Raw genomic sequence first — 532,421 nt, 5'->3', positions numbered from 1 at the left:
AATTCATGCTTTGACAAGGGCACCACAAATGCTTGGCAATTTGTGTTAGTTATTGATGAATAACAAATTAATTCACCCAAGTCTTAGTGGCTGAAACAACAGCATTTATATCTTGTGGTTTCTGCAGGTTGAGATCTGGGTGCAGCTTATCTGGGTCCTTTGCTCTAGAGTCTCTCACAGGCTGTGTCAGGTTGACCAGGGCTCTGGTCTCATTTACATGCGCAAGTAGGGAAGGAGCTGCTCCAAGATCCCATGTGGTTGTCTGCAGGATTCTCTTCCTTCACAATTGTTGGACTCAGGGCCTTAGGTCCTCATAGGCTGTTGGCTTGAGGCTGCTCTCAGTTTGTTTCCACATAGGCCTCTCTCTATAGTAGTCCAGAACATAGCAGCAAGTTTCTTTCTTTCTTTTTGCTTTTTTTGCTTTTTGGGGCCACACCATGACATATGGAAATTCCCAGACTAGGGGTCAAATCAGAGCTGTAGCTGCCGGCCTACACCACAGCAATAGTAACACCAGATCCGAACTGCATCTGCAACCTACACCACAGCTCAAGGCAACACCAGATCCTCAACCCACTGAGCAAGGCCAAGGGATCAAACCCATGTCCTCATGGATACTTGAGTTGGACTTGTTACCGCTGAGCCACAGCGGGAACTCCCAGCAGCTAGTTTCTATCATAGCAAATAAGCAAGAGGGCTGGAGAGTGTCAGCAAAGCAGAAGTCAGTCTTTTATAACAACATTCTAATACTCCTATGATATTTTATTTGCTAAAAGGAAGTCTTTTATTTGTTACAAGTCCAGGCTTTAGGAGAAATTGATGTTAGGGGCGAAAACTGAAGTCACCTTTAATAACCTTAATCTCTGGTTTTTGTTTTCCAAAAACTCTGACCTCACTGAACTGATTACTTCAGCGGACAGAGAAGAGAAAGGAATGCTTTTTAAGTTATGAAGAGGGGGCAGGAGAGACTTCCCTAGGGGCAGAGGAATTGGAAGTCAAGGAACCTGTTGAGAACTACCCCGCTAGGGTTGAGTGGAGTGAGGGATCAAAGTTGATTTTAAATGGATTTAAAGATTATATATGGATATTTTTTACATACCCATGTAAATTTATGGACTGATAGTCTTAGTCACTTTTAATATTTGTTCTCTTTAAGAGTAGATATGTGATTGAGAGGGGACTAACACTTTTTAAAAAAATCTTCTTTATTATTATTATTATTATTATTAAATTATAGTTGATTTACAGTGTTTCATCAAGTTCTGTTGTATGACAAAGTGGCCCAATCATACACATCTCCCTGTGCTGTACAGTAGGATCCCATTGCCCATCTGTTCCAGATATAACAGTTTGCATCTCCAAACCCCCCAAATGCCCATCCCTGCCACTCCTTCCCCCCTACCCCGAACCCCAAGTCTGCTCTTCTTGGCTCTGTTCCTATCTTTTGTTTGTTTGGTATTTTTAGATAGGATCATCTGTTCTATATTTTAGATTCCACAGGTAAGTGATAGCGTATGGTATTTGTCTTTTTCTTTCTGGCTTACTTCACTTAGTATGAGAGTAACATTTGCTAGATGTTACTGCAAATGGCATTAGTTTGTCTTTTTATGGCTGAGTAATATTCCATTGTATACATGTACCACATCTCTGAATTCACTCATCTGTTGATGGACATTTAGGTGGTTTCCATGTCTTGGCTATTGTGAATATTGTGAATAGTGCTGCTATGAACATAGCCAATGTTTTAAACTAACTGCATTTATGGATTTAAATCTTGGTGTGTCTAATTTAAATTGGTTATTTTTAGAATTCTGTAAATCCTATTAAATCATGTTAGGTAGAATTAGTTCCAGAACAATTATCAATGCTCCCACCAGACTGAATATTCCTTTTCATAATTATTTTTCAATACATGAAATGCTGTTAAAAAAAGAGGCCAAAATGAATAAGATTTTGCTTATTTAACTTGTTATTTTGAGTTATGAGAATATGACATTTACTGGACTTGAGAGATAAAAATATTATAAACATTTCAAGTTGGAGATAAAAATCTTAGTAAAATGAACAAAAATGATACATCCCATGCCTCATTCTTAATTACGTTGCTCATTCCATTTAAAAAACATTCAGCCATTTAGTTTCACGTCTTGTTTCCTCTGCCTTGGGCCTTATAACTATCCCTTCCTTCCCACTGCTGCCATGCCAGCTGCAGCCAGTGGTCTGTCTCCTCTGGACCCCTGTCAAAGCCTCCCAACAGCTCCCCTCACTGCCATGCCTGCCCCTCAAAGCCTTCTTCTATAATGCAGGAGAGTGATTAAAACAAACTCAGATCACCCCACTCCCTTCTCAAGACCCACCCAAAGCTTCTCATCCAACTGTGAATAAAGCAGAGACTCCACAGCCCTCCTCAGCCAGCCTCTCCAGTGTCCACTCCAATGTCCCCTCACTCTCTTCACCCTTTGTTCTGGTCCTCAGACTTATAAACTATAGAGCTTAGTTCAGATGTGTTAAGCACACTGAAAAACAAATACGTTTTTAAAATGGGAGTTCCCTAGTGGCTCAGTGGGTTGAGGACCTGATGTCACTGCTGTGGCTCTGGTTACTGTGTGGTTCAGGTTCAAACCCTGGCTCAGGAACTTTTGCATGCTGTGGGCACAGCCAAAAAAAGAAAAGCCCCCCAAAACAAATCTTCTTGAGGTGGTCTAATTGTGCATACTGATTATTTTTACGTAAGTTTCCCATTAGCTTTTGCCTGGATCCATCCAGGCTCTGTCTCATGTATTAGCTTCTAGTTCATTCTGTCAAATGACTGAATATAGTCAAGACCCTCGTGTGGGAAGCAATTAGTGACACCTTCTCTGCTGTTACTCTCCAGGGTAAGTGAAGATAGCCTGTTTGGCTGTTCAGCTAAGTTTTGCTGGTGTTAAAAGACTAATAATGTATCTGTTTGATGAAGTTTAGCAGCAATACCTGCAGGCCTGACATGTCATGGTACTTAGAGACTGGACAGTGGGTGTGAGCCCAAGGTAAATTGATCATTAAATTCTTTCTCCTGGAGTTCTCATCGTGGCTCAGTGGTTAACGAATCTGACGAGGAACCATGAAGTTGCGGGTTGGATCCCTGGCCTTGCTCAGTGGGTTAAGGATCCGGCGTTGCCGTGAGCTGTGGTGTAGGTTGCAGACACGGCTGGGATCCCGCGTTGCTGTGGCTCTGGCATAGGCTAGCAGCTACAGCTCCGATTAGACCCCTAGCCTGGGAACCTCCCTATGCTGCTAGAGCGGCCCAAGAAATGGCAAAAAGACAAAAAAGAAAAAAAAAATTCTTTCTCCTTCAGCTCATCAGTCCTCAGAGGAGACATCTTATAGTTCTCAAAAATAATGTCAACAACTTTGGAAGCCCACCCATTGGCCATTTTCTTAGCAAGGAAATTTCTTTTCTTTTCTTTTGCTTTTTAGGGCCACATCTATGGCATATGGAAGTTTCCAGGCTAGGGGTCAAATCAGAGCTACAGCCACCAGCCTATGCCACAGCCACAGCAATGCAGAAATTGAGCCATGTCTGCGACCTATACCACAGCTCATGTAACACCGGGTCCTTAACCCACTGAGCGAGGCCAGGGATCGAACACACATCCTCATGGATACTAGTCTGATTCATTTCCGCTGCAATACAATGGGAACTCCTGAGATATATTTTTTGATTAAAAAATATGCCATCAAGCTGGGAAGGCTTGAATGGGATGGAAAAAATGGAGTTATTAATAATTCTTAATGTGCTTTTGAAAATGCAATTTCTATTTTAGCAAAGCAAATCATTTCTTTTTGGTTAAATAACAAAAGTGGACTCTAAACTTGCCCAAATTTGGGTCATGCCTGAGAGCCTAAGTCTGTGCAGATTCCATAGAGGCCAGTTCCTTCTCTGTGGCAACCTGTCTGCTAGCTGTCTCCATGTGGTGGACAAAGTCGAGGCCAAGCTTAGGTCATCTTTCCTGGAGATTTTATGTTATGACGGTTATAGTTTTCTCAGAGCACATCCTGCCTAATAGCTTCAAGTTCTCAGAAGAAAAATAAGACTATGTATAAGCCACAGAAATATATATTAAGAGATGATGAAACAAACACAAAGTGGTACATTAAAAGCTTTTGTCATTTTCTCTGGAGAATCAAACATGTGCCTATTAGGCACCTACGGTATGCTTAGTACTTGGCTAGGATGAATAAGCCATTTATTTGAGCATTCTGCAGTCACCGATATACAACAATGAATAATATACAGCATGATAGAAGGCAAAATCAGAGACTGTAGGGACCAAAAGGATGGATATCAAGAGGAGTGAGGTAATCAGCAAAGCTTTCAGAAGTCTTCAATGATGAGAATGATTTGCCTCAGAGCCAACGCCTGTTTTCCTTATGGAGCCTACACAATAGCTTCCCTGGGTTTTTGTTTTAGTTTTTAGTTTTCCAGCCCTTGTTTCACTCCCTCAGAAAAGTGATCATTTAGGCTACAGCAGGCTGCTTCTCAAGAGACCTAAGTCCTCCTTTGTCCTGTTTAACCTGGGTACTCTAGCCATTTGCAAATTACAGTAGGGCTTATGGAACCATCCAATCTCATTTTTTTTTCTTTTTTTTGCTTTTTAGGGCCACACCTGTGGCATATGACAGTTCCCAGGCTGGGGGTCCAATCACAGCTACAGCTGCCAGCCTACACCACAGCCACGGCAACACTGGATCTGAGCCACATCTTTGACTTATCTGGCAGCTTGCAGCAAAGCCAGATCCTTAACCCACTGAGCGACTCCAGGGATCAAACCCATATCCTCAGAGAGACTGTGTTGGTTTCTAAACCTGCTGAGCCAGAAGAGGAATTCCTAATCTCATTTCTTCCTTCAAATCTGGACTCAGGTTTCTTTGGAGGCAAAACAGTAACTTCTTACCAACACCATTTAGAACCATCACCACAGCTTACTTTCTTCTGTCCAAGAACCTCAGGATGGGGACTGAAGGGCACTGTGCAGACCCCCAGCACCACCAGGACACCGTCACTCCTGCATGCTCAGACGAAAGCCTTTCTCCTTGAAGGCTCAAGCCTTTCACCGTTCTCCTTCACAGCTGTCTTAGCTGGTCACTCTGGTGCTCAGTAATGACTGTGGGCTGTGGCTCATGTCTTCCTATTCATCCAAGCTCCACTGTCATTCTTGAAAGGAGCACAAGTGTTGGAATCAAAGAGAACTGAGCTTAAAACACAGCTCTGGCCTCTCCCAGTTGTGTGATAGCAGGCACACTGTATAATGTCTCTGACCCTTAGTTTCTTATGTAAAATGTAATAATGGTGCTTACTTCTAAAAGGCTGACCTGTAAATTTCTCACCACAATGGACAACTCATAGAAAATGATACATGCACATGCCTATGAGGACTGCTATGAGGTGGGCAGCACACCCAATGCCCTCTGTCCATGGTTCTCAGATCTTAACAGCTCAACCAACCTCCATATCACCCAGCTTCGAGCTATGCTGAAGCAATATGAATTGCTCTTCCTGCAAGATCCTAAACGTCTACATTTTTACAGCCCCCTTTTCTATTATTCTAGCCCTCTTATTTCTCTTTTCTCTATTCTCTAGTCACACTATATGTGTTCCTTAATTTTTCCTGATCTTCAGTTCCTCCTTGTTCTTCCTCCTCTCTTAAGTCTCAAAGAAGTATAGTTCTCATGATGTTATTAATAACATTTTTTTTTGGAAATTCTCTTGCTTTCTTTTCTTTCCCCTGCATCTTTCTGGCAAGACTCTACTGCTAAATCGAACAGGTGATTACCTCTTCTATTTTTATGCCCAGGATCCAGAGAGCTATTGGAAAAGTGAAACTGCACTTCAGTAAGGATCTATAAGATCACAGTCTCCAGCCCACGCCTTACATTTCAACGCACAACATTCTCCTCGAGTTTCTTTCTCTGAAAGTGCCAGGTGGAAACTCTTGCCATCCACAACCTGAGATGAACTTCCTTAACTTTCTGCTACATCCCCTCTCTCAGTCCTTTCCCAACTCCTCCCCCAATTATACCAATCCACCTGTTCCTATAGTAGAAGGTTCTGTGCCCCACCTTTCCTGTTTCCTCAGCCACGTCATCCCACTCTTCATCTTGCTCCCTTCTGTTGCTTTACTCCTCCTCCACCCATCTTGCTTTCTCTCTCAAAATATATATGTGTTCAGGATCTTCTCTCCTTCATGTGATCCCCTTCTTCAGACATTATGGGCTGTGCTCCCTGTTTTAAACATTCCTCCTGGTGTTTCCTGCTCCTAAATCTATCTCTCTTCCCTCTCCCTCCTCCTTCTCCCCCCTCCATCCCTCCCATGTCCCCTCCTCCACCTCTTCTTCTTCTTTTTTTTTTCTCTTCTCCCTTCTTTTCCTTCTCCATCTTTCCTCCAATAACATTTTTCCAATAAACACATGAACATTTTTCAGGGGTCTATCCTCTGCCCTTTCCTATTGTTACTCTGGATCATCTCATACAGAGGTGACAGTCACAATATTTAATAACTGGTGCAGCTGGGCATTGACAAACCAGAACAGACACTGACCATAAGCATCAGATTCAGCCATGCCAGAGTGTACTAGCTAGCCCTTAGTCCTGACTCCATGGCATCCACAGTCACCTCTGTCCCTGGTCTGTGCCACTATCCCAAACCTCTTTCATAAATCGAAGTGGATACACTCATTGGGATGAATGGCAGGCACCAAAATTAAGCTCTTCTTTTTTCCTTTCCTCCAAATGTTTCTCCCCTGTACTCCCTGTACTTCTTCTGATGGAGGAATGGCAACCTACTCTATCCCAGGCAAAAAAGTGTTTTACGCTGTGACCTTAGGTGCATCTTCTACCTTTGCTGCAGTGAGAAGAATACAAATCTTAAGCTGTGAACATCCCTGCTAAATGTTCTACAATGACTTCCTGCTACTTTTAGGATAAATTCAAACTCTTAGGGCATACAAGGCTTTTTAGTTTCTGGTCTCTGCTGACCTCTTTAACCTGACCTCAGCACTTTCCTTACCACCCTTAACCCTTTGTTCTCTCCACCCCATGCTAGCTGGAACCTCAAATACCAGGCTCCCAAAGTCATGCTCATGATTGTCTTGTGCCTTTCCGCAGCATCTCTCAGCTACCTGGCCCAACATTATCACCACCAACACACCCTGGCTTCTATTAGCATGGCTCTTGCTTATCTTTTAAAACATATGTATCATTTCTTTCTTTTTGTGTGTGTGTGCTTTTTAGGGCCGCACCTGCAGCATATGGAATGTCCCAGGCAAGGGGTTGAATTGGAGCTACAGCTGCTGCCCTATGCCAGAGCCACAGCAATGCAGGATCTGAGCCTCGTCTTTGAGACCTAACACCACAGGTCATGGCAACACTGGATCCCCAACCCACTGATTGAGGCCAGGGATCGAACCTGCATCTTCATGGATACTAGTCAGATTTGTTTCTGCTGCACCACAATGGGAACTTCCATATACCCCATTTCTTTTAGCAAGAGTATCTTGAGTTCCTTATGATTGCTTCTACCATTTCACTTATCAGAAGTTGTTGTATCTCTCTGTTTACCTCTCTAGCTCTTTCCTGTGATGCGAAGTCCTAGGAGGCAATCTGGATTAGTGCTTGGCACTTAGTAGAAGCTCAGCAAGAGTTTAGGGATTGAAGGGCTGATTGCACCAAGCAGGATGATTATAAATGATGAACACTAACACCAACACATTGGGTCTCTTCATTGCTACTATATAGATTTTGTTTATCACTTGAAAGGACTTGAAATTAGCAATGCATAGAACACTGCCTGGTCTTTGTTCAGTGTTTGGAGAAAGTATCAAGACCCACAGAGTGTCCCTCAGGAGTTTCTGAGAATCTAAAATCGATTAGAGGGCTCTGTGAACACCTGCTGCCTTCCCCTGAGTACTCATGGGTGCTTAATGAATCTTGACTGACTCTACCCTTCCCTGAGCTTTGCCAAAACATGCCCATAAGCTTTTAGTTCCATTTGCCACTGTTCTCCTTTCTAGATTTTTCTTTCATGGAGTAGGAATAGCAGCAAAATGGATGTAAGCTTGTTTGCTATTCTTAGTGTTTTCTCAAATTCTGCTTCTCTTTTAATCATTTCAATAAAATGAAATAACTTTTTATATATTTCTCTGTTCTCTGTATTTCGTTACATCAAAAGTTTGTTCTAGACACAAATTGTGCTTTAGCTTGTTTTTTTGGCTCCTATATTGCTTGTAGCTATTTGATTTATGCTATTAGAGAGGGATGCTACACTTCCTAGCATCCCTGGTGTCTCTAGTGACTTGGGGGTGGTGGGAAACTGGTGGGAAAACACAAGTTGGTGAGTTATATGGGTCATCTTTAGTCATTGGAGGAGGCAAAGTCCTCTGGAGTAGGTTAACCTGCACGGTAGTAAGGGACTCTTCAGAATCATCTTTTTATTTTTATTTCATTTTATTTTTTGCTTTTTAGGGCTGCACCCTTGGCATATGGAAGTTCCCAGGCAAGGGGGTCCAATCGGAGCTACAGCGGCCAGCCTAGGCCACAGCTGCAGAAGCATCAGATCCAAGCTGCATCTGCAAACTACACCACAGCTCATGGCAACGCCAGATCCTTAACCCACTGAGTGAGGCCAGGGATCAAATCCGCAACCCATGGTTCCTGGTCGAATTTGTGTCCACTGCTCCATGACGGGAATGCCCCAGAATCATCTTTTAAATTATTGTCCAAATTGCGGTTAAAGCATTCCCTCCCTTACCTTTCCTATTTTCATCTCATCTCATCATTGCCTCTCAAGGGAGATCCTAACAAGTGGAAAAAATGAATTTCTCAAATTCCTAAGATAGAAATTCAAGCTTATTGTATGAGAGCATTTTCGTTTTCTTTTGCAAATACTATTAGTGTTAATTTGAATTTGCCTATGATTAGAATGCAAAGCAACTGCTTTTCTATCATGTGATCCTTGCTAGGGTTTCCTGAACAAGGCTGGTGTTTATTCATTTCATATTATCATTAAGGAATGTAAGGGAATCAACACTTACTGATCACACAGGATGTGCTAAAACAGCTAGGTACTTTACACATGCGATCTCATTTAATTCTCACCATAATCTACCGATGGCGAGGTATTCTTATCCTGTTAGATAAGTACACTTGGGTTCAGAAAGCTTAAGTAATTTGATTTGACCAGCTGAGTACAGAATTGGGGGGGGGGCTGGATTTGAATCCAATTGCAGTTGATTTAGGAAGTCCATTATTACGCTACTGCACGAGGCTACATCCTGCTGTGACTAGGGGGTATCATGAAATTTAGAATTTAATTTCTTTTTTCTTTTTATTCATTTTTTCTTTTTTGGCTGCACCCAAGGCATATGGAAGTTCCTGAGCCAGGGATCAAATCTGAGCCAGAGCTATGATCTATGCTGCAGCTGCAGCATTGCTGGATCCTTAACCCACTGTGCAGGGCCAGGGACCGAACTGGTGCCTCCACAAGCCAGATCATTAACCCACTGTGCCAGAGCAGGAACTCCCTCTTTTTTATTCTTTGTAAAAAATAACTCAATGAATTTTATTTATAGTTGTATAATGATCATCAGAACCCAATTTTACAGCATTTCTATCCCAAAACTCCAGCCATCCCTCTCCCCCAAGCTATCTTCTTTGGAAACCATATTTTTCCATTTTTTTATTCTCATTCTTTTCTCTTAAAAATTTCACTGTGGCTCCTAATAGATTCACCATGTCTCTTGCAAACTGTTATGGAGGGTACGCTATGTACACATATATGACCATGGATATGCATGAGAAATTAAAGATAGATTTGTGGAGACATTAGAATATTTAGCATATTGTGTTTTCTACTGAGGATCTTCCCCATTTTTATATTCCTAATTTGAGAGTTTTATAGAATAGTCTATAACTTACAAAATCAAAATGTACCAACAAATACCTTCCCTGCGCAAAAGGTGGAGTATTGATATGGCCCAGATTCTTCTGTTCTCTTTGCTTATCTCCTCACACCCTTATTCTCCTCTGCCATTGTGTTCCCCTTCAACTTGGTGTCAACTGAAATCAATTCTTAGAGCTGATTCCACCCCTTTTGCATCCTTCTCTTTTTTTGGTCTGGCTTTTTTTTTTTTTTTCCTCTCTTTTTAAGGCTGCACCCAAAGCATGTGGAGGTTCCCGGACCAGGGGTCCAACCCAAGCTACAGCTGCCAGCCTAAGCCCACAGCCACAGCAGTGCCAGATTTGAACCTCATCTGGAAGCTCTGCTGCAGCTTGAGACAACACCAGATCCTTAACCCACGAGGGAGGCCAGGGATCAAACCTCCATGAGGTGCTAAGGATCTGGCATTGCTACAAGCTGTGGTGTAGGTCACAGATGGTCGGATCTAGCATTGCTGTGGTTGTAGGTAGTGTAGGCTGGCAGCTGCAGCCCTGATTTGACCCTTAGCCTGGGAACTTCTGTGTGGCTCAGGTGCAACCGTAAAAAGAAGAAGAAAGAAAAAAGCTAAGTGATTGTTAGCAGTATTTCTACAGCTAAATTAAAAAAGCAAGGATATTGGTTATGAGGTTTTATCTTTTAAAAACTCATCTACAGTGGCTGGACAGTGCTGGTCTGTGGGGATCCCTCAACAAATATTTCCAGGTTGTGGGTCAGGGCTGCAAATACAGGGACTATACAAAATGGCATGTTTGACAGTTTTTGGTTTCCATGTGATGCACTTTGAAAATGACCAACCCAGTGAATGGGATGAGCCCTGCCATCTGCCAGGCATATCTAGAGGAGGAGTCTTCAGTGAGGAAGGACTCTTTAATACAAGGAATACTTTGGCATTATTTAGTGCTAGGTTAATTAGATGATGAGATGTAAATCATCGGCAGGGTCTCATTTTACTCAGTTATCTTTTTAGCCTTGTTTGTTCTTCTGTCCTAAACAAATCCAGTACTTTGGTGTCCTAACACCTGCTTTATGCCACCAACCCCATCACAGTCTTTTTTTCTCCATTTTCACTTGCTGAAATTCTTTAAGGCCTGTGTGTGTTCCCAGAACACCCCATACCTCTGCTTGCAGAACACTTATAACAATTTAAATTATGTGTGTGGCTGCATAATATATCATAGCCTCCCTGGGAGGCTATTACATGCTCATTGTTTAGAGGAGCAATGTGGAGAGTGGGAAGCAAAAGGTTTCCTCAACATTTTAGAGGTATAAGGGTTCTCTCTTGTAGCAAAATTTGCTATTGTGCTCACCAAAACCTGTTTCTTCTTTCTTTTTTCTTTTTTTGTCTTTTTGCCATTTCTTGGGCCGCTCCAGCGGCATAGGGAGGTTCCCAGGCTAGGGGTTGAATCGGAGCTGTAGCCACCGGCCTACGCCACAGCCACAGCAACGTGGGATCCAAGCTTGTTTGCAACCTACACCACAGCTCACGGCAACACTGGATCCCTAACCCACTGAGCAAGGCCAGGGATCGAACCCGCAGCCTCATGGTTCCTAGTTGGATTGTTAACCACTGAGCCATGATGCGAACTCCACAAAACCTGTTTCTTTTTTCTTTTGGACAGAATAGCAGATGACATTTTTCAGACTCACCTATAGTCAGATGAGACCATAACTAAGTTTGACCTGTGGAATACAGGCAAGAGTGATCTGTGCTTCTTCCATATCTGCCTGTAGAAACCTCCCAAGCAGGAGTTTCTACATCTCCATCTCTTGTTCTCTGCTGGCTGCATGGAGAAGTCTCTAGGGACCTAGAGGACGGTGGAGTCATGAAAGGGAAAGAGAATAGGTCCCTGAATCATAATTGGGATGGTTTCTTGCTACACACTTCCAGAGAACTGTTTAATGAGGGGATGGGGGATGGAGGTGAGGGATAGAAAGACCCGATACAGACATGTTTATGGAACCTTCAAATGGATGTGGAGACCCAGGTTGGTAGCAGAACTGTGCTGATGGACCATGTATGCAGTAAATCTAGAGTCCCAGAACACCACGCAACACAGCTCAGGCACAGTGTACAGAACTGTGGGAGATCATGCCTTAGAGGCCACTTCTCAGTGGTGACTGCAGAGGCTGATACCAAGCATCAGAGGGAATGCTGGATGTCTCAGCACATGCAAGTGGACATGTAGCTTCAACTGGCTTTAAGGGACAGCGCCGCACTTCCAAACCCCTCCAAGTAACTCTTCAATGTTTTTTAAGACTTACCTCCAAATTTATATGCAACTGTGGAAAGAGGAGGTCCCCCATGGCTCTGATGACATTTCTGCTACTGTGCGGAAAGTGGGAGGTTGAAACAGAAAGGAGGTTAGGTTACAAATTAAGAAATGTATACATTTCCACCACTGCATATAAGGACTATGATTCACCCAGACTCCCCTCTTTGCTTTCCTGTCTGTCCTGCTGTCTTTGAGCTCTGTGAGACAGGTCCTGTGCGGTTCACCAGGGGCCGGACACATGGTAAGTACTCAGTGTCTCTTCATGAATGTGTGAACAAATGAACAATGTGGGCAAAGAGAGGTCCCATTTCTATCCATCAGTGGTGGCTGCTGGAAATATCTTCACATCAGCAAGAGTAGAGAACCAGGTTGCAAGTGCCTTCTGTTGGGGATTTTGTCCTTTTAAAGGTCAAAAAGCAAAATGCCACTGAATCTATTTTCTAGGAGACAATATTAGCTCCTGGGTCTTAAAATAAAAATTACCGAGTTCCCTGGTGGCTAGCCACTAAGGATTTGGGGTTGTCACCACCTTTGCTCAGCTTCGATCATTGTTGGCTCAGGAGCTTCTGCTTGCCATAGTTGCAGCCAAAAAAACCAAAAAATTACCCAATGACAGAACACTGCCATCTTTGTGAAGCCTTCCTCTTAATCCACATTTTACTCTTAGAGTGCTAAGCTCAGTAGACAGTAAGCAGATTCAGGAGCAGGCTTCCACTGTGATACTGCAATAGGGGCGGGGTGGGAATTTAGCTTTTAGCAGCAAGGATGTTAGCGCGAGATTTGCGCGAGATTAGCACGCAACGCTGGCTTCCACCGCTCGTTTAGCAGCAGTAGTGGTCCTCCCGGCGGAATGTGGCGAGGCGTGGATCTCAGTTCTCTATCACCCTCCAGGCCCTCCTGGTCTTCCAGTCTTGGCTCCAGGTAAGATGGGGGTGGGGGTAAGACTGGGAATCCGTGGCAGCTATTTACAGAGCCTGGCTCTGCTGCTGGAGCCGCGTGTGGAAAGGGCCCACAGAGCTTCTGCCCATCCTGCTCTGTTCGGTTCCTAAAGGACTTGGGGCCCAGGACGGGGCGGGCTTTTCCTGCACATTCTCTGATCCATCCTCATCACTGGTTGGCCTGGTGTTCTTCATTCAACAAGGGCCTGACCTTGAGCCCCACAGCCCCTAGGCAAGGATGCTGCCCTTCTCTTTCCTCTTCTCCGTGGAATTCGTGTGAATTCGGGCCAGTTACCTAATAGGGAGGGTAAGCTGCTTAGTTATTATGATTTAAGCTTTTAGAGCTTTAGAGCCTGGAGGGATCTCCAAGGTTGACCCTCACCACCCTGCTTCTTTAAAGGCCAGTAGGTGGTGGCTCCCTTGGCTGAAAGGAGAGAGAATAACATTCGGTTTGATGGAGGTTTACAGGAACATTGTGATCTGACCATGACACCAAGAAGCTTGCAGCAACTAACCACGCACCTCCCTCACCTTTCCCAAAAAAGAACTTTGCTGAAAGCCTTCTAGGAGCTGGAGTTTTTAAGTCATGAGCCTCCTGTCTCCTTGCATGGCCTTGTAACAAACCTTTTCCTGCTCCGACGTTTTGGTATTGCTTGACCTCATGGTGCGTCGGGCACACAGACTTGCAGTATTTGCTTTTATAAAAAAACAAGCTTATACATTTTACACACTGTGTCTCCATAACTTTGTTTTCAGTCATAATGATCACTGACAGGTATCAGTAGTGTTTTTGTATGGGCTGGAAATACTACGTTTGTTAATGACTTGAGTGTGGTTATTTTTGATGTATGATGATGTAAGATAATTTTAACACTGAATTCTCATTTTATATTATAATCACAATAGTAATTATTAATATCATACTGGGGATCATTTGTTGCACGCTTATTTGGAATATCAGTTGTTTTTAAATTACTTTTGAACTTATGCCAAGAGGAGGAGGTTCCTTCTCCCATCCCTCTTGGGATAACATCTTGAGAGGCATGTGGGGGCAACAGAAACTCCCAGAGTGATCTGGAGGAATCAGAGTATTGGAGGCTGATGAATCATCCTTGTGAACATAGCCTGGGGAGGTGCCAAAGCTAAGAGAAGCTACCAGTTCAGGATGGTAGAGAGTTGGATGGTGGCTCCAAAAATCTGAGGCATGCAGAACCTCACAGTGTGACTTTACTTGGTATAAAGGTGTTCATGATGCAATTCATGTAGAATCTTGAGATGAGATCATCCTGGATTAGGTTGGGCCCTAAATCTAGTGACAAGTGTCCTTATAGGAGATAGAAAAGGAGAGATACAGAGGGAAGGCCATGTGAAGAGGGAGGTAGAAATTGGACTTATGCAACCTTAAGCCAAGGAACACCAAGGGTTGACAGTACTCACCAGAAGCTTGGAGAGAGTCATGGAGCAGAGCTTCCAGAAGGATCTAATCCCGTAACACCTTAAGTTCAGATATCTGGCCTTTAGAATTTGAGAGGATAAATATGTTTTTTCTTTTTTTTTAAATCCACCCAGTTTGTGATAATTTGTTATGGCAGCCCCAGGAAATGAAGACAGGAATGGAGCCAGACAAGAGCACTGGACCTGAGGTAGGATGTTCCTGGAGCTGATAGCTGCAGCACCTATTTCTGATTTTCTGAAGCATTGGTCGTTTGTTTGTTCCCACCTCAAGCCAACCCTTTGTGCTCTCTGTGTAGGGGGCATGGAGACTGTAAAAACCACATGTGCAGTTTCCCTCTCTAACTGGTCCATAATTAGGTTTTGCCAGTGGGTTGTGTTTAAAAAAAAATTCAATGGAGGAAATTTTAAAGATATTAATGGTTTTATTCAACCGTTCCTGAATCCAGCGGCATCCCATCTAGCAGATAGAAAGGAGCTCTGGGGAGCTGTACAAGATGAAAACTTCTATATGCAGAATGGAGCAAGAACAAGGAAGTTATAACTAGCAGAAGTAGATTGGTTGTGGCAAGGTCACTTTCCTTTGGGGGATAGCAGGGGTCTGTCAGGCAGATGACCTCACTGGTGCTGACCAAGTGGTTCCTGAGGGACTGGTTTACGATTCCATTTCTGGGAGAGCCAAAACTGTAATTAAGTCTTAAGTCTCAGGTTGGCGCCATGGGGCTTAGCATAAGTGACTCATTTGGGGCCTGTTGTCTTGTTTTTAATACTGATAGTGTCAGAAGAACGGCAAGGCAGGGATGGGGAATAGGTGAGTTTCATCTTTCTTCCAGCATCTGGTGAGGACAGTGGGTAGGCTGCATGCCAGCAGCAGTATGTGGAGTGTGGGCTTGGCAGCTCAGCTCCAGCAGGAGCCTCACCACCACAGTGATCCTGGGCTCTGGGTCATGCTGCTTCCCCTCTACTCCTCCAGCCACGGGCAGCCATGGTTTCCTGCTCTTAAGGATCTTTGGGCAACCTTGTTTTATTCTTCTGTCTTTCCAGCCCTTCCAACACCCTTGTAACCAATACCTGTATTAAATTTCCTCTCTCTGAAATGACAACAGAAGTGTTTTTTTCCCCTGATTGAGCCCCACTGATACATCTTACTTCAATTGTGGCAAAGGAGGCTATCACCCAGCAGACAGTTCTGCAGAGCTGTCCTAGGAAACAGTACTGAAGCCTCCACCTAAAGACTCTTCTCCAGCCCTTCTTCTCAGTTATTCAGGAAAGTACCACATTTCCTACACTAGAACGCTTTCTGCTTAGATTAGATTCTCTGCAATTGAACCCTAACTGAAGATATAAGATTCTGAGGTTTAAAGGTTTGGTCATCTTTCTAATACTACATCTCTAAAACATCTCTATACCCATCTTTTTAAGCTCAGCATTGGGCTGTGGCCAGTGAGCCACACACACATTCTGGTGACCAGATATCCAGAGTCTAAGAGTGACTGCTGACTGCTGGTGAGGACACAGGGCAGGCAGGGTGGGAGGGTTTATGGGCTTCACTGTGTTGGGTATTTGTGATCACAATGATCAGTTTATAAGGCGTCGTTTTGAGGTGATTTCTTTATCTGCTATGCACATGTCAACAGTAAAGGGAAGTGTGGCAGATGATGCACACAAGGTTTAGTTGGTTCTGAATGACTCCAACTCCTCCACACATGGCCTGGAGTTCTCAGTATTGTTATTAATGAGGGTAAACTGTCAGCAACAACTTTATATGATTCTTGTGTAAGATTAAGTGAGATAAGATTAGCTTAGCTTGTGTGTGAAGCCCTTAGCTTGGTGACTGGCATATATTAAGTATTCAATTTTTAAAAAAATAGCTATGATGTCCTTGACTTTGCAACATGGTTTTGCCTGTAGGTATACCTTCTAAGAACAGGGAAGTGCAAATGTATAATTTAACCAGCCCCATCAAATGAGGTTTGATAAGGCTGCCTGGGCCAGGGCCATCTGTGCCACTGGATGCTGTGCCTTTTCCTCTTAGACACAAACCCAGAGGTCTGCTTTCAGGACTAGATGAGAAAATGCCCACTTACTCCTGCCAGCCTCAGTGATAGTTGGCCGTTCAGGGAGAAGCTCATTAGAAGGAACCCAAGTGTGCTCTTGACTGGTTTCATCCACAGATTTTTCCCAAAAGGCGAATGTGGTACCCATTGTTTCTCACAGAAGACTTTCAAAGGTTGCTGATGAAGATGTTCCACTTTTTTAGCAGAGTACAAGTTTTGACTTTGGGAACAGTTTTCTAGGAAAGTCTCTCTGAAACTAGGGCTGTTTCTGGCACTGTGACTCTTAGGAATAATTCTTAGGAGGGGTTCCGTAGAGAAAACTTTGAATACCAGGGTGGTCAAGGGTTGCCTGGCCTGTTATTTGGGAACCTTTTTATGTCACATGCTGCTGATAGCCTCTTCCATGGTTGTTCCACCTCCTCCTTGCTAACAGAATCCAATCGAGACTGTAGCTCACACAGCCTTAGGTGATGAATCACGAATGAACTGAGTCAATCACAACAATCCTGTTCCTCTTTGATCGGTTTAGGTGTCTAGCCAACAGCATAAGAAGTCAGCTGGGGGAATCCTAGGAAATATTTTCCCTTCTGCTGGGGAGAGTCACCCTGTTCTTTCTGCCATGGAACTTTTCTTATAACGTTTATGCTTGGAGCAACCATAAGGTCAAGAGAATCATAGAAATGAACCTGTGCCGTTCTTATATCATTGATCCACTCACCCTACCCTGAGTGCGCCTACCTCCAGACATTCCGCTAAGTGAAACTGTAGTGAAGGGGCTAGTTTGTTATGCTGCTTTGATCCTGATTCAGTCTGGGTACAGTTTGATGTCCTAGTCAGAGATTAATAATTTAATACAAGATCTAGTTGGTAATTTCTGATTAAGTGTTGATCTCAGATTTTTCTCATTTTATCCTCTGTATTGGACTGTGATTTATAATATATGGCAAAGGAGTCTGACTCTGTTGATAAATATTTTCTCTTAATCTGGTACAGAAGAAGACTGTACAGAGTGTGGTTGTTCCTGAACCTGGTTTATCTCTAGTAAACAGGTTTGTTCACACAATTGTGTTGGCATAACAGAGATGGCCATACAGAGAATCTTCAGTTATGTTATTGCTAGTTGGTTGTAGACATGGTCGTACTTACTGTCATAACCTCAATAACTGGTTCTATTAAAAAAAAAAAAACCGGAAAAACAAAAAACTAAACTCCAAACACCTGACAAAAATCCCACATGATGTCTTCCTGATGGTTATATTTTTTTATTCTTTTTATGTTGGCTCTTTATAGTATTTCTTTGCCATCTTTTTTTCCCTTGAAATCTGCTGCATACTTGACACAAAAAAAATGTGTTTTGCTTGTCCTAATGGCTAATTACTTGAAGTGGGAAAAAAACCCTCAAATACAGACTGATTACCAACATAAGCTTAGAAGTTACCACCCACACATGGAGCCACACTTCTTCAATGAGAGCATTTTGTAGAATTACATAAAACCACAAAGAAGCTTAAACCATGTATTTGGGGAGAAGAGGAAGCAGGCTTCCTGTATGAAGATGCTAAAGACCTCTATATAACCACTCTAAAAATTGATTTATATGTTTATAGCCCTGGTATATTTTAGGGTCAAGAATGAGCAGTGAAGCTGCTGGAATTTTTTTTCAAATAAATTAATAAGAAGTTTTAGAAAAAGTTATTATAAACCAACAAAATTCCATAAAATATAATATTTATATAAAATACATTTTGATATCATCCTATAAACTTGTAAAGGACTCTTCCCCCATTTAAAAAGAGATATCTTGGTTTTTTGAGTGTAAAAGTAACATATGCTCCATGACAAATTCAAACTGCACATTCAAATGTTCAAATGTGCAGTGTGGAAGTTCCCTTCTAAAGCTCATCCTCCCACAGATAGCCAAAGCTAGCCATTTAGTGCACAGACTTTCTTTCTTATGCATACGTATTTATATAAATGGGATCTCACTCAACATACTGTTTATAAACTGCTTTTGTCACTTAAAATGTATATCTTGAACATCTTTTGAAGTCAAAAGTTGCATACTTCATCTTTTAAAACAGATGCAGTAACAGTCCAATGGTGGATATACCATATTTTATTTAACCAAATAAATACAAATTTTAAAACTTTTTTTTTTTTTTTTTACTGTTTTAACATATTTATACGGAGCATTCTATGTACCTACATCCTTGTGTTCTTGTCTGATTATTTTTCTGAGGATATATTCCAAGAAATGGAATGACTATATTAAAAGACAGTGCTTTAAAATTTTAATGTGCATTAGCAGACTTCGCTATAAAATTTATATCAATTTGCACTCTTGTACACAATGCGAGGACCCCCTTCCCAATATCCTTGCTAGTGCTCAGTTACAATCATTTGAATACTTGTCAGTCTGGCTGATCACATCACTGATGTTTTGTTCTGTATTTAATTAATGACTAATAAGGCTGAACATCTTTTCATTGGCTTGTTGGCCACTTGGATTTCATACTTTCTTAATTGCTTGAGCATGCCCTTTGCCCAATGTCAATAAGGATCAATCTTTAATGTATAAGAGCTTTTATATATTAAGGTCATCAGTGGTTTGTAGAAGTTCCTTGCTTATTGAAAGATTCTTTATCCAGTTTTACTGAGGATTAGTTGCTCACATAGCCCCAGTCTTGTTGGAGAAAACATATAGATTTAGGTGGTACCTGCTCTCTGTGTCTGTGGCACTTTGGATGTGTATCCACTAGAAAACTTGCCACTGGGGAGTTAGTGTTTTGGGAACTGACTCCTTCATTAGACTTGTAGCTCATGGAAGACAGGGAGAATTCTTGTCCATCTTTGTACCTTAGAACTAATGTGATACTCCTAGAAAGTAGTCATTAAAATGGTAACAAAAGCAAAGCCATTTGGCTTTTTTCTTTCTCTCTCTTCCAAAATCCAGCCCAGGAAGGATCTGCATAATAGCAGGACACGTACTTTTGCTCTCTACAGTGCAGTTTTGATGCTAATGGTATGCCAACATTACTCCAGAGGCACTTGCCAGAAAGGAAGCACTAGACTCCGTGGTCATATGCCAATTTTTCTCAAGGGAAAAGGGTCTGTCCCTAAAATTTGGAAAGTGAAGACCAAAATGTTAAACCCACTGTCTGCATATATGGTGCTGGATGTGAATGGAGAAACTAAAAATGGCTGATGTTAGGAAGATTTTAGCCTTTACAATAACTCAAAAATTATAGATACAGAAAGAACAATGCCATATTTTGGAACACACTTAGATATGTACTCATTTATTTCTAGCTGTAAATGTATCTAGCTTTTATAGATTAGTTTTGCAGCTTATTCTCTTGTAGTGATCATGCTGATGACTGAAATTTCTAAGAGCTATTGCTAAGCAGTATGACTTGAATCATGTAATGAAGCTTTCCCATGACGACTTAAATGTAAAAAATGTACTATCTTTAGTTTACTATTTCATTATCAGTCTACTTTTAATGTTCATGTGATTGCATCTTTCTCTTTTACCTAATTAAAAATTTTGTACAGTCATCTAAAACTAATAATCTAACAGAAGACCAAGGGGGAAATCTCCTTCAGAGAGAAATGTTTATATAGTGACAAGGAGACATGGTGTTGGTATTCAACATTGGGTTAGCTAGTATTATCTAACTGGGTGACTTTGAGGATGTTCCTTCCTCTTTGTGAGCCCAAGACTTTGTTGGAAGTCCTAGCCAATGTTATAAAAGAGTATAAGCATGAGAAAAAGACAACATTTTCTATGTGGATTATACTCTAGTGTAAACTTGAAAATCCAAGTGACTTTATAAATTGTCAGATGTAATAAAATAGTTCAGCAAAGTTGCTGTATGAAAGCTTAACATACAAAACAATTTGAATTATCATATCAGCAATAGGCAAATGAGAATAGAAACAAGAAAAAAGATGTCATTCGAAGAGCAACAAAAAACTGAAGGTAACTAGAAAGGAATATGTGCAAATTATTTATGGAGAATTTAAAGTGCATTACTGAAGGACATAAGGAAAAAAACTTAGCAGATAGAATATATACTATGTTAATAGATGGGAAGACTTGATACCATAGTTCTTGTTATTTCTTCCCTGAAAAAAAATATATTGCAAACTCAGTAACATTCCCAATAGAGTTTTACATGGACCTTGACGAATTGATCCTGAAATTTATATCAAAAAGGCCAAAAGGCCTTTCATATAAAGGGTCAAGAGAAGCTAAAACAATTTTGAAGAAGGCGGAGAGGAGGGGCTTGCCCTCCGGATATGAAGACAGATTATAAAGCTAGAGTAACACAATGTGGTGCTTTTTTCCCAGAGATAAACAAAAAGATTAATGAACAGATTGGCACAAAAGAGAGCTCAGCAAAAGCCCACACTCATATGAGCACTTGATACATGAGAGTTACCACTATAAATCAGTAGAGAAAGGATGGGTCTTGTTAAATAATGTCAGTACAATGTAATAGCATTAGATAAATTCAGAGATAAATCCCAGGAAGATTAGATAATTAAATATGAATTTTAAAACTACTAGAAGTGAATATAGATAGTATCTTTATAATCTTTGTATGAGGAAGGATTTCTTAACTATAAAGACATGAAAAGCAAAAACAAAATGGTTGATAAACTTAATTATATTAGCATTGAAATGCTTTTTCATTATAAAAGTATTTTTTGGAGACAAAATAAAATAAAATAAATAAAAGTATTTTTTTGTCTTTTTAGGGCTGCACCTGCGGCATGTAGAGGTTCCCAGACTAGGAGTCCAGTCGGAGCTGTAGCCACCAGCCTACATCACAGCCATAGCAACGTGGGATCCAAGACTTGTCTGTGACCTAAACCATGGCTCATGGCAACGCCAGATACTTAACCCACTGAGCGAGGCCAGGAATCGAACCTGCATCCTCATGAATGCCAGTCAGGTTCATTAACCTCTGAGCCATGACAGGAACTCATCATTATAAAAGTATTTAAAAGGCTTAGTTACAACCTATAGACTGGGAAGGGTCTTTGAAATAAATATAGTTGGCAAAGAATTAGTTCTAGGATATGTAGAAACCACCTATGAATCAATAAGAAAAACAACCCAATGTAAAAATGGGCAAAAGAAAAGTATGAAGAGTTGATCACAGCAGAACACCTGAATGGCTAGTGAACATATGAAAAAACGCTCAATTTCTAGTTAGGGGATTGAAAATAAAGGAATAATGAACTAACATACACATAAGATTGGCAAAAATGGAAATGCCTGATTATAGCAATTTCTGCAAGTCTTTGGAAAATAACTTTTTTCCATGCCTTTGCAGCCCAGGCAGAGGAGAGCTTAGTGTTTAAGAGCTTGGACTCTGGAGGAAGCCTTCCTCCCTTGCTTGGCTGTGTGATATTGTCAGTTACTTCAGATATGCCTCAGCTTCTTCATCTGTGAACCACAAATGACAGTAATAGGCAAACGTAAAGAGAGCATACTTATATCAAACCAATGCCTAGTCTAAGGTATCTACTTGAGTTTGTGTGAGGATTAAATGAAAAACATTAAGTAGTGCCTTCTCACAGAGTTAATACTATGCAAGTGTTAGATATTTTTATTTAATATCTAGTAAAACTAAAGCTATCCATATACTTCAATCTGTTGATTCCATTTTGAAATGCAAATTCTTGAGACACTCTTGTGCATGTGCTTGGAGGGCATATATGATACTATATATTGCAGTATTATTTATTACAGCAAAAAGTAAAACTACCCGAATGAGTAGGAGGAAATAGATAAGTGAACTGGGTGTGTTCATTCAGTCTTGTACGAATTACATGTAACAGCATGGATAAATGTCAAATATATTAACTGAAAAGCAACACACAGACTGGCATTACTAAGCCACTATATATAGAGTGAGATACCATTTCTTTAAAGTTTAAACACATGTAAAACAATATGTTGTATTTATGGACAAATATAAATGTGACAAAAGTATGAAAAAATGTACAGAGGACCTTACCAACTTCAAGTTAATGGTTACATGACAGTAAGAAGAGGGCCACCCAGAATCAGGGGAATAAAGGATCCAGTCTGATGGGAACTCAGTCATATCATGGTTGCATCGTCTGTTGTATTCACACAACCTTCTCTGTTGCTGCAGAAGCAGACAAGCCAGACAGGAGAAGCACTAATGGGCTTTCTACAACCTTAGCCTGGAAATGACATAGGTGGTTTCTGCCCACATTTCATTGGCTAGACCTGGTCATGTGGTCCCCACCCATTTGTAGAGGGACTGGGAAGGGCATGCTTGTCCCCCACGCTAGTGCTGTCCCCCACTAAATGTAGACAGAGCACGCTTAGCTTCAGAATAAATATCTCCATATTGTCCTTTTCCCCCCTTGATCTGAAACTCCTCAGTAATTCAGCATACCTGGATTTCTTGATCATCAGATCTTCAAAGATTGGATCAATTGCCTTCATAGAGACCAGCTGTTCATTTCACAGAATCACCAGATGGGAGCAGAGTTTACTAGGACTTTCTCTAACAGTGACTCAAAGAGAAAGTCTGGAGTGATTCTACATCTTTTGAAGGTTTTGTACAAGTGTTTAGAATATTTTGGGTCTTAACAAGTAAATGTTAAATAGTAATTGTTGTAGTTATTCTTTTAAAATAATTTAGGATTTATCCCTTAGTGACTTAATAAGGCTCTTTGATTAGAGAGTCTTTCAACAAGGTGTATGCTGGCTGGTAGATCTTCTGTGAGCTTGGGAGGCTTTGAAAGGCTCATTCATCAAAGCCAGCAGTTTTGGCAAACTCTGAGCTACAGCTTTAATTAGCATTATGTTGCTTTCTTCAGTTTGGATTTTGCATAAGTTAAAGCAGCCAGGGAAATATTTTGCTAAAATCCACCTGCTCACTCAGCATCAGCTACCCCTTTGCTTTTCTATAAATAGCTCAGAATGAAGAGTTGCGCCACTACTTGTTTCCATACTCACAGCTTGGGTGCCTCAACTGAACATATGGAAAAGCAAAGTTGACGACTCTTCTAGAGCCAGGGAAGTGGGTACTTGAGGCTATTTTCTTAATACCCTCCTTGATCCCCATCTGGCTTTCAGGTTTGGAGCTGGCTTTGAAATTAAGTCAGAGCTCTGGCTGGCTTTGATGTGGCCCTGGCATGATTTTTTTACTTTTTTCTGGGTATGCTTAAAAAACCGGCTCTCTCCTAAGTCACTCTGAGAATTGCCTAGACCTTTTACTTGGGCATCTGTGTCAGTCTGTCTTCAGTTAAGTACAGGTGATGAATAATTCAGTTCTATCATTAAGCCAATTTCTATAAACATAGCATTGAAATAGGATAAAATTATTCTGATAACACAGGGTATTCTGTATTTTGCAGTTGGTTTCCCTTATTAGTGACATATTCCTCACTCACTTCCGTTTATTTATTATTTATTTATTTATTTTTTGTCTTTTTGCCATTTCTTGGGCCGCTCCCACGGCATATGGAGGTTCCCAGGCTAGGGGTTGAATCGGAGCTGTAGCCAATGGCCTACACCAGAGCCACAGCAACGAGGGATCCGAGCCGCATCTGCAACCTACACCACGGCTCATGGCAATGCCAGATCCTTAACCCACTGAGCAAGGCCAGGGATCGAACCCCCAACCTCGTGGTCCCTAGTTGGATTTGTTAACCACTGAGCCACGATGGGAACTCCTCACTTCCATTCAAATAGTGTAAGAGATTTGGGAGTTTCTAGTACTGGAGGGAAGAGGAGGAGGAATATGGATGGAGATGTACCAGTTGTAATGGTGCCAGCAGTTCACTGTGACAGGAAATGCTTGGTGCTTTATGGCAGTTTGGGTGGATTCTCTTTGTCCTCCATTGTTTCTGGAAAAGGATACCTGACTCTACAGAGACCTCCCAACTCACAAAGCTTATCAGTCCCCTTGGAACCAATTGAATACATTCAGTGCCTTCCAGGATGAAAAGGGAAGTGGGTTCTTGCCTTCCACATTTCATATTCTTTTCTCTAGTATAACTGGAGCAGACTGTACACAAGTGTGTTCACCTTAAATAAGCAGGGGTGTGCTGAACATGGAGATGCACCTCCCAGATAACCTTCAGTGGAGGGCTCACTGCCCAGCTGTCTGCAGAGAGTCTCCAGCTGCTCCTTCAGGGTTTGCTCCACTGCCAGGAGCGGCCTCACTCTAAGGCTCCATTGGTCAAGGTAGGTGGTTAAAGGCCTGGACAGTTTTGGCCTGATGTGAGTCAACTCTGGTGGGCAGTATTTGCTCCTGGGGTTGACTGAGGCTTCATCACAGCAGGATCACAGACAGTCCATCCATCTGATAATGCTCCTTTCGTCTCTCTTCCACAGATGTCAATCCGTAATAATTCCCTGTGTGCTAAACTCTGTCTCAGCATTGCTTTTGATAGTGCAACCTTCCACACAAAGCAAAGCTCCTTCTTTGCCAGGCAACCACACACGCCAAGCGCAGCTCTGACTTTTCCCCATTCGAGAGTGGTGGCCCAGGTGGGGAAAGAGGTCAGCACCTGGTAAGGCTGTAAAATTCTGGATTCCAGTGATTCTGAAAACTGGACATGTGGGTCCCTTGAGTTCACTGAGTCTAGAGTTTCTAAAATTGTCTTCTGAGGAAGATGTTAAAAAGCACTCTTTGTAACAAAAGGTCCCATGGTGCAAACATTTGAGCACAGCACACAGTTGCTCCAAGTTCTCCTTGGAGCTTTGTAATGCATGTTAATGAGAAATGCTGTTGTAAAGAACATAATTTAACTTTAGCTTAATGACCATTATCTAAATTTATTTGATTTGGGGATCTTTTTGTCCCCATGAAACAACCATTAGTAGTCTATAGCGCTAATGTTTTTTTGATAGCCCTCCGGAAAGCTTTTGTGGAGATATATGTAGAAACTGAGACTCAGCTAGACAAAGTAACTCCCAAAAGCTACAGAATTATTCTTGGCAGGATCGGGACTAGAACTTAGGCCCGCTGAGTTTTTTCCAGAACTTTACCTGTGAGGTCCAGGCTGCCTCTCTCATGTAAGCCTAAGCGGATAATTTTTTTTTTTTGGTCTCATTTTCAGCTGAGGCTCAAAAAATGTTGGAATAAATCACTCCTACATTCTAAATTGTGGTGTCAGACCTCTGAGCAAAACTTGCAAATGATGAGGCTGACTACAGGTAACCAGCTCTTACTAGAGGCTCAAGTTAGAAATTACAGAGCTATCTTGAGAGGGTGGTTATTATGCAGGTATAATGAAGGGAGGAAATGACAGTGGCTTCAAGGAACCTCCTTGAGGGCTGGGTCTCATCTCCTGCCAAAGGGAGGCTGGAAACCTACCTGGGGCCACAGAGCAGAGGCTGTGGTTTAGGAAAGAACAATCCCACCAGTGATGGGACACAAGGATACATTTTTTCATGGTGGGCTTGAGAGAGCGCCCACCTGGAACCCCCAGACAGAACTTGGCACGAGAGGGCTGCCTGGATGGGAGACTGAAACAGAAATATTGTGCATGTGGATTACTGAGAGTCAGAGCCAAAGGGATTTTAAGAAGCTAGTCAGAAGGCACATCCCCCACAGGGGACTGCAGGTGCCATCCCGGTGGTGGGATTCCCCCCAGAGCTCAGTTGCCACTGAGACCGAGTTGGCTTTTAAACATCAGCATGGCCAGGGGTCTCCTTGCTAGCCCCCTCTGGCCTGCCTGTGTCTGTTTTTTTCTCTTCCAAATTCCATAGCTAGCTGGAAGGTGTGAGCCACCCACCAAGGCCCCTCTCTCACCCAGGGCAATGCCTGTGACAGCCACTGGCTGGGAGGTGCTAGGTGCTAGGAGATGCTTTTTTAGAGCATTAAAAGCTAGTGTTACACTGTACTTCATCTATTATTTACTTAATGGTGACTGTTCTTATGCCTTGAAGTTACTGGAAGGCTTTTATTCTCTAGAAGAAAGGCTGTGAGACCTGCTTAGGATTTCATTCAAGGAGGGGCTGGGGCACAGGTACTGCATAGAAGGGAGCTGACAACAGATGTACAGAGGCAGGACTGGAAAAGAAAAAGTCTCTGTGTGAATCCATGAGAACAGTGTAGTGGTTAAGAGTAGAGGCTGTGGAGTTAGATCACCCAAGTTTGCTTCCTGCACTCTGCTCTCTGACCTTAGGCAGTTTACTTAAATGCCCTCTGCTTTCGTTTCCTTACTACAAAATGGGAATAACAGTAGATTCTACCTCATAAAGTTATTATGTGAATTAAATTGGTTAACACATAATAAACACATAGAACAGTGTCAGACAGGGAATTTCCATCATGGCTCAGTGGAATCCATGAGGATGCAGGTTCGATCCCTGGCCTTGCTCAGTGGGTTAAGAATCTGGTGTTACCATGAGCTGTGGTGTAGGTTGCAGATGCAGCTTGGATCCTGAGTTGCTGTGGCTGTGGTGTAGGCCAGCAGCTACAGCTCCAATTGGACCTCTAGCTTGGGAACTCCATTTGCCAAGGGTGTGGCCCTAAAAAGACCAAAAAAAAAAAAAAAAATAGAGCAGTGCCAGACAGCATGATAAAGGCTTTATAAGTATTGGCTATTGTGAGTCTAGCGCTCAAGTCACCTGTTACATAAGTGTGTGTGAGGGTCCCAAGGATGACCATTCTAGTGTCCCAAAATGAAAGTGAACTCCCTCCCCCGTTAAGCTAGGAAAGATTGGTCTGTGCTTTGTGGTCCAGAAGAGGCAATCTCATTATCATTCTGTTGAGAGTTCTGCAGATTTCTTTTCTCTCTGGGAAAAGGTATGATGTACACGTGCATAGCTGGGAGTATAGACACTGGTATAACTCCCTACCAAGCACAGAAAATGCTGTTTTATTTTAAAATAAATAGCATTTTATTTTAAAATAAAACCATGTTTTTAATTTTACGCTGCCCCTGCACCAGGACTCAGTTTTGAAATTTCCTCTGTGTAAAGCTCTGTCCCTGAGGAAAGCTAGTAGAACTGGCACATGCCATTCAGTGTTTGGACATTGTGCTCCAAAGTGAATGTTTAGCATCACTTGAATAAGATTTCTGGTCTGTTTTGTTGATTCTCTCTCTCTCTCTCTTTTTTTTTTTTTTTTTTTTTTTTTTTTTGGCTTTTTAGGGCTGCACCTTCAGCATATGGAAATTCCCAGGCTAGGGGTCTAATCAGAGCTGTAGCTGCCGGCCTATGCCTCAGCCACAGCAACACCAGATCCAAGCCACGTCTGTGACCTACACCACAGCTCATGCCAATGCCAGATCCTTAACCTACTGAACGGAGCCAGGGATTGAACCTGTGTGCATGGATGCTAGTCAAGTTTGTTACCGCTGAGCCATGATGAGAATTCCTGTTGATTCTCATAGTCTATGAATTCTAGTGTCAGCTAATAGGAAACCTTCAGTTCCTTGCCCAGGACTTCAATCTGTATATTTACAGAGGAGGAGGGAGGGGAAACATAGATTTTTTTTTTCTCCTCCCTTGGAAAATGATATGTCTGAGATTTGGAATCTGTCTCATGGTTTCTAAATATTCAAAGCAGAATTTAAAGCAGGAAATTTAAAGAATTTGACATTTAATTCTATATCAATGAGTCATGTCACTTGTTCTTAACGATGATCTACACATTTAGCATTTAAAATCAACAATCCATTTGTACCACATAAAGTCAAGTTAAATAACAGCCACATGTGAATGAGAAGGTCAAGGATGTATTTCTCTTAGTTTTGTATTCCCAGTTTGCTTGACTGTTTTGTATTTACTTCTTCTCTTGTCATATAAACAATCTGAAGTACTATTTTTCAGTCCTAGGAAAATGACTGAGCTATCACTGCAATGCCATATGACTAAATTATAATGAATACAGAACAGATATTACCTTGCCAACATGAAGCACGCAGATACACACATAAATTAACTGGAGGTGTGTAGTTTGGGTTTCTTATGTATCTTTATCTCTGTGGCAAATTTGAGATAAAAAATATAACTGAAGTTAATGACTTGTTCCTTTAGTTCCCCACGTTGGCCTTTGAATCAAGACCCAGAGTGAGTGACTTTAGTTCTATTTTCCCAAGATAGCTGTCACTTCACTGGAAACCGCTGAAGGAGGTTTTGCCTGGATAGGTTTGTGAAAGAGTAAGAGTGCTTCTACTAGTTTTCGTCTGGAATGACTGGGCCACCCTACAAGGTTAATTTTCTGGCATTTTTCTTCACATCTGCCATGTACTTATTGGAAGGAGAAACTTGTCCACAGTTCTGTTTGTGGCAGCAGAGTGTTTGCAGTATAGTAGTGACAGAGCATTCAATTCCTCCGTGGTGTTAATTTCATAAAATGCAACTGACTCCTATACACAAAGGGAAAGCATGAGAGTATGTGTTTCCTTTAATTCAAGGAATAGTGTTTTCTAAGACTCCAAACCTCTTATACACATCGAATATTAAGCAATCCATAAGCAAAGTTCTTACCCATCATACATAGTCTAGATAAGAGAGTGACTCCAGACAATCTGCTAGTTTCAGAAGAAACAGTCATTGATCTTAGGCAGTTTAACATAGCATAATTGTAGCTTAACTAAGTAGCAGGCCTACCTGGCATTAAATATAATACATTTAGCCTGTTTTGGTAATAGGTCTCCATAAACTCTCTGGACACATCTCAGCTAAAAATGGAACTAATTCATGAGTCAGTAGCTGAGGATTCTACTGCATCTCTTAAGGGAGAATGAAGTCAGATAGAAATGTTGCTAGCCTGACAGTTTAACCCTCTGCTAGGAGGATACTGGAGGAATTTAATCTGTAGGGTGGGGTAGGATTTATGTCAGTTCAGTTAAACTTCTAAAATAGGTTGTGCATCTACAAGAGGCCAGAGATAGTAGAAGAAACCCATTGCCCCAGGGAATAGGAATACACTACTTTTCCATTATTGTCTGATAAACCCTTCCCAAAGGCCAGTGAGACCAAACCAAGAGCGTCATAATAACTACCAAGGGCAAAAGGGTAGAAGTGGATCTAGAGAATAAGGAAGATTCTCTTTACTTTGGAAGATAACTGAAAATTCACTTCTGTTATTTCTGTTTCATCTCCTCTTTCCTTCATTCTACTTGGTCATTTCCTGTCTTCTGAGAATAAGTACAGTGCAATGAACACTCATGGTAATAGACACCATGTAAATACTATGGTTGCCATACGATTTGATGTCCACTCTTGTTTTAAGAAGAGTCCCATGTCATTGCTGAGGATTTACTTGGCATTTTTAGAGGGTTGTCTAGCATTTTAATTTAATTACTAACAGACAACAAAACAGCAGCAACTCTGAGTGATGGCATATATATGGAGGTTATTTTAAAAGCGAGATTTATTCCTTAACACTTTAATAATGGTTCACTTTAATCTTAAGTATAGCAACTCCTAAAAAGTGTTCTTTACTTGGGATTAGTTATTGGCAACTCATTAACAACCTACTAGAGAGATTCAAAAGGCTCAGTGATCAAAATATGTTCATTTCATTCCACCTGTGAATTAAGTGAAAAATACTCATCCAGTTTTGGTGGATTTTTAATTATTACCTGATGTCTTCAGATTGGCCCTGAATGTAGTGAAGGGAACGTTTATCCAGTTAATGGTAAAAAGAGCTGTAAAAAAAAAAAAAAGCTACGTAATGGTAAAAAGAAGACTACTTTTCACGTACATCGAAAGTGTCATCCTGGGTCAGACTACATGTGTGGTTAGGCAGGTGCCTGACAGTTGAGCCTAGAGCAGTGCCTTGAGTGGCCTCATGTGAGAGGCAGGATGGTGTGTTTGAAAGCACAGTGACCTTGACTTAAGCAGACTCCTTGGGGAAATCGTCAGAGCCGTTAGGGTCAGAGTTATGGTTGGAGAAATGGTACAAGTTGTGTTGTTTGGCTTAGGCCTAACTTTCTTCATATAAAGGGCTTCTGTTTCAGATTTTGATGACATTTCCAATTCAGGTTGTCCGACTGTCACAGAGATATCCAGTCACAGCATTGAAAACCATTGTTTGTGTGTGTGTGTCTTTTGTCTTTTTAGGGCTGCACACAAGACACATGGAAGTTCCCGGGCTAGGAGTTGAATCAGAGCTGTAGCTGCTGGCCTAGCTACAGCAGCGCAGGATCCGAGCCACCTCTGTGGCCTACATCACAGCTCATGGCAACACAGAATCCTTAACCTACTGAACAAGGCCAGAGATTGAACCTTCATCCTAATGGATACTAGCCACTTTTTACCAACTTCCACTTGAGTCTGATTCCTAGACCACATTGACTATAGTAAGTTATGAATTAATGTTCTATTGTATGCAGTTTAAATCAAAGGACTTATTTATTAAATGAAAACATTGAAAATATACAGACATTTATAATTTCATATTTTCAGTATAATGGTAGCCTTATAAAAAAATGAAAGTAGTTTTGCCTCTGTGATATATATATATTTAAAATGCTAATTAGGAGTCCACACCCCAGAGGTAGGCAGTTAGAAATTGTTACCTAAATCTGCACCAGTGTGTTTTGTTATTTAGCCAAAGAGATGTTAGAAATAATAACATGAGTGGTGTTTAAGGTGTATGGTTGCTTAGAAAGATTGTACAAGCATCTTTAACCTTTTACAAAAAAAACTAACAAAAAAAGTAAAGGACCTAGCAAACAGCCTGCAATGAAGCAGCATAAAATGTTTGATACCTTAGCTGTAGAACTCCTTTTAGTCATTTGTGCCTCTTGTAATGGAGGACTAAAGGCTTTTGATCCTGTCTTCAAAATACCATTAGATCTGTTTTGTAGTTTCCTATGGGCTGCTTTTTTTTTGGGCCACACCTGCAGCATATGGAGGTTCCCAGGCTAGGGGTCAAATCAGAGCTGTAGCTGCCAGCCTATACCACAGCCACAGCAACGTCAGATCTAAGCCACGTCTGGGGTTACACTACAGCTCATGGCAACACCGGCTCCTTAACCACTGAGCGAGGCCAGGGATCAAACCTGCATCCTCATGGATTTAGTCAGACTTGTTTCCGCTGAGCCATGATGGGAACTCCTGCTTCTTGGAGTTGAGTTGTCTTAGTTTGGGCTTCTATAACAAAATACCATGACTGGGTGGCTCAATCAACAGACATTTATAGAGTTCCCATTGTGGCGCAGTGGAAACCAATCTGACTAGGAACCATGAGGTTTCGGGTTCCATCCCTGGCCTCTCTCAGTGGGTTAAGGATCTGGCGTTACCGTGAGCTGTGGTGTAGGTCACAGACACGGCTCGAATCTGACGTTGCTATGGCTATGGTGTAGGCTGGTGGTAACAGCTCCGATCAGACCCCTAGCCTGGGAACTCCATATGCCATGGATGTGGCCCTAAAAAGACAAAAGACAAAAGACAAAAAACAAAAAACAAAAAAAACAACTCCAGGCATTTACTTCTCACAGTTCTAGAGGCTGCGAGGTCCGAGGTCAGGGTGTCAGGATGGTTGGGTTCTGGGGAGAGCCCTTTTCTTGACTTGATGATGGCTGCCTTCTTGATATAGCCTCATATGATGTAAAGAGAGAGAGGTCTGGTGTCACTTTCTTCTTAGGAGTCACTGATCGTATCATGAGGGTCCAACGTGGATCATTTAAATCTAATTGTCACCCAATGTCACCTCCAAATACCAACACGATGGGAGTAACGGCTTCAACTATGAAGTTTTTTTCGGGGGGACACAAACATTCAGTTCATAACAGGGGTATTTTTTCTTTTTTTTTGGTCTTTTTGCCACTTTCTTGGGCCGCTCTTGCGGCATATGGAGGTTCCCAGGCTAGGGGTTGAATCGGAGCTATAGCCACCAGCCTACGCCAGAGCCACAGCAACGCTGGATCCGAGCCTCGTCTGCAACCTACACCACAGCTCATGGCAACGCTGGATCGTTAACCCACTGAGCAAGGCCAGGGATCGAACTCGCAACCTCATGGTTCCTAGTCGGGTTCGTTAACCACTGCGCCACGACGGGAACTCCCATAACAGGGGTATTTTGAGGGAAGAGTTTATTAAGCTTAAAAGAACAGGTTGTATGAGTGTATCTGTACCTGCTTGTTAATAAATGTTTGTATGTATGGCACAATTCAGTCTGACTTGTTTTAATTTAACATGCATTTGGGCAGCCAGGTGGTGGGGAGGAAATATGGTTCTCACTTCTCTAATTGTCCCTGGCAACATTGGGAGGCCCTGCTCTGAAGGTAACAACGTCATTCTGTATCTTTCATTAACCTTTCAAACTGGAGAAGCAGTCCTTCTCAACTGGATTATAGTTTTTTTCATCCACAAACTCAAACCATGCTGCAAATAATGTGAAATCAAATTAGTGAACAATTATGTGAAGAATCTCAAACATGATATTGAGATACTTCTTCATGCAATCTTGAATACTGTGCATCCTGAACCACAGGGATGGTTCAAGATGATCACAACAGAAGGTTGTCAGGCATTGAAAACTGACCTCAGTGATATACAGAAGGAATGGGGACAATCGATTGACTAATTATCAATGACTCATATATTTCCAGTGATAAACTTGGAGGTCTATTTAATTTTTCATCTTCCTGGCCTGCAAGTCAGAGAGACAGTCTTTAGTTTAAGTATTGCTGTGCCCATAGAAAACAACTTATTTGAAATTTATTTTTTATCTTTTTTTTTCTTATTCATTAAGACATTCTATAAGTCTTATTTCTGGGCTTGTGATTCTAAGAGTGACCATTTTGAATCTCTTTGGAGGGATGACAATGTGTTTTTTAAGAATTATTTCAGATACTTTGTTGGTACTATTGACTCAGGGATCAAGTATATGGAATGTGAAGTTTGAAGTAGAAATTCAGAAAGTCAGGGAAGGAACAAATGGATGAAATTTCAAGGCACAGATTGGTGACCAATTAGTGTTAGATGCCTTAGGGATTTGCTAATGCTAGGTTAAGAGCTTCATCTATTAAAATCACTGAATATGTGGAACTGAGTTTAATAACAAGCACAGTTAAGAACTTAGTACATTTTCATTTGATCAGTGTTTGAAAAGAATGTCTTAAAGGGCCCTGAGGCATTAGATCAGCCAGAATGATTTTGCCTCACAAAAACAGGTTCCATTTTCCCACACTGGATGTTTGCTTATGTGTCCAGAGGCCCTATTCCTCAGTATAGAAATGAGACTGACCAACTTCATAACCCAAAGTCTCCTCTGGAGTCTTTCATGTGGATGAATTTTAAGGACAGTCCAGCCATGAGTAAGGCCTTATAATACATTAGTTTCATTCTTTACTGAGGATTCTATGATTAAATGCTGAAGTTTCTTCAAAAGTTAGCACAGATTTTTTTTTATCTCTACTTTATTTCCTAATATCTTCTGAGTAGATGTAGAATACTGGTATTTATTATTATTGTTGTTATTATTTGATATAATATTTTTGGTCTGTCTGCTTCAAAAAGCAATTGAAAGCAGAAATTTTCCTTTTTCCAAAGTAAAGACCAAAAAGAATATCAAAGGGACACATTTTTAAAAATCAAGTGTTCCTCCTGTTCAAGGCACTGTGCTAAATGCTCTAAACAACCAAAGACATACTGCTTTTTGCCTTTACATTTGATTGCACCTTTTTCTCTCTGACTATGAAATATTCCCTCAGAATTCGAAGCTGCTTATCTTTCTTGGAAATTTTAAAAATGCATTTTCATTCCTTTGCAAGGTTGTCCTTGAATTCCTTCTTTTGGTTTCTGCATAATTTCTGATTTTTTTCTTGGATACAGTCCATTGTTAGTCCCCCCCCCCTTCTAATGTACTAGTATTTTTCCTTTAGAATTCTTGACTACCAAATTCCATTGACTGTCTTCATTTCTTCAAGGCTCCAAGATCCTTTCTTAGTCATCTTGGGCTGCTGCAACTGAATACCATATACAAGATGGCTCAAACAACAGACATTTATTTCTCACAGTTCTGCAGGCAAGATCCAGATCAAGGTGGTGGCAGATCCAGTGTCTGGTGAAGACTTCTTCCTGGTGTGCTGGTGGCTGCCTTTCTGCTGTATCCTCACACAATGCAGAGAGAAAAGGCTCTAGTCTCTTCTTATGAAGGCACTGATTCCATAGTGGGGACTCCACCTTTATAGCTCCATCTAAACCTAATTCTCTCCCAAAGGTTCCACCTCTAGATACCATCACATTGAGGATGTGATGTGAGGATTTAGGGCATCAACATACGACTTTTGGGGGAATAGAAACACTCATTCCATCGCAGGTTCCATCATATCAAAGCCCTTGTTTCTTTCCACAGAAAGCTTTAGGAATACTCACATACACTTTTCTATAAAAGAAATAGATATAAAGAAAAACAATCTAATTATGATGATCATTAATATTGGGAAAGATTATATGTCATATAAATTTTAAGATAGAAAATGATTTAAAAATAAGATTATGTTTTGCTCATCATTGCTAATCATTAGAGAAATGCAAACCAAAACACCAGTGAGATACCTCACATAGATTAGAATGGCTATCATCAAAAAGTCTATAAATAACAAATGCTGGAGAGGATGTGGAGAAAAGGCAACCCTTGTATACTGTTAGTGGGAATGTAAATTGGTACAGCCGAGTGGGAATGTAAATTGGTACAGCCGCTATGGCAAACAATATGGAGTTTCCTCAAAGCAAAAAAAAAAAAAAAAAAAAAAAAAAAAGAAAGAAAAAACAAAAAACCCCACCAAACCTGAAAATAGTACTACCATATGATTCGCTCTTGGGTATATATCTGGAAAAAACAAAAACACTAATTTGAAAAGATACATGCACCCCAATAGCAGGACTATTTACAATTGCGAAGGCACAAGACAAAGAAACAACCCAGGTGCTCAACAATAGATGAATGAATAAAGAAGATGTGGTATATATACACAATGGAATACTACTCAGTCATAAAAAGATTGAAATTATGCCTTTGCAGCAGTATGGATAGGCTTAGGTAATATTATGCTTAGTGAAATAAATCACAGAAAGACAAATACATATATGGAATCAAAAAATGATAGAGATGAACTTATTTACAAAACAAACTCATATGGACAGCATATGGAAGTTCCCAGGCTAGGGATCAAATCGGGGCTGCAGCTGCTGGCTTACACCACAGCCACAGCAACGTGGGATCCAAGCCACATCTGTGACCTATACCACAGCTCAGAACAACACTGGATCCTAAACCCACTGAACAAGGCCAGGGATTGAACCCGCATCCTTACGGATCCTCGTGGTGTTTGTTAACTGCTGAGCCACGAAGGGAACTCCCTAGACTCATAGATTTTGAAAACAAACTTGTTACCAAGGGGGAGCGAGAAGGGTAGAGGGACAAATTAGGGGTATAGGATTAAATGATGCAAACTACTGTGTATAAAACAGGTAAGTAACAGGGATATTTTATATAGCACAGATAATTATCACTGTTGTCTTGTAATAATTTATAATGGAATATAATCTGCAAAAATACTGAATCATTATGCTGTACGCCTGAAAAAAATGTAGTATCTTAAGTCAATTGTACTTCAATTTAAAAAATTAAATATTTTTGATCAGTAGATCTTTGGAAGAGATCACTGCAATATATGTGGGCTAATTCTTTTAGGATCACTCTATAACATAGATGTGATAAAAACTGTTCTGTCTCTAATGAAATAAATTATTTGTTCTCTCATGGGTAGAGTTATAAAAACAGAGTTTTAGTGTGATATTTGAAACACAGACCAGAGTAGGGGGGAAGGTCAGAAGCTTTTGGTGAATTTACATATTGTTGCTGTGTTCATTTGCTAAGGGAACACTAAAAACTTGGCAGGGAAACAGAAGGAAGAAACACTTTTGTTGTTGTCTTTTTTTTTTTTTTTTTTTTTTTTTGCTATTTCTTGGGCCGCTCCCGTGGCATATGGAGGTTCCCAGGCTAGGGGTCTAATCAGAGCTGTAGCCACCTGCCTACGCCAGAGCCACAGCAACGAGGGATCCGAGCCGCGTCTGCAACCTACACCACAGCTCATGGCAACACCGGATCGTCAACCCACTGAGCAAGGGCAGGGACCGAACCCGCAACCTCATGGTTCCTAGTCGGATTCGTTAACCACTGCACCACGACGGGAACTCCGGAAGAAACACTTTTATTCTCCTCCATGCATAGTCAAATGCAACGTCTTTTTTTTTTTTTTTTTTTTTTTAAAGGCTTTATGTATTCATGCTTGAAGGTATGAAATTGTAAAGAAAACTGATCATTTGCTTAAAAATGTTAGAAATGATGATGCAAAACAGTGCTTTCTGGTATTGATTTTTACAAACCGTTAGAAAAATACTTAATAAAAAAGGAAATATATTCTCTTTGGTGATATCTCTAACAACATATGTTTTATTTTGAAACAATGTATTTCAGCTACATAAGGTATAGCATCATAAATAACCAAAATATATCAAAAAAAATAAGTCCTAGAGTATTTCTCCAGAGCTAAATTATTTTTTGAGAAAACTCTGTTTTCTAAAATGGAGATTACTCCTTCAATGAACAGCTCTGTCCCTGCTTCCTGTCTGTAGATCTAGGTAGTCCTGTAAGGTGATGGTATCACTCTAAAACTGACTTTAATGTTTAAAGAAAAAATTTTAAATGAGGCTCCCAAACTCTTTTTTTTTTTTGCAAAGCAATTATGCTTTAATAAAAAGGAAAATAAATACACACATAGTGAACATGCACATGCGCGCGCCCACACACGCACAAATAGTAAAATTAACCCCTGTGTACTTGTCACCAAGCTTTAGTAACCATCAGATTTCTAGCATTCATTTCTCATGTGTCATTCAAACAAGGTTTTTGCTGCAATATTTTAAAGCAACTGCTAGCATTCACATAATTTCACCATCAACGTTCTATGTAGATGATAAACCAATAAAACTTTTTAAACACAATTCAAATATTAGTGTCACAGTACTGTCCCCAAAATTAATATTCTCAGGTACTATTTTTATCAAATATTTAATTTCATTTTCTTCTATAATATCTGTTTACACATGTTAAGTCTAGATTTATGCTAATGGACATTTAACTTTTTTTAAATTACTTAAATGAATTTTATTACATTTATAGGTGTACAAGAATCATCACAATGAACTTTTTACAGCATTTCTTTCCCAAACCCTCAGTGCTTCCTCCCAACCCCCCAACCTGTCTCCTTTGGAACCATAAGTTTTTCAAAGTCTGTGAGTCAGTATCTGTTCTGGAAAAAAGTTCATTGTGTCCTTTTTTCAGATTCCACATGTACGTGATAGCAGTTGATGTTGGTGTCTCATTGTCTGACTGACTTCACTTAACATGATAATTTCTAGGTCCATCCATGTTGCTAAAAGTGCCATTATTTCTTTCCTTTTAATGGCTGAGTAATATTCCATTGTGTATATGTACCACGTCTTCTTTAGCCACTCCTCTGTCAATGGACTTAGGTTGTTTCCATGTCTTGACTATTGTATATAGTGCTGCAGTGAACATTGGAGTACATGTGTCTTTTCAAGTCATGGTTTTCTCTGGATAGATGCCCAGCAGTGGGATTGCTGGATCAAATTGTAGTTCTATGTTGAGTTTTCTGAGGAATCTCCATCCTGTTTTCCACAGTGGTTGCACCAATTTACAATCCCACCAACAGTGTACTAGGGTTCCTTTTTCTCCACACCCTCTCCAGCACTTATTGTTTGTAGACTTTTGGATGATGGCCATTCTGGCAGGTGTAAGGTGGTACCTCATAGTGGTTTTGATTTGCACTTCTCTAATGATGAGTGATGTTGAACATCTTTTCATGCGTTTTTTGGCCATCTGTATGTCTTCTTTGGACAATTGTCTGTTTAGATTTTCTGCCCATTTTTTGACGGGGTTGTTTGCTTTTTGGTATGGAGCTGCAGAAGGTGTTTATAAATTTTGGAGATGAATCCCTTGTCAGTCGATTCATTTGCAAAGATTTTCTCCCATTCTGTGGGGTGTCTTTTTGTTTTGTTTAGGGTTTCCTTTGCTGTGTAGAAACTTTGAAGTTTGATTAGGTCCCATCTGTTTATTTTTGTTTTTACTGTCATGACTCTAAGAGGTGGATCTGAGAAGATGTTGCTGTTGTTTATGTCAGAGAGGGTTTGGCCTATGTTTTCCTCTAAGAGTTTTATAGTATCTGGCCTTATATCTAGGTCTTTAATCAAAGTTGAGCTTATTTTTGTGTATGGTGTTAGGGAGTGTTCTAATTTCCTTCTTTTCCATGTGGTTGTCCTGTTTCCCCAGCAACACTTGTTGAACAGGCTGTCTTTTCTCCATTGTATATTCTTGCCTCCTTTGTCATAGATGAGTTGACTGTAAGTGCATGGGTTTAATTCTGGGCTTTCTATCCTGTTCCACTAATCTATATTTCTGTCTTTGTGCCAGCACCATATGGTTTTGATGACTGTAGCTTTGTAGTATAGTGTGAAGTCAGGGAGCCTGATTCCTCCAGCTCCATTTTTCTTTTTCAGGATGTTTTTCTTTGGCTATTTTGGGTCTTTTGTGCTTTCAGCCAAACTTTAAATATTTTATTCAAGTTCTGTGACAAATGTCCTTCCTTAGTACTTTGATAGGGATTGCACTGACTCTGTAGATTGCCTGGGTAGTATAGTCATTTTGATAATATTGACTCTTCCAATCCAAGAGCATGGATTTGTGTCATCTTTGATTTCTTTCATCAGTGTCTTATAGTTTTCAGAGTACAGGTCTTTTGTCTCTTTAGGTAGCTTTACTCCTAGGTATTTTATGCTTTTGGATGTGATGGTAAACGGGATTGCTTCCCTAATTTCTCTTTCTGATCTTTCATTGTTAGTGTATAGAAATGCCGTTGATTTCTGTGTATTAATTTTGTATCCTGCGACTTTGCCAAATTAATTGATGAGCTCTAACAGTTTTCTGGTTGCATCGTTAGGATTCTCTAGGTATAGGATCATGTCATCTGCAAATAGTGATAATTTTACTTCTTCCTTTCCAGTTTGGATTCCTTTTATTTCTTTTACTTCTCAGATTGCTGTGGCTAGGACTTCCAAAACTATGTTGAAGAGTAGTGGTGAGAGCAGACATCCTTTACTTGTTCCTGATCTCAGTGGGAATTTTTTCAGTTTTTCACCATTGAGAATGACGTTAGCTGTGGGTTTGTCATACATGGCCTTTATTATGTTGAAGTAGTTTCCCTCTATGCCCACTTTCTGAAAGGTTTTTATCAGAAATAAGTATTGGATTTTGTCAAAGGCTTTTTCTGCATCTATTGAGAGGATCATATGGTTTTTATTCTTCAGTTTGTTAATGTGGTGTGTGTCACACTGATTGATTTGTGGATATTGAAGAACCCTTGCATCCCTGGGATAAATCCCACTTGATCATGGTGTACAATCCTTTTAATGTATTGTTGGATGTGGTTTTCCAGTATTTTGTTGAGGATTTTTGCATCAATGTCCATCAGTGAAATTGGCCTGTAATTTACTTTTTTTTTTTTTTTTGTGGTATCTTTGTCTGGTTTTGGTATCAGGGTGATGGTGGCCTCATAGAATGAGTTTGGGAGTGCCCCTTCCTCTGCAATTTTTTGGAATAGTTTCAGAAGGATGGGTATTAGCTCTTGTCTAAATGTTTGATGGAATTCGCCTGTGAAGCCATCTAGTCCTGGACTTCTGTTTGTTGGAAGTTTTTTAATCACAGTTTCAACTTCAGTTCTTGTGATGGGTCCATTCATCTTTTCTATTTCATCTTGGTTTAGTCTTAGAAGGTTGTACCTTTATAAGAATGTGTCCTTTTCTTCTAGGCTTTCTGTTTTATTGGCGTATAGTTGCATATAGTAGTCTCTTATGATCCTTTGTATTTCTGTGATGTCTGTTGTTACTTCTCCTTTTTCATTTCTAATTTTATTGATTTGAGTCCTCTCTCTTTTTTTCTTGATAAGTCTGGCTCTGGCTAGGAGTTTATCAATTTTGTTGATCTTTTCAAAGAACCAGCTTTTCGTTTCATTGATCTTTATGGTTTTCTTTGTTTCTATTGCATTGATTTCTGCTCTGATCTTTATGACTTCTTTCCTTCTACTAACTTTAGGTCTCAACTATTCTTCTCTCTCTAGCTGCTTTAGATGTAAAGTTAGCTTGTTTATTTGAGCTTTTTCTTATTTCCTGAGGTAGGCTTGTATTGCTATAAACTTTCCTCTTAGTAGGGCTTTTGCTGTATTCCATAGGTTTTAGAGTGTCGTATCTTTATTGTCATTTGCTTCTAGGTATTTTTTAATTTCCTCTTTGATTTCTTCAGGGATCCATTGGTTGTTTAATGGCATGTTGTTTAGTCTCCACATGTTTGTGTTTTTTGCTGTTTTTTTTTTTTTTTTGTGGTTGATTTCCAGTCATATAGTGTTGTGGTCAGAAAAGATGCTTGATATGATTTCAATTTTCTTAAAGTTACTGAGGCTTGCTTTGTAGCCCAGGATGTGATCAATCTTGAGAGAGAATGTTCCATGTGCCCTTGAGAAGAATGTGTATTCTGTTGCTTTTGGATGGAATTTCTTTTCAATATCTATTAAGTCCATCTGGTCTAATTCTTCATTCAGGGCCTGTGTTTCCTTATTGATTTTCTGTCTGGATGATCTGTCCATTGCTGTAAGTGCAGTGTTAACATCACCCACTATGATTGTGTTATTGTTGATTTCTCTTTTTAAGGTTGTTAGCAGTTGCCTTATATGTTGTGGTGATCCTATGTTGGGTGCATAGATATTTAAAACTGTTATATCTTCCTCTTGGATTCATCCTTTGATCTTTATGTAGTGTCCTTCCTTGTGTCTTAAAATATTCTTCATTTTAAGGTCTATTTTGTCTGGTATGAGTATTGCTACTCCAGTTTTCTTTTGATTTCTGTTTGCATGGAATATTTTCTTCCATCCTCTCACTTTCAATTTGTATGTGTCCCTAGAAGTGAAGTGGGTCCCTTGAAGACAGCATATCTATGGGTCTCATTTTTGTATCCATTCAGCCAGTCTATGTCTTTTGGTTGGGGCATTTAGTCCATTAACATTTAAGGTAATTATTGATATGTATGTTCTTATTGCCGTTTTATTAATTGCTTTGGATTTGTTTTTGTTGCTCTTTTTTCTTCCCTTCTTCTCTTGTTTTCTCCTCGTGTGGTTAAATGACTGTCTTTAGTGTTGTATTTGAGTTGATTTTTCTTATTTGTTTGTGTATCAATTGTAGGTTTTTGGTTTGCAGTTGCCCTGAAGTTTTGATACAGGAGTCTGTATATTTATATGAGATTGTTTTAATTTGTTGTCTGTTAATTGCAAGTGCATCTCCAGGGTCCTGCATTTGTACCCTCCTCTTCTCATGATTTGATTTTTGGTAGCATAATTGTGTGTGGATGATTTCCTACTTTTAGTGTATATATGCCTTTACTGGTAAGCCTTATTATTTGCGGTATTTTTGTTTCTGGTTGTGGCCTTTTATTTTCTGCCTAGAGAAGTTCCTTTTAGTATTTGTCGTAAAGCTAGTTTAGTGTTGCTGAATTCTCTTACCTTTTGCTTATCTGTAAAGCTTTTCATGTCTCATTCAAATCTGAATGAGAGCCTTGCTGGCTAAAGTAAACTTAGTTGGAGGTTTTTTCCTTTCATCATGTTAAGTGTATCATGCCTCTCCTTTCTGGCCTGCAGAGTTTCTGGTGAAAAATCTGCCAATAACCTTATTGGGATTCCCTTGTGTGTTACTTGTTTCTTTTCCCTAGCTACTTTCAAGATTTTCTCTTTGTCTTTAATTTTGGATTAGCATGTATCTCAGTGTGTTCCTCCTTATGTTTATTTTACACGGTACTCATTGTGTTTCCTGGATTTGAGTGAGTGGTTCCTTTCCCATGTTGGGGAAGTTTTCAACTATTATCTCTTTGAATATTTTTTTCTGTTCCTTTCTCTCTCTCTTCTCCTTCTGGCACCCCTATAATATGGATGTTGGTGCATTTAATCTTGTCCCAGAGTTATCTGAGACTCTTGCCATTTCTTTTCAATCTTTTTTCTCTTTTCTGTTCCACATCAGTGATTTACACTAGTCCACCCTCCACCTCACTTATTCGTTCTTCTGCCTCCTGTATTCTGCTGTTGGCTGCTTCTAATGAAGCATCATTAGCATCATCTTCAGCATCAACAGTCTAAAGTCTTTTCCTGGAGGCTGAGAATCTCCTGATCACTTAGCTGTTTTTTGGGTTTTCTTCTTTCTCCCTTATCTGAGTTATAGTTCTCTGTCTTTTCATTTTTATAGGTTTTTGGTGTGGTGACCTTTTTGCAGACAATAGAATTGTAGCCTCTCTTACTTCTGGTGTCTGCCCCCTTGTGGCTGAAGCTGGTATGGGGGCTTGCTGTAAGCTTCCTGATGGGAGGGACTGGTGCCTGCCCACTGGTAGGTGGAGGTGATTCCTATCCCTCTGGTGGGTGGGGCTTTGTCTCTGTGTGAGATTAGAGGCAACTGTGTGCCTGTGGGGATCTTTAGGCAGCCTGTTTACTGAGGGGCGGGGCTGTGATCCCACCTGGATTATTGTTTTGCCTGGACTTTCTCAGTGCTGATGGGTGGGGCCAAATTTTCCCAAAACGGCCACCTCCAGAGAAACGCAGGCTGATGAATGTTCCCAAGAACTTTGCCTCTGATGTCCTTCCCCCACAACAAGCCACATTCACCCCTGTTTTCTCAGGAGGTCCTCCAAGAACTGCAGTCTGGTCTGACCCAGATTCCTATGTAGCCTTTACTTTGCCCTGGGACCCAGTGCACGTGAAAGCCTATGTGCACCTTTCAAGAATGGGTTCTCCATTTCCCCCAGTCCTGTGGACTTCCTGTACAAAGCCCCACTGGCCTTCAATGTCAGATGCTCCAGGGCTCTTTCTCCAAGTGCCAGATACCCAGGCATGGGGATTTGATGTGGGACTCAGAACTCTGACTCCTGTAGGTGAGAGTCTGTGATACAGTTACTTCCCAGTCTGTGGGGCTTCCCACCCAGGAGGTATGGGTTTCTTATATCGTGTAACCACCCCTCTTACCTCTTGATGTGGCCTCCTCTTTGTCTTCTGGAGTAGGAATATCTTTTTGAAAGTTTCCAGTCCATTTGGTTGAAGATTTCTCAGCATTTGATTGTAATTTTTTTGTTTTTATGAGAGAAGTTGAGCTCCAGTCCTTCTGTTCCTCCATCTTAATCCCTCTAAACTCGATTTATGTTATTTTGTCTACATAATAGTCTGCCAACAAATCAATCAATATTATCAGTAAAATCAGCAAAAATAAATGAATCTCATTGTTTGAGTTCACATTCACTCTTGCAAATTTTTATTGAACTCTCACTATGTGTTAGATACTGTTCTAATCACAATAAGCCAAAAAATCCTCCCCAACCTCAAGAAGCTTTTATTTTATTAGCTGAGACAGACAAAAATAAATATGTAACTAGGTGCATATTTAAGTACCTAGAAGAGTGACTAGCATATAATAGGCATTCAATAACTTTCACATAACAGTTTTTATTGAAGTGAAATTTATATAAAGTGTAGTAGGCAGAATAATGTCTCCCTAAAAGAGTCCATGTCCTAATCTGGAATCTATGAATATTAGCTTGACAAGGGGAATTTAGGTTGTAGATGGAATTAATTTGCTGATAAACTGACCTTAGGGTAAGGAAATTATCCCAGATCATCTGGATGCTCCCAAAGTTGTCACAATGGTCCTTCAAGTGTGAAAGAGGGAGGCAGTGTCAGAGCAATGCAGTATGAGAAAGGCTCCAATGGCTATCCTGGCTTTGAAAATGGAAGTGAAGCACAGAGCAAGGAATGTGGGCAGCTTCTAGAAGCTCGAGAAGGCAAGACAATGGATTTTCCTTTAGACTCTCCAGAAGGAACCAGCCATGCTGACACATTGGGTTTCAACCACTGAGACCTATTCTGGACATCTGATGTCCAGAATTATAAACACTAAGCTTGTAGTAATTTGCTGCAACTGTAATAGGAAACTAAAACAGTGAAATGTACAAATCTTAAGCATATAGATTGATAAGTCTTAACATATATCTTCACTCATGCAACCCAACCAAGTTACAGATATTTCCATTACCAAGACATTTCCCTCACTGGCTCCTTCTAGTCACACCATTCTTTTCCAAACAGGGAATCACTGTTCTAATTTCTTCCACATTAAATTACTTTAGCCTGTTCTTGAACTTCATCTAAATGAAATCATAAAGTATGTGTTCCTTTGTGTCTGGCTTCTTTCAACATAGTGGTTTTGAGTTTCATCCAAGTTGAGTCTCTCAATCCCTGTTATTGCTTAGTAGTGTTCTACTGTAAGCACACAGCCTGGTCAGATCAGGCAGTGTCTGGAAATGACAGTTATAACTCTTCTGTTATAATCTAACCAGTTATAATCCCTCCCTTTGTGTCTGAGACAGCACCTACTCAGACACAAAGGGATGGGGAAAAAACTGCCTCTTGATATTAGTAGCAAAGGCCCTGTTATGGACCAAATTGTGTCACCTCAAATTCATATGTTAAAGTCCTAACCCCCAATAACTCAGAATGTGACTGTATATGGCAGTAGGGCCTTTAAAGAGGTGATTAAGCTAAAATGAGATTTTGTGGGTACATGCCAATGCAATATAACTAGCATCCTTTTATGAAGATTTTAGGACAGGGACATGCACAGAGAAAAAAGACCACGTTATGACACTGTGGAAAAGACACCTCTACAAGCCAAGGAAAGTGGTCCCAAAAAGAAACCCTGCTGACATTGTGATCTTGGACTTTTAGTTTCTGTGAGGAAAGAAGTTTCTGTTGAATAAGCCACCCGGTCAGTGGTATCCTCTATGATAGGCTTGGAAAATGAATACAGACCCATGCAGAAGACAGGAGATATTACTGTGACAATACATGGAAAGTCCAATCTGCTACAGTTGGGTTTAAGCATTCTACCTTCTGTTAGTTTTCCATTTTCCTGTTGTTAATGCTTTGTTCCTTCCCATTCCCCCCAGCCTTTATTGCCTTCTTCTGGTTTAATTATTTTTTACAATTCCATTTTCCCTACCTTTAAGCTCTACCTCTGTTGTATTCTTTCAGTGGTTGCTTCAGGGACTAAGTTTTGTATCCTTAATCTATCACAGTCTACTTAGAATCAACATTGTTTCACTTTAACACTTAAGAGACCTATAACAGTACAATTATTTTGTGCTCTTGTAATATATTTTTCTTCTATTTTTATATATATATATTGCTTTTTAGGGCTGCACCTGCAGCATATGGAAGTTTCTAGGCTAGGGGTCAAATTGGAGCTGCAGCTGCCAGCCTATGCCACAGCCACAGCAACACCAGATCTGAGCCACATCTGCGACCTACACCACAGCTCACAGCAATGCCAGATCCTTAACCCACTGAGTGAGGCCAGGAATCGAACCTGCATCCTCATGGATACCAGTTGGTTTCATAACCCACTTAGCCACAACAAGAACTCTTCTACATATCATGGACATTGTAATACAATTTTATAATTTTTCTTCAAAAATCCTCTCTTAAAGAAATTAGGAAAAAAGAAAATAGACTTTTATATTTACCTATGAACTTAATATTTCTGGAGTTCTTCATTTCTTCTTGTGGATTTGACTTTTTATGTAGCATTTCCCTTCAAATCTAAAGAACTTCCTTTAATGTTTCTTAAAATAAGGATCTGACTGCAGAAAAGTTCCCTTAGTTTTGCTGAAAAAAAAAAAAAAAGCTTATTCTCATTTTTGAAGCACATTTTCACTGGATAGAGAATTATAGTTTTTGAAAGTTTCTTTTGCTATGGGTTGATTTGTGTGTCTATCCCCTCCCAAATTCCCTTATTAAAGTCCTAATCCTTAGTACCTCAGAATGTGACCTTGTTTGGAGATAGGGTCTTTATAGAGGTAATCAAATTAAATTAAGTCATTAGGGAAGCCTAATCCAATATGACTGGTGTCCTCGAAAAAGAGGAAATGTGGATACAGAGACATGCATGGAGAGAAGACAAAGTCAAGGGACCTAGAGAGAAGGCAGTCATCTGCAAGCCAAAAATACAGACCTGGGGAGATCCCATGGTGGTGTAGTGGTAACAAATCTCACTAGTATCCATGAGGATGTGGGTTCGATCACTGGCCTTGCTCAGTGGTTTAAGGATCTGTAGTTGCTGTGACCTGTGGTGTAGGTCACAGACGCAGCTTGGATCTGGTGTTGCATGGTTGTAGTGTAGGCTCCAATTTGCCCCTAGCCTAGAAACCTCCTTATGCCACGAGTATGGCCCTAAAAAGCCAAAAAAACAAAGAAACAAAAAACCCCAAAAATACAGACCTGGGATAGACCTTCCCTCACAGTCCTCAGAAGGACTCTGTCAGGGAGTCAACCAACCATTGATTTTGAACTTCTAGCTTCTAGAACTGTGAGACAATAAATTTCAATTATTTAAGTCATCCATTCTATGGTACTTTGTTATGGCAGTCCTAGCAAGCTAATGCACTTCTCATCACTTTAAAGACTTTGTTCCATTTTCTTCTGGCCTCGGCATCTTTTCTAATGAGAAGTTATTACCCTTGTAATTATTTCCCTATAAGTAATGCTTTTTTTTTTCTCCTCTGGAGACTTTTAAGATTTTATTTTTATCTTTGGTTTTTAGTAGTTTGAAACTTAAGAGAGCTCAGTGTGGTTGTTTTGTATTTATTCTGCTTGGGGGTTATCTGAACTTCCTGGATCTATGAATTTATTTTTTCATCAAATTTGGATACATTTATTCCATTGCTTCTTAAATAATTTTTCTCCTTAAAGTATTTTTTTCTGCCTCATTTTTTCTTTCCTTTCCCTGGACTCCACTCATCCAAGGAAATGATGTTGTTACACAGATTATGGAAGCTCTGTTCATTGTTTTCAGTGGCTTTTCTTTCCGTTCCTCAATTTGTATAATTTCCATTCATTTGTTTTCAGCCCCACTATCCTGCCATGTAAAATCTGATTTTAAGCTAATCCAGTGAATTGTTAATTTCAGAAATTGTATTTTTTAAGTTTAGAATTTCTCCTTGGTTCTTTTTAATAGTTTTCATTTCTCTACTGAGAGTATCCATCCATTTATTCATTCATTGTCCATATTTTCTTGAACAAATTTGCAATAGAGTTTAAGATTCTTTATCTGCTAAATCTTGTGGTCTACAGTTATTAACTGTTTTTTACTATTATGATGGGTCACATTTCCCTGCTCCCCTCCCCTTTCTTTTTGCATGTTTAGTAATTTTTTATTATATGCTGGACATTTTGGATGATAAATTGTGAGGAGTCAGAATTACATTTTGTTCTAGAAAGCAGTTCAATTTACTGGTGAATCCTCTTGACACTGGATTGGTTTTAGGCTTTATTGATCCGTATATATTTTGGTTTTGTCCTTTGTTCTAGGTCATGACTACTGTTATTCTTGAGAGTGCTACTTATTCATAAGGCATAGTCTTTCTAGTCGTACTTTCCTGTTGGACCTGCCTAATGCTTAACTCTGGCATGGCTGGATTTGAACTCCTTCTGGAACAGCCTAGAAGTATCTCTCTTCAGCTCTTTGCCACCCAGTACTTGCTCTCTGCAATACCCTTGGCCTCTTGTGTTGATTAATGTCTGTCCAGCACTCAGGCAGGTACCCAAGGCTATCCATCACACAGATATCTGGGAACCCCAGTATACTGCTTTCTCTTAGCTGTACCATGCATGACATGTGCTTTCCAGCTGCCTCAGCAGCCTCAAACTGCTCTGTCTCCTCGAATCACTGAGATCATTATTCTTCTCCTGGTTTCCCCCATTTCTGGATGGTCAGGAAAATGCCCCCAAGGAGGAAGACTGCAGTGAATGTGTAGCTCACTTTGTTTTTCTTGTCTTTCAAGCATCAAACCAGTGCTGTGGTCCAATACATGCAACATTTTTTTTGGCTTATTATTTGTCCAGGTTTATAGTTGTTTTTGATGAAAGAATAATTGCAATACCACTTATTCCATCATGGCCCAAAATGGAAGCAAATACTTAAAACATTTGTATGCATAAATGAGTGAATTTGACTTTGCCTTCCAAGTATTCAGTATAAAGCCTGGCACAATTGGGGCTTAATAAGCATTTGTTGGATAAAAATGTTTCTGTATCCAGAACTGTTTTATTGGTAAACTCTTTAGAGGAGATTGAGGGACATTGACACAATGCAAATTACTTTCTAGTTGGAGAGAAAATTGACATCTTTAGCAGACTTAGCTGGGAAGAAACAACCACATTATTGAGTTCAGAAGAAATACACCCAACTTTCTGTGGGGAAGAAGAAAGTGTCTTTCCAAGAGACTCAGCTCTTATTTAATTGGGGATGTCATTATCAGTTTTCTAAGAAGCTATCTAAAGGGCTACCCTCTCCTTTTCAGCAATTTTCACCTTATTTTCTGACAAATGTTTTAATGATTTCACACCAGGCCCAGCTGGGTCTAAACAAAATCAGCTGGGGGAATCCTTTTGCACCTGGGTTCTATAGGTCCACTCTGTGCCTCCATAGAGGTGGGGGCAGCCAGCACTAAGCTTATTCCTCACTGGAAGTTCTGCCACTTTGAATAGCACCATGAACCTCATCCTTATGCTAACAGAATAAAATGTTCGTTGCTTCAAGTTTCCATAATGACAAAGCATTCACTTTTCAAACTGGGACTCCCTCTAGAATATCCATTAGGCAAATCAGCTGTGATTCATCGTCACAGCTTGGATGCCAACTCTTTTCCTTTAACCCTTTTATTCCAATTCTCTGCACCTTACATGAAAATACAGATCTTTGTTCTTGTTTCCTAGAGAAACAAAGAGGCAGCAGAGTTAAAATTTGCTAATAAATCATGTGACCATCTTAGTACAAATTTTCTTGAAAACCAACTAGAATTATGCAGTTCTCCCTAGCTGCCTGAGTCCTGACACTTCCTCCTTCAGAGGATTAATTTGATTCAAGACTCTGGAAAGTAAGAAGATGAATAGGATATTAATAAGATTGATTTATGCAAAGAAAGCCACAACAATGAATATATTGTGCATTATGCAAACCAGAGGCAATGCACTTCAGAATGAGAGTCATTTGAAATTTTAATTACAGGTTATATGTTGAGGTCCACGGCAATGACAATATCCCACATTAAACATTTAACATCAGAGCTATCAAATAAAAAGTGTAGTTTTAAAAGTTTTAAAAGCAATTAAAAAGTCATAACACCTAAATTTTTTGTGAATTTATATGTATTTCTTAAATGTGACAAGATGACACGCGATAGAGGATAGTTGAGCACATTTGACATGTGCCTTTCTGCTCCACAACACACCTTGTTTGCCTAATGAGGATGTAACCTTCTCTGTTATAATACAGCTCACATCCTGTTGGGGAATGAGGCAGCCATTAATGCACAGCTGCCAGCTTCTGCATAGTAGATAGATAGACAGGAAAAAAACAAAAAACAAAAAAAGCCTCTATTTAGCTGTTGCATTTTTCTGAAACAGCAGTGAAACTTCCTATAATAATAGTAGTGATAATAATCTCTTAGTGTTACTCAGTGATTAACAGTATACAAAGCATTTGAAGATTTAGAATAGCAGTGTCTACCACCTATTCATTGTGTTTTAGGCACTACGTGTGTGTGTGTGTGTGTGTGTATGTATGTTTTAGGCACTTCCTTAAGTGCATTACATCCACTTTGTTGGTTTAACTTTTATAGCAGCTCTGTGAGGTAGCCATTGTTTTCCCCATTTTTCCAGATGGGAAACTGGAAAAGTCTTTCAGCCATTTTGAGAGATTAAACAACTTAACCAAAATCGGGTAATAGTAAGAGGTCAGAGCTGAGATCTGTGTGACTGCAAAGTCCATTGTCAAACACTGTGTTGTCCTGCCTCATTTGATGTCACAAATGCTTCCTAATGTTAAATAATTATAGCTGCTCCCTGCCATGCTCCCAAAGCGTTACGGATTAAAAAAATAATATATTTACATTAAAGGACAAAGAGAAAAAACTTCCCTGGACAATTTTTTTCTCTTCATTTGCTTAATCTCCTCCCTGTTTTCTATACCTCCATGTATTATCACCTCAGACAGAGCCCACTGTCCTTTAGCCTGTCCCCTGCTGTCCCTTAGTCTGGAAATCCTCCTGGCTACCAAGTTATGAGACAAGCTATGTTCACTAGGGAACTCTCTTCGTCCATCATAGCTATTCCGCTGTGTGCATGTGAGTGTGTGTGGGGGTTGGGTTGGGTGGGTGGGGGGGATGTGGGGAAGAGTGATTAGATCCATCCAGAGCCAAGTTTAACAAACTCAAACACAAAGGGAGAAATATGTTTTTCTGTGGCAACAGTGGTGGCTCCTGTGCACTACCGCTGAGACTTTGCTGAGTCACACCTGGCTATTATTCATATTTTACTCACTCATTCATTTAGTCAGTGAATACTACTTAATTTTCTCCTCCAGGTCAGGCTCTGTGTTATATGCTGAGAATACAGTTAAAAATACAGATAGATACATTATTCCTTGCCCTCGTGTAGCTTATAACCCAGCTGGGGAAATAGAATATCCATTAAAATAGAGTGTGGAATTAATCTTTGATAAGGGAGGCAAGAACATAAAATGGGAAAAAGAAAGTCAGCAAGCATTGCTGGGAAACCTGGATAGCTGCATGCAAAGCAATGAAACTAGAACACACCCTCACACCATGCACAAAAATAAACTCAAAATGGCTGAAAGACTTAAATATACGACAGGACACCATCAAACTCCTAGAAGAAAACATAGGCAAAACACTCTCTGACATCAACATCATGAATATTTTCTCAGGTCAGTCTCCCAAAGCAATAGAAATTAGAGCAAAAATAAACCCATGGGACCTCATCAAACTGAAAAGCTTTTGCACAGCAAAGGAAACCAAAAAGAAAACAACAAGACAACTTACAGAATGGGAGAAAATAGTTTCAAATGAGGCAATGGACAAGGGCTTAATCTCTAGAATATATAAGCAACTTATACAACCCAACAGCAAAAAAACCAATCAATCAATGGAAAAATGGGCAAAAGGCCTGAACAGACTGTTCTCCAAGGAAGATATACAGATGGCCAACAAACACATGGAAAAATGCTCAACATCGCTGATTATAAGAGAAATGCAAATCAAAACTACCATGAGATACCACCTCACACCAGTCAGAATGGCCATCATTAATAAATCCACAAATAACAAGTGCTGGAAGGGCTGTGGAGAAAAGGGAACCCTCCTGCACTGTTGGTGGGAATGTCAACTGGTACAGCCACTATGGAGAACAGTTTGGAGATACCTTAGAAATCTATACATAGAACTTCCATATGACCCCGCAATCCCACTCTTGGGCATCTATCCGGACAAAGCTCTACTTAAAAGAGACACGTGCACCCGCATGTTCATTGCAGCACTATTCACAATGGCCAGGACATGGAAACAACCCAAATGTCCATCGACAGAGGATTAGAATCGGAAGAGGTGGTATATATACACAATGGAATACTACTCAGCCATAAAAAAGCATGACATAATGCCATTTGCAGCAACATGGATGGAACTAGAGAATCTCATCCTGAGTGAAATGAGTCAGAAAGACAAAGACAAATACCATATGATATCACTTATAACTGGAATCTAATATCCAGCACAAATGAACATCTCCTCAGAAAAGAAAATCATGGACTTGGAGAAGAGACTTGTGGCTGCCTGATGGGAGGGGGAGGGAGTGGGAGGGATCGGGAGCTTGGGGTTATCAGACACAACTTAGAATATATTTGCAAGGAGATCCTGCTAAGTAGCATTGAGAACTATGTCTAGATACTCATGTTGCAACAGAAGAAAGGGTGGGGGAAAAACTGTAATTGTAATATATACATGTAAGGATAACTTGATCCCCTTGCCGTACAGTGGGAAAAAAAAAAAAAAAGAGTGTGGAAAAAAAGGTTTTGAAAATGGTGACAAAGTTTAAGTCCAGCAAAGACCAGCAAAGAACAAAGTAGTTTTGGGGAGTGGAGGAACACTGCCTCCCATCTCCCGATGTTTCCATCCTTGTTGGGGGACCTGAATTTATGTAAGACCAGCATCTTTCGGTTTGTATTCTTGCTCTCCACCCTTCCCCATTGAGTCTGTTTAGTGAGTTTGGGAAGAGGAACCAGAAACATTTAGCCTCACTCCTTTTCTTTTTGGGAGCTCCTGCCCACTGGAAGTATGTGCTCTTGTCTGCTCCTTCATGCCGTTAAATTATTCTAGGTGGACTCTGCTCTCTGGGAAGGCTTGTGAATTTCAGCCCTGCTTGAGACTGGGTGGGTGACTTTATCTAATTCTGTTGTACAGTATTAGAAACACACTGTTGCTGCACAGTTAAGCCAACTTCTTTCGTATCAACTTAAAGAGTAATAAAGGTATCTTAACCTGAATGCAGCTTACTCTGTTGTGTTATTTTTCAAATGACTCAAAAAAAAAAAAAAACCCATTTGGGTTAGAGAGACTGATGTACATTTTTTAGTTCATATACAAGCATATATAACAAGATTATAACAAGTATCTTTTAAAACATCTCTACTTTAGAGGCAGTCTGAGAAATGTAGAGGTTATTCTCATAACCCATTGTAAATATGATTACTGACCATTATTTTATTTCCTACAGCAATGCAGTTTGAATAAAGTAGTACTGAAATGAAAACTCAAGAAATTATTTGGTGTTCATTTATTGATATTGAATTCCTCTTTGACCTTTTACTACATATATCATTATTAATGGTAAATTTAATCTGTGGCTTTTTATGAATGAGTTTTCCTTGCTCCATAATATTAAGTCATGGAGATATATTTCATTTTTTAAAAAATCATTATATAACATCTATACAGAAAAGTTTATGAAATGTGAATGACCACTAGCATGAATTGAATTATTGGATCCTTTGGTTTATTTCTGGACATCTGCTGTTTAAAGTGTAAATTCTGATGAGGAAAAGAATATGTCGGTTTTGCTTTTACATTTGTTGATTTCTTCATTTGTCAATAAAATCTAAGAAGTTCTGACATTAGCTTACATTTGGGTTCTTTATTCTCATCTTAGCAGTGCAACTCTTAGAATGCAGTCAGTGGTCAGGGCCACACATCCCAACATCTAAACTGCCTCTTAGTGACGTGTGGGGGCTGCAAAGGCTGTTCTTTCCTCTTACTTCATTCATAGCTGTCCTCATGCATGTGTAAGTGTAGAAAGTTCATAGAGAGAAGCTGTCGATCTGATGATACTGTTATATTTCCTTAGGGACTTAGGAGGGTTGGAGGGAAAAAAGGGAAATTTTAATCACCTTTTCTTTTTTCATTTTAAATGATTTATCTTTTCATAGATGAATGCTCCAGTTCACTTCACTGAGAGCTGCAGCTTTGCTTGATTAACTCTAATCTAAATGCAATCAACTCTTCCTCTAAACCATATACATGCACAATTTTCACCATATAAATTTGCATTTACTAAATGTTGTTCTTGTGTTCCTTTAATCACTTATTGAATGTTTAGTAAGGCCTTTGCTAGGTTCCGGGAATGCAAAAATGAATAGGAAACAGAGTTATATCAGAGTAACAAGCTCTAGAGTAAGTTGAGGAAGTAGATTTGGGAGCATGGAGAAGTAGATTTGGGAGCACAGGAGAGAAAGTGCTTACGAGCCAATAGGAAAGACTTCACAGTAAAGGGAGTGTGGCAAACACTCTGGAAAGTGAAGAGTTTATTTACAGAGGATTTGGGAGTTTGGAGGCACAAAGGAACAGGTAAAGATTAAATTCAGGGGTGAGGAGACAGGAACATGGACAGCCAGGTAGGTGGAAATAAGAGTAGGGAAAAGGATGGACGATCGCAAGGGGTTTCATTTTGGATGACCAGGCAGAGTGACGTGAAGGGAATTAACTGGCTTCAAGTTTCCAAAATGAATGAAAGGAATACGCTATTTTGGACACATCTGGACTTCAGCAATTTTTTTATACTTAATGGGAATGCTGTTAGGGCATTCCGCTTGCTACCAGTTAGAAGGGAGAAATGTTGGAGGAAGAGAATGACAGGAAAGAGTTTGTATTTAAGAAAATGCATTTTTATGATTGCTGGATTATGATCATTAGAGCTCCCTTTTGTAATATGTGAATATAATCTTAGACTCTTTTCAAATATTTGATGTTGTGCCTTTTTTTTTCTAAGTAATATGAAAGATATTATACTTTAGGAATCATACTTTCTAATTCTTTTATTTGTTTCCCTATCCATCACTATAAGGTATGGAATTTTACATATTTGTTATAGCTATCAGGTAAATGACTTAATATCTTTTGGTTAGAAACTTTTAAAAAGTCAGCATTTTAATCATCCTTAATTATAATCTTATATTTAGCTGTTTAATACATGTTTGTTGAGCTACAAAAAGAGAAGTAACTTGAACAGACTCAGGTGTTGCTATGGTCTGTGAACCTATGGAAGGCCAGAGAGTACACATTACCTCTTGGCATGGAAACCAAACAAGTCTGCGGGAACATTCACTCCTGTTGCACTGGACTGCAGATATCCAACACAAATGCTTACATCTACCTTCCACCCCCACGGAGAACTCTCTGTGAAATAACAAAATATGCCAAGAATTGTCAAAGCCAGCAGCCATGGGTGTTAATGACTTTTCTTGATTTACTTTCCCTGTAAGTCTAGCTTAAGTAGGCTTTAGGATAGCAGTGGAGAGGTTTTCTCTTCGACATTAGCCTTTTTGTGTGTCTTGCTGATATGGAAGAAGGAACTTTTTTTAAAAACCAGACAATAAGTATTTTCTGTTATTTGTATATTTGCCTTTAAGATGCTTCACTTTATGTGAAAACTGATATTTTATGTTCTCCAGATCTCAGAAGGGATTTTTTTTTTTTTTTTTTTGCTTTTTGGGGCCACACCCGTGGCATATGGAGGTTCCCAGGCTAGGGTCTAATTGGAGCTACAGCTGCCGGCCACAGACATAGCCACAGCCACAGCAACGCCAGATCCAAGCCATGTCTGCTGCCTACACCACAGCTCACGGCAACGCTGGATCCTTAACCCACTGAGTGAGGCCAGGGATTGAACCTGCAACCTCATGGTTCCTAGTCGGATTTGTTTCCACTGTGCCATGATGGGAACTCCCAGGAGGGATATTTTTAATGAACAGAGAAGTATCAATATGATTCTGAGTGACAATTAACAATGGTTTTCAGTTTTTTTATGATTTTTGTTTAAAATTTTTACTTTAAAATTTTAAATAGTTGTGATTTACAGAAAAATTACACAGATAGTGCTGAGTTCCTGTATAATTTTCACCCAGTTCCCTCTGCCATCAACATCAACATCTCACATTAGAGTGGTTCTGTCACTACTAAGAACCAATGTTGACATATTATTATTAACTAAAGTACATACTTTATTCAGAATTCTTTAATTTTCCTTAATCTCCTTAGTTTACTCCAGAATCTCATCCATTGCATTTAATCATTCTGTCTCTGTAGGCTACTCTTGAAAGTTGGACATTTGTGTCAAGTAACAGGAACTAAGTAAGGTGAGTGAGCCTTTAGTGGGTACACTTATATTAATTGACCTAGAAGTTGGGCTGTGTTCATGTTTGCTCTTGCTATAGGTATCAGAGCCTTAACATTTTTTTAGTGCCCTTGCTTTTGTCTCCCTTCCTGACTTGAGGCTTCCGTAAGTCCTCTCCCTCACAGAGAGTCTGTATCCTGTAGCTCTTTCAGCTGCAATCCACTGATATTAAACTGGAGCCCTGTTGGTGTTGTGGTAAAGTGTGGAAGTACAATAGCATTCTATAACCTTGTGATTAAATCTCAGTCTTTTAGTGGGTCAAGACCTTGCCAAATATTTCCCAGTGGTATAATTCTCCCCACTCCTGGCCCCCACTTCCTACTCCCTTCTCTCATCGCAGTATTGCCAGTTTATTTCCCTGAAGCTCTGATCTCTATTGACTATGCTTTTTTTCCCCCTTTGGTTAAACTCAACAAATATTTGTTTAGAATCTGCTAAGTTCCAGGTAGTGCTTTGCCACTGGCAGAATGATTTAGTATTGAGAAAAAAAATTGATGTTGCAGGAGAAATTGAGGACAATATCTGGAGTGATGTCCTTGATTAGGAGATAAGAGCATGTGATCTAGTTTACATCCACATAAGAGAGTGTGGAGAGCTGTCTTTAGACAGTAGCCTGTATAGTTGATCATAGGAGCTTGTAACAGGAAGGAAGACAGTAATTTGTCCCAGATGCAAATAATTGGTTGGTTGATTTTGTTTCATAAGAGACCGAAACCAGGAAAGCCATCAGAAACAGCCAGCCAATTTCTCTCTCTCTCTTGGGCTTCATGGTTTCTCGTAACTCTTCCTATTTGCCTCATTCTCCATTCTGTTTGAAGTCTGATAGCCAGTACTTAAGCAGGGATGTGATAGGAAGTGACTCCGCTATAATGCTCTCAGGTCATCAGCTCATCATACAGTTGCTAAGTGTCAATTATAAACCTCTGGAAAAGAGAAACTGTACAGTTTTCCCATCTGAAGTTAGGGGTCTACCACTGTTTCAGTTATTTTCAACCAGTAATTTGCCCCACTGCTCACTTTGCAGGGTTTGTAAAGACCAGCTCTCTGAGAAGCAGATATGAGCAGATTCTATAAGGGGCTGTGGAGTTGGGGTGGGGGGGGAAATACTTTCAGTTTCCTTTGTTTTGTTTTGTTTTTTGTTTTTGTTTTTTGCTTCTTTTAGGGCCACACCTGAGGCATATGGAGGTTCCCAGGCCAGGAGTCAAATCAGAGCTACATCTGCCAGCCTATGCCACAGCAACAGCAACTCCAGATCTGAGCCGCGTCTGTGACCCATACCACAGCTCACGGCAACACTGGATCCTTAACCCACTGAGCAAGGCCAGGGATCAAACCCACAATCTTATGGTTCCTAGTCAGATTCGCCTCTGCTGCACCACGACGGGAACTCCCATCCTATTTTTTTACTCTATTGCAACCATTATGTAAATTTGTTTTTCTTCCTATCAGATCCAAATGAGCAAGTTGTCAACTTAATAAAGACAAAAAAGACAGGCATTTATATAATAATAAAAAAAAATAACTAGAAGCACTTAGCAATCACCAGTGATTCATTTTTGAGTCTATGGCATTTTTATTTTAATTCCTGGGGATAGTTTTAATACTTGGAATCTAGTCCTGGGGTGGTATGAAAAATTATTTTCTTCTTTTCTCAGCAGGTGAAAAGAAAAATGACTATTTACCTGAGTTTCATTCTCAAACCACATGGGGTGGCCTTTGGGCTCTGTTATCACCATCGTTTGTTTATGTGTTCTATGATCTTTGCCTGGGAGTGCTTCAGGGTTGCTAGCACAGTTTTAAGACCTCAGACGTAATAATTAATTTTGAAATAGCCTGTCAAAATCTAATTTTTTTTCTGACTCAACAAACATTTGTTTGAAGCACAATGTCAAAAATTTTCTGCCAGAATGAAAGATTCAATATTTAGAACTCATGGAGAAAGCTTTTTAAAATAATACACCAGGGTGACAAATTTAAGATGTGATTACAAATGCAGACATTTGGCTTATCTATGTAAATTGAATAAACTACTTTACTTTTAAAAAGATCTATTATTTAATAGAAATTCAAGAGATCCAATTTTTTTTTTTTTTTTTTTTTTGTCTTTTTGCCATTTCTTGAGCATATGGAGTTTCCCAGGCTAAGGGTCAAATCGGAGCTATAGCCACCGGCCTATGCCAGAGCCACAGCAACGTGGGATCCCAGCCGCATCTGCGACCTACACCACAGCTCACGGCAATGCCGGATCGTTAACCCACTGAGCAAGGGCAGGGATCGAACCCGCAACCTCATGGTTCCTAGTCAGATTCGTTTCTGCTGCGCCACGACTGAACTCTGAGATCCAGATTTTTATTCTACATCTGAAACAAACTGAACCTGTAATTTTGAGAAAGAGAAGAAAAAAAAAATTTTTTTTTTTTTAATGACTCCTTGGGTTTTTCGTATTTTTCCAGCAAACTTACTTATGCTATTTCTAGTCACTTGAAACTCCTCTCTGTCTGAGTTCTTCACCTTCAAATTAAGTTGTTGGATCTGGCCAGAGACTCTTGGGTAAAATCCATTCATGAGATTCAGGGGGTCTGAGAATTCCCTGAAATTGCATGAAAATTTTGAGTATATGTGTATGTGCAATATTTAAAGGGAGATGGTCAGAGCTTCCATCAACTTCTCAAAGGAATGCAGATCCTGAAAAAATTTTTTAAAAAATCAATTCACTTGAACAAGCATGCCCCAGCGAGTAGGCAAATCCAGGGGGTACATGGGGCCTGGAAAGCTAAGGGACATCTATTTGTATTCCTCAACTTCGTTGTAGTTTATATCTTAAAATTCATCTGTCTGAAAAAGTACAAGTAAGAAAGCCCCCGTGATGGAAGTTGATTCTCCAACTCTTCCTTCACAATTTCCATTATTCATTTTATAAAAGAAAAGTTTACTTCCAATTCTCTCATAAAAACTCTACCATGCCAAATAGAGGGATATTTCAAAATGCTAGTGTTGGGGTTAAGAAAGTAAGTGACATTAGGAGTTCCCGTCATGGCACAGTGGTTAACGAATCCGACTAGGAACCATGAGGTTGAGGGTTCGGTCCCTGCCCTTGCTCAGTGGGTTAACGATCTGGCGTTGCCGTGAGATATGGTGTAGGTTGCAGACGCGGCTCGGATCCTGCGTTGCTGTGCCTCTGGCGTAGGCCGGTGGCTACAGCTCCGATTCAACCCCTAGCCTGGGAACCTCCATATGCCGCGGGAGCGGCCCAAGAAATAGCAACAACAACAACAAAAAGACAAAAAGACAAAAGACAAAAAAAAAAAAAAAAAAAAAAAAGAAAGTAAGTGACATTAATGAGTAGATAAAAATTCCTTTGTACTTTTCATGGTTTGCTTTCAATCAAATTGAAAGAAGATAATTAAATTTTTACTTTTTTGATGATTGGACCTAATAATTTTCTATACTGTGTATTTCTTTCTCTATTTCATCAATTTCTACTTTTGTCTCTATTTTTTCTTTTCTGTTTTCTTTTGGCTTAATATTCTGTTGTTTTTCTAAATTTGGGAGAAAAGTATTTTAATTACTATAAAACTGGGTGGTATTGTTCTAGTACAATGGTTCCATTCCCATATACTTATTTATGTAAACAAGTTAATCAGTGCTAACCATGAAAATGAAAAATGGGAGTAAATTTTGTTCTAAATGTCTCATTCTAGCAAAAAAATATGTCTATATTTTGATCATTTAGAGTAAAGACCAGCAAACTATAGCACATGGGCCAAATTTGTCCTGTCACCTGTTTTTGTAAATAAAGTTTTATTGAACATAGCCATCTTTGTTTATGTATTATTTCTGGCTGCTTTCAAGTTCCAGACACAGTTGAGTACTTATGACAAAGACCAAATGTCTCTCAAGCTTAAAATATTTACCTCTCTGTTCCATTTATACAGAAAATATTTAGTAACCCCCCGAGTTAGAGCCTAAAATTTATATCAAAATTAAACAATATTTAAATATAGATGCATACATTTGTGTGAGTATATTGCTGCAAAGTAAGGTAGGATGCTGAATAAAATATTATGAAGTATGAAATTTTTTTTGGCTGCACCTGGAAGTTCTGGGGCCAGGGACCAAACCTAAGCCATAGCAGTGACAACACCAAGTTCTTAACCACTAGGCCAATAGGGAACTCCCTGAAGTTTGAAATATTTTATCTTAAAATAAAACTGGGTGGAGAACATGGGATTAAAATATAAATTCAAAGAGGTAAAGGGATTATGCACAATTTCCAACTGTCAAAGAAGAGCTAGTTCATGTATGTGTCAATTTTGTCATAATTAAAATTCTAGATTAAACACAAACTTGTTTGTAATTAATTGTGCATATTTTAACATTAATTTCTGTTTTATTGCTATTACTTCCCTTTTTATGTTTTCTTTAGGTTTAATTTTCTGTTATTTTTCTTCTTGGGAAAACATTTTAATCATTGATATTTTAAGCCTTAACTTTATATCTAATAACTACATCGAGTAGTAATTTTTTTTCCCAAGCTCTAGTTGATATCCACAAATTTTGAAATGTAGTATTTCATTATCTTTCAATTATAAATATTTTATTTCCAATATGTTTTTGAAAATGCATCTTTCAGAAACGCATTGCTTAGTTTCCAGTCATTTGGGAGATTTTCGTTATCAATTTCTAGCCTAATTATAGTGTCCAGAAAAATATGAATGATTTCCATTATTTGACATGTTTCTTGACCCACCATATAGTCAATCTTGGTAAATGTTCCATTACACTTGAGAAGCACATGGCATGTGCAGTTTGACGTGACAGTTCTCTTGCTCTTCCTGGGCCCCCTCCCTATGTTCCCTCACAGGCCTTGACCTAGGACATCTCCTGCATGGCTACTTCAGTCTGAGCATCTGCTTTTAGAGGACCTGGACTAAGACAAAGCTTTTTACCCCCTACTGCCTTTTGTGCTATTATTGCAATATATTTACTTGTATATATGGGTTTTTTTTTTGATTGAAGTATAGTAGATTTACAGTATTGCTTGCCCCCCCCCTTTTTTTTAAATCCCATAAAGCATTATTGTCTTTTACAGCTAATATTCATTTGCATTTGCCCAGAAACTTACTTTTTTTCTTATTGATCTTTATTTTGTCCAGCATTTTCATGACTCAAAGAACTGGTAGACTCTCTTTTTATTCTGTTTCAGGAATCCCTTTGGTATTGCCTTTTGTGCGGTTCTCTTGCCGATAGTTTTTTTCCCTTTTTTCTTCATCTGAACACATTTTTATTTTGCTTTCATTTATTAAAAAAAAAAACCCAACTTTGTTAGTGTCAACTTATAGGTCTCATAGCATCCATGAAACTGGCAGGCTAACTTGCTAGCTTGCAATAGGTTATAACCTCAGACCATTCACAGTTCTTGATCATTACTACCTGAAATTGTATTTTTTTATCTGCCTGCCTGTATATTATGTGTTTCCTTCTCTAGAGTTCAAGTTCTGTGAGGGCAGAGAATTGGTCTCTTTTCACTCCGTATCTTCAGGATGTAAAAGAGTTCTTGGCACATTGCAGGCGCTCAAAAATTTGCTGACAGAATGAACAAATAAATGAAAATCTTTTCTTACATGCTTTCTTCGCATAACTTTTCAAAATTCTCTAGAGCCATTTTCCTCATCGTATCCTAAATCAAATCTTATTTCCTCAATGTTCCTAGATCATTTTTCTCCCCGCCTAGAATATTAAAGTCTTATTGCAACATATTTATTTTCTTCACCACTTCTTCCAAAGCACATTGCTTTTATTTGTTCCCATTGTAAGACTTGAGCATTGTGGTTAATACATAAGAGAATGGAGGGTAATACCACAGACTCTGGGGTAAAATTGCTTCTTGATCTAGTGCTGGCTTTACGCCTTACTAGCAGTGTATCCTCGAGCAACTTAACTTTTCTACATGTCAGTTCCTTAATATTTAAAGTAGGGATAATGATAATGCCTAATTCATGATACCATTGCAACTATAGTCGGAGACAACATTGGTAAAGTACTTAGCAGAGTTCTGGGCCTGTTATACCCTTTGAATAAAGGTGAGCTGAGTTGTCTGTGGAATTTGGAGATGGTTATTCCTCCCTATGATGGCCGCAGTGCCTTAGCATTAGAGCTCTTTGCTAACTTTATTTGTATGCTCTTTGTTACATGCTGAAGGAAATTACAAAGCCAGTGAACAATAATAGGCTTAGAAACTATAAAGCTCTGGGATGTGCCACTAAATTTTCACCCCACTTTTTACTTATTGCAGGTGATCTAAGAACCCTTCTTCAAGCTAAAAGGGAAGCAGAAGAGTTGGACAAATCTTTTGGAAATCCCAGGAAGTTAAAAGAAATGCATTTGGGGAGTTCCCGTTATGGCTTAGCGGTTAACGAATCTGACTAGTATCCATGAGGATGCAGGTTCGATCCCTGGCCTCGCTCAGCAGGTTAAGGATCTGGTGTTGCTGTGTGCTATGCTGTAGGTCACAGATGCAGCTTGGATCCCACCTTGCTGTGGTTGTGGCATAGGCTGGCAGCTATGACTCTGATTTAACCACTAGCCTGGGAACCTCCATAGGCCATAGGTGTGGCCCTAAAAAGCAGAAAAAAAAAAAAAAAAAAAGAGAGAAAGGAAGAAAGTAAAGAAATGCATTTTGGTTTTGGTCTGCATTTCTATGCTTATGGTAGTTGAAATTTTAATGTATTTCTTTGGTCAGAATTTCCCCCTGAATGATGGTCTTAGTCTCTGTTTCATTAAAATAAAAATCTCATTTTGTAAGATAGGAAACTGAAACATTGTGGTGAAATGACCAAACCCTCACAATGAAGATGCAAATCCTGGCCGAGTAGATGTTCATAAATCTATAACCCAAGTTTAACAAAAATCTTTGCTGAATATGTGAAATTATTTGGTAAGAAACTTTAAAAAATCATGATGGTGCTAGATAGGAATGTAATCATATCAATCTTTTTTTTCTTCTCTTTTAGCTGCTCCATGGCATATGGAGTTTCTGGGCCAGGGATCAGCTCTGAGCTGCAGCTGCAACCTTTGTGACAGCAGCTGTAATGCCAGATCCTTTAACCCACTGTGTTAGACTGGGGATCAAACCTGTGTCTTGGCACTGCAGAGATGCACATAATTTATTTATTTACTTATTTATTTTTTAAATTACTCAATGAATTTTATTATATTTATAGTTGTACAGCAGTCATCACAACCAAATTTTATAGCATTTCCATCCCAAACCCTCAGGACGCACGTAATTTTTATATAACATTTTATTTATTTTAACTGCGAAGACTGAGAAGAGTTTTTGACCAAGCAGAAATATTGAAGATGGAAATGTTTCTTTTTTGAGGTAGCACAAAGGCTCAGAAAAAAACCCAGTGCTTATTTCCCCAATGCTGGCAGCCAGCAGTTATGCTCAAAGTCACAGTTCATCATGAACTCCATGTCAACACCAATGCAAAGGGTTGCTAAAAAAAAAAAGATGGAGAAGCTGGTGGTTATAGATAGATTTCTAGAAATAGATGAATTTCAGAAAACAGAAACAGAAAAGGCTTGACATTCTCAGATGGTGTTATATTTACAAGTTGCTCTAGCAAATGAAATTGAACACTGGTGACAAAGCATTCACCAGAAAATAAATAACAGAAACGGTCCCTGGGGCCTGTGATTGAGGATGGCATTTCGATACATCAGGCAGAAAACTTTCCTTAACTAAAGCTAAACCCAAAGAGTGTGAGACAGGATGAATATAAACAGCAGCTTCACAGACATGCTAAATGTAGAAATGCATGGGGCACATTTTCCTCTGAGCACGTTATTGCCATCGTATCATTACAATCAGCAACGCTGTGTGTATGCTATTTGACCATGCATGCATTCTGGTTTATTTGGACAGTACTGGTTTATACCCATTGTTCTTATGACCCTGCCTGTTAGAGTTCATTTTCACTCTCAAATGTACCCTGGTATGGACAATAAATCATTTGGTTACCATGTGCATGGCACATTATGAAGCGCTTGGAGGCTAATCCAAGAAAAGCTGTGGCCCCTGGACTTAATGGGATTTATTTTTCTCCTTCATGGGCACAAGTGCCCCTGCTGTGTTCTAGAAGAGCAGGTGCCCAGGGGATGAGTTAAGGGTGGGGAAAGAGTATAATACCCAGTGCCTTGGCTTGCAAGGCTTAATAGGTGGGTGGGTAAGTTGGTTGAATTAAACACTTAACCACCCCAGAGCCTCTTGGATTTAGGTAAATGCTAAGAACTCTGCTGAAGATTCTGAGGAGTTTAATGAATACTATAGCCCAGTCAAAGAGAAGCTGTGTTCAACCTTATCATATTGGAAAGCCACCATGATGCAGTGTTTGGCTTGGAAGACTGGCTCGTATGTTGCCAGCAGCATGGCCAGTCCTTCTATTCAAGCTGAGAAGTGTAGAGTGAGTTCATTGTTGTTATTAACTTGATTAAAAAGTCCCAAGCATGTGCTTCCCAGAGTTAAACTACTGCTTAAACCTGTTGATGGACTAAGCATCCCTTTGCCACTTACCAGGCAAAGTAACCAATCAGCTGGGTCTCAAATAAAATTTATTGTTTGGGGATGTTTAAATTCCCAAAGTATCACACTGAAAATAAAGTTGGGATTATCTTTTAAAATGAGTAATCTATCCCTTAGATAAGACATATTACAGATAAAAGAAATAAGATTTGAAATCTAAGTAGGATCTTAGATTCTTAAATAGCACCTGGCTCCAAAGACAGTCAAAGTATAATGTATATTTATTTCTCTAAATTAATTCTCGCACCTCTCTGCTCAAAGGATCAGATATTAACATATCCGATCTCGGTAAAATAAGAAATAGGTATTACCATCTCTGTTTAGTTGAGAGGAAACAAAAAAATTTAGTGTCAAAATGTACATAGTCCTGGTGAAATAATGACATTTCGTTCAGTGTTACATTAAGGAAAATGGTTAATATTATTAAAATTTTACCTTTGGTGAGGATGAAAAATATATACATTGATATCAGGAGCTCAGAGCCAAAGCTAAGAAGGAAGATTAAAGAATTTTGTGGCAAATTTATTCTGAACCTCACTCTTACTTGAAATACCTTGGGTTTTGGTCAACTGAAAATAGCCAGAATCATTTCTCATTAAGAATCATTTATTGTTCAATCTAAAATACACATTGGTTCTGAGGTATTTATTAATTCATTCAGTGAAGATTTATTACCCACTTATCATGTGCCAGTCACCTTTCTGGGTGCAGGGAATGCTGAGGTGAACAAGACAAGTCAGTCCTTCCTGAGCTTGTGTGCCGACTAGAGACAGACATAAATATCAAGAAGCAGGGTGACTTCAGGCAGGCTAGGTGCTTTGGCCGATGGAGGAGAGGCTTCTATAAGCTCAGGGGTTTAGACTGAAAATTTCAGGATGGTGACATTTAAGCAAATATAAGGCCAGGGACAAAAAAAAAAAAAAAAAAAAGATGAGAAAAATCATCACCAGAATGAGGTGGAGTATTAGCGATGGTTTTTCTTTTGCCAGCTGCCTTCCTTCAATGCTGAATAACTTCTAACTTTCCCACAATTAGGCTGTTTGTTACTCTTCATTCATTTCTTAAATTGAGATCCTCTGTGACCCAACAACTCTTTGTGCGTGCGTGCATGCGTGTGTGTGTGTGTGTGTGTGTGTGTGTGTGTGTGTTTGATCTCATATAGAATCAGTTTGCCAATCCCAAATCAGTCTTCTCATGCTTTTCTCTGATGGCTGAAAACTTTAGCAGAATGTGTTCCTTTGTTTAGTCCTCTAAGTATGGTGACATTACATTGGCTTGCTTCCTTCATGGAAATTACCCAGGCACAGAGATGGTGGCACCAAGGCAGGCAGCTAGAGAGTCTGGCTGTGGTGAGAGCACTTTTGTCTCCTGGGGCATGGGCATCAATCATCATTACTGTCGCATCCTACAGTCACTGATTGTTTTTAGTTGTTGTTGTTATTGTTCCATATATTTTTTATTACCAAATAAATTTGAACATGAAAATCCATCATCTCATATAGATACAAAATTTAAAAAAGAGAAATTTTTTCCTTGTGATGAGAACTTGTGGGATTTTCTTTTAATAATTTTCATATATAACATACAGCAGTGTCAATTATACTACGTTGCACGTAATATTCCTAGTACTTATTCTTAACTGAAAGTTTGTATTTCTTGACTGCCTTCATCCAACTTCCCCTCCCCCATACCTCTTATAATCACAAATCTGATCTCTTTTTCTCCGAGTTTATTTGTTTTTTGTTTGTTTGTTTGTTTTTTGTCTTTCTGTCTTTTCTAGGGCCGTACCCTCAGCATATGGAGGTTCCCAGGCTAGGGGTCCAATCGGAGCTGTAGCCACCAGCCTATACCAGAGCCACAGCAATGCCAGATCCGAGCTGCGTCTGTGACCTACACCACAGCTCACAGCAACGCCGGATCCTTAACCCACTGAGCAAGGCCAGGGATGGAACCTGCAACCCCATGGTTCCTAATCAGATTCGTTAACCACCAAGCCATGAGGGGAACTCCATTTTTTTTTTTTTTGGTTTTTTGTTTGTTTGTTTGTTTTTCTTTTTTTTTGAAGTATAATTGACCTGCAATACTGTATTAGTTCCTGTTGTACAACATACTGATTTGATATTTCTCTACATTTCAAAATGATCATAAGTCTAGTTACCATCTGTCACTATATAAAGATATTACATAATTATTGACTCTGTTCCCCACCTTGTACATTGCATACGTGTGACTCATTTATTTCGCATCTGGAAGTTTGTACCTCTTGATCTTTCTCACCTCTTTCTCTCATCCCTCCACCCCTTTCTCCTCTGGCAACCTCCTATTAGTTCTTTGTGTCTATGACTATTTCTATTTTATGTTTGTTCCTTTATTTTGTTTTTAGAATTCACATATTAGTGAAGGCATACAGTATTTGTCTTTCTGTCTTATTTAATTTAGCATGATAACCTCTGGGTCCATCCATGTTGTTGCAAATGGCAGAATATTATTCTTTTTATTGCAGAATAATATTGCATTGTATCTGAATATCACATCTTCTTTATCCATCATCTATTGATGGGCACTTAGGTTGCTTCCATATCTTAGCCATTGTAAACAATGCTGCAGTGAACATCCAGGTGGATTTTCTGATTAGTGTTTCATTTTCTTTGGATAAATATCAAGGAGTGTAATTGCTGAATCATAAGGTAGTTTTATTTTTATTTTTTTGAGGAATCTCTATACTGTTTTCCATAACGGTTGCACTGATTTACATCCCACCAATAATGCAAGAGGGTCTCACCAACATTTGTTATTTGTTGTCTTTTTGATAATAGCCATCCTGGCAGGTATGAAGTAGTATCTCATTGTGTTTTTTATTTGCGGCTCCCTGATGACTAGTGATGTTGAGTAGCTTTTGTGTCTACTGGCCATTTATATGTATTCTTTGGAAAAATATCTAATCAGATTCTCCGTCCAGGTTTTAATCTGGTTGGGTTTTTTTATGTTGATTTGTGTGAGTTCTTTGTATATTTTGGGCATTAACTCCTTATTGGATATATAGCTTATAAATATCTTCTCCTATGAAAAGTAGGCAGCGTTTTCATTTTGTTGACAGTTTCCTTTGCTGTGCAAAAGCTTTTTAATGTGATGTAGTTCCATTTGTTTATTTTTGCATTATTTCTCTTGCCTTGGAAGACAAAAAAATATTGCTAAGACCAATGTCAAGGAGCATACTGTTATGTATTCTTCTAGAAGCTTTATGGTTTCAAGTGAGTTTTTTAAAAAACTACAGGAACCAGTCAATGAATTTGGTAAATTTATAGGATACGAAATTAATACACAGAAATGTGTTGCATTTCTATACACTAACAATGAACTATCAGAGAAATGAAGAAAACAATCCCATTCACAGCTGCATCAAAAAGAGTAAAATACTTAGGAATAAATCTAATCATATATATATGTTTTTTTTTTCCTATACTTGGAAACTCTAAGACACTGGATGAAAGAAATTGAAGATGACACAAACAGATGAAAAGATACACCACGTTCATGGAATAGAAGAATTAATATCATTAAAATGACCATACTACCAAGGCAATTTACAGAATCAATGCAATCCCTATCAAAATGACAATCAAATTTTTTTTTTTACAGAACTGGAACAAATAATTCTAAATTTGTGTGGAAACACAAAAGACCCTCAATGGCCCAAAAAATCTTGAGAAAGAAGAACAAAGCGGGAGGTATCATGCTCCCTGATTTCAAACTATACCACAAAGCTATGGTAATCAAAGCAGTGTGGTACTGACACAAAAACAGACATATTGATCAGTGAAGCAGAATAGAGAGACCAGAAATAAACCCACACTTATCTGACCAATTAATTTATGACAAAGGAGGCAACAACATACAATGGGGGAAAGCCAGCCTCTTTAATAAGTGGTGTTGGAAAAACTGAACAGCTCTATGCAAAAGAATCAAACTGAACTACTTTCTCACACTATATTAAAAATTCAGGAGTTCCCGTCGTGGCTCGGTGGTTAACGAACCTGACTAGGAACCATGAGGTTTTGGGTTCGATCCCTGGCCTCGATCTGTGGGTTAAGGATCTGGCAGTGCTGTGAGCTGTGGTGTAGGTCGCAGACACGGCTCGGATCTGGCATTGCTGTGGCTGTGGTGTAGGCTGGTGGCTACAGCTCCAATCAGACCCCTGGCCTGGGAACCTCCATATGCCATGGGTGAGGTCCTAAAAAGACAAAAATAAATAAATAAATTAATTAATTAAATTAAATTTAAAAAATAAAATAAAATAAAATAAAAATTCAAAATGTTCTATATTATTTTAATCTCCCTGTCTTAGTTGCTTTTCTTCTTCAATTAATCCTCCACACAGTTGCCTAGGGTTTTTCTGATTTTGTTTTTCCTTCCAGAGATGAAGTCTAATAGTTATCCAGGTTGTTCTGCACTCCCTACTTAAAATTTCACATTGACACACCTAGGTATGATTTACTAATTAGATTGGTTATATTTAGTGTATAAATATAAAACATGTTATTTTTTTACTTCTTTATCCCTGGCCTTTTAGTTTGTTTCAGCTTTATTCCTAATATTGTAAAGGACTTTTATGCAGATCTTCTTTGGTACCAGTGAGAGAGAAACTGATAACAAAATAATTTTGTTATACTTGAAGTGCACATTTTCAATTATAGAAATTGCTATAATACTCAAAGTGGTTGTACTAATTTATCCTTTCCCCAGTAGTTCATGAAAGTTCCTATACCCCTCCATCATCTCAATACTTGGATGATATTTTTGACAATTTGATGGAGGGAAATAGCATTTTAAAATGTTTTAGCTTGTCCCTCCCTGATTAAAATGAGGTCAAGGATCTAAAATGTTTATTTTAATAGAATTCCCTATTTATATCCTTTACGCATTTTTATTTTGTCCTTTTTCTTCTATTGATTTCTAAGAATCTGATATATATTAGATTAATAACTCTTAGAATGTCTTTTATTACATTGTGTATCACAGATATTTTCTATCTTTCTGAGACTGGTTTTTAAGTTTTTAATTGTGATATAATCAAACTTATTAGTTTCCTTTATGATTTGTGACTTTAGCGCTTTTCTAAGAAACCTTCCTTTGTTATAAAGTCATTAAGATATTTTCCCTTATTGTTTATAAAACATTTTAAGTTGTATTCTCATTTAGATTTTTAATTCATCTAAATTTTGTTTTTCTAAATGGTATGAGGAGAGGATCTAAAATGGTTTTTTGGATAGCCTTCATCTAAACATCTCTTGCTTTGCGTATAAGCCTGTTTTTTCCTTGAGAACATCTGTCAGCTAATAAGATCTCATGTATGCTGTTTCCGGAGTCTGTATTCTGTTCCACTGACCTATTTGAGTCTACCTGTGCCTGTTTACACTGATTTTTAACTTCTAAATTTATGGTTCTAACTTCATGCAGGTAATGAGAAACTGAGCCCGATATCCAGGCCCAGCTCTTGGCCTTCTTACTTTGGAACTCTAGTAAATATAAGAAGAAATATTTGATCTTGTATTTTATCTAGTATTTATATGTATTTGTGTGTACATGTGCATATCTCCATGTTAGCTTCACCTACTGTATTGAATGGAAATTCTGTCTATTCACGGCTAAGGAAACAAACAGTAGAAAATTTGCATGACTCTAGGTTACAGAGCAAGTTGTCTGCACACCGATCTCTTGGCATTTTCACTTTACTTTCCTGCTCCTGTGCTGTCTGCAATTGTTTCAACAAATTTAAGCCTTTTCATCTATGACTTTTCCTTTTCAAAACTAAAGCAATTCTAAAAACTTCTGGAGTTCTACACTGCGATCAGCTGTCCTTGAAATGTTGCCATAGAACTGCTAGGGGAGGGCAGAAGATCACAATAGACTTAGGATGGATTCCCCTTCATTTCAGACAGGGGAAGTATGTTTAACTTGCAAGCCTAATTTTGGAACAGAACAGTACTTGGCAAACACAAATACCTCCAGACTTCAGAATTCATATAGAACTCAAATATTAGCCATGTGCAAACTTAGCAGTTTTTTTATTACTCAATGAATTTATTACATTTATAGTTGTACAATGATCATCACAATCCAATTTTATAGGATTTCTATCCCACAACCCCAGCGCATCCCTCTACCCACCGAAGTATCTCCTTTGGAAACTGTAACTTTTTCAAAGTCTGTGAGTCAGTATTTGCTCTGCAAACAAACTTATCAGTTTGTTGGGATTTATATAGACAATATTTATAGCCCAGCCTCTCATGTAAAAAAAATATTAAAAATGATTTGATTAAATGTCAAATTCTGGACTTTCTCTTGCTAAGGAAGAGGCCAGTATCTGACATATTAAAATTGGAGTAAATGGTTGTTTTATGGTTCAGAAGCTAGAAGAAGAACATTATCAAAATGCTCTCATTCCATTATGCCTTGTCTATTCTTCCTTATTGCATTTGTAAACAGTTGGTTGCCTATTTGTGGTTATGTCATTACATTCAAACAATAATAATGCCTAGAAACTGTTTACATAACCAAATACTCTCAAAATTAAAGATCTTCATTGACAGAATGAATGTTTAAAGTAAGTTAATGTTGTAGGTTTAATTATAATTTTTGCTGAGAAGCAAGTAGAGGCAAAACAAACAAGCAAACACAATAGCTCCCTCCTGAATTCTAACCGAACTTTTCCATTGATGCTAGATGAATATCAGATATAAAACGGGAGGGATACTGTGCATTGCCGATATTATTTTTTTTCTGCTTTTATTTATTTTTTAAAGTATAGCTGTTTTACAATGTTGTGCCAATTTCTTCTCTATAGCAAAGTGATCCAATCATACATATATACATTCCCTTTCTTATATTATCTTCCATCACGGTCTATTCCAAGTGACTTGATATTATTTTTAAGCAGAAGAAATGACCCTGTCAAACATGCTTTCTAAATAATTCATGGGAATGTGATAATCACTTAACTAGATTTATTTCCTTAACTCTATCATCCACATTAATGAATGTATGATGTTGATTAAAATTAAAGGATCTAATTATGGTTGGGCAAACCACAAAAGTTACTTTTTAAGCCCAAATTCTCCAAATTTTTGCAGTAAGTATTATGTGTAATGAAGCTTTGTTATCTACTTGTGGATTCTCAAAGTAAATATCTTAAATTAAAAGCATACCTGTGCATTTTATGGGAAATTATCAAACCATTTACAAATATTTATTAAAATACAGTCACTGGAACTATATTCCTTTTTCTTTAATTTTTTTGGCCATGGTGTGCAGTGGCTTGATGTGGGATCTCAGTTCCCAGGCTAGAGGTTGAACCCAGGCTGCTGCAGTGAAGGAATCGAGTCGTAACCACTAGACAACCAGGGAACTCCCTGGAACTATATTTCAGTTGATTTAGTCTCAGAACCAAATTGCAGTGTATAACAAGGAGGTTTTTATTTATGGTCATTTGTCATGAATAAACATTAAAGTCTGATTAATGTTAGCCAGAGATAAAAGAATTCATTGATTGTCGGTATTTGTACAATATAAACATTTTTACTCATCCATGTAGTCTTCAGATATTAATGAAAATTGCTATTGGATCTGATATGGATGTTCTTTTTCTAGGAAAAACACATAATTATGGAAGAGAGCTCAAGTTTAAGATTCTTGGCTGTCATTGACTATTATTTGTTTTTTTCTTTTGGTGTTTTCAATGAAAAGAGAAAGAGATGTAAAGTAATGAAGTATGAATTTGTTAGTTGTCCCAAAGATACTTATTCAGTAATCACTGAGAAATAGTTTGGAGGCCTAAGAACTGTGTGAACATTTGATAAATTAATATTCTAAATTACTTCTCGGTAGCGTCATGGAATCCCAGTGGTTCAGCTTATCTCCTTTACTTTGGGACTGAGAGGCTTAGGTCCGTGTTCCTAATATTGAGAAGAGAGGGGCTTCATCTGCTTTCATGTTTGCAACAATTTACCAAGTCTTCACGGTGACATCTTTTCTGGAAAGAGTAAACCCTTATGCCGCACGACCACTCTCTATTCTAACAGTGCACTTTTTTCTACTTTGATTTCCCATCACCTGCTTTCAGAAATGTTTCTGCAGTTTATTAAAAAAGAGCAGCCACTTCCATGCCAGCCACCATTGTGATCAGATCCCCTTCCTGGGCGTTTTCCCCTCCTGTGGGTCCATGTGCAATTAACTGAGGTGATGCTGAGCCAGCAGCATCTTGGTGCACAGGGCAGACTGGACACACTCTGTCCACAGCCTCGCACAGACACCTGCTTTAGTGTCATTCTGAAGACCTGAAGTGAAGTGTTCCTCAGAATAAAGCTACAAAGTATTTCCATTATTCTATTGTACCCCTTTGCCTTCTTTTGGTTCTCCCACACATGTGTTTTCTCTAAAAGGTAACTGTTTGATACTTTGATTAATCTAAGTCCCAATTGGGCTTTACTGAACAAGAAGCTTTTTGACGAGGACAATGGGAACACTTTCCATTACTGTATCTGAAGAAAAAGAAAACTAACATAATAGAGTGGTGGTTCTATAGCATTAAAGGTCTACTTAACTCTTTTATTCGTTTCTTTCTGGAAATTCTAAAAGCAGAATTTTCTGCGCCTGGTTGGGGAGAAAAAGATGTGCGTGCGTGTGTGTGTGGGGGGGGGAGAGAAATAAGATGAAACAGTTAAATAACTGGAGAAAAATTAAACCTCTTTTCTTTTCATCCTCCCCACTCCCCTTTCCCTAAACACATCCACACCAACGAACCCTGTGGACCAATCCTGAGTGCATTTCCGTAAAGATCTCGTTAGGCAGCAGAGCCAACATCTGGTTACAGTCTTTTGTCACCCAAAAGGCATTTGGTACTTGAAAAAGTCCATTTGAAAAGATCTGACTTTTCCTCTTAAAAAGAAAAAATCCAATTATTTAAAAAAATGGTGACACATTAGCAATTACAAATGCCCTCCCCCATGGGATCTGCCTGTCTGCCTGTTTAGAGACAGAAGCTTCCTCCACACTTGATTTGACTGCTTGAATGAAGTGGTCCTCCCACTGTCGCTTAGTTAGGCAACTGGTCTTTGGCTTATCTGTGTTGTCGAGGCGTTGTTGGCAAGTAAACAATGGTGACATAGGAAGGGGCTTGACACTTTGACAAGATGATCACACTCTTTGATACTGGTGAAACCCTACAGGGAAGAAAGTGTATTTTATAGAGTCTTTTGTGCAGAAAGCAGTGGCCGGGAGTGAGATATTTCAATAGATTGATGCTCAGTTATTGTATTTAGTGGACAGTAGCAGAGACATGGGGCAGTCTTATAACAGGAAAAGTTGTCCCATCAACACCAAAAGTGCTGCTGGAGAAAAACCCTGGGTCTAGTGTATACTGAGAAAGGAAGAAAGTCTTAAGTACTTCCAGAGTTTTCCATCTGACGGTTGTTCCTTCTTGTCATATGAAGCCTCTGTTACCCCCAGTTCCATCATGGGCCACTAGTTACCTTGCTTCTGGTCACTTTATGAAATTCCTGGACCTAGCCCCTTTCAGAGAATGTTACTACTTCTCCCTGGAACTAAGGCAAGGACCAACTCCACAGTGCCTTTTTACTTTATAATTCTACCCTGCTTTTATCTGGTTCTGCTGAGATTTTGGCATAACCAAAAGGAATGACATTGTAAAGAGGAAAATGTTTAAAACTTTACACTAGATATGACTTTCTCCATAGTATAAAAGGAGAAAAAGGGCTGAAGTTATTGATCTTGCTAACCTATTCTTAAGTCTGAGGTGCTCTATGGAGGTTCTCAGGCTAGGGGTTGAATCCGACCTGTAGCCGATGGCCTACACCACAGCCACAGCAATGCCAGATCCAAGCCTCATCTTTGACCTACACCACAGCTCACGGCAATGCTGACTCCTTAACCCACTGAACAAGGCCAGGGATCGAACCTGTGTCCTCATGGATATTAGATTCGTTTTCACTGCACCATGACAGGAATCCCCTAGAACACCCTCTTAATCTCTGCCACGTGACTCCATCTTTCAGAAACTTTGTGCTATACCTATGGAATTATCTTGCCCAAGGATCCATCACCTTCCTCAGCAGCACATTTTCTAAAGCCTGCGTAAGTCTATCTAGAATTACACACACACACACAAACACACACATGCATACATATACATATTTACATACACACATTTATATGTATATAATGTAGTATAGTGACAGTGTAGTATGGCATATATAGTATATACTATACCAAGTATATATATTTATGTGTGCAAGTGCATATACGACACATACTAGAGGTTTAATCAAGGCTCATTGAATGAATTAACGAATGAAGACCCCCTCCCCTCCATTAAAGACTTCTATTTTTACTTAAGACAGATTTGGTTTCTGTTGCTTGAGTGAATAATCCTGACTGAGACACCTTAGCTTCTGAGAAGAAGAATTCAATCCAAATCTACTATTTGCCAACCACAGACTTTGTTTTTGTTTTTGTCTTTTTAGGGCCGTACTCATGGCATATAGAGGTTCCCAGGCCAGGGGTTGAATTGGAGCTGTAGCTGCCAGCCTATATCACAGCCACAGCAACGCTGGATCCAAGCTACATCTGCAGCCTACACTACAGCTCACAACAATGCCAGATCCTTAATCCACTGAGTGAAGCCAGAGATTGAACCTGCGTCCTCATGGATACTAGTTGGGTTCGTTAACTGCTGAGCCATGATGGGAACTCCATGCCAACCACAGAATTTTTAAGTTATCTATCCCTGGTTCTTTTTTTTTTGGTCTTTTTTAGGGCCACACCCATGGCATATGGAGGTTCCTAGGCTAGGGGTCTAATCAGAGCTACAGCTGCCGGCCTACACCACAGCCACAGCAACGCCAGATCTGAGCCGTGTCTGTGACCTATACCACAGCTCACGGCAACGCTGGATCCTTAACCCACTGAGCAAGGCCAGGGATCGAACCCACAACCTCATGGTTCCTAGTCGGATTCGGTTCCACTGAACCATGACGGGAACTCCTATCCCTGGTTCTTGAGCACTAGTTAAAAGCCCTCAGAAGCACAGTTGGGTAATACTTCATTCCAGCCCCATTTCAGATGTTTAGCAGGCTTTCTTCTATTGCAGCTCTGCTGAACTGAAATGAGGTCTTCTCCTAACCCTGCTTTCTGACTTTCTAACATTCTGAGTAAATTGCATATGCCAGAACTTCAATCCCCGTGAATGCTGTCACCAGCAATACCTGACAGCCTAACCTTAAATCTTTATGAGGGCCAGTCCTCCACATCCGTCAACACTGATCTTTTATCCCTTCCCTCCTTGTGGCTGGGAGTGACCATCTCTGAGGGACATTAGAAAGAGATTCTGAGGGAGAAAGAGGTAAAGGAGGTTCTCCAATTTCTCAAGAAGCATCTCTTACATGGCAGATGGCAAAGTGCCCAGTCTTGACTGATGTTTTTCTGACCCAGTGATTAAACAGTGGGGAGTAGTACAGTTGTCTTGCTCCCTGTTATCATGTGGGTATCATAAGGCTTCTCTGTATAGTTAGTTTTATCTGTTGTACACTTAGAAGAAATGCCTCTCAAATTCTAAACATCAACTGAGTTATTTTTAGGCTGCAGCCTCAGATGTATATACATCGTTTTGTGGTTCTTTACAAATTGTTGGTGGAAATGTAGAGAGATCATGTTGGAACTGAAATTAAAATGTCCAAGGATTAATCATATACAAATTCTATTCCAAGTGTTTTTTTAAGGGCCTTTATCCAAATATGACATATAAACTCATGTATCAGTCAAACTAGAACTTGCATTCATATATTTCTTATTTTAATTATGTGATTCTCTAATTTGGGGGCATAGTCTCAAGCTCTGAGCTTTGACTCTTGTCAGTATTGGAACTTAAGTACCTCTATTACCAGTCCATCTATTCCTCAAGAAGGTTTTAACATTTCTCAAAGGCTCCCTGGTAAGTTGTCAGAATATGCCTGCTGCCTTGAGGCTCTCTGTTCACTGCTGGGCCATTATTTCCAATGATGGTGGTGGCTTTGGCATGACTTTGAGAGTTTGTCTGAAGCCTTATTGATGGCAGCCACAGCTTTCACTCTCTTCACTGATGACTGCTTTTAAAGTGCTTCTGTATTTATTTAGATTTAAGCTCTTTAAATGTGGGAGGCACACCCTCTACTTTGTAGGAAGCCTATAGACTGCATATACACTCTGGTGTCCTGCACAGAGGAAACACTTCACAGCTTTTGGTCTACTGATTACCATGAAGGTGGAGGTTGTCATGTGTCTTGTGGGAGGCTCCCAGACTAGTATTGAATCTTGACTCTTCAAGCCATTAGAAAATCGTGGCATGAATGGAGAAGGACTTTCTATATGTATTACATGTATTTATTGGCATTTTCTATGTTTGTAGCAGCACTTCTTATGTGCTGTCTCATATAATTTACTCTTTACTGCAGATGTAATTATTACATTTCTACTGACAGAAAAATTCAGGCTCAGAAGTGATTACATGGTCACAGTAAGTAGAACGACAAAAACTACATAAAATTACATTCTGGAAACTTACAAGGGAAAATCAGAGGATGTATATATATTTATGGGGGAAATTCTCAAAATAAGGTAAAGGTTAGGATATCTGTTTGCTGGGGATAGCCTGGGCTGGGGATGTAGTTGGCACTCAGTAGAGACCTGGGGTTCTAGAAACATAGACTTCAATAGCTGGCACAACTAATAGAGGCCTAACTTTTCTTCTCTTTTGTTATTTTCATTCTGAAGAAGCTACACCAGAGAATCTGCAGGGCAGCTTTAGGGAATTTAGAATTTCTCTGGTTACTTATCCTTTTACATCTCCCCATCATTATTGTTATTTTTTCTTTTTAGGGCTCCGCCTGTGGCATGTGGAAATTCCTGGGCCAGAGGTTGAATTGGAGCTGCAGCTGCAGGCCTATGCCACAGCCATAGCAACACCAGATCCAAGCTGCATCTGCCATCTACACTGAAGCTTGCAGCAATGCCAGATCATTAACCCATTGAGTGAGGCCTGGGATCGAACCCACATCCTCATAGAGACTACATCGGGTCCTTAATCTGCTGAGCTGCAATGGGAACTCCAACATCTCCGCATTATTAATCATGCTCAGGTTAGGTATCAGAAGCTCCTGTCAGAACATTAGCCTTATTCCTGATTATAGACAGCCATGCTTCCCCTACTAATTGAGGCTTTGTCCTATCCTTACCCTGCAGAAGAACCATAGCTAGTTCTGAATTTTCAGTTTAATTTTAGGAGTCTTCTCCTTGATGCCCTGTAGGTTGACAAGGCTAAGTCCCAGCAAATAGACTCTTATTTGTCTACTACAGCACTGTCCAATAGAACCTTCTGCAGCAATGGTATGTCCTATCTCTGTTCTGTCCAGTACTGTAACCACTAGCCACATGTGACTGTTGAACACTTGAAATGTGGCTAGTATGACTGAAGAACTGAAATATAATGTTACTTAATTTTAATTAACTTACAGTTGAATTTAAATAGCCTGAAGTAGCTAGTGGCTACCATGTTGGACAGCCCAGTGTGGCTATCTGGTCAAAAAAGTCACTAACTGGAGTTCCCATTGTGGCTCAGCAAGCTGTGGCATAGGTTGCAGATGCAGCTCAGATCTGGCACTGGTGTGGCAGTGGGGTAGGATGGCAGCGATAGCTCCAATTCGACCCCTAGCCTGGAAACTTCATATGCTGTTGGTGCGGCCCTAAAAAGAAAAAAAGAGAAAAAAAGGGCACTAGTCAATTTCAGGTCACGTGTCAGTCTGATTTTCCTACTGAATTCTTGTGTCAGCAGAGCTTTTTCGTCTGTACGATCATATGATTCCTTCCTGCTCTCACCTTGTTCACTTAATTTTCTCTCATCACTTGTTTATCAACATCCTACAGCGCTCACCTGTACCTTCTAGTAGGAATTTCAAAACAACTTTATTGGACAGTCTTTTCACAGAAGCATTCTTTTCCCCTTTCCCCCCATAATTGGAAAATAAAAATAATAGTTTGCATAAGGGTGTTTCTTTTCATGTTACTTATTAATATAAAGGAGTATCTCCCACAGTGTGGAGCATTTGCCCCCAGTGGCAGGAGAGACAGTTCTAGGTGGTACAGTGCCAAGCATTTACATAATTTTATTACTTGTTTTTATTTTAATGGCTATTGGGAAAATGTGATTAGCACTTCAAATATTGTGATTTCATAGATATTACTGCTTACCATGAATTAAAGTAGACATTTTATTTCAGAAAGAGAGTCATTTAAAACAATTAAGTAAATAGTAGTACAGGTGGTACGAAGATATAGCCAAACTTATTTATTTTAACAAATGGCTGAACTCTGGGAAATGCAGTTGTTAAATAAACTTTCTGCATCATTTCCATCCTATGCCACTTCCTCCACATTCTCTGATCCCCAGCCCACTGCTCATCACTTGCAAACATGAGGGGCACCTCTTCTCTATCAGGCCTTTGTTGCTTTGGTCACTTCTGCCAAGAATCCCCTTCTGCTCTCCATATGCACCAGCCTCCAGGTGAAATTCCACACAGCCATCAGGGCCAGATCAAATCCTCAGAGAAACCAGCCATGCCACCTGGTCCTCCTCCACTCTTTCATAAAGTGAATTGTACCTTCCTTCTCATCCTCATCACAGTTGTTCATTCTTCGGTAGCACTTATCATATGGTGATTTTTTTGGTTGTGTATGAATCTGTTTCACTCACTGGAATCAAGACAGGCACTGTCTTAATCACCTTTGTACTTTGTAGTCACAGAGCCTGGCACACGGTAAGTATTTATGAAATATTTATTAAGTAACAAACTCAGTTCTTAAATAACTTACTTATACCAAGGCAACTTTAAGCACCCAAACTTCCCCTTCCTCTCATATTCACTACATTTGCAGGTGACCTTGGCCACCCCAGGCTAGTAAATGCTCAGAAGGGTGAGTTCTGAGCATTTACTAGCCAAAGGGAAACAAATAGGTGTTTCCAATCTGTGAAGAAAAAACTGAAAAGCTTTCCAAAGCTAAACCAAAATAATTAAAAAAAAACCCTGTACCTCTACTACCAAAGAGTTTTTAAGATGAAAATTTAATTTATTCAAATAATGTAGGGTAAAATACTCAGCTTCATTTAAAAAGGGAGAGATCTTTTTGGTTTTAGTTATGAACGTTGTCAATGCTGATATCCTTCACCAAGTATTTGCTTAACTTTCCTTTTCATTTTGTCTGGTTAGCTGTATTGCAGATATACCGTTGCATAGTTCTTTGCTGTCAAGGTCAGATAATAAGATATATCCAGAGAATATCTGGATACAATAAATTTTCTATAAGCTTCCTTAGGTGATGAGTTCTTTACATATATCTAGGACAATAAAAATATACAAGATGGCCAGAGTTTATAGAAACAATTTCTTTTAACAACATTGCTTTCTAGAAAGTTCTTGGCCCTTTCTTAAAGTGTTTTCTATTTGGATAGGTAATATATTTGTTCAAGAGGGATTTCCTTTTATATTAGCTTTGCCCCTCCAACCTTAAATCTAATAGGTAAGGCCTTGTTCTAGGTATATATTCTTTTTTTTTTTTTTTTTTTGCTTTTTTAGGGCTCTACCCTATGGAGGTTCCCAATCTAAGGGTCGAATCTGAGCTACAGCTGCCAGCCTACACCACATCCACAGCAATGCGGGATCCAAGCTGCATCTGTGACTTTCACCACAGCTCACAGAAGTGCCAGACCCTTAACCCACTGAGCGAGGCCAGACGTCGAAACCACAACCTCATGGTTCCTAGTCAGATTTGTTTCTGTTGCGCCACGACAGGAATTCCCTATGTACATATTCTTGATTGTCTCTCATTTTGAGAAAGTGTAGGGCAAATTCCTAAGCCTATTCCTTCATTGTCTGTCAGTGATTAACAAACATTTATGACATGCCTGACACTGTGCTAAATGATGGGACAGAAGCTGAACAAGACAAGATACTGCAGTTAGTAAAGCTTCCAGTCTATAGAGAAACATATGGAAAATTGATGCTGTGTTGGTGTACACAGAGTGCTGTGCCTACACTGCGAGGGCATCTAATTGGGTTACAAGGTCAGGGAAAGCTTCCTGGGGGAAGTGTCTCTTGAGGTAGTTTTTGAACAATAAGTAGGTGTCAGCTGGATCAGGAAGGGAAGAAGACCATTAAGAATGAATGGTATGTGGGAAGGCCCAGAGGCATGAAACACCCCTGCGCAGTAGGGAAACTGAGTATTCTGCCCAGCTGTGCAAAGAATGTTCACACTGGGGAAGGAGAGAAAGTGAGGCTAAAGGGTTGGCAAATGACCAGAACATGAATGGGCCATCCTTCTACTAAGCAAAGGGATTTGAATTTTATCCTGAGAGCTGATGGAGCCGTTGAAGGGCTAACAGCAGGGAAGTGACAAGCCTAGGTGTGTTTTGGACAGAGCAGTCTGGAGGCTTGGTGGAGGGTGTATTGGAACAGGGCCAGACTGGGCGACTTGGGGACTGTGCGGTGAGTGAGGATATGCGCTGCAGTCATCTCTCAGGGCTCTGCTTGAGCACCTGGGTCAGAGCTGGGTGTCACAGCAGGAAAGGATGGGTGGGGTTTGTGACATAGTATTTTTCTCACATGTCTCTGGGACATCAAGTGTCAGGATTAGGGATCTGAAAGTTCTGAGAAGGAGGTAGAGATGAGAGAGCCATTGGTAGTAGCAAATGACAGCTAAAAGCAAATATGTGGACGACATTGCTCAGGAATCATGCACTGAATGAGAAAAGCAGAGAGACAAGGTCGAGTCTCAGGGCAAAACCAACAGTTATGAGGCAGCTGGTGATGCATTTCAACTAGGCTTATTGTTGCGATCACACATATACAAAAAATCTAATTGTTATGTTGTACACTTTAAACCAGTATAATGTTATATGTCAATTATATAAAACAATAAAAAGTTCTGAGCCCATGACATTCCAGAAAACTAGAAGAAATAATGAATTTAGGCAAAATTCTGACGTTTTTCCACTATGAGTCCAAAACATACTAAAACCAATTGTTGTTGTGCCACTAAACACATCTGGTCAGAGAGAGATAACCTGAGCAGCCAAGTATAACCCTGGAATCTACATGCTACCACTAAAAAACCACCTACAGATCCCCAGCCCATGGCCTTCATCCCTTTTCTATTTGTTTGTAGCTCATGGAGGACAGATTCTGAGGCCAAGGAGGCAGCAGGAAAAAGGGAAAGAGGCCTTCCCCACATTTTTTTCTGTTTAATTCCATGTCAGACACATCACTTGACCTTTGTGCCTTTAAATACCTGTTTCTCTGTCTTTCACATGCTCTTTAGCTCCTTTTTAGGAGATGCTCATTAAACAGAATTGAAGGGTAAGAAGAGATCTGATGTTGTATCCCTTTTACTATAAAGAATAATAGGACTTGAGATCGCTTTTAGTCTTTCCTTAACTGTGAAATTGAAATTCTACGTCTCTCATCTTGTTCTCTCCCATCTTGGGTTTTCTCCCTTCCTGACTCTGGAGATTTAGATTGTTTGCATTCAGTAGTCCCTCTAGAGGAATGACCAGGCACAAATGCTAACATTGAAGTGCAGACACAGCACCGAGGTGTGACGTGCCAAAAGCATTCAAAGGGAAGCGAGCCAAATGTGAAGAGGGCATTGAAGCAACCAGTCATTCAAGGCAGATACCTGAAATTACCCTAAATGTTATTTTAATAGAGAGACTCCTACCATGATTTGCTGCCAGCTTCAGCTGAAATGCATTTTATTCATGTCTCCTACATTTGGTGGATCCTCCAAGGGCAAACTTATTATGAACTATTAGAATCTTAATGCCCCTGAGGTTACCATCCTTGGTCCTGTTTGTAATAATTCTTCAGTGCATCCTGCACAAATCTGAGGTGGAAGAATCTGAGAATGAAAGGTTGTTGAGAAAGATTTATATTAATTATTATAAAAGGGAAAATGTTCTAATTTAGGTTAATTTTTGGTAGAAAAAGATCTCAGGGATATTTTAGGTGGTAACTGGTTTTACATAAATTGAAATACAGATTGGAGGATTTTTTTTTTTTTTTGGACATCTATTTTCCTCAAATGTTCAATGATTAAAAAAAAAAAAAAAAAGGCTCCCAATGTTGTTGAAGGAATGGGAACTTCTTAACCAAACAATGAATCTCATCTTTTATCTTCCTCTCGCCCTTTCACACTCTGTTAATCAGACACAATACATTCCTTTTTATTTTTTTTAACGACCACACCTGTGGGTAATGGAAGTTACTGAGCCAGGGACTGAATCTGAGCCTGGGATGGATCGCACACCTTCTGCAGCCACCTGAGCTGCTGCAATTGGATTCTTAACCCACTGTGCCAAGGTAGGAACTCCAGTCCATTCCTTTCATGAGTGTTACTTTCTCCTCAACCCCCCTTCTCTGTGGCAAATCTTATCACCAGCATTTTTTATTTGCTGGTTTTCAGTGCATTTGGATTCAGCGGTGGTATCATCAGTGACTTTCTGTAGGCATACCTACCTATTAAACATATTTAGGGCAAATAATTCCACATACTCCATTGATATGGAAACATTTTAAACCTGTGTATCATTTTTCACTGTAGAATGCCTATCCATACAATCTAGATAAAAGAAAATGTGAAAAATATAGCTTCCTTAAAAGTCAATTATTAACTAGGATCTGGATCAATAGGTCTAAGAAATGCCTGGGACAGAGAATCCGTTTCATTTGGAAGAGATATGATGTTCAGGAGTTCCTATTGTGGCTCAGCGAGTTACCAACCTGAAAAGTATCCATTGGGATGCTGGTTCAATCCCTGGCCTCACTAGTGGGTTAAGGATCCCGCTTGCAGTGAGCTGTGGGCAGTGAGCTATGATGTCAGTCGCAGACGATGCCCTTGCAGCTCGGATTGGATCCCTAGCCTGGGAACTTCCGTATGCCGCAGATGCTGCCCTAAAAAGAAAAACAAAAAAAGATGTTCATGTCTAAGATTTCTGACATAGATACACACGGTGTCTTCCCTTTTGAGAGCAGAGATCTCTGGTCCTAGCACCACTGAAGAGGCCGTCAGGGCCCCCTGCTGGGTGGTTTACCTCATTTACCTCATAGGACACCACAGGGAGAAACACATGAATAGCTCCTTTGCACAAAGGAGAATGTGTCTTAGAATTGAAGTAAATTGCTTAGGGAGTCTCTGCTAATAAGTTTTAGAGGCACGATTGGAACTCTAATTTGCCTACATTCCTTTCACAGCGCTATGAAAACGAGACGTTGAGTTGGTCTGATAGGGTCTTTCCACTTCCCAGAATGATTTCTTTGTGAGAGGCTGTTTCTCCTCGAATTTTCTCCAGGCGCATTTTGGTGACTGTAGGTTTAATATGTAGGATACTCGAGTTTGGGTTTGTAAGCCTGGGCAGCACCCGTCCCAGCGTCCAGTCGCTGTCCGGGTACGGTGGTGCTAGTTTCCGCGGCGTCTCGGCAGGGAGTCCCTGCCAACTAAGGGGGAGGACCTGTTCTTAACCGCACGGGGCGGTGCGAGGGGCGGGGGGGCAGAAAAGCCCACAAGAGACTAGAAAAACCCAAATAAAACAAAAACAATCACCACCACCTAGTCGGTGGGCCTCTGGTGGACTCGGGACCGGAGGGTTGGGGCCTCAGGGCACCTCGGGAGCGCCCTCTGGCGGGAGCAGAGCGCGCGTCCCCCGCCCGGCCCCACCTCTTCGCCGCCGCGGCGCCCCCGCCCGGCTCTCCGGGTTCACTCTCGGTCTCTCACTCAGTGAGACACAGACGGCAGCTTTCCGAGCGAGCTGGGGACGGGCTGAGGCGGCGCCAGCACAACTGCCGCTGCTCGCCCGGAGCAAACCTAGGCACTGGGAGAGAAGGGGAAGCCCGGAGCCCCATCCTTTCTCTTCGTGAGGGTCTCCCGAGCCGACGGGCCGCTCGGCGCCCCCGCGCGACACCCTTCACAGCCACTTCGCGGGGCGTGCCAGGACTTGGGGACGCGGCTCGAGAAGAGCCCGGGCGGGAGGCGGCGGCGGCAGCGGCGGCGAGGGGGTGCGTGGTCTGGGACTGGAGAGGAGTGAGTGGCCGGCTGGGTGGCGGCGGCGGCCGTAGCCGCGGGTGCCTCCCCACCTCGCCGCTTGGCCAGCAGCACCGCCTCCCCGGGCCGCGGCCGCCTAGCCGGGTCCTCCGCGCGTTCCCGGGCCCGGAGCCGGCGCACGATGCGTCCGGCCGCCTTCTGATCGCCGCCGCGCCGCCGCCTCCGCCAAGATGATCCCCCAGAGCCGCAGCAGCAGCAGCTGCAGCCGCCGCCGCCGGCCCCGCCGAACCATGTGGTGACCACCATCGAGAACCTGCCGGCTGAGGGCAGCGGCGGCGGCGGAAGCCTCTCTGCCTCCTCCCGGGCCGGCGTGCGCCAGAGGATCCGCAAAGTGCTGAACAGGTGAGCTGCGGCGGGGGCGCGGGGCCGGGAGATCTCTCTGTCCCCCGGGCGGAGCCGAGGCCCTTTGGGACGGAGTCGCGGCCGGGGACCCTGAGGAGAGCGGGCGACAACGCGCCCGGCGCTGGCGAAGAGGCCGTGGCAGCTTTGTCCCGGAGCAGGGAGCCCTGGAGCGCCGGGCTCGGGCTGGTCCGAGGCGGGAGTTCGGCGAGAGGCGGGGTCCTGCACGCCTGGCTGCTGTGTGTCACACCCTCGTACACGCGTTGTTGCCTTACTTCCCTTCCCCACTCGGGCCCTAGCTTTGCGCTCGAGGACCAGAGGAGACCTAGAGGTGGCGGGGGCGGAGGCGGGAAGGCGCGGGACTGCGGGGATGGCGTGTAAGTCACCGGCCTCGCACTCCGCCCGGAGGTCTCTGACTGCTTGGTTTGGAGATGGGGTCGCGGCAACAGCCCTGGCCGGCAGGCGGGGGACCGACCCACTTCTCCCACCAGACGCTCCAGTTGCCACTCCGACTCTTCTAGCTGCGAGCAGGGAAGGGGAAGCTGGAGGCCCGGGTCAGATTCACGCAAAGTGCAGAAATGTTGCGGGAATGTTGTGAGGAGAAGGTGCCCGGCTATTCCAAAGCCAGAACGCAGGTCGCCGGCGCCTCGGGTGCTGGAATCTGCGCAGTGGATGGATCAAGGACGAGGCGTTTAGGATGAGAATCCGGGTTTATGTGAAGATAGGGGGCCCCCGGCCCCCTTGAACCGGCTGTGATACGAAAGGGACTTTTTTCTACTTGAGTAACTTGAAAAGGTTGAAGAGCTGACACTTAAAAAATAGAGAACTGGTTGTGTGTGTTTCTCTTTGGGTGCGTGTGTGCTTTTCAATGCATCTGTCAGGGGTAACTCCTAAGGTTGCACTGTTCATACAGGTTTCTGTGTGGCACTGTTTTGGGTAGCCAAGACTCCCAAGGAATTCACCTCGAGCTCTTTGGGGCTTAAAGCTCTAGTGGGAGCACAAAATACGTGCAGAAATAGAAGCATGAAAAGCTCCTTATTTTCGGAGTGTGGTTTAATTTGGTTATATGAGTCCCATTCAAGAGTCCCTTGTAAAGACTTAACGTGCGTATTAGCTTACTTGTGGGTACTTCTGTGTGTTTCCATTTATTATCAAACAAGAAGAAATTCACTCTGAAGTGAGACACGAGTTGGTAATAGAAACTCAAGCCTTTTCTTTGATTTGTAGCTTAGAATAGCACCTTCGAAAATACTATGTTTGAAAGATACAGAGTAGAATAAGTCAAGAAGATGCTGGCTCAGTACATATTATGTGGTCTTCTTATTCTTTATGAGTACCTGTGATTTTTTTGAATTGTAAATGCCTTGGCATTGGGGGAGTTAAAATTTTATGAGAATATGTTAATTATTAAATTCCCTCATCAAACTAGGAAAAAGCTGGTACCATAGTTCATTTATCTTGGCTTGATTATAAGTTATTATTGATTCTGTGCAGGTTATTTCGTGAATCTTAGGATCCAGAATAATAAGATTACTGAGGTGGGAGTGGGGGCACTTGGTTTGTCATCCTTTCTCTGCTGCTAACTAACCACATGGCTTGGGGCAGAGCTGTTCATCTCCTTGACTCTTGGTTTCTTCACTTGTAAAATGTATTCTATAATACTTAATTTTAGTCTTTTGTCCTGAGTTTGAGAATTAGATGAAGTAATACTGACAGAAACACTGGGAAAAGTATAAAGCTTTGCAGAAATTCATTTATTCAACTGAATTCTGTTGTTTAAGGGGGAAAGGTGACGTGGGAACATCATAAGCAAATTCAGTGAACTCATGGTACATCATGGGTAGAACTTTGTGTTTTACTAGCCTTCAGTGATGTGTGACATGAGTGGTACTATTCCTAATTTATAGAGGAACTTAACAGTGAAGAGTTGGGTCAATGACATTTCATGGCAGATACATCTGTGAATGGAACCCCTAGGGTTATAGCCTTTATAGACTTCAACAGAAGCATTTGGTTGTCTTTCATAGTTCTTCAGAATTTTCTGTGTAATATTCTGTATTGAGTAACTAGTGTTTCCTCATCCTTAAATGATAAGAAGCAAATATTTCTTTTGAGAAGGTGCCTCTGGTAAGCAGTTTGAAAAAAAAAAAACAATAAATATAAAAATACTGGTGGAATAATTTCCATAGCAGGCTGATGGGCTTGGCCTTTGCTCCATGAATACATCATGAGGAATGAGCATTAGTAGTGGCTGCTGAATGATTGGGCTCTAAGTAAAAGCAAGAGCACTGGGGTGGCGGTGGGAGGCAATTTCAGAGTTCCTGTGCCTGCATGTAGGTGTGGCTCCCCTCTGGTTTGAACCCTCCAGATGTGTTGGACTAGTCAGTAAATGCTGTAAGGCTGGCCCACTGGGTGCCACATCATAAGCATATTTGTTCATTTTCTAAAAGATCATATTTTCCTTCTTTTTCTACTCTTCCTCTTCTTCTTTCCTTAGTACTTCTCTTTGCTTTATTTGCATCTGTCATTTCAACAAATTGTCTTTAGGGCTTTAGTTGTTTCCATTCATCTACTGCTGTCATGTAGCAGCTTAATGGCTAGCAGGGTGATGTTGCAAATCTAGAAGTTTGGAGCCAATCTGAAAAAATATTCTTCTAACTTTTGCCATGCAGATATACTGTTGGCAGCGTTCTCTTGCTGTGAGCTGACCAGTAGAGCCTCCTCAGTGGCTGAATGGGGCATTGCACCACTGGTAGTTATTCTTAACATCCCCCTGGGCCAAAGGGGCAGTGCTGAGACTGAAGGTGGTGCAATGGCATGAGGAGTGTTAGAGTGTGAGCAAGCCTGGTGAACTGCCTGCTACTGGTCACAGTCTGTGATAATAGGTACCTGCCAACCCAGAGGCAGAAATGCAAACATATGTGCTATCTATATCCTGTCTACCTCGAGATAGGTAAAGAGAGAAGTACTGATTAATAATTAAAGGCCCTTGCTCTCAAGAAGCTTAGAATGAAAATGCAGGGTTACCTTAATTAAATCTGCCTTACATTGTCCTGTGTCATTTTATTTCCTCAATGTAACTCTGTATCCTTTCCCTTTCCTTAAAGCCTTGTAGAGTTGGATTGTTGCATTTTATATATGACAGGCCATCACACTGATTGACTACTCCACATAAAACAGTTAGATTAGAATGTAATAGTATCCATGATTTTGGTGAAAGGAGAGGTGCCAGGTAATTTTTTTTTAACCAGTTAATGGGTTGTGTCACATTCTTCTCCCCTGTCCTATTCAAAATTGGTTTGGCAGAAGGATGCAAAATATACAAGATGATTTAGATGCTGGGATAAATGTCTCTTCCTTATTTCCCAGAGATTTAGAATAAGGTATTGTTCAAATAAGGAGAAATTCTGGCAAACTCCTCCTCACTTAATTTCTTGAGTATGAGTTAGTATTTATTACCCTGTCACAGGCAAGCAAGATATGAAAAAAAAAAAAAAAAAAAAGAAACTACTTCAAGGGCAACAGTTGATGACCCTTTCACAGAAACTGCTGATACTGGAAGATTTCTTTGAAACATATAGGAGTAGTATCTAAAGGTTTTCTCCTCTAAAATGACTACTTAATGAAATGTTGGTGAAAAGCTAGTGATAGTTTACTTTGTGTTTTCCATGTGTGCTGTTTTATCTTTCCATGAATTTCCAGTTTTGACCCACTTTCTTCCCAATAAGAGATGCATTGGGTTGTCTCAAATTATAGAGGAGTTTCTGTCTTTTTGAGTCTTGTGATGGGGATCACATTAGAATGGAACCAGGAGTGTAACCTGGGTCATCCATTCATTGGATTTGAAACTAACTGACTTCTAACTTATATTTTGATTTAGTTCATTAATTTTCAGATTTCTGAAATTTTTTTGAATTGAAAACTAAAGATCATTAACAAGGATACATAGAGTTAGTAGCAAGCCTACATAAAATCAGTGTATATGTGGGAAGTTTCCATATATATGGGACATTATGGATATATAGCTTTTCTGAGTTATTAAATAAGGTGGACAGAACATGGTGAACCAACAGAATGGCTGACAGGAATGGGATATTCTTGAATTAAGTATTAGGTACAGTTGATAAACACATATATTATCATTTAGGTTTTTTTTTTTTTAATCAAATGGGAAGGCTTTTGTAAAAAAATTGATAGTGAGGCTCTTCCTCAAACTGCTCCTTCTAACAGATGTCACAATGAAAGGGGAAGGCCCACTAACTAGTAATGAGGATAATTGGTACAAAATATTCCAAATGAAACAGGGTGATATGATTAAAAACAGACATTTCTAAGATCAGTAGTAAACAAAAGATGTCTGAAGGATGCATTTTTTTTTAACTAAAGGACAAAGTTATACAAATAGAAGATCATCCAGTATATATATTTTTTCTTGCACAGAGCTTGGAGACATGTTCATATTAAAGGAATGTTTAGTTTACCTCGGATAAAGGTGGTACATTTTCAAGGAAGTACTGTGTAAGGAAATGGACCTATCATCATGTAATTTTTCTTAGACCTTTTACTCTCTCAAGATCCTTAAGTTCCTCAGGGCCATAATAAAAGATGTCTTTTTTTTTTCTTTTTTTTTAACTGTATACTGCTATAGATATGGATGGTATAGGAAATTGAGTCAGCTGCTTGTATAGTTCTAAAGTTACTTAATGCAGGAGCTGATTTATTATTTAATTGCTATTTCTCATAAAAGTAGAATGCAGCATGTGTAAGTACTACTGCCAGGTTTTAATTTAGCTTTCTCATTCATTTGAGTTCAGGCCAATGAGCATTCACCGTACCTTGTTCAAACACATTAATTCTTGATTATGTTTCTAAAAAAGTATACTTAGGAAGTCAACTCCAGTGGACACATGGAAAAATACCCCATAATATTTGACATGTTTCTTGCCTGTGGCATGAGCATATACAAATACACATTCATCTTTTTTTCTTTTTTTAAGGGTCAAATCCCCATCAAATAAAATTTACCATCCTAACCACTTTTTTTTTTGGCTGCCCCTACAACATGTGGAAATTCTGGGGCCAGGGATTGAACCTGAGCCATAGCAGCAACCTGTGCCGGCAGTGACAATGCTGGTCCTTAAACTGCTGAGCCAACAGGGAACTCCTTGACCACTTTTAAGTGTACAGTGTAGTAGTGCTAACTGTACGCACATTGTTATGCAGCAGATCTCTAGAATTTTTCATCTTGCAAAACCTAAACTCTGTATCCATTGAACAACAACTTATTTTTTTTTTTATCTTTTGTCCTTTTAGGGCCGCACCAGCAGCACATGGAGGTTCCCAGGCTAGGGATTGAATTGGAGCTATAGCTGCCGATCTACACCAGAGCCACAGCATTGCCAGATCCGAGCCGTGTCTGCGACCTACACCACAACTCACGGCAAGGCTGGATCCTTAACTCACTGAGAGAGGCCAGGGATCGAACCTGAAACCTCATGGTTCCTAGTCAGATTCATTTCCGCTGTGCTTCAACAGAAACTCCGAACAACAACTCCTTTTTTCCCTTCTCCACTGACCTTGGTAATCAGCATTCTTCTTTCTGCTTCTAAGAGTTGATTATTGATTTTTTGATACCTCATCTAAATGGAATCATATGGTGTTTGTCCTATTGTGATTGACTTATTTTATTTAGCATAATGTCCTCAAGATTCATCCACATTGTTACAAGGGGCAGAATTTCCTAAGGCTAAATAATATTCTGTTGTATATATGTAAACACCACATTTTCTTTAATCAATTTATATGTTATGGACATTTAGTTTGCTTCCATCTCTTGGCTTTTGTGACTAAAGCTGCAATAAAGATGAATGTGTAAATATCTCCTCAAGATCCTGTTTTCAATTATTTTGGGCTGTATACCCAGAAGTGGGCTTGCTTAATCATATGGTATTTCTATTTTTAATTTTTTAAGGAAACCCCATACCATTTTTCATAGCAGTGGCACCGTTTTGCATTTTCATTAACAGTGCACAAGGGGCCCAGTATCTTCACATTTTAGCCAACACTGTTTGTTTTTTTTGTCTTTTTTAGGTCCACATTGTGGCATATGGGAGTTCCCAGGCTCGGGGTCAAATTGGAGCTGTAGCCGCCAGCCTACGCCACAGCTACAGCAACATGGGATCTGAATTTGCATCTGCGACTTATACCGCAGCTCACAGCAACACCAGATCCTTAAGCCACTGATTGAGGCCAGGGATCGAACCTGCGTCCTCATGGATACTAGTCAGATTCGTTTCCGCTGAGCCATGAATGGAACTCTTGGTTGTTGATAGTGGCCATCCTGATGGGTATGAAGCGATATTTTACTTTGTTTTTTTTTTCCCCTTACTTTGGTTTTGATTTACATTTCCCTAATGACTAGTGATATTGAACATCTTCTCATCTACTTGTTGGCCATTTGTATGTCTTCTTGGAAAAAAATGTCTATTCAAGTCCTTTGCTCATTTTTAAATTTGATTGTTTGGGTTTGTTGTTGTTACTGAGTTGTAGGACTTCTTTACATATTCTGGATATTAACCCCTTATCAGATATATGATTTTTGAATATTTTCTTCCAATCCATTGGTTACCTTTTCACTGTTGATCATTTGTACATTCACTTATTCTTAGTGACTTGCTGTGTGCTGAGCCCTCTTCTGGAGGTCACATACATAACAAAACATTATTCTTGGCTTGAAGGACCTCAGAATCTATCTGGGTACCTTGGTATATGTAGCACTATTGAGAGTGAATCATTGTAATCTATAATCTGAATTCTTATGCATAATGTTTAGTTGTATGCTTCCAAATGTCTAGATACTGGATTCATATAAATAAATTATTCTGTATGTGATCTGTATTAAACTTATTCTGTCTTATATAGGTACTACTTGAATGTATAATTGTTGAGAAGAAATTTCCCAGGAAATGTCAAGGAAAACAATAAAAATGAGTATGTCTTAGAAAGTATTTTCTTAGAAAAATGACATGTCTCAATCAGTGGCAGCATGAATTTAGGTATACTAATTTGTTTAAGTATACTCTTATTAAAATTTTAAAGTATTGTTTCCTATTAGATTTAAATTCTAAACTTTCTCTCAAGAAAAATTTACCTATGTGACTATGATGATTAAAATACCTTAAATAGCATTTTGCAAGTTTTTATATACTGAGCCATCAATTCCTGCCATTTTAAACAAATTAGTTAGGGAAACCTAGTACAGCTGAATACACATTTAAAGATGTTAAAAATCAAGTCATGCTAATTATATTGAGATTTAGAGTGACAAGGCTACAATTCCTAGTCACTCCTGACTTGAAGATAGTACAAGGTACTGATCCATCATGTAAGACAAATAACTCACTGGTTTCTCTTTTCTTCACCACTCACTCATTCACTCATTCATCCATTCAGTCATTTATTCAGTGAAAATTTATTGAGTTCTTACTATATGTTGGGCATTGCTGGGTCATAGTGGTGAACCAGGCAGGTATGGGCTGAAGAAGACTCTCGAGTGCCATTGGTGGAGTGTCTAACTGTTATTACTCTTTCAATATAATCTATCAAGGGGACATTTTAAGTAAAGTAAAAATAAGGATAACATACATCCCTTATCAAAATGATTAGGTTTTCAAGCTAATCTAACAGATTAAAAAAAAACCCCTATAATTAGCTGTTTCACCTGTAGGAAAACTACTCAAGAGGAAAACTGAAGACATAACAATTACTTGAAGTAGAGACAGAATCAAGAGGTAGATCTTTCTTGATGAATACAGTACAATTTGTTTCATGTAGGACTTTAAGAAAGGAGCAATTGCCATCAATGTTCATCTACTTTCAGAGTGTTAGAAGAAGGAGTTCCCGTCGTGGCGCAGTGGTTAACGAATCCAACTAGGAATCATGAGGTTGCGGGTTCGATCCCTGGCCTTGCTCAGTGGGTTAAGGATCTGGCGTTGCCCTGAGCTGTGGTGTAGGTTGCAGACGCGGCTCGGATCCTGCGTTGCTGTGGCTGTGGTGTAGGCCGGCAGCTACAGTTCCGATTTGACCTCTAGCCTGGGAATCTCCATATGCCGCGGGAGTGGCCCAAGAAATGGCGAAAAGACAAAACAAAAAACAAAACAAAAAAACCCCAGAGTGTTAGAAGAAAAAGAACAGACTTGAATCTCATCCTGCTATTTTGGGGTGAGGGTGTCAAAGTCATTGCCATATATCCAAAGAAAATATAGAGTTTCCTGAAAGCATTAACATTCTGATGGTGCATATACGGCTTCGAGGGAGCTTGGGTACATATGCATTGCTGGTAAAAGAGATTTAAAATATGACAAAAGCATGAGGGATGAGTTGGAAGGACAGGATTGCTTTACTACATAATTTGATACAACCTATAAGAGTGTTTAAAATAAAATGAGCATGTAGACAGAGTCTGAAACTGTTAACTTTTCCATTATAATACATTTTATGTTATAAAACTTTACACCATATGTTATTCTCACAATAATTTTTTTATGGTCACACAGCTAGGTGCTTTTATAAGACTACAAGGGAAGGAGAAACTAGGCTGGAGACAGGGCAGGAGGGTTCAGCATTGGCATTTGTCCTTGGCAATGGAAGATGGTGTCCTAGGTTGGGCTGCTTTGACAGAATATCATAGACTAAGTGGCTTAGACAACAGACCTTCATTCCTCATAGTTCTGGATGCTGGGAAGTCTGAGATCAGAGTGGTTGGAAGATTCTATGTGTGATGAAGGCTTTCTTCACATGCAGACAGCTGTCTTCTTTTATCCACATATGTTAGAGGGAGAGGGAGAGTGAGAATGAGAGCCCTCTCCTGTCTCTTCTTAGAAGGATAGTAATTTCATTCTAGGGGCTTCGTCCTCATGACCTCCTCTAAATCTGATTGCCTTTTGAAGTTTCCACCTCCAAATACCGTCATATTGGAGAGTAGGGCTTTAACACATGAATTTTAGAGAGACATAAACATTTGATCCATAGCGAATGCGTTGAATAGGATCATGTGCAAAAAGGAAGATGACAGAAAGGATGAACCAAATAAGGAGTAAGAGATTGGAGGAGAATTAAGTTTTCAATTTGACAATATTATGTGTAGGTGAAAAGGCAGCAGAGTAAAGTAAGGCTGGACTTGTAGGTTGGAATCAGATAATGGAAAGCTGTAGATGCTCCAACAGGAGTTGGACTTCATTCTGTGGGTTATTATTAATTATAACATGCAGAAATTCCCAGGCCAGGGATCGAACCCAAGTTACTGCAATGACAATGCTCGATCCTTAACCCACTGAGCCACCAGGGATCTCCGTGTGGATTATTATTTTTGCAGGTTATTGAGCAGAGAAAGGACTTGATCAGAGGTGAGCCAGAAGATGATATTCTGGGCAAAATCTGTAGGACAGATGGAGAGGGGATGGGCTGGGGTTTGGGGTATCAGTTGGGTGGTCACTATAGCCATTGAGGGGAGTGGAGACAGCAGTCTAAATGGGATAGAGGCAGCGAGGATGGAGGGAGAAGTGCTGTGATTTTAACAGAATCTAGACCAGGGTCAGGGAAGGTACCCAACAGTGTCTGCAACACAGCAAGTGTTTAATACTTGTTTGTTGAAAGGCGATAAACTTACTTCAAGGAAGGGATCTCTTTACCAGAGCAGGAGAGCTAAGGTGTTGCCTCAACTAAACAGGAAGCCAGGAGGACCACGGCCAGATACCCAGAGTGTGGTCTGCAGACCTGTGCTGATTCAGACTGTAACCAGACTGTGATGAGATCAGGAATCAAGAGTAAGCATTTAGAACTATCTATGGCAGTTTGACAGAACATTTTTATATTTTCCTTTACTATTAAAATATTGGGTCATGTATTTTAGTGTTTGTTTTTTGCCATTTTATTTTTCTAGTACTTGATTTTTTTGAATCGTATTTTACATCAGAGGGTGGCAATGGAGATTGGAAAGAAATGATTGTTTTTTGGAGTGATTCACATTGGAGCTGGATTAGATGAGTGGTTTGATGAGGCTGCTGAGAGAAGAGAATAAATATAAACTTCAGTCTTGGGGGCTTGAGAAATCGAGTGAGTGATGATGCTATTGTCTAAGACGGGAAAGACAGGAGAAGGAACAAGTTTGTGGATAAAAAGTCAAGAGGTTAACTTCTGGCAAGTTAAGTTAGAGATGTCTAGCGGGAATATAAGATGCCAACTGGAGTAGGGGGTCTGGGGAGAAGTCAGGGGCTGGGGATTAGGATCTGGGCATTGTCCTGGATGAGATCATCTGGGGACGGTGTGTCGATAGAGGAGAAAAGGGATTCTGTCTGGGCCAATCTTGGGAGCTATCTCCAAAGATTGGAGAAGGAGGGGTCTGAAGCCGGGGGAGAACAGGAGAGTATGGTGTTCAGAAGCCTAGAGAAGGAAGTATTTCAAGAGGGAGGAAATAGGAGATCCATGTTCTGAAAGCAAATAACTAAGGGGAGGGTGGAGAAATGATCCCAGCCACATAGAGAACCATGGAATCAGGACAGGGACAGGCTCAGATGGTGAATTTCAAAACATATCTTTTGGCTCTAACCAGGAGCAGAGTAAAGGAAAAGTCTTTTAATAGAGGGCATAATAAAAAGGTCTATGGGCTGATAGGAATGATGCAGTGGAGAGGAAAAAATTGCATACGTAGGAAAGAGTGGGATAAAGGAAGGAGGAAAGCCTTGCGAAGACTAGGATGGTAGGATCCTCAGTGCAAGAAGGGAGGGGTTGGTTGGCCTTTGAGAGGAGCCAGGATGCTCTCCGTGGCACAGGAGGGGGGCAGAGCAGAGTGTGGGTATAAATGAAGGTAATTCGGTGGATTTGGTGATGGGAATAAAAGGTGATCCCTATCTGGTGGCTTCTCTTTTTCTGTAAACTCTGAGGTCAATCTATCAATTAAGAATGAAGGAGTTCCCTCCATGGCTCTGTGGTAACGAACCCAACTAGGATCCACAAGGATGCAGGTTTGATCCCTGGCCCCATTCAGTGGGTTAAGGATCCTGTGTTGCCATGAGCTGGGTGTGGGTCGCTGATGTGGCTCGGATCCCTAGTGGCTGTGGCATAGGCCGGCAGCTGCAGTTCCAACTAGACCCCTGGACCTGGGAGCTTCCATATACCGTGGCTTCAGCCCTAAAAAAAAAAATGAAGGTGTCAGGTAATGGGGGAGGGGTGTAGGATGTTTGTCCTAGAGAAGTAGGAAGAGCCTGAAAGGATACATACCAGAGAAGTAGTGTAGAATTTTTAAGGGCAGTGCTATGCACTTATTGGACATTTGTGGTGGGAGGTTGTGGGGGGTACGATGGGCAGAAAGAAGCTACTGCTGTTTAGAGTCTGTCTTGGAAAGCATTAACTCAGAAACAGTTCAGGAACAGGGCAGGCAAGAACCATCAGTGGATTCAGCTATGAAAAAGTCAAACTAGTGCAGGGCATATTTAGGGGTGCTCAGTAGGATTTTGGTTCTGATTATATTTGGGAGTAGGTTGTGAGAGAGAAGAGGGAATTAAATGTCATTTGGAGATTGTGTCTGGAGCACTGGTGTGATGGTGTCCCCTTCAGAATGTGAGATGTGAGATGTTCTGTTTCAGGCAACTCACTTAAGCTGGGGGGGTGGGGGCACAGCTCGATATTCTCATTTGTAAACTGGTTAAAATAATCCTAGCTCTTCATTTTCTTTTGCGTTTGGGGGATTTTTAAATGAAATCACATCTGGGAGAGGACTTGGAAAGCTGCCAAGCACTTTGCAGTTGTTATCCTGGGCACAAAACTGAGATGGGAGGCTGGCTTCTGGTGGCTTTGTGCTGTCACAGGCCCAGGATAAATGCTGCCTGTGCCCTGGGCACTTGGAGGACTTGGATGCGGGCACTGCTCTGCTCTGATTTTTCTCCTGAGCCTAGTCAGAGTTGGAAGTGGAGCCCGCTTCACTGAACAAGACTCGAGTCTGTTTACTTCCATGTCTTCCAGATTTCTGAAAGCTAGATATATTAAAAAAATTTTTTTGGCTTTGTTTGAAGAATGCTTCTTCTTGGGAAGACCGGTTTGGCAGAAGGCGTCTGTTCTGCTGTCTCATTGCGCCTCTGGGAGTGATGGTGCTTGGGAGGTACCTGTGGTTTGTAAAGGAGAGTCTGACAGGCCTCGGAAAAGGGTTAGTGCCTCTTGAACAGGGGGAGTTTCAGAATGAGCAAGGGCTTAAAAAACTCCATAGTGCGGCCAGTGGACAGACAGAGCGGCTCAGAGGGAAGGGACAGAGCAGCTTTAATGTGCTAATGAGGGGAAGCCCAGATGCCAGCGGGATCTGAGGAGCTCTTTGTGATGTGGGGGTGGCTGGAGCCTCTGTCCTTATCTGGGTCCTGCTGCAGGCGAGAGAAACACTGTGCCCTCAGAGAGGGCCCTTTCCTCGCAGATAGCCCACACACCACTCCTGAGACTGCTCGGTGGTGAGGAGCTGCTGAAAACCCTGGGTGGGGTGACTGCTTGAAAACTGGGAGCCTGGGAGGTGGGAGGAGGTGTGCATAGGGAGGACAGAGGATGGGAGGGTGTGTGTAGTCAGAGAGCTAGGAAGGACAATGGCAGCTTCACGAAATTAACTGTTGTCCTTCCGGTGCTGCTAAGCTTGGTGAGTGGCATTCAAGCCAGTCTAAAGGGAGGTGATCTGTCCTTGAAAATAGCACAGGCCAGTTTTTAGCTAGTTACGGAGTAAGTCTGAGATATCAAACAATGCAACCAAACAAAACCTCCCATCACCCAGTGAGTGTTGGAATGAATTTCACATTCTGGGTGTTTGATTCAGTGATTGCTCCAGAAAAGGAGGTGGGCATTTAAGAGCACCCATGTGGTCAGGGAGCTTGCCCTGAAGCCAAATTTGACAGCAAAGATGTGTATTTACAAAGATTGCGTGTTTACTTGCTCCAGCCCCTCTACTGATGGAGAGATTGGGTAACCAAAGTACCCCTAGGGTTTTTACTGTCTCTGGAAATAGGAGTTCCCAGATAAGACAAATGGAGACATCAATCCATCAATCCATGGTATCTTGACCTTTTCTTTATTGCCTGCTTTCCCTTTCTGAATCTTTCTGGGGATATATAAATATTTGAATATGATATATATAGTATTTCCCAAATAATGTTTATTAGGTGTTATTTTTAATGAATCTCTGTCTATTAATCCATCTGCCTCTTTTCTACCTGCTCTCTTTCTCTCTGACACATACACCCACAGACACACAAATTGATAGAGAATAATTTCCCATTTGGAACTGGTTAGAGCTTGTTTTCCTTCTTTGAAGATAGCCAACTTCTTTACCATGCTTTTTTTTTTAAGCTCAGAATTTGTTTAAGGAGAATGCTTTATTTTAATGTGTTTAATTTTTATTTCAGGATCCATATTGAATTGGTATCACCTAAGGAAACAAAAATATTCAGTGCGGAATTACCTATGAGCTATCTATATATGTAAGTGTGAATGCAACTGTGGAACAAGCCCCCACATAAAGATCCACGCTGCCCCTTCCCCGCCCCCACCATTTCCCCAAACCATATATGGTTTCATTACAACACTTGAGTTCCAAGTGGTGATGAGTTCTGTGACTTGACTTAAAAATTTACCCTCTTCTACCTGCTCTAATTCTAAGTTTGTGTGATTTTAGTGCTTTTTAGGCATAACACTTCTTTATTTTTTTAATTCCTCCCTTCTTGATGCTTCCTGTTCATTTCCTGCCTCTAATGGGATCCATGCATTTTAGATTGGCCTTCCTTAATGCGAAGCCTAAAGTGTAGGCAATAGGGGGCTTGCTTGCACTGGCTTTAGAAAATTGATCAGTTTTGCAACACTAATGCTGATAAATGGATGTATCTGCATCCAATGTGAAGAGACCATAATTATTACCATAATTATTACCTTCTTAGCCCCAAAGTTCAGTGTAACCTGAGAGTATATCTTCCACGATGATGGAAGAAAACCCCCATCTGAAGTGTTTCTAGCAGTGGGTATCAGATTGCTCATTGTGGATATCAGTTGCTGAAGAAATGAAAGTATGCAGGCAGGAATGTGTGTGGATACACTGGTGGACCATGACTGAAGTTGATTGGGCTGTGGATCAGTGAATTGAGATGCAACAACAAAAATGTCATCTCCCTGTTTTCTCTGGTCACGGCTAGAAAGCAGTTCATTGGATATAGGAACCCAATTCTTTTGTTTTTAGTTGCTCCTAGAGAAGCAGGTAAAGGAGCCAGAGTCTACAGTGCACTCTTTTTCTAAAAAATAAATTTCCACAATCTGATGTACTTCACCACATACTCTTCCAAATGGTGGTTGGGGAGATAAGACACATACAAGAAGCAAAGGCATTTTAAAGTGAAATACAGAAGGAAATGGATGCCTGGATGTGGGTGGGAGAGCCTTGCAGAGAACTAGCCTATTTCTAATAGTCTCTGCTATTTTAACTGTTAAAGTGATTAGCTTCATGAGGCATAGAATATTGATTCCTGACCCTTCTTAGGGAAATGCTAGCAAGTGAACAAAGAAAGAAAACAATCCCAGAAGGTATGTGACATGTGAATGAATCAAAGGTACCTTCATTCCTTGTCAAAATTCCCATTTTGGAGAACTATTAATGTTCTCTATGGAACTATTTTGAACTTAAGAAACACATAAAGTAAAGCAGTGTTTATAATGACATTATAAAGCCCTGATCCTCATTTTTTAAGGTGCTGCTAGGCGTGGTGCAAGTGCTATAGAGTACAGTCTCTAGGGAGACTGATACAGAGCTCAGTCTATGAGACAGCTCTTCACACCAAACACAAAGGCACTGATGAATCTGAAAGCCTTCTTGACATCTGATCCTCACCACCCCCCCCAACTGGATTAAATGCCCCATTCCATGTGCTGGCTATCTCCTATCATTTCACACTCTGTGTTATTTACTTGTCTGAATCTCTCAATGGGTTGTAAGTCCATGAGAGTGTTGTCTACTCAATATCTTACACAGAACCCAGCATAAAATAAGTACTCAATAAATAGTTGTTGAATGAAGGAGCAAATAATTAGCCAGAGCCTCTTCAACAGAGAAATTATTTTCAGCAAATTGATGTTCTTTGATTATTTTCTCAAATACTGTGGGTTATAGTGCTTGGCACAGAGTTACTACTCAATAAACATTAGTTTTAGTGATTTTTTTAATATAATGATTTTTACTTTTTTCCATTATAGCTGGTTTACAGTGTTCTGTCAGTTTTCTACTGCACAGCATGGTGACCCAGGTACATATAACATGTATACCTTCTTTTTTCTCACATTATCATGCTCCATCATAAGTGACTAGACATAGTTCCTAGTGCTAATGCTATATGATGTCACTTATACCTGGAATCTAATATACCGGACAAATGAAACTTTCCACAGAAAAGAAAATCATGGATTTGGAGAATAGTTTTAGTTTTTTTAATTGATCTATGGAAAGGTAAGGAATATAAAAAAAGTGTAGAAGGATAATTTGAATGGTGCCGGAGTTAGGAAAACACTAGGTGTGCTGTGTAAGTCCTACTCATACTTAAAAACTCAACACACATTTCTGTCGACTCTATTACCTCCCAAAGTTTTTAACTCTTTCTGCCAAGAAATTTCATGTGGAACAATCAGGTGTAGAAATGAAAATAGAGGTCATTTCAAGCTCATTATAGGCAGCAGTGGTTAAGAACAGGGCTAGACTGCCTGCTGTATCATCTGAGTGCTGTGACCTTGGGGACCTCAAATTCTTATCTTTTTCTAGGTTGTTGTGAGGACTATACTGTACTATATGCTATATATATAAAACACTTAGAACAGCATCTGACATATGTAAATTATATTATTCTTATTAGCATTAGTATCATCATCATCACCATCACCATCACCATCATCACTGGCAGGTGAAAAGCCCAGGAAAAAGTAGGTAAGAAGGAAACTAATTGCCAAGAAGACTATATGAATGTAGAACCCATGTCTGGTTTGATAAGTGCTTCTTGCCCAGTGCCAGCATAGCCTTTGAATATAATAATGTTCATTATACTTGTGTAATGGGTTAATGGTGTCCTTCTGATGTCCGGGAATGGAAATGTAAGAAAGTCATATGAGTACTCATATGGTCCTAGCTCAAAGTAAGAAAGAAGGGAGAACCTATCTTATTCCTGTTCATAAATATTTTCCTAAACAATTTCTACCAGTTAGAAATTTATTTGAGTTAAATTTCTTCTTCAAATTTGTTACTTTGGGAAAATTAAACAAGATTAGATTTATATCCTTTGCATGTCTGCTTCAAGGAGAGCAGCCCTAAGTGTGGTTAAGAGACGCAAACACATATAAAGTTAGGTCTCTGCTCCCAAGCATATTTTATTGTAGTTAACTGGCTATTATTTTACTCAACAATTAGGTTGCTTTCCTCCTAAAAGTTGGAATTAGTCACAGGGAAGGAAAGAGCATTGCTTGATGATGTCTTTGGAACATGGGGCACTGGGCATGTTTTTCCAGAAGGGGAAAATTTAGCTGGAGACCTTTAAGCATTTTGGGCCAGAGGAGAACACAATGGTGAGGGAGACCACAAGAGATCAACTGTGCTGTCTTTGAAGTATGTCCATAACTCTCCACCACTCACTGGATCAGGTATCACTTCACTTGAAGACTTTCAGAGGCATACTGATCAATAAATGTTTGAGACTATATCTGTGTTTCAACTATGAGAATTTTGATAAGTCATTTGCAATACACGGTCACTAAATCCTTGTCCAGCTTTTATGGTGTATGATTATACATGACATTAAAACCCAAAGACTTTCTGACAAATCGAATGACATTTATTTCTAAAGCACATGTATAGTGTTTCTTCTTCATGTACTAGTCCCTCAGAATAAAACAACAGCTCAGCCATTTCAGTAGTGGTCCCATGTGCTTGTGTCCTGGGGGCAAAGAGTCCATGCAGAGAGTTTAGACATTAAAGATCCTCTGTGCTAGATTAGAGTTCCAACCAAGGAATTACTAGATACCTCAGTTTATTTAAATTAACCCTGCACAGGTGAACTCAGAATAATTTAGCAAGTTATCTGTACTGTAATAGAATGGACATTAGCATATATTTTTTTGAGAGGGATGTAAAAACTGGTTGGCTTTTAAACTCCTGTTCCAGAACACATAAATGTGACACCTTGGGGAGCAGGATAGTACCAGAGGGTTGCTAATTGTGACGGCTTTTCTTTTCCTCTCCCCAGCCTTTGTTGCATCACCAAGGTGTGATGTTTTCTCCAGTGTGGATATAATATTATCAAAGATCTGCCTACATAAGAAAGAGTAATGAAGTCATTTGGGTTACATTCTTGATATCATTTGTATTGCCTCTGTGCAGGGTTGAGTGAAGCAGTTTCTATAGCTGCTGTGAGCAGTAAGCCTCTAAATATTAAGTGCTGACTCAACATAAGCATGGCTGCAGAAGAAGATGATTAACTTGAAGAGAAGCTAACATCAGCAGGAAGAAGCACAACTACATATTCAAAAGGAATAGGGAATCTTTCCATGTGACATCTTCAGGAGCCATTGCAAATGGAAAGAGAAAAATAGAGTAATTGTGTTAGATGGAAATGAGTAGATTTTTCCCCTTCTACCCTTGGCAGTAGAGATTTTGTTCTCCAAAGTCTCTGTTGGTTCCCTCATTAGTGCATCCATTTGACCCCAGATGATTTGTGTAAGCCAACGAGTTCTTGGCATTATTCCGTAGATTGTGGCTGGTCTTGGGGTGGGCACAGGTCCCAGGTTGGCTCAATCAGATTGAAGGGAAAGACTTACATTTGATGGTGAGGGAAGAGATTTCTCTTTCTCTGCTGGATATGAGCACAGAAACAGCCATCTTGTTTCTATCCACTGTTTCTATCAACTGGCTGTTAATATCCACTGTCTTATGACCAGGAAGGAAAACAGCCTTAGGATGTCACTGATGATGAGGACAGCAGAGTAGAGAGAGGGAGAATACCTGAGTCTTTGAATATACTGTTGAGCAACTGAGTGCAGTACTGCATGCTTGGAGAGCTTGTCCTATCATTGGACTTTCATCATATGGGATTCGAATGATGCTAACTGCTTTGGCCAGCTGAGTTGGGATTTGTTTGCCTTGCAGCTGAATGCTTCCTTAACTGATAGACACATCTCCCTCACTTTGCTCTGAAACTAATGACCTTCCATGAATACCAGCCAGGGTCACCTCCTTTCTTTCAGTCTGGATACATCTGCCAAGGTAGAGCAGAGGCAGATTTGCTCCAGTCTGTGGTATAAAGGGTTTTCCCAGGATGTGGGATTGCAGAGAGATAGTAGGAATGGGCTCTTGGGATGGCTTATCTATACCAGTCAGTAGCATCTTTGATAATCCTGATCAAAGTGCTGGATGATAGGTTCCCCATTATGTCATCCATCTATTCCAAACCTGCTTTGTGCAGGGTGTATGAAAAGCCTCACAGAGTGTAGTGGAGAACCATGGGGCACCCAGTATAAAGGACTGGGGACGGCCTCTGAACTAAGCTGACACTAAGAATGAGGAGGACTTAGCCAGAGTAAAGAGGAGAGTGTGAGTTCCCGTTATGGTGCCACAGAAATGAATCCAACTAGTATCCATGAGGATGCTGGTTTGATCCCTGGCCTCGATCAGTGGGACATGGGCTGGGGATTCGGCATTGCTGTGAGCTGTGGTGTAGGTTGCAGATGCAGCTGGGATCCTGAGTTGCTGTGACTGCGGTGTAGACTGGCAGCTGTGGCTCCGATTGGACCACTAGCCTGGGAACTTCATTTGCCACTGGTGCAACCCTAAAAGTTGAAAAAAAAAACAAAAAAAAAAAAAACGGGGAGGTGGGGGAGAGAGAGTGTGTGTGTGTGTGCATGTGTGTTTGTGTGGCAAGGGCTTACAGAGTATGGTGTAGGCAGAGGAAACAATGCATCACAAATCTGTGAGTAAAACCATGGGGCATTCTGGGAAATTAAATTGGTTCCTAAAGGCTGTAGCTCAGTGTGAAAGGGAGAGAGATATGAGAGGCTGGAGCAGCAGGTTGAGTCCAGATCATGCAAAGCTTTGCAAGTTTATTGAGTTGAATGTGCTTTATCTTAAGAGCACTGAGCAGTATTGGAGACCCTAAGCAGAAGAATACTGTGACCGATTTACACTTTCCTAAGCTCAGGCTGCCTGCAGTATAAATAGTGAATTGGAGCATAGATTTCAAGGAACCCAACTAGGAAATGGTTGCAGAGGTAAAATGTAGAGTTATGGTGTAGTCTTAACCTTTCTTTTCTGAAACCTTGGGTTTTGATTGTAATTACCACACAAGAGAAAGGTGAATCAGGTTTGATGGTGGGTAGCATTGGGTTTTACTTGGTGTGACAATGGCATGAATACAGGCAAGTTACCTAAACTCTCTGAGTTTTTGTTTCATCGTCAGTGAAATTATAATACCTCATAGGGTCATTGAGGAGGATTGAAGAAGATAATATATTTATAGTTCTTGGTATTGTGCCCAAAACATGTTAGTCATTATAATTATTAATAAATGTGTGAGGAAGATGCAGCAGAACTAGGCAGTGGAAGAGATTTCCACTGGAGTTCCTTTGTAGTCTGGGAGCTGAGAGTCACATAAAAATCACAAAGCAAGTATAACTATGGGGCTGTCATATTTTCTTTGGGAGAAGGATTTATAATTATTGTGTAGGCAACACATTTCTAATAATCCTTGCTCTTGGAAAGAGAAGAAATAAGAAATCAAGACAGAAAAAGATAAATAGCATGTGTGCTTATTTTTTGAGTAAGGAGAAGAGGAGAGAAAATGTATTGAAGTTCATAGGTCCAGGAGAGAGGTTACTTTGTCCAGGGAAATGTAGCTTCTCTGCAGTGACAATGTTCTAAGCTGGAGGCTTAGTTGAAAACAGGTGTATTTCTTTAGGGCGGGGGCTTTTGTCTGCTTTTTTCCCTTCTTTTTAATCATGTAGAACATCTGCCATGTGGTAGGTATTGTAGTCAGCAAATATTTGTTGAATAATGAATGATGAAGAGATGGAGGTGCTTTCACCAAGCTTCAAAATTCTGGGTTCAGAATTTCTGCCTGAGGTCCAGGCACATGCTGTATTGAGTTCCTTCCATTTGCTGCCTACAAAGCAGCCTTGTATTTTTCTTGTCGTCATTAGAGAAGCTAATTAGAAAAGCTAATCAATGGCTGATGAACTGATTGATGGAGATAGATTTCTCAAGCCAGAGTTTGAAAGAAAAGAATGGATTCTTTCGGCTTTGTGAGCAGCTATTTTTAGTCAGCAGGTGTTGCAGCTTTTAAGAAACATTTGGCAGTGTTTCCTTCTACTTCCATTTTATCCAAAATATGTAACTTTCATCCCTTCCATTACAGAAACATGCTGCTTTGTGTTTTCTGAGTAGAAAAGAGGATTATGGGAAAGAATAATCAGGAAAAATTTATGAAGTGCTTAGCACGGAAGCTGGCCCCACGGTTAATGGACAGTCAGTAAGAGAGAAGATAGAAATGCCATCACAGAGGGTGGCTGGGGAAGGAGATGGCTGGTAAAACCTGCTCCCTGCCCAGCGTAGATGGGATTTCTCTGCATCACTGTAGATAATGTGTTGCTTCCAGCTTCCCCAGTTGGAATCAGTTCCGGTACCCAGAGCCTTGGCTTATAATTTCAGATGTCAATACTGTTAGTTAAGGAAGGGCCAATCGGTTTTCTTTGTGCATTGCTTAAAAACAAACAAATCCCCTCCAAATCAATTGGTGAAAACACAATGACTCAATGCTTTGAAAAATGTGTCCCTGGGAAAACCATACGATACATGGTTCTGAGAACTTCACCTCCAGAGCAATTATTTCCCAGGATACATTTCCAGATTTATGCCAGAGGTGGATTAAGTGTAAGCCACAGATATTATTAGCTTGCTCTGTGTTCATATGTTCCACTGTGAGGTGCCACACTTAGGTCTTTGACAAAGACAAAGACTGGAAATGTCTTGCTTCTTGGAGGACAGTTGTGAAATCAATCAAATACACTAGTGTCTTGTTTCAACTGGCTGTGCATTGTCTTGGTTATGGGTCATGTTCTGACTGCTACTGCAAAGAGTGGGGAATGGCGAGGCAAGTTGTGATGACTGTCAGCCAGGGCTCTCCAGAGAAACAGAGACAATAGGACACACACACACACAAAGTAAATATTAATTTATATATATATTGAAAGAGTGAAAGAGAGAGGGAGGAGGTTTATTTTAAGGATTCAACTCACATGGTTTTGGGGACAGGCATGTCCAAAATCTGCAGGGCAGGTCAGCAGGCTGGAAACTCAGGCAGGATGTTCATTACAGTTGTGAGGTAAAATTCTTTCTCTATGAAACGTTAGTTTTTGCTTGTAAGGCCTTCACCTGATTGGATAATAGTGAGACCCACTCTCATTATTAAGGGTAATCTGCCTTACTTAAGGTCAGCTTATTGTCAGATGTCAGTCACATCTCTAAATACCCTCATAACAACACCTAGACTAGAGTTTGGCTGAATAACTGGGCACCATAACCCAGCCAGGATGACACATACAATTAACTGGTGGTGATGATGACATTGACTGTGTTGTTTGTGGCCCTCAGATATCCTAGAATGACCATGTATCAGTCATTGGGCCAAGTGCTTTACATGCATTATCCTGTTTAATATTGTTAAGCCTTCATTTCCATCTTAAAGATGAAGATACCAGGTCAGAGAGGCTGCCGCACTGCACAGAGTCACAGAGAGACCTGAGTGGCTTGCCAGGGCTTGGTTTTAAAGTCCATGCTATCATGTAGCATTTTATACAGAAGATATTAGTTGATACCTTTTTGTTTCCTCCCAGTGATAGAAACCTGACCGAGGGATGCAGTTTACTGTCTCTTGTTCTCAGGATGTCTAAGGTGACGGGTTTTAGGCACAACAAGACCCAGGAGCTAAAAGGATGTTGTCAGGACTCTGCCTTTTGCTCCATCTCTTGGTTCTACTTATTTCCTCTTAGCTTTATTCTGTGAACAGTCTCCCCCTATGAGGAAGGTAGAATTCATATCCTCTGACTTAGCAAGTACTGTAGAAAGGGGCTTTGTTTGCTCTTCCATGGTTGTATAGCCATTCCAGAATGGCCTTGCTTGATTATGTGCTTATTCCTGGTGTAACTCCCAGGGCCAGAATATACAGCTCTGTGGTTTGTGCTGCCTAGCTTTTGGGTCTAAGTCTGGGTTGGTGGCATGGAGGTCTGGGAGTCCGGGCATGGTGACGGAAAGCCACACTAGGACAAGAGAGGTGTGGGAGGACACTGACCCCCACTCAGGCCCCGTACCGCTGGCAGTTCCGTAGACACCTCCTTGGCAAGGAAAGCCCCCTATGGGTACCTCCTAGGACTGGACTGGGTGGGACAGATTTGTATCTTCCCAGGGGCAGAGATGCCTTGAAGCCATTGGTAGGAGCCCCCTTTTTTTTGTCCCTTGGCCTGTTTGGGAAGCAAGCCAGCCCAAAACTCTTTAGACTTTAAATGTGGAATTAAAAATTTTTCCCTCTGATTCAAAGCAAAGGACCTAGGCAAACTTCTTTTCAAGCTTTAATGCTAAATTAGCTTCCCAGGAGGTACCCAAACATCAAAGGCTGTCTTAGGAAAGGATATGGTACTGCCTAATGCTCGTATCACCTCATCCTCTCTAACTGCAGATGGCAAAAACTACTCTGAAATATGGTTGTTTGTATTCCTATCTTATCTTCCTACAATCTTATCTTCCTTCGACTGTGAGCTATTAAGGGGGCAGGGCCCAATCTTATTTCTTTTAGTAACTCCCTACAGTTCTAGCATAGATTTCTGTCACAGTGGGCACTCAGTAAGTGCTTTTGAGCAAGTGAATGAATCTGAGTCATTATAGAGTAAAATCATCCATTGTGTGTTGCACTCAGAGAGTTCTCCAGGGGAAATTTTTAAAGGGGCAGAGCCCAGAACAGGGCGAAGGGCACTGGTCTGGGTCAGACTGCCTGGTTTGAGTCCTTTACCCTGATGTTTTCTAAACATCCTTACCATTATCTATCCAATGGAGATTATAACAGTATCTATCCCACAGAGATCTCATGAGGGTATAGTCTAAGCACCTGGCCCATGGTTATTAGTCAGTAAATATTGGCTGTTATAATTACAGTTAACCCTTGAACAGTGTGGGATTAGAGTTGTTAAAGCTCCTTACAGTGGAAAATCCATGTATAACTTGCCATCAGCCCTCCTTATACTTGGTTCCTCTGTATTTGTGGTTTTTGCATTATTGGATTCAACCAACAGTGGATTGGGTAGCAATGTGGTATTTACTGTTGAAAAAACTCTATGTCTAGTGGACTTGTGGGGTTCAAATTGTGTTGTTAAAGGGACAACTGTACTGTTGTTTTTACTTTTTTTTTTTTTTTTTTTTTGGTCTTTTTGCCTTTTCTAGGGCCACCTCGGCATGTGAAGTTTCCCAGGCTAGGGGTCTAATTGGAGCTGTAGCTGCCGGCCTACACCAGAGCCACAGCAACACAGGATCCGAGCCGCATTTGCGACCTATGCCACAGCTCATGGCAACGCCGGATCCTTAACCCACTGAGCGAGGCCAGGGATTGAACTTGCAACCTCATGGTTCCTAGTCAGATTCATTAACCGTTGAGCCACAATGGTAACTCCTGTACTGTTGTTTTTAGGAACCAGAAGGCTCCAGGCCCTGTTTGAACTTAGCAAGCATTTGATTAGTTATGCTCGTCATTGTGCTTTTATCACATATCAGAACCGAAGTCTATTCTTACTTGCATTGCAAAAGTAAAAAAACAAACAAACAAAAAAAACCCAAAAAACCTTCAAAAAAAGTTTGTTCTTTTCCCTTATATTAAAACAGTACTAGTATATATTTCATAAAGCTTTATAAAGACAAACATACAAATAAACAAAAGACCATGCCAGTTAGTGTACAGGTGGATGTTCTCTAGAAATCCCAGCCTCAGGAATTCAGTGTGATAAAGCTGCAGCTGGTTCATCGTGGTGATCCCCTAAGATGTTCTTCTTCAAGTCATCAGATCCTACTTTCATGGTGAATGTGGCCCATTTCTCTCTAAGCCAGTGGTCACCTAATGGCTAGCCTCCCCTGTGCATTTTCATGTGGTGCAGTTACTTTCTGGCACATCATTCGATAATCTTTACATCCCAAATGTGCCCAGGTTACCTAAGGGGATTTTTCACTTTGCAGGTAGATGTAATTAATAGTGAGAGGGAGGGGGAAGGGAGAGTGAAGTGTGCTCCAGGCTTCTCTGGAATTCCCTCTGAGTTTCTACAGTGGGGAAGATGAGAATTGCCTACAGAGGTCTGAGCTTTACTGCCGATGATGCAGACAAAGGAACTCCTGAGACAGCTTTCTGCTCAATTGCTTCTGTTAGACTCTGAGAAACTATGGATAAAGAGGTGTCTCCAGATGAGGTGGGGCATACTCTTCATTTTTTGTTTTTTTTAACTATTGTTGCCTAATAGATTTTTAGTTATTTCTTTCACAGAGAAGGAAACCAAGGGATAGAGAATATATGATAACAGAGCAAGTAGCCAAGCTGAGGAGTGAGTTCAGTTTATCTTAACCATCACACTACCTACAAGGATGGCCAAAAAGAGCACCTTTTAAAACCCTTCTGTGCTCTTTGCCCAGAAAAATTAATTTTCTGTTCCCAAATCCAAGATGAAAAATGCTAGATGAACCAAATCTTAGACAAATTGAGGCTTTTACTCTGATAAAACTGATACATTCAACATTCATTTCTGAAAACTTTCTTTGAGGGATAACTTTTCAAGAATGTTATGACATTTTGGGGGAATGAAAAGACTCTATGGGACTTCTAGAACATGAGGTTACTGAGGTTGATCCAAGTTTTCCTTTGGAGGTGGTCAGAAAATATGAACTTTAGGAGGCTCTTCTGATCCAAGAGGCGGGACCCTTACTGGACTGGGATTCCAAGGCTGGACAAGCCAGCAGATTGTCCATGGCTCATGGCTCATCCCCTACACTTTGATATCTTTAGGCTCCCTGCTGGGCTTTCTCAGAAGGTGCTGCTCAGAGAACTAGGGGGTCACAAAATCAGTTTTTTTTTTTTTTTTTGGTCTTTTTGGCATTTCTTGGGCTGCACCTGCAGCATATGGAGGTTCCCAGGCTGGGGGTCTAATTGGAGCTGTAGCTGCCAGCCTGTGCCAGAGCCACAGCAATGTGGGATCCGAGCCACGCCTGCAACCTACACCACAGGTCACGGCAACACCGGATCCTTAATCCACTGAGCAAGGCCAGGGATTGAACCCACAACCTCATGGTTGCTAGTTGGATTCATCAACCACTGCGCCACGACGGGAACTCCTTTGTTTTTTGTTTTTTTTTTTTTTTTTTACAAAATCAGTTTTTGATGTTGATTTCACTAAAGCTCCAAGGAAGCTGAGAACTTGTTTGACTTCTGCTTTTCGTGCTTCATAACTAGGAATTGCACAGAGACATTTGCTATGCTTCTGAAATCAGTAAGATGCATGTTGAGATATGTCACAGATGGGGATGTAGCACGGATTTCTGAATGATAACTAGTTCCTTTCTTCCACTTTTCACTCCTTGTAATGCCTCTTGGACATGCATACATTGTTAGGCATTATAAACCTTGTGTGTACATATGTATTTTTAAAATTTCTAAGTGCGTACCATATTCAGTATTGAGACTCCTCTTCCTCTTGTTTTCTTCCTTCCAACAAATGCAGGCCCCCAAAGCACTCTAGATGGTGCTGTTTTAGAGTAGCCGGTTGTCTTTAAAACAATGTCACACTTAAGGAATTCCCATTTTCTTTTAAGCATGGTTTTTTTTTTTTTTGAGATGGTATACTGCGCTCACATTTCTGAGTAAGCATAGATGTCTTGTGATGTGATGGTTGCCATAGAAATTAATCACCTCCCCAAAAGAATAGTGAGAATATAAATCCATGTAAATCATCCAGAACAGTAGTTAGAACTGCCCCCTGGGCATGTTGGTTTATGAGGAATTTCAGGAAAAAAAGAGATGTTTTTCTCTCTTTTCTCTTTCATGGAAAAAGGGATGGAGAAAGCTGCTTTTGTGCTCTGATTGCCTGGCCTTCTCCCTTCCCACTGGTGAGTGCCAGAAGGTTGCGGGGCAGGGAGGCAGTCACTCTAGCTGACAGAGAGTGCTCTTGTGATAACTAATTGCAAAATACACTTGGGCATGGCGGCGCCCATCGCTTTATGAATATTCCTCATTGAGATTCTGAATCGCCTGTGCACTTTCCAGGACCCTGCGAGAACGTGGAGTGGAGCTTGGTGCCTGACTGCTTTGGCAGACGCTCTTCTTCGTGTTCTGACCTAGGTCCTCTTTGGAACTGAACTGGAATTTACCACCAATTTCTATTCAATAGAAATAACAAGAGTGGAAATTATTTTGAAGGTTGACTGTTAAGCTGGGCTCTGCTGAGATAGAGCAAAGCATTGTGAAGGGAAATTCATGAACTACAGAGAAAGTGCTCAAAAGGGAATGAGCAGCTCAGGGGTTATTTTGGAAATTTAAACTGTGTTGAGCAGTGCCCATTTGGCACCTAGAATAGGGTTTGCCTTTTTGTAGGACTCCTTGTGGGTCAAGACCTGTAGCTTCCCATCCTTTTAAAGACAATCTGTCCTTCAGAAGTGTGATGCAGTCCAATGTGGCTGGCATACAGAGCCACTCCTAACTGCAGGGCTTTCTTACAGAAAGGTTAATGGAAAGAGGTTGATATGGTGGAGGTGCTTTCAGCTATGACAATTCAAGGAATCAAATTAAGAAGAAAGTCAGGGGAGTTCCCTTTAAGGCTCAGCAGTAATGAACCCGACTAATATCCTAGAGGATGTGGGCTCATTCCCTGGCCTTGCTCAGTGGGTTAAGGATCTGGCGTTGCCGTGAACTGTGGTGTAGGTCACAGATGTGGCTTGGATCCTGCATTGCTGTGGGTATGGCTGTGGTGTAGGCTGGCAGCTGCAGCTTCAATTTGATCCCTTATCTGGGAACCTCCATATGCCACAGGTGTGGCCCTAAAAAAAGCAAAAACAGAAGAAGAAGATAGTTGGTGACAGTACTGGGAAGACAAATTTCGATAAGGGAATACCTGATAATTATTAACGGTATTTTTTAAATAGAATTAATAGTCATAAAGAAAAGCCTCAATAATTCATGTATAAGTTTATGTCACTTTATAGCTGACATTTTAAAAAAGTCAACTGTTGAGTTGTGATGGAGCACGATGGAGGATAATGTGAGAAAAGGAATGTATATGTGTATGTGTGTGTGTGTGTTAGCCTGGGTCACTTTACTGTATAGTAAAAATTGAAAGAACACTGTAAACCAACTATAACAGAAAAAATAAAAATCATTACAAAAATACAAAAATAAAAAGCCAATTATACTTTTTAAAAAAATTTGATTGTACCCGTGGCACATGGAAGTTCCTGCCAAGGATCAAACCTGCACCACAGCAGTGACCAGAGCAGCTGCTGTGACAATGCTGGATCCTTAACCCACTGCACCACAAGGGAATTCCCTTTAAAAGTCACTTGTAAAGTGAATCCTGGCCTTAATAAATGCAAAGTTGCTTTTGGTTTGGAAAAAAACTCATTTCCTAATTATAAAACTTCTAATTTACTTTTTTGGGGCAATATTTGATTAACATATAAATATCAAACACAAGAGTAAAATAAACTTATATTTTATGGTTTTATCTAAATTAAAATGATTCTTTTCTGATTTGTCATATGAAACAAATTTCATGATATGAGATTTTCTTATGTTTCACTCAACAATGAGATACAGAATTCAGGGTCACAATGTAGCCCCCTGTAGATGCCTGTGGTGAAAACTCAGTCACTCTCAAATAATTTATGTGCAGATTCTGTGAAGAAAACCTACCAATCTGTCCCACTGGATGGATTTTACTCTCCAGCAAATACCCTTGTTACCTCAGTGAACAAATCTGAATACAATAAGGGGTTTCTTACTTTTTCGGTATTTTAGTTAATGTTAGAATTTCTAACAATGAGATATGGTAAGACAAAATAGCAAAATTGGAACCATAGAAAGGGATGGAAATTCAGGATTAGTTATAATAATTGTAGTGTTTCAGAACAAAGCCAACAGAATTAGATTTTATTTCATTTGTATGAATACTAATCACTAATGGGAAAGAGTTACCCCCACAGCTTAATCATGTCCAAATAGAGAGTTTGAATAGATAACACAATTAGCCAAGCCATTGTGACTCTCACTCAATCCTCAACATTCACCACTAACTATTGACTAGTGAATGTCCTGTCACTGAGTTGTGGGAACCAACACTTTATCTGCATCTACTAAGTGCTGGGTATTATGTATCTCATTTAATCTATACAACAACCTGTACAAATTATCAGTTACCGAATGGCTGGTCATTATCAACTCCATTTCAACAGGAGGAAACTGAGGTTCAGAGGAGTTACAGAAGTTGTTCAAGGTTATGTGAACAATACTGTAGTTGATATTCAAACCAAGATCTGTTTTATTACAAAGCCCTTGTTCCTTTTTCAGCCAGTAATTTTCAAGTGCTTTAGATAGTGATATTACTCTTTTTTTTTGTCCTTTTTTGCCTTTTTTTTGGGCTGCTCCTGTGGCATATGGAGGTTCCCAGGCTAGGGGTCCAATTGGAGCTGTAGCCGCCGGCCTACACCAGAGCCATAGCAACTCAGGATCTGAGCCGTGTCTGTGACCTACACCACAGCTCACGGCAACGCCAGATCCTTAACCCACTGAGCAAGGCCAGGGAATTGAACCTGCAACCTCATGGTTCCTAGTCGGATTCGTTAACCACTGAGCTACGACAGGAACTCCAGTGATATTGCTCTTTTTGTCTTAAATGAAATCTTATAGGGAACCTCATTGTATCTAACCCTTAAAAGCAATGACCAAGTCACTCAGATATATTGTCTTCATTATTTGGTGAATGCACATCATTGTTGGTGGAAGTCTTGAAGCATCTCATGAGAGCCTTAGCATTTTGGGAAAAAAACCCAGTATGAAGTCAATGCCCAGGCAGGCTGCCAGCCCCAGCCTAGAACAATGCTAGGTCTGAGAGGCTGGGAGACTCTCTAGCTTAGAAAATCACATGATTCTTTTTTTTTTTTTTTTTTTTTTTTTGTCTTTTTGCTATTTCTTTGGGCCGCTCCTGCGGCATATGGAGGTTCCCAGGCTAGGGGTCGAATCGGAGCTGCAGCCACCGGCCTACGCCAGAGCCACAGCAACGCGGGATCCGAGCCGCGTCTGAGACCTACACCACAGCTCACGGCAATGCTGGATCGTTAACCCACTGAGCAAGGGCAGGGACCGAACCCGCAACCTCATGGTTCCCAGTCGGATTCGTTAACCACTGCGCCACGACGGGAACTCCAATCACATGATTCTTAAGTGTGTCTTAACACAGGCTGATAAATTAGGTTAATGTGCAGTAAGGTACAGAGCTTTTTGACGTATCTCAAATGAAAGTAGTGGTTTCTGTGACTTGGTCTAAATGTACACGGCACTGGGGAAATGAGGCTCCACTGAGTGTGTGAACTTAACGCCTAACATGTTTTTCCATCTGGTGAATGACTTTACTTTTTGCATCTCCTTTCTCAACCTGATCTGTTTTGCGTCCTGCCAGTCCTTCAGTGAGGTATATTAACTGTCTAATTTAGTTTGCGATAGGATCCTAAGTGTTTCTGTATTACTTACATTAAGTTAGAGAGGTGAAGTGAGTTGAACCTAAAATTGGCAGTTAGTAATTTTAAATAGTATTCCTAATTGCTGCTCTGACTTGGGAAAAATCACTTATTTAGGATTGTGACTTTTAGTTAGTGGAATAATGCAGTTTCCCTCTTTAAGTCTCTCTTTTGCTCTCCTCCCCACCTGCCCCAGACTTCTCCTTGAACTTGTTAAGCTTTGGGATTTGGAAGCATTCTTTTCAGAGTTCTCTTATGGTGCAGCCAGTTAAGGATTTGGCATTGTCACTGCTCAGGTTTCTGCCATGGCACAGGTTGCTGCCATGGCCCAGGTTTGATCCCTGGCCCAGGAACTTCCACATGCTGTAGGCAAGACCTAAAAACAACAGTAAAGAAACAAAAAGCATTCTTTTCCCAGAAAAGGGCAATGTTTATTTCCCAGGGGCAACGCTGGCCAGTAGATCCCATGAAATACCTCACTACAGGATTCAGTGACTTGTTTTCTTTTAATCTTTTCCCATTTCCAAACATTTATCTCCCCTGCCCTCTCATGGACCTGTAATATTTCTGCAGTCACCAGTTGAAAAAATATGTGGTCATCACAGAAGTCTGTAAAATGTAGATGTATGCCTAAATAAATATTTGGAAAAATAGTACTCAGTAATGTTCAAGTTGTGTCCCAGTTCTTCCTCATTAATTTATTTTTTTGTTTTGCTGAAGTAGTACATTAATAATTCTTTTGGAGTGGATTAATAAGTGTTAAACTTCCAATGTCCTTGCATTAAAAACAAAAAAATTCCTTTTCCCCCTTGAATGTAAATTTGGCTGAGCCTAGGTTTTTTGCTCAAATTTATTTACCATCAGAACTTTGAAGATAGTGTTCCATTTTCTTTGAGCATCTAGTATTGTCCTTGACAATTTTGAGGTTAAAATGATCCTGTTCCTTGCAGGAAACCTAGTTTTTTCTCTAGAAGCTTTTTTTTTTTTTTTTTTTTTTTTTTTTTTTTTTTCAGGGCTGCACTTGCAGCATATGGAAATTCCCAGACTAGGGGTCAGATTGGAACTGCAGCTGCTGGCCTATACCACCACCACAGCAATGTGGGATCTGAGCTGCATCTGCTACCTACACCACAGCTCACGGCAATGCTAGATCCTAACCCAACTGAGTGAGGCCAGGGATAGAACTGGCATCCTCATGGATACTAGTTGGGTTCATAACCCTCTGAACCACAACGGGAACTCCCTCTGGAAGCTTTTAAGATCCTCTTTTTATCATTGGTATTGAAAGTTTTACCATAGTGTGTCCATATGTGGACTCTAAAATTTATTCTGCTAAGTACTTGGTAAGCTCTGGCAACCTGGAAATGTGTCTTTCTTGGACTTAGAGAAATGTTTCTCTTCTCTATATTCTTTGGTTCTGAAACTTTTACTAGCTAGATCTTAGCATTTGTATACTTCTAATTCTAAACTCCTCTCACCTACTTTGCATTTTTTTGTCCCTTTGCATTATCTTTGGGAGCATCTTTGGCTTGATCTAACCTGCTAATTTATTTTAAAGCTAGTATCCATTTTGCTATTCAGTATGTCTACTGGTTTTACATTTCTACAATCACATCTTTATTTCCCAAGATCTCAAATTATTTTTTTCATACAATATAATTTTATTCTTAGATGCTGAAGCCTTTCTTATTCACATGAAGATATTAATTATATAATTTTCATTATTCACAGTAGATATGCTTTATAAAATTGCTGTTAATTGGTGAATTACCAAATATTGAATTAGCGAATATTGAACCTTTGCTTCTTCAGGATATATAGCCTTAGGTACCTGTGAGTTTCTGATAATAAAATTTTCTTCAACTGATCAACCCATGACTTTGCCTTATGTGTGTGTTTTTTTTATTTTTTAAGCTTTTTATTGAGATATAATTCATATTTTGTCCTTTTAAAGTAAATGTTCAATGGTTTTTAGTATATTTTATGTGTGTATTTTTTTTGAAGACACCTAATTTAATACACAGTTGGCACTCTGTATCCACAGATGCAGAACCCAAAGATACAGAGTACAGAGACTGTACTATGCCATTTTACATAAGGGACTTGAGTATCTGCAAATTTTGGTATCCTGGGGGTCTAGGAACCAATTCCCCATGAATATCAAGGGGCAGCTCTGTATTGTTGATTTATAAACATTGAACTTAGAGCCAATAGAACTATAACTCATGCCTGAATGAAACTTATGTAACACATGTATTTTCTCTGTAAAGCACATCACAGCCTTCTTTTCCTAAGGAACACTAAACAGTACCTCAGGGCCACACTTGGGGGTCTTTTTTTTTTTTTTTTTTTTTTTTGTCTTTTTGTCTTTTTGCCTTTTCTAGGGCTGCATTCCGCGGCACATAGAGGTTCCCAGGCTAGGGGTCCAATTGGAGCTATAGCCACCAGCCTACGCCACAGCCACAGCAACGCAGGATCCAAGTCGCATCTGTGACTTACACCACAGCTCATGGCAACGCCGGATCCTTAACCCACTGAGCAAGGCCAGGGATCGAACCCACAACCTCATGGTTCCTAGTCGGATTTGTTAACCACTGTGCCACAACGGGAACTCTGGGGGTCATTATAAACAGTGAAATCACCAGTAAAAATAAAAAATGTGAAAACCATGGCACTAAATACACCACAGAAAAGATATTTGTTTGCACTGTGAAAGCTGAAACAAGAAGGCAGAGAGTTGCCTTGTTTTCACCGTGTTTGAGTGTGCACATCAGGCAACTCAAAAATTTCTCTGCTCTGTACATGTCTCTGCTTGACCTTGAAAACACCATGGGTATTGATTTGGGGGTTACAAATTAATTTTAGCAAGTGGGCGAATTTGTAAATAAGGAATCCACAAATAATGAAGATCTGCTGTACTTCTTTCAAAGTCACCTTCTTTTTGTTCTGTTAAATCCTTTTCTTTAGATGTTTGTGGTTTTCTTTATGGAATTTGGTGCCCTCTCTAGTGGAATTGGTTTTCTTGAAGTATTTGATAATTCGTGTGTGTGGTCAGTTTTGTTTATTTGTTTGTTTTTTGGCTGTACCCATGGTGCATGGAAGTTCTTGGGTCAGGGATTCAACCTGCACCCCATCAGCGACCTGAGCTGCTGTAGGGGCAATGCCAGATTCCCAACCCACTGTGTCACAAAGGGAATTCTGTGCTCATTTTTATATTTGAGATTGCTTGCTTGCTTCTCTGTGAATAATGTTTCTGTTTACAAGAATGTGTTTTATTTTGGGACAGGGAAACCTTGGCTGTGCTACCAAGATAGGGTGTTCAGATGCTCCTCTTCTGGGGACTTTCTGTTTTTGGGAGGCAATGACAATTCAAGTCCTTCTCCAGTCTGCTGTCCTCCCATGGTGCCTAGGCCAGGGGTAGGTGCTGCTGCTGCTGCAGGTGGTAGAGGAGGATGGTGGTGGGTTGTGGAAGGTGGGAGAGCAGGGTATCTCGAACCATTTACCAGCTAGTTCCTGAGACACTTTGCTCAGGATCCCTTCCTGCTGCTTCGCCTGTCATCTCAGAGTTCTGAGTGTCCCAGAGTTGCTTTTGCTTTTATAGCTGATTATTCTCCGTGTGATTGGGTTGTGGTTTTTCTCCATCAATATGCTTCTGTCAGCCTTCCTTATTTCTGGAAATCCTCAACATTTTTGTCCATGCATTCCACCCATTCTTGTTTTCCAGCACTGTTGTGAATTTACTTCTTTTAAAGACAGATTTTTCTGGTATTTTTAGGAAACTGAGGTGGGAGTAGATAGACATAAAGGCTTAGTCTGTCATTGCTCTAATTCCACACTATTTTAATTAGAAAAAAAATACAGTTTTTAAAAAAATTTGTATTTTTCAAATGTTCTAGACAAAAATGTCTCAATTCTGGATTTGAGGCAGAATTTATTGGGATTCTTTATTGATGGCTTATGTAGGCATCTGTAAGAACACAGTAGATTCCAAGTTTATTATTATTATGATTGTGTTTATCATTGTATGTATTATTTTTATCTCTATAATTATTCAAATTTATTTTATTAATGACTTTTTATGAGTACCTTCTGTGCTCTAACACATTTGTATCATAACAGTGATGCCAGGCACTTTATGGTTCATTATCTCATTTAATTCTCACAGAGGTCCCATAATGTACCTTCCAAATGTCATTTTCATTTGGAGGGTAAGGAAACAGGTTTAATGACTTTGGCTTTCCAGTGTGTCCCAAAGAAGTAGAGGAGCTGGATTTGGCCCATCAGCTCTCTGACTCCAAGGTCATCAAGGTATCTCACTCTTAGGAAAGATTGGCGCTGTTTCCATGATGCTGAGTAGTAGCTCTTGGCACATGTGGCTCATGCACATAAAAATGAGGACGACAGGACAATTAGGAGAAATTGGATCTACCATGCAGGGAGGAACTGCATGGTAAACATTTAGGCATATGCTGCAGCCTCTTGTTACTGGATTCTTCTTCATATTAGAACGAATAACTGTTTAAAACTTCATCTTTCTAAAAACAAATTAATGATCAATTTAGTGTCATTATCAACCATTAAAGAAATTCCATTCTAATTTAAGGCATAGCAATCAAACGTTTATTTAAGGAAAATAATTCTACACTCCCCAGGGTATTTCATTTGAATAAACAGATAATAAATCAAGAAATACTGCACACAGCAGGCCTCTAGCTCAGAACTGCTCAAAAATTCTCCCAGCATCTCTATTGCAGAAACAAAAAGGAGTTACTTAATTATTGTATTTAAGTCAGAAAAACACTGCTGCTTTTCTCAGTAGAGGTGGTGAGTACACAGATAAAAGCAAGAAGGTCCCAATTTCTAACTTCTCCATTTTGAGCTATTTAAACTCAGAATGAACTCAAATTCAAGAGCAATTTCCTGAGAACATGGCCTGAACATGGCTTCATGCTACAACCTCTACTGTCCTCACCCTCCAGTTTCTGATGGATCTGAAAGGAAGGGAAGGGAAGAGATGGATCTCACACACATACTTTGAAGATATACTTTCCTCTCTGTGGGTAACTGAACCATTTTAGAGACTAGTCCAATTATCAATGACATAAAAATGAAATAAAAGTCAGTGAAAATCAGGCCTTGGTCACCAGGCCTCAAAAAACTGTTCTGTAACTTTCCTACCTTTTTAATTTTTTTGGGGGTGGGGCAGTTAGGAGAGCAGATGATCTGTTGAAATCCAAAGGTTCTTAGCTCTGCCAAGTATTAGTTGCTAATCTGTTGGTCTAAGTCATCTGAGAAACATTACATAGAAATAAATCTCACTGAAATTAAGTTGGATGTTTGTTTTATAGGACTAGAAAAAAAAAAGTCAGCTCTCCTGACTTTGGTCAGTACTACCACACTAGAGCATGTTTACGTTCATAACTAGAATCTCATGGTTCTAAATCTCGACTTGTTCTGGCAGAAGCTCCAGTCTCCTCTCCTGGTAAATTTTCGAGAGTTGCTTGCATGCCTCATAGTCAGGAGGCCCGGGCAGCCGGCCTCCTGGTCCACTTTACACGAGTTCTCCTGCCCTTGGCCTGCCTTGCTGCCCTCACTGGCGTTCACCCAGCTGGAGGAATGGATTCCTGCTGAGTCAGGAAGGCTTCTCAGAAGCTTCAACCTGTGTGGTCAACCCTGGGGAAGTAGAAAGGAGATGTTTCCACCCCCTGGTAGTACTCAGCTCAGAAGGTCCCAGAACAGGGGTTCTTGGGCCCAAACTGTGGCACAGTTGAGTGTGATGGCCTTGCCAGGTCACACAGAGTTCTTTTCCTGTCTGCGCTTTGGACACATCACCAGGTAGTTCTGTCTAAATGGATTTAAGTACCAACTTACTGAATGCTGGGCTCGTGCCTGCCTCTCCTTCTGACCCTCAGGCCCTTTGGCTTACAATGTTAGACAACTTTTGCCCTTTAAATGGATTTTCTTTTGTAGGTAGTCTCCGCTGTCTTCCCTACACCCTGGTTTCATCCATTCCTTTTGCTTCCAGAGTTCTGCCGCTTGTGCCTTGTGCCCTTGTTCTGCCCCGAACTCTAAATGGAAATGTGATTCTACTGTGTCCCCCCACCCCAAGAAAGTCTCTGAGCCCTGATATAAATCAGTGGTTGCAGACAGGTGCTTTTAAGAACAGGTATCTCTTAGCTCTATTTCACAGACAGATCTGAGTCTTGTCAGCCTAGCCAGGTACTGCATGTAGTTTTTGCACTTATTTTTTTTCCATAGGAGCTCTTCCTCTGGTATTTTTAGGTTTAAAGAGCTAGTTATGGTATATTGAGATTACGTGGGTGTTCTGGACCTTGATCTTCCACAATGCTCAGTTCCTCTTTGAAATTTTCTGATACTCACTGAAAGTTGCTCAGAAATTTCAGAGCCAGTTGGAATACAGAAAAAACCTTTATCCCAGTGAGTTTTCTGAGAAGTGCCAGTAGGAACGAAAGTATATAAACCCAGAAATATAATAGATACCCTGCTGTGAAGTTTATGGAAGAGGGATAGAAATAGGGAGGAGATGATTTTTTAAGGACTTGAAAGGTTATATTTATGTTCCCATTACTTGCCTTTCCTACTTTTAAACTAAGAGAATTTTCCTTTTAAATTAGCCCAGAGAGGCAAGCTGAGCAGGTATAAGTCTTTGTGTCAGTGTTTTCTTGGTGGGTCAGAGGTGCAGAGGGACCTTAGACAGGGTTCCACAGCCCATGGTCCAGCTCACCATGAAAGGGAGAAAGAGTAAAGGGGAATTAACATGCACCTTCAGTGCAGGCCAGGAGCACACACTGGGTGTTCCTTTAAGGCAGTCTTTTCTGTGTATCTGCTGATAGAAGAGCACTGCTGGCAGTTAGCCACGGCAGTTCAACGAAGTACGATGGTGGGCAATGGCACGGAGGAAGGATGCAAGGAAATCATTTTTCATTTCAAAATCAATGTGATAGGGAGAGAAATACATAAGGGTCAATAGCCCTTTCCTAGGCTCATTGCTTTTGATTTCTTATAAATCGATTTGCTGAAAACCCAGAGGGGCACAAAAAGGATGCAGCCCCTACCAGCCATCAGAAAGCTCTAGGCACTTTCTGTTGACATGTTGGTGGAGGATGGAGTTTTATCACTGAGGATCATCTGGGACATTTCATCTGTACTAAGACCGTTTATTGCCTTCGTGCTTTTTAAGATTATGTCTCAGCATCTGAATATTTCCCTAGAAATACAATAATGACAGCTTGCATTTGTACCTGCATGATGCTCACTGATCTGAAGTTCAAATTTGATCCCTGGTCTCTTCTTCAGTGTTTTAAGACCAGAGATCACATGTTGGCTATGCTGTTACTGTTTGGTTTTAAAAATCTAGGCATATCTTTCTGATTTATAAATTCTGTATTAAAGAGTTTTCTAAAGCAAAAAAGCTCCAGTACCTCTTGAGAAAATCTGTATTTAGAATCAGTTATTTTTAGGCTTTCATTCTGCAGATGAGAAAACATATTGGAAGACTTTCTGCTATTTTTAAACGTTTAGAAGCAAAATTAGTCTCACCACATTGTTTACATTCAAGGTAAAGCTCTGTTTTCATTCCTCTTCTATGTCTATAATCAAGGCAAGGTGGTTTATAGACTAGAGGTTATGTCCTTGATGAAACCCTGAAGTCAAAACCAATCAATAACAATTGCAAAACCAATAGTAATGATTCTTCAAGTAAACGAAGAATCATAGGGATGTCAAGGCAGCTCATCTGGTTATGAAATGACTACTTATCGTTAAACCAGAGACTTTTATTTCTTTCTTTCATGCGATATTTTATTTGCCTGTGGAAATTATTGATTCGATTGCCAATAATGCAACAGATTAGCTTTCGATTCATAAACAGATTCATTCCATGGAATGAGTTGTTCAAGTACCACTGAATTTTTGAGCCTAGATTTAAACAACCATATTTATTTAACCCTGTATCTTATTTACTTGAGACTTTTCTGAATGAAAGCAGACTTCTTTTATTTGGAATCCTCAGCCATATCTGGGAAACCCTTATAAAGCTAACATACCTCAGTAGTTATTGTTGATTACCCAGGAGGTAGCTAAGCAGAATTTCTTCTTCATTTCATAATATCATTTTCATCAGTTACCTTGTATTTGAATTCCCACTGTGTGCCAAGCACACCTCTTTCTCAAGATTATAAACATTATCATCAAGGAGGAGAACAGAGTAGCAGAAAGGCCAACACATGTGTATTTTATACAAATTATCATTTAATCCTCTCAACAACACTTCAAAGTATCATCTTTTTGCAGACATTGGTACTTGCCAGCAGAGCCTGGTTACTTGTTTAAGGTCACTCAGCTGGAGAGTGGTGTTGTAGGGACTTGAACTCAAGTTTCACTGACAGCAAAGCCCTTGTACACTATGGAATTTGGACCTAATTGTGCTGTTGTTATAAATTATGTAAATATTATGAGCTTAGATATTGTAAATATCCAGGAAAAAGGAAGAACAGTTTTCCATATGTGTAGTCAAGATATCAAAGCCAATTTGATACTGAATGTTTTGATCCTGAGGATATTTGTGACTTCATGTTTGTTAATTTAAATTTTTAATAACTAACACCAACTAATTTTAGAGTTTTCAAGAAGCAACCTCTATTCTACTCAGAAGAGCTCATTTCATTTTTAGTCTATTTTAATTTTACTGAAATTAATTTCATTGGCTCACTTGTATTTTGTATAATTTTTAAAACAACGTAATACATTGTTCAGATTTCTGGCATACATTAAAATGTTAATGATTATGGCTTCTGTCATTAATGTGGTTATTTTACAAAGTCCAGATTTCTTGGTCAGATATTGTCATAATCGAGGTTTTACCAGGAAGTTTTAACTCTTCCATCAATGGTTAGCCATGCCAGTTTCATGTTGGTTATTTCTACTAAATCTGATTTTCCAAGATCAATTCTGTAGTTATCATTGCCATTAGTAAGATGACGCTTGGTTTTAGCTATTGTAAATTTTGTTTTAGGTCACTTATTCTTACCAGTAATGTATTCATTCTGAAATGAGTAAAAAGCTGATAATTTTTATTTCTTTCTTAGCCAGTCTGAGAGAAAATTTGATCAGTTTATCTTATCACAATTTATCCTTTGTCAAAATAGCATGCCTGTCTCAAATTCTTTCAATTTTAACACAATCAATAGTCAAGTGCCACTGAAACAACTTTTCCTCTCAAATGCATCAATCTTCTTATTGATCCATTTTGGATTGAGTTTTGAAGATCCTGTTAATGGATTTCTAAAATACAGGGTGCTTGATTTCAAATTCCATTTGAATGTGATATGTGTATCTCTAACCAAATTATTTGGTAGATCATAACAGCTGATTGATATTTCATGTTGGGACCTGATCTTTGGTGGTAGCCAAAAACACATTTTTCTAAACCAATTTAAAAGTGGTTGTATTTTTATAATATGCTAATTTGCTAAGGTCTCCAATGAAGTCCTGGTTTATAAATTGGAATTTAGGCAAGTGACACAATTATTTCCTCTGCATGAGCAAAATACATGTTATTAGATGTGCTGTTAACAGTCTCTGCTCCAGCTTTCACTAGATTAAAAAAAAACCCTGAAAACTTAATGTCAAGGGAAATTGAGCAGATTGAACCAGTGCCACCTGTTAAGACTATGGACATTGATGTGTGTGAAATTTTGTGTAATGTCCTTTATTTGTTTAAGCATACATCAGTGGTAGATCAGAGATCATTGAAATAATCTTGTAATGGAAATTACCTAAATCCTTGCCAAAAGGATTGGCCCAATTTTAAATGTTCTATCAAGGAGAAATCTTTTTATTCAGTTGTTGCAGAGAACATCAAGACTACTGACCAGACCCAAACCAAATAAAATCTCCCCATATTTGTAGGTCTGAAAATGTTGTTAAACCTCAGTTGGTGTTGTATCATTGGTTTTGCTGGTCCTAGAAGTTCCCTTAGCTTTATGTCACTTTCAGTCATCACATCTGCCTTTAATTGTTGCCCTGTTTGCCTCCCTCTCGTGTGGTCTGATATATATACATCTGGAATAAAGGTGGTATTTCCAATTTTATAAGCATTGGTCATAGAAGCACAAACTCTGGCAGTAACAGCCCCATGAGGATGTTCCTTTTCCATCCACAGATCCAGTCTCTTCATGGAGAAGTGAAGTTTAGCTTTGCATCTGTGAGAAATGCACTAAAAGTTGATGCTTCATTGCCATTTATTTTTGAAAATTAAGTGGCCATCACAAGATAATTTTCTGCAATTATATTCGATAGTCTTATTGTTCTGTATTTGTGCTTGCTGTTCAGAAACAAAACATGAACAATTATGGAAAATAATTTCTATAGTTGAACTTAATCCAGTTCTTCTATTTTTTTTTTTTTTGTCTTTTTTTTAGGGCTGCACCGGCAGCATATGGAGGTTCCCAGGCTAGGGGTCTAATCAGAGCTGTTGCTGCCGGCCTACACCAGAGCTGTAGCAATGCCAAATCTGAGCAATGCTGGATCCTTAACCCACTTAGGGAGGCCAGGGATTGAACCTGCAACCTCATGGTTCCTAGTCGGATTCGTTTCCCATTGCGCCACGACGGGAACTCCCAGTTCTCCTATTTGTTATCACTTTGCTTACTATGTGCTGTCTGTATACCTTATTGGCAGTTCAAAGGCCATTAGTAAGGAAAAGATAAAGCATCTGGATGAGGCAAGAGACAGATCATCTGAGGTCAAAGTTATGAGATCAGATGTCCTACTTCATTGTCAAATGTAGCATAAATTCTGTTATTGGGCTCAGAAATTCAAAGTAATGCTGCAATTGGAACATGCTATGAATAGCTGAAAAGTTCAAAATGTAGTAAAGAAAAATACTGAGTAAATTTAACATCTTGACAAACTAGTTATTTGTTTTGTTTTCTGAAAATAGGTTTCAACTTTGTTTTTTGAGATCTGCCTCTCCCAGCACACAGACACACATGCACGCAAACACATGCACACAGTGAGAATATATTCTAAATGTAAGCACATGATAAGTATTTGTTGATTTGTTTCGACTTACTTTACTGCCATCTTTATGGATGCATCTGTTCTAGAGAGAGAATGCCTGCATACAAACAAGGCAGATTTAACTAAACTTTACAGGATTCCAGCTTTAAAGAGTAATTTGTAAGCGGTTTTTGAGATGTGATTCTTATTTCTATATGAAGCCATTCTTACTCTGAATTTCAGTTACTCTGTCTAATCCGAGTGATTTTTTTTTTTTTAACTGTACTTCTAAATGGTCTGGATGCTCACATAAATGTAGCTAGAACTGTCTTTGACAAGGTACAGCAGATTAGCAGGTTGGAAGGCAGCACTGAGAAATCCATCTTGGCAGAGTGCTGGGGCAAGCTGCCTGGGTTCCAAGGGCCAGTGCTGTCCCATCCATAGGTCATCTGGCACCTGTCCAGTCACCCCTTTGTGCTGCCCAGTCTCAGCCAGGGTATATTACCAGCTCTCCTTAAGTCATGTATAGGTGGCGTTGACCCTCTTTGGAAATACCTGTACAATAGAGGGTGTGTTTCTCCTTGTTTGAGTTTTTTTTTTTTTTTTTTCTCCCCCCACAGTCACAAATGTACTACTTTTTACTTAGTACTTGCTGCATACTTTATGTCAGTTATCCTCACAACATCCCACAAGGTAGACCTTATTATTACCCCATTTTACATTTGAGCAGAGTGCTCTTTAGGGAGAGTAACTCAGATTACATATGTTTATGTATAGAGATAATATGTTCTTCACAGTTTTTCTGAAAAATAAAGGTAAACTGCTCATGAAGATTATTTTAGAGAGTGTTGCAAGTGTTTTTGGTAATCACTTCTTAACAGTTAGAAGCAGCACCCTTTCCCCCTTTTCTAGTGTAAACTTGCAAGTAAAGACATGCTTCCAGTACTGCAGGCTTAAGGAGACTTTCCTGTCTTTTCACCATCAATGCCACACTTATTCGAGTTGCTGTGTGTCTTCATAGTGAGATTGTAATGGGGAATGCTTGTCTTCTGGTTAGAAACAAGCTTTTCCTTTTGTGCTTTTAATTTTGGAAAAATTATAAATTGCTCGATATAATGGTTATAAGAAATGAACTTGTAGAGATAGGTCTTGGAAGAGCAGAAGGCAGAAACCAGGAGAGAGACTACAGTCCTAAAAGAAGGTGATAGTTGTTAATATGATGAGCATTTTCCATGAGTTGCAAAAAGTTTTGAAAGGAATTGCAGTTTGTGTTGTTAGTTTAGAATTGAAGAGCCCAAACTCTGACTCTTTCTTTGTGCTCCATTTTTGTTACTAGATTTTGGTTCAAGAATGAAAGCAAATGAACTGGATGGTTTCCTCAGTAACACCCATTTCCCTCTGTTCTCCTCACACCTAACTTCCAGGTCCTGACTCATTTCCAGACTTTTTGGAAAAGGTTGAGGGTCTAAATGGGTTTGCAACTAACCCAAAAATGTAGATTTTAAAATTATTCTCTTACTAACAATGATTTAATGACAAATAAAATGATAATTGTGAAAACAGTCTGCAAAGTTCCATTCAAGTATAACTTTCACAACCACGTTAAGATAACAGAAGGGCTGATGGTGTGTTTCTAAACTCAAATCTGAGTAAACTGAGATTCCAAGAGATTGATGCTTTTCCTCACAGTGCCAGAAGGGTGGGGCTTGGATAGGAACTCAGGTCGCATGACATTTAGTCCCATCTTCTTCAGTTCACCTTGGCTTTCCCATTTTCAGTTAAGTTTTTTGTCATAAGCTTGAAGGACCCACTCTATGGTGACTGTAGCATGGTCCTTTTAAACCTTCGTGTAAATTCTTTTAAGTGATTTGACTTAGAGGAAAACCATTAGTGGCTAAATGGGAATGTAGTGCTTTGTGATATTACTGGAGAAGGAGGGACAAATGTCCTTAAAAAAATAATGACTTTTTTGGACATTAAGATTATTTAGGTTACCTGATACTGAATTTCAACCATTGCACATGTTTTTGGCAGTTATAAAATAGTTTGTTTTTATTTTCAAAAACCAGATCTGGAAAGCAGGAAAGCTGTATTTTGACCTGGTTCATTCATTCATTTAACGGGTATATATTAAATGCTTACTCAGTGACAAGCACATTTTTAGGTTTTAGGGAAACAACAGTGAACAAAGTAGACAGAGATCTCTGCTGTCATAGAGTTTACATACCCGTGGGGAAAGACAGACAATAATAAGATAAAAATGTAAAATATATGGTATGTTAGATAGAGGAAAAACTTAAAGTGCAGAGATGATATGAGATATGCAAAGGGTGATGAAATTTTAGATAAGGTGATCAAGGAAAGCCTGACTGAGAAGATGACTTGGAGTGAAGACCTGAAGGGTATGAGGGAACAAATTGTTTGGAAATCTGGGATAGAGCTTTCCAGACAGAGGGAAAGCATCAGTGCAGATGCTGAGACTATAGATGCCTGGGATGTTCAAGAAATAGCAGGAGGCCAAGGAAGCTTGAGAGGGTTGGGAAGAAAGTGGGAAAAGAGGTTCTAGAAATGAAAAGAATGCTGATCATTGGAGGAAGGCTCTGCAGACCATTGTAAGAACTTTGGCTTTTACTCTGAGAGAAATGAGAGACAACTGGGGATTTTTAGCAAAGAGGAGATGGGATCCAGTTGATGAGTTATTTTATAGAAGATCACTCTGGCTGCTGTGTTGAGAAGAGACAGTCATAAGTGGGCAAGAATAGAATTTGAGAGATCACTTAGAAGGTGACGTCAGTAATCCAGGTGCAAGATAATGGTCCAGTCATGTAGGTGATAAAAGGTGGTATGATTCTAGGTATATTTTAGAGGGAGCGCCATCAGGATTCCTGGGCTGATTAGGTATGGGATGCAAAGGAAGGAAACTAGTTAAAGATGACCTCAAAGCTTTTGACCTGAGAAACTGGAAAGGTAGAATTGCACTCAACAGTGGTAGGGAGGGTAGAGTGAGTGAGTAGGTGTGAGGGGAAGATCCACTTTTCAGTGCTGTATTTGGAACGTTGTAGTAAGTATTCATGTCTATTGTTGAGGAGGCATTTGAGTCTAGGAGTGTGAGGAAGGGGAAGGGTCTGGCTGGGCATACATGTTTGGGAGTTTCACATAGTTGATATTTAAAACCATGGGGTTGGGTGAAATCTCCAAGCAAGTTATATAGTCAAAGGAGAGAAGAGGACCAAGGACTGAGCCCTGGTGACCCCTACATTATGAGTTTGAGGGGAAGGAGGAACCAGCAAAAGAGACTAAGAAGCAGTTATCTGTGAGGTACAAATAAATATTTTTGGGTATTATAAGATCAATTTGTTTCAACATTTCTTCTAGTTATGAAACGAATGGCAATAAAGGAAACTGAGGGAAAGTGGCCACTGGTATAGGGAAGATCCAGGAAAATGTTCATAAATGACAGGGCTTTAACTAAGACACATCTTAACTGGGTTAAGTGGCAGGACTAAGTCTGCATAGAGATCTGGGATGAAGAAGCATGAACACTCATTTTCCCCCCTAAGCCTTTGCCCTTGTTGATGCCACCAGTTCTAATTAACTTGGATTTGACTTGGTGCTGAGGGATAAGTTAGCCTATAATAACCTGGATACTAGGTAAACAGCACCTACTCCTTTATGTGGAAGTTGGTTCCATTGGTTCTGAATTGTTTTTATTTACCGAGGGGAAGTTTTCTCTCTGATTTGATTCTCAGTTACATCCACTTCTTCTGATACTTGAGGATAACAATATTGGGGATACAAGTACCAAACGAGCCAACTCCCTTTCCTGAAAGACTTCCATGGTAGTGTGCATAGGCGATGATAATGCAGTGTGATGTGTACAGCAGTGGAGATGAGTGTTGAGGAGGCATTGGTTAGAGAAACTCCAGGTGGAGAGCGACCAGCTTCCTGACCAGCACTGAAGAGTGCTTCTTGGAAGAGGTAATACTCAAGCTTAGTCTTGAAGGATCAATAAGAGTTTTCCAGGGAACAAGAGGGCAGAGGATATTCTAAGCTGGGAAGCAGTATATGTATAGAGGCAAAATGACATGAAGGCAGAAGTGCAGATTTCAGAAGGCATATGGGGGAAAAATCAGATGGCTTAGCGGGAGCTGGGTTATATAGGCCATTTTATGCCCTTTGCTGGGCACAGTTCTTAATGTCCTTTGTGTTATTTACTCACTGAATTCTCACAACAACCCTTGGGGGTGATATTGTAAATCTATTAAGTCCATTTTTGCTGATGTGTGTCCCAAGGCATAGAGAGATTAAATGATTTCTCAAAGCCACAGTAGATTCACAGTAGTACTTGCATCTGATGCTAAAAGTATTAATTGGTTTTCCTCATTATTTTTTCTTAGAATTATTAGGAACCTCCTTCATCATGGGTTGTCGTTTATTCTGCACGGCACACCTGCCGTCCTCCTTATATTTGACAAGGGCCTTAATTTTTTTCCGATGATTTTTTTTTCTCCTCTTTTTACAAATTTGAATTTAAAGTCTCTTTCTTAGGTTGGCAAGCCTCCTGCCAAGACTCAGTTTATGTGAGATGCCATCTGACCTCCTCTAGGAGCCCGTGGCTCAGAAAAAATTTCCATCCTTCAACACTATTCGTTGAACCTACAGTTCTCAGACATGCTCATTTCCCTCATGTAATTATCACCTTCAGGTTTGATAAGATTTGAAAATAGTATCTGTCCACTTGTATCACTGGAGCTTTCATTTTCCTGACCTAGCACTGTAGGTTCCTACTGAATGAGTTGTGGATGGTAGTGTGGGTGGCATGGGTCCAGGAAGTGGTGACCTCCTGGTTAACCAGAGATTTACATGGTTCACTTTTAGTAACATATGTCTCTGTCTGAGGGATAATTGGGGTTCTTGCACTTGATAATGCATCTTCTTTACTGTTCTGTGGAATAAAATGCTTCTCCATTTTCAGGATTGGCATCTCCCTTCTTGGGCAGAGTGACACATTTTTTTGAGTAACTCTCTTGTCGTAGCTTTTTCTTCTGTATTATAGTCTCCCATTTACAGCTCTTCAATGAAGTCTTCATTCTGTGCTACCCATTTTCTTCTTTGTCTTTTGAGTGTTGTTTCTGCCCTGGAGTTACCTTCTTTAATAAGCTAGCAGGGAGGTATTCCTCAAGCTCTTTCACATTCTTCTTTCTCTAGCAGTGAGCTTGATCCTAGCATGCAATATAGTAATTGGGGGCTACACATCTACCAGGGGCATGAACTGGCATTTCTTCTAGACTCCACTAACTTTTAGGTTTTGGATGCTTGTGGAGTTTAATCACATCCTGGAGTGAATATGCCGTCTTAAGAGGCTTTCACGTTCATCAACCGGACTCTGAAGGCAGAGTTCTTGATTACAGTGTTCAGCTACTTCTCCAATTCTTAGCATTATGGACTATTCTTTTATTCAAGAAACATTTATTGAGAAACAACTATTGAATACTCTATGCCAGATGCCATGTAGGATTCTTGACATACAAAGGTCTCTCCTCTTAAGGGGACTCATCTTCCAGTGGAGTGGCTCAAAGACCAATGTGCATGACTCTGGTCATTGACTTATTTCAAACATTCCTGGAACATGTAACCATGAATTCAAGTCAAATAGAGGATTTCCATTATAAAACTAAGATGGTGGCTATAGGGAAGTCATCTGATATAATTTTTAAAATTTAAATGAATATTAAACATTAGCAATAAACATGCTCAGAGGCTTTAATTTGAAAATGTGCAGTATTGGAATTATAATACCCTAAATTACAGTGAAAGCACAGAAGGAAGCAGGTATTGAAACAACATCAGTGTTGATAAATAAGGGACTTTTAAATAGTCTAAGGTATTTCTAAGAAATGGGAAGAATTTTTTTCAAATTCTTTAACATATAGTTAAAGAATTCATTCTTAAATTTGTCTAAACTAAAATAAAAATCACAGACATGCACAACTGAATGAATTATTTTCTTATTCACTTATGTCTGGATGTTCTATTCTTAGACCTAAATGGGAACATTTCTCTTCACAAGGAATTTACTTCAATTACATGAATATGATCTATGAAAAATAAGATGTTTTGTAGGGTTTATGTAGAGCCTAGAATTTTTCCAGAATGAACCAAGGGAGCTATGGAACAAGGCTGGAAAAGTCTAAAGACTTACTACGGGTGAGAATCAGTGCCCATAAAAAAAGGGTGTAATTAATCTGCTCTTATTCAGAAAAAAACAAAAACAAGAAAAGCAAGTTACATTAGAAAGAGTAAAGGGTTTCCGGCTGAATTTGAGATTGAAAGTCTTAGTTACATGTCTTGATAACAATCTGGACATAATATTCTTCTAGAGATGGGAGAAAACTGCTATTTACTAGAAATTTAGCAATGCGATTTTATTTTACAAAGAAAAATGAGCAAAATGATATTTAGTAGAATTGAATGATCTGGGGAAAATTTGGAGTGTGTATAAGATATAACATCAAATAACAAAGGAAACACAAAAATAACAAAAGGAAAAAATAAAACATTTCTGCAAACTGAAGGCATGATCTAATTTTTCTTTCTTCTCCATTTCTGGCTTCTTTGAAAGAGTGGTTGACAGACTTGTGTCTTTGTGCTGTGTAGGTCAAAGAATATCCTAGAGATAAGAGACTGGGAAAAGACCTCTGTTCAAAACAAGGCCAGTGTTCAAGGCCCCCACACTATGCTCTTTTTGCCAGCAGCCTTACTCTTTCCAAAGAATGACGGTGGTGCCGGGGAGGGTGGGTGGAAGACCAGGCTGAGGGAGCTGGAGAGGGATTCCAGCCTGATTGCCAATAGACTGTGCCTAAAGTTGTTCATTAAGTCCAAGGGATTTCCCTGCAAAGTGTCTGCTGGTGGAATGCAGAGCTTCCTAAAGGAACCTTAAAGTGCAGCTGGGAGTGAACATGCCTGTGCTGCGGCTGCCAGCCGGTGGCCTGCCTCACGCTGTGCCCTTCTGCCGAGCAGCCATCTGCTGCAGCTTTAATGAATGAATCTCTCTCTCTCTCTCTCTCTCTCTCTCTCTCTCTTTTTTGACAGAACAATAGCTCTGTGGTGTGATCTGCATTCCGATGGATAGATTGAGTTCTTTGCTGGTACCTCCTGAGTCTTTGTTTGGAGGGTGGTGAGGGGAAAGAGGTAGTATGTGTCTGAGCCCTCTCAGGTGGGAGATGATGGATGTTATCGAGAGAGTTAATGCTTCAGGTTGGTTTTTAATTGGAAGGTTCCTTCACCTCTTCCTTTGGAGACCTGGATCATTGAGCTGCTGCTCATTCCTCTATGCTTCCTTTCCACACCTTGTTTTTTTTTTTTTTTTTTCCACCTTAAATACTGAAGAATGGAGTCACTTCTTTCAGGAAATGCTAGTGAAGTACAGGCCTATGGAATACAATATTTAAACGGATTCCCCCCCCCTTTTTTAAAAAAGCACCTGGCATTAGCTTAGGTTGGTTAATCTCCTTCTGCCCCTCTTGCATTGGCCTGTGTCTGTAAATCCACTGGGCTGCCTTTGATGCCCTCCGCTGGAGGAAAGCTCTGCAGTCCCTGTCAATATCTCTCTTTCCCATGCTGTTCATCAAACTACAGACTGGTTCTTGTTAATTACAAAGGAGAGAAGAAACACCCCAAAAGACAAATAAAAAACTTTACCAGGAGACAGTTGATTTGGTCCTTGGCTTAATCATCCTTAGAAAAAGAAAATCCTATTTTGCCTGTCAATAAGGGTCCTGTGGTTATAATCGTTAACTGAACTGAAGGAGAAGTTAATTTGAGGGAAAACTTTTGAAGACTGTTTTGAAGAATTGGGTCCTTGGACTCATTGAGATCATCTGGTTTCTAGTTTTCAAGAAAAAAATTATTTTGAGCAGAATCTTAGAACCTTCACATATAAACCAGCCCTGATTGTAGCTGCTGTGGTTGAGGGGGAGAGAAGTGGGCAGGACAGAGGATCACTCTTACCCCACAACAGCCAGTGTTTATAGGCCTCATTGGATGGAATTAGAAAGCTACTTTGAGAGTTTTTTTTTTTTAACTTGTTTTGAAGTAGAATTGTGCTGAACCATTGTATAGAGTAATTGTTATTATTTTTGTATTTTTATTGTTATTCTGCCTTTTAACTGTTAGCTGAAATGCTGTTTTATCCCTTTCACTGGTATCCCTTCCTCTCATCAATTTGAACTACATGAAGCAGAGGATGGAATAAATTGGAACTGAAAATTCCTTCCATTCAAAAATTCAAAGACAAATGGAAATATCTTTATTTTTTGTGAAAATTTTCTTATATAGTCACATGACAACCTTACCATTAGATATCTTATTACTGTAAGAATACAAGAACTGCTTTAATTTTTATTGAATTTATATTTCTTTATACAGATTTAAAGACATATATATATATGTATTTATATACATGTACTATATATATATAAAATATGTATTTGTGTAATTCTTACATAGTTCATTTTGAGAAACACACACATCTCCATGGGTAGACAGTAGCATAGAGCATCCCTGAAATTCCTTTATACAAATCCACTTACCAAGCCCTAAAATAATCCTTTTTATAGAAGCATCAAGAAAAGTCTCATCAAATATGTAAGTTGTTGCTGTTTTCCACTTAAGGGTCAACCAGGGGCTAAAAGAACAGCAAGCAAGTATTTATAGTCACATGCGAATCTGTTTTATATGTGAATATGTCAGAGTCCCTGCGTGGTCCTGGGACCCCACCCAGTCTCGGGGGATAGAGATGCACATCTCTAACAAGGACCTATAGGAAGGTGTGTGAACAAGTGGGTAACCTGCTGTTCTCATGATGGGCATAGAGCTGATAATTTATTGTTAAAACTGGGTCATTTTGAGAGTGAAAGGGGGCACTAATTTAATAGGGGGCACTATTTGAATGGGATGCTGGAACAATAGAAATCAACCAGGGTGTGTGGTTCCCATACTAGTAGTTCTTGATGTTTCCTGGGCTGTTCTGAATGAAAAGGGTCTTCAGCCCCACGTATTTCAAAGGAGAGCCTCAAATTAAACAAGCAATTATGAAGATCTCGACTTAAGGAAATATGAGCTATCTGAATTTTGTTAAATCAGCCTGTTGCTTTATAATAATGGGTTATAATGCCTTTAACTTGGTCATGGGTTATGGAAGTGGTACCCTGAGAGCCAGCTGAGCAACCACTGGTGATGAATATGGTGAGCAAGAAGACAAGGGTTTTTTAGGAGTCACGAAGATAATGTTGCTCAAGCTAGATCTGCAGAATTAAGATTACAAGTGAAGAAATAGGGGTGGAGATGGGGGTGGCAATGACAGGTAGGAATCATTCTCTCGACTGCTCTGCTGCATCCCAACATCTGAGTATACAGGAATGTGGAGACCCAAACTTTCATTTGATGGCTCCTAATAACAGCCTGTGCACTCATGTGGCCTGGTGGTGCCTTACAGCACAGTCTTTATGTGCCTCAGTTTTCTCATCCATGCAAATGGTTAAAGATGCAGGAAATAGGAGTTCCCGCCGTGGCTCATTGGTTAACGAATCCGACTAGGAACCATGAGGTTGCGGGTTCGATCCCTGCCCTTGCTCAGTGAGTTAAGGATCCGGTGTTGCCGTGAACTGTGGTGTAGGTCGCAGACGCGGCTTGGATCCCGTGTTGCTGTGGCTCTGGCGTAGCCTGGCAGCTACAGCTCCTATTCGACCCCTAGCCTGGGAACCTCCATATGCCACAGGAGTGGCTCAAGAAAAAGGCAGAAAGACAAAAAAAAAAAAAAAAAAAAAAAAAAATGCAGGATATAGAGTGATAATCCCAAGGTTTCCTTACTCATTGTATATTTATATTCAGGGTAAAATTTGGAATGTTAATCATGTTTCATTGTATTATAATTCTTTGAAAATATTAACTCATCTATAATTTATTTTGAACTGTCCATTAGTCTTAATATCAAGTTTAGCTTCACAATCCCATCCTAGACTATTTCAAATACCTAGGGGCTAATACTTTTTTTTTTTAATTTGTCATGAGAAAATTCTTTCTTATAGCTAATACATTTTTTAGCATTAAGTTGGCTAACATCTGAACATGACATTTATGCTACTTAATCTATTCTAGAATCCCTGTACTATTTTATTTATATCTCAGTACTCATACCTCCTGATTTTTAAGCAATTTTTAAATTGCTGTTGCCAGAGGAAGCACCTTTTAGGAACTTCAGGCAAAATTAATACTTGAGCTACATTTTGTCATATTTATTCCCTCCCAAAACTAGAGTATTTCCAAAGCTGTACTTGGAACCCATTGTCCAAAGCATAGCCTGACAAGTAGTCTGAGAAGTAAACTGCCTTTTGGAATGGGGACTCTTCCAGCCTCTGGTTACCACACATGGAGCAGCTGACATAGGATAGGAGCTTTTTGCACATAGTAGAGCTCTGTGAAATTTTTTTCAGTGCAGGATTGTATTATACCTGGCTCTAAGTATTGCTTTTCTGAATCTTGAAGGGAGTCTTAATGCTCCATAGTCAACAATTACTGGGCAAAACTTTCAAGCCCCCAAAGCTGGTCCAAGAATTTCCTCCAGCTCACTACTTCATCAAAGACTCAAGACAAAGGAAAGAGATTAGAGTAATTAGGAACTGGAGAGGATGAGAGAACAGTGGGGACTGTGTGAAGACTCAGCTCAGTGGAACCCTGATCCATTGTTACCCACTTTTTCTCATTCATGCCTGTGTTGACTCAGTTACTGCCTTTGTTTCCTTGCTTAAGTGAAAGTTTCATACCTCAACTCAAGTGCCCTGCTTAAGGATGGACTAAGGTAACACAAAGCAAAAACAGCAGCATAGAATTAAGGACTGAAAAGCATTTTTTAACTATTAATTTCATTTGCCAATGCCACCGTGCTGGCTTAGCTTTGGTCTCTGGGGAGAGCAGTCCTTTGTCATTTGGGAGGTATGTCTTAGTGTTTTATAGGAGAATTAGGAACCTCCAGGCAGAGCTGATTTCAGCCTCTTCTTCCAGGCCTACTCTTATGTGTCCTTTTTGTATCTGTGTTGGATGCCTCCAGGTAGTTCATGGATGCCTGCTCTTCAGTTCACAAGCAGGGTATCCTCCTGGCAGACAAAAAGGTACACCTCAAGCTCTTATCTCAAGTTGGTGACTGGGTGTGAGTGAACTGCTCCTCAGGACAGGAGTGAGTTGGAGTACTGTGGGCATCAGGCCTTTCCATAAAATGAGCCAGCCTTGGTCCTTTTGCCTTGCCCAGCCAGAGAGAACATATATGGGGAAGTGCAGAGTGATGGTGTTGTCTTTTGATGTGCTGTTGGGCTGCCTTACTCAGTGAAGGATGCTTGGCCCCTCTTTGTGGATGGGAAACTGTGATTAAACCTTCAATGAGTACTTCTTTACTAGGCAACGGGAGGACAGTGCCTGGAATCTAGTCAGTTCATTGATAAAACTCGAGGTTGAAAGCATGACTATTCCTTTGTGTAAGTGCATCCAGGCCTCATTAACGGGCTGCTGCCCAACTCTGCCATCTGATCCAGATTCTGAGTAATTGGAGGCATTGCAGAGGCTGTTTTAAAGTGCCTATAAGTGAAGCATTTAATTTATCATTGGAAAATTTTGGAACTTGCTAGATGTCACTGAGGCCCCTGTTGATAGGGTAGAATTTCAGTAGAGGCCACGGAAGGTTAAGATTTCACCAGATATTGAGGAGGCAAGGAAACCTCATCCTTTTTAGTGGATGTATTTTCAGTATTTTCTTTAAGCAAATATCTAACTTCAAAGTCAGGCCTTTGTCATAAATTTTAGCATTAAAATGGAAGCTGAGAAAGAAAAGACAAATGGGGACACTTTTGTGTCTCCTCCACTTTTGTCTCTGGGGCAATATTCTAAGCTTGCAGTTATGACTCCCTTCTTGGCCCTGGTTGGGAGGTTTTTCTTTAAAGACATGCTTGGTGAGCATCTCTCCTCATGACTCAGGTACCCTGAATGATATATAATTCTGCTTCTTCATCCAGTGTGTCATCTTTTTTGTTCCATCTTCTCCAGGCACATTTCTAGGTAAAATGAACATTTATAAAAAGAAAGAATGATCCCAATGGCCAATGTGAATATTGAGGTATTTCTAGACTCATTTCTATATCCCTTAAAGAAATACCTTTGTCACATCCAATTTTCAGAGATTAGTGATTCTAGAATGATAAAATGCAGGGACCCTGCTTTGGAGAAAGCCACAAGAATTAAAGAAAAAAGAGAGCATCAAAGTGTACAGCATTGTGGTGGTACTTAATATATATTAGAATTTTCAAAATAGATTCTACCAATCATCTGAAAAAGCTTGAATTTCACCTTTTAAAATTGTAATATGTATATATTTCTCTAGATTATTTTCCTTTATAGGTTATTATAAGATATTGAATATAGTTCCCTGTGCTATAAGTAGGTCCTTGTTGTTTACCTATTTTATATAGAGTAGTGTGTATATTTTAATCCCCAACTCCTAATTTATCTCTCACCTATCCCTGCTATTATCCCTGTGATAACCATCAGTTTGTTGTCTATGCCTGTGATTCTATTTGTGTTTTGTAAGTTCATTTGTATTGTTTTTTTAGATTCCACATGTGATATTATATGATATTTGTCTCTGACATATTTCACTTGATATGATAATCTCTAGGTCCATCCATGTTGCTACAAATGGCATAGTTTCATTCTTTTCTATGGCTGAATAATAATCCATTGTGTATGTGTGTGTGTATAAATAAAACATCTTTATCCATTCTCTGTCAATGGACATTATATTCCTATATTCCTATATTCATTCCAATGTACATATATTGGGATTGTTGGATCATACGGTAGATCTGTATTTAGTTTTCTGAGGAGCCTCCATACTTGTACCAATTTACATTCCCACGACAGGATAGGAGGGTTTCTTTTTCTTCATACCCTCTCCAGCATTTATTATTTGTTGACTTTTTGATGATGTCCATTTCTGACTGGTGTGTGGCAATACCTCACTGTAGTTTTAATTGCATTTCTCCAATAATTAGCATTACTGAGCATACATTCATGTGCCTGTTGGCCACCTGCAGGTCTTCTTTGGAGAAATGTCTATTTAGGTCTTCTGCCCAGAGACATACAGACTGAAAGTGAGGGAATAGAAAAAGGTATTCCATGAAGATGGAAGTCAAAAGAAAGCTCTAGTAGCAATACTTATATCAGACAAAACAGACTTTAAAGACTGTTACAAGAGACAAAGAAGGACACTACATAATGATCATGGACTCAATCTAAGAAGATATAACAGTTATAAATATATGCATCCAACATAGGAGCACCCCAATATACAAAGCAAATGTTAACAGACATAAAAAGAGAAATTGACATTAATGCAGTAATAGTGGGAGATTTTAACACATCACTTACATCAGTGGGCAGATCATTCACACAGAAAATCAGTAGGGAAACACAGGTCCTAAATGGCATATTAGACCAATCTTAATTGGTATAGAGCATTCCGTCCAAAAGCAGCAGAACACATATTCTTTTCAAGTGCATGTGGAGTATCTTCAGGGGTGATCACATGCTAGACCACATAGCAAGCCTTGGTAAATTTAAGAAAATTGAAATCACATTTGGCATCTTTTCTGAACACTGTGCTGTGAGTTTAGAAATGAACTACAATTAAAAACTGCAAAAAAAAAATGTGGAGATTAAACAATGTGCTACCAAACAATCAATGGATCACTGAAGACCTCAAGGAGAAAATAAAAAAAACTTAGAGGCAAATAAAGTTGAAAGCATGATGGTCCAAACCTATGGGATTCTTGGAGTTCTTTCATGTCACAGTTGGTTAAGAATCCAATGTTGAAGTTAGTAGGAGGAAAGAAATCATAAAGATCAGACCAGAAATAAGTAAAATAGAGAGGCTAAGAAAATAATAGAAAAGAACAATGAAACAATGAACAATGAAAAGATAAACAAAATTGATAAACCTTTGGCCAGACTTGTCAAGAAGAAAGAAGAGGTCCCAAATCCATGAAATTAGAAATAAAAAAGGAGAAGTTACAACCAACATCATAGAAATACAAAGGATCATAAGAGAATGCTACAAGCAAATATACACCAACAAAATGGACAACCTAGAAGAAATTAATAAATTCTTAGAAATTTTCCAAGGAACCAGGAAGAAATAAAATTATGGATGGATAAATTACCAGTACTGAAATTGAATCACAGATTAAAAAACTCCCAACAAGCAGAAGTCTAGGACCAGATGACTTCACAGTTGAAATCTACCACATATCTAGAGAAACTGTTTAAAAAAATTGCAGAAGAAGGAAGACTTTTTTCTTTTTTGGTCTTCCCATTGCATATGGAATTCCAGGGCCAGGGATCAACTCTGATCCACTGTTGTGACCTATGCTGCAGCTCTGGCAACACTAGATCCTTTAACTCACTGTGCCAGGCCAGAGATTGAACCTGTATCCTGGCACTGCAGAGATGCCACTGATACAGTTGTGCCACAGCAAGCACTTCTGAACTCATTCTGCGAGGTCATTATCACCCTGATGCCAAAACCAGAGAAAGATATCACACAGAAAGGAAATTACAGACTGACACCACTGATGAAAATGGATGAAAAAATCTTCAACGAAATACTAGTGAACCAACTCCAATAATACATTAAAAGGATCATTCACCATGACGAAGTGGGATTTAGCCCAGGGATGCACAAATTTTTCAATATCTGCAAATCATTGTGATATACCACATTAACAAATTAAAGAATAAAAACCTTATGATCATCTCAATAGATGCAGAAAAGGCCTTCGACAAAATTCAACATCAATTTATTATAAAAACTCTCTAGAAAGTGGGAACAGAGGGAACTTATTTCAACATAATAGAGGTCATATGTGACAGACCCACAGCTAACGTCATTCTCAGTGGTGAAAAGTTGAAAGCATTTCCTCTAATATCAGGAACAAGACAGGGATGCCCACTCTTGCCACTTTTGTTCAACATAGTTTTGGAAGTCCTAGCCATGACAATCAGAGAAGAAAAAATAAAAGGAATCCTAATTGGAAACTGTGCAGATGACATGATGCTATACATAGAAAATGCTAAAAATGTTATCAGAAAACTACTAGAGCTTAACAATGAATTCATTAAAGTTGCTGGATATGAAATTAATATATAGAAATCTGTTGCATTTTTATACCTAGTGGCAAAAATCTCTTAAAGAGATATTAGGGAAACAATCCCATTTACCATCACATCAAAAAGAATAAGATATCTAGGAATAAACCTACCTAAGGAGGCAAAAACCTGTACTCCGAAAACTTCAAGATAGAAGAAATAAATTGAAGAAATTGAAAGAAAGAAATTGAAGATGAGGAGTTCCCGTCGTGGCGCAGTGGTTAACGAATCTGACTAGGAACCATGAGGTTGCGGGTTCGGTCCCTGCCCTTGCTCAGTGGGTTAACGATCCGGCGTTGCCTGAGCTGTGGTGTAGGTTGCAGACGCGGCTCGGATCCCGTGTTGCTGTGGCTCTGGCGTAGGCCGATGGCTACAGCTCCGATTGGACCCCTAGCCTGGGAACCTCCATATGCTGCAGGAGCGGCCCAAGAAACAGCAAAAAGACAAAAACAAAACAACAACAAAAAAACAAACAAAGAAAAAAAAAGAAATTGAAGATGAGACAAACAGATGGAAAGATATACCATGTTCTTGGGATTGGAAGAATCAATATTGTTAAAATGACCATACTACCCAATGCAATCTACAGATTCAGTGCAATCCTTATCAAATTACCAATGACATTTTTCACAGAACTAGAACAAAATGTTTTAAAATTTATATGGAAACACAAAAGACACCAAGTATCCAAAAAAACCTTGAGAAAGAAGAGTGGAGCTAGAGGAATCATGGTCCCTGCCTTCAGATTATACTACAAAATTACAATAATCAAGAGTATAGCACTGGCACAAAAACAGACACATAGATCAATGGAACAAGATAGAAAGCATCTAAAAAATAGTTCTGTTTGTATAATCCATTATTCCTTTAGAATATATACTCAGAAATTTAAAAGATTTATATAGGGTTGTGACTTTTTGGAGCTGGCTGTTAAAATATCTCTCTCCTTACCATTTAAAAATGATCAGTTTTTCTCAGTTCTTGGCAACAGAAAATACTTCCATGAAAGACTACAGTAAAATATGCATACATTTGGTAAAACTCTACTTTTCTAGATTTTCTGATCCCTACTAACTTGTCATTCATACCCTGGAGAGGTAGTTTAGTGGAATTAGAGCATGGACTTCAGAGGCAGTCTACTTGTTTCACATCTTGACTTCTCCACATGCTTATTGCACGATCCTGGGTAGATCATTTAAACAATCTGTGCATCCATTTCTTCATCCATAAAATGAAGATTTTCATAGGGCTGTTCTGAGGTTTATTGAGCTGATCTAAATGATGTGTGTAGGACGGTATGACACATGGTGAACACTCTGAATGGTTGTTATCTCCTAGCATTCTGAGTCCCGCAGATGGTACAGTAATGCACTCTGAGTAGAATAGGGAATGGCCAGGGGTGGGGAGAGTTGGGGGGAAATGGAGCAGCCTCAGTGCTCTTTGGGAGCTGAGTGCCCTGCTCCTTTAAGTACCCTACACCAAATGCTTCCTCTGGGTCCAGGAATTGTAAGTGGGACTTCCATGGAAAAAGGGCCTTTTGACATTTTGGTAACTAAATCTCTGTCTGTCGGGCCTGATGTGAAGTTCCTCAATGCTCAGGACTGTTCTACCACAAAAAGTTTTCTGTTTAAGTTCCATGCACATATCTGAGGGGAGAGAAACAATTCTAGTATCTGGAATAGATGTATTTTGCTATACCTGAGATATACGAAAAACAAGTAAAATATAAATATATAGCTATAAAAATAAGAGTCAATAAGCAAACTTTTTGGCTAAGTAATGCATGGAATGAGAAAAAAAAACATGATAGCATTTGAAACTCCTCTCTTTTGTGTACAGTTGAAGAATAGTTTGCCGGACCAAGAAGTTTTTCAAGGCATTATTAGGATATATTTAAAGTACATATAATACCAGACATATGTAATTTAATAAATAATAATTATCAATGGAAACAATTCTTTTTGATCACCTGCTATATGCTAAACACTTTTACAAGTTTTCTCAGTGTTCTTCACAGGCTATTAGTCACATGTTATTATCTTCATTTTTTAGAAAATATAACTAAAGTTGTGAGAGATTTACTTGAGGTTTGTATAGCTAAGAACTGACAAGGCAGCATTCAAATCCAGGAATTTCTGACTCTGAATCCATACACTTTCCACTGTAATCTTACTGTCTTTCAAGGATAATTTAGTTCAGGCCAGTGGAAAACTAACTAACAAGAGGATTTTGTATTGTGTGCAAGGCACTGAGAAAGGTACAGGGGATCTCTGACAGGTATGCTCTCTGCCTTCAGGAAACTGCCAGTCTGGGAGGGATGACAGCCTTTAGCAACCATCTGCATTTGTTTCTTCTTTCTCTTATGCATTCCTAGATGTCTGCCTTGAGTAGACCCTGCCCCTACCTTGAATACAGTTTAGACGGTTTTCCTCTTGAAGATAATATTTTTAAATGTCCTTATTTGCCCCCAAATTGTGTACATCTTAAATTCTCACCCCAGTTACTACTGTTGCCACCTGACCTGGTAGCTTATAGACTAGATTATGTACAGTATAGGCTCATCATTGATTTGATTACTTAGAAGGATCGGCAGGAGAATTATAAGTTGGCAAGTAATGATGTATTTCATATTAAAATCAGACATCTGATTCTGTCAGCTTTCTGACTCCCTACACGATGCAAATAAAGCTGAAATAGATTTGCCCTGATATTTTGGAGCTCACATAGAAAGGGATGGGAGGAGCAGGAAGGCAGTCCTTTCTAGTATATTCCCAAGGAAAGTGGATGGAGTATAGATGCACTATCTTTGCAGGAAAGAAATGTTGTGTGATGCTTGACAGAGAAGGGACAAGTTATTCATACAAGCACAAGAAAGACAAAAGTCAGGTCCCCTGAGAGTCCTGAAGAATATGAGGCTTGAGAGCATATTTCAGAGCTTATATAGGAAAATTTGCATTATTGTTTCTTCTTCATAACTGTGTGAAACTTGCATTCCTTCATTTAGCAGACCCTTCGTGCCTGGGATCTGCTTTTTACTTCCATCTAAGAGCCCAGGAAGAGAAAGGTGTGCGCCCTATGACACTCTCCCAGTTCCCTCATCTTTGGCGAACTTGGTGTCACCTAACATAGCATTACCACTACTCCAGGTCTACACATAAGGAAATAAATAATGGAAAGGGAATCAAAAGGAAGATGTGAGTGTGTTGTATTTCTCCCAGGAATTGTGAATTGCAAATTTCCTGTAGGCTTAGTGTTTTTTTTTTTTTTTCCCCTATCCTGAGTACTTAGGCGGCTGCTCATTTATAATGGGAAATCCTATAAGGAACTCCATGAAACACTTGGAAATGAGACAACAGAATCTTAAATGAATGGATAAGGAAAGCGTCTCTAGCAGATTCAATTCTTCTGACAACATTTTTCCTCAGCTTTATCACTGAGACTATTCAGAAAGCCAAAACAATTGCAGGCAGGACACCAAGAGTCTGGTCATCTCCACAGGATGAGAACATTTAATAAAACCAAATGGAAACCTTGTGATCTCTTCCTTCCCAGCTGACACTCAGGCCCCAGGGACAAAGGACTGATTAATAGAAGAGAGCCCTGCATCAAGCTCTGGCGTTGTTCGGTCGGGTCTAGAAGGGCAGTGGTTTCCAGCGCTTCTCAATCCCGGGTCTGTGTCCGGCCTCTTCCTTCTCCACTTCTCCTCTCACTGCCCTTTGTGCTCAGTTCACAGAAGGCACAGATTCATGGTGTTTCCTGAGGGGCATGCCTGTCATTTTTCTCAGTTCCACTACAGGTTTCTTTAAATACTAGTCTGAAGTCTCATGGCAATCCAACATATACAAATTTAATCCTTCCTAGTGATCTTTGGTAAAATGAGAGATTTCTTTCTAGCATTGGATGTATTAATGTGTGACATATCTTATTTTCTCTAATTCTAATTTGACACAACTGAATCAATAACCTTTCTTTACATTTCTGGCCTTCCTGTGCTGCCTAGTCTTACCGATGATAAAGGTATGTGAAGAAAATTCTCAGCCAGTGTAAGATACAGCAGTGATGGTGGAACACAGTTTGCAGATAGAATAAATGCCTGTAGTGACTGTTACCCCTGTGTTTGAGGACCTATTGAGGATGCTGTAGTTATGTTTCTAACAAGTTGGATGTTTACTAACTCACATTATGGACTGAATCATTCAGTTTCCATTTAGAGATTTTAGGCCCTCATTTCTTTAGAATGCAGTAACAATCCATTGCCAAGCCAAGAGGTGACTACATATAGGAGGTAAAAGAAATAGTTGCTTTGCTTTCCCAACCATAAAAATCTCCATTTTCACTAGTGTGTGTGGACGAGGAACCCACATAGCTCATGAAATATTCTCCCCGGATTTTAATACAGAAAACCAAACCCCAGGTGTAGTGTTTTGTAAGGCAATGAGAATCATTTATTTTTTTTCCTTCACTTATTAAAAATTCCCATTGTTTCTACTGCTCTTTCAACGTGTTTACATTTGGAAATGACCCTCTCTTTGCTTTTTGAAAATGCAGGACCTTGAACACCATCACACACACGCACACAAAAGGTTTTAAAATTCACTCTTCTTTGATGTAAAACCATGAGGTCTTGTATAATCATCTGCTCACCCGGAGAACAGATGCTGCTCTCTTTCTCGGCAGACAAAGCTTGGATGAAAAGGACAACAATGCAGGGAAGATGTTCACGCCCACCACTCCTCTGGTGAAGAGCTCAGGACATCCTGGGAGGGCCTGCCAGCTCCCGTCAGCTGCTCTTCACGGGGCCTTCCTGAGACATCAAAGGAGAAAGTGTCTTCTGAGTACAATGTGCGGGAGAAGAAATATTAAAAAACGCAGAGACATGGGACTCTAGATGAGCTGGGGGCATTTTTTAATTGTGCTATTGCCCACTTTTCATGATGCAAGAAAGCCCTGATGTATGCTCGGACGGCACTACATGTAGGAACATGTGCTGGGGGCCTTGAGACATGGGGGCTCAAAAGTCTGGCTGCACCACTCCTGGCTCTGTAATCAAGGCATATATCTTACATCTCTAAGCCTTTTTAATAACCCTCTTTCCCCTCTAAAACTGTTGTGTAGTACACATGATTATTTTAAAAATTAAAATAAATTAAGATTAATTTTATCCTTAGAATGTATGTGTTAAATCATAGCATTTAGAATTATCGGCACTAAGACTACCTAGAAGTGGTGCACAGCCCCGAACACTGAAAATAATTACTACTCTTTAAGTACTGACTGTATTCCAGAATTTACAGTGCTAAGAAATTTGTATACACTGTCTCATTAATCCTGGCCACAACCCTATGAGGTGAATTTTATTTTGCCCATTTTACAGACTAGCAATTATTTGCTTTGCTGACTACTTAGTCCAGATTTCCTCTTCTTGTGAGGATACCAGTCATATTGGATTAGGGCTCACCCTAATAATGCATTTTAATTTAATTACCTCTTTAAAGAATGTCTCCAAACACAGTTACATCTGAGGTTCTAGGACTCAAGACTTCCACATTTGGACTTTGAGGGAACATACACAACCTATAACAGTAAGGTAGGGTTGTTTCTGCTGGACTTAGTTATCACTGATGCTTTAGAAAATTTGATGTTTTTGGTTTGTGTCAGCTTTGGGCCTTGTCTCTTAGTTCTGAGATGATAGGAAAAAAAGCCCACCCAAAATTATATTCACTAGAAGTATAAATATCTATTGCTGAATATTTTGAGACCTTACTCGCCTACCTGACCCAAACAGTTGAAAGCCTGCAATATACAAAATAGGAATTACTAGAGCACATGGCAGAAGGACCTGAAAATAATGAAAGAAAAAGTTAACTGTTGGCTTTTCAGCAGTTTTTTTTTGAGTTCTAAGAACTACTTGTGTTCATTTAAATAAATAAGCCATTGAGAACAGAAACATCAGCCAAACGATCTTCTGTAATGAATGAGTTAATGAAAGTTAGCTCAATAAGTCTGCTCCATGGTGGGTGCTGGTATCAATAGTTGCCTTAAGCCCATGCAAAGAAAAGAGCTAAGGAGGAGCTCTTTCAATAAAAGGTGAGCAAAATAAAGAAATAGGTCTTTGTCTTCATTTCAAAATCTTTTGTTTTTAATTCTTTGAATTCTTAACTTAGTGTAAGGTAAGATGGATGTGTGTGTGTATGACTGAGAGAGAAATCATAAAATATAGTAAAGAATGAAGATGTTAGATATTTCTCCAGAGTACTATTTTTTTTTTTTTTGGTCTTTTTGCCTTTTCTAGGGCCGCTCCCTCAGCATATGGAGGTTCCCAGGCTAGGGGTCTAATCGGAGCTATAGCCACTGGCCTACGCCAGAGCCACAGCAACACGGGATCCGAGCCGCGTCTGTGACCTACACCACAGTTCATGGCAACGCTGGACCCTTGGCCCACTGAGCAAGGCCAGGGATCGAACCTTCAACCTCATGGTTCCTAGTCGTATTTGTTAACCACTGCGCCACGACGGAAACTCCCAGGGCACTATTTTTATCTAATTTCTGAAATAACTGGCAGAGAGATCAGCGCAAATTCTGGTTAATCATTCCAATATCATGTGTTTTTATGAATTGTTCTCCACCCTAGTGGACCTCTCTTGTTTCCTTAGGGTATTACAGGAGTGCATCTTGCGTGTTCATCACATGGGATCTGTTCCCTCTCATCTTCCACTGGATCATAGTCCTGTCTTCCTAAGGAAAATGAGAACCTGATTTTAATTTGTAAAAATAGTAAGTCTCACCAAATTAGCTGATGTTTACTTTCTCACTGACAAATGCTTCCTGTATTAGCGCTTCACTACCAGTGTATTTTGTCCCTTCTTTGTCCAGAAAGAAATTACATTATTTGATACTATCAGGAATCATAACATTTTAGGCAAATTCAAGTGAAAGAAGTTCACCATTAAGATCTCTTTGGGTGGTGGGGAGCAGTAGTGAGGCATGATAGAAAAGAAATTAGGAGTTCCCGTCATGGCTCAGTGGTTAACAAATCTGACTAGGAACCAAGAGGTTGCGGGTTCAATCCCTGGCCTCGCTCAGTAGGTTAAGGATCCTGTATTGCTGTGAGCTTCGGTGTAGGTTGCAGACGCAGCTTGGATCCTGCATTGCTGTGGCTTTGGCGTAGGCTGGCGGCTACAGCTCTGATACCCCTAGCCTGGGAACCTCTATATGCTGCAGGTGTGGCCCTAGCAAAGACAAGAAGACAAAGAAAAAAAAAAATTAGAGAGTAAAAACTTCCTTAAAAGAAGATTGAGGAATGCCAAGACTCTACCAATATTTTATTTCAATATTTTTTAATGAAAATTGCATGTCATAATAACTAGTGAAGTACTTTTTGTTTATTTTTATAAATCTAGTGAGATTCGGATTGATGTGGTATACCTAGAAATCTAATACTCAGCCCTTTGCACATTTTAAAGACATTGAAAAATATGGCCACAGTCTCTGCATCAGAAACATCTAGGGTATTTGCTAAACCTCCTTTTTTTGGACTCCTGAGATTCTGATTCCAGATGGTGCCATCCAAAGACCTGGATTTGTAGAGGGCTTTCCAGAGGGTTTTGATGCACGTAGAAGTTTGAGAACTGCTGTGTAGGGAAGTAGTTCTGCCCATAGACAGTTTATTCTAGGAGCATTGACTACCGCTTGTCTATTAGACTCTTTTTTTTTTTTTCTTCTTTGTGTTGTATAAGTTCAGTAACTACCCACTTTGCTTCAGAGAGGGATTGATGATGAGATTTTTTACATGGGTAGCTTATATAGCCCAGAAAGTTGTTTTTTAATCACTAAAAGAGATTTTGTAATTTCAGAACAAGAATCTCCCTCTCATACATCTCATAGTCTTGGATGTATTTCAGCTGACAGAAATAAAAAGAGAGATAGCTTTTACTGAAATGAGAAACAGATAATCTTATTTTTACCATATCCGCAATTTCACAATAAATTTCTCTATAATGTAGTTCAAAAATTTCACCTGTAGGTTGAAACAACTTTGTGTGTTTAGGCAAAGATATGTATTTTTTTCTTTTTGGCTGTACTCATGGCATACAGAAGTTCCTGGGCCAGGGATCGAATCCGGGCCTGAGATCGAACCCATGCCATAGCTGTGACTTGAGCCATAGCAGTGACAACTCTGGATTCTTAATCCGCTGAGCCACAGGGGAATTCCAAGATATTCTTTATTTGTATTCTTATTTTCCAAAAGGACAAACTGAGTCATGAAGATACCTGGAGATTTTACCCAGTTTGTGATCAGAACTCCAGTGATATGGTTAATCTTGTAAAAAAGAAAACATTCATTTTTTTTTTCTTGAGTTCACTGATTCATAAAAATAATATATGGATAATATATGGTAATTGTAGAACTCTTGAAATATTAAAAAATATAAAAATAACACCATCCTCAATTTCAGAACTCAGAGAAAAACATTTTTAACTTTTTGCTGTATTTTTTTCCTTCCCAAAATACACATTACTATTGCTAATACTGTGTATATCAGTCATATCATTCCTTTTAGGTAAATTCCTGGAAGCATAACTCCTGCAAAAAGAGACATTTTTTAGGGCTTTTGATAAATATTGCTAAATGTGCTTCCCAGAAAAGATGAGCTAATAGGTATTCCAATAGTTCAATGGATAGTCAGACTTTATGGTCCAACTTGGTTTCTTTGCTTTGCTGTGCTGTGCTTTTTAAACTTGTAAGGACAATGTTTTTTCATTAATAGGAATTTCATAAATCTTTAGTGACTTGTCTGAATTTTGCGACTTCTGCTTTACTATTTGATGCTTGAAGTTATTGTGTTCAGTGGATTGAATGGGGTAGTATATTGAACAGTGTCTTCTGTCCTGCCAGTGACTCTGTTGATTGTTCTGTCTGAAGCTGAACACATTGTGGGCAGAGTTGACCTGTCATGCTCTTTCTTCTAAGGAGCTCTCCTGACCATAAACATGGTAAGGACTATTCTCATTGGCACAGCACATGGCAGCTCTGTGAGCTGCGAAGTATGGCCTCACTGTCTTTCACATTATATTTTCATAAAGTACCTTAGCTCATGATACCACCCTCCTATGACGTTCAAGAATGTGACAGACATGCATGACCTTGAATTTATCTTTAGGCTTTTTCAGTGGTTGTCTGTAGGTTAGTCTTTTTTCCTCCACCTTTTCCTTGTCAGGTCCTTGAGGACAAGAGAGGTTGACTACAACCTGATACTCTGCCTGGGGCCCACTGCAGAGACCCCACGCTTAGATCTCCAGTGTGGAATCAGGAACACTTCTGTTTTGCTTAGATGAATATCTAGATGTCACAGTTTACTGAATTTATAAATGTTATGATGGATGTTAAAACTGAAAAAAATTTTTTTTCTTTCTTTCTTTTGGTTTTTTTTTTTTTTGGACTGCACCTGTAGCATATGGAAGTTCCCTGGCTAGGGGTCAAAATGGAGCTGCAGCAGCCGGCCTACATCACAGCCACAGTAACTGTGGGATCTGAGCCTAATCCTCAACCTGCATCACAGCTTGTGGCACTGTTGGATCCTTAACCCACTCAGCGAGGCCAGGGATGGAACCCACATCCTCATGGATACTAGTTGGGTTTGTTACTGCTGAGCTGCAATGGAAACTCCAAAACTGTGAAATTTTTGAAATTTCAGTAGGGTGAGAGGGATAGTCTGCTAGGGCCACCACAGCAAAAAACCGCAGGCTTTAACTACAGAAATTGATTTTCTCACAGTTCTAGAGCCTGGAGATCCAAGAAAATTGTTGGCAGGTTTGTTATCTTCTGAGGCATGTCTACTTGCCTTGTACATGGCTGCCTTCTCACTGTGTCCTCACATGGTCTTTCCTCTGTGTGTGAACATCCCTGCTACCCTCTTTATTCTTATCATTTCATGTTGGATTAGGTCCCACCACGTGATCACATGTAACCTCAATTATTTATTTATTTATTTATTTATTTTTGAAAATTTAATTTTTTACTAATGTATATTTACAGTGTTTCTTTAATTTCTATTGTACAGAAATTTGACCCAGTCATACACAGTTCCCTGTACTATACAGTAGAACTCCATTATCCATTCATTCCCAATGTAACAGTTTGTACCCACCAACCCCCAACTCCCTGTCCATCCCACTTCCTCCTCCTTCCCCCCGGCAACCATAAGTCTGCCCTCCATGGTTGTGATCTGTTTCTGTTTTGTAGATAGGATCGTTTTTTGCCGTATTTTAGATTCCACATATAAGTGATATCATATGGTATTTGTCTTTCTCTTTCTGACTTACTTCACTTAGTATGAAAATCTCTAGTTCCATCCGTGTTGCTACAAATGGCATTATTTTGTCCTTTTTATGGCTGAGTAGTATTACATGGTATATATGTACCACGTCTTCTTAATTCATTCATCTGTCGATGGACATTTAGGTTGTTTCCATGTCTTGGCTATTATGATAGTGCTGCAGTGAACATAGGTGTTACATGTATCTTTTTTTTTTTTCCTGAGACAAATAGGAAATTTATTCTATACTTTATCCCATTTTGTATGGCTTTCATCTTTACTATTTAGTATTATCTATTACATTTCAATTTTTCTTTAAAAATTAGCATTATATTAAAATTGTGAATATTATGCAACTAAAATTTATAAAGAAGAAAGCCTTATGTACCATTAAATATTTTATATAGCATAATAAAAAGAATAACTTAACTGGTAAGAATAACAAAAATAATACACCCTCTGAAAATAAGTAAAATATGAAATGCATAAATTGGTTAAAAAACAGTGTAACTATATAAATATGTCCTCACAATTTGTTACATCTTATTGATTCTTCAATAAAGGCATCACACCATTCTAGGTGATGTGATAAATAAGACATTATAGACTCTACATTGTACCATGGAGAGAAATGGTTATTAATAATACAATTGTAGAACTATATTATTTAATTGTACAGTTGCATTATTTAATTATAATTATCATAAATTCTTTGATGGAGAGGAAATCAGAATCAGATCTAAGAAGACTTCAGCATTCCAAGAATGATGTCAAATGACCCCCTCATGGTGGATTATGCACTTATATACTATGAGATATATTTCTTCTTCAGAGATTCCTTGTTTGTGTATCAACTGTAGATTTTTGATTTGCAGTTATTCTGAAGTTTTGATAGAAGAGTCTATATGTATATGAGATTGTTTTAAGTTGTTGTTCTCTTAATTGCAAGTTCATCTCCAGTGTCCTGCATTTGTACCCACCTCTTCTCATGATTTCTGATTTTGGTGGTATAATTGTGCATGGATGATTTCGTATCTTTACTGTATATATACCTTTCCAGGTGAGCCTTGTCATTTGTCGCATTTTTGTTTCCTGTTGCTGTCTTTTCTTTTCTGCCTAGAGAAGTTCCTTTAGTATTTGTTGTAAGGCTGGTTTAGTGTTGCTGAATTCTCTCAACTTTTGCTTATCTGTGAAGGTTTTGATTTCTCCTTCAAACCTGAATGAGAGCCTTGCTGGGTAGAGTCATCTTGGTTGGAGGTTTTTTCCTTTCATCACATTAAGTATATCATGCCACTCCCTTCTGGCCTGCAGAGTTTCTGCTGAAAAATCTGCCAATAACCTTGTTGGGGTTCCCTTGTGTGCTACTTGTTTCTTTTCCCTAGCTGCTTTCAAGATTTTCTCTTTGTCTTTAATTTTGGTCAGTTTGATTAATATGTGTCTTGGTGTATTCCTCCTTGGGTTTATTTTATATGGTACTCATTGTGCTTCCTGGATTTGATTGAGTGGTTCCTTTCCCATGTTAGGGAAGTTTTCAGCTATTATCTCTTGGAATATTTTTCCTGTCGCCTTCTCTCTCTCTTCTTCTTCTGGCACCCCTATAATACGGATGTTGGTGCATTTCACATTGTCCCAGAGTTCTCTGAGACTCTCTTCACTTGTCTTCTATCTTTTTTCTCTTTTCTGTTCTGCATCCGTAATTTCCACTAATCTGTCCTCCACCTCGCTTATTCATTCTTCTGCCTCCTGTATTCTGCTGTTAGCTGCTTCTAGTGAATTTTTCATTTCAGTTATTGTATTTTGCATCTCTTTTTGTTTAAGTTTTATATCTTGTATGTCTTTGGTTGGTGTTTCCTGTAAGTTATCCATTTTTGCCTCCAGTTTATTTCCAATCTCTTGCATCATCTTCAGTATCAACAATCTAAAGTTTTTTTCCTGGAGGCTAAGAATCTCCTCATCGCTTAGCTGATTTTCTGGGGTTTTTCCTTTCTCCCTCATTTGAGTTATAGTTCTCTGTCTTTTCATTATTAGAGGGTTTTGGTGTGGTGACCTTCTTACACATTAATAGAGTTGTAGCCTCTCTTACTTCTGGAGTCTGCCCCCCTTGTGGCTGAAGTTAGTATGGGGGTTTGCTGTAGGCTTTCTGATGGGAGGGGCTGATGCCTGCCCACTGGTAGGTGGAGGTGATTCTAATCCCTCTGGTGGGTGGGGCTTAGTCTCTGGCTGGGATTAGAGGCAGCTGTGTAACTGAGGGGTCTTTAGGTAGCCTGTTTACTGATAGGTGGGGCTGTGATCCCACCTGGATTGTTGTTTGCCCTGGGGCTTCTCAGCAGCTGACTGATGGGTGGGGCCAGATTTTCCCAAAATGGCCACCTCCAGAGAAAGGCACAGATGCTGAATCTTCCCAAGAGCTTTGCTTTCAATGTCCTTCCCTCACAACAAGCCACATTCACCCCTGTTTTCCCAGGATGTCCTCCAAGAACTGTAGTCAGGTTTGACCCAGATTCCTGTGGAGACTTTGCTTTGCCCTTGGACCCAGTGCACGTGAAAGTCTGTGTGCGCCTTTTAAGAATGGAGTCTCCATTTCCCCGAGTCCGGTGGTGCTCCTATGCACAAGCCCCACTGGCCTTCAATGCCAGATGCTCCAGGGCTCTTTCTCCCAGTGCCAGATCCCCACAGGTGAGGGTTTGATGTGGGGCTCAGAACTCTCACTCCTGTAGGTGAGTCTCTGTGAACCAGTTAGTTTTCAGTCTGTGGAGCTTCCCACCTGGGAGGTATGGGGTTGTTTATACTGTGAAATCGCCCTTCCTACCTCTTGATGTGGCCTCTACTTTTTCTTCTGGAGTAGGGCATCTTTTTTAAGGTTTTCAGTCCATTTGGGTGGGGATTGCTCAGCTTTTAGTTGTGAATTTTGTTGTTTTTAGGAGAGAAGTTGAGCTCCAGTCCTTCTATTCTGCCATCTTAATCCTCTCTCCTCCATGCATCTTTTTGAATGACCCTCAATTCTTTAAAAGCCTGGCTTCAAATACAGTCCCAGGTGTCCTGAGGGTTTGGACTTTGATTTATAAATTTTTCAGGGGGACACAGTTCAGTCCATAACAGCTTACTGGATTGATTGATTTACTTATTTATTTATCTGAGAATGGATGTCACTGAATGTGTACAGATTATTTTATTGGGAGCTAGTTTGCCGATGGTTTACTCTCTGGGCCTTACCCCATTTTTCAAGGTCAAGACTGTTTCATAGAAACTATAGATTAGGATTATTGGTATATTAGGACCATTTAATCACAACTTTTATGACTGAGCAAGTTAAGGATGACCAAAAGTTCCACTCAGTCTTATTTTTAGTCCAATCTAAAGATTCCGGGAATAAGTGGTAAACTTGAAGTGGTGGTGTCTTCCAGCTCTGCCAAGGTGAACTAACTCCAGCCAACCAGAATGTTGCTTTGGATTTTGTTCTAAGTCATGAGCAGCTAGTCCCTACATCCAGCCTCAAGACCTTGTTGGATGGTACCAGTTCCACTGTGGAGCTTATGTGCAGAGATTTGGCTAGTTTAAATCCTGGCTGTGCTACCTATCAGATTTTTAACTTTGGAAAAATTGTTTATGCTGTTTCTCAGCTCCCTGATCTATAAAAAAGGAATAGTAATAATATGTAGAATTCTTTCTTGAAGTAAATTAGTTATGCCAATAAGCACTTAGAATTGTATCTAGCACATAGCATATATTTAATAAATGTTAGGTCTTATTATTTAGAGACAGCCACAGATTTTTTGTTCAGTCTCAGATATAATTTTACTTTCCCAAATTGTTTGATAGCAATATTTATCAAACATAGTTGTATTTACATATGGTAGGTACTCAGTAAATTTTTACTGAATGGGTATATGAGGATATTTGAAATTTTCTGCCTACTTAGTTCTGTAATAAGGTAGATTTTATTTGGATTCTGAGTAGTATAAAGTCAAACATGGCTTTCAACTTCTGGGGCAAAGCAGAAGTTTGCTTTGAGTGTGAAAATTCAGAAAGATCTGCAGCCTCTGAATTCAACACTAATATACTTTTTTAATGCTGAGGCAAAATAGAGGTCTCTGATAGCTATTCTTAAGAATTTTGGTTAGGACCCATTTACACACTTTAAAATTATTGGGGACTCAGAGTTTTTGCTTATGTGGATTATATCAATTCGTATTTACCATAGTAGAAGATAAAACTGAGAAATTTAAAAATATTTATGTATGGAGTTCCCGTCGTGGTACAGCAGAAACGAATCCGACCAGGAACCATGAGGTTGCAGGTTCGATCCCTGGCCTTGCTCAGTGGGTTAAGGATCCGGCGTTGCCGTGAGCTGTGGTGTAGGTTGCAGATGTGGCTTGGATTCCGCATTGCTGTGGCTCTGGCATAGGCCAGTAGCTACAGCTCTGATTAGACCCCTAGCCTGGGAACCTCCATATGCCGCGGGAGCAGCCCTAGAAATGGCAAAAAAAGACACACACACACACACTGTATGTATGTATTGTCCAAAAATAGCAAAAATAAACCTATTGTGGGTTAACACAAATAACACATTTTTTAGATGGAAAATAACCAGATTTTTTCAAAGCAAGCAAGCAAACAAACAAACAAACCCAAAAAAACACCATTGGGTAGAGCGGCATTGCAAATCTCTTTAATGTTTGGTTTAATAGAAGACAGGTGGATTCACATCTGCTTCTGCATCAATCTGTTGCAAAATCTGTAAGAGAATGAGAATAAGGCAAAAAACATTTGTGATTATAAGAATAGTTTTAACCATGTGGACTTCCTGAAAGGATTATAGGGACTCTGAAAGCCTCCAGAGCAGACTTTGAGGGCCATCGATCCAAACCAAGTCCTTCAGAAGTCCACAGCCTCCAAGATTTGCGTTCTCTGTGAATCAGCACTAATGAGTGCAACAATTGGAAATATTTACTTTCATTGATGTGTAGAAGAAAGTTGATGAAAATGATTTTCCAGTGCCATTCACACACTCTTCAGTATAATGTCCATCCTCAAAATAAATGAGGACATTAAATAGCTCGAAAATATTTTTGATAAGGTTATTTGAGAGAAAAAGAAAACCTGATTAGAGCCAAGTTCATTGTAAATGCCATTCTCAAATTTAAAGCCCTCTAACTGCAAATGCCAAATTAAATTTTGACCTGGGAGTGGCAGGCAGCATCCCAGAAAAAGTCTGGCAGTTGTCAAGTTACAGGTACAGGATCTTGTGTCTTGAGAAATTCTTTTCACTTTAATATGAACTTCCCACATTGGTGTGTTAGGATTAATTGCGTTATCTCAGCCTGTTGGTCAGATATTATATTACTGAAGCAAGTTTCAATAAATAATCCTCAGTTTAAAGGGATGCAAAACACGATTCTCTCTCTCTCTCTCTTTTTTTTTTTTTTTTTTGGTAAATGATGCCATTTCAATGTCAAGGAGAATTCAGTCTTTCCTGCACGGGCTTTGTACTGTGCTAAAGATGTCAGTCTCTATTTAAATGACCTCTTAATTTGATTTTGTTCCCAGCTTACTAAGTTGTTTTTATTTAAACATGTTTTGTTCATGTTTAAAGTAATGATAAATGACTTCAGGAGTTTACACAAGTGATTATCTCATCTTGTGCAAGAAAGCTTGACTCTGTTTGGGGGACATTCTGACCCTTAAGTGTGGGCCCAGTAGAGAGTATTTGCTCCAGAGTAGATTCTCACACTCTCCATACTGATAACCCTAACAAGTAGTGGTGACAGTACAAGAGAATGTTTAAGTTGCCTCTCATGAATTTTAAGACAAGCTCTGTTTAATGTCAGGCACTTTCCTATACAGATGCATTGTATGTTACAAACCTAAATAATCAGGAATTCTGGGATGATTTTGTGTCAAGGAGAATGGTCTCTGTCTAGTGAGCACGGTTGTGTGTTTTCTCTCATGGTGAATAATGCACAGCAGTCTCTTTCAGCTCTAAATATTTTTTTTAAATTTCATCACATGCTCACAAGAGGGCGCTGATTCATATTCATGCCTGAAGTGGCAAAAGAATAAATTTACTGAAATTGGAGACATCTTGGCCACAAGAAAACTGTGAGTTGGTTTCTTTTTCCTGTAGCAAATAATTTCAAATTTTACTCATTTTAGGTTGTAAAAAAACATAGAACATATTACATACTTGTCAGATATGTGACAAACTCAGTTTTGAGGGGAAAATTTGATTTGGGGAATAAAGGTTTTATTTGTCATTTTGTACAGTTTAATTCTTGTTCATTTTTATTGTATTGTTGAGATGACAAATAAAGACTTATAAAACAAAGCTTTTTAGGTAAAGCTAGTTACTATATCCCCTGTTGCCTAAGAAATACATTTAGTGTCGAAATCTCAGAAAATATTAAAAAAATTGTAAAAGAAAACAAAAATTACTCATAATCCCACAACTTGATTAATCACAGTTGACACTTTGGTATATTTTCTCCCACTCTTTTCTTAAATAATTGTCATTATGCTATATATAGAAATATAAATATAGTTTTGTATGTTACTTTGAAAAACAGTATTATATCACTTATTTTCAAGGGTTATTTAGATTATTTTAAGTGTAATTTTAATGACTGTCAAATATTCCATTTTAATTGTTTTTCTATTAATGAACCTTTATATGCTTTCCTTTTTTTCTGCTACAAATAACAGTGTGATATTTTTGTTAATAAATCTTTGACAAGATGTCTGATGACTTCCTTAGGATAGATTCCCAGAAGTAGAATTCCTACATGGAATAATATGATCATGTTTAAGGCTTTTGACGTATACTGCTAAATTACTTTCTAAAACGGTTTTTACTAATTTATCCAATAGGAGAGTACATGATGCTCTCTACCGTCATTAATGTGGAATATTTTAATTTAAAAAATAATAGCTAATTTGATAGGTGAAAATGTTAATGATTGATGTAATTAAGATTTCTCTGATCGCTAGAGAAGTTAAATATTTTTGTGTTCATTAGCCATTTTTGTTTTTTTTTTTGTGAATTATCTTGTGTCCATTTTTCTACATGGTATGGACAATTGTCTTATCTTTTCAAATGGGCTCTTAATAGTGTAAGGGTAATAAATCATCAACTGCTGTATTTGGAGTATTTCCAAGTTTGTACTTCACCATTTAATTGTTTATGACTTTGAGAAAAATATTTGAGCAGTTTTAAATTTTTGTGTATTTAAATCTATTGAACATCTGTGTGTTTTCTGCCATTGATTTGTCTTTTAATGCATAGAGTATTTAGGTAATTCTATATTGAAATACTTTTATGCTTTAGGGAAAGGCTGACTTAAATTTTAGCTTCATTTGGTAGAAAGATTTCCAGGAGTTTATTCTGTTTCCATGAGCATAATTTCATTTTCAGTTTAAATAATAAATATTGAGGAAAAAAGCCAGAATTTATGGTTATGTTAATTTGGGAGTAGATTCGAATTTTACTCAGGTTTTAGGAAGATTTTGCTCCATATTGCATCAAAGCGTTTTTTAGTAAGCTAATAAAAGCATTTATCACAGTTTTTTCTAGTTCCCCTGAATTGTATGAGGATAATTGCACTTCAAGGCACTTTTAAATTTCACAACTTATATGTGAAACATTAGTTATGTTTTCTAAAGATGCCTGAGTCATCAATAGCTCTAGTGAGTTACTTTTTTTTTTTTTTTCTTTTTCTAATGCCCATAGTAAGTACTCAGAGGTGTTTTTTGAGTGAATGAATAAATGAATGACTTAATATTTTTATTTTTTCAGAGTAAATTACTTGTCTTATCTCTGTGGGTGTGTTTATCTAGATAGAACTTCATTTCCTATTTTATTGGGCCCATCTTCTCCAAAGCACTAAAGAGGTGCCTCTTTTATTGTGCTTTAAAAGTACCAGATAGCAGAAATACAGGCCTTATTCCTCTTTGGTTCCACTTCCAGAGAATGTTCCAATGGGAAATGAGTCTCTTTCTTTCTCTCTAGGTCTGTCTCTCTCTTGCTCCAATTTGCCGAGATAATCACTCTTGCCAGATCACCAGATGCTGTGGGGTCTATCACAGAGTCCAGGGCTGCCTTACCACATGGCTTAGCATTTCCCTTTGGTCTGGGTTCCTTGTCCCCTCCATCTTCATTACAATGAACAGCAGTCTGTGCAGCTTTAGTGTCTTTTATCTGTGGTATGTATTTGCTAATGACAAAAATCTTTTCCCTTCATGGTATTTTGTTCCCAGCCCCTCCTTCTGGCTCCCAGCTTGGTTTAGACCTAGGTCATCTTTCCTTGGATAGAACCCATGGTCCTCTCTTGCCAGATTCCACACTTTTTTTTTTTTTGTCTTTTTGCTATTTCTTTGGGCTGCTCCCACGGCATATGGAGGTTCCCAGGCTAGGGGTTGAATCAGAGCTGTAGCCACCAGCCTATGCCAGAGCCACAGCAACGCGGGATCCGAGCCGTGTCTGCAACCTACACCACAGCTCACGGCAACGCCGGATCGTTAACCCACTGAGCAAGGGCAGGGATCGAACCCGAAACCTCATGGTTCCTAGTCAGACTCGTTAACCACTGCGCCACGACGGACACTCCAGATTCCACACTTTTAAGAGTGCTTCTCCTATGACAACCTAATACTGTTTTCTGCTCTAAGAAACCCACTTCTTTAGGGTGTTATGAATCAGGTTGTCAATTCTCATTCTCTCATTTAAGGCCCCATTTCCCTTTAAGGCCTCATTTCCCTCATTTAGGGTTGCCAGATTTAGCAAATAAAAACACATGATGCTGTGTTAAATTTGAATTTCACATAAACAAAGAATAATTTTTCTGTATAGATATGTCCTATACAATATTTGAGACATATCGATACTCCATAATTACTCTTTGTAATATTTCTTTTTTAAAAATAATTCTTATTAAAATAATTGTTTGTAATAATAATATTGGAGTGTTAATACATCTCAAATATTGCATGGGACATACTTATACAGAAAAGTTATTCTTTGTTTATCTGAAATTCATATGTAATGGAGTGTCCTGTATTTTATCTGTCAACCCTTCCCAACCCAATTCCTGGTTCCTTTTGCCTCCCTCTCTTAGTCCTGGGGAGCTCGGCCTCACTGCCATGCCTTCTGTTTGAACTCCTCTCAATTTGGACCCACCCTGGCTTGACTTCTTGCTTGCCCACCTGGTGTTATTAAATCTTTAAGCAGTGTGAATACATTTTTCAGTTAACACTGTGCTATTGTCTGATTCGCATGTCAGTAAATGCTGTTGTGGTCAGTTTAGAGGGAAAGCCACCAGTTTAAAGGCAGAAGCCCACCTGGAACTCACAACCCCAGCTCATTCCTTCCTTGGACATCTCCTGAAGTGTCAAAGGGCTTCAACTGTTTCTAATTGGAAAAGCTGGCCATCGAGCCAGGACTTGGATTGGCAAGGTTTTCATGGTAAGTCCATAAAAGTCATAAGCCTCCATTACCCATTGGAGTAATTGGATTTCCATTGGATTTCCTTATGAGGCAGATGTTAGTTTCTGGTGCCTTGAAAACCAGATTTTACTGTGTGTATGAAGCAGGTACTAACAGATACGGCTTAAGGACTAGTTTTGCCTCATAGTGTTTTCCCTTTTCTAACAGAAATAGATTTCAGATGCATTCATTTCACCTCACTCACATCTGGAAAGTATTAATAGTTCTTTTTCTTTCACTAACACAGCTTGTTCTTTAGCAGTCAGTACACTGGTGTGTTCCCAATCCTGCTGTGTCCTGCCTTCACATCAAAAAGAGAAAATCCTGCTCAAATCACTCTTTTTGAATCACAGAGGCATTAACATTCTGTTATTATTTCTTTTCTTCTTTTAGGCTCTTAGCCCAAGGTCATGTAAGAGGGCTTGTGGAAAGAGAACAGAAGAAAATCCAGTTCTGTTTCCACTAGGATGTGCATGGTGATCATCACTGTCGTGGTCCTTGAACTTGTATCCAATGGATCCAGCTGATGTAGTTTCCAATATTGGAGGCTTTTATTTCCCAGCAAGACGGCACATGGAGCTTTGCATACATCCTGGCAGGAATATTTGATGTGTGTTTCTCTTAGCTCTGCAGCAAAAATTGCTTATCAGGATTCCCCCACCCCGCCGCCCTTTACAGTGGCACAGCTATGAAATTCTTTCTACCCTTGATCTGAGACTTCTTTTGGACTCCCTAAATGGGTTTCTGTTGGTGCATGAGTGTGGCTGCTATGTCCGAAGCCTCACCTGTGTGATTGCAGTGGCAAGGCAGAGTCTGATTGATGACTTGCTTTTCTCATCTTTGTTGATTTTGAAACAATGTGTGAGGGAGGCTTCAGAAACCTACATGACTAAATCTCCCCGCCATGATGCAGATGATCAGATAGATTATAAGACCTTTAGGCCCCCTGTGAAGTCTGGGTTTCTAGGAGATACATCATGAAAGAAATATGGGAGGTGGCAGGAATGCCTGACATCATTGAAACCCTTGGGAAGAGCCTCATTATTCCTATTTCATGAGACCTTGATGACTTTGCAGAGTTATAGGAGTTGGGTTGAACATCTGATTCTAATATTGTCTTTGTTGAGGTGTCTAATTCAACAAGTATGCATCTCAGTACATTTTCCTTAAAATATCACAAATATGATTTAAGAAAAAGCAAAAGTGGAGCAGAAAGGAGTTTCTGTTTTCATTCACTTATTTTTCAGACAATTATTGAGGGCCCCATCTGCCAAGCACTGTGTTGGTGGTTGTCCCTTCAGACTTAGGGAGCTCAAAATTAAAAAAAAAAAAAAAGATACACATGGAAAGTATAATACAAGTACATTGTAGTGAAGCCTGGCTAGACTTTTTCCAGAATATCATAAGAGCACTGAAGAGTCGGTGTAAGTGAATCAATTGATAATGCATAGAGACCAAAGCAGGTAACATTTGAGTTGAACCTGAGAGAAATGGAGAATTTGAGCAGGTTGTCCTCAAAACCGTTCAGGTCACGGGAGGGAAATGAGTGAAGACACAGGGATGGGAAAGGTGTTGAGTGATCCTACGGCAGCAGGGACACTTGTATGATTTTAAGCAGTAAAGTGACATCAGTAATTCTGATTTTTAGAAACAAAACTCAGAATGTAGGAAGACCAGTTGTAGACATGATAAAAGCCTGCAGTAGAGGCAGAGGTGGCAAAAAAAGGAGAGGAAGGGGGGTGTTTTAAACAGCTTTGGTTGTAGAAGAGCAGAAGATCCTCTGTTGCAACTCTGCTTTGAGCTGCTATTAAATAAGATAGGAGACCAAGGATGAGAAGGAGGTTGGGGAGAGGGGGAGAAGTATATTAATTATTTTTTTGGCTGTGTTGGGTTAGAGTTGGAACATCTAGATAAAAATATTGGAAACACCCACTGGGAGTGCAAGCAGGAAATGATGCAGATGTGGTCATTACACAAATATAGGTGACAACTGAAACTGTGACACTGGAAGAGCTCACGCAGGGAGAATGAAATGTATGAAGCCGAGAGCAGAATCCTTTGAGTGTTTAAGGTAGGAGGATAGTGAGAGGAGCAAGCGAAAAACTGCAGGGAGGCTGACTGGGAGGGTGCTTCCATCTGGGGTAGTGATGGTGCTGGAGGGGCATGGGAGGGGCGCTGGAGTTGACAGCTAGAGTCAGAAGTCATGAAGAAACCAATCAGTCTCACTGTTCTTATTGAAACATTGGTGTTAAACGTTTTTGGTGCCTCTGTCTTGTCCATTCCCAGGTGTCCACTCAGAGAGCTTCTGGGTATAAACAGAGGAGCTGAACTGTGTGGGCTACTGGCTTTACTTAGCAACGATGAAAAGGAAAATAGGCCACATGAAGTAGATTGTGGGTAATGGTTGTGTTTATTTAAGCTTTAAGATTCTAAGCTCTGATAACGAATATGACAGTGGTTGAATAAATATATATTTACATCACTACCTGGATTATTCTTATTTTTCCAACCTGTAGAGTAGTTGTCAGTACTGTTTTTACTTTGCTTTTTTTTTTTTTTTTTTTTTTTTTTTTTTGTCTTTTTTGCAAAGAGATTGTTTTATGGTGGATAGAACTCTGGCACTTCTGTGGCCTGATGAGCATAAAGGATACTGATGTGTGTCTGAAAAGCTATGTGCTGCACTCTCTGCATCTTTCTGGATCACAGCTCTATGTTGTGCTTTTAAGGATATAACAAAATACCAGATTCATACTTAATCTGTACTGTGTTACAATCCTTAAGTCTGTCAAACTTATATTTAAATATATATTTACGTAAATGAATTAGCCTTTTCTTATTTCTTTTACAATGATATGCTCTGTCTATTAAAAATAAGTTATAGGGAAGAAAGTTATTTTCACTCTAAATTGACTCCATGTCTCTCTGACAGATTTCTTGTTAACTTTCCCTTCTGAGATGACAGTGAGTATCTTTGAAAGTTACTGAAATGCAAGATATAGGCAAGAAGACCAAGAAGTCAGTATTTAATGAGGGTTTGTATTAGCATTGAAACTTTCATCTTCAAGAAATAAGAATACCTATGATTTCAGAGAACAGTAGGTCCTCTCTTTCTGGCCCTTACTCTTTATTTCGTTACGTATAAAACATTATAAATATAGGAAGGGCAGAAACTATTTCAATTTTCCCTGACAACAGCATCCAAAACATTCATTGTAGTGAATAATGTGGGTGGTGAGTAGACATTTAATTGGAGCAGAACATGTATATGGATGGGCAAAGGGAACCTCTGAGGAGCTGACTTCAGGATGAGTTCCTCTCTGATTGGATGGTGCTTCCAACTGGCAGAACTGTATGAACGTTATCAACGAGGATTTCTCAGATGGGAAAGTGATTGACACATAGTCTGTGCTTGAGATACTTCTGCTGAAAGAGGCTGAATATGGACCTGAAACAAAAACCCATGTATTTTTTTTCCTCTAACTTTTTTATGTATCACTCAAACAAACAAACAAACAACAACCAAAACCCAAACAGCCAAGTGGCCATTCTGACTTTGGGACAGTACCTGGGAGACATGGTGCAAATACATTCGTTGACTTTTCTGCATCTTCAGGTTCTCAATTATACGATCTTAAATATTTGACATTACCCCTTAATACCTTATTGAGGTGGTGGGATTTAAATTTTCCATGCTTCTTCATTTATTCACCTCTCTTTATTCCATTCATTAAACTGGAGAGACTTGGTTGGGATCCTTGATTTAGGAGAAAGAAAAATATAATTTTGCCCCTTACTGCACTTCTGTCAGCAGGCTCATAGTTGTATTGCCTCTGTCTCAAAGGACAATCGGCAAAGGAGTGGTAGTGGATGAGTCTGAGGACTTGAAAATCAACCCCAGGCACATGCCTTTGGACAGAAGGCCGATGCACTCTCTTTTATGGATGAAAAACTGTCAGTTCTTAAGTGCAAATGTGAATTATGCTCATCCAACCTGGGAAAGCTCTTTTTAAAGTGGATATCCTCCAGTCCCAACTGGTTACTCAGTTCACCTGCCTTAGAAATTTAAAAGCTGTTATAAATCTGTGCTGTGCTTTTATATTTTATTTTATTTTTTTATGGCTGCGTCTGTGGCATATGGAAGTTCCTGGACTGCGATGTACACCATGGCTGCCTCAATGCCCAATCCTTAATCCACTGTGCTAGGCAGGGATTGAATTCTCACCACTGCATAGACAACACTGGATTCTTAACCCACTGTGCTACAGTGCTATGCTTTTAGATAAGCAAGTAGTTTTTTTTTTTTTCCTAGGGCTGCACCCGCGGTATGGAGGTTTCCAGGCTAGGGGTCCAATCGGAGCTGTAGTCACCAACCTACACCAGAGCCACAGCAATGCGTGATCCAGGCTGCGTCTGTGACCTACACCACGGCTCACAGCAACGCCACATCCTTAACCCACTGAGCGAGGCCAGGGATGGAACTCACAACCTCGTGGTTCCTAGTCAGATTCGTTAACCACTGAGCCACGACGGGAACTCCAGACAAGCAGTTTTTTTCCTGGTCCATAAAACTTTCATCATTTTGACTGCACTGGTGAACTAGAAAGCTCTTAAAAGATAAAGTAGTTAAACACACTTATTGTATAGATGAGAAGGTGAAACAGAATTGGTCATTTGTCTCTATGTTTAATTAAAATCCATATTGACACCTTATTTCTGTCATGACTGGTGTGTTTTTTTAGACTATTGGCTTTGTAAGGCCATTTAACTGTCATGTCTAGGATGCCATATGGAGTTAGACAAGCTGGAATTGGAGATTCTAGTGGGAAGATTGGGCTTCTCTGCTCCTTCTTGAACCCTATGAAAGGTGTATTCTGTTATCTCATGGGCATCCATCCAGAAATTCCTGTTATAATCCACCTTCCATTTGCAGTTTAAACTGTAGGAAAAAAATAACACACTTACTCAAAAAATATTTCTTTATCTGTTTGACAGTAACAAATCCCTCTTCTATTTTCAGTTATTGTTATTGGCAGTAATCACAATATTTTTCAGGGTTTGCTGTTGGGCAGGCTCACTACCTATTTTTGTATACTACCTAAGGCACGTTTTTACCTTTTAAGTGATTGAAAATCGAAGTAATAATATTTTATGATGTATGAAAATGACATGAAATTCAATTTCAATGTCCAGGAGTAAAGTTTTAGAGCACAACCACTCCCATTTATTTACATATTGCCTAAGACTGCTTTGTCTTGCAACATTAGAGTTGAGTAGTTGCTATAAACACTGTATGGCCCACAAACCCTGAAATATTTACTATTTGGTCCTTTACAGAAAAACTTTGCCAACCTCTACTCTACACCACACTCTTTACATAAGTTAGCTCACTTGATGCTTACAACAGTGCTACTCAGTTTGGGTATTTATTGTTTCCTTTCCTCAGAGGAGTAAACAGCAGCTTAAAAGGATGTGTGTGTATTGACCAGAGTGAAACAGCAAGCACATGGCTGAGCAGAGAGAGTAATCCATGTTTGTCTAATGGGGAAGTGCTAGCCCTTTGTCATAACACTAAATTGCCTCTACTACTGGCTAACAATCCAATCCTTTCCTACAACTGTGGCTGTCTTCTGCACTGTTTCTTAATTCTCTCCATCTCCATTAAATGGAAGAGTCAGCAAATGCACATTATTACATAGTAAAGCTGAGCATAATATAGATCACAACTTGATAAATCTTTTCCTTAATTGAATAGGTAATCTATTAAACTCTACAGTTGACTGAGCTTTTGGTAGAATGTATGTGAGAATCAAACATGATGTGTTTTGTCCTCCTTTCCCTCAGTACATATCAGATGAAGTTTCTATCGTAAATGCTGAGCAAAACGATGTGAGTATAGCCTGGAACTGAAAGGGAGGTTGAACCACAGGAGGAGGATATCATGTGCTTTGAATTTGATGCCCGGTTACTTGAGCTTTTTAAATTGAGCAGTAATTGTAATCATTTCAGTTTCTCTATTTTTGATGGCAATGCTTAGCTAAAAACAAACATTAGACAAATCACAATTCAGTTGTAATGGGCACTTGTAATGGAGGGAGAAAAGACTTGAGAAACACGCTCCGAATTTATAATTCAACTTATGTGCAGAGTTGTTTGTCATGTACAAAAATGCAACAATGAAAAAGTCATTATATTATACATTTCAAATTGGAATATCTTAAGATGTTCATTAAACGGCACAAAGGAGCATTTGAGGCCACCAAATACCTGTAGTTGAATGGTGTAAATATCTATATAGACATACTTTTTAAGCCGTATGCTCCGTATGTTATTAAAATATCTTCAAAGAACCTGTGAGTCATACCTCCATCCATTGACTTATTTCCTTTTGACTTTCAGGTCTTTCAATTAGTGAAGAAAGAAAATGGTTTATAAAATTACTTCTTTTTTCTTTTTCTTTTAATGTATCCTTACATGTGTAGATAAACTAAAGTAGATATGACTGTACTTTAATTGGGTATCTGATGTAAAGTTAGGCTTCCTTTGTTTGTTGGGGGCATTTGCAGACAGTATCTCTAGCTTGAGTGGCATTGGTTGTAAACATAGACATGATGCAGGGATATCTCATGGAATCCAGAGGTGTTTAGTGTGGAATTGGTTGTAAACAGACATGATCCAGGGGTATCCCATGGAATCCAGAGACGGTTAGTGTGATGGGTCATCACAGAGGCTTGGGCGGGACTGCAAGTATTCAAAGGTAAGCGGCTATGTTTCAGTGTCTTTCTCACTGGGTCAGGCTGTATGGTCTCTTGTTTCAGATTCTTTCTAGTGTCTGCTTTAGGCTTTTCTTCTTGCAGACCTGTCTTTAGTGCTTCTCCATTTACATTGTGGAATGTGGCCTTCTCACAGTTCACTAGAAACTAACCAGTGTCCCAGTTCCCAATTTCTGGGGGACAATATGTTTGGCTTAGCTCATATTTGGGGCCAGTTAGCTGTGGCCAGGTATATTGGTCCCCTAAATTTTGCTGTGGGGTTGAGGAGAATTTTTAGGAAAATGAAGTGGTGGGCTGGGTAGAGTATCAGAAATATATCTACTACCCATCCTAATTGCCCATGTCAGACCAAAAAATGAATGGACTACTTATTTATTAGCTTTACTTTCTCTTGCTTAACTTAGAAAAACTTCCTAAGATTATATTTGTGTATGTTTTTGTGTGTTCTCTTTATTTTCTACAAGTGCTGGAATCCCCTAGGATGTTGGGATCTTTGTAGCCAAATGTTGGAAAAGCTCACTCATTGGCCTGTGCCCAAGCTCTGTTCCTGGTCACATCTATGGCTAGGCTTCTGAGGGCAGTTTACCTCTGCACAGCTGACCCCACTCTGCATAATACATTTGATTTTCCAGCTTTACAAGTTGGAAATCGTTAGTCTATCCATTTTGCCCTGGAAAGTTTTGAAAGATGATGAATCTCTGTATTTACCCCACATGTTAAATATTGCTGATGTACCATTTCTTTCCAGCAGCTCTAAAGTGCTTTTGTTCTTGACAGCAATGGCAGCTCCTACTCTTGGAGATGATTTCCAGCAGCCTAATTTAGCTTCTTACCTCTTATGCGCCAGGCAACATGTTGAGTTCTGGGATACAGACACATAAAGAGTTGATTTCCACAATTAGGTTGGCATAATGATTTTAAAATGCACAAGATACTATGGAGCACAGAGGAAGGTCAATTCAGATGAACTACTGGGACTGAAGGGATGCTTCTTACAAAAGTCATATTGAAGGAGCAAGCCTGTGCCTCACACTTAATTCCTTTCTCACTTTTACTTTCCCCTCTCCTGCGAGCACCATTATCAAAAATCAAAGAACTATATACTTATGAATCTCATTCTGGGTCCTATCCATTCATCTGTCTATGCTTGTGACAATTCCATATTATCTTAAGATTGTTATTTTATAACAATTCTGCAACCAAGTAATGCATCTTACAGCCTTCTTCTTCTTCTTCCTCCTCCTCCTTTTCCTCTCCCTCGTCCCCCTTCCCCCTTTCTCCTGCTTCATCAAGATTGCCTTGGCTATTCATTTACATATCAGTTTTAGAATTAGCCTTTTGGTTTCCACTGAGAATTCCAGTGGGATTTTGATGGGTTTGTTTTGAACTTGTAATTCAATCTTGTAAGAACTGATGCTTTTATAATATTGAGTCTTCCAATCTGTGAATAAAATATTTAGATATTTTAAAAATGCTTTCAATAAAGATATATAGTTTTTAGCAGTAAGATCTTAGACATCTTTCATTAGATTTATTCTTAGGTATTTAATAGGTTTTAATATTATTATTAAAGGTATCTTTGTTAAACTTTATTTTTTATCTGCTACCACTATAGAAATAAAACTCATTATTTGGTATTTCTGTGTATCTGTAGTGATTTTGATATATTTGCTCATTAATTCTGTTTTTAAATAGATTTTGTTGAATTTTCTGCATACACAAAACATGTTCAGGCTTCCTATCTCCCAGCCAATCCAGGACTCCCAGCCCAATCTCTGCATGGATCTAGGGTTTTTCCACAGCCTTTGAATTTGAGCTTGTTCCACTTTCCATTCTCCCAGAAAGGCATCACAAAGCTGCTTAGAAATGAGGTGGGGGAGTTCCCGTCATGATGCAGCAGAAAGGAATCTGACTAGGAACCATGAGGTTGTGGGTTTGATCCCAGGCCTTGCTCAGTGGGTTAAGGATCCAATGTTGCTGTGAGCTGTGGTGTAGGTCACAGATGTGGCTTTGATCTGGTGTTGTTGTGGCTATGGTGTAGGCCAGCAGCTGTAGCTCTGATTAGACCCCAACCCGGGAACCTCCATGTGCTGTGGGTGGGGCCCTAAAAAGCAAAAAAAAGAAAGAAAAAAGAAATGGGGTGGGGAGCAGGGTAGAAGAGGGGATGAATGTAGGAAGAACAAAGATGAATGAATACTTCAGTAATTATTTTGCTGCAGATAGAAGCTGCTTGGATAGTAAAACGCTGTCCTCTCTCAGACATATAGATTAAACTTGTGACTCATTTTATGCCAGGGCGTTCCTCCAAAACATATTATTTTACTCCTTTTAAGTAAGTGACAGTTTTCATTGGCAATACACAATTACAACTTTTACAGTCCAGGCAGTATTTTAGGAAGCTTAAAGCTTGGGTTGTGGAGTCAGAACCCACCAGTGGTGGGACATTCAGAAAGGAATGACCAGGATTTTCAGCTTCATGGAGGGGAGGGCCCTGCAAGGCTCCATCCCTCCACTCAAGATGGTCAGGAGGACACACATCGCTCCCCAACAGCTCCATGAAGCCGGAGATCACATGGGCTTGATCACAGCTTAGTTCTCAGACCTAGCAAGGAGCAGGGCACAGCAGGTACCTCGCAGTGTTTATTAAGTGAATGAACACCGTGTAGGACGGTAAGTATCTCGTGTATGAATCACTCAGCACTGCAATATTATTTTATCCCCAGGTGGAAGACAAGATGGTGGATTTTTTTCTTTGTAGTCAGTTTACCTCTATCCCAGAGCAGCAAGCCCATGTATAGTAATATTAATGGAACAATCCATTCTGTATTTCTTAATCTAGTTCAAATCAGAAATTTAAAGATTTCTTGGAGCCATAGAGGACTTCTCCTAAGAGAAAACCAAAGGGGAAATGTATGGAATATAGTGAAATTCTCAAATCTCCCAGCTCTACTTGTATCATGTACAGAGTTAAAAAAGCAGAGTTCTTGGACTCCCATCGTGGCTCAGTAGTAATGAACCCAACTAGTATCCATGAGGACACACGTTCAATCCCTCGCTCAGTGGATTAAGGATCCTGCATTGCCGTGAGCTGTGGTGTAGGTCACAGACCCAGCTTGGATCTGGTGTTGCTATGGCTGTGATGTAGGCTGGCAGCTGCAGCTCCGATTCAACCCCTAGCCTGGGAACTTACACATGCCCTTAAAAAAAAAAATAAAAAGAAAGAAAGAAAGAATAGAGTTCCGAGCCCCAGCACCTCTGTGGAGATGATGCAACTTTGGAGAGAAACCCACAGTGTGAAAGTCATTTCAGTGATATTGTTTGAACATCAGAGATAGGTATGCCTTTTATTAATATTGACAAACCTGACCATAAGCTCTGTTTGATTTATGAGTCATGTGCCAACACAAAAAGTTTCCCTTGAAGAAGATAAATGCTATAGCTTCATAATGTGGAGTAGAGTTGGTTTCTTAATATTTATTAGCAGTGTCCAACTTAGGGCTAAGAGGAGGGGGAAATGTGGAGTTATTGTTTAATGGGTACAGAGATTCACTTTGGGATGATGAAAAAGTTCTGGAGAAGGATAATGGTGTGGGGGTGCACGACAGTGTGAGTCTATTTAGTGTCACTGAATTACACAATTAAAAATCTCCGTAGCAAAATGAGTAGACAAGAAATTCTTCATACCTAGGGAGCCACCAGAGACTCAAGTCCTAGATGATTCATGGCCAGTGATCTCTCATAGGTCACCTCTGTAAGAGTCAGTGCATTCAGGGACCCTCCCATCCCCTACCCACTCCCCAACCCCAGAACCTCCAGCCTTGCATTGTGGTACATAACAAGTCTCTGTCTCCAAGGCAAAACAGTTAAAGTTACAGTATCCTTGTACCAGTTTTAGCTGAACATATTTTATTCCTTTTTGTGTTTCCAAATGGGAGACCTTCTCCGACTGTCAAACTGGGCACTGTGTTTCCTGAAAGACTGTCTGTGGTAGGGGACTGGTTCCCACTTGTAGCCGGTCAGGTTGTTTGGAGTTCTTCTGCATGTCTAGGAGGAAAAAGGCCTCCCACTTAACATACATTTTTGGTCTGATTTTCCCTTGTAGTTTTTATTTTAAAGTGGTTTTATCTCAGGTATTTAATTGTGGGATTTTGTGAAGCCCTTTGACTTACTGAAGAGGTTTAAAAAATAGAATTTGGATTGTAAAAAATGGAACTAGGTTTGTAATTTCTGACCTTACAAATTATTTGCTTTTTTAATTAATTAAAAAAATTAAAAAGCTCATAAGTACAGTATTTAAATTTAAATATCCTAAAACTGAAAGGAATCACTAAACTTAGTATTGGGTTTAATTCATTTCTTCCATGAATATGGATACAGATTTGTAGCTCTGGTTTATAGGTAGAATGAGGTAAAGTGATAAATATATACAGTGCTAGTAAAGCTTTACTTTAGCAAAAGGAAAACACACTGGAGATAACTAGAAAAGATTGGGTTTTCTTGCAAAGCCTTCATAGAAACATCAAGTTCATTTGGCCTGACAGATGACAGTGGTTTTTCTGTTTTGCAGACTGCTTTGTTCTAAATGTTTTTTGTTTGTTTGTTTTTATTTTGGTAGCAGAATTGAGTCCAATTTAGTGCATAATTGTGACGGTGAAGCACTTAAATTCAGAATTATCTTTTCGCCTGAATATCTGATTCAGAGCGGCAGTTGACAGTTTTCATTTCCTTTGGTTAAAAGTGGTTAAATGGATAACTTCCATTTTAGGGGTACCTGAATTATTAAAAAACAAAACAAACAAACAAGCAAACAAAACTGAAAAATCCAACAGAGGAATTTCATCATCTCAATCTGCTTCTACTGATTTTCAGGGCAGAATTTTGAATCCTGAGCTTTGGAGTCTAAACATTAAGTAGATATAGATACCAAGGAACTTCTGTCTCATCCTGGAGGCTTGTGGGAAGTGTGAGTAGTCTTAGAAGAGAGTCTCACATATGCTGTTTGCACTGTATGCTTCTTCTCTCCTCCGGGTGGAGTGTCTTCTCCGGTTGAACCAGTGTTACATTTCTAATAGAAGTCACTACATAATTATTAGATAACTGGAGAAGTGTATTATTTCAGTAATTTTCAAATTCACAGAAGAAATAGGACATTATGTTATATGAAATAGTGCAGCTCAAGGCAACTCATCCATTACTAGCTGCTTTCACATCCACAATTCGTAATTTACAGAGTGATTGCATGCACATCAGCTCATTGGTTTTTGAAATGACTATGTGCTGAGAGCCTGTTGGCATATAAAACATGATGAAGGGATGGCTTTGTCCTCTTAACACCCGTTCTTGATTGTCATGAAGTGTTAGAAGTCTATGATACTAATAGAAGAGGGGTTGAATGGAGGAGTAGGAGGAAACCCAGACTAAGCTGGAGTCTCTGTATTAACTGCAGTTGGTATCTGGTCCCATCCACCCAGTCTGCCATTGGTTCTGCTGTACGGCTTCATGAAAGACCAGGACTTGAGTTCCGACAAACTTGTGGGGATTAATAGTATTGTCTCCTAAATATAAAAAAAAATAAAAATAAATAGTGTGTAAGTTTATAAAGTGAATGATTTGGTCATTCTTAATTTTTTCTTATTAGAAAATTAAATGGACATTCTAATTGCTGGAATTCTAAAAAAAGCTAGAAATATAAAGAAGACAATAAAAATAATTTGTAACTAGGACCAGATCAAGACATTTGGTGGCATTAAGCAAATAGTAGAAGAATATAGCACCCTCAACCCACATTTATATTTCAAAATGATACAATACTGAACTGTGCAATGAATGTAAAGAAGTCCAACTAAGTTACGATTTTTTGCATGATGACTAATTCACTGCTTTTTCTTAGTGGATCATGAAATTCTTTCAGAAAAAAATTTTTTGTCACCTCTGCTATGCTGGTGTCTTAGCGACTTGCCGAGTGACCATATACCTCTGTCTCCTACAACCCAGTGACAATTATTCTTCCTATTTCAATGTATATTCTTCTAGAGTTTTTTTATATAGATAAAAGCAAATGTTATAATTAAATTAGGATAATTAACATGTAGTATTTTTTAATAAATTATTTTTTCCCATCATAGCTGGTTTATAGTGTTCTGTCAATTTTCTACTGTACAGCAAAGTGTCCCAGTCACACATACATATATACATTCTTTTTCTCACATTATCCTCCATCATAAGTGACTAAATATAGTTCCCAGTGCTATACAGTAGGATCTAATTGCTTATCCATTCTGAAGGCAATAGTTTGCATCTGTTAACCCCAAATTCCCAATCCATCCCACTCCCTCCCCTTCCCCCCTCCCGGCAACCACAAGTCTGTTCTCCATGTCCATGATTTTCTTTTCTGTGGAAAGTTTCATTTGTGCCGTATATTAGATTCCAGATATAAGTGATATCATATGGTATTTGTCTTTCTCTTTCTGACTTATTTCACTTAGTATGAGAGTCTCTAGTTCCATAAATGTTGCTGCAAATGGCATTGTTTTGTTCTTTTTTATGGCTGAGTAGTATTCCATTGTGCACATATACCACGTCTTCTTAATCCATTCATTTGTTGATGGACATTTGGGTTGTTTCCATGTCTTGGCTATTGTGAATAGTGCTGCAATGAACATACCAGTGCTTGTGTCTTTTTCAAGGAAAGTTTTGTTTGGATATATGCCCAAGAGTGGGATTGCTGGGTCATATGGTAGTTCTATATTTAGTTTTCTGAGGTACCTCCATACTGTTTTCCATAGTGGTTGTACCAATTTACATTCCCACCAATGGTGTAGAAGGATTCCCTTTTCTGTACTCTCTTTGTTATTTGTGGACTTATTAATGATGGCCATTTGGACTGATGTGAGTCGGTACCTCCTAGTAGTTTTGATTTGCATTTCTCTAATAATCAGTGATAAACATGTAACACGTTTTATAGCATTTTTATTATTCAGTTACATTTATAGTTGTAAACAATCATCACAACCAAAGTTTATAGCATTTCCAACCCCCCAGTGCCTCCCCCCACCCCCCAACCTGTCTCATTTGGAAAGTATGATTTCAAAGTCTGTGAGTCAGTATCTGTTCTGCAAAGAATTTCATTGTGTCCTTTTTTTAATTTTTTTTTTTATTTTTTGTCCTTTTTTTAGATTCCACATGTAAATGGTAACATTTGATGTTGGTGTCTCATTGTCTGACTGACTTCACTTAGCAAAACACGTAATATTGTAATCTTGATTTTTCACTAACTGTAACATGAAGATATTCTTGTACCATTAAGAAATCTTTGAAGACACTTTCAATGTCTGAGCTATGGCTATATTTAAACACCCTCTGATTGTCTCTGGTTGTCTAAAGTTGCTTAGATAAGGTTCTGTGAACAGCCTACCACATATGTCTTTTAATATATTTCTGATTTTTGTGTTAGTTATCTAGATATAGTTTATATGCCTGCCAGCAAGTCTGTCTCTTGGTACCTTTGACAATCCAGTGTGGTATTATTTTAAAAAGGAATAATAAATAACTTTTCTCACTTGATAGAAAAAGTGGTATCTTGTTTTATTTTATACTTACTTGATTAATAATGCAGTATATTTTGCATGTATTTATTGGCCACATTTTCATTTCTGTCTCTGTCTTTTGAACATTTTTCTCTCATGATTTTCAAAATTTTTGGAAGTCTATCTCTATATTAAGGATGTCAAAAGTTTTTTCATACTTGTTGGAAATATTTTATCTTTCTTGCCTTTTAATTTTATGGCGTGTTTGATATAGAAAGGTTTAAATTAATATAGCTAATTTTGTCAATATATATTTCTGAATTTGTTCACTACTTAGAGAAACTTTCTCATCCTGAGACTTGAAATCCAAGTAGATTTTCTTCTAGGTATTAAAAATTGTTTTTCCTTTCCTTTTTCCCCTTCTTTTTAACTTCTTGTACAGCCTCTGACTAATGTTTTTTGTTTGACACAAGGTGTTGTTTTTTACCAGTTATTTGATATAATTGTATTTGAAATGTTCATTTCTTGAGTTTGTGAGGTGAAGAGGATGATCTAAAAAGTCAACTAAAAGGATCATATTTACATCTTCTTTCTGATGTTCTGACATTGTCTCCTGTACATTACAACAGGTGTGAACTTTCCATCCATTCCTCATAACTTTCCCTCTTCCTTTTCCCCTTCTTTGCATCTTTCTTCCTCTCATCTTACCCTAATTATTATTTGAAAAATCTATCTTTTGTCTTCTCAGCCAGGCAGCTATGAAGAACCTGGTCACAGAGAAGTCAAATTAGGAAATTTGATTCTTTTGCTCATAGTATGCCTTTCTGACTGACAGAAATTGCTGACTTTTGTAGATATTAGAAATATTTCCTATTCAGCTCCACTTTTTTTTCTGTGAGAGCAATTTTAATGGAATGACTTAAGGTTGTTTTTTAAATGCAATGAAGAGAGTCAGAAGTGAAAGATTTTTAAAGCTAGAATGGTACAGAGAGAAATTCAATTTCTGACTTTGAGATTAATTGATAGTCTTTCCAGGAGTCATCGATATTTCTGAAGAGTATTTTAGTTTCATTAGCTTCATCCCTCTACAGTCTATATGAGGAAGATAGGGTTTTTGCAGATGGCATTGGGCCATGCTTCATTTCTGGTCAAATCACATCATAATGATGCCACTTATTCATCCATAAAAGCTTGTGGAAGTGCACTGAACATCTGCACATAATGCAGCCATTCATGCAAAAAAAGCCGAAGACCCTGTTTATCACAAGGGATCTTCGAGCTCTCTCTTCCTGCTCAGTCTGCCTCAGGAGTTTCAACTGTCCTGAGAGAGAAGTGCCAACAGCCCATTAGCCTGATGAGCCAATCCATAGAAACATGCTCTCTGCCCTCCCACATGCTTGGCCTGAGCTGGAGCACAGCCAACATATGTTTAGTTCTTCTGGAGTCCATCAGCATCATCTTCGTTCTTTATTCCTCCCTCCCCAAAACACTGTTTAGCCATGTGGCTTCCCATAGTAATGTCTGCTCTTAATCATGTGTTCTGCATAACCTTTAACCAAAACAGATTTAAACTTTTTGAAATTAAGCAACTTCTTAAACAAATGTTGTTACAGAAGTACCAGTTCTATGAAAAACATAATAGTTCTCTATTTTCAGTCATTATTAAATATGCTTTCATTTTCCCAATTAATAGATTATTTATTTATTTATTTTTTTGTCTTTTTGCCATTTCTTGGGCTGCTCCCACTGCATATAGAGGTTCCCAGGCTAGGGGTCGAATCAGAGCTGTAGCCGCCGGCCTATGCCAGAGTCACAGCATTGCGGGACCCCAGCCGTGTCTGCAACCTACACCACAGCTCATGGCAACACCAGATCCTTAACCCACTGAGCAAGGCCAGGGATCGAACCCGCAACCTCATGATTCCTAGTTGGATTCGTTAACCACTGCGCCACGACGGGAACTCCGATATACTTTGAATCTCTCTGGCTTTCCCCTCCACTGCACCTCTGTCTTACTCTACCCAGAGAAAGTTCTCTTCCAGGATCATATAGGTAGATTGGGTAGATAATCCATCTAGATAATCCAGGATAATCTCTCAATTTTAAGATCTTAACCTTGGAGTTCCTGTCGTGGCTCAGTGGTTAACAAATCCCACTAGGAACCATGAGGTTGCAGGTTCGATCCCTGGCTTTGCTCAGTAGACTGAGGATCCAGTGTTGCTGTGAGCTGTGGTGTAGGTTGCAGACGTGGCTCAGATCCCACGTTGCTGTGGCTGTGGTGTAGGCCGGCGGCTATAGCTCCGATTGGACCCCTAGCCTGGGGACCTCCATATGCCGCAGGTGTGGCCCTAGAAAACAAAAACAAAACAAAACAAAACAAAACAAAAAAATGTAACCTTAATCCCATTTGTTAAGACACTTTTGCTGTGTGATGTAATATTTTGAAGGTTCCAGGGTTTAGGATATTGACATATTTGTGGAGCCATTTTGGCTTCACCAGCTTTCAAGGACCTCGTCATAAGAGCTCTTTCTGACTATTCAGCTTCTCACCACAAACCTGTGAGATGGGTACTACAAAGTCCAGTTTTACAGGTGAGGAAACGGAAGCTCAGAGACGGTGGAATACTTGCTCAAAGCCTTGAAGAAGCTAATAATATTGGCATTGGAATTTGAACTGTTTCCAAAGCTGCTTCGTTTCGTATGTGGGAATAGTAGTATAAAATATTGTTGATTGATTGAATGACTGTCCTTTGACATCATTAAATAATGATGGATCAGAATATTTGGGAGTCTCCGAAAAAGTAAGATACATGAGAACACATATGCATTTCCTCGAATAATTTCTGCATCAGAAATGTATATTCCTTATTTTCTTTCAATTTTCAGGCAAACCAGTTAATGCAATTTAAAACATTATTATGAAATGGATACAGTGGCTCATCATTGGGTATATTTGGCATTTCAGTAGGTATTTTAGTCTGTAAGTCAAATTTGATAAATCAGTGCTCTGCATTAGAATATATCTTAGGGGTCATCTCTCCTGATATCTCACCCAATGGAGGAAACTGCTATGCAGTTTCTGACTCTCCAATCTCATCCATCTTGAGCATTTTCTCACTATTAGAATACTAACAGTGTCATAGAATCTACTATTTGCAAGACAGTTACTTTTACTACTACTGAAGAATGGCTTTAATATACATTTCTTCTTTCATTAAATAAAAACTTGCTTCTGCTATTTTTTTTTACCACTGATAATTATTATAAAGTTCAGGAAAAATTCTAAGTGTATTTTCCCATTAGGAAGGAAAATTGGACAAATATATCCAAATGTTTTGCTAAATACCAGTGAAGGCCTTTGAGAACTCTACTCAAATTTAAGTTCAGTGAAGGTGAATTGTCCTGTACACCCAGTGCCTAGGACCTGATGCATGTCTGGTGCTACATAAATATTTATGAAAGAATGAAGCAGTAGATGGATGACAAATTTACATTTTTCACATATACCCAAGGAAACGTATTTAAGTTCTGTTTTAGAAATGGCGGAATACATTTTATTTGGACATTTTGATAGATTAGATAGATTGTATTATATAGAAAAGAGACAACATTTTTTTTTTTTTTTTTTTTTTTGCCATTTCTTGGGCCGCTCCCGCGGCATATGGAGGTTCCCAGGCTAGGGGTCTAATCGGAGCTGTAGCTGCCAGCCTATGCCAGAGCCACAGCAACGCAGGATCCGAGCCGCGTCTGCGACCTACACCACAGCTCACGGCAACGCCGGATTGTTAACCCGCTGAGCAAGGGCAGGGATTGAACCCGCAACCTCATAGTTCCTAGTCGGATTCGTTAACCACTGCGCCACGACGGGAACTCCGAGAACATATTTTTGATTTTCCACAAAAAGAGATAAATTACCAATGAATAAATTTTAAATGAAATAAAGCATCAGTGTGGGGGAATTCATTAATGTCATTTCCCATCTTGGAGAAACAAGTGTTCTCCATGGCTGAGGGAGCATCACAAAGACTATCCAAATACCATACAAAGTCTATAAATCATGCACGTTTATTTTCTTTGTATTTTTAGTGTCTATATAATTGTCTATTCAACGAGTTTTTTTTTTAAATCCTCGCATTTAAGATAATAAGAATATGAAAACTCTGTGTTTTTATTTTTTGACGAACAGTTCAAAGAAAACATTTCAGTGTTTGATCTACAGTGATTATAGCACAACTTTTTAAAATTCAAGAGACTTGTGCAAAAGCAAAAACTTGCACAGTGTACTATCTTTCCCAGTTTAAACAATGGTTTTCCAAGATCTTATTAGACCCTATCTCAGGTGACTATTTGCTATCAGAGACATATGCAAAAATATATCCTTTTTCATGATGTGAGAATTTCCAAACTGTCTAGAAGAAAAGTCATGAGAGATAAGAAAATATCAAAGTGATATAAGAAAGAAAATCATAATTTTTTTGAGAACTTAAAAAAATTTTGCCAGCCATGCTACAACTCCAAACATGCTATTATTGAATCAGTTTTATATTATTGCAGTTATTTGTATGTTATCAGTGGTTGCTTCATCTCTACGCTTCCCCAGGGCTATGAAGACAGGCTTATTCACTGTTGATACCTCTGCACACAATATCCTATTCTGCCCAGTAAATCAACCAGCATACACACTGCACACTCATTCATTTAGAAGAACATGGACATGGAACCACTGTGAACTGCAATGATGTCATCTTAAATTATATCTAGAAAGATTCAGTTATAAAGTATCAGTTGAAACTTAATGTAAAAGAGTTTAGGGTGGTCTTTCGAGGCTCCACCACATCAAAATTTCCTTTGCTTTCAGGTGGCTGAGTGCCTCTTCCAGCAAATCCAGAACAATGAAAACCCAAAGAATAATGAAAAGAGGATCATTTCTGAGATTCTGTCACTATAGACATAGTGAACTTTCTAGTCATCATGATAGCATCATGGAATGCAGTGGTCCAGGTGCAGGAGGTTCTGGCTGGTTCTGGGGTGGCTCCCATGGCAACCTCCCAGAGACTGTGGTCTCTGGATGGGTCTCATCCAGGAGGCTGGGGGACCCAGGTGCATTTTCCCTTCAGGTGGTACTGCTCTAGTTAGAGGTCCTGGCACTGGTAGGCCCTTTATTCTGGATATAAGTTAAGGGCATGCTGTCCAGATGTTGAGAAAGAATCATGGAGAGAGAAAACCTAAATCATAGCTCATTTTTCTCATCTGTAAAATGGAGATAATCATAAGGCCTATTACATGGGGTTACTATGAAGATTAAATGAGTTAATATATGTAAAGCCCTTAAGTTACCTTTTGCACCTAACTTTATATTGGTGATTTTGCATTCTTTTTCTTAAAGAAGACATTCCAAGTTGTATAAAGCTTCAGATCTCACAAAACCTGGATCTGCTCTGTCTGGCAGATAGAAGTGAGAAAAGTAAAGTCATTGCTCCCATTAGGGAGCTGAGGTGGGAGGACTCAGGACTTGTTCACCTCAGCATCTTTATTATAAAATGGGGAGCGTGACATCTTGGCTACTTCACAGCAATAGTGTGATGCTCCAATGAAGAATACATGTGGAAAGTAACTGAAAATTGTAAATCACTAAATTATTATTATTATTATTGTTATTAAGCAGTCTTAATATACAAGTCCTGTATTTTGTAAATATACTAGGCAGTCAGGATGAATGTATACCAGGTCACCTTTAATTCATTACATTTTTGTTAAGAATTTATTTCTTCTTGAAAGATGGTGCTTGCACATATGTCTAGAGAATGCTCTTTCAAAATTTGTATTTTTGTTCATTTCAAATCTTGAAAATTGAGTAATCCTTCTAGATGTTCTTGTGGTTATAATATCAGCAGAAATTTGGGCAGTTCTATTTAGCATCCAGAGTTTCTGTTTTATCACAGAGAGTTTTAGTTGAAGGTGCTTAGTTAAATATGGGGTATCTGCTTATTTTCTGAAACTAAAATCCTTATAAAATATGCTAACCATTCACTTGGGAAACAAAGTTCTAATTGTACTAGATTCAGTCCTCCATCACCTGAAAATCAGGGGAACTAATTCAAAATTCGCTCAATAGATATTTATTGTCTGCTCTATACCAGGAATAGTTTTAATTGTCAGGCATACAGAATCAAATAAGATATGGCCTCCGAAAGCTTACAGTCTAGAGTGAAGAAACAGACATGCACATTGCAATTCAGCAACTTGATGGACGTTGTGACAAGGGGTTTATTCACAGGGGTTAGCATATGACAAGAAGAGTGTTGTCTACATTAGCCTGATGGGTCTGAGAAGAGTTTCCAGAGGAGGTGACACAGAGAGATGACTTAAAGTGTGACTAGCAGCATTCTTGATGGTTCAGTGGGTTAAGGATCCTGCATTATCACTATTGTGGCTCAGGTCACAGCTGTGCTGCAGATTCAGTCCTTGGCCCAGGGAATTTCGCCTGCTGTGGGCACAGCCTAAATAAGTGAATAAATAGATAGTGACTAGAAGGTAGCAAGGCAGGAGGGAAGGAAATGCATGTTGAGTGGAACAGCCCACGGCACTCAGAGCACTGCCAGTAGCATGTCCCCATGTGTGTGCCTGCTCATATACCACGGATTGTGAAGCAGAGCCAGAGTGGAACAGAGAGGGGGCCAGGCCACAGGGAAGCCTTCAGTGTGACACTTAGGAACTTGAGTGGTCTTCTAGAAGTCATGGGAGCTGCTGAAAGGTGTTTCCTTGTTCTTGTCAATGAAACCATTTTTTCTCCTAGTCTTATTGATTTAAAGCCATAGTGTCTTCTTTACTTTTCTCTCTGCTGTTCTCCAGATTGTTGATTCATTCTCCTTTTGGTTTGTCCTTCATCGTGTCTCTAGTCTCAATATTTTTCCCTATTTTAGGTTCATCTTCCCTGTGCAGGGTCCAGTCTGGGGTCCCCCTGAATGGCCTCCCTGCCTCCCCTCTCCTCCAGCCTGTTCATTACTTAAATCACTTGGGCTTCAGGAAGCTTTAGCAGCTTTCTCTAGCTCACGGTATTCTGCCAAATACAATAGATAAATATTGACTTGGGCTGGCATGAACCAAAAACCTCCTTACTTGGCTCCCCAAGCCTGTGATGCACAGCACCAACCAACCAGCTAGCTACCCTCAGCTCTGTCTCTCCCTGGTACCCACTCTCTCATCCAGCCAGGCTGCCTCTTGGGGCTCCTCCCAGCACTGCCACCAAGCATCCTCTGTGCCCCTCTATAGGGGTCACTTCTTCTTTTTAATTTCACTTGCTGCTTCTGCCACACACAACCTGGCCCACTTTGACCCATATATGCTGCCTAGAGGTATAAATTATTATTATGAATAATTTTAGAGTTATATTTGATCCCTTCAAATTTCAAGTTCCTTGAGGGGAAATTTGTGATATAGTCCCTCAAGCACTCAGCAAAATGCATAGCACATAGTAGGCTCAATAAATTATAATAATTATTGATAATATCATTTTGGGGTTTGTTTTTAGGACATGGCTTCTTCGAATCCCTAGGGCATCCAGTAAAAGAGGTCCACAAAAAGAAGTGCTGTTTGGACTGAACGCCTGGCTCATCATCACTCTAAATGTCTGGCAAAACATTGGTAGTTATAATGAAAAGGCTTTCCTCTTGCAATTTTAAACTTTTAAAAAGTGTCTGATACCAGGCATTGTCTTAGATAGAAAATTTTTATTATTAAAGTATATCTTTTATTATTGAAAATTTGACATTTATCGCAAAAGTTTCCAAGGATGTGAAGTATATACAATAAAAAGGAAATGTTCTTCCATACCCACACTCTTGAATTCATCCCCAGATGTAACTCCTGAAATTAGTAGTTCTTTAGCCACTCTGTTACATGTACAGTAAAACGGTAATAACTTTCAGACACTGCACATTTACAAAGTGTATGCTGAGGCATCAAAGAAATATATTCACTATTCTCTTAAGAATTTCATTTATGAATGAACTTATTTATTAAACATTTATTAATTGGACAATACATGTTCTTTGACCACCTACTATGTACTGGTCATTGTGCTAGGCTAGCCACCTGATTATAATCCCTATATATCTAGAGACTTTAGAGTAACACTGTTCATTACTTGATGGCTTGTATTAAAGGCCACTGCAATCATTGTGAACTGCAGCCCATCCTTTCTCATAATGTACATTGAGATTAACTTCCCCATCACTTCATCCATTCTCATGATTTTAGAATGTGCTCATGAGTCTTTACCCAGTGTATTAGATTGCTATTGGTATGTAACACATGACCACAAACTTAGGACTTAAAGCAGCACCCATTTATTACTTTACATTCCTGTGAGTCAGAAGTCCAGGATTGGGTTAACTGGGTCTTCTGTTCAGGGTTTCACTAGGTCAGGCTGTAGTTCTCACCTACAGAGACCCCTTTTCAGCTTATGTTGGAGAATTCAGTTCCACAGTGTAGGACGGATGTCCTTCCTTTCTTGCTAGCTGTTGGCCAGGAGCTGCTTGAAACAACTAGAGGCTGATTCCAGTTCTTATGGTCTCAATAGGCCTTTTCACAATATGGATATTTGCTTTCATCTAAGAGACTTCTAATCTCTCTGTTCTGCTTATATGACCATAAGTCAGTGACTGTCCCATCATATTTACCTGTACTCATGGGAAGAGGACTACACAGGTATACATGCCAGGGAGCTGCATTTGGGTGGGAAGTTTAATATTTTGCCTACAACAGCCATGTATGACTTTGATATTTTAGGGTCAATATTTAATTTAATTACAAATTAGACATGTAAAAACGAAGCAGAGGCTGGACCATGAGAAGATTCTTTATGAGAGACAGAGGGTGTGACCACCATCCTTAGTTGGCATTCACAGGATATTAAGCTAGATGGGATCGCTTTGACTTTATGGGAGCATTTTTATGTTCTCACTGAAGTAGTCTGAGGATAAAAATTTAGCTCACAATTCAGAGAAGGATGAGAGAACCTTTTGTGGAATTTACTTAGAGGAGCAGAATTTAAACTTATATTTAATGCTAGTGACAGTTCAGATTAGACCTAAGCAGATGGCCAGTGACAACTACAGATGGTAACAGCCTCAGTTTAAAAAGTCTGCCTATTGCCACGGGGAATAACAATCTTTAATATTTTGCTTCCACTGTCCAAATTCCCTCTGAAGTTGGTGTCTTTGTACTTTTCCTCAGAGTTTGGCTCTTCTGCTCATGTTTTCATTTCTGTTTGTAGGAACCAAAGACCTAAAATAAAGACTTTCAGATGGCACTATTATAATTATTGAACATGCCACATTGGAGAACTTAAAATACTGATAGCCCTTAAAAGTATGTGTTGTCCTGGCACTTATATGCTGCCCTGAAGTGCCATTTATCATCTCCTATATGAACGATCACCTAACATCTGCAAATCAAGTGAAAGAGAATTCTAAATAAAAAAGAATTATTTCATTCCACAGATATTTTCTGAATACCTGTCGGCTGCTAGGTGCTATGCTCATGCTCAGATACAGCAAAGAATAGGACAGACCTGGCTCCTGCCTTCTAGGGCAGGGTATAGAGGAATTAGGCTAAAGAGATCCTGAAGATCATTTTATTCTTTTATTCTCTGAAGTTAGAAATTTTATTTATTTTATCAACAGTGAAATGATGGCACATCAAGGAATAAAAGACTTCTGAGGTCAGGCTATGGACAGAGTCGCATTAGTAATGAAATTCCAGAGTGCTAACTGGTCCAGCTTTGTCACGCCATCTCTCCCTTCTTAATCTAAAGAAAACTAAGCAGAAGTGTTTTGAAAAAATAATAAAAGCATGAAGAATCTCAAAATCACCAATCTATTCTTCTTCCAGTTTCTGTGCCCCACGCTAATGCAATTGGGCAGTTTTGCCCAGGGTCACAGGGCAAATGAGAGGCGAGACAGCTATTTGAATCCTCTAAGTCCAATCATCTTTTGACGACAGCTCCATAAAGTACTTTAACACTTTTGTCCTTGTTGCCATTTTCTCGTGTGCTTATAATTCATTCAGTATGACTGCTTTCAAAATGACAACCTCAGTTCCTTAGTATAAATTTTATTCTCATCTCTTTAAAGATTTTTTTTAGTCTAAATAGGTCCAACTGTATTTTCAGATATTTTCTCTTAGATTTATGTTCCACCTATGCCTACTTATGAGTAAATTTTCCTAGTCTCAGGCATCTGACTTCCAGACAAAGGAATTTTGTTGTTTTATTTAGAAGGAAATTTGCATGCTAGGGAAGTTGCCACCTGGAAATTTATTGACTGCTTATTTTATAGTTGACCTGTGAAGACAGAAACCACATGCATGTGTGATGCTTATCGTGTCACTTGGGATTCTTTTAAAAGTAAGATAACCTTTAGAGGTGGGAATCGATTAAAAAATAATCATTCCTAACTAAATTTAATTTTCAAACGACATAGAGGAAGTTCCAGAATCTGACAAGGCAAATATTTTTCATTTATGGTCCAAGAGGCCTCTATGTCCTGGACCTAAATGTGAATCCAGGTTTACTGATGTCTTGGCACAGATATATTCAAGAGCCTCTTATTAGTTTGTATTATTTCAGAACCGTAATGCCAGTTGTTTTTACATTTGCCTCCTCAGTACAAGATGACAGTGATTCCCTCAATATTAATGCACTGCAAAGATTAATTAGTTGTTTATAAAACATTCTTGAATGTATTTCCAGTGCTGACGAATACAGCCTTGTGATGAAGATAAGGGAAAACAAAAGTGGTTTATGATATTCCCAGTATGTACTCTTATTCTCAGTATTTTTTTTTAAACCATATCAATAAGTAGATGCCAAAAAATGTTGGCTTCTTAACACATACAAAAGGTAGAAAAATCATATGGTTCTTTTAGGCTCAATCTACTCATAAAATGGACTTGGGTGGAACATCTGTTACTCCTCAGTGCTTTTATTATTGTTTTATCTTTCCTCCAAGAAACTGAAAATTCTTGAACCAATCTTGTGTTGTTTACAGCAATTCCCTCAAGACCTATGTGAGGTGAATAGACATTATTAAAAAAAAAATCTCTCACCTCATTGACCCCCAGCTTCATCTATACTTGTGACACCACAAAACTCAAAATCATCTCCTTCCTTCTCCAACTCATATAAACCCACAGACCACTAGACACTGTCGCCTAGCAAGTACTTCTCCATTGAGGCTGATTCTGCCCCCCAAGGGACATTTGGCACTGGAGACATTTTTGGTTGTTACAACCTGGAGGGGGTGGGGTAGGGACTGGTGTTAGCATCTAGTGGGTAGGGGCCAGGGATGATGCAAAACATCTTATGATGCTCAGGACTGCCTGCCCAACACAGAACCCTTGGGCCCAAAATATTGATGGTGCTGTGATCAAGAAACTCTAATCTAGAGGCCAAAGCACTGGGCAGAGGGACAAGAGATATCAGATATCTTTATTTGTTTCTGCTCCTTCAGAAAGAGAAAGAACAAAAAAGTTCTTTGAATTTTCAGAATGAACACCTTATACATATCATAATGCTTTTTAAAAGATGTCAATATTTTTTTTTTATTTTCCCACTGTACAGCAAGGGGATCAAGTTATCCTTACACCATATTTTTAATGTTGTTAACAACAGAGTTAATAATGCATGCATAGACTTTTAAGAAAGAGAAAGACATCCAGAAGGGAAGGATTAGGGGGAAAAACCTTTTTTTGATGTCTTAATATTATAAAAAATGATATCCCATTACTTGTTCCATTAGTGACCCAGATGGAGAGGAAGAAAAAGCAGGAGGCCAAAGAAGAAGAGAGGGAATGGCAGGAAAATGTGTACTTATTTGTTTATTTAATGAGACTTGTGATACTTTTTACTGTTTAATATACTTAGCAACTGTCATTTTATTGATCTTCCTCTGATCTTGGTGCTATCAGAGGAGACAGTGTATAGGGACAATAAATGACTGAAAGGAAGCAGAGTAAACTAAGAAGGAAAAGACCCTTTGGATGCATGACTGTGAGAGTCTTCATGGTGAAGTGGCAGTAAGGATTGGCCAGTTGTTGCCAGTTCCATCCTGACTGGGAAAACTGGGCTGAGGCTCCATGCTTGGAAGGGCCCTGCTGCTCCTGTCATTATCATTACTATTATTTTTTTTAATGGCTGTGCCTGCAGCATATGGAAGCTCCTGGGTCAGGGATCGTATCCCAGCCACAGCTGTTACCTGTACCACAGTTACAGCAATGCTTGATCCTTTAACCCACTGTGCTGGGCTGGGGATTGAACTCTCACCTCCACAGTGACCCAGGCCACCGCAGTCAGATTCTTAGCCCACTACGCCACAGTGGGAATTCCCACTGTCCTTCTTTTTACTTGCGAACTTGCTAAGTGGTTTCTGGCAAATCAATTAACCTCCCTGAAGTGAGACCACACTTCACTTGATTTGTTTTCTGTAATTCAGTGAGAATGGTGAGATATAGTGAGAGATCTCAGTCCAGAGATAGCTGCTGCTTTACAGGTGTTATTACTTAACATCATCCTTCATTAATAACATGTTCAACTGCCCAAATGGACACCAGTGCTGCTACTACATACCATTAAGCTCTCTGCTAAGATATGCAGTTGTTTATGTTATCCTCAATAGTAGCTGCAAGTTTTGCAAGCAACATCTTTTGCCAAAACTGGCCTTCTCTGATGGTTACTTGGAATTTGGATGGATGGAATTTTTTTTTTTTTTCTTTTTGAGCAATTAGTTCCTTAGTGCAGCAGTAATCATGAAAATAGGTCAGAGCCTTCTTAGAGTTGGGCTCTTATGCTTCCCCTCACGCCCCCCCTCCCCTGCCCCAGAGAACAGCACTTAAATATTAATAACATCACTGGGAAAACACGGCAGCTATTTCCCTGTTTTCTGCAGCTCAATGAGGAGTTGTTCATTGGGGACCCCAGTGCTCTCCCCTCATGAATGGACGTGATTGTGAGGAAGCCATCTCCTGCTAAGGCAAGATGTGACACTGTGAACAAAGGCTGGTTTTTAGCCTGATGTGATGAGCTCACCCCAGTGCCCATGTGGGGACTTTGAAGCTTATCCAGGTGCCAGCTTTCTGTGTATATGGGGGGGCTTTGGAGACTGGGCAGCAGGCCTTTAAACATTGATCAGCAGTGTATGAATTACAAGGTCAGATGGGGTGAGATGTCATAATTTCTATTTAGCCTGAATTTACCCCAGGGGAGGTATCTTTCCTTTACCCTGAGTAAAGGAAAAGCATAATATTTTCAAGTCAGCCAAATCAATAAGGTGTCTGAAAGTAAATTTGGGCAATTATTTTCTGGGATGGATATGTCTGCAAATAAGAAGGTGTATTTCTGCTCTCCAGTACCTACTACACTTTCTGTGAGGCGTTGCTCGTGCTCAAGAGAAATAAAATTAGGAAACCTGGTTCAACCTAGCCAGCCTAGATGAGAACATCTCACAGAATCAATTTTTCTTTAACTGAAGTATAGTTAACTTATTATATTAGTTTCAGGTGTGCAGCATAGGGATTGGATACTTTTATAGATTACACACCATACAAAGTTATAATGTTATTGACTCTCTTCCCTGTGCTGTACATTACATCCCTATGGCTTCTTTATTTTATAATTGGAAGTTCATACCTCTTAGTCCCCTTTCCCTATTTCATTCATCCCTTCAACCCTTCTCCCCTCTGGCAACCACTACTTTGTTCTCTGTATCTATGAGTCTGTTTCTGATTTGTACAACTCAATATAAAAAAACAACCACAACAGGCCATCAATTAAAAAACAGGCAGAGAACTTGGATAGGCATTTTTCCAAAGAAGATATGCAGATAGCTAATAGACCTATGAAAAGAAGCTCAACATCACTAATCATCAGGGAAATGCAAATCAAAATCATAGCAAGGGAGCTCCCGCGTGGTGCAGTGGTTAACAAATCCGACTAGGAACCATGAGGTTGCGGGTTCGATCCCTGCCCTTGCTCAGTGGGTTAAGGATCTGGCATTGCCGTGAGCTGTGGTGTAGGTCGCAGAGGCGGCTCGGATCTTGCGTTGCTGTGGCTCTGGCGTAGGCCGGTGGCTACAGCTCCGATTAGACCCCTAGCCTGGGAACCTCCATATGCTGCAGGAGCGGCCCAAGAAATGGCAAAAAGACCAAAAAAAAAAAAAAAAATCACAGCAAGATATCACCTCACACTTGTCATAATGGCTGTCATTGAAAAGACAAGAAGTAACAAGTGGTGGCGAGGATGGAGAAAAAAGAACCCATGTGCACTGTTGGTGAGAATGTAAATTGGTACAGCCTCTGTGGAAAACAGTATGGAAATTCCTTAAAATATAAAAATGGAACTGTCATATGTTCCAGCAATTCCATTCCTGGGTGTTTATCCAAAGAAAATGAAAACAATAATTTGAAAAGATATTTTTGCTCTAATATTGATTATATCATTATTTACAATAACCAAGATATGGAAGCAATCTAAGGGTCCAGCAACAATGAATGTATAAAGAAAATGTAGTATATGTATGTACACAGTGGAATCTTAGCCATAAAAAAGAATAAAATCTTGCTATTTGCAACAACATGGGTGGACCCTGAGGGTATTATATTAACTGAAATAAGTCAAAGAAATACAGACAAACACTGTGTTTTCACATGTATAGAACTTAAAAAACAAATGAACAAATCTTATAAAGCAGTATCAGTTTTTAATTAATGTGATGTCTTAGAATCACTTTGTTGTTTTTTTCTCATTGAATGGACTAATTTTATTGTTTCGTCCATTATTCTGTAGTCATAGTTTATTGTCTTGGCTGTGTGCAAATCCATCCAGCTGTTTATAGATCAAAGTAAAATTAAATGGTATTCGTTTTTTCCCCACTTACGCAGAGACTTTCCAGTCCCACCATATATTGTATATGCAGATAGTGAATTAGGTGCCCACAGTATATCTAACACTGTATTGGGTGTTATATGAATTCAGAACAAGAGCAATTTACAGTCCAGGCTTATAAAACAGGTACTACAGAATAATCTAAGACTGCTATTGCTACTTAGTGGCAGTGTTTGAATTTGAGCTACTTTGAATCAATGTTTATTAGCTAAAATATCTTAAGTAAGTTGAGTTCTGAGCTTCCTTTTCCTCACTAGTGAAATGGGTAGAATACTATTAACCTTGTAGGTACATAATCAGGGTAAAGGAAGTCATTGTATACAACACACTAGAACAGAGTACACACTCAGTACATGTTCCCCACTCTTATGAGGTTCCCAAAACATGCACTATTGTTTGAAGTCTCTCAAGATCTCAAGGGAGAATGTACTCATTGTGGGTTGGAGTAGTTTGGGAGGAATTCATAGGAATGCACCCTAATTTGAGTCCTTATTGGCCTGTGAGAAATGGTGGGTCCTAAATGTACAAGAAATCCGCAAAAATGCCAGCATATATTAACCATGGTAACATTTATAAATGAGAATTGGTAAATACAGAATTTATATGTTGTATAACGGTGATACTCAGATTTTGACACTCAGACTTGTCGCTTTTGTAATCTCCTTAAAACCCAGTTGTGATTGGATATGTTCTTGTGATGGGCATGGTCAAGACAGGCAGCAGCATTGGCTTGCTCTTTGAGCTGAGGCTATGGAGGGTGTGTTGGGAGCAGAAGTCAGAGGTAAAAAGTGAAAGCTGAAGGAGAGACCTGCTGTCTCTCTCTTAGGCAGTCACAGGGATGCAGAATTTGAAGGAAATGGAAGTGGGGATGTAGATACATATCACAGGACAAGAATGCGGAGTTGTGGACACAGTAAACATGGACCAAGAATAAGCAAGAGGTGCCTTAAGCACCAGTCTCCCTCTGAGGCTCACCTGTATCAGCTGGCAGGTGCATGATCATTAGTCAGATCAGATGGGCTTAGACTGCCTAGAAATTCCTGCCCTAAAACCTGAGTCTTTCTGTGACTTGGTTGATCCATAGGCCTACTGTCCACTTTTAACTTGCCTTACTTTTCACCCCACCTGAGCATGTGTTCTCAATGTTCTTTTTATTTTTTAAAAATTATTATTGTTATGATTTTGCTGCACCCACAGCATATGGCAGTTCCTGTGACGGGGGTGGGGGTGGGGGAAGGGTGCTGTGGCATATGTCACTGCAACTTAGGTGTTTTCTTTCTGTTCAACTTCGATTCTCAAGGACCAGCTTAAATGAAAAGTCCTTGTTTTTTCAGCAGAAAATATTCACATTACACCTTTAAATTCTTTTGAACACCTCTCCCCACCATCACCCCTGACATTTCTCTAGTTAGACTAAAAACCGCTTAAGGGAAAAGAGTGTATTAGTTCATCCTTATTTGTAGCACCATTTTTCAGATATAGCCCATGCCTCTCAGAGAGCCCTGAACAGCTAAGAAAAACCAGTTATTTGCAAAAAAAAAAAAATTTTGGATGTACTCTCTTGGAAGATGATTAACCAAATTAATCTAATTCTCTGGGGATGCTTTCATCAAGGAAGCTTTACCATGTATGAATGATCACACCTGCTTGTTGAGATTTACCTGAGTTCCAAAACATGCACCTGTTGTCCAGTTTCCTATTCAGTGAGTTATTGCTGCTCAAGAATTCGGTTCTTCCCTTGCTGTTTCCCAGACCCTAATCTTGGAATCAGTTTGCTGTATTTTGCAGAAGTCCTTCTGTAACCCCTGTGGAATATTTCTAAGTCAGCCTCAAGAGATCAGGCATCCAGTCCCCTGGGTCTTGTGTGAGGGTTTTTGTAGCTACAACCATTACCATGCTGCTTTTGTGTCATTTCAGTCCTTGCGTAGATAGCATGCCTATTTACTATTTCATGCTGAATACAGAAAAAAAATCATTCATTATGTAATCATTCATTATGTTTCCCATGGAAATAGGCTAAGAAATCTGAATCCTATAAGCTCTTTATACATTAGAAATCATTATTTTGTCCAATCTCATTTAGCGGCAAAGATGGGAGGGAAAGTAGAATCATTATGTCCTATTCCTTTTAAATTGAATAGAATTCATGTCTTAAATCAACATTTTAGGGTTAAACTGCAAATATTCTTTGCTTGAGAACTTCCATTTTTATAGGAGTTCCAAGCTATTGTGTGAAAATGATTTGGTGGAATAAAGGCCTGCACCATGTCGGGTAGTTAATATTTGCTTAACGCTTGAATTAATCAGCATTGGATTCTTTGCTGGTATCTTGGGTTCTTCTCATCCACGAGATTCATTTTTGACTCACATGGTGGTTTCAAAGTTAAAAGGCATGCCTTCCAATGAATATTTTCTAAAGGAACAGCTTCAATCCACCCTACCCCTTCCCTACAATTCCCTTGAAAGATTTCCACCTCCACCATTATTATCAAAAACAAAACACAAAACAAAACAAAAAAAGCCCCAAGCCCCAAACTACTCTTGCAGTGAAGTTGCAAGGTAGTTTTTCCTGAATGTGAAGTTAGCTCAAGATATTGAGGAGATTGTGGCCAACTGGGTCTCCTCACCCCAATGCTAAACCTAGAGGCACACAGGCACAAGATCCAGAACAGGATCTGTGGAATCTCCCTGTCTTTTACTCTTTGGAATATTTCGGGAAAAGGTAGGTAGCTTCAAGATCTGGTCTACAAGAGGAAAATAGGCTTAATGTCTTGCTTAATTTGGCTCCCTCTAGAACCAACATAAATTGGTGGTACCTGATCATTGTCTCACGTGGACACAGGCTACATCCAATGGTCCTGATGGGATGAATCCCTGGGGCCTTCCCTGAGCGTGGAGCACAGCAGCAAGTAGGATGCCATCTAGAGTGTGGACATAAGTGATCAGCCAGTCCCTCCTGAACTGGGAGCCTTTGCATTGCTGTTAAATTTCTCAAGAAAGGAACAGCTGTACTCCTTTGTCTTTTGTTGTTGCTGTTGTCACATTGCAGAGTCATAAGCAAGTCAGGATAGGAATGTGGTTTCTCATTAGAGACCTCTCAGCAGTACTCCCCTGGAATTCACAGCAGTATCATCTTTTCTTGAGTTACCATTCTGCACTTTCTGGTGACTGGTAGCAAGAGCCCAACTTGGAGAGAGTGCATTTCTAAATAATAGCAACTTGGCAACTGCATGAACTCTTACTAATTATGTTTCTGTCACTCATCTGTGGTAGATCTTTTGTGGCTCTTGTATAAAGTAGCTCCAGGGTATTATTTCTGCACTTATGTAAGCTCTGCTCATTAAATAAAGAGCTTAGAGTTAAGTTCTCTTTTAATTTTGTTTTCTAAGATCATCATAATAAGCAAGGGACTGCACTGTCATGAGCCCTTTTTGTAGAATAGTTACTGGCAACTTGATATTAGATCAGTTTTTGAAAATGCACAAAGAAGTCCATGGGCCTTATCATCACTTTACGTTTTGCTTTTAAAATTCTCCAGCACTAGCCCAGGGTACCACAGTAACAGTTCATATGATTCCTCGTACGTAGGCATTGTTGAAATCTTAATTCTTTAAGTGGAAGGAGTATCAGATTCGTAATCAAAGGACAAATTTTATCTCTGTCACTTAACAGCCCTGAGTATCTCTTTATCATTTGCAAATGGGCATAATAATTTTTACCCTACAGAGATATTCTGAGAGTAAATGATTCCTTTATACCTGTTATTTATTCCTTTATACAAAGTCCAAAGCACTTTATAGATTGCCAAATTATATACACCTTTGTTATTGTTGTTATTAATGTCAGACTGCTTTAGATAGAGATATTTTATGTATTTATTTATTTAATATAATTAATTAATTTATTTCCCTTTTTACGGCCACACTCACGGCATATGGAAGTTCCCAGGCTAGGGGTAGAATTGGAGCTGCAGCTGTTGGCCTATGCCACAGCCACAGCAACACCCGAATTAAGCCACATCTGCGACCCACACCAGAGCTCACAGCAATGCCAGATCCCTGACCCACTGAGCAAGGCTGGGGATTGAACATGCATCCTCATGGATACTAGTTGGATTCTTTTCCTCTGTAGCACAGTGGGAACTCCTAGATAGGGATATTTTAAATATGCCTTTTTACATAAGCTAAGGGTTTTATGCTCTGGGATCTAGACACAAGGCTTTACAGAAACCTTTGAATATTTCTCTTAAGAATAATAATAATGAGCAATATTGTGTAGAAAAGTCTCATCTGAAAAATTGCATACTGTTGACCCAATGGATTTAGCTGGTGAAGTGTAGCTCATGGGACCAGTTGCAGCATCATTGTGTTCAAATTTGTATTGTTAGGCCAAGCTACTCACATCCTAGTTTGATTGACCTTTGCTGGCTCTTTCTCAACCTGGGCAGTTTTGAAGATATTCAGATTCACATCATGCTGAGAACTCCAGTTTGCTTCGTGACAATAGCACTTGATGAAAACTGTCACAGTAGACTTAAAATCATTTAGAACAATTTAAATTCTTTAAGTTGAATGTGTTGGGTCAAACAGGACCAATGGAGTTGCTACTTCCACATAACTTTTCTTTTAAAAGACAATGGTTTAAATGTTTTGAGTGTATAAATTTGTAGCGTGGTTTCTATAATTTGAAATTGACCAAATTTTACTACTCCCTGGGACCGGATTTGAACACATATAGTTTTGATATTAGAATAAATATATTGAAGTATATGGTATATTTGGTATTTTATATTGTCAGTACATCATTTTATCTATATGCACATAGATGTTTTGTATGATAAGTAAATAAATATGTGATCTTTTCAGTGAAAAATGTAGTGGTGTGATCATTTGAATGCATCTTTTGGTAAAGTGTGAATGAAGGTTAGTAAGATAAATGTAGAAATTGATAGTTGAAGCAAGTTACTTTTTACTCTAGATAGTTGTATTCGATTAAATTATCAGAAGGTAATTAACACCTACTCTGTGATGAAACGTTTTTGTAGATATATTATGGATTGGAGAAGAAGGAGAGGGGAGAGAAACTTTTCAAGGTTTAATGTTGTTTCTCAGTTTTCAGGCACAAATTACCCTTATATACATCTTTCCGATAGTTCCGTAGTCCTTATTTCATATTATGTAATGCCGAGAAGAATATTTTATTTTTGGTGGGACTCTAATCTCAACCATTTTAACTTCCTTATTTCATGTTAAACCCCTTGGGCAACACTAATGGGAAAAGCGTAGGTCTATTTTTAAGTAATAGTTGGATGGTGGTGATATTGTTATATTTGGACGATATTTTTTTCTTCAGTGAAGAGTCATTTTAACAAAACACTCATTCTATTTGTGTTGTATTGTTTACCATGATGGATCTAATTCACCATATTTTTTTTTTTCAGTGAGGAGTGTTAGACAGATGTCACAGCATTTGAAACAATATCAAAAGCTGGCTTCTGTTATTACATTTGAAGAGTCAATGAAAACAGACATGATGTTTCTTCCTCTTTTAAACTAGCCATGATAAATCCTTCATAGTGCCTCCATTTCTGCTCTCTTTCTCAGAGACATAATTATTGGGACGTATTATGCCACACCTTTTATTTTGAACTAAAAATGAATACCAGTCACCTCCTGTAGGCTGCAGAGTCTGTGTAGTATCTGTTCATAACTACTAGTCTGACTGCAAATTATATGTCAAATACCACAGGGTTACCTGATCAGCATATGACATGGTGCCCAGCCCCCCAAAGTATACTAGATGGCTAGAAAATGAAGGAAAATGATTACACAGGAAACATTTAGAACACAAGTGCTTGACCAGGGTAGAGGGGTGCAAGCTCAGGGAGAATGCGATATGGATTAGTCTTGGAAGGATTAGTGAATTTTCCACTGTTCCAGCTGGAAGGTTTAATCCCCTAAGAGTACAGATTTGAAAACATGTCATTCATCTGGCTTCAAACAACTGCTTTGGGTAGAGCAAGGATTAGCATCTTGTCTTTGATTTAGGTCCAGGGAGTTGAAGGAGGTAGAATTTGAGTTGGTTCCAGAAGGACAGATTAGTTGAGAGCAAAGCATAGATGACCGAGTGTCCATGACTGACTAAGGGCAGGGGGATGGACCGAGTGTCCATGACTGACTACTGGGCACTTTCCATGTAGCTGAGAAAATTGAACTGGTATGATGAAGAGGGTATATATAAACGGATACTACTAGGAAATAAATGTGGGTAGACTTGAGAGGAGGAGCCCTTGAAAGTGATGTAGAATGTATTGGCTTGATGAAATGGGGAAGTGGTGAATTGTTATGGACTTTTGTGTGTGAGAGAAATAAAAGGAAGCTTTTAAAGAAATTTGTCTGAATGCTGTACTTAAAATGTTTTGAAGGCACAAGACTAGAGCCTGGAGACTAGTCAAGGAATTGCTCTGTAATTCAGTTAGGGACCTAGACTCAGGGGAAGGTATGGCACTGAAAGTGAAAGGATGAATCAGGGACCTTTTGAAACTAGCAATGATGTGATTTTAGAGAAATTGAATATGGAGATTAAAGGTGAGAAAAGGGTCAAAGATAACTTACAGTGTCCAAGACCAGGATACTATGAATGGGATATCAAGAAGGGAGAATGACTTTAGGAATTGATGAGCAAGTGAAACCTTTCAATTAGCACTCTAGTTATATATGGAAAAATATCTCCAGCAACCAGTAGAGAACATCCTGAGTGACATCAGGAAACTATGCCCCTATGGCCTCTGGAAGCCTTAGTATAGAACTCCTACAGTATCACATTTCTTCCACATCCTACTGGTCAGAGCAAGTTACAAGGCTGGCGTAGAATCCGGGGGAAAAGTGGCAGTTTTTTTTTTTTTTTCTCTCAGTGTACCACAGAACATGATCAGATTTTGTATTATAAAATTTTTAAGACAGTAATGTGAAAATGCGTTTGGTGATCGGGAAGAACATTTACACTGGGAACATGGAACCATTTAGGATGTTTTTGTGGTAAACCAAGAGAATAGTTATGGGTGTGTTCATTAAAGAAATGTCAAAAGGGATGGACAAATGTGAACAGATTAAAAAAATGTTAAGATGGCAAAACTTGGAAATGATTTTGATGTGGAAAAGGGTCAAGGATGACTACCAAGGTTCCTTTTTGGACAATGGAGAGGAAAGCCATGACAGTCATTGAAATAGGAGCAGGCTTGGGCGAAAGGGGAAGGCTGCTGTCTGGGTAATGTTGAGTCTGAGAGGTCTGTAGGACATCCATGAAGAACAAGGAAAATGTCTCACTTGAGGATCAGAGGGTTGACAGGGTTTTAAGGAAATTGGTGAAATTGTTGGGAATGGAGGAACAGAGGACTGCAATATATGGGATTATGGACAGTGTTGGGCAGAGAATGGAAACCAGGAATGTGGATGTCTCAGGGCTACTGGGTTGGGCAATTTTTTTTTCTGGTAATGTTAAGCCATAATGTGTATGGTCTGCTCTGCTTTTTGAAAGTTCGCTTTATGCCACTTTGCTTTCACAAAAGACCTACATGAGTACCTGTTTTTGCTAACAGAAAGAAATCTGAAAGAATCTCTGCTTTTACAAAAAAAGGCAAAAAGCAGAAATAGCATTCAGCATGTGTTTTACAGTGGGCTGTTAGAGAGGCACCATACACCCCGAGCAGGGAGGGTGGCACCACCACGTTCCTTCCCAGGGAGCTACACTCAGCATCTCAGCTTCCAGCTGCCATGGCTGTGAACTTTGTCTGTGAGCATCTGGCTCTATCTCAATTTATTCTGTGCATCCATTAGCAAGGTGTGTCCTAAAGTAATTGCATCTTTGCTTTACACCATTTTGACTTACAGTTTTCATGGGAATGCTCTACTTTTGGATAATGTGAGAAACCTGTATAGGCATAGAGAATTCCATGGATCAACCCTTGACATTCAGTAGGGATTCAGTAAAATGTCTCTTGTCAATGTAAGGAAAAGAAGTGTACGTAGAGATTTCTGAAGATCAAAATATCTCCCCAGGCAATGGTCATGACCAGCTACATAATTTGCTGGACATAATGCAAGATGAATATGTTAAGCCCCTTGTTAAAAAATTTTGAAGTTCAAGGTGGTGATGATAAAGCATTACACCAACTTGAGGCCTGCTGACTGTGCAGCCCGGTGTGACTACACCTGTCACATGCTCCGAAAGGCGGCCTGGCAAAGGAGAAACTAGACACTGAGGAGAGTACAATCATTGTGAAAATTTGGATATTTCTCTCTGAACATCTTTTTCCTTCCTCTTCTTTTTTGTTAAATATATAAATAACTAAGGTAATAAAAGTGATGGATGCCAGGGAAGTGGTGGGCCTGGAAGGAGTTTGGCGGCATGATATATTTCAGGGCTGACCCTCACCATTCATCTGTGCCTATTTAAATGGAAACGCTGATCTCTTTGGCCTCAAGTCCTATATCACAGTGTCTACTTTGTGGCAGCCCTGGTGAGTTCTCAAGCAACATTAATATTAAGGTTATCATCTTAAGCATGGTTCTCCTAAAATCCTCTGTTATCTTACAAACATGAAGGTTTTGTCTCCTCTTTTACCTTCTCTTTGAATCTGTCTGCATGCTGGCTTCTGTGTGCTGAGGAAAGAGAGGCTACTCTCTACCTTATTGAAGACTATTCTTAGAGGCCAGGGAACAAGAAACAAATCTTGAAATCAAAGTTGAGTTAGGTATGCTGGTCCCAATGAGTCATATCTTCTGCAGCACAATTACTTTTGCAGAGACATAAACTCCCATCCCTATTTCCATTAATTTCAAAGAGTCTGCACTTGAGAGGCTGTGGGGTTACTGGGAATCAAGCTCACTATGCTTATTTGAAAGGCAAATGTGAAATTAGACTTCAGATTTTTTTTTTAGCTAGAATGAATTTAGAGGTAAGTGATTGTGAATGATAGTCTTTTCACTTTATAAATGATAAATCTGAGACCCAGAGCTGTGATTTTCTCCACATCAGTCAGCTGGAAGGGGCTGACCTGTGAGACTCTAGAGAATCATTCCCATGGCATCTGAACATGCTCTGTTATCTTCCATCCTAAACAACAACTAACTAAATGGAAAACAACCCTCTTCCACTTTTTTCAAATATCTCCAGTCTTTCTTCAAGGATCTCCAGTATTGAGAATCATTTATTCAGGAAGCTCATTAAGATTAAAAAAGATTATAATTTTAGCAATGGAAAGTGACTAAGATCTTACCAGTATCAAATTTCTTTGCAATTTATTTTGTAAGGATGTTTGTGAAAATTAAGAACATGAAGGTTTTTTTTTTTTTTTTTTTCCTAATAGCAAAATATACTGTCCCATTATTTGGGTGGGGGAAAGATAAGAGAGAAATCAATTACCTCCTTATTTTAGGTAAAGCTTACCACAGGACGAATTTCTGTAAATAAAGTCATACATTTTTCAATGGCTTTCAGTATAAAATTGTATTACTTCTTTGTGAAATTAAGGTAAAGGAAATCCTGTGCAATAATTAAGCAATTATTTTTAAATTATACATTAAAATATAATTTTAGAATGAATATTAAAAGTACTAAGTTTATTTGTTTTCAGAAACTTTATCTGGAGCTTTTTACCCTGGACTAAATTATGTCCAGGGAAGTGTTTCTCTATAGGGTGAATCTCATACGATATAATATAAAAATTTATTGCCTAGAAACATGTTTCTGTTTCAGGATAACTTAACATTTAAAACTTGCGTATTTTTTCAAAAATAAATTTTATTTATTTATTTTTCCTTTTGCTTTAGGGCCACACCTGTGGCTTATGGATGTTCCCTGGCTAGGGATGGAATTGGAGCTGCAGCCACAGCAATGCCAAATCCAAGCTGCATCTGTGACCTATGCCGCAGCTTGTGGCAACATCAGATCCTTAATCCACTGAGCGAGGCCAGGGATTGAACCTGCATCCTCATGGACTCTATGTTAGGTTCTTAACCCGCTGAGCCACAATGGGACCTCCATAAATTTTTATTTTAGACAGTTTTAACTTTACAGGAAATTTGCAAAGATAGTGCAGAATTCCTATTTACTCCACACCCAGGTTCCCCCATTGTTAACAGCCTACATTAGTAGGTTGCTATTAGTGAACCAATAATCATAAATTATTATGAACTGAACACTATATTCAGATTTTCTTCGTTTTCCCCAGTGTCCATTTTCTGTTCCAGAGTCCTATCCAGGATAGCACATTATTTGTAATTGTCATGTATGTCTCTTTGGGCTCCTCTTGGCCATGGTGGTTTCTTAGACCTGACTTCTTTTTGATAACCTTGACAGTTTTGGGGAGCACTGGTCAGGTATCTTGTGGAAGGTTCCTTACTGAGGTTTCTTGGGTGTTTTTCTGATGTTTGGACTAGGGTTATGAGTTTGGGGCGGAAAAGTGCCCTCCTCATCACATTATATCAAGGAAACATACTCTCAACTCAGCTTACCATAGATCTCAATCTTGATCAATTGGCTGGGGTGGTATTTGTCAGATTTCTCCCCCTCCCATTTCCGTCTGTCCTCTTTGGAAGGAATTCATTTTAAGAAGCCCATATAAGAAATGAGATCCTTAAGGGCAGCATATCTGTATAAATTATTTAGAATTCCTCTGCAGTGGGAGATTGTTCTCTTCCCTTTACTCATTCAATCAGGTATTTGTGTCAGTATGTATATATTTTTTATATTTTTGGTTATAATCCCGTACAATTTTATTTATTTTATTGCTCAAAGTGTTTTTTGCTTTGGCCTTTGGGAACTCTTTCCATTGAATTTGCCTATATTTTATCTGATAGTTTTCAAACAAATGTGATGATAAACTGTCAAAAGACACTAGGATATATCTTATATAAGAATAAGTCTATTACCTTGAAACAAAATAGAGATCAATAAAATTTTCGAGTGGGCCGTTTTCTGTGTTTATGCCATGTTTTTCTGTGATCACATCAAATACAGTCTAAATTTAATATTCAGTTATTCAACAGATGTTTATTAGGTATTTGTTACTTCAAGACGCTGAGCTAGTTGCTGTGGGAAGTTTGAAGATGACTCACACTGAGGCTTCAGCATCCATTGGCTTACAGTGCATTAGGTTAATTATATCAGTACCCACAGAAGTACGGTACAGAAATTGAGGAATTGTAAGAGATGCTATGGCAGTTCACAAAAGGCAGAGAGCATAGTCAAGAGGATGTTTGAAAGGATCTTGAACTCTTTACCATATGAGATTGACCCTGAAGGACAGAAAGGATTCAGATGTGATGAAGTGGGGAGAACAGCATGACCTGTGCGCAGAACATAGTGAGCAGGACTTAGATGTGGGGACATAAAGGCCACTGCAGGGACTGGCAAGGAGTTGAGTTTGACTGGAACTGCTGGTTTCCTTCGTTATGAAATTATAGATGGTGTATTTAGTTTAAGTGGGTGGCTATACATCATTTACAGATGGAGTTCAATTTTAGCTTATGACATTTTTTAGGGGGAAAAGTTATTCTGACTTCAGGATGTGATAATAAGAACACTGACTCCACACTTGATGTTGTTGTTTTGTTAATACCCTCTTCGTAAATCCCAGAGTTGTTGAAATTTTACAGTGTAAATTTTTATTCCTATTTTGTTTGCCACTGGAAACTTTTAGACACAGTCTTAACCTTGTTTTTGCTGTTCAAAAGATTTAAAGGTGTGTCACTAAGCTAATACTAAGAAATTATTTTCAGTGTGAAGATGGCTGAGGACAGAAGTTAACAAGTAGGTTGGAATAAGAAAAACAAAATATTTACCTTCTCTTTTCTGGTTTTTAAAACAAGTCTTGATTTTTTAAAAGTGCGTTTTATTGAAGTATAACTTATATGCAGTAAAATCTGCCCTTTTTAGGTATGAAGTTCAATGAGTCTTGACAAATGCATTCAGTTGTGTAACCACTACCACTGTAGTTAAGAGAGACAGTACATTCAATCATTCCATAAACTTTCTGGTGCCTTTTTGTAATCAATCCCATAGCCAGCCCCCAGCAACCACTGATTTCATTTCTTCTTTGCTTTTTTCAGAATGAAATAAATAGAATATATATAGAATCATACAGTATGTAGCCTTTTATGCCTGGCTTCCCTTACTTATCCTAATGCTTTGATATTCATTCTTATTGATGCAGATGTCAACAGTTTATTCCTTTTTATCACCAAAGTATTCCATTTTATTTGTTTATCCATTCACTAGTTGATCAACATTTGGGTTGTTTCCAGCTTTGGGCAGTTGTATAAAAGCTGCCATAAATACTCATGAGGAGGTCTTTGTATGGTTGTTTTGTTTTGTTTTGTTTCTATCTGTGGTAAATACATTGGAGTGGGATTTCTGTGTTACATGGTAAACTTCTGTTCAACTTGTTAAGAAACTGGCAAACTATATGTTCCACAATGGCAGTAGCCTTTTATAATCTCAACAGCAATATACGAGGGTTCCAGTCTTCCACATTCTCACCAATATTTGGTATGGTGAGTCTTTTTCATTTTCCATCCTTCTTATAGGAATGTAGAGTTATCTCATTTCCCTAATAAGTTAATAATATTAAATATCTCCTCAGTTGCTATTGTCCACTTATATCTCCTTTATGGCAAAATGACTGTCAAATATTTTGTCTCCTCCCCCCCTTTAAGAAAACATCTCCTATTGATTGGATTGTGAGAGTTCTTCATGTAATCTAGATATAAGCTCTTTATAACATTTGTGTTTTGCGTTTTGCAATTTTTTCTTCCCAGTCTGTGGCTTGTCTTTTTATTCTCATGACAATGTCTTTCAAAGAGAAAATTTTTTGATTTGATAAAGTCAAATTTATGTATTTTTTCATGGTTCATACTTTTCATGTCTTTTCTAATAGGTTTTTTGTTTTGTTTTGTTTTGTTTTTGCGAAACAAGGATATCACAAAGCTCTTCTCCTATATTTTCTTCTAGAAGTTTTATTTTTTCAGTTTAGGATTTACATTTAGCCTTTGTGTCCATTTTGACTCAATTTTGTTTAATATGGGTATATAGTTATGGTTTTATTTTTAAGATGTTTTTTTGAATTCCCAGATTTCATATTCAAATGCAAAATCCAGAATATATATCTGACTTTTAAATTTTCTTGTGTACTATGGCCTGTTCCACTCTGTTAATGCATATAGTAGAGTTTGACTGTAATGTAATGACTGGCAGACAAAGCTCCTTAAGTGGTAAAGTTCTCTGTTTCCCCTGCTCCAGTGTTCTTTTTTCTTCTTCCCTGCTATAATGAATAAGACTTTCTTTGTAATATAGTTTCTATTTTTCATTTTTAGTCTTTTTCAAAAGGCTCTGGAAAGAGTCTAGTGAGATCAGTGAAAATAAGAAAATGCAGGGAGAGTAGGGGCTATGTGGAATGGTAAGGAAAAAAGATGATTAACACAGAGGAGTAAGTATTCAGGTGAGGGAGTGAAGCTCATACTTGGAAGAGTCTGGCTTGGATACACAAGACAAATTAGGAACAAAGAATGGTTGGTAGCAGGGCTCTCACATTGAGATGGGACATGGTAGTGTTGTAATTACAGTCCACAGGTGGGAGAAAAGCAGGAGGGGGATGGGGAGGGTCCAAAGAACAAAGTACCTATCTGAGAGAATGAGCAAGAAATGAGGACACTAAATAATGGGGATGGGAGAGATTGTAGAGAAAAAAGAGAAAATAGTAAAGATAAATTCCAACATTCAGAGTTTTGTAGACAAGGAAAAAGGAGTGTCTTTTTTCTTCTTCTTTTTTTTTTTTTTTTGCTTTTTAGGGCCACACTTGTGGCATATGAAATTTCCCAGACTAGGGGTCCAACTGGAGCTGCTGCAGCTTCCAGCCTACACCACAGCCATAGCAACGCAGAATCCGAGCCACATCTGTGACCTACACCACAGCTAATGGTGACACTGGATCCTTAACCCATTGACTGAGGCCAGGGATCGAACCCAAAACTTCATGGTAGCTAGTTGGATTCATTTCCGCTGTGCCACAACAGGAATTCTGAAAATGGTGTTTCTAATTGCAAAAATGGGGTGGGGAAGGTTGGAATGAAGATTTGGTTAAGATGATGAAGATATTGGTTTTTAAAATTGTTTTCTTTTGCAAAAGATAGCAGTCGACCCTATCTTGGTCTTTGGCAACATAATCTGGGCTTTGGGGTAGAGTCATGAGGATTTTTACAGAAGTGAAAGTTGAAAATATAAGACTAATCTCTCCAAGGACAAGAAAAGTGAAAGAGGAAAAGTAAGACATTTAATGGAGTGCATATAGATAAAAATTAAAGGGCAGGAAGTTCCCATTGTGGCTCAGAGGGTTACGAATCTGACTAGTATCCATGAGGATGTGGGTTTGATCCCTGGCCCCACTCAGTGGGCTAAGGAACCAGCCTTGCTGTGGCCTGTGGTATAGGTCGCAGACGCTGCTCGGGTCTGGCATTGCTATGGTTGTGGTGTAGGCTGGCAGCTGCAGCTCCAAGTCTCCCCCTAGCCTGGGAACTTCCATATGCTATGGGTGTGGCCCTAAAAAGAGAAAAAAAAAAAAATTAAAGGGAAGATATGAAACATCTGAGGAAACAGAGAAAGAATGTCTGGAGAATTTAGCAGAGAGAAGAGAACAGGCAGTAAGTAAATAGATGGAGATGCTTCTAGAAGTGCTTAGATATACAGTGTAGAGATAAGCAGAATAAGAATAAAGACAATATTTATCTAGAAGAATGACTTTAGACATTTTCCCTTGAAAGAAAAAGAAAAACTATCTCTAAGCTGTGTTTCCCTGCTTGTATGTTCTGACAGCTATTAATAAATGCTACAAGGTTAAATATTCTGTTTACAAAAGTTTAAAGAAGTTAAAAATATTTCTTTAATGAAAAAGGTTATTTTTATTTTTAGAAATACTTTGCACCCACAGCAAATATAATACTCAATGGGGAAAAACTGAAAGCCTTCTCACTCAAATCTGGAACAAGACAGGGATGCCCACTCTCACCACTGCTCTTCAACATAGTTTTGGAAGTCCTAGCCACAGCAATTAGACAAACAAAAGAAATAAAAGGCCTCCATATAGGAAGAGAAGAGATAAAACTGTCACTGTATGCAGATGACATGATACTATACATAGAAAACCCTAAGGACTCAACCCCAAAACTCCTTGAACTGATTAATAAATTCAGCAAAGTGTCAGGATATAAGATTAACATTCAGAAGTCAGTTGCATTTCTGTATACCAGCAATGAACTATTAGAAAAGGAATACAAAAATACGATACCTTTTAAAATTGTACCTCACAAAATCAAATACCTCGGAATACACCTGACCAAGGATGTAAAGGACCTATATGCCGAGAACTATAAAACTTTAATCAAAGAAATCAAAGATGATGTAAAGAAATGGAAAGATATTCCATGTTCCTGGATTGGGAAAATCAATATTGTAAAAATGGCCATACTACCCAAAGCAATCTACAGATTCAATGCAATCCCTATCAAATTACCCATGACATTTTTCACAGAACTAGAACAAACAATCCAAACATTTTTATAGAACCACAAAAGACCCAGAATCGCCAAAGCAATCCTGAGAAACAAAAACCAAGCAGGAGGCATAACTCTCCCAGACTTCAAGAAATACTACAAAGCCACAGTCATCAAAACAGTGTGGTACTGGTACCAAAACAGACAGACAGACCAATGGAACAGAATAGAGAATCCGGAAATAAACCCTGACACCTATGGTCAATTCATCTTTGACAAGGAAGGCAAGAACATAAAATGGGAAAAAGAAAGTCTGTTCAGCAAGCATTGCTGGGAAACCTGGACAGCTGCATGCAAAGCAATGAAACTAGAACACACCCTCACACCATGCACAAAAATAAACTCAAAATGGCTGAAAGGCTTAAATATACGATAGGACACCATCAGACTCCTAGAAGAAAACATAGGCAAAACACTCTCTGACATCAACATCATGAATATTTTCTCAGGTCAGTCTCCCAAAGCAATCGAAATTAGAGCAAAAATAAACCCATGGGACCTCATCAAACTGAAAAGCTTTTGCACAGCAAAGGAAACCAAAAAGAAAACAAAAAGACAACTTACAGAATGGGAGAAAATAGTTTCAAATGAGGCAACGGACAAGGGCTTAATCTCTAGAATATATAAACAACTTATACAACCCAACAGCAAAAAAGCCAATCAATCAATGGAAAAATGGGCAAAAGGCCTGAATAGACATTTCTCCAAAGAAGATATACAGATGGCCAACAAACACATGAAAAAATGCTCAACATCGTTGATTATAAGAGAAATGCAAATCAAAACTACCATGAGATACCAGCTCACACCAGTCAGAATGGCCATCATTAATAAATCAACAAATAGCAAGTGCTGGAGGGGCTGTGGAGAAAAGGGAACCCTCCTGCACTGTTGGTGGGAATGTCAACTGGTACAGCACTATGGAGAACAGTTTGGAGATACCTTAGAAATCTATACATAGAACTTCCATATGACCCTGCAATCCCACTCTTGGGCATCTATCCGGACAAAACTCTACTTAAAAGAGGCATGTGCACCCGCATGTTCATTGCAGCCCTATTCACAATAGCCAGGACATGGAAACAATCCAAATGTCCATCGACAGATGATTGGATTCGGAAGAGGAGGTATATATACACAATGGAATACTACTCAGCCATAAGAAAGGATGACATCATGCCATTTGCAGCAACATGGATGGAACTAGAGAATCTCATCCTGAGTGAAATGAGCCAGAAAGACAAAGACAAATACCATATGATATCACTTATAACTGGAATCTAATATCCAGCACAAATGAACATCTCCTCAGAAAAGAAAATCATGGACTTGGAGAAGAGACTTGTGGCTGCCTGATGGGAGGGGGAGGGAGTGGGAGGGATCGGGAGCTTGGGGTTATCAGACACAACTTAGAATAGATTTACAAGGAGATCCTGCTGAATAGCATTGAGAACTTTGTCTAGATACTCATGTTGCAACAGAAGAAAGGGTGGGGAAAAAATGTAATTGTAATGTATACATGTAAGGATAATCTGACCCCCTTGCTGTACAGTGGGAAAATAAAGTTAAAAAACATTATAAAAAAAATAAATACTTTGCAGCCTTCAACATGCTAATATGAATTGCTGAGCTGGTGTGGCCAAAAAAAAAAAAAAAAAAAAAAAAAGGATCTGTAATATGCAACTTCTCTTACTTACGGGGCTTTGTATCCCCTCCTTCTCTTCCCTTCCAGTGAGGGAAGGAGGGACAAGAGAAAATAAACAACTAAGTCAGTAAACTTTATAATGTACATTTAGAATAGTATAAATTTAGTATAGTATAAAGTTTAGTAAACTTTATAGTATATATAATATTTAGTGTGAGAAGTATTATGGATAAAAGTTAAGAGAAAGGGAATACATGGATCGAAGAGGTCAATTTTAGGGGTGGTCAGGGAAAGATGACATACTAAAAATTGGATGGAGGTGAGGAAGCAGACCATGTTTCCCTTTGGGGAAATCTCATTCCAAGTGCAATGCTGCAGAGATAGAGCAGCCTGACATGTTTGCAGAACGAGGAGGGACAGTAAGGCTGGAAGGGGAGATTAGTTGGAGGTGTGGTCTGAAACTGTTTTGGGCAGTGCTTTGGCAGTCTGCAGTTCCTGGGCCTGGAAAATTGATGTGGGAAAGTCTAGAAGTGGGTTTTTGGTTTTGTGTTACCCATCAGTGTCATTTATTTCTATTTCATGAAATAAAAAATCGATTACAACCATTTTATCCAGAAAATACCCTCAGTTGCATTTTGTTGAATGGTATTTTATTTTCTACCCATTTAATGCTGCTTTTTGTTCCCTTTTGACAATCTTTCTTACACCTTCTGGATTTAGAATCCAAATAATTATCAGTGGCTAAGTAAATGTTAGCTAATGCTTTTTAACACATTAAGATGCATATCCTTTGGATTTGGAGATTTTTACATTAACTTGAAAATAGGGAGTTATTTTTGGATGCATTAACAAAACCTCCTCAGCATTATCTTTCCCTAATGTTTCAACTGTGTTAGTTTTATTTTAAATGTGAGATTTAAGAAGGAGCTTCAATTTGAGAGAAGGTTTGACAATTTTGAAACATTCAATTGAAAAAGATAAGGCTACAATAATATCATATTTGCATCTGTATGTATTCACATTAGTTTTTCATCTTTTATCCTTAAATATATTATTATCTCTACATTGTAATGAAGAAAAATCTCAGGTCCAGAGAAGCATGATGTTCAGTGCACAGTGCAAAGTAAGCCTGAGAAGCAAAAAGGTAGGGAAGGTGTGTTATACTTATCTAATCATTGTTGCCCACTGTGACCCTGCTAAGAGGGCTGGAATGATTGAGTCATTCATTGAATAGGCAGAATCTGGTAACTCATTGAGGGCAGAGGTACCTATCTTGTACATCATTATATTGCAGACACAATGATGTACTGATATACAGTAGGACTTGCCTACATATTTATTGAATGAATGAATCAATCACAGGACACAGAGCTAAGTGGAGGGAAGAAGACAGGAGGGCTGGCAGGTGTCCTGGTTTCAAGTTTGTTGGGTACCCACTCCTCCTGATAGTAGAATAATAAAGGTGCTTAATGTTGTAAACTTGTTACTCTAACAAGGAGAGCAAACTATGTGTAAAGGTCAAAGGGTAACTATTTTAGGCTCTGCAGGCAACATATAGATGCTGTCACTTCTTAACAACACTTAAAATGTAAAATTTGTTCTTAGCCTGAAGGCATTACAAAGCAAAAAACAAAGCAAAACAAATAAAACAAAACAAAAAAGCCTGAACTGAATTCAACCTGCAGGTTGTACTTTCTCTGCTATGGAACAAAATCATTAGAAAAGTATCCAGAGAGTACATGTTAACCTATATGTTTCACCTGAGGCTGTATTATAATCAGGTCCTTCAAGGCCTTTCTGTAAATGGAAGTCATTTGTGTGTGGTTCAAGATTGTTACAGTACTACAATGGTAACAGGACTCCATTTTTAAGGAAAAATTTACAACTTTATTAAGATATAATTTGTAATCTTCTTACTCAGATTTTGGTATTGGGTTATATTGACTTTGTAAAATGAGTTGAGCAGTGTCTCATACTTCTATTTCCTGAAAAAGTTTGTGTAAGATTGGTATTATTTTTTCCTTGAATGGTTTTTAGAATTTACCAGTAAAACCAGTTCGGCTTGGAATTCTCTTTGGGGAACAATTTTTGATAAGGAATTTGTCTTTTTTAATAGAAAAAAGACTATTCAAATTCTATTTCTTCTTGGGTCTGCTTCCCTGAGTTGTAACTTCAAGAAATTTGTCTGTTTCTTCTAAGTTGTCAATTGGTTGGCATAAATTGTTCTTTGTGTTCTCAAGTATGTTAATGCCTTCCTATATTTGCTTGCACCGGCCTGATAGTCATATAGGCTCAAACACATTGTAAAAAAAAAAAACCTCTGGATCGTCTTACTTTCCTTCCCCACATTTTATGATTTTGAAGTTCTTTTTTAACATCTTTCATGTTTGTCCGTTTGCTGTTCCTTGTTGTTTATCATTGCTTTTATAGTAGTTTTTTTTTCTTTTAGATTTGTATACTGGCTTATTTAAGTGATTACTTTCCAATTGTGATTTCCCCCATACTATATCTTTTTACTTTTTTATTTAGAAGAGCCCTTTCAGTATTTCTTTTAGAATGGGTTTAGTATTGCCGTACTCTTTTAGTTATTGTTGGTTGGAGAAATTCTTTATTTCTCCTTCTATTTTATTTTATTTTTTTTTAGGTTTTTTTTTTTTTTTTTTTTTTTTTTTTTCCCACTGTACAGCAAGGGGGTCAGGTTATCCTTAGGTGTATACATTGCAGTCACAGTTCCTTCCCCCACCCTCTCCTCTGCTGCGACATGAGTATCCAGACACAGTTCTCAATGCCATTCAGCAGGATCTCCCCGTAAATCCACTTCAGGCCGTGTCCGACAAGCCCAAGCTCCCGATCCCACCCACTCCCTCCCCCTCTCACCAGGCAACCACAAGTCTCTTCTCCAAGTCCATGATTTTCCCCTCTGAGGAGATGCCCATCTGTGCTGGACACCAGACTCCAGCCACAAGTGACATCACATGGTATCCGTCCCCGTCCCTCTGGCTCATTTCACCCAGCACGAGACTCTCCAGCTCCATCCATGCCGCTGCAAATGGCACTACGTCATCCTCCTTTATGGCTGAGTAGTATTCCATTGTGTATATATACCTCCTCTTCCGAATCCAATCATCTGTCGATGGACATTTGGATTGTTTCCATGTCCTGGCTACTGTGAATAGTGCTGCAATGAACATGCGGGTGCATGTGTCTCTTTTAAGTAGTCTCCTTCTATTTTAAATGATATTCTTGCTGGCTAGAGTATTCTAGGCTGCAAATTTTTCCATTTTAGAACTTTGAATATATCTTGCCACTCTCTTCTAGCTTATAGAGTTTCTATAGAGAAATCAGCTGATAGCCTTATGGGAGTTCCCTTATAATTAATTCTATATTTTTCTCTTGATGCCTTTAGAATCCTCTCTTTAACTTTTGCCATTTTTATTATAATATGTTTTGGTGTGGGCCTGTTTGGGTTCAACTTGTTTGGGGCCCTCTGTACTTCCTGTACCTTGATATCTGTTTTCTTTAGATTTAGAAAGTTTTCAGACATAATTTCTTCAAATATATTTTCAATCTCCTTTTCTTTTCCTTCTCCTTCTGGAGTCCCTATTATGTATAGATTGGCCCACTTTATGTTATCCATAGCTATCTTATATTGCTTTCATGTTTTTCATTTGGTTTTCTGCCTGCTGTCCTGATTGGGTGATTTCCATTATTCTGTCTTCCAAGTCACTAATTTGTTCCTCTGAATTATTCCTTCTGCACTTTAGTGCCTTTAACTCAGCTTACATCTCTGCCAAGGAATTTCTAATTTTTCTTGGTTCCTCCTTATATTTCCTAGTTCCTTCCTAAAGTAATCTGCATTACTATTCATATCTGCTCTTAATTCCTTCAGTATTTTCACTATTTCCTTTTTGAACTTGGTATCTGTTAGAATGCAGAGGTCTTTTTCATTGTTTACTCCTTCAGGTGAATTCTCCTATTCTTTTAACTGGGAATGGTTCCTGAGCTTCTTCATTTTGCTTATATTTTTCTTATTCTTTGAGTCTAGGGAAAACAACTACTGTAGTCTTGGAGGGCTGTTTATATGCATGAGCAGCCCTGGGTATTTTGTGAGGGCTTACTATTTATTTTTAGGGTGCTATGCGTACTTCTAGGGAGATGGAGGCAATGGTCAGGGCTAGTAGCCAGTGCCTGGTTGCTGGGCCCTTGACAGTGGCAAGGACCCACAGGAGGTGGTACAGGTTGCTACTAGTTGCAGGGCCCTGTGAAGGGACAGTGATCAGATAGGTGTAGTTGGCACCCGGAGCATTTGGCAGTGGCAGCAGCAGGGTGCATGAGTTCCCATGGGAATGAAAGCAACAAGTGGTGCTCAGTTGCAGTGACCTTTTCTTTGCCGTCCTCTAAGGTGACCAGGGCTGCAGGTGGTGCCTGTTCACAGACCCCTAGTGGTGGCGTGCTATGTCCACCTCTGGTATCTGAGATGACTGCTGTGGTTTGCCCCTGCTGCCTGTACACAGGCAGTGTAAGAGGCACTGCATTTCATTTAGCCCCACTGCCCTTAGCACACGCAAGAGGTGCCTGGCCACCCATAGGCCCCACAAGAAGTCCTGTTGCCCATAGCCCATGCAAGTGGTGCCTCGCCACCCATAGCCTGCACCAGAGGCACCCCACTCTATGACAGTCTGTGTGTGCATGCACAGGGAAAGATGAAGTCTGCCTTCCTCTTCTCACCACTCCCTAGCCCCTCAGGCTGTCTCTATGCAGCCAACCCTAGTCCTCTTTCTGGAACTGACCTCCAGAGCGAGTCTTAGCACCCAGCCTCTGCCCAAGCATCTCCCGCCATAGTGTCTGGGGGCAGTGGTACAGGTAGTATGATTTTTTTAGTCTACCAGAGTTAATGCTGTATCACTGTAGGTAAAGTAGAGAAATCTTGCAGTCATATAGATCCCATTACCATGCCTTTTTTGTTATTTTTTATATTATGGTTGTCATATCTATTGTATCTCCATAATTAAAAGCCCACTAGAAAATACTTTAAGTTTTACTTAAAACAGATCATTTTTAAAGAATTTAAATGGAGAAACCATAGTCTTTTATATATTTCTAGATATTTCTCATTTCTAATGTTTTTTCTTTATTGTTGAAGAACCAAGCTTCCCTCTAATATTATTTCTCTTTAGTCTGAATAATTTTCTTTAGTATTACTTGTAAAAGAGGACTCAGGAAAAAATATTTTTAGTTTGCCTTTATTTCAAAATGTCTTGCTTTTGATCAGGATTATGTTGAATCCATAGATTGATTTGGGGAGTACTGCATCTTAACAATATTAAGTCTTCCAAAGAATGCAGAGTGTGTTTCCATTTACTTAGGTCTTCTTTATTTCTTTCAAAAATATTTCATAATTTTCAGTCTACATGTGTTTTCTTTTGTTAAATTTATTCCTAAATATTTAATTCCTTTTGAATTGTAAATGGAATTGCTTTCTTAATTTCATTTTTGGATTATCCTTTCCTAGTATATAGAAAAAAATAACTTGTTGTATATTGATATTATATCTTACCACCTCTCTGAACTAATTACCTATAATAGTTTTGTTTCTTTTTTTTTAAGATTCCTTAGGGCTTTCTAGAAAAGTCTTTATTTTGCCTTTACTCCTGAATGATACATTTGTTGGGTATAAAATTTTGGTTTGACAGCTTTTTCCTTTTAGTACTTTTTTTTTTTAGGGCCACACCCATGCCATATTGAAGTTCCCAGGTTAGGGGTCAAATCAGAACTGTAGCTGCTGGCCTGCGTCACAGCCATTGCAATGCCAGATTTGAGCCACATCTGCAACCTACACCACAGCTTATGGTAATGCTGGATCCTTAACCCACTGATCGAGGCCAGGGATTGAACCCACATCCTCATGGACTAGTTGGGTTTGTTACCACAGAACCATAATGGGAACTTCTTTTTTAGTACTTTAAAGATAATGTTCTACTGTCTTCTGACCTCCATAGTTTCTGATGAGAATTTGAATGTTTGTTCCATTTACGTAATCTATTATTTTTCTCTAGCTCATTTCAAGATATTTTTCTTTATTTTTAATTTTTGGCAGCATGGTTATGATGTATTTAAGTACAGTATCCTTTTAATATATTCTGTTGGAGTTAATTGAGCTTCATGAATTTGGTAAGTCTCTATCTAATTTGAGATGTGTTCAGCTGTTACTTCTTCAAATATTTTTTTCTGCCTCAATATCTTTTCCCTCTATTTCTCAAATTAAAAATATTTTATATCTCTTATGCTGCCTCAAATGCCTCTAAGGTTGTATTTGGATTGGATAGCTTCAATTGATTTATTTCCAAATTATCTGCCTTCTTCCTCTATTATTAAGTTTATAATTTTTCTAAAAGAAATTCAGATTTTGTTTACTTCAGTTTACAAATATCCAGCTGGTTCTTTCTTAAAAATGATTTTATTTCTCTGCTGAGATTTCATTTGGTATTTATTTCAAGTTTATTTTCCTTTTCTTCCCATGTAGCAGAATTACAGTGCCTACTTTAGTGTTTCTAACATCTTAATCATCTCAGGATTGGCTTCTGTTGACTGTCTTTTCTCTTCTGACTGTGTTAAATATTCCTACTTCTTTGTATGTCAAGCAATTATTGATTGTATCCTAGACATTGTAATGTTTTCTTGTGTAAGCTGGATTCTGTTATAGTCTTCGGAAGAATGTTGTTTAATCAACTCGATTACTTCTGTCTTACTTTCTGTTTTCAGTAGTTCAAATCTCAATTACATTCTCTAAGCCTTTGCTATGCTGCTTTGGATCTGTATCACCCTGTGTGTTTTTTGAATAAGGGTGAAACTTGTATGGTCTTAGGGGTTTTCTTTTCTGTCTCTTTACCCTTGGGAATTTCTCTCCCTCTCTCTGGCCACAGGGGCTCCTTTTCCTGCATGTCTTCCTAAAAATGTGGCAATGTTTGTATTGGAGCTTTAGGGGCCTACACTGCATTTCTGCTTCAGTTACTGGGGCCCACTCTTAGGGAACAGTTGCAAAAGAAAAATTTTACTGGGAAATTAATCTCCATGCTAATTGTTCTTCCAAATTTTGACTGCCCTCCATAGTACTTCTGGGTCTTTTTTACTTTTCAGAATCATTGGGTTGGGTTGTTCCTATTTTTGCTTTTCTAGGGTTTGTAAGCATAATCAATGTGGAGAAATGCGTTGTAGATAAATTACGTTGCCATGGCAGAACTGGAAATATCCAGTATACTTTTATTAATAAAGAAAAAAAGTGTCTGTGAAGAACAAAGCAGTAACAGGGTAGCATGAGTACCAAATATAGTTCTAGAAGCATTTAAATATCTTTTATTGTTACAGGGGACAGTGTTTACATAGTCAAATTGATTACTCTAGGCATCTGCACAGGATAGAATCTTAGAAATTTGGGACTGGAAGCACGTTAAAGTTGTTTTTGTGTTTTGTTTTGTTTGTTTGTTTTTTTATGCTGCATCTATAGCATATGGGAATTCCCAGGCTAGAGGTCAAATCAGAGCTGCATCTGCAGGCCTACGCCACCAGCCACAGAAATTTCAGGTCCTAGCTGCATCTGCAACCTAAGCCACAGCTTGTGGCAACCCTAGATCTTTAACCCAGGGAGCAAGGCCAGGGACTGAACACACATACTCACAGATACTATGACAAGTTCTTATCTCACTGAACCATAATGGGAACTCCGCATTAAAGCTTGTTAATCTAACCTCATCATTTTATATATTATGCCCCAAATATATAGCCTAAATTAACTCAGTTCACTGTTACATTAACCATATAGTTGCCACAAATGCTGCATATATGCACATCAGCATATGTAATGAAGTCACAGCCTCTGTGTCCTGAATATTGCATTTCCTTCACCTCCAAATGTAAAATTTGATGAAATTATATGAAAGAGAGCATCTAAGCCAATCTAAGTACAATGTTTGATGCCCTGAATTTAACCAGCCAAGTCTATTTTAAATTTCATTTATTTATTTATTTGCTTTTAGGACTGCACCCATGGCATATGGAAGTTCCCAGGATAAGAGTCAAATCAGAGCTACGGCTGCCAGTCCATGCCACAGCCATAGCAACTCTGGATGTGAGCTGCGTCTGTGACCTATACCAGAGCTCACAGCAATGCTGGATCCCCAACCTACTGAGCAAGGCCAGGGATTGAACCCACACCCTCATGGACAGTAGTCATATTCGTTTCCACTTCACCACAATGGGAACTCCCAAATTTCATTTATTTTGGTTCAGGGTTTAAATTCAAGTTATGATTTAGTCATTGCTATTCTGACTTTTTCTAATGTTATAAGAAGTATGAAAAAGACTTAAATGAGTGTGCTCTGTGTTTCTCTAAGAGTAATAGAATACTAACTAAATTTTTTAAAAATGAGTAGGACCATTTATTTATAAAATGCAAAACTTGATGCTGGTTATAGTGGTGGAAGTAACTTAATTGATTTTTATGAAAGTCAAGTAAATAAACAAAAATTTGGAGGGTGGTGACTAGTATGAAGGAATAAAGCAGGGTGTTCTGATAGAGAGGATGAGCCTGAAGCACATCAGAAAGGAGGCCAGAGGAAGAATCTTTGAACAGATTGCATTTTAACCTCAACATTCAAGGATCTTGTAAGCAAAGGAAACAGGAGTAGAAAAGGGTCTCATGACAGAAACATGGAAGAGAGTCAGAACCAAGGTGTAGTGGGTAGCATGGACTCAGGTTTTGGGAAATTAGTGAGTTAGAGAAGCAATAGCATGTGTGACTGTGCTCTTATCAGCTGCGATGAGGTCATCAGATTTTATTCATAGCCATTTGCTCTAGCCAGGAAATATCTGCCCTCATCCCTTTTAAAATATCATATCTACTTTATCTTTTGTGCTCTTGCTCACGTAATTATCCCCACATGGACACCCTCTGTCTCATTTCTTCCTGTCCTACTCTTATCCCACTTATAAAAGTGAGGCTCAAGTCCCATATCATCCTTGAAGTCTTTCCTGACTGCTCTAATAGGATTTATTTTTTTCCTTTTTCTATACACCTATCCATTCATTCTTTGAGAACTTGCTGTGTTATTCATTGAGAACTCACTCCATACCAGGCACTGTGGTAAACATGTAGGAGTACAAAGATAAATAAGACACGGTCTCTGCCCTTGCAAAGTCCACTATATGGTGAAGATGGTAGCTGTATGAACAGATAAGTATGATTAAGCATTGTGAATGCTGTAACTGATGAAAAATGAAGCATGTCGGTGGAGGGGGCATAGAAGAAGAAACAATTACTTCTATCTGAGTAGAGTTTCAAAGGATGAGTATAAGTTTGTTAGGAGGGGAAATTGAGGAAGGCTATTTCAGATCTTGTGTGAATATGCAGAGTCATCAAAACATAAGTCAACATTGTGAGTCTGAGTAGTTGTGGAAGTCTGGGATGATCACCAAACACTTGGGAATTAAGTTGCAGGAGGTTGTACAGAGACTTCCGTGCATCCAAGGAGTTTGGACTTCATGGACAACAGGGTAGAGAAATGTGGAACATTACCTGGTGGCAGTGTGGTGGATGATCTTGGGTAGGGAGAGAAAGAAGATAGGAGGTCATGGTGGCCTGTTGGAATAGTCCAAATGGATGATGAGAAAGACCTGAATGTAGGCAATGACAGAATAAGTGAACAGAAGGGATTGGATTTAAGGAACAGTTGTGCCTTAGAAACTACCAGTGTTGTTGGCCAATTGAATATGGAGCATATGGGAAAAGGGAGCTTTGGAAGGCTGGCTTGGGTAAGAGGTGCCTTCATTAACTGAAATAGGAAACCGAGGAGGAGGAGCATGGTTAAAATAAAGATAATTGGTTCCATTTTGAACAGGTTATGTTGAAAATTCCTGCAGTGTACCCAAGATACCGATTTCCCTTCCTATGTTTGCGGCATAGGTACTTGGTATTTGCTGCTGTGTATCCTGCCTGATTAATACTGTGTGGATAAGGATGGTTTGTCTCACTAGGTAAAATGGTGGCCATAAGAGAACAGAACCATGCATTTCACTTTACCATCTGCTCCTTAGTAGTACACACATGGCCTGTCCCTAACAGGTGCTCAATAAATATGTATTTTAAGGAGTAAATACATAGAATTGCAACATTGATGACTTTTTTTTTTTTCTCCACAAGTTTCTTGCCTTGGGCCTAAAGTACTAACAGAACATTAACTAAGGTCCTTGGTTAGGTGCCTGCCTGGGTTTCTACTTATGTCTACCTTCACCTTGGAATTAGAGTGGGTGAGTCTTATCAGCAATTCTTTGATAGAGGAGAGAGCTTTGAATGGACCTTTATATTTTCCTTGAATGGACTCTTTTGGCAGTTTGTATAGTAGAAGGTGATAGTGTTTTGCAGCATGTAAGTGGTACCTCTTCAAGGTTCATGGTAGAAAAAAGGATGGGGGGCATGTTTATTTTATTTTTAACTGTTTACCTGATATCTAGAGCTGAACAGGTCAATAAATATTTAACAGATGAGTGAATTAACATAGGTGTTATCATGTTTTATTGGTATCTCTATACAAATCTGGGATCAAGGGTATTAGACATATTCCCACACACTCAGTCCTCTTTTGGTTCTGAAAGTTCTTCAAATGTATTGTACACCTGTGGAACTTATAGAAAATTTAACTTTCTGACCTTTGTCAACTTTCCCATGTAGGCAATGTGAAGAAATATCCGAAAGTCCTTTGTTGAGGTCGACAGAAAAAAATTGTTTTCCCCTCTGTCACTGCTTTCAGAATTGCTTTTACATCAGGCCCTTAGGGAGAATCTGATTTTCTCCATTGTCTGTACAAGCTTGACCTATTCCCCTTGGTTTTGACAAGTCTGTGGTGATTACTGACAGAGGAGGACAGAGAGGGCTGTCAATGGATCTCTTGACTGACCCGAATGTGGCAAAGCGGCCATACGCTGCGGGATGCCAGGGTGTCCTCTGCAGGGTGCAGGCTGGTGCCTGCTGGAATATGAAGGGAAAGCACTTGGCACTTGGGCAGCCACAAAGGCATGCCTCCTTCAGTTTGGTCCTGATGCTTCGCTCATAGATGTCTCATGCGGGTTCCCATTTTGCCTGTCATCCATAATGACGATGGGCTGCTTCCCCATGTTTGATGAAACTCCTGCACTAGAGCCGCTGTCAAGGACTGCTGTCTGCACCCCTGCATCTCTCATGTCCTTCCCTCCCACCCCCTGCCTTTCTTCCTGTGTTTAAACAATTCTTTCCTTTCCCTCCACTGTTCTCTGTTTCTCTAACTCTTTACATCTGTTATAGTGGTCTGAAGTTCTGCTCTAGGGCTTTTCCTTTTGGATCAGAGAAGGTGTTTTCTGAGTCACCAACAGCTGAGAGGTTCTGATGGGGGCCTGGAGTGTTTGCTTCTCTCTCAGATACACCTGGTTCAGCCTCAGAGTGGCAGTGTGGTCAGATGCACAGTGGAAGATCCAAAATCGTGAACAGTTAATAGCCAAATAGTTGAAAATTACTCAGGCTTTTTGAAAGGAAAAAAATTCTTAAAAGTAGCCCACAGCTGCCCTTTCAAAAACCCTCTTCCTCTTCCTATCTTCTCCCCTCCCACCCCAAGCTGCTCCCCGTACTCCATCCAATTAAACTCCTTCTACTCCTCAATATCCCCTTTTTCTTTCTTAGCACTTTATCATGAAGCAGAATCAACCTTTCTCTCCACAAGATGTTCTCCTGCTAATTTTGGAAGGAGGAGAGGGAATTAGAAGCTATAAGAGAAAGGAAGATTGTGAACATCCTTTGTGTGATAAATTTTGTCCTGTTATAAAGTAGAAAAATCTGTTTTCAATAAATACTTCAAGAGGAAGTCTTGCATATACTAGTAGATATGAAGAGATGTTTTTCAAGGAAATAATTTATATCTATTTGTTATGTCATTTATTTTAAAGGCAAAATATGAATTTTCAGGGAACTAACTCCTTGTCTGACACATTTACTCTTACATGATGACTTTATGATGTTAGAACTGGTGAAATTTCACATTCTGGGACTGTGTCCTCCATCAAAGGCTGCATTGCTCATAGCGGAGAGATTTTGAAATAAGACGTGCTTTTCTTCCAAGAAGGAAAAACATACAAGAAGGCTACAAGCTATAAACATAACAATTTGTCAGTTGTCTGAGTTAAGAAGGTTTAAGATCGAGTTCACTAGATCTTTGCTATTTATGGCTAAGGGGGTCGCAAGGGCACAGCACAGAGCCTGGCTTATAGGAAGCTATTGATGGATGTTTAGTGAACTGAACTGACATAGAAGCTTTGAAATCCAGAAATTTACTTTTGAACACTTACCTCCTACAGCTATTTGTCTTAATTTCTGAAGAAGTTGCCTCTCACATTCTTCCTTCTCTTTCTGATCATATTCACACAAAAGCCATCACATCCGACTCTCATGTCTTTGGGATTTCCTGGACATTTTCTGCCTCTGAGTGTGTGAGATTGTGAGCTTCTAAATAGAAGGGTCAGTGCTATGGTGCACAAGGCCTACACCAGCAGCCTAGATATATGCTTTGAGATGATGCTGATGATTTTATCTTAGTGAGACTTCTGCTGGGGGGATGGGAGAAGGTGCTATAATATTCTCACATGACCTGATCTGTTTTTCTCCTTCTCTTGACCTTGTCATCATTTGTTCATTTTTTCAGATATTGATTATCTCTGGGATTGATGCTGAGATCAGTTATCTGATGACAAAAGTAGGTGGTCAGTCAGAATATCTTTTTCATGGCGTTGTGACTCAATAAGATAGGTATATATCTACTACGTTATAAAGTAATTACTTGAAGCCAAATACTTAAAATGCACAGGCATTTAAAGAAATCTGTGAATACTTTTCTAGAGTAATGCAGGGATCTACAGACACATGTCCTTTCAGAAAATGTATTCGCTTTGTAAGCAAAGTCTGACATCTTTAACGCTATGACTAAACTAAATCCTTTTCATTCACTGTTCATTACAAAGTAAAATTTGGCTTGTCTCAGATTTGACCCTACTCAAAATTCAGTAATGACCATGGCATATCACCAATAAGGCTGTGATGGTGGCTAAGAGCTCATGGTACTGTGAAGCCAATACCAGTTTTATTAATGAAGCTCCTTTGCATTCCTGTCTAGCCTGAAATGAATTAATGATGCTTCAAATGTGAGGTTCATAATGTTAGTACTCATTGCCAAGTGCTTCTTCAAAGAGTAGTATAGAGATTTGGTCATGGACTGTGAAGTTGAACAGAGTGGGTTTGAATTTCAGGTATAACCTTCATAGCCATAACTGTGGTTGTGTGGTTGAGCCCCTCTAGCATCAGTATGCTTATCTGAAAAAAGGGGGCAATAGCAATCAATCTCAAAGTTGAGAATTAAACCAGAAAACATGTAAAGCTCCTAGTGTAGTGCTTAGAATATTGAAAGTACTTCACATATGATCGGAGTTAACAACAAACCAGTGAGGCCAATAGACAGGGTTTACTGTTATACCCATCTGTCAGATCAGGAAACAGAGTCCTAGAGAGTTTATGCTACTTTCCAAAGCAGAGTTTATGCTACTTGCCAAAGGTTACATGGAAATTTAGAGTATGAAACTGGGCCTCTGTAGTTTTTCTGACTCAAATTTTCTAATTTTAAGATATGTCAAGATTGGTTTTATGCACATTTTTCTACTACAGATGGATTGTTGAGACAAGAAAGAAATCAAATTTGGCTTTCTAATCTCACTGAAAAAAATTTCTATCCATTTTCCTCTCTTTATTCTCCCCTGGGTTCCCGCTGCTTCATCTGTACTCTCACTGCCCTGTCTCTGGAGCTGTCAGCTGGCCCTCTCTTTCTTCTGCTCCTTACCAGCAGCATCCCCTCCAAGAGTGCCAGGGGTAGGGACGGGGGTGACTCTGTGTGCCAAAATAGAGATGCTACCTCTGCCTGGATCATAATTAGGGATACTCTCTTCCCTAGAATCCCAAGCTTCATCGGCTTGAGATCGTGTGAGGAGGGCACTGGAATGGATGAAGACAAAATAGGTGGGATCATCACCTTGAAGAAATCCTATGGAAAGAGGCATCTACCTCAGGGAAGATGGGCATCTGAGAGCCCAGGACTCAGAGCCCTAAGTTTTGAGTTCCAGCCCAGATTGAACTTGTATCTAAATGGGTAAATAAGTCATTGCTCCTGCTTGTGCTCAGCAGCTTCCTCCGTAAAATTAGGAGTTGGTCTAGTTCTTGGATCACAATCTCAGAAGTCTACAGGCAGGCTGTTTGTGTGGACACAGTGGGCCAAGGGCAAGTGCTGTGCAGACACAGTTTGAGTTCTGGGGTCCCTGGGGAGTTGGGGGCGGAGGCTGCATCTGCTTAGCCCAGGGCATTGCTGACCTGGAAGAGTGGGTCATGATCTGTCCAAAAGCAGATCCTAAGATTAGAATTTGGGTACTAGCAGTTTATTTGAGAACAGGTCCCAGGAAGCATGGTGAGGAAAAGAGGAAGTGAGACTAAGAAGGGATGAAAGGTAATAAAAGCTGCATTAATGCAGAAGATTTTTATGGCAGTGAGAATACAATGTGTGGTACTATGATGATGGGTACATATTGTCGTATATATGTTGGTCCAAACCCGTAGACTGCACACCATGTAGCGTGAACCCTAATGTAAACCATGGACTTTGGGTGATGATGATGTGTAGGTTCATTTATTCCAACAAACGTACCACTCTGGTGGGGGATGCTGATAACAGAGAAGGCTATGCACACGTATGAACAGGGAGTACGGGGCAACTTGCTGCAGTTTCTGTTCAGTTTTGCTGTGATCCTAAATTAACTGCTGTGAAAAATGAAGTCTCTTTTTTTAAGATGCTTTAATGCCTGTGGGCAATGGAGGCTTAATCACCCTTGAGAACTTCCTGAGAGACTGCATACAGCAAGCCCTAGAATCATGATTCTGAGGGCCTGGAAAGATGGTGATGATAATGGTAGGCAGGGTAACTGCCTGAGATGGAGAGCTTTTGCCTCACAAGGAAACTGCCTATCTAAGCCAAAGGGGATGCAGTGAGGAAGTGGATGGGTACTAACCAACAGTCTCTGCTGCCTGACCTTTCCCTTTTTCAAGAAGCCAGAAATCTCACTTATTATGGGAACTTTCTCGATTTTTAAATTGGCCACAAAGCCCCCTCCCCCCCCTTAAAAATAAGTCTGAAAAGATCAAATACAAGATGTTTGTGGGCCTTATTTGGCCCACTGGTCATCTGGGTGGGATATGATGCTAAGTGTTTTCCAAGCACTATATTATTTAGTCCTCAAAGGCAAAAAGATGGATGCCATTATGATCCACATTGTATATATGAGGATACTGAGGTATGCAGAGCTTGTAGCTTATCCAAGGCTCAGTAACTGTTAACTGTGGGAACCAGAATTTAAATAGAGTTAGCTGAGCCACTACAGCACATTGCCCTGGGTCTCACTGATTCTACCCAGACCCGATGTTCATGGGAGAGACAAACCCAGATCCCACCAGCAGCTTCCTTTGTCCCACTTCAAATTGAATTGAAGTTTTTAGGTCACTGAAATCTCTGATTCTGTGATAAAGTGGCTTCCGAAATAAAAGTTTAGACACTGAAAAACACTTTTGCTCTAACGTCAGTTTTGGTTTCAAGGTATTTCATTCATATGAGAGCAACTGGGAGCTAGAGGAAAAGCCATTTATTAACTGAAGTTTGGAGACTTGAATGTACTTTCCTAATAAGTAAGCTTTGAAGAAAATCCAGGAAATATATTCTGAAACATTCCAATAATTGTTACACTATTTTTTTTTTCAGTTGAACACAGGAAGACAAAAAGGTTTGCCAAAAAAAAGTGTTCTATTTTAGTTATTGAAACCCTCTGCTGTTTTGCTATCCTATCAATTCAGACTGATGGGTAGTTCTATTGTAGACATGTCAAGGTGGGATGTGGTAATTTTTATTCTATTGTTCTTATCTTTACAAATGTTAGGCACAAAGAATTTATAACATCCTCTCCAAATTAAAAAGAAAATTATGTTTGTAGACATGAAATCTGTGCATTCATCTCACAAATTTGGTGTTGTCTATATCGACTTTGAGTCCTTGAGGGAAGGCTGCAATTACTAAATGCTTCTAGGGTATTGGGTTTTATTTGAAGCATCTGAGCCATTTTTAGTAGTTATGAACTTTTTGTAGTTGGCTTTATGCTATCTTAGATGAAAAATAAAGTTGGCTGACAAACGTCATAAAGCGCTTCTTCAAGGACTGAGCCATGCCTTCCTGAATGCAAATATTTCTTTTTTCCTGGACTTTATGAGCAAATACAGGTGATGTTATCCACTACAGTATCCATCTTTACAGTAGGAGAGCTTACCTACTTCAGCAGCCTTATCTGTGAGTAATTCAGGTAATCAAGATTTAGAGCCAGCACTGCAAATAATAGCAATAAACAAGATTGTACCTGTTTTCAAGGAATTTACTATTTACTGGGAGGAGAAAGACAAAAAAGCATAGCAAAACAAAAAACTGACAATTATATCAATAGTGCAATAGGGCAGTGGTAGGGGTCCAGCCCCTGAGGCCTAAAAGAGGAGGGTAGCTAACCTTGACTATGAGAGAAAGGCATAGGGAAGAATTCCTGAAGCTAAGGAAGAGCAGAAATTATCGAGGAAAAGGAGGAAAGGAGAGGAAGAGTGTTTTAGGCAGAGGGAACAATGCATTTAGAAGCTGAAGCTGAAGAAGAAGGTGGGGGCCAGACCAGGCCAGGTTTTACTGTGGACCATGTTTTTAGAGCTTGGCCCGTATCCTAAAAGGAATGACTAGACAGTAAGGTGAGGATACTGTGGGCAGAGTACAATTTCTCTGATTCCCTGTTGATCTTAGCTGCAAAGATGTGGAGAGAGAACACAATGAGTCGGGGGCTCCTGGCAGCTGGAGGGTAGAGAAAATGCCTAGAGCTGATGAAACCTCTGTGAAATGCGTATCCCTCAGCATGTACTCACCTTTCAAGATGAGTACCTTGACATCTAGAAGACTTTTCCTTTCTGCTGTCAATAAAGTTACAGAGAAAAAGTATACATGTTTCATTACAGGATTTGCTTACATTAAGAATTTGTGCAATCTAGATTAAAAAATTTACTCCAAGTTCACTTTCTTATTTTCTGGTTTGTTGGATCCTTCACACTTACAAAGCACTACCAATATAAGAATCATACCTATTTAATTACCATTAGGAGGCTGTTTCTCTTAGAAACATATTGTTTAATTTTCCAAAAAAGAATCTTCAAGTCTATTTCCTTTTGTTCCTCTATTTTGTATGCAGCGATTCTTACCAAGTTTCCATTGTGGAGCCCAGCCCTGTTGACAGGTTTGCACTTGACTGTTGCTTAGTACCTCACTGAATAATTGAGTAATCTTCTAATTATACATTGTAATGAGGGTGAGGCTTATGTGTGTTTTAAGAAGGAAGATAAATAAGAGAATTTTCCAACCACTGTAGTAGAAGGAAAATAAATTAATAATAAGTACAGATTTGCCCTTCGCCAATCATACAGCCATCACTGTGCAAGTCAGGGGGCCATTACAAAAATGTAAAATGTATTATACTTACTATCTTATAATTCACAATAGTGGTGAGGAACCAGGTTATACATGAAAAAAATGAGGAATAATATACAGCAAGTGTTATTAAGAGCTCAGTCTCATGGTTGAAACAACAAAGTGCAGAAGGGGTGTAAAGCAGGAAGATCTCTTAAGAGCCAGAATAATCAAGCAGGTGTGGTGGAGGGATGTTGGAGTCTGGCTTGCAAGTGGACTTTAGATGATAACGCCTTGTCTTGTTGGGGAAGGGTTTTTTAATGTGTGAAAATCATCTTGATACTTATAAGGGTACCAAGGAGAACAGAGTGGTGATGATTAGGAACTATATGGTCTCAGTAGACTTCTCTTAGGACTAAGCCATCGTGTTACTGCTCTGCATGATTTGGTTCCAAACTGTCTTCCTTGTCTTATCAAGATCCCATCACTTGTCTCCAGTCTGCCGTATTTCATGACCAGGGGATAAATGCTGCCTCCTCTCACTTCACACATCTCCTTGGGCCATTAGTCTAGCAGAGAATGCACTCCTTAATCTAAATATGATGGTCAGAAAGACAACTTGCAACCACCCCACTCTCTTTGTCACTACTTGGTAAATATTAAAGCCATTTGGCAATGAATGCTACCTATAAGCAACCCATTGCACAAAAGGCAACTTTATCTCCCCTAGATGATGTACACATACACTCTCAAACCATTAAAAGAATTAAAACAATTAAAAATTGAAAATAATTAAAAATAGAATTTAATTAAAAAGGATTAAAGAGGAATTCTTTAAATATTAATAGGAGACTGAGGAAGTTAAGCAAAGTCTGAGTCTGAACTTTTACGATCCCTAAGACTACCTCACTTTCTGTTGTATTAGTATATTAAAAACCTACTTGCTATTGCATAGGGATGTTCCCAAAGTAATTATATTTTTTTAACTTTTTTTTTTAATTACTCCAAATGAATTTATCACATCTATAGTTGTACAATGATGATCACAATCCAATTTCACAGGATTTCCATCCCACAACCCAAGCACATCTCCCCAACCCCCAAACTGTCTCCTCTGGAGACCGTAAGTTTTTCAATGTCTGTGAGTCAGTGTCTGTTCTGCAAAGAAGTACAGTCTGTCCTTTTTTTCAGATACCACATGTCAGTGAAAGCATTTGATGTTGGTGACTCATTGTATGGCTGACTTCACTTAGCATGATAATTTCTAGGTCCATCCATGTTGCTAAAAATGCTGGTATTTCGTTCTTTTTAATGGCTGAGTAACATTCCATTGTGCATATGTACCACCTCTTCTTTAGCCACTCCTCTGTCAATGGACATTTAGGTTGTTTCCAGGTCTTGGCTATTGAAAATAGTGCTGCAATGAACATCGGAGTACATGTGTCTTTGCGAGTCATGGTTTTCTCTGGATAGATGCCCAGGAGTGGGATTGCTGGATCAAATGGTAGTTCTATGTTGAGTTTTCTGAGGAATCCCCATCCTGTTTTCCACAGTGGTTGCACCAATCTGCAATCCCAGCAACAGTGTGCTAGGGTTCCTTTTTCTCCACACCCTCTCCAGCACTTATTGTTTGCAGACTTTTTGATGATGGCCATTCTGGCTGGTGTCAGGTGGTACCTCATGGTGGTTTTGATTTGCATTTCGCTAATAATGAGTGATGTTGAACATCTTTTCATGTGCTTTTTGGCCATCTGTATGTCTTCTTTGGACAACTGTCTGTTTAGATCTTCTGCCCATTTTTTGACGGGGTTGTTTGTTTTTGTGGTATTGAGCAGTAGGTGGTGTTTATACATTTTGGAGATTAATCCCCTGTCAGTTGATTCAGTTGCAAAGATTTTCTCCCCTTCTGTGGGTTATCTTTTTGTTTTGTTTAGGGTTTCCTTTGCTGTGCAGAAACTTTTAAGTTTGATTAGGTCCCATTTGTTTATTTTTGTTTTTACCGCCAATACTCTAAGAGGTGGATCCGAGAAGATGTTGCTGTTGTTTATGTCGGAGAGTGCTTGGCCTGTGTTTTCCTCTAAGAGTTTTATAGTATCTGGTCTTATAGCTAGGTCTTTGATCCATGTTGAGTTTATTTTTGTGTATGGTGTTAGGGAGTGTTCTAATTTCATTCTTTTCCATGTGGTTGTCCTGTTTTTCCCAGCACCACTTGTTGAACAGGCTGTCCTTTCTCCATTGTATATTCTTGCCTCCTTGGTCATAGATGAGTTGACTAGGTGCGTGGGTTTAATTCTGGGCTTTCTATCCTGTTCCACTGATCTATATGTCTGTCTTTGTGCCAGCACCATATGGTTTTGATGATTGTTGCTTTGTGGTATAGTGTGAAGTCAGGGAGCCTGATTCCTCCAGCTCCATTTTTCTTTTTCAGGATGTCTTTCTTTGGCTATTCTGGGTCTTTTGTGCTTCCAAACAAACTTTAAAATATTTCGTTCGGAGTTCCCGTCGTGGCGCAGTGGTTAACGAATCTGACTAGGAACCATGAGGTTGCGGGTTCGGTCCCTGCCCTTGCTCAGTGGGTTAATGATCAGGCATTGCCGTGAGCTGTGGTGTAGGTTGCAGACGCGGCTCGGATCCCGCGTTGCTGTGGCTCTGGCGTAGGCCGGTGGCTACAGCTCCGATTCAACCCCTAGCCTGGGAACCTCCATATGCCGCGGGAGCGGCCCAAGAAATAGCAACAACAACAGCAAAAGACAAAAAAAAAAAAAAAAAAAAAAAAAAAAAAAATTTCGTTCAAGTTCTGTGAAAAATGTCCTTGGTAATTTGATAGGGATTGCATTGACTCTGTAGATTGCCTTGGGTAGTATAGTCATTTTGATAATATTGACTCTTCCAATCCAGGAGCATGGTATATCTTTCCATCTATTTGTGTCATCTTTGCTTTCTTTCATCAGTGTCTATATTATAGTTTTCAGAGTACAGGTCTTTTGTCTCTTTAGGTAGGTTAGTATTTCTAAGTATTTTATTCTTTTGGATGCACCCAAAGTAATTATGGATGGGAAGTATTTGAAAAAGAAGCCTTAAAAGTATAAGGTTTTTGTGGAGTTCCCGCCATGGCGCAGTGGTTAATGAATCTGACTAGGAAACGTGAGGTTGCGGGTTTGATCCCTGGCCTTGCTCAGCGGGTTAAGGATCCGGCGTTTCCTTGAGGTGTGGTGTCGGTTGCAGACATGGCTCAGATCCCGTGTTGCTGTGGCTCTGGTGTAGGCTGGTGACTATGGCTCTGATTCAACACCTAGCCTGGCAACCTCCATACGCCGTGGGAAGCAGCCCTCGAAAAGGCAAAAAAAAAAGACCAAAAAAAAAAAATATATATATAAGGTTTTTTCTTGTTTGGTTGGTTTTTATAGGGCTGCATGTATGGCATATGGAAGTTTCCAGGCTAGTGGTTGAATCAGAGCTGCCACTGCTGGCCTACACCACAGCCATAGCAATGCTAGATCTGAGCCTTATCTGTGATCCAAACCACAGCTCATAGCAAAGCTGGATCCTTAACCCACTGTTCAGGTTCAGGGATTGAGCCCACGTCCTCAAGGATACTATTCAGGTTTGTTATCACTGAGCCACAACAAGAACTCCTATAAGTTTTCCAATAAGTGGAAACCAATAGAAGATTTTAATGTGAGTTATTAACTAGCATTATCATATATAATCTCCCTTTCAAATCACTTTCATATCTGAGCAGTGAGAAAAGCAAAAATATAGTTGAAGGAAAAAGTCTGTCATTATCATTTAAATAAATTCATTTCTATACATTGTTTTTTCTAATTTAAAACTATTTAGTTGTAAAAAAAAAAAAAAAAACAACATTTTAAATATTAATGTTATTTTTCTTATATGAGCCAGGCACAAGAATTAGAATTTTCTGAGAAAATAGTTAATCCTGGTTATCACAGAATATTGGTTAACATCTTTTTCAGAGAATGTAAGCATTTTTTCCCTGTTGTGTATTTGCAGGGAAGAGAACATTTAAGTGGGGCAGTCTTTTCCACAAACTCTGTTATGTTCAAGCAATATTTGTCCTTCTCTCAAAGGACCTTGTCTGAATCAGTGGTGTATAAAAATACTTAAAGAGGATTCAATGAGTTCCCGTCATGACAAACAGCAAATCCAAAGAGACCCATCTGGGACCAGGCTGCCTGGGTTGAGCTATGTGACTTTGGGGCAAGTCACTCACCTCTCAGAGCCCCGATTCCTCATCTGAAAGACAGAGATGGTGACAATAATCACAATAGTGTCAGAGTTCCCGTCATGGCTCAGTGGTTAACGAATCTGACTAGGAACATGAGGTTCCAGGTTCAATCCTTGGCCTCTTTCAGTGGGTTAAGGATCCAGCATTGTCGTGAGCTGTGGTGTAGGTTGCAGATGCAGCTCGGATCCCACGTTGCTGTGGCTGTGTTGTAGGCCGTTGGCTATAGCTCCGATTAGACCCCTAGCCTGGGAACCTCCATATGCCACGGGAGTGGCCCTAGAAATGGCAAAAAAAAAGAAAAGGAAAGGAAAGAAGGTTCAAGATGGCAACATAGGAAGATCCTGAACTCACCTCCTCCCACAGACACAACAAATCTACTGCATGTGAAATAATTCTCTCTGAAAACTAGATGAACAGAGTCTGCACAATAGAGGCTAAAAGGACAGCATCGATACAGGTCAGAGGCAGAAGTATGACCTTGCTGAGGGGAAAAAACCACACTCCGGCTGTGGCCAGCCACGACTGGGAGAAACCACAAAGGTACAAGTCTTTTCCCTGAGGAACAAAGGATTTGCACTCCCCATCAGGTGCCCCAACACCTGGATCCTGCACAGGAAGATGAGCCCCTAAAACACCTGGCTTTGAAAACCAATAGGACATAATACCTAGTAAAACTATAGAACTAAAAGGAACAGAAAGCTCTTTCTCAAATGGCTCAGGCACAGACTTACTTGACCCAAAGCCAGTGCAAAAATACCAGATTGAAAAGTGTGCAGACCATAGGTGAAGGGGACCCGCATACTAGTTTCAAAGCTTCTGCCAGAGAGGTAGAAACCAGTTGAGACATTACCTGGAGACTAAGACACTGGCAGGAGCCATTTATTCGATCTCAGGTTACCTGCTAATATGGGTGCTGAAAAGGAACTAAAGGAAGTGGAGATATACAGTCACCCTGATAAAGAGTGGTCAAAGTACTGGTCGTAAAAGTGATGGCTCACTAAACTCAGGAGAAGAATGGATGAATGTGTAATAAACATCTTCATGCACATATTATTTTTATGCTTGAAAGTTTTTTGGGGGTATGTTCTGTAATTACTAAGTTGGTGTAAGAATACTTTTATGATTCTGGATATATAATATCATATAATATTCCAAAATAGTGAAATCTAGTTCATATATCATTATTTTTACAACAGTATATTTGTGTTATGCCAGATTGATAGCACTGAGAATTTTCCCGTTTTTTTCTAATTTCATGTATGCCAAATGTTAATGCTATTGTTATTTTAATGTACATTTCTTTGATCATTAGTAAGACTGAAAATCACTCCATGTGTTTGTTAAACATTTCTCTCTTCTTCGGAGACTTGTCTTACATTCATTGATTTCTCTCTTAGTGTCTGTTTTGTTTTGTTTTTTTTTTTTTGTGGTCATCATAACTTCTTGCAATTGGTTAGCAATAAGCGAGGCTTTGGGGGGGGCACAAAAAAAGTGCTTTTGAGACAATGAGGCATTCAGAGAGAGGGAGCCCTGGGAACAGAATTTATTTGGCTGGAGTAAGACAGCATGGTAACAGAGTTCTGTCCAATAAATGTCCATTGTATGAACGAAAATAAGAAGGATACTGTTTTAGTCACATATACTGCAATTTCAGAATCCTTTACAGAATGTTTTTGACTGTGCGACTGGAATATTTACTTAGAGATAACATATAAATGTTGTTTTCCATCTCGGAATATAATTCCCTGCTATTGGCACAATTACAGCCTAAGATTAGAGAGAGGAAATAATTTTTCAGACTCTTGCCATTTTGGCACTGAAGATGTGGGTTTGTGGGAGTTGTTTCCCCAGGTACTTGTGCCATTTCATATTACCTGTCACCTCATTCTCTCTCTGATACTGATTCACCCTAATCTGATGGGTAGCAGATCTGACATGCTAGCATGCTCCGTTTTCCCAGCTGTATGAGAGAAGCTAGGCTAATTGGGCTAAGTCAATCTTCCATTCTTTTCAATCAATTGATGAATATATATGGGTATTTAAAGTTGTTTTGATAACAACTTCTAGTTTGGAATATTAGTAAATGTTACTTTATCAGTGTTTGAAGATGTATTTGTTATTAGATTCTACTTTAAATTTTGAATGGGGTAGAAGTATTCTTAAGGATGTTGTGTTTAAACAATGAGTCACGAAGCATCTTAATGTGGTTCTGGTTGATTTATCAATGCCTTCTTTGATTAAATATTATAATATGAGGAGTGCCCTTTGTGGCTCAGTGGTTAACAAACCTGACTAGTATCCACAAGGATACAGATTCAATTCCTGGCCTTATGCAGTGGGCTAAGGATCCGACGTTGCCATGAGCTGTGGTGTGTAAGTCACAGACTTGGCTCGGATCCCCTGTTGCTGTGGCTGTGGCATGGGCTGGCAGCCGTAGTTCCAATTGGAATTGGACCCTTAGCTTGGGAACCTCCATATGCTGCTGGTATGGCCCTAAAATAGCAAGATAATAATAATAATACCATTATTTTTCATTCTTGATAACTTTTAAATTTGTGCAGATATTTATTTAAGGAATCTGGCTTTGAAAGTATAGTGAACATTGGAAAGAAAAGCCTTGTTGATATTTAATGTCTCTGAAAGTCATTGTTTTGGGTCTCTAATATTTACTCTAAGAAAGAACTTTCGGGAGTTCCCTTTGTGGCACAGTGATTAACAAACCCAACTAGGATGCATGAGGATGTGGGGTCGATTCCTGGTCTCACTCAGTGGGTTGGAGACCTGGCATTGCTGAGAGCTGTGGTGTAGGTCACAGACCCAGCTTGGAACCCTTGTGGCTGTGGCTGTGGCTGTGGTGCAGGCCAGCAGCTGTAGCTCTGATTTGATCCCTAGCCTGGGAATTTCCAAGTGCTGTGGGTGAAAAAGAAAAAGAAAGAAAAGAGGAACTTTGATTTTAGAAAGGGACTTGTTCTTAAAGTGACCAAGTATTTTTATTTTTTTCAAATTTATTTCTCAATCACAGTATGCCATAATAATGCTTGGTTATCTTGTAAAAATGCTGAAAGACACCTTCAATCTAAGACGTTATTCCTAGAAATGGTGCTTTAGTCTGGGTGGTAAAACATTGACTCACCAATGCCTGAGCCAGAGCTGCGCATGGTGAGGCAAATTTAGAGGCAAGTCATGGACAAGGCTTGAGCCAAAAAATAAGACTTCTGGAGGGAGCAGTTCCTTGGTCATTGACCAACACCCATGACCAAACCAGGTGGACTTAGGGATGGTCGTAAGCAAAGGTCAAGTTTTCTTTTTCACCCATGACAGGTGGACTTTGGTTCATAGTGAGAAGTCAGGTCCAGAGATACACCTAGTAGGAACTACTTCTATGGCTTCCAGGAAAAGAAGAATCCCTGTGGCTTTTTCTCTGAAATGACTTAGCTCCTCCTTAATCCACCTTGTCCCTGGGATTATCTTTGTCATTAAAGACCTCAGAATGAGTGCTAATATCCTGGGTGTGTCCTCTGTTATTCAAGCTTTTCATTTCTGTCTATAGTCTTTTTCCAAATGGGGGAGAGTTTCGGGCCAGTGCATGGGTCCCTCCTGCTTCATAAAATCTGCAGAGGAAGGAGGCAGGGGAAATTGGGAAATGAGTCCAGGGCAAAGCCCATCAAAGCCCAGCAGATAGAACTGTAGTGCTGATCTGAAGGATGGAAGCTGAATAGAAAGCGGCATTGAGGGGAGACCTCAGATTTCTGATTTTCATTAAAACTGGATGAGATTACTTGGAACATGCAATGCAGGTGGAGTCTGGAGAAATTCCAAAGGTGCTGACTTACGGACACTTTCAAGAGGTTGCTTGGGATTCTCTAGGTAGAATATCACGCCATCTGCAAATAGTAATAGTTTTACCTCTTCCTTGTGTTAGAGCTCATCAATGAATTTGGAAAAGTCACAGGATACAAAATTAATACACAGAAATTGATTGCATTTCTATATACCAACAATGAAGGGCCAGAAAAAGAAATTAGGGGAGCAATCCCATTTACCATTGCATCCAAAAGAATAAAATACTTAGAAATACTAACCTACCTAAAGAGACAAAAGACCTATACTCTGAAAACTATAAGACACTGATGAAAGAAGCCAAAGATGACACAAATAGATGGAAAGATATACCATGCTCCTGGATTGGAAGAGTCAATATTATCAAAATGACTATACTACCCAAGGCAATCTACAGAGTCAATGCAATCCCTATCAAATTACCAAGGACATTTTTCACAGAACTTGAATGAAATATTTTAAAGTTTGTTTGGAAGCACAAAAGACCCAGAATAGCCAAAGAAAGACATCCTGAAAAAGAAAAATGGAGCTGGAGGAATCAGGCTCCCTGACTTCACACTATACCACAAAGCAACAATCATCAAAACCATATGGTGCTGGCACAAAGACAGACATATAGATCAGTGGAACAGGATAGAAAGCCCAGAATTAAACCCACGCACCTAGTCAACTCATCTATGACCAAGGAGGCAAGAATATACAATGGAGAAAGGACAGCCTGTTCAACAAGTGGTGCTGGGAAAAACAGGACAACCACATGGAAAAGAATGAAATTAGAACACTCCCTAACACCATACACAAAAATAAACTCAACATGGATCAAAGACCTAGCTATAAGACCAGATACTATAAAACTCTTAGAGGAAAACACAGGCCAAGCACTCTCCGACATAAACAACAGCAACATCTTCTCGGATCCACCTCTTAGAGTATTGGCGGTAAAAACAAAAATAAACAAATGGGACCTAATCAAACTTAAAAGTTTCTGCACAGCAAAGGAAACCCTAAACAAAACAAAAAGATAACCCACAGAAGGGGAGAAAATCTTTGCAACTGAATCAACTGACAGGGGATTAATCTCCAAAATGTATAAACACCACCTACTGCTCAATACCACAAAAACAAACAACCCCGTCAAAAAATGGGCAGAAGATCTAAACAGACAGTTGTCCAAAGAAGACATACAGATGGCCAAAAAGCACATGAAAAGATGTTCAACATCACTCATTATTAGCGAAATGCAAATCAAAACCACCATGAGGTACCACCTGACACCAGCCAGAATGGCCATCATCAAAAAGTCTGCAAACAATAAGTGCTGGAGAGGGTGTGGAGAAAAAGGAACCCTAGCACACTGTTGCTGGGATTGCAGATTGGTGCAACCACTGTGGAAAACAGGATGGGGATTCCTCAGAAAACTCAACATAGAACTACCATTTGATCCAGCAATCCCACTCCTGGGCATCTATCCAGAGAAAACCATGACTCGCAAAGACACATGTACTCCGATGTTCATTGCAGCACTATTTTCAATAGCCAAGACCTGGAAACAACCTAAATGTCCATTGACAGAGGAGTGGCTAAAGAAGAGGTGGTACATATGCACAATGGAATGTTACTCAGCCATTAAAAAGAACGAAATACCAGCATTTTTAGCAACATGGATGGACCTAGAAATTATCATGCTAAGTGAAGTCAGCCATACAATGAGTCACCAACATCAAATGCTTTCACTGACATGTGGTATCTGAAAAAAAGGACAGACTGTACTTCTTTGCAGAACAGACACTGACTCACAGACATTGAAAAACTTACGGTCTCCAGAGGAGACAGTTTGGGGGTTGGGGAGATGTGCTTGGGTTGTGGGATGGAAATCCTGTGAAATTGGATTGTGATCATCATTGTACAACTATAGATGTGATAAATTCATTGAATAATAAAAAAAAATAGGTTGCCTGGGGTTGACTTCTTATTGAGCAGCAAGATATTAAGGATTTTCTGTCAATTCAGACAATAATGGGCAGTACTGATATTCTACCTTTTATCTCTAACAGATGATATTATTTTTAGACTTCATTTAATTAGTAAAATACCTTTTGTTTAAAACGTAATTTTAATATGTAGTTTTATATATCATTCTTCAAAGTAGCTTGTCTATTTTATAGCCTTTTAACTATAATATCCCTGTACTTACATTAGAAATTAATACCATTTCTTTTAAGAAATATATCCTGACTCAGTATGGACAGATTGATACACATCTCAAAAGCAACGTTAGTCTCATAGCATCTATTTAATATGTCCAGATTAAGGAAACATAAAAGAAAACATTTTGATATTTTAGTTCAATTGATCACAAATTTCCAGAGGAAGGCAGTCCTCTTTCATATTCTGGATAGCGCTTTGAATCTATGAATATTCAGCCAAGACTAAATCAATCTCTAAAGGCTTGATAGAGGCCAGTTTTGCAACTCATGTCTGGTTATACTCTCAAGCAGAAAAAATAACCACAGGCAAGTCTATCATAATAAATGGTGAAGTTGATACCTTGATTCTAGTTCAGTGAACCTGAGAAGGGGGTGTGTGCTCAAGTGTAGAAGAGAAAAATCGTTTGTATTTACACAAAGTCTTTCAAATGGAATTTCCTTGAGCTTGATGATCAACGTTTTGATAATTAATGCCCCAGAGTTGTAGAGAATTGGTCTTTATGATGCACCAGTATCACATTTGGTAAAACTGAGAACAAAAATAATAGGGGTGCTTTGTCCTTGTTTTGTTTATTAGACTTTGTTTTTTGGCAGCACTGACAAGCAGGAAAACTTTAATTTTTTTACCTTTTCAGTAATAGCTGCCTGAAAAGAACAAGTAAATAAGGATAATAAGAAATTAAGGGTGAAAAGTGTGCTGGTCCTAATTTAGTTCTCCACATATAGATTTGGTGATAATGAGATAATTGCGTTTGGGAGTGATTACCTCTGCCCTGTATAAATTTAAACTCCAGAGTGTATGAGAAGAATACCTTTAAGGTTGCCATGTCACATGAGCCATTTAGCAGTAGCAAATAAAATTAGGCACTGAATTAGTTTGATTAGTGTTTACAGCACTCTTGTACCAATGTCATGCTAGAGACGTTTACAACTTGCCTTTCATGTGCTGTAATACAAGCTTTGTTTGTGAGATTAGAAGCAAGTGCTACCACATGGGCATGAGATCCTAACTGGATGGAGTCATGCTTGTGCCCATCCCAGGGCAGCAGTGACCTGGATAGCTCTGAGCAGGAAGCAGGGATGATTCTTCACAGGAAGTGGAGACAGCAGGATACTAGGGAGGCCAAGACATTTGAGGTGTGAATTTCTGCTGTTTAGAAGCAGGCAGCTTGCTATATATATTTGTGTGTGTATATATATGTATGTGTGTGTATATATGTATCATGCACACACACACTCACACACATATATACACACATATATGGTGGCTTATTACATAGGGCCTGTGCATCTTGTAAATTGTTTTAACTTGTGAATTACTCTGATCCCTTATTTCCAGATATTTGTATTTCATAGACCTCCATTTCCTTAGTTCATTTTTTAATCTCATTGCTCTGTGTGGGCTCCTGTAGACCACCTTGAGATTTTTATGAAACAAGGTGGGGAATATATAAATAAAGCTGAAAATACTTAGAGAATACATTATTTATCAAGCTATTAGGACATTCCAAAGCAACTTCACAGTTGGTAAGTGAATATTTCTATTGTGAGATCTCTAAGTAGCTTGAAATAGTCAACTTATTAAAAGTGCCATTTGTCTTGATAGCCATATTTTTCTCTCTAATAAATCTTTACTTTGCTGTTTTTTTCTGTCGTCCTCCGATATTACATATGTTGGAATTACAAGAATAGTTCTTAAAATAGAATGCAATTCTTTTTATAAAATAAGATCAGCTTTAATTTAGTTTCAGTGCAATGAAAATATAATAAAAATCTCAGGTTCAGAATATAGAATCTGGAGAAATTTGCTGTCAGTACCAGAAGCTATTCATAGCCTTTTCAAGATATAAAAACATATTTCATTTTTTACTGAAATTATTTGTGGGGCTCTAAAAATATTCATCTGATAATAAAATATGTTACAAAGTTAAGCTCGGTAAGGTGATTTATGGCAATCCATAGTTATAAGAATAATTTAATTAGTTATTCAGGGTGTGAGAAGGCATATACCAACAATGTTTAATCACTGAGCCCAGGAAAAAAATGCATTCCACTTGTTTGAGAATGCTCATATTTACTGCAAAAGATCAGAAAAGGCACCTTAGCTGGAATTTTTGTCATCCATGGATTCACTTACAACAAAAAATAAATATCAGATCATGTTATTTGTACACTGAGTCTGCTTAGGAGAATGGCTTCTGTATTATGTCTACAGTGTCATAACCTCACCTTCATGCTCAGGCCTCAGTAGCCTGAAACGGGAATGGTAAAGAATACAACCTAAGGAAGATGAAGAGTCATTCTGTGGACTCTTACCTTGTAAACTGTTATAAAAGGCTATAGTAAATTTTTTTCCTTTATTCTCTTCTTTATTATGTTAAATTGCAATCTTAAGGTAAATGCTGTATTATTTGATTCTACGATGTTTTATCAGTCAGTACAAACCAGGTTATGTTGTGTTAACAACCAACTCCAAAAATCATAGTGACTCATAATAACTGTGTTTGTATCTTGCCCACTCTACGCATCCACTGCAAATTGGCATCGCGGTTACTCAGAAACTCAGGTGTGGGAAGTGCCATGTCCACCCATGATTTCACAAGTACTGAGGCGGGGAAAAAAGAACATGGAGAGTCATGTGCTGATTCTAAAATCATCATTTCCGCTTATGGACACACTGCTTTTGAGCAAGCAGAGGAGTCCAAAATTCTACTCTAAACCAGAGGAAGAGACCCAGCATATATGAACAGCCCTAATGGCAATTACATGGATCACTGATTGAAAGATGTACTACCAGTCTAAGGATATCATATTTAAAGAAGTAAACATTTTATTGTGTACCCATAAGGTTTATAAAATATGCATTAGGACTGCATATTAAAAACATTGTTTATACACTTAAATACCTTATATTTTGAAGGGGAGGTAAGGATATAATTATATGAGACTAGGTAATGATAACCAGTTAGAGAGAAATATCTTAAATTATAAGGGTAAAACCACATAACATATCAGGCAAAGAAGAACATGTTCTTACTAGACTTTGGTTGGTATATACTCCCTCCTTCTTAGTAGCGGTATGATTTAGCCTCTCTGTGTCCATAAATTGGGAATAATATCTGTATAATTGGGTAATTGTGAGGATTAATAAAATGGCAAATATAGAGTGCCTGCCACATAGTAGGCACTTGATCAATGATAATTATTATTAGAACACTTTAACATATAAATTATTTTACTTCAACACAGCGTAGATGTAGATAGGCTTTTAATAAATGAATTTAATCACATATGATATTTCTATTCCTAGTGAATATAAATCCAAGTCTACCTCTGATGTCATTGTTTTCTTTTAGAAGGTATATTTAATTAAAATATTTTCAAGTGATTTTAAAATTGTCCCTCTACCACTACACAATGGATACCCACATTCCTATTGTGCTTGTTATTTTGCAAGGGCTAGTGTTATTTATCATCTAGTTTACCCTAAAACACTTAGAAACCTCAAGCATTTGGCTCACTTGATAAGATTTTGTCACTTCCGTAAGCAAAAGAGGGTTAAAGTAAAATCAGACCATATTAAATGGATGAATAAATAAATGAATGAATGAATCACACAAAGACTAAATTTTTGTGAAATGGGACATAATTCTATATAATTTTGCCAGCTTGAATTGAGGATTTTTAGTAAGACAGAGACAATAGCTGACATACATTAACTCGTTTAATTCCCACAAGAAGTCAGGTGCTACTCTCTTCCACGTTTTTCAAACATGGACCCTAACTTAAGTAGCTTGTCCATGGTTGAACAGAAAATAAGAGTTTGAGCCAGGATTGAATCCACACAGTGTGATCCGCAAGCCCAAGGTCAAGCACCATAGTTCTGCCACTCATTTGTTTTTCTTCTCCTTCTCTCTCTCTAGTAAAATCATTTACATATCACGTTCAGGCCAAGTGATGGCCACAGAATGGACAGGCATTAGTAATCTCAACTGCATCCCCATACTAAGGAGAACATAAAAAGCAGCAGAATGGGCCATCTTCTCCCCAGAAAGGCTGGAGGCCACCATCATAGACTTGAAATTGCTTTTTACATGCATCAATTGAAATGGCCTCTGCATAGCAATTAGATTTAATGAAGGGAAGCTGCTGATAACTAAGACAGGCTGCCAGACCTTCTGTTGGTTATTTTTAGAGGAAATAAATTGTACAACCTGTTTGGCCCCAATTTTTATCCCTCTAAAATTGCTCTTTCTTGATGGGTTTTGCTTCTTTTTCTGAATTTGAAGTCGAAATGAACTCCTAAAGATAGCTTACTTGATAGATTCAAACAGATGCCCTCATTTAAAAACTGGACACATGATGATTCTCATAAGACCTATTATATATAGATATAAAGATGCAGACAGACACATCATATCCATACATACATATGTTACATTTATGTATATACTGTATTTGTTATGTCTTTTGTCTTGTTATTTAACTGTGTATGACTTGGGACTTCTCTTCATAGTTCGCCACTAAATACATATTTTTTTCTTATTTTTAAGAAAAATGACTAGAACAATTCATGTACACAACTCGTTGTTTTTTCATGACCAAGCTTCCTACCAATGATTGTGCCTGCAGAATTTATCACTTTGAAAAGGTGCCCAAACTTCAGTTAAAAGACCTTTTAAGTTATAAGAAAGCAAATATGTTGTCAATGTTAATAGAGGACTGATTGGCCATTATTTCCTGAGGTCACATATACTCAGAATGAGATCTAAAAAGAAACAAATTTAAATGAAATTTTAAGATGCCTTTTCCTGCATCTATTTCAAATTTATCACCCTAACAAAATGCTCAACTGACTGCACTAAGCTGAGCAAAATATGTCCTTTAAAAAATGGTAGTAGAGCTCTTGAACTCTCTCTCTCTTTTTTTTTTTTTTTTTTTAAGGGCCAAACCTACAGCATGTAGAGGTTCCCAGGCTAGGGGCTGAATCTGTGAGCTACACCACAGCTACATCACAGCTCATGGCAACACCAGATCCTTAACCCACTGAGTGAGGCCAGCGATCGGACCTGAGTACTCCTAGATATTAATTGAGTTCGTTATCCACTGAGCCACATCAGGAACTTTGAGCCCTTGCACTCTTAAGGAAGGGTCTTTTTTATTTTTCTAATGGGAAAATCAGAATGAGGTGATTGAAAATAAAAAATATATTTTAAAAAAGGAGATATATGATTTTAAATGAAACAGTAGTTCTAAATTAAAATATAAGATACTGAAAGAAAAATCTCACTCAAAAAATTACATAAAAGATGTTCTGATTTTGATTAATGAAGAAGTTGATTGCCACGGTGTCAGCTGATGACAAGTGAAAAATAAAAACCACTGACTCCTAAAGTTTCATTACATCAGTGTTATTTGATACTTTCCTTAATTAAAAAAATTAGAGCAAGATGTAATTGTTTTTATGGGATGTAAGATATTTTTAAAAAAGATGTTTTAAATCTCTTAATCCATAGATTTTGGGGGTATATCATATAATTCTTCTGTTTCTCTTGTTCATTTTGTAGGAAAACTAAATTTTAAAAAACTGTTATTGAAATATAGTTGATTTACCATGTTGTGTTAGTTTTAGGTATATAGCATTTGTATTTTTTTTTTTTTGAGATTCCACATATATGATATTTGTCTTTGTCTGACTTCCTTCACTTAGTGTGACAATCTCTAGGTCTATCCATGTTGCTCCAAATGGTATTATATCATTCCTTTTTTATGACTGGGTGATATTCTATTGTGTATATGTATGATATCTTCTTATTCATTCATCTGTCAATGGACATTTAGTTTGCTTCCATGTCTTGGCTATTGTTAATTTAAAAAGCAATCCCTGGGAGTTCCCATTGTGGTGCAGTGGTTAATGAATCCGACTAGGAACCATGAGGTTGCAGGTTCGATCCCTGGCTCAGTGGGTTAAGGATCTGGCGTTGCCATGAGCTGTGGTGTAGGTTGCAGATGAGGCTCAGATTCCACGTTGCTATGGCTCTGGCATAGGCCAGCGTCTACAGCTCTGATTAGACCCATAGCCTGGAAACCTCCATATGCCGTGGGAGGCAGCCCTAGAAAAGGCAAAAAGACAAAAAAAAAAAAAAAAAAAAAAAAAAGCAATCCCTATTAAATTACCAATGACCTTCTTTACAGAACTAGAACCAAATATTTAAAAACTTGTATGGAAACAAAAAAGACCTTGAATAGCCAAAGCAATATTGAAAAGAAAAAAACAAAAAGCAAAAAACAGAACTGGAGGAATCAGGCTCCCTGACTTTAAACTCAACTACAAAGCTACAGTCATCAAAATGGTATGGTACTGGCACAAAAACAGAAATATAGATCAATAGAACAGGATAGAAAGCCCAGAAATAAACCAAACACCTACATTCATTTAATCTATAACAAAGAGGCAAGAACATATAGCGGAGGAAAGATAATCCTTCAATAAATGGTTCTGGGAAAACGGGACAACTGCATGTAAGAGAATGAAATTAGAACATTGTCTAACACGTTTCACGAAAATAAACTCAAAATGGATTAAAGACCTAAATGTAAGGCCTAGACTATAAAACTCCTAGAGGAACACATAGGCAGAATGCTTTTTGACATAAATCACAGCAACATTTTTTTTTTTGATCCACTTTTAAGACATTAAAAACACAAATAAACCAATGGAACCTAGTTAAACTCGAAAACTTCTGCATAGCAAAGAAAACCATTAAAAAAATGAAAAGACAACCCACAGAATGGAGAACATTTTTGCAAATGACTCAACCCACAAAGGTTTAATCTCCAGAATATACAAACAACTCATACAACTCAACAACAACAAAACAAACAACCCAATTGAAAAATGGGCAGAAGACCTAAATAGACACTTCGCCAAAGAAGACATACAGATGGCCAACAGGCACATGAAAAAATATTCAACATCACTAATTATTAGAGAAATGCAAATCAAAACTACAATGAAATACCACTTCACACCAGATAGAGTAGCCATCATTAACAAAGTCAACAAGCAACAAATGCTGAAGAGGATGCGGAGAAAAGGGAACCCTCCTACACTGTTGTGGGAATGTAAATTAGTACAACCACTATGGACAACAGTATGGAAAAATACCTCAGAAAGCTAAATATAGAACTATCTTATGACCCAGCAATCCCACTCCTTGGCGTATATCAAAACAAAACTTTCACTGGAAAAGATACATGCACCTGTATGTTCATCGTAGCATCATTCACAATAGCCAAGACATGGAAACAACTTAAATGCCCATCCATAGATGAATGGCTTAGGAAGAAGTGGTACACGTATATGGCGGAATACTACTCAGCCATTGAAAAGGACAAGATAATGCCATTTGCAGCAACGTGGATGGAACTAGAGGCTCTCATACTGAGTGAAGTAGGTCAGAAAGAGAAAGACAGACACCATGTGATATGACTTGTATGTGGAGTCTAAAATATGGCACAAATGATCTATCTACAAAACAGAAAAAATCATGGATATGTAGGACAGACTCATGTTTACCAGAGGGGAGAGTCAGGGAGTGGGATGGATTGGGAGTATGGGATGAGTAGATGAAAACTCTTGCATTTGGAATGGATGGACAATGAGATCCTGCCGTATAGCACAGAGAACTAAATATCTAATCACTTGCGATGGAGCATGATGGAGGATAATGTGAGAAAAAGAATGTATATATATATGTGTGACTGGGTCACTTTGCTGTACAACTGAAATTGATAGAACATTGTAAATCAATCATAATAAATTTTTTTTTAGAAAAGAAAAAGCAGCTGGAAGTTCCCCCTATGGCACAGTGGGTTAAGAATCCAACTGCAGCAGCTTGGGTCACTGCAGAGATGAGGGTTTGATCCTCAGCCTGGCGCAGTAGGTTAAAGGATTTGGCATTGTTGCAGCCATGGCATAGGTCACAGCTGTGGCTTGGATTTGATCCCTTGCCTGGGAACTTCCATATGCCACAGGTGTGGCCTTAAAAATCAAAAATAAAAAGCAGCTAAATTTTAATGTCATGTTGTCATGTAGTCACTAAAAGATTGGAGAGCTACAATGCTATTCAGCAGGATCTCCTTATAAATCTATTCTAAGTTGTGTCTGATAACTATGTCTAGATACTCATGTTGCAACAGAAGAAAGGGTGGGGGAAAAACTGTAATTGTAATGTATACATGTAAGGATAACCTGACCCCCTTGCTGTACAGTGGGAAAATTAAAAAAAATAATAATAAATAAATAAATAAATAAAATAAAAATAGGCAGCCCAAGAAAGTATTAAAAGGTAATTTTTTATGATTGTGGCTAAATAAAGTTTTAAATAAGATTCAAAAAAAAAAAAAAGATTGGAGAGCTACAGTCTAATCAGGAGAAAAGGAAACAATCTGCTTTGTGTGAAACTTTCCATAAATTTCCTTATTTATCTTATAGTTTTCCATGTATTTTAATTTTTAACATTATCAGATGTCCACAGAAATATTCTAAGTTTTTTCCACTATAAATTTTCAGTAGAATAAGATTTATTACTCCATTATAGAAAATTTTGAAAATAGAGGAGAGAAAATTTTAATTAGCAAAAAGGTTTCATTTCTTTCCTTTCTACTATGCTACTGTCCTCACCTCAATTTGCTGCCTCTCAACACTCCTCCTTGGGAGTGTTCTAAAGTTAAGATCCCAGAACCAGACAAATAGGCAAAATATCCTTAAAGGAAATTATGTACTATATATGTTTTTTCCTCTGTATTTTATTGATATACTTTTCAGTTATTCACTACAAAAAGCTGATTGTTTCCAAAATTTAAAAATGGGTCAAAAGCCATCCTTCACCACACCCACATGCACTCCCACCCCCTACACCCAAGCTTTATATATTGTAGGTGTAACATTCTCACTCAGTGAAGTCAGTCTTCCCTCTCCTCAAAATAATCACTGAGAATCAACTATCGTTAACTGATAGGCATAACCACTATCTTTTAATATTTTATCCAGGAGAGGGAACTGTGGTCTGGTGCTTCCAGCATTTTTGATTCCTTCTGAAATTAGGTGATGTTTTTAACAAATACTGGAAAGAAACTTGGGATGACTTTAGAATAACTTATTGAAAACCTAGTATTGGCTTCTTTTTTTAAAAAATTGCACTGAAAGTTTAATAACACATAGGAGTGACATGATTAAATCATGAAATAAAATGTCTGCCAAGGAGTTCCCTTTGTGGCTTAGTGGATTAAGAACCCGGCATAGTGTCCCTGAGGATGCAGGTTCAATCCCTAGCCTCGTTCAGTGGTTTCAGTGGTGTAGGTCACAGATGTGGCTCTGATCTAGTGTTGTCATGGCTGTATCCTAGGCCTACAGCTGCAGCTCTTATTCAACCCCTGACCTGGGAAATTTCATATGTTGTACCTGCAGCTGTAGAAAGGAAGGAGGAAGGGAAGGAGGAAGGAAATACCTTCCAAGACTGGTTGCAGGTTTTGATCGATTTATTTATTTATTTATTTATTTTTGCTTTTTTAGGCCTGCACCTGTGGCATATGGAAGTTCCCAGATTAGGGATCGAATCGGAGCCTACACCATAGCCATAGCAACACCAGATGCAAGCCACATCTGCGACCTACAGCACAGCTTACGGCAACGCCAGATCCTTAACCCACTGAGCAAGGCCAGGGATGGAACCTGCATCCACATGGCTCCTAGTTGGGTTTGTTAACCATCAAGCCACAAAGGGAAATTCCTGGTTTTGATCATTTTAATTTAATGGCGCTTGCAGAATTGGGATTACTTTTGCGTCATGGCCTGATGTAGGCCGTAGATGATAAGTTCAAAACCACAGCACACTTACCTAGCCATCACACCTCGGAATACTTCTTAGAGTTGTTCAGGGTCTCCACGTATGTGGGCAGCTGGTTCTTGAATAGTCTATTGTGCAGGTGACAGGGAGAACAAGTCAAATATGAGTGACCCAAGCTAGGCGTTGGCAGATACAGTAAACACAGTGAATGCTTCTATTAGCAAGTCTCAGGTCTCCTTAGATTCTGCCAGACCCTTAGGGTGCCTAGAAATTCCAGATCTCATCTTCTGTGAATAATAAATAATATAGCTGAATTCTGAACTTGTTCTGTACTTTGTAACAGCTCTGAGCAACTTACTACTTTCTACATTATTACCACATGCATATTGGCTATCTGTTGTTATGCCTTTTCTCTCTTTCTGGCTGCTAAGGATGGCTGTCTTGCATATATTTTCATCCCCCTTGTATTTATTGGCTACTAGATATAGATGTGCTGAATTGAATTACCCAAGCACAGGAAACCAAATGAAAGGTTTCACCACCAATTGATGTATTAGGGAACAGTCACACAACTAAGCTAGAAAATTTGGGATGGAAGTGGAGAGGAAGGTCACGATATTACCTGAATTAGTTGGATTTACTACGGGGAAGAATCCTAAATTATAGAATGACCCTTCACTAGAGGCTGATAATGGAATATAAAGATATAGAAGCTGTGCATCTAGCTTCTAGGTTGGTACTGTAATCACTAAATATATCATATAGAACTTCCCAGATAGGCAGGGCAGGAAAAAAATTCTGCTTTCAGATAATTTGGTGCAATGTAGTAAACTAAACCTGAATTTATATTCCAATAATCTGTAATCTGTCTTCTACAAAGACAAACAGGGCTGGATTAATTTTAAATATGATGTTATAGGCTTTTTTCCATTGGTGTTTGATGATTGATAGATTTATACTGCATTGTGTTGCCTTGATTAGGCCTTGCTCACAAAAAAAGCCCCCCTGAATAAGAAAGCAACCTAGAAAAACATGAAGATCTAGTAAATAAGAAATAGCAACCTAGAAAAATAGAAGTATTATTTTTAAATGATTATTATTTTTTCCATTATGGTTGGTTTACAGTGTTCTGTCAGTTTTCTACTGTATAGCAAAGTGACCCAGACGCACACACACATATACATGTATACATTATTTTTCTTATATTATCCTCCATCACGCTCCATCACAAGTGACTAGATATAGTTCCCTGTGCTATACAGCAGGATTTCATTGCTTGCATTGTTATTGAGCAAAGAAAAGTCTGAACTGGTTCCTTATTGGAAGATTTGCATAAAATCGGTTGAAATTTTTTCAGCTAATTCCATTTAGTGGAATTTTGTGGTTACAATTTAGATTGATTTCAGAAATGTTAGGTAATGATCTGTCATCATAGAATATCTTTGATTTGTAAAATTATGTTGTTGATTTGAACTATTTACTTTTGCATAATTTTGAAAGTAGATAAATCATCATTAGTGTAACTGAAGGATTTTTTCTCTTGCGTGTAATTTTATAACTGTTCGAAGATTTTGTTTACAGTCGAAAACAAGACATTTAAACCTATATATGTTTATTTTCATAATATAGAAAATATACCAAAGCATGAGCCTTAGATCATCTGAATTAGATTCAGCTGGTGTGCTTGTTAAACATGAAGATCTAGTGAATAAGAAATCTAGGGGAGGGGTGCAGTTCCAGAAGGTGCAGTTTTAACCAACATCCCTGAGAGTCTTATATAGAGTGACATAGACTTTGAAAGTAGTATTTTATAACGTTGGGATTTGGCTTATTTCTAGTATTTAAATCATGTAACTATAACTCAGTTGAAATATAGATTCACAGCATCTTCAAAAACAAAATCTCCATTATTTGATGTCAATAGAATATCTACGGGAGAAACGCACAATTTCCTCTTTTATCATTGCTTGAACTGCAAGTGGCGGGAATGGCAGGTGGCTTCTAGAACCTGAAGGCAAGCTCCAGCTGGTAGTCAGTAAGAAGCCAGCGTCCTCAGTCATACATCAAGAAAGTGAATTCTGCCCACAACCTAAATGAGCTTGGAAATAGATTCTTCCCTGGTTTAGCCTCCAGATGAGAATGCAGCTTGGCCAAAGCACATTAACTGTAGTCTTGAGAGATCCTGAGTAGAGAATCCACTAAGTCATGTCTCTTGACCCATGGAAACTGTGAGATAATATATGTGTGTGTTTTAAGCCACTGAAGTGGTGGTAATTTATTTTTCAGAAAGAGAAAGACAGATACAAAGGCCAAGAAATAGAGTTTCAGATCAGCAGTTGAAAGCTGACCTAAGGTGGTAGTTCTTACAATTTGGTAGCATAAAAAGCATCTTGGTTATTTTCTTTTTTCTTTTAAATAAATGTTATTGGATTATAGGGGACTTAGAAAGTAGTGTTAGTTTCAGGTGTACAGCACAGTAAATCAGTTATACATATACGTACGTCTGTTACTTTTCAGATTCTTTTCCCATGTAGGTTATTACACAGTATTGAGTAGGTTACCCCATGCTATACTGTAGATCCTTGTATCTATTTGATATATAGTAGTGTGTATGGTTATTTTTTAAAAATTCATATTCCCAGGCACCTGGCCCACTGAAGGTCTGATTCAGGTGAGTCTAGATTGGGTTCTAGGAATTTTAACAAGTTCTGATGTGATTCTGATGCCCTGTTTGAAATTGCTCTTTGAGAAACACTGAAGTAGGACCATAGTCCAGTGACACAGGGAAGGGATAAGGTTCAGGGATGTTTTCAAAATAGAACTGAAATGATTTGTGAACAACTGTGAAAGGTAAGGGTAAAAGAGAATCACGGATGATCAGGCACTAGAATGGCTGATATTGGCATAATATGAGTAAAATGCAAGAGAAGGAGGAAATCTGTGGGGATGATGTTGGAGGGGGAAGAGGCTATGTTGAATCTGAGGCCTCTAGAGGAATACAGGTAGCGATATAGAGAGCAATTTGTCTCTTATTTTTTGCCATTTCTTGGGCCGCTCCCGCGGCATATGGAGGTTCCCAGGCTAGGGGTCGAATCGGAGCTGTAGCTGCCAGCCTATGCCACAGCCACAGCAACGTGGGATCTGAGCCTCATCTGCAACCTACACCACAGCTCACGGCAACACCGGATCCTTAACCCACTGAGCAAGGGCAGGGATCGAACCCGCAACCTCATGGTTCCTAGTTGGATTCGTTAACCACTGCACCATGACGGGAACTCCCCTAGAGAGCAATTTGAAATTCAGGATTGGGCACCCGAGAGGCGGGTGCCCGAGAAAGAGATGGGGAGTCACTAGGGTTCAGTTGAAGGGTCCCCTGAGAGTGGGTGAGACTGCCCAGGGTGAAAGAGAAGAGGATGCAGAGAGGAAAAGAGAAGAGGATGCAGAATACAGCACCAGAAAAGTTCATACCTAAGGGGCAGGGGAATGGAAGAGCTGTAGAAAAGAAGTGAAGGTGAAGAGGTGATGAAAAGAGACAGGTGGGAGTGATGTCTTGGAAGCCAGGAGACAGTGACTTTAGAAGGGGGATGGGAAATAGTCTCAGGTGGTGATAAAAGCTCAGATGAAACAAAAGCCAAATGATTCCAATAGGCAATAGGTGATTCAAGTGGGTGGTGGGGGTTTAAATCAGATTTCAGGGGAACGACAAATGGGAGGTGAGGAAGTGGAGGCAGGGAAGTGTCCAAACTTCACCAGGCATCAGAATCGCCTAGAGGCCCTATTCAAACAGAGGGCTTTGATTCAGGATGTCTGGGTGAGGCCAAGAATGTTCATTGCTAACAAGTTCTCAGGTGTAATTGCTTTCTATTGATGATAAAACAAATTACTACAAACTTACTGTTTTCAAGCAACACAAAGTTAGTACCTAACAGTTCTGGAGGTCTTAGGGGAGAATCTGTTTCCTTGTCTTTTCTGGCTTCTAGATGCCTTTCACATTCCTTATCTCATGGCCCTTCTTCCTCCATCTGTACAGCCTGCATCTTTGCATCTCTTTCACTATTCTTTCTTTGTCACATCTACCCTCTCTTCACTCTGGGGAAGGTTCTCTGATTGTAAGGATTCATATGTTTAGGTTGTGCCCACCTGGATAATCCAGGGTAATCTTCCCATCTCAAGGTTCTTAACCTTAATCATATTTGCAAAGACCCTTTTGCTGTGTAACATGACATTGTCACAGAGTGCAGGAATTAGGACATGGATGTCTTCGAAGGCTGTTAATCTGTCTGCCAAACCAGTTGATAATGATGCTGCTGCTGTGGGCCCATGTTTTGAACACCACTGACATAGACATTATATTCCAGAAGTATAGCAGCGAGGGAGTATTCAGAGTGTAGTAACACAGGGAAGTGGGAAGGCTAGGAAAGGGGATATTTTAGGCAAATGGAAAGACTTGCATGTTTGTGGGAGGGAGGAAGGATGCTGGTAAAAAGGAGGAACGCCTAGGGGCATAAGAAAGGCGACAAATTATGTACACAGGTGGCGGGTTGAGCATCCTTAAGCAAGGACACTTGATCTGAGATTTGGGAAAGAGACTTAAAAAAGGGCCAGTTTCTTCAACCTATGTACATTGTCTTCCAGTTTCTCAGGGAGAATTTGCAAATGCAAAACAAACAAAAAACAGCAAGGGAAATACCAATTGTACAGCATGTACCTTACTTGCAGTTTAATGTTACTTCAACAACTACTTAAGAGCTACTGTTGATAGCTTCGAATTTGAGCAGCCACACTTCAGAAGATGTGTACATTTCAAAACATCAATCCTTTAAATATTAGTGACACAAAATGGCAAAATAGGTGTCTGAATTATTATAAGTAGGCTTTGCATGAGATTCAAGACCCAAAGAGCATAATAACTGATTTTGCATTTTTCATTTTTTAATTTTAGAATTATAGAATTCAAATTTAGAATTTAGAATTTTAGAATTATAGAAAAATATAGAATTTTTAGATTAATCTAATAGCACTGTTTTTTCACCACTATTTTATACTTACTCTTAAAGAAAAAAATTACTGAAATATGACTACAAGAATATCATTCATTAAAAAGGGAAGCTTCATTTTCAATGTATCCTCTTTAAAACTCTTACATTTTGGAACCCTCGGAATACCAAAGATCACCTTTTTATTCATCTGAAACACAAAATTAATCACAATGCATCATTAGGTCCAGATCAGTTTGTTTTCCTGCAGTGATGCGTTTATCTACAAATATGCCCAACTAAAATGCTGTAAGCTATAAAAACATTTATTATGTCACAAAAGATGGTTTGAGTAGTCAGTTTCAGGGTTGGATTCAGTAGGTCAGTAACAGAGGGGCCCTGGGTTTGACTTTCCCTTCAGCTGCAAGTATTAGCCAAGGACAGAAGGATGAATTCATTGTCTCAAGATCCTTTTCAAAATGAAGGAAATTTTTCCAGCAGAATCCCTGCTGCTCCTACTTCCCCCTCCCCTGCCAGATCCCCTTGTATCTCAACCAGGGTTACATCCAAGTCCATGCCTCACAAGGATTGAATCTACATCTATTGTGTTAGATCAGTGAGACTCACCCTTGGCTGGGCTTTTAAAAATCTGTGCCTGATCACCATCCCAGAGCAATTAAATCAGAATCTTTGGAAGTGATCCTCAAGCACTGACTTTTTTTTTTTTAAGCACTTTAGATGTTTCTCATGTACAGCCAAGATTGAGAATTATTGGATTTACTAAGGGTTCTCAAGCCTTGTTAAAGCACAGACTTCTGAAGCCTACCCTCAGAGTTTCTGGTTCACTAGGTGGGAGGGGGGAAATAATTTGCCTTTCTCACAAGTTCCCAGGGGATGCTGCTGCTGCTGGTCAGGAGATCACATTTTGAATCTTTGGGCATGGAGAGGGGCCAGAAGTACATGGCTGCCCAGTGCTTGAAGAAAAGCAGGTTTCTCTTAGTAAGAAGGGGCAGTGGGAGGCTGGACGAGCAACCAGCAGCATGTCTCAGTTGGCTTACTTTTTCTAATGTGGTACCAGTGGGGACAAGGTTTCAGTTTTATACCCTTAGAGGAAGTTAGAGATTCCCAAAGGAAAATGTGTTCCATAGTCACAGACATCAACTTTGATACAAATACTTAGGTCCCATAATATATCACAGGAGAAATCAAGAAAGACCAGTGCCAAATGTCCCTGCTGGCATAAAAAGCAAGTTCATGCAGGACCATGGAAGAATTAGAAGCAGCCAGTCCTTGTTATAAAAGACCACAAATCCATATGTGTACACATATAACTGTACTTTAGAAAGTCAGAAGCCAGTGTGGAACTTTTTTTTTTTTTTTGGTCTTTTTAGGGCCATGCCCACGGCATGTGGAGGTTGACTCAGGCTAGAGGTTGACTCAGGCTAGAGGTTGACTCAGAGCTGTAGCTGCCAGCCTACACCACAGCCAGAGCAACACAGAATCCGAGCTGCATCTGTGACCCACACTACAGCTCATGGCAATGCCAGATCCTTAACCTACTGAGCGGGACCAGGGATTGAACCTGAGTCCTCATAGATGCTGGTCGGGTTCGTTAACCACTGAGCCACGACAGGAACTCTACCAAGTGTGGAATTTAAGCAGTGGATGACTCTAGAGTTCACAAGTGGAAGATGGCTTTGAGTGATCCTGTGAGCTTTAGAGAACATCAGCTTGAGAGGGAGGGAGGTGGGGAGAGCATGAAAATGAGAATTGAAGAATTAAACAGGGAAGGAGATGGTTATTATGATTTTCTCTTTTTAAAAAATTTAAGATTTGGGGGTTCTACCTTTTAAATTTTTTATTTAGGGAAATAGAAATAGGGTAGCAGCATAGAGCAGTTTCTGTTGAGGTTGTACAGTTTAAAAGGAATGCAATTCTTCCTCCTTCTCAAGAAAAGTGAAAGAGAAATTCAGAGAAAGGGGCTAAGAGGTGTGTGGGTAAGGATGGAGGTTTGAGCTCTCCTATCCCTTCCCACCCTAGCTGGAGGAAGGCAAATGATTCTTCATTTAATCCTTTTCCAACTTGGCAGGAAGAGTCTGACCTTTGCCTCTGGAAAAGCTTCTACTGGTAGTGCATTAGGGAGATGGGATTTATTCAGGGAAACTTTCTTTTCATTGTCTCCTTCAGGATGATTGGAAAAAAGCATTTCCAATTGTATGCCATTGGCAATGGTCTTTAGTACTAAACACCTGTCATATCTTAGGTGTTCTCCCTACATTATTTTATTCAAGTCTCATAACCATTGTGAGGAAAGTGTCTTTATTCTTTTTGTGCATGTTAGGAAACATTGGAAAGTTTACATTCAGGTTGGCTTGACCTTAATTGCAAATGTTACTGTTTCTTTATACTGTAGAATTTACAAAGGTATAATACAAATATCACTAGATAAAAAACCAATTCCATTATTTTGCTTTTAGAAAAGAAGCCTCAAATTTAAAAGTAAATTAAAATAAAAATGTTCAGTTAACAATCAACATATATGACAAAAGTCAGAAATGTACTAGAATGACTGATGTTTGATGAGTATTCAAGAAACAATTTTGACTCCCTGTGTTGAACTGAGATAGTTAAGAGGATAAAAAGATATAAAATGGTTTCCCTTCAACAGGGTTGTTTATAGTGATTTCAAGAATATGAACATAAAACTCGTATTTACTTTTGGTCATTTATCATATATTTTTGAGTCCATTTAGTATTTGTGGGTATTAATTAGTCTCACTTGCATCCTTCTTTGATCCCACTTATTTTGTTTTAGATAATTCCCCCATGTGTCAAGGTTATATTAAAATTGCGTTGTAGGGCAGACCAAACCCAGTCTTTACGTCATCCTCAGTGTTCATCTTGAGGATAACCAAGGACATCACAGAAGGTTTTGGTCTCTCTTGATCTGAAGACCGGTTTTTCCTTAGAGAGAAAAAGAGAAAGAAGGAGAGAGAGGGAGAGAAAGAGAGGGAGAGACCAGGGTCAGGGTGGGGGTGGGCATCAGATTTATATGTAATATCTTTTTTTTTTTTTGCCAGCCTCCTTCCCCTTGCAGTGTATTTAGGATCAAATCCAAAGAGATAAGATATTTTCCATTAACATTCTCTTTCTACTAAAATCTTCTGGGCTAGGAGAGTCATTTTCTCAAAGCTTCAGCTTGCCATTCAACTTTGACGGTTTTATGAGACATATAAAAATAAAGCAGAAAATTGTCATAGCAGTGATTAGCCAGCTTCATTGTTGGCTTCTCTGGTTAATATCCAGCTATTACCCTATTCTTTGCAGTAGGAATAATTATACTTATTTACTAGTTCAGAACAATTGAGAAAGTACAGTTTACCAAATGTAAAGCACTTAAAAATGAACTCTGTCTCTCCTGTGTCTGAAAGAACTGAGATTCCCAGTATTCAGCTGCTTACTCAAAATGAGATCATTTGTGCAAAAATGTTCATTTCATTAAGTATAACTTAATTGACACATTCTAAATTATGCAGTGAAAGCTAAGGAAATCTGGGATAGGGTTAAAAAAAGCAAACTGCTTCTCTCTTCTCTCTTAATATAGAGGTAAGGACTTAAATTTCAGAGAAATAGAAACCTGCACTAAATCTTATCAAGTGAGTTTTGTTTCCAACTGGCATTTAAATTTCTTTTGTGGCACAGTGGGTATAAGAACATAAATCTTGCAATAAGTTGAAGTCTACTCTAAACGATGGCAGCCAGTTATAAACTCTTGGATAGAAGTTAAACAGAACCGCTATTCACATCCCATGAGAAGTATGCATATACACATACCTACCTAAACACACATGTACACATTTTAAAAATTGAATAGTATCAAATGTTTATAACTGCATCCTATTGAAGCATATTCCACTTCATCACCACCCCACTTCCCAAGTAATTTCTTTTATTCTGTTACAGCTATTTCTTCTGGTGGTTACTTCAATTTCTCTAAACAATATGCCTTTCCTGCTTGCTGTTTCCTTTAAAATTTTTTTGCACATCATCTACTAACTTCTTGCTATGGTAGACAAAGACTTACATTTTTTAACGCTAACCCATCTTCCACCGCCCAACATTCTCATATAGTGATATTACTCTCTCTTTTAAAAACATTGATTATTAATGCTTACACCACAGCTCTTGGTCACAATGGCAGTATTTGTAAATATTGCCCACAGAGGAGTGTGATAGTATAACATTTCCTTCCTGCCCAGATTTTTGCTTTTCTGTAGTTTGTAATTACTCTTCCGTACTTCTTGCCCTATTTCACCATTATTGTCTCTTTACCATTTTCACAAAGGCTTTGTTATATTAGACACTCTATAAGGAGACCTCTTGCTTTTTTCTAGATCTTGCCATATTTCAGCTGTGATCAAGGTTTCTGCTCTCTGGTCTCTGCTGCACTTGGTCAAGCCTCCATATTTAACACAAAGTCTTGGGCTCTGATTTCAATAAGGTTCCCAGGAGGATTTTTGCACATTAACAGTTGTGAACCACAGACCTAAGATGCGGAAAGCACACTGATAGCCAGTAGCTCAGGGAAAAGGGAGTCACAAAATAGAAGCACTTAATTGCACCTGTGAGTTTTATCCTTTATGGAAAAGACTAAAATGTACCCTAGAGTTTAAAAGTTCTGGCTTTGGAGTCAGACAGCTTATATTTGAGTCCTGGTTCTGCTGGCACTAACCTTTAGAAATTGTTCAAACTCACCAAAGTTCAGTTGCTCATCTTTAAATTGGGTGAACCTAGAATAACTATCTCATAGGATGGTAATGATATTTAAATAAGATTATGTGGAGTTCCCGTCATGGCTCAGTGGAAACGAATCTGACTAGCATCCATGAGGACACAGGTTCAATCCCTGGCCTTGCTCAGTGGGTTAAGCATTTGGAGTTACCCTGAGCTGTGGTGTAGGTCACAGACATGACTTGGATTTGACATTTCTGTGACTGTGCGTAGGCCAGCAGCTACAGCTCCAATTCGACCCTTAGCCTGGGAACCTCCATATACTGGTGTGGTCCTAAAAAGACAATCAATCAATCAGTCAATAAGATGATGCTTGCAAAGAGCTAAGTATTATGCTTGGCACATGGTAAGCACTTAATAACTATTCACTGTTGTCATTTATTATTAAAGTAGCTGTTCCCCTTATCATGGAATTGCAAGAAACAAAGAACAAATAAAATGCTATCCATAAATTTGATGTAACATGAGTAAATCGGTTATAAAATCAACATATTTAGTTATATAATCTAAAATCAAAATGAGGGTTTATACATGAAATTAAACATATGTCTTATAATTGAACAGATGTGTTAGTATTATTTTCAGTGTCACTATTAGAAAATAATTTCCTGCCATTATTATTTAAATAATGAGTAATATATATTTTTACTTGCAGCCTTATGTTGTATTTCAATAACGCCATTTACTATCTAATGATTTATCTAACATAACACAAATTAGATTTTTGTTGTTAAATTGGTCTACACATTTTAACTTGATTTATAGTATAAATGACACAAAAATAACTTATCATATTAAAGTTTAAGGAAAGAAATATGACCCATCATTTTATTGTTCTGATGTCAGCAAATCCAAGAAAGAACTACTTGTCAAAGTTGAAAAATACCTCCTGCTGATCATATAAGTTCATTTACTTTAGCTTTTCCCCATAGACTGTGTTGTGTTTCTTTTTTTTTCATTTATTGTGGCATGTTTTTATAATTATGCCCTGCAGTAAGGAAGGAGCATTACACCATAAGCTGGGAAACTTGATTCTCATCCTACCTCTACTACAGACCACCAGTATATCCTTTCTGTTCCCTGAAATGTGTACAGCCTTATGTAATTGCAAGGCAGTGATGCTTCTTTCAAATTCATTATGGTTGTCTTAAGCTTGCATGGATACCCTTTATACCTGTAGGAAAGAAATGGGGTAATTTGGGTTGTGTAATTCAATACAGTCATGTTCCCAGCGTGGAGAGATGACTGAACTTCTCTTGTTCAGCCTGACTGTCAGATGTGCTGTGTAAAAGCCTTTGTGCCTGTGCATGACCTCAAAAGTGCATCATAAGCCTGACTTACCTGATACCATTAGTCATCCAGCATTCTCTTTTTTTCAGTTCAGCATCTTCTTCAGTATTGAAACCAAGTTTGAGATTCTGGTATTTCAGCATAGTACAGTGGAGTGATTTGTTAATTATCTAGTTACTTTGAGTTTTAAGAAGTAGATATACTGGGGGACTGTGGGCTTTAACCTTTCTACCTAAGTGCCAAAGCTTTACTTTCCAACTCAGTGTTCATGCAGCCCTATCTGTGTACCTTCTGGATGAATGATGAAGCATGTTCTGTTTTACAACATGGTGCTTGTTTAGTGAGAATGTTGGCTCTTCAAAAGAGTTTGGTTAAATTAGTCGATTGAATTCCTGAAACTGCAGTCAGGGTATTATTTATGTTGGTCAGAATATACATGGTCAGAAAATAAAATCCTGGGACTCAGAACATTTGTCACTTCTAATTATACTTAAGAGGATTTTTAGTTTCTTCAGTGATTTTGCATTAATTGTCACAATATATTAATAGCAATCCAATAAGAGCTTAAATCTACATAATAAATGGAAACTAGTGTTATTTCCAAAAGAAAACCTGTTATTAATTTTATATTGGCATCTTTTTAGCATTTCCAAATAGCTAATCAGATTTTGTGGTCACACATCCATTTTTTTCTAGAAACATTTCATAACTACAAACCAAGATGCACTGGGAACCTTAATGCAAAGACTAAAATAAAAATATTCTAATTAGATGCACAAACAGCAGTAAAGCCCTGACTAATATAATATTTAAAACTGCATTTGTATTTTTGTTTGCACATTAGTCTTTGAGTTATACAAATGCAGTATTTTTGATCTGTTATCACCTTACTTTTGTAAACAACCTGGTTGCCTTTTGGAGTTGATTGGTGGTTCTTAAATGTATGTAGACTTAAAAATATGTGTTTATACATATAGGTTTATAGCTTTTTTATGTGCAAGAGAATATAAAGTTAAAAAAAAAATTCCCCCTTTTTTTTCATGGCTGCATCACAGCAAATGGAAGTTCCTGGGCCAGGGATTGAATCTGAGCCACAGCTGTGACTTAAGCTGCAGCTGCAGCAATGCCAGATCCTTTACCTCACTATGCAGGACCAGAGATTGAACTTTCACCTCCACAGCGACCTGAGCCACTGCAGTCAGGTTCTTAATCCACTGTGCCACAGTGGAACATCGAAACAAGAATTCTTTGATTTAGTTTGATGATTATTCATTTATGTTGTCTGTTTGGTCTCTGTATTTATTTGAGTTTATGATTTCTGCTGTATAGACTTGGCTTTTTGTGTTATGCTTGGAAAAAGTGTTTCCCACTCCCAAATTATATAAGTAGTTTTCTGTTATTTCCTTATGGTATTTCTGTGCTTAGCATTTATACTGAACTATTTAATGCATTAAGAACTTATTTTTTTAAAAAGTATCCATAGCCATCATTTTTTTTTGAAGATTAAGGAGTCTTGGAAAAACATCATATACATATCTTCAATGAATAGGTCAATTGGCTTTAACAAATTTCTTATAAAAATATTAATACTTTGGTTAGAATTTGTTTTTAGACAATTGTATTGAGGTTTTGAAAATATATAAGAACTTACCTTTTATCTAAGATGTGAGATGGGAACCTTAGCAAACTGTTTCCAACATTATTTGCTAAATATTCATATTCCACCATAAATTTAAAATAATGTCCTTATTATGTACTATTATTATGTACAATTATATATACCCTTCCAATAGGTAGCATTGATTTTTTTCACTCCCATTACACTGTTCTAGGTATTATAGGCTTACAAGCTTTACCGTATTTACCAGCTCTTCTATTCTCCTTGAAACCTTCGTACCTATTTTTGTGCAGTTATTTTTTGTTTACTTTAGAATAATTTTTCAAGCCCTCTTTCCCTTCTCCACCTCCATTATTGTTTCCAAATTCTATTTTTTTAAAATCAGAATTGAAATTTTATTAAGCTGATGAATTAATCTTTGGAGAACTGACATCTTCCAGTCCCTTTTGAGTGTTTGTGAATAAAGCATTAACATGTTCTTCATTGTAAGCAGACAACAATGCCAACAAGTTAAACATCCAAAAACATTCAGTACAATGTGTGCAGGGCTGGGAGAGCCCAGTCAGGGATGACCTGACAAGGCTCTGCAGGGAGACTTCCTAATGTGCTAGTCAAGGCACAAGGGTGATGGGAACATACACAAGCAGTGGAAGATCCATGCAGAACTCTTGAACTCTATTGCCGTGTCACAGTTTTCTAATATATCACTTTGTCAGGTACAAAAATAGACATAACTGTTTGACTAGTCTATAAGAGAAATAGGGAAATGCCCTTTGAGAATTTAAGTTAAGAGTTTATAGGATCACTGCTGGAAATGGGTAAAATTGTATCAAATTTTTTTAAAATTTATTTTATTTTATTTTAATTAAAAAAAATTTTTTTTGTCCTTTTAGGGCCATACCCACAGCATATGGAGGCTAGGGATTTAATCGGAGCTGCAGCCAAAGCAATGCCAGATCCAAACTGCATCTGTGACCTACACCACAGCTCCCAGGCACGCTAGGTCCTTAACCCACCAAGTGAGGCCAGGGATGGAACTTGCGTCCTCATGGATGCTGGTCAGATTCAGTTCCACTGAGCCACAATGGGAACTCCTATCATTTTTTTTTTTTTAAAGACACATTTTTGTTTAATTGAGCTTGTAAGACTTTGGGGATTTTAGTTCACTTAAAATAAATATGAAAAGTTGGAATGGATAAGCAATGAGATCCTGCTGTATAGCACTGGGAACTATATCTAGTTCATTGTGATGGAGGATAATATGAGAAAAAGAATTTATGTGTGTGTGTGTGAGAGAGAGAGAGAGAGACTGGGCCACTTTGCCGTACAGTAGAAATCGACAGAACACTGTAAACCAACTATAATGGAAAAAATAAAAATCATTAAAAAGAAAAGTGGTTACAAGTGTTCAGCCTCAACACAGCAATATATAATCTAAATGCTGGACAACGGATTGAGGGTTTAAGGTAGTTTTATTTTGAAGCCTTGTCAGCATATCGAAGGTAATGCAGAGCATATGGCTGGCTGCCCCTGGAGGCTCCTGTGACAGGCAGAATCAGCAGACTGGGAAATAAATTAACTACATTCAGTAGTGGAGGGAGAGAATTCCCAGAAAACTCTGAAACAGCAAGAAATTGCAGTCTAAAGACCTTCACATCCAGCCATAAATATATTACCTACATCATTTTTCACCTAGTTTGACTGTGTTTTAATTTTCTAGCTCACTAAGTTTTTCTCAGTAGAGGGTTAAACTTGCCAATGGTAGTCAATTTCAGTTCTGTCTATTGGGATTTTAAAAAGTGTCAGAAGGCAAGTGTCTCTCTTTAATTGATGTCCTCCAATGACTAAAGCAATGGAACTCATTTTTCTTTTCTTTTCTTTTTGTAATGGCTTCTCATTTTAGTGATGTCATCTCAAAGGCCTGGCACTGTTGGTGGAGTATTTTTAAAATTATTTTAAAAATTCATGGATGAGAGAAATATCCATGAGAAACTGAGAGAAATGCTCAGTCTTTCTATATTTCTATCCAAAGTTAATAAAAAGAGTGTAAGGCAAGAAAATATGGCACTACTTAGGGACAGCTCAAGTTAAATGCGGTGAATGAAAAAGAGATGGAAAACCTTATAGGTCACTAATAGAAAGAAGAATGGGTAGAATTTGGGGGCAGCAATTCCGTAACAGGAGAAAATTTACTTATTTTGTTTCTGTGTTTTAATATTGTAGCAAATCTTTAAAAGAATGCTTTGGAAACTAATGAGGAAAAAAATAGCAATATATACCCGATTGCTATGTCAGACTGAGGACCGAAGGCCTCCCTCACACACCAGGTTATGTAGGCAGCTGGAGCTTGCATACATAGAAAAATAAGTAAAATAAAATAAATTTATGCAACTGACTTTATCCTGCCCTTTTCAACCTTTATTCCTATTGTGGTAGTTTACACTTTGATTTTTGCAGTTAATGTAATGTTAGTTAAAAGTTTGTCACTTGGAGGTAATTAATCAATTTAGTGTTAAATACCTTTGTCAGGACTCTTTTTTTCCCTTCCTCTAGCCACTCCTTCAGCCAAAGGTGGCATCAGGTTGCAGGAGGAAGCCTGTGTATTCTTTCAGCATGGGTGCAGCTTGGTGGGGAGATACATAATGTCCCTCTGGCTCTGGTGCTATCTTTTGAGGTTGCACTGACCTATGGAAATGTCCCTCACTGAAATGAACACTGAGCAGCCTGAGCCATGGGCTGGTTTGTTGGCATGTCTTATGGGCATTCACTGCTGAAGTCCATTGTCTCTGCCAAGGCCTTTGAACACTAGGTAGCCTCCTGGACTTTTGACCAGGCCACTAAGTACCCATTTAAAATTTTTTTTATTGTGGTAAAATGTACATAATGTTAACTATTTTTAGGTGTACACTTCAATAGCATTAGGTTCATTTGCAATGTTATTCAATCACCACTATTCATTTCCAGAATTTTATCATTATCCCCAAAATAAATTCTGCACCTATTCAATAATGACTACCCATTCTCCCTGCCCACCAGATCCTAGTAACTTCTGTTCTGCTTTCTATCATGATGAATTTGCTTATTCTGGGCATCTCATGTAAGTGAGATAATCTAGCATTTGTCCTCTGTGTCAGGTTTATTTCACTTAGCATGATATCTCCAAGGTTCATCCAAGTTGTAGCATGTGTCAGAATTGCACCCCTTTTTATGACTAAATATTATTGCATTTTATTTACTACATTTTATTTACCCATTCATCTGTTGATAGATCTTGGATTATTTCTGCTTTTTAGTTATTGTGACTAATCTGCTATGAACAGGGTGTAGAATTATCTGTTTAAGCCCCTACTTTCAGTCCTTTCAGGTATATATCTAGGCGTGGAATTGCTGGAGAGGGATCCACTTTTTATCTTAGCAATTTTTTGGCACCCATTGGAGATCTGAGAACTTTCGACTACTTACTCCATACTTTGGAAAGCTGTCCTCAAGTCTTTTGGGCTAGCCTTTCTCCTCTGCTGCTGCCCTGGTGCTGGCTGAAGGCAGGGACTTACATGTTGCTGAGCTATTCCCTGGCAAAGGAGCAACTTCCATGCAGTCCAATTCCTTCAACTGCTCTGGTTTGAGGTTTCGGCCCTGAGAGAAGGTGAGCCTGGGCACTCACCGATCACTCCATCTTCATCTCCTCTCTTCTTTGTCTTGTGCATCAGTCCCAGAGGACTGTTCCCCTTTTGTGGTCAAGAATGTTCCCCACACCACATCCTTCTTTGTTAACACTTACATTAAAGCCTGTGCATCTCCAAACTTTGCTTTTAATATGTAAAACAACTCTTTTGGAATTTAGAAAACCTCTTATTTTTACCACAACCTGGGTTTCAAACCTGTTATGTCACTCTGAACATTAAAACATGTAGCTTGAAACTTAAAGTTGAGCTTTAAAGTATTTCCTCCTAGATGGCAACCACCAAATAATGAAGTAGTAGGTGCCATTAATTCAATTCAATAAATGGGGGAATGGCAGAGTAGGAAAAAATAACATCAGTGAAATGTATCAAAACTATAATCACCATTACATTAACTATATCATTTATTAGACCAATTTCTGGTCAACTTCCCTTCTTTGCTCTGGTTCTATGTCCTACAACCTTAGCTCTAATTTGGTAAAGCCACACTGCCATGTGGGACCAGTGGGATCACATTTGTCTGGATGAGTTCTGGAGGGAAGCTTTAAATGTCTTATTAGCATATCCATGTAGGGTCTGTTTTCAGATATGGTGAATACTGTCAGATCAGAATACATCCTAGCTAAAATTTTTGTGCATATATTTTAAAATAACATAATATTGGTAAAGAATAATAAATCGATTGCATGGTAAAAAGAACTGCAGAAGTTCATACTACTGTTTTGTGTGATTATTGATTTTCTAATGGCTTTGCTGTGACTTAATTGAGCTATTAGAGGCTAAGCCAGGTTTGAAATAAAATGAAAGTGGGTGAAGCATATACAGGAGCTCCTCTTCTAGATGGATTGAAATAGTGATTGGGAAGACAGTGGGAGTCCTTACTGATGTGCTTGGGTTCCTAGTGGCTACAGAGTTAATATGCATCACCTCGAAAGGAAACAGTGAGCTGTCCTGTGCAGCATTTCCATTGTCTTCAGCCTGGAGAGTAAGATAGAAAAAGCTGTTAACAGTCAGTGAGGAGAGAAAAGGCTAATGAAGAAATCAGCAATGTTCTTAATAGCACATCAGTGCTATTCTACTTATTTTGCCAGTGTCTGCCTGGGAATAGTAGCCCCCAGCCCCTTTTACCCCTGAATTGTATACGATAAGCTGATAAGCCAAGGTCCTCTGCTCCGCTGTTTCATCATGGCTAATTTCACAAGCTCAGAGATTCAGGTAGAATTTTCTCTTTTATCCTCTCTTTGTTTTACTCTCATTTATTTCCATTTGGACTGGGGGTACTTCCTGAAGTTTTTAGTAAAAGAAAGACAAATTCCTCACTTAAATAGCATTTTATTTAGGATACACCTTGTGGAGATGTTAGAGCAACGCTTGTACATGAATGCACACAGAGAAAAGATCAGAATGATGAAACCAACAGATATGAACTTTTACTGGCTTTCAGTTTGTGTTCCCTTTAGGATAACCAGATCTGTTTTTGTTTTGTAGATAGTATGATCTGGGCTGTTCTTTCAGCCTGGCTGGTCCATGCTCAACACATGTCATTGTGCAGACAAATGCTGGTCAGTCCCAAGCCTTCCAAATCTCAGCCTGTTTATCTCTTCAGAGGCTCTTTGTTCTGTGTCTGCAGAATGACTGTGAACATAGATTTATGAGGGATCACTTGGCCCATCACCTAATCCAGTAGTTCTTACACCTGAATGATCATCCGAATCACCCAGGGAAACATTCAAGTTTCTGAAAAGACCCATTAGATAAAAATGCCCATGAATTTTTTGCAAGAATCTATTTTTTTGAAGAGCTCACCATGGTTCTGATTATTAACCAGATTTAGGAACTATTAGCTTGGTCCATTACCCTTTTGTAAAGAAGGTACTGACCTAAAATAGTTACAGATGTTTCTTAAATCAGGTAAGTATGAAAAGCAAACCTTTTAAAAAATACACTTTAGGTCCTCAACCTCTGAGTTTTAGAGGCAGCTCATTGAAATTTGGGTCTTAGGCAATTGTAATTTTCTTAAAAACAGAATAAGTGGTTTTGGTTCACATGCCAAAACCAGGTGAGACTCACTGATCTAAACCATTCTGTACAGACAAGAACAAAGCGTACTTTTAAAGATGCCTGAAGGAGATGGCCTGATTTAAACTGTGTGTATGTCTTTATTATAACATGCTGGTAACTAGTGAAAGAAGTAACTGACATTGAAGGGCTCAGGGAAGTATTTTAGAAAGCAATAGGAACAAATGGTCTGGAATTTATCCCTGATAGAAGAAGAGAATTCCAGAAATTAAGGAAGTACTGAATATTATAACTGTAAAGTCTGTCCTCTCCTTAAACAGTTGCAACCAGGTCTGTTTTGGTTATAGTAATAGAAACTCAACTCTAAAAAGCAAAAAAGGCTTTTTTTTAACATAAAGGAGAGATAAAAAATTTAGACTTTATATACAGCTGAGTCCAGAAACTCAAAAAATGGTAGAGCTCTATTTCTCTTTCATCTCTGTTATTTCTTTGTGTTAGTTTCATTCTCAAGCAAAAACTTTCCAAATGGAAAGAAAAAAAGATGGCCACTGACAGTCTCAAACTTATTCTCTTAAGTAATCCAAAAGGAGAGAGTATCTCTCTCTCTCTTGCAGCATCTGTAATCCAGATCTCAAGGAAGGCACTGACTGGCCTTGCCTGACTCATCTGCTCACCCCTGAATTTGTCACAATGGCCTGGGGAAAGAGGACTCCAAATGGTCAGGCTGGGTGACACATTCCTCTTTGGAATTGGGGCACCAGCATATTCCCCCAGGACCACTAAAGACAGGATAGAGTGACTCCCCAAAGAGGGAAGGGGGAAGAATTACTGGACAGAAAAAAGCAGCAGCTGTCCTCTAAGAAACTAATTGAGTGATTTTACTTTGTCTGCCCGAAATTCTAGTATTCATTAAACTTTGTAATCTGTGGGGAGTCACATATCAGATGCTTCTGGGGCAAGGAGAGTAAGTTTCCTTTCTGGCTGTGTGTATTTAATGGTCCATTGGGAAGGATGTGTGACTGAAATGGAAACCAAATTTTCCTACATTTAATATTATCAAACAGAATTGATGAAGTAAACAAATGTGTAGACAGATTCCCCAAAATGCATTTTTAAACCTCTCCAGGATAAGTAGGCTGACCTAAGTGCTAAGGTAATAAGTATTTTGCTACTGTAATATATTTGTATGCAAATGTGTTCCTGTATTGAGAATATGACCTTGAACTTGAGATGCCCACAGCTTTCCAAAACCTGTTTAGCGATGCTTATAAGAAAAGAAATGAGGAAATGTTAAGGTGTAAGATATGCAATTCAAAAATCATTAAAATCATCCCTGAGGTATTTCCCTCCTAGATATTAAAAGCAAATAAGTAAGGGAAGCTTTTTTTTTTTTTTTTTTTGCTAGATCCAGTGATGCTCTATGTCACTGTTAAGACATCAAGGTCAAAAAAATAATTTAGGATTTCCCTCTAGTCCAGCAGGTTAAGAATACAACATTGTCACTGCTGTGGCTTAGGTTGCTGCTGTGGCACGTGTTTGATCCTTGGCCTGGGATGCAGGGGGTGCAGCCAAAAAAATTTGGAAATTAAAAACCTCAAAAAATATTTTAGTACTTGGTTCTCTGTTGTATGATGTACACTTTAAAAATGTTCTGTAGTTGGATCCTGATTGGTTCTTCACACTATATGTTGGACTTCTGGGTACAGACAAACAATAACTTGCAATATAGCTGTTTTTTTTTTTTTTTTTTTTTTTTTTTACTTTTTAAGGCCATACCCTCAGCATATGGAAGTTCCCAGGCTAGGGGTAGAATCAGAGCTGCAGCTACTGGCCTGCACCACAGCCACAGCAACGAAGGATCTGAGCCGAGTCTGCGACCCATACCACATCTCCTGGCAATGCCGGATCCTTAACCCACTGAGCAAGGCCAGGGATCAAACCCGAATCCTTGTGGATACTAGTCAGGTTCGTTAGAACTGAGCCACAACGGGAACTCCCTAGCTATCATTACGTAGCATCATTTAAGGGCCATTATTATTTCCACGTCAAGTTATGAAATACACCTTTCTCAGCTTCACGAATGCAAACCATCTTGGCTGTTTTCAAGATTTCACCAATTGCACTGAGGTTATTTGAATGGAGTTTTGAGTCTTGGCCACTTTGCTCTCTCTCACACATGGACACATAATGATAACATTTTTTGAGCACTAGCTGTGTTGTACATGCCTTTTATATGTGTGTTTTACTCAATTCTCGTAACAGCGAGGTGCAATAGGTGCTTTGATTTCCCTGTTTGTTTGTTTTTTTGTTTTGTTTTGTTTTGTTTTCTGGTCTTTTTGCCTTTTCTAGGGCTGCTCCCATATGGCACATGGAGATTCCCAGGCTAGGGGTCCAATTGGAGCCGTAGCCACCAACCTACGCCAGAGCCACAGCAACATGGGATCCAAGCTGTGTCTGCAACCTACACCACAGCCCACAGCAACGCCGGATCCTCAACCCACTGAGCAAGGCCAGAGATGGAACCTGCAACCTCATGGTTCCTAGTCGGATTCATTAACCACTGCGCCACAACGGGAACTCCTTCCCTGTTTTAATTATATCTGAAGAACCTGAGTCTTAGAGAATTTAATTTAAGTCACTTGTCCACGATTATATAGCTAATAAATTCTGGCTCCAGGATTCTAGCCTAGTTGTATCTGGTGTCAAAGCCCAAATTCTTGTTCCCAGGCCCTTTCCTCTCTTTCTCTCTCCCTAACCCATGACTTTATGAAAGAAAAAAAGAAGATATTTAGAATTCCTAAATTAGTGAAGGAATCCAGCCACATAAATCGTACATACTCCACCAATCTAATTGTTTTCCATATTGAGCTGAAATAGATACTTTAAAAGATGTAATAGATGTTGATTCTTATTTTAGCTGCAGTTTTACACATACACATGCACAGATACTTCTAAAAGATTCTAAAAAATACAAGGCTGTTCTCTGAATTTCTCTCATCTCTACTTTGTTTGCTCATGTATCAAAAGAAATACAGAATAATTTAAACACGATATTCGCTTCCAAATGCTTTACATTCTGTAGTGGTCAGCTTGGGCTGCCATAACAAAATATCATAAAATGAAGGGCTTAAACAACAGAAATTTATTTTCTCAAAGTTCAGAAGCCTAGAGGGTCCAAGATCATGGGACCAGAATGGTTGGGTTCTGGTGGAAGCCCTCTTCTTCGGCTCATAGACAGTTGCTTCTTGCTGTATCCTCACAGGATGGAGAGAGAGCTCTGGTGTCTTTACCTTTTCTTATAAAGCAGCTGATCCCATCTTGGTGAGCCCCACCCTCATGACCTCATCAATTACCTTCCAAAGGCTCCACCTCCTAGTACCATCTCATTGAGGATTTGAGCTTCAGCAGAGGAGTTTCAAAGGGACACAGTCAGTCCACAACAACTTCTATTGGGGGAGATGAGGTAGGTACAAAAATAACTTCTAAAAAGTACGGTATGGGGTATGCCTCAAGTAGTAGTGCCCATGCAAAAATAAGGGCTTCTGGGGAAGGTGACTCTGCTGGGTTTGGGTGGTGAGGAAGACCAAATGCAGAAGTCATTTAAAAGGTTGGCAGACTGTTAAAAGACAAATTTTAGGGCAGGAGTCAGGGACGGATAGCATGTTGGGGGGAGATGGGGCAACTTGCTACTTCCTCCAGCTGTCACTGTTTACAGTGTGATGATTCTATAGACCCAGGGAACTTAGCAGCCTGTCTTTGGAGGTCTTCAAGGTCTCATCATCTCTGTTCCTGATTTTTATGTTGTCTTTGCCTAGTTTTTCCATGCTGTGTCTTATTTTTCATAACATTTCATGGAGAAGCACCCCCACCCCAACCCGGTGGTATGTGAAGAGGAGGTAATAAGAATAATCATAAAAATGTATGTATGTAAGTTGAAGTGGCAGGACCAGGAAAACAAACATAGCCTTGAGCGTTATTCCTTACTCTGCCTTCTGCTAATATCACATAAACTGGGAGCAACTGATTAAGCATCTTTATGTTTTGATTGGGTTATTAAGCCGTTCTTCCAAATGTAGGCAGCCCAGGAGATGGGGGTCCATGTATGGAGCAGAGACTGGTCAAGCAGACAGGACCTAGGTAACTAGATTCTCACTGCCACTGATTCCTTCACACCCCAAGTTTCCTATCCAGGTGCCACTAGACTTTAATGGAATGTATTCCCCCTTAGAGGAGGCTTCCTCTGGTCTAGGAGATTCTTCAACAAGGCTGTTGCTAACATGGTCTACTTTCAGGGCTGCCACTGGTTCTGACAGATATTTTGGCCTGCCCATTCCAGTTTGGAGTAAATTCATTAGGGTTTTCCTGATGCAAATTAAAATAAAAACATCCTTCTCACAAACCCATGAGTTAATGTTCTTTGGGTAAAGACTCTTTCATCTAGTTACAGATTTAGCTAAGTAAGCCATTTTTCTAGCCTATAGTTTTCTATATCATCTTTAAAATATGTCATGCTGAATACTAATACACTGATCTCACAACTTCCCTGGATGAATTTATGTGATTATGTCCAATCTGATTGTGGAATGAGCTGCCTTGAAATGTAAAGAGTTTCTAACCACTGGAGGTATTCAAATGTAAGTTAGGTCAACCTTGTGGAAATGTAGGCATTTGATGGATGTGGGGACTAAGTCACCCTGAAGGACCTTTTTAATTCCAACATTCTCTAATTCTTTATTTTTTCCATAGTACAACTATGCTATTCTAATAATCAAATTCCCTCTGCTTAAAAGCTCATAATTCACCCTGTTGAGAGATTTTTCCTGAGATTTCTGTTAAACTGTCCATTTATAGTTTGTAGATTCCTCTTCTTTTTCAGTGAAAATCAGGCCAGCATAGGCCCATCTCCTGTCTTCTCTACGTCTTTCACTTTCTGTGCTCTCAGAGGTTGGTGTCAGCAGTTCTACTGTCCATTTGCAAGTTCTGCGGTTACCTCCAGCTGTGTGATTTATGCTCGAACTCTCTTAGAGAAGCCATGTGCTCTTTCATCATCCTTCACCTCCTTTGCATGTCAAGTTCCTCTTACCAAGGATCTTCTGGTCTCTTCCTTGGAGTCTCCTTCTCACTGATAAAGACCAAAGCAGAAGAAGAATGAGAAGTCCTGCTCGCAACTATTGTTTGGACACATTAGAGCATCCATCCAGCCTAGGCTCCAGCCTCCCTTGGTTTGGGGACATCAGATCTATTTAGGAAGCTCACTGTTGACCTGCTTAATTTGTACGTGCCTCAGCCCCCCATGGTCTTTAGTTTTTCTGAGGTTCCTGACTGGTTCATGTCGGTCAGTTACTCTTCCTTGGTTGTATGTCCTCTCCATATTTTGTACATGTCTTTTAAAATACAGGCTTATCGAGGAGCTTGGCCATGCAGCTTCTTTACTCTCTCCCTCCCCTTCTTCCTTATCAGGCTCACAGAATTGTACAGTCTTGGAAAGCATATCATGCCTGCCTCTACTCTGAATTTTCTGCTTGGTGTAAAAGCCTGTAACACCTGCTCTACATATCTGCCTATGTTTTCCCTTCTCCCCTCCCCTCAGGAACTCTGAGATGCTGGGGCCCTATATTAGTTTACTAGGACTTTCATAGCAAGGTTCTTACAGACCAATGGGCGGTTAAACAGCAGAAGTTTATTTTCTCATAATTTTGGAGGCTAGAAGTTTGAGATCAAGGTGTGTGTGCAAGAATGGTTTCTTCTGAGGCCTCTCTCCTTGGTTCATAGATGGCCATCTTCTCCCTATGTCTTCACATGGTTTTCCCTCTGTCACCATCTATGTCAGATTTTCTCTTCTTGTAAGAACAATAGTTAGATTGGATTTGTCCTCATCCTCATGACTTCATTTTAACCTAATTTCCTCCTTAAAGACCCTCTCTCCAAAGTCAGTCACATTCTGAGGTGTTAAGGATTATGACTTCAACATATTAATTTGAGAGAGACAATATTCAGCCCATAACAAGCCCCCTTTCACTTTAGCAGCTGGCACTGGCAGATCAGAATTAGGTCCACAGTACTAGATTGTGGATTGTTGTTTTGCCTTTCTCTTTACCTTTTAGAGATGCAGTGTCAGCAAAATGTCAAGATCTCTTGCTGATCTGCTGTTGGCTAGGCTTAGCCCAGTGTTCTGGGACTGAATTAATTTGACTTTCCTCTTCCTACCTTTCTAGAAAGCAGCCTGAATGCATGCCTTCTGTGCCTTTGACCTAATTCCCTCAGTCAAAATCCCACCGCCCCTCAATCCATCAAGCTCAACTCAGATACCACCCACTGTTTCCTTGGTCTATGCTGCTGTAGTCTTCTGTCTGTACAGTAACACTGATGGTTCTTTTTTTCTTTCTATTGTGTTAATGTTATATGTGGCTACCCCTTCCTGCTCATATAGGATGGTGAGCATCTTGTAGAAACACTGTTATCATGTTTATCTTTATTCACCCTAAAGCACCAAATGTTTGGTTTATACCCAGCAACCACTCAACAAATATTAAATTCCTTTGAGTCTTATATATTTAGAATGGTGCTCAAAACAATAGACATTAAAATTGCATTTTATAGTTACAGATATTCTTAAAAGAATTATGTGACAGATCATTGATAGGGAGAAAATAATCACTGGATTATTTTAATAGTTGCTTTTAATGGCTACTTGAAGTATTCAGCCTAATTAAAATGTATACCTTTTCATAAATTTTTCATGGTAATCTCGCCTTCCGTAGTCCCAAAGCACCGTTCGTTCCTAGCATGAATTTCATATTTATTATTAATGATGCAGTATCCTTGTATCCATTTTTCTAGTCCCTTATATTAAAATTTAGTCCCTTGGTGAACAGGGGCAATGGCTTATAAATGTTTTCATCCCTGACACCTGTTAACTAATGTAAGGCCGACCATAGGATGTTACTCTCATCAGTTATGCAAGATGCTCTCTGACTCTGGCCACAGAAGTACTGTCTGGGAAAGAACCCATTTGAAAAAAATGTTGAGTTCAATAAGTAGGCAGCTTTCCTCTTAGTTTGTCTCTTGGCCTCTTTTTTCCCCCACTGTTTCATCCATTCATTTTTTTCATATTAGAATATTTAATGAACAACCCTTGTAATAAGTTTTATCTTAGAAATAAATAGAATATCTTGAAAGAGAATAATGTTGATGGTGGTGGTAGGGGCAAAGCTACTGTGTTTAGTTGTGCAGGTTGCGTACTGAGCAAGAGCATCCAGCCAAAGGGATGTTGGAGTTGAAACCAGCCTGATTAAACCTCAAATCATGCACCCTGGCATACAGATGTTTTGACATGGAGAAAGGAAGACTTTTTTTCTAGTTAGCATAAAGATACTATGCATTTATCAAATTCTCTATCTGTAAGGTTGCATCTACCTGGGGTGGGGGGCACTGTTTTTTGTAACTTATATAAAGATACCCTGACTAGCAGCAACCCTGGGGATTAGAGAGAGCTGGACCTACCGCATATTACACAGTAGAGCCAGAGTGGAAGCAGAGAAATCAGTTAACAAGTTCTTGTTGAAACCTGGGAAAGAAATGATGGTGCCTTGGACAAGGAGATAGAACTGATGGACTTGCTGATGGGTTAGATACAGGGGGTGTGGGAAAGAGAGGGTAGCCTTCAGTGATCATTGTTGCAGTTTTCTAAGATGGGGAAGACTGGAGGTGAGGGCCAGAATGATGGAAAAAGGTAATGGTTCTCTTTTAAGGAATCTCACTGTATGTGCTGCTTAAGGAGTTTCTACTTTATATATCTTTGGAGTCCCAGAAAACATCCATGAGAAGGCTCATTCTACCATGTGCCCAATAAACAAAAGACTGTGGCTCAGACACGTCATCCAACTTCACTGGACCCGTTTGCCCTAGGAATTAGGTGCTTGTTACTTCCAATGTCCTTTCTTACCGTAAATCACTACTATTAATTTCTGCTTCCTTTTGCTCATTTTTTGTGGTATTCTCTCTGCAGGATGCATAACTCAGGAAAAGAAGGTGGCTAACAACTAATAGTAAGCTAATGTAGATGCTCCAAGCTACAAAACAAAATCAACAACACATAGAAGGGGTTGCAAGCTGCTCCCTGACATATTTTTGCAGTAGTGCTGGCTCAAAGACACTTGGAAGACTTGTGGCCTGTATTGCCAGTAAAAGACCACTCTCCTACCATGGATTTAGATCCTGGGGGCATCTGTGGATTACAGAGAGTTCTATTAACAGCACTCTCCAAGATAATCATCAGCCTGCAATTTGACTTTGCAAAATTGGAAGGAAAGTCTTTCTTCCATAAGCCAATTTCACAAAACAAAAAACAATGCCTCAATTCTTGACTTGAAGCCTAAAAGCTGTAATGGTCCCATAAATGATTAAAACAGCAGCTGGTAATGTCTTGGAAACAGATTGATCAGTTGGAATGCTTTAAAATCTATCTAAATTCTGCATGCCTTTGAGCAGTATGAACTAACTCTCATGTGAGACTAAGAGTGGGTGTTTAGAACTCAAAGATATCAAGATAATTGTTAAAATCCTGGAAGAGATTGCATCTCTCTAGGACAACTGCTAGCATATTTTAACCTCAAAGTACTGTATAAATTACAGAAACGTTTGACATCATGAAGACTCATGGTGTCCCTTGTATAACTGGCCAGGGTGCTCCAAGTCAAATCTCCCCATTCAATTTTGTTGTTTACTCATAGTAAATGGGTTTTGAGTGCCTATGATGTCCAACATGGGATGTAGTAGTAATGAGATAGAGTTCCTGTCCTTGTGCTTATGGTCATAGAAACAGACAGTAACTTACTAAAGGATATATAAAAATTCACATAGTAATAAGAGCTGTTCTGGAAATAAGGCTGAAGTGGTGAGATGCTACTTAAATTGGAATATCAGGAGAAGCCCCTCCAAAAAGGTGACAGTTGAGCAGAGGCTTCAATGATGAGAAGGAAAGAGCAACAATGTAAATAACTGGGGGAAAATTCTGTATGGCCAAGAGGGAACAGCACATGTACAGCCTTGAGGTGAGAATGGACGTGGCATAGTTGAAGAACAGTGAGAAGGCAGGTGGGGCTGGAGTCTGGTGAGTGAGGGAGAAGAGTGGTAGGAAATAAGCAAGGTTGGCAGATTCAGATCAAGTATTGCCTTCAAGATGATAAGGAATTGGGTTAATTCTGTGGAAAAAAGTGGAGGGTGTGAAACAGTTTTAAATAAGAATAGGATTCATCAACCTTGTTCTAAAAACATTCCTCTAACTGCTGTGTGGAGAGTAGACTATGCCGGGTGGGGTGGGAGGTAGGGCTGGGGCATAAATGAAAGGAGGAAGACTAAAGAGGAACTTATTGCAGTTGTCCAGGCAAAAGAAGATAGTGGAATAGACTAGGGTGCAAGTGAGAGTACTGGCCAGACATGGTTAGAGATGGGTTAGAATTTGAAGGAGATGCTGGTTGGACTTGGTGGATTGGATTTGGGAGATAAAGAAATGAGAAAGAAGTAAAATATGACAGGTTAATACTTAACCTTCCCCCCCCCCAAATGTTTGGGCGAATTGGTCTAATTAGATGAATGAAGTGGGTCTTTAACTGAAATGAGTAATAGATTTAGATGGAATTTAGGAGAGACTCAGAATTTAAACTTAAATTTGGTTAATCAGAGATGCCTATTAGACATCTAAGTGGCAATATCTAGTGGGTTGTTAGGGCTCCCTGGACGAGTTACCAGAGGAGTGAAACTGACACAAGAGACGTCTAAGAAACAAATCCTGAAGCCCATTAACCTTTAGTGAGTGCACAAGAAGAGCAACCTGTGAAGTAGGCGAAAACCAGAACACAGCATCCTAGAAGCCAGGGGAAAAGAGCGTCAAGAGGATGAGTTAGAAGAGGACTGGTAATTGACTGTTATATGTGACAAGACAAAGGCCAAGGCTATACTTGACAATGGCACTTTCAGTGGAAAGGTGAGGACCAAAGCCTAAAGTGGATTCGTGGAGGAAGGACAGGTCTTTGAAGGTTTTCTCTAGAGGACTTGAGGAAATCAGGTGATGGCTTGGAGAGGATGGCCTTTTGTTGCCGTTTTGTTTTTAAGGTAGCAGTTATAGTGTGATTCTGTGCTGTTGAGAATGATCAAGAGAGAAAATCGAAGTTCCCGTCGTGGCGCAGTGGTTAACGAATCCGACTAGGAACCATGAGGTTGCGGGTTCGGTCCCTGCCCTTGCTCAGTGGGTTAAGGATCCGGTGTTGCCGTGAGCTGTGGTGTAGGTTGCAGATGCGGCTCGGATCCCGCGTTGCTGTGGCTCTGGCGTAGGCCGGTAGCTACAGCTCCGATTAGACCCCTAGCCTGGGAACCTCCATATGCCGCGGGAGCGGCCCAAAGAAATAGCAAAAAGACAAAAAAAAAAAAAAAAAAAAAAAAAAAAAAAAAAGAGAGAGAGAGAGAGAGAAAATCAAGATGCAAACCGGAGAGCAGGGCTATTTTTTAGAACAGAGTCCTCAGTAAGTGACAGAAGATGGTGTCCAGGGCACATCTGGAAGGTTGGCCACTGATTAGAGCAAGGAGTGTTCTTCCATTGAAATGTGAGGGAAGACTGAGCAAGCATACAGGATCAAATAAATAGATGTGTAAAGTATGTGATAAGTAAATGATGGAGATCTTATAAAACTGCTTTCATTTTTTTCAGTGAAAAGTGGAGCAAAGATTACCAGCTGAGAGTCAGGAAGGCAGAGGGAGTGGTGTGGGAAGTTTAAGGAGAGAGAGAAAGTGAATTTTCCGGGGAAATAGGGTAGGGTTACTTGGTAACACTTAATGCCCTCAAGAGATTTATCAGTAATCTGAGTTTATGCTCTTTGTTAAAAACAGGTGTCAGCATCAAATAGCTCAGTGAAGGGAGAGCATGGTGTTGGACAAAGGACAAGGGGGCAGGAAGTTAGAGGTTAGCTATGTAAACTTGGGCACCTTATTACATTTTTAAAGCCTCATGTTCTTTACCTGTCAAATGGAGATGATAATTCCTTCCCAACAAGTTGATATCAAATTAGACAACGAATGTGATGAGTGTTTTGCTTTAACAAATTTGCCATTAGTCTTCTTCAGCCTGTTTGTCATTGGATAAACAGCTATAGGGATTGGAGATTAATTGGCTCTGTGCAGGCTGTGTATGTGGCCTAAAGTGAGCCCTGAGACTTTGATATATGTGAGAAAGGAACATCATGGGGGTCTCTGACCAAACTGAACATAAGCCATAAGGTTCTCAGGGGTTTGAGAAGAAGCAGGGCTGATAGAGGGCTGATGTGGAGTGTAGATGGAGTTGCAGTTGGAAGGATGCAACTAGGAAGGCAAGGAGAAATTGGAAGCAGAAAAGGGGTAGAAAGGCCAGGAGTGATGGGATGGTGTTATGGACCAGATGAAGGCCACATACACAGAGTTTAGTGTTTCTGCTTAGGATTGAGATGTTCCTTATTTTATCTTTGTTATTACCAATTCAGTACCAAACCCTAGACCTGGATCTCCAGTTTACAAATTTCAATTTGACAGAAGAAGTAATGGAGAATGTGGGCCATGGGAGAAGCATCGTCTTGAATGTGCTATCTCAGGAGTGGGGAAGAGGAAGGAGTTGAATCAACAAAAGATTGGAATGTTTCTATTGGAAAAGAAATAGGCTGCTAAAACCTATTTCTCTGAACCTTCTTTGTCCCAATATCAACCTTTTCCTTCATTTAAGCACGTTGCTGATTCAGAACTGAATTTGAGTTGGCAAATATTGAATAAATAAAAATAATGAAATGCTAATACATGTGAAGTCTATGGACATAGATATTTTTAGTTAGGCCTAAAATTTTGGCCTAGAAATTTTTACCCTTTAGCTGAATCTCCAAGATTTCTTTAGTGAAGGCACAACAGAAGGCAGTAAATGTAATTTGTAAAGAATAAAACCACTTGTGAAACAAATCTTTGTAGACATGCTACCTCTTTTAACTACTTCAGCTTTTTTTTTTTTTTTTTTTTTTGAAAAGGCCAGGCTATAAATAAATAATCGTAATTCTCTTGGCTGAGTTTCCAAAGTGATTGGACATTCAGCTTTGACTAGCTTTATACTGAACGGCCTCTGGTAACTTAGGCATTGTAAAATCTCCTTCAAATGCACAATAGATGTGCCTTCCCTGTTTTTCGAAATCCCAAGGGTTGACTTTATCTCTTGTTCTCTTCATTCTACGACTTGCCTTTTGAGAAACTTTTAATGAGCATATATCACTCACCTTCTTTTTTGACCCATTATTAATTGAATGTCTAAAGGAAGACATGTGGTAACTTTTGCTGGAAAATGCACAACCATGACAGGAAACATTCTGTTATTCCTACTCCTAATCTGCTTCTTTTTCTACTCTGTCTATAGTCCCTACAGAATACTTCTCTCTCTTTTATTCTACTCAAAATTGGTCACGAAATCCTTTCATTTCTACCTCTTTTGCAGTTGCTGAATCTCTTCATCTTCTTTACCTCCATTTAAGATCTCAGAAATCTCTTGCTTGATTCTTTTTTTGTCTTTTTTTTTTTTTTTTGCTATTTCTTGGGCCACACCCGCGGCATATGGAGGTTCCCAGGCTAGGGGTCTAATCGGAGCTGTAGCTGCCAGCCTACGCCAGAGCCACAGCAACGCGGGATATGAGCCGCATCTGCAACCTACACCACAGCTCACGGCAACGCCTGATCATTAACCCACTGAGCAAGGGCAGGGGCCGAACCCGCAACCTCATGGTTCCTAGTCGGATTCGTTAACCACTGCGCCACGACGGGAACTCCTCTTGCTTGATTCTTAACTGGCCTTTTCTCTTACTCTTCTTTGAGAATTTTTCGCTGCAGCCTAGATGCTCTTTCTAAAAGTCAAAGCTATCAGTTCTCTTAAAATTCATACAATTGCTTTCAGTTGCCCTAAGACAAGGCCACACTCTGAAGCTGACTCACATTGTCCTCCCTCATCAGACCCCACATCCCTTTCTGGCCTCATAACTTCCACCTTCCTTTTGTCCTGTGCCCAGAACACAATGTATTACCTTCAGCACAGCTTCATAAATGTTGTGAAAGGAAGGGAGGAAGAGTGAAAGGAAGGAAGGAGAGAAAGGAGGAACGAAAGAAGGAAAAAAGGAAGGAAGGAAGAAAGGGGAGGGGAGGGAAGGGGGGAGGGAGGAAAGGAGGAGGGCTTCTAAAGGGAGAAGGGAGCCCCAGGTGAGTAAAGTTATTCCTTCCTCTTAAAACATCTCAGCCCTAAGTGAAGTTAGTCAGACAGTGAAAGACAAACATCATGTGATATCACTTATATGTGGAATCTAGAAAAAGGATACAAATGAACTTATTTGCAGAACAGAAACAGACTCAGACTTTGAAAAACTTATGGTTACCAAAAGAGGACAGGTCAGGGGAGAGATGGACTGGGGGTTTGGGATTGGCATATGCCCACTGAGGTATATGGAATGATTGGCCAGTGGTGACCTGCTGTGGAGCACAGAGAACTCTACCCAGTATTCTATGATAATCTATGTGGGAAAAGAATCTGAAAGAGAATGGATATCATGTGTATAACTGAATCGCTTTGTTGTACAGCAGAAATTCTTACAAACTTGTAAATCACCTATGCTTCAATTAAAATTTTAAAAAAAGATTTGAAAAAAGAAAAAATAAAACATTTCCGCCCCCTTTTCAGTTGTCCTAAGCCAGCATGTTAAAGGCCTTGTTTTTTCTCCTCTTGTAGGAAGTTTCCAATCAGTGATATCTTGAGGGTGCGCATGTATCTCTGTCTTTTTTCCTTTTGGGCCCAGAGGGTAATGGAAGCCATTTTGGCCTAAATGTCAGCTGTCATGAGTGGGACCTTTGCGTGCACAGCCGGAGCTGAGTCTGACAGCGATATTTTTCTGTGAAGATTGCTTTATACAGGAGAGTGTATTCAAATCACAAATCTCATTTAGAGAATTATCTTGTTGCCAACACCAGCCACAACAGCTGATAATGCCCCAGTGGTCATTCTTTGTACCGATTAAATAAAGTACACTAATCCATTAAAAACAGCATTGAGCTTAAATCTGCAATAATCCTCTGACAATTACCAGTTACCTAGTCATTATTCCAGGGTGAAGTTCTCAGTCTTGCTAAGTGAGTAGGTGTGGTTTAGGTGTTCCTTAGTCTTCTCACATTTATTTATAACTAGATTTATTTCTAAGCATCACAAGTCTCCTTTCTAAAAATAAGATTACTATGGCTATATATCCCCTGTGTGCTCTGACACAGTGTGAATGGAAAATTCACACCAATACCAATGCCCTTAAATAATAACAAGAATACTCAAAGTATTCATAAATATGTATTATCTATTTATGTGCCAGCACAGTACTAGGTGCCAAGGATACCACAAAAGAATCTGTCAGAGGAGTTCCCGTTGTGGCTCAGTGGTTAATGAATCCGACTAGGAACCATGAGGTTGCGGTTCAATCCCTGCCTTTGCTCAGTGGGTTAAGGATCTGGTGTTGCCGTGAGGTGTGGTGTAGGTTGCACACGCAGCTTGGATCCCACATTGCCTTGGCCCTGGTGTAGGTCGGCGGCTACAGCTCCGATTAGACCCCTAGCCTGGGAACCTCCATATGCCATGGAAGTGGCCAAGAAAATGGCAAAAAGACAAAAAAAAAAAAAAAAAAAAGAATCTGTCAGAAATCTCCATGCTCCCGGGCTTATGTTATTACTTCACAATTATATAGGAGGTTGCAAAGCACTTTCCTATATACTCATCTACTTTTGATCTTTACAATAACCTTATGAGGTAGCTAAGGCTATTATCCTCCTTTTAAATTAAGAAAACCTAAGCTCAGAATGTCTTGATAATAAAATAAGAACATGAACCAGTGGTCGACCTAGGATCAGAATCAAGGTCTCCTGATGCTAGAGCCAGTGTATTTTTCATTATCCCATTTTTTTTTCAGTGGCAATCCAGTTCCTCCCTCCAGTAAGTCCCATGCACTGTGTGCTAGGAGCGAAGATAATGAGAGCACCCCACCACAAGGATACCTGCTGTTTCTCTATCAGCTTCCCTTTCTTTATACTTCTAATGACTTTTTACCTCTTTCTCTGACTCCTATGTTGTCCTTTTTTCTATCCTTCCCTCTTTGTATTCAGACAGCCTCTTTGAACAGCTCTCCATTCGAGGATGGAAGTCCCCACTGCCTGTGTCTTCTCCGCTATATCCCCTGTTTAATGACTAAACTAGCGTCTCTAATACTGTGTCCCTGGGTAAAATGACTAGAGGTAGAATTTTATTTTTACTAATCAGGGCAAAGGTATTATTAATGTGGGAGAAATAAAATAAGACAACATTTGTTTTCACATTATATTAATAACTCCCATGCAGAGTAGAAGAGGGGACAGTTCTTTATCTACATTCAATGTGTTCCCCCTGGTTCCCTTCATTTTCTCACCATGAGGTTTGGCTTATTCTCTAGGGTTAGTGTTTTGTGCAGCCTCCAGGACTGTTTGTGAATGATGGATGATGGTAGGACAGGGGTCATGGAGAAAACAGCGCCAGGGATGCACATATGCTGGAGAAGTTGGATGAGGGAGAGTTCAGGGGGAGTTACTCTCACAGTATGAGGGACAGAACCATGTCCCCTGGAGGTTAGAGGGGAGATTTCAGCAGGAAGGTGATGAAGGTTCCACAAAGCTGGCCACGATTTTCTGATCTAAGGGCAACCCCATATGTTCTGACAAAATCATTCAGAGCAGCGATTCCTAAACCTGAGCTGCAGATCACTTGGAAGCCTTGTTCAAACAGGTTGTTGGACTCTACCCCAGAGTATCTGATACAGAAGGTCTAATGCTGCCAGCTTTGGGACTTTCTTTGAGGATTACTGATTTAGGTGCTACAGCTATCAAATAGGGAAGCCTCTATAGCCAAGGAGACAATGCATCCCCCTCTCTGTTTTGCTCTTCCTCCTTCCTCACCCCCTACCAGAATCCCTTTACTTGGTGTCAGCTGCTGACTCTCCAAGCCTGAAATGCTATCATGCACTCTCTCATGTAAATGAGGTTGAGTGCCAAAGGGGCTGAAGGGAGTGATTCAGGCTAAAATGGCCTCGTTGCCAAGGGCACTTCTGAGGTCAGTCAGACAGTCAGTGCCACCTACACCTGCAGATTCCCACCTTATCCAGCCTGTGTTGGGAGTGGCTTGGATTCGCAGTCACACCTGGGTGGATCAGAGAGATAGGTATTCATCCTTATTTCTCTTGAGCTCTAAAAACAGCAATGGAAACAGCCTTTGCTTAAATGTCTAAAAGCTATGGTTTGATACTATGGGAAATAAGAGAAAAAATACAGTGGTGTAATTTGCTTCTTTGTTATTTTTCATAGAAAAAAAAACAATGTATTAGTTTGAGTATAAGTAACATTCTGCATTCTGCATGCATAACACATTCATCCTCACAACAATCCAATAAGGTAGGGATTATTATTATTACACTCTTCTTGTAAATGAAGAATCTATTGCATGGAGGGTTTAAATAACTTGCTCACCGGACACATAAGCCATAAGTAATAGAGGCAGGATGTGTACCAAAGCAGCAAGGTGCCAAAGCCTGGACTTGCTTTTAACTATCATCCTGTTTTGTGCTTATCCCCTGAGCAGGGGGCTTTCATGCACCTTAACAAAATGCTTCCCAAGTTTTGAACCAAATAGACCCCTGAGAAAGCTACCCAGAATTAGCCAAACTCAAGATCCAGGACACAGCATTCCAATGGCTTCTTTCACTTTAGACACCAGTCTGGGCCAGTTAGAGGGTTTCCACAGCCACCTTTACTCCAGACTGGCTCCAAATTTGGGGATCTGTATGAACTCCCCCAGTCATTGCTAGAATGATTCATGGAATTCAAGAAAAGTGTTCTACTTAATGATTACAGTTTTGTTATAGTAAAAGCATACAAATCAGAACCAAAGGAAGAGGCACAGAGGAAAAAGTCTAGGAGGGTTTCAAATGCAGAGCTTAAATCATCCTCATAGATGTGTTTACCTCTCTCTGTCAAAGTGTGAAAATGCTCAGTACTACAACCATGGCAGCTCATGGAGTTTACATTGATATTTTTTATGTAGGCATTGTCATGGTCTGTGCACATGGGTTGAAAGAAGAATTTCGGGCATAGTGAGGTGAAAAGAAAGAAGAGTTTATTGAGATAAGAGAATGGACACTGCTAGCACAGGGGGATGGCTTCCTGATTATCAGGGAAAGCCAACCCCAGGCATATGGTCATGTCTATTTTTATAGCCCAAGAAGAGAGGAGAGGTATTTCAATACACCTCTTGTCCTGCTGATTGGTTGAGGGAAAGAAGGGTCTTACTATACATTTTCTGGTTGGTTGGGAGTATATATTGCCCCTCTAGGGGTGGGGTGAGGAGTGGGCCACATGCCTTTCCTAGTAGGGGGCAAGAAGGAGAAGGCCAGCTTGTTCCATGTTGGGAGGTGGCATTACAGTGAGGTGGGTGGGATGATAGGGTCTGGTAATTCTTGTCTTGACCAGGAGCTTTGAGTTCTGTCTATTTGAAGGGCATGACGAATTGAATCACTGACCATGTGGTTAAACCTAATCTCCAGCCCTTCTCCCCTCCCTGGAGCTGGGGCTAATATCATGTGGCTCAAAACCTGGACCCTCTATTACATGCTTGGTCTTTCAGTTGTGGTTAGCCTCCAAACTTGAGTCACATCATTAGCATAAACTATCAGCTGTGGTCCAAGGACTCACCAGGAATAACAAAGACACTTCATTTACTTGGGAGAATCCAAAGATTTAGAAGTTACCTCCCAGGGACCAGGGAGAAAGGCCAACTAAATTCTTTATTACATAAAAGCACAGCTCATCAAGGTGGTAGAATAGGTGCCTGCTCAGATGTGAATGTTATATCATCTTTTAGATCAGCAGCACTATTTCTGTGCCAGGCAGTGGTCTCCCTGTCATAGAAAGGGGACTGATTTTCTCCTTAAATTTCTGCAAATAAATACTAAGTCTGAAAAAGTGACACTGGAGAGTGTCTAAATTAGGAGGAAGCCAGAAATCTTTATGTGGTTGTGAGCACAGCCCAGCAGTAATTTGCAATGAACTCATTCACAGTCAAACCAAACAAACTCCATAGCAAGGGAGTGAGTATCTACTGTGTGAATTGAGGGCTACAGAACTCTGCAGTTGTGAAGCTTTTATACACCCAACATGTAAATTACAGTGCCTGTGAATTGGGGTTGGTTCACATGTAAATGAGAAAATGCCAGAGTTAAACCAAGTCCACCTTTGAAAATAATGGACATCTATGAACTAAAGACTTTACTGAGGTACTTGAAAATAATAGGGAGGGAGAGAGAGCTGTTCTAATTCCAAGGGATTTCTAGAATAAAAAATAATGAGGGACAGATGGAGGAAGAGGAGGGTAAAACATCAGAAGAAGCAATCTTCCATGAAAATCAGCTTATACACCATTTATGTCTGTCTCTCCAAATAAGAGCAAGCAAATGAGAAAATAGGAAAGAAGTATAAATAAAGGCTGGAGTGAACTCTGAAGGGAAGCCTGTTATGCATGGATGGAGCCTTTTTTGTTTTAAAGGGCTAGCTGTTACAAAAATATGCACAGTATGCATTTGTGTTCCTAACTCACTCAAAACATAGGATTTCCTGTTATATAGGATTTCCTATTATGTTCTCGAGTCCTCTTTCCCAATCAACACAGAACCTGCTCAAATCTGATGGGTAAAATCAGAATTTCCAGTAGGAAGGAGAAAGTGGTGAAGGAATGCTTAATTTGGCCTGACCTTTTGCATCTAAGTGTCCTGGACATTTGTAAGATTGTTTGGTTTTGCCTTCTCTGAGGCTTTCTTTATTCTTCACTCACTAACTAGACATTTGAGAGAGATGGGGTTTTATAATCACTATGGCAGCTTTTAAATTGTTAAACTCCTCCCTTTAGGTCCAGTGCTGCTGGTTTAAGCAACATAAGCTGGTACACAATAACCATGTACAACAAGGACTTTTTCCAGTTTTTAAAAGAAAAACAGAATGGGATAATATTTCAGATACAACAACCAGCTTATGTTTGTAATGTGACAGCCCTGGGTGGTGAGGACTTAAAAATGTCCATGGATGCTGAGTGACACTTTTATGTCATGGCGCAAGCAGCCTTTGTTCTGAAATCAGTTGCTTCAGATCTAGAGAAAGCAGCTCCTGCTGTGCCTTAAGAGCTTACCCGTAGGCTTTGAGGCTTAATTCCTCTTGTTCTCTTTCAATTCTCCCTTCCTAGGTCTGTCCCCATCAGCCAGAGGTAAAACCAGTGCTTTGCAGGAAAGAAGGTATTTCTCTGGAAGGCACAGGTCTCAATCCAAAAAGAAAGCTATAAAGGAAGCTCCCATTTAATATAGCAGGATATGATGCCAGGTAGCCAGGGGAGTGAAAAGAAAATGGACTTTGTATCCTTCCAGACCTACATTTGTACCCCTGCTTTGTGCTGAATAGTCTGGGGCTAGTTATTCTGTCTCTCTGAGCCTCTGTTTACCCATCTGTCAAATCAAGGTGATCATTCAGTCTGTCTCCCAAGATGGTTTTCAGGATTAAATAAGTGAACATATCTGTAATTCCTGAAACACAGTAGATGTTCCCCTTGCAAGGATATGTTGATTTCTAAAGCAAGCAAATCATTATCAATGACGTTAAAAGTTGACACCTGTCTTGGAAAACACTCCTGTATTTTCCATTACTTACATACTACTATTGCACCTCCGACACTGGATGTCTGGAAAGATGTTCCACATATCCAGCAATTCTGTGACACCAGCTGGTTGTCCTCCGCATGCTGTGGGTGTGGCCCTAAAAAGACAAAACAAACAAAAAAACAAATAAAAAAGCATCACATTTATTTAATGTAAGTTCTACCTGACACTGAAGACTTCCTAAGGAAATGAAGAAACACTTGAGTGTTTTTATCCTTGGATTGATAAAGGGTGGACAGTCAGGTAGAAATATGATGGGCCAAAGAGTATGGTTAAGTGGAGAAAATGGGAGGAACTCCTATTTGTTAGACTTGGATAATTGCTTCATAGTCGCCATCTCCAGTAAGGCCTCGGCAGGTGATTTTAGCTCCGCATGATGACCTATTTAACACCATGGGCCTCAAATCCTCCATCTGTTTATCACCACTTCCTTGATGTTCTATATTCATCTTAGAAAGCCACCCTATGTCTACCCCCTGGACCTGGTATCATATCACATCCAAAATAAGTAACTTAAGCGTTCTCCATTCTGTCTGAAACTCTCTCTTGTTCTACTTTACTTGCTTCACTACTCACACTATGACCATTCTTTGACAGTCTTTTCACTTCATCATTCCCTCCAATTCATTGACCTATTTACTCACTGCCCGAGCATCTTTCAGTAGCATCTTTAACTATGCTAGATTCAAAGGTGTGTTTCTAATAGGACTCTAGATGATACTCCTAACTTCCTTCCTTCTCTGTATTTTCATTACCCCATCAGATAAAACATGAACTCTAGGGAAACACACTTTAATGCTTATTAGTTCATGCCTGTACCTGACCAGTGGAGTGCTGATAAAGAAAATCACACATTCAAGTAGATGATACGAATACCTATTCATGATCATTAACGTTAAAGAGACCTTCAACACTACCTGGCAAACCTCCTGCTTTTTTCTATTCAGATCGTTCTCCCAATGTCACAATAAATATTTCACATTAACTCCAGTCTTCTCAATTTTCATTCACCACTCTGTCTCTGCCACCTTTATTTTATGGACAAATTAGTAGCCATCAGAATGCAACATCAAGCCTGCAACTAGATGTTGATAATATTAATGTTATTAAGTCTGAAAAACTATGGCTCAGTACCCATCCTCTCCTCCTCACCTCCTTAGGAAAGAAGAATAGACCCTTTTTAAAACTAATAATGATCCCTCCACCCAAGCTTTATAAACTATTCTTTTGCTTTCTGTAGAACCTTAAACTATTAATTCTCCTTACTCATTATAGTCAATGTCTTTCTTTCAACAGGAACTCCTAAACTGCAACAGAATTCTTTTTAAGGTTGGACTTTTTTTCTTTATATATGTTTTTTATTGAAGTACGGTTGATTTACAATGTTGTGTTAATTTCTGCTTTATAGCAAAGTGATTCAGTTGTACATACACATACATTTTTTTGTATTCTTTTCCATTGTGATTTCTCATAGGACATCAAATATAGTTCTCTGTGCCACACAGTAGGATCTTGTTGTTTATTCACTCGGTGTTTAATAGCTGACATCTGCTAACCCCAATCTCCCACTCCATCCTCTCCCAATCCCCTCCCCCTTGACAACCACAAATCTATTCTCCTTGTCCATGAGTCCGCAGCAGAATTCTTGATGCCTCTCCCCACACTAACCCAATGATGTGTTCTCATGGTTCTCATTTTCCTAATGGTGTCACCCTCCTCCTAGTTGTTCATGGTGAAGAACTCAGGCATCCTTGATCCTTGGTTTTTTTCTCAGCCACACAATCCATCAGTAAGTCTCATTGGCTTTATATCTACTATATTTACACAAGTCTGATCACTGCACATCATTCCACTGCCACAGCTCTCTCACATCTAATTGGTCTTGCCTTTTTTTGGCTTGTTTATTTCTTTTGATCTCTTATAATCTACCTCCACATAATAGACTAATTGTTTTAAAGTTTAAATAAGATCATTTTACTCCCCCTGTTGAAAAGTGTAATATATTCCTATTGTGATTAGAATGAAATTCAAAGTCTTTTCTTTGGCTGAGGGGCTGTGCTTCCCTCTCAGATCTTATTTTCTACCACTTCCCCTCATTTACCACACTCGCTGGCTACCACTCAGCCCTTTGGACACACCAAACTCTGTGTTCCTTCTGTTGCATGTGCTCCTGTTCATCATTTTAGCCGCCACTGAAATGTCATCTCCTCATGGTGGCTTTTTCTAACCACTCTCTATAAATAACACTCCACCCCCAACATCACTTTATATAATTTTCTTCAGAGCATTCATCACTAACTAAAATTAATGTTATTTGCCTATTGTTTGTTCCCATTTTCCCTTAATGATGGTGGGGTCAGTAAGACAGGGATCTAGCCTGTCTTGTTTGATGCTATTGTCCAGTGCTTAGAACAATGTCTGACACAAAGTAGGTGGTGAAGAAATCTTTCTTACATGGAGGAATGAGTGGACAAAAACCCAGATCCTTTCTATAAATATTTAAAGCCATTTAAGTCTGTGTGTTCTCAAAGGAAAAAACAAAGCAAAAACAAACAAGCCAGAAGACCTTATCACTCTCTTTGCAACAACTCCCATCAGTTTCTGCTCTATATCCTGCACCCTCAGCTCATAAACCCTCTTCTCCGGTCATCATTTGGGCTGCATATATACCAAATATCATTGTGGGAGAGAATTGGGGAGCACATGTAAATATTTTTTTCCTCATCCATTTGCTCCTCATTGGAATGCTGACAGGTTTTATAATCCATGTATCAGGAAAGATTTTCTTCATTGCTTAACAAAACTAGAAAAAATGAGCACATTTCCTATTAATGTTGGATTCTTTTTTTCCCCTGAGGCAATATTTTAGATGGATCCCAGATCTAAAAAGAATGGAATAGAGATTATACCAATTTTATGCATATAAAAAAGAGCTTTCAAAATAATATTGGAAAGTCCCACTGTGGCACAATGGAATCAGCGGTGTCTCTGGAATGCTGGGATGCAGGTTCAATCCCCAGCCAGGCATAGTGGGTTAAGGATCTGGTGTTGCCGTACCTGTAGCTTAGGTTACAACTGCAGCTCAGATCTGATCCCTGATCCCCATATGCTGCAGGGTGGCCAAAAAAGGAAATAAATAAACAAATAAAATAATATTGGTCACTTTTCGACTTGTGTGTAAGTTAGACATATACAAATGGGCAAGAATTGTGTGTGTGTGTGTGTGATCAAGAATTGTCAGTATTGGCCTGTGAAGGCAGTAGTGTAAATGGTGTTGGGAAAGATGAGACATTTTCAGGATCAAACAAATCCATAAGCATTCCTCCAAATTACAGAAAATTTTACCTTGCCTGGAGTTTTATCAAGAGGAGACGTTTATTAGCCCCAATTCCCACATACCTCTGGCACAGTGAGAACTTTAGGTCCTACCCTGAGGCTCTGGGATGGGTTGAAGGGCCTTCTGAATCATTCCAGAAAGAATGAGCCATGCAAAATTCTAGGGTATAATCCATATAATTATTTGGAGATTGATAGTCTTATGTCTGCATGGTAATTCTATATAAGGTAAACATTTGATTCATAAAGACGCTGCTGCTATCAAATAACAGAGAACTCATTGTTTAGCTGGGCTGGTCCAGTACCTCTCTGGAATCTGATGTTTAACATACCCATTTACTAGTTTCATATTTCTTCTATAATTCAAGTGGGAATTGAGCTTTTGTTATGGTCAAGCCTTGCTTGTCACAGTCATCATATGGATTTAGTGCCTAAGCTACTTCCAGGTAAATTTTCTTAAGAATCTGAAGGAGTTACCATGGATTTTTAAGGTGGTGATTTACCACTGTCTTAGGTCCTGGGATAATCTGCCTGCTTATCCACAGTCTCTTGTGAGAAGCCAGAAAGCTCGTTGAGAAGTGTAGGACCCTCAAAAATGCTCAAAAGTGCTAGGAGGTCTTTGCTTGCAGATACATTTAAGTGTATGTATGTGAAAATACCTTGATGTATGATTAAAGCAAAGGGAATTACTTGAAAACATTTTCTCAAGAGCAGTTGTTTCCCTAAAATACCTTGTCTGCACCGTGTTATTACTAGAGCGTGGGCTGGGAATTGTTTTGGATCCCATTTTTACCTTGTTTTCCCCATGTGAAAACTATCCATCAGCTACTATTTATTAATTTTTTTAAATCAAGCCAGAGATGGGGAAATGAGTTTAGCTTTTTACGTTACAGTGACATTTTATGGGTATATCATTTTCTCAACTGGGAAAATTAAACTTCTTGTAAGATTAAGTTGCAACATTTATTACTTTTCTTTGTTTTGAATCATTCTCAAGTCCTTTTGCCTGTGTTTCTTTGAAGGCATTTCTGCCAGGTGTATTATAACAGCTTCAAGTTAAAAAAAACTGAGAAAACTTACGAAAGTTAATGAGGAAGAATGTCAAAGTAACGGATTTATTTTATTTTATTTAAAAAAATTTATTATAGTTGATCTACAGGGACAGATTAATTTAAAATGGAATTTCACATGTAGGGACCACTTCCTCATTATTAGAGAATCATAGTTAAGGAAAGATGAGATTCAGAGGTTTCAGAGGAAAGATGGGATTCAAATAAGAAAAAGTAACACAAAGCCCTATGATTAAATCTGAATATTTGAAGTAAATGCATCTTAAATGCAATTTAAGGCTCACCTGTGCAGATTAGAAATGGGTGATATAACAGATGTGGAGCATATGGAGAAATTTGGATGGCCCAAGGCTGATGATTGTGCCAGGCCGTTGACCAAAGTCCAGGAGGCCAGGAATAGAGTGATTGTGGAAATACCAGGTCTTAGAATTCCAAAAGCATTGACTGACACACCTAGGATTCTTTTCTTAGCAATCCTTGTCTTTATTTTTTCCAGTGCATACAACAGCATTCTGTTCAAGGCTCAGGTATAAGCTTATTCTATTCATCACTTAAAAAAGAAAGTTACATATTCTAAGTAAACGACGCTCAGGATCAAGCTTCAGTTGAATATGAAAGTCTTATTAAGGCTTCAATATCTAGCACTTAGAATGTGAGACTTGGAGAACCTACAAACCTTTCCTAGGTTGCGGTGGCGGGGGGCGGACCAAAAACTAAAGTGGACCTAAGTCTTTTGAGAGGAGTGTGTGTTAGAAAGAGGACTTATTCTAAGTTACCTTGTCTTATAGTAAGAATAAATCACACAAGATAGAAAGACCTATAGTGTATTAGCAGACAAAACACCAGTAACTCACCATAGAAGGTATTTAGCAAATTATTTGCTAAATGGCCAAAGACAGTAATTCTGAGGCACAAAAAAACAAACCTCTGTTGAGACATAACAATGTCAACCTTTCTTAATCCATATGAAGAAATGTACTCATGGTCCAGATGTCCTTATGGAAACAAATGCACACACACACAAACAACAGGAAAAGAACCTGTTAGGAGCATTGAAAGACCGGTAGATCTATCCTCTGACCTTCTGGCAGGAGAGAACTCAGAAACCATGCTGGACGCACAAGCGCTGGGCTATTTTTAAAGGTCCATGGGAAGGGAGATTATACAGTTTGGCTTAGTGACCCAGTTTAGGGCATTAACAGCCTTAAGAAAACCCTTCTTTGTATATAACATTTACCATTATCTTTAGTCCTTCATTCAACCTATTATTATTAAGGGCTTTCTCCCTGTCTGGGACTATGTTAGTCACTGGGAATACACTGGAGAGTACATCACTAGGACCCCTGTATAATAGTGGGGGATTGAAGCAGAAAGAACTGCAACACTCAGGACTGTGCTTTTGAGACTGCCTTTACTAACAATTAACTATGTTTCTGAGTTTCCTCCCCAAACTATTCATGTTTTAGAGTCCAGAATTAAATTAATTGTCTAATATTTATGGTATTTAATAATACTGTGTAATTTTACTTATTTGAAAAGTATTTTGTCTCTCTTCTATACATAGTTATTAATATTTTGTAGTTCCAGTGTCACCTATTAAGTAATGTATTTGTAAGTGCTCAGTGATTTGTTTACTTGTCTTTACTCAGCATAGTGTAATACTTAATACTACAAAGAATGAAGCAAAAATACTCCTATAATCTAACCTAAGTTAAGCTCTTTTCTATGTGTTCTATCATGTAGTGATCATAAGAGGTAGGAACTAGTTTCATAGCCATTGTATTGATGAGGAAATCAAGTTTCAGAGAGGCTGCCACATAAGTTAGCCATTGCTGCTAGAGAAGTTGGGTTTGAACTGGGCTGTGTTGGACTCCAAAGCCCTAAAACTTAACCATGGTCTTAGAATATTTTAGCCCACAAGTGAATTAATGTTCTTAATTTCCCCTGTTTTCTTATATTTCTTATATTTTGACTGTACTTGTGTTCTTTAGCTTTCCCTCAAAGATGTTTGGCCTCCTGATTTTCTTCCATGATTCAAGCTCTCATTCCTTTTACCACCCCCGCAGTCAACGTCTCCCCCATACAGCTTTTCATTTCCATCCCACACCTCACATGATGTAAATTTTGAAAATGATCATCTTCCTATGTCAAATTGGAATCATGTACAGTTGGGGTCCGGGGGCAGTTTATTTAAAATATCCAGTGTTTTCATTAAATATAGACAAATAATTAAATTTTTTAAAAAGTGGAGTAGCTTAAGAGACACATAATTTGCTACATTTAATAACCATGCAGATATAATACCAGATATATGTAGAAGCCATTTGGCACAGACGTGTTTGTTTCAAATACTTCTAATTTGGTATCCAGACTGTTCTCCCCAAACAGATGCATTGAATTATTAGTTGATTTTAAACTCATAGTTCTCTTTGAGGAACTCTCTTAGCTCTTGCCTCAGATAATGCTGAACATCAATCACTGATTTTATTGCCAGCACAGTTCCACATTGACATAAAACGGGAACTAATAGTATTTACAATGTGCTACTTTTTCGGGCAGGTGCTTTGCTGTCTTGTAATCAAGAGACGGGTTGTAACTGGAAGTACATTTCCATATAATTGCAGCACACTGTTGGTGCCGTTGTAAAGAATTACATTTTTAATCACAAGAGAATACATGACTGTTCAGAGAAGCACCAGCACCATCTAGGATACCTTTGCTTTTGTAAAACATAATTATAGTGTATGTGCAATTAAAGAGGCTAGCCTTGACCTTAAGCATCTTCATCAAGGTCATTATTTACTGTGTTCAGAGGCACAGCTTTGTTTCAGACCTTGTGGCTGGTCCAGCTGAGCCTTTTAGGTGCAACTATATCCATAATTCCACATTGTTGAGCTTGTCGCTGTCCCAGGAAGAATGATTTATGCTTGGGGTATCAAAGCTAGCCATCACCTACCTGCAGGATAGGAGATAAAGAGAAGATTTGTAGAGGAGGAAAAGGTCCTAATGCTTCTAGAGAGAAATAAGGTGCATTGACCAGATAGCAGGTGTGCACTTGGCACATGTGGGTTGACAAATGGAAGTAGAAGGAAAATTAATAGTACCAATAAGGAAAAAAGGTGAAGTGATAGAGGAATCAAGGACAAAGTGGTAGTTTTAATGATTACACTTTATTCTCTATTTATTCCAGAATAGAAACATTTGTATTCATTGTATTTTACAGTCCACACAACATTTTTTTTTTTTGGCTGGGAGGTACTTTTCAGGAATGCTTACGGCACATGGAGGTTCCCAGGCTAGGGGTCTAATCGGAGGTACAGCTTCCGGCCTACACCACAGCCACAGCAACATCAGATCTGATCCAATTCTGTGACCTGCACCACATTCACGGCAACACCATGTCTTTAACCCACTGAGCGAGGCCAGGTATCAAACCCACTACCTCATAGTTCCTAGTCAGATTTATTTCCACTGTGCCACGATAGGAACTCCACGGTCCATACAATATTTATCAGTTGTTTCTTTGGGGCTTCATCACAGTCCTTAAGATGAATGATTTTACAGACACTGAAACTGGCCGGTAGGGCACACTCTTTGTACCACACCAGGTGTCTCTGAACCTGAGACTTTCCAGATAGTTCTAAATCTTAGCTCTGAAATTTTCTTCTCTCATTTTCTCCCAAACACAATATAACTCTGTTATCTTAGTATAAAATTTATAAATAAAATAGAGACTAAATGATCAAAAAATTGGTTGACAAAATGATAGCAAGCTGACTTATACTAAAGTAGAAAGTGAATATGGATTTATCATGTCCTGGAAATATTGGCTAAGGAAAAGCTTTTGATATTAAAAATGTTTAAAAGTTAGGGAAAGATTTCTTACTCAGTTTGGTAAAAATAAACATAAAGCATCAACTTACCTTCCATATTTTTTTTTTTAATTTAAAGATGTATGGTTGAACTGTTGGAGGTAAACATGGACATTTCTCTTCCTCCTTGAAATAATTCAAATATGCAACTGAGAGGCAGATTTGGTGCCTTGATGAGAGAGGCTTGGTAGACACCATGTTTCAAACCATCCTTTTGTGTAGTGTCCTCAAGTTCTCTTTATCCCTCAAGGCTCTCTCCTGGTCATACTAAAATGCAGGATGGGTGAGGAATATCCATTTCTTTTGTAAACTTGGAGAAAGGAGATCTTGAAAGAGATGAGAAGGGAGCTCTGGCTTAACATTCAGCCATAGGTCTCAGGAAGATCTGTTGAAGAAGCATACATAGGGAAGCTGGTGCTCTGTAGACTGCCTTCGAACCAAAGGTACTTGTGAAGCTATGTAAAGTTTCTGTGGGGATAGCCCAGTTTGAAAACCACTGGATTATAAAATGAATACAAATGTGGTCAACTTTTGCAACTTTGCTGTTAATGAAAATCTTACAGACATTTATAGAACTGTCTTTCTACTGGGAACGTTATATGTATTGATTGAATATGATGCCTATAACTGCAATACAATTCAAGCCATATATACTACCATCTAAGATGCATAGAATAAGCAATACACACCAAAATGAAAATGACTTGCCAATTTGTAGTAAATAGTGCTTTAGCACCTAACTCATGATAAATGCAAAAGATAAATATTTTATTAGTCCTTTCTAAAGTGTTACTTTAATAGGTTATATTTCCTCAGACTATTTTAAAAATAAAAAGAGAAAAGAGAAGTTTTAAGGTGTGTCAAATAGGGCAGCTGAAAAATGTAACAAATGAAAAGAATTAAAAACGTGAAGGTCAAAAACTTGAGTGTAATAGTTTATAGGTTATAAAGGAACAATGTCTTGAGGTGGTTGATTCATTTATATTTTTGTGGCTTTCAAGATGCTTTACAAAACAGTTTTCCTTAGAAAAGCCTCAGTTCACTTCTGTTCTTTGAATCCCAGCTCTATGCTGGTTGATACTGCTGGGAGCTGCAGGCATGGAGAAGAACACAAGAGTCTCTGCAAGGGGACACTTGCTGCTCCTCTCTCCCACTCTCTTCCTTACACTGGGCTCTATACACAGAAAGGATGGGAGAGTTCAAAGAAAGAGGACTGTTTGGTTTAGAAGACCTGGTTCACATCCCAGCCTCACTATATGATCCTCATGACCTGGGGAACCTGGGTACAGTGAGTATCTCTAATCCTACTTAAGAGCCTATTGAGGAGCCATGGTTTCTTTATATGAAAATTAGAAGATAATATCTGGCAGAGTTGCTGTGGCAATTAAGTAAAATCTTGCCTATGAAAACCATTGGTAAAATACTGTCAAAGATGGTTCCTATTGTCCTTCTTTATCAAGCCTTCTAAGCATCTTCTGCTTTACCACATCTTTAAGCTTTTCGCTTGTCTTCAGCGTTTACTACATTCATGCTGCTCTTTTCCACAGATGGAATTCTCTTTTCTCCTCTGATCTTTAGCTGAGACTGGACTAAACCTTACTTTCAACCCTAGATCACCTGCTGTCTGCTTTCTTTGTATGGAAGCTGCCAGGGGAGACACAGAACATGCAGATAACCTACCCAAGCTGTTTAACTTTCTATTGACTTTTTTTTTTTTTTTTTTTTTTTTTTTGGTCTTTTTGCCTTTTCCAGGGCCGCACCCGCGGCATATGGAGGTTCCCAGGCTAGGAGTTGAATCGGAGCTGTAGCTGTCAGCCTACAACACAGCCACAGCAACTCGGGATCCAAGCCATGTCTGCAACCTACACCACAGCCCATGGCAATGCTGGATCCTTAACCCACTGATCGAGGCCAGGGATCGAACCTGCAACCTCATGGTTCCTAGTCAGATTCATTAACCACTGAGCCACAACACGAACTGCTATATTGACTCTTGTGTCTGAACAAACATCCTCTCATTCATCCATTCTTCACTGTATGTTTCTTTAAACTCTCAATCTTATCTTCTCTCCCTATTTTCAAAAGACTTTGCCTCCCATTTTCTGAAAAGGTAGAAACCATCCAGTGACTTTATTTCATCATATGAGTCTATACTATATTCTCTCATTTTCTTTCTCTCTGTCACTTCAGTTTTCCTTTTTCAACTTGCTCCTTCCTGATGTCTTTGCAAATCGTGTTCTTAAAGCTTTGGGTGCACTCATTAGACCCTGTAGAGACTCTGTGACATATACTATTCTTTTCTTAGTTTCTTTCTCCTCTTCGTGACAACCTTCTCAAACTTGCTTAAGCGACTGGTCTGTGAAGACTTACTTGTTCCTTGTGCAGTCTAGATTTTTGACCCATGATTTTGGTGAAAATACAGATGAGGAGGCATTAATGGTTTAATTAGATAATAGAATCCAGCATTGAGGAAGACCTTAGAAGTCACACAATCTCACCTCCAGGCTGATCTTGGGATAACATTGTGACATCTGCACAAATGTTTATTCAACCTCTCCTTCATTATCTCTGCTGACAGAGGCTAACTATTCACAAGCAGCCCATTTTAATTTCAGTTGTCGATTTGAGAAGGTCTATTTTTGTATAAATACAAACCCTATAACATCCTGTTATCTGAGGCCTCATGTAGGTCTCATCTTTCCTTTTAACTGAAATGAGATGACCCTTCTCAGATCTGCAGCAGATAAATGAGAGGTTAGTAGTTTGTACCAGGCTGTAACAGCCCTATTTGCATATTTTTGATTCTACATAGCATAACCTTTATCGACACAAACATTTTCAAAATAGAGTCTTATAAAGAATTCTTACTGCATTTCCCTGAGTGAGGGGATACACATTTCTTGTGGAACAGTTTACTTCTCCAAGGACACCATGCTTGTTATGCCATAGAACTAAGGCAGAGAGAAAAAATAACACATGGACATTTGTGGCCACTGCATTCTGAAAACACAATTAGAAAGAAAGGGAATGACATGTGTCAAGGGAACAGTGAGAGGGCTTTTGATATTATCAGAGGTTGATTTTCTTGTTAATGAGGGTCAATAACTTGGAGTCAGTTTTATCACTTTAAAATAAATAGAATGAGCCTAAATAGCAATCCACAATAAAATTTTTAAATTAAATTGTCATTTACATATGATAAAATTGTGGGTGTTAGTGTACATTTTGATAAATATTAGTAATTGTTTATAACCATGAAACCACCACTGGATCAAGATACAGAATATTTTCATAACCCTAGAGATTCTTGGTGCCTTTTGCAGAAAATCCCCTCCTCAGATCTCCTAGACTGAAGCACCCATTGATCTGCCCTCTGTCCCCATAGTTTTTCCATTTCTAGAATTTCATGTAAATGGAGTCACACGGTAAATTCTTAATTGTGTTTTACTTTTCCTCAGCATAATGCTTTTGAGATTCATCCATGTTGTTGCATGCATTTATATCTTGAACTTTACTGCTGAGTATTTTTCTGTGGTATGGAGACAGAACAATTTGTTTATTTACTTACCAGTTGAGGGAGATTAGAGTTGTTTTCATTTTTTTTTATTATAAATAATGTTTCCATGAACATACTCATATACATTTTTATGCAACATGTTTTCACTTTTATTGGATAAATATCTAGGGATGCAAATTCCTGCTTCATCCAAGAGATGTATGTTTAACTTTAGGAGATTTTTTGAAATGGCTATACCATTTTGCATTCACATCAGCAACCTATGAGAACTACAGTTGCTCTGAATCCTTATCAACACTTGCTCTCATCAGCCATCATAACTTCAGCCACTATAGCAGAGGTGGAGTGGAATTTCATTATGGTTTTAATTTGCATTTCTCTGATGACTAGTGATATATAGAGCATCTTTTCATACATTTCCTGGCCATTCATATATCTGGTGATAGGTCTGTTCAAAATTTTTTGTCCATTTTTAAATTGGGTTACTCGTCTTCAAACAGATTTTTTTAAAGAATTCAGGAATCTCTGAGTTTTCATAAATATGAAACATGAATGCAAATATTCTTATGTGGAGGAAGTAACAAATCCGATAGGTAAGCAGAGCAGAATGTACTTCCAGAAGGGACAGAGCTGGAAGCTAATGAGCCTTCTTTTCCAGTAGGGCTGAATGGTACACTGAGTGATGTGCACCATTGATACCCATGGCAGAGAGTGAATGACAGGCCCTGCGATGTAAACGGCAGCTTCTAAGGTTAGACATACTTTGGTGTTTTGCTGCAGGGTCTATGTAGATTCTTCTTAAGCTAAGAGACAATAAACTATTCTGTTTTGGACAGATGTTCCTCCAAAATAACATAAGGTAACTTTCAGACGTATATTGGAGTGAGAGATATTGACAAAGCTTTGTGGTTATAGAGCTCTCAGAGCACAGAGGGTTTAAAATGGTCATTAAATCTTATGTTAGAAAAAGGAATGTAGCACAAGTGTTCTTTCTTAAAGCTTTAAGATAGAATGCTTATATACAAGATGATATAAAATTACTTAGCAATGATAGTATTTTCTTATTTTTAGAGATTATTTAAATATTTATACATTACTGGCTAATATAAAATAATGCACAATTAATTGTGTACTAAGGAGTCATTACCAAATAATATTTATTCAGCACTGTTATGTATATTATGAGGTACCCATGAAAATTACCCAACATAATCTCAATAATTGTGGTAGTTTACCTAAATGCACAGGAAACATACAATATGGTGCTCTTTTTTTTTCAGGATGAAATAATAGGTACACATTTTTTGAGGGACATTCATATCACTGTAGCTTATCTTTTTGGGCATCCAATTCAAATTACATAAATAACTTAGATGTTGCACTACTGAGTGTAATAAATTGAGTATATAACAGATGGAGAGAGGAGATAAAACTAATTAGGGGGTCATACGTGATGACAGTCTTTGAAAATACTAAGGTTACATGTTGAAAAAGATAATCTTTGAAATGGAAACCAGAAAAAACAAATGACCAAAAAAGTAGCAGCTTTTGGCCAGAGCACAAAGGACTACACTAGCCTATAGGCAGGTTGGGTCATATGAACCTCGAATTTCAGAGCCTCTCCTCATTTCTTGTGGGCTAAGTTGACACCAGTAATAAACATACAGATGGTTTCTCACAGTGCACAATGCCTGCCATGGAATAGGCAGTTGGTACAATTTGATGAGCAACTTGGAAATTCTCAAAATCCAAAGAATTGTATCCAGAGCAAAAAAACCTTTTTAAATTTTTCATGTCTGGTGACAAGCAATGATGCTACAAATAGAGTTAGCTGAGACTAGGCTTATGAAGCCTGAGCTATCTGGATCATTCCTGAAAATCTGCTTGCTTTTGTACAATTACCACCTCTTTAAGCATCACTTAAGCCAACCACCTGCTCATCAAGCAAAGTCAAATTTAACTAATTCAAAGAGTAACCAAGAACTTATTTTGTATTAAAAGTAGCTCCACAGTTCCCTCACAGATGCATACTGATGGTTCAAATATCCTCAAAGGTGGGGCACTCCCTTTATATCTATAGATGTAAATTTAGGAGGAAAAGATTTGGCCGTATTATCCTCATGGTTTACCAACCCTTTCCCCCACATAGTTCAAACCTTATAAACATGAGTTAGTTGGGCTGGGTTTTCTGCTTAAAAGTAATTTTCATCTTTTCTCAAGATAATTCAAAATAATGAACACAGTCCCCAAACCTTAATTCATTGTACTTTAAGAGTAAGGACCTGAATGGAGAAAAGTTGATGATGGAGAGTTGAATGGGTGAATTGAAGCCTCATGAAAGAAGCCACAACTCCTTGCAAGACTCCACTCTGAAGTGACACAGACAGAATTAATTCCATTAAGGCTCTAAGAATTTAATAGTGAAAGGAGCCCTTTGCTTTGGCTGCCAGGACTTTCAACATTGAACTTAAATCTTAACTGTAATAGCTCAATGATTATCTCTAGTTCCTGACATAATGATCTTTTATTCTTATTAAAGTATAGGTTAATTTACAGTATTGCATCAATTTCTGCTACACAGCCTAGTAACCCAATCATACATATATATACATTATTTTTCTCATACTATCTATCTTCCATCATGTTCTATCCCAAGAACTTGGATACAGTTCCCTGTGCTATACAGTAGAACCTCATTGCTTATACATTCCAAATGTAATACTTTGCATCTACTAACCCCAAACTCCCTACCCATCCCACTTTTCCCCCACCCACTTGGCAACCACAAGTCTGTTCTCTATGTCTGTGAGTCTCTTTCTGTTTTGTAGATAGGTTCATTTGTGCCATATTTTACATTCCACATATAAGTGATATCATATGGTATTTGTCTTTCTCTTTCTTACTTCACTTAGTATGAGAATCTCTAGTTGCATCCATGTTGCTGCAGATAGCATTATTTTTCTTTTTATGGCTGAGTAGTATTCCATTGTTGGTGGGAATGTAAACAGTGGTACAACCACTATGGAAAATAGTATGGAGGTTCCTCAGAAAACTAAATATAGAACTACCATATGATCCAGCAATCCCAATCCTGGGCATATATCCAGACAAAACTATAATTCAGAAAGATACATGCAACCCTATGTTTATTGCATCACTATTCACAATAGCAAAGACATGGAAACAACCTAAATGTCCATCAACAGATGAATAGCTTAAGAAGATGTGGTACATAAATGATTTCTTCCTTCCTTTCTTTCTTTTTCTTTCTTTCTTTCTCTTTCTTCCTTCCCTCCTTCCCTCCTTCCTTCCTTCCTTCCTTCCTTCCTTCCTTCCTTCCTTCCTTTCCTTCCTTCCTTCCTTTCTTTCTCTCTCTCTCTTTCTTTCTTTCTTTCTTTTTCTTTCTAACTCCTGTCCTTTCAACCCTCTGTTTAAATGTTTAACAGTTCTATCAGAAAAATATCTGTGTGTGTGTGTATAAATATATGTAAATATATATAAATTTTCAGTGATCTCAAAACTTTTTTGAAAGTAGATAGGGCATCAATTAAAAATGGATAAAAATAATAACAATGAAAAGAGGTTTAGTGTTATGAGCTATCAAAAAACCATGAAATAGGCAAAAATTGGTTTGCTTTAGCATTTGTTTCTTGTGTCTGTCCCCTGACTTAACATGATAAACATTAGTGTGGAGATATTCACTGCTTTATTAAGCATTCTGGGGAGCAATTCAGAGATATAAATTAGAATCTGTGACACTACTGTATTTTTAGAATATTGAAAGTGACCTTAATAAAATTAACTATTACCTCCCCAAAACACATTATGATGTAGACACCATGGTAAGGCCTTAATATACTGATGTTATTTAATATTCACAAAACCATTGTGCATCACCATGATTCTCATTTTATAGTTGAGAGAAGTGAAACCCATGAAAGTTGTATGTATTGCTCAAGGTGATATCACTCGTAAGTTGCAGAACCAGGGTTTGAACCCAGCCCTATCTGGCCAGATTCTTCTCCACTTTATAGATATCACCTTCTTAAGGATCATTTCAGCCAACCACCATTTCACTGTACAAAATAGCATTTAAGTTATCCGTGTAAATGAGAAATTATTTTGTCTTTAAACACAGCCCTTAGAGATGCATTCTGATTCCCAACATTTCCCTGGAAGGTATGAAATCCCTTGTATCTAAATTTATCTTTTATATGATCTCCCAGGGTCTTTCCCTTTTATATTTTCATCACCTGAGGGGAGGGCTCTGACACACTGACATGTTGTGGTAGACATAAGGGCAAGTACAATTCTCAGATCTCTAGATGCTATTAAAATAAAAATTACTTGATGATTAATGAGTACAATTGAGGATTTCAGAATAAGTTCCTCTTACACTCTGTTTGAATAGCTGTTCCAATCTTTCAGAATCCAATGTCACCATCAAATCCTTTAAGATAAAGATTTCTTCGTTTCAAAGCTGTTTTTTCTTTAAAATTGAAGTTTCCCTCAGAAAATGGGAAACTGATACAAATGAACTCTACCTTTATTTTTAGATTGCAATTCATGGTCCAGAGAAATTTTATTTTTGTATTTCAAATGAGGCAAAATAATGATATAATAATTTTTTCTAATTAAACAATTTAGGCTGGCATTTGTATGTGTCCAATATAAGAGCATCTTTACTCAAGTTCCTTCTTTTTTTCTTTTTTCTTTTTTTAATTCAGAAAAAAATTGAAATGCAACAATAACATAAACTCCATTGCTAGCTAGAACCATTGCAGCTCAGCTGTGGGGAGATTGTGACAATGTGCATGGTAGCTTGATTTCCAGTGGCCAATTGCCCTGTGCTTGCTAATCTGAAAGGATTCAGTACCAAGCATAGCTGCTCATGAAATAGTCTTTTGCCAAGTCAGGAAAATTTTATTTTTCCTGCCATAATATAAGTTCTGCCAGCTTTCAATTTAATCCCAACACTGGGGCTCTGGGAGAGTAAATGAGATGTACATGATAAAGTTTACTTTCAATTGTGGGCTTTTAATGCACTACCTTGCCAAACTTCTAACCAGAGCTGCCAACAAATAACAAAATGTGTTTATTTGAGTCTCTAGGCTTTTATCCCTACCCTACTCCTGCCCCTTATTCCCTCATGAAGGAACTAACAAGCTGTGCTATGGCCAAAAGGCAGGCAGCATAAAAGAAATGGAGAAAGAGCAGAGACAAGTTAATTCCAGATCCTGGCTAATTGGTGTCCAAATAATTAAGAGCTAGCTTAGAAAAAACACCCAACACCTAATAGAGGTTCAGCAATGAATAGAGCACAGAGAAAAGCATTGAAAATTTTGGAGTATTTATCAACTACTGGGAATCCAAGGCTATGGGCTAAAATCAGGAAGTTAGAAACAGAGACCCCAATAAGGAGAGAGGAAATTAGACAGCTAGCTGGCAGCAGTAAACTCATCTAATAGCTGGAAAAAAGATCAGCTTTCACTTTCAGTGATGAGATGGTGGGTAATTGGTAGTTTGAATAGGATTTATTCTCAAAAGGCCATTTTTTTTTAGCCTGTTTTATGTCCCATTTATGTTGTATAATAAATACCTATCTACAAACTAAAGATAGAACCCTGAGAGAAACACTTCACTGGCTATGCCTCCAGGTTCAATTAAAATGGAGGGTTAAGGAGTTCCCGTCGTGGCGCAGTGGTTAACGAATCCGACTAGGAACCATGAGGTTGCGGGTTCGATCCCTGCCCTTGCTCAGTGGGTCAAGGTTCCGGCGTTTGCCGTGAGTTGTGGTGTAGGTCACAGACGCGGCTCGGATCCTGCGTTGCTGTGGCTCTGGCGTAGGCTGGCAGCTACAGCTCCGATTCGACCTCTAGCCCGGGAACCTCCATATGCCGCAGGAGCGGCCCAAGAAATGGCAAAAAGACAAAAAAAAAAAAAAAAAAAAAAAAAAAAAAAAATGGAGGGTTAAGGCAATTACCAGGAAGATTTAAGGGAAAACAATCTCATTTTTTCCTGAATTAGTACACAAATTCAACCCAAAGCTTACACTTTAACTCCAGCACTTTACTATTGTTGGGTAGAATTGATGATCAAAGGTAAAATATTTAGTAGGTTTTATGAGACCATTCTTAGATATTCAATACCAAATGACAGACTGTTTTTTACAGTTACCATGGAAATGGGTTCTACACAAATAGATAAGCTATTTAATAAATGGCAAGGAAAGAAACTGCTTGTGTACACTTTAAATAAGTGACTCCCTTCCATGCCTTGCTGTTCTACATGCAAAGCTTTGGAAAATGCCAATTTTGGACTCATGGGATCTCTGCAACCCTTGGTCTTTCATGAATAGAATGACAGATTCCCAGACCTAAAATGGAAAGCTTTTCTGAAATGACATCTTGCAACCTGCAGTGAGCTCCTATAATTGTTAAAACATCCTGCTATTCTCAGGAAAAACTTGCTTGAGCTGAAGGTACACCTTTGTTCCCTTGCTGAGAGTTTCTAGAAACTGAATCAAAATGATGACTCTGGAAGCATTTACTTCTAGATGGACTAAGGAACCCTTTGTAATCTGTCTTTTGGGGGCCTGTTTAGTCAGCTCAGGTTAAGTGATGTTGGCCAGACCTATCAGTGTCTTTTGGAAGGTGGCATGGTTGTAAGTGATCTGTCCTATACACAGCAAATTGGCCTCTGTATATGCCTCTTGAGCAGAAACCCTAATCATAGAGTTTCTGCATTTTGAGCAGAATTATTTCTTGAGGGATTTGTAGTCTTATGGTATTTCTGGTTTTCTCAAGGGCCAAGAACTCTGGGAAACATGGAGAAATAACATCTGAATTAAGAATCAGGAGGTCTGGGCTTCAGGATTGACTTTTGCTACTAGCAAGTTATAACCTTGAATTATTCACTTACCCTCTCTTTTATTTTCTTCAACTCCAAAATGAAAGAGATTGGAGTTCTCTGGTGGTTCAGTGGGTTAAGCATCCAGCGTTGTCACTGCTGTGGCTCATGTTGCTGCTGTGGCACGGGTCCCATCCCTGTCCCTGGAACTACCTTATACTACAAATGCAGCCACAAAAAAATAACTAAAGTGAAATGAAAGAGGTAGACTGCATGATTCTTAAACTCACTCAATCTCTTGAAACCTGTTGGTCTTAAATTAGTATACAACTACTCTTTGGTCTCAAAGGTAGGGATTGTTAATGTTAAATCTATTGGATTTGGTTTAAAAGATAATATCATGGAAATTCTGGGGTAGTCATTCTCTAAACTGCGCTTTCCAACCCAAATGTCCCCTCTATGGTACTAAACCTACATATCCCTATCTCTCCTTTGAGAGGAGAAAAATAAAACATTAACAGGTATACCCACACTGGCAGGAAGGAGAAAATCCTCCACCATCTTCCCCTTGTCCAAAGGCTCAGGCCTCTGATGTGTTACTGAGCCCAAGTCCAGGCTGACCTGACTTGCTTCAGGTGACATCCCAAGTTCCCCCCGTTAGACCATTTGACAGTTCTAAGCCTCACGAACAACCAAATCCTTGATTGGGTCACTGTGCTGTACAACAGAAATTGAAGAATATTACAGGTCAACTATATTTAATTAAAAAAAAAACTACTTACAAATTCTTTCCTCTTGGGTGAAACCCAAGTGCATTTATTCACATCTAGGCTCAGGAACACAGCAAGAAATTTCATATATTCTCAAGGTATCACCAAAAATCTAAACTATAAAAATGACTGACAGTTAGTTATAAATGCTATTCATTATGGTGTCTGACCTCTTTCTTTCTGAAACTCAGTATTCTTCACAGTGTGCAAAATAGATAGCCCCAGAATGAATGAACAGTAAATTATAATGGAGCAAAACTCGATCAGCCAGGAACCATGGACAAAAGAAATGCTGGAAGGGTATCATGCAACTCAACATCTCATATTTACTCCAACATTGTAGAATCTCAATTGCAGAAGCAACTATTTGCACAAATTCTGTCTTCAGATATACAGATAAGTAAGTAGGTGCTTGGAGGTATACATGTGTGTGTTAAAAATCAAGAACACATTTATTCATAGAAAAGAAAAGAATGTGGCATTTTCAGAATTAAGCACTCAGATTTTGTTTTAGGTTACTGATTTAAAACTATGAGCTAATATCTATTGTTATAGGGAGTGTGTCAATTTTCTCTTCATGTTATCATGCTATCTTAACTTTACACAGTTATTTGGGAAAAGATACCACACACACACACACACACACACATGTATATGTAATTTGAATACTTTTAATAACTTATTTATGTTTGTCACATACTGTATATGTGGGATGTTTAGGTATGATATATAGTTATTCATTGGCATTTTTCTGAAAGGTGAAAATGAATGAATTATTTTTCCCTTGAGAGAGTTGTGTGTGGAACAACTCTTACTAGACTGATTGACCCTGTTCATTTGTGAGCATATCCTGAGTATTCATGGATTTCCTTGGGCGGTATGAGTTAAGCCTCATAAGCTTGTACCTCTAGAGTTTCTCCCTTTCTTTAGTATTCATATAATATGAGAACTCCCCTACATGGTGGGCAAGCAGCCTTATAAAGCTGGTTCTACTTTTCTCTGTGTCTAATGTGAGGGATTTGCCAATGTGCCAGAGATGAGCAAGCCAAGCCAGATGACATCTGATTTTGATGAGATTTTGGATAAAAGGCATATGGAATACATGACCTTGTTAATATCACATCTACTCTCAGCCAGCCACACCAAAGGAGGAGGAAGGCTGGCAGTTCCATGGCCTGGAGCAGCTCTTGGGCTACTGCCCATGGATAATCTCTACTCTTTTTTTTTTTTTTTTTTTTTTTTTCAGCTTGTTTGGCTTAATTCCTAAGGCAATAGATATTTCTGCTAGTATTTGGCCGTGGAAACAATGACTGTGCTAGAAATCATACGGGATCAGAACATTTTAAGAAAATTAATTCAGAACATATACAGTGGGAGTTTTACCTTGAGAGGCAGAATGGTTAGTCGTTAAGCCCTTGAATTAAGATGATAGCTCTGATGCTTCCCTCACTAACAGAGCAACTGCTGTCTTTTCTGGGCCTGGTGTCTCATCTGTAAAAAGATACAAATAACACTCTCCTTAGAGGCCTGTTGTTAGAATTAGATGAATGAGTCCATATAAAACATTTAGAAAGAGTCTGCTACATTATACGTGCCACATTAGGCTTTTTTTTTTTTTTTTTAATCTTTGAATGTCAGTATTTTAACTTTGGGTATTCCATGAACATAAGTGATGAAGCAATACCTGCTCAACACACTCCTTGCTCCCTTTCTAATATTTCACTAGATTGTCATTGATCCATTCATTGACTATTCATTAAGTGTCTCCCATATGAGGGGCAAGGTGCTAGACAGGTAAGATAAAATATGCACAGAGGATGCCTAGTCTCTTTCCTTGTGGAGCTGAGAGTCTGGTTGGAAAGACACATGATAAATAAGTAGGCAAATGAATACATCATGTAATTATTGATTGTGATTAGTGCTATAGAGGAAATCTATGCGAGCAGGGCTAAAGGATAATAATAACAGGGTCTCAAGTTAGGCCGGGGAGATAAGAAGTGGCTTCTCTGAGGAAGCAGTACTTGGGATGGTTTATGAAAACTGGGAAGAGCTGGGGTGAGAGTGTTGCTGAGCAGTGGGAGTAGGAGGAGGCATAAAGGCGCAGAGGCACAGCCCAAGGGTTGGACTGGCTGGAGCAGAATGAAAAAGGAGGAGGAAATCGGAGCATCAAAGGCTTTTTAAGCATAGGAGTTAAGGTACTGTGATTTGCATTTGGTAAAGATTCCTTTAGCTGTGTTTGGGGAAGAGATGGAAGGAGGTGGTGGTGAGCATTGTGGGAGCAGGGAAATGGGGGCATTCCCAGAAGTAAATGAGAAGGGATGGTGGCTTGGATCAAGGTATTGGCAGTTGTGGTGGGAATACAGGGTGAACTTGAAAGATGTTTTGGAAATCAGATCAACAGGATTTGCTGCAAATGGATTGGGCTTGGGATATCAGAGGTAGGAAAGAATTAAGGATATGAAACGAAAGTCCCTACCTTAATCTTGATGATAAATATGATGAACATATTTAGTCAGTGCTGCCAATGGAACAATCCTTACATATTTAAGACACAGTTTACATATAATGCTGGTAAATGTAAGATCCTATACTGCATGATATGGAACAAAATCTAATAGCTAGAAGAGCTATGTGATGTTTGGGGAATTTCTTCACTGAATGGGACATTCGGTAAGCTTCATACATTTTTCTCCTTGCTAGGTAGCCTGTTGCCTCAGATGTAGCACCATTAATTTTCCAAACTCTCCATCCCTTTACATAGACTGTAGATTACGGTTTCTAAACTACATGATATTTACAAAACACTATGATTCTAGAACTAAATTTTTAAGCATTATGTTACAAGCACTTTGAGCTATTTATCTTCCTAGAATGTGAGGCAAATGTCAACTTCTCTTCAGTGGCTTCTTCATCTGCAAACTGAAATTTAACAGAAGTGCCTTCCTCAGTGGGTTGTTGTGAAGGTTAAATGACTCAGTACCTGTAAAGTGCTATGCAATGCCTGTCACATAGTATGATTTCAATGAATTTTAGCTCTTATTATTAGTGTAGATAGGCTTCTCAGTATATATGTGCTTCAGTTTCTTCATCTGCAAGGTAAAGATGATCCCCTTCTCAGAAACCAGTGGAAAGTCTAGTTTCTTATAGAATGCTGTGTTTTTCTAAGAAATTATAATTTAAGAACAAGGTATTAGTAGTTTTTTGGGTAGATCACATCAAATGCACAACACATGGCCAATCATATTACATAATGTCAAATGTTCAGAAATATGGGAAAACATATCCCTTAAGGCAGTTATTTCTGTTTGATTTTTATCTGCAGGTTTGTATGCAGAGAGTGGCCATTACTTTATATGCATGAAACACTATTATTATTTCTTATGTATTTTTTACTGTGCTACTTTCAGAAAGGATGTGAGGCAGATTGCAATCAAGGGCTCAGAAATCATACGTTTAAATAAACGTAATAGAATCAAAGCCAATAAAGGAAGGAGAATTGTATGTAAAGATTTTATAAAGGTTTTATTTTTTCTATTGCTAGGGATTTTTTTCACATGATTACTTCAGATAACAGTGTTCCGATTCATCTTCATAAAATATGTGGTATGGAAAGGTTGCAAATATTGTCCTCACACCATGTATGTGAAATGTCACTGTATTGCTGAAGTCAAAGGTTAGGCATAGTCAACATATATGCTGATTGGTCCAATATTATGCTTTCTCCAAACACATACATATTTTTCACTAATGGTATTTTTCTCTGCAATTTCAGTTACTTTGCAATTAATTTAATAGAGGGAAATAGATTCAAAAGTAAGAATTTTTTTATTTACCCACCAAAGTTATAATATACATGAAAAACAAAAAAAGAGAAAAATATCCCTGTCAATATGCATTAAATAATTTCATGTAGTTTTAGTCAAGCACAGAAATAATTTTTTTTTTTTGTCTTTTTGCTATTTCTTTGGGCTGCTCCTGTGGCATATGGAGGTTCCCAGGCTAGGGGTCGAATTGGAGCCGTAGCCACTGGCCTACGCCAGAGCCACAGCAACGCGGGATCCGAGCCGCGTCTGCAACCTACACCACAGCTCACGGCAACACCGGATCATTAACCCACTGAGCAAGGGCAGGGACCGAACCCGCAACCTCATGGTTCCTAGTTGGATTCGTTAACCACTGCGCCATGATGGGAACTCCCACTGTAACTTAATGAACCATTAAATTATCATAACATTTAGGTCATTACCAATTTTTTTGCTATTATGAATAGTAATCATGTGCAAGTCTAGTTTTTCCATCTTCTGGATGATTTCCTTATAATAAAGTCTCAGATAGGAGATTATTAGAAGAGTCAGAGAATATGAATATGATTGTATCTCAGTATATGGTGCTGTCAGTAATTCAGATGTTTTGCCCCATTTTTTATACATGGGCACTCTCACCTTTTCTACTTTCATGAGTATAAGTTGATGAAAATTTTGCATTACTTATGTAGTAACTCTAAATTTTGCATTCTGACAGATAGGTGAATTCATGCTATTTATGTTATATTACATTATATTACTATTCTATAATATTCACACACATGTACATATGCAAATATATACTAATATAAACAATGTATATCAGTATTTCATCTTCATTGTAAGACCAATGAGCTTTTTTAAAGAGGCTTTTCTAGAAATTATTAACAGCAGATAAATATGATTGTCTTTTGTTAAGAAAACTCCATAAACTCCCTAAGTGTCAGATACATAATCCACCCTTTCTAGTATTACTATTTTGTAAAGACTTCAAAAAACAGATATACAGATTTAGTAAACAGTTCAAAAGATGGACCTTGCTTTTGTTATTTCAAGAAACACAAGCAGACAGATTAAAGTCTCTCAGAATGGAGCACATTTCCTTTCTTCCCCAGCTCTCCCATCCCCTATCACAGCCCTGGGATTAGGTTAATATAAAAATTGTAACATTGAAGACTTATTGGGTGCAAAAATATATGAAAAAGAAAAGTAATGAAGTAAAATAAAAGTAGTGATACAAGTAAGGAGTGTTAGGTAGCATGTGGATTTTGTGTATCTGTGGCTGTCTATAGTTTGTGATTAAGGACTCAGGCACTGCAGTTAGACAGTTTGGATGACATTTCTATCACCTGCCGGCTGTGTGATCTTGGGCAAGTCACTTAACCACTTTGTGCTTCTGTTTCTTCATCTGTAAAGTGAAGGTAATGAAAATACCTATCTTGTGGGATTGTTGTAAGGATTAACCCATAGAAAGCCTTTGGAGTGCCTGCCACATAATAAGTCTTTAATAAGTGCTTGAAAGTTATTGTCACTGTGTGATAAGAACTCAAATATCTGAAATGTACTTTCACTAGTGAATGACTGAGTAGAGATTTTATTCTCTTTCATCCTCTAGCCAATCCAAGATATTTGCCCATGTGGTATGATTTGAGCACTATGTGGAAGATTCTGTCCTCAACCAAATCTTCCACTAATTTATCAGGTTCCACTATTTCAGCCATTCCTTTCTAATGAGTTTGGCCCTACTCCCTTTATCTACCATCTTTTGAAATGAAGAGGTGGCGTATTACCCCTCCATCAGAGGTACCATGATGTCAAGGCAACACAGGAGCCCACATTGCTTCTAGAAGAAGGCATGGAGGTGGAAAAAGAAGGCCTGAGAGTGAGCTATAGGCTGAAGGTGGTTCCTCTAGGGCAGGAAAGAAAGGTTGACAATCGGCTCCACACACGTCTCTGGACACTGCATCTGGCTATCAGATGTGACTGGAATGGGCCTGAATCTCTAGAAAGGACAGATCCAGGAGTTAGGTGGTTTATCTGAACACGAGGTCTCTGAATTACCCTTGAAATGATGTTTTCCCAGAATCAGTGATCTGTAATTTGTATCTGGATCCAGGGGAAGGCTCTGGCCCATAGAGCTCTGTAGGCAAGATGGCCTGACAGCAAAGAAAAAAGAGACAATAGAAAGAAAAGAATAAAAGATAAAATCCACCTGCAAAAGCATGCATTCCTAGTGATGTGAATGAGCAGAAAACTGTTCCCTGACTTAGAAGGTTTTTTCAAAGTTAAGTGACAGAACTATTTTTAGGTTCTTAAAAAATGTCATTTCTTTCCACTAAAACTAGCTTTTAGATGCGTAAATGGCAACATATCTGGCTAGAGGGAAAAAAAAAAGAATTTCCACCTAGAACAAGTTTATAGCAAGGTTAATCATATTGATAGAATAAAATAGGCTGATATTTTACTGCAAAGAAACATTTCAATGTGCAAAATTACCGGGGGAAGAACATTTTCTCTTGATTTTCATTTTGGAGTGAAATTTACAGAAAACATCCTTCAACTTTCAAGGAAAAAGAGTTTTGATTTTTTCCCCCTTTTCCTTCTTGTAATGCAGAGATCCAGGACACTTTTATTATTGGTGTTGGTTGTTTTTGCTTACAGACTTTTTTAAATGTCAAAAATAATGGATTCTTTGATTTCCTGGTAGACTTTAACTCCTAGAGGTGATTACACACATCTGCTCTGACCTCCTACATCACAGTCTCTGCACCTAGGACAGTGTCACTGTGGCACTCATTGGATGCCCAGTGGCTGCATGGCATGGTCCTGTTGAAGGTTTAGTTCTCTGCATCTTGGAAGCACTGGCCTTTCTGTCCACAGAAAGTCTTCTTGGTTAATACTAGTCCATCCTTTCCTCATGTCTTTTTAAAAAAATTTATTGGGGTATAATTGACTTACAAAGTTTTGCTAGTTTCAGGTGTACAACAAAATAAGTCAGTTAAACATATACCCATTCCTTTTCATATTCTTTTCACATATTGGTTATTACAGTAATGAATAGATGTCCCTGAGCTACACAATAGTCCTTGTTCCCCATCCATCCTATATATAGTAGTGTGTATATGTCAATCCCAACCACCCAATTTACACCTTCCCACCATGTTTCCCCTTTGGTATCCAATGACATGACACTATACATAGAACATCTTAAAAATACTACCAGAAAACTATTAGAACACATCAATGAATTTGGTAAAGTTGCAGGATATAAAATCAATAAACAGAATTCTCTTGCATTCTTATACACTAACAATGGAAGATCAGAAAGAGAAATTAAGAAAACAGTCCCATTTACCATCACATCAAAGACTTCAAAAAACAGATATACATATTTAGTAAATAGTTCAAAAGAATAGACCCTAGGAATAAACCTGCCTGAAGAGAAGAAAGACCTGTACTCTGAAAACTATAACACACTGATGAAGGAAATACAAAATGATAAAACAGAGGGAAAGATATACCATGCTCCTGGATTGGAAGAATCAACATTGTCAAAGTGACTGTACTACCCAAGACAATCTATTCAGTGCAATCCCTACCAAACTACCAATGGCATTTTTTCACAGAAATAGAAAAAAAAATTTTAAATTTGTATGGAAACACAAAAGACCCCAAATAGCTAAAGCAATATTGAGAAAGAAAAATGGAGCTGGAGGAATCAGGCTTCTCAGCTTCACACTTTACTGCAAAGCTACAGTCATCAAAACATTCTGGTACTGGCACAAAAATAGAAATATAGATCAATGGAACAGCTTAGAAAGCCTAGAAATAAACCCTTCCTCATGTCTTGATACAGCTTTCCTAAATGTCTCTGAGACCATCAAGGCAGTCAATGTGTCATGTGTTTGAGGGTGTGAATCTGTCTCCTATCTATAGAAGATGAAACACAACCCATTTTTGAAAGTTCAAATCCTTGTAAAATCTGAAGTTAATAAACATATATCAGTAAGAGGAACAGATTACTGCATTACCAGAAAAAGAGGAGGGTACCTGTGCAAGACAGTTCTTGATACCATGTTTAAAGATGAATCGCTTAGGGTGGGTTTGGGACCTTTAAAGAACACAGTGTTGGACAAGATCAAGGTCTTGCTTTACAGAGGAGTCTGTTATCTCGTTACTTATTATGAAATTATCCTCCTTTCCTCTGGGACACTTGCTTTAACAGTTGTCAAGTCCAGTTGGAGACAGGGAATTAAGAAACATGGTTGGCTGTTTCTGGCTCTGATTCTGCACTCTGGGGGCGTGAGATCCAGGAGAAGTGTATGGGTCCACAAATGAGCTGATCACAGCAGCAGGTGATGGATGAAAACTTGTCACTAAATAGTGCTGAGTCCCAGAATGAGGCCACATGACACAGAATTTCTTAAATGTATTGTTATACTGAGTGAAATAAGTCAGAAAGAGAAAGATGGATACCATATGCTATCACTTGTAACTGGGGTCTAATATACAGCACAAATTAACCTTTCCACAGAAAAGAAAATCATAGACTTGGAGAATAGACTTGTGACTGCCCGGGGGGAGAGGGAAGGAGTGGGAGGGATCGGGAGCTTGGGGTTAACAGATGCAAACTATTGCTCTTGGAATGGATTTACAATGAGATCCTGCTGTGTAGCATTGAGAACTACGTCTAGATACTTATATCGCAACACAACAACGGGAAGAAAAAGTATATATACATGTATGTGTAATTTGGTCCACATGCTGTACAGAGGAAAAAAAAAAGTAATCCCAAGGTGAATGTGAAGCAGAGACCTAGACCAAGGTACCGAGGTGAGTTGATGTGGGCAGTGACGCTCTGTCTCTACTTTCTGAATATACTTTCTGCGTGGCAGGCCTCTTCTGGGGTGTGCAGCCAGGGAGGGACTAAAAAAAATTCTAATGACATGAGAAAAAGCCCTCCAAGATGTGCATACCTGAAAAGTGACTCAGAACTCCTGGAAGCAACAGAAGTGAGCAGCAGGATCTGTATTGCTTCCTTCTCTTCCCTCCTCTTCTTACTGTTCCTCTTCCTGTTTCTCCTCCTGCTCTTCTTTCTCTTTCTACTTCTCCTTCTTTCTCTTCTTCAAATTGTATCTTTCATTTTGTCAAACCAGAGGTTAAAATTTGAATTTTGACTTCCTCTTCTGTTATTCAAAGTGAAGAACGAATTTAGAACTCTTAATTCTTATCAGAGGTTATTACATACAAAGTAGATGGAGAAAGTCAAGTAGATAGAGATCAAGAACAAGAATGTCACCTCTCCATGGCTTGTGAGTAAACATTTCCCCTTTATGATGATATCTATGTCTAAAATAGCTATGGACCATTCTAGGCACTTTGAGAGGCATCCTGCCTCTACCCCTGTCTTTAGTGTACAAGCATGCTCAGGATACAGGTTCACCAGAGAGCCATTAAAACTCAAAATAGACAAATTCCAGCATGGCTCTTAATTACTAGCATGCTAATAAGTTGAGAAGTTAATAGTCCTTCTAGTCTTCAAAATTATTCTCCAGGTGATAAACTCTTTGTCAATCACAGCATTCTCTCTAAAATACCATTCAAGAAATGACAATGCTACTTGAACTCTCTCTCGTTTCCACAGCAGAAATATGTTCATGCCATTTCATTTCATTCATTTAACATGTTCATGTCATTTAATAAGAAAATGCATTTGAAATAAATGCAAAATGAAAGATACAATTTTAAATAAACATTCTCTCCAGCATAATTCCCTCAGAAGTTCTCCTTCAAAGGGAAGCATCATGAAATCTCTGCCTTTTGAGGCATTTAGATGTGGGGTACAAGCCATCTGTGCTGGTTGTTGAATAGGATCCTGCCCAGGCCCCTAATTTGGCTTGGCTGCTCTGCAGGCCAGCTGAACTTCCCACTTGCTTCACAGTCCAGTTGGCTTTCAGCATCTGTCCCTGCATGCATAGATTAAACACCTGCTGGCTTCTAAACCCTCTGAAGACCTTTGCTGCCTATGGAGTGCAAGGAAGTTAGAGCTTGGACAGCACATCTGGGAGATTTCTGACACTAAAAGCAAATACACTGTGCAAAATTCACATTCTTTCCAGCATAATTCCCTCAGAGGTTCTCCTTCAAATATTTCTGTAGAGGAAAAATAGCATCAGGTGTTGACCACCCATCTCACATAGTTGAGGATTTCGGTGGGGGGCGTCCATCCTTGAATTAGATCTTCATCATAGGCCTAGAAGCTAGATGTTCACTTCTGCCAGTGATCCTGTGAAAAACTGAGCTTCCTAGGTTCCCACTCCATGCACTGGGGTTTAGGGAAGACCAGGACACAGGATCAGAAATCCTTAGGTCATTGCCATCATACTGGCTGCAGGAATTGGCATTGACAAACAAGTACCGCCATGTAAAGACTGTCTTTCTTATGATGCCTTCCCCACCATGCCCCATTGTGATCATGTAGTGTCTCCTCCCACTGCTGCCTTTAGTTGGCCACGATATAAGTTAGTGTTTTTTAATAACTGTCTTGGTGGTGTTAGTGATGATCTACATTTACCTTGGAATATTTCTGAAGAATTCAGATGTCTTGTACATGACCTCTAGTTACTAACCCATTAAACGCCCTGCTATATGTATATATTTGTTTCATCTTTGAAGAGATATAGCTATAGACTTGTCCCCATAGTGCTGAAGCATTTAACATAACTCATTAAAAAAAATACCCTCTGGTCTATTTGAGTGTCTCTAATTGGGAATTTTAGGTCTCTGTGCTAACAATGCATGCCTTGATGGGAATAAAACATTTTTTTTTCCAGTTTCTAATTTTATTATAGATGAATCACAGTATTTGTACTATGAAGGGATTTTTACAGTAGAAGATGGAGCCTCATTTCTCTCATGAACCTGTCTACAGTCACCCCTCCCCTTTTTGTTCTCAGAGACTCTCAAAGTAGTAGGAGTCTTGCTCTACTTCCACTCATATACTTACAGAAATACAAATGCGAAAGGTGTCCTGGGATTGTCAACTGAACCAAAAGTCTGTGTGCCAAATACAAAAGGGTGAGTTAGTGAGAAAACTGGAACCTCTCTCCTGCACTGATCCCTCTCAGATGGCATTGGGGATGTGCAGAGAACACTCTGTGAGACAACATTTTATGAAATATGTATCACAGCAGCCATCATGTTCTGTTCTTCAAAGGGCCTCATTTCTCACCTTCCTCAGATGGCTGTGGAACTGAAATGTAGATTAGGCAACACCCATTCATCTGTGGCTAGGTAATGTTTGCAGGTTCTTAGCCCATTCTCCTTTGATTTTATAGGTCATTGTTTTAGACAAATGAATAATTGTCAAATGAATAGCTCTATTTTTCAGATATTATTGCACATGATTAATCTTGTCTACTCTTCCTTCATCCTTTCCTTTAGCACATAATTTGAGTGTCTTTTAGCTTTGTAAACTTTTCTCTTCTGCCCCTTCCCCATCCTCTTGGACTTTACTTGTCACATTTTTGCCAAAGTCAAAGAAACTATAGTCCTTGCCCCTAATAAAATTCCAAGTATTTCCAAAGGAGAAGGAAAAGAGGACATTTTTAGGGAAGTGACATGCTTTACTCATGAATGTCTTCTTAGCTAACCAAAATGGAAGTAAACTTTTCCAAGAGTGGAAGAAACTGAGACCTTCTCTTCCACAAATTTCCACAAAACCAATTAGGCACAACTCCAAGTTTTTTAGCTCTGGACTCAGAGGAAACTCTCAGCCATTTGGAGAAGGGGTTCCCTTTCCTCATTCTCAATTCACCCCAAACACTGGCTTCCCGCTCTTTCCAATCCCATCTATTCCCTGAGAGCCAAACAGATGACTCAGGCTCTCATGCATATCAAAAAACACTGGACCACTGGTATGCATATTTTCCAAGCCAGCACTCTCTCTTGGAATCTAGAAGTGCTGTGAGGTTTATGCTGCCCTTGGGCACAGTAATCTCTTCCTGCTAGGAGCTCTGGCTCCTGGGATATAGCTTCCTTAAATGGACTACCAAGTCAGTTCACCCAAACGTCTGCACCCTTCTGCTCCCCAGCGTGGCTTGAGGGAGTGGGTCTGGGTCCATTTCCCTCATAGAACCTTCCCTGGTCTTGGGGACTCTTCCCCCAACTTGATATTTCTGTGTCCTCCTTTTTTTTTTTTTTTTTTTTTTTAAGCTGTCTGCCTTCCCAGCTCCTAACACAGTTCTTTCCATGGGATTCCAGAAACTAATTTAGCCCTCTGTTTTCCTTCCCAAGAGAAACTGCTCTTAGGGCAGGGAACTCAAGGTGCGAGAGGGGAAAAAAAAAATGTAGGGGGAAACCCACATAACTAAAATGCCTCTGTACATTATTTTACTATCAAGATAAAGTACATCCTTGTCTCTTTTTAACCAGTCTTTCTGAAGTTAATGTAATATTTATCTCACTTAAGAAAGAAATGACCCAAGGTCAACCTGACCTTTTATTTGCTGTAAGGGAAGATATCAGCAACTGAGTCATTATACTAAGCCCATTCTACCTTTCTTACTCATAGAACTGCATTAGGTTTATCTAAAAGGTGCTTGAAAAATAATCTAATTTATCTTGCCCTAAGTAATTTAATTAGAATTCAATTAAATTCAGCAGAATGCATACATCATTTTAGATATTGCACCTTGATTCATTTATTTTCTATTTTTACTTTAAAGATGCAGTGGAGTTATTTAGCCCTGCAGTAGTCTATTCAAAGTAATCCATTTCATGCATAAACTAACTGGTCCTCAGGAGCACTAAGGGAAACAAAATGTGTACATCATTATGCATGCCACACACAACTCATTTGAATTCAATCTCTTTGGCAGCATGTGCACTGGGGAGACAAGTACTTCAGGTATCAGTTCACTTGTACTCCAAAAGGGAAACCTTTTAAGCCCCTCCCTTGTTTTCCATCAGACACACACACACACACTAATGGATCAATAAAGGAAAGGAAATGATATTCAGACTCTATTTGAATCACCTTCATGGTCACTATTGAAACTTTAAGGTGTCAATCCAAAAGCATAGACGACGAAAGCAAAAATAAAGAAGGGGGACTGTATCAAACCAAAAAGCTTCTGCACAGCAAAGGAAAAAGTCAAAAAAATGAAAAGGCAACTACAGAATGGGAAAAAATATTTGCAAATTGTAAAACTGATAAAGGGGGTTAATATCCAAAATATGTAAGGAACTCATATAACTCAATAGTAAAACAAAACAAAACCCCAATTTAAAAAAATAAGGAGGAGTTCCCATTGTGGCTCAGCGAAAACAAACCTGACCAGTATCCAAGAGGAAGGTTCGATTCCTGGCCTCACTCATTGTGTTAAGGATCTGGCATTGCCATGAGCTGTTGCAGGTAGGTTGCAGCTGCAGCTCATATCCTGTGTTTCTGTGGCTTTTGTATGGGCCAGCAGCTGCAGCTCCAATTCAACCCTAACTTGGGAACTGCAATATGCCCCAGGTTCGGCCCTTAAAAAAAAGCAAAATAAATAAATAAATAAAAATTTAAAAATGAAGAAACTCTACCCAATATGATACCCCATTATACCCCATGTGATAATATATCTGGCAAAAGAATCTCAAAGAGAATGGATGTGTATATATGTATAACTGAATCACTTCTGTACAGCAGAAATTATCACAGCCTTGTAAACTTCAATAAACTTTTTAAAAAATTTTAAAAAAGAAAAGGACCTGAATAGACATTTTTCTGAAGAAGATGTACAAATGGTCAACAGGTATATGAAAGGTGCTCAACCTTACTAATCATAGAGGAAATGCAAGCAAAGCGCAAGGAGATATAACCTCACACCTGTTTGGATGTCAACTATCAAAAAGATAAGAGGTCGCAAATGTTGGCAAGAATATAGAGAAAAGGGAACACTGTTGATAGGAATGTAACTTGGTATCTCCATTGTGGAAAACAATATTACAGTATGGAGGTTCCTCAAAAAATTAAAAATAGAACTACCATATGACCCAGCAATCTCACTTCTGGGTCTATATCCAAAGGAAATAAAATCACTATCTCAAGATCAAAGATATATCTGAACTCCATATATGTTCATTGCAGCATTATTCACAATAGCCACAATATGGAAACAACCAAAGTGGCCTCAGTGGATGAATGTGTAAAGAAAATGTGATAGATAGATAGAATCTACATATATCTATATTTATATTTAGATAATGAAATATTACTTAGCCATAAAAAGAAGAAAATTCTGCCATTTGTGACAACATGGATGAACCTGGAGGACATTATGCTAAGTGGAAAAAACCAGACAAAGAAAGACAAATACTGCATGACAACTGATATGTGAAATTTTAAAAGCTGAGCTGATAGAACAAGAGAGTAGAATAGTGGTTGCCAGGGGTTGGAGGGTGAGAGAAATGGGAAAACGTTGGTCAAAAACGTAAAAACTTTGAGTGCTAAGATGAGTAAGTTCTGGGGATCTAATGCATAGCATGGTGATTACAATTAATATGGTACCATATACTTAATACTTGCTAAGACAGTAGATCTTAAGGGTTCTTAGCACATACACAGGAAAAGGTAACTCTGGGGTGATAGATGTGTTAATTAACTTGACAGTGGTAATCATTTTACAGGGTATACATAGGTTAAATCATCACATTGTACACCTTAAAAAAAATCTCATCAGCAGTGCCCGTTGTGGCTCAGTGATTAATGAATCCAACTAGGAACCATGACGTTGCAGGTTCGATCCCTGGCCTCGCTCAGCGGGTTAAGGATCCCGCATTGCCGTGAGCTGTGGTGTGGGTCACAGACGCGGCTTGGATCCCGAGTTGCTGTGGCTCTGGTGTGGGCCGGCGGCTGCAGCTCAGATAGATCTCTAGCCTGGGAACCTCCATATGCCACAGGTGTGGCCCTAGAAAAGACCAAAAAAAAAACACTCATTATATAACCTAATACATGCAATTTTTATTTGTCAATCATACCTCAATAAAGCTAAAGAGAAAAAAGCAGAAACAAAACTTTAGAGTGTCAGGGAAACCAAGGATGGAGTTTGAAACTCTCTTCTTTAGGGATTCTGTAGTTCAAAATAGTAAAGTGTCTGGAAGTTGTTTTTCTGTTGAGTAGACATGCCATACTGGGATACAACAGGGCTTACTAACACCATCTTGAGGTGCCTGGCCCCACATGGGTCCTATGTAAGCACTGTTTGAAGGACGCTGACTGGGAGGAGAGTCATAGTATTGTCTGCTTGGTTGTTGGTGGCCAGGATCAGCTGAATATAGCAGAAAGCCTCCAAGGCTAAGTGCTCCTGGGATTCAAGAAATAAAGGGGGATAGCAAGTGTCTTTTCTCTGCACTTTCTTGATCCTAAATTGCTTTTAGATAAGGCATTCACAAGTAGAAGGTGAGCCTTCTGCCTTCTTGGTTTACCAGCATGCCAGAGCTGTCCTAATGCCTCTGCATTGTTCCCAGACACCAGGCTGCAGCACCGCAGCTGTTTTATAGGAGGAGCATTAGTTAGTTTCAAGAATGTAGGCTGGAGGCGGGGTGGGGGAGATCTTTAGTGAAAAAAATATTGTTAGAATTAAATTTGTTTTTCAGCTCTTGAAGTTTACATAATTTCCCATTAGTGGACCTTTAAAACATTGAATGAGGCCATTCCCTTTTTTTTTTTTTTTTGGAAAGACAAAATCTTGACATTGTCTTCTTTGGTATTTGGCTATACCCTCATCAGATAACCTCTGGCCCTTGGACAGATTAGAAACATCGCAGCAGACTTTCTTAGGTGAGACTGGTAAGCTAGGCAAAACGTGTTAAAGATCTGAAACTGCTTGGATTTACTCAGGTCTTGACATAAAAGAAAAAGAAGGGAGAGGTGGTTTGTAAATAGTTACTGTTGGGAACAGTGACTGCTTTCCCCAGCAGTCCCTGTTTTAAAAGGACCAGAACAGACTGAAGCCAAGGTAGAGGTGAGGAAGGCACCTCCCCCATCCCTCCCCACTCTGGGGACTGGATTTCACTATGCTGGGCTACTGGACCATACCTTGTTCTTTTAACAGTATTTCACAGTGAGCTCAAGTAGAACGGTGAGTGTACAATTTATGTTCACATAAGTGACCCTTCATTTTTCATTGCTTCCGTATTATCAAAAGCACACGACTTGAGGGCCTGAGACCGATAATCAGTCATAGCCCGAGCAGCTACTCCATTTATAAGAATAGGCTAATCTCTTTTAAATAGAATATGAATTTAATGAGAAGAATCATTTCCAGAGTATAAATCGCCATGGCACTGCTGGTTTGTAATCTGCCTGATATATATATTATATATATATAATATATATATATATAAAATACACACACATATATTATATACATATGTACATATATATGTGTCTATATACATTTATATTTATGTATTTTATAAGACTGTATATTAAATACTGTATATATTATGTATTGTATTTAATATATATATTAAAGACTATATATACACACACAGATATATATTATCTTTTTAGGGCTGTACCCACAGAATATGGAGATTCCCAGGTTAGGGGTCAAATCGAACCTGTAGCTGCCAGCCTGTGCCACAGCCACAGCAACACCAGATCTGAGCTGCATCTGAGACCTGCACCACAGCTCACTGCATGGGGCATCGCCAGATCCTTAACCCACTGAGCAAGGCCAGGGATCGAACCTGTGTCCTCATGGACCCTAGTCGGGTTTGTTACCTCTGAACCACCACGAGAACTCCCTGCTTGATATTTTTGTTTCGCCTGATGCTTAGTCTTGGTACCCTTTAAAAGTTGGAACATTTCATACCTCATGAACCAAACTGAGTTGTCCTTGAACAAATTCATCCATTAATTTTTTTTTTTTTCTTTTTCCACCAACCCCAACTCCTGCCTTAAGTCTTAAAAGTCCTCCTTAGACTGCTTGGCCTCAGTCTCTTTTCCATACATCTAGCCTTCTGTCCTCTCCCATCTTAAAAGGCAACTGAGAACATTTGCGGATTTCCCATTTAAGCACCTCCCTTCCTTCTAATCTAACTGCCTTTTCCTCTTTTAACCTCGAAGCGGGAGTGACAAAAATAGAATTTATTGTTGTTGTCTGAATCATCCTTTCAACAGGTCAAATTTCTTAAATATTATAATATTTAATTATGGTAAATATCTAGTGTTCATTCTTACAGAAGACCTTCTCCCCTGGAGTAAATTTGTCTAGCCCATGCTGCAAAAATTGGATTTTGATGTAATTTTTAGTTGTTTTTGAAGGTACTCTGTCAGAAGTACTGAGATAAAATTACTCCTTTTTTGTCAGATCCTTGTGATGGGGCAATTGGAGTCATCTTTTGATGCAAAGAATGAGGGGGAAAGAATGTCAGCTAGTCTCCACTCAGAGAATCCTTTTATGACTTGAAAGCAAAAGCCAGGTATATTTGTCTTCTAAAATGAGGCATGGCTTCCCTATTTATTTATCCCAACTTCCCTGCATCTTCTTCCAAGTAAAAGACATAATTGATGATCTCAGTTGATTATTCATTTTTCGAGCAGGTTATAATTGTGTGTGGAGAAGTTCAGCACTTAGTGGAATCTAATTTTCCCAATTTGCTCTCCTTCAAATACACTACACTTCCTGCATACAAATTCAATAAATATGTGTTAAAATAATAGAATTTGACATGGGTCTTTATTTTAAAAGAAAGTGAGTCACCAGTCCACTTGCATACTTTATTTTTATTTATTCAATAGATTTTAAAGTTAAATGCTTGCCATTTGGCCTCAGGGTTCACTAACATAATTCAAAATGCAAAGTTAAAAGCATTTTGTAATGAAAAATGTCAAAGTTATTTAAAAATGCATCAACAAAGAAGACAGCAACACAGTCAGCCTAAAAATGTAGTCATCTCTTTCCTATTCTCCAAGAAAATGTTAGCAAGTGTGAGAATTCGAGTCAGAAATTCCTATTTAAAACTAAGATCTGTTAATTTCATAATATTTAAATCTTTAAAAATTCCTCATTTCTTTTTTTTTAAACCTCCCTTCCCCAATTTCTGAAATGTAGGAGTTCTTTAAACTTTTTGAAATTGAGAATAAATTAGTTAGAACTTGAGGAAATAAATCTGGGATGCATGTTAGCAATATTTTCTCTGCTTTTTTCTCTCAGTGTATCATAATCCAATCATGTAGATATATTTAAGTAATCAAGAAGGGTATTTGGTACTTACAAAGTGTACTAAAAAGTAATAAGAGCTATTATTCTGAGTATTTATCAAGAACCAGATCCTGGAATAGAAAATTTATATCAACTGTCTCATTTAGTCATCATGACAGCCCTGAGAGATGTTTATTATCCCTATTTTATAGATGAAGAAAATGAATTAGTGTCAGAATAAAAATCCAAACCCAAATCTATCCACTTCAAAACATATCCTTATTTTATGACACCATGGTGGTTCTCTGGAGGAATATGACAAAACTTTTTACATTATAAGCTAAAGATTAAAAACATATCTGGAGTTCCTATTGTGGCACAGCAGAAATGAATCCAACTAGTATTAATGAGGATGTGGGTCCAATCGCTGGCCTTACTCAGTGGGTAAAGGATCTGGTGTTGTGGTGAGCTGTGGTGTAGGTCACAGATGAGGCTCAGAACCCATGATGCTATGGCTGTGGTGTAGGCCAGGAGCTGTAGCTCTGACTTGACCCCTAGCCTGGGAACCTCCATGTGCTGAGGATGCAACCCTAAAAACCTATCATTTAAGTCAGTTGTCTCCAAAGTGAGAGAACACATCTCAAGGGAAAATACAAGTTGATCCCCTGATATATATAGGAAGAAAACGTTATCATTATTTTATTAGGAAAAAATAAGAAAATAATTAAGCTTCTATAATTTTTAACATAGAAACTGGCCCTGGTGCAGTTTCTCAATTTGTAGATCAGATGGTTGAAACTTTATTTTTTAACTGCTATATAATTTTATTCTTCTTCTCTTTATCCTTTTTCCTTTTCCGTTTTATTCCTTCCTCCCTTCTTTTACTTCCTTTCTTTTTAGTGGCGGCTTTATTGAGCTATAATTCACATACCATACACTTTATCTCTTTAAAGTGTACAGTTCAGTATTTTTTAGAATATTTTTATTTAGTGTACAGATATGTGCAACTAACACCACAGTCAATTTTAGAACATTTCATCACCTCAAAATGAAACCCCATACCCTTTAATTATTACCACCCTATCTCCCCATCCCCCTGACCCTAAGCAATAAGCTATCTACTTTCTGTCTGTAGATTTGCCTATCCTGGATGTGTCATATAAATGCAAGACCATGTAAAATGTGGTCTTTTGTCACTGGCTTCTTTAGATATTGACTCTTTTAAGGTATGTGACAGAGGAGTGGATGTCCTGCTATTAGAGGGAGATTCATGGTAGCTCCCTGACTTCACCCAAATTTTATGAGTCTGATTAAAGGATTTTGTGATCTCAGTAACTAAGCTTCACAAAGATGATTGTTGGCTTAACACATGATCTCGACACAAAAGCTTTGAATCAGAGGGAGTACCACAATGTACAATAAATAAATAACCAAAAAAAACCTCACAGTTGAAACTTCTCTTATTCTCCTATTTTTTAAACAAGTGGCCGCACCTGCAGCATATGGAAGTTCCCGAGCCAGGGGTTGAGCCACAGCCACTGCAGAAGCAACGCCAAGTAGTTATGCTTTGAGCCACATGGGAAGTCCGAAACTTCTCTTATTCTTAGTCTGACCTTTCTCCATCAGCTTCATGGCAAAGTAAAACAGAGTGAAATCTAATCACATGTAACAAAGATATTATCTATAATCTGTAGTTGTTAACAAGGCAATTATAAATATGCATATACTTCCACTTTTATTAAAGAAGGACATTGTTCTAAATGTACAGTGTGCCTTAAGTAAGATATTACCTGACGCAATGTTAGAAGCAATTGAAAATTAAGCAGCTATACATAAAAATAGGTTTTACAATTTTGAGGGAGGGGAGGGGAGTTATGTTTAAAGTTGTACAACCTATTACTTTAAAAAAATTCCATTAACTAATAATAATTGTTTAAGTAGCTCAGTAGGTATTTCTTACGAATTAGTAAATGATCAAAATCCTTATACTACTGGAGAAATTCTTCTTGTCACTATGAAAAATGGTGGTATTACGCAAGAAAAACAAGATGGAAACAGAATAAAGCTCATTCTGCAAATAATACCGAAAGATGCGTAAAACATCATACTGAAGATTTGAAGAAGCAAGTATTAAAAGCCTGCAGCTTTGCAACGTTGAGATGAAAGTACAGATGTATTTATCATGCCTTGGTCAGAGGTGGATGTACGATGAAGCTAATGAAGTTTTAGGATGCTGAACTTATGCAGCGATATCTGGTTCTTCAATTTTGTTTCTTACTGAAACTTTTACCTTGTAATACAAACAGGATTTGGTTCTGACTAATGGAGTGAGCAGAGACATTAGGAACATTATGTCAGGAGCTTACTTCATTTCCCTTGCTCAGGAATTCAAAAGAACAATTCCCACTGAATTAAAACTCTACCTTACACTTTAGATTCCTCTGCTTACCTCTCTTTACCTATCTCTGCTGTTATTTTGATTCTCACCAGCCAGGCTGGTGATCCCATGTGTCAGCCTCTGCTTCTGAGACAGCAGCTTTCTTTTTTCCTGAAATGACATGCCAATTTCAAAATACCAAATTACCTCTCTTCCATTATTAAAAAAAAAAAAAAAAGACTCAAAACCACGTTCTCCATGAAACCTTTCCATATTTGCTTTGCCCAGTTTTAAGGACTGAAATTATCTCTAGTAACTTCTAGCAGTTTTATATAGACTTACAGGACACATGTTTTTTTTTTTTTTTTAATGTTCTCTATTCAGATAGTTTCACTTATTTAAGATTCTTGGAGGCAAGGGCCAAACATTCCTTTCTCATAACTGTACGCAGCAGGCCTTGGCAAATGACTGATCTATTTCTCGTAGCTAATCCCCAAACCCACAGAGTGTGCACATAATAAATCAGTAAACATTGTTGGTAACTCAGCTACCACAGAGTTTAATCAAATACACAAAAGGAATAGACTTTTTAAGATCAAAGATACCAATTTCAAGAGTTAATGCTTACACATCAGCGTCTTCCAAAAGTAAGTCAGAATTACAGAGTAGAAGGAAATGCAAAGCTCATTATCTTAGCCCAAGTTTCCCAGAAAGCAGAGGCTTAAGTGCTGCTACTTTATTAAGGACTGTAATCCCAGGGAACAAGAGTGAGGAAGGGAAGGAGGGAGAGACAGCCCCAGGCACCTTAGAGGCAGGACCATCTTCAGAGAGCCTATAGAAGAGCTTCTCAAGACAGTCTGCCTAGAGGGAGAAGGAAGAACCTATCTGTCTGCTTTAGTTTCCTAGTAGTCAGTGCAGTTCATCAATTCAATATTCATTTAATTTTTTAATTTAGTATTTTTAAATTTAATATTCATTTAATAATTCATCAATTAAAATATCCTCCCTTCACATGAAGGAATCCAAGCCTTGAGTTGGAGATGCACAAGATTATGGAGCTTAATCAATGGAACTCAAGAGGCAAGGGCTTCTTACTCCTGATTTGGTGCCTCTACACTTGTCTGCCCCACTTCTATAACCATACAACATCTAATAGACACATAAATTTGTGACTTATCCTCTCATACTAGACTTTCAAATGTCTCCAACAGTTAGTACCTTATAGACTCAGTGAAATATTGTTTAGGGGGGCTTCCTTGTGACTTGGTTGCCCCTAAAAAACAAAACCAAAAGAAACTACTATCACAAAACCAGAGAATAGGTTAAATTCCATGAATACAGAATCTGAGGAAAAGAAATTCCAATTAATGTTAAACCTCTGGAAATGTGTACTTGCTTTTTGCCTAATAATCTCCTTACATAGAAGTCTAATTAATACTTAAATGGAATAAAACCTTTCAGCAAAGAGCTTCAAGAAGCCAGTGTCCTAACTTCCAAAAACAAGAATCTTATCAAAGAACATAGTAAAACATATCTCCCACCCCACTTTCAAGTGGGATTGTGTTTAGTCAAGGTGGTATACAGAAGTGTTCTCTATGTATGTATATTTGAATTCATATGCTGACTTAGATCTGACATGACTTGCCTGAGACTAGTTAATAGGAGGAAGATGCCTCTACAGAAAGGCTGACATGCTCTAATTCAAGATGATGACGTAATTGTTTCACTCTCGTGCCAAAGAATTACAAAGCAATGATTATGTAACTCAATGTTGAAATTTTGTATACCTTTTTAGAAGAATGTATTCTTATAACTAAGGGAAGAAAATTAGATTCAACTTATGTTTTACTTTAAATCATATTATTTCAAATATCTTCTTTGTCAAACACAAGTTTATCCACAAGATTCTAAAGTCTATTTCTTTAACAGAACCAAGTGCTTGTGGTAATGGTTTATGTCAGTCTTTATGAATACAAGCTCTATTATAACAGGTAATTCAGCTTCCAGTGGCACTATTTTTCTTGAGACTCATGCATTTTTCATTGTCTAGTCATTCTGAATTTAAAGTAGATAGGATGTCCTTTTGAAAGCATAAACAAAGAGGATGAAAATATGTATCATAGTCTCTTCTCCATTTCTGCTGCTAAAATTATAGGAACTATGTATCCTATGTTAGAATACATCTGGTGTGCTATTCTATAAACTACATGAATAACCAACAGCTCCCTGTGCAGAATTCCACCAGCACCGTATTTAGCATCATTTTTGCAAGATAGCACCTTACCAGCCTTGTTCAGAAGTACACCAGAAAAAAGCTTATTAATCTCAGTGTCTCACAGGCAGATGGAATACAGTAAAAATGTATTTTGTCTTTCAAAGCTAGTAGTGTTCCAAGATTAGATAAGCAGCCATCCTTCAGATTTTCTAATCTTTTTCATCTTTAGGAATTTGTTCACTTATGAATTTATTCATTCATTCATTATTTATTGAGCACCTATTTCCTTTCCGTCCAGCAGTCCTCAAGAGACTAGGAGCATAGAAATGAGTAGAATATATTTTCTTCTTTCTAGGAGCTCATGAGTTACACAATATGGTGAGCAAAAGGAGAGATAGGGACAGATGAGGACACTTAACTCAGCCTGTGAGCAAGGGCCAGCCAAGGGGAGGTTTTCTGGAGAAGATGATGCCTTAAGACTATGAAGAATTAGGTGAAGGGACCACAGACAGCCGTAGTGCTTAGTACGGGAGAAAAATGGTGACGGGGGATAAGGTGACAGAAAATGAAGAGACAAGATCCTAAAGCAGAGAGAAGGTGGTAGGGAGACATTCTGTGAAACAAATCACCAAAAGGATTTGTTATGTGCTAAAAAGAACAAAAGAAAATGTGATGAGAGGAAGATTGTGGGGCAGTTGAGAGGGGTGGGAGGTGGAATTAGCAGAGTGTCAATGTCTAGATTTTTTAATATTTTTGTTTACTTATTTATTTTTCTCTGGTGACTTGAATAACTTAGCTCAGAAGTACAGACTGCAGCAGCTACAGTATCTAGCTCCCTCCACTTGGGAGAGGACTGGTGAGCTAAGCTGTTAAAAGGTCCCTTCTATTCCTTCCTGTTTTACAAGTCATGTTTATTAGCATGATGGATAAAACCATTTTTTGTGTTTTCTATCAAATCAGACCACCAGCAGCTGAATGACATGGCCACTAATTAAAAGCAGAAAATGAATACAGCAGATTTGCTGTTTTGTTTGTCTGAGGAAACAAGAATAGGCTTGTATTGACCTCTGTTGAAAGGCACATATTACGGATGTCTTGATGGAAGAGTTTTCATCTGCCAGTTTGACCGACTTGTTTTGTCTTCACCTTCCCCAGGATATTTCTGGAAACCAGCCATTTAAGTTTAGCACTGTGTTCTGTGCCTTCTGTGAGGGCGTAGAGTATTTTTTTTTTTTTTTTTGGCATTATGATGTGGTGTGGCATAGTAATTAGGGAGTTGGGATTTTGACTCATGTTACTTAGTTTCCATCCAAACTCTTGTCCCCATTAGCTCTGTGGCCTTGGGCTGATAGCTTACTTCTCTAAGCATCAGTTTACTCATCTATAAAATGGAACCATAATAACATCTGTCTTGTAAAGTTATAGTGAGGGTTACTTAAGAAAGAATTTATAAATTTAAGCCTAGGACTTGGCACATAGTAAAAGCTTATTAAATATTAATGGTCATTGATATTTTATCTTAACTGCCTCTGTTTTGTAATAAGTTGTTTGGGAACTAAGCTCCAAAATTTTGGTTTAGTACTCCCCAGTGACAAGGAATATGTCTTATTCATCTTTGCATGTACAGTGCCTGGCATGTGAAAGCTGTTTTACAATATATTGGCACATATATATTCAAAGGACTAAAATTTTATTGTCTTATGTAAGTAATCTGTCATTTTTTGGTGGCTTCATTTTGTTCAGGATATTGCCAAAGTTTCAAATGCGATAGTTGTAATTTAAGCAGCTGTAAGAATTACTGTGTCACAGAAGTAGTTGTCAACCTTCTTTTTCCAAGGAGACACACTCCATATACAGCATTCTTCAGTGGACATACTCAGCACCAGGAACCACTTTCTGGTATGTGAGCTGTAACTCTCCCCATTTCTCTTTCACTTAAGGATGTAAGTTATCAGGCAAATAAGAATGACCCAATAAGAGAATAATCATGAATTCACTCTAATCATTTTTAATCATTTTAACATGATTATTTTAATTGTTTTTGTTATTTTTATGTTAGGTAGTGACTAGATCGAACTCCTTCAAAGAAGTCTTTGAATTCTTCAAAGTCAGCAACATTATTTCTCACCACTTCCTGTCCATTTCGTTACTGCTAACTATCCCTTCTATGAAATTCTCTGCTCCTTGGGTTTCCATGATACCAGTGTTGCTCTGGTGCTCTCCATTCATCCAAAAGTGGTCTTGCCAAGGCTGGCAGGGACTATAAATCATTTCCTGTCAGTTCTCTTTCCTCCAGCCCTTTAAGCAACATTCGATATTACAACTATTCCCTCCCCGAAAGCCTCTGTTCCCTTGGTTTCCTTGACACCAAGAACACTCTTGGTCTTCCCCTTAGCCTTCCAACCACTTCTGACTCCAATGATGCACCTCTTCTTTCTCCCCTAACCCCCGTCTGGGGATTCTCCAGTGATTCTTCCCAGGACCTTTTATTCTCTCTCCCAGTCTTCCTTCCTTGGTGATAGCATCCATTTTCCATACTTTAGCCACCACTCATATCTATAACTCCCACATATTTTTCTCCTGGATGACCTCCTATCCAACTCTGGTCCCATGATTCTAATATGCTGGATCATTTGGAATTTCATTTGGTAGCTCAAATTCAATATACCAAAAAAGTTTATTATGCCAACTTCTTATCATGATTTTCGTTAGTGGATATCACACTCCTCTTGAGCTGGTTTGAAAACCTTTGAGTTATTCTCATACCGTTTTTACTTCTGCCTTTCTTATTTTTTAAATTACCTTTTCATTTCAACAAAACTCCTAGGCCTACCTCTGCACTTTCTTTGAAGCTTTCCATTTTCTACTCTTCTGAATGGCATTGCCCAGTGGTATACAAGGAAGAACATTATACCCACTTCAAAGTAAAAATAGTAATTATACTACAGTGATATAGAAATCAAGGAGTGTTCTAATTTCATTCTTTTCCATGTGGCTGTCCAGTTTTCCCAGCACCACTTATTGAACAAGCTGTCCTTTCTCCATTGTATAGTCTTGCCTCCTTTGTCATAGATTAGTTGGCTGTAAGTGCATGGGTTTAATTCTGGGCTTTCTATCCTGTTCCACTGATCTATATTTCTGTCTTTGTGCCAGTACCATGCAGTTTTGACAACTGTTGCTTTGTAGTATAGTCTGAAATCTGGGAGCCTGATTCCTTCAGCTCCATTTTTCTTTTTCAGGGTGTCTTTGGCTATTCTGGGTCTTTTGCACTTCCAAATTAGAACACTCCCTAACACCATACACAAAAATAAACTCCAAATGGATTAAAGACCTAGATATAAGACCAGACACTATCAAACTCATAGAGGAAAACATAGGCCAAACACTCTCTGACATAAACGACAGCAACATCTTCTCAGATCTACCTATCAGAGTATTGACAATAAAAAGAAAAATTAACAAATGGGACCTACTCAAACTTAAAAGTTTCTGCACAGCAAAGGAAACCCTAAACAACACAAAAAGACAACCCACAGAATGGGAGAAAATCTTTGCAAATAATGCAACTGACAAGGGATTAATCTCCAAAATTTATAAACAACTTATGCAGCTCCATACCAGAAAAATAAACAACCCCATCCAAAAATGGGCAGAAGATCTAAACAGACAGTTGTCCAAAGAAAACATACAGATGGCCAAGAAACACATGAAAAGATGTTCAGCGTCACTCATTATTAGAGAAATGCAAATCAAAACCACCATGAGGTACCACCTGACACCAGCCAGAATGGCCATCATCCAAAAGTCTGCAAACAATAAGTGCTGGAGAAGGTGTGGAGAAAAAGGAACCCTAGTACACTGTTGCTGGGATTGTAAATTGGTACAACCACTGTGGAAAGCAGTATGGAGATTCCTCAGAAAACTAAACATAGAACTACCATTTGATCCAGCAAATCACTCCTGGGCATCTATCCAGAGAAAACCATGACTCGCAAAGACACATGTACTCCAATGTTCATTGCAGCACTATATACAATGGTCAAGACCTGGAAACAACCTAAATGTCCATTGACAGAGGAGTGGCTAAAGAAGAGGTGGTACATATACACAATGGAATATTACTCAGCCATTAAAAGGAAAGAAATAATGGCATTTTTTGCAACTTGGATGGACCTAGAAACTATCATGCTAAGTGAAGTCAGCCATACAATGAGTCACCAACATCAAATGCTTTCACTGACATGTGGAATCTGAAAAAAGGACAGACAGAACTTCTTTGCAGAACAGGTGCTGACTCACAGACATTGAAAAACTTATGGTCTCCAGAGGAGACAGTTTGGGGGGTGGGGGGAATGTGCCTAGGCTGTGGGATGGAAATCCTGTGAAATCAGATTGTTATGATCATTATACAACTAAAGATGTGATAAATTCATTTGAGTGATTAAAAAAAAGAAAAAAACAAAAAAACAAAACAAAAACAAAATGGGAGTTCCCGTTGTGGCGCAGTGGTTAACGAATCCGACTAGGAACCATGAGGTTGCAGGTTCGGTCCCTGCCCTTGCTCAGTGGGTTAAGGATCCTGCATTGCCGTGAGCTGTGGTGTAGGTTGCAGACGCGGCTTGGATCCCGCGTTGCTATGGCTCTGGCATAGGCCGGTGGCTGCAGCTTCGATTAGACCCCTAGCCTGGGAACCTCCATGTGCCGCGGGAGCGGCCCAAGAAATGGCAAAAAGACAAAAAATAGAAAAAATTTCAGAAAAAAAAAAAAAAAAAGGAATTCAAGGAGTTACATCCCAGGAAAGACAAAGCAGAGAAGGCTTCTTTAAGGGAGTAACACAATGTGTGAGCCAAATCTTGAAAGAGGGATAGGAGTTAGATTGACAAGTTGGGATGAATATTATGGAAATAATAACATGTGATAAGGATTGCTGACAAAGAAGCCCATGACTCATGGTTTAAGTGCAAGTAGCTCTGTAGGGCTGGAGCAATGGCTTCATGAGGGAAGAAACTGGGGGAAGCAGGAGGTAGAGTTCCTGGGGTAGTAGGAGTGGATGGAGGGGTTGAACACCTTGTTTCAGTGTTCTGCTGCTTCACAACAGCCCACCCCAAACTTCATGCCCTAAAATGACACAGCCATTGATTACTTCTCACAGTTCTCCATTGATAGCTGTCTCTGAGGGTGGTTAATCTCTGCTGCATGAGATGCAGGCTGGCACTGCTCCACTAGGGCCAGAGGATCCAAGACTCACATGTCTGGTGCCTCCACTATTACAGCAGTGATTGGCTGGGTCTCTCTCTTTCTATTTACATTGCTTCTCTATATTTGGTGGTCTAACTTGGGGTTCTTTACACGGAAGCCATATCCTAAGAGGGAAAAAAGTGGAAGCCACAGAGCTTCCTAAAGCTTAAGCCTGTAAGTCACATGACATCTCTCCACCTGCATTCTTGTGGTCAAAGCAAATCACAAAAGCAGCTTCTAGAAAAGGAGAAAAGGTTCCACCTTCCTTTGGAAGGAGCAGCATGAATGTAGAGAGATGTGAGGAAATGTTGGCAGCCATCTTTGTAGAGAGTGTACCATGGGCCTTAAGGTCACTGTATTCTGTAGGGCACCATTCTATAGGGTACCATCTATAGTGTAGATTTTAAGCAGCAGACTGACATTTTAAGCTTATATGTTTAAAAATATCTCCGAGACTCCTTTATGAAGATTGAATTCAGGGGTCAAGGCCAGTACCTGGAAATAGAGCAATGCCAATCTACCAAGTCAGCATCTGCCAATATGTTATAGGTTAATCTCTGTAGAGTCTTTTTCATAGGGTCACCTGCCCTGGCACATTTTTTCCTCCTCATGGAAGGAAGCAAATGGAATGAGTGGTGAATGTTTTTAAAAAGTAAGACACTACCAAGGTAGTTGCCCAGGACCCCGCCCAGGGTCCCAGGACCCCTTTCAGAAAGATGGATTCACATCTGCCATGGGGGGTGGGGGAATACATAACGTTGCAAATGCTCTGCCTCATGCTTTTGGGTTCAGAAATACTACCCTTTGCTTATTTTATATTGCCTTTTTTATAAGTAAGTAAACCCCAAAAGTCAGATGAGACTTTTGCAGAAGGCAGAAACCTGCTTTGCCGAAGCCAGGGGCTTGTCCTATATCAGAGCACACAGGTGTAAGTGACATAAAACCCACGTGGGCATTTTATTTCTATGCAGAGTGAACCCTTTGACTCTTGCCTATAATATCCACTACAGCGGTCTGCAAGGTCAGTGCCTATAAAAAAGCCATAGAAATATTTACAGAATTTGAAATGTCTAATTATACCACCTCAGTCACTGAATTTCCTTCATGAATAACAGTTTTAATATATGAGCAACTGTCTCTTGAGTAGAGGAGAGCAGAGATTAGTGCTTATCATTGCTTATTAGAATAAACTGGGATTCAAAATTGGGAATGGAAGGAAATGGTCTTTCTAGATTTGGTTGGGGGGGGTTGCATTACCCCTTCACCTAAGTGTTCCTAGAGCCAAGATTTTGGTGTGTGAAGAAAAGAGTCTCCCTTTTTTGGTACAAGAACCTGAGGATAAGGTTGGAATATGATCCTGCTTGGTCATTGTTCAGGTTCTTTCCCAGGTTTCTGAACCCTTAGTTTATGCAGTGGTGGCCATCAGGATGATGTTAATTTGACCCATGGGCTCCAGGGCACAATGGATAGAAGCCAGGATCACTTGGAGAGATTTGGTCTAAAATCCTAGCTGCCACTTCCTGGTTATGAGACTGTGAGCAAATTCCTTAACCCCTTTAACCCCTCTAAACTTTGGTTTCTCCTTCTGCAAAATCCCAGTAATAACTGTATCTTTATGGTAGGATTGCTGTGATGGAGTAAAAGAAATACTGTTTATTGCACTCAGCCTAGTGAATGGCACAAGGGCTCAATAGACTTTAAGTTATTGTTCTAAAGGAATTTCTGCTGATCTTTGCTATGTTTCTTTTTATTTCTCAGGGAGATGTTCATCTCTGTGGCTCTAGGCCAGGTGTTATCCCTTCTTATTTGTGGAATTAGCTTGACCAGCAAGTACCTGTCAGAAGATTTCCATGCCAATACACCAGTCTTCCAGAGTTTCCTCAATTACATCCTTCTCTTCTTGGTCTATACCACCACACTTGCCGTCAGACAAGGTAAGCATGCAAAACCCCAAGAATATAGCTTCATTTCTCTTTTACAAACATCTGCAAGAGTGATGAGCCATGACAAGACTAACATTTTTCACTTACAACATCATAAGACAATTCAAACCCCCAAATCTCCCTTTTCTATTTTGCAGTGATACAGCAAACAAAATGAATGAATAAAATCACAAAGAAGTATAAATTGTGTGAATTCAGCGGGAAGCAGGAAATGCATGTATAGGCAAAAATGTACAGTTGCTCACAATTTGAATTCCTGTTAGCATTCCTTGTACCCCTCAGTAATTCGAAATGGTGTCCTTCCCTGGAACCTGAAATAGGCCTGATGAAGCTGTCCTACATAGTGCTAGCCCTGAGAAACCCAAGGGGATTACAACTATATATTCTTAGGGAAAGTGTCATGAGAAGGATAAAAATAGTAAACACAAACAACTCTAGTAATAACAAAGGGGAAAAGAAAGCTACCATAAATGGTCATGTGAGATGTTCTGTCTCAATTTAAAATAGCTAAAGCAATGAAACAAGTACTCTAAGAGTCAGGGCAAGAAAAACTTATTAAGGGACAATTGCAGTTGGAATCCTTGGGGTATATCTCTGGAGGGTATACTTCAGAAATTCATGATTATACCATTGAATCTGGTATAAACACTCTTATCTATGGCCCAGAAATAGCCAACAATGTTCCCCCAATATCAGCTGTCAACTGCAAAATATGCACTGAAAAATTACCAGTAATAGGTTTGAAGATAATTGTATACCTTAATAATGAAGATCCATGAATAGCTGTACACATCAATCCTTGCAGTCATACATTTTTGAAACTTTGCTAAGAACTGCATATCAGCATTGAATTTTTACATCTTCTTAATTGGATTGTCATCTGGAATAATATTATTTAATTATAATGTTTTGGCCAGGACTAGATATCATCTTAGAGGGAGAGTAATAATGAACAAATTAGGACTGAATTCCACTTTAATTTGAATTTGTTTAAAGTATTGGAGAACTTAATTTCATTTACTGGTGAAAATGGGTGTTATTGGTGTTTGTTTTTTAAAATGTAATATCAATAGACATAATTAATTTAAGGATAAGTTTTTAAATAAAAACCTTAGGCTGTGAAAGTTATAAACACTGAGTCTCAGCTATATTTCCTCAGTATGATTTGGAAGCTAATGATTTTGAATGCTACAAATGAGTTATCTAAACAGTTATACCCCCATTCCACCATCGGTGCTTCAATCCAGGAAATAACTCCAGAAACTGGGAAAGTGGGGGAGGCATATAATTAGAAGTTTACTTGTGAGAGGTAGTTAACATAGCAAGAAGAGAGAGATATGCAATTCAACTTAAAAATCATTTAATGAAAGTTTGAATAATAGTTTAGAATGATTAAAGCATAGAATTATTTTAGCCCAGTACAAGGCCTATAGTTAAGAATAGAAAGATTAAGAACAATTTTGCAATACTCTAATATAACCAAAAAAAAAAATCATATGAAACTGGTGAATTTATCTTCTCTAGAGATGTTTAGAATTGAAGAGCCTAGACTATAAGATGGTGAACTACAACTAGTCTTTGAGTTCTTGTTGGTCTTCCTTTCCAGGAGCTCAGAGATTTGAGAAAAAACCGACATTGGGGAAAGCAAGTAAAATCAAGCCGGTTCTAAGAAACAGAGAATAATTTCACAGTTATAGGTAGAGACAGAAAAGCTTAGAAAACTAAATATAGAAGAAGACCCAAAGTTAATAATCATACCATCTATTGAGGCTTTATAATGTGCCTACCACTATGCATGTGAATTACCTCTTTTATTCTTTTGACCCAAATAAATAGGAATTATTATCCAAAATTTTATAAATGAGAAAACGGAGGCTCCACCAGCATCAGGAGCCTGCTCCAGACTGTAGAACTAGGAAGTGTAGAGACCCATCCTAGGCCAGGGCTGGGGCCTTTATAGCCTACCCAGCCCACCCATATGAGGTCCAGGGGTGGCAAGAGGAGGGGAGGAAGACACTTTTGAGCAAAAGGAGGGTCTTTCCCCCCTGAATTTCAAAGCCCTGAATAAGAAACCAACCCTGGTGAGGTCTAGTGAGGCATAGAAATGAGGTTAGTGAGACGTAGCAGTGAAGTCGGGAGAGTGTGCCCGTAGAGAGCGCTGGGAGCAGATGAGGAGGGTGGGCAGGCCAGAGGCATGGGGGGCAAAAGACCAAGGACTAGAAGCAGCAAGGAGTTCAGAGGCTCTTTGGAAAGAAAAGACCAAGAGCCTGAGAGTTCTGACTCTCATCACAGTCAGTGATAGAATCAATTTCTAAAATGCTCTCTCCAGTGATTTCTGCCATTGCCTCACTAAATTTGCTGGCATGTCTTTATTTGGGTGTTTACTCAGAATGTTTGTTTGTTTTAAGCTTCATCTTTCGAAGTTTTAATAGGCTAGCATTAAGCTAACATCTGGAAATCAACATAGTAATTACATTAATTTTGTATAGGCTGATTCAGTGCTGTGTTCTGGAGACATAATAATCTCTTTGCTCGTGCACCTCAGGATTTGAGAGGGAATGAACAGGGCAAAGAGGACAAGAGGATGGAAAGTGCGATGTGTGTGAAGGAGGTGCTGTCTTAGCCACTTTCCTCCTCCCTTCCCGGTGCTCCCTGACTACTCTTCCAGGAGGGCTGCAGGTTTGGATTGCGCAAGATGCCAGCTTTCACCATTCTTTCAGCACAGGAATCATTGACCCTGGGACCACCACATTAATTTGATGCTGCCTGTGGCCACATGACAGCAAGAAGTTAGACCCAAGAATATATTTTTAAACAAATCTTTATTGTTTTACTCGTACAACTTCTAAAAATGTATGATTGTAGCATGTAAACACGATATGATAATGCAGAAAGCCTTTCAAGAGCATTAAGGGTGATGTTATTATAAAAGCCTTGAGAAATTTGACTTTAAAGTGAATTCTCTTCATCAGATTTGCTTTGGACCAGTGATCAAAGACTGCAGCAACAGGTTGCAGTATAAATTTCAGTATAAGTCCAGTTCAAACAGGAATTTTGAACTTGTCCATGGTTATTAATTGGTTTCTGCAAAAATTTAAAACCAAAAATTGATTCCTACAAAAACCATACTTCTTAAAAAAATTACATCTTGTAGAACAAGTTTGAATTCTAGCCCTTCTCCTTGATTGGAGCTAGGTTTTTTGTTTTTTTGTTTTTTTTAATTCCAGATGGTTCTAAATTTTTTAAAAAAAAATCTTGCTGTTTATAATAGTTTCATTAATACAACGTTATAGAAAAAAAAAGTATTTCAGAAAAGTAGCTCCATTGACATCGTATCAAACTTGAGAATTTAGATGAAATTTAGACAGTGATTACTTGGTTAATTATAACCACTTTTGGGAATTTACTCAGACAATTAACATATGCCCAGTGAAGTAATGCCCGAACTCCAAACTTGTGCTGTAGATACAAAGTGGGGCTTCAGGAATTGTAAAGAGAAACTTATTCCTCCTCCTGTGTTTTTCCTTTACTCTGACACTGCTGTAGTACAATACTCAGATAGCATAGTACAACACTGTGACTCTGACTATGTATCATCGTGTGATACTCTGCCACACAATTCTGTGTGTCTTATAACTTAATTCAGTTCTGACTGTTCTCCCTGGAGATGGATAGAGGTTATCAGCTTTGCTTCTGACCTACCTTCTAGAGATTGGAGGTTCCCACAAACCTCTCCTTAAAATGGCTCACAGGACTCAGGAAAACTATTTATTTAGCATTTACCAGTTTATTACAAAAGGATATGATAAAGGATATACGTGTATATTTTGATGGAAGAGATGAGTAAAGCAAGGTATGTGAAAAGGGGTGTGAAGGGTCCATGTCCAGATTTTTATGGAGGCTTCCTTAGGTAGGCAGGAGCATCATCTTCATTTCCAGCCCCTCTCCTCTCTCTGGGGAATGGGAAGGCAGGACTGAAAATTCCAAACTTCTACTCATAGGATGGTCTTTCTGGTGACCAGCCCCATCCAGGAGCCCACCAAGAGTCACCTCATTAGAAGGAAAAAAAATTGTAAATTTTAGAAATTGTAAGGAACTTAGGAGTTCTGTGTCAGGAACCATGTCAAAGACCAATTATTCAAACAAAAGATGTTCTTCGTGCTTTTATCACTTAAGAAATTACAAGGGTTTTAAGAACTCTGTGCCAGGAACTGGGGGCAGAGAACAATATATACATTTTCTGTTAACTCACAGAACTATAACTAAGAAAGTTATAATAAAGCTTCCAAAAACTTATGGATTTGCCTAGGAAATTCTCAGGAGAAGCCTTTTTCTCATGTCTGCTTTTTTTTCTTAAAAATTCCATGTAATACTAGTGAAATCGGGAAGCAGAAAAACACAAAAAGAAAAGAGGAAGGTACAGGCCAGAGTCCCACTAAAGACGTCTCAGTTCTTGAATTTGTGATCTAGAAGCAAGACGTGGGCTTTTAAAACAAAGGTAAAACAGGATATATTTCTTATCAAGAAAAATTGTCATCGAACTTTTTTGCCCATAAGCCTCTTTTATCAATTATTACAGGAATCCTGCTGCTTCCCAGAGCTACTTTCAGCCATTCTTAAATAATAGATATCCATGGCTCCTCTTTTGGCAGTTTTAAACTTCTGAATATACATAAACACACACAAAAATTTTAAGTAGTTAATAATTTCCTCCTCCTTTTTTTCTGCCAGTTTTTCTCATTTCTTGTCTCTCCAATTTCTTTTTGTTTTCCCATCACCATGTTACTCAGCAATGGGAAGGGTAAGGCTTGTGAGGCAAGGGCAGGATGCTAGGAGTGAAAGGAAATACTTTCATTCCTTATTTTCGTCCTCAAGTCATGATGGTGGGAAAAAATGGTATCAGTAATGAATGCATAAATAGAGTCAGAAGTGCCTGCTTCTTTTTACATACAGACCCTGGAAAGAAAAGAAAAGGTCGCCATTGTGAAGCATCATTAGAGATATTTCTGGTGACTACAAGTTTTGCTTTTTCCCTGAAAGATATTTTTATAAGCTCTTCCAGTTTTGAATAAAAGACAAGCGTGCAGCTAAAAGCAATTTGATGAGTATTGCATGAATTCAAGCAAATTCTTATATGGACATTAAAGTATTTATTGAATCTTTTATATATTTCTTTGTCTGAGTGTGAAAATGAAACAAGTTTCTCATAGTACTAACAAAACACTAAAAAATGTCACCATGTTTAATCCCTTTGATTTTTCCAAAAGAAAATACTGAAAAGTAAATGCATGCCTTACTCCTCAAGAGAAATAGTCTTGCCTTGAACATTAAATTCCAGAAGACAGAAATCCTAGAGGTCTAAGTTCAAATTTCAGTTCTCAGTGGGGAGGCTGATGAAATGAAGTCAGCTCAGGCATATCAAGCACCTACCCTCTCCCGCTCCCCTCTACCCACTATCTTCTTTTGCCATCCAGACAAGTAAGTAGGGCAGGAGAGGTAAGAGAAATATATAAAAATGATGGCCTTGTTTACACACAACAGCTGGATGTGATTCATGGCCTGGTGGTCCAGTCCCACATGAATGTTCTTCTCAGAATTTGTACCAAAAAAAGTATACCTTGGGGGTTCCTGTCATGGCTTAGTGGTTAACAAATCCGACTAGGAACCATGGGTTGCGGGTTCGATCCCTGGCCTTGCTCAATAGGTTAAGGATCCGGCGTTGCCGTGAGCTGTGGTGTAGGTTGCAGACATGGCTCAGATCCCCCCGTTGCTGTGGTTGTGGCATAGGCCAGTGGCTAGAGCTCCAGTTCGACCCCTAGCCTTGGAACCTCCATATGCCTCAGGAGGGGCCCAAGAAATGGCAGAAAGACAAAAAAAAAAAAAGTGTTCCTCCTTTGGGTGGTGGCTGGGGAAGCATTAAGCAGAAGAGATCATTATACTCAAGTGAAGTAAGTAAGACAAATACCATATGATATCACTTATGTGTGGAATCTATTTAAAAATAATACAAAGAACTGATTTATAAGACATAAACAGACTTGGATTTTGAAATCAAACTTATGGTTACCAAAGGGGAAACATAGGTGGGGGAGGACAAATTAGGAGTTTGGCATTAACATGTATAACAAAGGCCTACTATGTATAGCACAAGGAAATCTACTCAATATTCTGTAATAAGCTGTATGGGAGAAGAATCTGAAAACGAATGGAGATTAGATAGATAGATAGATAGATAGATAGATAGATAGATGATAGAGAGAGATAGATAGAGATACATAGAAGAATGTAACAGTTTCCTCTTCCAATGAAAGACGAGCTTTTCATATTTTTTTTTTTTTTTTTTTTTTCTTTTTGTCTTTTGTTGTTGTTGTTGCTATTTCTTGGGCCGCTTCCGCGGCATATGGAGGTTCCCAGGCTAGGGGTCCAATTGGAGCTGTAGCCGCCGGCCTACGCCAGAGCCACAGCAACGTGGGATCCGAGCCGCGTCTGCAACCTACACCACAGCTCGCGGCAACGCCGGATCGTTAACCCACTGAGCAAGGGCAGGGACCGAACCCGCAACCTCATGGTTCCTAGTCGGATTCGTTAACCACTGCGCCACGACGGGAACTCCCGCTTTTCATATTTTGTGTTCTGCAGAAACACTATGCTTCCTACACTTTTTTTTTACAATTTTGTAAGCTAAATTCTCAATTGCCAATGTGGCAAGATGAAAAATATCTATGTAATTAGAAGAAATGTAGGACTTCCTATGAAATAATATAGACCTCTCAGAAAGCCATAACAAGGTCTGGGAAACTTAGGTATCTGGCATTTCACAGTATGTCAGACCCTATAGTCACTTAAAGATTTTGCTTCCCCAGTTCTGTTCATACAGTTCTGCCTCTGAATCTTTGTCCCCTGATTTTGTTCGAATTTTCTTTGGTGCTTACCGTAGGAAGTAAAAAACACAGGCCAGAAAACTCAGGCAGTAAAAAGAGTTAAAGCAGGAAACAGGATTTTCTCAGAGCAGGAGCTAGAGTTCTGCTCATACACGGCTAGCTCAGTTTCCAACTTCTCTGGATAACCTTGACTAAATCACTGAGGAGAAGGGACTCTTCAAGGGTTGGCAGAGTAAGAAAGGACTTGGCAAATGTAAATACTGAATTACAACTCCCTTGTGAGTTGTGGGGGAAATATTACTGTCACTTACCTAAGTCTGGTGAGGTAATATTATTGGAGCCCCTTAAACCGTCTCCCTTGTGAGAAATTACTTGGCAAACCTCCATTCCTATTTCCTGACAGGTGGCGTTTATTTTTACTTCTTATGTATGATTGGAGAGTTTCAGCCCACATAGTATAGAAGGATTATACCTCAGTGATTTCTTAAATGAATCTTTGGTAGACACTCCATGGAAATTATGCTTACATTGTTGGGGAAGGGAAAAGAGAAGATGAGGCAGGGAGGGGTTGGGGGTGACAGGCTTATCCACAAACCATGCTGGGAAATTATTAGGAAAAAAAAATCACAGGAAAAAAATTAGAACCCAGTTCTAGCAAAACTGCCTGCCAATATATGGAGCAACTGGAACTCTCATATACTGCTGCTGGAAATACAAAATGACACCTACACTTTGGAAAATGGCTTGGCAGTCTCTTAAACAGTTGAACATATACTTACCATATGACCCATCAATCATATTCTTCTAAGAGAAATGGAAACATTATGTCCACACAAAGAACTATACATAAATGTCCATTGCAGATTTATTCATATTCATAAGCCCAAAACTATAAACAACCTAAATGCTCATCAGCTTGTGAAAGGATAAAAACAATTGTGGTAAATTCACACAACAGAGTATGACTGGGCTATAAAAGGAGAAGCTACTGACAGATGAAATTATAGGGATTAATCTCAAAAGCATTATACTTTGTGCAAGAAGCCAGTCATGAAATCTTATTCACTGTATAAATACATAATGCATAGTAAGGTGATGTTCTGGAAAAGGCAGAACTGTAGGGTCAGGAAATAGAACAGTGGTTGCCAGAGCAGGGAGCCAGGGTATTGACTGCAAAGGGACAGATGGGAACTTTGGGGTGATGGAAATGTTCCATATATCCTGATTGTTGTAAAGGTTACATGACTCTATACATTTGTCAAAACTCTTCAAACTGTTCACTTAAAAGGGCTGAATTTTTATCATGTATAAATTATACTTTACAGGATTGATGAAAGGTGGAAAAAAGAGAAAGAGAATTGACTATCTCCTCTCACTCCATGGTTGCCAGGATGAAATAACATATCATTGAGCTCATCATTTCCGATACATAGCTGTTCCCTCAGTCACTTATGGATATTAGGAAATGCCATTAAAACTTTCTACTTCATTGTGGCACGCCTTCAGACTGTAAGAATGAGTACAGTTCCCTCACCTGCTAAAAATGTACCTACTGTAAAGAACTTGCTAGTGGGTTATTATTTATCATGAATATTTATCAAGTTCATGATGAATTATTATTTATCAAGTTCATAATCCACTAAGATAAAGGCACATACATTTTGTACATATGCAGTGCTTACAGGGTGACTCTGCATCAAATCAAGCCTCCCACAGTCTTAATCAAACTTAGAGCACCAGTAGTATATATCCTATTTGTGCTAAAGTAGATGAATCTCAAATAGAGTGATACCTGTGCCAGAACTGTCAATATCACTTAGCGCAATAAATGGCTTTTAGACTGAAGGAAAATGACATGAATATGCAACACCATCTTCTCTTTAATGAATTCTCATATAAACTTACACACACACACACACACACACACACACACACACACACTCTTTATACTCTCAGGCCCCCCTTATTCCCCATGCCAAATACTTCGTTAATGAATGCCCTTCTGATTCTTCTATTCCAGATAGCATATAAGCATGGAGGGAGGGATTGTCTCCCTGTTTTATCTGGAGCCCATGTTGGCTGCTAATTCTGGAAATCTTTAAGCATTCATCTAGCCATGCTGAGAGCTGGCACAGAGCAATACTCATTCCTGGCACGAAGCTCCAGCATTCTTGTGGGAGATTGAAGGGTGGTTACAAGATGATAACTGTATTGCCTGAAGGAGATAAGTCCCCTTCTGCCAAAATAGTGCTTTGTATGTAATTAGTGTAAAAATTCAGAGGAATAGAGTTTATCCTTACAATCATCTTTCTCATTAAAAAAGAATCATAATGGAAGAACAAAGCCGTCCCTGCAGTGAATTGAATTGCTTTCCCTAAGTTTTCATTAAATCAAAGACTCAGCAGTTAGCCATCTTGCAGACAGTATTGCAGTCTGCTGCATGAGATTTGCAGGGGGAAAAAAATAAACCAGGAAGCAAACTTTTTTTTCCTTCACAGGATTAGAATTGCATTGTGATTATCTTTAGATCAGAATTCCCTGACCATGCATTTTTTGAGGGTTTGGTTTCACTGGTTTCCATTTCTGAGTTTTTGAGGACCAGGAAGAGGACCACTGTAATTCACCAAATTTAAATATGATTCTTGATAATGGTGGGTTCTGACTGTAAACTGGAGTGACTGGGCCCCTTCAGTGACCCATATGAGGAAAAACATGAAGGAAATGACTACAACTAAAAGAAAATATGGTCAGAATTTATGTTTCTGACCATCTTTTGCTATTTGACCCTTCTTTGTATGAAAGAGCACTAGTATTGCTTTCTTTTACCTTTAACTTCCTAATTAGCCATGTCTAAGAAAATATCTACCCTTAAGAATCATATTTAGGAATTATTGCTTAAGTTCACTAAATCAAAATATAACTTTAAACAATTAGAATCTAGACTTTTTTCTGTTTTTCAGTTCAATCAAAATTCAGGAGTCATTGAGTCATCCTGAATTACCTTGTCTGTGTTGTATTTCATTTCATAAGTTGAGATAATGAAAGTAACTGCCTTACAGTTTTCATGTAGACCAAAGGAGGTGATGTATATGGAAAGCTCCTAGCACAGTGTCAGGCATATAGAAAGCATTCAACAAGTATGATCTGCCATCATTGACGGTAGATTTGCTTAATCAGTAATTGATTTTCCTTCCAAGCAAGTTGAATTTTACACATATACCCCTTAATTTGGATAAATTCTATCATAGGACCCTGAAATTCATTAGCCATATCCCAGCAGTTATGTTAATTTGTCACTGGATGTCAGAGTAGGCCCTGGCATGATTCATAGAGGGATCAAAAAGGAGAGATATTTTAGATGCTTTCTTACCACTATGGTTTCCATTTTGAATGAGGGAATTCACTGATATAATTATCACACTAGGGCAGGACTACCTTTAAAATGCCCAAGCCCAAGTCCTCCTCCTCCAGCACACAGAGTGGGGTTCCTTTTGTCTGAGGAAGCCATGCCAAGGGAAACCATGGGTACCCAGAATTTGTTCAGAAGGAGCCAGAACCCCTCTTCAATTTTCAAGCATAAGTACACTAAAATGGTCCAAACTACGAGAGCTGGGATGGGGAAGGGAGGGTTGCCAAAAGGAAGAGTTGAAAGAACAGTTCCCTGCCCTGGAAATGAACCTTTTATTCTAGAGTTTTGATCGTGCCTGTGAAATCTCAAGGCTGAATCACTTCTCACCCTTTCTCGCCTTCCTATTTTCATGTGTGTTTCCTGTCTCTTCTTTTGTTTCCTCTTTTTATCCAGCACTTTCCTTCTCACTCAGTCAAAAAGTGATAGACAAATGGGAGGAAATGGGAAGGACGACATTCCCATTCCCTTTACTGAGGCAGGACTGTCATTACAAATTCAGACCTTGCAGAGAAGATCCAGATTCAGTTTAAGCCATACCTGCAAATAACTGCTCCAAGTCACTACTCTTTACTCAAGAAAATGCTCAGAGCAGGAGGACACCAAGTCAGGTCATTGTGTTGTAAACTAAGCTTGGCCACCTTTTTTCCTGAAGGTTTTTTCTTCCACAACACAGAGAGAATGCATCTGTAACCTGCAACCAACTGAATATGCATACAGAAAGCAAAGCAGATCTGAAGCAGCTGGGGTATTACATTCCCATTTGGCCTGTTGATTGAGGCACATACCAGCTGGAGAGATGGAGGAAATAGAGGTGTGGTTTGGCCAAAGCCAGGAAAGATGGCATTTCTGTTCCTGACAAATTCCAGCAAGGCATCAGTTCTTAAGACAAGGGCCACAGATGCTAAGTAGACTCTATTATAATAATAGGGGAGTTCCCGTTGTGGCTCATTGTCTTAAGAATCTAACATAGTGTCCTTGAGGATGTGGGTTTGATCCCTGGCCTGGCTCAGTGGATTAAGGATCCAGCATTGCCTCAAGTGGCAGCATAGATTGCAGATGTGGCTTGGATTCAGTGTTGCTATGGCTGTGGCATAGGCCTGCAACTGTAGCTTTGATTTGACCCCTAGCATGGGAACTTCCATATGCTGCAGGTGCAGCCGTAAAAAGAAAAAACAAATAAACAAACAAAAAAAATGTTAATAGGGATTCCTCAGAGGCATTCCCAGAGGGAGAGTTGGGTCACTATATTATAAGCAAATTTGCAAATCTCCATTAGTTATGTGGAATAATCCATGAGCAGTACATCTCTTTTAAGGCCATTTCATTGGAAACTGTACTGAGAAATCCATAAGCAGAGATCTAGTTTACTAATGAACTACTGCAAAGACAAGAATTGTCCTCATATGAGCTCATTGAAAGGAATCTTGCTCCCATTTTTTTGACAGGGTAAGAACTTTCTTTCCATTTCAAAGTTGAAAAATAAAATCAGGGTAAGAATAGAAAGAAAATAAAAATAATTCAAGATGAAAAGGGCTGCAAAATACCCAGAGAGAGCACAAAGCAATGGGGGCAACACAGCCAGGAAAGTGGCCACCAGCGCATCATCCTCTAGCTGAGAAGGGTGGAGGCTATCACAGATCATGGAGCCATTGCTCAGCCATTTTTAGGCTTGAAGAACACATTGCAGACAACCTCAGTGGACTGCTGGTGCCTCACCAAATTCAAAGCAGCAGGTTCTATACCTACAAGTACATTTCAACTTTTGACTTAGTGAATGCCATTCACGGAGGTCAACATTTCCAACTGTGCTGTGTTAAACTCGGTTCCATTATAGCACAGCTTTAAGCAAGCTATTGATTTTAAACTTTTGTCAGACTGAAAGAAACTAAGTTAGATCACTCAGGAGCAAGCAAAAAACTCAACTCCTAAAAATAAAGTTAAGGAACTTGGTTAACTTCTTTTTCATGGAGAAATGTGTGGGCAGAGCTTATGTAAGTGGCATAAATGTAGAAGTCTCTGCACTGAGAAAAATTGTAAGTTATTTACTATATGGAAACCTAATAGATCTCAATCCCTGATTTCTCTTGTTTTGGCATCAGATACATTGACTACTTTGGACACCGGACAGGAGAGTCACTGGTAAACATGTTCCTATACTCAGTGTCTCTTAACTAAAGGAATCAACCTGGTGTACAAGCCAAGGATGCACCTGTCCCCAGCCTACAGAGATTTATAGTTTTAGTTCTGCCCATGATTACTTCATACAGAACCGTTTGGTGATACAGAACATCTATCAAATTTATCTAAATTGAAGTTATCTTACCTTCCTCAGTTCCTTACTTCTTCCTTCATGTATTCATTTCATACACTATTTCATTCATTAAGTTAGCACTTTTTAAATTTTAATTTTAATTAATTAATTTTTTTTCTTTTTATGGCCATACCTGTGGCATATGGAAGTTCTCGTGCCAGGGGTCAAAATTGGCACTGCAGCTGGGAGTGACACCACATCCATGGCAACACTGGATCCTTAACCCACTAAGCAAGACCAGGGATCAAACCCACATACTCACAGAGACAACATGGGGTCCCTAACCCGCTGAGCTACAACGTAACTCCAAGTCTGCACTTTTTGAGGGCCTTGTTGTGCTAGACACTGTGCTCCCAGTGTGAGGGACACCTAACTGAGAGAAAATAATCTTCCTTCTCATACCCCTTCTTAAGCTCGCAGACAAGAGGACAAGAGTAAAGAGTTCTTGTAATTGCAGGAGTACAGAGCAGAGGGTCTCACTTTCCCTTAACTCCACCAAATCTTCATTGCAAAAGAATTTAGTCTCTGCCTTCCATTTTATCACTCTTTTCTCCATCCAGCCACCCTTTCTCAATTATTCACAGCAGAAGGATTCATTATAAGCAGTTGGAGTCAATCCACTGATGTTTCCTGGCCTCCTTTTTGGCCTTTCTTTGATGGTGCACAAACCCCTTGCTCCAGGACCCTGAGTTTGCATTAAGAACGGCGGCAGCTGTTCCCTCAGTCCCTGTACCACCTCCCACTCTGTCTCCTGGGAGAACACAGTACAGACATCAGCCACCTCCTTTATTTAGACTTGGCTATGGCAGCTTCCTGGCTCTTAGGCTTCTAGGAGCTAGAGTGGTTGGTATTTACATGATTATTGAAGTGACTTGCAGGACCCTCAGAGGTCTCTGCTCTCTTAGGAGCAGTTATGGCTCACAGGTCTACACCCTTTTGCCTTTCTTAAGTGACCCCTCTACATAGTGGCAAATAGTCCTTTACCTTTCTGGCTTTATTCTTTGAAGAAGCATTTACCTTTCTAGTGATTTAAGGGTGTACCTTAATTTAAGTTCTTCCCAAGTTGCTAACAACTCCCATAAAATATTAGAAACCACAATAATTTAATGTTATAAAACAAGTTAAAAGTTGTATGAGTAGTTTCTTGGGAAAATTCTTTCCTACAATAAGGATATAGGATGTAAGAAAAGAGCTTTAGAAAAGTACCATCATCTCTGGGTTTGAAGTTACATTTGATTGTGGAACATACTGACTGGTACAAGATTATCTTCAGTTAAATTTCACACATATTTATTGAGCCCCCTGGTACTAAACAGCATGTGAGACCCCTTCAGATGCCCTCTCTCCATCCCCATCAGCTCTAGCACTGCATGAGGCAAGCTACTCATCCCTTCTCACCTGGCCTGCAGCTACCACCCAGGAACAGCCCTCTATCTCTGACCTCTGCCACATCTTTGTCGCTATAATCCTTTGAAAACCTTAGTTGTGCTAAGCTCAAGTCAGCAGTCAACCAGGCTTTGGATGATCATGGAAATCCATGTTTATTTATGACTTTTATTGACGTCAGGATTTTTATAAACAGTTGGGGGAGGAATTGTTTAATAAAAGGTGATTACTTTTCTGTATCCACTGAGATCAACATGTAAACTGAAATAAGGTCTTTTAATAAGGATTCAAGGAAGCTTGAAATCAAGATGCTAGAATACTGCTATCTCTGATTTCTAATTAGCCCATCTACTTGAGGAAAGGAGACCAAAGATGTCATAACTAATTTTTGTTCTCTAAGTAGATGTCTTCTAAAATGCAAGCCAAGTTGCCTTGGATTTTAGCATGTGAGACCTTGATCCTAATGCAAAAAACAAAACAAAACAAAACAAAACTTTGTATTTTAGACTAGTTTCAGAAGAAATAACTTTGTTTCATACTGTGCTCTGTACACAGCATTATTGCTAATCTCAGAATTCAATTCATCTCTTAATATAGAAATTCCAATTAAAGTAAGTTCACTTCAGTTGAAAGTTAAAATTAACTGGAGGATATCCTTAATAACAAATCTTCTGATCAAAAAATATTTGTTGGACTTCTTCTAAGGGAGATGACTACTTTATAAAAATGTTAGGAAGAACATTTTTATAAATATTAGGAAGAAACCATGAAAAGTCAAGGGACTCTAAGACAATATTTGAGGTGACAATGTTATAACCACTTGTAAAATTCATTTGTATTTTTAAATTACCCAAGTAATACATGAATATATACATTACATATTCATGTAAATATAAACATTGTGAATACAGAAATAATTTTTTTAAAAAAGAGATAGTGCTTCTTACCCACCACATAAATGCCACTCTCTTCTTCAAAGGAGAACTTTGTTAAAATTTTGTTATTCATCTTTCACAGAATTTTTCTATGAATATGCATTCATATACATAGTTATAATGTGTTTTTCATGTAAGTGCAAGGAATTATGCATATTGTCTAAAAGTTACTTTTTCACTTAATAACATACCCTGGAAATTTTTCATGTACATGTACATTTACCTTATAGTTTTTCTTTTTAATTGAGGTATAGTTGATTTACAATGTTGTTGTGTTTCAGGTGTACAATAAAGTGATTCAGTTATACATGCATTTTTCCAGATTATTTTCCCTTATAGGTTATTATAAGATATTGAATATAGTTAGCTGTGCTATTCAGTAAGACCTTGTTGTTTATTTATTTCATATATAGTAGTGTGTATCTGTTAATCCCAACCTCCTAGTTTATCTTTACTTCCCCCTTTCCCCATAGGTAACCATAAGTTTGTTATCTGCATCTATGATTCTGTTTCTGTTTTATAAATAAGTTCATTTATATCATTTTTAATATGTGATATCATATGTATTTGTTCTTTCCTGTCTGACTTACCTCACTTAGTATAATTTCTAGGTCCATCCATGTTCCTGCAAATGGCACTATATCGTTATTTTTTATGGCTGAGTAACATTCCATTGTATGTGCAGATAGATAGATGGATAGGTAGATAGATCACATCTTCTTTACCCAGTCATCTGTTGATGCACAGTTAGGTTATTTCAGTGTGTTGGCTATTATAAACAGTCCTGCTATGAACATTGAGGTGCATGTATCTTTTTGAATTAGAGTTTTTGTTTTTTCCAGATATATGCCCAGGAATGGGGTTGTTGGATTGTATGGTAACTGTATTTTTAGTTTTTCGAGGAATCTTGATGCTATTCTCCATAATGGTTACACCAATTTATCTTCCTACCAACAGTGTAGGAAGGTTCCCTTTCTCTACACCCTCTCCAGTATTTATTATTTGTAGACTTTTTTTTTTTTTTTTTTTTTTTTTTTGTCTTTTTGGCTTTTCCAGGGCCGCACCTGCGGCATATGGAGGGTCCCAGGCTAGGGATCTAATCAGAGCTGTAGCCGCTGGGCTATGCCAGAGCCACAGCAACATGGTATCTGAGCCTCGTCTGTGACCTACATCACAGCTCACAGCAATGCCGGATCCTTAAGCCACTGAGCAAGGCCAGGGATCAAACCCACAACCTCATGGTTCCTAGTCGGATTTGTTAACCACTGAGCCACGATGGGAACTCCTTGAAGACTTTTTGATGAATGCCATTCTGACCTGTATGAGATGATACCTCATAGTTTTGACTGCATTTCTCTATTAATTAGCAATGTTGAACATCTTTTCATGTGTCTTTTGGCTGTCTGTATGTCTTTGAAGAAATGTTCATTTAGGTCTTCTGCCTATTTTTGTTTGGGTTCTTTTTTTTTTTGATATAGAGTTGTGTGAGTTGTTTGTATATCAGAAATTAAGCCCTTATTTGTCACATCGCTTGAAAATATTTCCTCCCATTCAGTAGACTCTCTTTTTGTTTTGTTTATGGTTTCTTTTTCTGTACAAAAGCTTCTAAATTTGATTAGATCCCATTTGTTTACTTTTGCTTTTATTTCTTTTGCCTTTGGAGACTGACCTAAGAAAATGTTGTGACGATTTATGTCAGAAAATGTTTTGCTTATGTTCTCTTTTAGGAGTTTATGGTATCATGGCTTATATTTAAGTCTTTAAGCCGTTTTGAGTGTATTTTTGTGTAAGGTGTGAGGGAGTGTTCTAATTTCATTGATTTACATGTAGCTGACCAGCTTTCCCAACACCCCTTGCCAAAGAGACTGTCTTTCCTTCATTGTATATTCCTGCCTCCTTTATCGAAGATTAGTCAATTGTAGGTGTGTGGGTTTATTTATGGGCTCTTGAAGTTTTTAATTGCTACAGTAGTATCAATAAATTCATAATTACTGGTCATATGGATTGTTTCCAATTTTGTATTACCCCATCCTTATAGATATATCTTTAAATACATGTAAGAAAAACTGTAATTGTAATGTATACATGTAAGGATAACCTGACACCCTTGCTGTACAGTGGGAAAATAAAAAAATAAATAAATAAAAAAATAAAAAAAAAAGAATATCTCTTAGTTTAGATTTCTAAAAATTTAAATGCTAAGTTGAGGGGCATTTTAAATATTGATCAATATCACTGACTCTGTCCTTTCCTCAAGGTATTACCAGTTCAAAAGCCTACTAACAGTATTTCAGAGTATCTATTTCCCCATTTTTTATCAACATTGGATATTAGTAAATTTTTTTGTCAATTTGAAAAGTGAAAAACACTTATTATTTTAAATTTTATTTCCTTAATTACCAGTAAAACGAGCATCTTTTCATATGTTAATTGGCAATTTCAAATAACTTTTAAACCCTAAAATAAAACCATAAAGTGATAATGATCCCTCCACACAGTCTGGTCTTGGGTAAGAATAAGTCCCAGTGGACTCCTTCTTTTACTCAGTCTCTTGTTTTCATCTCCTCATGAATTAGCACAAAGAAGGGAAAACAAATGAGCCTTGTGATACCTTCTTCTGGAAGAATGCCATTGCCAGAACATTGGAGTAATAATATAGAAATTTATATCATCCATAAACCTTTTATAGTAGTGTAATTAGTAGGGCTATTAATACTACCCAAGCCTAGCTTTCTTTATGGCTGTAAACACAGCTTGTGATCACATAAATGACATCAGCAATAATCCTTTAGGGCATCATGTAAACCAAAGTACCTGAGTCAGTTTACCTGTGGTTTAATCAGAATCTCCATTTTAAAATAAAGAGAGAGAGAGAGATTATTTTTGCTTAGAAAGAGAATATGAGGGATAACCCTTGAGCCTTTTTCGGCATTTGGATTTTGGATTCCAGGGGAGGTTTACTGGTGTTAATATGTCTGGGAAGAATGGATCAGAGAGAAAAATAGAGATATTTTAGCCAATATCAGTGTATTGCTGTGCCCATCAGCCAAATATATCCTGGCAATTTCAATAGCTCAGTGTCATTTACATTTGGTTTTCTTCATTGTGGCATTTTTATTAATGTTTAATCTAAAAAGTGAAGTGAGTTTTGTATGTATACTTCTTATCTTTTCTTTTAAAAAATAATGAATGTGGCAGGGAAGTAGTTTCTAGGAATCCCAAATCAGTATAAATAGCAGCAGAGTTAGGGAGTTCCCGTCATGGCTCAGTGGTTAGGGAATCGGCCTAGGAACCATGAGATTGCGGGTTCTATCCCTTGCCTCGCTCAGTGGGTTAAGGATCTGGCATTGCCGTGAGCTGTGTTGTAGGTCACAGACTCGGCTTGGATCTGGTGTTGCTGGGGCTCTGGCATAGGCCGGTGGCTACAGCTCCCATTAGACCCCAAGCCTGGGAACCTCCACATGCCGCAGGTGCGGCCTTAGAGAAAAGCCAAAAAAAAAAAAAAAAAAAAAAAAAGCAGCAAGGTTAGATGATTGCTGTGGGACTCAGGACAGTTAGATTACATTCAAGGATGGTCTCTACTATGGTTATGTTCCTACTCTAAGCAGGTCAGATTAGTATCTCCGTGACTCAGATTTCCTTCCTGAAAAAATGGAGATGACTATCAAATAAAAATTATTTATTAACATATATTGATAATTTTATGTGCTCCATAATGGTTTCATTAAAATATTAATCTAATTGATATTTGAGAAACAGTATTCAGTTTTGAAGGTAGGCCTTTAATTTTCTGGCTCTGAATAAAACTAATATATTCCAGGGAGTTCCCACTGTGGTTCAGCAGGTAATGAACTCAACCTCACAGTATCTGTGAGGATGCGGGTTTGATCCCTGGCCTCACTCAGTGGGTTAAGGATCTGGCATTGCTGTGAGCTGTAGTGTAGGTCACAGATGCGCCTCAGATCCTGCGTTGCTGTGGTTGTGGTGCAGGCTGGCAGCTGCAGCTCAAATTTGACCCCTAGCCTGGGAACTTCCACAGATGCGGCTCTAAAAAGCAAACAACAACAACAACAAAACCCTCTAGTATATTCCATGATGAGTAAATTTTTCTGAAGCCACAGGTGAAGAGCCAGTTCATTCAACTTGGATGGTTATGGACAGAGATAAGTGCACACTTAAATGAGAAGGAAGAAAGAAATGGTGCACAGTGAGTTTGATTTTATAACCACACTATGAACTATTGCAGGTACTACCCAAAGGAAAAGAGAAAGGAAATGAGAATACACAACATAACTACATCATTTTTAATGTCATTGTATAGGCCCTTTTACAGATAAAGAAACTGAAACTGAGGCTTTGTGATATTAGTTAATTTATCAAAAAGTATATAGTCACTTCCATTTAGCATATACTAAGTCATAGAAGACCATAAGTCTCACTCTACCAAGAAAAAACATAAAACTATTGTTTTTATGAACAATGGTTCCTACCAGAAGGAAGGGACCTAAGGAAGAAGAGACCTAAATGTATAAAACTCCAGAAACTTCCCTTTGTAAGGGAGAAAAGAGTCACAGCTTCTCTCATTCATGGCAGAGTGACAAGAGAAGGAATCCACAGAGAGATAAGAAAAAGACAGCTAAAATTTTAGGTTTTATTGGCCTGGCCACATATGAGCTGGTGTGGCAGATTTTAATTCTAAAGGATCATAGGGAGTTCACAATCTGGCTCAGAGGATTAATATGAAGATGACAGTTTGATCCCTGGCCCAGTGCAGTGGGTTAAGGATCTGGTGTTGCTGCAGCTGTGGCATAAGGTAGGTCACAGCTCTGGCTCAGATTCAATGCCTGGACCAGGAGCTTCCATATGCCACATGTGCAGCCAAAAAAGAAAAAAGTACCATAGCTACAAAGTAGGTCTACATAAACCTGCAAACTATATTTCATGGGTCTATACCTAATGCTGGGGATATAGAATACCAAAGCCTGATGGGTAGAGCAGAGGGGCTAAAAGAGATTCCATCTGAGATGTGTGGAGCCCCTCCAGTTGCATGGCAGCCATCCTTTGCAGGTGGAGGAGAACAGTAAAGGACATCTGAGAGAAATAAACTTGAGGTACTTTTAGACTTTCAACTTCCAAGGGTTGGAGGCATAGCAGAATTGCTGAGGAAATTCCTTCTGAGACATTACAGACAGATTTCTATAGATGGTGAAAGCCTGTCACATGACTGGAGAGCAAAGAGAATTCCCCAGCAACCTGAAGAGTTGTAAGCTGAGCTTTAATGCAAAGATATATTTTTAATAGTTCAGCCAGTTGGTTACTTGGTTACAAAGTGCAGAGATCTCTAAAACTTAACCCCTGAGTCTCAGAGAAGGGTAATTGATCCTGCTTGCAAATATTTGAAGTCAGCAGTGAACTAAATCAAACGAAAGGTACAAGAAAGCCCAGTCCCACTGATCACACTGACTCAGACTCAAAACTAAGCAGCTTGACACACAAAAATTACATTCTCTTTTTGAAAGTAAATTTTATTTAATTCAGTCTCTACTGGTATTTTATACAAAATGTCCAGATACAATAAAAAAAAAAATTACTAGACACATGAAGAAGGAAGAAAAATGTGACACATGGTCAAGAGAGAAAATAATCAATAGAAGCAGACCCAGTGATGTCAGAGATGTTGGAATTATCAGACAAGAACTCAATAATAACTATGATAAAAATCATAGGATCTAGTGGAAGAGGTTGACAACATTCTTAAAGATATGGGCATTTTCATCAGAGACCAGGAAACCATTTTTAAAATTGTCAAATAGGAATGCTAGGGATAAAAAACACAATATTAGAAATGAAGAATGTAGAATTCAGCAGAGGTAAAAAATGGACTGAAGATAAGTGAATACAAAGTATCCACTTGGAACAGAAGATAAATGAGTGAAAACAAAAAAGAAAAACAGAATAGAATATCTGGGACAAGAGACAATGGGCAGAATAAATAATTGATGAAATAGCTAAGAACTTTTCAAATTTGTTGAAAGATATCAAATAGATCCAAGAAGCTCAGGAAATCCCAAGCAGGATAAATACAAAGAAAGCTACATTTGAGTATATCGTAGTCAAACTGCCAAAAACTAAAGACAAAGAGAAATCTTGAAAACAGAAAAATAAAATACATCAACCCCAAGAGTAGAAAAGCACTTCTTGCTAGAAGCAGTAGGGACAGATACTGGAAAAACAAAACAAAACAAAGAAAAAAAAACCACTTTTCATCACATAAGCCTATGTATAATGAAGGTTATCTTTTTTGTTTGTTTTTTGTTTTTGTTTTTTGGCCATGGCTGTGACTTGCAGAAGTTCATGGACCAGAGATCAAACCCATGCCACAGCAGTAGCCTGAGTCTCTGCAGTGACAACACCAGATCCTTAACCCCCTGCACCATAAGGGAACTCCTGAGAGTATTTTTTAAAAGTGAAGGCAAATAAAAGGCATACACCTAGTAAGAAGCAGAGCCAAGATTTTAACCAGAGCCATATGAATGGGAAGGCTGCTTCCCATCACAGTTAGCTCTGCCTTTATCTCATTGTATTTGTTGTGTTTTGGGAAACATCAGCAATGCCAGCCTTTAAATGTTTAATTTTTATAATTTATTTTTATTATAAAAATAATGAAAGTATTATAAAAAAACAATTACTAAGGAGAATAGAAAGAATAAATTCTTCTTTTCTTACCTCCTACAGACTCAAATTGACAAATAAGAAATGAGAGACAAGCTCCATTGGGTAGCTCAACATGGCCCATGTTCCTTAATTTCTTTCTTAGACTTGAAATGTGAAAAGTCATAACAAGAATCCTTATCGACCCTTTTCTCTTAAGGCAAATCCTCATTGACAATAAAAATAAGAAATTTAATACTTTAAATATGCAAACTTTGGATATTCTATTTCTTTCTAACTCCAAGAAAACCATCAGAAAGAGCAAAATTTTCCAATCAGTTTACCTCGATGGCATTACAGTAATTATTTGGGTTACAGGAGAAAGCAAAAAGTTTTATATGGTTTCTTTCTGCCAAGGATCCACATGTTAGCTCCACATGTCATTACCTAGATGTTTCCCAGTTTAGTTACATGAAGCAAACTTACCTTTCCAAATGCCACCATTGTCATTGGCATACACATGTATATTACTGGCAAATATGGCTGGCAGTTTTAGAAATTACCATATTGCAGTATTTATTTATGCCACATTTTGGAGTAGAAGATGAGAAGTCATACCTGAAGGTTAGGAAAGGAGGCTTGTTTTGACCAAGCACTTCAGCTCGACCTGATAAAGTATCTGTAGTCACTTACATGGTTCATAGTTGACAAATCTGGTTTTAGTCAGAGTCAAATAAAGAAAATAATTTTTTTGTTTATAGTGAGATTGATTAAAGAACAAAAGAAGTATTGATGGAGATTTTGTCACCTCCTCCAACTACAGAATCTCTACTTCTACAGTATCCTAACCAGAGACACTAAGTATACTTAAGTATTTTGAACTCATTGTAGTCTAAGGAAATGTATACCATCTTTAGTATACCAGCTCTGACCATTAAATTTCTTCCTCACAATAAGTAAAAACCTGTTTCCTTTTTCATTGATACCTACTATCCTAAATCTATTTTGGGAGGCTCCATAGAATATTAAATTCTTCACATGAAATATTTGAAACACCTCATACACATGTATCTTCTCTAGGTTAAACCTCTCCAGTCCCTCAAAATCCTCTCTCCATTCTGATTCCTCAACATCTTCCATTTATTATTCCTTTTCCCTCTATTAGAGAAAAATCCACTTCTCTGCTGTTCAGAGTGGGAAGAGAGTAATTAGTTCCCTTTTTCTAAATATTACATTTTCAATAAAATTTAAACTTGCACTTGATCTTTTTTTCTGCACTCAAAGCTCACTGCACCTAAATAATGCCAAATGAAAAAGTAATTTATTTTCTTACATCTTCCTACTTATTGTAGGAAAGAATTTTCCCAAGCAACTACTTATGTAACTTTCAACTTGTTAAAAAGTCACTTTTTTCTCATACCTGACCAGAATTTCTGCCACTGTATTATAAACTAACTTCTTTGAAATTATCTTTTGTATCTCTCAAAGTCACCTTAAATCATATTAAACCACTAAAACCTTTCTATCTTTGATTAAAGACTACTGCACTCTTTTTAGAGCTTTCTTCATTGTTCCTATTTTCTATGCTTATCATAGCTTTCGCTGCAAACCTTCAAACTCTCTTTGCTCTCTCCATGGTCCCTAAAAATGGGAAAGTGTGTATTATATATTGTTATATACAGTATACCTGACCAAAGCTCTTCTTTTCTAAGTCTCCCTATCCTTGTACCAACTTAGACAAATTTTATTTTGTTACATTATTTCTTTTAAATCAAAACTTATACTGGAATGGTTAAGAAAATAAAGGAGGTAAGACCTCCCATATCCATTGTAGTTGGAGTATGGGATAGTCATAAGATTCATTGTGAAAACTCAGAATGAAAAGTATGGATTGAATTTCTTTAAGAATTTTCCTCTTCAATTTAAAAGGGAAAATGCCAGAACCTTGGATAAGAGACCATCTCTGTTCTAATCTAGTCCAGTCTCTTCTTTTTATTGTCCTCCAAATTCCTCATTGATCTGTGACCCATTGGGTACAAATTGGAGATAATTCCTAGTCTTTTTTAATTAAAAAAATTTTTTTGGCCACAGCCATGGCATATGGAAGTTCCCAGGCCAGGGATCAAATCTGAGCTGCAGCTGCTATCTACACTACTGACGAGCAATGCAGGATCTTAACCCACTGCACTGGACTAGGGATCGAACCCACAGCACTGCAGAGACAATACCAGATCCTTAACTTGTTACACCACAGCAGGAACTCCTCTTAATCTTTTTAAAAATAATCAGTATTGATTCTTTAAGCACTCTTCCTCATTTATATTTCCACTGTTCTAGGGAATGATCCTTTCTGTTTGTTACTGTAGGTTCCAAGTCCCTTTGGCATCTACTATGAACTCGAAAAAAAATTGTCTCTGCCTGCTTGGGAATGGTTTTTCATTGCCTGAGTGTGAAGGAGCAGTGGGTACATAGACCACACTGGCCTTTGGCAGGAAGAAAATGTCTTGGTTAAGTGCCTATCAAACCATTCCCTATTTCTCTTTACTTCTTTGCTTCCTGTGTCGCACTGTTAAACCTCCTTTTTCACAGTCCTTGATTGGGTGGATGTTGAATTCTCTCATGCTCACTTTTATAAGGTGTGGATACTACTACTGCAACAGCAGTAACTTCCCAACCTTGCAACTCAAGTAACCCCTGAAACTGAAAACCATAGCTAGTCAGATTCCCATCATGGCTCCCTGTCTGGGTGTTCATATCTCTCGGATATCTGCATGCTAAGTATCTACATCTCTTAGGGGATCTTTGACCCTTGTCTGGAGGGTGCCAACACTTCTGCCCTCTTCTGCCCTTCCCTCGTTCTCCACCTGGAATGTTCTGCCTCATGTCTTTCCCTACACCACTCTTGTCAGAGTGCCCTGTTTTTAGAGCCCAGCCGCTCACCCCCATGTGGAGGTATATGTTTGGACTCTGTGTTTCTACACCTTCTTTTTAAAAAACTTTTCATGTCCTTTTATATCTGTAGTCAATTCAGCTGACCATCTTAATTATGAAATTTTATTTTTAGTCTTATTTTTTAATATTAAAAATAAAGTTTGGCATATTTTACCTTCCTTGTGTTAACCACCATTACCTAACATTTGCTTGTAAAAAGGACAGCGAGTAGTTTAAAGAGACTCATACAAAGAAAAAACAGTTGCCTTTTTAAAGTCCATTTCTGGAAATGTAGAAAATTCCCTGCACTGAGACCCTATCCTAACCACAGTCAACTAGAAGAGACTGATGGGACCTGTAGAGAAACCCAGACAATCAGAAGACAGATGTAAGATTTATCCTGAAGATAACTCTCTTATCTTGTTCCCAGGACTTTTTAGTACCTCTATGAGTAGATTTGTGCTCTAAAAGCCCAGGTCTGTGATTGACGCATAATCAGATTTGCCCATGGTGGTTCTGCAATTCCGTCTCCTAAAACTAAACTTAGGTAAAGAGCAAAATAGTTTTGAACATATCTCTTAAGAATATTTTTATGATGGGCCATTAAAAGTCTGTGTCCACATTACGAGAAATTTAATGAAGACTTTTTAATGCAGAATATACATTACTCAATAGATTCATCTCTTTTCTAGACAGAGATTAAATTTTTTTTTTTTTTTTTTTTTTTTTTTTTTGCCATTGTAGTTAAATTTGAGTATACCCCTTCCATACCTGGGGACTAAGAAGAAACAGACAGGAGCCAGGCTGGTTTGGGGTCAAGGGCACATCTACACTTCCCCTCTAAATGTGTATCTAGTGTTCAGATCCCTAACCAGAGCCTCTCCTTCCAGCCTGATGGAGGTTGAGGAGGTAGTTTTACTATCGATATAGCTGAATGGGTTAATTTCAAGAATTCTACACCCTATAAATAAATCAGTCTTCTATCTTCTATTTTTTATTTAATATATTTTGCCAAAGTGGACCTCCCATATCATTTTATGTTACGGGAATGCAGACAATGAGTACTATTTTAACCTCATTAGGATTTCTCTTTGTTTAGTTTGTAAACATGACATAGGATAGGTATTCTCTGAGAAACTTTTCCCAGTACAGCATCCCTAAGATTATGGAATAAAATGTATTTTTAAAAGTCGTTTTTTTTTTAAGCATGATTGACCTTACAGGAAACATATGGGAATTTGTAGAGGCCAGACACAAGCTGTCTGCCAGAAGCTCAGCAGGGAAGACATACTCCCAGTAGTGCTGGCTTACCCTCGTGTATAGAGCAGCCAGTCCTGGTGGTTTAGAGGTTGATTTTAGAGTACTGGTTTTAATGGGTCACCTTTATGACATTCAAAAGCAAAAGCCTAGAACACAAGACATATGGACTATAGGACCAGAGACCTAGAATAAATTCCGGACCAGTAAAGGGAAAACTTCTCAGCGGATGAACTCTGACCCATAAAAATAAGAGTTGGGGATATGTATGTCTGAGATTTGATCTGGTTAGAGAAGAATCCATAAAGTCTCCTCTGTGAATTTCTGACCATAAGCCTACATGCATGCATATTTGAAATCATACTATCTATACGAATTCAAAAACACTAAGGCTAAAATTTAATTTTAAGTAGTCTCAGATTAGTAGTTTTTCTAGGTGCTGGACATCAACAAGTACAGATCCTCTGGAAGAATAAACTTTAAAATAAGATCTCAAAAATCTCCACAAAGTTCTAAGAAGTATGAGCTAATAATTTTTTATATTAAAGTAAGGAAAAAAAACTGCCATAACTAGGAACCAGCATAACACTAAACTACAGAAACAGACTTGCCCAGATTATAAATGTTGGAATTACCAGATAAAAAATTTTAAGTAAATGTGTTTAAAGAAATAGAAGAGGACTTTTATTATATGGCAAAGGAGAAAGAGATTATCAGAAAAAAAAATTGATCAAGTAGCTCTGAAAAAAGAACCAAATAGGATTTCTAGAAACGAAAACATAGTAAGTGAAATTTAGAAACTCCATGTAGAGATTATACAGAATCACTTTCAATTAAGAGAGAATTAGTGAACTGAAAGTTTTAAAAAATTTATTCAAGATATAGCACAAAAAGATAAAAATAAAATATGAAAGAGATATTAATTGACATGGAGAGTAAAGTGAGAAGTTACAACATGAACTCAGATTCTGGAAGAAGATTACGGTAAGAAAGGGAGAGAATCACCAAAGAGATAATGGTAACACTTTTCTAGAATTAATGAAAGACCCGAATCTGTAGGTTCTGAAAATCTAGTGAATGGCAAGCAAAATGATTAAAATAAAACCACATCTGGACATATCATAACAAAACAAAAAACACCAAAGAAAAGAGAAGATCAGAATTCCCATTGTGGGTCAGAGGGTTAAGAACCCAACATTGTCTCTGTGAGGATGCAGGTTCAATCCCTGGCCTTGCTCAGCAGGTTAAGGATCTGGCGTTGCTGTGTGCTACAGCCTAGGTCACAGATGCAGCTTGGATCCTGCGTTCCTATGTCAGTCGTGTAGGCCTCAGCTGCACATCCAATCTGACCCCTAGCTGGGAACTTCCATATGCCACAGGTGTGGCCCCAAAAAGAAAACAATTAAAAAAAAAAAAAAAAAAGAGAGAGAAGATTGTAAACACAACAAAAGAGGAGATAAGGACTACCTAAAAAAGAATAACAATTAGATAGCAGTAATACTGCCTTTCAAAAATGTCCACAGGAAAAAAACCTACGATTACATATATAAAAATTATTCTTTAAAAAGGAACCCTTGGGAGTTCCCATTGTGGCACAGGAGAAACGAATCCAGCTAGTATCCATGAGGATGGGGGTTCCATCCCTAGCCTTGCTCAGTGGGTCAGGGATCCAGCATTGCAGTGAGCTGTGATGTAGGTCACAGATGTGGCTTGGATCTGGCATTACTGTGGCTGTGGTGTAGGCTGGCGGCTATAGCTCCCATTCAACCCCTAGCCCTAAAAAGCAAAACAATAAAAATAAAAAACATAAAAAGGAACTCTCTTACACTGTTGGTGGGAAAGTAAAGTGGTGCAGCCACTATGGAGAACAGTATGGAAGTTCCTTAAAAAACTAAAAATAGAATTACCACGTGATCCTGCAATACCACTCTTTGTTAACCAGTAAGCCACTACGGAAATTCCTGATAAAAAATTTTAAGACTAAGTATTACTTAGTGATGAGAAGGCTCTCTACCTATTGATTAAATATTTAGTTCATCAACGTTAAACAGTCTCAAGATTGTAAATACTTAGAAATACAGATTCAAAATAAATAAAATAAAAACTGATCCATCAAAGTGGGAGATTTGTAAGGGTAGTGTCGATAGCTGATAGGTCATAAAATATTGTAAAGTTTGCCAATTTTTTTTAAAAGAAACACTTTTGATTTGGATAATACTCTCTATTTTGTTTTCTATTTTATTATTTTCTCCACTTAACCTTTATTATCTCCTTCCTATTCTTTCTTTGGGATTAAGAAATTTGATAGAGTACAGAATAAACTCAAGACATTAATAAACCCTAATATAGAAAAACAACTTGAAAGCAATTAAGAGGTAAATTGATGTAGGTGTTCTCTATCATTCATTGCTATGAAATGACATTGTTATTTTCATGGTTTGTATAATATCCACTATGCACAAAGGCATTTGTAACAAAAATATACTTTTATAGACTTCTTAACGCCCTATAATGTAAAATAACCTGGATGGTGCTTTTTCATGACCAAATTTAATCCTCAAAGACCATTTACAGTCACCTAGTAAGACCAGGTGATTCTCATGATTCTTTTGTTCATATGAATGACCTAAAGCATGTTACTGCTTTTTGGAAATGCCTTCCCTGGAAGGATTTCTCTGGTCTGGCTCTAAAACTTTAAACGTCTCTTTCAAAGTCTGTTTCAAAGTAAGAGAAATTATATGGCTCAGATTGCCACAATCAATCATGGTTCCTCCAGATGTCTTGAAATACCACCAGCAGTAAAGACCTTTATTTTCTGAAGCTTATTAGGTGGCTTTAAAACCCTTGACAGATAGTGACAGATAGCAAATGATTGGATGGCATGTGTTTGTGTATTTTGTGGTCACAATTTAAGTTAAAGTACCACTCTCTGAAGTTAAGGTTAGAGGTGAATTCCACCTGAATAGTTGAGAGCCATTATTGATGACAGAGGGTGAAGGTGTCAGAGCAAAATTTGTCTTAGTACTAAGACATACATGGAACAAGAAATTGCTTTTTAGAGAAAAATTGAATAGATTCTGTGAAATGACAACAGTAAGAGTAGAGATCAGTACTCAGCGGTGGCCACCAAGATACACCCAGTTCAATAATATGTCCCTGGAACCCAAAGGCATATGTGTCCCAATAAGTTCTTATTCCCTAGAATCCCAATCTAGTTAATTCAAGAAGGGCCAACCTTGGAGTTTCCTTTGTGGCTCAGCGGTTAACAATCCCTACTAGGATCCAGGAGGATGTGGGTTCAATCCCTGACCTCACTCAGTGGGCTAAGGATCCAGCATTGCCATGAGCTGTAGTGTAGGTTGCAGACAAGGCTTGGGTCTGGCATTGCTCTTTCTGTGGTATAGGCCAGCAGCTGTAGCTCCTGTTCAGCTCCTAGCTGAGAACTTCCATATGCTGCCAGTGGGCCCTAAAAACCAAACCAAACCAAACCAAACAAAACAAACAAAAAAAGAAGAGCCAACCTTTCTAAGACACCTTCCTGAAATAGGGCTCGGGAGGCCTAAAGTCTACAACTGACTCTGTGATTAATTGAAAATTAATAGGAGCATTTTTCAAATTACTGTGAATTCATCTTTCTTCCTGCCATATTTTTTTACTGTTTCTTTTTTGTGTCATTTTTAAAATCATTTATTTCAATTTTTTTCTTATAAGTGAGAATTAAAAATATTCTCTCTTCTTTGAGCTCTCATTCCTTTCCCTAATTTTTCTGTATCAGGAAGCAGAGGAAAAAAAAATTGTTTCTTTCTCCACAATCTTAGAACAGTGGATCTTTCAGCAAAGACCTTTGTGGAATTTCTAGTGGACCAGCACAGTTTCCCTTCATTATTGGTTCCAAATTCCTCTTGGTTCCAATTTCTAGCAACTTCCTTAGGGTGTGATGTTTTCTTGACAAAACACAGAGAGCAAATCACAATATACCATATATCACATACCATAAAAGGATCTCCACACATGAAGGTAAGATGGCCATACCTCCTGGCATGCCTGTGGCAGTACCATATTGTGCCCATATCCTCGAATACTTATTAAGAGCATGACTCTCCAGAGTGTTTCTGGATGATGGGATACCTGGCCATGCCACTTATGGATCAGATTTTCTGGAAATGAAGTCCCAGGAGTTTCCAAGCTTCCCCGAAGCTTGAAATCACTCAACCACTCTGTTAAAGGTGAATAATAACACTGTGTGTGATGCTTTCCCTCACCAGCCCTGTGTGGGCAACCAATGTTCCAGCTCCGTTCTTCCTGCCTATTAGTCCCTCAGAAGACAAGAGTATCCTGCACTTGAATTTCAAGGGAAGGAGCATCAGGAACTGTCTTTGGAGGCTTTCAGGGGCAGGACATAGTCTTTCAGGGTTAGTGACAAAAAAGAAAAATATGTGCCGTAACTGTGTTTTAAACAAAGAAGTTTAAAGGACTAACTATGAAAACATGGACACTTTAGTGCATGAGACCTATAACTAAAATCTATAGTGGGTTTGAATTTCAAGCCACATCCTTTCTGTGACTTAGTCTGTTTTTACCTTAGCTACCACTGATGAGGAGGAAGAAAACCTTACCTTGGTGGCCCTTTGGGCTCTCCCTTCCCATTAGGGCTCTCCCCTCTCATTAGGGCTGTGTCATGGTTCCAAGATCTTTTCCAAGGTCGGAGATGGTGCCGAGGTTCTTTGGTCATGGTCATGACTCACCAGGAGATATAGCGTCCACTGAATCCCCTGATGCCCTGTCTGCACGACCCCTCTTGGTCAGCAGTTCTTGGCAGTGCCTCATGCTGCATGGAATACAGCTGTCTTCCTTAAGGCCCCCCTGTCTAGATGTGTCAGTGGTGACGTTAGCAAGAGGCTGGGCCTCTGAAACCCATTATTGTTTCTTTTCTCTTTTTTTTCTTTCACTTTTTAAAGTTTTATTGAAGTATAGTTGATTTACAAGGTTGTGATGATTTCTGCTGTACAACAAAGTGACCCAGTCATACATATACATATATCCATTCTCTCTCAGATTCTTTTCCCACACAGATTATCACAGAATACTGGGTAGAGTTCTCTGTGCTATACAGCGGGTCCCCATTGGCCAATCAGTTTATGTACCTCAGTGTGCATATGCCAATCCCAAACCCCCAGTCCATCCCTCCCACCCCTTCTGTCCCCTTTGGTAACTGTAAGTTTTTCAAAGTCTGTGAGTCTGTTTCTGTTCTAAAAGTAAGAAAAACTTCATAGGGTATCACTTATATGTGGAATCTTAAAAAAGGATACAAATATTTCTTCTTTTCTTCTCCTACATCTTCCTGGTCTGGGAGGAGTTTCTTTTTTTGCTTGGAGCAGGAAATAAGTGCTGTTTTATCCTTTGGATATCCAAGACTGCATATACTGGAAAATCTTTTCTTCTTTTACTTCATCTGCAAATTACTCCTAAGGTTTTAAGGTTTGGGAAAAATAAAAGCTAGAAAAGATTTGCAACCTAATTCTGCATTGGCCCTGCCACATTTTCCCTGAGGTAATGAAACAAAAACTCAACTATCAGTTTGAATAAGTAGAAGGGATAGGGAGGGAGGAAAAGAAGAGAGAAAACAAAACAGATTCTAGCCACAGCAATCAATAGGAAATGAAAATCAAGTAATGTAAGCAACTCTCTCCTCCACTTGGTAACTTCAATGTAGAGGCTTCAGGGAAGCATTCCCTGACTAGTGTAAGGACCCCCTTTATGGCTTCAGGTCATACCCTGATTATTCTTTTTGTCATAATGATTTACTAAAATTGTTTCACACAGCACTGGCAAACTGGCACCAGTGGGTCTGCATGGCCAACAGCAACAATGCTAGGAAGTGAGCTGTGGCTTGCCATATACCTAGATGAGACAGGCACCCTCCAGTTGACCATTGTCTCTAGCCATTACTCATTCAGGGGGCACTTGAGTTTGTAAGCCGTAATCTAAGTTGATATGTTTTAAGTTCTGGGATGTCAAGGAGGGTCTCGTTCATTACAACAGACCCAGTATCTGGCTCATGTTGGGACTTGAGGTATATGGCTAAAATAAATAGATTAAATCCATCTCCCTGCCCCCCCAAATTATCTTTATCCAACTCTGCTTTGTTCCTTCTCCCAAAAAAGGATTTGATGTGTTAACATGACAATTTTATTCTACCACTTATCTGTAGTATGCAAAGTCAAAATACGTAGGTTCTATTCTCAGTGGTCTTATTCAAGGAGATATAACAGAGGATGTAGTCACGTGGTCCCCTTGGCCTCCCCAGACCGCCCTGTGCAGAGCTGGAGTTGCCTTGTCTAAAACACACACACACACACACACACACACACACACACACACACACCCTACATCACCACCACCACCACATGTCCTGGCTGTTTCTGGAGTTTACACACACACACACACACACACACACACACACCCCTACATCACCACCACCACCACATGTCCTGGCTGTTTCTGGAGTTTCCAGTTACCTTCGATGCATGTTTAACATCAGTCCTCCCATCTAGAATGTGAATACCAGGAGAGGAGAAGGAAGAGTTTTTTTCACTTTGTAGCCCCAAGCCCAACACAGAAAAGGGCACTCATAGCTCCTCTTATTTCAATCCAAGATGATTCTCAGGAGCGAAGTTCCAGGGCATTAACATAGACCTTTCTTCAGCCTCCTTTATCTTACCCAATGCCCAACACCAGCATTTATTCCTAGCATGCCATCTAAGTCACTGTGTCTTTTTTCCCTCACCCCAGTCTCCCGTTTTGCTTTATTAACTACTCCTAACTATTCCTATTGACTAAATTTACTGTGACAGAGTCTGCCCAATTTTTAAATGAGAGATAAGTATTTTGTTTCACTATTCCTGGCACTAATTCAGTAAGCATTTATTGAGCCTCTCTCACTTGCTAGGTGCCCAGCTAGAAGCTGGGGCCAGAAAGGTGAAAGAGATGGGCAACCCACTCTCTAATGAGGCCACAGTGCTCCATCCCAGAGACGAGGGGAGCTCAGAGAGCTCTCCCCACAACCCAAATAAAGGTACGACTTATCCTGTCTGGTGAACTGCTAATAACTTAGGATGAGTTTCCTAGACAACTTGAACCAAAGCCAGCTTCCCAGGGGTTTGGGCTACCTTCTAAAGCTGGGCATGGCTAGGCAGATATTTTCTCTAGACACTCATTTCCCTCCAGACATTCCCTGTTTTTTCTCATATCAATCCCATGATTTATGCCCAGCTGTCTTCTCTCCTTCCATCTCCACCAGCTGCCTTTTGGAAAGATCTCATTTCCCTCCCGATGTGCACAAGTTGGAATTTGTTCACTACCCCTGCTCTCTGTCGTGAAGTCAGATCTGTTAAATGAGAATTTATGTGCTGACCCCCTGCACAAGGCAGACATGTGACTGTTACCTCTCTTCCCTCTTCATCCCTGAAAAGGCTGAAATTGCTTTTTTTGTCAAATGGAGTACTCACGTTCTGAGATTGTGTTTTTGTTTCTATTTCTTTCTCTCTCACCACCTTTGCTGAGACTGACAGGTGTTCCAGTTAATGCCAAACCCCCTCCCCCCAAATATAAGAGGAAAAAGAGCCCTGAAAACTGTAACCAACTCATAAAAGCAATTTCTTGGAGCATATAAAGTGAAAAAGAAACAACAACCAAAAAAGCTGGAATTTTTTCCTGCACTGTTTCACCTTTTGGTCATGAAAGCCTTTCTTCAGTCGTAAAGGAGTTTACACTTTGCTCTGTTTGGGTTTTTTCTTTGACAGCCCCTGGTCATCATCTAGTGTGTGGGTGGCTGGAGGGGCTGCTCCAGAGGCTGTGAGATGAAACAGCTCTTGAAGAGAGAGGTGTAGACCAAGCTTGCAGCCCAGTTCCAAACACAGATCCTAACCAGTCATTGCAATATTAGGAAACATATTAATCTGAAAGGTGCCTGAGCCAGAAAACAGAATTTTCTCAACTGAGAGAGTTATAAATAGTCTTTGTTACAGGCAAAGGAGAAACTCTTCTCCCTCATGGCATGTAAATCATTCTCCAGCTCCACACTGGGAAGATGCTGACACAGGCCACTGTCTCTGGCCTTTGCCAGAGACAGAGTTGTTTCAAGAATAACGACATAAATCCCTATTGCCCACTTCCTCTGGGATCACAACATAGTGTATTTAACTCACACTGTCAAATCTTCTCACCAAAGATTTCAGTACTGGATCAGATTGCTTCGTTATGCGTAACTGTCCTTAACTTAAGCCATAATGCTACAGTATCATTTGGAACTTGACCCAGGCTCCCAGATTCAGGGCAAGAGCTGCTGCTGTGGCCACTGGCTGGGCTCTGCTCTCCACAAAATGATTAAATCTCTCCTGGGGGTGGCACTTCTGATTCACAGAAAAGTCCTTTTATATTTGTTATGCTTTCACTGTCTTTCAAACTGTCTTCATTTACTAACATCCAGCCAAAGAAAATCACAGTGCAAAAAAACTATACTTCTGATTGAAGTCTCTTAAGCTTTTCGGAGTATTGGTAACTCTGTGGCACATAAAAAAAACAAAAAAACAAAAAACCTTCTCAGTTGCCTTAGTTATTTTGTCTGCTAATTGAATCAGCTATTCTTTTTTTCTTTTCTATTTTTAACTTTTTTTTCTTCCCTCTCTACCTACCTCCTTTTCTTCCTTTTTTTTTTTTTCTTTCATTAGATAACCTAAGATGTATCTTTGACTCTCCAAATGTCTGGAAACTAAATGGTATGAGAAATTAATAATGTTAGAATTTTTCTTGTTTAAAATATTCAGTGAGTCTTTGTGTTGCCTTTATAGCAAAATACATGAATAAAAGAAGGTTCTACTTTATTATGAAGTGGTTTTCCCACCTCTAACTTAGAAAGTACGACACATCAGACCAACTCCACTATCTCTAGTATGAAGTAAAAGTTTCCCTATCTGATTTCGGTGTAATATTAATAGAGTGAAAGAGGATTCAGGAAAATATAGAACTCCAAGCTTACAAAAATCCATCTCCTGCCACATGAGGCTTTGGCCAGAATAAAGACCATGGCCTAAGGCCCAAACTGTACTCAGCCCTTACAAATGCCCTTGTAACAATTCAGGGTTGAATTTTTAAGACTTTAAGTTGTCCGCTTTCAGAGAGAAGAAGGCAGGGAAAAAAAGACCCTACTTTACATTTGAAAAGCTCGCTTTCTGAAACGGCTGGTTCCCCGCTGGGAGAGCCTGGCTGGGGCTGGCGGTGGATTTGTAAAGGCATCACTCTAATAAACTTGCAGACAAGATAAATGCTGCTTTACATCTGAAGCCTCTTCTCTGTCCTGAAATCTGTAAGTTGTTTGCAGTTATGTAAAATTTACAGAGGGAAAAAAAATTCTTTTATTAAGAGCAGTTCTTGTATCATAGATATTTTCCTTCTGGAACATTTTCCACCTAAAATATTCAATTGACTTGAGGACTCTTAGCCTCAATGTAAATGTTAGAAAATGTAAATGGAAGGAAATACTGTGATCATTTTCCCCTGATCATTTATTCAGACAATTAAATCAGCTTGGAATTCAATTGTGCACTCTGTGAAGGCAAGCATCCTGTGTTTTTGGAAGAAATATTTTTTCTGGATTAAGTAAAATTCAGATTTTGAACTGGTAAATTATGAAATTTCTCACAGATATTCTAGTTTCTCTTTTTACTGCTTACTTCATACAATCAGGCATGGCATGTTTCAAATCTTATGATCTTATGTCACAGAAGTAAAATGACCATAATTTTTTTTTCTTTCAAAATAGATCATTTAAAGAATGAAAGGAAGCCTTATTATTCATGTGGGGACAACAGGCAGAAACTAGGATTGTCCTGAGCTAATTTACACATGAGAGACCAAGTTTTTAAATCTGAAAATAAATCAATGCAAAATAAAAATGATCTTGCTCATCTCACTGCATTAAAAAAAAAACCACTTTCTTAGTGTAAATGTATTTTAGGAAAACAAGAAAACACATTTAAGCAAAGAGAAGAATTAAATACTTATATTTCATCCTCAGATAATTTCAGATAATCTCTTGACGTATATCTTCCCAGAGCTGAAATATATAAATATATATCATATTTATGTTTACACAGACACACACACACACATATATATAGTCGGAGAGGACAACTTCCTCAATCCTCTTAGGATCCCTGGTTGGATCTGGAAATTAAATTGACAAAGACAGATTGACAAGAGAAAAGAACACAAATTTATTTAATGCTGGTTTTACATGAAACTTCATAAGGAAATGAAGACCTGCAGAAGACCTGAGTTGTTTTATGCTGGGTTTGGTGAAGAGTGGAAGGTCATAGAGAAATATAATAGGGCAAAAATTTGAGCTAAGTGTAGTAAAGTAAGGGAGATTTAGCAAGGCCTGTTCATTCAGATCCTTTTCAGTATCCTTCATCTTGGAACTAAGGATGCTCCTTTCCTCTGAGTAGAGTTAGGGCACCTCTCACAGGAGGGTCTTAGTACCTACTTCAGGGGAGAAAGGCTGGGAAAGGTCAGAGATCTTTCTGTTTCTGATGTTTTCTCAACCTCTTCAGCTTAAAATATTTCACATGCCGTATTTTGGGGTAGTGTGTCCTGAACCCCATCTACACACACACACATATATATACACATACTCATATTTACATTTTATACAAGAGGAATTCATACTGTGCATATAGTTCTACGGCTTGCCTAGTTCTAGGTCAATAAATGTTCTTCTGTAGCAACAACTTTTAAGGCTATGTAGCTTCCTGTTATATGAATATACCATGATTTATTTAATCACTCTCCTTGTTAAAGGGTAAGTTTTAAAGAGGATAAAATCAAGACTCCCATACAAATTTAAAATGAACATATGCCAAAGATTTTATTTATCTCATTAATTAATGTGGAACCAGCAAGATATTAAAACCAGTTTTAAAAGACCGTACATTATCTCAGATGCTTAAAGGCAGATTAAAAAATACTGAAATAAATTTACAAGTAGATGCAAAACTGGTCAACACCAGTTAACATCCACAGGGAAATAATCCATTGCTTTTCACCCAAAATAATTTATATTTTTATAGACAGGAATTACGTATGTTACCATTAGTTTTCTACAACTGAACTTCTCTGCAGAGTTGTAAAATAGCACACTTAAACACAAATAATGATGGAGATAGCTAGACAGGACACCTAGTAAATTTAAAAAAAAAAAAAAACTTTTTTTTTAGTTTTTTCCCTTACAACTCATTTTGTCAGATTTTCCAAATAATAAATTGTACTGTGAAAATCCAGACAATGAAAACCTTGTTTTCTTTCATTTTTTAACTTAGGATATATTGCTAAAAGTGTAGTAAAAACATCTGGATCAAAGAGCACATAGTTTATGACTGGAGGGATGGAGAATTACTAGTATTTTAAAACTTGTGGATACACAGGGTCAGTTGCCCTTTGGAAAAACTGTACCATTCACGCTCCCTCCAGCAGTGGAATGTCTGGTCGCCCACATCACACCCAAACTTACTATACTTTTATAAACTGCTTCAGTGTGATGGTGACTGCAGGTTTTAAAAAACTCAGAAAACAGTCCTTTCAGATTTTTTTTCTCATTCTCATCCAACATCTCTTTTATAGTGCTCTGGAACTGTACCTTTGACAACCTTCTGTCTTGAAAGTTCCTCTGACAGTAGGAGCTGCAGAGTGGCAGCAAAGCCCTTGAGTGTGCTAGATGTGACCCTTTCTACTTTCTGCATCAGTTTTAATTTCCCCCCACGGTTTTTTTGGGGCATGCTCTTTGGTGTTGATTTAAAGCAGTCCCTGGCTGCTCTTTTTAATCTTCAGCTATTCTTGGTAAGTCTCAAGCACAGGGACTCTGGCCACTCTGTCCCCAGCTCGAACCTTAGCCTGGCAATACTTTTCTCTCCCGGATCCTTCCTCCTCTTCTTTTAGCCTTCTGATGGTTAAGAAAGAGACCTGAACACCTGATGGCCTGTGGAAATATAACAGAATTGCCCTTATTTACTTAGTTTTACCATCTCTTGTTTCCATGTAGGTGAAAGACTTTGGAGCTTGGTAATAAGTGCAGGAATTATGATGGGAAGTGATTCTTAATTTTCTCCACAAATGAACAGATGCCAGGACAGTTGTTTTTGTTTGTTCATGTCCTTGTTTGCTTGTTTTTTCAAATGCTTGATAAATATTTTCACGGCAACTTGGCCTTCCTAAAGTGGGCTGATTTGAGCAAATGTCAAAATTTGTTTGCAATTCCTGAGTTAGAATCCATCCCAAAGAGTGTCTTCACCATCCAGTATGATAAGATGAATGGAATTAGGTTTAAATGATTACTGAGATTAGCTATAATGCAGTAAAAAAATAAAAGGCATAATGAGAAAATACATCAGGAAGGGAAATGGAGGAGACTGGATGGAAATGCTTTTGCTAGGTAATCAACGCCGTATTTTTTGATAATTTGTATGTGAACACCATGGTGTTTTGTTTGTTTTTATGTTTTAGCATCATCTACCTAGACCACTGTATTTAATGACATCTACCCTCTCCCCTGCTGGTATCATGCCAACTAGCAGGAATTTTAAGGACTAGGAGAAACCAAAACCTAGTTAAGTAATAAAGGCAATAACACATGTCTTATCAAAGCTTGATAAGAGTATCACTTTGTAGCAAAAGAAAAATAGCACTGTAATCCTAGATTGTTAAGGGATTGGAAGCAGCCTCACAGCCTACAACATTTCTGTCTTTTTGTTATATCTCAACATGTTAGGACAATAGTAACGTTTGCTTTAGTATTACTGGTTTATTTCTTCCTAGCATTAACAGTGTGACTGTGGATCAACCTGGGAGGTTTGCTCCACACAGTCATTCAGAGACTCAAGTTGATGGAGACTCTGCCACTTTCAACATGTGGCTTCCAAGATCAGCATGCTGACTTTCCTTCCCTTGGAGGAAGGGAGGAAATGCATGCAGGAGCAGGCAAAAAAAAAAAAAAAAAAAAAAAGATTTTAGATGCCAGACTTGGAAGATAAACTGTTAGCTCACAAACTCTTGGCTAACACTCAGTTCCAAGGCCACCCAACTGCAAGGGAGGCCAGGACAAGAAATCTACTCGTGTGCCTCGGAAGAATAAGAGAATGAGGATTTTACTGAACAAATAGCAGTTTCCACCACACATCATTTCTTATAATCAGATTTCCCCTGCAGAATGTGAAATAAGGTGGGGAGTTGGCACGGAGACTACAAACATTTTAGTGGATTATTTGTTACTCTAGGTAGAGACCATAGTTGTTGACGTGAGTATCCCCCGCATTTAGCAATGAGCCTATTGAAAAGCAAATGATGACTACATGTTGAAAGATTGAATGAATGATTTTAGGTATCATTTATGGTATCATATCATGCAGCATTGAATGCTTTTATAATAGTTTTTTATTATTAAATTTTTTTTATTAAAAATAGACTTCTAATACTAGCTTTTTTGAGATGTGATTTATATATCATCCAATGCCCTCAATGTGTATGATTCAGTGGTTTCTAGTATATACACAGAGTTAGTTCCTGTCATGGCTCGACAGAAACAAATCTGACTAGCATCCATGAGGACGGAAGTTCGGGCCTTGGCCTCGCTCAGTGGGTTAAGGATCTGGCGTTGTTGTGGCTGTGGTATAGGCCAGCAGCTGTAGCTCTGATTCAACCCCTAGCCTAGGAAGCTCCATATGCCGAGGGTGTAGCCCTATAAAGACAAAGAAACAAAACAACAGAGTTGTACAATCATCACAATAATCAATTTTAGAACATTTTCATCACCCCCAAAAGAAATCCTATAGTCTTTAGCAGCCATTTCCCATTTCTGGCCAACTTTTCCAGCCATGGGCACATGCTAATTTACTTTCTGTCTATAGATATGCTTTTCCTGGACATTTCATAGAAATGGAATCATATAATATGTAGTCTTTGTGAATGGCTTCTTCATTTATCATATTTTACAGTTTCATCCATTTTGTAGTATATATATCAGCATTTTATTCCTTCTTATTGCCAAATAATATTCCATTGTATGGATAAATAATATTTTATTTATATATTCATTGGATGATGAAATTTGGGCTGTTTGTACTTGTACATTGTGGATAATTTCACTATGAACATTCATGTACATTTATCTGTTCTCTTTGGTATATATCTAGGTGTGGAATTTCTGGGTCATACAGTAACTCTATGGGTAACTTTTTGAAGAACCATCAGATTTTTTCAAAGTGATTGGACTATTTTCCTTTATTGCATGACTTTCTAAATCTCCAGTACTTCAATAAACTAATTTATTGAGCACTTAGGATATGCCAGGCATTGTTCTAAACTGAAGTTGGGGTGGTGACAACTCTCATGCTCTTCCTGTACTTGTGGAGCTTATAATTTCGTAAAGGAAGACAAACAACAACATAATCAAATCAGATAGATGTTCATGTAGTAACAGATGTCATGAAGGCCATTAAATAGGTTTGTGTGACACAGTAGCTGACATGAGGCTAGAAATGCTCCTTGGTTGGGTCATCAGGGAAGTCCTCAATGAGGAGATGATGTTTGAGCTGAGACCCTAATGATAAATTCTAGCTGTGAAAAAAAAAAAAATGTGAGTGATAAGTGTTCTAAGCAGAGAGAATGGTAGTGCAGAGGCAGCAACAATTAACATTTTTATTACACATTGTGCCTAAGAACTCAATGAAGTAAAAAATCGGAACCAACTTCCTTGAAGAAAGGGAGGCCATTGTTCCTACCTGTGGCTAATTGATTTCTGGCAAACTGTTTTCAACACATCCAGCTGCTCGCAAACAGTGGCAGGGTTGGGAGTTTTCATGTTCACTCTTGTTGTTCACCTGAAGCTGGGCCATGTCCCTATGTACTTTTCCACCATGTTTATGCAGAATCTCAACCCTTGTCTGAGATTCACAGGGCTCTGAGAACTTGATTCCTTACACTGAAGCAGCAGTGTCCTCCCATGTTAGCACTCTGCCATCAAAGGTCATCTGTATGAATGAACGCCAAATGCACAAGATGCCCAGTGTCAGGGCTACCTCTCTGAAAATCAACGGGGAGCTCACAGACTAAGGATTCTCACAGCCTCTTCTGTAAGTGGTTTACGCTTATCTCTTTTTTTTATTCCATTCTCCCACTTTTCAGGAGGGCCCCTCTAATTTGATGATGATTTCTGCTCTGAGGGCTGTCTTTGCTTTAGACTAATGTCCGAGGCCACTGGAGGGAAATCATGCCTTTGGGAGGGATATGTCTGTTTCCTGCCGAGGATTGTAAGCAAGCCTGTTCACAGAGAGATGTTAGAGGAGAAATAACTGCAAACTCTCTTTCTCCTAGCTGAGTTCCCATGTAATCTAAACTGCTTTGGAAACCATATTATGGGAGAACATGCTGTTTGCTGTATTCTACCTTGACCTGGTTCCTTTCCAGTTAATTTAGAGCCATTCATGGCTTCATTTATTTATGGAGCAAATAGATATTTTTGCAACACTACACACTTTGTACTATGCAAGCATTCAGGAAATATAGCAGCCAGAGGGGTTGACAAAGTCTCTTCATGGAGGATAATGTGTTAGTGAAGACGACGGGTCAGCAAGATAACTGCTAATAGTAATATATGCCATTCATTTATTGACTGGTTAATTGATTGACTTTAAGAAGTAATTCCTTTTAAACTATTCTTGTAATAAATTATAGGAGGTATTTTCTGCTAAATATAATTTACAGTCCTTTCTTGGAGGTCTGAGCAGCTAAGATAGATGAATAAGAAGCCATTAAGGCTGTATTTCTCTCTACATATGAAGCGTATTGCTTTACACAAAGGCAACTCAGGACGAAGTGGTGGGCATCAATATGGGTAAAAACTTGAGTTGGAGTGATGGCCCACAGATGGGGAGGGACGTGTGAAATTCAGAATAAGAGGGAGGAAAGTTGAAAGCCAGTGTCAGCAGACCTTCCCAGGTACCTGATCAACACTGAAGCTGTTCTTTGTTTTCCCAAATCAGAGACCTAATCTGATTTCAAGGACAAGAACTGTTTTTCCTGACAGCCTCCCTCACCCTCTGCATCTAAACGACCTGCTCCCTATCACCTCAAATTCCCTTACTTGAAGATAACTTTTTCCCATTGTTGGACAAAAATACCGTTGACATTTAAATATTTAATAGAGTTAGCCACCTGGCATGAATGGAAGCCATTTAAAGGATAATAGGAAATCTTTTCCTTTGTGGATCAAGGTGATGATTTCTGCTCTGAGTAGAAGGCCCAGGGCCCCTAAAGAGGAGCAATGGATTCCTTAGAAGAAGCAAGTGGAAGCATTAAGGGATATACACACATGTGCACACGTGCGACTGCACACATGCACAGTAAATCACATCCTATTTGACCTGTCTGTGCCCTGCGCTTAGCCAGGCTGTGAAGAGATCTACAGTTCTTTATGTTCCACTCATATGTGACCCTAGGAAGTAATTTTATCTCTCTAATCCAGAGCACTTGGTAATGAAATGAGAACCTACCACAGAGTGTGAGCAATGCTCATAAAATAATGACAAATGACTTTGCAATTTCCTTTGACCAAGACATTTATTGTTTGGTGGATTAAATCATTCTGTGATATCTTTATAATTTTTTAAAAAATTATCAGAGTTCAAACTTGTAAAGAGGAATTTATTTTAAAGTAACCTTTTTATTATCTGGAGTATACAGATTTTTTTTTAATGTAATAAGTGCTTTTTAATTATGGAAGCAATTCATGCTCGTTAAAGAAAAGTTGAAGAATACATGTAACCAGAAAGAAAAAAATACCCTTTCAGCCACCACCCAATCACAAACACTTCTGTTAATATTTGAATGTCATTTTCAGAGGCTTTTCGTATAAAATGTTTGTGCTTTTATTTTACACAATTAAAATTGTACTGTGCTTACAGTTTTCACCCCGATTTTTGTACATTTAGTATTTCATCATTTTATATTGTTTTACAAAGCCTTTATAAAAATGCTTTTTAAAATAACTGTTAAATATTCTAACAAGTAGATGTATTGAAATTTACTTTTATAGCTGGGCAGTTAAGTGTTTAGATGTCCAGAATTACCGTATCCATAGGACATTGCTAGATTCTCATAGTATCAGGGATACTACAAGTTTATGCTTAAGGGTTTATAAACTCTTTAGCAATAATTTAAGGTAATTTTATTACTGTGTTGAATAAGGGTCAGTATTTTTTGAAAATTATCAAGACTTCTGAAATATCACAGTTACCCAAAAAGGGAAAAAAAATGGGTTCTGGCTCCCTATGACAAAAAGGAACAGAAGTGATTTCTGAGGTATTTCCCAAAGGTTTTATCTGCACTTTTGCTAATCTAAATAAGCTAAGTAATGCAATGATAATTTCAGTGGCCTGTAAAAAGTAAGTTACCTCTTTTCTATATAGCTGTAGAAATAATAGCAGTGGTATTCTAAGATACTCAGTTGGAGCAAGTAAAAGAACAAAAAGAACCAATTATGCAAATGTGTGCTTTTCCACCTTGAGGAGGTTGGCTGAAAAAATGGGAGAAAGTGGCAAGTTTATAGTTCTCTGCCTGAGTTATTAGCACTCCTTATAATTAAAATCAGACCTACTTATGATTATTACTATTACTCATCAACAATTTTCAACAATTAAAAATTATCCACCTCACATATTAAAATGTTCTTTGTCCCTCATTTTCTAATCCATTCTAAAGACAGTTCCCCTGTTAAGGTTTTACTACTTGATCTATGAAAAGTGTTGTTTGGAATGCTTACCAGTTGGGACTCTTGTGGGGACAAGTGCACAAAAAATCAAATTCTGATTTGCTTGAATAAAACGAAACAACAAAAATTAAAAGAAGAAAAAAGACTAGAGAAACCAAAGGGTAGTGTTGGCTTGATATAAATTGACAAAGCTCAAATTATGTGCTAGGACCTAATTGTCCGTTTCTACATCTCTTCTACCTGGCTTTGCCTGGGGATAATCCATTCTCAAATGAGCTTATTCTCTTCTTGGAAATATACCTCAGTTCTAGCCTTCAAACTTTCAGGTTCAGACATTTAGGGTAAATGCAAAGCCTTTTTCCTGATCACTCAGTGGAATCCTACTATATTTCTTTGTCTTTGTCTTGATTATGTGTCCAATCCTAATTCAACCGTCTTGGCTAGGATAAAGATAACGGAGTCAGAGGGAGCCCCCACCCAAGTGCTGCCTTCCTTCCTCACACATCCACTTGTTATGGGCTGAATTGTGTATCCCTCAGAGATTCATATTTGAAGTCCTAACCTCCAGGACCTCAGAATGTGACTGTATTTGAAGTGGAGTCTTTCAATAAGTAATATTAAGGGAAAAAGAGGTCATACAGGTGAGCCCTAATCTACTTTGGCTGGTATCCTTGTAAGAAGAGGAGATTGGGACCTAGAGGAAAAGATCATGTGAAAAACAGAGACAAGATGACATATACCAGCCAAGGAGAGAGGCCTCAGAAGATATCAACCCTGCTGACATCTTGATCACAGACTTCTAAACTCTAGAATTGTGAGACAGTCACTTTCTATTATTTAAGCCACCCAGTCTGTGGTGCTTTGTTATGGTAGCTCTAGCAATCTAATGCATCAGCCTAGTTAGAAGTAGGCCTTTTTCTTCTGAATTTCTTCTGTTGCCTTTTTTGGTCCTTTTTTCTTTCTACCTTTTATTACAATTGTGCAAGTGCTAGAGTTGCTTATCTCACTTCACAAACTAAGATCTTTGTGTAAGACCTAAGTAATTCGTTTCACACTGCCCATGGTGCAGTCATTAATTCATCAAATAGTGATTGTGTGATTATGTGCTTACAGTAAACCATGAGTATAGCACAGTCTTTACTGTGCACTCAATAGTCTTTACTAGGCACTCAATAAATATTGGCTGAATGAATAAATGTGACCTGGAAGAGGCAGGTGACTGGCATAAATCATCATGAAATGTCTGTTCTTAAAGTATGATCAATTGAAGAACAACAACCCAGAACATATGGATCCTTAAGGAGGAGAAGTGGTGCCAAGATCATGTCATGCTGACTAGGGCATTTTAATATTTTCATGTTGCTTATCCCTGCAGGGTTAGGAGCTTACGTTTTATTAACAGGTCATTATTATAATAAATTCCTTGTCTGACCTTAGACAGAACTCTGCACAGCTAAGTGGAAAGGAGCTTGAGAACTTAGCTGATATATTACCTAAATAATTGGATTTCTCAGGTAAGGATATTAACCCTTGATTTTCTCACAATAAATGTAATACAGAGGCATCCACAGATATAAAAAGGAACTCTAGCTATATGCAGTGAAACCTTCTGAGGTGGACCTTGTTGTTCTGATTCAGCTAGCACCCATTTACTCTGTGTCAACAGAAGCCCAACTTTTGCTAGGGGATCTACTGCCATCCCCTATCCAGGCCACCTGGCTCTCAAGAAGCCCCAGTTCTTACTCAAGGGGTAGATACATGACCAAATGAAGCCAGAGGGACATTGTCTCTAGGAACCTCGAGTCTTGTGTTGTGTCATGAGAAGACACTTCCTAGAACTGAACAGGAGAAGTTGAAGGTGCTGCATTCCATTTGCAGCACCCCAATCACAAGAGCAAGCAAGACTCTTGACAATCTGAGTCTCCAGCAATCCACCAGCCCCAGGAAGTAGGTTACTCAAGAGGCACAGACCACAAGAAATCCTCCCCAGTGTGTCCACCCCATGTGTGGCCATGGAGCATTCTTCCCAAGGGGACAAAAGATGCCTCCCAGGGCAGAAGTGCAGTCAACTACATTGGCTGAACAAAAGTATAAGTGTTTCCATAGCAAGGTAGAAAGTTCCCCACTTTCTCAAATGAGAGCTCTGTTTTGCATAAGTCAGTCTGTGAAGGGTGGTTCAAGGTATCATTCAGAAGAAGATGGTTAGACCTTTAAAAGCTCACTGAGAAGACTGCTCATTACTGGGGGGTTTTGACTGGGATCTAAATATGTTAACACTGGCAACAATGATTTCAGCATTGCACTTCAAAGAAGACTTGAACCTAATATCTGGATGAGACATTAGTCATTTCCCTTTGGGAGAGGAGAAATGAGTGGATTTTGTTTGGATGCAGACATTTCTGTAAATGTAAGGAAGCCAAGAGGATATGTAAGGATGTGTGGGTATGGAGCAGCCAAAAAAGATAAATGACAATAGACATGTAGTTTATCTGTTGCAACATCACACCACCCTCTAGCCTTGATTTGCCCTTCTCCCTTCTCAGATGATGTATCCAGGAAAAGTAATCTAGTGCTAGTGCAAGTGGTTCAGAGTGAGAGCTGGGGAGATGGGCCAGGAGACTAGGATAATAGTTTAGGTGAGAAACAGTAAAAACCTTATTAAGTCAAATTAGCACAGGAGGATTAGAGAGGTGGTGACTGCAGAAGAGAAAACAGAAAGAATGAGCAGGAATTCAAAGTTGACAAGCCAAGAAAGAGGGAAATGTCAAAGATGAGTTTGGGGTTTGAGAGTTCCTTGGCACCACTAGCAAGAATTAACAGTCTGTGGGAGGAAAGCATTTGCAGAGCAAGGGATAATTGAGTTCAGTTCTTTGTTTTTGTTTTTGTTTTGAGAGTTTTATTTTGGCTGCACCCACAGCAGGCAGAAGTTCCTGGGCCAGGGGTGGAGCCTCAGTAGTGATCACGCTGGATCTTTAGCCTGCTGAGTAATGAGGAACTCCTGAGTTCAGTTTTGAAGAAATAGATCCACTTGTTCACAACACATCCTTTTGAATACTTGAGGGGCAGCTGGCTGTGTTGGGAGGTATTGCAGTTGGCAGGATCACACGGACCTACTTTAGTTACAGTGTGCATGGTGACCATGTCTGTGCTGAACATGGTAGACATGAAATACGTATATTTGTTCAATCTGTCCCATTTAGCAGATATTTGTTGTGTCAATCTCATCTGTTTTAACTAAATTATCCCTTATTTTGTTCAGAGATAAATAGGCTCTTTTTCCTATGTATGCATTCTTTGTGTAACGTGCCCTATTTTCCTCTTACCAAGAGCTGGACATGTGATCTGGCCCATGTTTCTTTTTCTCCCAGGTCTTTAAAGCTTGAGTGGAGTGGGGCAAAATGTTAAAACAATTGGTGTTGATTTGTTCCAGCTACTGAATCCCAAAAAGACTATCTGTCTTTACTTTATAGATATCCCAGAAGTCTTGGTTCCCGACTTTTTTCAAACCCAGATCCACAGCCTTACAATTTTCTTTTCTACTTATCATCCACCACAGCTGATGTTTGTTGCTTTCAATTATAAAAGTCTTGACTCAGAAATAATCGTTTAGTTAGCAGTCATCCACACTTTTTTTTATCAGCACTATTCTAAGCCATGCAAAATAATAATTAATCTAGTTTTCTTATAGAGATAGATACTATAACTGGCTTTGGGAAACCTAGCATTCAAACACTATTTATATTAAGAAATAATTCATATCTAACCTAGATCTCTCTTCTAAAAAGTTAAAACCATTAAGTTTTGAAGGAAACATTTAGAAGTGGGATACCCTACCACATTATTATAAACATGCTAATGTGGATTAAGGCAAGTCTGGGTGCACCTGGGCATTTTTTTAAAAATTCAGCCACACATGGGAATGCAAGTCCAGTTCTACTCAAGTTATCACTTCTCAGCTCTCAGTCCTTTCTCTCACTTACCTCTCAGTTAGAACCTACTCTATTAAAGTCAGCAAGTGTACAGCATGTTGTGGGAACCCTACTAGCCATCATTTAAGGGTTGCTGGATTTCATTGTCTAGATCACAAACATAAATTTGATGAGAAGTTATCCATGTCTGTTGAGAGATAAGCATGCAGAATATGTGAAGTTGGATGGGCAAGGATGGGGAGAAAGAGAATCCTCATATACTGCTGATGGAGTGTAAATTGGTACAAACAATTTGGGGAGTTATTTGGTTGTAGCTAGGAATGTAAAAAATGTTCATAGTCTATGAACCAGTAATTTAGGGACTGGACATTTTTACAAAGGCATTGAAACATGCTTATTACAGCATTATAAGAGCAAAAATTGGAAATAACTTGTGATTCCAAGAATGAGGGGAATAGATAAATAAAATATAGCATGATGTTCAGCAGATTTTTTTAAATGGCCCTATTTATTTGTGTGTAATGTGGATAATTCACAAACACAATGTTGAGTGGACAAAAGCAAGTTGCAAAATGATATATAGAGTAACCAGAGTATGATACTAGTATTCAAAACTTTATAAAACTCTTACAAAAACATATTTATGGATATGCAGACCTATGCATGTACATGTGTATAAAAACAAAAATGGATTGTAAGACAATTCATAAATGTCCTATTGTTCCTTCTGAGGGTGGGAGAAATAGTATTGGATGTGAAGGAAAGTGAGAGCTTGACTTCATATGGAATGCTTTATTTTTTATTTGACTTTGTTTTTAAAAATGGTTTTGAAGGTATTTTGGAAAATGTTAAAAATTACCAGTTCTTTACTGCAGATACCTTGATGTCTCCAACTATTTTTCTGTATTTTTATTTTGTCAAAACTAAAAGTTTTCTCAAGTCCACTACTGTCTGAAACTCAAGCTGCTTAATTCATTCCTTCATTTTCTGACATATATATATTACTTGCCTGCTATGTATGAGGTGCTATGTTGGTACAATAGGAAATAACAGAGGTATAAAAGTTCTATCTGAAAGGATCTTGCAGCTTTAGAATTTAAAAGTCCTCACTGGAAAAAGTACATGTGGGCTTAGGCATGCCTCAGTGTGGAAATGTTTTCAATAGGCTTGTGATATGAAATTATTCCAGTTGTCATGAAATTACATGTGGGTGGGCTTTCCTCTATGGAAAAATAACAAGAAAATCACCACTTACAAAAGATTAAATTAGGGTATGATTGACACTTTAAAAAGGAATTATTCCTTTTTTAAAAAATGATTTCTTGTAGGCCTCTTCCTTAAACATATAGAATATGACGGTATTTACAGAAGAGTCTCTTTATGTCAACTTTTGAGGGCAGCACATCCATTATGCAAAGTAAGGAATAGGACGGAGACCTTTCACCTGGAGAGTGTTTCACTGCTGTACAGTAAGCCAGTCAAACATGCATGCGGACATGTAGGTGAGAGCCTTCTCTGTTGCTCTGTGTTCACTCTGCACCATATTCTGGAAAATGCCAACCAGGAATTGCTCGTTATCCTCAGAATGTCTTCTATCCATTTCTGCATGACCATACAGCATTCTTTTTATGCTTTCCTAGTATGTCTCTATAATATCAATATCCCAAGTGGAAAAATTAGATCAAACTTGGACTGGAAATCCAGTGGAAAGGGACCGTCTGGGGTGTCTCTCCATTGCAGCTGCCACATGAGTTTTAGGCTGATAGAACAGGTGCCAACCAAAAAAATACAGAAGGCTGCAAATAGGAAAAAGAGTTTATTGGGAAAGAATTGCATTTTGGGAGACACAGATCCGGTAAAACTGCAAGAGTGTTCCAGGGAAGAGAAAAATCAGGGGCTTATAAAGGCAAAAGCCATAAGGCTCTACTCTGACACAAAAAAGAAAATATTTGGAATTCCCCTTGTGGGTTAAGGGCCCAATGCTGTCTCTGTGAGGATGCAGGTTCTATCCCTAGCCTCTCTCAGTGGGATAAGGATTCAGCATTGCCACAAGTTGCAACATAGATGCAGCTCAGATCTGGTGTTGCTGTGGCTGTGGTATGAGCCCGCAGCTCCAGCTCCAATTTGACCAGGAATTTCATATGCCTCAGGTGCAGCTGTGAAAAGGAAAAAAAAAAAAAAGAAGAAGGAAATATTTTTCCTTAAGACATGGAGGTCACGAATTGTTTTAGGATAAGGGTCTGATAGGTAAACTGTCGCAAGTTATTTTAGGGTCAGGATCCAATATGTATATAGGGTGTCACAAATTATTTTAGGATAAAGTTTTGATAAGTATCTTGAGTTTCTGACAGATGTTCTGGAGACCTTTGTTAGGAAATAAGTGGCCAAAAGTTCAGATTCCATCCAGGATGAGATGTGTGTAAGTCACACCTCCTCGTGGCCTCCCAGATCCATTTTGGAGAGCTCTCTTGGCAATGCCAACTCCATTTTGATTTTCCTTCAAACAAGGACAATGGGTAAAACATGCAAATTAGTGCAGATGCCAACAGCGGCAGGGAGGAACATGAAGAATGGTAAGATGAAAGCTGTCTATCAGAAGTTGAATAATCACACTTCTGCCCTGACAAGAAAGGGGATGGTGGGTGAGTTTTGGAAGAAGGGGCGGAATCCAAAATATAGTCTCCATTTTTCACAGAACTAATTATAAATGTCAAATCATCAATGAAAGCAAAGGGAATTGTATGGGCTCTAGGTGAGACCAGAGGAATTTGAAGGGTGCTGATAAGGCAAACCATCCAGCAAGGTATGTACCTTCAGTAAAAACTTAATGTGTGTTAATTGACTGAAGTCTTGAATTGAATATTGAATGCATCATCTGTACATGGATCCTCCAGGGCATCAAAAGGAATTCAAACCCACAGTTTATGTAGCTTACTGACTCTGAGGGTAAAGGCAGAAGCAAAGGACTCACAAGAGCTCTGCCCTTAAAGGATGGTTCTGGATTCATTCCCTCACCTAATATAATGGCTTTCCATATCACACACTATCTGTGCTCCCTTTCCCCTGAGCATCCAGGTTCAGTGTGGAAAAATCCCTGAACAATTGCAAAGAGACAGAAAAAAGGGCAGGCTGTGTGTGTGTGTGTGTGTGTGTGTGTGTGTGTGTGTGTGTGTGTGTGTGTGTGTGTGTGAAGGAGAGAAAGAAAAGAGGACTGAGGTATAAAGACTGGTGGGAGCCGAAACACAGAGAACCCAATAACGTGCTTAATCTTTTTTCCGAATGCATGACTTTCATTCTTTAGTTTTTGTTCCTTCTTAAAATCGATATATAAAAGGTACTCCCTCAGTTTTGCGGTGAACAAAATGTGTCCAAAGATCTTTCCCAGGGAGCTTGATTATACTATTTTTCCTGGTAACAAGAGGTAAAGGAAAACCTTAGCCTTCCTCCGGAGTCTGGTCACTGGTGTCCTTGACTCAAGAAAAGTGGACTTTGAGGTAGGAGTCACTGCAAAGCTTGGAAAGAGGCTGTAGTGTGCTTTGGCATTCAGATGTGTTCTGTGCCTTGGGGATTTCTATATTTGGCCAGACTGCAAGCTATTGAGGTGGATGAAACAGAAGAGATCAGAAAACTGCACACTGAATTTTTCCTTGCTGTCTTATATGTTAAAAAAAAAAAAGGATGCAATTTAAAATGCATATGAGAAAAGGGTATTTTTGAAAGTTTTACAAAAATGAAAGAAAGACCAAGAAGTGCTTACATCTAATACATATTAAAGGTTATTTGCCTGCATAGATAAGATGGTCTTGTTGCTAGGCAACAGAGGCACCAAGACAATGGTGGGCCAGGAAGGTAGAGGAACTCATGAGTCTTTTAGTGTGAATTCTTGTCACAATAGGAACCAGGATGACAAGCTTCTCCCATAATGGGAAATGGCAGAAATGAAGACCTGATAGACTGAGAGAGGTGAGGTATCTTGATTTATTTGCCTAATATAACAAATTTTTGTGTGACAAAGTTAATACTTTCAATGCAGAATAGTCTTCCTATCCTACTAGATATTTTTCCAACTTTCTGGCTTGCATTTGATGACTCTGTTAGCAGAAGGAGCTGCTAGATTTCAGAGTATATTAGACAACTATTATGGGCAACAGCAAAGCTTGATTATCTTAGCAGTGTGAGTATGGTGTATTCTGAATTAAAAACAAGGACTTGATTCATCATTTACATATCAATGGAATTTCCTTGTCACTTAAAAGTGAAATTTATTTGATAGATGATAACAGATGATATGGTGTATTTCATATCATAGGTTGTTTTTTTGTTTTTGTTTTTGTTTTTTTGCTTTCCATAGGAGTATGAACACTGTTCATTTCAAGAATCTAAAGATTTTGGATATTTGGTATACATGATTTTTATTCTAGATCTCCATAGGCTTTATAATTCTTATTTTATCATTCTTACTACTAAAAAATTGTATGGGGGTGTAAAGAAGGTAAGTACCCACAAAAAATGTTGAAAAAAGGGAACAGAGGGCTTTTTAATTGTTTTAAGCTGGGGGAGTAAAAACAGGAAATGGTTGAAATTAGTTGTTAGAGGCTTCTATAGTAATTTATTTACAAGAAAGTTCACATCATAAGAATTGATAATTATTCATTAACTGTCAATAATATACTTACCGCATAGGAATTATTTCCTTTTTGTGTTTATTTGAAGAGCTTGAAATACTAACACAGAGTATCACTTTGTTACAGTCATTATTTTAGATGTTCACAAGACTGTCAAAGGTTCACATTTTACAAAGAGTGAAATGATTTTATATATGAACTTCAGTTTAATAAAAAAAAAAGCTATACAACTTTCCCATAGAACTCGAACATAGTAATGTATAAGTCCCACGCTCATACTCATCCTCGTTCATGTAGATTTCTCTCAAATCAAGTTAGATTCTAAAGTGATTAAAACTGAGTGATCATCTGACTAGCCCAAGGATCCAGTGATTTAGAAGAGTCAGTGTGAAGAACTGCAAAGAGGGGCCAAAATGATTGGGAAAAAAAAAAGAGTTCCCTGTACTAGCTTTATTCATTACATAGCTTTACTAAGTCCCAGAACTTACAAAAGATCATTACCTCAATTCCACTGCTACATATATAGTGAAAAGAATTGAAAGCAGAGATTTGAAGATATACTTATAATAAGTGTTCATAGCACAATTATTCATAGTGTCCAAAAGAAACAACCCAAGTGTCCATTGACGGATGGATTGATAAAGTATGGGATATACATATATTGAAATGTTACTCAACCTCATAAAGGAGTGAAATTCAGATACATGTTTCAATAATGGATGAACCTTGAAAACATTATGCTAAATGAAATAAGCTGAACAGAACAGAACAAATATTTCTTACTGATTCAGGTCTTAGAAGGTTACACTTTTGTAAGAGTGTGTCCATTTCGTCTAGGTTGTCCATTTTGTTGGCATATAGTTGTTTGTAGTGGTCTCTTATGTTCCTTTGTATTTCTGTGATGTCAGTTGTAATTTCTCCATTTGTAATGTGAATAGACCAATCGCAAGTACTGAAATTGAAACTTCCAAAAAAGCAAAAGTCCAAGATCAGACAGCTTAATAGGCAAATTCTATAGAACATTTAGAAAAGTGTTAATACCTGTCCTTCTGAAACTATTCCAGAAAATTGTAAAGGAAGGAATGCTTCCAAGCTCATTGTGAGGCCACCACCCTGATACCAAAACCAGACAAAGATACAAACAAATGAACGAACAAAAATTACAGGCTGATATCATTAATAAACATGGATGTAAAAATCCTCATCAAAATACTATAATTGAGTCACACAATATATTAAACCAAATCAAACAATATATTAAAAGGATCATATACCACACTCAAGTGGGATTTATCCCAGGTATGCAAGGATTTTTCAACATCCACAAATCATTCAGTGTGACATATCACATTAACAAACTGAAGGTAAAAACTGTATGTTCATCTCAATAGATGCAGAAAAAGCTTTTTGACAAAGTCAACACCCATTTTTGATAATAACATTTTTGATAAAAAGTGGGCAAAGTAGGAACCTACCTCAACATAATAAAGGCCATATATGAAAAACCCACAGCTAACATCATTATCAATAGTAAAAAGCTGAAAGCATTTTCGCTAAGATCAGGAACAAGTCAAGGATGCCCACTCTCATCACTTTTATTCAACATAGTTTTGGAAGTCTTAGCCACAGCAATCAGAGAAGAAAAAGAAATAAAAATTCTAAAATTGGAAAAGAAGTAATGAAACTGTTACTGTTTGCAGATGATATGACACTATACATAAGAAATCCTAAAAATGCTACCAGAAAACAGCTAGAGCTTATCTATGAATTTGGTAAAGTTGTAGGATACAAAATCAATACACAGAATCTCTTGCATTTCTTTTGGGGGGTGTGGCATGGCACATGAAGGTTCCCAGGCTAGGGGTCATATCGGAGCTACAGCTGCCAGCCTATGCCACAGCCATAGCAACATGGGATCTGAGCCACATCTGCGAACTACACCACAGTTCATGGCAATGCCTGATCCTTGACCAACTGAGTGAGGCCAAGGATCAACCCATGTCCTCGTGGATACTAGTTGGGTTCGTTTCTGCTGCACCACCATGGGAACTCTCTCTCTTGCATTTCTATATACTAACAATGAAAGATCAGAAAGAGAAATTAGGGAAATAATCTCATTTACCACCACATCAAAAAAGATAAAACACCTATGAATAAACCTACCAAAAGAGGCAAAAGACTGTACTCTAAAAACTATAAGACACTGATGAAGGAAATCAAAGATGACACAAACCGATGGAAAGATATATCATGCTCTTGGATTGGAAAAATCAGTATTGCAAAATGACTATATAACCCAAAGCAATCTATCGATTCAATGCAATCTATTAAATTATCAATGGCATTTTTCACAGAACAGAACAAACTATTTTAAAATTTGTGTGGAAACACAAAAGACCCAAAATAGCCAAAGCAAGCTTGAAAAATAGAACTGGAGGAATCAGTCTCACTGACTTCAGACTATACTACAAAGCTATGGCACACACACACAAATAAACCCAGAAATATAGATCAGTGGGACAGGATATAAAGCCCAGAAATAAACCTGTTCATCAATGGTCAATTAATCTATGACAAGAGTCAATAATGTGCTATGGAGAAGACAGTGTCTTCAATGAGTGGTGCTGGAAAACCTGGACAGCCGTACGCAAAGTAATGAAATCATAACACTCTCTTATACCATGCACAAAAATAAACTCAAAGTGGATTAAAGAACTAAATGTTAGACCAGATACTATAAAATTCTTAAAGGAAAGCATCACCAGAATACTCTTTGACATAAATTGCAACAATATCTTTTTTGATCCACCTCTTAGAGTAATGAAAATAAAAACAAAAATAAATAAATGGGATCTAATTAAACTTAAAGCTTTTGCACAGCAAAGGAAACCCTAAACAAAATGAAATGACAACTCACAGAACGGGAGTAAATCTTTGCAAACAAAACAACCGACAAGGGATTGATCTCCAAAATGTATAAATACCTCCTGCAGATCAATATTAAAAAAAAATCCTGTTAAAAAATAGGCAGAAGATCTAAACAGGCATTTCTCCAAAGAAGACATACAGATAGCCAAAAAACACACAAGAAGATGCTCAACATCGGTAATTATTAGAGAAATGCAAATCAAAACTACAATGAGTTATTACCTCATACCTCTCAGAGTGGTCATCATTAAAAAGTCTACAAACAGTAAATGCTGGTGAGGGTGTGGAGAAAGGGAATATGAATTGGTGCAATGACTGGAGAACAGTGTGGAGATTCCTCAGAAAACTAAATGTAGAACTACTATATGATCTAGCAATCCCACTCCTTGACATATATCTGGAGAAAACCATAATTCAAAAATATACATGCACCTCAGTGTTCACTGCAGCACTATTTAAATAGTTAAGACAGAGTTCCCCTCATGGCGCAGTGGTTAACGAATCTGACTAGGAACCTGAGGTTGCGAGTTCGGTCCCTGCCCTTGCTCAGTGGGTTAAGGATCTGGAGTTGCCATGAGCTGTGGTGTAGGTTGCAGACACAGCTCAGATCCTGCAGTGTTGTGGTTCTGGTGTAGGCTGGTGGCTACAGCTCCGATTCGACCCCTGGCCTGGGAACCTCCATATGCCGTGGGAGCAGCCCTAGAAAAGGCAAAAAGACCAAAAAAAAAAAAAAAATAGTTAAGACATGTAACCAACTTAAATGTCCTTCAACAGAGGAATGGATAAAGGTGTGGTACATATATACAATGGAATATTACTCAGCCATAAAAAGGAATGAGCTAATGCCATTTGCAGTATCATGGATGGACCTAGAGATTATCATAATAAGTGAAATAAGTCAGACAGACAAAGACAAATATATGATGTCACTTATATGTGGAATCAAATAAAAAATAATAACTAATTTACAAAAAAAGCAGACTCAAAGATTTCAAAACCAAACTATGGTTACCAAGGGGGAAACATCAGGGGGAGGGATGCATTAGGCAGTTGGGATTAACATATACACACTACTCTATATAATATAGTTAAGTAACAAGGACCTACTATATAGCACAGAGAAATCTACTCAGTACTCTCTAATAACCTATATGGGAAAAGAATCTGAAAAAGAATGCACACATATATATGTATAACTAATTCACTTTCCTGTACACCTGAAACTAATACAACATTGCTAGTCACCTATACTCCAATAAAATTTTTTTTAAAAAGAAAAGAACAAATAATGTATGATTCTACTTATATGAGGTACCTAGTCCAAATCATAGAGAGGGGAAGTAGAACAACAATTACCAGTGGTTGGGAAAGAGGAGAATGGGGAATCATTGTTTAATGGGTCAGAATTTCAGACTGGGATGATGAAAAAAGTTCTGGAGTTGGATGGTGGTGATGGTTGCACAACAATGTGAATGTACTTAATGCCACTGAACTTTAAACTTAAAACAATTTAAATGGTAAATTTTATGTTATGTATATCTTACCACACAGAGAAAAAAATAACAATCATTGGGGAAAAAAATCATCTCATCTGAACTCAACATTTGACTTATTTCTGGCTGAAACTCTGCTCTTCTGCTTTTTCCTCTCCTGACCTCAGGTTCAAAAATACAATAGTGGCATCATGATGTGCCTTAATTTAAAATCTGGTAGGATACTGCCAAGTCAGTTTATTAACCTCTCCTGAAATTTTTCCTTTCTGTTGCTTTCATAACGCATTATTTATTTATCTGTTTACTTGCTAAGGCCAGATTGTGCTTGGAACAGCACTGAGATGACAAGAGAGGAGCCCAGTTTTTCCTGCTCTAGATGGAGCTTGTAGGACAGATGGCAGGGAATGGGCGGCAAGTCCACAGACTGGACAGATGGTCCAATTTTCATTCTGGAGTAGAATGCTAGTCTTGAGATTTGGGCTCAATTACATCAGACTGTTGGTGCTTCTGAGTTTCTATTATCAAGGAAAAAAATGACAGGGGCCTCCCAGGAAAATGATAGGTAGGAGGCGTGCTTACTGACATGGTACACCCAGAAGACAAGTGGAAAGAAGTTCTCTAAATATCCTTTGACACTCTCCTACTAAGGGGTTAGCAGGATTAGCACCTTCATTTATCAGCCAGTGAATATCCACAACATTCAGGCTTCTTTCAGATTTCAACCATAATCTTCACAAAAGATCTCTCTGTTTCGGTTGAGTTCAGATCTACAAATAGAATGGATTTGGTAGGTGTGGGGGACGAGGACTCCAACTTTGGTCTTTAATTAGATCCAAGATGTAAGAAGCAAAGAGAGCAAAAAAGGTTGATGGACTACTTGGCAGAAGAGCTTGACTTGTCTTCCAGATTTCCATTAGGAATGCTCATTTTTGCCTATGCCTCCTTAACTCTTATCTTGACTACAAATTGGAAATCTGAAGAGTTTTCTTTTATTCAGTTTTAAGCTCCTACTCTTTCTCTATATCCTAAGAAACCCACAGGCAAATGGGACACCATATTAAAAGCTATTGCATAGCCCGTGATTTCTGGGCTAATTCTAAATCAGTTTTGTTTCCTACGAGTTCAACCTCCCATTCATAACTAACCCCAAGTTCTGGAAAAGTATTGGTGGATTGTTACTCAATAGTACATAAGTGTCATTCTTTTACAGGCTATCTGCTCTGTCTCAGGGAAAGACACCCTTCAGAGTCACTATTCTTTTAATTCTCAGAGCTTTACATTCAATGGATGGACACACATCCAAAAACAGAAGCACTTTTCTAGCAAAAAAAATTGATATGAGTCATTAGGATTTGTATTTGTTGTGGGTTTTTTAAAAAATTACTGTATGGTAAAATTGATTTTTTTCTCAGTGGTACACATGGCTATGAATTTTAACTTGGATTTTTAGGAGTTTATTTTCTTTTTTCTTTTTAGGGCCACACATGCAACGTATGGAGATTCCCAGGCTAGTGGTCTAATTGGAGCTGTAGCTGCCAGCCTACATCACAGCCATAGCAACATAGGATCTGAGACACGTCTGCAACCTACACCACAGCCCACAGCAATGCCAGATCCTCATCCCACTGAGCAAAGCCAGGGATCAAACCCTCATCTCATGGATACTACTCAGGTTTACTAGTCATGACTAGTCATGATTTAGTCATGTTACCACTGAACCACAATGGGAACTCTAGATTTTTAGGTTTTGTGAACAATTGTCAATGCACACTAGTTGAATCACTAGTGTCATAGCTGACACACAATAAATAAATGAATAAAATTTGGGGAAAGTTAAAATTGCCCTAAAATGTAATGTATAAATATAATAGAGGGTAATACAAATAGAAATTTTTAGGTTCTATGGAAAAGCTCTATAGTCTATGTTTCAGGATTTGTTTGTGATAAAATGTCAGTAGATATTTGTAAAGCAGATGATAATGTATATAATGGAAAAGGAGTTTAAAACAGATGCATTGCCTTCCCTAAGTTTACTACTGTTTCAGGAGAGAAAAAATAAACACTTGCAACATTTTAAAAATATAAGAAAAGATAGGGACAAGCATCATTGTAGTCTCTCAGAAGCTTTTTCAAAAGCAGATTTCTGAGCCCCAGCCCAGACCTCCTGAATGAGGAAAATGTGGGGGAAGGATCCCAGAATTCAGCAGTTTCAAAAGCTCCCCAAGTGATTCTGATGTCAACTTCAGGTTAAGGACAAGACCAGACAAAGCTGAGGAAAAATGGCCAAAATCTTCTTTCATCAAGAAGTAAACATTGTTGTTCCCTTCATGGCTCAGTGGTTAATGAACCTAACTAGGAACCTGTCCCTGGCTTTGCTCAGTGGGTTAAGGATCCGGTGTTGCCATGAGCTATGGTGTAGGACGCAGATGTGGCTCAGATGCAATGTGGCTGTGGCTGTGGCTGTGGCATAGACCAGCAGATGTAGCTCTGATTCTACCCTGAGCCTGGGAACTTCCACATGCTGCTGTGTGGCCCTAAAAAGCAACAAACAAAAAACAAAAAAAAAAAAACCCCACTAAACATTTATATAATCTTACAAACAACCGAATTACAGACTGTTTGGATGTGTTTTCTTGCTTCCCAAATGTTTTAGCCTTGATGAATGACATATTCTAGGCCTCTCTCTGTGGTTAAGGCTGGTGACTTACTCTGAGCCTCCCTGCAGTGTGACTTGTGGTACTTGAACCATATCTGTGGCTCCAGACGGGTTTGCCACATGACGCAGAAGGCTTTGCTTGGGAGGGACAGTAGATTATCTGCAGCCATCTTTTTCTCTCCTGGTTTTGGTAGTAATGAGTCAGATGGTGCCATCTCTTATAATTGTGTCAGATGTCACTGTCTGCTGGCTCTACCTTTGTCATATCTACCAAACTGAACGCAGTGCTGCTGACCCTGAGAGGAAACCTTATTCCACTGGCAGCTTTGCAAAGGTCAGCAGTTGGTACAGATGCTACATTGCACCAAAAGATTCCCTAAGAGGGTTTTGGGGTTCCAAACATAGACAGGCTTTGTGAATGAAGCACAAGGGCAGGGAACATCTTGGCCATTAGCACAAGGGCAAGGCACCGCCACAAACACGGGATGCAGGGAAATGAACAAGAGAGATGCTTAGCTGTTAAGTGCCTGTCAAAACCTCTGCTGGAAGAGTTGCCAAGTGTTCTTTTTGACCTCCAAGACTGAAAATGAGGACACAGAAGAAGTAGAATTCAAACTTCTGCATTCTCTGTCTGCCTTAGAGGATAATACCACCTGCATCTCAAGGACATGTAAGGAGAAATGTGACTGCACGAGTAAAATGCTTTAAGAGAGCTACAGACACACTGGTACTGTTGATAGTCAGATGTTCTGGTCAATGCGACTTACTAGCTAAACTGTCTGTGTACAATGGAACCTCTCTCTCTTTTTTTTTTTTTGTCTTTTTGCCATTTCCTGGGCCGCTCCTGCGGCATATGGAGGGTCCCAGGCTAGGGGTCTAATCGGAGCTGTAGCTGCCAGCCTACGCCGGAGCCACAGCAACACAGGATCCGAGCCGCGTCTGCGACCTACACCACAGCTCATGGCAACACCGGATCGTTAACCCACCGAGCAAGGGCAGGGATCGAACCTGCAACCTCATGGTTCCTAGTCAGATTCGTTAACCACTGCTCCACGACGGGAACTCCAAATGGAACCTCTTCTTTATGTAACTTCCTTATTGTGAAAAATTTCAAACATATAGGAAAGTAGAACAGTAGAATGAACACCTCTGAGCCAATATATCGGCTTCAACAAATTGCTGTGGATGGTCAGGCTTATTTTATTCTTAATCCCTACTGCTCCTCCCTTTCTATATTATTTTAAATTAAATCTAAGATCAGTTCACCTCTGTTTCATCATGTATTTCTAAAAGAGCTTAAAAGTTACTTAACCATGATCACATTTAAAATGAACAGTAATAACAAATATCCTGTCAGTGTTCAAATTTCCTATAGTCTCGTGGACATATGTGTGTGTGTGTGTGTGTGTGTGTGTGTGTGTGTGTATGTATATATATATATATATATATATAGAGAGAGAGAGAGAGAGAGAGAGAGTTTGAGTTAGGATGCAGTAAGTTCTTCATGTTGCAAGTGGTGGATATTTTTCCTAAGTTCTTTTAACCTACCGATTTTTCTTCCTTTTTTCATTTTTATTGCAGTTTATCTGTTGAAGAATCTTTTTGTAGACTGTAATACATACAGATCACCTGGGCACTTGATTAAATGCTGATTCTGAGTTAGTAGCCTGGGATCAGCCTGAGAATCTGCATTTCTGACAAATTCTCAGTTGCTGCTGTCACTGCCATTCAGCAGACCAAACTGAGTAGCCAGACTGCAGTTTATCTCTCAATCCGAGTTTGCTGATTGAATCTTTTGAGTATAGTTCAATGCATACTTCTGTGACCTTTATATTTCTTAAATTGGTATATAGTTAATGAGCCTTGGTCAGATTTGGTTTCTTTTTGTTTTAATAGATACTATTTTGTTCATCAATCAGGAAGCACATAAAACATAATTATTGATTTTCTCTTTCTCTTTTTTTTTTCTTTTTGCCAAACCCCTGTGGGATATGGAAGTTTCCAGGCCAGGGATTGAACCCAAGCCACAGCTGCAGTGACATCACTGGATCATTAACCTACTGTGCCGCAAAGGAACTGAACCTGTCTCTTTCTTTTCACTAGTAACTTGATCTTCAAGGCCTATATCCATTAATTTTTTAAAGGGTATACAATGTTGATATTCTCATTCTCTCACTTCTTCTTTGTTAGCTAGAATGTTACCATAAAGACCAATCTCCCCTTATCTACAATTTAGTTACCTAGTGGTATAGTTCATATAAGAATCCCAGGGGAAAAACTTGATTCTTTTCCTTTATTTACCAATTTTCAAAAAAATGAGTTGGTTTAGTAATATCTTCCAATAGTGACCAATTAGTTTCTTGATTGTGGTTGTTGTTATCGCTGTTGCTTTTAGATTCTTATGAACCCGTGGATTTAAACCTATCTGATGCATTCCATCCATTTCAATTGTTATCTTTATATATGAAAGGCACTTCAAAATGGCCTCTGAGTCCTAGTAGTTTTTTATTGCTTCCTTGCTCTTTTGTATGACAAAGTATTCCATATTTAACTTGTATTACATTTCCTGACCCAGATCTGTAATCATCCACTTCTCCAAGATTATCATTTCTTTCGGCGGGAAATTTTAAGGTGATATTTTATAATGATAATCTAAGTGCTGCAGAGCTCATTACCAGTAGGTTAGTAGAATAGAAACTTTTTATTTCATAAATATATGCCTCAATATGTTCAAATGGAAATATATTTTAGAATATATGAGTATGTGTGTGTGTATTCTAAAAGTACACATTACACACTATTATTGCATTGCTCAGAAAATGCTGCCTTGTTTCTACTGAACCTCATTTCATTAAGATTATATAAATAAAATCATTTCTGATTTTTTTTTTTTTGTCTTTTTCTAGGGCCACACCCTCGGCATATGGAGGTTCCCAGGCTGGGGGTCTAATCGAAACCATAGCTGCCGGCCCACGCCAGAGCCACAGCAATGCAGTATCCAAACCACATCTGAGACCTACACCACAGCTCACGGCAACACTGGATTCTTAACCCACTGAGCAAGGCCAGGATCAAACCCACAACCTCATGGTTCCTAGTCAGATTCGCTAACCCCTGAGCCACGACAGGAACTCCTGATTTTTTTGATTAAATATACTGTGTAAACATAAAGCATCCTTCTTAGAGTATTGAACGCTTTGCAGTAAAAAGTCAGGACAGACCTTGGACAAATTACTTAAACTTTTTTTTTTTCTTTTTGGCTGTCCTGTGGCATGTGGAGTCTCCCGGGCAGAGAATCAGATCCGAGCCTCAGCTGCAACCCAAGCTGCAGCTGTAGCAACGCCAGATCCTTAACCCACTGTGCCAGGTTGGGGATCGAACCTGTGTTCCAGTGCTTCCAAGATGCCACTGATCCCTTTGTGCCACAGCAGGAAGTCCAAATTGCTTAGACTTCTAAACCTGAAAAATAGTTTCTTCCTAACATTGTTAATAGCAAAGCTATCATTTACCAAGTACTTACTGGAATCCAGAGACTTTTCATATATTCTCACTTAATTGGTATGGCAACATTTTCAAGTAACCAGTGTTTGCCCCATTTTGTAAATGAGTAAATTTTCCAAGGTGACACATCCGGTTAGGTGGCAGAGTCGGTACTTTAACACAGGTCTCTCTGATGCCACGCTTTTAACCTAGAGTGTAGGGTGGCAGTTAAATGAGAGAGTGAATATATGTTGCCTCTGGCTTTGTCCTGACAAATGGTGTTCAATGAAAAGTAAATGTCAGGTAATAGAAGTGGCCTTGGTAGATCTGTGCCTGACATTTGGATGGGAGATGGGAGCATGGACAGGGAGAGGAGGCCGGCCAGCTTTCTGCTTGGCCAGGCTTCTGGCCCATTGACACTCCTCTTGCTAATTTCTCACATTGGGTCTAACCTATGTGTCCACCATGACAGATGCTCTCATGTCAGAACTCAAGGTCAGCCCTCAAGAGTTCAGGCTGGCACCTTCTGTCATGTTGTCTTTTGAATATGCCCAGCAAGTAGCAGGAGTCTGGAAGCTGCCTGCTCTGGCCTCTTCCCCTTACAGCATGTGTCATTAGCTACTACACAGCTCTTTGTTCAAAACAAAATTCACAAACCGACAGGTTCATCTGCTAATGTCGGGAGGCATCAGAGCCAATTACAGGAAACTTTCAAAAGGCAAATAGGGTCACTTTTCACAAAATGGGATGAAGAAAAGGAAAATAGTCTTGTCATTAAAAAGGACAAATACATTTTCCTCTCAGCAGGCTCGCTCCAGGAAAATAGAGAGATTTATATTAGTACATCGTTTCATTATGACTGCTTTGTATAATTTCAAATCAAAGCATCTACCCCCACACACAGCCACCCTATCATTAACCATTTTGAGCTAGCGAACAGTATTTTCCATTGTAAGTGATATCTTTATAATGACAGAAAATTTATGTTTAAAGCACAAACTTATACTCTTTCAAGATTGCAAGTAATTACATACGTTGTTTCAAATCACCTGGAAAGGACACTAGTTGTTTGCTTTAATTTGAATTCAGACCTGGAGTGTTCTGGGGTCTGGTTTGCTGAAATGCACCTAATATGTACTTAAATTCTTGAGAAAGAGAGGGACAAATTTAGTGGAGTTTGAGGAAAACCTACTGCAAAGGTTTAGCGGCACAATCCCAACACTACCCTTACCTCATACCAACTGTGAGAGTTTAGGCCAAACAAGAAAATTTAGAATCCACGCAAAACCATCCTCTCTCCTGACACCAACTGCAAGGTCAGGGGTGGTGGAGGAGGAGCCCCCAAACCCTTGTCAGTTTCTGAAATTTACTAAGCCTCACAGAACTCACCAAATGCTATTATATTCATGATTACAGTTATTACAGGGAAGCAGATTAGAATCAACCAAGGGAGGAAGCACAGAGGGCAGAATCCTTGAGAAGCACTAAGTCCCGGGCTTCCACTGTCCTCTCCCAGTGGAGACAAGACATGTTACTCTCCCAGCATCTGTATGTCCCAATACAGACAAAATATAGCCAACCAGGGAGACTTGCTAGAACCTCTGTGTTCAGGATTTTTATTGGAGCTCCTTTACTTAGGCGTGATTGATTGCCCAACTCGGTGATCTCAGCTGTGGTCAGCGTGTGACGTGAAGCCCCTAGCCTAAATCACATCATTGGTCTTTCTGACATGATCAGCCACAACCCTAAAGTATGTTGTTACCCCAGGACAAATGGCAGAACTCTTTTTGGGGCAAGGTTAAATTCTTTACTACACAGCTGGGAAGTTTGGCATGAGGAAAGACCAGCTATGATAAAGATCAAGATAACAAGAGCTCTTAGTGAGGCACCATGTTAAGCATTTTACAAATATCTCACGTAATCCTCTCCAACACTCAGGGAGGCAAGGCCACCTAGTAATTTCAATCTATGGATGAGGAACATTGAGGTTTAGAGAGACTAAGTTGAACAACAACATCATTCTCCCAGAGCATGGGAGAGCCTGGATTAGAGCCCACAGCTGAAGGGCTCCAGTGCCCTGCCAATGAGAAAGCGTAGTTGCCACATCCACAACTCCACAGGGAACCATGCTTCTTGTCTTCTTCTGAGAAGGCTATCTCCTGGAGCTTGAGAGGAAAGGCCAGCCTGGCCAACTCTCTATCTAAATCATAAGAGTGGAACTCTTGGGGAGACTTTTCAGAACAAGAGCCTGCATATATAGATAACTGCAAAAGAGCCAACAGATTTAAAATGTCTTCCAAGGGCTAGTTGCTCAACAAAAGGCATCAACTGGACAGGAGTTTGGAGTAGGAGACGTGCTTGATTTTAATGGGTTACTTTTTGGTTGCTGGAGGACATATACAAAGAAATGAATCTATTACAGCTAGAAATATGGGACAGTAGTATCAGTTTGTATTTAATCATGCAACAGCATAACGTAAGATTTTCATGATTCCTCTTCCAGTGATCAATAGTGAGTGTTTTGCCATGCAAGTAGGGGGACTCTTTTATAAGGTGTTCTTTCCAGGAGTATAAAATGGATACTCTAAATGTATACCTAGCCTTAAAATTCTGAATAGAGGTTGTATAGAAGAGTTATTTAGAGCTCATACACTATTTTCATTAATAAGTAGGGCAACCTGTAACACATAGATTTTGGTCAACAGAGTTTAATAGTCAGTGCACAGTTTTCAGCTATGGGCTTCTAGACAATCTTGAACTTTTAGAAAATTTCTTTAGCTGTCCACTTGTTGTAATTGCCTTTGTGATAAAATCTAGGCAGACTTACTATCAATTTTTATGTTACTAGAAGAAGAAAATGTTAGGAATTGTGTTTTCCTTCTTCAGAGACATCAAGAGCACAGGGATTTTGCACATTTCAAAGAGTGTAGAGTATAGGTGTACCACATAAAATCATGTATCCTAGCTTCATAAAAGATGACAGCTTAAAAAAAAAAACCAGAAAGTTTTCTAAGATTTAAGTGATCTGTTTCATGTTTAAAATGGTAATATACATCTTGAGAAGTTGAGATTTTCATTTTTACATTGTAACGTGTAAATGTTTTTGTGTCAGAAAGGTAATGGAGTTTGTAATTAAAACTAGAATATTTTATTTTAATTATCAATGCCAAAAAATGTGACTGAAAAAAATAAAATAAAATTTACTGTTAGGAAACCTATCTTTTTTACATATATATGGCTTTTCTCTTATATTCATCTTAAAGTCACAGCTACAGAACCTTATGTGAGTATGATTCATTTTCATTGCTTTTAGATATTTTTTTCAAACCCTTATTAGGCATTTTTGAAAAGCAGCCAGATGATTGAATAGATTTTAAAGGTGTTCTTCATCTCTCTTATGTTGATAACAAGATCTTACATTGAGTAACTAATTTGTCTAAATCACTGTGCTAGGCATAGTTGAGGACATGTGAAAAAAGAGAAACAAGTGCTGAGAGGCAGCAGAGAATTGGGGAGAGCTTCAGATGGGAGGTAACATTTGGACTGAGTCTTGCAGAGGAAGTGGGAGCTTGAGAGAGAGGGGTGTGAAGGGAGTGAAACACGAACCAAGGTGGTGTCTTTTCTGGATTTCTTTGAACTCTTCTGTGTGGTTTCCTCTTTTATGTCTTGCCCATCATGTGTAGCCTATGTAGTAAGAGGGATCTTGGAAACACCTCCTCAGAAGCCCCCACCCTGGAAAGGCCTAGCAGGACTAGAGCCCCGGGGACAAAGCCAGTTCTAGTTCAAGCCTTAGGAGGAAAGGGTGTGTTCACTCAACCTCCACTCCCCGATGAAGTAGTGAGGATCTGCCCAGGGGAGAGGCGTCAAAGTTGTGATCCTCAGCCTCCCTCTAGTCTGGGCAAACATCATATACTGGCTGCGATGATGTGATCCATCACAATCACAGGGGTAGAGGAGGTGTGGTCAGAGCCCAAATGAGGAGTTAAGAGAGTTCATGTTCCTGGGCTTCCTCCACTCAGTATCCCTCACTCACAGTGAGCCAGTACTCAGTGGATTCAAGGATTCCAGGATTCAAGGATTCCAGGACCCCACCAATTGCTATCCCATCTTGTGGCATTAGATATTAGCTTAAATATGACACTCATACCACTTTAAGCTGCAGTGCCCCTATGAAATAGTTGTTGCTTTCCCATTTTACGGTAGAGAGATCAAGGTTCAGCACCATTAACCAGGTTACTCAGCACCACTAATGTACATCAGGGGCCAAATCCAGGTCTGCTTGCTTCTAAGCCAAAACATTAAAGAACTGCCTTTTATGCCCTTCTTAATCTCACTCTCTAGCTCTAATAGTAAAAATGAATGAGACAATACAAAGCAAAATTTAATCTTCATCATTTGTCTTTGTTGCATTTCATCCTCACCCTCAGATTCACATTATGAAGTGCAATTGGTTGCAGTCCTTTTTTTTGTGAACCATTTATATTTTCATTTCCTTATTATTAGTACATTTATTTTGTTCACTTTTCTGATGAAAGATAATTGTTTTGAATTCTATATCCTAACACTAAATTTCAGCTTTTAAAGATGAGTAATTAAAAATTCCATCCTAAGTCATGGCTTTTTTCAAATTCACTGATAAATATTTAATCTCTTCCCTTGGGGTGCTGGTAAAGGAAGATGGCATTATGGCTTCCAGTTGTGAGCTGAGGAGGTGTCCATTCAAGCAAGGGTCTTGCCCTCTGCAGGGGCTTTGCTTTTGTTGCAGACCCTCTGTGCAGTGCATGCTGAGTTCTGTTCTTTCAGAAAAGCACCATGAAGGATCACACCTCCCATGAGAGCCCTTAATGAAAATGCAGTCCCAAGAATAATGCAGCTTCTTGTTCCCTTAGTTGAATTCACCTCGTGTGCTGTCTCTCAACCCTTTTATTCTCTACTCAGACGACCACTGGGGGTGAACAAGAGTCCTATGAATCAAGGCTCTTCTGTGTTTCAGTTGCTGCCGTGAATGTGGACCATGTTTCAGTCTTTGCATGGAAGTTGCCTTTTCCTTCATTCAACATTTATTAACTGCCACTAACCACCACGCTCACCCCACCCGATGTGTGACCAATGTTATAATAAGCCTGAGGCTTCAACAAGTAGTACAGCATGTAACAGTAATTCTTATAATTAGATTTTAAGCCATAAATTTGATTTAAAGCCTTATTTCACAAAGGAAACTCTGGCATTCACTTAGATCAGCCAGGGAGATATCAACTTTTTGATACCGAGCTGATAGTGATGGGATGTGTGCTTCTCTCCCTGAGCTGAACCAGTAGTGGACACAGGGCTGCACTGTGGGGCACTGGCAACTCCGGGGGTGCCATGCACATCGGCTTCAATGTAACAGGCAATCCCTGGGGTTGGCAATGGGGCACCCTGCAGGCGAGTTTGGTCAAGCCTGTCATGAGAGCTCCTTTAATAAGAAATTAATGACTCCTGAGGACAGACTTCTGAGGAGAGCTATAACTTCAAATCAGTGAGGCAAAATAGTGCAGTATTAATGAGTATGAAGCTTAGTGCAAGATTGTCATAAGTTCAAATCCTGGCTCATCTGTGTGAATTTTGTACAAGTTACTTAAATCCTCCAGGCCCTAATTTTGTCATCTGTAAATAAGGTTACTAGAAATACATACCATACAGGGTTACTATAAGGATTAAGTTAATTAATATTTGTAAAGCACACGGACACTGCCTGATGCATAGTATCATATAAGTATTCGTTATAAAAATTAAAAAACACATTAGATTGATCATTCTGTTGATGCTTGGTAAAATGTGATAGGAATCACATGATCATCATTGTCAATAATTTCCCTCTCTATTCTCAATTATTGCCGTAGTTATTGTTGCTGGCATACTATGTTAGTTTAAATTAGAGTAACTTTTTAAAATGATGTTTTATCAACAAAATACTAGCAAAGCTAATCCAAATATATATTAAAAGGATCATACACCTTGATCAAGTATGATTTATCCCAGGGATGAATGGATTCTTCAATATCCACAAATCTATCAATGTGATACATCACATCAACAAATTGAAGAATAAAAACTATATGATCATCTCAATAGATGCAGAAAAGGCTTTTGACAAAATTCAACACCTGTTTCTTATAAAAACTGTCCAGAGAGTATGGACAGAGGGAACCTACCTCAACGTAATAAAAACATATATGAAAAACTCAGAGCTAACATCATTCTCAATGGTGAAAAATTGAAAACATTCCCACTAAGATGAGGAACAAGACAGGATGTCCACTTTCACCACTTTTATTCAACATAGTTTTGGAAGTCCTAGCCACAGCAATCAGAGAAGAAAAAGAAATAAAGGGGATCCAAATTGGAAAAGAAGAAGTAAAACTATCACTGTTTGCAGATGACATGATACTATACTTAGAAAAAGACAGTACCAGAAAACTGTTAGAACTCATTAATGAATTTGGGAAAGTTGCAGGCTGCAAAATTAATACACAGAAATCAATTGCATTTCTATATACCAATAATGAAAGATCAGAAAGAGAAATCAGAGAAACCATCCCATTTTACAATCACATCAAAAAGAATAAAATACCTAGGAATAAACCTACCTAAATATACAAAAGACCTATACTCTGTAAACTATAAATTGTTGATGAAAGAAATCAGAGATAACACAGATGGAAAGATATACCATGCTCTTGTATTGGAAGAATCAATATTGTCAAAATGACTATACTATCCAAGGCAAAGAAGAAGTAAAAGGTGATCTACAGATTCAGTGCAGTCCCTATCAAATTATCAAAGACATTCTTCACAGAACTAGAACAGAACATTTTAAAATTTGTATGGAAACAAGAAACCCCAAATAGCCAAAGCGATATTGAAAAAGAAAAATGAAACTGGAGGAATCAAGCTCCCTGACTTTAGACAATACTACAAAGCTATAGTCGTCAAAACAATATGCTACCAGCACAAAAACAGAAATATACACCAATGGAACAGGATAGAAAGCCCAGATATAAACCCAAGTACCTATGGTCAACTAATCTATGACAAAGGAGGACAGAACACACAGTGGAAGAAAGATAGCATCTTCAGTAAATGGTGCTGAGAAAACTGGAAAGCTACATGTAAAAGAATGTAGAACACTATCTAATACCATATTCAAAAATAAACTCAAAATGGATTAAAGACCTAAATATAAAGCCAGACACTATAAAACTCCTAGAGGAAAACATAGGCAGAATGCCATTTGACGTAAATCCCACCAACATCTTGTTTGATCCACCTCCTAGAATAATGACAGTGAAGACACAAGTAAACCAATGGAACCTAATCAAACTCAAAAGCTTTTGCACAGCAAAGGAAACCATTAAAAAAATGAAGACAACCCACAGAATAGGAGAAAATCTTTGCCAATGATGCAACAGACAAGAGCCTAATCTCCAAAATATACAAACAACTCATGCAACTCAACAACAAAAAACAAACAACCCAATTGAAAAATGGGCAGAAGACCTAAATAGACATTTCTCTAAAAAAGACATATGGATGGCCAACAGGCATATGAAAAAGTGCTCATATCGCTAATTATTAGAAAAATGCAAGTCAAAACTACAATGAGATACCACCTCATACCAGTCAGAATGACCATCATTAACAAGTCAACAAATAGCAAATGCTGGAGAGGGTGTGGAGAGAAAGGTACCCTCCTCTGCTGTTGGTGGGAATGTAAATTGGTACCACCACTATGGAAAACAGTGGGGAAAAAAAAAAACAGTGGGGAAAAAAAAAAACAGGTACCTCAGGAAACAATACAGAGCCACCATATGATCCAGCAGTTCTGCTGCTGGGCATATATGTGGACACAACTCTCATTGAAAAAGATACATGCATCCCTATGTTCATAGCAGCACTATTCACAATAGCCAAGACATGGAAAAAACCTAAATGTCCATCAAAAGATGAATGGGTGAAGCAGCTGTGGTACATATATACAATGGAATATTACTCAGCCATAAAAAATATAAACTAATGCCATTTCCAGCAACATGGATGGATCTAGAGACTCTCATAGTAAGTGAAGTAAGCCAAAAGAAAAAGACAAATACCATATGATATCATTTATTTGCAGAATCTAAAATATGGAGCAGGGAGTTCCCATTATGGCACAGTGCAAACAAATGCAACTAGGAACCATGACGTTGTGGGTTCAATTCCTGGCCTCTCTCAGTGGGTTAGGGATCCAGTGTTGCCTCGAACTGTGGGGTAGGTCGCAGATGCAGCTCGGACCTGGCATTGCTGTGGCTGTGGTGTAGGCCGGCTGCTGTAGCTCCAATTGGACCTCTAGTCTGGGAACCTCCATGTGCTGCAGGCTTGGCCCTAAAAAGCAAAAAAAAAAAAAAAAAAAAAAAAAAATTTAATAAATTAAAAATAAAATGAAATGAAATATGGAGCATATTATCCTATCTAAAAATAACAAGCAAATGAACAAACAAAAAACAGAAACAGCTCATGGCCAAGAAGAGCAGACTTGGGGTTCCCAAGGGGAAAGGGGAAAGAGTAGGACAGGTGGACATTTTGGGGGTTTTTTGGATGCAAACTGGTATATTTGGAATGGATGGACAATGGGATCCTACTGTATAGCACAGGGAAATGTGTGTGATTGGGTCACTTTGTTATACAACAGAACTTGAGAAAACATTGCAAATCAACTATACTTTCATAATAATAATAATAATAAAATTATATTTTACACATTTGTGACTACTTCCCTGCTCCACAGTTCTTTAAAAAGAATGTAAACAAAATTAAACTCTATACAAATTATAGAGATACCTAGGTACAGGGATGTTCTTTGATGCACTGTTCCTAACAGAGAAAAATTGGAAACAACTTAGATGTCTATCAGTAGGAGACTGGATAAATTTTGGCTTATTCATAAAACATGATTATTATCACTTAAAATCAATTACATTAATTCTCTGCATTAAAAATAGGGATACGGGAAAAATATTTCATGCCAATAGACATGATAGAAAAGCAGGAGTCGCAACGCTCATATCAGACAAAATAGACTTTAAAACAAAAGACATAAAGAAAGACAAAGAAGGACACTACTTAATGATTAAGGGATCCATCCAAGGAGAGGATGTTACTATCATCAACATAAATGCCCCAAATATAGGAGCACCCAGATACATACAACAAATATTAACAGATATAAAGGGAGCTATTGATGAGAATACAATCATAGTAGGAGACCTTAATACCCCCCTCACATCAATGGACAGATCCTCTAGACAGAAAACCAATAAAGCAACAGAGATCCTAAAGGAAACAATAGAAAAGTTAGACTTAATTGATATCTTCAGGACACTACATCCAAAAAAAGCAGAATACACATTCTTCTCAAATGCTCATGGAAAATTCTCAAGAATCGACCACATATTGGGACACAAAGCTAACCTCAATAAATTTAGGAGCATAGAAATTATCTCAAGTATCTTCTCTGACCACAATGCCATGAAATTAGAAACCAATCATGGGAAAAGGAAAGAGAAAAAACCTACTACATGGAGACTAAACAACATGCTACTAAAAAACCAATGGGTCAATGAGGAAATCAAGAAGGAAATTAAAAAAATACCTTGAAACAAATGATAATGAAGACACAACCTCTCAAAATCTATGGGATGCTGCAAAAGCAGTGCTCAGAGGGAAATTTATAGCAATCCAGGCCTTTCTCAAAAAAGAAGAAAGATCCCAAATTGACAACTTAACCCTCCACCTAAACGAATTAGAAAAAAAAGAACAAAAAAGACCTAAAGTCAGCAGAAGGAAGGAAATTACAAAGATCAAAGAAGAAATCAATAAAATAGAGACTCAAAAAACAATAGAGAAAATTAATAAAAACAAGAGCTGGTTCTTTGAAAAGGTGAACAAAATTGACAAACCCCTGGCCAGACTCACTAAAAAGAGGAGAGAAAGAACCCAAATAACCAAAATTATAAATGAAAAAGGAGAAATCACAACGGATACAGCAGAAATACAAAAAACCATAAGAGAATACTATGAACAACTATACGGCAACAAATTTGACAATCTGGAAGAAATGGACAATTTTCTAGAATCTCACAGCCTGCCAAAACTGAATCAAGTAGAAACAGACCAACTGAACAGACCGATCACTAGAACTGAAATTGAGGTCATAAAATTACTCCCTACAAATAAAAGTCCAGGACCAGATGGCTTCACAGGTGAATTTTATCAAACATATAAAGAGGAATTGGTGCCCATCCTCCTTAAACTCTTTCAAAAGGTTGAAGAAGAAGGAACACTCCCAAAGACATTCTATGAGGCCACCATCACCCTCATTCCAAAACCAGGCAGAGATACCACCAAAAAAGAAAACTATCGCCCAATATCATTGATGAATATAGATGCAAAAATTCTCAACAAAATCTTAGCCAACCGAATCCAACAACATATCAAAAAAATTATACACCATGACCAGGTTGGGTTCATCCCAGGTTCACAAGGATGGTTCAACATACGCAAATCAATCAGCATCATACACCACATTAACAAAAGAAAAGTCAAAAATCATATGATCATCTCAATAGACGCAGAAAAAGCATTTGACAAAGTCCAACATCCATTCATGATCAAGACCCTCGCCAAAGTGGGTATAGAGGGAACATTCCTGAATATAATCAAAGCCATTTATGATAAACCCACAGCAAATATAATCCTCAATGGGGAAAAACTGAAAGCCTTCTCACTCAAATCTGGAGCAAGACAGGGATGCCCACTCTCACCACTGCTCTTCAACATAGTTTTGGAAGTCCTAGCCACAGCAATTAGACAAACAAAAGAAATAAAAGGCCTCCATATAGGAAGAGAAGAGATCAAACTGTCACTGTAAGCAGATGACATGATACTATACCTAGAAAACCCTAAGGACTCAACCCCAAAACTCCTTGAACTGATTCATAAATTCAGCAAAGTAGCAGGATATAAGATTAACATTCAGAAGTCAGTTGCATTTCTGTATACCAGCAATGAACTATTAGAAAAGGAATACAAAAATACGATACCTTTTAAAATTGTACCTCACAAAATCAAATACCTTGGAATACACCTGACCAAGGAGGTAAAGGACCTATATGCCGAGAACTATAAAACTTTAATCAAAGAAATCAAAGATGATGTAAAGAAATGGAAAGATATTCCATGTTCCTGGATTGGGAAAATCAATATTGTAAAAATGGCCATACTACCCAAAGCAATCTACACATTCAATGCAATCCCTATCAAATTACCCATGACATTTTTCACAGAACTAGAACAAACAATCCAAACATTTTTATGGAACCACAAAAGACCCAGTATCGCCAAAGCAATCCTGAGAAACAAAAACCAAGCAGGAGGCATAACTCTCCCAGACTTCAAGAAACACTACAAAGCCACAGTCATCAAAACAGTGTGGTACTGGTATCAAAACAGACAGACAGACCAATGGAACAGAATAGAGAATCCAGAAATTAACCCTGACACCTATGGTCAATTAATCTTTGACAAGGAAGGCAAGAACATAAAATGGGAAAAAGAAAGTCTATTCAGCAAGCATTGCTGGGAAACCTGGACAGCTGCATGCAAAGCAATGAAACTAGAACACACCCTCACACCATGCACAAAAATAAACTCCAAATGGCTGAAAGACTTAAATATATGACAGGACACCATCAAACTCCTAGAAGAAAACATAGGCAAACACTCTCTGACATCAACCTCATGAATATTTTCTCAGGTCAGTCTCCCAAAGCAATAGAAATTAGAGCAAAAATAAACCCATGGGACCTCATCAAACTGAAAAGCTTTTGCACAGCAAAGGAAACCAAAAAGAAAACAAAAAGACAACTTACAGAATGGGAGAAAATAGTTTCAAATGATGCAACTGACAAGGGCTTAATCTCTAGAATATATAAACAACTTATACAACCCAACAGCAAAAAAACCAATCAATCAATGGAAAAATGGGCAAAAGACCTGAATAGACATTTCTCCAAAGAAGATATACAGATGGCCAACAAACACATGAAAAAATGCTCAACATCGCTGATTATAAGAGAAATGCAAATCAAAACTACCATGAGATATCACCTCACACCAGTCAGAATGGCCATCATTAAGAAATCCACAAATAACAAGTGCTAGAGGGGGTGTGGAGAAAAGGGAACCCTCCTGCACTGTTGGTGGGAATGTCAACTGGTACAGCCACTATGGAGAACAGTTTGGAGATACCTTAGAAATCTATACATAGAACTTCCATATGACCCCGCAATCCCACTCTTGGGCATCTATCCGGACAAAGCTCCACTTAAAAGAGACACGTGCACCCGCATGTTCATTGCAGCACTATTCACAATAGCCAGGACATGGAAACAATCCAAATGTCCATCGACAGAGGATTGGATTCGGAAGAGGTGGTATATATACACAATGGAATACTACTCAGCCATAAAAAAGCATGACATCATGCCATTTGCAGCAACATGGATGGAACTAGAGAATCTCATCCTGAGTGAAATGAGCCAGAAAGACAAAGACAAATACCATATGATATCACTTATAACTGGAATCTAATATCCAGCACAAATGAACATCTCCTCAGAAAAGAAAATCATGGACTTGGAGAAGAGACTTGTGGCTGCCTGATGGGAGGGGGAGGGAGTGGGAGGGATCGGAAGCTTGGGGTTATCAGACACAACTTAGAATAGATTTGCAAGGAGATCCTGCTGAATAGCATTGAGAACTTTGTCTAGATACTCATGTTGCAACAGAAGAAAGGGTGGGGGAAAAAATGTAATTGTAATGTATACATGTAAGGATAACCTGACCCCCTTGCTGTACAGTGGGAAAATAAAATTTAAAAAAATTATAAAAAAAAATAGGGATACATTTCTAGAACAACACTAAGTATAAAGAACCCTAGAAGAATGACATGTACAATACATACAATTAACTTTCATTTAGAAAATATATAACAAAATCATGAACATGAAGCATACACAGCAATATCAAGATGGTGATTTGAGGAAGAAGTAAAGGGAATGGAATCTGGCAGGAACAGAAAGCGGGCTTCAGTTTCATCTGTAACATTTCCTTTCTCAAAAAAAAAAATTCTGAAGCAAACATGACAGAAATTTAACATTTATTAAGTCAGGTTAGAGGTTACCTTATTATGTTTCTCTGTTCTTTTTATTTATATTTGAACATATTTATAATAAAAATAATAATAGAACCCACTTAAATGCCAAATTATAATTTTAAAGTTTCCACCCATAGATTTTATTACTCCTCCTAGTTAATTAAATTTTTTTCTTCAAAACATTAACATACCACCAATTGCGCTGGTGGTTTTATGGATAGCCCTGTTTCCTGAAGTTTAGAGAGCACTTTGGCACAAGGGCCTCTAAAGAATATATTTTCATTATTCTGGAAAGAATTTTAATGGCCTGTTGTACATCAGTGTTAATGAGAGTCATGTAGATAAATCCCTAAGCAGTTATTTTAAGGGTTGCATTTTTTGCTCAACCAAAAATAAAAGAGCTCTTTCTTGCCTTCCTGGGTAATTTTGCAAAGCAAGCTGTTGTATGTTTTCAGGTGCTTCAGATGAAATAAAATGGAAGCATTTTGTTTAGTGTTTTGCTTTCAAACTTCTTTAGCAGAACAGCAAGACAGCAAATCATTCTTTTGACTCTAATCTATGTAACTTTGAATATGTCATTGATTAGTGGAGCAAACAGCACCATGACCCAGATTTTCAGTGTCACATACACATTGAGATGTGACCGGTGTGCTCAGGGTTTAGCAATTCTCTGTTCATTGAGTAAATTAACTGGGACAGTGACTTGTGACCTTAGAACTGCAGCTTTGTGATTCAGTATACCATTGACCTGGTTATGTCGTATGTATAGTGTATTATGTATAAAATGGTCACCAAATTAATTTATATCAGATGTCGTCTACATTCTAACTAGAAAGCAATTTTCATCATCTGGAGCGTGAATGTTTGTAGTAGATACACCTTATTTTATTTTATAATTATAGTTGATTTACAGTGTTATGTCAATTTCTGCTATACAGCAAACTGACTAGTCTCTCTCTCTCTCTCTCCCACACACATAAACACACACACACACATGCACACACACACGCATATACATTCTTTTTTTAATGTTGTTTCCCATAACGGTCTATTCTAAGAGATTGGATATAGTTCCCTGCACTATACAGTAGGACCTCATTTCTTATCCATTCTAAATGTAATAGTTTGAATCTATTAACCACAAACTCCCCATCCATCCCACTCCCTCCCCACCCCTTGGCAACCGCAAATCTGTTCTCTATGTCTGTAAGTCTATTTCTGTTCTGTAAATTGGTTCATTTGTGCCATATTTTAGATTACACATATAAGTGATATCATATGGTATTTGTCTTTTTCTTTCTGACTTACCTCACTTAGTATGATAATGTCTAGTTGAATGGCATTATTTCATTTCTTTAATGGCTGATTAGTATTCCATTGTATATAAGTACCATGTATTCTTAATCCATTCATCTGTCAACATTTAGTTTATTTCCATGTGTTGGCTATGGTGAATAGTGCTGCTGTGAACATAGCAGGGCATGCATCTTTTTGAATATAGTAGATATATTTTAAATATTTCTATTTCAATGTTACTTAACATTGATGAGGTAATTAAACATGAAATGTGTTCATAGATTATTATTTATTGACTGCTCACCATGCACCATCGGTTTCTAGAGATAAAGTGATGACCAAGACAGTGCAACTCTTTTCCAGTTATTAATAGTCTAATGAGTAACAGAGGCAAGAAAACAGGCCATTCTAATACAGGGAGATAAGTACACTAAATATGTGGGATAAGAAAGAATGTTAAAGGAGCCCATAGTAGGAAAGCCCTGGTGGTAGAGTCTATGCTGATCCTTCATTTGAAGGCTGGAGGAAGAATAGTTTGTGCAGGGGCATCAGCACATGAAACGCAAGAGGAAGCATATTTTGGGCTAAATGTTCAGGTAACTTCTTCAGTATCAAGAGTCACCATTCACTCAGGGTTTCTGTGTATCCTGCATCTTCTAAGGATACCTCAGAGGTTGGCCCCAAAGAGCTGTTATTATTCATAATCATGTTGCCCCACTTTGAAAAAAGGTATATATCAGGCCTGAAATATGTAAGAATAAGGGTGAAGAAATCTGCTCTGATGCTACAAGCTTAAGAGGCAAGATGGTGAAGATTGCAGTTGTTCCAGAATCAAGACCAAGGCCTATGGCACTCTTCTCCATCCAAGAATGACACCCAGTTTCCTCTCCTTTCCCGTCACCCACACACCACCTGCGTGTACCTCTCAACTGAGAGAGCTCTCAGGATGGCATGTGGCCTTACCACAGATCCATGGGAGCACAGGCTTCTTTCCCCTTGACTACTCTCTTTCCTTTTTTGTTTGTTTCACCGCAATCCTGAAGTTTAGGATGATTTGGATTTCATGTGTTTATGTAGCCTTTCTGGTACATCTTTCCTTTAATTTTTAGTTGATGTAACTTTTTTCAAATGTTCATGGAAAATGTTTTGCACAGTGAACTAAAAACTGTCCAGTCTTGTTCTGACATGGGAATTAATGTGAAGGGCTGACTTCCACCATGAAGACTAATAAACTAAGCAAAATGATTCATTTGTTTCATTAAATGTTTGATAAGGTATGATAAAAAATGTAGCACTATAATATTTTAGAATCTTTCTAAATATGCCATTTCTTATATGTTCAGAACTTAATCCATGTCTTCTCAACTTCATAATGCAGGAGAAGAAAACCTCCTGGCAATTTTACGACGAAGATGGTGGAAGTATATGATCCTGGGACTCATAGACTTGGAAGCAAATTACCTGGTGGTCAAGGCTTACCAGTACACGACTCTGACCAGTATCCAGGTACCAGTGGCTCTTCTTACCTTCCCATCCTCCTCATTTTCCAGATGTAGTGGACTTTCAGTTTAGTCACTTGGAAATCCGAATACTAATCTGCATGTTTTTCAATGAGAGGGAAATCAGCTGCATGAAAATTAATTTTAACCTTATTGCTATGTTCTTTTAATTTTTCTTAATTCAAGTGTAATTGAACATCTTTCTTCTTTGTTCTTAGTGTACCACAAGAACCATCAACAGTGTAGGAAAATAATTTGTAGTTAAGAGTACTGCCTACTAATCTTATGTCAGTAGAAGAATTATTAATAAGCTTAAAAACAAATCTATTTTAATCACAACTTATAATGTCTTAGAATATGTTAATAGACTCTAATTAGGTAATCAAAGTTCTTAATGATTTTTTAGCTTTCTCTAATGTGTAGATTTTGTAACCTGAAGGAGCGGAATTTTTCCTAAAGAGACAAGATTTAAATTTCTAAAATGTGTTAAGCATGAAGATAGTCACTGTATCCTTCCTTCTTCCCTCCCTCTCTCTTCTTTTATGCCATTATGTGTACACACACAGAGACACACACACACACACACACACACACAACTGCAAATTTAACTTAGATTTTCACCACACAATACTTATATTCCTCATTAAACTGTAAATAGTAATTTTGCCTATTTTTGTTTCATCCTCATTTCTCTTTTTATGGCAATATTATGAATTTTATAGTCATTCCAAAGCTCCAGGATAAAAACAAAACGTTGTTCATATATCAGATTTTACCTAGATTTGATACCTCAAAAACATTGCCATTCCAGTAATCTACTTAGAAACAACAATAACAAAAATGAAGAAACAAACCAGCAAACAAACCACCTGAATAAATTCAGATTATGTAGATTGAATGGGAAGCTACCTAAATCAGATTTAGATGGGACTGTATGCTTCTTCCCACATACCCGATGAGACACGGAAAAGCCAATGAAGACAAATCCAGAGCTCTATTTGATTGGACCACACTGATGGCAGGGGAATGTTGTGAGCTAACTGACTTAGACCTGGGCTTTCTGAACCAATCCAGGATAACGTGTCTCTGATTTGTTAGGCAAATATTTCTTAGTAGGAGTACTACTAGCATTTAGGGTAGGACAGTTTTTCATGATGTGAGTCCATTTCCCATTTTATAGGTCATTTAAAGTTTATGGTCCCTACCCACTAAATGCCAGTAGCATTGTTCAGCCTGTAACAACCAAAAATGTCCCCATAGATTTCCACATGCCCTCTAGCAGAGAGATACTGTCTCTGGTCGAGAATCACTATCTCACCAATCAGCACCCACTCCTGGAATCAAGGCAGGATCCCTTCCGCCCAGTCACGTGTCGGGCACCTATAAAGGGAGACGTGAGGTGGACAGGTGCTGGGAGAACAACCACAACACTCCACATGCAGCCTAGTTCCCACTCACTTCAGCAAACCCCACAATGACAACAGACCTCTCTCTCTCCCTCTCTCTCTCTCTCTCTCTCCTCTGCTCCCATGGCCTTTGTTTTGGAGCTCTGCCTTCAGTCTGTCTTACCTAAGAATGATGTTTGAATATTTCCACCTTCACCCAGCTGTGAGTTCCTTCACAGCAAGGATGATTTCTGGTTCACCTTTGAATCTCCAGTACTTGGTAGGAAACCCAGCACATAGAGGTTATTCAAAAAAATTTTAAAGAAGTTCATTACGTTGCATTGATTTCCAATATCTGGGCGCACAGAAATTCCCAGAAGTGCTCTCCCCATATGCAGAGGCCCCTGGAATGTCTATACAGGTGTAACGGGAGAAGAAAGAGGAATGCTGGCTTTTTGGTAGAACTGGGCCATTAGCACAGGGTCAGAAATTATAAATGGGCCTGGGGAGAATGAGGCGGAAACTTCTCCTTTTGGAAATCAGTTGACTTTTGTTTTCTTTTGTCAAGCATTCAGAAATCTCAACCACTTGTTGGTTGCTTAAGTTCTATAGGATTTAAAAGATTTTTTTTTCAATTCTTCAACTTTTTTTTATAAAGAGTGACAATGACTGTCCTCTTGTCCTTAAGGGTTTTGTTCAACCCATGTTGTATACCACCACTAATCCATCCTGCCACCTCTCTCAAATTAGCTGTTTGGCACCCCATTTCATGCTGCATTCTACAAAAAGTTTATTTTAATTCTGCATAAAAACAGAAAAATAATAATTCTACTGAAATATCAGTTAGTCTTCATTGTAATTTACTGAGCAAGGGATAAGGGGATATAAAAAAGCAAGTTGAATCTAAGAGTTCTAGAACAAGTTTGCTATTTACAAAAAATAAACCTATTAAATAATAATTAATGGTTGGTGGTGAAGGCATTTGCTCTGGAAACAATCTCTGTACTGCTATTTTTGTAATTTAGTTCTGTTTACTCATTGCAAATCAGTGGAACTTACAAGGACTTTTTATGATTTTCTCTTATTTCTATAAATATTAATTAAGCACATAATATGTGTGCTTTTATTCATATTAATCAATAAAGAAAGTACATTAATTAAGCATCCAAGAAATGCGCTAGTTATTGCAGGTGATGTAAGTAGAAATGAATCAACCTCGCCCTCCAGGAGCTTATGAACTTGTAAAGGGGACAAGAGGCACAGTCTATTGATAGCAACATCACTTATGTCAAGAGACCTGATAAGTGCTACAGTTTTCAAAGGAGACAGAAATGATGCTTATTTGCAAAGGCAAGAAAGTACCCATTCAGATGAGTTCGTAAGATTGCATAAAATATGGAGAGGGTAAAATACAGGTAGAGCTTTGCACCTAGGCATGGGAAACTTGAGAAAAAAATGGTTGGAGAACAATTCTTCCAGTTTGGTTCCTTTGATTTCAGTCACTTAAAAAATATGTACTGACTACATCTGTGTTTAAGACAGTGTATTAGTAAGTGAACAGTTGTGAGCAAAAATAGATACTTTCTCTATACTCGTGGAGCTTCCAGGCAAATGGGAAAGGCAGCCTTCGGTCAAATAACCAAATGAATGGGTGTGTCATTATGGTCAGGGATAAGTATTCTAAAAGAACAGTTCTATAAGAACATTTGTCAAAATGACCTGACCTAGGAGTTCCCATTGAGGCTCAGTGGAAATGAACCTGACTGGTATCCATGAAGATGTGGGTTCGATCTCTGGCCTCACTCAGTTAATTAAGGATCCAGAATAGCCATGAGCTATGGTGTAGTTTGAAAATGGAGCTTGGATTCCTCATTGCTGTGGCTGTGGCATAGGCTGGCAGCTATAGCTATAGCTTGGGAACCTCCATATGCCATGGATGTGGCCCTAAAAAAAAAGTGACGGGACCTAAACTGGAAGGTTGAGGAAGATTTTCCTAAAGGACTGATGGTGGAGGTAAAGTCTATGAGAGGAGTGGAGCATTATTGGGAGGGAAAGAGGTCCAAGCAAAAAAGGCAATGTGCTCAAGGATCTTTGATGGGAAGGACATGGCAAGGATGATGTTTGCGTAAGGGCTTGTGTCTGGATGAGAAGAGTGAAGGAAAGAGTGGTACAAGATGAGCTGGGGAAGGAGGCAGGGGCCAGACTCCACAAGTCTTGACAGCCAGGTCAAGGGTTTGAGTCTTTAGGCTGAGTGCTATGGGAAGCCTAATTTGAGTTTTAAAGGCAATCAGGCCAAGGTGCAGAGAAAGGTTGAAGTGATGGATGCTCACGAAGGAATAAAGGAAGATAGGGCCCAAAAGTTAAGTTGGGGTCATATTGTAGAAGGTCTTCAATATGTATGGATGAAGAGTGTGACTTAATTTGATGAGTAAAAGAGAGCCACGATGATTTCTGAGGAAAGAAATGATAGAATGACCCAAGAGCCCTTTCTCAAAGCACTTGTTTTGATAAGACAGTCTTCATTAATAGTGGGCAGAGCACCCAACACTTTTGTTTTCTGATTTTCTTAAAAACAGTCTTTCTTTAGGGCAGAAAGACTTAAGTACCCCTCCTTGGCGTTATCCTCTTTCCCTTTTAATTCACTCACCAAACTTAGGGTTGACTGTCACAAACAATTGACACATGAAGCATGAGAAGAAAATATATGTTTTTGCAATGATTATAGACTCTGAGGGAATTGCAAAACTGTATAGCATTCTTTGAACTGTTCACATGGCTTTCCCCAATGGTGTCATTTTATATGACTTGAGTATAATGTCAGAACAAGAATATTGATGTTGGTACAATACTGTTAACTAAACTATAGACCTGGCTCAGTTTTCTTCCCTTTTCCTTCATTCCTTTGTATGGGTCAGCTCTACACAGTTTGATCCATGGGTAGCTTTATGTAACCACTGCCACAATCACGATATAGAACTGTCCCATCCACAAAGAAACTGCTTCATGCAACCCCTATAAAGTCATACCCCTTCCACCACCCTCCTCCTTGTCATCTAGCAGCCACATTCTATGTCTCTGTGGTTTTGTCAGCTGGAAAATGTTACATAAAATGGAGTCATATAGTATTTAACCTTTTGAGATTATATTTTTTCATTAGGCATAATGCCCTTTGATCTATTCAAATTATTGCACTTTTGATAGTTTTTTCCTTTTCATTGCTGAGTAGTATTCCATGGTATAAATATATCAGAGTTTGTTTAACCATCACCTGTTGAAGAACATTGGGGTTGTTTCCAGCTTTGGGCCTTTACAAATAAAGCTGCTGTGACATTCTTGCGCAGGTTTTTATATTAACGTTAAGATTTCATTTCTCTGGGGCAAATGCTCAAAAGTGCAATTTCTGAATCATGTGGAAAATGACTATTTGGTTTTAGAAACAGTCAAATAACTTTCCAGAGTGGTTGTACCACTTTACGTTCCCACCAGCAATGTAGGAGCAGTCCAGTGCTCCCTACCCTCACCAGCATTTGGTGGTATCATTCTTTTTTATTTTAGCCATTCTAAAAGGTGTGCATTGATATTTCACTGTGGTTTTAATTTGCAATTCTCTAATAGCTAATAAGCCGAACATCTCTTGGAAAAAAAATAATTTAACTTTGCCTTTAGAGTAGTAAGCTAAAGAAAGTTAACAATGGCAAAAAAAAAAGATAACATTTATTTAGGAAAAAGATGATGAAAGATAGGCATTGAGATGAAGAAACCCAGCTGTTTCCTTTATTAGAAAGTCAAAGGAGAGATGGTAACACGATCGTGTTGGATTTTTAAGGATTTTATGCTAAAGGCACATTTGTGGGTTTGTATCTCTGGACTTGTAGAGAAAGATTGTGCCTGTGACTTTGAGACAGATTAGCAATGACATTTGGATAAATTCTAAAAGCTCTGCTATTTTTATAACTGTGCTATATGAACCATTTCAGTAGAAATACCAGCTTTACAACTTCTCACCCAAAGATTATTCATCTTTCTTCAGCCATGTAGTACTAAAATGCAAACAGATGAAACTAGTGCATCTGTGAAATAAGGAAAAAGCAGGTCCTCTTTAAACATGAGAGTGTGGTCATTAAAATTAGCTCACATTAGAAACAATTTCCAGTTCTCTTGCTAATCATGCTGGGGAGCCACATACATCCTCTGACACATGCCCTCTTTCACACAGTAGAATGTCTGAGCTCCCCCTCATTCTCTAAGCAGTTTTCTAGCAGGGAACAAGAAAGAAATCCCTCCAGTCCTGATTATTTTCCTTATGCCCCACTCCTCTCCCTGGGTGTGTTAGCACTGGTTAATACAGAATGAAGGCTAAGCCTCTCCAGTGTGCCGTGTGACAGCTAACCCAGGGACTCACTCTACGAGGCATACACATGCAACATACATGTGTAACACACACAGCTTAGTACAACATACACATGCAACAGCTTTTTTTTGTTTTCTGTTTTTTTAACTCAAGTGATGTTTTTTGTGACTCTCGGGTCTTTCTGGATCCATGCTTTCTGAATTTTCAGGAGGCTAGGAATTAAGTTGTGTAAGATACAGAGAAAGCCTGGGTAATTTGTACCTTAGGTGTCTCTGGAGGCTGAAGTTTAAGCCATATGAATAGACTTGACATAGAGATTCCTTTATTGATTAAAAATGCCAATGATACAACTAGATGTGGGGGACACATTAGACCTGAGCCCTACTGTGAGATGACAGCTGAGTTCACCATTGGAATACCATGTGGCGCTGTGATGGGAAGAGTGTACATTCTGCTCAGTGGAGACACAGGAGTGAGGTATCTCTCCCCCTCAAGATTTACACAACAGTGGTCCCATGGTCAAGAAGTTGTGACACATGAGAGAAAGTCACTTAGCAGACTTTTTATCTGTAGCCAACCTGAATGTCTACCTCCGTGGATGAGCAGACACAGCACACTTGTGCACATTAGAAATGTGTCCCATGGGCTCGAGTTTACGATTATGAGCTCAGCTTTTAAGACTGTATTTCCTTCTTTATCCTTGCTGTTTTTACCTGTCCCTGATGTGGGGCTGTGGCAATTTAATGACTATTCAAGAGCCCTTTTAAAGTGTACTTAAATGCAAAGCATTCAAAATCAATGTTCTTACCCCTAAAGGGAACATGATATTCTGATTCTCAGATTTCTTAGATCTGCACTTCCTCTTCTCATGACTGTGAAGATAACTTAAGCATGTAATAGTCTAAAATCTAAATATTTGATTGGATGCGACAGTTTTTTGTCAGCCTTTTGTCCTGAGGTAGGGAATAGCCCTTGTGCATCATCAAAGGACACACTGAAACGATCTTCAGTCTTTCTTTAGTTCATACAATGCCCATCCGTGAACCTGCCTTTAAATGTGTTCTGTCACACTGCCTTCTACAGAAGGGACCTTTCCCAATTTACCTCCATTGACTCTGGTCCTGTGGGCTGGTCCCCTAGATGCCATCAGGTAAAGTAAGGGGAGAGTCTTTCTCCCTTCTTCCCTCTACACCCTGTGACAGCCAGGCTCACAGGAAGACATGCACTCGATCCTCTCTTGACTCTGTTTTTTCATCTTTGTCTTCCTTACTGTAATGGTCACATTCTGCTTGATCTGATAGTCTGACATGTTTCCTGTCTCCTTCAAGTCTGTGAGGTCCTTGAGGGAGATCTGTGTACCTGATATACAGTAAGCACTGAAAAAAATGTCTGCTGTTTGGATAAATGTGGAAACAATTCATCTCTGTCTCATTCACAAGATCAAGAACATATAGATGTCAAAAATACCTGAGATTTTGAGTTAGGAAGTTAATGAGAAGCTCCCGTTGTGGCTCAGCGGGTTAAGAATCAGACTAGTATTCATGAGGATGCAGGTTTGATCCCTGGCCTTGCTCAGTGGGTTAGGGATCTGGTGTTGCCATGAGGTGTGGTATAGGTTGAAGATGCAGCTCGAATCTGGTGTTGCTGTAGCTGTGGTGTAGGCTGGCAAATGCAGTTCCAATTTGACCCCTAGCCTAGCAACTTCCAAGTGCTGCAGGTGTGGCCCTAAAAAGAAAAAAAAAAAAAAGTTAATGAATGAGAGGATGAATTTCTAAGGATCAGTTATTAGGCAAGGCAACCCAAGTGACTTTTAGTTGTTTTATCACCAGTAAGTGCATTTATTCGTATGGGATCCAAGTATCGAACTCTAAATATCTTGTAAGTATTCTACTATGTCCTGGGGATGTAAAGATGGACAAACTGTCCTACTCTCAAGTTCAAGTGTTGTAGGCAAAGCCTGGATGCAGATTCATTCATACTATATTTAGATGTCCAAAGCAACTGTACCTTCTTTATATGCAATAATTGATCTAATTTACATAATGAACCTTCTCTAAACATCCTCATTTAGCTAAATAGAAGTGGGTGGAGGGGAAATTCTGGGTAGATATAAAATTTGCCAGCAACTTCTTGTTTTAAAACTTTCTTTGGATAGTTCCGTTGCTTTTGGACAAATGCTCAGCCTCTCAGAATTCCTCTCCCCCATGCACATTTCTGGGAAGTCTTGTGGGTCTCTGGCAAGGCCTTTGGCTGCTGTCCACCATCGAACAGCCAGCCAGTAGTTGAATGTGCTCTTGCTGGTTTGCATGTGGATCTGTGGCTTGGGTTCTGTGCCTGGCAATCCTCTGTGGGCCACTTCTGCACTCTCTGCCCTTGCTGACCGCCCCCCTTATTCTTGTTGATGCTGTGAACTTCCAGGTATGTGGCTGTGAAGGTATCTGGTCACCAGCTGTGGTGGTTCCTGCCACGTAGAACCCCCTATCCCTCCCTAGGTCAGCCAGCCTGCACCCCTTTGCAGAGCATTCAGAATTCTGGCAAAACAGGAGCTTAGAAGAATCCTGGGGAGAAAGAGTGCTCTGCTAACACTTCACTTCTCTGATGTGGCCTCTTTGGGTTGGTGTGGTGCTGTCCCAAAAGAAACCATCGCTTTGTTTCCAGTTTCCTCCCAAACTATACAACATTCTTTCTCCCTCTGGGACTTCAGTTCAGAGAGGGCCCCTCTGGGCACACATGATTCAGCACTCATCTCTTCTTCATCAATTTCCTTTCCTCGTGCCTTGTCCATGGGTGGAAGGGACAAGCACTCCCTCCCTCGTCCTCTCTGGCATGGACTTCCTCGTCTCACATCCTCCTTTAGGGACACCAGCCCTCTTGGCTCAGCCCTAAGGGCAATCTTCCACATTGTGGGGGAAACTCTGATGGAGTTTGCAATATCAATGATGACTCTCCTTCTCCTACCCTCCCCTCTCCTTCCCCTCCCCTTTACCCTCTCCTCCTCCTCCTCCTTCTTCTTCTGTCGCATTGGTAGCATACAGAAGTTCCCAGGCCAGGGATTGAATCTGAGCCACAGCTGCGACCTACACCCCAGCTGCAACAACACTGGATCCTTTAACCCACAGCACCAGGCCAGGGATCAAACCCATACCTCCACAGTGACCTGAACTGCTACAGTCAGATTCCTAACCCACTGTGCCACAGCAGGAGCTCCCAATATCAATTCTTGATATGTTGGAGGGAGAATCACAGAAGTTTAAATTCCTTCTCCTTCCATGAACCTGACTCTCTAGATCCTTCCTTGCTAAAGAATTCAGAGAAATCAGCTTTGTGTTTGAAAGCTGATAACCTGTTTTATAAAGGATGCTCTAATTTTTCCCATGGCTCAGTTTTATGGGCGGAAGGGTGGATGGGGCATGGTTTATGGAGGAAAATTAAATTTCCAAAGAATTTTATCCCATGTTGCTAGAAGAAAGATCTGTAGAGAAATTACAGTGCAGCATGAACGGCAGCAAAATGGACCTATACACAAAATACTACAGTATTACAGAGGTAGAGTGACTGGATCCGCCTGTGACAGGGGGGACTCAGTGGGGTCCACAAACCTAAGTTTTACTGATGACATGAATCGACAGTAAAACAGGACAGCCTGGTTCCCCAGTGACTGTCATCTCCATTGGCTCATGTTGACAGATTGTAAATAAATGAGATGCCCTTGTATGTTTGTTTTCTCTCTCTCTCTCTCTCTCTCTGAGCATCAGTTTATAAATAAGAATTTTAAAACCTGCCTCCTGGTGTGGTTGTGGGTATGCAAATGCAACATTGCATCCAGTGGTCCATGCTTCTCCACCAGCTTTAAGGCAAAAATAATGCAACAAACAATCACACTTTATAGCCTTCTGATCCTGCCACCCCCTCCTACTGCAGACTCTAGCACCTTTCTCAGTGAAGTTCCTCTGTCCTTCCTACTGATAGACCTTTTGCTGGTCTTTCGACATTCTCAGACTTGTCTGAGATCCATGTGACAATCAGTTGACCAACCTGGGATACCCACTGCCTTAGCAATGTCTCCAAAAATAGAAATTAATTAATAAATGCCAGCACCTTTTACTCACTTATTTTCCACTTCTCCTATTCTTCACATGGATTCTATTTAAGGAAAGAAATAAAGAGATGTATTGCCTAAACCACTCCATCCTCTCATACACTCTCTCACTCTCAGACAGCAAACTTAAGAAGAGTGATGGAAAAGTTCACTGTTGCATGCAAAGTGATCTAGGTGAAAGAAGTTGCTTGAAACACAGAAGGTTATAGAAGCCCACATTCCAATTAGCTTTGCCACTGATTGATTACTGTGTTATCTCAGGTATAGGATCATTTGCCAGTCAATAGGGATGAAATCTCATAAAGATTAATGCGATTGCTGCTAGGTATGAACAAAATTCTCCCAACCCACTCTTTTTGAGACTAGACATATCCAGGGAAACTGTACAAGCAAATATTATAGTATCCTATTTGGAATCATGTTTTCATGGGACCAGGGGTTAAACAAACCTTAAAGCCCTAGAATGCTATTGCTTAACATGTAAAATCAAAAAACTTTTCTCCTATGGTACAGCAGTACCACCTTTGCTGCAGTGACCATGTTCCTGAAATAATACTTCCAAATAAATTTTTATAAAAAATTCGTATTTTTAACACACTGGGAAATATGCAGAGTATTTCTTGTAAATTGAACAATGATTTTGTACTATGAAAAATCAGTCATATTTGTTTCCTTAGGTATTCTTTCCGTATACTGAGTTGGTGAAAAGTAAAACACTCCTTATAGTCCAGTATTGCAACACACACAGTGATTCCTATTTTTCAGAGTTAGTGGCCAGCCTGGCATATTTGGTAGATAAGCATAAATAGGTCAGATGGGAAGACACAGGAGGCCCAGCCTTGACTATCCCCAAGGCTGTTTTATGCTCACATGAATTAATCTGTTACCCAATGACTGCTCTAGACCTTCTGAACATGAATGGTCTTTACATAAAGAAATGTAGAAATGTGACAGATAATTGTACAAATGGACAGTTTTCATCAGTATTTTCATGCATTTAAGTAAGGAATTATGAGTAGATTTAGTGAGCACCTCTAGTGCGCACACGTGTGTGTGTGAGTGTGTAAGAAAGAGACAGCCACAGAGAGACAGAGAGAAACCAAGACAGAGACCAAAAGAAAGAAAGCACAGCATTGAAAACAAAAGTTTTCTAATGGCAAAGTAAATACAATTTTAAATCTCAAATTTTCTTTACTTTGGAAACTTATGACTTATAGCCTTGATACAAACTACTTTTAAATACATTTTTTAAAGTCAGAATGTTCCAATTAACCATGCTTTCAGATCCTGCCAATTAGGGTATGTTCACTGTCTGGACTTGTTCATTTTAAGTGATTTTTATAGATATGAAAATTTTCATAGAAATTTAGAATTATATTTTTATTTCAGGTCATCCTTCCTGAAAGCAACATTCTATAAATAACATCACTGATAATTTCTTGTAGTTTTCTCCAGATAATTACTCCTTGGTTCCTGAAATTTTAAAGATCATTAATAAGATGAAAGAGAAAGTCAAAGATTTTTCTGGGTTGGATACAGGACATGAGGATTTTTTTAAACCAATGATCTAGTAGTTTTGTCTCATTTTAAAAAACAATGCTATATCCTGGAGTTCCCGACGTGGCACAGCAGAAACGAATCCGACTAGGAACTGTGAGGTTTTGGGTTTGATCCCTGGCCTCTCTCAGTAGGTTAAGGATCTGGCGTTGCCGTTATTAGTAGTGTAGTTTGCAGACGTGCCTCGGATCTGGTGTTGCTGTGGCTCTGGCGTAGGCCCTGCAGCAACAGATCTGATTAGACCCCTAGCCTGGGAACCTTCTTATGCCACGGGTGCAGCCCTAAAAGGTCAAAAGACAAAAGACCAAAAAAAAAAAAAAAAAAAAAATGCTGTATCCTATAAAAGATTTAGGAGCCACAATATGAAAGACAATGGGCCTGAAAAGAGCTAGTTTGTAACAAATAGCTTCCATAATTAGGCAACATAACATGAGAATTAAGAGTAAGCAAACCCCAAATAGTTTCATTAGAAACAGCTTTCTGTATAAGAATTCTCTTTACTTTTCAAAGAAAAATGCCCTTAGAGTAATAATATTTTACTACATTAAGATGTAAACAAAGTAGATTAGTAAATAGCAAAATTTATACATTCAAATCAATGTTCAAAGTACTTATCTTTTTTGTTATACTGATGTAGCTATCATTGTTCAAAATACTTTAGAATTTCTCTTTTGAAATCTTCAGAGCCAACTTTAAGTCATGCAAGTTTCTTTTTAATTTATCCTTCCTTTGGATCCAGAAAGTATTATCTAGCTTAATCCAGCATTTTGGTTCTTTCCAAAAAATAAATCTTACTCTCAAAGAAGGAGCAGTTGCTTCTGTTAAGGATATTCCAGTGTGTGCTCCAAAGGCAATTTCAAAAATTTCAAACTGTTTTTGAGCAATGAGAGCTTCATTAAAATAGGCTCGTGACCTTCAGAATGACTACCTTGAATGACAACCATGTTCAGATGAATGAATTCCAGTGTGTTAAAGAAGATTAAGTATGTAAACACTTGCACATCCTGTTCAATAAGCAGCAATTTTCTTTCCCTTAAAAAAAAAAATCCTCATTATTTTCAAGGCACATCTTTCATTATGCATGAACATAGCTTGTATACTGGCAGAATAATGCCCCCACCAAAGATGTCAACATTCTAATCCCTGTAATACATAAATGTTACTTTACAATATGTTATATTATTTTAAGGCAAAAAGGACTCTGCAGATGTGATTAAATTAGCGACATCGACAAGATTACAGATTATCTGAGTGGTCCCAATGTAATCATGAAAGTCCTTTGAAGAGGGGGGAACAGGGTCAGAGGGGGGAGAGATAAGGCAATAGAAGTGAAGTTCAGAGAGTCACAGAGATATTTGGAGATGCTAGACTCCTAGCTTTGAAGATGAAGGAAGGAGCCACAAACCAAGAAACCGCCAAAAGCAGCTCCTAGAAATAGAAAAAAGGCAAGGAAAGGATTTCTTCCCTAGAGTCTCCAGAGGGAACACAGGCCACACATCACCTTCATTTTAGGATTTCTGATCTACAGAACTATAGGATAATGAATTTGTGTTGATTGAAGTGACTAAATTTATGGTCATTCATTACAGCGGCAATAGGAAATGAATACTGTTGGTGACAATATTCAGTTCCCCCCTGTCCCCAGGCAGATTTGAAGGGACTGACCTTTGGAGGGCTTTCTGCAAAAAGAACCAGCAGCATGGATGCCAGAGCAGGCTTCTCTTGCGCATCTGTGTCAGTATTTTCATTTTTTGAGAAAAGGATGCTCCCAGTGCCATGTAGATGAAGGAGCAATTTGGTGCCGTCTGCCATGGATAGATTAGATGCACATGAAAACATTTTCATCCCAGGAATAATGGATTTTAGAGAAGTGCTCATTTTGACTCAATCACCGAACAAAATTTACCTGTAATAAGCGGTTAAAGTAAGAGGTGTCCTTGCACTTAAAAAAAGAAGAAACGTGCGTGGCCTGCTTCTCTTGGCAATACATTTGAAGGGATATGTTTGCTCGTAGATCATAAGTCAGTAAAAGCCTGTGAGCTGCTTTCAGACTGAAGGGTAGACTCAGACAACGAGAATTCATAAAAACATCAACATAATGACTGAGTAGTATTCCGTTGTGTATATATACACCATATCTTCCTAATCCAATCATCTGTCAATGGATATGAGAAAGAGCAGGAGTTATTTTTGTCTCCCTTCTTCCTGTCCTCTTTCTTGTTTGTATCTTGCAAGTTGGGGGCCACTGAACCAGAAGACAGAGTGTGCCTGCATGTTTTCTGGGGCCATCAAGTTAGGGAGCTCCATGATTGGCTTAGGAGTTGTAATGCCACCTGGGCCAGAAAATGATGATAGGAACTAGCGACTGCATGGGACACTCCCCTTGAGCTCCTCTTGCCCCAAATCGTCTCAAATCACAGTTTTAGACAGTTTCAGTTACCTCAGTGACAACAAGTCTACCCAGATGGCTCAGAGAAATCGAAATTATTCATTCACAATTCATTTATTCATTCAACATTTGCTATCATCAGATGAGATAGGCGCCTCTGGACTTTGCTCAGATGTCAGTAAGGTCTTCCCTGACCACTTGGTTGAAAACCACAATCTCCTACCCCATTCAACTTTCCCAATTCTCTCCCCTGCTTTGTTTTTCTCCATAGTCCTTACCATCATTGACATGGAATATATTTTACTTGTCTGTCTCTTCTTATATACAATTACAAACCCCCATGGGGGTTGGGGGATTGTTTTTTTTATTACCTGGATTTTTTATTTCCTAGGATAGTAGCTGACATCTGGTAGATGTTCCATAAATATTTTGGAAAGAATTAACAAAATACTTAAGGGACCATACTGTGTACCTAGCACCATCTCAGCCGCAACAGATAACACTGAGGGCAAGAGAGGAAAACTCCTTTTGTCCTGGAACAGATGTGTTTTAGCATAAAAAGTACAAAGATCAGTGGGAAACCCTGAGGGAGCACCTAATCCCTACTGAGGGAGTCAGAGAGGGCTTCCTGGAGGAAGAATTGTCCAGACTGAACTCTGAAAGATAAGACCGAGTGGGCCAAGGAAGGGATCCTGAGAGAGAATGGACATGAGAACTTCAGGCAGGGAGGTTGGCATATACAAAGAAATGAGTCAAGAAAGACCATGGCACATTGAAGAACTAAAAATACTTCAGCATGGAGTTTGAAGAACACAGTCAAAGAAAAGAATGAAAGGGTCGCTGGTGTAAGATCACAGAGGGATATATAAGCCACATCAGGGAATTTGGGTTTAACCCCTAGGATTGCAGGACAGAGGTGGGCCAGCAGGTAAGAGTGCCAGCAGGAGGAGAGGGTGTCAGGCCCTGTGCCCACCACCTGCCGAGTAAGGAAGGACTGAAATGTCTCTGCTTGGGTCAGGAAATCAGGCACCAGGAGGTGTCTTTGAGTGATTTTGATGGTATCTGGGGAATAGAACCCAGATTGCACTGAGTTAAGGGATTGAATAGACATTGAAGAGATGGAGACTGTGGCTGAATGCAACTCTTAGCAAGAAGTTTGGCAGGGAGTTCCCATCGTGGTGCAGTGGTTAATGAATCTGACTAGAAACCATGAGGTTGAAGGTTTGATCCCTGGCCTTGATCAGTGGGTTAGGGATCCGGCGCTGCCATGAGATGTGGTGTAGGTCGCAGACGTGGCTCAGGTCCTGCATTGCTGTGGCTCTGGCGTAGGCTGGTGGCTACAGCTCTGATCGGACCCCTAGCCTGGGAACCTCCATATAACACGGGAGCAGCCCTGGAAAAGGCAAAAAGACAAAAAAAAAAAAGAAGAAGAAGAAGAAGTTTGGCAGGAAAGGAAGTAAGATTTGAGTGAGCAGACATAGAGAGCAGACTTGTGATTGCCAGGGGAGAGGGAAGTGGGATGGAATGGGAGTTTGGGGTTTGCGGAATGCCAACTCTTGTGTTTAGAGCATATACGCAATGAGGTCCTTTGGTCTAGCACCAGGAACTGTGTTCAGTCTCATAGGATAGACCATGATGGAGATAGTATGAGAAGGGGAACGTGTATGTTTGTGGGACTAGGTTGCTTTGCTGTGCAGCAGAAATTGGTACAACATTGTAAAGAGTCAGGTGAGAGCCAAAGGGTGGCATGTGTAGAATTTGGAAATGAGAGCGCTAAGGACTGAACCTCAAATATACCTACGATGAGGGACAAAAAGAGCAAAATGAGTCCAGAGAGAGACAGACGGAAGGGCTAGAGAGCTAAGAGCAAAGAGTGACAGAAGAAGAGAAGGGAATTCAAGGACCAGTGGTTAATAATGCCAAATGCTGCGGAAAGGTTTAGTCAGAAGTGTCCATGCAATGTAGTTTCAGTCATTAAGGCAAAGGGAGTTGTCTGTATTGAGGCGGCTTGAGGAATCAGTGGGACCAAGATACCAGAAGCAGACTGTAGATTAATTTTTCAGGAAGCCCAGCTGTGACTAGGGAAACATAAATTACTACAGAGCAATTCGGTATCAAGTGAGATTGGAGCATATCTATATAGTGAAGGAAAACAGCCAGCAGAGAGGGAGGTACAGGGGCTGCTGGAGCAAGGCACCCAGGGGGCAGGAGGGCAGGGTCCCAAATAATAGAGGATAGCATCTCCTCCAGTATCAAGCAAGTCCTTAGGGAAAGACACTGGCTGAGACCTGGAGGAAAAGACACGTGTATTCATTGACAGCTGTCCGCTTGAACCTAGATGTAGCATTTTGGTCACACTCAGCTCCTGTGGCAATGCTAAGCATGCAGTAGGTATTCAATAAACACTTGCTGACTGAAGAAATAAATGACAGGTAGAAGATGATGAAAATCCGATTTTGCCTTCCTTTAATAAAACCTGAAATAGTTGAGACTTAGAGATAGACCTCAAAAGGTACAAGATGTTTTCCTCTAGTTTTTAAAATTGTTTGTGTTGTTTGAATCCTGGGAGGAATCACAAGAATGCAAAATTAATGTAAAATTAATATTTTATCATAAAACATTCATTTCCTTCAATATGTGTTTTGAAACGTGTACTTTCTTGGATGTTATTGTTAATTTCTTATGTTCATGGATTCCATAAATAAGAAATACAGGTTAGTAGTGCTTGGATGACTTAAGGCAACCATTTCTCCAAAAACTTTCAAGATACGCAGTATCAGAGACCCATCACTAAAAAGAAAGGATTCAGATTTTCTCATACACGTCTTCTTATACCTTTCACCTTCTTTAGTATAAAAAAATGCAGACAAGCAGTGACGATTTTTTCAGTATTCTCTGAGTCTGCCCTCTCTCCAAGAGTGCGCTCAGTGTAAGAGAGAGCGCAAAAGACCCCTAGATTGAGTTGAGGCTGATCCAGCCTAGGCCACTGCTGTTAAAGCTGGATCCTACTAAGTGAAGTAAGTCAGGAAAAAGACAAATACCATATGATATCAGTTACATCTGAAATCTAATATATGGCACAAATGAACCTGTCTACAGAGAAGGAAAAAACTCATGGATGTGGAGAACAGACTGTGGTTGCCTAGAGGGAGGAGGAATTAGTGGGATGGACTGGGAGTTCGGGTTAGTAGATGCAAACTATTACATTTGGAATGGATAAGCAATGAGATTCTGATATTTAGCACAGGGAACTCTATGTGATCTCTTGTGGTGGAACATGATGGAGGATAATGTGAGAAAAAAGAAGGTATATGGGTGTATAGCTGGGTCACTGTGCAGAAGAAATTGACAGAACATTGTAAATCAACTATAGTAAAAATTTTGTTAAAAAATAAAAATAAAACTGGATCCTAGATACTTTCTACTGCACCTGGCCCTTGTGTAAGGAGAATGGCAGGCCTGGGATCATAACCTGGCTCTGTCTCTACTGTATGGCTTCAAGGAAGTTATCTGTTAGCTTCAGCACACCTTTTTCTCATCTGTACAATGGGGAAAATAAGAACCTAGCATTTCACCTGAGCTATGGTAAACACTCAGTAAATGTTACGTCCTTGCTTCCTACTTTTGGAATCTAGTATTCTGATAATCGGAGCTTATTTTTAAACCTGATTAACGCTCCAGTGATGCTCACCCAATAGGAATTTGTTCTCTGGGATGCTCTGCTCTCACCCAAGGCAGATTTCCCTGCAGCAGAACTAGGGAGCCTGTGTCTTCCTAATTATCTGTATCTTCTGGTGGTCACCTGTATTTCTAGGTCCTTGTCCCAGATTTTCAGTCCATGGTATGTCTTTCTTTTTGTCCTTAAGAGCTGAAGCCAAAAAGTGAAGATAATATATTTAACAACTAGGAAGTTCCGATGAAGTGGCACATATAAAATTCACACATTTGAATCTTTATCTGTAGAAATAAGAAAGATAGTTTGGTGAAAATCTTTCTCTAAATTCTGAAAATAGGTCATTTCCTGGAAAAATGGCTGTCATATAGTCATCATAATGACACATTTTATTAGTTTGGATCTCTTGGGCAGCATGATGGAAACATGGCTTAATCCAATATGAACATTTTAAGACAGTAAAACCTAAACATTAAATCCTAAGGTATGGGGTTGGGAGGTGGTGAGGGAGGAGTTGAGGTATTACGAATACAATAGCCCTGAGGAAAAAAAAAAACCTGGAGGGTGAGAGGGCCGGGTGTCTACTAAAAAGTCTGTTCCAGATGAAAGATACTGCCCTCTGGAATTATACTCCTGGTTGGGTTTTCAAATACCTCTGGGATGGCTGCGTATTGAGGCCACTGAATTAAAACAGTTCTTGATTGTGTGTGAATGTACACTTCCCAAATTACATTCCACCCTCTTCAGCTGGACCGTCAGCCAAAAGAGGACTTCTGTTGTGTCTGTGTTACTGAAGTTTGTCTTTTTTAAGATCCTTCCCTGTTAACGATTCAGTTTTACTCACCGGAGATGAATTTATAATATATAGCACTTTTAGAAACACAGGAGAATTGCCAATTAGAAGCAGAGGAAGGAAAAGAGGGAAACATTCTCTTTCCTGGAATCACCTACCAGTTGCCTCAGGTTTAGCCTCTGACAGCTGGGTGGGGAGAGGGGAGCTGGAGCCCTGTGAACAGCCAGAGGGGAGCGTTAATGAGGAGCTGAGGGCAGGGCGGAGGAGTCTCTTTGGGGCAGAGAGAATTAGAGAGATGTGATCACCTCCTCATTAAGCTCTCCCGGAATGAGAGAGAGCAGTTGGATAGCTGAGGTGGGGTGGGGGGGTTGGTTTTGTTTTAATTTTTTTTACAAACCATCCACTTCCCTAGAGAAAGACTGAGCTGACTCATAGCTTTTTTTTTTTTTTTTTTTTTTTTTTTAGCACTCTCTTGACAGGTGTTGTTTTATATATTTTGCAAGTAGTATGTGCTCAAGAGAGGAGATGTGGAAACCACAGGGAATTGGGGTGGTGGGGTTGTATAGAGAGAACATAGAGGGACTTTTCTGTTCTCCCCCATGATACTCCCCCAGGCCAGGGATCAATCCCCTTCTAAGGCCGGGAGACTGGAAAAAACTATTCCTCTCTTTCCAATTCTTCCTCTTCCTTTATCCAAAGGGGAAATGGCTAATCAGTATCCAGGAGGGGACTTTACCACAGACTGTTTTCAGAGTGTTTCATTTCTGCCTGCTTTATGGATTGGTAAGAACTGTCCTTTGCTGGAGGGATACTTCAAACAGGGTCAAAGCTTGAGGCACATTTACCTCAGTATATCTGCCTAAAGAAGTTTAGGCTAAGTTAAAGTTGATGTGGGAGATAAGAGGCAACACTGCCTCTGTGAGCCAAACCTAAAGTTAATCCGGGGGGTGGGGGGATCCTCATTTTCTTTTGGTTCCTTGGGTCTTTTTGGTTCACCGTGTGAGATTGTCAATATTCAACCAGTTTGACCTACAAAAATGGCCACTCCAAATGGATCAAGCTATTATTTTCTGCCAGAGAGAATCCAGAGGAGAGGAGAAATAACCACAAATATCCAACATTAAAGAAGAAAACAAAAAGATAAAAATAAAAACAAAAAACAAAAAAAAAGAGAAGAAAACAGTATATGGAGAATTGAGACCCAAAAGACAGCCTCTAAATATTAACATTTTTATCAGAGTTAAAACTTAACACTATTCTCAGCTTTTCTGAGGATTTTTAAGGGTTATAATTTGAAGATAAAGAACATGCCTTGCTGAGTTTTTAAGTCTGTATGTATAAAATGGAGATTTCCTGAACTACCTATTTTATTTTATTTTATTTTATTTTTATTTTTAGGATGCACCTGCAGCATATGGAAGTTTCCAGGCTAGGGGTCACCCTGTCTGCAACCTATACCACAGCTCACGGCAACGCTGGATCCTTAACCCAGTGAGCTAGGCCAGGGATCACACTCAAATCGTCATGGACCCTAGTCGGGTTTGTTACTGCTGAACCATGACAGGAATTCCTGAAATACTTATTTTAAATTTGCAGAGCAGTTCTCCCATCTTAGTTACCTAGATTTCCTGTCATCTTCATCCAAGTTACAAAGCATGGAGACTTATAACTCAGAAACATAAAATACCATGATAGGTTAACTTTATGATGTTCTGATGTTTCTCTTCATTTGTTTTGTCTTGGGTTTTTTTGTGAATTAAAATAACTCTTTGAAAGGGGTGAAATCTGAGTGACAGATTTGATCTTTTAGAAGAAATCACTTCCTTAGAAGAAGGAAAAAAATTAGAAAACAATTTCTTTGGCCACACCTGTGGCATGTGGAAGTTCCCAGGCCAGGAATCAAACCCAAGTCACAGCAGTGACCTGAGCCACTGCAGTGACAATGCTGGATCCTTAACCCACTGCACCACAAAGGAACTCCAAACGTTAGACATTTAAAAAAAGATGATGTGCAAATTGGTAGGAGTATACTAGGACGGAACACTCATATTGGTCTAAGACAAATATCCACTAACTTCCTGGGGGATAAAATTGGTAGTATGCTTCAAGAGTTTTTTAAAAATGTATACTCCTTAACCCTGTAACTTCAGCCCAGGAATCTAACCTAAGGAAATATTCAGAGAGATGGGCAGAGATTTATGTACAAGTGTGTTCTTTGAAGTATCATTTATAATTCTAAAGAACTGAGGACAAATAAAATGTTTAAAAATACAAAAATGATTAAAAACAATACTTTATAAAAATGTTGACAAATACTTTAAAAATGAGCAAAGAACTTAAATAGACATTTTTTCAAAGAAAATAGGAAAATGGCCAATAAGTATATTAAAAGATGTTTAATATCATTAGTCATTAAAGAAATGCAAATCGGGAGTTCCCGTCGTGGCGCAGTGGTTAACGAATCCGACTAGGAACCATGAGGTTGCAGGTTCGATCCCTGCCCTTGCTCAGTGGGTTAACGATCCAGCGTTGCCGTGAGCTGTGGTGTAGGTTGCAGATGTGGCCCGGATCTCGCGTTGCTGTGGCTCTGGCGTAGGCCGGTGGCTATAGCTCTGATTCAACCCCTAGCCTGGGAACCTCCATATGCCGCAGGAGCGGCCCAAGAAATAGCAAAAAAAAAAAAGACAAAAAAAAAAAAAAAAGAAATGCAAATCAAAAATCATAATGAACTACCACCTTACACCTACTAGGATGGCTTACATCAAAAAGACAGATAATAACAAATATTGACAAGGATTTGGAGAAATTATAACACTGGTACCTTGCCAGTAGGATTGTAATGTGTGTGCTTGTGATGTGGCCACTTTAGAAAATACTTTGGCAGTTCCTCAAAATATTAGAGTTATTCTATAAACCAGCAATATTATATGACCCAACAATTCCACTTCTCAGTATCTTCCCTCCCAAAATGAAACTATATATGCCCCACAAAAGCTTGTTTGTAAGTGTTCATTGCAGTATTATTCAAAATAGCCAGAACGTAGAAACCATTGAAAGGTCTATTGACTGAGGAATGGAGAAGGAAAATGTGGTATATCCACGCAGTGAAATACTATTCAGTAATAAAAAGAAGTGAGGTATTTATGTACCTCAAACCATCACGATTGATGATGAACCATGAAAACATTCTGCAAATTGAAAGAAGCCAGTCACAAAAGACCATATATTGTATGATTCAGTTTATAGGGAATATCCACAATAGGTAAATACATAGAGCCAGTAGATTAGTGGTTACCACAAGCTGTGGGTAGGGAGGAATGCAGAGTGACTGCTACTGAGTATGGGGGATTGCTTTTGACGTGGGGAAAATGTTTTAAAATTAGATACTGGCGATGACCCTGCCACTCTTAGAAACACTAAGCACTTCTTAATTGTCTACTTGAAGAGGATTAATTTGATGGTACGTGAATTATGTATTTTAAAAATAAGCATGACAAATTGTTTATAATCTAGGTTTAGGATTTAAAACATAAAAAAGGGGAGGTTATTATCCAGTGTGTGAGCTTATTTTTAATGTGTGATCTCAATTTCTTTATCCCCAAATTGGAAGGAAATATATCAAAATCTTAGTAGTAGTTATTTAAGATTACTGTGATGAAAGATGATTATTTTCTTCATTAAATGTTTCTGTACTTTTAACATTTTATACAAAGAAATATATTGAAAACAAGCATGTGTTTGGGCATACAGATGTATGCATATATATCTAAAGAGTGTTGTTTCGAATAAAGGAGTTTCTATATGCTGATGAATTTTCAAATCCAAGGACAAATGTAGGAGACAGTTGGATCATTTTGCAATAAGCACAGTTTTAGGAACTAAGTCTAATAACACAGAATAAAACCAGTGCCAGAGGAGGTCTCCAGTCTAGATGTTTTGTTGCCAGTTATTAACTCTATAAAGGCAAGACAGAGATAGAGATTGGGAGAGAGAAAGAGGAGATGTGGTAATCCAATGTTAAAGATGATATTGACAGTTATTCTGTGGAATCACACCAAAGGTGAAGTTGTTGGGCTTTGGTGGTTATGAAATATGCCACGGGGACCAGATTTATATGGTTTTCCTTATTTAATCAAGTTGCATCAAATTTGAGGATCACCTAAGCACAACTGCATTTAACTAGAAACACCTTATAAATGCAGTGATGGTGACTGTGCAGTGAAATCTAGGTTAAGTCAGAGATGATGTATCATCACAATCATCCAAGTGCTAGTTGGCTTCAACCAGCCAAGTGGATATTGTGACTTTCAGAGTTCTACCGTTTAAGTTATACTCACAAAGACTTTACAGGGACATAGACACATACCCACTAAATATACTCATAGATTAAAGGCATAAGTAAATATCCACTAAAATTGAAGGGACAAAATTCATATTTTGTTCAAGAAATAAGTTAAATAAAGCTAGTGGAATGGCAGGTGAGGAAGCCATAGATAGGAGCAGCAGAATTAGAGAAAGGGGACATTCCACCAGGCTGTGCTAAATCCCAGGCTCTGAATCAGCCAGTGCAGGACAGACAGATGGAGACCCTTTGCTGTTCTCAGGAAACTCATAATAATGGAAGGAGAGATTGCTCCGTTCATTTCTCTATTCAGTTTCTGTTGCAAGGCCTCTTTCTGTGGCACATCCAGGCTCTGTGAAAAGGTGGGTAAAATCGCCCCTGCACCCACCTGAGGGCTTACAGGACAGAAACACAAATCGCTGATCACGGCCAAGTGTGCCTGGTGCCCCATGGGCTGCTGTCGGGGCACAGAGCCAGTCTGTTTACATCAATGTGCACAGAAATTGTTTATAATAAGAGTTCCTCTAGAATAAGCACCAAAATAAGTATAGCCCTTACTCCACAGGAAGTTGGGGGTGGGGGGTGGGGGAGAGGGTGGTTGGAGCTGTCAGCTGTGGGTGGGTGGGCTCAGGGCCACTGAGCTCTCAGGCTGTGGGATCGGGTCTGGGCTGACTGGTTACTGGGTGGGCTGCAGCATGGGACTTCCCACTATGATGGAGAGATCCTGAACAGAGCTTGAGGGGGCTCGACAGGGAAACTTGAGAAGAAGGCAAGGCCTCCATTGGGGGGGAGAGGGCTAGGAATTTCCACCTAGAGCCTCCTGGGGGTGGTGGAAGCCACACTGACTCTGGGCAGGGGTGAGGCAGGAGCACCTCTGAGCCAGCCAGCTTCTGCTGTCTGCTTGCCCTGGCCAGTTGCTCTCACCCCACTGAAGCCAGGTGTTCCCCTCGGGGGGTCCCAGCCTCTAGTGGAGTTTCCAAGGGGAGACTCTCAGCATGTAGCTGCTCTTGAACTGGGCCTTTCTGAGCATCCTAGACTAGAGTCAACTCAGGGGGACCAAAAGCTTAGAAAGATCCCTGTGAAACCAGTATACGATTGGGGATGTCCACCAACTATAAGTAGACTTGGCAGTCTGCGAATATAGATTTCACTGACACACAAAAATGTGTCATCTCCAAGAGACTGTCTACTCCCCGGAGAGTGTAGTGACCAAGTTAGGAGAGGGGAGGGACTTCTGAGCAAGCCCATGTTCAGAAGCATGGGTCTCAGATAACAGATTGGGGTGTCCTGGGGAGTGTTGCTAAATGGCAGCAGCATAGAGTGGATGTTAGCAGGAAGGGAGGTGTGTGTGTGTGTGTGTGTAAGAGAAAGCATAACCAAGTGTGGTTAAAGAGTGCAAAGAAAGGTCCAGTGAAGCGATTGGCAGAAGCCGAAAAGAGGGAGAGAGAGCAAAAAACTAAATAATACTGTAACTCTCCTATATATACTTACACATTGTTATTTGGTATTGACTATCTTCTGTTGTTCTAAAAGCAATGTCAGCAAAGATATTTTTTAAAATTATTGAAATAAATTCTGGAAGATGCACTTGAACTCTGATCTAGGAATCCAGGAACTGTTTTAACCTGGATTATAACTTGCTTGGCTCTTGGACCCTTAGTTTCCTTGTCTATAAAATCGGTACAGTCGTAACCCCTTAAAGGTTTATTATGAGGAGTAAGTAAAAATAACATAAGTATTTCGCAAGCTATAAATATAAACTTAACACAATCTACTGTAAATGATATTTAAAACTACAAAGTTCAAATAATAATCCTGGTGTTCTCATGATGACTTCAGAGAAATTGCCCCAGCTATTGAGCAGGGTATGCCTCGGTGCCTCCATAAATAAAATCAGACAACTTGGGATCAGAGACCTCGCTGGCAGGTATCATCTGAGGATTAATGACATAGAAGAGTAAACTAGCTTAAATCTTTAGAGGGAAAAGATGCTATGTAAATCTAAGGGGTAATGAACATTTTTCTTTCCAAAGTTCTTCATGTTCTTGAAGATTTTTCAGAATATAAGATGATTATGAAATAGTATTCGTTTGTTTATTTTTTGGTATTGCTATTATTTCCTTTTGGACATAGAAATGTATGCAAAGAAAATTAAGTCTGTTAAACACGTTAATGACAGAATCAGAAAGGTTTTTGGTTCATTTTCTGCTTTAACAGTCCAGGTCGTGGGCATTTATTACAATGCCGCTCTCTTTTATTACTCTAACAACCACTCGGCTAAGGAATTAAGTTACCAGAAAACTTATTAGAAAATTATTTTTCCAGTTTGGCTTATGCTATGTGACTACAGAAGGAAAGCTGGAGCCAAAAATTGCTTAAAAAATAATATCCTGTTTACTAATAGCAATTCCCAAATGGTTTCCTTTGTCTGTAGTTACAGGTTACAGACAGCAGTTCCTGTCATTGACCTTCATTAAAATATGAGTCAAAAAAAAATCAGGACAGGACTGCTGCTGATACCAACAGTTTGAGTGACCTTGAGCACATCACTGCACCTCTTGAAACTTCTGAATCCTCAGTTTTTAAATAAAGGGCTCCGTGATTCTAAACTTGGGAGATACTGCCACCGAGGGACACTTGTACATGTAGAAGAGCGTTTATTTTGGGTGGTCAGGGCCCAGCAATGCTAAATGCCCTGCAGAGAGCATGGGACAGTCCTGCAAAAAGGAAGAATTCCGCCCCCCCCCCCCAGTGCTAGTAGCAGCCTGGATTTCTCTATTGTCCCTTCTGACAGTCAATGACACCAAGTGCCTGTCCATTCTTTGATTTATTTCATCACCCATTATTGATTCCCTACTGCATGCTGGGTGCCAGGCTTCCCAGCTGAAGCGTCCCAGAAACCCTGGCTTGTGTTATAATAGCTTTCTTTCCCTTCTCTTCTTTCTAAAAGTCCTCCTTACCCATAGACCTACTGACACTCACAAATAAGGGTTTTTTCAGCTCGGCCCATTAAGGGAACAGATCCCAGGTCTCATCACGTGCTTTAGGGTTTCTAATGACACTGAGAACCAGAAAAGCTCACTGCAGCCCTCCTCAAAGATTGGATAATGGCCTGGTTTGCCTTCAACAATTCAGGAATGGAGGCCTTCAGCTTCACTGACCGAGGGCTTCCGGCCAGATAATGACATCTTAACTGTGGAACATGTAGCTGAATATTTTAACTGTTGATTCAGTCATTTCTAATCATTAAAACAAAACACCAACCGTTTTATGCCCTGTGAAGGGTTTTCACTGGCAAACTCAAATTTCCTAATATACTTTAATGGCATTTGAGGCCAGTTGTCAAACCTGCCTTAGAGCATTTTACCCCAACAAGAAGGATCATGAGCTTGCTAATTAACTGTGCAGTGAGTGAACGAATGCTGTAGTGCCTACCAGCCATCACCCCTTCACTCAGCCCCTTCAGGAGTGCTGTGACCTCTGGGATCTGCCCCCAGCCCATCAGGGTGTTACTCAGCATTATATTTCCTGGTAACTTGGGGACAGCTCAATATTCTGAGCTTGTGAACAGCTTGTTTCAGGTTGCAGAGAAGACCGAGGCACAGAGAAGCATGAGGGTCTGTCCAGGTCACAGAAAGTCTTTGGTAGAGGGGATTCTAATCTTTTTGTTGACTATACCAAAAAGCCGTTCTGATGGTCAGGGATGCTTTGAAAATACACGAACGTGTTTCAGCCTGTAGTGAATCTTGGAGACTCCGTTTGGATGTTACTGGTTATTAAATATCCTTATAAGGATTTGTCAGGTACTTTGATTGGGTATTTCTCATGAGCCCAGCAGGACTCTGGGTGCTGGAATATAGTCCTGCTCTCATGGACCTCCAGACATTATGCTAATAATTCCATATTAATTAAAGTATTGTAGTTGACACTATAAAGGAGAGGAAGGAAGTCGTCAACTAGGACCTGACCTAGCCTGGGGACCCTAGAGGCTTTCTTCGGGAGGCAGTGTGTAAGTGCAGCTCTGAAGAAGACGGCAGGACTTCAAGAAATGGTTGGAGCGTTCCAGAAAGAGAGGGATGTACAAATGGAGACCCTGAGGCAGGAAGGAAGGGCTTGTTCCAGGTGGGAGAGAATGCTAGTTCGCTTTAGGTGGCAGAAGTGGCGTGAGTAGATTTAAGAGGTGTTTAGTCCTGCTGTATAGCATTAGAAACTATGTCTGGCCACTTAGGGTGGAGCATGATAATGTGAGAAAAAAGAATGTATACATGTATGTGTGAATGGGTCACCTTGCTGTGCAGCAGAAAATTGACAGAACACTGTAAATCAGCTATAATGGAAAAAATAAAAATCATTATTAAAAAATAAAAAAATTTTTTTAATTTAAAAAAAGAGGTGTTTAGAAGGTGAACTGGCAGACGTTGGTGATCAGTAGGATATAGACAATAGCATGAAAGAGTGTTAGAGACCCTCCCTGGATCTTGTTACTGCGTGGCAGGGCCGCTTGTTTGCGATTCTAGCAGAGGAGCTGTACTGGGCAATGGGACGAGATCACCGGTTTCTCATTTCTACACGGAGTCTGACGTCCTGGGGACCATCTGTGTATCTAGTAGGGACCCTGCCTCTCATGGAGTGTCCAGAGATCACTGCATCTTACCAGGGGGTGGTAGAGACAACCATTTCTGTGGAGTCCAGAGCATGTGTTTGGAAGCAAGGTTATAGACTGGCATTGAGGCCCTCAGAACTGACAAAGTGCTTTTACATGTATTATCTCCGAGCTCTTTGGAGAAAGTAGCAGTTATTCATGATACTAACAGAAAGTTCCTGAGTTTGCAGCTTGCCCAAGGTCACACTGCTCTAAATAAGGATCTAATAGTCAAAACCAGGTCCCCTGGCCCTTAGCACGGGGGTCTGCTCATTTCATGGCATTATCTCAGCGCATGATGGGAGCAAATTCTCCATCATCTCTTGGGGCTTCAAAGTCAGATGCAGTCTCACTATTTGTGCAAAATATATAAGAAATGAAATCAAAGATTTTTTAGTACTCTCTTCATCTTTTTCTCTCTCCATTTCCCCCCACTCTTTTCTGATGCAGTATTTTAAAAGTATTTGTGAACTTTTGAGACTCATAATTGTATTTATATTTAGAGCAGTTTTTCCTTTTATGGGTGAAATTTCAAAGACAGATTTAAGTGACTTTCACTGAAGTGGGGAAAAATTATGTTCAACCTTTATCTAAATTCTTATAACTTATAAAATATTATAAGCCCTCTCCCCAGGCACCTCCCATTCCCAGATCAACTCCTGAAGTGCAGGGACACCTAAAATGGCTTTATTCCCCTGAGTGTCCCTGTGGAGTTGGCCATGGTGCTGAGGAGGATGGAGACTGAGTTGCCCAACACCTGAGGGGCAGGAGAATCTTCACTGCCAGCCTGGCTTATTGATTTGGCTTCTCCCCTTTTCTTCAAGGCCTGAGGATATTTAAGTAAAGTTGATGTGCATTTGTGTGTGTGTGTGTGTCTGTGTGTGTCTGTGTGTCTGTGTGTGTCTGTGTGTGTTTTCACCGCATCAGTTCTGGGTCTACCCAAAAAATCAGATTTAGGGAAACATGTCCTTCCTACAAAGTGAAGTTATTTTGCTAACAGTTTCCATTGTGTGGAAAGTCCCCCTCTGAACTGCCTGTTGTTTATTTTCATCCCTCTCCACAGCTCCTGGACTGTTTTGTGATCCCGGTGGTGATTTTGCTGTCCTGGTTCTTCCTGCTGATCCGGTACAAGGCTGTGCATTTCATAGGCATCGTCGTCTGCATCCTGGGAATGGGCTGCATGGCGGGCGCGGACGTGCTAGTAGGAAGGCATCAGGGAGCAGGTGGGTGTGTTCACAGGGTCACTTGCCTCTGGGAGTGAGACCAGGGCATGGGATGTTTGTGTTCGTGGTGGAAACAAGGGACCTGGGCTTCCTAGTGTCTGTGTCTTACTCATGTTTGTTCCCCCACACCTGGAACAGTGGCACATAGGAGGTGCTTAATCCAGTTTCCTGAGTGAATAAAGGAAGCAAACTATAGCTTTTATGCCCATTCTACAGGAATTCAGAAACATTCAGACTGTGTAGAAAGCTGAGAGTCAGGACCCACTTGGAGGATATGCTGGAGGCTGAATCTTCCTGATGCAGACCCGCTGGTTAGACGTGGTGGCGGTGGGTTAGTCCACTCCTGAGCCCCAGGGACCTGTCCCACCCCCACCCACCATCTCCTCTCCCAAGTCAGAGCAGGACTGAGCTCTCAGACTACTGGGTGGAAGTGGATGTATTAGCCTAAGAGTGGATATTTAAACTTTGAAGACTAGATAAGAGGACTCGAGATTTTTATGCAGGGGAGCTAAGTTCGGTCTCCTCATGCATGGTTTTTGTTGGTTTATTTATTTAGGTGGAGGGTTTTCGGTAGCAGTCATAGGTAATTACGTGGTAGACCTACACAGTAAAGGCTCAAGGCTTACTCATCAAATTGCTGTGAATCTTCTGGGGAGTCCTGATCCAGAGTGGTTTCCAAAGGATTACTTTTATGGCCACGCCCACAGCATATGGAAGTTCCCAGGCCAGGGATTCAATCCAAGTCTTAACTGTGACCCGAGCTGCTGCAGTTGGATTATTAACCTACTGCACCACAGTGGGAACTCCTCCAGAAGATCACTTTTAAAGCATTGTAATTCTTTAAAATGTACCCAGAATCCATGAGCTACACAAGGTTTCAGGGGGCAGGAAAAAAATATGACATTCTTTGCTACATCGAGGATAGAAAGTAGACAATCTTCTATAGTTTTGGAATTGCCTTTTCTTCTAGGGAATTAGAGATAAGTTAAAATTGGGGCATTTCTCTATGAGACTAGGTCATAGGAAGTACTTGAAATGAATGTCATTTATGTTTTTAAGTTGCGCCATAGAAGTTTATGGCTGAAAGATTTTGTACGGTTCCTTTGTATTTGACACACAAAAATGCCAAGACATGGGGAAGCCAAGTGAGTTGCCCAAGGTCACAGAGCTGAGACCAGACCCAAGGCTCCTGACCTCCTAGGCAGGCTTCCTTCCCTCTCCCATGTTGCTGGGAGCTGAAAAGACAGCACAGAGCAAGAGAGAGAGACAGCCTCTGCCCTCTCCAAAAGCTGTCTGCACAACGTAATCAGTTCCCGCCTCAACAGAGGAACTGAAAATACATACTCCAGCTTTTCCCAGGTTCTCTTCTATGAAATAGTGGTTCCATGGGATATGGATAGATGTCACACACAAAAATAGTTTTTTTGTTTTGTTTTGTTTGCTTTTCAGGGCTGCACCTGTGACAAGTGGAAGTAGGGCTAGGGGTCAAACCAGAGCCGCAACTGAGGCCTACACCACAGCCATGGCAACACGGGACCTGAGCCACATGTGTGACCTATACCATAGCTCAGGCAACATGGGATCCTTTATGCACTGAGCAAGGCCAGGGATGGAACCGCCAACCTCATGGACACCAGTCAGGTTCATAACCCGCTGAGCCACAACAGGAACTCCTGAAAAACTAGTTTTATGCTCAATACCCATTATAATCCTAATACAGAGTATCTCTTTGGACCAATTAGACCAAATTTGTGTCTGATATAATCTGGCCAGTTGTTATAAAGTCACAATTTAATTACACTTTGTCAGTTTAGCTTGAACAGTGTAAACACAGACTAAGCTGCATCTGCTCTTATTTATGAGACTTTTGCTGCTGAACCCCAGCCATTCACCCTGGCCATCATTTTAGATCCATAGTCAAAGAACACAGTTGTAGTGATAAAACTAAGCATTTGGGAGTTCCTGTTGTGGCACAGCGGAAATTAATCCGACTAGGAACAATGAGGTTGTGGGTTCGATCCCTGGCCTCGCTCAGTGGGTTAAGGATACGAGTTGCTGTGAACTGTGGTGTAGGTTGCAGATGCGGCTCAGATCTGATGTTGCTGTGGCTGTGGCATAGGCCGGCAGCTGTAGCTACAGTTAGACTCCTAGACTGGGAACGTCCATATGGCACAGACACGGCTTTAAAAAAAAAAAAAAAAAGAGAGAACTAAGCATTTATGCCCAGAATGTTAAACTAACTTAATTACTTTCACTACGTTGTATTCACTAGTCCTATAAAAAAGTTTGTTTGTTTTTATTTCAAATGAAGCATTAGGAAGGGAGTACTAGTGCTATAAGAAAAGGTCCGTTTGAGAGTCAAAAGGGGTCATTTTTAAAAACAATGCAGGGTCTCTGAAACATGCTGGAGTGTGTTTTGTTTCTACGTGTGACTTTGTTTTAGCCCCACAGCATCCCTCCTGTTGTGACTTATGAGGTGCCAGTGTTAACAGAAGGAAATTGTCTCATTGTTGAGCACCTTCCATGCTCAAGTAATCCGCCCAAGTCTGTGGCATGATGTTCTGAGGGCAGCCCAAATTAGGATCCAGAGGCTCATTTTACAAAATATGCTTTATGTCTACAAGGATATTAAATTAGGCAGCACTTTAAGCTACTGTATAAAAGGTTCTGAAAAAAAGAAAACAGCACACTGGTTTTGAGGACAATATAATCCCAGTGTGCATCACCATCAAAAATGTTCCATTTGTGGAGTTCCCGTCATGGCGCAGTGGTTAACGAATCCGACTAGGAACCATGAGGTTGCGGGTTCGGTCCCTGCCCTTGCTCAGTGGGTTAACGATCCGGCGTTGCCGTGAGCTGTGGTGTAGGTTGCAGACGCGGCTCGGATCCTGAGTTGCTGTGGCTCTGGCGTAGGCCAGTGGCTACAGCTCCGATTGGACCCCTAGCCTGGGAACCTCCATATGCCGCGGGAGCGGCCCAAGAAATAGCAACAACAACAACAACAACAAAAAAAAAAAAAAAAAAAAAAAGTTCCATTTGTTATCACTCTTACCATAGAGTTGATTCACCTGTATTAATTAGCCAGGGATAGAACTTGTCTAAAATCCTTCAGGCACTCACCATAAATTTCATCAGGCATTCAACTCAATATCAGATGTCATCACCATATCAGGAGTTTTTCATACAAAAAGAGGATGACTGACTCGGTCCATTTTTTTTCTTTTCTTTTTATGGCCACACTCACCGCATATGGAAATTCCCGGGCTAGGGGTCAGATCAGAGCTGCAGCTGCAGACCTACGCCACAGCCACAGCAATACCAATCCAAGCCATGTCTGCAACCTTTGCTGCAGCTCAAGGCAATGCCAGATCCTTAACCCACTGAGTGAAGCCAGGGATTGAACCTGCATCCTTATGGAGACAAGTCAAGTTCTTAACTGGCTAAGCCACAAAGAGAATTCCTGACTTGGTCCTTTTTATATTGCCTGGTCCACGGTTCTCCTTAGCTTGGGATTTTGAGAATTCTGTCCCCTGGGATTTTGAGAATTCTGTCCCCAAGCACATTCATATCAGCCATGGGAAATTTGCCTTGGGGCCTGGGGAGAGGTCTACAAAGTGGGATGGACCCAACACTTGCGTTCCAGTTCTGTGCTGGTCTCAGGAACAGCTGATCATCCACTACAGATGCTCGCCTGAAAAGACATGCCTGTTCCAAGTTTGTCAGTGAAAATCGGTGGGCCTAGTATGTGCAGTCTCTGCTACCTGCCTCCAGCGTTATAGTCCTCCTCCAAAAAACTGGCTCTGCATTTACTGATGCTTCGGGAAAAGACATGTCATAAAGTGGTTCCTGAGAATGTGGTTGATGTTGGAGGGTGTAAAAATGACCTAGGAAGGCCAAAGAGAGTTCTCCATGACATTTCTACCTTCCTCTGTAAATTTGTGGGTATAAAAAGGAAAGTTAGAAAGTAATAGGATTAAGATAAAATTCAATTGAAGTAGATCCTAAATATGTAGAATGTTTCATAAAATGTATTTTTTGCTCTTCAAAATATCCTTTCTCCATAGTACATTTATTGCATTTTGTAGTTCATGTATCAAAGATGTTAGATAACCATAATGACATTTTTTCCTTATTATGAGACATAATTTTATATTTACTTCAAAAGAGAAAATATTTTCAAAGTGCGAGATAATTAGTCATAATCCAAAAAAAAGTGACAATTTTTATTGGTGCCAGGCACTTTCCTGTGCATCATCTGATTTAATCCTCCTAATTATGCATAGAAAGTATTTTTATTCTCCTTTTTGCAGCTGAAGAAATCAAGGCTCAGGAAAGATAAGAAACTTGTGTAAGGGCACACCAATACTAAATGATGTGTCCTAGATGTGAAATCTTTCTGCTACACCACTTAATATCTATTTTTTTTCCATAATTATGACTCTTACAAAAAACGTACTGTTGTTTATTTGTAGTAAATTAAGATGACTGACTACCCCAAACTGTCCAGACTGGAGGGGTTTCCCCAGATGCAGGACTTACTCTGCTAAAATGCAGACAGTCCCAGGGAAACATAGTAGTTGGTCGTATTTAAAACTCAAAGATTTTCAGCATGATAGGCTTGCATTCATAAATTGCATGAATAGTCTTTCAACACTCTAGAATACTATAATTCATCATTTATTCTTCAAATAATGATAAGTCGTGATTTTAAAGAATCTTCCCTCTTCTCCTCCCACAACCACTCAAACACAAATATCCCTCCAAACATGGTGTTTCTAGTACTTAATCAAAAAATCTCATAAGGAAAATCAATTCTTGCAAAGCAATTATGGCTGGGTTGATTAGAACCAAGAAGCAATCCAAAATGAAAGATGGCCAAACAGACAGGTGGTGATTCAAAGGGAAGGATTGATTCACTCTTTGTAACCACCATTTACTGTACACTTAATAAGTGCCAGATGACATGCTCAGCATCTTACGTTATTTTGCATTTTTAAATATTACTGACATTACTTTATGGTATCCTCACTGTAACCTCATTTTAAAAAAGAAAACAAGTCAGAAAGACTCTATAGCTTGCCCAATGTTCAGCAACTAATAAGTGACCAAGATGCAATTAGAACCTTCATCTACCTGAATTGAAAGATGTCACTACTCAGAATCTTTACCATGGGATGGATTGAGATGTCGTCCATCAGCTTAACACATTTAAATATTTACTGAGAACTTATCATGTACCAGGATCCATGCGAGGAACCACGCAGCATAGAAAGCCAAGTAAGTCACAGTCTAAGACCCTCAACCCTACTGTGTAAGAGAACGGGGAGAACGGGAAGATGCACAAGTTAACAGATAACAATGTGGAGCAGAGGGCAGGGGTTACTGAGTACAGCTACGATGATGTGAAACTCAGAGGAGAGGAAGAAGCCCCTGGGTTGAGTGGACTTCTCATCATTTTGAATGTGTCCATTTATCCCCAGTTTGCAAAACTTTATCACTCACTGCGGTTTCATCCATCCATACATGACAGATTTGGTAGATATAATTTTCTCCATGAACATTACAGAGAAACTAGCTCTACCATGTCAGGTGTTTATTGCATCCATAGGGCATGAAACATGGAGTAATATGTTGTAATTTCCAGTTAACGAGATAGAAATTGTAGGTATTAGTCCTAGTATTTTCCTATTAGTCCTAGCACTTTCTTCTATTTATATCAAACACTTCATTATATAATATGGTTGGATAAAATCATGTCTTGGTTAATTGCATTTAATCATCTAAAATTTCATACATGCTATATGTATATATATCATTTTCATACCATTTACCAGTTTTAATAAATGATATTTAATCTTTTTGTCACTAATAAAAGGAAATACCTCTAACTTACACAAAATTGTCTTATTATTATTAACACAATAGTAATAATAATATCACTACATTGGTGAAAATTCAAAGTACTGGGAGTAGATTCCATATAATCAAAGGGCAGTTAACAGACTAGGCCGTAACAGTACAGATATGGAGTGTGAAAAAGATTGATGAGACTGCTCATTGAAACAGCGTGGCCTCTTTTTAGGACTTTTAAAAGATGGACTGATGTTTCCCTAATTCCTATTAAAATATTTCATTATAATGTAACTTTCCTGAATCCATTCATATAAAATTAATTTCATTAGCCAAGAATTCTATCAAGCAGCACTTCCATACTTCACTAATACTACAATAATTGACCTTCATACTAATGGCCCCATGTCACCACAAGATCCTGAAAGGGCTCCTTATTGAAAAGTAACTGAATCATGTTCATTATAATTTTATAATCTTGGTAATGGATCCTTTTTATTATATAGCTTATTCTTCAAATGAACTCCTGAAAATTAGAAGTTTTGTCGTGATTTTCTAGTTGACACATAAAAAAGATTAATCAGGTTGTTCTGGAACTGCAATCTTAATTTCCCCAGAAATCACTCCCAGGGATATTCCGTGAAGTCTGGTTTCTCATGGGAAGCTCATCACGTTCTTGGGTCACCTGCTCCCCATGATCCCAGGGAGGGCGCCCAGCCCTCGCAGATCTAGGATCTCAGCTTCATTCCCTTGAGGGTGATTCCAGCAAGCTCTCCTGCCTGGCAGGAAATCCTCTTTCTCTCTCCAGGCCTTACCAGGGGTGAGAAGTTGTCTTAGAAAAAGTGATATTTAGAGTAAATATATTTCCAAGGGTGACTACAGAGGCATGAGTGGAAAGGTCTTTCCCCAAACTCAGCCCAGATTCTTTTATGTGAAACCTCTTCCTAAAAATGCACAGTGCCCCCAGCTGTACAGTGAGAATCTGGTTCTGCAGTGTTAGGTTGTTCCAGCTAATCTGGGACACCAAGGCTACTCTAAGGTGAGTCTGTTCCTTAGAATCATGCTGGAGAGAAGACCCTTCCCATCCCGCACGTCTTCTGCCCCAGAGCTGCATGTCTCCAAGTCCCTATGAGCCAACTACACAGGACAAACCTGGAGGCTACTTGGGTGCAATGCCACCACGAGGCTGCTGTTTTCTACTCTCCTTCTCTGGCTTCTGGAGTGGAGAGAGTTTGCTTAATTATGGAGACTAGCCCGGTACATAATTTATGAGAGATTGGAAATAAACCAAAACTGACCAAAATTGAGTTTAGAACAATTTGGTATTTTTTTAATGAAAGAAGAAAAATATTAATGTGATGATGTATTACATATATTTTCACTCTTACGTTACTTACTTTAGGGGAGTTGAAAATTTCAATCCACGAACGTATATATAATGTGTGACTGGGTCACTTTGCTGTATAGTAGAAATTGACAGAACACTGTAAACCAACTATAATGGAAAAAATAAAAATCATTAAAAATGAGAAAAATACATTTAACTTTTAGAAATAAAGAAAAAGAAAATTTCAATCCCTAATCCCTTTCATGTGGACAGAAGACATGGGATGTTGTGGAGAGGAGGAGATCTAGAAGAAACCGATCCCCTTCTGAGCTCAAGAAGACGTCTGGTTAGGTAGACACGGGCACCCTTTTTTATGTCACAACAGATCTGGAGCGCACATAAACAGACTCTGCTAAATCTCGGTTGGCAAAAAACAGAACTTCTATAAAAATGTCAGGATAGAATAGGCAGAGGAAGATGATTTTGCTGGTGCCAAATTCTTGTTAGGAAAATTTTAATGAGGCTTCCTCTGTTTTTTTTTGGTCCCTAGGGGAAAATAAGCTGGTGGGGGACCTTCTGGTCTTAGGAGGAGCCACGCTCTATGGCATCTCGAACGTCTGGGAAGAGTACATCATCCGAACCCTGAGCCGAGTGGAATTCCTGGGAATGATTGGACTCTTTGGGGCATTTTTCAGTGGAATTCAATTGTGAGTAAAAATAACAAGAAATCCAGACAGTCGATACTCTTAGAGCTTATTCTTACAGTTTTCTTTTTTCATCTGGGGTATGCTTGCTCACTTTATTTTATAAAAATCAGAGCTGGAAACATGTCACCAACCTCCCACATGAAATCTGAGAACTCAATATCTTTATTAGTAAATTCCTTCCAAACTAAACAACTTTAAAATACATTTATTTAATGGACTTCAAAGATAATTTACAAGAAGTACATTAATTCTCCCAAACCGGCCAATGAAAAAGAAACAGAAAAACTAAGTGTAAATGTCATGATTTGATGCACTTCCAAAAGGGGCATTCTGTTTACTAGTGACAAGTAGTAAACTAGTTTTACTAGCAACCACCTCTAGAAAACTTATAGTTTAAATTTGTCCTTTTATAAATTTTCTCCTTTATTGCCCATGGATTGGCGCAAATGAATCATATTTCAAATTCATCTAAAAAATTCAGTGTTTCCATCTTCCTTAAATGGGCGAAGATACAACACAGGCATTCACTAACCATCAAAAAGTCAGAAACACCAGTTTTGGAATAATTCTGGCATCAGAGCATATGTCATCACTGACTAGTGCCCCAGAAGTTGTTGTGAGAATAAGTGTCAAACAAAGCATAATTTTACAACAAAAGACAATGCATTTTGGTTTCACAGAAGAGATTAAGAATAACCTCCAGTCTGGAGTTCCCGTCGTGGCGCAGTGGAAACAAATCCGACTAGGATCCATGAGGTTGCGGGTTTGATCCCTGGCCTCCCTCAGTGGGTTTCAGGATCTGGCATTGCCATGTGCTGTGGTGTGGGTCACAGACACGGCTCGGATCTGGGGTTGCTGTGGCTCTGGCATAGGCTGGTGACTACAGCTCCCATTAAACCCCTAGCCTGTGAACCTCCATATGTCGTGGGTGCGGCCCTAAGAGCCCCCCCCCCCAAAAGAATAACCTCCAGCCTAATTTCACCAAATCCCTCTCTGCAAAGCAGGTAATCGAGATTTTACCCAAATCACTTTCTGCAAAGCAAGTACTTTGTAAATTGTATTAAGTCAGTGTCTGAAATTATTTATAGAAGGTATTTTGGCATCACATAAAACATGTTTTGCAAATAGGCTGTTTCCAAGAATCCTCCAAATTTTAGTATCCTACAATACAGGTGAAAAACAGCATACCAAGCAAGGCAAGGATTTGGGAAGATTCTCTAGGAAAGATTTATTTTTTGGTTTATTTTGAAAGCATCATGGCTTTTTTTTTTTTTTTGCTTTTTAGAGATGCATTTGCAGCATATGGAAGCTCCCTGGTTAGGGGTTGATTTGGAGCTACAGCTGCTAGCCTACACCACAGCCACAGCAATGCAGGATCTGAGCTGTGTCTGCAACCTATACCCAGCTTATGGCAATGCCGGATACTTAACCAGGAGCGAGGCCAGGCAGGGATCAAACCCGCATACTCATGGATACCAGTCTGATTCTGTTCCACTGCACCACAAAGGGAACTCCATGATGGCATTTTAAATTTCCTAAATTTGGCACTTCAGCTTTGTGGAGGAAAAGAAATTGCCTAGTTCAACTGCTCATAACCAACAGTTCGTAGATGGATGGCTCCTTTTATGGATTATTATTCTTGAATCCAAAAAAATATCTTCAGAGATCGAGCACTCACTTGCTGCAGTTACAGTGTATTAGAGCTGAGGCAGTCCTTCAGAGACACTGTCAAAATAGTGAATGTGGCTTAGGGTGTTTGGCAAATGGGGCACATGAAGGTGCATCAGAGTGATGCTGTGAAGCCATGCCACCCTCCCCTCCTGGTCTTCTTCCAGAACAGTGGTTCTCAGAGCATAGTTCTCTGACCAGTGACACTGGTACCACATGAGAACTTGTCAGAAACACACCTCCATGGGCCCCACCAGATCTACTGAATCAGGCTCTCCAGGGATGGGACCCAGGGAACTGTTTTAACTGGCTCTCCAGGGAGCATTTTTGTACATTTAAGTTTGGGGACCACTGCCCTGGAGAGTGCTCAATCTGAAAAATGATTAAAACTGCAAGCATGGGAATTTTCTGAAGCTAGCCATTTCCTTTTTAGAAAGCATCTAAGCAAGAAGAGGCAGGGGCTAGAGGCAGGCTGTTCAGGTGAGGAGACAGTGAAGGTTTGTGCCCTACCGTGGCCACTGGCTCACATTCACCCTGCTGGCCATGCCTAACAGGATCCTTCAGTGATGAACTGCTAGATTAAACTTGTTTCTGCATGATCCAAATTTATTTATTTGTTTGTTTGTTTGGTTTTGTTTATTTATTGTCTTTTTTAGGGCCACATCGTGGCGTATGGAAGTTCCTAGGCTAGGGGGTCAAATCGGAGCGGTAGCTGCCAGCCTACTCCACAGCCACAGCAACTCGGGATCTGAGCCTCGTCTACAACCTACACTGAAGCTCACAGCAATGCCAGATCCTTAACCCACTGAGCAGGGCCAGCGATCGAACCCAAGTCCTCATGGATACTAGTCAGGTTCATTACTGCTGAGCCACAATGGGAACTCCACAATCCAAATTTATTTTTGAAATCAACTGGTAGCATCATGATTTGTATAAATCTGGTAACTGACAAAAAAAGAAGTAGGCCGCATTATAATCTTGCTTATCAAGTCTGCTGTTTTTCAATTTGCAGAGCTATAATGGAGCACAAGGAGCTGTTAAAGGTGCCCTGGGACTGGCAAATAGGTAAGGGGTTTGCTTACAGCAAAACCTAAGACGCTGTTTTTTAGTAAACTGGAGGAATAACATTTGGAGAGTAATTGGGGTGGCAGTGAGACACAAACAAGGAAGGGATTTAGACTACAAGGGACAAAAGAAATGAAACCCCCTTGTCACTTTAGGGATTCTTACCCACGATAAGAGACTGAACTGTGATTCATAATGTTTCTTAATTGAGCCTCTGCCCATTATCATCGTCAAGATGCCATTAGGGTAGACACAGAAGTATGTTATTAGGTTAAAGACCAACTGGAAAGAAAGAATGCCTGAGGCAGTGGTGAGACATAAATGACAGCAATTTACTCTGGCCCAGAAACACAGAACTGATGTGATCATTAAAAAGTGGCACTTCAGTAAAGGGGAAAAAAAAAAAAAAAAAGAACTTAACAAAAAGGCATACAAGAAAACAATGTAACGGGCATTCTGAGCCCATAAAAACCTTTCAGAGGGGAGCAGTTTGCACAAAAGAAATGGTTAATTGATTTCCAAATGGACTTGGTGGAAAATACCAGACGTGCTTTGAGCTACTTAATAGTCATCATCAGGGGCATCTAGATGCCACCTGTTTCAAAGGTTACTTTTCTCTAAAAAAAATTTAGGGCAAGGATTTAAGATCCTGAGTGATGCTCTAATAATGATCACACAGCAAGCCCTAGACAGGACTGACACTTAATACTCTTGGTCCTGAAGACAGCCCCTCAGGGTGTATACCAAGAGGCCTGTGTTCCAGCTGTGAGCACAGAGCTCAGCTTAGGGAGGTCTTGGAGAATGTGTCCCCAACGAATGCAAATGGGGGTGAAAATACAGGCGTTCCCCACTCTAAAGCTGGCTGCTTGAGCTGTCTCCAGCTTATATGAGCTTTCTTAGAACTTACAGCTTCAGTCAAATTCTGCTTCTCTGAGCAAGGACAACAGTAACATAAACCTCCCTGCACCCCTTTCTTACCCCCGACCCTGAGGCATTCAAGGTCGACTTGCTGCCAACAGAATTCCCTCTGAAGACACAGGGGAGCTACAGAATTGCGCATGACGCCCCTGGGGTTAGCTCTAGTGACTTCAAGGGCTGACCAGCCCTTGTGTCTGTTACAGAGTCCTGCTACTTAATTTCTCTCGAGTTTTGCCATAAAACGATACAATTAGATGGAAATCAATAGAGAGAAGAGGCTGTGGGGAGGAGAGGGGGGCGGCTGGAAAAGGAAACCACTGCAGATTACAGCCACCTTTGCCTTTGTGATTCTCAGAGCCAGGATGTCACCCGGGCTTGGTAACACTTAACGTGCAGTGGTCCATGTGTATAAATCAAGTTTATATTAATAGTAATAGCACTAATAAAACATAATTTGTCCTCTAATTATGTGGATGTCGTGTGCATGTCCACCGAGGTTCTCTAACAATTCAGTGTTAGTTAAATGCGCCCTCAAAAGGTAGTTTGATTCTGAGACTTCGTACTGCCGTTAAAATGTCAATCCCCTGTAGTCCAGGATGATGAAGGGTGGTGTAGAAAGAATACTTTGCAGAGCCATGCGTTTAATTCCTGATTGGAATTGAGGCTAAAATGGTCTAGAAAAGGAACCCAATATTTATCCTTTCCTTTCTAAAGCACAGAGAAAGGTTGAGGTGGTTTTTTTGTTTGTTTTTTTAATACCAGAGTCTCCTTTGTCCTCATACCTCATCCTGACCTACTACAAGGTTCTATTGCTTATATGCTCTAGGCATATAAAATCCAGGGAATAAATGTTTATTAAATGATCTAATGAATGAATGACAAGCACAGGAGATGGATCTGCCATGCCCTTTCTCATCTTACAAAGTTATAGACAAAAGGGAAGTGATGGAGACAGCGACAGGAGGTTTAGGCTCTGCATTGCACTTTCTTTCTGGGAAGTCAGGAGATGGTGTACCAGCTCCTGCAAGTTATGGACGCTAGAAGCAAGGAGACATGGAGGGGACCACTTAGAGCACCCCCACGCTCTGTGGGGAGTCACCCAAGAGTGCCAGGCTCTGACCACTGTGTTTTGGTGCTGAGCTCCCAGCCTCTTAGTTAAGAGACCAAATTCTAAGACTCTCTTCATCTCCCACCGTGTGTCAATGCATCACTGTCCCTTCCCTCTCTCCACATGAGTAATCCCCATCAGTCTCTTGGATAGCTCCTACGGTGGCCATTTCATCAAAATTTTTTCAGTGGAGTAAGTGGGATAATAAATGTGTTTTATATTTTCTGGACTTGGAAAGCATTTTTTAAAACAGATTCTGTTATTTTCTTATAAAAATCGGCCAATTGCAAGCTCCAAAGAGTTTGTAAAAGCAGGAAGACAACAGTTGTTGATGCCGTTTGTTTATTTGTTTTACTTTACTGAACAGAAAGACTGGGTTAGGTGATGTAATCATCAGACTCAAGTGAAATGTGGGACGGAATGGAGCTACAATATCCTCCCATGGAGCAGGCGTGTTCGGGTCACAGTCAGAAGTGTAATAACTAGCTTAAGCATTCCCTTTACCCCATTTGCTATGTTGTGTTGAAAGGTGTGAGAACAAGTGTTAGCTGGGGTGCAGGGCCCGTGTCAGAGGAAGGAAAATCTGCGGTGCGTGGGCCTGGTTCATGGCAAGCTGGGGCTTTACTTTTCTTGTCCTCGGTGTTGCTTGCTTTGGTTTTGGCTTTTTCTGGAGGCCAAAACAAGAGATTTGACCTTTCTCTGGGATCACAGAGCAAAAAGGAGCTTAAAGATCATTAAGAATACATGGTTTCTTTCTTTCCCATGTTGAGCTGGAGGCCTAGAGCATCCAGGCCACTTCTCTGGGCTCACGGCTGCCTGTGGTGGGACTAATTTGCCCTCTTGGAGCAACTTCCCCAACCTAATGTGTTTGTCCTGAGAAACCATCCTACCTAACCTCTATTTTTAAGAATGAAAGATAATATTTTAGGGAGTTCCCTTCGTGGCTTAGCAGTTAACAAACCCAACTAGTATCCGTGAGAATGCAGGTTCAATCTCTGGCCTAGCACAGTGGGTTAAGGATCTGGCATTGCCCTGAGCTGTGGTATAGGTCGAAAATACAGCTTGGATCTGGCATTGCCGTGGCTGTGGTGTAGGCTGGCAGCTGTAGCTCTGATTCGACTCCTAGCCTGGGAACCTCCATATGCTGTGGATATGGCCCCCAAAATCAAAAATAATAATAATAATAATAATGATAATATTTTAAAAATCAAGTCTAGTCAAAGGAAGGTGAAAGACAGAACACTAGTGGGATCGCAAAGAAAGTGGTGAGAGAAAACATGCAGTGTACACAGGCAAACTATACACATGTATAGATGCCGTATCTATCATATGTAAATATATATAGCATGTTGTATATCGTGTATATATGATGTATTGTGTATATATCATATATAAAATGAGTTGTTCATTGCAGTGAAATAGGATGCTCCACTCAAGCCTTACTTCTCTTCAAAATAGACAACATGGCTTAGTGGTATGTGCTCAGAATTTAAAATCAGGCAGCCTGAGTGACCTGAGGGCATGCTACTCGACCTCTGCATGCTGGCCTTTTGCCTGTCACTCACAGATATGTTTCTTACCCTTATTCTGCTCTGCATTACAGAGGCTGAGCCATGCAAATGGTACTTTCGGTACAGCCTTGTTAACTGGCTTCCAGCTAAGTTTGGCCAATGGGAGGCAGCAGAAGGAGATTGGAGGGTGGGAGGAAGAAAGAAACCAGGTTGCGTCTCCTTGTTTCAGGTCAGGCCTCTAGAAATGGTTCAGTGTCCTCTTGAGATTATACCTCTGCTGGGCCTCCCTGACTTACGACCTCTGGTAACATGACCTCCTCCCTGGATCGCTTTGGCTCCAGCAGGGTGAATAATTTACTGCTCTTGCTAATGCCTGGATTACCTCACCCTGTTTCCTCATTATCCACTCAAGCCCCTTTGTAACCTGTGCTCCATATTATATTTTCTCTATTGATCCTGGTGTGGACTGGTTTTTTTTTGGGGGGGGAGGGGAGTAGCTACTGATACAGTCTATAAGCCTATTTCCTCACATGTGTAAAGAAGATAACAATAGCAATGGTGTTATTCTGTCATGGAGATTAATTAATGTCTATAAAGTACATGACACATAGCAAGTGCTCCGTCAACATTAGCTGACAATATTCTTTCCAATTTCTTTAGCTTAAATCTCTTTGGTACAGAGCTACCAAATTCTGTCTTTAATGAGAGAGAAAACATTTCAAATAAGACATGGTTGGAGTTCCCTCGTGGCCTAGGAGTTAACAATCTGGCGTTGTCCCTACTGTGGCATGAGTTCAGTCCCTGGCCCAGGAATTTCCTCATGCCACAAGCGTGGCCAGAAAAAATGGTTATACATATACTTTGTAAATGTAGTTATTGCAGCCATTAACCCTTATGTGGTTGTAATGTGGTTGTAAAAAGTAATTTAGTTTGTTTGCCCACATTAATAAACTGTTTGAAAACCCCACATGGACAGCAAGTTGCGTCTTCGGAGGCATCACTAACATCCCTCAACTATCTAGTGACCATCTAGGAAAAGCAAATCAGCAAATTGCAGTAATATTGCATTCCCATTCTCAGCTTCATCATGTGTGCATTTGGCTGGCTGCTTTGCTCACAAAACAGGATATTCATACACAAAAACATTGGATGACCCAGCAGGGCGATTAACTGTAATGGTGTCTATATCCCATGCCCTTATTTTAATTTTTGCAATTTTTAAGAATAGGTTTAGAATGTTTAAGTTTGCACTTAACAATGTTAAGTCTGCACTCCTTGGCTCACCAATTTGCTTGTAAAGTCACACCCCTTCTCCGAGCCTGCCAATTATATATCCATTCCCTACAGGACAGATCCTTTTGGATGATGTACAAGCATCTAAAACTTAATTTGTTCAGAATGGATCTTTCTATTTCCCCCGAGAACCTGGTTCTCCTGCTCAGTTCTCTCCATCTCAGTAAATGACACCATAATTCACCCAGTTTCTAAATTAGCCAGAACCCATTGAGCCCATGGATATGCTTGATGCTATCCCTTTTCTCACTTCCTACATCCAACCGACCAGCAGGGTGTGCTGAGTCTTCACAGAGTGGCCACTTCACTTCATCTGCACGGCCACTGTGAGCAAAGCCACCAGCACCTCTTGCTTGGGCTGAGACCACACACTCCTCACTGGGCTCCTCACATGCTTCTCCCTCAGTCCTTTCTCTGCATAGTAACCAAAGTCATCTTTTAGGAATGTAGATCTGACATTAGCCACCTGCTACAAACTCCTCATTGGCTTTTCATTACAACTAGAATAAGATAACCTGTTTCTTTCCAAGACTTACAAGGCCCCACATAATCCAAATCCTGTCTAATTTTCCAATCTCCTCTCTTATCACCGCCTCACTCTGTTCATGCTGCTTAGATATTCTGGCTTCTGGAAGCTCCTGGAACTCACCTGGCCCCATCCCTGCACAGGGTCTTTTCATTTGTTGATCTCCCTGCCTAAAATATTTGCCCCCTGACTCTGCCATGGCAATCTCCTTTTAGACCTTCAGGTAAATGCTGCCTCCACAAAGAGGCCTTACCTGGTCACCCTTCCTAAAGCAAGCCACTTGCCATTCCCCATAGGAACCCTTTTCTTCTTTCAAACCACTAATGTTAACTTTAAGCTTCTGGTCTATCCTGTTGTCCATTGCATTGCTAGCCCATAGCAGAGTCCCCAGGGCATAGTAGGTACTCAGTGAATACGTGATTGAATAATTGAGTGACTGTAAAACATCAGATCTCACATGTGAGAAGCCACAGTGTGCTAGGTAAGATGATGGGAGGGTTGGAGTCTGGAACTCTCTAGCTCAATCACTTATAATCTAAATTTGTGATGCCCTCAAAAAACTGAATTAATTTTTATGTCTTTTCTCATATTAACCATAGGTTGATACTGCATTTCTAGTCACTTGATTAAAAAGAAAATGAATTATAAGTAGCATGAAACCCAAGTACAGGAAAATTGATCACTTTCAGGGAATTAACTTCTGCTGAAGAGTCAAAAGCCGTCTGACCTTGCTACAATGAGTCTTCACAAGAGGACTCGAACATATTACTGAATGAGAAAAGTGGTTATTCCATTTTCCTCCTAGGGCATTTCCACCACACTAGAGGGGGCTGTTGTACTGAGTTTGCTTACTTAATGTTCAAAATAAAATTTTTATATAGACTTGACATGGCTTTCCTTGAACTTAAGATCAGAAACATATAGAATAATGATTCACACCCTTAAATGGGAAAACCAAATTTCTCTTTGGAGGGATCACTGGTCTTCATAGTCAATGGGACTGAGTGTCCAATACCTACCAAATCCTCAGGATTCAGAGGAAGTAATTGTCACAGCCCAAATCAGACATGTGTAATCAAGGATTCCTTTGGAAAGGTTGGATATTTTGTTGTATTAAAATGTCCGAAGATCCACTGAGTTATATTAGTTGTGCTTATTCTATGCTTTATTCTTTCATGGTCAAGAAATGAGCTTTTTTTTTTTTTTCTATCTTTGTGTTGTATCAACATCTAGGAAATGATAAGCCAAACTCTAGGTTTAGCCAAACTCCTGATCGAGACCCAGTGAAATTGTGTACTTATGGAATTGTGTATCTAGTTATAATTAGAGAGAGAGAAAGAAAATTTTAGAGGATGAGGGACATAGCATTTTAAGGGCATCTTTTTCCTTTTCATCTGTTTTGAAAAACCTAATTCTTTGATAGTCTACAAGGCATTTACCTATTTATTTAGAGACCAGCAGAGCCTCCCTGTGACAGCCCACAGAATGCTAGGAAAAGTAATGGTGGAATAGGACTCTGTGTGTTGGGGACAGGGCTCAGCAGGATTCTCAAGTCTGGGAGAAAATGACAGGTCATCTCGGGTCCAAGCAATGAAGCGGTCTGCCCAAGGTCACACGGTTAGGATTCCAGGTCAGTACTCTGACTTAGTCCACATCTCCTTGGCACATAAGCCCATCCATCTTAAGGACTATGGGGTTATTCATCATTGTGAGCAATACATGATACCAAGCAATTTTGTTCCTATGTTGCAAATAAAAAAGAAATGAAGAAGGGGGAGGGAGTGGGATGGATTGGGAATCTGGGATTAATAGATGCAAACTATTGCATTTGGAATGGATAAGCAATGAGGTCCTGATGTATAGCCCAGGGAACTTTATCTAGTCACTTGTGATGGAGCATGATGGAGGATAATGTGAGAAAAAGAATGTATGTGTATATGTGTGACTGGGTCACTTTGCTGTAGAGTAAAAATTGACAGAACACTGTAAACCAACTATGATGGAAAAAATAAAAATCATTATAAAAAAAGAAATGAAGAAAGTTTTTTAAAAGACGTGGGTACTAGAAGTTAATTATAGCACAGCTAGAAATAGAATTCAGAGGCCCTGACCCTATGTTCTGGCTGTAGCCATTAAAAAACACTCCTTCTCAGAAAAAGCAAAACATCAGATATGTGTGAGAATTATAAAGGTATTTTTCCACATGCAGATTTTCACGTTTTATTTTATGTGTTAGCTATGTCTCATCCTATGATAAGCATCAATTAATAGAGTAAAGGAAAAACTCCTATGTGAGAGATAAAGGTGGGGGTGGGGTGGGGGGGCTCTGTTCCTCTTCCTTCACCCACTGCGGACACACAGAGGCCCTGGTGGAGGCTGTGACGTCGCCTCTCTTTCCTCTCCCCCCAGGACTGCTCTACGTTGGCTTCAGTGCCTGCATGTTTGGTCTCTACAGTTTCATGCCAGTGGTCATAAAGAAAACCAGTGCCACTTCGGTCAACCTCTCCCTGCTCACCGCAGATCTGTACAGCTTGTTCTGCGGATTGTTTCTCTTCCACTACAAGGTAAGTTGAGTCAGTGCTTCTTTCTGAAGACCACTCTTTGGAGGAAAGAACACACACAGGAAAGAAGGCTCTGCCATGCAACTGTCCCAATTTTGCGTCAAGAAGGAGGAATGCACCTTTATGTGCTAACCTCTATGATATGGGTATTCACATTCCTCCTGTAAGAGGCAGCATTTTGCCGAAAGAGAATGGTAACTACAGACATTTGATAATGGAAGATAAGAAACAGCCCTAGAGGGAAGGGCTTTCAAATAATGGGGGCCAGTTTTTCTGACACCACTCACCCCAGAAGCTACTGTTTTTCCAGCTTGAAGCTAGGAAGATTTGTACAGTTCCCAAACTATAACTGCCAAGTGGATTCTGCCACAGCCACCAGAAAAGCATGTTCTCATTGGAGGAAAGACAGTTCCTATAGTTTCTGTTTGGCATATATTGTCATAGAAATATGAATGGAAAATGCTAGTGCATTCACAATAGTTTCTTTACTCAAAGATTGGGGTTTGAGTAAAGGAATGTAAAGAGATACTATGAAGTATTTGTAGTTACTATATCAGACCCAAAGAAAAGAAGACACTATTTAGTCCAAAGACGGTCTTATCTTCAACTGTAAGACTCTACCCACAGCCTTACCCAAGGCAGGCTTGACTCATAGGTTATATGCCCCACTGAGATGTGCTGTCAGATGCTGTCCTTTATACACGACACTTACTGATTCATTAGCAATTGACTAGAATTGGTATGTGAGAAGAAACCTGCCTGCCATTCCTTAACTAGTCCTATAAGATAAGGGTCAGTGGGGACTATAATTAGTGTGAGAAAGGACAAGTATGGGGTATCTAAACAGATAAGACCAAACCAGGACAGGCAAAAGAAGAGGTAAAAGAGAAGAGGCATTATCCTGGCCACTTCAGGCCGAGTGCTTCACCAGTGGTATTACAGTTAATGTCACCATCTCATGGGTGTGGCCAGCTAATAGGACACCTATTAGCTGTGGGCAGGGCATCTTCAACCAGGTCACATGGGGTTTGGAGGTTCCCAGGGATGTGCTGAGCTGGCGAGAGTGTGTGCTTGAGATGACCAGAAGCAAGGAAGCAGAAGGGAATAATGAGAAATATTACTCTGCTAAGCCAAAATCATAGCCAACAAACAGACTAAGAAGAGCAGTCATGGGTAGAAAAGAGATCACAAACAAGGTTGGCAGCTGGAAGGCCCAGAAGCAAATCTGGAATATGAGGGGTGGAGAAAGTGGCCATAGCAGCAGACAAAGCTAAGGTGCTAGGTCCCTGTTTTACATGGAACCTCCTGCCCAGTGTGGTGGCCAAAATCACAGCTCATTTTTAGTCAGGTCATGTGTATTTTATTATTGAGTTACAGTATCTCTTTATATATGTTGGATAGCAGACCCTTATCAGATATATTTACAGAAAATATTTACAAATATTTTCTCTCACTTTATGGTTGTCTTTTAATTTTCTTGCTAGTATCCTTGGAAGTACAAAAGTTTTTAATTTCGATGAATTCCAATTGATCTATCTGGTATATTTTTAAAACCATGGAAGGAACCAATTCAAGCCCAGGTGGCCTTTGGGCCATCAAGTCCTCCCTGGTGGTTCCCGCCTCCAGTCCTCCCCAGGGCTGCTTGGTGATGACTGCTAGTTGTCCTGAATTGTGTGCTCTCAGGAGGTGGTTAAAAGTCACAGCCTGAGGAAGAGAAGATTCACTTCAGGTCGGGGCATCTTTAAATGTTTGGAGAGTATAGTGTGGAAGAGCATTTAAGCCAGGACCCCTCAATCTTGACTGCACATTGGAATCACCTCTGAAGAGTTTCTAAAATACTGATGCTTGGGCGCTCCTCTCACTGATTCTGTTTTAAGTGGTCCAGGTGAAGGTTGGACGTTAGATTTTTAAAGACCCCTTAGTTGATCCTAGTATGCAGCTGGAATTGAGAGCCACTGGCTTAGACTTTTTTTTAAATTTACTTTATTGAAGTACACTTGCTTTACAATGTTCTGTTAATTTCTGCTTTGTAGCAAAGTGATTCAGTTTATATATACCCTTTTTTGTGTTTTTTTTTTCATTAAGGTTTTTTTTTTGGTTTTTGTTCGTTTGTTTCTGTCCTTTTAGGGCCACACCAGTGGCATATGAAAGTTCCCAGGTTAGGGGTCAAATAAGAGCTGTGGCTGCTGGCCTACACCACAGCCACAGCAACCCAGGATCTGAGCTGCATCTGTAACCTACACCACAGCTCTCAGCAATGCCGGATCCTTAACCCACTGAGTGAGGCCAGGGATTGAACCTGTGTCCTCATGGATACTAGTCAGATTCATTTCTGCTGAGCCATAACAGGAAGTCTTCCATTATAGTTTATCACAGGATATTGAATACAGTTTCCTGGGCTATACAGTAGGACCATGTTGTTTATCCATTCTATATATAATAGTTTGCATCTGCTAATCCCAAACTCCTAATCCATTCCTCTCCCATCCTTCCTCCCCCTTAGCAATCACAAGCCTATTTTCTATGTGGTTCAGACTTATTTTATGTGGCTGCAAGCAGGTGGCACAAGGACCAAGGAGTGAAGGTTATAAGCATATAGAGAAATAGAAAGAAACTTTGTTAACAGTGAGTCATCCTAAAGTGAATAGATTGTCTTCGGAGTTCCCCTCACCTCTCAGAAGGAAGCCACACAAGAATGTGAGAAGGATAATGTGGAGGGGACTCATGCTTCAGTACTGAGGATCAACCACTGACCTCTGAGATCTCATTTGATTTTACTACAGTGTGCAGTTAGAGTTTATTCTTCCACTTAACCACAAGGTCTTTACCGTAAACATTGGTCTGGTTATAAATATCTGCAAGTTTAGAGAGGAGTACTCTTTGCTCACAGATGTTGCTTACCCAGGCAGAACTAAATGATTAAATGAGGCTCTCCTGCCCAACATTGATTATTTGCTTTTTCTCACTTTCCATCCTTGGAAGAAATCCCTTCCCTTCCCCACCTGTCAGTCCACTGTCTGCAGCTTCTCCGCCTCTTGTGCTGATTGCCGTGCTGACTGGGCAGTAAAGCCCCAGGTCCCAAGGAAGCAAATGACCTAATTCTGAATTAAGCTATCTACACAGTATAGTGCTTTTGAAAACTAATTTTACAAGACTTTTGAGAAATGGTTCTATATTTCCGTTCTTTATTATCTAACAACACTATTGCATCCAGAGCGTTAAATCTATAGCAATTCATAGGATATGAGCTTTATTGGGCCTCAGAGACCCACCCTAAAACCAAACCCAGGAAGATATTTACATGGTAGGTTTTCAAGTTGATTATGTGTTGGCTTTTCAAGGTCAAAGCTTGATCAGTTATGAGTTCTGTCCCCTTATTTATTGTACAAAGACACTTTTAAAATGGAAAGGTATTAGTTTCCTTTGGCTGCTATAACAGATAACCACATGCTTAGTCACTTAAAACCACACAGATTTGTTATCTTACAGTATTGAAGGTCAGAAGTCTCACTGGGTTAAAGTCAAGTGTTAGCAGAGCTCTGTAGCTTCTGGAGGCTCAAATAAAGAATCTGTTTCCTTATCCTTTCCAGCTTCTGGAGGCTGCCTGCTTCCTTGGCTTGTGGCCCCTGGTTCTGTCTTCAAAGCCATCAGGGTAGCATCTTCAAATCTGACTCTGCCATCCCTGCTACCCTCTTATAAGGACTCATGGGATGATATGGGGCCCACCCAGATAATCCAGGAGAATCTTACCACCTCAAAAATGCTTAACTTAATCACACTTGCAAAGTCCGTTAGCATGTAAGGTAACATATTCGTAGGTCTCAGGAATTATTATGTGAACATTTTGCAGAGGCCATTATTCTGCCTACCCCAGGAAACCCATTAATCATTTACACCAAGACAAATAAGGGTGGGTTGGCTCCAAGCTGGGCCAGCTGGTCTCGTGGATGTGCTCTTCAGAAGCTCTGTCTAGGTAATGAAGACATTCTCTACTCACACACACTGTGCTCTGTTGAATTTCCCAACTTCTTTTTAAAGTAGTTATGGTTACCTGCTAATATATGACTTTAACAAAGAAAACACTAAATCAGGTGATGAGAAGAATTGGGGTGGGAAGACTACTTCAGTATATGCTGTGTGAAACATGGACTGAGCAGTCTGCATTGGACTGCAAAGTCAAAGGAGCCTGCATTGAAACTGTGGCTTCTCCTTACTATTCAAGTGCTTTGAACCAGTTATTTATTCTCTCCAAACTTCGAGGTAGTGAGACTTGCCTTATGGAGTTTTTGAAGGGTTTAGATAATTTGTAAATGGCGAACAGTGGTGATGCCTTTCTCTTATTGAACATATAGTTCAGGATTAGTAATCCTTATCTCATTTTGTTTTTAGGATACTACTCTTATTTACTTTAAGATTTTGTAACTAGGTTGTAGCTTTTAACAACTTCATGTGTTTTCTCTTAGTCTTTGTTTGAAAAGGCAACACTTCAGACTCATGCATAAAAATTTTAGAAATATTGTTAACAGTCATTTTTAGCTGAATTCCTTGATTCCTTAATTGCTTAAAATTGAATTTTTAGATGATAGCCATAAATTTTTAAAAATTCAAGGGTTAAATACAATTCCGATCTTTCTTTCACTACATGCTATCATGTGCTAAACATTCTTCAGGAAAAAAGCAGCCAGTGTTGAATATGTGAGATATTCCCTTTTGCCTGGCATTTAAAATAGAAAATGGCTTACTTCACACATTTTGCTATTACCTTTTCAAGGCTTACTGTTACCATAGAATTGTAATACTAAAGTTCTTCTAATTTCATAAGAAGTGATTTTTTTGTGTGTGGCTTTGTCAAAATAAATAAGAAATTGATAGAAAAATGAACACTGTGAAGATCCCTCCAAGTCCCTTTAAATAGTTCACTTAGGCCATTGGCTTACCTGGTCCCCCATGTGGGACAGCCTGAAACTAGGTGATCCTACTGGAAGAGTAATATTTTAGGAAGTAAAGGCTCCATGAAACTTGTACACTTATATCAGGAAGATGTTTTAACCCTCCAAATATTCACTACTGGGGGAAAAAAAAAAAAGAGGTAGAGAGAGATTTCAAAATCATTTGTCCAAAAAGGTCACTTTAGCTCTTCTGGTTATATGATTCATATGAATATTTTAGAACTTTTTTAAAAGAAATTTTTAGAACTCCATGTGTTCATTAGAAAACATTCCACATGTTTTAGTCTCATTTTTATGCCAGATAATTGTTTTATCATTGCTGTGAGTTATTTTTGACAAATAATCAGAAAAGTGTCTTACATCGCCAGCTATCTATTCTAGCAATCCAGATTACATCCTATGAAGACAGGTGTAGAGCTCGCTGACCCACCCTGACCCTCTATGTCAGCCACTAAAAATTACACCCCAAATGTGCCAGTTTCTCTCACTGGTTTTGTTGTTGTTGTTGTTATAGGTGATTTGGCAAGAAAAGTTCAATAAATCTGAATGTAGGGCTAATTTAATAATATACTGTTAGGCACTAAATTTAAAAGAACCTCACTCAGTAAATATTTATTTATTCTATGCCTGCTATGCTCCAGGCACTGTTTCAGTGCTTAATTCTTTATTTATAAATAAAGGTGACAAGAACATCAAAAATCGCCAGGTGGATTAATACAAAGGATGAGATTCCAAACCACTGAAACTTGAATAGACCAGCAATCTCAAACATCCTTACCATCTGGGTTTCACTGCCAGAGACTTTGCAAAGATTGCATCAAGAGTGGAATCTTTCATTAGCCATGGATCAGAATCTGCAGCCAAGCAACCCTGTTGATCCTATGCGACAGTGAGCAATTTCAGTAATGGAACCGCACTTGAAAAGCCGGGGCAGGCAGCCTTGGCCTGTGGCAGCCAGTGAGCATAAAGGAATACTGCACATCTTATTTATTAAAATACCCTCATAAGTAGCCAGTTATATTTCATTTTGTAAAAACAGTATCTTAAAACGATGTGGATTTTAAGTTCATAATACCTAATGCAATTATAAATGAGAGATTTTAAAACTGACACTTAGCTTTTATGACTCTACATATCTTTTAAACTGTCACTGATGAGTAGACAATTGGAGAAACTAACATCACTGAAGCCCCAGAACATTTCATATGAAATACCAAGATGTGGGAGCAATGAACGCTTGGACTTGGTTTCCCCCTGCCTGGAAACTCAGTACAGCGTCTTTGGAGGTTTCCATCTTGCTGAATTAGGGTAAGTGTTGCTGGCTTTCAGGGGTGGGAGGGAGGAACCCAAGCTCTTTCCGTCTTGTGGCTCTGCCATCCTCTAGGGCAGGGATCAACAACTATGAACTGTGAGCCAGCCTCTATTTTTATAAATATAGTTATTGTGGAGAACAGCTATATCCATTTATTTATGTTATTCATGGCTGCTTTTTGCATTGAATAGTTGTGACAAAGGCCATGTGACCCACAAGCCTAAAATATGTACTCTCTAGCCCTTTCAGAAAAAGGCTGCCTGAGCCTGGGTTAGGCTCTTGGCATCCTCTTCAGGGCTCTCTGTGAAAGGGCCTGAGACTTTCCTGGGTGTGTCTGGAGTTGTGTACATAACCTCCTCCTCATTCTATTGGCCAGAACTCAGTCACATGACCACACCTAACTGCAAGGGAGGCTGGGAAATGTAGTCAAGCTGTTTGTTCAGAAAGAAAAGAAAAGAGGTTTGGAGTTCCTGTCCTGGCGCTGTGGAAACAAATCCAACTAGGAACCATGAGGTTGCGGGTTCAATCCCTGGCCTCGCTCGGTGGGTTAAGGATCCAGTGTTGCCGTGAGCTGTGGTGTAGGTCACAGACGTGGCTCCGATCTGGCCTTGCTGTGGCTCTGGCGTAGGCCGGTAGCAGCAGCTCCGATTAGACCTCCATATGCCGTGGGTGTGGCCCTAAAAAGACAAAAAGACAAAAAAAAAAAAAAAAAAAAAAAAAGAAAGAAAGAAAAAAGAGGTTTAGTGAACTAACAACCAGTCTCTGCCACATTCGCAGTTTCCATTTACCAGCAATATTGGAAGGATTAGAGAATGTGAGGCAGGTCTAGAATTATAGTCATAAGTCAAAATTCCTTCTCCGAATCTATTCATTAACTCCACACCACAAACAGATATTCTGAATTCATATCATCAGGACAAGCTGTAAGGAAAAATGGAATGAGCCAGAAGTGTTGCAGAAGTTCAAATGGAAAGGCTTGAGGTTGGACTGGAATGTAGCCAGGAAAAACAGCTAGATGTCTTCCAGGAAAATGCATGGGATGTGTTTGTCATCAGGGTGCAGAGTCTGGCCCCTTCCTGCATACTCAGACACCTCATTTTGTCAGCAGGCCTACATGGATCCATCTCCCATAGACCGAAATATTAATAACCCGAGCTCACTGAAATCAGAGCATCTGTTTGCTAAGATGAAGAACAAAGATTGGCTCAGACATTACAGGCTAAAGCTGAGACACCATCCTATGTATCTCCAGGGGCTACCATAGATGGGAGACTTTTTAAAACACTATGCTTAAAGTTTTGAGAGTTTTTATTTATTTCTATGAGAGATAATTCTTCATTTCCTGACTTCTGTTGTACTGTTTTTATATTGTTGATTATTTTAATAGTTAACTTTTATCAATATAATCCCTACGGTTTTGAGGCCATATTTCCGGACTTAACCATATTTGCTATACCACCAGTCTCTGAAATGCAAGCTCCTCTTTTCTGAGTTCCTCATCCTGATGTACTTCTTATTTGTCTGGATTATATCACTGTTGGTATTGTCAGGAAGTAGAGCTGCTATGTGTGGTTATATAGGCTGTCCATGGTGCAATTTGTCCGTATATAAGGAATTTTTTCCAGCAGATGGTAGTCAAGTGCCTTGAAGAGGGGAGATTTTATAGTCACTGCAAAAGTGCCATGAGAGTAACAGTGAGTCTCTCAGAAAGTGTTCTTTGCTTCCTCAGAAACATTTCTTATATTTGTATTCAAAGGATAACTTTTTCTTTTTCTGTCTTTTTAGGACCACACCCGCGGCATATGGAAGTTCCCAAGCTAGGGGTTGAATTGGAGCTGTAGCTGCAGGCCTACACCACAGCCACAGCAATGCCAGGCAGAGCCTCAGCAGCTAAGGGCAATACTGGATACTTAATCCACCGAGCGTGGCCAGGAATCGAACCTGTGTCCTTATGGTTATTAGTCAGGTTCATTACTGCTGGGCCACAACAGGAACTCCACAAAGGCTAACTTTTTTAAGGCAACACTTCTTTTTTTCCCCTCAGAACCTTATAGCAATTGCTTTTTGTTTTTAAAAATTGAGCACTAGGCGTCCTGATTGTGTCTCAGTGGGTTGTGTCTCAACTAGCATCCATGAAGATTCCTGGCCTTGCTCAGTGGGTTAAGGATCCAGCATTGCCGTGAACCATGGTGTACGTCGCAGACATGGCTAGGATCTGGCATTGCTGTGGCTGTGGTGTAGGCCGGCAACTGAAGCTCCAGTTCAGCCCCCAGCCTGGGAACTGCCATGTGTCACGGGTGTGGCCCTAAAAATAAATAAATAAATAAATATAAAATTTGTACACCGCACTCAGTCCTTTCCAATCTTTTGAGTGACTGGACTTTTATCATTAAGTAATTTGGATTTTTTTCTTTGCAAGAGTCTACTAGCATTAGCATTATACTCGCTGTTCTTTCTGTTTGAGAGTGTCTCTGATGTCTTTAAACTTGTAGGTCAACCAAGTCTATGACCTATCCCACTCCCAGGGGTATAATTCCTTGGTGGCCTTGAACTGCTCCTTTGGTCACCCAGAGGCCCAGGTAGTGGTGAGCCCCGATTCCCCGCTGCCTCCCTGAGGATGGGAGGAAGAGGGAAAGGGTTTCTGTTTTGAGACTGTTTCCTTAACTTTTCCCTGAGTTTTCCTAATCACTGCTTAATCAGTCCTCTCCAAATTGGAGAGAAATTTGAAAGTATCATCACCAAAAAGTGAACACGGGTCTAAGGGCAGGTAATATGGCAGAGTGGTCACAAGCCTGAGCCCAGGCCCTGGAGTCAGACCACCCAGCGTTTCAGCTTACCAGCATACTCCCTACCAAGGGGTCACTAACTTTTCTGTGCTGCCAGTCCCTTTGGCAGTCCAGTGAAGCCTGGAGATCCCTTTCTCAGTGTTTTTAAATGTCTGAAATAAAATATACAGCATTATAAAGCAAGCTGATTGTATTAAAATAAAGTTATCAAAATATTTTAAGTTTGATGATACAGTAATACACAAACCATAAGATCTGGAGACACATCTGATAACTACTGTCATTTTGGAGCAGTGATGAGTATAAGCAATATTTGGAGGGACCTGTGCAGCAGTTGTAATGTGCTACGAAAATATATGTGATTTCTATTGGCCACAAGTCTAAGGTACAGCAACAGCAGTGTAGGTCATTGCTTCCATTTATGATGAAGAAATACTAAATGTTAACTTGAGGCCAGTGAAAATAAAAATCCAGGTTTCTTGTCCAAATTTCTAAGCCCCCTGAATTTTACAGTAGAACCCCTGATGGTACCAGTTCTACAGACTTGGGCAAAAATTACTTAATTTTTCTCAAACTTAGTTTCCCAATCAGGCAAATGGGAGTTACAATAAAAATAGTGGACATTATATATGGTGGCATCAGGGTTCCTAATAGAAATGAAATAGTGCACGTAGATCACTTACTGCAACTGGCACAGTGAACATTCATTAAATAACGCCATTATTAAGGATGGTAGAAATCTGAGTGCTCATAGTTCATATTCTTCAATTAAAAGTGCTGGATAAATCATGTATTACTAAAACACTATGAACATTTGTTACTTTTGTAATCATGAAGCAAAGTTACTTTCAGTTCAAACACACAGAAAGCAAGCAATCCCCTCAAGTAAAAAGAAAATCTAAATATGAATTTCTGCCATTGAAAACATGGGACAAAATTGAAACGAGACACTGATTAAAAGTTTCAAAGTAGTTTATTCTTGGTTTTAATTGACAAGTGTGAACAAAAAATTAAAGGGTTCCTCTGTGTCTGTTTTCCTCATTCTTTTTTGCATAACTAAAGCTCTTCACTCAGTTCCTTGCTAAGCACCACCTTAGTCCTCAGCTTAGTTTCTTTCTCTTTTAAATATACTTTGGGATGTGGTTTTAGTCTTTAAATAAATACATTGCAAACCATTCTGCAGGGCCTTGCATTTAGCAATGTAACTCAGTTCAACTTGAATGTAAATTTTGGCTACCAGTGTTGCTCACATCCGGTTCCTTCTTGGTGCTCCACAAAGCCAGGCATTTTCTTGCATTAGTGAAGCAGATTCCCACTGCTCTGGGGAAGTCTCAGTAGTTCCAGATTGTACTGGTGTTGTCTTGGTGCACTAACCAGTCTCAGCTTTAAATAAAAGGACAGTCTTTCTCTAAGAAGTAAGCACTGAGCTTCAGGTGAAGGGCCACGGATGTCTCCCTCTCTGTTGGATCCCTCGTCCCTGGTTCAGTGCCCAGCGCCATTGGTGTCCAGCAAGTATCTATTCAATGAAAGGTTTACTCTTACAAGAAACATTAAATGTTAAACTTCACTTTTCTAGGCTAAACGTTATCTAGGAATTTTCACATAGAAAGTAAAAAGCTTTTGACCGATATGGACTCTATCTTTCAAGTTGATGATACCAGCTGAAAAGTTAAAAATTTAGATCCCACCATGGCAAATCACCATTTTGATTCATTCTCTGATTGAATTGATGAATTGCGTGGGGGAACATCTCAGGGAACGTGGATATTAGAAAGCCAGTTCAATACCATAATAACTGTGTACATTGTCATGGGAGACTGGGAGAATGAAACCCACATCGAAGGTTGAAAAATTGCTAAGAAATTTATTCTGTTTACAGGAAAAAAATCATATCTAATATTCAGATTTATTATTCATAAGTCATCTCACAGTAAAATTGTGTAATGTCATTATCATATACTATATTTCTGTATCTATATCTGTATTCATGGATGTGTCTCCATCCACAGGGGTCCCCAAACAATTCCGTAAAAGACCAAATGACAGATATTCCAGGTTTTGCAGGCCTGCCAGTCTGTCACAACCGCTCAACTCTGCCGTGGACATGACTGCCTTCCAATAAAACTTTATTTTACAAAATCAGGCAGCTGCCAGATTTGTTAGTTCACGGACCCCTCATGCAGACTATAACTGTCCTTGCAAACTTTTCCCTCATCTTCAGCACCAGAAAACAACCATTTCCTCTGCAAAGTGAGTCACTAATAAAGCTGCTGAAAACACTGCACAAAATGATACAAATTTCTTTGCCCTTCAAGTGTGTGGACTTGTTTTCAAAGCTAATTGTAATCATGCCCCATCTGTTAGTTTTGTTAGAAGGATCTCGGTGGCATGCGTACAGTACAGTGAAATGTCTTCCGTTTATGGGTTTATCGTTTTCATTTTACATAAAGGAATGAGTGGGGAGCCAATGCAAAACAACAGCCCTGAGCTAAGAGGAAGGATATTAAAGCCATAGCTTATAGAGAAGTGTGCGGCAGAGGCGTCTGGAGACAGGGAACACGTTCTAAACTGATTTTATGCCTATAGTGTGGCCCAGAAGAAACAATAATATCAGATGATAAGAATAATATTATCAAATTAACTTTCCAAAAATTATGTGTCCAGAAAAGAGGCTCCATTGTATATACATACAGATTAATTTGCCAGTAAATGAAGTCATTTCCAAGAGACACATCTTACAGCTTTGCGATTTCTCTCCATTGCTCTTAAAACTATATATTGAGAGAGACATATGGAGACATTTAGATGGGTATATCAGTTCATGGATGTCAAATTTAGGGGATACTTCTAGATTTTGTTTTAAAAATGTGTATATGTAATAGTACATAACCTAAATTTCACATTGTTTTCAAGTCTTAAGATATCAGATAAGTTAATTTTTTATAATAGGTCCAAAAAATTGGCAATTTGAAAGGGAAAAAAGAAACAAACAGTGTTTTTGACTGTCTGTCACATTTTTTATAGCACTTCATGGATGTCAAGTATTCTACAATCCTGGGACAATGTGATAATAATGGTGTAAGACTTTATGATGGAATAAGCAGATATTCTGGGCCTAATGCCCATACTTCTCAGTGATATTCTGGAATTAAAAAGAGAGTGTTGAAGGCTATTTAAAAGAAAATGGCTGCTACTTATCAGGTACTATGGATGAAGAATGTCACCTGCCTTATCAGTAAACAAAGGATATTGTGGCTATTCAGCCATCAGCCACTGCAGCAAAGACTCTGCACAGTGAGGCAGATTCAGGCTGGAGAAAAACGGAATACTGGCCCTAGACATTTAGGTGATATCAAAGGAATGATTTCCATAAGTCCAAACTCTAGCATCTTCCCAAACATAGAAAAGTGCTAAATTCATTAACTTGAGATGTTTATTTTTTTCTTTAATTAGCAGAAATCTTTTGAAGTTCAACTTCCTGATTTGTTTTTGCAAAGTCCCTGTATATCCTGGGCTCCTCCCTTACCTCTTCAGCACATGCCCTCACAGCTGTCTGAGAGCTTGTCCCCTAGGTTAAAGTCCTCAGAAAGTTCTCCATGTAGAACATAATTCTCAACCTTAAGGTAGTGAATTTTTTTTAGTCGACAGTACCAGATTTCTTATTTAGAAAAAAAATTTGATTAGCCATTGAAACCATAATATGATTTCTTCCTTGACAGCCGCCACATCAAGATTTTCTTCCTTTCTTCCTTCCCTCCTTCCTCCCTCCCTTCCTTCCTCCCTCCCTCCCTCTCTCTCTCTTTCTTTCTTTCTTTCTTTCCTTTTTACGGCTGCACCCACAGCATATAGAGGGTTCCCAGGCTAGGGGTCTAATTTGAACTACAGCTGCCGGCCTACACCACAGCTCACAGCAACGCCAGATCCTTAACCCACTGAGTGAGGCCAGGGATCGAACCTGCAACCTCATGGTTCCTAGTCAGTTTCGTTTCTGCTGCGCCACAATGGGAACTCCAAGATATTCTTTAAAATAAATTACTTGTCCATGTAATTCATTTTTCTGTCTTTCCCACCACCACCACCAGGTACATTGAGAGAAGGAAATGAGAAATTCCAATGTGGTTGCAGGAGAACTCATTTTTCATTTTGTCAAGGGGTTGCCCCATACTGCAACTGGGATAGTATTTCTTAATGATTGTTAAATCCTATGAGTTGAGAAAGAACAGCTTCCAAAGTCATCAATAATCCATTAACATTGTTCCAAGATATGTTGAATGAAGTTGAGACCCCCTCCGCCCCATACAGTAAGAGCTATGGATTGCACTAGAAGCTTGAATATGGGGAATGGAAGAAACAAAAAGAATGACATTGCAGTGCAGTTAACCAAACAGTTAGGAGATGGGAAGAGGATTGAGTGGAGTGTCAAGGTCTCGGGATTGTGTCAGCTGTCGCTATAAGGCAGAGCTGTAAATTCTCTCCTAAACCTGCCCACACCTCCTGCGTCCTCAGCTCCAAGTCGTTCATCATGATGCTCCATGCTTCTCTGAGGGGTCGGTTTTCTGAGAATGAAATAACATGAAAATACTTTGGAGGAAGTAGACCACAGCTTTGTTTTCTAAGATTATCGATCTTGATTTAGAATCACTGTGAATTGTACTTTCCTAAATATGGTTCTCAGGTTGCCAGAAAGGAAACCAAGGGAGAAATGAGAGACCTTTCTAGGTTACATATTCGTGGGAATTATGTCTCCAACACTACCCAGTGCGTGCTAGTACTATAGACGATGCTAAGAGTAAATCGTCTCCATTTAAAAAGGTGATATGTGACAAGAGAAGAGTAAATTCACCATGAGAAACACCAAGAAGAGAATCACCCTCAGAACAGGCAACTTCAGTAATTGAGATTCAGTCTTAATTTCTCTTTTCTTTACTCCCCACTTTTAATCCATCAGCAAATTCTATCGATCCTCCTCCAAAATAGATCTTCTGTTTCTGCTGCCATCATCTTGGTTCAGACCACCACCATCTCTCACTTAGACCATTTCAATAGCCTCCTCATCTTCCTGCCTCTACTTATTCCTCTCTACAGAGAATCACCCACTAACGGCCAGAATGATCCTTTTAAAACACCAACCAGATTGTGCTCTCTTTGTCTGAATACCCTTTACTGCTTTTTTCTCATTGCATTTTAAGCAACATTTAGGTGCCTGGCTGACCTCTCAGAGCTAAGTGCCTGTGTGGCTAAAGCTTCCACCTCCTCTCTTGACACTTGCCCACCATGTGGTGCTTCAATATCTTCTTAGAACTGTGGGGGAATAATTATAGCTTCTTCATGAGTTATTAAGAATGTGAATGATGTAAATTCCATCACATAGTGCCTGGTACAGAGCAAGCACTCGATTTCTGGATTACAATTTAGTGTTAGACATGAGCGACACTGGCTGTCCTTCCAGCCGTGCCCTTTCCTCCTCAGGACCTTTGCCTTTCGCCTGGACTGCTCTTCCTCCAGCCCCTGCCATGGCTGCTACTTCTGGTGCTCCAGGTCTCCACATGGGCCTCATCTTCAGAGAAGACTTCCTTCACTCTCTAGGTAGCTCCCACCAAGCTCTCTCATCATCCCCTTGATTCCTTCAGAGTGTTTCCCAAAATTGTATTGCTGATTAACCCCCCCCCAACTTAGCTTTAGTCTGTCTCTCGCAATAGAGTGGAAACTAGGAACAGAGTTATATCCATTTTATTTGTCACCGTATCCCCAGCACATGACACATAATAGGAACTCAGCAAGCATTTCTTGAATGGCTGGATGATGAGGTAATAATTGGGCTCTTAGATCACAGCTAGGCTCAGTTATTGTATGAATAACTATTTACTGGGTCTATTAGTTTCATATGTCTGCTTTAACAGATTATCACAAACTTGGGTGGCTTAAAACAAACAAATGTATTCTCTCACAGTTCTGGGGCCAGAAGTTCAAAATCAGTTTCACTGGGCCAAGATTAGTGTTCAGCAGAGCCATGTTCCAACTGGAGGCCCTAGGGTAGAATCTGTTCTTTCCTCTCCCAGCTTCTGCGGCTGCCAGCATTCCTTGGCCTCTGGCTCTACCAGAGTCTGTGTGTGTGTGTGTGTGTGTATGTGTGTGTGTGTGTGTGTGTGTGTGTGTGTGTAGCTGCACCTGTGGCATATGAATCGGACCCAGGCTAGGGTCTAATCGGAGCTGCAGCTGTCGGCCTGCACCACAGCCACAGCAATACCAGATGCAAGCCATGTCTGCAACCTGCACTGCAGTTTATGGCAATGCCGATCCTTAACCCACTGAGAAGGCCAGGGATCGAACCTGCACCCTCATGGATACTAGTTGGGTTCACTACCACTGAGCCACAAAGGGAACTCCCACCATTCCAGTCTTTAAGGCCAGCATCTTCCAATCTCTCTCTCTTCCGTCTTTATATCCTCTTTTTCTCTGTGGGTCTAAAACGTCCCTCTGCTCCCTCTTATACGAGACATGTGATAGCATTCAGAGCCCACTCAAGTAGCCTGGGTGTATTAGCCTGCTCAGGCTACCATAACAAAATATCATAGGCTGGGTGGCTTAAACAACAGAAATGTATTTGTCACACTTGGAAAGCTGGAAGGCAGAGATCAGGGTCCATCAGGGTTCCGTTCTGATTAGGACTCTCTTCTGGGCTTGTAGGCAACTGCCCTCTCACATCTTCACATGGCCTCTCCTCCATGTGTACATGTGGGGGTGGGGAGAGAGCTCTATGGTCTCTTTTTATAAGGACGCTTATCCAACTTTATGACCTCATTTAACCTTAATTACTTTGGTAGAGGCCCCATCTCTAAATATAGACACATTGAGGATCACGGCTTCAATATAAAAATTTATTGGGGAGGGAGGTACACAGTTCAGTCCATAACACCTGGGATAATCTATTTCATCTTAATATCCTTAATCACTCTGAAAAGACCTTTCTTCCCAGATGGGGTCACTAACAATAACAGGTTCCAGGGATGAATTTGGGGATCCTCTTTAATGCTTAGCACAATGAGGAAGCAAAAGGAATTCTAAGCTTACTTCCCTACTCATGGCTGCTCAAATATGATTTGTGTTGATGGGGAGTAGTTGCTCCATAGTATTAAACAAGGTAAAGAAGAATAGGAATTTATGAGGATTCCTGTGACTTATATAATCATCATTGTAAGACAACTCAAAATAAGTCCAGACACTGAGCCTATAAGCCAGGAGTTTATTATTTGCATTGCCAAAAAAGCCTTCCTTTCCAGATGGATTGATTGTTGCACTCTTCTTAAGTTGCCAGTTCTATAAATACATTTGCAGTTCAACTTGACTCATGCTGAATCTTTTAGAAAGGGCTATTGAGGAAGGTTTTTATGTCTATCTTTGCTTTAGCATGTACCCCTTGTGATGTAAAGATAACAGCATAGCTGACATTTATCGAACATTTACTTTGTGCCAAGCGCTGCACCTAAAGTTTCATACATGTATTTCATTCAATGTGTACAACAGCCCCATATGGCTGTTATTACATTTCGTTAAATGATGAGTGATCAGAGGCATGGAGAAGTAAGGAACTTGTCCAAGACCACAGCAAGGAAGTGGCAAACAGATATGCAAACCCCAGCATCCTGACTCCAGAGCTCATACTGTGAATCCCCGCTTGATATTGCCTGGAAAATATTATTAAACACTCCATTTCTAAAACTTGTTATGAAAGTTTAACGTCAGCATCTAGACCTTTAGTATAATGGATTTTGCATTATTAATTGTATCTGGGTTCTCCAGAGAAATAGAATCAATAGGGTGTGTGTGTGTGTGTGTGTGTGTGTGTGTGTGTGTGTGTGTGTGTGTGTGTATCTATCTCTGTTTCTATGTAATCCTATCTTTATATCTTCCAATCTAGAGATAGTGAGAAATAGGAATAGATTTATTTTAAGGGAGTGGCATATGCAATTGTAGAGGCGGGCAAGCTTGAGATCTGGAGGGCAGGCTGGCAAGCTAGAATCCCAGGGAACAGTCAGTATTGCAGTTTGAGTCCAAAGGCAGAATCCTGTCTTTCTCTGGGACCTCGTCTTTTTCTCTTAAGACCTTCAACTGATTAAAAGAAGCCTGTCTACACTCTAGAGGGTAACATGCTCTACTCAGCATCTACAGATTTAAATGTTAATTTCATCTAAAAAATAGCTTCACAGCATCAATCTAGACTGGTGTTTGACCAGTGTCTAGGTACTACGGCTCAACCAAGCTGACATGTGAAATTAACTATCACAAGTCTACATCTTCTCAGCTTGGCACACATATACACACCTCCTTAAATCGTACTTAATCTCAAATAAAGACAATAACAAGGTGGTACTTCTGCCCAGCATGATACCACTAGCCTGCATACAACTGAAAACACACTAACCTTTTCCCTAGAAGAACATGCAAATGTCTTGGGGGATGTTCTTCATATCGTGCAAGCTAAATTCTGTGATATAAAGTCAATATACCTTATATGATAAGGAGATAAGAGAAGCGACAAAACACAGATCTTTTATGCACACACACAAACATATTCATAACAAAGGAGCAGTAAATACTCATGACAATGATAGTTCTCATTTCTGTAACTGGTCATGTTACTGTAGCTAATACTTCTAACTACCTTCTTCCAATACCCTTTCTGTATTCCACTTGTCATCAGCAAATACCTCAGCCAACTGTGTGGTTCTTTACCTGGTGGGGTGACCCAGCCTTCATTCCTGAAGAGTCTGGGCCGTGAATAATCCTGCCTGGATTGGGTTATTGAAGGTTTCCACTGACTTTGATCCCAGGACATGGTAATACCGAGAGATGTCTGGGAGATCTTCTGTATTCCAGACATACTCTTACCTCCATCATGAAGTAGCTGCCCAATTTCCCCTTGTAACCAAGGCCAACCACCCCAGCCAGCCCAGTGCCAAGAACTCCCTTCTCTCTTCGTTAAGTGAAAAGCATGAAGAGCCCGGTGTGGCTGGGCTCTATCTTAACTTTCAGTTCAGTGGAGTCATTGCTGTGTCTCCTACTGGAAATGTTCCTCTCTTGGAACGAAGACTTTTAGATCAGCAGGGCATGAGGCTGCAGGGACAGGAAGCACAATTTTACCAGTGGAGCACGAGGAAATAAATGGTGCCACTCCCATTTCCATCTCTTGATTCCATTGTAATGGAACAGATGTTCTTTGAGGGGTATTGAGCTGCCATACTACCACTTCCATAAACTAAGTTCTTTCACCTGCTTTGAAATTCAGTCTCTTGCAAAATCACACCAGCCCATTGTGCACCCCTCTGTTGTATGGAGGGAAAATAGAGCTCACTTGATGCAAGAGTCCAAACGTGGCAGTGAAGACTCACACACAAATGTTAGCCTTTTTTGCCCAGTGATAATGAGAACCACACGTGGAAAGAGGACATAAACGAGCCATCAAACAGCCGTTGTTGTAACTGAGCCTGTAATTAAACATTCCTACAGACTAACCTCCTTTTATCCACTTCCAGCTTGGCTATTATGATCTTCTTTTACTGAACTACAGAGAATAGAAATCTGCCTGAATGAGGATTTCTATCAATTCATCAAACCCAGTGAAAATGTATATTTGTCATATAAAATTCAAATGGCAGAAATCCATTTTTAGCTCCTTGTTGCTGTACTCATGTGTGAAATTACCCACAGGGGAAGATATTTGCCTGTAAAAGAAACCTTATTGGCCTTAGATGTAATTGGCTGCAAAAATTATCCTGACAAATGAACTAGTGCGGTGGTAGGGTGTGGGGGGCACAGCCTTGCCCTGGGTGACAGCGTCAGGCCACAGAGAGGCAAGGGCCCTGGCTGCTGTTTCTAACAACATGATATTTGGAGGATAAGTTAGTTGTTTCCCAAATATTTAAATCTCCGCGATGCCTTGGTTTCCTGATGCAGATAGAGAGACCATTTGGCATTTTGATTAAGGCACCCACTGATTTATGTTTTGTTTTGATTTGATTAGCATGAATTTGGGATTACTTCCTCTCTCCTGACTGGAGAAAGAACGGGGAAGAAGGTGTGGAGCTCAGTTTTCTTAGTCCCTAAAAGCAACCGATTTTGGTCTCTGTCAGTAGACTGTGTGCCATGCCCACTTTTGGTATTTTCCACGCCATGACTTAGAAAAAAGAAATACTGTGGAGTTCCTGTCATGGCACATCGGAAACGAATCTGACTAGGAACCGTGAACTTGCAGGTTCAATCCCTGGCCTCGCTCAGTGGGTTAAGGATCCAGCATTGCCATGAGCTGTGGTGTAGTCGCAGACGCGGCTCAGATCTGGCATTGTTGTGGCTGTAGTGTAGGCCGGCATCTGTGGCTCTGATTAGACTCCTAGCCTGGGAACCTCCATACGCCACGGGTGCGGCCCTGAAAAGACAAAATACGAAAAAAAAAAAAAAGAAAGAAAGAAAGAAAGAAAAGAAAAAAGAAAAAGACATATTGCAATACCTAGCCACAGAGATGTAGCCCCTTTTTTTTCTTAAAAAAAAAAAATAAGAAGGAATGAGGGGGAAAAAAGGATGCAAGAGTAGGAGATGAAGCAATAAGAAGGCAGTTCCAAAGAATTTGAAAATGCTTGGGCCTCTCCAGGCAATTTATTTTCAGTTCAGTAAACTCAGGAGCAGAACTTTTGCATTTTTAATGTGCTTAATAATAATAAAAATGATCTCGGTGGTTTAGTGCAGAGCCAAAATTAGGAGGTCAAGTATCAGCTTGTTTATGTTGGTGTTTCTGTGGAGCCGGGTCTGTCTAGTTTCTTTGTCCTGAATAGCAATTGGCTTAGACTTAGCAGACCAGGCAAGGTCTTTTGTCACAGGATCCCAACCAAGCCATTGCTCACACCCCACCCAGCAGGGACTAGCTTCCTCTAGGTCTCTCCCGGCTCCCAGGTTCAAGGTGTGGTCCATAGCCTTTGGAGCCTCACAAGGCTGCTAAGAAATGTGTTGTTATCAGTGAGCGGTCCTCTCTCTTTCACCCCAGGACACTCAGCAGTGTATGTTCCAATCCAGATATCAAGTGGGGACTCAAGAGACCTTGTAGTTATAAAATCCAGTTTTACCAGCCCATAACATTTGGACTTAAAAGCTCCACTAGGGCAGCATTATATTTAATTATGATTCATTCTGTCACTCTTTTAATTGGCATGTTGCTTATCTTTATCACAGAGGAGTCTTTAAACTACCCTGGTATCTAAAACTTCCAAGCTGTGTCATCTGGTTCTGTTTGAAACAGAATTGGACTTATTTATTCCTTTTGGTCTAGAAATCATGGTTAGATGTGCAAGGTGATATATTTTTCTATGTACATTTTATATACAGAGTGTGGGGTAAGGGAGGGGACACTTTGCTTTCCATTGCAGAGTATTCAGGATGGTTTGACAGACTTAATTAAAAGCCTGATTTTTCCCAGGCATAACTTGCTGTTAAAATTGCCAGGCCAATGCCCTGCACAGAAATTCTTCCTAGCAGCTTTTGAACTTCACCTTTACTAGCCTGTGCATATAACCTGGGGAATGACCAGTCACTGTCCTTCATGTTCTACTTAACAGTGGTTGCACTGACCTCTGACTCAACTGCTAAATTTGCAGATTCCCAGACACTGACCTCCTCCTGCTAAAGTTTAAAATGTGGAAAGTTTTGGTTATATCCGTATCTGTTTAAAAGAATAATCTTTTTTTTTTTTTTTTTTTTTTTGCTTTTTAGGTCCACAACTGCAGGATATGGACGTTCCCAGGCTAGAGGTAGAATAGGAGCTACAGCTTCTGGTCTATGATCCAGCCACAGTCACAGCAACATGGGATCCAAGCTGACCCTGCAACCTACACCACAGCTCATGGCAACGCCGGATCATTAACCCACTGAGCCACAACGAAAACTCCTAAGAGAATAAACTTGAATAAGAACTAGAAAGGAAATCATTTTTTGTGGTCACATATCCTTTGTATATGTGAAATACCTCCATGTCAAAAGCTGTGTCTAAGAAGATTTAGAAATGGCCTTGAATTCACTTCTGAACAGCTTCCTTATGCAGTTAAAAAAACTCGTTTCAACTTTTTTTTTTTTTCTTGGCTATGCCCACAGCATATTGAAATTCCCAAGCCAGGGATGGAAACAGAGCTACATCAGTGACAATGACAGATCCATATCATGCCTAGCCATGAAAGAGCACCAAAACGAGTTTCGATTCTTAATCATTCTCATGTTTCCAAATGGTGTGCCTCTTTCAATTGTAGGCTGACATCCAGTGGAGCCCCTTTGTTTGGTCAAGGCAATGTCTTTGGAAGTTTTACTGATCATGGCATCCTCGAGCTATGGTCTGAGACATTTAGTATTTCCTTCCTCTGCTCCTCATGCACAGTCTTGGGAGCACAGGAAGCTTGGAAATGTGGTCCTGTGCTCACCTGCCATACATGAGAAGACTTCAGGGTGCTGTTCTCTCAAGGCTATTCAGCTGCTCTCAAGAAAAGTCCAGAAGGCAGGTCCTATTAGGTCTGCAGTAGTGGCTCATAGGGGTGTGTGTGGGTGTGTGTGTGTGTACAAAAAGAGAAAGACAAAGAATGAAAAATATATACGGGGTGCTTTGAGAAAATAATTATATTTGGGGGGAGCTATCCAAGTTTCCCAGTCCTGGTTCTTCCTCTCTATTGGGAAATTTTCTTTACCTGTATCCTTTTTCTTTCCAACTTGACCTTATTTTCTCCCTCCTTCCTATTGTATTTTCTGTGAGCTTCCTTGACTCTCCATGTTAGAGAGCTAAATTGGATTTAAATCTAAATCTCTCCTTTTTCTCAGATAACTGAAGGAGCTTTACCCACATCTCATTTCACTGAACCCCACTTTCCTCAGAAACTTCACCCACTGCTCTTTTCTAGGTCTTGCCTCTGCTTCGCATGAGTCCATTGAATCTATGCCTTTTTTTTTTTTTTTTTTGAGAGAGAGAACTGCCATACATCTCCTTTTAAGAACAAAGAGAATCTTTTAACTTTTCATTACCTATTAAATCAAAATGATTTCTAGGTCCTTAATAAGGCTGAGTGGAATCACTGAGGAAGGAAGACCAGAATCCAACATCAGGAACCTTATAAACGTCACGTTACAGAGAGGCAGACACCAGAAAAGGCCTCTTTTAACATGCATGCTCTAGGAAAGGAGGAAAAGCCAGGCCCACCATGCCCAGGTAGTCAGTGCACACATTGAGGAAAAGCAGAGTCACTTTTTAACCCACAGTCACTTTTTATTCTGTTTCACACCCCTCTGAGGGTTGCCATGTTCTTTGCTTACCCCTACCTTTTTTTTTTTTTTTTTTTTTTTCTGTCTTTTTAAGGCCGCACCCACAGCCTATGGAGGTTCCCAGACTAGGGGTCAAACCAGAGCTGTAGCTACTGGCCTACACCACAGCCACAGCAACGCAGGATCCAAGCCGTGTCTGCAACCTACACCACAGTTTACGGCAACAACGGATCCTGAACCCACTGAACAAGGCCAGGGATCGAACCTGCGTCCTCATGGGTGCTAGTCAGATTCGTTTCCTCTGAGCCATGACACCCCTGCCATTTTTAAGTCAATCTAAAAAAATGATGCCTCCCTTAAAAATTGCCTTCTTCCTCACATAGTCTATGTGGTATATTTGTAAATATACCTTGAAACGGCCTTCAAATCAGGTGGTTTTCTACTCGTATAGATTAATGCCCATTAAAGTCATTAGTTTATTAACACTGAACTTAGATGTTTGACACCAAAACTAAAATGAAAATTTGGCCCGTCCTTAACTGATGTGCTGATTGTCCCATCAGCTAACTAGTAATTATATTGAGATGCCAGCTGGCTAAGAGGTAGGTTTAATCCCTAGTTGAAGGTTAAAGAGCTCTTTATTTATCATAAAGTGCAGCTTTATTATCAGTCTTCCAAGCTGCCCCATTCTCAACAGTAGCTTGTGTCCCTGTCAGATTGCTTTAAGCAACATACAGACATTTTCAGAGTTCTCACTATGGCGCTGTGGGTTAAGAATCCAACTGCAGTGACTTGGGTTGCTGTGGAGGTGTGGGTTCGATCCCCAGCTTGGTGCAGTGGGTTAAAGGGTCTGGTGTTGCCACACCTACGGCATAGGTCCAGGTCACACTGCAGCTCGGATTCAATCCCTGGCCTGGGAACGACCATAGGAACGCTGAGGGGGTAGCCATAAGAAATGTAAAAGCCAACAAACAAACAAAAAGCAGATATTCTTCTTATGTACAGCAAGTGCTGTCTGATCCTTGTTAGCAGAGATGTGTCGAGATGGAAAAAGGCAAGAGAGAAGTAAAGAGTGTGTGCAGTGTGGTAGTGAGAAAGGATGCATCCTTTTCTCAGCTTCTCAAAATTACGAGTCAGATAAAATGCAGCCAGAAGTGCAGCACGAACACACAGCATCTTCTCATGGGCTTCTCTTGGCTGCAGAGAGGACCACAGAGTCCACCTCGGACAACAGCTTGCAGTCTTAGATGGAGGCAGCCAACCTCTACCTGAAACTCACCCTGTCTGTACTGGGGGAATGGCTTTCCAGGAAGTAGGCGTGAGTATTTCTTAGCAGAGAACAAATTAAGCAATCTGGAATATGCAGAATTTATGTTTGATTGATTAGTTTGTTTAAACAAAGGTTCTATCAGGATAAGTGCAGCATCCAGGACTCAGGGTCATCCTATTAGGAACCTACCTCTGATTAAATTTTCTATTTTCTTATCAATCTATAAAGAGGAAAAATATGAGACTTTTTCTTAATTTTTAAAATACTGAAGCTTTCCATAATTATTTTCAACATTCAATATTTATCCAGATTAATCATAATGCTTGCCATACTGCTCCCTTTTTGGGCTTGTGTGTTAAATGAAAACTTTACTAGCTATTACTAAAACCTCTTGGGTGACTTCTAAGATGCCTCTATTGTATCAAATTTCATTCTGTCTATATTTTGAACAACTTTAGAGTGAATACTGTATGAATTAAGTGGAAATGCAATAGATGTAAAGTCTGCATTGTCACCTAAAGCTGTGTCCCAGGAAAACACTTTGTAGTGGATTTATCATTCAACTTAACAGTTCCATGCCCCCAAAAGACTAATTCAGGTATTATTTTTTACACTGGCAAAGGCATTAGCTTTACAAAAATGGCTATAAAAATCCTTATCATAATGATCAAGTCAGAATATAGGAGCCAAAATCAGAAATTGAGAGAAATTCAGATCCTTCTCACTGAACACCCTGTGTCAGATTCTTTCCTGTCCCCTCATTATTTCAGCTGCCGAATCCCGTCCACCTCTGCCTGTCCACTAGTCAGCAGCCTACAGCCTTCTGCATGTTCCTCCCAATCCATGGTCTTATCAGTCTTCTCTGACTGATCACAGGTTTGAAGACGACTTTGGGAGTCAATGATTAAGGATCAATATTATGACTTCCCTATCAAGGAGTCTTTGTTTAGCATGTCATGTTTAAGCAATGACAATGGATTGAGTTGAAAATTAAAACACTTGATGTACGCTATTGGTACAGGCTGATTTTTTAACTGTTTCTTTTTTTTTTTTCTTTTTCTCTTTCTTTTTACAGCCTCACCCACGGCATGTGGACGCTCCTGGGCAAGGGGTTGAATTGGAGCTGCAGCTGAGGCCTACACCAGCCAGGCAAGGCCAGATTTGAGCTGCCTTTGTGGCCTATGCCACAGCTCATGGCGATGCTGTATCCTTAACCCACTGAGCGAGGCCAGGATTGACCCCACATCCTCACAGAGACAATGTTAGGCTCTTAACCCACTGAGCCACAATGGGAACTCTTATTGTTTCTTTCTTTAGTATGGAACTTTAATTAAATTCAGTAACTCATTTGAAATGTAAACAAAGAGCAAATAACACTTAGTAGATGCCTGCACTATGCCAGGCTCCACACTTGACTCTGGGCAAGAAAGACACAGTCATGTAGTTAAGGGACCATGGGAGAAAGGCAATGTAATCAATAATTCTAAGGGAGTATTGTAACACTCATATATGTAGTCATTGATGATAAGAAAGTACTATAATGATAACAATGGAGCCAATGTAGACTGAATCCCCACTACAAGATAGGCACCAGGATAAGCGTTTACATGGTTTGTCTAGTTGCATCTTCATAACTGCTCTATATAGTAGCTACAATTCTTATTTTCACTGTACTGATAAGGAAACTTGGACCTGGAAAGAAACTTGTCCAGAATGACAGCCAGAAAGGAGTGGAGCTAGGACTTGGATCCAGTTTGTCGTGAGCATGAAGTTCTATCTCAGTGCCCTATTCCATCTGCTGCCGCAGAAGCAGACCCCCACCTAAGACCTATAAGTTTCTCACATGAAACTGGAGATGCCTCGGTAGATTTTTGAAAATGAAAGTCATTAACAAAATTTTGAAACAAAAGTTTGAAATGTTCGCATGAGGAACAAACCCACTTCATTTGTCAAAGTCTCAGGTAAAATATGAAGTTCTTGAATGCAGGAAGCAAGTTTGGGGATAAATAGGTTTTCTGAGATCCTATACAACAGCTCTGAGTTAGTGGTCTTCTTTTGCTACCATCTTATTTTACAAACAAATAAGAATAAAGCACATTTATTTTCATTGGGGAAAACGGACTTAATTCTTTCAGGTTAATCAAGTGAAGCCGTTACAAGCTGCGTCTAGTATATAAATCCATCTGAGGAAGTATTACCTTATGGTTTGAATGTGAAGGGTAAAGGAATTAAAGGGTAGGGTGAGGAGTGCTCTAGAAAGAAAATCAGAAGATGATCTTTAGTCTTAACTGCCTTGCTTCTGTTGAGAAAGAGAAAAAGGGGGCAGGGGATAAAACTTCACAGAAGGGACTTTTAGTCACAGGAGTATTTTTTCTATGTGCCATTTTCAAAACTGCCTTTCCTCTTATTGAACATTATAGACATCTTTTAACTCTTTATTATTATAGCCCTGCAACTTATTTTATCTCTAGATCCTTTTCCTGTTTTCCTTTCTTTCAGCTTCCAATTAATTGTTGTCTTTTTTTTTCCGACCAATTTTTAGTACTTTTAGAGTATGAGCATTAAAAACAAATAAAATAGGAAAATCAAATCAATCTTTTTTTCCCCAGTATCTCATTTCAGGATGTGTCAAGTCTGGGATAATAGCTATCAGCTATAACAAGAATTGGCAGGCCATAATGCATTGTATTGTTTTTATCTATCTGTACTTCTGTGGCTCCAACTAGGACTATTAAGTCCTTGATAGTAAGGGCCTATATTTTCATTTTCTTTCCCTAGTACATAGTTCAGTGTCTAATACAGAGAAGCATTCTCTGTTGAATGAAAGCATGAATGAATGAATGAATGAAGCAACAGCAGCACTCATGCTGTTACCTCACTCTTCCCCAGTAACTATTTAAGTAACTACATCCAGATTAACTACCAAACAAACATGTGGTTTTTTTCAAAAACATAAAATGTAAATTCTCAGGCAGTTGTATAACCCAATATTTTTTCTTTTTTCCCCACAAAACTCTGTAAGTTGGCAAGGAGTAGTTTAGGAAGCAGAACACTGTATATCCATTCCTGTTTGGTGCTGGTTTTAAATTAGTGGTGCAGGAACAGAATGTTATATTCTTTCTTTCCATCCAAGGATAACCTAATCTTGCAAAGATAGTTACCCAAGTCAATAACAATTCCTACTGGGAAGACAAATGGTGTCCGAATTGGATTAAGGTGAAAGGAATGTGCCTGCTGCAGCTGTATCAGTGAGGGGCCCGGTGTTTATGGCTTCATTACAGCCTTAAGTGGAATATCTGTATTTCTTCCTCATTTAATGAAGCCATAAACAACCAACTCTTGTTGAGTGATATTGGAGAGTTCTTTGCTTTTAAGGTGATGTATTTTAATTCGTGCTTAACCACATCACGTACTCAGACTGGTGCTTTAGGGACAATTAGATAAGTGTGCCTCTGTGTTAGCCTCGGAGTCAAGAAGAAACATAAGGAGACTCAATAAGACCAGGTCAGTGTGGGAAGAGAACGTCCACTTTCCATCAAGATCGTGGGCCAACTCATCAAGCTGCCTGCAGCGGGAGGAAGGACTCGGCTCTCGTCACTGACTCATTCCTGTGTAAGTGGTTCTGCTTCGGCTGCTAAGTGACTTGGCTGTTGCATGTTTTAGTTTTCAGGACTGTATCTCCTGTCTTTCTTCACCATCCTCATCGGGCTGGTGCTCTACTCCTCCACCTCCACATACATAGCCCAGGACCCCCGCGTGTACAAGCAGTTCCGCAATCCTTCGGGACCCGCTGTGGACTTGCCAGCCGCTGCGCAGGTGGAGCCTTCGGTCACCTACACCAGCCTGGGCCAGGAGACCGAAGACGAGCCCCACGTTCGTGTGGCCTAGGGCGAGGCCCTCCCTGCCCACCGAGGAAACCTCCGCGGCCGTGTGTTCGCTCGTCATCTCTGTTTTGTACATAGAGAAAGGTATTTATTAGGTGCGGTTTACACAGGTGGACTGCAAGGTAGCAAACCCGAAAGCCTGTAAAAGGCGCACACTCAACATCCCTGGAGATGCAGGCTCTGACCCACCTGACTCGGAGAGATGCTAGCTAGTGTGTGTATCCCGGTCACAGCCCCCTGCATTAATTACTGTGAACATTTTTGAATCAAAAGCAAGTCTTATGATTTGTATTATTATTGTTACTGTTAGTTCACCGACTTTCAGGAGGTGGTTTTGTCCTCCTGATAGAAACTCTCACCAGGCCCACACGCAGTTAACATCAGTCCCACTTTTCTATGGCAAGTCACTTTTTAAGACTCACACTCTATTTTTTTTGCACAGTCTCTGAGTGCTGCATGCCACAGGAGACACCCTGCGAAGCTTCCTTATCCTAGGGACCTGGGGGCGACTGGTTTCCTCTGTTCCCTGTTGGATCGCCTGCTCAATACGTATTTTGTGCTGTGACCCTTGTGGGGAGTGGCAACTGACCATACAATTCTCTATTCTAGGAATAGATATAAAACAAACACTTTAGCCTTTTTATATTTCAACCTGTGATGACTCCAGGCTATGGCCTTTCTGTTGCACCACACAATTCTGCTAATTAAGTCCCTGTAATAACAGGATAAGGAATGTTCCATTTCTGTGGCTTATGAGAAACCCTAGAAATAATATCATTTGTGTTTAGGGTAATACTTTTTTTTTTTTTTTATCTTTCTGCTCCTCCCTGTGTTCTCGCTTCAGAAAAACATATTTGTTTTCCTTTTTTACCCCTGGATTTCTTTAGTGATAATATGGAAATCAGTCAAGGCATTGGAAAAAGCCATGGTCCTCTGCCCTCTTAATTGTGTGCTACCCTTTTTGAAATACACCAGCTTGGAAATCACCTTAATTGTGAGTACCATTGATTATTTGGCCTCCCAACAAAGTCAGGGTGCTGGCGTGGAACCATCTCTGACAATATAGCTCATGGATCTGGCCATTTTGTAGTGGTAAACATCGCCAATGAAAAAGTCTGGCACTTTGGTCATATTTGGCATCCATTCAATAACAGACTGTATCAACACAACATTCGTATGGATACTGAGGCTATTATAGGGCCCTCATAAGGCTTCGAGGGGTATGTCACTAGTCTAATTTAGTTACCCTTAAAATAGCCTTTTTTTTTTTCAAACACACGAAACAGAAAGACAAGAAAGACCACCGAATTCTATGATTTACAATAGATTCTACATGTCAGTATACGCAGTGCAATAGTCTTTATATTTGGCCATTCTAAATACCATTCAAAAAGATCTTCATAGAGTTGCAGGATTTGTAAAAGAGAAATAAATGCCTATGAAACTTGGGGTAATTCAGATCAGTGCATCGTAAACACGTAAAGCAAAATACCACGGGGGTCAATGTAAGGTAGAGAATAGGTTGCGGCTGAGTCAGAATTTCCATAATATCCTGGACAAGCAGGCAAAAGCACCCCAGGCTGTCAGTCAGCACCCGTGCAGCCCTGCCCTGCCCTGCTTGTCTTTGGAGGTGGAGCGGACAAGTTAGCTTCTCTGATAGGCAGATTTTTATGGTCATCTTTGCTCAGCCCCCCTTAGAAACATGTTTTATTCTCTGTGGGGAAAAAACCCCCCCACCAATATTAAAGCAATATCAAGTTAAAGGAATTTTGCCAGTGTTAGCTGTTTGCTACCTTTTAAACCAATTAAATACCTTTCTCTGACTATTTTGTCCATTCAGATCTGAAGACCTTTAAAGACTGTGGTTTGATTTTTGTGTTTACATTCCTTTGGTTTGCATAATTTGCTTGATTTATTGCATTTTTAGTATTTATTTTAAGCCAAATGTTTTACTCTTTTTTATTCCTTTTTGTGACACTGAATTTGCAGACGCTTAGTAAAGTCTTAGGAGAAATAAGTGGATGAAAGGATTTCAGTCGATGTAGTGGACTGGGAATTTTTTTTAAATTTAAATTTCAAAAAGGTTTGCAATCAATGAACATGGATGGCCAAACGTTGCCATCTGAATTATTTTCTAGGCTATTTTAATTGACGCCATTGTACGGGAACCAAGTGTGAATGTTAAGGTGAGTTCACTGTGTACCCTTGATCATCCAGTGTCCACACAAGACTTCCATGTCACTGGGGCACCTCTCGGTGTTGGTTCTTCTCCATTTAGAAAGGCTGATAACATACTGACTTGTCCGAGATCAGGAGTTCCAGATGGACCCTTTGGGGTGGGGGGAGAAAATAGCAAGAAACAAACTCTTTTTCTGTGTAAAAACATCAGTCCTTTGGGAGTGGGGTGGGAAATGGGGGTAGGACATCATTAACTCTAGCTATTTTAGTTTCTGAAATTTCATAACCTCAGTAGACACCAGCACAAATTTCAGCTTTTCAGTCTACCACCACTCCCTCCTTCACTGATGAGACGTTAGCAGCTTGTATAGATTTTGGTCAGGTGAGCAAATCTGAGCTCTCCTAAACCTCGCTAGAGATAGCTGGTGGTTCTCACTTACTCAATGACACCTTGCACTGGGAATAATGCGAGCCTTGGTCACATCTTCCCACAGCTCCAAACTTTGAATTACACAACCAGGTAGACCAAGCCATGGAAAAATTTGCACCACTGTGTCCCATGAAAATGTTTCAATGTTTAGTTTAGGTATTGCTAACTTGTGCTATTAACCTTTTGACAAGCGTGTAGTATTGTTTGTTTTTGGGTTTGTTTTTGATTTATAACCATTTAGTAGTCCCCAGCTAGCTACCAGTACAGATTTTTACCCCATGGGTAGGATTCTACTATCAAGCCACATAACAAAGCACACTAATCCAGACACTGAAAATGGAAAATATGAACCAAAAAGGAAATTTACACCGATAAGTTGAACAAACTCTCCATTTTTGATATTTGCATGCACCCCTATGGACTGGCTGTGGCAATGTAATGCCTGTATAATGTTTTCAAATAAAAAATAAATGCTTTATGAAAGCACTGAGTTCTTGGTTTCCTTGAGTGTTTGTCTGCACTATGACAACCATGGAAGCAGCTCCCGTGGGATGCTAGAAATAGCAGCAAAAGTAGATAGCAGGGTACATGTCAAAATAAAAACCAGAAAGAAAATATTTCCAAATTAGGAAGAGCACAGTTGCTCTTTTCAGAGCTGAGGCTTCGAAAAGCCAAATTAAACACGTTTGTAATTTGCAAAATTAATTATTTATCTGAGTACTCAAGAAGGCTCTGGGGCTACAACCTCCAAGCCCACATGTAAAATACATGTAGGACAATTAAAAATTTACCCCCAAGACACAGTTTCTCATAAAGAAGAAAGTTCTGTGTATGTTGCCCTCGGCACGATGCCAGACGTCAAGAATGAGCCGTCTTTCAGAGTGCACCCTTGACAAAGCAGGGCTGTGTGTCTCTGCTCCGAACTTGCACGGTATCCTGTCTTAGGGACTAACTGCAGTCATCCAGCAACTTCTTAAGTACTAGAGATGACTGTATATCCATGTACATGTTCCTATCTTTGGGATTACAATCAGATTTCAAAAATTAAAAGAGCTGAAAAGACAGTGTGTCTGAGTTTTATATTTAAAATATTTTCAGGAGTCCTATTGTGGTGCAGCAGAAACGAATCCGACTGGTAGCCATGAGGTTGTGGGTTCAATCTCTGGCCTTGCTTAGTGTGTTAAGACTCCATTGTTGCCCTAAGCTGTGGTGTAGGCCAGTGGCTACAGCTCTGATTTGATCCCTAGTGTGGGAACCTCCATGTGCCATGGGTGCAGCCCTAAAAAGCAAAAATAAAATAAAATATTTTTTAAAATTCATTTTTTCAGGAAAAACAAAAGGAGCAGCATCACACTGAGCATTTGTAAAGGGCTCTAAAGTGAAGCTCCATTGTGATCTGCTTTTATAAATAAAACAGTACAGTACTTATAAATAATTTGCTTAAACAATGCAACTCAGCTTTTTAAAAGTTTTTTCCTTGAGAAATGTAACTCTTGGGAGTTCCCGTCGTGGCTCAGTGGTTAACAAATCCGACTAGGAACCATGAGGACGCAGGTTCGGTCCCTGGCCTTGCTCAGTGGGTTGGGGATCCAGCGTTGCTGTGAGCTGTGGTGTTAGGTCGCAGACGCGGCTCGGATCCCACGTTGCTGTGGCTCTGGCATAGGCCGGCGGCTACAGTTTCGATTCGACCCCTAACCTGGGACCCTCCATATGCCGCGGGAGCGGCCCAAGAAATAGCAAAGAGAGAAAAAAAAAAAAAAAAGAAATGTAACTCTTCCTCTAACACATTGCTTATTTTTATTTAGTAAAGTCTTTGATCAAAGATGAAGTGACCATCCCCCCAGCATGTGTCCAAGTGTCCTGCAATTCTAAATTATTGGGGTCCAAATAGTATACAAAATAATCATGTATGTCATGTTTAAGTCCTTTTCCCTCAGTGAATTATAATTTTCTTAAGAGAAAGATCTGGATTCCCCAAATGCTTGGAAGTACTTGCAAAAGGAAGATTAAGACAGCGCTTAAGCGGTTTTTGTGAACAATTAGCATGAAGAAAAAGGGAAATAAGTAAAATTCAGCAAATGAGCTGTAATGTATTGTATTGCCTTGGTGTTCCATAGGAAAACAAATCGTGACATCTGCACCAACAGGGACCGAAATCAGATCCAGCTGATCTGTTTTCCACCTCGAATAGGGAAGGGTCTCAATTTTTTTTTTTTAATGGAATCTAACTTCTAAGTCAGAAATACAAAGTACAAGGGTAAGATATTCTATGTTCCCTTTTTCCTTCTAATACTATTTAGTACTTTTTTCTGTAAAATTCTCATTCTTGGAAGGGAAGAAATCACAAGGTCCACTTAAACCGCCCTTGAATTTTTTATTTTACAAACCCTTAAAATGTTAGGCTGTTCCTTCAGGTTGACCCTGGGATAAAAAAACAACAAAGTGAAGCTTTTCTTTCACAAGTAAGTAGTCTTTTTGAATTTATAACATTGCTGCTTAATTATGTACATGGATCTTTCTTTTTTTTTTTTTTCTTCTCTCTGCAAACATAAACAGAAGGCTCACTATGGGCCACCTACTCAGTCTCGGCCCTTTATTCTCTACATGGTCAAAAATGTTTAATTCAAAAAAAAATTATAATACAGCTGGAAAGCCCCACACCTACCAGATGGCCTTTCATTAGTGCTTGAAAGGACAAGCCATTATGTGTCACTCTTTAGACAGCCAGACAAGTCGCCTCCAAACACTACAGCAGCCTGATTAACAAGGAAAACTAATGATCGGAGGTTGGAGTTCCCTGGGAATAGACTAAAATTAGGGGCTTCCATCTGGGTAGACAAAGGCCTGGTGTAGATAAGACTGAATCTAGAAAAACAAAAATGAGGGTGTTCACCAGGCCTCAGTGTTACAGCTGGGAACCATCCCATAATGCTTGAAGGACAATTTCAGCATGGATAAAGATAAATATTACTTTACACAATGGGAAGTAATCTTCCTAAACTCATTACCCCGAAGTGATGGCACCAGCTAAAACTTGCGTCCTCTTAGGGAATAGAGAGAGCTCCAACAGGGCACTAAGTAGGCGGTGTCATTCATTATCCAACTCGTTAAGCAGCACTCTTAATGGTTATGCCCAGACAATAGGTACAGAGAGCCAGTCTGTCACAGGCGAACCTGGCTGTGTGGTCACACGGGCTTTGAAAGATATCCCCCAGTGCCTCTCACTCCAGGGGCTTGGCCACACTGCGGACAGCCAAGTCTTCCCGCCACTAGATGTCGCTATCAGAAGTGAAACATCCGCCCGTCGTGGTGCAGTGGTTAACGAATCCGACTAGGAACCATGAGGTTGCGGGTTCGGTCCCTGCCCTTGCTCAGTGGGTTAACGATCCGGCGTTGCTGTGAGCTGTGGTGTAGGTCGAAGACGCGGCTCGGATCCCGCGTTACTGTGGCTCTGGCGTAGGCCGGCGGCTACGGCTCCAATTCGACCCCTAGCCTGGGAACCTCCATATGCCGCGGGAGCGGCCCAAGAAATAGCAAAAAGACAAAAAAGAAAAAAAAAGAAAAAAGAAAAAAAGAAAAGAAAAGAAGTGAAACATCCGGGTGACCACGGTGGTGGGGCTGCGGTTAGATTCTTATGTCCTGAGGGCAGCCCCTGCCTAGACTCGCATCCTACTGTGCAGGCTTCCTCCTAGGACACAGCTGTGGCCAGGGGCGGTAAAGCGAGGGGAGTTCCTGTGGTAACATCGTCAACATCGTCACCCCTGTCATTGCTAAAGGGGTAAAAAAGTAAAGGTGCAAGAGAGAATCAGGTAAGAGGCTAAAGGAGGCCGTACTGCTGGAATTATTCAGAAGTCAATTACGGAGTTACTGTCGTGGCTCAGCGGTTAATGAACCCGACTAGCATCCATGAGGATGCTGGTTAGATCCCTGGCCTTGCTCAGTGGGTCAAGGATCTGGTGTTGAAGTGAGCTGCGGTGTAGGTCGCAGATGCAGCTCGAATCCTGCATTGCTAAGGCTGTGGCTGTGGCCCTGGCTGGCAGCTGTAACTCGAATTCCACCCCTAGCCTGGGAACTTACATATGCCTGGGTGCGGCCCTAAAAAGGCGAAACAAAACAAAAGAAGTAAATTACATTCGAAACAACACACGCATCCATTTCAAGAAATGTGAATGACAAGTATGTGCCTGCATGACTGAATGCCTCCTCCGTGGGAGGAAGAAGTTGATTCTGAGATGCTGAAGAGCAGGGGGTCTGAGCATCCTGAGTTCTGCACCCACGTTTTCCCCAACAGTGTCCACAGAGGCCATTTCTGGGGTTGGGGGCTAAAAGGTTGAAACATGGCGTGATACCTCTTTTTGTGCAATATTAGCTCTTAGTCCTGCTTTTCTTGGCTTTGTGGTCCAGGAGAATTACTTCCATAGTATCTGAAGAGGTTTGATAAATTTTAAGTAATAGTAATAATTGCGGTTTCACAGATGGTTGGCCACTTGCCAGTTTCACAGTAAACTAGAAAAGCAATAAAGAAAATCTACTTGTTCTTAAAATGACTACTTTTCTAAATGAAATTACCAAAGAGGGAGGAAATGGGCTAATCACTGGAATAATCAAAACAGTCTCATTATGGGACTCCCTGTGAGCTTTTGTTTGAATTCTCTAATGTAGTTTTTGGCATTAAATAGGATTTTAAAAGCTAAATAGGTCACACATGCATATAAATGGTTGAGTGAATCACATAACTGCTTTATGGGCCCCATGATTCTGCCTATCAAGCTGCATTTTAATTAAAAAGAAAATCATCTGGGGTAGAGGACAACTTAATGTGAAGAGTTTGGTGTCATAGTTGAGACTGAGACTTCACTTGGTGTTCAGTTTTCAATTCATAATTACGACCTCCAAACAGAGTGAAGTTCATTTTTATTTTAGTCACAAGTTTAGACGCAGAATTGGAGAGCTAGCAGGAGTGCCGGAGATCATTTCATTCAAAATCTAAAATCATTTTATGCCATTTAAGGGTGGAGATGGTTTAGGTGAAGAAAAGCTGTGTAACCTGGAGAAGCTAATAGCTTTGCTCACCACTGGCAGAATTCTGTAGACGACAACACAGTGTGTGGTACTTCCATTAAAGAGGCTGCTCTGTGATCACCAGAAACCAGGGGCAGAGAGCTAATGCGGGTCCTTCCCCTGCAAGGGCCGGGCAGCTCATTAGGCAGCTGAGCTCAGAGGTCCTTCGGAGGATCCCTATTTCTAACCAGCTTCGGAAGTGGAATCCCAGAGAGAAAAGAAAGGAAAAGCAGCCAGGACATGGCCAAGGTAGACTGCCTTTGACCTTCTGGACTGCATCCATGCAGGCAAATATGCAAATGGGAAATTCTCCCTCTGCCATTCCTATTCAACACGCAAGTGTAAGAGGGGTCCATGGGACTGGCTTTGCCCCTGAGACTCCACAAACCAGACAAACTACTAGGCCCTGAAATGGTCCCCCTCTAACTGTGGTGCCAGAGTTGATAACCCACCGCTTCCCTGGGGAGATTTCCGACTTGCAGAGAGCCACTAGCTATATTCTCCAATGAATTGCAGCAGGTCAATGTCACTAGTGAGGGCACCACCCTTGGGAAGCAAGCCACCTGCCATTGAATGAAGGCTGGACTTGACTCAAAGGTGAAGGAGCTTCTGTTTTCCTCCTTGTTAGCACAACATAAACCACTCAGTCCAGTGGCCCCTGGGATGCAAGGATGTGGGAAAATAAGTCATCAAACAAAAGATCATGATGACTGCTTTACATTTTTTAAAGCAAAAATTTCCCCTGCCTGCTCTGAGACACCAGAGTCTGTTTAGAGCCCTCTGGGCTCTGTGGGGCCACCACCCTCTACTTCTGAGTTAACCTGGGATGAAAGTGACCTTCTATTTCTCCTTTGGTTGGCTGGATGGATTGCTTCTGTTTGTAATGCAGTCTCCTTGCTTTGATTCTTGACATTGTCAAGAAATAGACTTATGGGGAGTTCCCTGTTGTGATTCAGCAGAAATGAAACTGACAGTATCCATGAGGACACAGGTTCGATCCCTGCCCTCACTCAGTGGGTTAAGGATCTGGTATTGCCACGCGCTATAGTGTAGGTGGCAGATGTGGCTTGGATCCCACATTGCTGTGACTGTGGTGTAGGCCAGCGGCTGCAGCTCTGATTCAACCACTAGCCTGGGAACTTCCATGTGCTGCAGGTGTGGCCCTAGAAAGAAAAAAAGAAATTAAAAAAACAGAATAGAATTAGATTTTGTATCATTAAATTAAAATAGTCTAAGTCCTAAACAATGATTTTAAAACCAAATCACAATTTTTTAAATTAAAAACTTATTATTTTTTCTAATGTCCTTACCTGTCAACACCAGATTTCAAGATTCTCACATTAGCAAAGCACTGTGAATTGTTTTACCGCTCGTGGAGTTGGTTCATGCCATATATCCTGCAGAATGAATGTTATTTTCTTCATTTAGGATTGTCAGCTACTTTAATTTCTCCTTCTCTTGCATTTTCACTTCCAACATTTCAAAAAAATTTGTTTACACTATTCTTTTATTCATGCAAGGAAACATTCTTGAGAGGAACTTGTGACCAAGCTGATAATCTTGAGATAATAATATATCAAATAACTGGTGGCTATCCTGATTACAAGGAACTAAAAGCTTTTCCTTTTTCCCTATATACTTTATCCTTAGAAAATCAGAATAACAAAGTAGTAATTTCAGAGAAGAAAATCTAAAAAAATAAGATAATAAAGTTAGGCCCCCAAATCAAACTAAATGAAAGTTCCCATCAGATGTTTTGCTCCAACCCAGGATTTGCCCTTGGCTGGCCCACATGCAGCAGATGGACAGACTATAGATATGATTCCGGACAGACCTAGCTCAGCTCACATGTTCAGCCAATGTGGTAAAAAACAGGTACCAGCAAAACTTTGTGCCTATGAGGAGGCTGAGTCAAGATATGGTGAGGGAATCCAAGCTAATTGTTGTGAGCCACACGGGAAGTCGGAATCCAAGCTAATTGAAATGATCTGGGTCATCCTCTATTAGTCCCTAGTTGCTCAGGTAGTGCTCCTATTTGCACTCACTGGAGGGGATTCCAAAATCTATCTCTGCGTGGGAACCTGAGACCACCTTTCAGCCACTTGCTTGCAGATCATGTCCTATCTGAGTTATATGCATGAGAGAGGATTTTCTCCAGGAAAGGAAATTCGAAAATCCTTCCTCCTCTGCCCCTTTGCTACTTGATCTAGTAGCTATGTCTACTTTGACCTTAAAGGGATGTGTTCTTCATGTTCCTCACTTGAACATCTCATTCCAGCTGTCAGTCTTCAACAAAGCTGTGAACTCAGGGCTCCAAGATTTCTCTGGGAGGACCAAGGGCAGCTAATAAGAACAAAGAGGTTCTTTGTTCCGTCGTGGCATAGCGGAGACAAATCTGACTAGGAACCATGAGGTTGTGGATTCGATCCCTGGCCTCGCTTAGTGGGTTAAGGATCTGGTGTTGCCTTGAGCTTCGGTGTAGGTTTGAGATAAGGCTTGCATCTGGTGTTGCTGTGGCAGTGGTGTAGGTCGGCAGCTGTAGCTCTGATTAGACCCCTATTGGGAACCCCCGTATGCCACAGGTATGGCCCTAAAAAGAAAAAAAAATAATAATAAGATAAAAGATTTTGCCCAGCATCCCACGGCCCCGTGGCTTTTGTGGTTCAGAATGAGATAATGACTGAGAACAAAGCACTTAGGCTACGCTCTTCCTTCTTGAATGCACCTAGAGCTGTGCTTAGGATACAGTTTCACTGAATGCCCTTTTAAGTTAGACAGATGAAAGCTCCCAAATATGCCAAACCCAGCTTTTCCATTTGGATCTATGGTGGAAACCCAGTTGCTCCCTTCTTAAAATCAGGCCTGGTCCTCTGATATTGACACTGGGTAGAAACTCTCCCATTACTTGAGAGCTATTGTGGAGCCTCCGTAATAGGTGCAAGATCTTCAAACGGAAGATGAAACTCAGTGATAAGTGTCAGATGTCAAGGTCTCTACCTTTAACTAGACCTTTACCCTAGTTAAGGTCTGCCAATCTTGGAGCACCCTGGTTCAAAATTTTAGGGGAGCCATTGCATTTTTCTTTTAACCTCTTTTAGATTGCTGTGTAGCTGAAGGTACAACTGATACAATTTATTCTTCTGTATGCTAGACACTGGACCTTGTAGCCGTGGTCTAATTTGATCCTTATAACCACTCCATGGGATGGGTTGGAAAGTGTATTGTAGAGGTTTTTTGTTTTTTTGGGTTTTTTGATGAATTAATGGAGGCAGAGATGGGTTATATAAAATCTCCAGGTTTACACAACTAGCAAGTGATGAGGCCACAAACCCAGGTGTGCCTGACTCCAAGACAGAAGATAACGCTATTGTACAAGATGTCTCACGATATCTCAGAAAAGGGTTCAAGGTCACCAAACCTTTGAGGAGCTTCCCACAATAATCTAGTGAAAAGAAGCACGTGGGAAAAGAATGACGTGACCCTGTGTCTAAGTAAAGAATGGTTTAATTGTAAAGTTTAAATCAGTTAGCATAAGAAACCGGCCAGTCACATGCAAGAGTTGGTCTGAAGAAAAGAAAAAACAAAAACAGAAGAAATAGTTACCTTGCTCTGGAGGTAGAAAGACATAGTCAGGTGCATTTTCCTCGATTTTTCCAAAGGCTCCATTCCCACCTTCCTGGTCCGTAGGAAGGCCTCCTGGCTGTATCCAGGAAAGGAAATTCAAAAATCCTCCTCTGCCCCTTTGCCACAGAGACAGCCAGTCTGCACCACATTCTCCAGCAGCGCGTGGTACCACCCACCACCCCCTTCTTCTTGAAACACTTCTTTCCCTTGGAGTTTGCAAATCAACCCCACGTGGTCCCTGCACCTCTCGGGCCACTTTTTCTTGATGTCCCTTACTGGATCCTCTGTCTCGTCCACAACACTGAATGCTGGAGCTGCCCAAGGCTCTGCCTTTAGTTTGCTTCTCTTTTTTTTTTTTTTTTTTTTTTTTTTGGTCATTTTACCTTTTCTTGAGCCGCTCCCTCGGCATATGGAGGTTCCCAGGCTAGGGGTCTAATCGGAGCTATAGCTACCGGCCTACGCCAGAGCCACAGCAACGCAGGATCCAAGCCGCGTCTGTGACCTACACCACAGCTCACGGCAACACCCGATCCTTAACCCACTGAGCAAGGCCAGGGATCGAACCCGCAACCTCATGGTTCCTAGTCAGATTCGTTAACCACTGTGCCACGACGGGAACTCCAGTTTGCTTCTCCTTTTTAAATGCACTTGTGCTCACTGCTTTGCACACAAGCTTCATGCTGAGGACTCACTTTTGCCTGCTCAGCCCAGACAGCTCACTGCCCACTCCACATCTCTGTTAGTTCTCTTGTGGACCACAACAAATAAAATGGAGTCTCTTATGTCAAAGAATCTAAAATGAAGCCAGGAGGCCACAGGGAATGAAACCTCTGTCCACACTGGATGCAATGATAAACTTCTAACCCGGCCATCCCAGACCACCTGGAACTTGTTTTCTTTACTCTTTAGAAACCGCAGCTTAGCAACCAATCTGCTGCAGACAAGTGACTGAAAATCTGCTCCAGTCGTAGTTCTGTAAAAATAACTTATGTTATGTCTCTGGAATGTCTTTGTCTGTTGTCTCTATAAACCCCACCATTTTCTGTTTTCTTCAGAGCACATTCAGGTGGCTACTCTAATCGGTGCCTGCTGAATTGCAAGTCTTAAGATGGCAAGCAAATCTTTTCTTATTTGCAGCCTCTGCATTTCTTGGTCGACACTCTCCAACTTAACGTGTCCAAACCAGAACTTGTGATTTCCCCCCAGATCTGTCCCCATCTCACTTAATAGCACCATCTACCTCCTCCCTCCAGCCATACACCCCAGTATCATTCTTTTCATCAGCATCCGCATCCAGTCTGCCAGCACATCTCGTCAAACCCTATGGCTTGTGCCCTGAATCTGACCACCCACCACAACTGCCCCTTGCCTGAGTCTGAGCCACCTTCCTCTCAATCTTGAGCTGTGGAAACTGCCACCTGAATGGGAAACTCTCTCCACTTCCACCTCCCTACAAGCCAAGCTCTACACAGGGAGGTCTTTTTATTTTATTTTTTTTTTAGGGCTGCAGGTCTAAGATCCATGCAAGACTTTTGATTTCTATTCTAAGAGCTATTGGGAGAATATGGAAGTTCCCAGGCTAGGGGTCAAATTGGAACTGCAGCTGCTGGCCTACACCACAGCCACAGCAACGCTGCATCCCTGGCCCACTGATCAAGGCCACAGATCTAACCTGAGTCCTCATGGATACAGGTCAAGTTTGTTATCGCTGAGCCAGAAGGGAGCCCCTCAGGGAGGTCTTTTTAAAATGTAAATTACAGAGTTCTGGTTTTGGAGCAGTGAAAACAAACCCCACTAGTATCCTTGAGGATGAGAGTTCCATCCCTGCCCTTGCTTAGTGGGTTAAGGATCGGCACTGCATTGTGTTGCCATGAGGCTAGTGGCAGACACAGCTCAGATCTGGCATGGGTGTGGTGTAGGCCAGCGGCTACAGCTCTGATTTGACCCATAGCCTGGGAACTTCCATATGCCTGCAGGTGCAGCCCTGAAACAAATAAATTTAAAAAAAGTAAATTACATCCTGTTAGTTCCCTGTATAAACCCCTCTAGTCTCTCCCAATAGCTTAGAATAGAAATTAAATGCCTTTCGTGGTTCTTAAGAGCCAAGACCAGAATCCTGCCTAGCTTTACAAGTACATTTTTTTCTACTCTCCCCTCCCTCACTCACCACAGACCCTCCCTTTCGGTGGCAGACCGGGTGACCTTCCTCTGAGATGCCCTGATGTCCTTCTGCCTAGGTCGTGACCGCCACCCTGCCGCATCTCATTAAAGTTGCAGCTCCAGTGCTGCCTCCTCAAAGGGCCCTTCTTGTTCTCTCTCACCCCAGTCTCAGCCTCGTCCATTACCCTGCTTTATCGGTGTCTTCATGATACCTCTTGCTATTTAAAAGAACACTTATTGTATTTGCTTCATTACCATATTCTATGGAGTCTAAACTCTGTAAGGCTAGAGAGAATGTGAGGTGGTTGGGTTTTTTTTTTTTGAAGCGACGGGAACTGATTCTGATCCCATTAAGGAGGAAGAAATTCACTGGGAAGGGTGGAACAGTCTGAGGTAGAGTTAACAGCATGTGTGCTCCTGGTACCCTCTTAGACATCTTTGATCAGCAAAACCTGGCTTACAATTACTAGGAAGCATTTAAAAAAAAATAAACAGAAATACCACTTTTCAAAAAATATTCAACGCCTTCACAAATACATAGGGGAATGAATGCATGACTTTGGACTCTAGCTCCATGGCTGTTTATGCAAGTCTGGGCAAAAAAAAAGAACAATCTTGAGGGAAGTGATAAAAATTCCTGGGTGAAAATATGAAGTTAGACAGCACTGATGATGAATTCTGTCTCTTAAATAAATTATTCAGCTAGAACATTAGACTCAAAAAAAAAAAAAAAAGAAAAGAAAAGAAAAGAAAAAAGAAAGAAGGAAAATCACCTATCTTGGGCCTGCTGGCAATGCACTTGAACATTTGTTTCATAAAACATGAACCAACCTTTGATGTTGTAAGGGAAGAAAAGTTTTCTTTGACTTTCTTAGGGGCCCTGGATGGGTCTGAGAATTAAACTGACAAAGACATAGTAACTGGAGAAAAGAATACAGATTTATTCAACTTAGGTTTTACATGACATGGAAGCCTTCCTAAAGAAATGAAGAGTTGAAGAAATGGTTAACCCTGAGTGTTTCCATGCTAGGCTAGACGTAGAGTGGACAGTTGTGGAGAAATATGATGGGACCAAGAAGGTAGGCACTAAATGGACTAAACGGGAAAATTTAGCAAGCCCCCCGTTTATTTGAACTCCTCTCCCTCCGTCTTAGAGAAAAGCACGTGCCTTTCCCTGTGGTGTAAGGAGGCTCTTCTCATACAAGGGAGAAGCGCAGGAAAATGTCACGGAGACCTTCCTGCTTCTTGACATTTTCTCAAACTCCTTCAGCTTAAAGTATGCAGTATATTAAGATGCCATGTTTGGGGGTAGCATGTGCTAAACCCTGTCAATAGCAAACTTGCAACTTATTTTTGAAGAAAAGAAATGCAAAAATTAACTGAAATAATTAGGGATCTTCCTGAACATAATATAAAAAATCCTTACTGAATAGCTCTTTCCAGATTCTCTTGATACTCAGCCCAGTGTACCTTCTGGAAATAATAATGTCTGAAGCACGCATGTCCTTTCACGCTAAAGACCAATTACTATAGCCCTGCCATAGGCAGTTTGAGATCCAACAGGCTGGGATTGAATTTTTTCCCTGAGTGACAAAGTCTAGGGGGAAAAAAAGCTCAAAGAAACAAGATTTTCTAGTTATATGAACTGAATTTGATTACCTTTTAGCAGTATTGAGGAAAAGAGGTTGAGGGTTGTCAGCTTGACTGTCATTATGAAATAAATGCACCCTCGTATTGAAAAACAAGACTCTGGAAAAATTTAATAAAAATTCCAAAATGCAAATTTTCGAAAGCATTTTCATTACTTTTGTGATTTCTCGATGTTAACCCCCAGAGGCTCTGACATCCTGCCAGGAGAGAATCATCTTTCAGAATGAAAAGAAAAGTAACAAACCTCAGACGAACCAGGAAGTCATGGCAATAAATAACAGGCAAACATTTCGTAGTTTTTAATGTCCTTCATAACGTCGTCATGTGCTGACTGCCGAGCCTTTCAGCAGTTTTCAAAATGAGAATATCAAAATGCTGCCTAACTTGCTGTCATCTGAGATGTGGCATCCGACTGGTTCAGAACAGGTGAAATTCACAGATCACACTAAACACTTCATGTTGACAGATAACTCCAAGCTTTTCCTCCCCAAATATTTCTCCGGAGAGCCTCACAGGTGGAAGAGTTGGCTGATGTGAGTTTTGAGTTCCTCTCCCTTCTTCAGCCTACCCCTGACAGTTTCTAGAGAACAGGGAGAGGCAGGCGGTCTGCGAGTCAAGAGCTGACTGCAATTTCCACATCCTCTTCTGCCTCTTGAGAAAATAATTCAAGGAACACTTGATATTGCATATTAAGACGTCAGATATTGCAGTTTCCTCTGAAAAAAAAAAAAGAATGTGGGTGCACATACAGCCAATCTTACTCTTCAGGAGGTAGTTCCAAGATAGAGAAAAAAGATATGACCTGGGAATGGAGGGGCATAGGAGCCGAGAATCATCACTGGTCTAAAAATCAAAAAGAGGTTGGGTTTATAAACAATGTCAAATGAAAAAAGTCGTGGCAGGTTGGAATTAAATTCTAAACCTCCAGAGATACCAAATGAATTTCTTCTCATGCATTAATATGGAGAACCTCTAAAATAAACAACTGTAGAAATAGAGCTAATGAAAAATTTATTTTTTAGGCTGTAAATGAAAGCAGGGATGAGGAGTTCGGGTTGTGGCTCAGTGATAATGGACCTGACTAGTATGTATGCATGAGGATGCAGGTTTGATCCCTGGCCCTACTCAGTGGGTTAAGGATCCAGTGTTGCAGCAAGCTCTAGTGCGGGTCGAAGACACAGCTCAGATCCCCTGTTTCTGTGGTTGTGGTGTAGGCCGGCAGCTGCAGCTCTGATTCGACCCCTAGCCTGGGAACTTCCATATGCCACGGGTGGGGTCCTAAAAAAAAAAAAAAGCAAAAAATAAAAGCAGGGATGGCAAAATAGAGACATAAAGATCTTTCTATTTTGTAAAACAGGGCATTGAACATGAAAAACCTCTGTTGATGAGTTCCCGTTGGGGCTCAGTGGTTAACAAATCCGAGTAGGAACCATGAGGTTGCAGGTTCGATCCCTGGCCTTGCTCAGTGGGTTAAGGATCCGGCGTTGCTGTGAGCTGTGGTGTAGGTCACAGACATGGCTCAGATCTGGCATTGCTGTGGGTGTGGTGTAGGCTGGTGGCTACAGCTCCGATTCAACCCCTAGCCTGGGAATCTCCATATGCCGTGGATGCAGCCCTAGAGAAAAAAGGACAAAAAAGACAAAGCAAAAAACAAACCCTCTGTTGAGAAATGAAGACAGCATGAGCTCTGCTGTTCCCAGTGCTTTGCCTCACTGGTCCTTCCAGGCAGTGGGGACTCTGGAAAGAGGCAGAAGAGCAGCCTCCAGGAACTACCCGTGAACCCAAGCAGCTAACACCAGCCCCAGTCAGCTCGGAGGTCAGCATAGACACCAAGAGACAACACCTGGTGCTTCTGTGGGAGCTGGGTCTGGGGGACTGAATGGTACTGTAGTGGGTTAACTGGTGATCCCTCCAAAAGAGATATCCACCCAGAGCCTGTGAATGTGACCTGATCTGGGGAAAGGGTCTTTGCAGAGGTAATTAAATTAAATATCTTGAGATGAAATCATCTTGGATTACCTAGGTAGGCCCTTAATCCAGTGACAAATGACTTTATAAGAGACAGAAGAGAAGAGAGAGATGCACAAAGGAAAAGACCATGGGAGGAAGAGAGTGGAGTTAAGCGGCCACAGCCATATTTGTACGTCTGTTGGGAAAGTTTCTGGGAGTTCAAATCTGAGTTCCTATTTGGGAGGATTGCTCTTTCAGCTTCACACATTAAAGCCATTATCTGGATGGTATAATTTGTAGAGGAGGAAAAATACCTTTTTTCTCTACACTTCTAAGTTCTCCGTTAGAAAAGAAAAATGAATGAGAGAAAAACACACAGATTCATTTAATATAAGTTTTACATGACCCAAGAGCCTTTGTTAAGGAAATGAAGACCTCCCCCGAAAACTGCTTCATCCTGAATGTTATTATGCTGGGTTTGATGAGGAGTGGAGAGTACCTCCCACATGAGGGTTTTATGAGCTTCAGGAGAAGATCAGAAAGTCCTTTTAGCACACATCATTTCTCAAATTCCTCCAGCTTGAAATAATCACCACACCAACGTGTGGTACTTTGGGGGTAGCCTGTCCTGAACCTCATCAGATTCTTAGGACGCTTGTTCTAAGCGCTCTCCCCTTGATTCGTAAACTCAGGCTGACTTTAGTTCTTTTAGAGGATGTTTTTGCCCCTGAAGGTGTTCAAGGAGCACTGTCAATGTGAACTCTGATTTTGATTATTTGTTTTGCCTCTTTCAACTCTATAGATGTGGGTCTCTGCAGTTAAATTCAGAGTAGAAGCTATCTAATTTTTAAAAGTGCATAAATTAAAAATCGATCGACAGAGTTCCCTTCATGGTGCAGTGGTTAACGAATCTGACTAGGAACCATGAAGTTGCGGGTTCGATCCCTGGCCTTGCTCAGTGGGTTAAGGATCTGGTGTTGCTGTGAGCTGTGGTGTAGGTCGCAGACATGGCTCAGATCTTGCGTTGCTATGGCTCTGGCATAGGCCAACGGCTACAGCTCTGATTGGACTCCTAGCCTGGGAACTTCCATGTGCCTCGGGTGGGGCCCTAGAAAAGACCAAAAAAAAAAAAAAAAAATCAATTGACTAACAAAATGTTCTATGTCAAATATTTCTTGCCTTATTGCAAGGTTAGGTGTTTCTGGCCTATGGTCTTGGGCAGGCATTGCAATCATGGGTTTTTTGGTACCAACTGCTGGATCATGGCTGACTTCTGTATCACTTTCTGGAGAAACTGGTCCAGACTAATATAACCTTTTTCTTACCTATTTGTTCCATGAAAAGGAATAACTTGTCCTGCTGTGGCTCAGCGGGTTAAGAACATGACTAGTATTCATGAGCACACGGATTTGATCCCTGGCCTCGCTCAGTGGGTTAAGGATCTAGCATTGCCATGCGCTGTGGTGTAGGTTACAGACATGACCCAGATCTGGCGTTGCTAAGGCTGTGGCATAGCCCCGCAGCGACAGCACCTATTGAACCACTAGCCTAGGAAATGCCAAACGCCGAGAGTGCAGCCCTAAAACAAACAAGCAAAAAGAATCTATTACAATCTGACTACTGAAAGCAATAGAGGAATTATTGGAAAAAATGTTGGGTAACTCAGAAGCCCAAGAAGAAAGCTGGAAAATTAGGCTCACAAAACAGGCAAACCCAAAGTGAAGACTTCGCCAGATAGGAGCCACTGCTGCCACTGCAGAATACTTCTCTGGCCCCTCAACTCAAACACAGTGCTGCTCAACCACCATGATCTCTGAGAAATAAATATCACAGTCCCTTCATCTGTGAACCTCTTATTTAAGGTTTAAAGTTTGAATGTACCCTCCTCAGCCAAGTCATTCATGTGCAAGAAAAAAACAGAGCTCCCTCATCTCAGGGCTTCTCTAGTGGTTCCTGTCACCATCAAGACTCTTACAATGATGGTTTTCCCCAGTAGAAATACTCAACAGCCGCAATTCATGAGACAGATGGGTTCTATAGAGACCTGGGGCATTTTGTCTAACTAGAACGTAAACCATGATAGCACTTGTACTGAGACTCAAGAAAAATAGATTGGATTAAGGCTTCCATTGAGCTAAAAAGCCATGGGATCTGGTTCTTCTCCTTTTAGCTTACGTTAATACCATGTTGGAAATAGCAAACCACATCACTAGACCTTCCCACCTACGTATTCTGAACTCAGCAGTCTCTTAGATGGAGGCGATGGGGCTTGCTCATCACAAACCAGAGTAATCCTAAATAGTACTTCCCTACTTTTCTCATGTTGTAGGTACATAGACAATGACAGCATTTGTTAGGCACACTGAGGCCAATAGAAGTGGTTGTTGGAGCACAGGCGTTCAACCTGGGGATGTGCCCAGGCACCCAGCTGTCTGAGGCTACCTTCCAAACTGGGCATATCAACATCTTAGTCCCCTGTAGACCCTCTAAAATTTATCCCTGTTAGGCCAGGTCGGTAGAGACCTGAGCCCTGGAACCACACTATTTTTTAATTGAACTGACTGGGCAGTGCCATTAGCCTGCATTTGAAAGTTGTCCGAAAGAGACCGTCCATAATGATTCATGGCTGTGTAGACTCTACAGATGGATGTTGTTCGTTTTACCACACACATCCTCTCCATTACACCCCCCTGGGAGAACTTTCCTCTGATCTCAGTGTCAAGAAGAGCCATGTGCTCTGGAGCACCTGTTTTTGTTTTACGTCCCTGACAGGATACTGTGAATCTTGTAATGGATCAAATTTCTCTATTAAACTGGCTCTGGGAGGGTTAAAATACACTTTGAAGCCTGTGTCTAACGTGTTTATACGACTCCAAGTCATGCATTTTCCGAACTAACCTTACTCGTGTGGCTCCATCTCACTTTCCCACCCTTAGTTTCCCTGACAGATTTCCATTTATTTCACTCTGTGGTATGGAGTTTCATAATCCACTTTAGACCATTTTAGGAACAGAGTGGGAATGGAAGGAAAAGAGAGGGAGGAAAGAGAGGAAGGAAAGTAGGAAGGCAGGCAGACTGACTTAAAATTCTTGACCAGTTTATTTCTTGTTGCTTTCATATTCAGCTGTCACACCTACAAGGGAAGCGCTCCAAGGTATAAACTAGAACATAGTCATGTAAATATACCGAAATGTATGGCTCTCAATAAATAAATAAGGTATTGTGGATAAAACTATTACCACAATGTGATTGTACTCAATGCTACTGAATCATGCACTTGAAAATGGTTAAAACAATACACCCTGTGGGAGTTCCCGTCGTGGCTCAGGGGTTAATGAATCTGACTAGGAACCATGAGGTTGCAGGTTTGATCCCTGGCCTCGCTCAGTGGGTTACGGATCTGGCGTTGCAATGCTGTGAGCTATGCTGTAGGACGCAGGTGCGGTTTGGATCCGAAGTTGCTGTGGCTCTGGCGTAGGCCAGCAGCTACAGCTCCGATTAGACCCCTAACCTGGGGACCTCCATATGCCATGGGAGTGGCCTTAGAAAAGACAAAAAAAAAAATATATATATATATATATATGTGTGTGTGTGTGTGTGTGTGTGTGTGTATGTGTATATATAATGTATAACTTTCCACAATTAAAAAAAAAAAAAAAACCTGTAAAGGTTTTCTTCAAGAAAAATGAAATATCTTCTCTGCTTTTTTTTTTTTTTTTCTTTTTAAGTCTGTGCTCAGGATATATGGAAGTTCCAAGGCTAGGGTCAAATTGGAGCTGCAGTGGCCTGGCTACACCACAGCCACAGCAACACTGGATCCAAGCCACATCTGCAACCTGCACCACAGCTCACGGCAACACCAGATCCTTAACCCACTGAGCAAGGCCAGGGATCAAACCTCATTCTCACAGACACAATGCAGGGTTCTTAACTTGCTGAGCCACAGTGGAAACTTCTGCTCTGCTAATTGATAATTCTTAGAAGAAAGAACTGTTTTATTTATCTTTGTGACATACCTTTCACCCCACCAGGGCCTGGAACAATAAAATGCAAATATGTAGTGATTGATATGTGTCTTGAATTGAATTCCTTGAAGATATAAGTAGAGTTTACATGTAGGCATTTGCTTATGTGTGTGACTGGGGACTCCCAGAGGTTCTGGGTGTAAGGACCTCCATCACTTGTGGTCACCGAAATTCCTACCATTCCTTTGAATTAAGCCCATATTAAAAGACAGATATCTTCTGCTAAAAGAGAAATATTTTTTGAATGCATAGTTTTTAAGCTATCTGGCTAAAAGTGTGGCTCCAGGGAAGGGAGCTGCAAAACAGGTGAGTTTGGGTTGAAGCTGAAGAAGAGGAAAGGAGATGCTGTGTCACACAGGGTACATTCCGGAGCCAAGCAAGCCTATGAGGGCTGATAAGAGAGATAACCCACCCATCATACTGGAAAACCATGAGGCTGGTAAGGACAATAACTGTTTGACCCTGGTGGAAAGGGACCCTCCAAAAGATAGGAGAGGAGATGCAGAAATTCTGGAAGTTTTTATTATAAATATAAGGATAGAGCTGTTTTCCGCCCATCGCAGCCTAGAATCACACTTTACACTAGATAGTAGGATTCAGAGCAGGAAGCAATCCAAATATCATTTAATAATTTTTCTCTTACAACTGTAAAAACAGAAAGGCAGTTGGTGTCATAACCAAGGGAAAAATCCAAACCCACACACAAGTGCCGCTTTCACTTCTAACTTGTTCATATTGAGTAGGAGATGTTTATTTCCTGATTCCTGCCTGATTATTTGATTCTAGCAGCTGGGACACCAATGGCTCCTCCGAGTAATGGAGCACATAATGCATCCCAGGTTGTAAAAGCTTCTGATGATGGGAATTGGCATCGCAAAGGACAGCAGGTGAAAATCCTACACTGACTCAGGAATAATGTGCTAATCTTTCCTTGATGGAGGTGGAGGATTTGTTTACATCTTAGAAAATACTTGGCAGCCCTTGCTGCCATTTTGCCAAGAAAAATCTCCTTCCAACACTATTCCCACTTGGGCATTCATCATTCCAACCCCACGGGCTAAAAATATAAAGGCATCGTGAGAGAGAGGAGAAGGGAAAGGAGGCAAGCTTGTGCCTTGCTGTGTACGCGACCATCTCATTAGGGCAACTCTGTCTTGCAGTGTCCAAAAGGGGTTCAATCCATCTTGCCAACAACTTCCTCTCCAGCTATCATGACCATCTTCCCTCTCATTGATCCTCTTCTGCGTTTTCTCCTTTTCTGCCTTCTGAAAACACTCTATGTTTTTTGTAACCATTTGGTTCATTATCACTAATCTGTGTTGCCCTTTCTTTCAGTTTCCATGTTTGAGAAACACCTTAAATGTTTACCAATGAATCCTTACATTCCATATGCTTGATCCACCATCTTTACAGAATCTGAAAACCACATCCAGGGTAATTCAGAAATATTGTCTCACTGGTGAATGTTTCCACCCTAAATTCCTCCAAAGAGCTGAGGTTACAGGTAGATGAAAAACTTGCATGGAAATGGCAATTACCATAAACTCTTTAAGCTATAGGTGTTACCTGGCACTTCCTATATTCCAAGCAGTATCATCAATGTTTTTCAACTATTAACTCATTGAATCCTTATAACAACCCTACATGGTAGAGGGTATTATTATCCCCATTTTTCAGAAGATGACGCCATTCCGTAGAGATGTTAAGTGACTGGCCAATGAACTTGGCTCGTAACTGGCAATGCTAGATATAAACCTATACACTTTGGTCCCAAAATCTGTTCTGTTGCCCCCCTACCCTCTGCCATCTCCACAGATACACAGGCCAGGTGGAAACAGTGCCTTATCTTGCCCAACTACACCAGCTCTAACCACAGTTTTAACATTAGACTCTACTGCTTCAAGGAGGGAGGGATTTAGCGATAAAAAGTAAGAGTCTGCAGATGAGCTGTGCTCTGCGCAGGTGGAATGACTGGTTCCAGACCCATCCGAGGTGGGATGTTGGTGTTTTCCTCCTTATTTCCAAGGGCTTGGGGGTCCCTCTCTTTTCCTTTCTCATGGGACTATTTGTGGCCATTGTCAGCACCAGTGCTGTGAGATTCTGAGTTTGAGAAGAGAGCTAATAAAAATAGTTACTGAGTATTAAATGTTTAATGTGCTGGACACTGGTCCAAGATCTTTGTGCATTGTCTCATTTAATTCTCAAAATAATCCTATGAAGCAGGTTTTTTTTGTTTGTTTTTGTTTTTTTGTCTTTTTAGGGCTGCACCTGCTGCATTCAGAAGTTCTGAGGCTAGGGGTCAAATCAGAGCCGGAGCTGCCAGCCTACACCACAGCCACAGCAACGCAGGATCCGAGCCACGTCTGTGACCTACATGCAGCTCACAGCAATGCCAGATCCTTAACCCACTGAGAGAGGCCAGGGATCAAACCTGTGCCCTCATGGATGCTAGTTGATGTCTTTACCACTGACCCATGACAGGAACTCCTGAGGCAAATATTTTTCATCCCATACTGGACAAAGAGCTAAACAGAGACACACAAAGACCCCATTATTCACTTGAGCTCTTATTGCCAGTGAGTGGAAGAGCTGTGGTCCATGGCCACAGGCACTGTGTCTGATCAGTTGCACAGCCCCCTCCCACACAGGAGCCATCACGTGTGTCAGCCTCTGTGTCCCAGGGCTCCTCACCAGACTCGTTCCATGAGTCCCTCAAATTGCCTGCCAGCTACAAGGCATCCACTACAGAGGGAACCCACCTTCTGGACCATGGCCATGGGTATGATGTTGAAAATGCACTCCATCCCTTCCATCTCATTTATGTCACTCTGCCTGTCTGGAAGCACTAGGATAAAAAGATCCAGGAAATATCCTCCTCAGGGGTCGTTTTAATGCCAACGTTCCCTTTAGAAGTTAAGTAATGTTGCCGCTCTTTCCCTCTGTCTCTCTCTCTTCTTTTTTTGCATTGTGATTCTATTTCCTTTTTCTTAATAAATCCAATTGCCCAAAACACAGTTTTTTCTTTCAGGGATGTGAACTCTGGTAGTCCTTTTTCACAAGTATTCTCTGTCACTATTTAGGCAATGAAACTTATTATAAATAAGTTTTAGGGAGACAATTGCAGTTGAACATTACACATCCAATCCAATTAACCTCACATTGAATTTAGCAGGGGAAAGGGGCCTTTGATGAGCTGGGGAGAGAGATTAGAAAGAGCTTCAAGGAAGATTAGCTAGATTCCCAGCCTCTGACAGCTAACTTCCCCATCTTGATATGCCTGGCCAAGGAAATGAATGTTTGGGCTAGTTTCACATTTGTTGATACTATTTTACTCTTAGGCAAAATATCTAAATTGTACTCATTCCTTAATGGAAATCGTCTTAGTGCCTCTGAAACTTCCTTCACTGACATAGGACATAAGAAGAGAGTGGATAATGGGGCAGAAATCTTCTGGGCCTGAAACTACCTATTATCCCCCCATTATCTTCCATTAGTTGAGGATGTTAGGCCACTCTGTGATCCCAAATCCTCTATGTTAAAATTAAGCCATAAGGCGGAATATTGCACTTCTATTGTTCTGGTGCTTCCCGCTTCTTCAGAGAGCAGTAAGGAGTTTTCTGACCATAGGAACTTAGTGTTTCAACATGGTGACAAAAAGAGACACACCAAATGGATGGCCTTTTTGAATCAAAAAGGGAATTGATACGAACGTCCAAGCTAAAGTCCAGTTGAGGCCAAGACAGCAGCAATTGCAGTAAATAAATGCACTGCCTGGTGGGAAGGCACGGAGGAGACTCTCTCCAGAGATCCTAGAAGCCCTGCTCAGATGGAGGGAGAAAAGCAGGCCTGCTGAGAACGCTGCATATAGGAGCAGTAGGTGCCATCCTGCCCTGATAGTTGCTCCAGGGATGGAAGGAGGGAATCCTGCCAGTTAGGAAGGCTGATGCTTGAGCCAGGGCTGCCTGGAGCCCAAGATTGCTCAGGAAAAGCCCAAAGCAGACTGTCACATCTTTTTCCTCACTGAACCAATTTCATCAGTAAGAACCACTAAAGTGTTTTTTGGCCTTTGCTTTTGGTAATTTTTTCATTGTAGCAAAATATACCTAATATAAGATTTACTATTTTGGAGTTCCTGTCGTGGCTCAGCGGAAATGAATCTGACTAGGAACTGTAGGTTGCGGGTTCGATCCCTGGCCTTGCTCAGTGGGTTAAGGATCCAGCATGGCCATAAGCTGTGATGTAGGTTGCAGATATGGCTCAGATCTGGCATTGCTGTGGCTGTGGCGGGCAGCTATAGCTCTGATTAGATCCCTAGCCTGGGAACCTCCATCTGCCATGGGTGTGGCCCTCAAAAGACAAAAGACACAAAAAGAGAAAAAAAAAAGATTTACTGTTTTAACCGTTTTTAAGCATACAATACAGTGGCATTCACAATGTTGTTCAACCATCACCACTATCAATTTCCAGAACTTTTTTCATTATCCCAAGCAGAAACTCTCTACCTGTTAAATAATAAATCCTCCTTCCCCCCAGCCCCCAATCTCTGATCACCTCCATTTTTTTTTTTTTTTTACTTTGTCCCTATGAATGTGCCACATCTAGGTAGCTCACATAAATGGACTCAGAAAATAAGTGGACTCAGATAATATGTGTCCTTTTGTGTCTGGCTTATTTCCCATATGTAACATTCTCCAAGTTTATCCAAGGTGCAGCATGTGTCAGAATTTCATTCCTTTTTAAGACTGAACGACATCCCATTATGGATGAATAGACCACACATCATTTAACCAATTTGTCTGTCGATGGACCTTTGGGTTGTTTCCACCTTTTGGCTATGATGAATAGTGCTATTTGAATATTGATATAATCCCTGAAGCATTTTAAACAAAGCAGAAATATGATCAGATTTTTATTTTAGAGAAATGACCTCTTATAGCAGTCAGAGGCCAGCCAGGAGACAGAATCCACACCAGTTATTTTAATAGAGAGGTAACATAAAGAGTTATTAGCCAGGTACATGAAAAGGTAAAAAGAGGGGAGTTCCCGTCATGGCTCAGTGGTTAACGAATCCGACAAGGAATCATGAGGTTTCGGGTTCAATCCCTGGCCTTGCTCAGCGGGTTAAGGATCCGGCGTTGCCATGAGCTGTGGTATAGTTTGCAGACACGGCTCGGGTCCCGCGTTGCTGTGGCTCTGGTGTAGGCCGGCGGCTACAGCTCCGGTTTGACCCCTAGCCTGGGAACCTCCATATGCCGTGGGAGTGGCCCAAGAAATGGCAAAAAAGGACAAGGGGAAAAAAAAGGTAAAAAGAGAATAGCATGTTGTCACAGGGGTGGGGTGGGGGGAGACTGTAGAAAGCAGCTGCTACCCCTCAGGCTGGGGATATAGGGAGAAGACGGTGGGGTTGCCAAGATGCAGAAGCCTGGACAAGGAGCCTCCTGGAGTTGAAACTCACTTTGAGGAGAGAGTGCTGCTCAGTTGGTACAGGTGTCTCTAAGCTTTGGGGGGCTTGAGCATTGAAGAGGGTGCTGTTCAGCTGGTGTCTGTCTCAGTTCAGTGGCTGGGATGGCACCCTCTGAGAGGGCATCGCTCAGCCGGTGCTAGTATCAGTGGGCGTGATGAAAGCTGTTCTGTGAGTCTTGGAAAGACTGCAAACTGGCTTCTAGTGCTGCTGCTGGAATGAACTGGCACAGCTGGGGGAAGAAGGGAGGTGGGTGAAGCACACCAACAAAAACAGGAAGGAACCAGTCAGTCCCTCCTCCCGCCCCCAGCCCTGCAGCCTCCTTCTAGTGCCACCATTGCCAGCGCCTGGCAGGGCTCCATCTAGCATAGCAGGTAGGTGGTTTGCAGAGTCCCAATCCCAGGGTTACTAAACAGAGTACAGAAGGATGGGTTTGAAGCTGAGAGACAATAAGGTAATACTAGGATCTTCTGATGGCAATGGGGGGTTGATTGGGGGCAGCAAGCCTGGCATCAGAAATAAAGGGCATGTTCGGTATATTTTCAGTGATAGACACTTCTTGGGGGCAACTGGCCCAGTTTGATGTCTCTACATTGGTAATGGTCCTCAATGGCCACTCTATCCACTGATCCTAGCTGATTTATCCAGGGTGACCAATTAACCCAAGCTGAATTCAGATTCTCTTTCTAATGTTTGAAATTGGGAAGAGATACACCTAAACTCTGGGAATCATTAGAGCTGAGTCAAGCAAGTATCTAGAGACACCTCTTGCTGAGGTCACTGGACCTCTCCTGGTTCCTTCCCTTCTCACGTTCAGGGTTGTTCAATTCCAGCTCAGATCCCATGAGCTAACCCAGAAAACTTCCAACAAATTCTCCCTTCTCCTTAAGCTAGCCAGAGCCCTTTCTGTTGCTTCATATTTTCTCCAGGCTCCCAGAACTTGCATTCCAGGGGAGTTGAAGACATGTAAGCAACATCAACACTGAGGGTTGCTAAGCATTCGAGGGGAGGGACGGAGAGTGAGCCGACAGTGTGAGCAGAGCACCTAAGCTCACGGGTGGGGCCAAAAGCGGGCAAGAAGCAGGAATGGTGTGGGTGGTATGGTTGAATATTCCAAACACAGGGATCAGTTTGAAGCCCCAGATGTAAAAGAAAGCATGGCATGTTTGTGTGAATGAAAGCAGCTCAGAATGACTTAGGCAAAGAAGTAGGTGGAGTATGTATGAGAGAAGGTTAGTGCTCCCCTCACAAGGATGGAGGTCACCCTGGAGCCTGACAACATGCATGCAGTTAAAGGATTGTCGCCTACCTCAAGGCATATAACCATCATTTAAAAATGAAAATGGAAACACATATACAGAGAACAGACTAGCAGTTACAGGGAGACAGGGAGGGAAAAATGGGTAAAGGGGATCCACTGAATAGAGACAAATGGAAACTAAATATTTGGTGGTGAGCACAGTATAGTGTATAAAGAAGTGGAAATGTAAGCTACACTTGAATCTTATATAATGTTCTGAAGCAATGTTACCTTGATAAAAAATAAAGAAGAAAAAAAAAAAAGCAGGTGGAATGGAAAGACGTGATAGTAACAGCTCATTATTAAGAGTTTATTATGTACCAGGCGTGATTTTAAGCAGTTACAGGTGATAACAGACTTAGTCCTGCAATAATCCAAAGAGGAAGCAATATTGTTGGTGACATCTCTCCCTGAGAAGATAGAGAATGTATCTCCTCCAGAGCAGAGGCAGATTGGTTTACTGTATTTCTCTCTTATAATAAGGATACTGTTTCCTGCTGGAACAAAGTTCGGGCAGATTTGTTGACAGCCCATTCGAAAAAGAGTTGGGATGGGAAGCTCCTATTGTGGCTCAGCAAGTTAAGAACCTGACTAGTATCCTTGAGGATGCGGGTTTGATCCCTGGCCCGGCTCAGTGGGTTAAGGATCCAGCATTGCTTCGAGCTGTAGCATAGGTCACAGAAGCAGCTTGGATCTGGCATTGCTGTGGCTGTGGCATAGGCTGGCGGCTATAGCTCCTATTGGACCCCTAGCCTGGGAACCTCCATATGCCACGGGTAAGGCCCTAAAAAAACAGAAATAAGATAAAATAAAATAATAAAATAAAATGGGTGGGATTCCTCAGAGTTTTAGCTGTGATGCAAACCCTCTGTGTGCGCAGCATCCACCTGGCTGGGCATCACAACACAGGGGAGCTTGGAGGATAGGTACAAGCAATACAAACATGAAGTTCCTGTCACCTGCTCTGCTGTGAATGACAAAGCCCTTTTCCTCTGACCTAGGTGTCTCATGTCTTCTGCCAGCTTCCTTGAAAGTGAGAAAATTTAGCTTGCAAGTAAAGTGAAATCTCAGGCTCTCAGAGCTCTTGACAAATGTCATCTCCTTCTTTTAGAGTGGAAATGGAGACACAGAGAACTCAGGCACTGTAGCCAAGGTCACAAAGGTGGTGAGGGAGCTAAAATATGCCGCCCATGTGGATGAGCTCCAGAGCCTGAGACCTTACCCACAGTGATAAGCCCGAGGAAGCAAGAAGGACCTACATCCCACAGGAGCTGGCGAGCCATGCATTTCCTTCTTCCAATCCATGGTCCACAGGTGACCTGTGTGGTTTTTGCTAACATTCCATTGGCAAGAGCTAATCACATGGTCACACCAAAAAACAAGGGAGCCTGTCAAATGTACCTGCTGCTTCCTGCTGATAACTTCATCCTATGGAAGGCACTCTGTGCCACGGAGCCAGTCAAGAGGGAAACAAGTGGGATAACAGGTTAAGTGTAGCCTGCAGATCACTGGACATATGGGACCTATTGTCCAAACACTATGGATATTTGTTCAGAGGGAAGAAGATAGCAAACAGGCAATAAGCCAAGTGTCTGTGGCAGTCATCTGGGCAAGACTGGTGGGAGAAAGCAGTCAAGGAGAAATGAGGAAGGCAGGAAGCAGATGAAATCAGGAATGATTCAGGAGGTGAAATCTACACGAAACACTTGCTGCTAATGTACATCCCTGTGCTTACCTAACCATGTGCCTGCTGGCCTTTTTTGACCTTGTCCTTGACTCTACTTCTGGTTTTATAGTCACAGCATAATAATAAAATGTTAGAGGGGCTGGAGGGAAGAGAGTTTTTAATATAAAAAGGAAAATTCAAACACCTTTATGCAGAATCACTTACTCACTGAGAGACGCACTCCAGATCCAGGAGTACCTCCTCTCCGTGGTCCCACTGCAGATGGAGTGGGGAGCAGCCACGGATTTCTTTGTGAATAATCTATGCTTATTTAAAGGATAAGCATGTGGGGGTGTGTGAAAGGACCTGCGTTCTAGTCTTTAGCATAAAGATTTTATAGGCTACAAAGACTGCACGTGGCATAAAACGCAGATGGGTATTCCCAGGAAGCCAACTCTGTGATGGAGATCCCTGCAGAGTAAAGTTTATTTGGGGGGGTTGCTGAGTTATCGCCTGTTAGAGGCATGACGGCAGCATAATTGGGCAGAGGGGGAAGCTGGTCTGCAGTGCAACAGCAATGAGTGCCTCAGCTGATCCTGCACAAAGGGCTGGAGCTGGGTGGTGTTTAAGTCAGGGTTCTCCAGAGAGAAAAACTGCTAATATACTTATTGCAAGTTCAGCCTTCCGCTGCTTTTTTTTTTTTTTTCTATTCAGATCTTCAACAAAGTGAATGAAGCTCACCTGCACTGCGGAGGTCTGCTTTCCTCAGTCCATCAATTCAATGCTAATCTTTTCCAGACATGTCCACAGGCAGACCCCAAACTAATGTGTAGCCAGCTACTCCTTGGCCCAGTCAAATTGACACAGACTTGCTCGTCACAGGTGGTCTTCAGCACTGTCCTGAATTGGGGCAGGAGAGAGGACATTGGTACTCTCGCATCAGCCAGTCATTTTGGGTGTGGGCTACTCTCATGGGGGGGCAAGACCTGGGGCAAGCTGTCTCTCTAGCTGCTGAGGGAAGTCCCAGAGAAGGGCTGAGCAAAGAGCTGTCAGCTGCCAACAGTCCCAAAACAAGGGAGAAAGGGGGTCAGGATACCACTCTTCAGTGCCCCCTACACACACACACACACACACACACACACACACACACACACGTCTATGTGTGTATGTATGCATGTGTGTGTGTGTATATATATATATATATATGTATGTATATATGCTTTAGTGCACAAATAATACATGATAAATATTTGCCGACTGATTCTGGCTTTGACCACACACACACACACACACACACACACACACACACACACATTTTGTTGATATGAGTGCACTCCTAGAAATGAGACAATATATTGTAACCCAGGGCTTATGTAACTAGCCTATTATTGGAGCATGCACTTCTTATCTGTCCTTTCATCCCATCCTAGAGAAATATAGTATCCTTGGGGCAGATTTTAGCTTATTCCAAAATTAATAACATAATCCCTTCTAATACTCTCTCTAGTGCAATATATGCAATCAGGCATTGGAGTGAGACAACACTGTGGTTAAATTCTAGTTCTGCAGCATAGGGCTGTGTGGTGATGCACTAGCTACTTAATGTCTGTCAGCCTCAGTTTCCTGATCTGTAATAGGGGAAAAATTAAAGTACCTTAGTGTTGTAAGAACATAATGAAATACTGTAAGTAAAGCATTTAGCAAGATAGCTGGCACACAGAAGCTGACAACAAAGCCTGCTCTAATTAATAGAGGGTGAATTTAAATAACAATGGGTCAAACCATGTCTGCTGGAAGACAATGATCAAGCAAGGTTCTCCAAAAAGAGAAGCAGCAAATGTATTGCCAAAGGCTGCCTGTAGCTGAAGCCCAGTGGAGGTCATTTTGTTTTGCCACCACAAATGAATCCTTAATACCCTACAAGTGGGTGAAAAGTGGTACGATTTTGTAATAAGATTGTATTTCAGCTTAGTCATGAACACCCCACTCTAAAACCCTGGCAAAGGGTGTGGTAGGAAATTCAGGGGCTGGTCCCCATGTGGTTAGTAATCACCAACAAAAGCTTTATTCAGGCATCATTTCCTCGTCTATATTTTGGGTCCTTCTCCCACCCCTCTGGGTCTATTTCTTCTTATAAACCAGGTTTGATGCTCCTGTTGCAATGTTTACAGATATAAGAAACACAATTGTTGATGCAGAAATATTTATGAGACCGCTTCCTAGGCACGTGGATGGACCACATTTCCAGCATCCCCCGCTGTCTGGTGTGGCCACCTGATGAGCTCCAGCCAAAGAAACCTGAGTAGAGATCAATGTGGCACATCCATGGAGGGTGACCAGCTGTCCTAGTTGTCCTAGGACTGAAGGGTTTCCCTGGATATGAAGCTTTCTGTTTAAAACCAGTATAGCTCAGGGAAAATCAGGTCAAGTTCATCACCTTACATCCTGGCCGAGACCATAAAACCTCCTGCATACATTTCCCATGTTTTTTCTTTTTCCAGTTTCTTAGCTAAAGGGATAGCACCAACACAGCCAGCTTGGAAGCCATGTTTTGTAGGTAGCAGAGCCAATGTCAGTCTGAATAACCACGAGGAGAGGAAGACACTCAACTGACACCCCAATGATCTGGAGCGTCTACCGTGGACTGTAAATGAATGAAAAACACACTTCCATTGAGTCTGCCTCCTTACTTGTTGGGTCTATTTTTGTAGTACTTCAGCCTATCCTAACTAATAGTGAGGCATTCTACAAACTGAGTTAAAATACAGACTTTGCAAACTAGTGCAGCACTAAAGCAAGCACGTTTGAAATATGTGTGCTAACTTTCTGGGAAAATATCAACAGGGAGGATGGAATTTCAGGAACAATGAGAAGAAATTAAGGAGGATGAAGAGGCTGATCCTCATATAAATCTAGCTTGTGTCCACGATGAAAAATTCCCAAATCTTCTCTCAGAGGTTAATGTTATTATAATAAAATGTATCACACATGCTAACATCACAAGGTGCTCCAGGGGACAGAGTGGGGACGGAAGTCGGAAGATCTGTTGGAGTTCCCACTGTGGTGAAGCAAGTTAAGATCCAGCATTGTTTCTGTGGCAGCATGGGTTCAATCCCTGGCCTGGCAGTGTAGTGGGTTAAGGATCCAGCAGTGTTGCCGCAGCTGTGGTTCGGATCCAGTCCCTGGCCTGGGAACCTCCATATGCCTCGAGTATGTCCCCCAACCCTGAAAAAGAATATATGGATTTGCACCTGCTGCACAAATGACAGCTGTGTGACAGTGGTGCGTCAGTAACCTCTCTGATCTCAGACTCTCCACCTGGGATGTGAAGATATGCTTTACCTTCTGACTGAGCATCTCCTAAGAGGCAGCCCTGGGCTAGGTGCTAGAGGTACAAAGATACAGCAAATTCTCTCAAATAAACAGGTTAGAAATATCTGAAAAATTGAGTGTCGCCTGGCACTAACTCAAGGGGAAAGGAAAGAGGCCAGGAGGTGGAGTTCTAAGTTCTTTCTTTATATTTGGGAGACCATGGGAAGTAAGGCCTTGCGGGGGTGCTGGATGGAAGGTGCAAGGAATCCTCTGAGCAGCAGGATGTGAGAGTCCCTTGGTTGCCAAGCATGCATTCACTCCCTGCTCTGTGCCAAGCCTTGTGCCTCCTCTGCGATTTAGGGGTGAGAAGGACACAGTCCTGCAGTTCTTCATAGTCCAGCAGAGCAAACTGTGTTCAAAAACTCAAGTGATGGTGGGGCGGGTTCCCATTGTGGCTCAGCGGTAAACGAACCTGACTAGTATCCATGAGGTTGCAGGTTAAATCCCTGGCCTCTCTCAGTGGATTGGGGTTCCCCCCGCCCCGTGAGCTCTGGTACCTAAGTCCGCAGACACCACTCAGATCCCACGTTGCTGTGGCTATGCGGTAGGCTGGCAGCTGCAGCTCCGATTTGACCCCTAGCCTGGGAACCTCCATATGCCCCAGGTGCGGCCCTAAAAAGACAAAAGCCCCCCCACACCCCCGCCCAAAAAAAAAAAAAAAACAAGTGATGGCATCCTGGAGGTAGAGGCGGGCTCAGGGGAGGGGCACCTCCTGCTGAGTGATGCGCAGGGAAGGCTTCCCAACGCGGATGCAAAGCATAAGCACCTGTTGTCCAAGAGGGAGTGGGGAGAGGAAGGGTTGGAAACAGAGGGAATTTGATGACTGAGCTGGAGAGGGAGTCAGAGTGCAAAGGCTGGTGCCCCGGATGAGAACGCAGGAGCCCAGGAGCCGGAGCAAGAACAGATCTTTTTAATTTGGGGGGAGGGGCAGCAGAGGGCGGAGGGAGATGTCAAGGCGTTTGCACCTCATCCTGAAAGTTTTTATAAAAAGCCATTGAAGCCGTGTCAGCCCCGTAAGGGGAAGGACCAACCCTGCAGCCGTGAGGGGCGGTGGGGGGCTGGGAAGGTGGGGAGAGGGAGGAGGAAGATCATTTTGAGGCTCTAAGATCATTTTGAGGCTCTGAGATCATCCAGGTGGGAAATGGCAAAGTCCTGAATTGAGGCAGTGACAGAGGAGCAGAGGAGGTGACAGATGGAGGCGGAATTGACAGGGGCTGGGCCTGTTTGCATCTGGGGGTTGGAACCTGGACGTGTGGGACAAGAGGCACAGGTTATCCAGGGAAGCAGAAGGTAAATAGCAAAGCGCAGACATCAAAGGGCAGAGTTAGAATGAAACGCGGATGGAACCAGCCTCTAAAGCCAGCCGTGAAGACCTGAAGGAAAATGGAATGATATCCTGTAGTCAGGGATACAGAGGCCCTGGGTGACCTGCGAGGTGGCTGCGACCTCTCCTGAAATCCTCATGGAAGAAAAGGCTGCACAGCTCAATCACTAATTCAAAAGCTTGGCAATGTTTAGCTTTTGGAAAGAAAGATAAAATGGCCCTGATTCACCCAGATACACAGACCCTGTTCTGCTTAATAGCTGTGTTCTTGTTAAGCTGTGATTTAAGTAATTTAAAATACAGTTTATTTAATTTGGAGTCCTCTAACCTTCAGAGGCCAATGCATTCGAAACTGCTGTTTCTTGTCAAAATTTTACAGCACCTCTGACTGTTTATAATTGGAGATTCAAATTAAAAAAAAACTGGAAATAAGGGGAAAATGCTTTTAATTAAAGAGGACAAAAAAGTTTGCTGTGTCTTTAGAGCTTGCCTTCCCTGAGGCTTGAAGTGCCACTTTTTCTTTTCCTAATGTTCAGAAAATTCTGAGGGAGTGGCCTGCAGTAGAAATTCGAGAAAGAAATTGAATTAGAGAATTTAATATGTCATTTGTGGTTATTCAAAACCCAGAGGATGTATTTCCCTAAGAAGCCTGACCTGGGGGTGCCTCTATCCTAGAGTACTGTGTTTCCTGGAAATTCAGAGAAAACCTTAAAAATGTTAAGAGTCAAATTCCCATTCAGTGGGCAGAGAGCTGAATCTGCTCCCGGCCATCAGGCCAGGAGCAGCATGAATACCCAATGGCCTCTCAAAGGCACTGCCATATCCAGGCCAGTACGAGCCAGAGACCTAAGGATGGGGGTTGGGGGTGGGGAGGGGCTGTGCAGAGAAGGGCCCAGGCTCTGCAGTCAGCCAGATTTTGGTTTGGCACCTGTTTCTGCCACCTGCTAAGATGTCAGCTTGGCCATATTCCTCAGACTTTCTAAACTTCAATGAAACGACTCTTGAGCTGGTCCAAATACAATGAATACTTGCTTATTGGGAAAAGGTCTAATCCCTTTCCTCTGCCAGCCGCCCAAACTACATGATACATGTGCTACTCTCTTTCAGGTTAGAGGCAGTTTGGTTTAGTTATAACTACCATCTTACAGATTGCATCTTAGGTGACAAATTCCCACCAAAGAGAAGATTTTTCTTTTCCGACAGGTAGGAGGCCTCTGGGAATTCTAACACTAGTTGATCTGCTCTCTGATCTCATATCGAAATGTTACTAAATAAATTGGAAAGTCCACGAGTGTATCCTGTTTCAAGTAAGGAGGTAAAGGAAGAGTTCTAACCACAGAGAGATGTTGAGAGGGCTACATTTTGGAAACTGTATGCTGTAGCAGAAATGTGGTCACGTGTTTCTCCCCAGCCACCATCCAAGATGTAGAAACATAAAAGCTTATCCCAGACACAGAACTTCAGAAAGCTCAGACAGGCATATTTACTTTGCAAGTTATAAGTGCATGGGTTTTATTCATCTGCATCTATAAAGTTCATTCTGGACCTGATTCCAAAACTCATTAGGAATCTACAGTGTACTCGAAGTTACAGGTTTATTGCCTGGGTACCAAACAAAGGGGCAGATTTAATGACCATACATCAGCTAAACTTATTGTGTGCCATCATACAAAATTATACACAAACCATGTTCCGACAAAGGTAGAGCTGGCCAACTTTGGTTTTCTTATTATTTTTGGTTGCACCCTTGGCATGTGGAAGTTCCAGGGCTGGGGTTCGAACCCCGGCCACAGCAGTGACCTGAACCACACCAGTGACAATGCTGGATCCTTAACCTGCTATGCCACCAGGGAACTCCAGGTTTTCTTTTTTTAACTTGTTCAGGGATTATATTGGCAGACATGCTCCTAGAGTTGCTAACTAACAGGCAAAACTATTCAGGATTTAAAATTCAGCTTCCCACTCTGTGTTTGATGGACTATAATGTCAGTGGTCTTTGTCCTTTTGGACCAGCTGCTACTGACTTAAGGTTCTTGGTTGCAAAGCACAGAGTCCACCATAGCTAGCTTCAGCAGAAAAGCAATTTCTTAGAGGATATTAGGTAGTATTCCAAAAAGAACTCCAGGAACTGTGGACTGATTACCGGCACAGTCCTGGGTGCAGGACCCCACTGTTAGGATCACTGCTACTTATCTATCCTGTCAGCCAACCTTGATGGGGGGCAATTCCACACCTCAGCTGCTTGAAAAAGATGTGTGTGGTGAGTTCTTTGGCAGAGGCTGGGACACGTGTTGCCATCCTAGTTCAAGAAAGGCAGTGAGGAGTTCCCCGTTGTGACTCAGCTGGTTAAGAACCCAACTGGCATCCATGAGAATGCAGGTTTGATCCCTGGCCTCGCTTGGTGGGTTAAGGATCCAGCGTTGCCACAAGCTTTGGCATAGTTCACAGATTTTGCTTGGATCTGGCTTTGCTATGGCTGTGGTGTAGGCCAGCAGCTGCAGCTCTATTTTGACTCCTAGCCTGGGAACTTCCATATGCTACAAGTGTGGCTTTAAAAGGGGGGAGAGGGGGAGAACAAAGAAAGGCAGAAACAGGATTCTAATTCCTCTGTTAGGGAGGCAGGACTCAAGTCGAATGCCCCCAAACGCAGAAAGACCATTCAAAAGGCAATGGCCAGCTAAAATATGACCCATGTATCTACAACACTATAAAATATATCTTTTGCTTTACCTTTCTCGAAAAACATTTGGTCCCTAACAATCACAGGTCGTTATTATAAATGCAGCAGGGTATCCACTGGTTTTGAATTGATCTAAAGTCAAATAAGTGCAGCTGTCATTAACATTTTCCAAATAGCCTGCCTCGAATAGATTAGTTGATGTGGCTTGAACAAGATTGTTAAATAAGCAGCTTAAAAATGAAAAGTTATTTAGCTTTACTTCATTAGCCTGAGTAATTATTCACTTGACTACATTCCATGAGACATTCTTTATACCAGATAAAACAAAAAACTTCTTCCTCTGCCTAGTAGTTAGTATTTCATGAATTTCTGCTTCACTTGTAGAACTTTTTTTTTCCTCTGAAAGAGCATTTTTTTTCTAAATTGTGCCCAGAAATCAGGCCAGTCTATAAATCAAGGAAAGAATGCTTACATATATTTAAATCCATCAGGTTTCTGGATTAAGCTATAGATAGTATGGCTCTTGCTCAGCCTTATTATGCTTTTCTCATTCTTACTCATTATACAAGATCCACACTGGCTCCCTTTTAGCTCCTGAAATACACCAAGCTTATTCATTCCTCAGGATTCATGTATATGCTGATCCCACCTCCAGGAATGCTGTTCCCCGGAGCCCTTAGATATTTAGTAATCCTTCAGGTCTCAGACTAAATGAGGCCTTTCTTGACCTCAAAGTTATCTTAAATTAGCCTGAATAATTAATTCTCACCCTTGACTGCATATTGTAATCAGCTAGGGATTTTTTAAACTATTGATGCCTGAGTCTTATCCCCAGAGATTTTGATGTAATATGCCTGGGAGTGTAGACTTGCTGTTTGAGAGGTTTTTTGAAAGCTCCCCAGGTAGTTCTAATTTGCATGAAAGATTAAGAACCAATAGCCTAGATCTCATCATGCTTTGTTTCCTTTATAACTTTTGCAACAATAACGGTGACTTCTGTGCTTATTTATTTATTTTTTTATGGCCGCACCCATGGCATATGGAATTTCCCAGGCCAGGGATTGAATCTGAGCCACAGCCACAATCTGTGCCACAGCCGTGGCAATGCTGGATCCTCTAGCCCACTGCACTGGGCTGGGGATCAAACCTGCACCTCCGCAGCAACACGAACTGCTGCAGTTGAATCCTTAACCCACTTCGCCACAGCGGGAGCTCCTCTGCTTGTTTATTTATTGGCTGTCTACTGCAAAGGCAGGATCTCTATCTTATTCATCACAAACAGTATTTGATGAATGAATGTGTAATAGGAAGGAAAATTATTTTGTATTCTATATTTAAAAGATTACTATACCATAAACCAGTGCATCTCAAATTTTAGTGTTGGTATGGCTCCCCTAGGGTCTGGTTAAAATGAGGATTCAGGCTTATTATGCCTTGAAAGAAGGATAAGATTCTACACTTTTAAAAAGCACCCACAATTTGATTAGCAAGGGTCTAATGTAGTGTTTGCCTGAATTTTCTTGAAAATAAGAATCACCTGGAGGCCCCAGTGAACTAAGAACAGCTTATTTGTTCCCAATGCAGACCTACTGAGTCAAAGTTTCCACAGGAGGATGGTATCTGCATGTACAGCAAGCATTCCAGCTGAGTAGTCTTTAGGGAGATTTGGTAAACCAAGTTACTCCAGCACTTATTATATTTATAATAAGTAATATTATTTCTGTATTCAAAAGTAATGAGGGAATCTCTAAGTAAGCTCTTACCTGTCTGTCTGACCCTTCTGCATATAACTAAATTAATGTATAACTAAAACCCTGCAACAATAACCACCTGAAGATTCTGGACAATAACAAAAGCAAGTAGATTCTGGAGGGGAGTTGACACAAAGCAAGAACTGGTAAAGGGTTACTTTTCATTTTTATAGTGTTTAACCTCAAATTGGTCATGCTGAAAGTCTGCACTACGCAGGACAGCTAAAACTTCAAAGACAAAAAAACCTGAAGACTCAGAGGATAGCGTTCAGGCAATTACCACCACTAAAATGTGAAGAGAGAGAATGATAGAAAGTAGATACCAGAGGAAAAGAGCCACAAATTCTGTGTACAAATTTTGGTCCAACTCTCAGGCTGAGCCCTGAACCATGACGCATGGATAGAGCAGCCCGAAAGCAAATCAGCCAAAGATAAAAGCACTGAATGGAGATTGGAGTGGTTGCCAAGAGCAGAGTTTGAAGTTCAATCAACTTAATTAGCAGCTACAACAAAATTGTTAACATTCTTTAGAGGACCTGATAGAACCCAGAGTCTCTACAACATAACATTCACAATGCCTGGGACAGAATCCAAAGTCACTCAGACACAAGAAGACAAAAATGATTTGATTCCTCTTATATGAAGTACCTAGAATAGGAAAATTCATAGAGAGAAAATAGATTAGAGGCTACTAGAGGCTGGGAGGAGGGGGGAATGAGGAATTATTATTTAATGGGTACAAAGTTTTTCGTGGGAAAATGAAAACTTCTGGAAATTGATAGTAGTGATGGTTTCACAGCATTGTGAATATACTTATGCCAGTGCAATGCACACTTAAAATGGCTAAAATGATCAATTTAGTGATGTATATTTTGCCACAAGGAGGGAAAAAAGAAATGAAGAATGCCTTCTGTGGGCTCATCAGTAGAGTGGAAATAACTGAGCAAACAATTAGTGACCTTGGAGTTCCCCCTGTGGTCAGTGGGTTAAGAATCCAGCCTTGCCACAGCTGTGGTGTACGTCACAGCTGTGGCTTGGATTCGATCCCTGGCTCAGGAAATCCCATATGCCAATGGATGTGGCAAGAAAAGAAACCAGTGAGTTTGAAGATATGTCATAGAAATGTCCCAAACTGAAAAGTAAAGAGAAAAAAATATATATATATGAAAAAAAGAGAACAAAATATCTAAGAATTGTGGGACAATTACAAGCATATAACATACATGCGATGGGAATACCAGAAAAGTACAGAAAAATGTTTGAAGTAACAATGGCTAAGAATTTTACAGACACCAAAACATGGATCCAGGTAGCTCAGAGAACACCAAGCAGGAAAAATATGAAAAATCTATACCTAGGAATATTATATTAAAACTGAAGAAATTAAACACATGGAGAAAATTTTGAAAACAAAATCTAGAGAATAAAAGTAAGCTTCTACTAACAGAGAAACAAGAATAAGAAATATATTAGACTTATATTCAGAAAACAAGCAAGCAAGAAAAATATGGAGTGATATATTAAAAGCGTAAAAGGAAAAAAAATGCCAACCTAGAATTCTGTATCCAGTGAAATTATCCTTCAAGTGAAGAGAGAAAAACTTTCTCAGACAGAAAAAAAAAAAAAAAAACAACTGAGGGAATATGTTGCAAGTGGACCTGCCTTGTATAAAATGTTAAATTTTTAGAAGATATTCAGAGAGAATGAAGATTATATAGGTCAGAAACTCAGATATACATAAAAAAAGGAAGAGTATTAGAAAAGGGAAAAATAAAGGTACAATAAAATATTTTATTTTTCTTATTCTTAATTGATCTGATAACATTTTGTTGAAAATCATAATAGGTTTTGATCCCTGGCCTAGGAACTCCTATGTGCTGTGGGTGTGACAAAAAAAAGGGGGGGAAATGAAACAATACAGAAAGTTCCCTTGTGGCACAGTGGGTTAAAGATCCTGAGTTGCCACAACTGCAGCATGTATTCATCCCTGGCTGGTGAACTGCCACAAGCCACAGGTGTGGCCAGAAAGAAAAAAAAAAAGATAATACAGTGGTGATTTTAGCTTATAGAGAAGTTAAATGAATGAGAGCAATACAAGAGGGCATGGGAGGAGAATAAGCGCCTGTACTACCTGTGAAATGGCATAGTGGTATTTGAAAGTGGACTTGAATTGGTTGTAAATGTATATTGCAAACACCAGGGCATCCAAAATAGAGAGTTTTTTGTTTGTTTGTTTTGTTTTTTTAAATAAGAAGTCTAATGTATATGCTAAGAAAGGAGAGAAATAGAATCATATAGAATGCTCATTTACAACCAGAGAAGGCAGAAAAGGCATGGAAGACAAAAGAAAGAAAAAAGGGGGGGGAAAGGCGGGGGGGAGAAAATAATGGCAGCAAATAGAAAGCAAATACAAGTATGGCTTATATTAATAAAAAATCACTTTAAATGTGAAATATAATAACACCAACTAAAAGGCAAAGGTTATCAGGGTGGATAAAAACAAACGTAGACAGACAAATTAAGCACATACACACAAAAAGGACTCAACCACGTACTCTTAAAAGAAATCCACTTTCAATATGAAAACATAGATGAAAAGCAAAGGGATGGAAAAAGATATGCCATGATAACACTGGTCAAAAGAAAGTCACTATATTAATTTCAGACAAAGCAGATTTCAGCACAAGGAATGTTATTAAGGATAAAGAGAAACATAAAAACAAAGGGATCAGGTCTCCAAGAAAAACTAACAATCCTTGTATGCACATGCCTAATATCAGAGTGTCAAAATACAAGATACAGAGACTGATAGACCTATAAGTAGAATAAAATCCACTCTTACAGTGGAAGACTTCAACAACACTCTATCAATAGCTGAGAGACCCAGCAGACAGGAAATTGATAAAGATCAGATTGAACTGAATGCAGCACCATCCATTAGCTAGATCTAAATGACATCTATAGACTCTCTCACCCAACAACAGCAGATGACTCACTCTTCTCAAGCCCTCATGGAACATTCACCAAGAGAGACCACACTCAGGACCAACACAGCTTAAATTAAAAAATGTAGAAATCATACAAAGTTTGCTTGCTGACCACAATGGAATTCACCGAGAAATCAAAAACAGAAAGATATCAGGAAATATTTGGAGATTAAACAACAGAATTTTAAATATCAAATGGTAATTTGAAGTCTCAAGAGGAATTTAAAATATTTTGAACTAAATGAAAATATAACATTACGTAACAAGAGGCGGTTAGAAAGAAAATTTACACTGTTGGGTGCATGTATTAGAACGAGGAAAGATACAGAATCAATAACCTAAGCTTCTACCTTAGGAAACTAGAAAAATTAGAGTAGAAATAGGTAAAATTATAAAGAGAAAAGCAAGCAAACAAAAAAAACCCAATGAAACCAAAAGCTGTTTCTTTGTAAAGCTCAATAAAATTGATGAATCTGTAGACAGGCTAACCACCTGAGGCACAGAAGATTTAAGTAACTTGCTCAAAGCGACACACCTAGGAAACGATGGATTCAGGATGGGCACCCTGGTAGTCTGGCTCCAGCACCCACAGCAGGAACTACTATACTGCAGTTTCACCAGTGGTGTTGGGACTCCCTTCCACCATGGCTCCTCCTCCCATAGTATTGCTTCCCTCTCACCTTCTCAGAAAACAGTGATTGGTTACGGCTGTCTTTCTTACTGAGTCTGGACACAGCATAGACACCCTTTAACACAGAACTGCCTCAACCAAAGAAGCTGAAGCGCCTGAGGTTGAAACCAATATGTCTTCCCTGATCGGGTCTCCACTGGCTCCAAGAACACTTTCACTTCCTTACCTCTCAAACAGTATTCACTGAGCAACTTCTATTGGCCAGGAAATTTTTTCCAAGTGTATTTTGACTAGGATCAAGAAAGGAGAGAAAGAGTCAGAGACAGAGAGATAGAAAGGAAGAAGGAAAGAAGGAAGAAAGGGAGGGAGGGAAGAAGGAAGGAAGGAAAGAGAGGAGTTCCGGTCGTGGCTCAGCAGTAATGAATCTGTCTAGTATCCATGAGGATGCAGGTTTAATCTCTGGCCTCACTCAGTGGGTTGGAGATGTGGTGTTGCCATGAGCTGAGCTCAGATCCTGCCTTGCTGTGGCTGTGGCACAGGCCTGATTCAACTGCAACGGCAGCTCTGATTCAACCCCTAGCCTGGGAACTTCCATATGCCCACATACTGAAGGTGAGGCCCTAAAAATAAAAATTTAAAAAAAAAAAAAAAAAAGAGAGGGAGGGAGGGAAGGAGAAAGGAAAAAGTGTTTCAATCTTTTGGAGGCAAATACTCTTTGCCTTTGCCTTTCCTGGGAAACTGACCTCAGCATTCTCATGTGCAGTTGTATCCCGAATACTTGCCTTTCAATCTCTAAAAGAAATATTAGGAAGAGGAGTTCTGTCTAGACAAGAAGCATGATACAGTTACTCATTTTTGCACTGAGCTTGAACTCCACAGCCTCCCATCTGTGCTCTAAGTTGTTGAAGAAAAACTAGTCATTGGAACATTTGTGGATGACTGAGCCCACAAAGTGAGTTACAGTATGATTTACAAGTTAGACTCTACCTTATCATTAGTCCGTAATGACTATATCACCCACAGTAATGAAGTCATGCCTGTGTCTCTGCCTTATGTCAATCATTGCATACAGAAAGAGGGCTAAAACCCTGTCTTAGACAAAAATAAAGTGAAAGAAAAGTGTACCCATGGATATTTATAAAAATGACAACAATATTTAAACCAATGGAACAAAACACTTGGTTGGACACTGGCTTTCCTAGCACAGGATGTGCCAATACTGCAGTGATTTGTAAGAGAATTTGGAACTAAAAGTGTCAAGTCAGCGCTCTGCAGTTTGAGATTTGAGATGAGATCAAGTATGGCTTCTGGAAGGACTGTTGAGACTGTCATTTCGAGAGAGTAAAGGCAACAATGTCTAGGGAAGATTCTGGCAGCTTTTCCATGAAATGAGCTGAGTGTTTCTCAGAATTTGGGCTACTTCCTTACGAAGATGGTACTGCAGAGGGTGTACATACTGAATTAGGAGCTATCCCAGCAGTACTTTCAAAATTCCCTGTGGTATCTTCTAATTAGAATCTTAAAAAATAATATGGATGAAAACTCAGCCTTCTTACTCAAGCTTACAACAGTTTTGGGTTTCTTTGTTTTGTTTTATTTTTTAATGAATTAGAACATGTTCAACCAAAAAACACCAGAAAAGTGTCATCCAGGAAGACCCTTGAGATTTTGGCCCAGTCTTCAAACATTCAAAATAGGGTATCAGGATGTCTCCAGGGGGAACCTAAAGATGTGAGATCTGGTTGCAATATTTTTAGAGGCTTCCCTAAAGAAGTCAGTTTGTGGGAGTTCCCATTGTAGCTCAGTGGCAATGAATCTGACTAGTATCCATGAGGACGCAGGTTCCATCCCTGGCCTTGCTCAGGGGTTAAGGATCCAGAGTTGCCATGAGCTGTGGTGTAGGTCATAGACATGGCTTGGATCCCGCATTGGTATGGCTGTGGTGCAGGTTGGCAGCTGTAGCTCTGATTCAGCCCTTAGTCTGGGAACTTCTATACGCCACAGGTGCGGTCCTTAAAAGCAAAAAAAAAAAAAAAAAAAAAAAAAAAGTCGACTTGTTACTGTGGTTGTTTAGTGATGGAGTGAAGTAAATAGACAGTGACCGAAGAGAAGCATTGCCAATGGTCTCACTTGTAAAAGTCTTGCAGACCTAGTATTCTTCCTCACATCAGAATATGCAAAAAAAAAAAATGACCTCTTCAGCACACTGAGGGGCGGCTCACCTCTAGAAAGTTTACCATTCAGGTAAGAACTTCTCCAAGCATCTCTTGTAAATTGTGCTGTGCCATCTTGGTCAAGATACACAAATCTCTGCATCCAAATATCTGTACCTCCAGCAACAAAACTCTCACCCTTTGATAATATATAACACCACCATTTTTTGAACAAGGATCAGGTGGAGGGTACTCTATTAAAAATTCTGTAAGTAATCATCTCAATCCATACAATATCTTTACGTGCAGGGTTGACTTTTATCCCTGTCTTGTAGATGTGCAAACTGAGGTCAAGGGAGTTCATTTTCCCAAACTAGTCTACAATGGAGTACATGGTAGAGATTGAATTTTGGCCCAACTTAGTCTTATTTCAAACCCTCTGCTTTTCCTGTTTTTTCTCTCTGCATTGAAAAAAAATCATTATGGAATTATACTTTATATACAAAAATCACACATATTTAATATGAAAAGCATACAATTTGATGGATTTGAGCGTCTAAATACACCCATGAAACCATCACCACAAAGTAATAAACATTTCCTCACCTCCAAAATCTTCCTCCTGCCCAACACCCTCCTTCCCACTTTGTGTGTATGTGTGTGCGTGTGTGCACAGTAAGAACATTTAACTTGAGACTATACAAGTTTTTCAGTGTACAGTACAGAACTGTTAACTATAGGCACTATGTTGACAGCAAATCTCTAGAACTTATTACTTGCATAACTTATACACATTGACCTTACACCTGTTAAAATGGCTATTAAAAAAAAAATGATGTGTTGGCGAGGATTTGGAGAAAGTGGAACCAGTTGGTCCCATCACATGTGGGACATTTGGAGGAGCTCTGCTCACCACCCCCAGTCTTGTTCTGTGCCCCCCCCCCATCTTGCATGATTGGCTCCTGATCATTCAGAACGTCACCTCCTCCTGGAGACGTGCCTCATCATGCTACTTTGCTCGTTCTTATTTACTTCTTTCCTGTCTTGTTCGCTGGAATGTAAGTCCAACAAGAGCAAGAACCCTGTCTTTTTTATTCTGCTGGGAGTGGAACCTGGCACAGAGCAGGAGCTAAGGAGGTACCTGCGGAATGAAGGGATGAATAAATCCTGGAATCATAAAGTGCCCTCCTAAGACCTAAAGCATGACTCCTGATATTCTCGAAGAAATGCTGACTCAAAGCAGCCAATTTTTAGCAACACCCAGGAGCACTCTCAATCTAAACTTTAATTTTTTTCTTTTCCTATTTTTTTTTTTTTTAGGGCTGCACCTGTGGCATATGAAGTTTCCCAGGCTAGGGGTTGAATCAGAGCCACAGCTGCCAGCCTTCGCCACAGCTGCAGCAATGCCAGATCCCAGCTGCGTCTGCAACATACGCCGTAGCTCATGGCAAATCCAAATCCTTAACCCACTGAGAGAGGCCAGGGATCGTACCCACATCCTCATGGATACTAGTTGTGTTCTTAACCCAATGAGCCAGAACAGGAACTCCTCACTCCAATCTTTAAATTCACACTTTCTTTTTATTTACACAGATCTGAAAATGCTATAAGATCTGAAATGCTTAGATCTTGAAGGTACCACTGAAACAGGTTTGACCAATCCCTGTGAGGGCACAGAACATTTCTATCACCCCAGAGAGTTCCTCTGTGCCCCATCCCTCCCAGTCACCCAGTCACCCCTACCACAGGCAACTGCTGATCTGACTTTTATCATCATGAGTTCATTTTGCTGGAATTCCTGTTACATGGAATCACACCGCATAC

The 532,421-nt window shown here is 39.6% G+C and overlaps 1 protein-coding gene across 2 annotated transcripts; it reads left to right on the top strand.

Annotated features, from left to right (window-relative positions):
- Positions 84,894-489,292, top strand: SLC35F1 (solute carrier family 35 member F1). 2 transcript variants are annotated; one of them, XM_021089044.1, is made up of 8 exons: positions 84,894-85,530; positions 332,821-332,996; positions 411,601-411,728; positions 440,016-440,175; positions 447,903-448,059; positions 450,740-450,792; positions 458,558-458,712; positions 485,974-489,292. In XM_021089044.1, exons 2-8 carry the CDS (start codon positions 332,825-332,827, stop codon positions 486,196-486,198), a joined length of 1,050 nt encoding a protein of 349 aa, XP_020944703.1. In that variant the 5' UTR covers positions 84,894-85,530; positions 332,821-332,824; the 3' UTR covers positions 486,199-489,292. The 2 variants fall into 2 exon arrangements, with proteins under 2 accessions (XP_020944703.1, XP_020944709.1); XM_021089050.1 differs by lacking the exon at positions 84,894-85,530 and adding an exon at positions 304,484-305,429.

The sequence above is a fragment of the Sus scrofa genome, chromosome 1 (genome assembly GCF_000003025.6).
Source record: "Sus scrofa isolate TJ Tabasco breed Duroc chromosome 1, Sscrofa11.1, whole genome shotgun sequence".
Taxonomy (NCBI): Eukaryota; Metazoa; Chordata; class Mammalia; order Artiodactyla; family Suidae; genus Sus; species Sus scrofa.
The sequence above is the reverse complement of the archived record's forward strand: the minus strand, read 5'-3'. Positions and strand labels throughout refer to the sequence as shown.

Excerpts from the sequence above, each read along its gene's own strand:
- SLC35F1 (XM_021089044.1), top strand. The coding sequence starts at position 332,825 with ATGTTCATCTCTGTGGCTCTAGGCCAGGTGTTATCCCTTCTTATTTGT. Across the intron at positions 332,997-411,600 it reads CACACTTGCCGTCAGACAAG|GAGAAGAAAACCTCCTGGCA; the intron begins GTAAGCATGCAA and ends TTCATAATGCAG. Across the intron at positions 440,176-447,902 it reads AGGAAGGCATCAGGGAGCAG|GGGAAAATAAGCTGGTGGGG; the intron begins GTGGGTGTGTTC and ends TTTGGTCCCTAG.